General features: G+C 38.9%; 12 protein-coding genes and 2 long non-coding RNA genes across 25 annotated transcripts; 6 read left to right on the forward strand and 8 right to left on the reverse strand.

Moving 5' to 3' along the window:
- Positions 1–17,531: 17,531 nt before the first annotated feature.
- On the reverse strand, positions 17,532–34,233 carry baz1b (bromodomain adjacent to zinc finger domain, 1B). 4 transcript variants are annotated; one of them, XM_028045577.1, is made up of 22 exons: positions 33,467–34,232; positions 31,583–31,699; positions 30,797–30,941; positions 29,720–29,912; positions 29,525–29,646; positions 29,185–29,382; positions 28,497–28,679; positions 26,631–27,948; positions 26,388–26,549; positions 25,915–26,053; positions 25,622–25,809; positions 25,423–25,537; positions 25,212–25,310; positions 24,775–24,952; positions 24,499–24,684; positions 23,425–23,572; positions 23,007–23,147; positions 22,689–22,836; positions 22,468–22,583; positions 21,193–21,326; positions 20,996–21,102; positions 17,532–19,770 (listed from the first exon to the last, which is right to left on the reverse strand). In XM_028045577.1, the coding sequence occupies exons 1-22, from the start codon at positions 33,583–33,585 to the stop codon at positions 19,107–19,109; spliced, it is 4,920 nt and encodes a 1,639-aa protein (XP_027901378.1). In that variant the 5' UTR covers positions 33,586–34,232; the 3' UTR covers positions 17,532–19,106. The 4 variants fall into 4 exon arrangements, with proteins under 4 accessions (XP_027901378.1, XP_027901377.1, XP_027901376.1 ...); XM_028045576.1 differs by having other exon boundaries at positions 25,628–25,809; positions 26,388–27,948; positions 33,467–34,233; XM_028045575.1 differs by having other exon boundaries at positions 26,388–27,948; positions 33,467–34,233.
- A 1,541-nt stretch (positions 34,234–35,774) lies between these two features.
- Positions 35,775–38,952, reverse strand: bcl7bb (BAF chromatin remodeling complex subunit BCL7B b). Its single transcript, XM_028044518.1, has 6 exons — positions 38,793–38,952; positions 38,250–38,325; positions 36,956–37,043; positions 36,642–36,800; positions 36,439–36,542; positions 35,775–36,299 (listed from the first exon to the last, which is right to left on the reverse strand). Exons 1-6 carry the CDS (start codon positions 38,903–38,905, stop codon positions 36,228–36,230), a joined length of 612 nt encoding a protein of 203 aa, XP_027900319.1. The 5' UTR covers positions 38,906–38,952; the 3' UTR covers positions 35,775–36,227.
- A 3,607-nt stretch (positions 38,953–42,559) lies between these two features.
- Positions 42,560–100,138, forward strand: hip1 (huntingtin interacting protein 1). Of its 2 annotated transcripts, none has more exons than XM_028045461.1 (31): positions 42,560–42,879; positions 75,889–75,952; positions 77,042–77,184; positions 77,270–77,326; positions 80,114–80,194; positions 81,535–81,611; positions 81,880–81,941; positions 83,013–83,153; positions 84,381–84,438; positions 84,518–84,593; positions 84,849–84,992; positions 85,326–85,423; positions 86,557–86,629; positions 86,710–86,893; positions 87,768–87,856; positions 87,944–88,060; positions 88,196–88,297; positions 90,932–91,126; positions 91,202–91,349; positions 91,430–91,516; positions 92,753–92,860; positions 95,003–95,139; positions 95,215–95,325; positions 95,429–95,487; positions 95,847–95,940; positions 96,424–96,524; positions 96,757–96,862; positions 96,988–97,111; positions 97,229–97,290; positions 97,982–98,099; positions 98,216–100,138. In XM_028045461.1, the coding sequence occupies exons 1-31, from the start codon at positions 42,748–42,750 to the stop codon at positions 98,224–98,226; spliced, it is 3,159 nt and encodes a 1,052-aa protein (XP_027901262.1). In that variant the 5' UTR covers positions 42,560–42,747; the 3' UTR covers positions 98,227–100,138. The 2 variants fall into 2 exon arrangements, with proteins under 2 accessions (XP_027901262.1, XP_027901263.1); XM_028045462.1 differs by lacking the exon at positions 42,560–42,879 and adding an exon at positions 61,504–62,024.
- Positions 100,139–106,299: 6,161 nt separating this feature from the next.
- On the reverse strand, positions 106,300–122,765 carry ypel2b (yippee-like 2b). Of its 2 annotated transcripts, XM_028045666.1 has the most exons (6): positions 122,559–122,676; positions 119,744–119,967; positions 114,706–114,937; positions 113,564–113,607; positions 113,340–113,448; positions 106,300–109,396 (listed from the first exon to the last, which is right to left on the reverse strand). In XM_028045666.1, the coding sequence occupies exons 3-6, from the start codon at positions 114,820–114,822 to the stop codon at positions 109,307–109,309; spliced, it is 360 nt and encodes a 119-aa protein (XP_027901467.1). In that variant the 5' UTR covers positions 114,823–114,937; positions 119,744–119,967; positions 122,559–122,676; the 3' UTR covers positions 106,300–109,306. The 2 variants fall into 2 exon arrangements, with proteins under 2 accessions (XP_027901467.1, XP_027901468.1); XM_028045667.1 differs by lacking the exon at positions 119,744–119,967 and having other exon boundaries at positions 122,559–122,765.
- Positions 122,766–123,794: 1,029 nt separating this feature from the next.
- gdpd1 (glycerophosphodiester phosphodiesterase domain containing 1) lies at positions 123,795–134,550 on the reverse strand. The gene is made up of 11 exons (XM_027999218.1): positions 134,365–134,550; positions 133,605–133,754; positions 132,754–132,796; positions 132,436–132,571; positions 130,967–131,012; positions 130,638–130,759; positions 130,248–130,337; positions 129,557–129,690; positions 128,057–128,116; positions 126,887–126,938; positions 123,795–126,332 (listed from the first exon to the last, which is right to left on the reverse strand). The coding sequence occupies exons 2-11, from the start codon at positions 133,738–133,740 to the stop codon at positions 126,198–126,200; spliced, it is 954 nt and encodes a 317-aa protein (XP_027855019.1). The 5' UTR covers positions 133,741–133,754; positions 134,365–134,550; the 3' UTR covers positions 123,795–126,197.
- A 1,974-nt stretch (positions 134,551–136,524) lies between these two features.
- tmem120ab (transmembrane protein 120Ab) lies at positions 136,525–140,059 on the forward strand. The gene is made up of 12 exons (XM_027999217.1): positions 136,525–136,721; positions 136,934–137,052; positions 137,198–137,314; positions 137,427–137,486; positions 137,657–137,752; positions 137,867–137,956; positions 138,066–138,131; positions 138,233–138,294; positions 138,381–138,473; positions 138,622–138,686; positions 139,323–139,391; positions 139,683–140,059. The coding sequence occupies exons 1-12, from the start codon at positions 136,653–136,655 to the stop codon at positions 139,794–139,796; spliced, it is 1,020 nt and encodes a 339-aa protein (XP_027855018.1). The 5' UTR covers positions 136,525–136,652; the 3' UTR covers positions 139,797–140,059.
- Positions 140,060–143,208: 3,149 nt separating this feature from the next.
- porb (P450 (cytochrome) oxidoreductase b) lies at positions 143,209–163,948 on the forward strand. Of its 3 annotated transcripts, XM_028045651.1 has the most exons (17): positions 143,209–143,350; positions 147,270–147,453; positions 154,048–154,096; positions 154,416–154,544; positions 154,758–154,910; positions 156,893–157,017; positions 157,741–157,830; positions 157,986–158,084; positions 158,318–158,434; positions 158,531–158,649; positions 159,946–160,127; positions 160,244–160,393; positions 160,482–160,743; positions 161,841–161,986; positions 162,346–162,431; positions 162,565–162,750; positions 162,856–163,948. In XM_028045651.1, exons 2-16 carry the CDS (start codon positions 147,284–147,286, stop codon positions 162,707–162,709), a joined length of 2,022 nt encoding a protein of 673 aa, XP_027901452.1. In that variant the 5' UTR covers positions 143,209–143,350; positions 147,270–147,283; the 3' UTR covers positions 162,710–162,750; positions 162,856–163,948. The 3 variants fall into 3 exon arrangements, with proteins under 3 accessions (XP_027901452.1, XP_027901451.1, XP_027901453.1); XM_028045650.1 differs by having other exon boundaries at positions 162,565–163,948; XM_028045652.1 differs by lacking the exons at positions 143,209–143,350; positions 147,270–147,453 and adding an exon at positions 150,828–151,349 and having other exon boundaries at positions 162,565–163,948.
- Positions 163,949–165,930: 1,982 nt separating this feature from the next.
- taf15 (TAF15 RNA polymerase II, TATA box binding protein (TBP)-associated factor) lies at positions 165,931–172,486 on the forward strand. 2 transcript variants are annotated; one of them, XM_028044879.1, is made up of 16 exons: positions 165,931–166,093; positions 166,747–166,771; positions 166,987–167,020; positions 167,109–167,199; positions 167,324–167,381; positions 167,468–167,739; positions 167,823–168,015; positions 169,828–169,862; positions 170,404–170,436; positions 170,540–170,649; positions 170,770–170,899; positions 170,972–171,064; positions 171,144–171,216; positions 171,290–171,378; positions 171,502–171,637; positions 172,124–172,486. In XM_028044879.1, the coding sequence occupies exons 1-16, from the start codon at positions 166,084–166,086 to the stop codon at positions 172,161–172,163; spliced, it is 1,422 nt and encodes a 473-aa protein (XP_027900680.1). In that variant the 5' UTR covers positions 165,931–166,083; the 3' UTR covers positions 172,164–172,486. The 2 variants fall into 2 exon arrangements, with proteins under 2 accessions (XP_027900680.1, XP_027900681.1); XM_028044880.1 differs by lacking the exons at positions 165,931–166,093; positions 166,747–166,771; positions 169,828–169,862.
- A 687-nt stretch (positions 172,487–173,173) lies between these two features.
- On the forward strand, positions 173,174–192,934 carry mmp28 (matrix metallopeptidase 28). The gene is made up of 8 exons (XM_028044878.1): positions 173,174–173,415; positions 176,470–176,546; positions 176,917–177,104; positions 185,006–185,227; positions 186,652–186,897; positions 190,121–190,264; positions 190,357–190,524; positions 191,634–192,934. The coding sequence occupies exons 1-8, from the start codon at positions 173,275–173,277 to the stop codon at positions 192,026–192,028; spliced, it is 1,581 nt and encodes a 526-aa protein (XP_027900679.1). The 5' UTR covers positions 173,174–173,274; the 3' UTR covers positions 192,029–192,934.
- On the reverse strand, positions 192,448–202,211 carry fam124b (family with sequence similarity 124B). 2 transcript variants are annotated; one of them, XM_028044877.1, is made up of 8 exons: positions 201,740–202,211; positions 200,662–200,760; positions 198,038–198,069; positions 197,497–197,706; positions 196,864–197,259; positions 196,523–196,719; positions 195,826–195,982; positions 192,448–195,326 (listed from the first exon to the last, which is right to left on the reverse strand). In XM_028044877.1, exons 3-8 carry the CDS (start codon positions 198,051–198,053, stop codon positions 194,746–194,748), a joined length of 1,557 nt encoding a protein of 518 aa, XP_027900678.1. In that variant the 5' UTR covers positions 198,054–198,069; positions 200,662–200,760; positions 201,740–202,211; the 3' UTR covers positions 192,448–194,745. The 2 variants fall into 2 exon arrangements, with proteins under 2 accessions (XP_027900678.1, XP_027900677.1); XM_028044876.1 differs by lacking the exon at positions 200,662–200,760 and having other exon boundaries at positions 201,740–202,210.
- Positions 202,212–203,085: 874 nt separating this feature from the next.
- On the reverse strand, positions 203,086–220,298 carry cul3b (cullin 3b). Its single transcript, XM_027998877.1, has 16 exons — positions 220,039–220,298; positions 216,742–216,939; positions 213,223–213,336; positions 211,568–211,728; positions 211,051–211,165; positions 210,636–210,864; positions 209,886–210,031; positions 209,496–209,672; positions 209,030–209,200; positions 208,571–208,678; positions 208,191–208,315; positions 207,595–207,691; positions 206,582–206,716; positions 206,254–206,440; positions 205,328–205,473; positions 203,086–204,279 (listed from the first exon to the last, which is right to left on the reverse strand). The coding sequence occupies exons 1-16, from the start codon at positions 220,099–220,101 to the stop codon at positions 204,148–204,150; spliced, it is 2,304 nt and encodes a 767-aa protein (XP_027854678.1). The 5' UTR covers positions 220,102–220,298; the 3' UTR covers positions 203,086–204,147.
- A 5,256-nt stretch (positions 220,299–225,554) lies between these two features.
- pde2a (phosphodiesterase 2A) lies at positions 225,555–406,457 on the reverse strand. Of its 3 annotated transcripts, XM_028045030.1 has the most exons (32): positions 390,208–390,277; positions 345,432–345,477; positions 345,133–345,223; positions 258,539–258,628; positions 258,165–258,253; positions 255,367–255,476; positions 254,654–254,709; positions 254,411–254,470; positions 252,797–252,953; positions 252,154–252,206; positions 248,403–248,477; positions 247,757–247,798; positions 246,976–247,044; positions 246,755–246,885; positions 242,417–242,528; positions 241,451–241,490; positions 240,891–240,954; positions 240,556–240,637; positions 237,841–238,015; positions 236,656–236,768; positions 234,512–234,589; positions 234,301–234,423; positions 234,125–234,195; positions 233,184–233,306; positions 233,010–233,097; positions 232,557–232,604; positions 232,198–232,272; positions 232,008–232,107; positions 230,257–230,369; positions 229,525–229,563; positions 229,299–229,405; positions 225,555–228,251 (listed from the first exon to the last, which is right to left on the reverse strand). In XM_028045030.1, the coding sequence occupies exons 1-32, from the start codon at positions 390,260–390,262 to the stop codon at positions 228,017–228,019; spliced, it is 2,910 nt and encodes a 969-aa protein (XP_027900831.1). In that variant the 5' UTR covers positions 390,263–390,277; the 3' UTR covers positions 225,555–228,016. The 3 variants fall into 3 exon arrangements, with proteins under 3 accessions (XP_027900831.1, XP_027900833.1, XP_027900832.1); XM_028045031.1 differs by lacking the exons at positions 345,432–345,477; positions 390,208–390,277 and adding an exon at positions 406,305–406,457 and having other exon boundaries at positions 228,017–228,251; XM_028045032.1 differs by lacking the exons at positions 345,133–345,223; positions 345,432–345,477; positions 390,208–390,277 and adding an exon at positions 267,301–267,343.
- Positions 334,733–359,113, forward strand: LOC114161628 (uncharacterized). The gene is made up of 3 exons (XR_003599057.1): positions 334,733–334,763; positions 335,743–335,746; positions 359,027–359,113. It is a non-coding gene; the product is annotated as an uncharacterized LOC114161628 (long non-coding RNA).
- Positions 406,458–411,423: 4,966 nt separating the features above from the next.
- On the reverse strand, positions 411,424–411,987 carry LOC114133230 (uncharacterized). The gene is made up of 2 exons (XR_003593126.1): positions 411,687–411,987; positions 411,424–411,575 (listed from the first exon to the last, which is right to left on the reverse strand). It is a non-coding gene; the product is annotated as an uncharacterized LOC114133230 (long non-coding RNA).
- Between the last annotated feature and the right edge of the window lie 21,932 nt (positions 411,988–433,919).

The following is a 433,919-nucleotide window of genomic DNA, read 5'->3' on the forward strand; positions in this document are numbered from 1 at the left end:
ATAAACATTAATTAAAACAATTGTCTCTTATTTTTACTATAATAAATACCGGATTTTAAGGAAATAAATGACAAGAGCTAATAAAAGAAGCCAATCTTCTGCTACAGCTATTGTTTGTTTTTCCTCTGTGGACAATGTTTTCTGGCTAAAAACATTATCAATGTTTTCTGGTTAAAAACATTATCAATGTTTTCTGGCTAAAAACATTATCAATGTTTTCTGGTTAAAAACATTATCAATGTTTTCTGGCTAAAAACATTATCAACGATTTCTGGCTAAAAACATTTTGCTTTTATTATGGAAAAGTGCAGAATTTCTAACTTGATAAAATCTTGATATCATCCATGTGATGTCAAGTGGCAAGACATGAAAATAACTCAGAAATATTAAAGCCTGCAATTAGACCAATTTTGTTAAAGCTAACATTTCATTTTCACTCCTACATTTGACCATTCGATTTTGGTTGCAAAGTAGGAACATGAAAGAATGATGAAAAACTTTCAACTGGCATCTTTCATGGCCGACTTTGATCACTCTTTGGTTTCCTGTGTGAAAAAAATAAGGCTGAGTGAAGAGATTGAAGCTGACTCACTACTGGAACTGAGGGGTATGTGTGAAGCCGGGCCCTGTCGACGCTCCGCTCCGTTTATGGTGCTGCTTTGCTGTGTAGCAACACAGTGTGCAGAGTCACCTGCATGTGGTGAGTTTATCTCACCAAAGCTGAACGCTGCTGCTGGCTTTAAAGGAACTTTTCTTTTTTTTGTTGTTATTTTCTTTTTTTTTACATCTAAATAGTGCATTAATGTTTGAAAGGGGAGGCATAGTGTGTTCTAAGTGTCAAGTTGGGATCTGTACTATACTAGACTGAAGATTGTGCCAAACTAGTTCAGATTTTATTTAGCATACATGAAAAACAGCAACAACCAACTGTATAGTTCCTCAAAGGTCCATTCTTGAGCCTCTTTCATCAAGAATCTAAATCTGAGTTGCTAACCTCAAGTCCTTGAGGGTGCCACATGATTTGATTATTGAATACTGAAATGTCTTTCACCACATGTACGCTGATACAACCTCTTTGTGACCACAGTCCATAGCAGCGGCTGAATGAGTTTGTCCATAATATCCATGAGTGGGTGGGGTAGAATCCCCTCCAGCTTAATCAAGAAAAGACTGGAATCATTGTTTTGGTCCAAAAATATCTTAAATAGAGTCAGTTGGGTTAAAGTATACAAGAAGGTTTGGTGTTGTTTGGCCTCGGGCTTAAATCAGAACAGCCACATAAAATCTGTTAATATGTCAGCTTATTATTCTAAAAATATTGCCAGAAAAAAATGTTTTCCTGGTAAAACTGGAGCACACATGTCTGTCCAGTCTCTTGGAAAACTATAATTGTGCTTATACTTGTTCCACTGTTTGTTAAAGAATGGATTTTACAATTCTGCTGGTTTATAAAGCACCGAATAGCCTTGGGCCACAATATATTTCTGATTTAGTTGTCAAATATGAACCATCCAGCCCTTTCAGGCCTTTCCGAGAGCTGAGATGTAGAAACTGTTTTTTTTTTTTAATTTAAATCAGGAAGGAAAACATTTATTATTGCAGCCTTTGATCAAAGTATCTGACAAGCGAACTGTTTGCCTGATCACTGATGAGAGATTAAACATGATGCTGAAGACTGGACTTGGATTTAGATTTAAAATCAAACTTAGATTCAAGTTAACTTTATAATGTGCAATTTAGCATTTGTTTCTCTTATGCAATGCGTTGTGTTAGAAATATTACAATATCTTTGTAAACTAGACTTAAAGTTATTTTTGTTTGGCTAGTGTTATATAAGTAAACTTTCCTTCCTATTTAGCTAATGTAATAGTTTCTAAACCTATAATTTAGCAAGAATTGTTTTAACCCTATTTGCATTTTGAGAGGCAGATCTACCAAATACAAAGGAAATGAATGTAAATTTCTGAATTTTAGTAAAATGTGTAAAGTCTCTCCTCTTATTCTGGTATTGAGCAAATAGAATATTTTAGGTAATTTAATATTAGACAGTAGGAGAAAATGGTCATGTGTCTTTGTCTCACTTTAACGGCTCATCAGGCATTTTGAGTGATTTAATGTCTTCGTTGTGTGACCCTGAGGAAAAAAGAAAAAAAACTGATTGAATGGCTTAGAGAGAAAAGGGCAAAGAAAAATAATCCCTTGTTCAAAGAGGATTTGTTGCCATTTAATAGAAACTTTGAGTATAAATATGATAGTCCTGCTGCTTATTTTGTGTCTCTGCATAAACTAAAACTTAATGCCAGATTTAATGCATGTGCATCACTTTGATACCCTCTTTGGTCCTCTCAGAGCTACTTCATGTGTGTCTGAGTGAAGAGTCCTGCAATCACTGGAGCTGTGCAGCAGAGGACAAAGCAGAGAGGGATTAGCATCCCCCGCCTGCTCATGCACACTCCCACCATGTAACGCATCGAACACAATCAAACACTCACCCAGTGTGACACACAACGCAGCCAAACAATCTTCTGAGGCTGCGCTACTAAAACAAACGCTGGGCATGGGGCTTCAGGGGCCCGAGGAGAGCAGTGGAGGAGCTGGAGAGGCGGATGTGAGGGAAGCCAGAATCTCATGGTGTTTATGCTGAGCAGTCAGGGAGTGTGAAACGCACGCAACACGATCCTCGTGTTTTCCTTACCCCGACTAATCCGACAAAAATGACCAAGGGAGCAGATTCTCTAACAGAAAAACCTGCCACTTAGATATTTATCCTCACTAAGGCAAACATCTGGCCTGGCGGGCTCTTTTCACAAGGCGATATGAGTGGGTGTGAGACTCAGTTACATTTATTTAGGGGTGAAGTTTAATTAAAAGTGAACACAATACCCCCTGCCACCCCTGAGCTGTGCACAACCTGAACTTTTGAGGTTGGAAGGAAAAGAGCAATGGTCAGGAAAATGTAGTAAATACACAAAGAAACATTACTGGAACTAAAAGAACACAGACTTCAGTCATTTATTTGCTCAGGAGGCTTTCATGGTGTGAAAGTTTCCCTCATGTTTTTTTGTTTTCAGCTGCATTCAAACCGAGCAGCCTGGGTTACAGACAATGTGCCCTGACACACAGAGAAGGGCGTATGGCCTGCAGACAGATCTGTTCACCCTCAGCAGTTTGGTTTTCTAGAGTCACTCTTGCACGCGAGAAAGCCCCTATCAACAAAGTCCGGCAGATCAAACAAGCACAGCAAAGCACAAAGCGCCCTGCACACTTACGGGGAAGCCTTAGAGAAAACTTAATACTCTGTGTGAACTCCGTTTTTTAACTGTTGTCCTTAACTGTAGCATTTCACACTCATATAGGGGGATTTTTGGCTTTTGATCGCACCAGATCCCCCAGACAACCCAAATTTAGAACCAAAATTTTGAATTCCTTTTAAAATCTGCTGGTATTTCAAGGTGTTTATGATAGGATGCTCTCCAGCAAGGCTATTTAAGCCTTTGAAAAAGAAGCAGGCCCGCAGCATCACAGATTTTCCACCACATTTAATCACTTTTTTTGTTCCATTCTAGATCCAGCCAAATATTTGCTGCATAAATACTCAATCTTACATTCACACTGATTAAAGCATAAGGTTTTGCTTAATGTCCCAGGTGAGATTTAGGGAACTCCACACACCTGCATGTGTGATAGCGAGACAGAAAAGGTTGTTTTGAGGTATTTTCCAGCTTTTAATGGGTATAATGGAGACTGGTGACCCCAAGATGCCAGTTCTTACTGCAGTTGTCTATGAATTTCGTAGATTTTTGAGACCGTCCTTATTATCCCATCGTGTGTGATGGCAAGTTAAACTCGGTACCTCATCCCTGTTTGTCTCAGTTCTCACTTTATTGACATATTCTATTGTCTTTCCCACTAACAAAGAATATTTTACCTCTAAGTCACAACTAGTGATGCATGGTAGTAATTTTTTGACATGGCGGTATCAGTCTGGTAAAAAACAAAAAAAACAGGTTGATATTTACAACCATTATTTGTTTTCATCATGTTGCCATTTGTTTCTCGTTATTTTTTCCCCCAAAGGTGTCGAAATGCTAGACGAATATACAGTATATATAAATTATTGGTAAGTGTCGGTTATATAGCATACAGTAGAATTAAAATAAGATATCGACATCGGCCCAAGTTTTCATATCGGTGCAAGCCTAGTCACAAGGCTAGGCTTGCAGGGAAAGCTGTGAAACACTAACTAAAAGTTCCCAAAGTTGCTGATCATTTTATAAAATGTAAAGGTAAATTTGAAGAAAATGCTTGTTACAACTTGTCCATGGATGCATCATTCACCCCCATTGATCACTGGAGATAAGCACCAGACACACAGCAGGGACGTCAAACTCATTGTCATTTTGGTCTATAAATGATATGCAAATGCATGGGGTTCATATAGAAGCGAGAAAAAAACAACAACAAATGAACAAAAAGTCCTTTCATTAAAGTCAAACTAAGAAAAACATGAGCACTATAGATAATATCATTACCAGTCACATACTGTAGACCAAGAGGGGAAAAAAATCATTATTATTACAGAAAAGGATGGATGTCCAAGTTCTTAGGTAGCCTTCAGGCAGCAGAGTTTCTAAAGTATCCAGAATGCCTCAGTGATCAATGTCTCCGTCTCTTCTCTGAAGCTGATTGTGTTCAATGCAGCTCAGTTGTTCAATGGAGTAAAAGGAAACAAGATGATGCATGGTTTTAAAAGTCCTGATCTGGATTTCTGATAGTACTTCTTGGTTCTGTGGTCTTTTGTTTAAAGGTCTAGATGTCTTACCTAGCATGCCAAGCCTCAAGGAATAAACCAGGTATTCTTAAAAGAAGAATACCTGGTTTACAAGAAATTATCTTGATTTTAAATGTTTCTTGGGTGAGCATTATTTATATCCTACTGCAAGGTATTGCTGCAGCTCAAAAGTCTCCAAAGCCACAGGATTTCATGCCAATAGAGGATTATTTGCGATGTGGTGGACCAGGAAATTAACATACCATTTGCAGTACATATATGATACTATCATGTCAATATCGACTAAAATCTCCAAAGAAAGTTTCTGACACTTTGTTAACCTTTTAACACAAAGAATTAAGGGAGTTCTTGAAGGCAAAAGCAGGTCCAACTCAATAATAACAAGGTGTACCAAAAACGTGATCTGTAGATGTAAAACAATAATATTAGAACAAACAATAACAAGAAAAAATGTCTCCATCATTTTCTATTCTAGCTCTGTTCACTTTCAATGTAAATCCCAGCACTGCTGTAGTGTATACATTGTGATCCCAGTGGAAGGAGTCGTTTTATGAGTCTGAACATGTGTTGTGTTTACCAATCACCTCGGGATACAAAAAAAAACAACAACAAAAAAAAACTCAGGGCCTCTTTTATGAGCTGACTGCTTCATCACACTGAGTCTCATTGTATGTATACCTTGTTTATAGCAATGCTGGTAGTAAAACTAAATGCCCCGTTTATCAGTTGTAATTGCCCTTGGGAGGGGGAAGCAGTGTGAATGAATGAGCTCCTGTGGTCCCACGTGGTAAATGTTCCAGACAACTTTTAATTAACGCTGGTGTTGCAGTCTCAAGGCACAGCGACGTTTCCATCCTGCAGCACAAATAAAGTGCTTCGCAAGGAGGATTTCTGAGCATGTATGTGCATAAAGTCGCAATAATTTACTTTTTTCTTAAACCTTTTACGTTTGCTCTGAACTCACTGCTTACCATATTTGCTCCGGGGTGTTTAACTGTACAACAACTTAACTAGAATCATTTAATATCCCCTTACATTTAATCCCATGGCTCGATTTCTCTCTGCGGCTGCATCCTTGCTCTAGGGTGTATCCCTGACAGATGCCCAGCATATGGATAAGATAATGAGTGTCGCCCCACCAGCTCTGTAAAGACTCAGGCCTATCATGTGTTACCTGGCCGTGTTCTCTGCGTGAGATGATGTAAACTGGTGAGGCGCCTCTCTCTCTCCTAACCCTCCTCAGTCGTCAGCACTCAGCCAGGAAAGGTGGCACGAAGCCGGGCCTTGCAGCGCCGCAAACTCTCCACATCCACAAGGGGAAACCGGGGAGCCAGTTTGCAGAGGGAACACTGAAAAGATCCTGCTTGAACTTGCACACTTGAGTGAAAAACCTGGGCAGAGAGCAACAGAAGGAACTCAAATGTTTTTTTGTTTTGTTTTCTGGATTAAAAAGCGAGAATAATTTCAATTTAAAAGCCAGAGCGCTTCAAAGAAAAAGCCTCCTGTCTCCTGCACAGTTTGCTCCTGGCTGATTGGAGTTCACCCAGAGTGTGTGTGGGGGGGGTGCGTGTGTGTGTGTGTTTCTCCTGGCTCCTGTCTGCCTCCCCTGGATTGGACTCCTGTCGCCTTCATAGTAAAGGGCCACTCAACCTGGGTGGATATTCTTTCCCTCACATCTGCTACAAATTTACCAGAGCCAGAGCATTCAAAGGCTCCTTTATGGAGCCGTCAGCAACCCTATGACTGCTTTCTATAAGCCACACACACCTTGGCGCACACACATACAAAGAGAGGACATTTACATTTACAATGGACCTTCATTTATGTTTTTATATTAAATACAGTGTTGGTCATGTAGTGTGTAAAGAAACACTTGATTGTACCTAAACACTTGAAAACGAGTCCTTAAGTCCAGAAGCTGAAGACTTTGCATGTTATTTTTTATTTTAAAGTGAGTCACGTGTGTACATTGCAATGCAAGAATGCTGTTTGGGCCATTACATCCTCTAATCTCTTTTAGACAAATTTAGATCAGAAATATGGCTGAGTCAATAGACATTAACCAGCAGGACACATAGAGTATAAAGTTTATTGAAAAGAGAGTCAGACGAGATGAACTGGATAGGGTGTGAGGATTGGTCACCCGCTGACCAGTGGGATGGCCAGTGGGGGTGCAGTGTTTAGGAAATGGGCTTTTCCAGAAAAAAGAGTGGATGGAAATGGAGAAAAAGACTTGGAAGTTGGGAAAGGATCGAACGTGACGTGATCAACAGGAGGAAAAGAGATAAGATGAAGCATATAAGTGAGAGTAAAGGGACTGACAGATAGGTGAACAGGATACAAACAGACCACTGCTTGTAGAGTTGAGGTTTGGCCCATCATCGCCCAAACCTAAGATAATACAATCTCACTTTTTGGATAAATTGTCTTTATAGCAGACCAGGACCTACAAGATTTCACAAGTTCCTCCATTCATAAGAAGCCCAGTTTCATCTGAAGATAAAAGTCTGGGCAGATTATGATACTGCCACCTCCATGTTTCACTGTGTTTTTGCATCACACCCTCTGGAGTCCTGGCCCAAAGTAAAAGTTCAAATGTTGTTGAATCAACCCTCACCTAAAGAACTTAAAAATATTATCTTTGGTTGGTCTCTGTCAGAGATCCTGCTTTACAAAATAAAGTTTATGTTTTCATGTTCTGACATTTTAATTTGTCAGTTTTTGTATCTTTTTGTGCAGACAGCTGAGAGTGGGGCAGAGATTTATTTTCCAGCAGGAGGACAATCCTGACTGTTCGCTGCCTATTTCCACAAAGCTGATCCCCATAGCTGCAGTCTACAAGCCGAGCTTCTGCCTCACAGAGCACCCTTTCCCTCCCACTCTGCTCCTACAGACTAGCGGTAGCACTAATTAGCAAACACCAGGTGTAACTGCACAACTGCTGAGCTTATACAAGCTACTTCTCAGTCCAACACTCCTAAGAAAGGTTGTTAGCGACATAATGGAGGAACATTGCTATGATGACATGCCGACTCTGAAAGAGTAGCTTCTTAAAGTGACAGAGGTGTAATTTAAGGAGTTAAATTACAAAGTCAATTGTCTTTAAGTCTTGTGTGTTATATAAAGCATTTTTATAACAATTGAAGGTAACAGAGTTACTTGATTGTCCTATAAAATGTCACTTGATGTCCAGAAATTACATAACACTGTAATTTCACCATTGTGAATTGCATAGTGTTGCTTTACTGTTCTATCTTCTGATCAAGCAAAATGGAGTTTCACTTTGTAAAAAAGTTCAAGGAGCACGAATACTTTGCAAAGAATTGCATGAAAAATAAATAACAATCATACGCTCTGTGATGAATTTTTAACACACCCTGTGACATATTCAGCAGATACGAAGCATCAGAACGTTGTTTTTTTAAACTCATGTAATGTCCTATATAGAGCAGAAGAACATAAAAAAGGCAGTGCTTTGTATAGCAGTAAACACAAGTCTGCTCAACATTTAATATCGCTGGCCTGACTGAACAGTAAAACGAAGCCTCGGCATGAATCATGAAAGGCCTCGGCCCACTTATTACATCTACAAGCTTGACTGCCTTTCATCTTCCCCGCAGTGCGCTCATCCGATTGTTGCTACTGTCACATCAGGATCCCTGAGTTCAAAGGACTCTCCACGTGAGTCTGAGGTTATTCTCCCCGCTCTTTTCCCTAAATTGCCTTTAACACGTCTCAGATTTGCACCGTCATGTAGAGTCGAATATTTATTGATAAGGAAGAAAACTGCAAAAGCGTTTACCTTCCTGATTTATCTCCTGTGAGCAGGCCAGACGTGTGTATCTCGGCACCGATGGCTCTGCTTGTGTTATGCAGAGAGGATAAATGAGTGATATGTAAATGCTTTCCTGTTTGGAAGGGAGATGCAAACCATTTCAGGAGAGAACTGGTTTTTCCTTTGGGATGAGAGCTCTGTGTTCCCAGGAGGAGCATCATTCTCTGAACTCCTACGTTCCCGCTTACTTTGGTTATACCATCAAAGGGAAAGAACACGCGTCAGTGGATAAAATAGGGGGAGAGGGCTCTGTTTTCTGAATAATGCATTAACAATTGGTTGTATTTGATCTTAAAGCACAAAAATGAATAAAAATAAAAACTGGGGCAACTCTCAACTTTGACCAAATACACCCTCGCTGTTTAAGCTCCATGAATGAATCTGTTACTTTGTATGTCTTTGTTCTGGCAGTTTGTCAGGATGTGCTCCCCCCAAACCTCTCCAACCGCCCCTCCGCTTGCCCTCATTTTCTGTGTGTGCATTCCTGCAGCTGCCAGTGTGATAGATTCTTGACTGAGCTTATTCTGAAGTGTGCCATGATATGACATAAATGGAGTTTACACTCACAAGCTGAAAAAAATCCCTTCATGCATCGCAAAGGCGACGGCGCTGCCAAGAGAGTTTGAGCTGCAGAGTCATCTTTGTGTGACGGCACCGGTGGGAAATGTGACATAAATGCAGCAAGTAGGACGTAAAGTCAGACTTAAAGACTTGTTTGAAGTCCTAAAATTAAAAAAAAAAAAAAAGCTTTTTTTTTTGTTTGTTTTCTACCAGTGGTGGCTGCCTAACACTCAGTTAGGCCTCAATCTGACAGTCAGATGGGCTGCGTAAATGAAGAAACATCCACTGTTATGTTAAATCTTATTTATGCTGTTTAAATTCAGTTAATTTAAACTGCTCCAACTTAGACTAAAACCATCATAGTAGACAAATGAAAAATCTAATTCCACTGATTTAAATTTTATCAAAGCTGCTTGGTGTAACAGTGACTCAAAGCAAACAAAAATGCAACACTCGGGCGTGCCGTGGTGTCGTAGTGGTTAGCGCGACCTGTATTTGGAGGCCTTGAGTCCTCGACGTGGCCGTTGCGGGTTCGACTCCCGGACCCAACGACATTTACAGCATGTCTTAACCCCCTCTCCTTCCCCGTTTCCTGTCAGCCAACTATCATATAAGGGACACTAGAGCCCACAAAAGACCCCCTGGAGGGGTAAAAAAAATGCAACACTTATTTTGTTTCTCTAGAATTTGTTTTAGTCACTATTTACTTTGCAAACATACGGTGGAAAGACCAGGCAAGTTCTTTTTCTCATAAATATAAATCAATTTAGTCTGAATTAAAGCCCTAAATTAAATCCAGTTTAACCAGATGATCTAAACCAGGGCTTGCGTGAGGGAGAGCTATCAACTATTATTTTCATATCTCCAGGTAGCAGGCATGCTTCAGGACTCTTGGATGAAGCAGGAACACAGAGGAAGAGACCACAAGCTCACATGGAGAACATGCATACTCCAGCCTGATTCAAACCCAAGACCTTCTTGTTGTCCTAACAACTGCCGCACTATGCAGGAATGTGTACAACTCACTAATGTGTTGACTAAACCTGGTTGAACCTCCTTATTCAAATGCACAATAAACCACTTAAAGCAAAACAAACTAAAATCTTACAAATTAATATAAACTCTTAATAGTTTTGGAAAACAAGAGTCCAGCAAAGACAAGAAACAACCTAAGCACAACCAGGTGAAATCCATGAATTCATTCACTATGACCAACTTCTTAGTGTTCTATGACAAGATCAGAGTCACACGCTGCTTGTCCCTCGTCCTGACCCGGACAGGACGGGCGTAAATATTTGCGGAGTGATTTGCTCAACTCAGATGGTCCATCGTCCTCACTGCTGTGAGTGGACGGAGTCATAGTATGCTCAGTTTCTGGCAGCTTGTTCTGGGTTCAAAGATCAGCCCGCACTCTACTGCTGTTTGCTTGTACGAGAGCAACAGCACCTGGAGCGCTGTCTCTGATCTCAGAGCCCCAGCATGTGTGAAGGTTTCCCAGTGCTCCCAGTTAGAATAAGTGATTCTGCACCATGTGGCACCAATGGTGAGGTAGAGGAAGTGTTTTATTCAGAGGGGGGGCAGTAATGTTCTCAGCAGTCCATACAGTAGCTGCTGAAATATTTCAGTCTGAGCTGCTTTGATGGATGGAGCAGCCCTGCCAAGAGCCATCTGATTGGCGTGGCAAAGAGTTCAGCAAGATGGCAGGATGTTAATCAGCTCGTCCTCAACTCACTGTGGGAGATAATGTCACTTTGTCTTCCTGTTTGTCTTCCTATCTCACTTCAAGACAAGTTCAAGCGGGTTTGGTGTAAAGAAAACATTTCTATTGTCCTCAACGTTGCGTTTTAATCAAGACAAACTAGGAATCGTGATTATCTCCTAGACTGTCTCATTTACAGGAAATACTTCAAGAGAATTAGTACTCCTTCTGGGCATTAATTGAAATGTATTGAAAGGTCACTTCAGCCTTTCAAGTTGCAGGGTCCTGAAAGCAACTGCATTCTTACTTGTTCTGCCACTAATCAAAGCCTGTTCCCACTGACTTCTCACGTCTCTGACCTTTACTCTGATCCTCCGCACCTGTCTGCAAATTGCAGGCGACTCAAAAGCTGTCACTGCCTCACTGTGAGATTTTTCCAAAGTGGTCCTCCTTGGACTTTCCCAGTGAGTCCACAGCTGGAAGGGTCCACCTAAGCAGGTGCAGCATCTTGGAAAAGTATTTATATGCCTTCAACCTAGGGTGACCAGACGTCCTCTTTTTCCCGGACATGTCCTACTTTTCAGACCTAAAAAGATGTCCGGGGGGAATTTAAAAATCGTCCGGGATTTTGGTCAACTGCCTCAAAACACATTACATAGCTTACAGTGCATTGTGATTACATTGCCACTCCGTTCCACTACTCCATTCCAGGTTTCGTTGTATGGCAAATTAGTCACGCCCTTCTCCCCAAATCCAATCACGTTGCATTATGTGTGCGAGTGTGTGTAGGAAAAGTAAAGATAACCTTCTCTTCCCCACCCCCCCTGCAGATTGTCCTCGTTTTCCCAAAGTAAAATATGGTCACCCTAACCATACTCCAGTTAAGAACCATGGCGGCTACGCTGAGTTCCAGTTGTACTCGAAACTGGGGAATTCCAAATTCCCAGTCGGAAAAATCCACTGGAACGCCCTCCGAAGTCAGATTGCCTCCAGTTACCACTGGTAAGGCGGATTTCGCATTTCAATATGGCCGCTTCGCCTATTAACAGTTACATGTGGTGGAAACATGTTTATTTTACAAGACACGTGTAAAAATGTGTCTACAATCAATGCTATATGTAGCACCAGCTACTATAAACTGAAGCAATTAAAAGTGGTGTTTGCTTATTGTCATGATATGAGGGAAGACAGGAGAAGCTATCCCGTTGAAAGGCCGTGCTCTTTATTGTTGCTTCTAACATCAGGTAACAACATGAACTACTTCCTATTCGAACTCGTTTCTGTGTGTCCTTTCCTAGGGCTCCCCCAGTGGTCAGGAAGTGTAACTACCGTTACTCTAGATGTACAACAGAAACTAATCTTGCGACATCTCCCTTCTTTTAAAGTTAAAGATTGCAAGATTGCAAAATCTGCAAGTTATTTCAATGTCTTAAAGGATAGTAAATGGTACATTCTCTAATACAATTAATTACTCCAATTAACTCAATCTTTAACTGTCACATTTCTTTCAACAAAGGCTTCTTGTTTTCAGAACTTTTTTTTTTCAATAACAGCCTTAACAAATTCCATACAAAACAATACAGGACATCACAGGGGTAGACTGCCCTCAGCCCTGATAGGGATTATTATGCCCTTTTAAACCTTCTAGTCTCTGAATCTCAGAGGCAGCTTTATTTCGCGTCCCCTGGAAGTTGTCCTCACAGGAGTAGATGGTGGGAAGGACGATTCTGAAGGAGGGCTCGCTACTGGCTGATTTGATGGCGGTTCAGATGAAATGGCCACCTCTGTAGTTGGGGATCTGCAGTTCTGTTGTGGCACTGCAGACTCAGCCAAATGCTGTGCTACAGGAATATCGGTCGCAGGAACCTCCTGAAGGTGACGTCTGTTGCGACGGGTCACGCTCCCGTTGGCCATTTCTACAAGATAGGATCTTGGCTCTTTGGACTTGCTGATGACTTTGGCAGGCGTTGTCCACCCTTTTTCCCCATCAAGTTTCACTCTCACATTTTGACCAGGGAGAAGGTCGGGAAGAGGGCGAGCTGAATATCTGCGGTTGTAGAAGGATCTGTAAGAATCTTTAGCCTTGGCATCCTTTAAGTAAACTAGGTCTGGGTTGACTGCGCTTGGCATCAATGTTTTTTCCAGGACAGGAACAGTGGTGCGGATCTGTCGGCCAGTCATAAGTTGCGCTGGACTGTAACCTGTTGCCGCTACCGGTGTGGAGCGGTAACTCATAAGGGCTAAGCAGGGGTCAGGTTGTTTAAGCACGTGCTTAGCAGTCTGAACAGCCCTTTCTGCAGCTCCGTTAGATTGCGGGTAATGGGGGCTTGAGGTTATGTGAGTGAACCCATACCTCTGCTTGAAGTCTTGGAACTCTGTCGACGTAAACTGTGTCCCATTGTCGCTGACAAGTTCTAGCGGGATGCCCCATCTCACAAACATGTGTTTGAGCTTGTTGATAACTTGAGTGCTGGAAGCGGTGGTGAGGGAAGCGATTTCAATGTCCCTGGAAAAATAATCAACAGCAACAAGATACGTCTTACCCTCAAGCACAAACAGGTCGACTCCAATTCTCTGCCATGGACCACTGGGCAGGGAAGTTGTCATCAGTGGTTCATGTCTCTGTGTAGGTTTGTGCTCTCTGCAAAAATCGCAGAACTTCACCTTGCTTGTAATCTGTGCACCAATCTTCGGCCACCACACTGTCAACTTCGCACGCTCACGACACTTGGTGAGGCCCTGGTGGCCTTCATGTAGTTGGTCTAAAACACCAGCTCGGAGTGCTGTTGGAACTACAATGCGGTCGTGATAAAGGACCAGCCCATCTAACTCTGATAGGTGACTTCTGACTGCATAGTATCTGTGCAGTAGTGAGCTCTCTGTCATATAGCGAGGCCACCCTTTTCTGATAAACATGATTACTTTTTGAAGTTCAGCATCAGTTCGTGTAGTCTGGCGGAATTCCTCCAGCTTTGGTGACCTGATTGGCTTGCTAGCCACCATAGTGTTGACGTATGCCTTTACTTGTGTTTCAGTTTCTGGAGTAGAACTGTCTTCCAACGGATGTCTGGAGAGTGTGTCAGCGACTACGAGCTGTTTACCGGGAACATGTTCAGCAGTGACATTGAACCTCATAAGACGCATAAGTAGTCTCTGGCATTTTAGTGGTGTTTTGTCAAGATCATAAGAGTTGATCAGTGGTACCAGTGGCTTATGATCAGTTTGTAACCGGACGTGGCCCATCCCTTGTATGTAGCGAGCAAAACGTTCACAGGCCCAGACTGACGCCAGACACTCTTTTTCAATTTGTGAATACCTCTTCTCTGTATCCGTAAGTGTGCGCGAGCAAAAGGCAACAGGACGCAACTCCCCCTCATGGTCTTGTAACAGAGCAGCACCAAGGCCATAACTGCTGGCATCGGCGCTAACCACTGTCAGTTTGTTGGCGTCGTAGTAGCAAAGGGCTGGCGCAGCTATGAGCATTGCTTTGGCCTTGTTGAATGCTCGCTCCTGGGGTTCATCCCAAACCCATGCAGTCTCTTTCTTGAGCAGATTAGTCAGTGGGTACAGCACTGTAGACAGACCTGGTAGGAATTTCCCCACATAGTTCACCAGCCCAAGCACCTGTCTCAGCTGCTCCACATTTGAAGGACAAGGCATTCTAGCAATAGCATCCACTTTGCTCTCATCAGGCTTTACACCGTCAGCACTAATGATGTGTCCGAAGAACTGCAGTTCAGTTTTCCCAAAGTGACACTTGGCCCTGTTCAACTTAAGACCGGACGCCTTGATCGTCCGCAAAACTGCATCGAGTCGGCGGTCATGTTGCTCTTTGGTAGATCCATAAACCAGAATATCGTCCATCACGACAACAGTCCCTTCCAGGTTTTTAAGTAGATTACTCATCAGTCGCTGGAAAATCTCAGGAGCAGATGTAATCCCGAATGGTAAGCGTTTGAAGCAAAACCGGCCCATTGGGGTAATGAATGTGGTCAGTCTTTGGCAGCTGGGGTCCAATGGAATTTGCCAAAACCCACTAGAGGCATCCAGAGTGGAGAAAATCTTGGCTCCCGCCAGTTTAGGTGTTATGTCATCTAATGTAGGTAAAATGTAGCGTTCCCGCTTAACGCCCTTGTTCAATCGTTTTAAATCTACACACACCCTAACTTCGTCCTTGTTGCGTTTTGGAACAGGCACCATTGGGGCACACCAATCTGTTGGTTCGGTGACCTCCTCAATGATCCCAAGATTTAGCATCCGCTTTAGTTCTTTCTCCACCTTTGGAAGGAGGGGAAAAGGGACTCGGCGTGGCGTACTGACGCTGTATGGAATTGCCTCTTCCGCCAGCTCAATTTGAACTGCCGCACAGTTCAGCATTCCTATTTCCCCAAACACATCACTGGATAACAAATAGTCCCCACTGATGGCATTGACTCGTTTGACCAGTCCCATTTGCTTTGCCACTGCTCTGCCTAATAGGTTACTGACAAACTGTCCTTTAATAACCGTAATCCAGTACTGGTATTTCTGACCGTTGTGTGTGGTGGTAGCGAGGAACGTGCCCACGCATCTGACTTTTCCACCTGGACTGTACACTGTTGATCTGGATTTATGCAGTTTTGGTTTTTTCTGCAGATTATTGAAAGTTGCGTCTGTCATGACTGTGGTATCAGCACCAGTGTCGATTTTAAAATTCACTGGGCTACCATTCACCAGCAGCTCTATGTCCCAGTCGATGTCTGAGTCTGACTCCTCGATGACATTTGACTTTGCTGCTGCCCTAAGGAACAGTTCACCAATAAAGAATGAATCTTCATCTGAACATGTAGCAGTTTCAGCTCTGACTTGTTTTAGCATTTTAGTTTTACACACAGCCTCAAAATGTCCCATTTTGTTACACTTTCTGCATTTTTTATTTCGGGCGGGACAGTTTTCTTTTCTGTCGTGCATCCTATCGCATCTCTGACAGTTCTGTCTTTTCTCGCCATACGTCTGTGCTTGTTTCTGCCGTGGTTTCACGAAGCTCCTCCTTGTGCTGCTAAACTGTTTCTGTCTCACCTCATTCACTGTAGTTTCCAGGCGCTCCGCACTTTGCTGTTTCACTTGTTCACTCTGACGTGCTAGCTGGATGGCTCTCTCCAGAGTCAGGTCCGCTTCTAGTTGAAGTCTTTGAGAAACCTCTTTATCTATTATTCCAATAACGATCCGGTCCCGAATCTGCTCGTCTTTCTCCACGCCGAACTCGCAGTGCTGCGCGAGCTCATATAAGCTCCGCACGAAAGCTTCAACTGTCTCACCGGCTCTCTGGCTCCGTTTGTGAAAACAGGCGCGGTCATGGATGACGTTTCTTTTCGGAACAAAGTGTTCGTCAAACTTCTGCATCACTAGGGCGAACTCATACTCTGGATGTGGCATATCCTCCGTTGCAGCAGGAAACACGAAAGAGCCGTAAATAGGTTCGGCATCCCTCCCCATGGAGTACAGGAGCGAATTTACCTGCACCTCGCTGCTCTCCCTGTCGAGTTTCGACGCAACTCTGAAGCGGGAGAATCTCTGCCGCCATGTCAGCCACTCCGCAGGCTGCGTAAAGTCAAACGGCTCCGGAGGTCCAAACTTTGCCATTGTGCTCTCTCTGTAGGCGTTTAAGTCCGTAATTCTGACACCATGTCATGATATGAGGGAAGACAGGAGAAGCTATCCCGTTGAAAGGCCGTGCTCTTTATTGTTGCTTCTAACATCAGGTAACAACATGAACTACTTCCTATTCGAACTCGTTTCTGTGTGTCCTTTCCTAGGGCTCCCCCAGTGGTCAGGAAGTGTAACTACCGTTACTCTAGATGTACAACAGAAACTAATCTTGCGACACTTATAGAAAGTAAAGCTTCAAATGTTTGTAAGAGCTACTGCAAACGTTTATGGGCGTAGCCATGTTGAAATTCCGTCTTCTTAACTACACCGCTGTTCCAATTTCCCAGGTAACTGGAACGTAGCATTACAATCATAGAAGCTGCTTACTGGCTAACGTGAAAAATGTTAGCTAGTGTGGCTAACATACTGGAAAACGGTGGAAAATGTTCCATTTATCAACCTTAACGCAACTTACCCACTGAGAAAGATACTGGTGGCACCATCACGGCATGGAGGCATTACCAGAGACAAGGAAGGTGGTCAGAGCTGAGAACATTGTTGGAATTAAATTACATGGGAATCCCGGAAGAAAACCTTAGAGACTGGAGTGAAGATTCACTTCTAAGAATCTGTGAGCAGAACAACGCACATCCACAGAAGCTCTCCACCCAATCCGGCTGAGCTTGGATGGGGCTAAAACGATTTTTCAAAGAAGAATCAACAAAATGTTCTCATCTGCAAAACCTTTAAGCTGGTAGAGACATATTTGAAAAATCTTGTAGCTGTAATTGCATTAAAAGGTGATGTACAAAGTGTTGGATTCAGATCAAATCCAATAGAAAATGTGTTTTTTTTAAAAATGTGAAATACTGTACTATGCATTAATATGTTACACAAACTATTATTACACAGACCTAATTTCCATTCTTTCATGCATAATAAAGATAGTCAAAATATCAAATTTGGATCCCAATTAAATGAACTGCAGTGCAAAAATACCACCAGAGACAATGACAAATGTTTTAATCTTTTATTAAAAAGTAAAGACATAGTTCAGCCTTCAAGGCTGGCCCGTTCTTCTCCCCAGTCCATTATCTCATGATGGCAGTGATTTCTGTCAGACCGACCTGACACGGGGCCTCAGCTCTCCCTAAATAAAATCAGGAAGAGCCATGGTCTCTGGCCTTTACCCTTTACACGAGAAACCTCCAGCCAGCTCCAACCCAGCTATAGACTATAAATATATATATATATATATATATTTAAAAAATTAAATGTAAAAGCCTTTTGCAGGTCCTCCAAGAATAAGGAAAGCATCTACAAACAAGATTTCCTTCAGAGAGGGTCCAGTCGCCTTTTGTTTGTTCGCCCACATCTCAGGGAGATTATTTTTTATTTTTTTTATTATTATTAAAAACAGCCTACTGGGTGAGCAAAACCAAGCTGAACAGAAACAGGTTGGGCAAAAACTTGACTAGAAAGTTTGGATGTTAACAGCACTAGTAAAACACAGCATCTCACAGTACGGACAGGAAAAGAGGGGAATACGAACCATTGCCTTTTCGGTATACACAAATATATAAATATATACACATTGGGCATTAATTTAAAAAAAAAAATCTGATTTACATTGACTTTCTATGTCGACTGGCTGCTGATACAAAGACAGATGTTTAAATGAAATATTTTTAATCCACCAGTAAATTCTGCAGCAGCGATTGGAGGATTAAACGGAGAGGCAGAGCGCCCCCTGGTGACAACACCGAGACATTTTCTGGAACATGGCGTCAATTTTAAACTAAACTGAGTTGTACGTTGGTTACAAAAGGTAAAAATGGTCATTTCTGCTGAGACTTGTTCTCTTTGCATTTATTGGACAGGTTTTCATTTACAATATCAAATAAAATGTGCCCAAAAAGAAAATTGTTTTAAAAAAATAAAAAAAAAAGACACTGGTCTTAAATACTGTATAGAAATGATTAAGCACACAATTTTATTTACGCCCGGTGACGTTACTTTTACAAAGAAGGAGTACAAACAGGAGGATCATCTGAGGTGTTTTAAAGTGGCAGGGCACTACAGACAAGAGGCTCTATGAGCCGCTCTGGTTCCTGAAGATAATCTGCAATCTGAAACTCAACCCAGCTGAAATTCCTGACCAGGAGTATATCGGCAGAAATGAAATTAAAACATCTTGGCAGCTATAAATTACCCATCCAGGACAAAAAAAAAGGTCAGCAAAGAGATGGCCTGGCGACAAAGCGTCAGGATAGTGTGATGATGTCGACGGCGAACTGAAATATAAATCCTAAGAGCCATGAGAAAAAGTAATTATCGTAAAAGGTTCATTTTTCTTGGTTGGGACAAAAACAAACAAACAAAAAAAAAAACATCATTGATATCAAAAATGTTACAAATATAAATCAGTTTTTTTTGTTTTCCAAAATGTGAACATAAATTTGTTAACCAAAAACGAGTCCTTCTGAAATCTGAGTCCTGCTGGTTGTGTGGGAAGAGGAGGAGGAGGAGGAGGAGGAGGAGGAGAGCCAGTGGTCCAGAGATTATGATGGAGAGAAGACACCCTGGGTTCTTCACGAGCGTTTCAGTCTCTTGGAATGTCGCTGCTGATGGCTGGGCTGCTCCTCGTCGCTGCTGGCGTCGCCCCGCCCCCCCCGCAGACGAGTTCTCCTCATGCCCTGCTCCCCGTCGCTGTCCAGCTCCCTGTAATCCTTCCTGCCGGAGGCGCCAGAGGTCCTCTTGCTCTTCCTCCTCCTGCTGCTCTCCTCCTCCTCGCTGTCCGCCTCGCTCTCGCTCTCCTCTTTCCGGCCCCGAACGTTCCTGCCCGTCTTCTGGTTCGATTTGCCATTCTGCATCTTCTTCTTGGGTTCCTCTTCCTGCTCTTCGCAGTCCCCTTCATCGTCATCACCCTCCTCCTCTTCTTCTTCCTCCTCCTCAGATGAAGGAGGAGCTTGGTTGACGCGCTTGCGGGAGCGCCGGCGGAGGTAGCTGATTCCGGGGAGCAGCTTCTGGATGAGCTCGGTGAGCGTCAGCTCCGTCTTGCCCATGCAGGAGAGCACCGTGCTGCCCTGCTGGTTGTACTCCTCCGCGTTGGAGAACACCAGCTTCATGTCCTCCAGGAAGTCCTGGGCGTGTCGGTACGAGCCCTGGCCGAACTTCCCCAGCATCGTCTGGAAGTCCATGGGCTCCGAGATGATGTCCAGGTAGTCCTCGGCCTCGTCCAGGGAAACGGGCTCCCTGGAAGGCAACAGAGAATGCGTAAAGCGCCACATCAGGCTGAAGATCAGGGAGCGAAACGATTCACCACGGCTGAAGGGGAAATGACTAACTCCTCCAGATATTAGGCCATTAATTACCAGTTATTAGCCACATTTTACTCAGTTTCACTAGTCAGCCAGACCCAATTCAGTTCTGTTCCTTGGTCTTTACCATCTATCCCAAAGCCTTAGCAATGGCTCACTGTCACTTTCCAGACTGAAATATTCCTCATCATTTGTCAGTTTAAGTGGAGTTTCTTTTTCAGGCCATGTCACATTTCTATTTCTTGTTCACAGAGGTGTGAATTCAGTGATTCAGAGACTGAATTCAACTTATTTTGCCAATTACATGCAAATCAAGAGCAGTGATTATGTTTTTCCACTTAGGAAACCTTTTTTTCCCCCCTAAAATCACCATAAAAATAAAAAACTAAATGTGCATTTCTTATTTGCTCAGGTTATCTCTGCCTGATATTAATAATTCACCGATGACCAAAAGCTCTCATATGCAATAGCATGAATGGAAAGTTTGGAGGTTAAAATGATAACATTTGTCATTCAAAAGTCGAATCCGTAGCTCTTTTGTAGAATCACTGATTACTCTTTCCAAAAAACGGTGCATATGAAGCCAATGTGAAGTATAAGGGACATGTTGCTCCGATGCCTGAACAAGGCATCAGAGCATCGGATGATGATGATTAGCGCTAGCATCGTGGCTGAAATATGGTTACCGTATTTTTCGGACTATAAGCTGCTACTTTTTTCCTACGCTTTGAACCATGATGCTTACACCCCAGTGCAGCTTTTCTATCGATTTTTCTTCAACCATTAGGGGGGTCTTTAGCAGGAAGTGAATCACTGGAAGTCAAAATTGAAAATAAAAGAAGAAAGTGCTAAATTTCAATTAGAACAAACACATGCTAGCAGCAGGCATGACGGAGAAATGCTTTGAAACTCAAATGATGCAGCTTTTAAGTTGAAGGCTATCGATCTGGCAGTACAGGAGGGAAATAGAGCCGCTGCACGGAAGCTCGGCATGAACGAAACCATGGTTCGCCGTTGGAGACACAGGGCTGCGTCCTTATGGAAAACCGAGAGCGGCGGAGATACCAGCGACTTATAGCCCGGTGCGGCTTATAGTGTGGTGCGCTCTATAGTCCTGGAAAATACGGTATGTCTCTTAAGTGTTCCTGCTCCCGGCTCACCTGAAGGGCCAGCTGTAGCGGAACTTCATCAGCTTCTTCAGGATCTCCTCACACCTCTCCAGCTCCAGCGCCTGCTTGCTGATCCCCGTCTGGGTACTCTGCCTCACCTGGGGAAACACCATCACAATGATTAGCTAATGTCTCTCATTGATTCCACTTTTTTTTCCTCTCCCATACGTTGCGAAGTGATTTCTCACCAGTTCGTCGATGTCTGCGGGGCTGCTGGGCCCGGCTCTCTGCTTGCTGCTCTGCCTGCTGGACACCGTCTTGGCTTTACTTTTAGAGCTCTTCTGTCGTGATGAAGACTGCTTGTTTTTCTTCCTCGGCCTCACTGTAAACAGGAGCAACATGAGGACAGGGAAAGAACAGGTCAGGATGTTTGCGCTTCACTTGTGGTTATGAAAGCTGGACATTGTGGACGTCTTAAGGCCCACTGATCCAGACTGAGGCCGAAGGGACTAAAATAAGCAGAGACATCTTCTCTGGAACTGTTCTTTGTGGTTATCCACGCCACCCAGGCTGGAGCTGACGGAGGGATCATCGCGCCACATTCTCTGAGTGAAGTCAGAGTGAGACACGGAAAGCTTCAAAGCAGAGTTCAGACCCGAGCGCTGATGAATGACAATACGCAGACAATAGAGACGCAGCGAGGACGAGGCCTGGATTTTCCCCATCGGCATTCTTCTCATTCCCAAACATTAGCGATGAGGAAGGCTCTCTCCAAAACCAGCTTCTGTAGAGCACTTCACTTTTCCCATTGGTCTTAGTTTTTATATCAATAATTCACGTCCAGATCCTAGATTTCTTTCAGCTAATTTTCAGATTTCCTGCTCTTTTTGACAATTTTCAAAGTTTAAGAAAGATTTAAGGAAAGAGGGGCGACTGGAAGAATGGGAGAATAGAAGATGAAATAACGGACAACTGAAATAATGACAATAATGCACAACAAATTAGTAGGGCAGAAACTACCAATCGGATTACCTGTGATGAATCGATTATAGATATCAACTAATTTAGTAATAGATTAACTAGAGTATAGAAAAAAAAGAGGCAATTTGCTGAAAAAAAAACACATTCAGAGCAGTAATTAATCCAACTGTACGAAAAATATATACATTTTGCATTTAAAATGAAAAAAATCTGTTTGTAAATTTACTCTACCCAGAACATCTCAGGTGGCACAGTAAAGTAACACTAAGTTGTTGCATTTAAGCAATAAAACATTTTCTTATTTTAAAATATTGAATTGTTTACTTGCATCTGCAGAGTGTGCCGATATTTATCCGATTAGTTGTCAGAGTAATCAATAGAATAATCAATTACTAAAATAATTGTTAATTGGGTCCTACAAATGACTGTATGTTGCAATTTTGAGTTTTGATCCGTTTCCATGGTGACACAGTGAAGCCTTCCTTCCATCAGATGCCGACCGCTTAATAAGAGTTTGGGATAAATTTCACTCAGATACTCACAGCTGTGCCCCATGGCTTTGTAGTCATTTTCTTCCTCATCCTCGTCATCGTCTTCAGAGCATTCCTCTTCAGACTCCTCCTCACTCTCCTCTTCGTCGGTGTCTTGTTTATAATTCCTGCAACCAAAGAGTTAAAAATTCATCCTCCGTGCAGAAAGACAAACAGCCGAAACACGCAGGTCTCTGCAGCTTCAGGTAACTCGGCCGGTTCCGGCCCCCCACCTTGAGCGCGAGCCCCTCCTGGCCACGGTGGGCTGGCAGGCCGGACACAGCCACTCCCCAGCAGGGATGCGGTACAGAGCCGGTCGCAGGCAGAACAGATGGAAGGCCTTGTTGCACTCGTCACACAGGATGAGCTTCTCATCATCACCTGGATACGAAGAGGTTAAAAGGAAAGAAAAGAAAAAGAAAGAAAAGTGAGGTAGGGAGTTTTTTTCTGTTATTTAAAGAGCATTCCTTCTTTCCTTTACTGCTCAGTCGAAATCAAACTGCTGTGAGTGTTGCCAGTGCTGTGCAGGTAGCAGATCGCTACAGGGTCACCTGAGGGCGTGCGGAGCTGCCGGCTCTCAACGTAGACCTGCCTGACACATCTACCCTGCTCTGCTCTGAGCTTTCTGATGCCTCCCTGTCTGGGTCTGGTCCTACACTCCATCAGCCTTAGAGGCATGTCCTTCCTGAGCTCTGGACAGGGATGAGACCACTGCAGCATTCAGATAAACCATCTGTGAAAACTTAAAGAGGTAACAGGTAGTTCATCGCGACGCCGCTGTTCTATAGCAACGAGGGAAAAGCCGTTGCTGCTCCAGTTCTGTCAGGGTCAATGTTTCTGAAGTGAGTCTAGCTAGCTCAGAAAATAAACAGGAAACAAAAACATCGGATGCACGTCTGCACACAAAAATATCAGACTGTGTTTAAAAAGAATAATAATAATAAAAAAGAAGTAGTACGCCTCCCTTACCTTTCCTGCGACAGACTTTGCAGCGAGCGTTCTCGGCAGACATGTCCCACTTTATGCAGGCGTCCAACATTCCCAGCAAAACATGCATCCGGGAGAAGGTCAGCGCCTCCCTGATGGCCGACTTCCACTTCTCTACCGCTGTGGCTACCTGGCAGGAGGAGATGAACCCAGTTTACTTTTTTTAATTTTTTTTAAATGATCAACCCGGTGGCTTACAGTGACTCTAATGCAGCAACTAACAATTCTTTTAGTAACTGATTAAATACCGCAACGATTAATCGCATAAATCGAGTGACGTTTTTATACAATCATAAAAACAAATTCAAAAGATGCAAATGAAAACAAACAATTCAATTCCTTTATAAAGACGAAAGTAAACATTTTATTGCCTTAAGTGCAGCAACAGCATGCCTTTAGTGAATTTGAACCAAGCGAAGCTGAAACTGCCACTTAACGAGTTCTGGGTCAAACATGTTTACGGACAAATGCTTTAATGTTTAATGTGAATATATTTTGATATATTTACATATATTTTGAGCCCCTCTTTAGCAGTAATTAATTTTGGCTTAATTACTGCTGACTGGTTTTTTCAGCAAATACTCTTTTTGAGTCTGCATGCTTCTGTTAACGATTAATCGATCACTAAATTGGCTGACGATTATTTCAAAAATCATTTCAGCCTCAAGAGCCTTGCAAAAAAAAAAAAACATTTAATATTTCGTTACAACAGCAAACTCCAAAAGTATTTAAATCTTAGAAATGGAAGATGCACATGTGTTCATAAGTTTCACAAGTGAAATTGCAGCCCCGAACAGAGAAACATCTCCGCAACATGCTCTGCTTGCTTTACAACTTTTAGGTGTTTAAGAATAAATTAGGCCAAATACATGCATAAGCCACACTCTAACTGGAAAAATGTTAAAATAAAAACAAGAATTCTTTTCCTTCCACTACACAATTATTTTGCCATTTTGATTTAATTTCACAGCACAAAATGTGGAAAAGTTTAAGGTATGAATACATTTGTGAGACAACGGAAATGGAAACTCCTGTCCTGCTGTGTGGCGGTCTTACCCTGGCTTCTTCTGCTAGTTTCTTCTCCTCGTCCACCTCCTCGGCCTTGCTGCTTTCTTCCCCTGCTTGTTTCTTCTTCTTCTTCTGTTTGGGAGCCATGAAGCCCTGCAGGAACTTCTTGATGACACAGGCCTGAAGCGTGATGATGCACTCACCAAAGTCCTTCAAGCTATCCATGTCTTTCAGCTGAAGCCATCAGAGGGACGCATAAATACAGTTACACAATGGAAAGACAGTCCACTATGGGACGTTTCTTTAAGCAATGAAGTGACTCACCTGCTCTTCTATATCTACGTTGTCATCCAGATAGCCCAGTCCTCCCTTTTGCAGCCTGGAGGCTATCTCCTGGATGTCGCTGCGCATGTATTTGAGCAGCTCGGCGTAGCCGTCGCAGCTCCTGAGTCCCAGTTTGGATTTGCGACTCAAATAGATGGAGTGTAGGATGTCCTGGTACCTGAACATTTACAGTTTTATATTTACTTAAATTCTCTATCGCAGCCTTATTGTCACATTGTTCATAAAAGCAGGTTTGTTTGCTCTGCTTCCTGTAGACGTAGGTTTGGTTTTAAGGTTTAAAGGAAGTTAGACATTTTGTCTTATTTCTGCAGCAGGTCACATTAAGCTGGTAAAGTCATAAGGCTGCACGGCCCTGTGTGTGTGTGCGTGCGTGTGTGTGTTAAAGTAATTATGTCCAATTATAGGAGCCAGTTCACCTGCTTTGGATCTTTAGCTTCAGCTCGCTCTCTCGGACTCCCTGAGGATGAAGACTTTCCACCAGCTCCTCCAGCTCAGCCGGGTTGTCGATGACAAACCTGGAAGAAAAGCCAGAAAGTCAGATCACAGAGAAGATCAAATTTAAATTAAGATGAAATGAGAATTAAAAATCAGAGCGCCGTTGGGAAAACAGCCAATGTAGATGCCCACCAAAGATTCTGTCCCTGTTTGGGAATTGTAGTTTCAATGCAGACGTCTGGTGCTGCCCCCTGCTGGACTCCTTCACTTGCAGCTCCGTCAACGCTCGCGTCGTCTTTTTCAGCTTCTGCAATTCAAACACACAGCTGGTGTACAGGAAACACACAACCGCACATGTGAACAAGCAGCCTAGTCCCAGATCTGATCGTACCTCTACCTTGTGAATCGGGTTGTGAGTCGGGAACTGAAGCTGCCTCGCTGCCTTCCTCCTCCTCTTCCTCCATCTCTGGCTCGGCCGCTTTCTCCTCGGGCGGAGGAGTGAAGCTGTAGTCGATGCCGTCGTGCACCCAACCCTTCTCGACGTACAGCCCGGGAACCACGTCGGAGAAAAGCCAATATCTTCACAAAAAAACAAAACAACACAGTTGGGACATCTATCAGAAGGCCCTCAGCCGCCGCGGCTCTGGACGCTGGACGAGGTTAGCACGCAGACGGAGCAGCAACCTGTTGTGGTTTCTGTCGGTGCCGAGTGGCGTCCTGCGCATCACCAGTCTGGCTTTGGTTATGCCGTCCTGGAAGGCGCGCTCTGCTGCGGCTTTCTGCTTCCGCAGCCGCTCCTCCTCGGCCTCCTTCTCCATCCGCTCTGCAGAGCCAACACAGAAACCGTCCGTCAGTCAGACAGTCAGAGTAAAGATGGAGAGGCTTGAAAGGCCTCTGCACCGAATGACACATTTTATCACAACATTTAGCACAGAGATGCACCAAACCACTTCTTTCACTTTCAATACCAATGCAGATATCCAAGTTTTAGAAACAGCCCATACTGATCTAATCCATTTCTTTTATAAAATAGGTATAAATGTACTGAATTGCATATTTATTTGGTAACTCTGCACCAGTACACCACAGTTAAATAGCTTCAGAAGCTTGGTCAAACATGGTCAGAAGCCAAATGACTGACCAGCTGCCAGGTTTACCTTTGTTCTGCCGGTCCAGCTCCTCCTTCTCCTTCTTGGCCTGCATGGCCATCAGCCGCCGGCTCTTCACCAGGCTGATCAGGTCCTCAGGTTCCGGCTCCGGCTCCACCTTCACTTCCTTCTTGATCTCCTTTTTAGCTGCTCCCTCCTTTTTCTTCTCACCTTTGAGCCAAGAAAACGTAAAAGTTGGTAAATATCTTAACATGTCAGATGATCCTGCGACACAACCGGGACTGACCCCACCTTTGCTCTCCATCTCCTTCTTCATCTTCTTCTCTGCCTTCTTGCGGTCGTTGACCTCCTTCAACATGGCCAGGCGCTCCTTCCACAGCTCCGCCGAGCGCTGCTGCATGGCGTCCACGTGGTCCTCCACCGAGTAGGTCATGAGGATGCGGTGACACAGCGCCACCAGCAGGTCCACCTTCTCCTCCGGGCTCAGCTCGAACACCTCCACCGTCTCCAGCTTCTCCAGGAACTCGCTGCTCACCACGTCGTCGTAGCCGCCAACCGCGCCCGAGTCCTCCGAGCCCTGGCCGCTCTCGTCGTGCGCGTCGCACGGCCGCAGGCACAGGCGCGTCAGCTCCGACGCCGAGTGCATGGTGAGCGGGATCTCTGACAGGGACATGTCCAGCTCGCTGTAGCCCTCGGCCAGCTCGTCCTGCAGCAGCGTCTGCAGCAGCACCACCAGCACGCGGTTCAGGTAGTGGAAGCCGGAGCGCTCCCCGGCCAGCGCCTCCATCAGCGCCACCGCTGTGATCGGATACTGATCCTCAGGCATCAGCAGCCCGGCGTAGCAGTGGAGGAATTCCACCACCATGGCGACGCTGCCGAACAGCGTGTTGGGCAGGCCTTCGGGCATGTCCACCAGTTTGAACGTCGGCAGCGTTTTGCCACCTTCGATCTCCTGGTCCTCATATCTACGCGACTGCTCCTGGCGGACCAACATCTCCTGCTTGCGCTTCTCCTTGGCCTTTTCTCTCAGTTTCTCTTTGAGTTCAGCACGCCTCCTCTTCATCTCCTCGTTCTTCTCTTCTTCACTCATGGCTGCCCATCTCTTCTTCTGCTCCAGCAGCTCCCAGCGCTTCTGAACCAGCTCCTTCAGCTCGTCCGGCAGACGCCCGCGGTCTTCGGCGGACAACGTCTTGGCAGCTTTGGTTATGAGGGAAGAGAGGGACGTTTTCTTATCCTCTTTTCCCTTGTGCTCCTTGTAGTAGCGGACGAGGTGCAACGCCATGGGGTGCAGCGGCTTCCCAAGTTTGGGTGTGCCCAGGCTGGAGCTGCGAGCCCGCTTCTTAGGGCTCCCTGCAGGGGTTCCCTTAGCCAGCTGCAACAGAGTCATCTGCTTCATTTTTGGTGTTTTATCACCAGTTTTTCCATCTTTTTTAGAAGATTTTAGAACATCAAGTTTCTTATCGACACCCTTTCCGCTTTTCTTCCCATCTTTTTTGTCACCGGTCTTCTTGCCAGACCTTGGAGTGGAGGGAGCAGAGCCTTTTCCGTCTCCTTTCTTAGGAGTTCCAGAGTTCTTTACCTTGAGGGGGGAACCATTCATCTTCATCTTCTGAAAGAAATAATAAAAACATTTACTTATTATTTAAAAACAGAGCTTAGGGGTGTACAACATGGCTTAAATTCAAAGTCCAAACAAATAGAAGCTATAAAAAAACAAAACTCAGTGAGTGCATTGGTGGAAAAAGAATCAATCTTAAAATACCAAAAATCTAATTAATTAATCAAATGGGTTTTTCAATACAGAGATGAAAAAAGTAATTAAGAAACACTTTTATACAATCAACACTTTTCACATACAGCATCAGACCATGTCTATTAATTTTCATCATGTGCAGTTATTCATTTATGCCTGCAGGTGGCTAACAGTGCTGCAATACAACAGTAGAAGAAGAACTACCACAGCAGAACAAAAGAGGAACAGCTACAGGGGTCAAGATGTGCCGTTTCCATTCATGTTTTATTCAGTAGTGCAAACATTACTGCGCAGTGCAAGTTAAAAAAATTGCTGCTGGTGTGCATGTGCATTGCCCCTAAGTGGAACTATTCCCTTCCCTTAAGGACCTTCACACTTTATAAAGTGGAAACCCGTCAACTAACCTGCATGTGACCCCATATGGTGGGACTAAGAGGCAACCCTTCTTTCTTCTTTTTCTTCTTCTTCTCTCCCTTCTCATTTCCTGAATCCTCTCCAGGAGTGTCACCGGTTTTCACCTTCTTGCTAGGTTTGCCTTCAGGAGAAGTCAAGCTTTTACGCTTCGTGGACGGGTTTCCTGCCAAGAACTGTCGACAAAGAAAAGGAGTGAGCACACAGGAAAAGAAACTACTGCTCAATATTAAAAAACAGTGTCTTGGGGAAAAAAATAATAATATTCATACGCCTTGAACTTCTTTTTTCTTCTACAATTGTCATACTTAAACCACAATTTTTAATTAATTTGTGGAAGATTTTATGTGGTCGTTCAGCACACAGTGGCTCAGTCTTGTGAAGTGAAAAGAAATCATGAGTGCATCTCATAGCTGCACTCATGCAGCTTCATCCCTCATCTTTGTTGTGTTCCTTGGGTCTTTTTGATGCCATTTGTTTATTAATGTTCTCAAACAAACCTTCACTGGCTCTACACTGAGGTTATGCATTTTCTTCCACTTCCTGTCAATACAGTACTTTGTGTGGGCCTTTCACGTAAACTCTCAGGAAAAACAAATTTCAGTTTGTGGTTATCATATAAAAAAAAAAACCTACAGGAATATGAATCCCTAAGTATAAGAAAAGGTATATATTCATTACCTTTTGTGGATCCAGGAGGAAGTCGCTGAATTTACTGGGCAGGTTGTATTTTTTCACCAGGTCATCTTCGACCACCCAGGGGGCACTTTCTCCTTTGCCCAGCCTCAGGGCGTAATGTCTGATGAAGTAGCGCATGATCTCCTTGGTTGGAGGTCGCTCTGTTCTATAGAGACTCTCTGCTGGGACATCGCTGATCACCTATTATTAGTAGAGGAAGATGAGAGAGCAGGGTCAGTTTCAGTAGCAACTAAATGACATACTGATGGTTGCATTAAATCAGAGAAAACCCATCAAAAACAGCACAGTACAAGCATGCAATTATCAGTAACGAGCTAAGCACCTTATCCTCATTGATGAGCTTCACGTCATACTTGTGAGGAAGGAATTTGGGCATGACCCATCTCCTCTTCTCTTCCTTCATGGCAGTGGTAGCTTTCCTCGGAGAACGCCGCGCTCTGTCACCTATTAGCACGCACCGACAACATGTTAGAAAACAGAAACAGGCTTTAAAACACTCTGAGGGTCGACAACGTACTCAGACTCTCCCTTCTGTTCTCCTCCTCTCGAGACGGGGGCTCCTTCCTCTGGTTCTCCTGGCTTGCGTTCTCCTTGTCGCTGGATGGGGAGTCACAGGCACCTTCAAGCTTCTTCTCACCCGACTCACCCTCTGAAGTCGCCAAGGGGTGAATCTTGATCACTTTCACTCGCAAACTTTGGTCTTTTCCCACCTAGAATTAGCAGCAAAGAAAAAAAAGAGTTAAACTAGATCAGAACTGGAGCATTTAATGAAATGATTGTTGAAAGCTTATTGCCGATCTAATGAACTTAAATCCATCAAAACTTTATTATATTTCACAGGAGCTTTTTTTAAAGGGGCGGTATTATGTAAAATTGACTTTTTGAGCTTTACATTATTCTATAATGTTATTCACTCATCAAGAAAAATAAATGGACTGTTACTTTGATCCTTTCATGCACGTTTTATGAAATACTTGAATATCCTGTGGCAGCTATCCAGGGGTACCTAAACGCTTGTTTCACAAAGCCCCGCCCATTTCCACAAAGCTCCTCCTTGGAGCTTCTGCCTCACAGAGCACACCTCCCCCAGCCATTCCCCACTTGGCTCCTCCAGACTAGTGGCAGCAGCCATTAGCAAACACCTGGTGGAACTACGAGTCTTCTGAACTTACTATAGAAACTGCTTCTCAGCCCAATGCTCCTAATATAATGTAAATTACGTAAACTGCATAATGAGGAGCATTGTTGTGACGTGCAGAAGGCGGAGTGCCGGAAAGAGCAGGAGCTTCTTAAAGAGACAGAAGTCCAATTTCAAGGTGTTAAATTGCTAATTTCTTTTAAGTCATGTTTGATTTAAAAGATATATTGGTTGTAATTGTGGAGCACTTTGGTCAACTGCTGTGGTTTTAAATGGGCTTTTCAAATAGATTTGATATTGACATGTAGCATTTTTAAAACAACTGAAGGTAACAGTTACTTGGTTGTGCTATATGTGCCTGGAAAATACATAATATTGCCCTTTTAAATGGCTACAAATTATTCATCTGGGATAAAAACGGTGCAATAAAACAAGTAAATAAAAAACAAAACAAACCAGAAAGTCACACTCTTCACCAACAGCATACTTGGTGAGGATTTCCACCCAGGCCATCTCCACCAGTTTGTCTAAGGACACCGTGTTGTGGTGGACCATCTCAAGGACTGGCTTCTCAAACCACAGAGGGTACTCCTCCTGAAGCCTAAAAAAACAAAACAAAAAAACAAACATGGTTAGTGTCACACTAAAATTATACAATTTATGTTAACAATGTTAACATTATTATGAATTAAAATATCTTTATTATCAATATGTCGTTCTTGAAGGTCTATGAAGACTTGTGAGGATGCTGAGAAAAATAACACTGACCACTAGGGGGAGTAAACAATCTGGGGATATAATTAGAGTTTAAATACAGCTTATGACCCTGAGTGATCTGAGCACCTCTTTATCTGCTCTGTACTATGAGGCCTTCCTAAGGTCATGTCGTTAGAAAGATGTGGCTAAAGGAACCGTCATCAGACCATTACACATTGAAGTATGACAAATTCAGACATTATATTAATACAATGAGAGGTGGAGCTCATCATTTACCGAGCCGTGACAAAGCAGTAAACCATATGACCTTCGCTGGCAGACTACAATTCCCTATGACCAGATTCAGCTTTCACATGAATAGCAGAGTCCATCTAAACTGTTTGCAATTATTTATAGAAATCGGATTATTGATGTCTCCATCTATGATGACAAAATAAACCTTTAAAATAAAACTTTTTTTCTTTTTATCATCACAGACCAGCTACGGCAGCCAGCGGAGATTAGATTAAAGCCTCTCGCACTTACAGCTCTGTGACTTCTTGTTCCTCCTCCCAGGCCTCTTTGTGAGTAAGCTGGAGGCTTCCTGTGCTCTTGCATGTCCAGATGCGTTCATCATACCTCTGCAGGCGTGCCTCATACTCTCTATACAGTTTGTCAAGGACAGTGCGATATCTAAATGTGAAGTGATTGGCTTTCTATCAAAAGCCAGACGCAGAGACATAGGGTGTGGTTAGAAAACGTTGTAAAGCATTTAAATTTATTTTGTAATCAATATGAACACATCAATGTCTTTTTATTATTTATTAATAAAATAAGTTTTTATTAAGCGAAAGAAGGCATGATGTATGGTCATTCACTCCCAACTTTTTCTGTAATTTACATGAGTCCTCTGTCAAGAGACAGCTTATACTATTACTAAACAGAGACGCCTTACTTGCACACTTCCAATGGATGATGTAAACTAATGTTTTTTTGATCTGCTTATGGTCTGTTGTAAGAAAATATGCTTACATAACTGCAATAATCTACATGACCAGCAGGAGGTCACTTAGAGTTTGTATGGTTTGATTAGCAATCATATTCTCTCCATGAGTCGACTGACCCAAACGGAAATTAAAATAACTTTATAAGGCAAAATATTCTTGAATTATTTCACCGTTAGATTATTTATGTGCTTATAATTCATCCATCCTTTGTCTACATCTGCTCATCTTTGCAAGATTCCAGAGTCCTTTCCTTTAATTCGAGAAGAGGTCTGGTTCGCCCTGAACATTTAATTTATTATATACAGCCTACGAAATTATTTGAATATTTCTAGAGATGCACCAATCAATTGCCAAAAGGGCAGAATCGACCAATTTGTCCTTAATTGGATCCAAGCAGTGATCAGGAGGTCAAGACTCAAATACAGAAAATTGATTTCCTCCAATTCCTCCTTGATGTGTTCCCCCCTCCCACAACCATCATGAATGGCATCCAATATTAGCAGGCACTGTGAAGCATTTTATTTGACTTCATTTAAGTAAGATGGAAGAAAATATAACTAACAAGTCTCTTGACAATTGTCTTGTTTATAGTTGGTCCTCTAAAATCTGACAGTGACCAAAGACAGACATCATCTGTTCAGTTTTAAAACTTTACAGCTGTGTCACGAATTAAAATACTGTACCCTAACAACGAAGCAGGGAGTCACAGGAGCACCTGGCTACCTTTACTCCCATCTACGTGCTGACAGCTAGCTACACAACCTGCCTGCCAGCTAAGGACTACTGGCGCTTGTTTCAGACCAACAACCCCTGAACAAGAGGCTACAAAGGCACAATTATAATCCAAATAGCGAGTAAAACCTTGAGACAATTTGTTTCAGCGCCCTGTTGTCCTTCAACAGATACGCTATAAGGTTGTTGTGTGCTAACAGGACCAGCTAGCCCCTGCAAGCAGAGCTACCGCTTTGCTCCGTGGAAGCAGCAAGGCCAGCAGCATTGTGACATAATGGGATGCCTAGCGTTAGCAGTGCGCTAACTAGCCCTCCTAGCATCGCTAGCTGTCAGCTTAGCCGTGAAAGCTGAAAGTGAAAGACACTCGTCCGCATTTTACGAACAATCAAGCTAATTTTAGTTCTACATTTAAGTCTAACCCGTTTCAAAGGCCAACGAATAGCTGCAATGTACCAGTTAGAGATGTGACATGGCTAGCTAGGAAGCTTGTCAAACAGTCTAAACTGTGTACATGTAATTGAGACATTAAGGGACAGAAATGACAGGTAATGTCAAATTCCTTAACCACCTTAGCAGGCCTGTGAATAAAAATGATGGAAGCGTCTAACTGCTAACCAGACAAATAAAAGACAGAGCACCAACGTAGCGATTGGCTTGGTGGGTCGATTCAAAGCATGATGTTAAAGGATACTCTTTGTTCCTGAAGGCCTCCTTGGTATGGTCGATGATGTAGACCTCTTCTCCCGGGCCTGGTGGCTCGGCTAGCGGCTTAGCCAGCGGGTACGGTTTCCGGCCCAGAAGCGGTGCCATGGCAGATCCAAAGACGGCACGAGTGCCAGAGGCTGAACGTGACTTTCTGGCAACAAACTAGCACAACCTTACTCCGTGATAGTCCTTAGCATGTATCCAAGCCTCGGTAATATATGTACCGAGCGATAGCACGTCTCGCGTTACAGCCGGCAGGCCCCGGCTCTGAGCGTGCCGAAGCTAGCTAATCAGCTAGCAGTCTGGATCTCTATCTCGTTGCAAAACAATAACAGTGCGCTTCTCACCGATGGCCTCATCGCAACATTCTCCGCTTCTGCAGCTGCGGAGACTCGCTGGTTTTAACCAGAATTCCGGGAAGTAAAAGGTATTAAAGCTTTGCTCCGACGGGTTAGTTGGTAAACTTTTAGTTCCTCCAGGTGAACACGAAAGGATGAGAGCCACACCGAAATCAAACTCGCGGCAACAGCCAGAGCTCAATTCGGCTGCAGTTTTACAGTCCTAACAAAATACTTTTGAACTAGAGCTGATCTTTTTTTTGCTGATGAGCTGTGCTGTCGAGGTTTTGTTTTATCAATAAACAATATTCGCAAGTGTCACAAGAAAGTATCCCCAATCAAACAAGAGGTTAATTCCCTGTCGAAATGGCGGGAGTTTCTAGTCCACCGGCAAAAGAAACCCTCAGCCCGTTTCCCCGGCAGCAAGCAGCGCCGCGCCTACGCCCCGCCTCCTCTCAACGCTCATTGGCTGTCTTGGCGTAGCGCCCTGAGTGAATTGCTGAAACTTGGCTATCATTGGCTAGTAGAGCCTGTCTGTCATCATCTGTCAGTAGGAGCATTAAATAAACCGCTTCTATTGAACAGAAAATAATAGGAAGTTGCCTGAAGATGATAAAATCGCTAGTTAATAAAAAACAAAACAAACTTGAAAGAAATTATGCAGTTAATCTTCGTTTTTTCCTCTCAATTAATTTTTGAACTTTATATGTGATCCATTTTTATTTTTAACAGGCCTTTCAGAGCCAGTGGCAGCTTTTATTTAAATGCAGAGCCCCTTCTTCTGTATCACATAAGATCACAATGCATGCTGGATTTGCAATCCAGTGGAGTTTTTTGATATATCATTTTAAGCATTTTAAGCAGCAAATGAGGTGGATTAGCAGTGCTTGCAAGTAACCAATGGTGTTGGTGTCGTCTAGCACATGTTACTATATTGTCTCTGCTGCCCAGAAGCTGAGTTTTTAGCATGCTATTGCAGTCATGACACTGTTATACAGCAGCAGTCTTCAGTCAGAGGTTCCATCAGACTGATTGCAAGACTGACTGCTATAGGAGATGGTTCCTGCTCACAGCATCACCACCCACAACTCTGTAGAGATACTTGGATGAGTTTCAGCAACATTTAACTTCCCTTTGTGGTTAGATGAAGCATTTCTAAATTGAATTAAAAGGACTTTACAAGCCAATTCAATCCAGCAAGGTGTAAAAAAGTGAAAATTCAACTACATAGTTAACTGAGTGAAGTAAGCACAACACACATGGAGGGTAGCTATTAGTCTTGATTTCTGATCCCTGGACTTTTCTGTCTTCCCCACTTTTCTACCTGCCTATTACATGTCTTATTACTGTGAATAAAAGGCAGTACTTTAACAAAACCTTTTTATATGTTTTTTAAAATTACTTAGAGTTAATGGCGACAGCCTTTCCAATGGTGGCTTAATTTGGGAGAGAAAGACACTGCAAAATCTTTTTATGTTAAAGTTGTGTTTTAAATCATTTTTATTCAATTATTCTTTAGTCAGTTTTGAACAATGCAGTCCTGATATGCTCAGTCTTCACATTGCAATGTATTAGGAGAATGTAATGTTCTCCTACTACTATTGAAATGTTCTTTAAATAGAATAAAAGTTTCATGCATCTTAAGTTGCACATAAAAAAAAAAATCTGTGTTTAGTCTAAAATGCAGTTCAAGTTTAATCGGTTTTGCTATTTTAGATTTGAAACTACACACAAAAAACAAAACTGAAAAAATTAGTGAAATATAATCTTTTACTTCATCATCAAAATTAAAGTCATCAACTTCTTGAAATGCATTTAGAACTTAAACCAAACACAACGGACAATGTTTCTTCATTTAAAGCACCAGTGGCCATGAATAGATTACATCCAAGGGGGAGAACCATACCACTCAGGATTGTTTACAGAACATATTAATAATTTTTAAAAAGCAAACTATTGATTTTTTAAAAATCACTTTATTCTTGAATGAAACAAACCATAAGATTTATCACAAGAAACATCAAATTAAAAACTTAAGGTTACATTTGAACATCAATCTGCATAAAGCTACACATGAAACAAAAAAAAGGCTAGCCAGTATGTTCATAAGAATAGCAAAAGTCTAACTAAAGTACAACTTAGAAAATTCAATGTTTACAGCATCTGAAGTGAGATACCTAGAGCTGCGTACATATAAAACTTTAAAAAACTGTCTTCATTCAATTAAAAACAAATCAAACCAAACAACAAAACACTAAATACTAAACATAAAAAAAGCTAAATCATTTCCCCTAATTGCTGAAATGTAATATCGGAACCAGAAATTTTCTGAAAGCTTTGCTAATCTTACATCAACCAAGAACAAGTAAGTTGTCCATTTGGATAGAACGAATAAGGGGGGAAAATAAGCTATCTCAAGCCATTATTTTCCCCTGTGCAAATCCTCTTTAAAGGTGGTGCTCCCGATTCATCTAATTCATCCTGTTGGGGGTAAACAAAAGGGTCAAGTTAGAGTAAATGTTTTAAAATTACATCACACAACAGATGCTCAATATGTAAAGTGTATTTAATTAGGAGCGGTATTTGCATTCTTTATTGAAATAGGTTTCATGTACAAAACCTGAGTGTCTGGAGTTCTCCGCCTGGCAGTTCCAGATGTAAGCGGGTCCTCCTTGATGAGCGTCGGCGGCTCGTCTGCACCCTCCCGACCTGAATGAACTGGTTCTGGAGTACAGTGTTCACAACATAAACGTAGAGATTGTTAATGTGTCAGGTGTACGGCCTTAAAATTAGCACCCGTTGATTAAAGAGAAACTCTCATACCGTCGACCGTCTCCTGTCCGAGCATGGGAGGCTGAGAGTCTTCAGCCCGCAGGCTGTAGGTATGTGGAGGGCTGACGTGCTGCGAGCTCGACGTGCTGCTGCTGTTGTCAAGTTTTGGCTGATAAACGTCCGACAGAAAGCTCTGGTTGCTGTTTTCATCTGTGAGCATATCACATGACCTCTTCAATTCTTGAAACAAGCTTATTTGTGTATAAATATCTATATCTATATATGTATATATATATCATATTCCAGTTGATTCGAATCTCAGTGTGCTTTATCGTTACCCTCATTAAACCCCAAAATAAACCTACCGGTGAAATCCAGCATTGAGTTGGTGTTTTCAATCACTACATCTTTGAGACCCCGGACCTCTCCACTAGTGGATTTGGTGCGAAATATCTATTGGATTAAAATAGATTATAAAAATATATTAGATGGAGACAATCTGTGGCAACCATATTTCAATATGATGCATATAATTGAATTTTTTCCTGTCCCTCCATCATTGGCAAAGTTCACTTTTTAAACATTCAACTCCAAAGATTTAACAGCACACTATCCGTATCTAGACTACAGATGGTTGATATAAGTGCTATAATCTTACTTGAAGAAATATACATTTCAGATATGGTGTATTGGAGTGTATTCAAATTCCCAGCACTTTTCCCCCCATGTGTTAACCACAAACCTTAATGTAATGTATTAGGATTTTATGTGACAAATCAACACAAAATAGTCCATATGTATCAAATGGAAGGAAAATAATATTTTCAGATTTTGTATAACTACATAAAGTTATACAAAATCTTTACTGTACCTCTGAAGCCTCCATCGAAGAACCAAATATTTTATTCTAACCACTTAAAAGTAGCTTTCACATGCTAATAATTGAAATAATATTTAAAAACAATTTTATTATAACTAACAAGAAAGATACTTTAAGTAAATGGATCACACAGGATGTGAGATATAAATCATAACTACAAACAACCACACTGTAGATATCCATATGTTTTTGTGTTTTTCAGAATATTAATTTCAGACAGAGAAAAATGTGCATCTACAGGTACATAAATTGGAGAGGCGAACTCAGCCTGAAGGACATACACATTTAAGAAAAACTTAAATTAGGATAAAAGTTAAAAGAAAAAAAAACATAGAATGATACTTTTGATGAGGACAATTGAACTGATGTCTTAAAAATCTATTCATTCTGGTAATTGAATGGATATATTCAATTACCAGAACTGAATCTATCAATTCTGGTAACTGATAGATTGCCAAACCAACAGAATAACCAACATTTAAAACAGCTACTTATAACATATTAAGGAATGGGTCATATCTTATATATATTTTTTTTATTTCATATTCAAACTACTGTGGGATCTATCATTAGTAAAGATATAATCAGTGTTTTTCACCTTATCTTCTATGCATCACAATGTCATACCTGTAGTTTATATGTGTGACACTGTTGCTATGTGGGATGCTATTACTTGTATCTAATGTGATCAGGAAAAGGATTGTGGATTGACTATATGTAATGACGGCTTGCCATACCACAGTCGGAGCTGTGACTGTCTATGACGGAGGCCCACACACCTGCTTTGTCTCCGTTACTGGAACCCACTTGAAAATACGTAAAGATGTGTCTCCAACTGTAACCCATTTCTTCTCCCTGTGGATCAGATTCAGTTAATTATTATCAGATCAGGCATCAGAACGCGCTTAGCTTTCGCATGATCTGCTCGACGGGTATCAGTCAGTGATCAAATATGCTGAGCGCGTTCTCTCTGTCCACGTCAGATATAATTAAACTTAATGCGCTCGCTAACTGTCTCAGCTGCAGGCTATGAATCGTGACCTTTTCGGTGGTGCAAACTGTTGGCGTTATTCAGAAACTAACGGGGCAGTTCAATGGATTGAAACCCGCTGCATATGAAGCTGCTGGAGCCATATTGACAGCTCTCAGCGGAAAAACTCAACATGCCCCGCCCCTCCGGCCGACCAGAGGCGCTGATTGGCCCGAAGCCCTGTCAATCATCTAACTTTTCCGACTGAAGTTTGTTGAGCGACGCAGCAAGATAGCAGGCAGCCGTCCACTAAACATTCCCCTCCATATTGTCCTTTAGATAGCCCACATACCATTTCCGCACTTTCTCGATGGCTGCCAGAACCTTTTTAATGTCGTCTTTAGCCCGACTTCGGGTCTCAGCTCGGCCTGATCGTCCCGACATCTTGGTGCTGTTATGATTCATCTACAGATGCATCTGAAAACTTCAAGACCAAGCCCCAGTCTTCTGTAACATTGGTAATCTCGCGAGACTTAATTAAAAGACTTTTACCCTCTCTCCTTTTATGGCTTTTCTTATTACTCTTATCAACTGTAATGAGAGGGCAAAGACATTTTTATGCTAGTTATTCTCCAGTTTTGTTTGTTTTGTTTTTTCTTTGCTGACTGCTTAAAGGGAAATACATCAAAATACATAATAGTGCCCTAACTAAAATCAAACACTCAGTTGTGTTGATATAACCCCGTTTCATGTTATACATATTATGTGGGGCACTTTCTTTTTTTTTTCAGAATGTAAATTTTGAATTAAAAATGTTAACGTTTTTTTCTTTTTCAGTATGAGAGGATTTTTTAAAAATACATCACAATAAAAAATCTGATGAAAAACCTTGTGGATATTTCTCTTTTTTAACAAAACAAAAAACAAATAAGACAGAATGCGGTTACATAGTTTTCAGAAATGTAAAGCCTGTGGTGTTGTGTTCTGAAAAGATGACATTCACAGTTTATCTCTGTCAAGTGGCTTGAGCTTAAGCTGTTTTGCAAAGACAAATGAACAATGAATTTAACAGGTGGAGCTGAACACAAATATATGGTACACTTTCCAGATTTACGTTTAAAACAAATTTAAACTTAAATACTTTCAAAGGCATAAGAACGTCTGCTCTTGACACCACTTTGTTAAAAATGTAAATTCTGTTGAGACATCTACAGGCACTGCAACCATCTTCTGATGTCTAAGTTTATTTCTCATTTTGTACTATTCATTTCTTTATCTTTGTATATTATGTACACATAACCTGCATCTTAACTCGAGTCGAGCAAATCTCAACCTCGTTGTAATCTGTTGATGACAATGACAAATAAATCTTATCTATCTTTCCACTTCATAATTATGAGCTACTCTTTGTTTCTCTGTGACATTTGATTACAATAAAATACAACAAAGTTGCTGTAGCATGATAACATGCAAAAAGGTTCCGAAGGTTTAAACATTCTTTGTGGAGCATTGCAATCAGTATCCATGATGGACTGACAGCCTGACCAGGTTGTGTCCTGCCGTTTTTCCAGTTTTCTAGCTGTTCAATGTTTCAGTTCTTTTTGAACCACTAGCTGTTCTTTAACAAGGAGTTTCATGACAAACTTCGCCACAGGTGCCTGATCCATGAATTGACCGATAAATGTCCTGGTTCAATCAGAACTGTTGTTCAAACACTCCTTCTCACGATGCTGTTCACATTTTGACATCATAAGACCAAGGCAAGACCTAACAACTGACAGTACCGTGTTCAAACACTCCTTCTCACGATGCTGTTCACATTTTGACATCATGAGACCAAGGCAAGACCTAACAACTGACAGTACCGTGTGATTGCGAGACTTCAAACCGGACGTTATCAGGCAGAGTTGGCACTGAGCTTAGAGGTTGCAACAAATAGACTGGAAAACTCACAGAAATAAATAGAATTGACATCCTTTGGCTACATTCTGAGACATTAACGTTGTATCTTGTTAATGGCACCAACCCACTGTTTCTCGCTGAGGAAATCATCATCACATGCTTCTACTGCACTGCCTTACTTTCATAATATGTCACTGCAGCATGAACGTTTTTAAATTTTCCAGAAGGTTTCCGTGAGTAGTGTACCTCCTGCTCTTGTACTTTAAACTTAGGGAGCAACTAAAGTGTCTCCCTTGATAATAAAAAACAAACTCACGTTATTGTAGTTTCTGATTATGGCCAGCAGAGGACAGCATTCAGTCACGCAAACCAACCAACCTTTTGTTTGTTGTAAATTGGTGACTCAGAGCAAAGGTTGAAATTACTTGGCACTTCTGTCATGCTACAAAAACTCACATTTTATGACAGTGACCAGCTTACAAAAAATGTATCCGAGGTGGCTTTCGCATATCTTTTTTTCTCTATTTTTCTTTTATTGTCAAATGTGCTATAAATGATATGTTTGTGGTGTGAGCAAATGTTTAAGCCAAAGGTCAGAAACGTTTTCACAGTAAAAATGCAACCTCCCAACTATATGACACTCTGTGTCATAGTACTTAATGTTTATTACCTTGGTAAACAAAATCTGATGGCTGGGTAGTATTTTTTTTTAACTCATAATCATCCTGCTGATCAGCAGTGTGTTTTGTCCGGGCTGAAGCTGGAGTTAATGAGTGTCTATACATGTCTCCGACAGTGTGGGCGGATCCTACTGGGGCTGCAGCCAGTGGCTGGAAACTCTGGGAGGAGTCAGTGACCGTTGCCAGAGAAAATATCCAAATAACAGCAAGGCTAGTCCTCATGCTGCTGAGAGCTTTCAGGGCACCGTCAGTGTTGGTCTGCTGGTTCCTGTGAGGTTTCTGTGAATAAAAGCCTTCGTAACTCTGAGTCCCGTGTTTGTGCTCCAGCGTGCAGATCAGTAGCCCATATTTAAGAATGCAAACAGGACACCTCCACACTGTAACATACCAAGAATCAGATTCATGTAAACTGCTGAAGTCAAAATGATCACAATTGATAACAGACATGAAAATGTTTTTAAAAAAATGTTTTATTGAGTTAAAGTACAGCAGAGAATAAGAAATGTAATTCACAGATGTACCTAGCCACATTTAGTGTATTTTTATTAAGCATGTGAATTTGTGTTTGAAAGCCTCAAAACATGAAAATCAGTCCAGGTTATACGAAGTGCAAGCATGGGAAAAAATTATAAAAACTAATTAATATATGAATAATATAAAGCCATTTAACAAAATCTCAATTGAAATGCTTAACAGAATTGTTGTCATTATTTAAAAGCCCACTTTATTGAGGCAGATACTGACCACACATTTTCATCTCCTGTGCTATACAGTCTTTAAAAAGTAATCACACCTCTTCAACCTTTCCCCTTTTTACATCACCACAAACCTCAGTAGTTTTAATGTTATTTCATAAGATGGACCAACTTAAAGTTGTGCATATGTGTGAAGTAGAAATATGAATAGACACTTTTTTGTTTTTGTAAATCATTCAGCTGTATTCAGGCTACTTTAACAATTGTTTTTAAATATGATTTGATTGATCAAATCTAGTGTTACAATGAAGACCATCTATCACAGGTGTCAAACTCCAGTACATGAGGGCCGTTGTCCTGTAACTTTTAGATGTGCCTCTGCTGCTCCACACCTGAATAGAATAATTAGGTCATTAGCAAGGCTCTGGATAACTGATCTACACAAGAAGGAGGTAATTAAGCCATTTCATTCCAGTGTTTTGTACCTGTGGCACATCTAAAAACTGCAGGACACCGGCTCTTGAGGACTGGAGTTTGAGACCCCTTAACTCAATACCAAGTTAAAACTGAAACTAAGAGTAAGACTTAAGACTGAGGCTTGTTAATATCACTCAGTGTAAAAAAAAAAAAAAGCCATCATTGAAAAGAAAAATCCAAAACACAATTTTCTGCCATATTTATTTTGAAATATGAATTTGTATATTTAAAGCTTATCACATTTAAACTTTACATTTCATTCCTTGACCGCACATCGTGTTTTGGCTTGCGTAAGCTCTTATTTTGAAATGTGGAAAAACAGGAAGTGGTGTCCTGTCGTAAATCCGGGCGCTCTCGCTGCGGCTGCTGTCATTGACTGGAAGGCAGAAAGTGCTCCAGTGAAAACGGGACGGGGAGTCCTCCACAGCAGCATGGACGGCTGCCCGCCATAGTTCCTGCTGCTCGGGTTGTACTTCCCACAGCCTCGACCGTTAGTCGGCGGAGAGTTTTGTCTTATTTTTCCTGGTTTTCAAACCGTGTGAGCGTGTTTTTCATGTTGCAACCCGCAATGGATCGAGTGAAAAGCTCCATGCAGCAAGTCCCCAACGCTATCCCCAAAGTGATCCGTCGGACTGGAGGGGCCAACAGCCTGGAGCTGGAGAGGGAAAACTTTGAGAGAGGGCAGGTAGGAAGAAACTCAGAGACGGGAATCTGCTGTGGGGCTGGATGAACGAGTGGGAAGCATGGATGGATGGATGGATGGATGGATGGAGGAGGAGGTCCCATCTGGGAGCCGCTTTATTTGTGCTGTTTCTGGGAGGAGGATTAATAATAGCCGTCATGTCGCGCTGTCTGTTGTCAGCTCAGTTAATAAACCTGGCTGAGATGGTGAAAAAAGAAATTACTCCCAATCATGTTCAGTCATTTTACCCCACTGTCTGTGTTTGAATCCTCATTGTTTTTCGTGTGTGTGTGTGTGTGTGTGTGTGTGTGTGTGTGTGTGTGTGTGAAAGCAGACACAAATGGATGCACTGTACAACAAAAGAGCTGTTGAAATGTGGGTCAATGGCCTTTTGAATTCAGATAACGGTGCGTTGGAGCTTATCTGGTGTGTTTGTTAGGGAACAGGAAGGAGCTGGAGCACCATGAAGCTGGATCATGTACGTCAATTATGGAAGAAGCACTGATGTTCGTGCTACACTGAGAACAGAGCATCTGTACCGCTTAAAGCGAATCAGATAGCCATACTCCATTTGATCTTATGAAATCTACTTCGCATGACCTGCTCTCCCAGTTAGCAGTAGATGCTGTGAAGCCATTCAGAGTCAGACCTGCTGGTGTGTTTTGAATGTTATGCCTGCTGCATAACCCAATTTCTACCAGAGAGCAGAAGATCTTGGTTCTGAAGCAGCAAAGAAGCCCAGGGCCATCACAGAACCATCACCCTGCTAGGCAGTCGGTTTAACGTTATTGTTTTGAAATAACCAGATCTAACAAGATGCATGCATCCTACACTGCTACACTTCTGTCTCATCAGTCCACATAATATTTACCATGAAAAACTCCAATGGAGGCAATTTTTACCCGTCTTTGTTATTGTTGAATGATGAACCCTGATCTTAAACTGTGGCAAGTGAGACCTGCTGTGATTTAGACACTTTTTGGTTTCTCCTATGACCTCTGGGTGAATCATTGCTGCACTCTTGGGAGTAATTTTGGTAAGACTTGCTTCTGAGAAGATTGACTGCTGTTCCATGTAAGGGTGGGTGATTTGGACTCAAAACGGTCTCTATTATGAAAATATAATACAATTCATGACACTGCAATCTATGGTGACAAAAGATTGTTAGACTGTATGAATCAATACAATCGGAGCACAACAAACTATTCTTGAAGTAATATTTTATCAGATAGACTACTTGACTATCTACTTGAGTACGCCAGTTACATGAAGCAAAGTTCTTATACCACTTTGCAACACAGAATATTTTACTTTCAGCTTATTTTCAAATTGATTTATATTTATATTCTTTGTTTTTTGGTTTGCAAACACTCTTGTTAGTGTTTACCATTATTACAATAAATGGCTGTCCTTCTGGTTTGCTCAAGACTCAAAAGCCTTAGAAGTTTCCAACTCTTTCCAGACTGATGGATGTCACTGACCTCATTACTCATCTGATCTCTTCAGATCAAAGTTTTTACCTTTTGTAAAAATTTTTAGCCTACTTCATGCTGTCAGACATGTTCTGTTTAAGTGATTTCTTGACGTATATCAGTATTTCTAAAAAATAAAAGAGGTGAGTAGCAAAAATATATTCATGATTCAACAAGGATGACAATTACTTTTTCAGAGCCCTCTGTCTGCATAAGGCCTCCCTTCCTCTCTTCAGACCAGGCACATTAGTTGGGGAGAAAGTAGGTCAGATGAATCCATGTAGCCAAACTGCAACAACAGTGCTGCAACATGCTTCTCCTACCCAGTCCTGTTACCGCTTCCTGAATGTGCTTCAGCAGGTTTTTATTTTGGCAACTGCAGATCTGTGATTGCAGTCAATTTACAACGTCAGCCCTCTCCTAACGCTCCGTCTCTCGTCCCTGCACTTGAGGGGATGGAAGCTGCTCGGATTAGAGGAGAGGAGAGGGAACAGGGTTGGCTTTAAGTGTCCAGAGTCAAGCTTGTGTCAGTAGGTCACTTGCCAAGCTCCTGAGATCACACCATGTGGACGTGTGATGAGCTCATCAGCTTTTATGTTGCAGGTTAGAAAGACCAATGGCAAGACAACCTAAACAGATCTCCTGTTACTTGGTAATTTCTCACAATTTATTAGCTTTTATTTATTTATTATTTGACTAATAAGCTCAGTTTTCTCTTCTCAGAGTCGTTAAAAATTAAAATGTGTTTTCTCTTGTGTTTCCCGTTGAGAGGCAATTTTTTTCCTTATTCTTTCTTGTGGTTAATGTCTAACTGAGGGCCTGCAGCGGTGCTAGGAGGTGGAGGAATCAATGGATCCGCTGTCTACTCCACCGTGGATCAGTGAGAGATAATCTCATGTGATCTGTTGTGCTCCAAAGCTGCCTAAATCTGCTGGGTCGCTGGCGTTCACCTACAATGTACAGTGCCTTTCACAGGGATCCATATCCTTCAACTGTTAGACATATTTTCACATTACAACCTAAATTCTAATGTATTGCGATTTTATGTTTTAGAGCAATAGGAAGGATAATTTTGAAATGGAGTACAAATTTTTATTCAGTCTTCTATTTTACACCCAAAAATGAAATCAGTCGAGCCAATTGTCTTCGGAAGTCACCCAATCCCAACATAAATCCATATGTTCTGTGAGGTTTGCTTGAAAATTAGTGAACAAACATCATCACGACCAAGAAACACAGCAAACGGGTCAGGGATGAGGTTGTGGAGAGATTTAAAGCAAAGATAAGTTATAAATGAATATACCAAGTTTGAACATGTCACAGAGCACCGCTCAATAGATAAACTGCAAAGAAAAACAAACACATGGTATAACTACAAACCTGAAAAACTACTGCGTCCACCTGTCCTCCATCTGGGATTTCTCCCATTGAGCTGGATTTTTCCAGTTGGGTTTTAACAGTTGAGCCAATCAGAAAACAGAAGGGGGAGTTGTGAACGATGACGTTGATTTAGAATTGCAGTGTGGCTACAAAGAAATGTAATTTGGCAATAGCAGCAGAGTAAGTGAATGAAGCCATTCAGTCCGTGTTGGCCACACTTGCAAATATTGAGCAATTAAAATTGTAGCAAGATGAATGTTTAAGACAGTTTATTTGCTGACCAAGATGTCATGGCATCACTCCCCACAGGGTTGTTTACAGGGAACGCAACTATCAGCAAACTTCAAACACCGTGTTCCAAATTATTATGCAAGTGATATTTTCTTAAATGGTCAATTCAAATGATGGTCAGTATAATTTTCAAGTCATGAACTAATACAGTATACACAATAACTGGAGTTACAGTTAATAACTGACACACAATACCATAAAGATAATAGCACAACAAAAAATGTTATCTTTATGACACTTAAATCCAATTTGCATAATAATTTGAACACTGTGTAGAGCCGGTGCATCACCACCATCACGGCCAAATGTTAGCAATTTTGTAAAATCAGATCCAGTCGTTTAAAACTTTAAGTCCACCTCTCTAGCAAGTAATCACTTCTCAATAACGGAGCAAAGCGTAGAACCAGGGGCTGTTTTTTTTACCAGGCTAGTTTACAGCTAAACTGACTCCCAGGCCAGTAATAACTCAGAGAAGCGTATGCTAACTCTGATGAAGACCATACTTGTGAAAGAGAGAATTTAAAGGCTATGCCTACTTTTTTCTTCCACTTAAGTTATTTTCTTCTTCTTAATGTTGTCATTGCCATGTAGCAAAAATGTGAAGCGGGTGTGAATCCTTTTATGGAGAACTATGAGAAAATTGCCAAACTTTGTAGTGGAGTTTCCTATCCTCACTTGTTTTGTAAAGGAATATTATGACTTTGTATCTGTTTTTCTACTCATGTTTTAGTCTATTAAGAGAAAAAAAGACAGCAAGTCAATCACTTTTGCAGCATAAAACATCCATTCTGGGAACTACACGCCTATCTCTCAGGAGAGTTGGGTAAACAACCGTGGGGTGTTTGAAATCCGCTTTGTCATAGAGTCCACGCTGGGTTATAAAAAGCTTAAACCAGGAAAGCCAGATAGCACTCACTTGCTTTTAATGATAGGTTTAGCCCTGTAATAGCAGCTGCCTCTCTAATTTAAGAGTTTAGAAGATATTTAATGTTAATGTCACTGCATGTTTTGGTTTTTGCTTCAGATTTTATTCTCTTTGAGAAGCACAAATAACAAGCTAGTATTGTACACCGCTGGTTTTTATTTTACAGCCTTTATCTCTCTGCTCCAGAATGTGAGGGTTGCCAGCTCCCAGACTGGCTGGGTAGGCGGTAATCTCTGGAATGATATGGACCATAATTAGTGCTTCTGGGAAAACTTCTGGGGCACCATTTGGGCTACGGAGAGTGAGCCGCTGAGCGACACCATATTGTATGTTACATAATTAAGGATTTAAATTTAGACAGCCTGACTTTTTCTTCCCATGTTGGCTGGCTATACTGAGGGCACACTGCCTGCTTTAGAATCAAGTGTGTTTGTTTGTGTATGGCTAAGTCTCCCGATCTCATTAAACCGCCAATAATCAGGTTGACTTACAAATGTTTTAAGCCACAAAGAGGAAATTCAGCTAAGTTCTGTTCGGCCATTTAGCAGCTATGTTATCCATGGAAGGAGCATTTCTACAGGATCCAGACACAATCTGCACTCAGACTGCTGTTTTCTTTTTTTTTTTTAATCATCCTGTCCGCTCTACCTCAACCCCCATCTAAGTCTCTCATTGTCTCGAATCCTCTCTGCCGCCTCCTCCACATCCTGCAATTCACAACGCTGGGAGGCTATGGAGGAATTTCCGCATACACGAGGTGCGGGCTCGGTTAAACGTGTGGGGACCTGAAAAGCGAGGCCTCCAAAAGCACTGAGGCAGCACAAACAGCAGGTGGTTGGTTTGTTGCCTGCCGGCGCTGGCTGTGTGTGAAATGATAAAGCTGGACATGACTGACGGGTTTGTAAGCGGAACAAAGTGCGCCAATGAATCCCTGGAGGCTCAAACAATGGCTTTGATTAACAAATTATTTTTGGTCTCCTCTGTTGTGTTTTTACGGCCCCGTAGACTGGAAAAGGAGCAAGACAGTGATGGAGTGTGGTCTCATTGTCTGCAGGTCATAAGTTAGACTGAAACCTTCTTCTTGTGTGTTGTTATGTGGTATTCAAATCGTCTGACTTCAATTCAAGTGGTCTCGTAGTAAACGGAGAGACTAAATAAATTTGTTTTGCATAGAATCTGCTACATATGTTAGGATTTGTTAAACATTAACTTGTGCATTGCTAAAGTTTAGATTGTTGTTTAGTCTGCAGCACTTAATATTGAAAATGAAAGCTTGTTTACAACTTGTTAAATGATGGCATAGGTCGTCTGAAAACGCCAATTCATGGAGCTGGTTTGATAGAGCATATTTCTTCTCAGTCTTATAAACGTGCCACAAGTTATTATGCTGAGGAATTTTGTTTAATAATGCATCAGTAATAAAGTATCAACTTGGGTATCCTCACACATGTTCATCCACATCATTATATAGGCACCGAGTCCTTTTTACCAATTATTTACACACAGCAAAATCAAACAAAATGGGAGAAAGTTAATTGCTTAAAAATATTTTGTAACCTCAGAACCTTCCAGTCAACAGTCCAACCACATGTCTATCCAGTTTTAATCCACTCGCAACCAGCCTACCAGCTACCCAACTCTAACAAACCATTAATTACAACTAACCAGCCATCCAGTTTTAACCCTTCAATTAACTATCTAATTCAAGAAACTAACTTAGCTCTATATCCAACCAACTATTTATCAGTCTAATTAATTCTAACCAACAAACTACCCAGTTCAAACCCACTAACCAACCATCTAATTATATATATATATATATATGTAGGGCAGTGGCTTAAATATGTCAGCAGATGCCACCAAAATATTAGATTTGTTCTTTGAGTTGTGGAAGTCGGTGAAGTGTGTCCGTTGACGAACACTGTACTTGGCGTCTGTTACGGTGCGCTGGCAGTACAACGGTCAGTATTTGCTGTGAATTCTGAAGGTAAGCAATGCTGACCGCCAGCTCCTCAATGTAGCCAAATGATACTTTTAATGTCCAAGTAGTTAGTTTTGTATCGTTTTGTCTTTTTTTCTTCTTTTTTTTTTAATATATGCTGTATCTGCTAAACAAAAAAAAGAAAAGAATGATAATAATAACTGCGTTAATGAGACTTATATTGACACGCAGTATTTGCTGTGAATTCTGAAGGTGAAGCCGCTGCGCTGTCGGTTGGTCCGAATAAACGGTCTGAACCACGATCTCAACCGCCGTGTGTGTCCGATTTATGCCTCAAGTTTCCTTCCGACAACCACCATTAAAGAAAACACAACGCAGAGTCTAAGGAACAGCGAGGTGTCGTCTCACACGGACAGGGTTACATCTTTGGTGCCGTGACCCGGATCGTGGTGCTTCAAGATCACCCAGGCAACAACGCCAGCAGCCCGGTTACCCAACGGTTTCGTTCTGGTAGTTTGTTGAGTGTATGGCAATCTGAGTTAGCGTGTGAAGCTAAAGCTGCAACATATTATTTTAGTGTCACTTTTATTGCACTGTTTAAGGTAGTCAAAAAAAAAAAAAAAATTTGTTTGTGAACTACATTTTGTTTGAAATATTTATTCTATTGTGATCATATCCTTTCTTTGTCTAGTTAGAATTTTGGGAGTGCGTTAAGATAATTTAATTATTTATTTATCTTTAATTCATAGCGAAAAAAAAAGAGTAAATAATTACATTTTGTTTGAAATATTTATTATATTGTGATTCTGTTCTGATCATTTATATAAGTTTAACTGGAATTTTGGGGAGTGATTCAAAATAACTGTGCCACACAATTATTTGTTTATTTATTTATTTATTCATAAACACTTAAAAAGGGGACGTACACATACAAACATACATTTTGGCAGTCTACAAAAAAAAAAGAGATCCTTGAAAATAATGAATGACTATGCTGTTACCCCAATGAGGCAGATGCCCTCTGCAGTAACATCTAGCCACCTACTTACCCCTGAACCAGTACTGAGCCACAGATTCGACTCCCCAGGGGTGCCACACACCTACCTACCTGGAGGAGGAGCAACAGCTGATGCCAGCAACCAGCCACCAGCAGCGAGGCCAGAGCCAACCAGTCAACCCACAGGACTTTATGGCCAGCAGCTACAGTACCACACCCCAGTTCCCCAGGCCAATGATGGAGGAGTAAACACACAGCACACCCCCGCAACCCCAATTCGGTCACCCTATGTGGATCAGTATACTTCTACACCTTGGACTGGCATGCATATGACTGCAGCTTCCCTACCACCTCAGGCTATGACAGGAAGTCGGATTATGCAGCAACCTGCTGCTGCAACCATCTATCCACACCCAGCAGACCTTTATCAGCCAGTGAGCCAGCACCCCGCCGGTTATGCTGGCTCTCCCACTGTGCCCCAAGCTCCATTGTATTCATCGGTCAGTGGTCGATGGGGCGTTCATTCAAACAGGCCCAACCCTCAAATTATGAATCACGCAGCTCACAACCATACAGATCCGTTCTACGGACACGGCCGGGCTGCGTACGGCGGATTCCTGCAGACCCACCAGGTGAGAAGTGTTCCTATATTTACCGGTAATGCTGATAGTAGGATGCTGGTGGAGGATTGGATTCGGGACATGCAATATCTCCTGGAAGCGATTGAGCTCCCGCCACACCTGCAATTTTCCACTGTGGTGCGTCATCTGAGTGGCGAGGCCAGGAAATTAGTCCTGAACGTACCTCTGCATAACCAAACCCCTGAGATGGCTTTTGAAGAACTGAGGGCTGAGTATGGGGACACACAGAGCTCCCTAGATCCACTGGCTGACTTCTATGAGCGGAGCCAAAGACCAGGGGAGTCTGCCTGCTCATATGCCATATCGCTGGAAGCTAATCTGAGAGCGGTAGAGGACAGTCAAAGAGGAGGCAAGCCATTTCCAGACCGGGACTGCAAACTCACCCGGCAGTTTTTAAGGGGTCTTAATGATGAGGAGGTATACATGAGGATTGCTCCACTTAAGCCCAGGTTCTTAAGCTTTCGAGAGCTGCAGGCTGAGCTCAGAGACATGACCAAAGAAACTAAACAGTTCCAGTCATTCCACAAATCAAAGCGAGCTCACACCCAGATTCAGACTGCATCTGGTAGCAGCCCAACTGTGAATGTGGAAGAGACCACCCATGTGTCAGAGTTGTCAGAGCTTACTGAACTGGTTAAAAAGTTAGCTCTTTGCCAAGCAGAGCAAATGACTAAATTGACCTACCTTGAAGCAAGAGTTACTGCTCCATTGCCTGCTCCACAAGTCCAGGCACCCATAGGGCCTCCAATCCGAGCCCAAATCTCAACTGTGACATGCCACAGATGTGGTAAACAAGGGCACATAGCCAGAGTCTGCAGGGCAGTGTTACCAGATCCCAGTAAGGTGAATGGGAACAACCCCCACCCTGCTCAGGCTTTAAACGAGTAGAGCCCGTGGTCACCGGGGCAACCACGGGAGAGCAGCCAGACCCCCAGCCACAAGACATAAAGATAACTGACGGAGGGGAGAGCACTCCACTAGTGGGCCCTAGAAACGAAGGTGAGGTGGAAATCAGTGGAATGAAGTGCAAAGCGCTCATTGACTCTGGTTCTCAGGTAACCAGTATTACCCACAGCTACTGGTGCAGCCACCCTATCCTTCAAAAACAGAAGTTACAGCCCTCTCGGATACCTATAGAAGGTGCAGCCGGTCAGAGTGTAACCCACCATGGTGTTCTACGCATTAACCTGAAAGTGTTGGAAAAAGAGTTTAAAAATGTGCCAGCTTTTGTGGTTGAGGACTCAGAATATCGCCTGTCTGTCCCTCTGTTGATAGGAACTAATGTTCTTCGGGCCTCCAGAACCCATCTGCAAGCAACTTATGGCCAACAATTTCTCCAGCATGTCAAAGAGAGCCATCCAGAATGGTACACCTCCCTCTTGGAGGTGGGTGACACAGGACATTATAATGTGGAGGACAGAGTGGGTCCGGCTGTGTATACAGGTCAAAAAATACACATCCCTGGGGGAAAAGAAATGGATTTAATGTGCAAGGTGACAGCTGGCCCACAGAGAAGGACTTATACAGCACTGATTGAGGGTCACCATTCCCTGAAGCTTCCTCAAGACCTTCTGGTTGCCAAGGTCCTTGCTAATGTGAAACGAGGACGCACCCCTGTCAGAGTGATGAACCTGTCTCAACATCCAGTCACCATCAAGCCGCACACACAACTAGCCAATGTGTCCCTAGTGGATGGTGTCATGGACTTCTCAGACAAAAAGCAGGGCCAAAGCTATGAAGGCAGCTCCAAAGACACATGTCTGAGTCTGACTCAGGTAATATCGAGTTGTTGTGTTAACCTGAGTAAAGCTGCAGTCGAGGATGAGAACCAGCGCTCCATTCTTAAAAAGCTGGTAGAGAGGAATGCTGATGTATTCTCCCAACATCCTCTAGATTATGGTCACACAAAGACAGTGCAACATGAAATTCCACTAGTGGACTCTAAGCCATTCAGGCTCCCCTATCGCAAGATTCCCCCATCACAGTGGCAAGATGTCAGGAAGATGTTGATTGAGATGGAGGTGGCAGGGGTAATAAGGCCCAGTAAGAGTCCATATGCTTCACCTGTAGTGGTGGTGACAAAAAAAGACGGCTCACTACGGTTGTGTATCGATTACCGTAAATTGAACTCCTGTAGCACAAGAGATGCATTTCCCCTGCCAAGAATAGAAGAGGCTCTGGAAGCATTGGGTCAGGCCAAGTTTTTCTCCACGCTCGACCTCACTTCAGGCTATTGGCAGGTGGAGGTGGCGGAGCAGGACAAGCACAAAACAGCATTCAGTACACCAATGGGCCTGTTTGAGGCCAACCGAATGCCTTTTGGGTTACAGAATGCTCCATCAACCTTCCAGAGACTCATGACTTGCTGTTTTGGAGACCTGAACTTCACCCAACTTTTAATATATCTGGATGACCTTATCATCTTTTCTAAAACCTTTGATGAGCATCTAAACAGACTGCAGTTGGTGTTCGATCGGCTCCGGGAACACGGTCTAAAACTTAAACCCTCTAAATGCCAGTTGATGAGAAAAGAAGTGCAGTACCTAGGCCACCTGGTATCTGCTGAGGGAATCCAGACTGACCCAGAGAAGATTCGTAGAGTCAAAGACTGGACCAGGCCAACAAACCGCAGGGAGGTACTGCAATTTCTAGGGTTTGCTGGCTACTACAGGCGCTATGTCAGTGGGTACTCTGTCCTGGCAGCTCCCTTATACCGGCTCACGGGTGGTGACCCAAGAATGAAGAAAAGAAGGGGAAAAAAAGGCCTGGCATCTGACCCACCATTCTTATGGACAGAGGAATGTGAGGAGGCATTCCTGGCCTTAAAGCACAGACTTACGACTGCGCCAGTGTTGGGATACCCGGACTACAACCTACCGTTTGTGCTTCAGACAGATGCATCAGGGGAAGGACTAGATGCTGTCCTGGTCCAGGTTCAAGATGGCATAGAGAGAGTCATAGCCTTTGCCAGCCGAGGGTTGAGTACAACAGAGGCAAGGTATCCCGCCCACAAGCTAGAGTTCCTTGCCTTAAAGTGGGCGGTAACAGACAAATTCTACGACCACCTCTATGGGCGTAAGTTCTCTGTCCAAACAGACAATAACCCCCTCAAATACATCATGAGCTCTGCAAAGTTGGATGCCACGGGGCAACGGTGGGTCTCCCGTTTGGCTGCTTTTGACTTTGATGTCCAGTACCGGAGAGGATAAAGCAATGCAAATGCTGATGCCCTGTCCCGTATGTCCAATCAAGAGGTCACAGAGACTCTGCACTCATGCCCTCTGCGGGTATGCATTAAAAAGCCCGAACAGGGTGCTGATCAGTCAATACAAGATCCAGGCAACTCTTCGAACCAGAACACAATGACCTCAGCCAACTTGGACCCAGAATCACCAGGACCTAATGAGCCATACAGAGACATAGGTATGGAGTCACTTCCCGCCATGACAAAGCAAGAGATCCGCGCAGGACAAAAGGATGATCCTGTTATTGGCCCTGTCTGGCACTACAAAAGTCGGAATGTGACACCCAGTCGGAGTGAGAGGGTCAGTGGTGGCCGACAGGTCTGTCTTCTCCTAAAAGAGTGGAAGAGGCTAGTGATCAGAGACGGTATCATGTACCGTCGCAGCCGCGATCATCAAAGAGGAGTGGTGGAACAGCTAGTGCTACCAGAGAAGCTGCGTGAGGGAGCTATGAAGGCTCTTCACAATGACTCCGGACACTTGGGTTTTGAGAGAACAGTTCAGATGTTAAAAGAGAGATTTCATTGGCCTCAGATGTTCCAGGAGATCAAGATCTGGTGTGAGCAGTGTGAGAGATGCTGCCTCAGGAAAACGCCAACATCGGGAGTCAAGGCCCCTTTGGTCAGTATTCACAGTAATGCCCCCATGGAACTAGTGTGCGTAGACTTTTTGACTTTGGAAAAGTCAAAGGGTGGAATGGAAAATGTCCTTGTGGTCACGGATCACTTCTCACGCTACGCACAGGCATATCCCACTAAAGATCAAAAGGCCAACACAGTGGCCAGGGTGCTATGGAGAAACTTCTTTTGCCGGTTTGGGCTTCCTGCTAAGTTGCACACTGACCAGGGGCGCAACTTTGAAAGTGCTGTAGTGAAGGAGCTGTGCAAATGTATGGGCATCACCAAAACCCACACAACCCCCTACCACCCACAAGGCAATGGCATCACTGAGCGGTTCAACCGGACACTCATGAATATGCTCGGGACATTAGAGCCACATCTGAAACCTCGGTGGCACGAGCACTTAGATGCAATGACACATGCATATAACTGTTCACGCCATGACTCTACCGGGTATACGCCATACTTTCTGATGTTTGGCAGACATCCTAGACTCCCAGTTGACCTCATCTTTGGGCTCCAGACTGCTAATAAACCAGGAGAATACAGTGCATATGTTCAGAGACTTCATGACTGTCTGTCACAGGCATATGCCCAAGCAAACCAGACCTCTCACCAGGCAAAAAGTCAACAGAAAAAGTACTATGACCAGAAGGCAAAGGGTCAAATTTTCAACCAAGGGGACAGAGTCTTAGTTAAAGTCTGCCATGTAGAGGGACGGCAAAAACTAGGGGACAAGTGGGAGTCGCAACCTTACATAGTGGTGAAAAAGCAACCCAACATACCTGTGTACGTGGTGCGACCAGAAAACAGCGATACTGAGAGGGTGGTCCACCAGAACCTTCTGACACAATGTATGTTCCTCCCAGTAGAGCAGGCAGAAGAGATAGTGGAGAACACAGAGGATATGACAAGACAAGCCTCTGGAGTGACCGTGCAGGGGATGGAGCACTTGGAGCCCGAAACGTTGGAGGAAATTGTGGAGGAGGTTGAAGGCGAGACAACAAATAAACAGGTTGAGCAGCCTGAAATGGAAGGAGTGAATATACCAGACAGAAAATTCAATGGATGGACGGAACATATAACAGATGGAGGTATCACTGCAGCCCCTGCACCCAGTGCTCTTAGAAGGAACATGCAGAGGAATCGACAACCCCCAAAGAGATTTTCCTGTGAGTCACAAGTAGTGGAAAGTGAAGACACTCAACAGAAGATAATAAGAGGACGGAAGCTGTGGGAGAAAGCTAAAGCCAGAAAAGCAGTAAAACACTTAGGAAATTCCACTTAATGGAGTACATGCTGGCCATTACACTGACACAGCACACAGTCATGTTTTTTTATTTTTTTATTTATATGTTCATTGTTGTTTTGGGTCTAGTCTGATGACTGGGACGCCATCAAAGAAACAACGGGTAGATGTAGGGCAGTGGCTTAAATATGTCAGCAGATGCCACCAAAATATTAGATTTGTTCTTTGAGTTGTGGAAGTCGGTGAAGTGTGTCCGTTGACGAACACCGTACTTGGCGTCTGTTACGGTGCGCTGGCAGTACAACGGTCAGTATTTGCTGTGAATTCTGAAGGTAAGCAATGCTGACCGCCAGCTCCTCAATGTAGCCAAATGTTACTTTTAATGTCCAAGTAGTTAGTTTTGTATCGTTTTGTCTTTTTTTCTTCTTTTTTTTTTAATATATGCTGTATCTGCTAAACAAAAAAAAGAAAAGAATGATAATAATAACTGCGTTAATGAGACTTATATTGACACGCAGTATTTGCTGTGAATTCTGAAGGTGAAGCCGCTGCGCTGTCGGTTGGTCCGAATAAACGGTCTGAACCACGATCTCAACCGCCGTGTGTGTCCGATTTATGCCTCAAGTTTCCTTCCGACAACCACCATTAAAGAAAACACAACGCAGAGTCTAAGGAACAGCGAGGTGTCGTCTCACACGGACAGGGTTACATATATATGTATATAAACTATCCATACAATTAACCAACCATCCAATTTCACCAACCATGTAAATCCAAGAAACCAACCAATCATCCATTTCCAACCAACCATTCACATGCCAATCTGATTCTTACTAATCAACCAATTCCATCAGACCAAGCAACCATCCAGGTCCGTAGCTTGCTATTCTGGTGCCTTAGTGCATGTATCTACTGTATATTCAGTGGGAAAATTACAGTTCAAGATGATGACAGATTCCTAGTGGGATTGAAATGAGGAAATGTATCAAGTACAATGAAATAAATGTAACAATGAAGAGTTTAATGCAGAACTGGAAGTCACCATAAACTGTTCTTAGGACATTGATCTCAAACTGCAGTCCTCGAGGGCCAGAATCCTGAAACTTTTACCTGAACCTGAAACGTGCCTTCTCATACACACTTGCATTAAATGGTGAAACTGCCTCACTCGCATGCAGTCGAGCGCTACAGAGCTCTGCTAATGAGCTAATATTGGAGCCAGGTGTGCTGAAGCAAAAAGACAATTAAAAGTTGCAAGAAACCAGCCCTGGAGGAACACAGTTTGAGACCACTGTCTTAAAATAAGACTTGCTGTTTTTACACGCTGTGCTTGTTTGATGAAACCCAATAAAAAAAAAATCAAAAGATTTGATTTTACAAAGGCAACTGACCCACATAATTATGACAGGTATTGTTTTCTTGAGGAAGATTAATGTGGAGGAGATTATTAAAATCAGAAAATCCTCAAAGTCTGCAGATTTTTTTTTTCATTAAATAACTATTTTTTTTAGATTTACTGAGTAACGCTGATGGTCAGAGTGAATCATTCTTGAAGCAGGACTGCAACAGCTGCAACAGTGCAACTACGAAGTGTAAAAACCAGACTTGAGGCGAGAAAAGAGAGTGTGAGGCGAGTGATGCATGAAGGAAGCGTAAACATCATCCCGCTGTCCCTCATTTGTCTTTTTTCAGCCCCGACTCTTTTCAAATACAACACAGGTCTGTGCTAATTGAGATTGAAGCGTAGAACGGGCCATTGGGAGGTGGAGCATTTTTTCTGGAATCTCACCTATCCAATTCCAGCCCACTAACCAACTGGGTAATTCCAAGAAACCAGCCTATTCCATACCCAGCCAACCAATCAATTCCAAGAATGTAGCCATCCTTCTTTCCTTTCATCCAGTCTCTATCCAGTTCCAACAAACATGTAAATAGTTAAGGCTATATTATGCAGTTTTAGTGTAAAAATCTGTTCTAGTCGCCATGGTGTATGTACAGTATATACAGTGTTTCCCACCAGGCTAAGAATTGTTTATTTATTTAAGTCTTTTTAAAATGTTAGCATTCCTGAAGACTTTATAGTTGGTGTTTAGGTGTTAATCCTCCAAGTTTTATGGGGTAAATCTTATGTATAATATAACTGAACAATGAAATGTGAGAAATGCAAACACTAAAACAAGTTTTTATCTATGTAAATAATTTTTTCCAAAAAAACAATTGAAGTAGTCTACAGTTGAAGACATGCTTGAGGACTAAACATTGTGAGAGATTGGCCTAAACCTTGCTCCAGGTGGGTGAACTCTTTAAGGAGGAGTGTTTGAGAGTGAGAAGCCAGACTGAGACACAGTGGGACAGCTGCATGTGAGAAATGCACAGCAGTTGGTGAAGGGCCCACGCCGTACCAGGAAGTGCAGAGACTCAGCGGAAAATAGTTGGCATTGTTTTTAGGCGGTCTGCTGAGTGGCCCGAAGTATAATGTGTAGCATTCCCGGCGGCCTAATGAGAAGCATAATGATCATGGTGGCTGGCTTGGCCTCAGCTGGTCAGCTGTTGTTTGATGATTGTGCAGGAGAGGCTGGCAAGGTTTTTAAAAATGGATCCCTGCGACTTGTTGTTTGGCTTTACGCTGCCTCAGTGTGTTCTGTCTGTTATCTCAGACCGAGGTCGAATGCCAACCCAAAGTTATGTGCATGATAGTTTTTAGACTGATGCAATCAAGCTAGATTTAGTTATGTTCCTGCTTACATCAGGATGTTTCTCTTGTCTTTTCCCCATCGGTTTTAAAATTGCAACAAAATGGTAAAGTCCCAAATTGCTTTTGCATTGGATTTCATTAGATTTTGCAGGTGAAGAGATATAAACAATTTTTGTCCGTTTTGTTTTTATTATGATCTTCATTATATACGGGTGTAAATAGTAAACACAACCCCATTCTTTTAAGACTGTGGTTCTGCATATAAAAATGCAGAATTAAAAGAATATACACAGAGACAACACAATACAAATGCAAACATGCAATGTTAGAAAACAGTTAACCTACAAAATGAAAGTAAATGTTATATATTTTATTTGTTTTATATTTTAGAACTTGCTTTGGTGTAGTTTTAATTATCAATATCAACTTCAGGTGATCCTGATTTCTTTTTCTTTTTTGTAATATGACATAAGAACAGCACTGAAAATCTTTTTTTCGAAACCTTTTTGTCAGAAGTAAAGGCAAAGTAATACTGTATATAAAAGAGAAGTTGCTGTAAAAAATATACAATAAAAAAGAGAGAGCGAGTTAAGAAAGGAATATTATCTTCATGCTAATCATTAGCATGACTAGCCTGGCTAGCATTATTTAAACAGCTGTCTTCCTGTAACTGAAGGTTGTAGTTCTGTACCTTGATTTTGAAATTTCCAAAGTTGCCAAGATTTTGAAGTCCAGAATGCTTCGATAAACAGATAAAAGGGAGCAATTTGGCTGCAATATCTTCAGCCTTCCTGTTATCTGTTAGAGGTCTTGCTCTATCTCACTTTCGTCTTTCGTCATTTTGGAGACGTGGTTAGGTCACATTGCCTGATGGTAAGACTAAAGAAAGGGGTGGATCTCATTGAAGTGTTCATGTTTCACAGTACACACGTTTTCATTTCACAAATATGCATCACAAAATAACAGCATCATTTAACTCAACTAGGAAATTATAAATGTGCAGACAGACATTTGGCATGCAACACCTTCAAAAAACAAGACTGATCTTGTTCTTCATTAATGACAGTTTTCCTCAATCCGCCTCTCTACAATGTAACTGCTTGATATTGTTGCATCTTGAAGAGGTGGGTGAGAGTTTTCCGCTCCACAAATCCTCCAGTATGTTGCAGATATGGTTGCCCTGTAGATAACGCTAGCAATTGACAGTATTTTATGTAGAACAGTTTTGTGCTCAGATATCAGTCAAACTCTTTTTGTTTGTCGCTCATAAACCAAGCCTTAAGGTCGTTTTGCATGTACTGCTGCCGAAGATTTAAGTGTGTAGCTTTTTCTACCAATATGCACTGATCTGCAGAAATCTGATGAGTTTGAGCACTGTGCCCCAGTGACTGCATTTTAAAAAACCTTGCAAGTTGATGAATGACCCAGAATTTAGTTGATGATGGTTTTTACTATATCAGAATAAACCGGTCTGTGTCTAAAATTGAAAAATTAAAGATGGCATGGTGCTGATGCAACTCAAAGATAAAATATTCTTAAGGATGTTTCTGTTTTAGAATGATAAGCTTTACTCTGGTTATAGTGAATATTCTGGAGCAGAATTTGTCCTCTTCCCCATCCCCTCCTTTTTTTATAAGCTGTGATTCTTTCTGTGTATGTAAAGCTCTTTGATATTCTGGGGTTGTGACAGAAGGTTCAGAGTCACAACCTTCAGACTCTGAATAGTACTGCAATTCATGGTCTCAAAATTGAAACCATCTCAATTTGACCAGATGGGGGCATCACTTACCCAGAATCGCCTTCATAGGGTAAATTAAGCATTAGCCAAATTTTTTTTTGTTTTCATCTTTTTAAGTTACTTTTTGTCACCACGAGTGGGAAAATTATTTTATCAAAGTGTCAGACGGGTTGCTATGAAGACTATTTACTAAAGTTAGTTATTCCAGAAATATGGTGTATAAATTCCAAGTATGACTTCTATATGGTGCTGATGACAGAAATAATGCTCACACTGAACTTATCTTTCTCTAAATAATTATCTGTAAGAATGCTGTAAAAAAAAAAGTGATTGTATTTCCCCGTATGTTTAGCCTGTACTGTGTTAATTCAAGCTGTGGTTGCTGAGAACAGAGCTGGTCTACACAAACAGAGCGCCCTTACCTTTGACGTCAGGAAATAAATGGTTAAGAATAGGGCTGCAAAATATTAGCACATTGGACTCTGTAGCATTATTGCTTTCAGTAATCTCTGTGACCCTTGGCAGCTTTGTTACTGTAGTCTGTGTCAGATGTGAACATCTGCTGCAGTGAAAGTTTATCTAACTGGCTGGATGTTGTAGTGACAGTGAAGTATTGTAAACAGCAACATTATCAATCGATGCATTGACAGAAGGAATGATTAAAATAAAAGCCAGTTTTTTGGAAATATTTTTCTTTCTTTTGTGATTTCTTTTTTTAAGAAAAGAAAGTGAGAAAAAAAATCTATCAAATTTGAATTTGGTATCATAAAATCTGAGACTTTATTTTTAAGTTGCATCGCCCAGCCCTACTTAGAAGTTGACGTTATTGCTCCATGAGATGACATTGGTGCGGGCAGCCTCAGCAAACAGAAACAGCACTGCAAAATAAAAGCTCCCTTGTCAAAATAAAAGCTGCCTCTTCAGTTTTGCCTGAAAAATAATAATCTGATGCACGTTTAAGTACAGAAGTCTTGTTGTCCAGCCCAAGACCTCTAGAGCTGGATGGGCTTTGATTAAAATTCAAATGCAATCTGAATCAGCGGTCTTTTTTATTTAGAAGCTGAGAATATAAGATATTGTTTGTATTTTGAGTCTAGATAAACAATCAAAACTATTGTAGTAGATGCATAGTGTGTGAATACAGAGAATGTGGGAGGGGGGGGGGGGGGGTTCTGAGGAGGGGAGTGGGTTCTTTTTTTAAATTTTTCTTTTTTTGTTTGTTTTTTTAGGAAAAGTTTTAATTTTAATTTTTTTAAGTGGAAGATAATCCTACTATTTTTGTGTCTTGAGTTAGATTTGATTATGTAAGATTACTCTGGGTTCATTTCCTGAACTCTTGTCTCCACCCCGTCCTCCCCTTTCCTAGCCGGACACCCTCGGTGGTCCCCGGACCCCATCTTGGGAACCCTCGGGGACTGAGCCATCCCACTCCGCAGGCTCCATGCTACTATTGTCTTACCAGGGAGCGGGCTATTTGCAAAATAAAGGCAGCCTCCTGTCTCTGTGTTGGCCGCTATGAGGGGCGATACCCGGTGAGTCGCTGCCGGGTTTTACTGTGAGGCTGAGCGGCTAGCATCAGCGACACCCCTCCGCCGCTTTCCCCGGCGCACAGCCTCTGCTTCTCGGCGGTCGGATGCTGGAAGTCCTCGCCGATCAGGGAGCGCGTTGGGCTCGCAGTGAGAGGGGAGAAGGGACGCGGAAGAGAAAGGGGTGGGAGGGAGCACAGGATATAGGGACATTTTTTTAAACATACCAAATCAGGACACATGTTGAGCTAACGGGCCGCTCCACCTCCCTCTTCTCCTCCCAAATGCGTTTCTTGCCTCAGTCGCTTTCCCGTTGCTAATTAATCCGGATTTTAAAAAGAGAGGAAAAGGGAAGCCAGCAGTACTCCTCTTCGGCTTTTAAGATCCTGGCTCACCGCTTGGACGGACTACCATGGATCTGAGCAAAATAGTAAGTTCTCAATGAACAGGCTATATTTAAAGGGAAACAGCCTTGTGATGAAAATGTATGTATGTATGTTTTTTTTTTGCGTGGTGTCCAAGAAATAAGTCCTGCTCCACACATGTAGGATCAGGGCTGGTTGCATGTAAGAGATGGCTCTCTGCAAGCAGGGACTTGTTGTCTGCTGATGATTTGTAGCTGGTCGTGGGAAGTTTGGGTGTTTGTTGTGTAGGAGAAATGCTTGAGCTGGTCCAGCTTCTTATTACTGGGTGTAGAAGCTTTAAATCTGAACATCTGGACCTTTAAATGTGCAGCTTTACACAGCAGAAATTAAGATTACTCTTGTGCTGGAAGGAGAAAATGCTTATAAGCTTATTTTAGGTGCAATCTGCTAACTACTGGATCCTTAAAAGTAACTCAAAACACTTTGTATATATAAAAATCTTTTTTTTTTTTTTTTGGTCCATATTTAGCCAAGCTGAGAGTTCTGGATGATTAAGGCTCACAAAAAAATATTCACATCCCTTTATTATTTATTTATTGAGGATTTGTCATACATCCATACAAAGCAAGACATAATAGGCGAAAAGAAGGTAAATGAAAGCTGGGTTTTCAAATTGTTTTCAACAAATAAAAAATCTGTATAGTGTGGTGTGCATTTGAAATCAGTTCCTCCTGAGTCACTAGGTTGTATAGCTGCCTTTCGCAGCAATGCAGCTGCAATTATATTTGCCATCTTTGTATAGCTAGACTGACTTTAATACCAGTTTTTCTTTGTAAAATAACCCAAATTCAAATCTTGTCATAATTTCTTAATAGGTTGTTGTTCTGGACTTTGACTAGATCACGCTAACTCGTACGCTCATGCAAACCATTGCAGTTCTGGCGGTAGCTTTAGATCATTAGCAGCTTTTGATGTGTTTTTCTTGTAGGGATTATTTGTCTTTACCTCCATCTACCATCCCATCTCTGACCAACTCTTACTGTGATGAAAATCATTATCACAGAATATTGCTGCCACAGCTGTTAGTTTCTTAAAGGGATGGTGTGTTCAGGGTAATATGTAGTGGTAACTTTTGATTTCACATAATATCTGTCATGTAGGCACCAAAAAACTCGATTTTGACCTATTCAGACCCGAGTACCTGCTTTTGCTTGCTGGAAATTGAAAACTAGACCCTTAATGTTCTGGTTTCAACAATAACTTTTTCTCTGACCATTCTTCTGTAGAGGCATGACTATGTAGTCCTGTCATTAGTAGGCCTGTGCTGTGTATCTTTGCAGCTTCCATTGAGTTGCCAAGGACTTCTTGGCTGCTTCTCTTCAAAGTTCTCTTAGTTTAGTTTAGGTAGGAACGTAGGTTTACTGTTACGCCATACATCTTCCCATTTTCACACAGTGGATTAAACCATCTTATTTCATCTAGCCCTGCTTTTATCATCTCTACAACATTAACCCTGACTTGTCTGCTCTGATCCTCTGTCTTCATGATTCTGTTTGCTCACAGAAAAGCTGGATTCCTACAATTTTTCTAATTACAAACAGGTGGAGTCTAATTAGGCAACTTCAAATGGAATTGTTTCCAGGGGATTTCATTAAGAGGTTTCAGAGTACAGGGGGACGAAAGTGGCTGGAAAGTGACAACATCTTGAATTGGCATGGATACAGGTGCTGAAGTGTCTCACAGACTGGCCAAGCTCCCGGAGTGCACAGTTGGAGCAGGTGTATGTAAGCCCTAGGCAACAAGACGGGCCTTTCACTGCCCAACATGGATGGATGGGTTCACTTTTAGCCCTTGTGTGGATGTGAGGAGGGGAGGGTAGGAGCAAAGCCACCCACCTGTACTTCTGTAATCCCTAACCAGGAGTCACTCAGAAAAGGTTTTAAAAGAAACGGCATACATAAATGAAGTTGTACTCGAGGAGGAAAAACTGATTTTTCTTGGCTGCGAGATGAAACTAAGCTGCCCACATGAAGCAGCCGGGGCATGTAGCCCAGACATGACGTAGGTGTAAAGATGCAGCGTCTCGCTTAGTCAAGATTCATTCAGATACAATCGGCCTGTTGGCTTCAGATAAACTTCTCTCTATCAGAGGAAAGCATTTCAGCATTGCAAGTCTATCAGTGCTGCCAAGGCTGTCCTGTGAGCTTAACTGCATTGTTTGTTCTGCCCCTGTGTTTTGGCTGTTTTTGGCTTGTAGTGAGACACAGTAGTATGAAAGCAAAGTTCAGCCAAATTTCAAATTCCTGGAAAACTTACATTCCCTTAATTCATTTACGTTGTTAAATCAGTGCAGAGTTAAAAATCCGGGAAGGGTTGTTCAGTATGTTAATTGAGCTGCATTGAAAAGAAGTTTTAGGTACTGATGGATTTATACAAATTATGTCAATGTTCAGGAAAGCTTCATTAGAACCTGCAAGGTGCAGAGTATCAGTGTTTTGTTTTTTTTACAGATGTAGATGACATCTCATTAACTTTTCTGATATTTCAAAGATCCTTCATTCAGCCTAGTGATTTTTATTCTGTTTTTAAAATGTCGAACACTCATGATCCTTACCAAGAGCTTTAAAAGTGGAAAACATGAATGTAGATTGTCTAAGCACCTTCTAACATTGTTAAAATTATATGTCACCAAGGACTTTATACTGACTTAAAGATGACTTATTATGCTTCCTTGAACGGGTTAGGATAAGTTAGGATAAGTCTGTGGACTGTACAAAACATGTTGCTTACATTTTTTGCACAAAATCATTCTTAGATAATGAGACTTTAGTCTGCTCACTTTTTAAATGAGCTGTTTTAGGGCCTCTTAGCACTTTAAATCCAACTGAATAGCTACTCACCCCATCCCTCAACTCAACATTTATACTTGCATGTAAAAATGGCTGCAAACAGATGCAGAATTATACAGCCATACGTCTTTGAAAAGCAGAAGTGGAGCTTGCTGCAACAAGTGGTTTCTGGATGGTAGATCAGCTACAAAACACTTGTCTTTTCATTCCAGTAGCCATTGTACATCATGCAGCAGTAAAACCAGCTGACCAAGCATGCTGAAGCTCAGCTAGGGTTGCTAGGTGACGGGTTATTAGCTAAGGGCACAGTTCCCGTCAATTGGTTTTTGAAACGGCTCATTTTCCAGACACCATAAAACGTGAATTTATTGCCAAAAATGTCTGGATGTTTTTAGAACCAGTTGAGACCCAAATAGGAAGTATAAGAACGGGCAAAAAGTGAATTTTGCATAATCTATTCCCTTTAATACTAGTTCTAAAGTGTAGCTGCTCTGACTCAATCATTTCTAATAGTTTTTTAATATTGAAACTGAGAGGTTTTATTGTTTCGATGGGAACCCACTCTCACACACACCGATCTGCCAAACAACATGTTTTATCAACACTGGTGCAGTGGGTGGAGTTACCTGCTCCTGTGGGTATGATTTACATGCATGACCTTGTTTTGAACCCCGCAGTGGAAACACACACAGGAAATGGTTAGGATAAATAAAAATTTCAGTCAATAAGACATGGAGGAAATGTTTCAGGTTTCATAGTTAAAATGAGAAGACCTTGTTGTATTTATGTTAGAGACTCTTACTTTGATGTAAGAAAGGAAGTACTGATTTGTCCTTTGAAGACTGTACGTTGGACTGGTGGTCCAAATTGACATTGTGCCCTCTGGGAGTTGTGTTCATGATTAGACATCAAGTTAAAACAATTGAAATATTCCCCAACCTACTTGCTGACACACCTGCCAGAGTCAGAGCCCCACAAGCAGCAATACTGCTCTAAAAATAAATTATGATCATACAGCGGAAGTCAGCAAAATTAAGTAGTGCAACTGTACTATCATGCTACCGTATTAGCAGACAGTAACTGTACTCAGTCATATTCTCAAATGCATGTTCATTAATGGAATTGAAAAGAAAAAGCAGCAGTCTCAGTCTAATATTACTGTTATTTTGGTTAAAAACAAAACTGATCTTTGACATAAGTCATAATCTTTTTTGCCAAGAATATTGAAAATTACAATATTTGCTCATTCCAGGACTAAATCTGTGATGGGTTTGATTAGATTTTTCAAAAATATTCTTAAATGGTGACTCTTTGCAACTACTTTACTTAGTCACACTGAGGCGCCATGATGGATGTCGTCGAAAGTGAACGACAAAGTGCATGTGAAGTGAAGGACAGGAGTATTGAACAGAGCATAGAGCCATGGTTCTACACGTTCAAGTCACGCTAGTTTATCTCTCTGCATCCTAAACCCATTTTTACAGTGAAATTAACTAAGTAAAAGCGATATTAGCCTTTTTTATGACAAGCTTTACAGAAGTTGACATGCATTGTTTTGACGTCCGTCATTGCAGTGTGGGCTACTTTCTGAAGAAAGTGATGTCACATGCAAAAAGCCAATTGTTCTCATAAATTAAATATGGTGTAATACTCATGAGCTGGATAGTTTTCTGAATCCAGAAAATAAACATTCACTGATTTAAATCAGAAATTGTTTTAGCTATGGATCCATATCGGACAAAGACTTTTTCCAGGTACCAGGAAAAGTCATCAATAAGACACATCCAAACATTTCTTTAGCAGATCTGACAATCTGAGCTGGCAGTTTGATAAGCAGATTTATTTGCCCTTATAACAAGAAATTGTTTTTTTTAATAGCTGCCAGCAAAACCACAAGTTTTATCTGACTCTGCAGGAAAATGTGGACTCAAACACACACAGAATACCCTGTGATTTGTTTTCTAAGCAGTCAGGAACTCATCTACTGAGGAGATCTTCACAGGCGTCTCCTTTATGACATTTCTTCATGTCTCCCCGGTCCTGCAGGAAGTGCAACTCTGTAGCTACACAACGTCAGTCTCCTTCACACTGTCCTGCGGAGAGCTGTCCTGTTAGAAACGACATGTGAACTGCCACGGGAGGGGGGATGAGAGCCCAACCTTTAGCATATGAGTGTTTGCCTTTGACCAGCTGTGGCCCTCCACCTCTGCCCCCAGCAACAGCAGCCTGGTGCACCAAACAGCCTTGAGCTTTCAAGCTTTTCCTAATAGGCTCTTATGAGACGTCATCATCCCACTGGTATACCACAGAACGCTGTTATTAATGGAGTGGAGGATGCTTGATGGATTCACTGGGAAGCAAGCAGCTCATGTTGACAGACTTTGAAGTGTTTGCAGCAGAATATCTTTAGAGTGATGGATGGTTTATTTCACATCCTGAAATCATGGCAAACTTGGTCTGTTTGCGTAAACATGTGAGTACACTGGGAAAATGACAGTGTAGGAAGAATATTTTGAGTGCCTTTGATTAGCTCATCGGGCAAGATCTTAAAATTGTCTGCCAATTTTCCAAATCTGAGAGACCACACACGACAATAAAAAATATCTTAGTCATAACATGTTTGGCTGTACATTGTGTGGTGTTGAGCCACACAGCAGGAGCAACACACCACATACAAACTGATTTCACTCACCAACGTTCAGATGTCAGACAGGAAAATCTCGCAAAATCTCCTAAGGCCAAACGATAGTTTGTAAGCTATATTTGACAGAGAAAAAATAAAGCGAGTGCACCAGATCACTCTTAGCACACCACACACACAGCAGGAATATCTCTTTAAGATGACCTTAAGAGCAATCCTGATTGTCGGAAGGGGGAAATCGGTGCAAAAATATGCATAATAATCTCGCCATGTTAACTAGGCATAAAGTTAATCACAGTTGATATATCATCACCGTGATTTTAAACAATAAGATCACAATCACATGATTCCTTACATCTTGAACCTCTTGTCTTTAATAACCAAGATACCTGTATCATCTTGGTTAAAAATATATGTATGTTTAATTCCCAGATGCTTTTATTAATTTATGTTGCTGTGTCTGACTTCAGGCCGGCTACAGTGTGCTGTATCCTGTTTTGACGAGAAGTCTGTGTTTGTGCGCAGGGTTTTACTTTGTGGAGATTATTTTTGGCTGCAAGTGTGATCAACCATGTCGGCATCGCTGGTATGTTTTCAATGAAATGAATGTGCATTTGTGGGCAGGGAAATTTCTTTTTAGGCCAGTGGTTCTCAGACTTTTGAAACAGACCATGCCCTCCTTCTTAGAGCAATAAAATAAACAGCAGCGGTAAACAGCATAAGATCAATCGCAGGTTTCTGGAAGGAATTTTTGGCTCAGGAACTGCCGAGTTCAGCTTTCTGGAACCGGTGTCTTGCATGTGTTGGACATATCCCTGGTTCAACACTCCTGGATCAAATGAATGGTTCCTTTTGAAGCCTTTGCAGAACCTGATGACCAGTGAGGAGCAGCTGGTAAACACCTAAAACATGCAGGGTAGGGGCCCTTGAAGACTGGAGTCGGCCACCCTGATTTTGAACCATGCACTGAGTGTGGTGTACAGTCAGAAGTTCACAAATATTTTTTATGTTAATTATTTTACTACAGTTAAGGCTCTATATTGACTAGGAACAGGCTGGACAAAAGATTAAAGGTTTTAAAGGGGGAATATTTAAGAGCTAGTGCTTCTTAAAGAGACAGAGGTCCAATTTGAAGCCACCAAATTACCAAGTCAAATTTCTTATCTATTGATATATACACCTTTTTTCTAACTACTAAATGTAACAGATATGCTTAATAGTGCTGTAAAGTGGCACTATGTGCCTGGAAAATACATATTGTTGCCCCTTGAAAAGTTACAGTTGTAAAAGTCAGTTTTATGTCAGAGAAAGTGTTTTCTTCTACTGTACAGATACCATTGCAGTATTGCCCCTCCCAAACCTGTTGCTACACACAGCTGGTTTGAAAGAAACTTTTATAAAGGTGGCTCCGTTTTAAAGCTACGTTTGGCAGGTTATGAGTGGAAGAGATTGACATGAAATGTGACGAGGTGACAGGGTTTGGTCTCAGCTGCTGCCTGTCAGGCTTGACTGAGCAAATGCTTTAGTAGAATGGGGGTGCTGAGGGGCTAGTGAGAGGCAGGGGCGATTTTCAGCAAGCAGGAAATGGGCAGTGCAGGGTGTGCCAAGACAGGAAGCCTGACTGAGTGCTTGTACCCTCCTTCCACCCCCACCTTCAGCACCTCCACCCCTCTGGGACTTCGCCACAGTGACCATGCCTCAGCATTACAGTGCTGCTGCATTCACACATCGCCTCATGTTTCCTGTTTTCCTTCCTCTCAGCCTCCCTTTACTAGTCACTTGTCACCCTGCACAGTGCAGCAGCTGGTCAGCTCACACTGAGAGCTTTCCCCTTGGCCATGCAGCACCTGAAGGAGAAACTGGATTTACAGAAGCTCCCACCTATTCCTGCACCCTGCTAGGTTTGGTCATTTTGCAAAATCATCTGTAAAAATGGAGCATGGCTGCAAGATGGCAACGTAGGATTTCCGCATTACTGTTAAATATTTTGATGATAATGATCATGATTAACCCTCATGTTCCTCTTTTTTTCCCTTCTGTGAACCAATCCCTGTAAGCTTTAAAAAACACATCTTGCTTTCAAGAGCAAAGAGTCCCTTTATCTGGTCAAATATACAGCATGGCACTTGAAATATAGCTACCTGTGAATATTGTATCCTAGCAGTCGTCTTTGACCATATTGAAGTACATGCAAGGACCACATGGGGTAAAATCCATAAAATGCTTCACGTATTTGTTTAGTCTCGGTTCTCTGTGTGATAGAGGGAGTACAGAGGACCGTCTGACCCTACAAATCCAGATTTCTCAGAAGAGCACTTCAATCAGATGAAGCATGTTGGAGCTGCACTAGACAAAAACCTTCAAATCACAATTTCATAACCAGGAAAATATCTCATTTAGTTCATCCTTTTGTGTTATGTTTGGTGGTATTGTCAAGCAAGAGCCTGTGTTGTACGGTAGCATCTGTTGCAGAGTGGCACAACTATGCATCTGCTGGTCTGATAACCTTGAGTATATACACACTTTCAGTATTTTCACTAATATTTGAAGCAAAAGTTTATAACTTGTTTTGTTGCTGTGTATTTTCAAGAGAGACGCAATAATTACTCCAACTGTTTCTAAAATTGAATAAGATACCAAATATTGCCTTTATAATAATGTAACTTGTGGCATTTAGTTTTGTTTTATAGTGCAGTGCAAAAATTAAGCCACAATATTGCTTGAAAATTAAAGATCTCAAGTGCTTGTTGTGTTGAAAATTCTTGCTTGCATCCTGCTGCTCAGAGTGTTTTAGGAAGGTGTTTTATATTAATTACACCAAATGACAGAACAGCAGACATGCTGCTTCTATGCTTTTACATGAATGTAGTGTCAACAGAAGAAAAATTTACAGGAAGTCAGAAACAAACAAATGTAGGTATTTAAACCTGTCTAAGCATAGCAAATGGCAAATTAGCTGTGCTTTTTAATGGCATAATCAAAGCAATATAATTTGTTTATAAAGATGCATAATCAAACTATATTAAAGCTGGTAGGATTAGGTACATACAAAGTATGTAAAAGGGGAATTTAGGATCGGCTGAATGAAGGATTGTCCAGTTTTTGTACCGGGCTTAATAGGAAGTAGACATCATGTAGTGATATAGTTTCATCTTTCTCTACTGTTGTATGTCTTTGTTTTCATTGGCAAAGCATCCTAATGATCTGATTGTTACTCTAGGATAAAGCATTATGAGTGGTCATTACAAATAGAAAAACAATATATAAGCTCAGTCCATTGCCCATACTTCAGCTATTGCCTCCTGTACCTTAAAATTATTCTGGGAAATGGTAATTCTGCTCTGAATAATACACAATGCAGCGCAACAATGTATTTAATAGGAACTGTTAAATACAGATTTTAAAGAACCCAATTATAGACATCACTTGGACTGAGATGCCTCTTTGTCATATATTACTAAGGATTCTGAGACTGACACTTAGAGTTACCACCTTTAATATTAAATTTAGGCTTTAATGAGATCATTTAATAAGAATGAACTAGCTGCGGTGTCTATTATTAGTGCTTTACTCTTTATTGAGCTTTTTGCTCCTCCTTCTTTCTAATAATCAGGGTTATGTATTTAAGATGTCACTTCCCTTTAACAGTACATTGTCAGGGTCTCTCTGGAGGCCTCCCACACCTGCTTATGACGGTCAATGAAAATGTGTCTGTTTTGTTCTTCCTTTTTTCAATTTTATCTATGAAGTATTTTCTCATGATGGGAAAATTAGGGGCCCCTCCTCATTATTAACAATAGATTATGTCACAGCTGTGTCCGGAAATGAACTAGAGCAAAGCATGGTGTACATTTATGGTGAAAAAAGTATTTTTCCCTTTACAGATTTCCTATATTGTTTTTTGTAATACTTTCAATCATCAAACTATGGTTAATATCAGACCTGTGTACATTTTTCATGTGAAGATTTCAGTTATTAAGGGAAGAAAAGCTATCTAAACCAAATCTACGTGAAAAAATAATTGTCCCCTTAAGCCTAATAACTGGGCCACCCTTGGTGACACCAACTGCCATCAAATGATTGCAACTCCCTACATAAATTTGTTGAATTGTTTTGGGTTAGGCACATGTAGAGCATGAATGGCCTATTTGAGATGTTCTGTGAGGACTTGTTGGGGCATCACTGTCCTGTTGCATAACTAAGTGCACCTCTCAATGACTCAAAAAACAAAAGCAAGGTTTTGGAGTGAACTAAAACCCAATTAAGGTAGTTTTTTTGTGCCATTTCTAGGTACTCTTGCTGGTATGTTTCATTTTGCACCTGAACATCCCTAAACTGACAGCTGGACATTCTTCATCTTACTGCAAGTCATTCAGGTCCTGAAGGAGCAGTTTCAAAACTACATTTTGTATTTTCTTAGGCCGTCTTTGTTTGCTAATAATAACAGTCACTTAAGAAAGCTCAAACTGTGGAAGCATGTTTTTTTTTTTTCCTGGACTGTGTGTTGGACTATTTTGGAAAATCAGAGTTGCACAAAGGAATGCTTTTATGTTTACACGAGAGGCATCATCCCCAACAGCAAAGCAGCAGATGGGGACGAGAGTCAACAAGTGAAGGCTGTTTCATTTTGCAGGCAGGGGACGCTTCCTCTTTTCTCTGAGCACGGGTCCTTTGGTGGACACAGTCAGGCTGCCATCAGCATATCAATGCAGGCTCTTTTTTTCTTCTCCAACAGAAGGCTTGGGCAAACTTAACATGCTTTCAGCACTGTATCAATAACACTTTGTTGCAGAGCAGAGCTGTGTTAAAAGATGTTTCTAGATACTGAGAGGCAACAAGGCTTTCTGTGCTCGGCTGGTGAAGAATTGATTGAGAACTGGTTATAGTTCATCATATAAAGACATAAATAAGAAGGCATAAAGTTCAAAGACCTCATTCCTGTGGATGTGATGATATGGATTGAGGTATTACCTACTCATAGGTCCCACAAATCTCACTTCTGGTTTTATTTTGTGTCATTGAACCAAGTGGGCTGGTCTGAGTTGCTGCACCTCTGGTAGCTTAGAGGCCATTGATGCCGGTCAGTCGGCTCAGCCAACACCAGGAGTCTCGGTCAGCTGCTACTCCCATTCAACCCAAACGTAGCACAAAGTCTCACTGTGCTACAATTGGCTCATCCTGGTGTGGGAACGATTCGTACTAGTGTTTGCTCAATCATCCTTTGATTTGTTTGGTGTGTGGGTATAGGAAAGAACAAAGGGGGCAAATTTAAATCTATTGAGGCAGCGTCAAAAAATATATAAGCGCTGACATTTATTTTCGATTGTGAGCCATTTGAATGCAAAGAATTCAGGCTCAGTATTATTGTACCCATATGTTACAGGGGCTATTGTACAAATGAAATATGGTCCCTCTTAAGAGGAAATTACACAAAACTCACTTCCCTTGTTGAGACTGCAAAGGAAATGTGAAAACAGTTTGCACTCAATGACGCATCTTGAGGCCAGTGTGAACCTGTGATGTTTATTGTGCTCCATTGATTTTCTTATTTAAGATGATTAAAACACCCTTAGATCCACAACATTCTAAATTAAATCTTAAATATTATTGTTATGATGTTATTGTCAGCATTGTCTTATTTCTTTTGTCTTCACGTGTTTGTGAAGTAAGAACGTAGGCAGCCAGCAAACTGTTACCTCTGTGTAACCAGGCTGGGTCGCATCCTATCTTCAGCGTTCATTGGACAAATGAGTTGCAAACCATGGTTGCTGCAAAACAACATTGCTAACCACTGTTCGCACTGAAGTGCAGCCTTATAGCTGGACGGTAGTTCATTTAAAAAAAAAAAAAAATCACTTCTGTCTCAGGACAACACAGAGACACACAGGACAGACAACATGCACTGTAGAGGTAGAGATGTACATAAGACAAGCCGCTTGTCTTTGGGATGGCTTCATTAAACTAAACAATAAGTTCTTGTTTTCATAAAGCAAGTGGCCTAATTTAACTCAGTGTGACTGGCCTCTGTGGTTTGGATCAGAGGAAATACTCTGGAGGTTTCTTAACAGCTTTACGTCTTCTGCACACCCTGAACAGGGCAGTGATAGCACTGATGCGCTCTAGAGTCTGAACACCAAGCAGTTCTTCTGATCAATGTATGGACTGAAGCCCAATCAGTGCGGAGGGTGTGAAGTTCAGAGCCGGGTAGGTGTGAGCGGCAGCAGCCTGGTTCCTCCTGTCCTCATGCTGCATCTTCACCAATGAATCATGCCTACGACTTAATCTGAATTTCACTTCAATTAGGTTTGCCTGAGTGTGTGTTAATCTGTCATGGAGTGTGTGGAAGATGTAGCCTGTAGTTGGTTTGTCAGGACAGTAGCTGTTTGTGATGTCAGTAAAAACTTTCTTTTTCCCTTTGATATTTTCCTGGGTTTTGTTTGACTGATTTGAGACCCTGAGCAGCGAGTGCTTCCCCAGTGTTCCCTCTTCGCTTCATCTCTGCCCTTCCCATTCCTCCCCTTCTCTCCCTCCAGTGACTTCCAGCTCATATACTGGAAGAGGAGGAGCAGACTCTGTGGGAAGCGAGGTTATGAAACAGAATCTAACATTCTGCTGACCCGAACTGATCGCAGTACCCTTCCGGTGACAGTGACAGGATATATGTTTTTCTTTGTTTAGCGGACACTAGAGTTTCAGTCTATGTTTGGTGATATGACTCGACTCCGAGTGAAGGACCAGTTGAGTGGTCTGGATTTTTTTTTCTCTCTCTCAATTGTGAAGTAAAATGTCAACCAGAGGCTGTTGAAATACACTTTTTATCTGAAAGCCTTCAGCAATAGTCCAAACTCTGATGCAGTACAGGCACATTATAACTTGTCAAACATTTCATTCCTGGTTTGAGATTAATTAGTAGCACTTTATTTGACGGGGTGTGCATAAGACTGGCATGATACTGACATGACAGACGTTCATAAAGACTCCTTCATGTTTTTGACAGATGTTATGACTGCTATGATGTGTCATTCAGTAAGTAATGACACTTTTAATCCAAAGTTGCGCTAAAAGTTGCCTTGAAAGTCCATTAAAAGTGCCAATTTTGCATTATTTTGTAAATAATGACACTTTAATGCAAAGTTGGCACTTTTAATGGACTTCCAAGGCAACTTTAAGAGCAACTTTGCATTAAAAGTGTTATTCCTTACCGAATGACACATCATGACAACAGTCAGACATTCACAAAGACTCCTTCATGTTATGTCATGTTTATGACAATGTCATGTCAGTCTTATGCACACCCCGTCAAATAAAGTGTTACCTATTAATTTCATCATGCATCTTTTTTGATTGTTTGATTCTGATTTTGCTTGTTTTATAACATTATAACTCACATAAGATCATCTTAACATGTTCTGCAAGTTTTTTGATAAAGGTCACATTCAGCAACAAACTAGAGAATTACAAGATCATCCCTTTTTAGTTATTGAATTATATCCATAGCCTCTTTCTGATATTTTTTAGGACTGGAAAAAAAGTGCATCAAGAATTATGCTGTTTGTAGACTCAAAACATTTGGAACTATTGGATGAATTGGGGAGGAAAAAAATCCTATATAATTTTAGTATTTGACTTTCGGATCATTAGACCCAACAAAGAAATGATTGGTCAATTCCAGCCTGTGGCGGATCGATTGTTGCATCGCTGTGCCAATTTCTTAAGGAATCTGTTTTTGTCTGTCTCGATGTCTGACACAGACTACAGATTAGCATCAGTCGTAACTATGTGTGTTTGCCAGAGTTAAGAAGAAACCTGAGGTTTCCTCTGCCAGATGAGGCGAACAAGGTCTTAATTTGAACTTGATTTGGAGAGACTTCAGCTTGAGACCTGGCTTTTGTTTCCTAGTAGATTCCACAGCGGAGAGAGATGACACACTGAGATAGTCCCCTGCTCATCCACACGTGGTTCATTGTTGGTGCCATCCCGTTAAGTCTGCCAGCTCACCTCAAGGAAATGTGGCCGCCAGCAATTCTAATCTGTTTGTTTTCTGCTGTCAAATCACATAATTCACAAACTAAAAGATTAGACGTCACATTCAGTGTTGTGCCCTAATGCAGATACTCTGTCACGTCTCCATGATTTAATCTAGAGACTGTTTCCGCGTGGCGAGGTAAATTAGGAGAAATATGACAGCGCGGTTTTCTTTCGTCTGTGAAGCTACTCCAAATCAGCTAGAGGCCCAGGCTTCAGAGCTGCTGCCTTGAATACTAACGCTGCAGAAAATGGGTCAATCAGCCTCTTCTGGAAAATCTCTGCTGCCTCCTATTCCCAAAGCATTACTAGAGAAGACTCTTTTGAAAGCATTCTTTTAGTAGTGGAAGGATGTCAACTTTTACTGGAGTAAAAATCTGTCGGCTGATTTCCTTTTTTCTTCCTCCTTTGCAGGCTGTCAGCATCAACAAGGCTATCAACACACAGGAGGTCGCTGTCAAAGAGAAGCATGCCAGGAATATCCTCACATTGTGTGTGTGTGTGTTAGTGTGTGAAGGATGTGTTTGAAGAGAAGAGCTGTGTTTATTTCTACATGTGTGCAGAGGGTTACATTAGTGCAAAACAACAAACTGTGTAACCCCATCTAGTTCATGTGGTTCTGCTGCGCAGCTGATATAATAAAACAGCACGCTGCACTTTTATTTTTTTATTATTATTTTTTACACTTATCTCTCTTGGAGCATGTTAATATAGTCTATAATACCAACAGTTGTATATGGGATTTTTTTGATTCTTTATTGTGATTTAATCACAGTTTATTCAGCTTCAATTCCCATCTCAAGGCAGTTTATGAGATGAACTGGTCCCAGTTATATAGAAACCTTTTGCAAATTCAGCTCAGATCAATCTAGGTTATTCAGTAGAATCAAATCATACAGTCAAAAACACAAAAAAATTAATTCCAATTACTTTTAGGGCCACAATGAATGAATGATTAATTATTCTATTGACTTTTTCTGATGATTAATCAATTAGTGGGGTAAAATAATTGGCACACTTTGCAACTGTAATCAAAGTTAATTGCAGCAAAAGATCCTGTCACTGATGGTGTCCAAGAAAGCAGCTCTGAGCTAAGAATATCTTCTCGATGGCTATTAGTCAATTATTGAATCTGTCTGGGAAAAAAGCTCTTTAAAACTAAAGTGATAAATCAAGACTTTATCTGGGAAAGAAAACCAAAGAAGCACATAAAGTTAATTATTGCAAATTCAAGCAATTAAACGCAGCAATCGCTTTGCTAGGTGTGCCATCTATGAAACGAAGGTACACCTGGCCCAGAATAGCAAAACAGGTTTAATGTTTGACCTGTCAACAAAGTTTACACACCTCATTTATTTGATCAGAATCCCACTGCTGTGGACAAAACAAAAAATAATCAACTTACGATGACGTTTTTCTTATAATTTTAAACTCCCTTCAGAGCAAAAGAAGTTAGAAAATATCCAAATCAAATGTAATGTCAAATATGACTGACATCAACGTTAGCGCAAAACCATAGTATAATTGCAAGCTGAGTGAGCTGGTGGTCCTTGACTGCTTCTCCCACCGTGCATCTTGGGAACACATCACGAGAAGGGTGCCCACACTTTCTGGGCGGCCGTCAACCGGCTTCCTCTCTCCAGCAACGCCGTGCTCTGCTGGAAGTTCTGCCACGTCTTCCACAAGCTGCTGCGGGACGGACACCCCAACGTAAGAGCAGAGGACACTCGGGGAGAACGTCCGTGGTTTCTGCCTGCTACCTGTTTTGGAAATCTGTTTGTGTTTCCACCTGCAGGTGATAAAGGACTCCATGAGGAACAAGGCAGATCTGGCGGATATGAGCAGGATGTGGGTAAGCAACTACACTGAGGTGATTGTTCTTATGTCATGCAAAGACCTACGGCAAGCTGTCACAAGTTGGGGTAATTTGGCCTCAAGTCATGACGGGATTTAATTGTCTGCTGAATTTCTGTTAAAACACAGGTGATTACATCCATGAAGTACAAGAGACTAATCGTTTACTCAAGTAGCTGAAATCTCCCTTTATCAAGTCTTTAATTCAGCTTTTTACTTGTCATTCTGTAAAGAATTTAATCTGCGGTTACCTGGAGCATAGATAATAATACTGAAAATAATTAATGTGGTAATATATGCGACCATTTCCAAAGACATCAGGCTACAGCACAGTTTTGTTTGTAAAATTTTAGTTGCATAATATTTTGGCGAACAGTTTTCAATCCCTTTAACCATGAAATACATATTTTTTTCTGTTCTCTTAAGCAGAGCAGCTAAAATGCTGAGTATCACTTCATTTAATCTAAACTTTTGATCTAGATTTGGCTATTCTCTGTACATTTAGTAAAGAAGGAAAACAGCAAAAAATTAATTTACCTGAAAATGCTTCAGACACTAAGATTATATATTTAGATTCCAGCTGCTCAAAGTGGGAACTGAAACTTTTCTTGTTTTCAGTACAAAAAAAAGTAGCCAAATTTACATATTTCTATTTATAGTAGGTTAGTTTGCCTCAGAAGGTTTTTGTTCCTGGAATTTAAAACATTTGATTTGAGTGACTGTTCTGGGTTTTTCCATCTGCAGGCCAGCTTGACACTAAGCTGGAGCAGAGAAGTTTACACTAAACGTCAGGATTTTATACAGACTGAAAGACATGTTGATTTCTCCTGCTGCTAAAGTATGCTTGCCAGCAGATCAATTATCGTAGATTTACATTAATTTGCAAACAGAGCATTAATGAACACTTAGAAAACATTTTGTCACATCAAAGTGGAAATTGTGTTTCTTAATATATTCAAACTGCATTGGGGAATAGCAGCTTTTACATCAGGATTTCTTCTGTTTGGAAACAGAATTTGTTCTTACCAGCTCAGCTGGTTTGGTTCATTAAATGTTTAATAAAAGATCCAGAAATCCACAGGAGGAAGAATTTCATTAACTGGCTTCCTAATAGTTTTTAATGCCTATGTTTATCTTTGCACCTTCATTCCCAGGTATATAAATGAACATTTGAACTGATCATCTTAATGATGAAAGTTGGACAGAAAGTGAATTAAATGCTTTACTTTTTTAGGTCTCTTTTGAACTTTAATGACAAATCAAGAAACATAGATTGAAATTATTTCAACAGGGTGAAATAGCATAAATAGTAATTTATTGGATGATGCTACAGATGTAAGAGGGCTGGGTGTACAAATAAGTTCATACTTCTACCCACTCCTTTGAACATGTTTGCTTTTGTTTTAAATGTATTTTATATGTATAAAGCTTTGTTTATTCTTTTATTACTCTATATTCAATGAAGTCAAACTAGCATAACACAATCATTCAAGCCTTTCTTCAGACATTTTAAGTTACAGCCTTCAATGTATTCTTTCAGGTCTTTATATGATGGACTAACACACATTACTTAATAATTATCAACTGAAAGGGAATAATAATACAATAATTTCTTCAAAACTATCTATCCAGTTTTGAACTAATTATCCAGTGCAAACAACTGTTTCTTGAAGTCGTATAATTACTAACTACAGTCCTTTTGATGTAATTCATCATTAAGCTGTTCTGTGAAAACCTCTAGGGGTTTTATTTGGAGAACGTTAGTGAACAAACAGCATCGGGATGCCAAGGAGAGAATGTTTTGTGGCTCTGAGTGCAGTTTAAGCCGTTATCTGAAAAGAAAAGGCTAAACTACCCAGTCGAAGTTCAGACCTGAATTCAAATGAAAATCTGCTGCAAAACTGACAACACTCTTTATTCATTCTAACTGGGCTTGAGCATTTTCCCCCAAAAACGAATTGGCAGAAAATTGCAAGAAGTCTCTTGATGCGCAAACAGACATGGACCAAAATACTTAGAGCTGTTATTGCAAGAAGGCACACAGTTAGTCTGACTTTAATGTTTAGCCAGTCAGTTCTGTTTGTTATTCCCAGAAATTCCCAGCAAAGTTTTTGATTGAAAGTCACAGTAAGCAAGAAGCATGTTGATGAGAGCAGATCACTGTTAAATGTTAGTCTGCAGCCATCAGCAATGAGAAAGACAGTTGTGGACAAGAACTGTGTGATTATGATCATCGGAGCGCCGTCGTGTTGTGGTTAACACGCTGACATTTACAGACGCTCGGAGGGCTTCTTCTTCAGCAGTCGAGCCTTCAGAGCGCATTAAACATTATTGGAGGAGCGCACTTCATGTAGATGGCATTCTTTAATTTTAATAGCGTTTCCATTGTCCATTTAAATTGTTCACTACAACATCTCGGGTAAATAGTTTATTGGGTAAACTTGTTTGAAGTGAAATGTTGTTTCGCCACATTTATGGTGCAAGCCTGAGAAGCAGCAAGCTGGGCGGAGGCCTTCTCGCTTTGTACTGACTCAGTTTCTGCTGATGTCACCAGGCAGCAGGAGGATACAGGAAGTGGGGTTGCTGTGACCAGGACAGCGGCGTCATGTTTCCGGTTGTTTCGCTCTCACACACTCCCAGGCAGATAGTTGAGGATGCTGAACTGTTTCCTCCTAGGCAGACCGGTTACAACAGGAGTTACGTCCACATTGTTTATATAGCTGATGTATAAAAGAAAAAATAATAAAAAAAATGAATTCTTTTCTTTGTCATCTCTTATTCTCAGGGTCATCTGAGTGAAGGCTATGGGAAGCTGTGCAGCATCTACCTCAAATTGCTCATCACCAAAATGGAGTTTCACATTAAAGTGAGTCGGCCGGCCAATAAAACCGAGCGTCGGCCTCCCCCAGCCCCCTCTCCTCTTCCCTTGTAATCTTTGCCCCAGACCCTCCTCCTGTGGGGGGAAATTCCAGCTTACTCATTATTATCCTTTGAAGAATCAGTAATGAAGCACTTTTATGAGACAGCTGAGCAGAGGCGTGGAGGTGACATGAGATACTGCTGCTGCTGCTTGCTCTCATGAAGCCAGATTCTTAGCCACGACTGAAGGCAGTAAAGTGACTCTCTGACATCTGAGCTCCTTCATTCTCATTTCTGTTGGCAGATTGTTATAAATTTTGTCTCACACCTTCAAACCATCATGGGCGTAGATCTGTGGGCATTGCTATGGGTTGGACGCATTGTCCAGCGTCGTCTTTGTGGACTGACGCGTAACCTGACACACTTACTGCTGTGACTAAATAATTGACAAAGAGCCAATAAGCATTCTAATAAATTAATCATTATGCATCAACAGTAGAAAAAATGCAAAGAAGGACTTGATTCATAAACTGAAGCATAGTAATGTGAAATATTTCAGATGTGTGTGAGGTCTGAGCCTTCCATTCACCCTTCCTATTACCTGCTGAAAGTCTTGCTCTCTTGCAGCCAGAATGAACTGCAGAAAGGTCTCGACGTGTCCTAGAAAATAGCTTTATTTTAAATGTTTTCTCACATCTCTGTGGTTCATTTCACTACTAAACACCTCAACAATAATGTGAATTCACAGATTTGAAAAAGATGTTTTTAATTTTCCGCCAAAGCCGAGTTTTGTGCACTTCCAGTTAATAGTAGATTTCTCGGTGCGTCTCTGCTTTTTATAATTTCTACATTAATTAGTGGCGACTGCGGTAGGAGTTGATTTTCTTTTTTTTTATTTGATTGTTGTTTTTAAACATGAAGACAGGGTTTTCCTTAGTGTATTGTAAGCCTGGCGGGCCACCAGGCTTTACTTGTGCCCCCACCAGGCTTAGCATTGTTGATTTATTAATTTTCTTTTTTTTAACGATCGCCTTTTTTTTAAGACTTTATAGTTGGTGTTTAGCTGTTAATCTTTCAGTCTTCCAAAAATGCATATCAATTGATATTTTCAAAGTTCCTGTCAACTTTAAACATTTTTTTAAACTTAAAAATCATGCAATATATCATGCAAAAGCAGCACAGCGGTGTACATTTCTAATGTTTACCACATAGGAAGTCACCATTTAATCTTTGAATGCAGCTGCTGGTGGTCAAAGTTAGCAGATTCTGTCAGTAAATTGTATCAAATGGATGTCTGGACTTTGCGGTTTGAGTTCAAAGCTCGGTTTTTGCCCCGTTCTGTTTCAGAACCCTCGTTTCCCCGGCAACCTGCAGATGTCGAACAGGCAGCTCGACGAGGCGGGAGAGAACGACGTCAACAACTTGTGAGTGTGGCATGCTGCTGCCGCTCTGGTTACCTCAGCTTACTGGTGGATTTAACTGGTTGAGCATGGTTGTGTTTTAATGGTGCCCCCACACGAGTGTGACAAGCAAAGCTTCATTCAAAACCTGACAGTAAATAATTAATAAATCAGCTAAAGCTAATCACAATGATCAGTGGTTAATAAATAAACAGAAATTGTTCTGATAGTGACCAAAAAGCTGGAATATTATATTCCAAGTGGGATAAATTATGAATTTTCTCATCTGCAGCTTCCAGCTAACGGTGGAGATGTTCGACTACCTGGAGTGTGAGCTCAACCTCTTCCTTGGAGGTGAGTTTTTCTGCTCCATAGGAGCAGAAACCTCTATGTTAAATACACAAACACACATACAGTACACACACACACAGATACTCTCTAACAGACAGGAAGTACAGTCTGCCTGATATGTGTAATATACACAATGGTGAACAGAAGCAGGCAGATGGGGAGCGCTGAACTCACCTCTGATCTGTTCTGCGGCCCTTTTGTTGCCTGGCTGAGTCACCTGAGGTTCATGTCTGCCGAAGCAGCGGAGCCGGTTAAAAATAGACTGAAGGAGTTGACCGGGAGAGCAAAGTCAGCCTCCAGTCATAAAAGATAAGGAGGAAATTATATTCAGATTGCTTATTACTCGTTCTCATGATGCCATGCAGCCGCCTCCAGATCCCCCGGCTCCACTTTTCCAAGTAAACTAAATTAGCTGCAAAACACTTCACTGGTTCGTCTTTTTTAGGGGTTCCATGTTTTTCAACATCAAATACCAGGGATCCTCAAATCCAGGCCTCAAGGACCAATGTTCTGCTACTTTTAGATGCGTCTCTGCTTCAACACATTATTTGGCAGATCCACCTCTAGCACCACTGTAAACACATCTCTCACAAATCCATTTTTAAAAAGGCCTGAGATCCCTGGAAGTCAGAGTTCTAACATGAAAGCTGTGCCAGTAATAACTCCACTCATTCATTGTTAATACACTTCCGACCATAACTGTGCAGTTCATGTTAGTCCATCCTCTGCTGTTGTGTGTTTTTTTTTGTTTTTTTTGAAAGTGTAACGTCATGTGAAAAGTGTGTGTGTGTGTGTGTTGCGTGGCAGTCAGTCAGGAAACCACGCCTGCGTCGCTCTGAGGCTCTCATGGCCCGACTCCGTTATGATGGAGGCACAGACTGAGTCAGACAATCCTGACTCTGTTCAGGTCGTCGCTCCCTCGCCGCTCCATTTAAAACTCTTTTCCTGTTTTCCGTCTTTGAAACAACTCTGAGCCGTGACTGCGGTTCTCAGACACTCCGGTGCAGTTGAAGCGACGATGTTTGTTTTCAGAGTGTGCTTGTTGATTGTTGACACGGGTCCTCTCCTCCGCAGTGTTCAACTCTCTGGACATGTCTCGGTCTGTGTCGGTGACGGCGGCCGGTCAGTGCCGCTTGGCTCCCCTCATCCAGGTCATCCTGGACTGCAGCCATCTGTACGACTATACTGTCAAGCTGCTGTTCAAGCTGCACTCCTGTGAGTCACGCACCTCTGCCGGGCAAACCGCACCACCAGTGTGTTCTCTCTTACAAAACTTTGATCAACTGAGTTGTTGGATTATTTGGTTCTTTCATGAATACAGGACAGTAAAAGAAAAGATACCACTTTATTCGAAGGGGTGTGAATAAGATGGACATAACACTATCATAAACATGACATAACACCTGTTATGAACATGAAGGAGTCTTCATGAATGGCTATGATTGTTGTCATGAAGTGTCATTCGGTAAATAATGGCATTTTGTCTGCAAAGTTGTACTAAAGGTTGCATTAAAACTCCGTTAAAAGTGTCAATTTTGCATTAAAAATGTCTATTTACTGATTACATCTAAGATTACATCTGCAGCATAAACTATCGGACAGTAGAATATATGTTTTCTTTTTTACTTGATTATTTTAGCAGAGTTGCAGATAAAATGGTTTCTGGTTGCCTGATCGAATGAGTCTGTTTTTACTGTCAACAAACAAACCTCAAGGCAAGTTTTGTGGTCTTTAAACTTGTGGCTGTTTGGATCTGTGATTAAAATGAACACATTTGCTCTATTTGGAGAAGACAGGCTTATAATTACAGAATATTTAAATGCAATTCTTGTTAATCATAATCAAATATTGCAGAAAAACTGCAATACTTGATTATATAAATGCCTGTTTGAAAGGTTTTCTTTATATATGAACCCAAAACATTTGTGGATTCAAGGTTTTTAAAAAAAATAAAATCAATAAATAAATAAATCTTGTCCTGCAGCCTAATATTGTCTTGAATCTTGAGCTGAATGTATTGATGCAATGTTGGTGCAACATCAGATTTGCTGAGACAGATTTAGGCCTTTTAAAGATGTTTGTGTGCCACCACCAAGTGTCCAAAGCTCCTCATAGACGTTCTTCAAGATGTGTTTGAAATAGCTTGATTGAATCTTCGCTTTCAAACTAATTCTTGAAATCTGAGAGACTTGAAAGAGGGATGCGTTTCTCTGACGAGCGTCGCTTTTGGAATCTCTCCAAATTCACCCAGAAGCACCAACACATCCAGCTCAGTATCAAGCTGAATCGTTTCTATTCTGACACCGGCACTTTTATCTTTCCAGCTTTAAAGTGTTTTTGTTATTCTCGGCTGCTGTCAAACACGTTTTACGTGTTCAGGCGATTTTTATGGTGAAGCTGTATATTTTTCTACGCTGAGCCCAGAGCTGTTTGTGTTTGCAGGCCTTCCAGCCGACACTCTCCAGGGCCACAGAGATCGCTTCCAGGAGCAGTTTAAGAAGTACGACTTTCCCTCAGAGCCGCACAGAAGCCGTTGCTCAAAGTATCACCCTGTGTTCACGCATCCTCTCTTGTTTCAGGCTGAAGAGTCTCTTCTATCGCTCCAGTAACTTGCAGTATTTCAAGAGGCTCATTCAGATCCCACAGTTGCCTGAGGTTTGGATGACTCCAACCGCCTTTTATGCCTAATACTCCCACTGCTGTGGTTGCTGATTCACTTTGTGTTGCTCAACTAATTGAGCAACAGCAGCATGTTTACATCATGTCTGTAAATGTTGTCATCAGTCCTGTCGGGACAGGCTGAGCATCTAAAACTGAGCCACACGTTTAGTTCCCTCTGTTTAAATGTTGAATACTTTTCTGCAAGCAGCTTTTAATGCAACACACTGAACGGGTTTGCGATTCTTGCAGAACCCGCCAAACTTTCTGCGTGCGTCCGCGCTGTCGGAGCACATCAGCCCCGTGGTCGTGATCCCCGCCGAGTCGTCTTCTCCCGAGTCGGAACACGTGGTGGAAACGGAGGACCTGGTGGACACGGACGTCCCGTCCCTGCCGGTAAAATCCTCTGCAGTCCTGGATTTAATTCATGGTTCCTGGCCTTTAATAAATCTCCTGGAGCTTTGACATACCCTTATATTCAAATTCATAAACAATTTATTATTTTTTAAGTCGTAGTAACGGTATCATTTTTATCATTTGAAATGATACTCAGATTCTTCCAGTTCACCTTGTTTCCACGGTTACGCATTTTACAACTGTCTGAAAGTGAAAAACTCTTCCAAAAACTCTTCCTTGTTGCAGTTACTCCACGCAAGAAAAATGATTAAGATTTCCCTAAATAGTAAAACTTTATCTAAAATGAACAGCAGGTCTGTTTTCTCTTCCCAGGCTCCCCCTGAGGTTAAGTTTGATGACCTGTTTGGCACTTCGGCTGCTATCGATCCGTTCAACTTCAACAGCCAGAACGGCATGCGCAAAGATGACAAGTGAGTTTCATAAATACACTTTATGAACTTTGTTGTGTACATCACCGTATTTTCTAATTGTGACATCTTGATCGGTGCTTGTCACGAGTTTGGTCAGATTAATATGCCGTTTCAATTTGTAGGATTTTGGTTTAGTTTTCTTTATTCAGTTCCCGGGAAAATAATATGAATGTGATTATTGTTGTGCATTTGTGTTCAGTCCCTATGAGTTGATACAGATCCTCCTTCAGTCTCTAGAATCTGAATTGTTTGCTTATTTTTTTATGCATAGTAGCTGAAGATAAGTGAGTCCAGATGGAGCGTGTCCTTTAACATTCATTTTCTCATTTTGCTACAACTCCTCAGCTTTGACTGGACCGTTCTAACTTGATCTTAATGGTCAAAATCTGCTGCTGGTGCTGCCACCACCATGTTTCACTGTAGAGATGCTGTTTATAGGACAGTGTTAAAAGTCTCACTGGAAAACCATCTTCAGAATATTCGCTTTGTCCCCAAAATGGCTTCAGTGGAACAACTTGACAACTTGTGTTTTTTAACTTTTTTTTTATTAATGGTTGTTTCACTTGCCTGGCTTTTCGGTTTAGGTCATCAGGTTTGAATGGTTTGGATTGAATGTTCCTCTGTTCACAGTTTTTGTTTTATAGCATAACCCTGCTTTAAGATACTCCTCTCCTCTTTCTTCCTGACCAGTCTGCTGTCTTCCTTGTCCTTCATACTGCTGTTTGTTCTTGAACAAATAACTGAGAACTTCACAGAACATCTGGGATTTATACTGATATTCAACTAATCACAGGCGGATTACATTTACTGACTTCTGAAAGCGAGCTGGTTGCCCAGGGTTTTCTTCAGATGTATCAGAGTAGTGGAGTAGAGGGGAATGCTCACCACACTTGTCTGATTTTAATTTGTAAAAATTATTCACTATGTTGTGTTGGTCTGTAGCATAAAATCACAGTAAAATGTGTTTGATTTTATGGTTAAGTGACTACATATAAAAACGTTCGATATTATAGTTAGACAAGGCGATCCACATAAGCCAAATTATGTTACTGTTGAGAGGTTTAACAGTTTGTTTGTTTGTATCAACTGTGAATATTGTGATTCCAGTTTGTTCCTCTGTCTGTGTTCCTCAGAGATCGTCTGATCGAGCAGCTGACCAGGGAGATCCAGGCCCTTAAGGAGGAGCTGGAGTCTTTCCGACTGGAGGTAAGGATCAGAGGAACGTCCTCCTTACTCCTGTTCTCTATCTTGTTTTCGACCCGGCCCGCTGTCCCGTCTGTCACCAGAGCGGCCGGCTGTGTCAGGCTCTGAGGGGTCGCGTCAACGAGCTGGAGGCGGAGCTCGCCGAGCAGAGCCACCTGAGGCTGCAGGCCGCAGGCGAGAGCGAGTTCCTGAAGGCGGAGCTGGACGACCTGCGGCGGGCCAGGGAGGACACGGAGAAGGAGCAGCGGAGCCTGACGGAAATCGAGAGTGAGGCGGCTTTTATTTCTCTACAACAGCTCAGGCGCCCTTCGTGTTTTCGCACCTGACAGTCCGGTAGACTCGGTTTGATCGGGAACCAAAATTGCAACATTTGCTACATTTTCAGCCGGTGCGGTTCACTTTCACGTTAAACGATATCCACGTCTTCACCTGTGGAGATGCTGCACCAAGAACCACTTGAGGAAGCGACATGAAAACCTCTGAAGAAGACATAGTTGCAACTTCCTTCTTCACAAAATGTCAACAAAAATGGAATGGCGTCAGGTTTTGCAGCTGCAGGATTTCTTTTATTTCTTTGGTAAAAGACTGCAATCCTTTTCTCCTGCTAGCATTAGACTTGCATGTTTGTGTTTTTTGTTTTTATTTAATTCACCCAGAATTCCCTACCCTACAATCCATTTCCTGCTTAGTATATGCATTCGAACTGCGCCAGAGTTCACTTTAGTCAAACAGAGATGAGGCTTTTAGGCATATTAGAGTTTGCTTTATTGATCCGCAGAGTTTGTTTGTGCATTCACATCTCCCCAAACAAATCGAACTTTCTATGCAAACGAAATAAGAAATAAAATGGACTAAACAGGGCTGGTGTGAAGGCAGCCTAACCGCTGACCTTTATGTAGTCTGACTGATCTTGAACTACATTGCAAAGAAAAATAGACAAAATACCTTGCTGTGCTACAATGTATTGTGGAGAGGTAATAATAATGTAGTCCACTTTGTCAGAATTTAATATGAGAAACATAAATTAAATAAAATGAGCTAAAACAATGATATGATGTATTACTTTATGTACAGTAAGGAAGTAAATGGTAGCGCCTGCTAATGTTTTTCTAAGCTTTCTGTGTCCGTTTCTATCTCCTAGGAAAAGCTCAGGCCAACGAGCAGCGCTACACCAAGCTGAAGGAGAAATACACAGAACTGGTTCAGAGTCATGCAGACCTGCTGAGGAAGGTGAGGAGGACGCCGTCTCCAGATCCCTCCGTGTCCTCGTTGCAGCTCGCAATGCTTCAGAGTCCGGTCCCGTGCTGTTTTGTGCAGAACGCAGAGGTCACCCGGCAGATGACGGTGGCCCGGGCGGCTCAGGATGAGGTGGAGGCGGTCCGGAGGGAGATGCAGGAGAAGGTGAAGAGCGCGCAGGAGGCTGCGGACAGACAGGTGAGGACCACAGAAAATGTTTTTGTGCCCCCCCCCCCCCCCCCCCCTTTTTTTTTTTTTAAGTCATCCGGCTACAAAGGAACCCGAGCGACAAAATTTGAAATCTGAAGCATCGTGACTCCTTTTGTCGCTCAGGAGAGGGAACAGGTGAAGCAACTTCAGGAGCTGCAGAGAGAGCTGGTTTCCACCCAGACAGAACTGGACTCCCTGAAGACCATCATGGCCTCGTCCCAGCAGGTCAGTCTCAGCAGCTGCCAGAAACAAAGATGGGAGATCTTGATGATTTACTAATGATCCTGATCGATCTGTAAATAATCTAAACCTTTAATAATCTAATTTCACCATCAGAGTTTGGCATTTCTTCCGCAAACATGTCCTGCTTCAGACTGATTTTATGTATTTTTTATGTTATGTATGGGGCTGATATATGATGCATACATTTGATGACCTCAAATAAAACAGCACAATTTCACATTATTAGTTAAACTGGATGGTGCTGTCTAATTGCTCCTACATATAGGAGTTGGCACATGTTTTTCAAGTAATAATTTGCATTACAGAAGGAATCTTTGATCATTTTCAGGCCTAGATGAGATCTGGAAAAAAAAAGACAAGGCTTAAACATCTATAAAAACAAAACATAGAAAAGGAAAAATGTTTAAAAAGAGAATTCTTATTTAAAAAAAGAGTTTTTACAAGCAGAACAAAGGTATCCAATGTATAATCTGTTTAAACATTTACATCTAGTTTCAAATAATCCAGTCAAGATTTTGATTTAAGGATGAAATATTCTGAAACAGAGCTGATCAGAATAAACTAAACAAAAAGAAAAAAAAAAATGAAATAGCCCATTATCAGATACGTTGAACATTGCGCTTCAAGTATTGAACATACTGAAAATTAAACTAAACTTGAAATTGCTGAAATTAGACCTGGAAATGTTTGGCAGCCAGGGCTCTGTACCGGATGTCTTACAGGTTTGATGTCTGCTTTGACAAACCTGAGTAAAATCCTTAGCAGGGTTATGTAGAGCTCAGTTTCATCCTGAGGATCATCGCCCAGGTGATGAGGTGTGTTGGAGCAGGAAGGCATCAGAGTAGCTGGTTAATTATTCAGGATATTTTGCTGACTCACACCTCTCACGCTTCACCGACTCTAGTTTTATCTTAACAAGAGTGACAGGTGGACCTTTTTTTAGCTTCCACCTCATTCATGTCCACGTGGCTGGAAATATTTCTAAGCAGAATGAATTTGTAAAGTGCTGTAGCCTTTTTTTTAGGTGGTTGTTCTTTCAGCCAGTTGATCGGTCTGGAGAAAACTCCAGTTGTTCTGCCACTTTCTCTGAGATCTCATTAAAACAAACTTGTATTGAAGCTGCTATTTTTAAAACCCTAGGCATTCCTTGATACCAGTAACAAGTCCATTCCTAATAAGGACTGTCAGGATGACTAAATCCTGACTAATGGTGATAACAATGACTATAAATGGGAGAACTGGACTTTTTAAAGCTTTTGTTTGAAGGAAAGACATAATTAACCTTGACTGGAATCAGTACCTCTGTCATTTCACGGGTTTAAATTCAGCCTTAGCAACTTTGTGACTCTTTTGAAGAATCAACCTTTATTTTTGAGATTAGTGAATGTTTTTGTTGTAGCTCTAAGAGGAAGTGAATGTTTGTAGCAGCCTGGCAGTAAAAAAAGAAACGGTAAAATGTTCAAACTGTTGTTGATATTTGGCCACTTATTTGCTATAATGAGACATTTGGTTTCCAGAGCTGACATGTAGCTAAAAATAAAGATTTGGAGGGTGTGTGTGGGTGTGTGATTGAATTAGTGTATCAAATGAACTGTTTACTGGCTTTTCCTCCCAGTTCTTTCCAAGTAGTTTCTCAAATATTCACCTGATTTATTTTTTTTCCCAGCCTTCCATTCGTGACGTCCCCGTTTTGTATTCTGGTCTTATCAGCACTGCCACTCTTCCTGTCTCCATCTAATCCCTGTAGTCTGTTTTTAACACGGCTGACGTCTCTCTGCTCGTCTCCAGCTCCTTTTCTTGTTTCTCTTGTTATAAAAGCGCTCTTCTTAACTTTGCTATTTCTTGTTCCTTCCTCTTTTTCTACCGGACCCACTGACAACTCAGAGCATAAGTTTTCTGTTCTTTTCTTTTTCCTTTCCTTACATTTCATTTACGCTTACTTAAAAGTCTAAAGCTCTGGTATAAAAGATCAGCTACACTGTCATCACTGGTTTCACAACCTCAGCTTCCCACTTTGTCTTTGACCTCAACCCAAACCTCTCTGGAGTTTCCATGGCTCACCACAACCTCTAATCAAGGCAGCGTCACTCAAACTAGTGGCTAAAGATAACAGGCTGTCAGTGCATCCTTAAGAAGTCTTAAAATGTCATAAATTCATTAAAAAAAATAGGCAAGATGGCCTCAAATATGTTAATCACAGATCTGAAATTTTGTCGTGGCTGCTCTGTTGAACCTCTTTTTTTTTTCTCTTGGGACTTTTCTGTCAGACATAAGTTTGAGCCGTGTTTATAAATCTTCATTGATTTCTCTGACTCACAATTCACTACTAACATATTTTTGCTAGCTAGACTTTTTTGAGTCTTATATCGCCAGCTGTCTGGATGAAGTTTGTATATTTCTGAGGAGATCTAGGTCTTAAATTCCATTCATAATGGTCTTAAAAAGGTCTTCAATTTGAGTTTGTGAGACCGGCAAAAACCCTGGATAAAGTGTGTTTTCAAAGTGAGGTCGGACCACATCCTGGTGTTCTCCGTCAGCTACATATCTGTCCTCCTGCATGAAAATCACCAGTCTGTCACCTTCTTTCCCTCCATGATGCCGTGTTCCTGGACGCAGTCGAGCGAAGTGCTCGGCACACAGCTGGTCGCCCTGGAGTCCGAGAAAGCAGAGCTGGTGCAGACTTTGTCAAAGGTGGAGGCGGAGCTCGCAGTCCAGGGGGAGGAGCTCCAGCGAGTTCAGAGCTCTCTGGCGACTGAGAGGGAAAGCGGAGTGAAGACGGCCGAGGCCCTGCAGAATCAGCTCAATGAGAAGGTCAGGAGTTGCTCTGGTGAACTGGAAGCGTCACGTCGCTAATGGGCCCAGTCAAATATTTGCCTCTGACCATAGGAGAGCAGGGAGCAGGCGCTGGAGAGCCAGCTGGTGGCGGCTCGCTGGTCCAGCCTGCAGGGAGCCGTGGGGGAGGCAAAGCGGATCATCCAGGACTCTTTATGTCAGATAGACGATCCGGCACACATCAGCTGCACCAGCTCTGCAGGTCAGGTTCATGCAGAGCTCAGCAGCCGCCTCAGTCGCTCATCGCGGACAGGCTCTCATTGTGTCCGTTCATCTCTGTAGATTATCTTGCGTCTAGATGCCAAGCCTCTTTAGACTCCATGGAGCGGCTACAGAGCGCCAGAGAGGCCTTCTTGGCCGACAACACAGGTGAGACGCTGAAAGTGCTAACTGCTTTTTGTTGGGGTTGATTTCAGCTTCTGAAAGCAGAGTTTTGTTTTCCAGTGCCATCCCAGTCTAATAATGTCTCATCCATCCTTGTTGTGCATGTCTCCTTGTTTCTCCATCCATTCATTTAATTTATTCATCCATCAATTGATCTATGCCTGCATTGAAAATGTATTTAATTCATCCATCCATTAATAAATTATTTCATTTATCCATTTGAAGTTCATCATGACATCATTTCATTATGGAAAAAAAGAACTTCATATTGGATGGGAATTTTACAGAGCTACTTAAAGCTGAAGTATGTAACTTTTATAAAGAAAAATATGTTTTTAAATATTTGCTAAAACTGTCTTTATGTCCTGACTTTATGAGACAAATAATCTGTGAACATATTCATCTCCTCTGCCTCCTTTATGTGATTCTACAGCCATCTGCAAAAATCCACCGCTCCCGGTCAAAAACAACCAATTAGATCCAAGTGGAAGGTCTTAGCACTGTCAATCATGTTCTTGTATGTGCTGCTCAATGTACTAAAGCCAGAAAAAAACCCGTACCTTTCCAGAAAAACTCTTTTTCGTTGTCATTGGTAGACAAGCTAACAAACCTGAGCATTCATGACGGGCTCTGTTGTGGTGCACCAGCTGTAAGTGTAGCGAAGAGCAAGGTTCTGGGTGTGAGTAGCGCACACATGAAGAATTATTGACGGCGCTAAGACCCGTCAAACCCGTTGTTTGAGTGATTTGGGTGTTTCTGTCTGTTTCTGAAGGCAGAGGATCTCGATCTTTACACAGATTATTTGTCTCATCTTTGGATGTTAGGACATTGGGACAGTTTTAACAAATATGTAAAAAACTTTTTACAAAAGTAACATGCTGTGGCTTTAAGGGGGCGTGAGTTAAAAAAATTTTGATTTCTCAAAGTTGGCTCATGCTAGCCAACCAAGCAACATCCACAAACTCGGTATACTACAGAGAACGACTGTAGAAGTACGAACAATTATCTGACAACACCAAATTTCATCCAAAAAGTTCAAGAGTAAAAGAATGAAAATGTACGTTAGTCGTATTCCATTGTAATTTTAAGCAATAGTAGCAATAGTATTACAATGACATGCTTTTCTGACATTTAGCAGTCCTACTGCTGCACAAATATGGAATTGGAACTAAACATTGTTTATTATATTTTTTCCCTCTGCCTACATCGTGCTTGGTGCAGCGGTGTTGGAGCTGGTGCGAGTGGTGACCCAGTGTGGCCACCTGGTGGGCGACACCATCGTTCAGGGCAGCGCCACTTCTCACATGGTTCCTGTGGAGCAAGCAGACGGTAGGTGTGTGTGAAGGCATGTGTGTGTGTGTGTGTGTGTGTGTGTGTGTGTTGCAGTTGTGAGAGATGGATGGTGTCTCCTGATGTGAATCTGTGGGTGAGGCAGATGTTTACATGCCCTGATGTGTCTCTGAGGTTCTTTCTTCACCTGGGTTCATTAAGGCTGAGCAGAATAACAGTTGTTAATAGGCAGCACCGTCGCGACGCCCACACATATAACACACCGCACGTAGGGCATCAGGTGGCCGGGGGGCACCATTAAATCTGTCCTGTGAAAAATCATTATATTTAATCATAGTAACAACATGTTTAAATAAAAAGAACTTGATAGAAAACTGCTCAGCAATACAAAAGTAGCTAATTTGCGGGTGCTGCACCAAAGTGCAGGACCTGAGAGGTCACAACAAGACATGATCATCTTTTTATTGCTTTGTAAAAACGTTCTTTTTTTTATTACAATGTTCACATTGCAGTCAGAAATAGCTTTTGGACGCGTTTCAGGCAAGAAGCTCCTAACCTTGCAGCCAAGTAATGTTTTTTTTCCCCCCCCTTCAGACTGCAAGTCTAAACATGCCTGAAAATAATAGATCTGTGGCTGGCAGCCAGGACTTCACACGACTTCAAACGCAGAACTGAAACCGGACTGATATCCGAATCTTCTGAGAAATTCAATGTAGAGTTTTCATTAATTTTAATGATAGATTTTTTTAAATTACCGGTACTATTATTTTGACCACAAATGAAAGTAGTCAAAACTAGACAGAGTTCCTGAAAACAAGCAGGTAGTGCAGTAAAACACTTATTCTTACTAACCGTTTTTGAACTCGGATACTAATTCATAAGTTAACATGTAGTTAAGTTTGATACAATTCAGATTACATTAACTGCTCCCAGAGCACTGCTCACCCCATCTCACCTGGATTACGATGTAAGAAAAAAAATGACTAAGTCTTACACACTTTTGAGTTAACAGTGAGAAGGATACATTGTTTATAAGTTATATTCTTAATTGTATATGAAAACAAAAGGATTTATTTTGTAATTATTGAGGAAGGGGCAGGTTTTTATAAGGTTTTTCTGCTTCCTACTCCGTGTCTCTCATGTAGATGAATTGCAGCAAGACAATGCTTTTGTACATTAGTGATGAAACGTGTTTTGTTGAGTGAATAAACTTATTGATTGATGTAACATAATGATTTCTTCAGCTTCTATCATCAGTACAACTCCTCCTCCTTCATGTTTTTTTTTTAATTTTTTAATTTTTTAACCAAAACTGTCTGGTATTGTTTTGACTTTATGTTAACTCCTCACTCATCCCGTTCCATAAATCTACCCCACACACTCCTCCGTATTGTACAAACTGTTAAACTGTATTTCTCCCTCAGCCACCAAATATTTGTTGAACATTTGAAACATAAGAGCTGGTTTATATTTAGCCCTATTCCATAATTTTAGTGTTTTTGTTTTAAATATCAAGTTTGTGTGTTCCCTGGAACCTGTATTATATAGTATTCTGATTGCTCTCCTTTGAAATATATAGAATGGTTGTAAGTGTTATTCTAAATGTCCACACCATAACTCTAGTAAGGAAATACCAGAGATTAATACAAAAGGAGCTAAGTTGCATCAAAATATGTCGGCAGTTCTGATGGAACTTGATTCATTTTGCGTTAGCAGCAGATTTTTTTGGTTCATAAACTTTATTATTATTATTATCAAAATTAACTGAAAAACCTCCCCACTAAAATAAATGTTTGATATTTGAATTTATTGAGATGTTCCCTTATGTCTCCAACTTTTGCCTAATTACTAATTACCGTAAATTCAAAATTACTTTAGTGCCACTAGAAAATAGTTTGAATTTGTTGTTGGAATTAATTTAATGCCTTGGGGGATTTTTTTAAATTTTTTTTTTACTATTTGAGAATCCGATCAGCAGTCAGAGTCTGACTGACTGATCAGTTCATCATTAACTGTGACACAATGAAGTGAACAGAGGATAAAAACTGAATGAAACCAGCATGCTGCTGTCCTCCACTCTGCATTTATCATGTCAGGATTTCTGCTGCTTTTTTATGTTCCTGTGTCTCCGAGTCCGAAACATTAACCCGTCCGTCCTGCGTGTTCTGTTTTTCGCTGCAGCGCTGTCGGAGAGCGTGAAGACGTGCGGATCAGAAGCTCTGGCTCTGCTGGGCCAGATGAAGCAGCAGGACAGCCTGGCAGCAGCCGACTGCGGCAAGCTGAGGGCAGCTCTGGAGGCCATCCTGACCACAGCGGAGGTCCGAGTCACTCCGATTATCGAGCGTTTGATCTGATCAGCGTGCGTCGCTATACGTGTCTCATTCTCATTCCAGAAGCTGCGCCCGCGGGGCTTGGAGCTGCAGCAGGGGGAGCTGGGAGATCTGGTGGAGCAGGAAATGGCTGCCACTTCAGCCGCTGTGGAGTCCGCAGCCGCCAGGATAGAGGTGAATGACTCCGCCTATTCAGCCACCACCGATTCACTTCAGAACTGTAATGACTGGAAAATGTCTTTGTTTTTCCCTCCCCTGTGCCTCTGTGTCCTGACAGGAAATGCTGAACAAGTCCCGAGCGATTGATACAGGAATCAAGATGGAGGTCAACGAGAGGTAAATCTCAGATCAGAGGAAGATCGTTGAGCTTGCTGGGAGTTAATTTCTCTTTCAATAAACTGTGGCCCTGAGACATAACTGGATTTATGCAGAGCTCATCATGAGCTGGGAGTAAAAGTTGGTCATTAAACCCTCTGGTCTGAAACATTTTAATCACATTTTACTTCTGAGTAAATGGATTCAGCACCCAAATTATTGCTCAGAATTTAACATTGTATCAAAGCAGCTAAAACTACCTGGTTCATTAGTTGTCAAGCATTCCTGCTGCATCCCTCACTGGCGTTTTAACCTGGAGTGTTTCTCCAGCACCTGCAGCAGGTCACCGTTCATATTCTGTGCTCTGTCGCCCCCTGCAGGATCCTGGCTTCCTGCACAGAGCTGATGCAGGCGATCAAGGAGCTTATTTTGTCTTCGAAAGATCTGCAAAGGGACATTGTGGAGAGTGGAAGGGTGAGTTTTACCCAAGACTCAGTTGTATGGAATCTAATTCTGTTGTTTTCCAAGCATTTGTGTGATTAAGAAAAGTTTCCACACATGATTTCATATTAATAAATATAGCTGATCACAGATTGCAGTGTAAAGTTGACAAAGTTTGAAAATGCTTTTAGCTAAATTATTTTGAACTGTTTTAAATCTGGGAATCAGAATGGAAACTATAAACTATATTTAAACCTGGTTTAAATAACTATCAGGATGTTAAATTATGTTTGAATTAAGCCCAGATGGCAGCAACTAATTTTAATAGACTCTAATTTTATGCAGTTGCTTCAATATAAGTTAACTATTTTTAATTTAATTGAATATAATTTTATTGAATGTAATTATATTAATGTTAATTTAGTTACATTTAATTTCAGGCTGCTCCTTTGCCGGAGAGTAAATGAAGTGATAAATGTTTCACTGTGTAGCCGCTTTTGCTCTTCTGTCCACCAGGGGGCAGCCTCCATGAAGGAATTTTATGCCAAGAACTCCCGCTGGACCGAGGGCCTGATCTCTGCCTCCAAAGCTGTCGGATGGGGCGCCACGGTCATGGTGTAAGTATGAAAAGACTTCTGTCTGCTCGGTCGGCAGTGTGGGCCGCCGGCCTCGTTCTGAGACTCCTAAATATGCAGAAGCCCATTCAGTGTATAATGAAACGAACGTATTTAAATCGTGTTACAAGTATGCTTAATCATTTACCCCGTGTATAATCCCTCTGGTGTCACCAAAGTGCTCTTAAAGTGCCCTCTAGTTCATTTTGAGCTAATTTAGTTGTTTGGTTCCCAGTGACGCTGCCGACATGGTGGTGCAGGGAAAAGGGAAGTTTGAGGAGCTGATGGTGTGCTCCCATGAAATCGCTGCAAGCACAGCACAGCTAGTGGCTGCTTCAAAGGTAAACAATCAACACTCTATTTTCCTTTTCTTCCTGCACTTTTGTTTCTAGTTTTTTTTTTTTTTTTGCTTTTCACATTTGATTTCTTGTTGGTTGCTGTCAATATTGCCTCTCCTTTCCTGTAGGTGAAGGCAGATAAAGACAGCGCTAACCTGCACCGACTGCAGCAGGCGTCCCGCGGCGTCACCCAGGCAACCGCCGCTGTTGTGGCCTCCACCAAGTCTGGGAAATCCCAAATTGAAGATACAGGTGAGACATCCTGTTTCTCACCGGCTTGCTTTTTATGAACTTATTCTTTTATTTTTCTAAAGAAATGTCACAAAGTGGAGAAAATGTTCAGTTTAATTTGTTTAAATGTGTGTCTAGAAACAATGGACTTCTCCAGCATGACTCTGACCCAGATCAAGCGACAAGAGATGGACGCACAGGTAACCTTGAGTAAAAATGACACACGGAAAAATCAAAACAGAAATTTAACATGATCTGATTGCTTTTATTTAACAGAAAAGTAAGCATTCCTGTTGTTGATACAGAGTTTTTAGCAAAAATATAGAATGTAGAGGTAATTTTATATAAACATGCTTATTGACTTGAATAACTCTATACATTAATTCAATAGAATCGTACCAAAAAAAATCATATTATTATTCTTTACCCCCTAACGATTTTCTGTTTCTGTTTATTTTTTTCACACTTTAATGTTTTAGATCAAACAAATATTAATATAATCCAAAAGTAACCTGAGTAAATGCAAGAGACGGTTTTCAAATTCTGATTTATTTTATTAAGCAACAAAAAACCTTCCTTTGCAATTTTTAAGTAGCGAAAAATTGAGAAGGAGATTCACCCCAGAATGGCTAAAACAAAAACAAACCAACAGAATGAAAGTTTTAGAGCGGCCTAGTCAAAGTCTAGACTTGAGATCTTGTGCCATGACATCAATGCCTGAAGGCCCTCCAATGTGGCTGAAATGAAAGCAACTTCCCTTTTGAGGTTCTTGTAGTTTCTACTTGCAATAAGAAAGAAATCTGTAAGGGTCCCAACACTTTTTTTTGTTTGTCTGTTGTAACTGCTAAAAACCCAGAACCGAATTGCTAATGAAATCCTGTTTGTCTTCAGGTTCTGGTTCTGGAGCTGGAGACCCGCCTGCAGAAGGAACGGGAGCGTCTGGGCGAGCTGAGGAAGAAGCATTACGAGCTGGCCGGTGTAGCAGAGGGCTGGGGCGAGGAAGAGGAAGGTGAATATTATTTTTTTTCTTAAAAACAACACAAGGGGGGAACCACATTCCTGGGAAGATTCCTGGAAGTAATGTGGCTTAAATGTTTGGAATTTCTTCCTCTTCTTCCTCTGCAGGCACGGGATGAAACCCCACTCCTCTTCCTCCTCCTCCTCCACCCGTAGACCTTCTCCTCTCCACCTCCTTTTATTTATAGACACGCTTCTCTGTTTTATTTTCCGCCTTCCCTCACATTTATCTGCTGGTTATATCTAAGCCAAATGAAAAGGTGCTTCTTCTTTTTTCCAATCCCTCTCGCTTCTTTGTACACGCCAGCCAGAGTTTCACAGAGGTGCTGCGGCAGCAGGTGGGGGTCAGGATGGAGGAGTGCCGCCTCACTTCTCCGCTGCAACACCGTGTTTGTCTCCAGTCCCTGTTTTAATGACTGCGGAGCATCGAGGAGTCGCACAGGATACAACACGAGCACAAGGGGCCCAAACTCTCAGAGAGTGGGGGTGGATCACGGTGTCTCCATGCAGCTCCGCTGCTGCACTTGCTCTTCTGTCTGCCGGTGTCTGATGCACGCTACGTCACGAGCTGAATCAGCTGAAGGAGCTTCCTCCACGCAGTTGCTCTCCAGTTTCTTCCTCTTCTGTTCCCACTGTGACTTTTTTAAAGGCCGAACGGCTTCCGGGCTTTCTGCCTTCCGCGTCCGCACCATTGTAACGACCGGGACTGTTAAGCTAAACGACCCTCGTCCCTCCACTTTATTTTTAAAGGTCCTTTTTTACTGTACCGGGTAAAAATAGTCAGCATTACGAGGGTATGGAGCTTGGAGGTAGAGGTTGCTGCACAAAACACTAACAAGACATTCTTTTTTTTCTTCTTGTTCTTTTTTTGCAATGTATTTATAAATCAGAATGATGCAAAGTTTGATATTTCATTGACATTTAATGCATCGGTTCAGATCTGGGATCCAATCACGTCAAGAGATGAAGCTCGTCTTCAGGAACTTTCTGATCATTTAGAGGAATCTGCATAAGAAGCATTTGTTTTCAAACATTTTATCACTGATCACCTCCACAGTACAAAAAGTTGGTGCATTAACGGATTCCTTAAGACCATGTAGCTGTGGGCATAAACTGTAAGCCATTTGTTGTTGCAAAGAACTGTTTGCTTTTCTTTCTACATGAAGATCCGGTGCACCTGAACGCCACGCGGCTTTTATTCCCATGCTTCTCTCTGCTCAGACTAATGAAGCGACTCTTTAAGTTGGACTCTCCGAGAAGAGCAGGCGCTTTTATTTTTTGTTTGTTTGATTCTCTTTCTCGATTCTAGCCAACACCTTTTTACCTTCCTCCTGTGTGTTCACGCCGATGACGATTCTGTGTCTTAATGCTCAGCCTCACTTGATGCTGTTGTTTCTTTTTTGTTTTCTTTTTAACAGGCGCTGCTCGGTTTGAATTGGATAATTTTTCTTCCACGTAAAAGAGAAAACAGGGAGGTAGTCGGAAGAAAAATAGATACGTTTCTATTGCCATCTGCTGCTCCAACCAGGTTAAAGCAAGCATCATTTTCTGTACTGTTACTTCCAGGTTGTTGTATTTAATCTCAGTTTTCACCTGGAGAATAATATATAGTCCAAAAAAAATGGACAGAAATCTCCTTACAGTGGTATCTCAAGTGTCTTGAAAGGTAAAAGTGCACACAACTTAAGTGATGTTTTGGTTTTCACCCTTTATTGAAAACCAATAAAGGTTTTCAATAAAGGGTTAAACCAATAAAGGTTTTCAATCTTTATTCTTTGCTCAGATGCTTTTTATAGACTAACCTTTTTTTAAAATTTTATTCCTTTGGTCCCTTTATTGTTTTGGGGTTTGTGTCTGTAGATCCACCAGCTCAGCCAGCCTTTTTCAAACTGCCTCATACTGTAGTCAGAGACAGATACTCACATAGCAACATTGAAATATGTCTTTGTATATTATACTAAACCAATGTTGGTGGGTGTGTTTTTATTTTTCCAGTTTTTGAAATAAATACTTTGATTCATTAATACAGACTGACGACTGAATGTAGTGTCTGTTTTTTCCCCCCCCCTCAAATAATTGTTTTGTTACAAGGGGTGAAGTGAGCCAGTGTTTTATCTATTGCGTCTAACATCGACCATTAAACCTTTTCGCTTTAGCTGCCACCAGACTGAAAATGTAGTAAAACTCAGAAATTCTGCTTTTCAGAAGAGAAAAGAAAATGGATTCTTAAGAGAGAAATGTGATGTTATTGCCTATGCTTCATGCGTCACCAAATCTGACCCACCGTAGCTTTTTATGTGGCTTTCTAGACTCCAAATTGCATCAATAAGACCCTCTAGTTTTTCACAAATCCACAAAATCAACAGATTCCCAAATTCTTTCTGATTTTACTGGCATTTTTTCCTGAAACTTGGTCAGACTTTGTGTTTGAGTGACACCCACCTCAGCCTTACTTGATGTCAAGTTATCTGTGACCGATACGATTAAGAAAAAGTCCCACTTAACATCGCACATTAGCGCAAATATCGTAAAAAGTCCTTACAATTGTTTCTAAATTAGCGCCGCGAAATTTGTGATTTTGAATCCAAATAATAAAAAAAAAAAATTACAAAATCCTGGCTGGACTGATCAGTGGGAAAAGATGTTCAATATTATTTTATTTTAAGAAACACTTATCAAATAGTGAAACTGCTATTTCTTAATATTTTTAGCAATTTAATGGGTTTTATCAAAACATTTGGACATTCAGAGCAGCAGAAATTGTTAGAGCTTCGTGGCAAAGGCTTGAATATTTACGTAAATGCTTTCTATTTTTAATAAAACGAAAGCAAACACCACAATGGTGTATTTGTTTGTAGCATTTTGAGGAAAGAGATTAACTTAATATAATTTAGGATAAGGCTGTAAAACGGAACCCTGTGACTACCGTACTTTGCAGATGAACCATAAACGTGAAGAATAGAGGAAATTCTAGTTTTTGGGGTTTTTTTCAAATGTTTCACTGAAGAAACAAGAAACGAAGTCAATAAGATAATTGTTTAACTTATAACTTTAGTGATAAAACATTAAGGGAAAAGCAAGGACTCTGCTTGCGTGAAGCAGTGCCACAAAGCAAGCAGGAGGAGCTGGCATTGGTGAATAAAACTATGAAAATGTGATTCAGCTTTGAGTGAGCAAGCTAGTTTTAAAAATCCTCTCACCAATTAACGGTTGCTCGACATTATTCCAAATATATGGACCCATTCTTCAAACTAACATGTTTTTTCTTTTTTTTCTTGATATCTGCTGAGAGGAGGTAGTGTGCAGAGCGGAGCAGTGACGTTTCCCTCTGTGCTGCTGCCCTGTCGCAGGCAGAATGTGCTGGGTGTTGCCTGTAAGGAAGGCAGAGCCTCAACTATTTATAGCCTCTGCAGTCCGGAGCTCGCCGTCCTTACAGCAGGTCTCCTGGCAGCAGCGAGAGTCTCTACAGATTCAATAAAGAATGCTGGAAAAAGAACTATTCAGATTCCTTGAACCTCTTCACCGCAAGCTTCAGTGTATTTTATTGGATTTTATCAAGATTTTATTTGGCAGACCAACACAAAGTTTTCAAAAATGTTGCATATATCTTTAATCTAGTCCAGGTTATTGCCTTCACAACTTACCTGATTATTAAATGTTGTAGTATAACCCACCTTTTATGTCGAGGTGTCAGATGTTTTCTTTTCAGGGGCTCACGAAGTAATGAACAGCATCATAAAGACCAAGAAACATGTCGGGCAGGTCAGAGAGGAAGTTGTGAAGAAGTTTATGGAAACTCTCAAAGAGCACAGTTTAGATAATCATTCTATAAATAGTGTGACACAACTGCAAAGCTGCTGAATCACAGTCATCCATCTAAACTGACAGGCCGAACATCGGGATTAATTATCAGTGAAGCAGCCAAATGGGTCCCATGGTTACTCTTGTGGATCTGCAGGTTGCAAAACATAATTTATTGTTGGGGCGGAAGGCCAAAAGAGTTCCTGTTTGCAGTTTTCCATGAGCCATAGGGAGTGGGACACAGCAAACCTGAGGAATTAAGTGTTTTATTCAAATGGAACCAAAATGTTACGTTTTGGCCTACATGCAAAATCCTGTGTGGCTAAAACATGGTGGTGGCAGCATCATGTTGTGGGAATACTCTACTTCTGTTGCAACAAAGAAGCACTTACAAAAGACTTGAGTCAGGGGACTATAACACAAACACAGTAGCACAATCTGACTCATTATTGCCAAAGCGTTGAGTTATCCAGGTTTAAGTTTTGATCCAGACCTAAATGGTGCATTTTCTGCTCCAAAGCAGCAAGAATTATTTTATTTTATTTTTGCTATCTTTTAAATTGAACTCAATCTATAGTCAGGTTTATGAGTAAATCTGACTTTTTGGAAGAAAACGCAATCAAAATATATTTTTAGCCCTCACTGTAGATTATAGTTGTGTTTTTACTGTGAAACAATGGAGGTCAGTGAACCCTTTCGCTGGGCAGGCTGTTCAGCAGAAGAAAACCACAAAACAGTTTATTCCTCTAATTAGCGAAAGTGCATTGAGAAGATTTCTGTGACAAAACCCACCTGCCAGTTTCCTTTTGTGCCAAAGCGTCCCACTGACCTCCAGAGGCTTGTCACAACAGAGTACCCGCCTCATGATCACGTACCGCAGCATCAGGGTGGGCTTAAGTGCTGCTTTCTAAAAATAGATGCTTTACCTTCCAGCTGACATAAAATTCTTCCTGCAGCTGTTTTTGAGATCCAGGAAACGTTTGATGAGAAGGCGGCTCTTCTGGTCCACTGTTGTTACGCTTGATAAAATAGTGGGTGGATGGACCGGGTTCTGCTTCTTTACCTCATATCTGTATTATTTTTTCTGTCCGCCTAAGTGGAGTTTCTTCCACTTGTTTTGATCATGTTGTGCTACAAGGTTCTATTTTAGTGTCTAAAGTTTTTCCATTACATCTGCTTCCACTTTGGCACATTTTGACCATGTATTGGAAACGATGCGCATCGATGCTAGGCAGATGATACTCTGGTGTACACTCGCATAGCAACGTTGAAATATGTTGCTATGCGACACATCTCTTCTACAGAGAAGCAAATAGACGTCAAATTTTAATTTAATTTGAATCGGATTTAATATTTTCTTTGATAATATTTAGTCATCTCTCAGATGTTGACTCTTTCAACCAACCGTTAACACTCAAACAATCAAAAGACATTTCTTACATCACAGCTTACTGGGAGTTATGGATGAGAGGTCAGAGGATGCCTTGACTGTATGTAGATTTGCTTTGGTTTACTCTCTGTTGAGCTGAAACTCACAGGACTTTTACCTCTGCATCTCGCAGCTGATTATAAGCTGTGAGGTATTCAAACAGCAGAAAAACAGCTGAGTCACAAGAGGGTTGAGGAGGGGCTTGCATGAGAACTAACAAACAAATCGTCACTGCAGAGTGCAGCAGGGGGCCCAGAGTCCTGATGTGTTTCTTAGAGGAGAAAACCTTTCGCTGCATGAGCCGATTCACAAGAAAGCAGAGAAAAAAATCTCCAAAGAGCCGAAGTGTCATCTTTCCAATGTGACTGTCAACTGGCTGTATGGATACAGGATGTAAGTGTCTGATCGCTCCTGCTGTTTGGTGGGGTTTTATTCATCCTAACCAGACAGCCGGCCCTTTGAACAGCAAGTGTCATCACTCAGGCCGGCCTCACTGTAGCTCTTTGAACAATGTTTTTGTGCCGGCCGGCTCATTGTACTCTGGCCTGGGATTGAATGGCTGACACAGATATGAGGTCACAGCATGAGGAGGAAAAGAAAGCAACCTTCTCTATCCACTGAGGCCTGTGGGCACTTCTGCCCAAGTAAACAAAAACAGCAGGTGTCGCTGCTCAAAAGGAAAAGACTCCTCGTTGATTTCCAATACTGCAACCTATGTATTTATGCATGTATATTGTAGCTTTTCAGTTATTTTAAATAGAAGTTGCCCTCAGTTGAAACGCTGAGAGGATGTTTGTGTTCTTGTGAGCTGTAAACAGACCCCAAGGAAAATAATTAGGCTGTTTGCACAATGCATCTGGAAAAGTTAATTAAAGCAATTAATCAGGGGCAGAGGCATCATAACAGGGCTAGTAGCTGGTATTGTTGCATTGTTTGTTTTCTCTCTGCAGCACCCTGAAGTGTCAGTCTGTGGTTTTAGGCTTCCATAATGGATGATTACTCTGTAAGTTATTGGAGTCTTTTGAGGTTTCTGTGGCATTCTGCTGACAATCGATTGCATTTAAGGACACCAAACAATATCACAGCAATAAATGAAGTAACAGTAATAATACAACAGTTATGTCTGAGTGTCGGCAACTTTAAAAACTGTTCCTCGCCATCTTGCTTTGTGAGTGGCCACAATTTAAAGGTTATAGCTAAAGACGAAAATCCAGCTGTGATTCATCTTGTGTGGCACACTTGTCTCCAAACAGAGAGATGAGTCACGTTTCATTCTGATCTGTGGCTAAAAATGTAATTGAAAAAAAAAAAAAACAAGACTGGAATAGAAACGTTTAAAGAAATGAGGCCTCTTTTAAAAACGTTATGACATTTCTAAAGATCGCCAGTTGATTTCAAATTGGTGAAGCTAACATGCTAAAACTAATTAGCACGCTCGCCTTCACGCGTTACGCGATGGAGCCAAGTGCGTCGCTGCAGCAAACAGAAAGGGGCGGAGAGCAGGAAAACACCTGACTGAGTGATGCATGTCCTTGTTTTTATTTCCGTGTGATTTTGAAGGACTAGTCTGTCTCAAAAGTGGAAAAACTCAAATTGTTTTACTTTTAACAATCCTAAGAATAAAGAAAATACTTAACGTACCATGACCCAAATGTGATTTGGGTTGTGTTTTTTTTTTTTGTTTTGTTTTTTTTTACTGCCACCACAATATATGTAAACATCTGTTAAATCTAGGTTAGAAATTACATTTTGCCCATGGGACAGAGGTGGTCATATTCCCTGCTGCCCTGCATCAAATGTAATCATTACACATGTTCCGTAATCCAGACGGCCAGCCGCTGCCCTACTTTTGGCATTAAAGAAGGACAGACATTAAAATACACATCGGCGCTGTGAGGCGGTCGGGTCAGTCACAGAGAAAGACCCAGACGGTGCACAACACTGGCTCCTCCGCTGCTCTGGTTTAGGGAAGAGAAATAAAGAGAGACAGTGTTGCTAAGAGACGTGGCTCAGTCCAAACACGGCACCACCATCTGCTGCTGCAGTGAGATTTTGTAACGGGTTGTCCGAGTTGGACGGAGGGAGGGACAGGAAAATCAAATCAGGAGGCTCACTGAAAACAAATCTGTAGAGAGAAAGGAGAGGAGAGGATGGAAAACAGCTGAAAATGAAAGATGGAAAGAAGAAAAGGCGTTAAAGAGGAGGGGGGGGTGGGAGGTGGAGGCAGGGAAATGAAGGGGGCGGAGGGGGGGGGGGGGTATTAAGTAAGCGCAGCGGGGATCTTGATTAGTACATGACTAACAGGTATGACTCTTGAAGCACACACTAGAGCCTCCTCCGCACACACGCATGATCGGGTTCTCACAGGAAACATCACACGCGTCGTTCCCCTGATGGCTTTGGCGCTAAAGACACAAACAGCGTCGAGGATAAAAACACTGCTGTGCTCCAGTCCGAATATAGTAACAGATTGTGGAAACGGAAATATAAAATGAGCAGAAAAGTAAAGGAAAAATGACTGTTTAGCTGATTATCTAATGCTGAATTTTGGAAAGCCTGCTTATTTCCCCCTAAAATTGTTTTATATTACATATTTGTGGGCAGTGCCAAACAGTCCTACAGTTTTTAGTGGAGGGAGTGGGATTGTGTAAGGCGACAATTTCCTGGGGGAAAAAAGACAGATGGATGGTTTTAGTTTGTAGTTACCTTTGTCCCTTTACGGCCGTACATTCACCTGTTCCTTGTCTTGGTGTTTAGAGCCCTATTTTTCTGAATCTCTTCTTCGGATACAACCTCGATCCTTTGACTCATCTTAAGTTTGTCAGCCATAAAGTTATCTTTTAATACTTTCATTGTTTTATGGCCTGCGTTTTGGTTTTCCAGCATAATGAAATGGTGATAAGAAACTCCCATCAATATTGAAAATGAAATAGCAAAACATCCAAATAAACACTATACCCCATACAGATATTAAGGTGCATTTTATTAGATGAAGATCCAATGATATAGTCAACATCAGCATCCTCCTTTTACAAAAGACATTAAAATCGAAACATTTTCAGTAAAAAAGTAGTATCATACAGCCAATGTGGGGTACCAGTCGAGAGAAAGCGTGATGTGACCGAAATCATATTCATTCATCATCATATGGATCATAGATAAAACACAATACATTAACACTATTTACAATCCGTAACACAGAGGTTGACATGAACGGAAATCTTCACGATGAATAGAGTAAATAGAATATATGCATATATTAAGATCTTTTTACAAAATCAAAATGCAGTACATATATAACAGAGAAAGGCTATCCACAAAACTTGGCTTTCAACTAAATACACACCCTCCTGTTTTGCAACATGTTGTCCAAGCAAAGTTAAATCTTTTGTTTGGTCAATTTCTTGTTGATGGGTGGGTTCTTTGGTTGTGCTGGATTTATAGTCGCAGCCTCCAGCTTGACCCCCAGCTGCTGCGAGTTACTGATCAGAGTCAACAGTTTGGGTTTAGCTGGAGAGCGCTCACAAGTTAAAGGGCTACGTCTGGAGCAATGTCTACAGGACTCTCACGTTCATGACAAACAGAGAAACTCGTTTCTTTACGTTTCCAAACCAGGATCAGATCTTATCTGCTGCGAATCGATTTCACAGCTCAAACGGACGAAATGAAACTGATTAGATTTTGTATTACAGTACAGGATTTCACTGCAACACGCAATGTTCTTTTCACAAGAAATGTGATGAGGACACAAAACTAGTCAGTTTTATATCATGCATGCGGTGACGTTGCATTTGCATCGAACGGATCCAGCTGTCATAAATAATCTCCTTTCCCATCAGAAAACAATATGTACACAGCAGATTTAATAGGATCCTGGCCTTAGCAAAGAAAAGTTAGAAATGATGTATCAGGAGATGGGAGCTCAAATGTAATCCAGTAAAGTCGACCAATAGACATGTGGATAGCAGAAAGGAAATACAGTGGATGTTAGAAGTAGCACACACTCCTACCAAATTGTCAGGGATTTGGGATTGAAAAAAAAAAATCTGATCAAAATAAATGATCATAAAACTTGCTCCACATTTATTTTAGCATGCAGCATCTACAATTCAACTGAAAAACAAATCAGAATTTTCCTAATATCTATTTATTAAGTCATGTTTGCAGGAATTTTGAAAGCATCAATGGGATCTTATGGGGTCATAAAAAGGGGACAAAATAATCCACACTATTAAATATGTTCGTCATGGCACGCAAAACTGGATATTTCTCCAAAACCCACTGAAACCAAGATAAATACAGCTAAGAGGCAGATTTTCAAAGAGATCACATTTTAAAACCTTCCATTATTATGTGTTACAGTCAGATAAAATCAAAATCTAAATGTTGATCAAAACTCAAAAAAACAACACTGCATCACCAAAAGAACGCCACACTTGCAGTGAAACATGGTGGTGGCAGCATTATGACCTGGGGCTGATTTTCTTCAAGATTCAGGTTAACATTTCGGAATGGCTTGGCTGAGTCTAGAACCAAAGCTGTGGAATTATTTTTCTATTTTTTTCCTAATCCATTTGCTTGTTTTCCAGTTGAATTGTTCTGGGTGTGTTTAAGATTAAAGCTGGAAGCATTTCTAGATATTTTTGCACTTTGTTTTACATCACAAAAACCTGACATTTTAGGAGGTGTGTGTGATCTTTCGAGGGCAACTGTATGAGTGAGTCAAGTACGTTACGTATTTATGTTGCCCCGTGTTTTTGTAAGGACAACAGATCAGAGTAACAGCAGTTTCACAGCACTGATCCCAGACAGAAAGAAAACCTAACATCAGTAGTTTCTGAATGCCTTTTGTGGTCATGTACCATTGCAATAAAAGTCAATACTTTTCATTTTACATTAGTTATGCACTAGTGACTTTACTCTTTGTTTGCATTACAGCAGGGGGGCATGTCAATGACAGATTACTACAAACCCTGCAGAGCCGCATCACCTTTGCTCTTTGCCCTCCAATGGCAGAGAGATGCTCACAGTGTTCACAAACCTTTGGGACTCCCAGACAGATTTGCTGTCCCGGTACGTAACTCTATATGACCCAACGACAACAGTGGACGCATTGCTGCATCCCCAGATGCAAGACATCAAACATGGGAGGATCAGTAGATCTCTTTATGCCACTAAGGTTTTTTTGTTGAAGCAAGAACAAAACCAAGAGGAGATGCTTTTTCTGCTTTGAGGACACATTCCTGTGAGCTCTAAGAGATAGCAGGTGTGCTGTCTGTCTGCATCCGTTTGCCTTCTTGTTTTGTCCTGGGCTGCATCAGTGGCGAGGCATTGAAGGGATCCCAGTTAGAAGCCATGAAAGCAGCAACAAATGGATCTTTTCCACCGTTTTTTGAAGGAACAGCCAAGTGGGTGGTAATCTCTGCACACAGAACCCTTTAAAGGCCCGTGTGTTCAGGCCCATTCGGGGTCAGACCTCATCAGGCCCAGATGGCATAGCCCCAATAAGTTGAGTCTGCTATAGTCATCTTAGGTCTCATTCATGTTGGGGACCCAGTGATCAGCTCTTCAACCAAAACCAAAGCAAGCTGCCAGATTGAGCCAACTGGACGCCTTGCAGCCGCTATTTTTAGACAAGGTAGAATAATCAACACAGCACAGGGAACGTTTTGCGGAGCTGCTTTTCAGAGCTTGTGTTTTATAAAACTAAAACCAAAACGTAACATCTTGTCTATTGCTGGCCAGTCACCTGGTCCTCCTGTCAAACTGGGATGTCTGGGACCTCGGTGTGTGTTACCGCACGTGACGTGTGTGTGTACATCAAGAGGTGTGTGGATGGGCAGTAAGTTACAGAGGTTAATGGTAAATCAGCCAAACCAAAGTCACACACTCACCCACCGCACACAATCACCCCCACGACTCCCTGCCTCCCTCCCCTCCAACGTGGTCGTCACTCAGCTGCTCGCCCCTCAGTCCCAGCCATTGTCCTTGATCATGTGGGCCAACTCGATGATGAACTTGCCCTCTTTATACTTCTGACTGCTCTCGAAAGCATGTTCCTGGAGGGAGTGGCAGAGGGAAGGAGACGTAGCATCTCATTCAGAAGGTACAATCACAACAGATAACAATGAAACAGTAAGCAACTTTTAGGCTTCGTTCACACAGCAGGTCCTGATGATCAATTCCAATTTTGAGCTGAAATACTTTTTTGTTCTTTTGCGCGGTCGTTCATACTACTAATTAAATGTAAAATCAATCAAACGTCCGTGTGAATGGTTTACGTCCCCAAAACAACCCGCATGTGCAGAAGAAGAATGTTGACGTCACACAGCAGCATATTTATTGTTTGTGGAAGTAACAATGAATGTGTAGTCGGAAATAGGAGTGGTGTGATTGTGATTTGTCATGTACTTCATTCATAATTTCAAAATCATATTTTCAGTCATTGCTTACATGCATGTGTTCTGTCCCTAACATAAAGGTCGGATGAAATGAGACACGACTGCTCAGACTGCAGAGGCTTTGAAAACTATCAGATATGTATCTGAATTAGTACGATATGTGGAAGTGGCATAGATCAGATGTTTTGGGGTGAAAAGATTGGGATTGAACTATTCACTTGCTGTGAAACAGTTGAATATAGATTGCTTTTGGGCCAAAAAGGCAGATATGGGTTGTATTTACCTGATGTGTGAACGTAGCCTTAACTGAGCTTCAGCAGACTTTGCTTGTGGGAGATGCTTGCATGAAAACAACGTATGCTTAAACACAGGAGCGCTCCGACTGAAGAGAATCATCATACATCACATTGACAACAGGGTGTTTCTAACTACAAATAATCTGCCAAGACCAAAGGCTAGCAGGTTTAGAAATGATCACTATGAATGCTGCTGCGTCTCTGCAGGCTGAAACATGTATTCCTCCCAGGACAGCAGCTCAAAAACTTACTAGAAATGCAGAAAGATTCATACCTCATGGATTTTCCCATATTTTGTCAAATTACAACAAGAAATTTCAAAGTATTTTATTGTGTTCCTATGCGACAAAAGCAACATAGAGTGGTGAACACTGTAACTATGAACTGGAAGAAATATGATGCAATCATTATCTTCAAAATAAAAACTTGTATGCAGCCCATTTGGAAGCAAATACAGCTTCAGAAGAAAAGCTTCAAATGGGCCCATAGATCTGATGGAGAGGATTAGTGAACAACCATTTTTAAGTATGGCCACTAATTCCCAGTGGGATTTAGGTGTGGACTTTGACTGGGCCATTCCAACACATGAATCTGGTTGGATCTTAGCCAGCCCATTGTCCCTCTGGCTGGATGTTTAGTGCCATTTCTAGCTTCAGTGTCAAGTCTTTTCCAAATTCTAGCAAGTTTTCTTCTAGGATTTTACTGCTCCATCCACCTCCCCATCAACTCTGACCAGCTTACCTGCCTCTACTGAAGAAAAGCATCCCCAATACATTACGCTGCCACCGCCGTGTTTCATTTAGGAGAGAATGTGTTCACTGCATTGTGCAGTGTTAGTTTTCCTGCACAAAGTTCCTGGAATAAATGTTTTTTAATTATTATTATTCTAACTTATTGAATATCTATTGCTTTGTACTCAAGGCAGTTGGTTGCACTGACTTATGTTTGGGGATTTCATATTAAAAGGTAGATGAGTACAAAATGATAGGCGGTGTGAGTTTATGCTTGTGAAGTGGCTTCTACAGCTTGTCTTTTTGTTCTATGAAAAGTGAAAATATGAAAACAGAACAGACTCTTAACATTTTGGGATGTTGCCATAATTTTAAGAAAAAGTTAATCTTGATGAAACTGGAAGCCATCAAGTTTCTGCTTTGCGTCGATCAACAGCCTCCAAACACATTTGCTCTCTGTAAGTCTCCTACAGGTGTGTCGCGGAGGAGGATGATGCAAATGTTGTGGAGCGAGCCTTTGTGCCTTTTTGGTTTTTTTTGTGACTTTGACTGGTTTGGTTTTTGAGCTGCAGAGGCATATTCTCAGATTTCTGCTTGCAGGAGAGCAGTGGGTCAAACCTCCGAGTCTCTTTCAACTTCTGCAGAACCGCATTTAGACTGCGGGACTTTTAGTGGGTCCTGACAGGAATAGAAACTTCTGAGAAGAGAAACTACTTTGACTGCCGGTTCAGCCAGTGTTTAGCAGGCTCATAAGGAAAATATTTATTTTTAGGCCATAAGAAAGAAAGTGGAATTGAGTTTAGACTTGTTCTGTGACTGTTGCAGTAGGAGGTTGGTGTGTAATCAATGAGGCCTTCTCAGGAGTCAAACAAGAAGGATGCTGTGTGTTTTAACCCTTTAAGGAAACAGTCGTGTGCACTATAGTCTAAACTCTCCCTTGCATGTTAAAAAGGTTTGCTGATGACAGCAACGCATATTTAGCTTTGCTGATATATGAAAAAGGCTAACTTTAGTGGATCCTGTTCAGCTCACTTACAGAAGACTGAAATAACTCCTGCACTCAGTAAATACATGTTTAACATGGCAGCTTAACACAAACTTCACTCTGAATACAGACAGCGATGTTCCGGGTTAAATAGAGGCTGCTGCAGTACTTGTACACTTAGTAATTTGGTGTTATAAGGTAGTCTGTTGTGTTGCATTATATTTTAATTTCATGAAGGTGCACTAAAACCAAATCTTGAATTACCTGCATCTGAATATTAACGGGTCGACCTGCTTTAATTTAAACGGGACTTTGTTGATTAATTTTGGTCAATATGAGAGAAGCAGTTGCGCTTGTTACAAAACTGCCTGAACTAATAGTTGCTGTAGTTTCGCTAAACATTTATAACCTGATAATTATGTAATAAGGAGAACTAAATCAATTTACTGGTCCTGTAATAAACTTATTGAGTCTATCTGAAGCAAGCTTTCGCTTAGGCATTTATTCCTGTAAGAATCTTTAAGCAAAGGTTTTGAAACAATCGCTCATTTTGCTATGCTTTGCTTCTAAGAAGCTAAACCCTCTTGTTGTTCGAAGTTTCCAGATTCTTTGTCTGCAAATCTTTTAAACTTTTTCTTCAGACCTTGGCTTTTATGTAGCAAGTTTTCTGCCCCGTCCTTGTTCCAGGCTACCACAACCAGAGTACCGCCACTATGCTTAGAGGCGGTACTCTGTAGTTCAGTTAAGAGAAATTGTTGACAACGCAACTAGTATTCAAACGTTCCTCACATCTCTTCTTTAACGCCATAATTAGCCAGATTTTCAGTTTGCCACAAATAATCTAGAGGACATGGTCAGATCAAACCAAAATCAAACTATTTAGTTCACATGCAAAGCACTATGTGTAGAAAACCTATTCTGCACATCAACTTGAATTAACTTTCTGCAAGGTGAAACATGGTGGTGGCAGCAGCATGCTGCGGAGAGGGTTTTCTTCAGCAGAGAAAGGGAAGCTGCAAAAGACTAGAAACAGGAGATGGACAACAAACTTAAACATACAGCCAGAGCTTCAGTGGAAAGTATGATGCGCTGGAATGGCCCAGTCAAAGTCCAAACCTGACCTCATTCAGAATCTGTGACTTGAAAATAAAGGTTCATAGAAACTCTCCATTTAATTTGGTAGATTTAAAGTATTGGTCACAAAGTTCGGTTTCTAGATGTGCAAACCTGCTGCAAACAGTTGTGATTAAAGAGGAAAGGCGGTTCTACAAAAGTATTGCTAAAAGAAAATCCAATTTAAAACAACCAGGAAATGAACCGAAACGGTGAATAAAGCGAGAAGTGGAAACTCTCCTCATGCTGAACCAACCTTAATCCAGAAAATGTATGTAAAAATAATCACAAGGCACCTAGAAGAATCATCTGACCTCCATCTGTCAGCTTGGAGCTGAGCTGCTGCAGTGACCCTCTGAGAAGCGCAGTCCAAAAATATAAAGGGTCCAAATGAAATTAGGTTATGCTACAAGAACAACTCTCCCCCCATTTATCCTCCTCTAAACTTAGACTTGGAATCAGCCAAGGACACTCACATATTTCCAGCCCAGAGTGGTCTTGCAGTTCTCACAGTAGATATCCGCCACAGCATGCAGGCCTGTCAGCAGAACTCTCTCCTCTGCAGGGCCACACCCAATGTTCACCCTGAGGGGCAGACACGAGCAGAGGCAGAGCGGAAAAAGTTTTTAAATCTCAACGCAAGCATGAGAAGTTCTCCATAAATCCTTCAGATGTTCTGAGATTTTAGATCAGCACTCACACTGAGTTGAACAGGTAAGCTCTGCCCTGGCTGCCCTGGAACGACTGCAGAGACAATAGTTGACAAGATGAAGCAAATCTGCTCTTAAGTTGAAAGAACTCCTAAAACGGGATTCACATTTTGCAGAAAAAACATTTAGTTAATCATAAGTGATAGCAGGTTTTTCACCAGAGGCGTATGTTCACTGCAAAACCAAAGCTGCTGTTGAAGAGGCTTATTAAGCTGCTGCATTTAGTGCAGCTCAGCAAAAAAGCCTCTGAACACAGGTGATTGTGTCTTCATAATCGCATATAAAACGTGCAACTGCAGCCATAATCCAGTTCACTCTCCAGCTTATAACATAATCCATCCATGTGCAGCGGCACGGCGGTGGATAATACAAGCCTACAGGTGGATAAACCTGCTGTTTAATTTTGTAATTCCTCATTTGCTTTTGAAGTCCTTGATATTTTCCCCCAAATGTAATTATTTTCATGGGATCTAAACTAAAGGTACTCTGACAGCTCTCTGCTGTGGGAGAAATATCTTCCTTGAACAGATTAGGAGAGGTCTATGAGCTACACAAAACATGTTTATTAAACCTTTTGTATAAATTATTGTTAGATAATGAGATTTCAGTCTGCTCAGTTCTGCCCATTTTGAGCTCCTTTCAGAATGAGCTGCTTTACTGACTCTTGTCACTTTAAATCCAAATAAACTGCCCCTATCTCAGCGTTTACACTCGGATGTGAAAATGGCTGCAAACAGATGCACAATTCCACAACAGTGCATCTTTGAAAAGCAAAAGTAGAGCCTCCTGCACAACCAACAAGAATGAAGCGAGTGCTTTCTGGATGGTAAGTTTGGTCAGCTAACCAAACGTGCTGGAGCTCCTCTTGGGTTTCTAGGTGACGGGCTGAGCTCAGCTATGGTCCCTAAGTAGATACCATCAAATGCGACTTAACAATTGGAAGGATTCTGAAACGGCTCATTTTCCAGGCTCCGAAAAACGGTTGGGTTGTTTTTAGAAGCAGTAGAGACCCAAATGGAAGCATAAAAATGTGCAAAATATGAATTTTGAGTAATAGGTCTTCTTTAACAAAAATGATTGAATGATTCTGTGGCTTAGAGGCAGCGATGGTACGAGAGCTTCCCCTGGTTACCTTGGAGATGAGCTCGTCGTGGTTGGCCAGGTGAGCTCGGCAGTGAATGCAGCTGTACGTCCGGTGGCAGCTCGGCAGGTACGCCTGGAACGTCTTGGAGCGCGTCATCCGGACCATGGGCGGTGTTGGCGGGCGGTGCAAAAACGGACTGCCGGCCCAGGTCGGCTCACAGGGGAAGCACCGCAACACACAGGTGAGGGCCGTGGTGGGCGGTGGGTTGGGAGGTAAACACCTGGGAGGAGAAAGCAGAGCGGCTGATCGACACCTGGATGAAAACAGAATCACAAGCAGTGCCTTACGCAGCTGAAGTTAAACATCTGCAACTAGTTTCATTGTGCGTGCAGAAGAAAAGCCTATAAACTGCATGAGTGTTTAGGGAGGTTTCCAGTGTTAGTTTTTGATTAAACCAAAAGGTTCATTTTGCTCTGATCTGACCAGAACTCCGTCTTTCACCTGCTGGCTGTGTCTCCTCACTGGATTTTGACAACCTGTGTTTATTGCCAATGATGCATCTTTCCAGATCTGTGAACTGCATAACTGATAGCTGTCCTGTCAACAGATTCTCCCACCTGAGCTGTGAATCCCTGCAGGCCCTCTGCGGTTATTATTGGCAAACTGAGTTTACTCACTCAACAGCCCTGAATTTTCTGCAGGCATCAATCAAGGAATCATTTCATGTTTTCACTGCATCACCTTTTGGCCATTTTGGACATTGACAGAGTGGTTCTGTTTTTTATGTTGATAACCTAAGTTTATCAACACATCCTGCAATTAGTGGCAGAAAATCATAAGGTATTTCAGCTTTTTGTGCAAAGCTGCCACTGCAAACTGCAGCATGCAGCCCTGATGCAAAGCGACGCTCCTACTTCACACTCTGTGCTGCAGCTATAATCTGCTTATCCCAGCACAACTGCAAGGATCGTGCTCTGCTCCCTTCATAATATCCAAAGGGATCGACCCTTTAACATACTTGCTGCTGCTGCGGCCCGGCGACAGATTAACAAGTCGGCATGGGAAGCTGTCCCGTGGGTCAGGCGTATAATCTGAGGACCTGTTGGAGAAACTGTGTAGTGGGCTGAGCTTCACATCAAGCAGCGCAACAATAACTTGGTGTCTTTGGCTCTGATTCTATGAATCACAAATATAATAAAATTTTTTCCCCCTTGTGTTTGCTGTCAGGAATGTCCATATATATTTCCACAAAGTCTAAATAAAGAAAGAACATACATCATTTCAATAATGTCCCACTCTGTCTCCTCTCCCTCCCGTCTGCGTTTACAGAAGCATCTGGAAAAGCTCATAAAATACTGATTGGAAGCCAGAGGCCTCGGTGAGCACAGGACAAACAAGAAGAGCGGGGGCCTGCGCTGCAGCATGATTGTTTTTAGAGCCTGATGAAGGCTGATAAAGGCTGATGGGAAGGACTGCAGCAGATAAATAAATAAAGCACTGAGACATGCCCTTGTTTTCTCTCCTCTGACTCGATGCCAACAGCGTAGGTTCAGGGCACAAAGACACGTTACAGTTGTCATAGCTGACCCTTCACGCACACGCACACACACGCCCACACACCCGCACACACCCGCACACACACGCATATGGACTGATGTTTAACAAAGAGCATGCTTTATCTTTTCAGTCATTTCAGGACAAATGTAAGCATCTTGTCCTCCGAGATCAGATAAAAATGAATCAACACGCTGTCACGTACAGTAAGTTATATAATGTGTTAAATGTAAAAATATGCAGTTTGCACTTTGTGTATTAAGCTGCATAAAATCAGCGCAGATATATTCATAGATTTCACTTTAGGCTCTGAGAGAGTCTGAGTAGATGTGATGGATGGTTTCAATGAATGTAAGAATAGAGAACATTTGCACAAAGTAGATGAGCAATCAACTCAATCTACCAGTCTAAGCTTCAGCCATTCTAGCTGAGCTAAATTTAATCTTCTTCCTTTGCAATGAGTCGCTGCACTTTTAACACTAAGAGTGAAAGAAAACAATTTGATGCACGATGCTTTTCAAAAGTATTCCTACCCTTAAATTTATTTCACATTTTGTCACATTACAACAAACTGTTTTCATTTTTAACCTCCACAACACCTCAGATGACACCACCTCCACAGAGGAACACGGTGTTGGCAGCATCTCGCCTTGGAGATCCCTTTCTTCAGCAGGGGCAGCAAATCTAGTTAGAATTGATTTGAGGATAGAGTTAATTTGGGCTAAATACAGGCCAGGCAAAAAACTCGAGACTGTGGTGGAGAAGATAGCGGCAGGACGTGTGACAATGGACCAGTCAAAGTTCAGACATGATAACATATTTTGTAACTAATAATTTTTCTGTTTTTTCTTTCCACTTCACAACTACGCAGTAGTTTGAAATAGTTCATCACATTAAATCCCAATAAAATGCACTAAAGCGTGAAATATGAATATATTTAAGGGGTATGAATATTTTTTCAAATGCTGCAGCAATCAATCACAACTGCAAGATGATGTTACAGCTGGTATGTGTGAGTATGTTGACCTCCAGTGCATCATGATAGTGTAATGTTCCCTGGAGGGGCAATATTTACCACCATTACTGCATCACTGTGCTGAATATCACATATCCTCCGGAGGCTCATGCATATGTAGAAATGTGCTGGAGTTTTAGAAGAAAATAGCTCCCTGATAGCCATAGTCAAGAGTTAGTGTGTGTCAGCAGGTTGGGAGGAAACCTTGTAGTCTCTGAATCCATACAGATGAAGTGATAACAAGTGATTAAGCAACTTAAGAAGAGACGAGAGTCAGAGCTGACTTTCTCCCAAACTAAAATACCTTGTCATCCCTATTTTACGGTGTAAGATGTGTGATTTTTCATTATGAAATGAAATGGTGTTTTAGCTTATAACGCTCCAATTTAACCAGAAATCTTGAAAACCTCTTTGGGCTTCTTGAATTTGTGAGAAGCGTTCACAAAAATGATTTCAAATTCTTTCAAATATACACAGAAGTTAAAAAAAAAAAAAACGTAACTAGATTTTTGTTTACTCAGGAATTTGCTCCATGTATGAGTGCTTTGAGCATGTAAGCCTCTGCCAGTGGCAATGTTTCTGCTGAAAATCAGCCTGAACGCCTGATTAGATGCATTTAAAACGATTTCTTCATTCATTCATCTTCGACTCTGGATTGTTTTTATTATTTTTAAGATCCTTTAATATCTATTTGGTATTCAAGCTGTCACTTTGGTTTGGTCATTCTAAATGACTAAGCTTTTCTTCAGTCTTAGAAATGACGTGTGCTTCAGTTCTGTGGTTCGGTTCTGTCTCATGACCCAATTCATGAAGTAAGTCATCCAGTCTGTGAGTCAGTTTGGATCAAACTCACGTATTGTTGATGACCGGTCCCAACCTCCTGCTATTTCACACACAGGAACAACAATGCTGTACTTGCATAATTACTAATGTATAGCTGGTCAAATTACTTTTCTAGTTAGCTATTTTTGATGAGCTATAGAGCTAAATATTCACAAGATTGATGAATCTTGCATGAATTGTGCCCCGGATGAGCACTAGAAGGCTGTTTTTGTTTGTTTTCACTGCTAGATTAAAGATTAAATTAACCAAAACTGCTTTATAGAACCTGTGATCAATGCACAATGATTCAGCCAAGTTCCCAGGCTTGCCTCAATCTGAGGTGGTCCTAAAGCCTAAAACGACTGAAAAACATGCTTTTTGTGTTTTCACAAATAGGAGAAAGGTCTAATCAACATCTGTTTAAAATAATCTCTACTCTGTGCTGATAAATTCACTAAGTAGCTTTGATCTTGAACTGTAAATCATAAAAAGTAATCCAGATTCCAAAAACAAGGGGAAATAGCACTTAAACTTATCACCAAATAGAAATCTATGACATCAGATACCAACCACAAGTTTTAGTCTCCAACAGTGTCCTGAAACCTTTTTAAAGTGTGCTGTAATCATGAATAAAATCTGTTCTGAACAATTTTGTTGCCCACTGACTGGAAGGCACCCTGGGTGGTGAGCCGTTTGGAAAACCTCCACATCTTCAACTGCGTTGTGTTAGTTTCCTACTTTTAAGATCAAATATGTCTCAAAGTTTGTGTATTGAGTGGATGAAAATAGCCGGGTCCATCCCAAACGAGGGGAGTCGGGCCCAAACCATGGATTGGTGGAGTCTTGTTTTTAGAGAGATGGTTTAGTAACTTCTTCCAGACATTTTATTGCTGGCAAAGATGTTGTGCTCTTACTCCCCATGGGGTTGTTTACAGCGCATGCAATTTCTGGTAAGCTTCGTCGAGTTGAGGCGATACTTACATCATGGTAAAATGTTAGCGATTGGGTAACATCAAATCCAGTCGTTTAAAACTTCTACAGAACCTCTAATAAGCAGTCGTTTCTCAATAGCCAAGGGTTCAGATCCTCTGTACAAAGCAAACTCTGTTAGCATACTATCAAATTGTTGTTTTTCTTAGGATGCATAGAATCGTTGCTCTTGTAAGATAATCTTATCTACAATAAACTCCTGTAGGGGCTTTGAGCCATTGCAGAGTTTGATTCTACCTTAGGCCGGCTCTGATTATCACAGCTTTTCATCTAAAAGTTTTCATACGACTAGTTTATGATGTAAAAGGACTTCCACAAATGAAGCATGTTACATATTAGGTGAAAGATCTTAAAGAAACAATGTAGACACACTGTTAGAAAAAAGTCTTTAACCAATTTTAGCTAATAAAATATTGCTTAAGCCTTTTCAACCAAACCCCATCGGCTTCCAAACACAGAGAATACTCCAACCTTTTATGTGAGTTAACACATATTTTGCAAAGCAGCACTGTTTGTTGCCATGTCGATGCGCTTCAAAATGCTGACGCAAACAGTCCGCCTGAGCTGTTCTGAACTACACAACACAACAGAAACAAACTCCGGCAGGAAAAACAAATTGCATAAATGATCAGATGACCTGCAGCTTGCAGGGATCCAGACAGGGTGAAAAATCAAGATATCCAAAGTAATTTCAGTGTGTGTAACCTTTTGCATCATTTTCAGTCAGCCTGCCTCTGCCTTCGCTCCATCTATCTCCATGCCTCTCAGCCTGTTTGCATATTCATTATTTCTCTCTGCTGCCTCTCTGTCTATTCATCCGTCCTGCGGCAGGTTGTTTGAGGTCAGCGAGCCGTCCGTTCTGGTCATTTCTGGGTGTCATCACAGAAAGGGCTACATGCCACGAGTCCCGCTAACCAGAAAGGAGCCCCCTGCATACACACAACGGCAACAAAGAGGGTTACGTAATGCACCGATGCTGCTGCAGATGCTGCTTTTGACCGTGATCACAAACAGAAGAAAAAGAGTGAGGGCAAATCTGCTGAGTCCTCCATAAGCTGCACATCCTACGCTGCTCTGACACAATTTGTGCACATGATGTGCTTTTCATCCCACTTTCAATTCATGGTTACAGCCAGACCGGCAGCGCGCAGCAGCATGACATCACTGACTCCACTCCCGACTCGTATCAAATCTCACTGATGAAGGGACGCTCCTCCTTCCACTCCTCCTTATGCATCATTTTGTGCTGGGATGCTTGCTTTAGGCTCCATACTTTCTGACAGACAGAAGAAAACAGCTCAGAACTTGTTGAAATGACTTGTGTTTGTGTAATTTGAGAGCATTTTGGGAGTGGCTGAGTGGTAGATGTGTTAGACACAGACTTGTGCAACTTTAGTTTGTGCATACAAGCCCTGTCTGTAAAAGATCACCTTTCAGGGCCTTCAGCTCATCTTCGATCCTCTAACATCGACCCCTTGCTCACATGATCGCTGGCAATCTGCCTGCTTGGGCGGCAATAGAAATAGATCAGTGCTGACCCCCTAAATACACTTCTCAGGACTTTATTCAATTTAACTTAACTTCTTAAAAACATCTCACCATATCTACATAGACTCCCCTTGTTTATTCCATTTATATAGCAGTAGTTCTCAAACCTGATAAGATATGAACACAACAATTTCCATGCATGACTTACTGAAATCAGCACTGAAATTGGACACGGCTCTTTTCCAGCTTTTTATTATGTCACAAAAAAAAAGAAAATAAGGAAACTCTACCTCGGTTGCAGGATGCCGAATATATAAATGAACTTCTGACATACATAAATGAGTCACACACGATACTTGACAACCTAATTTAAAGCTGAAGCAAGATTTTGAAGCTACAGAGAAATATATAATTATTGGTTCATTTACATTTTTGCTTTAACCTTGCCTTTATTAACAGTATGAAATTTGTTGTGGGGTTTTGCACATAAAAGGTTAGATTTAAATACATTCTGAGCCTCCTAAATACCAAAACGTTGTTATTATAACACTTAAAGCCTTCTAACTGATAGCAGATGTGCTTTTTTGTATACTGTGTGAGTGGTTTAAATTAGGGCTGCACCAATTTGCATCGTCTTCTGGACAATCGCTGATTACCGATCTTTGAAAAGCCTGACCAATTGATTCCGATTTCGGCTGATACTATTTTTTCTTTTGTCTGAAATGTCACTAAATATAACAAGAAAGTCACTGTGTTTTCAACAGTGGGGTGACTATTGTTAACAGAAAATGTGCAGACATGGCCTTGTGGGCGGGTTTGTCAGTAAAATTTCTCTCAGAAGATGATTAATAAGTTTTAGAACTTATTAATCTTCTATTAAACTGAGGTAGATAAGATCGGCTTCACATGGAGGTATCGGCCGATCACCGGTAACCCCAAATTAAGGAAATAGGAGCCGATTTATTATTGCATCACTAGTTTAAATCATATATATAAATGATGTACCTGCTCCTGATTTGTATACAAATCAAGGTATGTATACAACATATCTAATGTCATGTAATCGAATCTAATTTAATATAATATGATATAATGTAAGGGATTTCTACTTTGAAATCTACAGCCACAGAATTCAGAAAGGGTAACTCCATGGGCAATGATTAAGTTCATTGTCAGAGTCAGTTGATAACACAATCAACCTAATACAAAATAATAAAATATGTTCTTTAAATCCATGTTTTTGCTCCTTTGTGTAAAATACACATCTGATTTTATGTATAAGTGGAAAATATTATATTTACAGGGTAAACAAAGTCCATACAAGGGTTAAAAATGAAGCATGTCCTCCTGGATGTGGGCGCTGACAGATAATGTTAGAGAGAAATCTAATCTCGCGGAGTTACACACGGATTAAAGACATGCAGCCCTGGTTAGTTTACAGTATAAATGTGTAATTACTGGTGTGAATCAGGTCACAGGAAGTGGCGCACTTTATCTGGGGCAGAACTTCAGCCACCACAGATGGCGGGGATGCCTCACCTCACACACACATGCACACCCACCTACACACACACATACACACACACACCCCTGCCTCTGAAAACAATGCGCAATGATTTTGACAGGTGACTGCCGTCAGCCATCACATGACCTGATTATATGATCGCCCGCATCGATCCTGCTGACGTGCAAGTATGGTGGCGCTACGTGCAGGGGTGTCAGCATGAGTTTTTCGTAAAAAAAACAAACAAACAAACAAACAAAAAACAACAACAACAGACAAATACAGAAGCTCCAATGCAGAGAATATGTCAGCATCCCCACCATGAGGAAACTGCATCAGCTGCTCATACTTATGCAATATGCGAAACTTGACTTGAAACGTAACCGCAAATGTTGCCTTAAGTAGAAGACACCTTAATGAGGAAAATTGTGAATGGCCAGATCGCTTCCTGAATAAGCCTCAAGCAAAGACATGAAAACAGTGCGTAACAAAAATGCACCACCACTACAGTGGGGAAATTAAACGTACCTTTGAGAGGAGTAAAAAACACGTCTCTCCACGTAGCCTAAAGAAAACGTCGCAGTTCCTCGTCTTTTTTTTGGCGGCGGTGCCAATCCTAAAATCTCTTTCGCATTCCTTCCCCAGGCAAATTTCCTCCGCTCTCCGGACCTGGCAAGTCCTGCAGAGACGCAATGTTTTGACGCGCAGCGGTGCCCAGCAGAGTTTACTGAGAGACGGACAGAGATTGGCGAGGCGGACAGCCGGAGCGAGATGGCTCCCTCCGAACAAATTCCGCGTTTGTAGTTTTATTTGAAACCTCTTTCTGCTAGTTTTAGACGAATACTACAAAATGAATGATCTACCGTTGTTAACGTATTGCCAAAATCACTAAAAGTCTTTATTTTCTTTCATGACAAAGTCAAGAATTATTATTTTTCTGTTGAAAAATCACGATCCTGCTTTCGCGACCCTTTAATTCACATATATTCTAGAGTGAATCAGACAAACATAATTTGCTTCTAAAGTATGAACAGCTATTTCTACAGTAGGTCCAAACACCAGAACCTGGTTTGATTTTATTCCTGATATTTTTAAAATAATATCGAAAGTTGCAAATATTAGAACAGTCATTCTTCATATTTTATTGACAGTAATACTATTTTTGTAGCTTTTTTTTTTTTTAAACCAACCAGATCCTATTAATTTAGCAAAACACACTGCATTAAACTTTCCATGAAAAGTTTTATTTTAGGTTCCATTAAATTTGGGTAAAAGCTTAGACAGTAGCGTTAACTATCTTGGGTCGAGGCTCTTTGTTTTGTTTGTTCTGATAATTGATTGACAAGCATATCATCCAATCAGTGAACCGCTACGGCATAGCAACATGGCTCTTATTGGCTGAGGGCAGAGGAGGGCAGCCAATAATCTTCTTAGCGTTAAATATCTGAGAAGCATTTAAGCAGATTGTGCGTTTGTGGAATTGCATCTTTTATTTAATTAATATTTAATTTGTTCTCTTAATAAAGATTTTAAATGTATCAGTTAATTATAAAAAAAAAAGAAGAAAACAGCCATTCTAATTCCCCCCCCCCCCCCCGTCTTCGTTTACAACTCATTCAAGTTCTCGTGTAAACAGCGCCCCCTCCTGTCGGTTTAGCAGATGCCTTCCTTTTACACAATGACCCCCCCGCCCCAAAATAAAATTAAAACTAATTGTAATTAATGATTTAACAGCACGAATAAATCAAGAAATACAGACAAGAATTCATGTGGATGAAAATTCACTTTTTATTATCTCTAATCAATAAAATTAGAGATAATATAGACTGTGGGATAAGGCTTTGAAAAATCCAAGGTGCCTAGTCCCACAGACTGATGGTGTTCAAACAGAGCAGCTTGTTTGAAGCATGAAGAATAAAAGGACACCAAATACAGCACAATAATTTCACCAATAGTAGATCGGGTTCAGCACAAAAAAATAAAATAAAATAAATTGTGCAACTCAAGAAACACTATGAAAGTAATCCAATGAAAGCAGTAAACAAAAGAGAAACTCTGTTCCCACAGCAAAATACCAAACATCTCATAATACATTCAATCATAACTACATTCATTACAAACATGTGGTCACATGTTTAGATCGGAAAACATCATTGGTATATTTATGTGTAGTAACCCTATTACACCCTCTTTACAACATCAGTGCAGGAGTATTTGGTGCCAGGATATCATTGTCTTGCGGTTTTTAATACACTGCAGCTTCAAAAACAGCAGAGAAGTTAAATATCAGAAACATAATTTAGCTCTATTGGGCTGGCATATTATCTAAAGATTAAAATCAGACATATGATTTAAATATGTTCACTGTTTCAAAGACACGAGAGAAGATAAAAGATTCAGAAATTGTGCAAAACTCTTCTCTCAAGTCACGGATGAGCAACATATTCATTTGATGTAAGAAAAAAAAAAAGCTAAACAGACATTTCTACATATAAAAATACAACAAAACCAACAAACTGCTGCTGGGTAGTACAGAGAACAATAACAATGGGTTTGTCTCTTTCAAGTTTCCTGTAACTACAGAACAGTGGGACCTTAAAACTGAGGACTTCTGCTTTCTTTTTAGGTCTAGCAGGACATTTTTGACTTTCATATAAACTTTTCTTTCAGCTTTCGACAAACTTTTTTTATTGCAAAGGCCAAACAATAGCCTGATTCAAGATACAGCAGCCTAAGAAACCAACGCTATACCTACTGTTCAATATTCGAACAGTAAAACCACATGATAAGTCGTAAGAAAATACATTTTCACATAATAATGTCAAGACTCAGATCTGATAAAACTAGCTGAATATATTTTGGTGGTCATTTTGTCCCACTTTGTTGAAGGAAGCCAACACACCAGTGTTAGGTGTTGACTTCCTGCAACACCCAACACTGTTTTCAGTGCACGTCTAATGTTAGGGGAACAAAACACAACGACTCAAAAAGGGATATGATACAGCAGGTGTAATACAAATAGTTTAGACGTTGATTATCACGTAAACCAAGATTTCCCCCTTCAATATTTCTTTAGCTGTCAGTCATGTTAGGGGAAGAAAAGTTTTTATCAACATATGTCAGGGGAGGAAGCTGGAATTGAACCCAAAATCTTTCAACAATCACACAATTAATGTTCCCTAGTTTGAGACAAAGGGAACAGAATGGTCATGTTATTGCCTCTTTCAAAGAGGAAGACAAGGGACACCATGCAGATGAGCCGATGGTCATTTTTAAAGCAGAATTGAATCTTCCTTAACACTTCATCAGCTTTGATGCAGTAATTTAAGGAGTACATGTTCTATTTTGTACATGAACATAACTTTCAGAGGACCAACATGTGTAAAGTCAGGTTGAACAGGAATGAACACTTCAAAGGCATCACTCGGAGTCCCACTGAATTTAACAAATGAAATAAATTGACTTAAATGTTTAAAATAAAAAATACAATTGCTTGCAAAATTATATATTTGAAGCTTAAAAATGTGTGTTTTTTTTAAATATAGTTTGTGCTACAACATTAGTTGATTGTGAAAATGGTTCAGCAAATGGTTGGTTACATGTGAACCTTGTGTTTATGAAAGCTTGTTTTATAGCAGCTTGACAGATCTAACTGCTGTAGTTTTTGTTTTGTTTTTATAGCTCATAAACACCCTTCACATTTAACGAGGGTTTTATCCAAATCCACGTATCATGTAAGAAAAGTAAGGCTTTTGTCAAATTAATCAGAGACTTGTTGGGTTAAATGTATAAACCTCATAAATCAGCATTGAAGGTATGCAACCATTCCAGGTAGCTTTTTGTAACCACTAACATGCTTAATACCAGGTTTAGTTGTAATTCTCTAACACGGCTGTTGCTACATGATGAATATATTGACAACTCTTATAATTGGTATCAACTCAAACAAAATCTTCTTGGGATTTTCCTTTTACTACAACTATAAAAGTACACATCCCCAATACAAGGGGAGTCAATGGAGTCTCATACTTGTGCAACACAATGTGGAAGTAGGTCTGCAGGAATGCGTGCAGTAAAAGTGGGTGAATGTGGGGAGCTTGTTTGGCAGGTCAGCGAGCGTGAAGGATAATGACCGTGGAGACAGGGAGAGAGGTAGGAGTTGGCAGGTCACTGGGGTTTAGAAATGCCATTCCTATCCATGAACTCTCTGAGCCTGGTGGGAAAATCTGTCATCACTCCTGTGGCACCCAGGTCAAACGCCCTTTGGAAATCCTCCTCGTCATTCAGCACCCAAATGTACACCTGAAACCAGACACACACACAGTTAATCCACGCACAGACAACAGAAGGAGGCATCACCCTCCTCATTCTATATTTGAAACACGTGGGACACTTGGACCTTTTCCTGGTAGCTGCATGTAAAGTACAGTAACATTTGCAAACCAGTAACTCCCAAACATGTAAGATAAAAAAAAAAAACCCTCATCATAATCAATTAACTTTGGAACTCAAAGTAAATAGAAGAAAATAGTAAATGAACCTATTAGTTTCATTTCTCTAACACGGCTGTTGCTGCATGATGAATATATTGACAACTCTTATAATTGGTATCAACTCAAATAAAATCTTCTTGGGATTTTCCGTTTACTACAACTATAAAAGTATACATCCCCAATACAAGGGGAGTCAATGGAGTCTCATACTTGTGCAACACAATGTGGAAGTAGGTTTTCATAACTGCAATTTTTTAGGTTTCATTCATCCTATTAGTTTCATTTGATTTAGTTTTGTGTTTTTAACCCTAAATAGGTTAAAAACCTATTTTAGGACTGAAAAGCAGGTGTAGCCTCATGTACCTGTATTCCTCTGGCAGTTAAATGTTGGAAAAGAGCTTTCCTCATCAGCAAACTGCAACACACAAATAAATATCCTTTAGAAAATCATTACATCTTGTACAACGCAGGTAGAAAAGCAATTGAACTTATATTAAAATAGGGTTTATTTTTGATTAATCTTTTTTTTTTCTTCACAATTTTCAACAGGGCTCAAAAATATTAGAAAAGTGAAGTCTGTCTATATTTCAAAAACTCTTTGAGGTCATTTCAGAGAACAACACAGTCTAGTTAAGACTTTTGCTTTACAGATTAAAGCTGTTGGAGTAAAGAGTTTAAAATATTGTAAATCCTATTTGATTTTTTTCTCAGATAGAGGAGGTTTCCAAATCTTTAACCAGCTGTGAAATCTTCTTCTGAGAGGATCAAATGCAGAGATTAAGATGTGGGATAGGAGCCTCACTATGTACTGGGTCATCAGCTTGTGCGTCTTTTTTACTTCTGTATTATTTTTATTTTATCAGGATAAAATAGACTAAAAGCCTCTTTTTTAAGGGTGTCATAGTCAAGAGGTGGCAACAAATACAGCACAAAAAGTTACACACTTAAAAGAAAATGACAAGCCATCAAAAAAGGTACATGCCATTCAATGTAATTATAATCTCCAAAATAAAGTTGCAAAGTGTTCCGTAAGCATGAGTAAGTCATTTTAAGGTCAGGGCCCAGTACCTGGTATAACAGGAAGCTTTTTATAACCTGCCGTTCGGCCGTTACAGATCTCTGAAATGACCAAAGCTAAAGATCCTAAGAAGTTTGTTTTAAACATTTACTCAGTTAACGTCTGGGTAGCTGTGTGGCACTTTTGTGGCTCTTGTCTGGCAGACAGAAGTTTCTTTGATTTTATTTCCTCATCTTTGCATCTTTTTTCTGAGATGCCACAGAAAAAAAACCTACAGGGCACGGGCATCTTCAAATCTAGAGCCTCAACTCTTTCCTCTATTTATATTCTTCCTCTGAGCTTCATCCTTTGGAAACAAGATTTGTCCTTTCAATGTAATGCAGATGATGGCCAGGTTTGTATCTCATTTTAAAAGAATAGAAGCTACATCTGGAATGCCTCGATAACATCAGGCCTTCAGAGTAGTATGAAAAAGGTTTATCAACATTTCATATTTAGATGAATTAGAGACTTACGTGTCTGCAAGCCAGGCAATCAATCGCTGACTCCGCGTTAATCTGCTGGGATCTTTTAGTCTGTTAAAAAAAAAAAAAAGAATAAAAATAATGCAAAAAGTTAAATATCTTAAGTGTCAGCAAAATTGATAAATGTTTAAACTGTGTAAAAGTTTGACAGTCTTTCATTTTTATTGACAGATAATGAATGTGGGCGAAAAATGCCACAGTTCAGGATATTCTCAACTCAAATTTTACAGTTGTATCGTCTCTTGGACTTTCATTCATTTGTTAATAAATCCTCAATTAACAGAGTTGAGCCTCTAAAATCTATTGCCTAATCAACATCCTTATTACGGTTCTGTAACAACCACATAAGTAGATCACATAATCTTATGTAACATTGCTGATTTTTTGAAAGTGGGATGTTAAGACACCCAAAGTCTTTGTGATGTCTGCAACAGTTAGTAAGCAACTCCACAAGATAACGCTGGGGTCAGAATTAGGGACAAAGAATAGCAAACACTGGAAAATCCATTAAAGCATCGAGTTCACAGCTCGGAAGAAAGGAGAAGTCAATCCTAGACAAAGTTTAATGAAGACACAATATGTTTTGACTATCAGAGGAATCAACTTAAAGTCCAACTAACAACCCCACTCAATGAAAACTCTCCAATACTTCAGCTCACTTCTTGGGATCTTGTCAACATAAGGAGTTTCACCATTGCAGTCAGAAACTTTGGCCTTACATAACACACTAATATGTCTGATAAAGACACATAATGTGACCGAAAGTATTTTTTTTAGGGATGTGTTGTGGTGGCGCAGGGGTTAAGCACAACCCACATAAGGAGGCCTTAGTCCTCGACGCGGCTGTCGCAGGTTTGATTCCTGGCCTGGCGACCTTTGCTGCATGTCTTCCCCCTTCTCTCATTACCTACTTTCCTGTCAAGTAACTATCAAATAAAGGCCACTAGAGCCAATAAAACCTTTTAAAAAAAAGAAGTATTTTTTAAATGTTGACCTTTTCTAAAAATGTAAAGCTTGATATAGCTTTTAGGATTAGATTCACAGGTTTAACTATGGCAAATACAAATGAAACATATTTTTAATAGAAATATATTTTTTTTAAACTAATCAATCAGCTTTATTGCAATTTTTTAAAATAAAAAACTTAGGCACATTGTAGATATTTCTTCACTGTGCTCATGTGACAGAACAGCTACATGTTTTCTATTTGTTGTCTCAGGAGGAAATGCTGTCATGACCCACTGAAACTTGTTAAACTCGTTATTTTTGAATGACATTGGAGTCACAAAAGAGACAAAATGTTTCTCTTTACAATGAGACCGAACCATCTTCCCTTCTTTTAAAATGCTGTTCTCCCGTCGGGAAATTGAATTCCCTTCGTGTAGTTTTCCAGATGGTTTCCCTCATGCAGCTTATCAAAACATTTCCTCAAATCAGCTCTTTTCTCAATCTCTACATGTACTGCAGCTCATATGCCGTACATGTACTTACTTAGTTAGCAGGGAGGGCATGGGGATCTCCAGAAACTGCTCCTTCAAGGGCACAAAGGGCAGGAGGCCTGTGTAGAAGAGCCCAAGAAGGTGCAGCACCCTGGGAAAACTGAACAAAACTGGAATATGGGGATTCTGAAAGAAAAAAAAATGGAAGAAAAATCTCAGTCAGATTCCATTAATGCAACATTTTTTTAGTCACTGACTGACAAGTAAAGACAGGAGCTTGTATGTTCAAAAGAAGCTGGGATGATTTCAGTATTTTTATGTTTAACTATGGTGGTTTGAGAAAGAATGGACAGAGTTTTATACTACATCTAAATAAAGGACAACTTGATAAAAAATAAACAAATATTCATTCAAGCAGCTTTCCACAAAAGAGGTGAATTCCCTAAGATGAATTTATTATCTTGGTTGTTTTTTTTAAAAAGCTAACTTTCAGGATTTCTGGCAAATTTTTCTGCAAACAAACTATCAGATGGAAGAGTGATTGGACAGATTCAAAGAAAATTTGAAAATACAAACAGTTTTTAATATCTATCCAGACACAGAGAAAATTTAAATCGAATTCTTCACATTTCCTTATTTTTTCAAGACTATGTATGAACCCTACATTTTAAGTGTATAAAAGCAAAAAATGGGGAAAAAAAACATAAGTTAACTAAAACAAGGATATACTTTCATAGCAGTACCTCCTTGTAACATTTTTTGACAATATGGTTCCTGGAGTTGCCCCACACAGTCAGATCCTCCCTGTCGTACTTAACGACCAGCTCAGAAACCTGTAAAAATTAACACATTTAAAACATAAAATATGTTGTTTTTTTTCCTACTACAGAAATCACAAGACAACTTTGTCCTCCTCGTCCTTCGTTTTAGAATAAAAACGTGATTTCAGTCTCCGCTTGTTTAGTTACACCATTAATGAATCATTCTTCTAACAACACACAGTTCACTAGTTTGCTCAAACTCAAACTTTTACATCAATAAATAAAGACGAATGTAAGATAATCTACATTAAAATAGCACTGCATTCTTTTTTGCTGTGTGAGAACTTGAGGAAAAAAGAAAGATGCACACACCTTCTTAATGAGTGTGTCGTTGTTGACCTTGATGTCGATGTTGATGGGAGTGTTTGGGAAGGCATCAAACACATCCCTGAGGAGTGGGATACGTTTGTCTTCACCGCCCTCGCAGAAACACTCTGGCCAGATAAAGACAAGTCAAAGAACACAATCTCAATTTAACAGGAAACTCAAAACTGTTGGCTGGAAGCGCAATCATCGTTCATCAGCAGCTGCATATATGTACTGTACTTGAGTGCTTGCAGTCAGACACAATATTAAATGTGAGAAATTAGAATAACTTGGAGATTTACTTATGACATTAGTGATGGATCTGCAGTTCTTACCCCTTTGAAAAGTTACACCCAGCTTGCAGAGATATGGGGGAAGTTCCTGCAAAAAGCACACAGCAGTGGAAAGTTTGCAGAAATTAAAACTGCAGTCGCAGTGTTTCTCTACGCTCATGACAATATGCGTTCTACACGGGTCTAAACGTGAACAAATACAAATTAGCACTTTTCAAGCCTGTCATGTGTTTGAAGAGTGTGTGTAATTTATAAATGCACTCATATAATTTATTCTTTATGTAGATTAAGAAAAATGCGTAAACTGCAGTCTGCTACTCAATTGGCTGTCACTCATAATATTTTTCAATCCCACACTTAATTAAAATTAAAATCTTTTTGAATTCTTCCATTTTAAGTAGAGTTCTTCCAAAAAACAAAACAAAAAGGTTGTGTTTCACTCCTGTTCAAGAACTTAGCATACTGGGTTGAGACAATGAGATTAAAAACATTATTTTCAGGTCCTTGGTGTAATTTTAGTAGAACTTACTTAAACATAGTAGCAATGGAGCATTTGTTTTGAAGATAACTTTTAATTGCAAAACTTTGTCGTGTTTTCTTCCCCTATATCCACAAAATTTGTGATAAATAATGACCAGCTGGTCATTAGCCATTCACTCACAAGCTAAAGAACCTTACATCTAAGGGGAATGATCTTCAGATCCACAACAATCAACACACAACAATGTCCACATTTGTACATGCATGTACAACAACTTTAAAATACACTCAGATTTTTTTGGAGAAGCAAAATCTCAATCTGAATATACTGAAAAAAAAAGAAACCAACCTTTAAATTTAACGCATTTATTCAGTGAAGACGAGTTCTCCAGCAGTCAGCTTTGGAGATTTCTTTTTAACCATCTTCACCTTAAATCCAGCAGCCATTGGGCAATAGACCTGGCCAGGTCTTCTATATTAAGTTATTTTATTGAAAACTGTTATATCTTAACACAAAATAGACTTCCCTACTAAATAAATGTACTGAAGTTAAAGCTTTTATTCTTCTAACATTTTTTAATTGAAATTATGCTGCTGCTGCAAAAAAAAAGATTTTAAACCTTCCAACACTCCTTCACCAGAGTTGATATAACCTCCAAATGATACAAATTTGTGTTTTAGCTAGAAGTTCATAAACAAGTAAACCATGCAGAAATATACTATAGGAAAGAATTTATCAACTAATTCCCATCAACCCAAAGGTCATGATGTTAACCAGCATGTGACACAAACAGGTGGCTTTGTGTGCACCTCAGTTGATTAGGCACATGATCCAGCTCACGTCTAAAAGACTGCACACAAAAACCACAAGATACTGTTTTTAATCTAGTTCTTCTTAAAATCGGACCAAAACTAGAATGTTTTAATGTTGACAAATGTTTCTTCAACTAAGGAAGCTACGGGGGGAGAAATATAGCACATATAGAAACTAAACAACAGATTTTGCATGTTTATAGAGAAGCACAACTCACAGCATATGTCAGGTCGCTGATGTTAGCATTGATGCCACAAACCCTCTTCAAGTTGCCATCATGTGAGACCACAACCTGCTCATCCTTCGTCAAGTGGCAATCCAGCTCCAGCATGTCTGTGCCGAGATCCACAGCACTGCATGAACCCACACAGAGAGCACACTGCGGTGAAGTCGTTTATAAAAGTGTTCAGATCAGGGAAACTGGTCCTAACAGTGGCACTTAGGACTCCTCACTGTGATGGAGCGCATTTTCATTAAACATAAAAACGCTCACATCCCGAAGTCCAACACAGATATAAAAGAGCTTTCTACTCACTGTTTGAAAGCTGCCATGGTGTTCTCCAGGTTTTCTCCAGCGCCTACAAGACAATATGCACAAACATCAAGGAAGCTGCAATGTTTTCTCCATCTTATAGACCTAAGATGATCTATAGGGATTCATTCTGGGGGTTCATTGTTGACACTTTCAGTTAAGCCCAAAATTATTCATACCCCGTAGCTCATTTTGATTTAAGATAGGGCTTAATGATGGCCTCCTTCCACAGATCTGCTTTCAGATTTAAGTTGGGACTTAACAAATGTAATTTACTGTGCTTTCCAAATGTATTCAAACTTCCCGATGCTGCTTGTACATTCAAATTTCTCTAACACTGAGATTAAATTACACACAGACAACAATCAGGAGTCGATTTCTGAATGCATCTGGTCACAGAGGATTTTGTTGGGTGTATCAGATTAAAGGGGAGCAAACACAACTACATGCCACAATTTTCAGATATTTACTCATAAAATATTTTACAAGGCCTGAACGTTTTTTTTTTAATCTTATAAAAATGACTTTAAGTTTGTAGAAATAACATCAGAAATTAAATATGAACATTACCACTGTAATCCTTAATAGTGTTCAACTTTATTATATTGTTAACAGTCTGGTTTTTCTCCTCAGGCACAGTTTGTGTTAACTTTTTTAAATTATTTTACTCAGTTTGTGCATTTCTATACATTTTTTTCCTTTTCATTTGATCTTACTTTAGAGCCCACCTCATTTTTTTTTTTTTTTTACTTGTAATTTCTATACTGGTATATCCGCCTGCTTCTATTCACTTGTCAGTTTGTTGCTGATACACCTGCATTTCCCCATTAGGGGGCAATAAAGGTTGAACTCACCTCCACGATGGGAAATGTGCTTGCTGAGGAACCTCTCCCTCTTCCTCCGGTGCAGGAGAGTTGGACATTTGAGCAGCAGGGCCGAGGTGAGCACATACCCCGTCACTGTAGACACGATGTAGATAGCGGCACACATCTCCTATCAGTCCACTGCAAAACAAACAGTTCCCAGTTAGCATCAACAGCCAGGCAAGGGTTTCAACAGACACTAACTCAAGTCTGTCTTTATTAGAAGCAAATGATTATTATATGGAAGCACTGAAGGACCATCTGAGGAACAGGGAGATCTGAACCACTTCTGGGTATTTACTACAGCATGTTAAAGGGGTAAAGGGTTACAGAAGATTACATTTAAAAACAGGAAAACAGTTAATAGATATTGACTATTTTTAGTCCTGATTAAAAATAAATTTGACTTTGTAATTAAGCCTATGCGTAATCTTTAAAATACACTCAAGCGCTGGTGGAGTCAACCTCATAAAATTATAAACAATTAATTATTGAAAATTATCCGAGGAAATATTTGGTCAGCGTTAATTAGATGCTCCGTTGTTAAGTGATGCGACTCAAACAGCATCATAATTAGGTCTTACGCAATAAAGATAATTGAACAAGGATTGCGCTTTAAGATATATATAAAAAGCCTAAAATAAAGTCAGTCTTATGGACCACATCAGGAACAACTGATGTCGATGTCCAACTAGCTTTGCTGAGCTAATGGTAGCGATGATGGGGTCAAACTCTGTCTGTGGGTCCTTACCTTTGTCATCAATCACTGTGTTGCTCTCTGTTCGTTTCCCTGACCTCCTCGGCTGGGTGCAGGTCAGCGGTCTGTAGAGGTAAACTGATGTGCTGGCCTCTGGTCTACATATGCCCTGAGTCTCCAACACAGCTGGAACAACACCAACCGGCGGCTGTCAACGGTACGCGCATGCGCTTTTCGCTTCTGAATATCAGGCAATGAAATAAGCACTTCCGCTAAGAAATTTTTAGAATAAAAGCTGAGTGACATAAGTGATATTATCAAAGAAAATACGCCCATAGCTGTTTAATCTCACACTGAACAGTTTTAACATGTATAACCTTTATAATAATTCGAGGCATACTCAAATATGTAAAGCTAAATTACAAACTAAGGCTTCCGTCGATGTGTTCTTGCGCTCTGGCCTCCGTCATAAACAAGTAGAGGCGCAAACGACACGTCTGCGCCTTCGCCATATTGCGAGAGGCAAGTTCTCTGGTATTATATACTTGTAAACTGGATAACAGCTAAGTTTGTTGAATGTTATTCACCTACTAATTTTACTTATGACAACTGTGAAAGCTTTAAGAATAAAATAAAAATATAAATTTAACAGCAATTTAAAACACTTATGTTAAAGCAAATGGAATACATTGGAACCAACCAGACTTATTTTTGTGTATACAAATTTATGTTTTGTGTCGTCTTCTTAGGAACCCCAGAGAATCAAGCCTGCTTGTTTGTTTTTCAAGTTGAAAGTTGTATCCATTTACTGAAGATTTCAGTCATTACATCGTAATAGCAATACATTTCTGGAATAGTGTTCAAGTGCAGGACAGTTCAAAATGCAGACAGACCCGAAGTACTTCTTTTTTTCATTCGCTTGTTAACTGGATTACTGCTGCCCTCATGCTGTCAAACTGAAGTGGAGACGTTATGCCATGTAAAGTTGTATGTAGCACGTGTATATTCACAATGTCTTCTTTAACCCAGCAAGTTAGCCATGTTTAATAGTAAACAATTAGCAAACTGCGTCGTTGCTCACACAGATTTTAATTGTTTCAAGAGGTAAAAACTACAATATATTTCAAACAATGAATTACGGTGCCATTCAAAAATGTACATACTTATCTGATGCACTGGCCCTAATCCTCTTCCGTAGACATGCAGTATTAATGGGTTTTTTTTATTTTAAATAATGATAAATTAAAGTCATATCACATAGAAGATCAATAAATCTAAAAAGGACAGGCTGTTCAGGCACAACTACAGGTGAAAACCTGCAACTCAGAGCAAAGGTCACACAAAGCACACTTATGTCTACCTACACTCTAGAAACAGGACAATTGAATGACTGAGGTTTGAACAAACAAGTTATATTGACAGTTTAAACAGGGAGAACAGTATAGAGAGACAATTGGCCTGGCTCCTCCTTCTCATGCTGGGAGAGACAGCAAGCTCACCCTGCTGGATGCTGGTCACACATTTTAGTCACACACTGCTGTGGGATGGCATCCTGTTCTTCAACCACCATTTGTGGCAAGTCAGCCAGTGTGATTGTGTTAGTTGCTCTAACATAAACAGCAGCACCTCCTTGCTGAGTGTTCAATTGAGAATATGACTGAAGACACGCCATCCCATCCTCTCCACTCTTCACTCTTGAGTCAAAAGTTCTCTACTTAAGTAGAAGTACAGATACGTATATGAAAAAATATCCTAGTAAAAGTTAAAGTACAGGTTGAACTGTTTTACTAAAGAAAAAGTAAAAAGTACAAGTTTTGAAATGTACTTAAGTACAAAAAGTAAAAAGTAGTTTTCACCTTCAAGAATACAAAATTACTTCCAATAAGTCTAAATACATAAAAATACTTAAGAATTAAATGCCTGAATTTAATATGGCTATTACTATAATAAATAAACTCTGGGCCGTCAACATCTTGACTTTGAGCCTCAGTTAGAGAATTGAGATTCTCCCAGTCCACCAGATGTTGTTAATGTGCAGTTGTGTCTCCAACAAACTGTGTTAAGGTTTTAGATGTGTATGAGAGCAATGTCTAACTTGAAGGTTGAACCAAAGCAAAGGTAACACTTCTGACCTTGCATTGTACGAGAGTCTGCAATAATGACAATCAGACTCAGTGACTGATAGTACAAGTCAAAGTCCAATTTACGTAACATAGAGTCGATGGAGAAATGATTCACACCCAGGTGATAGCAGAGCTACTTTAGACATTTCGTAGTGCATAAACAATTAGCCAGTACAGCTATTTTTCAGCTGGGTCTTGGTTTAATTTTAGGGAAACAAAATGCCTCAATCACTGATAGAAATTCAGGAGGAATGGAAATCTCTGGAGCAAGATTTTCAGATACTTCAGGTAAGAAATATCCTGTCAGCTGATAGTATCTTGTCCAATTCTGCAAACTCCATAGCATTCAGTTTTTTATGATGAATTTTAACATCCACTAACTAGCAGACAAGCTAATTGGCCACAAATTATACATGCTTTTTATTTATTTATGTATTTACATTTTCTTTACAGTTATGTCATTCATACATTTAAACCTTTTCTGTTGCCCTTTTCCCCAGGAGACACACAAAAAATATTTACAGAAACTGGATGAAATCTCCAGACTCCAGAGCAGCTGTTCGTCATCTATCGCCCGTCAGAGAAAAAAATTGAAGGAGATGTCCAGCCAAGTCAATAAGTAATTATCCACACACACCCTGAAATGTGTATGCATGTGAAGGTAGACACAAGACGTAGGGTCATGCAGATATATTACAGGGATAAAAGGTGAACCAGCTAAAAGAAGCTGATAATGATAATATTTACTCTTTTTTATGTATCAGGTGTACAAAGGGATCATCAGCAGATGATGCAAAGACTTTAGGTAACATAAAAGAGCAAGTCAAGACCCAAGAACATGCTTTCTCTGAAATGGATGCTTTCCTTCCCAAGAAAAATGGGTGATGACATGAATTTTGACATATTTTCAGCTGAAAACTTTGAACAAGACTGGTCTGTAACGTGGTTTTCAAAAGTTAAACAAATACACCATGGTTTGGTTTCAAATTGCAGGTTATACCTCAATCTGGTTCTCGGAAATGTGAATGTGACTCTTCTGAGCAAGCAGTCAAAGTAAGCATCCGAGTTCAGATTTCTTTGTTAAATGCAACATATTTTTCTTCTAATTTCATCTTGTAAAGATTCTTTTCTTTTTTCTTTTTCTTAATCAGATAAACTTATGAATTTATTCTGTTGCGCTATGTATAATGTTGTGTAATGTTGTGTAAACACATCATTCCCAGATTTGCCTACAAGGATGAATATGAGAAGTTCAAGCTGTACCTTACAGTGGTCTTACTGCTGCTCTCTTTCATATGTTTTTTCTTCGTGAGCTACAGGTGAAGCAAACACTATCAGAAAATGTTACATGTGAAATCACCCATTTTCAGTATATTTATAGCAATGGAACATTATATGTTTATGCATGATCTTGTTTGAATCTTTTGCTTCAGATTTCTGGACGCAATCTTCAACTTCCTGCTAGTTTGGTTTTATGGCACATTAACTATCAGAGAAAGCATCCTCATCACAAATGGATCCAGGTTAGTTCCAATTCTCCATAGTTATTGGCACTACATGCAAAAACGCATGTATTAATGCGTTTTTGACTTAACTTGAAACTCAAACTGAATGGGATATATCTTAAATCAGGATCAAAGGATGGTGGGTTTTTCACCACTACATCTCAGCCTTTCTGTCCGGTGTGATGCTGACATGGTAAGTACAGCTTAAAAACAAAACCTTAAAAAAAAAAAAAAAATTCTCAAACTAAATTTGTTCTCATCAAACCTCACATTTCTCAACTTTTACATCTCCAGGCCAGACGGGATCCTTTACCAGACATTCAGGGGCCAATTTCTTGCCTATTCCTTATATCAAAGTATGTTCAAAGTTTTTACAGAAGAATCACATAGTTATGATTTCATACATGCTCACAGTTTGTTTTTGTCATGGAACCTCCTTTAGATTTTGTTCAGTGTCTGCAGTACTACTATCAGAGTGGATGTCTGTACAGACTTCGCACGCTGGGAGAAAGACACAACATGGATCTGACTGTTGGTAAGATGTAAATACATCAAGGTCACAAAATACAAATTGACACAGATACACATACCATATGGTTTTAAATGTATAAAATTAAAGTGTGCTGAGTATGGGACAAAAAAAAAGAAACATTTTAAATTGTTTACATTTCTTCTCTTTTAAGAGGGATTCCAGTCCTGGATGTGGAAAGGCCTGACGTTTCTCTTGCCCTTCCTGTTTTTTGGTCATGTGAGTAGAATCTGTAAACCCCAAATGTTTCCAGTTTGCGCAAGGTTAGCAACAAATGATAATTGTGATTTGTCATGGTTTGAATTGAGCAATAATTGTGAAAAGTGCTGGTGTCGTAGAACCAATGCTTAAAGATTAGGGGATTTTGAGAATCTGGGCGAGAGTTTAATGTGGGTGATAATAATTTTGGCTCCTTGACACAATGCTGGTGAATAGATTGCTTCTGTATTTTATTTATTTATTTATTTTATCATAACTCATATTTCGGATCATCAAAGATTTAATATCAGCATGGTAACACGGTAAAATACAAAAACCTGTTTTTAAACAAGTTTTAATTTATTGCAGGAGCAAATATATCTTGGGCAATTGCTTTTTTTGCTTTTGCCATTTTTGAAAAATAAATTGAATCTTCATTTGGAAACTGCATTTTAAATTTTTTACAGTGATGAGTTTTTAAAAAAAATTTAATCTAGCATTAACATTTGAGTCATGATCTGAAATATTTAAGGGTAACAAAAAAGTAAGATCACAAGAAATCCTTAAGGGTAACTCGGAAATATACACTGAAAGTCCACTAAAATGCATGCTTCTCCTGTTTCCCTTGAAAGCTTCATCTTTTTGTTTTGTCTTCAGTTCTGGCAGCTCTTCAACAGCGTGTCTCTGTTCAGAATGGCTCAGCTCCCAGACTGCAGGGAATGGCAGGTCAGTCTAGTCAGTCACCAGATATTGCTGCATCACTGTCGTCCTGCTAAATGTTGCTGTGTCACTCTTTCCCTACTTTCATAACAAACGTATCCTCCATGTACTCATCATTCACACCCTCAGACTATAATGAATAAATAAAATTGTGTTAATATTTAAATACAATCTAAACACAAAAGGTCTATAAAAATTCAGAGTTGCATGACATTTTCCCACCATCATCCTCTGCATTATAGAAATATATTACAATATTAATATTCACTGCTATTTTGTTGATTCATGTAATGTCAGGTCCGGGTGTGTGGTGCCTGCTTCCTCATTCTGTTCATGGGGAATTTCTTCACTACCCTCGCAGTTGTTCGTCACAAGTCGAAAAGCAGGAATCAGAAACCAAAGAGCATGTGACGGATAAAAATATACAATGGAATGAGATGCTGTCTCACCAAAGAGAAGACTAATTCTGACCGTGCTTCCTGTCACATCCCAGGATATAATAAAAAAAACACATGATTTCATATTAACTATGGCAAATGTTAAGTCAAAGCTGGAAGTATGTCTATGGTCGCATTAAAATTTGGAGGTATTCGAATAAGAAACCTATGTATGTGTGAAAATGACAATGCAAGAATGAAATGACTGTTTAATAAAGGATTCAGTTTTTACCAAAACACCGTTCTGTGAATCTTTTAAGCCCGCTGTCAGATTTCTTCTGTTAAATCTTAAACTTAATATCAGACAACAAACTGACTAAACACAAAATCTGATTTTCATTGATTATTTTGAGAAGATACTCTCTTTTTATGATTTTACGGTAGAGGGTAAGCAGTCCCATCAATTACGGCAAGTTTTTCAGATCCTGTAGCATCAAGCAGCCCCACAGGATCACACCGCCTCCACCATGTTTCACTAAATGAATATACTTTATTGATCCCAGAGGAAAATTCACATTTTAGTGCAACCCATCCAAGAACAACACACAAACAAACAACTAGGTGCCTGAGGATGCAGCCCTTCATCCTGAGGGGGGCACTGCCCTGTAATGGATGAAATAAGAACATCAGGTAGGATGAGAATAAAAAATATTTAAAAAATTATATCCCACACTGCATCTAAATATATGCAGTGAGGGGTTGCAAAAAAACCTCTAGACCCAAAGGCAGAGAGTTCAGGGAGGATGTGTTTATAGCAATGAAGAATGTGTTGCTATGATATTCTTTATCTGAAATTGTTTGTTTGGATTGAATTGAATGTTGTGTTAGTTGTGCACTAGGTGTAATGAGAAGCAACATCTTCTGAGAGGTTTCTCTTTAATCTTGTCCGTTCACAGAATATTTTCCTAACAGTCTTGGAGACCTTTGTGAAATGTGATGAACCTTTGCATTCTTTTCGTTCAGCAGTGATGTTGGACTTGGAACCCTCCCATGGACGCCATTTTGCCTGCTTTCTCTGCTTATTGAATTAGAAAACACTGACCTCAACTTAGGCAAGTGAGGTCTCAAAGACTTCAGATGTAGTTCTTGGTTATTTTGCGACCACCTTGATGAGTTGCCAATGAGGTACTTTCTATATAGAATGCCCCGATTTGCTTAGTTTGGAATAATTGCATTGGTTACAGAAGGAGTGGTCTTTTTTGGAAGTATTTTGGTACACATCAAGACCAGCAATAAATAAATTATTTGATTTGCAAATGCTGACACCAGGAGAACCGTTACCAGAGGGATCAGGTGGTGGCAATATAAGTAGAGGGTAGAGATCCACTTCCCAGTCAGTGACTGTTTTTTTGTGTTTTGATTGTCATCTTTAACCCCAGATTTGTGTATTATAAAGAAGAAACATCTTAGTTCTACATGTCAAAATGTAATTAGTTGACATAATTATTGAGCTGAAGTGCAGAATGAGTTGTACTGAAGAACTTTGGCAAAGGTCAGAGGTGTGACGGTTATTGCATCATATCATACAGTTTCTATTTATGCTCTGTAGTAAAAAAAAAAGAAAAGATCCAAGCTTGAATTTGACTTTCAGATGGACAACCACACATTTATTACCATGCAGTGTGGGAATAAATGCAAATAAAAGAGAGAAGCAGTCTTAAAGAAATGGATTAAACAGGAATGTAAGTCTTACAAAATGTACTTTGAGATGCTGCAAAGTACAAAGCATTTCTTTTAATAATGACTGTTAAGTTAGTGTTTGGTTGCATTCTGAACATGTTTTCATATTGCTATTTGTATGCCAAACCAATGGAAATGGAACCCTCCAGGGGTGTTGTCAGGTTTAAACCCTGAAACACTTTGACAGAAAAAGACAAAGGAAAAAGAGACAAGTGAATTCAATTTACTTGCACAGAGAGACAGACAGAAATGTGCTTTTGTTACAATTTCTTACTGCTCTGAAGCACATTCTGCCTTACTCTCCCTTTTTATTTCCTTAGGGGCGGTCCCTAGTTGTATAGATCATTTTTGTTATCTCAAGTCAGTTACATAGCTTTGCCATTTCTTCAGTTATTTCTTCTGTTATCTTGACACGCAAAACCTACAAGCTGACAGTTCAGTTTCTGTTTTCTCCCTCCTGCAACTGCAAGGCAGGAACTGAAAAACTCAGAACAATGGGAGAACAGGACAAACACTTCACACATCAAATACAGCAAACATAAGATAATATATACTAAATATTTCTAACAGGTGTGCACAATGTAGGGCTCCTCTGGTTGTCTAATCAAGCTAAAGTTGACGAGTGATTCTCACCGTCATTTTACCTGCTTTGGACTTTGTAAGAAACCTGAACTATGCTTTAGTTCAAAATCTCAAGTATGTCAGAAGTCCCCCCCAAATTTTTATTTTTATTTTTATGACAAATGTTAGAGGTGTGATTTTTTCTTGTACCACAGTTATACCAAAGTTTAATTTTGTATGGTATATTCATTTACATAAATTCTCTGACGTCCTAACTGGTTGTATTACAAAGATGAAAAAGTTGTTATTGTTTTTTGAATAGAGTAATTTAAAACAAATTACCCAATAATTTTTTACCCTATACTTATAGCACTATAATCGACTTAAGTCAAAAGGACAACAGTATAAAATACATTTGAAAAAAAAAACTATCTCAAAAGTAAAAATAAATGAAGGAAGTTTTTTTTTTAGATTTTAATGTGTCAGTAGAAAGTGAATTCAATTTAAAAACATGAGAAAACATTATGTTTTCTTGACAAATTGTTGAAGCAAATGTTTTGCTTCAAAGGAAAGGAAACCTAGAAAGCTCCATAAGGCTTCCTGGAATGAACTGACAAGTAGATTTGTGAAAGAAACATTTCGCCCATAAAAAAAAAAAACCCTGAAAGCTTAAACTCTCACTGCAGAGAGCTTCTCTTTTCACTAGTCAGTGATGGACTTCTTTTAAATTAGTTTTAACGTAATACTTTGCTTGCTTCATGGTTGTTACATACTGTGCTGTACATTTTACATTTTAGCTTAGTAAAACAAATACAGATGTGCCTGCAGGCTGAAGACCTCACATCAGGCAAGCAGGGCTGTATCAGCCTCACGTCCTTGACATTGTGAGCATAAACACTGTTTAACTTGGAGAAGGACGCTTTTGATGAATCTGCCTTACAGCTCAGTTCAGCTGGTTGAGTTGCATAACCATGACCCTTTGCCTGCTGCACCTTGACAGTTATTTAATAACATGCGATTAGAGATTCCCGCTGATCGCTCCCAAATAACAAAATACTAAAAATGACTAGGAATAAAAACTTGCACAATAACCAAAAAGTCCACCCTAAAACATGACAAAGATATCTGTAACTTCCCTAAAAGGGAAAACATGAATGATGGAGTGACTCGGACTGGATGAGTCCTCCCCCCCCGCTGATTGGACGGAGTTGGTTTGGTCCTTCATGGCGTAAAGTTTCCTTCCGCATTGAGCGCAGTCTGAGTCAGACACAAAGAGGAGAGCTGCAGGTAAGTTTCGCTCTTTCCTCACATTTTCTAGCCTGTTCCGGACAATTTCACTCTGTGGTAATCTGCTGGGAGAGACAACACTCACCGCAACACCACAGGTTCACATTGCGGATAAACTTTTGGGCTTTTTAGCGATATGTTAGCGTCAGACCTGAGTGTTACGCAAACCGGGGATTAGTTCGTGGCAGCTCCGGTTCGCTTCACGGTTAAAGCAGAATAATTTACACTTATGTGTCAGGATATAAAGCACGGCTATGCATTTGTTTACGTTCAGTGCCGTTTTCACAGCCACTCTGCACAATCCAGGACTTAGTCATACCCCGATATTTGTCAATTCATTTCAGATGTAAAATGTGATTTTTATTCCCAATAATGAAGACATAACGCAAAAGAGAGTGATTAAAAACTGGTTCGCAGCTCTAAACACGTGGGACCTCACAAAAGCCGATGGAAACCGGTGTCATAACCTGGACTATTACTCAATTGGCGACAAATCAAAAGTTGCTTCTCTCCTAATATTTATAGCTGCAGGATGGCTCTCTGTAAACCGCCTCTGCTTGCTAATAAGTAAATATTTATTATTTCTTTGACAGTAGCTGTAGAAACCTTTTAATTTGAGGTAAGTGATACATTAAACTCTCCACCTCACGATCTTGTGAACGTGTCAACCAACAGTAGAGGTTATGTAGTTGTGAGTTGATCAGGGAGGGTATTGTTGACTTTTCTTTTTGTCCCTCACATGATTAGGTCATAAATGAAAACACGGAGTTGTATTTGAAATGGGTCTGACTTATCCTTGTTGAACCTCCCTCACTAATTTCAGTCTGTTATGATCCCCATGAACGAAAACCAGTAAACTAATGGTTTTACCTCAGAGTGTGCAGTTGCTATGGTGCAGCGAGGTTGCCTTTATTGGGCTGGTAATTAATCCAGCAGGGAGATATGACTAAACTACTCTTGTTGTGCATGAGTGGTGAGGTTTGTGTCCAGCAGCCATGATCTGGGGCCTCATGCATAAACGAGTGCGCAGTTTTCACACTAAAACTTGGCGTACGGAAAATTTTAGAAAAGTGCTGCGCACAAAAAAATTCGGATGTGTACAGCCTTGCGCACGCAAGTACCTGCGCACCTTTCCTTTGTACGTCCCAATTTGCGGAAATTGAGCGCAGCTACTGGTCTGCCCTGTCGCCACCCATAAATAAATATGGGTGGATATAAATACCCGGAAGTCAGCCACCATATAAGCAATAACCATGGCAACGTCCCTGTTTGTAGCAGTATAAATATTTATAATAATAATAACTATATATTTTTATTTAAAAGGTGCTTTCAGGACACGTAAGGTCACCTCACAAAAATAAAAATAATATATTTTAAAGAAAATTAAATGAATAAATGAAGAGATTGTGCAAATGCCTGCGTGAACAGTAGCGCTTTCGGCAGGGCAGACAGCGTGTCAGAGAGTCATTTGAGCGGGAATGTGGGCGTTTATTCTAAATAGTGGAATCATGTGCATAAGTTGTAGATTTACAGAATAGAGATGCTTTACGTCCATAAGGCGCATTCACAAAGCGGGCGGCTCGACTGAAGGATGATCAGTCTGGGCAGTCTAAATGCTAATAAACGATCATCAACATTTCCCAGCTGATCAATATGATCTCTGATCAATCGCTCCCTCTGAATCCTCTGAATCCTTCCTGATGGAGAACATTGGCGATGTTCTCCATCAGAGCCAAAGCGCTCCACATTTACGCCTTCACCTTCGCGCAGCTACTTGAATACTACACACCTTGATCACTTTAAAAATAATCAAACCTGTCTGGAGTAAATCTGCTGATCCAACCCTGTTTTCTTTTTCAGTCAGAATGAAATTACCCCATAGATGCATTTCGTGCGCTTCGGCGCACAGAACACTCTTTATGAGACAAAAAGTGAGGAGAAGTACTATTTACATTCGAGTGAGGTTTTCACATCCATCTATTTTCATTTTCTTTATTTTGTGTGTGTGTTATGTAATTGTCTGAGGATAAATGCGGTTCAGTTTCATCATTTACGTTTAAACAATAAAAATATTAAAATCATGAAAAAAACATCGGATTTGAAACGTCTTGGTCTAAATAACATTGAATGTAGTTATATTTAGGTGAGTTTTGACGCTTTGTAGTTTGATATTGTCCACAGAAAAAGTTTGCCAGCGAAAAAGTGTGCGTATATTTACGTAAAACTTTGACGCAAAGTACATTTTTATACATGCCAACTTGTGCGTAAAATATGACGCCGCACATTTTTTGTGCGCACGCACGCTTCGTGCATGAGGCCCCAGGTTATTTGTAGTTATGGTGTTTATTCTGTCTCATACAGCGTCTTTGGTTTAAAGTCCTCACAGCGAGTTATGGTTTTTCAGAAGTTGGAAACCAATTTCTTTTGAATTTTTTTGTAAAGTTTTAACAAGCTGAGTTCTCCTTTAAAAAGTTGTAAGATGGATTGTAAAGACAGTATTCAAATTTTTTTTTTTGCTAGCATATTATTTGTCATTAATTATTTCTCTTTAAACAAGAGCTAATGTTACATCACTTATATGAGAGAGTAGTTGCTGTATAACAGGGTTTTAATCTTAGTTTATTTTAAAAGGACAATAATTATGAAGCTTAACATCTTGTATTACTTATTAGCATTGCTAGCATTACTAAAACAACACTCGGTGTGTAATCCTAAAGAATCTATATCCTTACCTTAACTTTGAATAAAAGTCTACCAACTCTCACACCCTGAATGAATCACAGATATGTTCTGACATGTTGTAGGAAAATACAATTTCCTCTTTAAATAGCTTCTGTTTCCCATGGTTTTAAGTGCCTGACTGATATGATTTGGCTCACAGCGTAGTTTGATCCACTTATTGTTCAGAGAAAGGTGAGATTCCATCTTTTCTTGTGCATTTCTGATTAATAATGTGAAGGTTTGCCTATTTTTCCTCTAAACGACCACAGAACAGATGGAATATATCACATGTAAATCAGAAGATTGCTAAAAAGGGTTGCTGTTGTTCATTAGCTGTATCAATATGAGAGTCAATATGCTGTTCTGCTCAAGCTGCAGATAAGATAACGCCTAAAATATTATCCAGAATTTTTTTTTTTCTGAGGTGAATATCTCGATAGGACGGTCTATACGATGTATTCCACACAGGAATTGCAGGAAGGAGTTGTCTTTTGTCCAAATCAGACGTCATTACGCAACCTAAGTCCACTGTGACTTTTGCTCCTGCTGAAATGAACAGCAGGCGGCTCATAAACTGGTTTACTTAATGTTTCAGTGAATCAGCGGCAGTCTGCCCATGTGCAGAGCCAGCACTTTGTCTAACATGTTTCTCTTTTTTTTTTTTTTTTTTTTTTTTTTTGCACGTTTTGGAGTAGTGATCAATATGGGGGTTAGAAAAAAAAAACCCTGTACTTATTGTTTTCCCGTCCCAAACTGAAAGAACACAATGTCCTCTCCTGCTCAGCGTGAAAGGAGTTGATGTCGTGGGTGCATGACAGGAGATTTCTCGCTCATCCAGGACACTGGGCTACAATGTTAGCTTGTGCAGAGCCAAATGTAAGGCACATTATCCAGTAGTTTATGCATAAAAGCATTCATTGTGTTTTACGACATATGTTGGCAATCATGTTTCCTTCAGGAATTTCCTGAATCCTCAGGGATGTGTGAAGCTGAAGTAGGATGTAACAAACAAATTACATTCACAGATTACATAATTTTGAGAAATGTGTAGCTTTAAAAATATATTTCTTTTAAACTTTTGAAATTTATTCTTGCACAATAGTCAGATAAAAAGATATTACAGAGGAATTAAGTGTTTTACATGTATTTAGTATTCCTTCATTTAGTGAAAATATTTTCCTTGTCTTTCGTATTGTAGCGCTGAGCGCCAACATGGCCGACATGGACCCCGAGACCACCACCAACACCGCAGGCGAAGAGGAGCCTCTCTTCAGCAACCTGGACCTCTTCCTCTTCTCTCTGATTGTGGGCCTTGTCATTTATTGGTTCATGTCCCGCAAGCAGCCTGAGCCCATCCCCGAGTTTAAGAAGCTTGATACCCCGTGAGTTTGTGCATTTCTTTTTCTGTTAATTCAAGGTAGTGACGAAGATTTTCCTCACTACATCATCATGCAATTTACTTTTTATATGCAGCTCAAGGTTTCCCCAGAAAACTTGCTAAGCCTGGTGGTTGGGTGCTAAGGCAGTCATTCATCCATCGGCCCGCCATGTTTATGAGATAAAATATGTTTAAAGTTGACAGGAAATTTGAAAATATTACTTGATATTTATAAGTTATTGGAAGATTAATATCTAAACAGCAACAATAAAGTCTTAAAAAATGCAAACATAAAAAAAAAACTTAAATAAATAAGCAATGCTAAGCCTGGTGGGAGCATAAGTAAAGCCTGGTGGCCCGCCAGGCTTATAATACACTGGGGGAAACCATGCAGCTACTATGCTGTAAAATTAAAAGTAAAGGTACGTTTTTTTATTGTATTGAAACTTGAGTTTTAAAGTATAGTTTATGAACTGAAGTTTAAAGTTTTAAAACTGCGTTTCTATTAAGTTGCAGTTGGCAACTTATTAAAAAAACCATGTTTGACGATGATGAGGCACAGGAGCTTGTTTTTCTTGTTCAGAGATTATCTGTCTGAAATTATAGTGTCCCAACATAGTGATAGTTTTAACAAATATGTAAAAACCATATTTGATTTTAAAAACGGTTCCATCCTTCAGCTTTAACCAGAGTACAGTTAATAACAACTTTTACAGTTGAACAGAAATATTGGGAAAGCAGAAGGTGTTTGGATTGTAAAGATTATTAGGACTTCATTCTGGGTTTGATAAACATTAAATTCAATTCAAGTTATTTATATTGCTGCAATTCATAAGTGTTGCCCTGAAGCACTTCACAAAAAAAATATTTCAATTAAATTTCATTACAACTATTGTAGAAGTGGCGTAGACTGTAAATGGTGAGCAACAACCCAAGGTCTGCTTGACACATTTGATGCAAGTGGCCTTATCTTTTAGGTCAGCCTACTTCTAAGGGCAATCCCAACAAAATTGTGTGCAAAGGCTATTTTGTTCAAGCTGGGACTGTAAAGCATAGAAGCATGTGTGTGAGCGTGCACAGCTTGATGCTTTGGGTAAATGTTTCACCAGCTGTGACCCTTGCTTCTCTCCGCCTCCTCATTTACTTTCAGCCTTTTTTGAGAGAAACTCGACTGATTTGCTTGATGTTTTCTCTCTTGTCCAAGCCTGCGGGTCCTCCTCTATTCCCTCCCGTTGTTCCTTCCTTTATCACTTAATAGGGTGTAAAAGAGGCTTGGCTTTATTACATTGAACTCTCCCTGCACTGGCCACATTTTTTGGACACTCCTCTTACACTGAATGATTTTTTTTGTTTGTTTCTTTGAAAAGAAAAAAAACCCTCAACAAAGCCAGTAGCATCTGTTGCATTCTTGCTGTGTAAAGGGTTACAGGCTGAAATAGGAAAATCCTCAGCTCTTGTGTGAGGCACGATCTAAGTATAAACAATAAACCTCTAATTTTTACTTTGCACTTTACTTTAGCATTTAAAAATGTCAAAGTAAAGAGATTCGTTTGGACAGTCGACCATCATTCAGTATAAATCGCACCACATCTGCACCAGCAATACTTCACTGAATGAATTTGTGAAACTTTACTTCATGCTTATTGCAGTAGAAAAAATAAGCGTGATGCAAACATCTTTTTGCAAATAAGTATCTGGACAGTGTGGTGTATTTGTATTCACCGATGATGATTCTGCTGCATTTACAGTTGTGAGTGTCTTGGGGCATGTCTCTATTTAGGCTTCACAGTTTTCAGAAAATGTTAGCATGTGGTACCTAAAATTGCAATTTCAATTTTAAAATGTGATTGTCTAAATCATTATTTTGTGTTGTTTAGCACTTGGTGTAGTGAAGAAACCTATTTGAAGTCTACGTTTTCTAGCACTATTTCAGTTTGTAGGATTTTGACTTTATACAGGGAAAGATCTATAGCCGAATAGATGTTATTTAAATTAAGATTATTTATTCATCAGGGATGGAAGGATAGGAGAAAACTGAAATACAGATTGAAGAGTTTTCTGCTTTTATCTGAGAGCTGCTACTGTCTGCTTAATATAAACAAAGAGCTGAGGAAAGAAATAAAGCTCAGGATTTGACAAGATCTAATTAATCAGATCCTGGATATCAGTGGGTTTATTTTACTGAACTGGGTTTATTTTACTGCACTACTGGACCTTAAAGTTTACAAGAGGAGAGCTCAGAGTGGAGCTCCAACTCCTTTATATCACTACAAGTCAATGAAGGTATTTCAAACATCTGAGCAGATCCTCTGTCATAAATAGATGGATGGATATGAATTATTTTCTCAATCCATCAATCCCATCAAACCAAGGAAGGTAGATCTTCTCGACTGCCAAGAAAAGGTACAGATCTCAGTCAAACTGAAATTAAGAGTGGAAAATGAATAAAGCAGCAGATGACACGGCCCAATACTCTAAAGCTGGCCTATACATGATCATTTTGGAAACTGATTGGTAAAGATCATAGCTGTTAGAAAAGCTAGAGGTGGTTAAGAAGCAAAATGCAAATTTGCTTGTTAATCCGTGTAAAAATTATGTTCCAGTGTTTGGTTTTACAAAACCAAAATGTTAAGATGTTAAATACGCGTATTCCTTGCTGTGGTTTTGGAAAGAAAAAGACAAATTTGAGACTGTTCCAATGTTTTGTTTTGTGAAGGAAACGAGGGCGAAGTGCTGAGACTCTATTTCCATGATTATTTTTTTTTAAAGCTTGATATTTCTTGGACTGTAGAAATCTTTCTAACCAGAGTTAAAAACCAGAGTTGAACCGACTGTACGAGTCCCTGGAGGGAACGGATGCAGGAAGGGAACAAATATCAAGACAAGCAGGGAGCTGGACTCCCCTCCCCTTAAAGGGCCAGTGATTATCTAACTGTTACAAAGGGGGTGTAGTCTTTCATCTGTTTCCTGTGCTTTCTTTTTTTTTTCCTCGTCCCTGAACCCGTTTTGGAAGTTCTCTGGAGAGCGAGCCAAGTCCTTTTGTCCAAAAGTGGAAAGTTGAGGTGGCAAACAAGCGGCCCTTTCTTCTCCCTGCCTTAGTTTTTTCACTCTTCTTTCCCCAGAGCCACGTTTTTCTTCTTCTTTCCTGTCTGTGTCTGGTCGGAGCTGCACTGCTATTGGGCCATGTCACAAATGCAATCCTTTTATGATAAACGAGGTTGCCATAGCAATGACATTCCCCTCTCTCCTCCAATGAGGTGGGGGCAGGGAAGAGAGAAAAGAAAAGAAAAGGAAAAAGAAACGCACAGCTCTTTCCCTCCTCACTGGTCCACAGAAGAGTTTCTCTGATAACCATTCAAATTTTCAGAATGGATTTTGTGGACGTTTTCCCTCCCAACACCTTTCAGAGCGCTGAGGGAAAGGGGTGGGGATGAGGAGGAAGGCATTTCCAGCTTCTGATCATTTCAGTGTGTGTTTCGCGTGAGTCAGAAACTGTGGCTCTGCAGCTCGGCTGCGTTTTATGGGAAAGTCAGTTTCCCACCATTGTGTTTCCCAGCGGTGGGCAGAGGCTGACGGCAGTCGCGGGCGGTTGTGCTCTCTGGGTGAACGTGTTTCAGACGCCGCTGGTTTCAGAGAGCGGCGCAGGAAGAGGAAGAGTTCAGATTGTGCTGGAAGTGAACGTGAAGGCTGGCTGAGCTTCAGACCCTTGCTGTATCCATCCGCCTGCCTCACTTTTCCATCTTATGTTTTTGGAGTTTTTTGGGGGTTTTTTGGACTTTGAACATTGTGGCTGTTGGCTTGGCCTACACAACAGTGCTAGTTCAAGTGTGTAGCTACAGGTCTGCATGTCATGGGCTGTGTCTTCTCACTGCCAGAGGACAGGAGAGATGCTGCTGAGAGGTCAGTAAAGTTTTTATTTTACCGCCTCAAAGCATCTTTGAGGGATTGTTCAACTAATTTGTATTTCTTCTGTCGAGATTAATTCCACCTCGTAAGCTTAAATCTAACGGAAACGCTACACTAAACATTCAGTTTAACCTTATAAGACTGCGATCTAGAAAACATACCGGATTTCAGAGAAGTTGCATAAGAGATGGAGATTAAATCTGTTCATCTGCAAACGTAACTGAATCAGCTCATCATTAAGTGTTCTCAGGCTTAATCATTTCCCGCTCTGTTCATTTGCACATTGATTGCAATCAATGTGCAATCATGATTTTATTTTATTCATAAAACAATTCCAGCTTAAAGTTTCTCACTGCCAAAATGAGAGAAATCCCACTGTTCTGGTTTTGCTCTTCGTCCTCAGAGGCTTTGTTCACACAGGATGCACAATTTCTTAACAGGATGCAATTCTGTTGCATTGTTCAATCATATTTTAAAACATAATGACATCATATCACCAACATTAAAAAGCAGTCCAAACAGCAAAAGTAAGAATCCCAACAAAACCAGTAGGAGGAGTCATTCATTAATGGTTTTCTGTCTTTGTTTTCGATTTTGGGGGGGTTGAGGAGCTTGCAGAGTTTGAGTTCAGAACTTCTTCAAAAAAAAGCTGTCATTACCAGTCATCCCTCTGTTTCTCTGTCCATCCATTAATGACAAAAACAACTGTTAAAAAAAACATCAGTTAAAAATTTTGACAGTAAACCATGATGGAAAGGATTTCATTAATAATCTTATTCAGCATTTGTGTGTTTTATTTTTCTCGTTAAAGACTGCATAAATAAGGTGGACATAAACGGCAACAGCAGAAAAACACAACTTTCAAGACAGGATGACCGCACAATAGTCAATTTATTTTATGACTTTAAAAACATGATTTTGATGTGTCAGGTGCATTTGGTGTTTGTGTAATCAGGAATCAATACTCTGCTCCAGAGGCCTGCAACTCCAGTCCTTCTGTGTCCTGAAACTTTTGGATGTAGGGCTGAAACAATTAATTGAATTAATTAGTTAATGGAATAATCGTGAAACTAATTTAGTAATCGAATAATCGTTACCTGGAGTATACAAACTCCAAAAAAGGAAAAAGCGATTTACTGAAAAAAACGGCACCCTGGGAGAAATGATTAAGCCAAAACTGTTTGGGGAAAAAACATGTATTTTGCATTTAAGACAAAAAACATTCTTTGTCTGTAAATATGTTTTACCAAGAACTCCGATGGTGCCGTAGTTTTAGTTTAACCCAGTGCGAATTCTGTAAAATCCTCCTATCGAGCACATTTTTATTAATTGGTTAATTTGGAAAATTAATCAACAGATTATTCCTACATTGTATTGATGTCAAGTCGAACAGAAGAAGCTGAGCTTTTCACATGTTTGTGTTTTAATTTAGCTGTAGAATCATCCTTTGCTAAAAATGATCAAATGTACTCTAAAGGAATGCTGTTATTATGTTTTAGGCGATAAAATGTTGAATTTTTATCTTAAGAGGGATTTGAATAGTTTATTTGCATCTTTTGTGTATTTTAAATATTGCACAAAATAGGCTTAAGTGGTCAAATGAAAAATGTGAAGAATGTGACTATTTATTTTTGTCTGAACAATCGATAATTGATTAATCGATTGCTAAAATAATATTAATCAGCAGTCCTTTTTGGATGTATCCCTGCTCCAACACACCTGAATCAAAAGACTGAATTACCTCCTTGGCATGTCAGCAACTTTTCAAAGACGCGGTCTTCAGCTGCTCGTTTGATTCTGGTGTTTGGAGCAGCGATGTGTCCAAACGTTGCAGGACAGTGGCACTCGAGGACTGGAGCGGCTGACCCCTGCTTGAATTGCACGCAGCTTTTCTCCTTTTAAAACGTTCTGTTTTCAAATTTATTGTACTTCAAGCTTCAATGACAGCACAGCAATCTTGTTCTGCACTTTTGTTGTAAAAATCACAAAATGCATTAATTGTGTGTTTTTTGTGAGCCCGAAAGTCACTTTCCTTGTAATCTTTTATCAATGGAGGCGATCCGCAGGTGTCTGCTCTGCTCTTTGATGCTCATTGTAGCGGTGTTGCCTTTTATTCAGCTTTTAATAGGTTTAGCTTCCTAAGCTCCTCCTTACCAACCATCTGCCAGCACACACTGTTTTGATCTGTATCAATGCACTGATTATTTTTGAACAAGTGTAGATGTCTAAATTACCATGACATATACCCTATTGAGATTAGATCACTTCCTCTTCAATACTGAATGCTTATCTAGAACATAGCAAAGCAGCCGAACCAGCACAGTAACACTGTAACAGGTGCTATCTCACTAGTAATTACTCTCCCACCTGTTCTTTCCAGATAAATCCTTATCTGTCACACAGTAAATGTTTCTCATTGATTTTCACTCAACTGCACATGCCTCGGTGTTCCCCAGATGAACTGGGTTTAGCCTGTAAAAAAGGTCAAATCTCTGAGAATCAACACGCAGGTCAGAACACGGAAATGAGGTTTACTGTCACTTAGACTGATCAGTAAATAAATCTGAAAAAGTAATTCCTACATGTTTGTGAGCAGCAGTTGTAGCTATTAAGGTGTTTAAGAAAATGTACAATTAATTGCACCTCTTTTAAATGTTCTGGCAGCCAGACTCAAAACTTCTTTCTTTTCTAGAACACCCACCACCCGAGAGACGAGTTTTGTCGAGAAAATGAAGAAAACTGTGAGTGATTTCATATTTTTGTTTTGCTAACGCATGTAGCTTCAGATTTCAAAACTCCTGCTGGGACTCCTGTGGTCCTCTGTTCTCAAGCCAGGACTATAAATAATGAGTCTGGTTTTGAATCCTGTGGTTTAGCAACAAATGGCTTGGATACCATGACGGTTGTAGATGAGGCTTTAGTTATCATTGCTACATTTAAGCACATGTAAATATTTCTTTTTTGCTTAGCAACCAGACGGAATATATGCAATAATTTGAAGTGCCGATTCTGCCCTTCCATGTGCAAAATGTAAACATCCTTTTGTCGATTTGCGCTCAGGGAAAGAACATCATAGTTTTCTACGGCTCTCAGACTGGGACAGCTGAGGAGTTTGCCAACAGGCTCGCCAAAGATTCTCAGCGCTACGGCATGAAAGGAATGTCTGCCGATCCGGAGGAATACAGCATGGTAACGTGCATCAGAGAATCCACTCACGCACTGCAGGAGTCACATAAAATGACGTGCTAAATTTTTAACGCTAGTCAGACATTAAAATGCATCAGACATTAAAATGCATGAGAATGCATGAACTCACTTTCTCACAGTTCTTTTCCAGTTGTACAGAATATATCAATTTTTTTTATCTGCTGTGTTTAATGTTTGCACTTCACATCGTTTCAGGGGGAACTGGCCCGTCTGGCTGAGATTGAGAACTCTCTCGCTATATTCTGCATGGCCACATACGGAGAAGGAGATCCCACTGATAACGCCCAGGACTTTTATGACTGGCTGCAGGAGAATGATGATGAAGACCTCTCTGGCCTGAACTACACTGTGAGTCTTTATCATTAGAGGTTGTTTTTTTTTTTTAAATAAGCTATTAATGATGCAGGAATGATGTGCAATGCAGCTTGTGCGCAACACTGAACCTCTCTCTGACATCCTTATCTTATTGTTCTTTTACTGCAATTATTAATCATTTAAATACATCATCAGATATTTCTTTCAGTATTTTGAAGAGGATGAGATCCATAGGATTTAACATACCACCAGAGGCTTTAGATGATATAAAGACTGTACTTTACAGGAATGTTTAATTTATGATTTTGTTTATTCTGAAGGTTGTAATATTTGTGCATATAGTAAGTAAATTTTTGTGCTTTTATATTTTTTTGTTTGACTTTTCACCAGTAACTTGCCTGGACTGACTTTTAAGATAAATCCCACACACCTACAGTACATGCTGGGTTGTGTTACAAAATTTCTTTTGATTAAGCAAATTTAGGCTAATAAAAATGTCAGCAAAAAGTCTTCAAACCAGGAGACCATACAGCCACAAATTCCTATAGTTCACTGGCATTTTATGTGACAGACCAGCACAAAGTAGTGCATAGTTATCGAGTGGAAGGAAAATGATCTATGGCTTTAACATTTTTCCTTTAAGGTTGAAATGTTGGTGTAGTTGCAACAAATGGTAGTAGTTCAACGTTTTGTAAATTCCTTTGCAAATTCTGCATCCATTTTCATCAGAATCACTGAGGGCTTTCAAATTTAATTCAAATTAAATTCAAAAATACTTTATTGATCCCAGTGGGAAATTGAATAACTACCAAAAAGGTTGTGGTGCAAGACCCAGTTCTAAACTTGTTCTCTAAAAGAACTTGATTGCTTTTCCACCACCAGAGCAAAGTCAGAGCCATGTTATTAAATCACTTTAAATGTCTCATTCATATATTGTTTTATTCAGGGTTTTTGTGGAAAATTGTAGTGCTTGGAGACAATTTTACCTCACAAATATTAGTTTTCCCAGAATCTCTGCAAACCGATTCTATAACATCAGCTTCATTCATTAATGCTGTTTTAAAGAACCAGCAGTGCTGGGCGTGCCGTGGTGGCGTAGCGGTTGGCGCGACCCGCATTTGGAGGCCTTGAGTCCTCGACGCGGCCGTCGCGGGTTCGACTCCCGGACCCGACGACATTTGCCGCATGTCTTCCCCCCTCTCCTTCCCCGTTTCCTGTCAGCCCACTGTGATATAAGGGACACTAGAGCCCACAAAAAAACCCCTGGAGGGGTACAAAAAAAAAAAAAAAAAAAAGAACCAGCAGTGCTGGTGTACGCTTACCAGACCCAATCAGCTGATTTCTGATCAGCTGATTAAATCAAGAGACGAGCCTTGTCAAAGAAGTGAGTCAGAAATCAGCAGAAAATCATCAGCTTGTGTAACTAATCTGACATTTTATTGTTTTATCGTCTCTAACTCCTCATGAAATAAGGTTGTTGTCCCCCCCCCCCCCCCGGCCCAAAAGAAAACTAATGCTGGGAGTTTCTAGCACCAAAAGTTTCTTTTGGTTAAAAACACAAAGAACTGGTGATTAGTAAGCTCCAGATAAACACTGAAACCAATTTGTTGGAAAAGGCTCCAGAGTTGTGGGTCCTTTGAGTCAGCATGTTTACAATCTGAACAGATCTTTTTTCCATCCTTCACACTAGATGAAATATGGTAAGTCACATAATAAGTGTAGTTAAATTCTGCTTAAAACATACTTTTATTAAAATGTTAGTGCTTATATCAATGTAAATTAAAATGTTAACATTCAGGGGAGAATTTTTTTTAAAATTAAAAATATAACCTACTGAGTTTTTTTCGAGCGTCACTCACTTAGGTATAATTTTTGTTCAACAATATCAAGACCATTTTCACTCGTTTGACAACTTAAAAAAACGTCTTATGAATTTCTAAATTAAGGTGATTATTTGCTCTTAAATGCCAGAACTATGTGCTGATCCTCCAATATCTCTTACTGTCTGTCTGCAGGTATTTTCTTTGGGCAATAAGACCTACGAACACTACAACGCTATGGGAAAATATGTAGACAAAAGGCTGGAAGAACTGGGAGCCAAGCGCATCTTTGATCTTGGTCTGGGTGATGATGATGGCAAGTGAGTATTCTGGTTAATGTCCAAGAGTGGTTTGTGTACAGTCAGTATATTTAATCATGTCGGTTGCCACTACTGATCAAAAACCAGCCTTTATTGTTCAGGCTGTGGGAAATTTTTTGATTTTTCATAATTTTTCCATACGAGTTCATGAAAACAACCAAAGTTCAACATTTTAAAAATAAAAACGTAAAAGGTTTCTTTATTTTTACCCTAACAGACAGCAAGTTATCAAAGGAACACATTTATCACAAAGTCATAACAAATAACTCTGAATAAAAGATATTTAAGCTTTCAGAGACACAATATGCCTTTCACTGTCAAAAACAAAGACAGTTTGGGGGAATATCGTCTGGTGGGTGACCTCACTAAAACAGCATTGAAACATATTTGAAGTTATTCTGATCAGCAGATCAGGTTCTGGAAGATAAGGACTCCCTTGAAAAGGAGATTCTTAAACTCAATGAATTTTAATCTGTTGAGGCTGAAATAAAAAAAACTGGGAATGATTTTGTATTTCCCTATTTTCTGAACTATAATTTCTATCGAGGAACCTGCTGCACATTTTCTCTTTGGGTACTGTTCATCCATCCATCCAGAAACTTCAGTCTAGAAAAGCTGAAAATTATTACTTGAATAATGTGCTGAAAACGAGACATTTTTTTCCAGTAAAAGCCTGGTCCGCACATTTCCGTTTAAACTTCCTGTTGTGTTTCTTGGTTTCAGGCTTGAGGAGGATTTCGTCTCTTGGAGAGAACAGTTCTGGCCGGCAGTCTGTGAACACTTTGGTGTGGAGGCGTCAGGAGATGAGTCAAGGTGCGTTCATGGTCAAATTGTTTTTGTAATATGTTCATTTCATTTTTCCATTATTGTTCTCCTGAGTTGTACTTTTCTCACACTTGGTATTGAGTTTGTTTCTTTCTGTGTGTATGATGAGCCAATATTTAGTCTCCCGTTTTTCTGCCATGCAGCATTCGGCAGTACGAGCTGAAGGTGCACACTGACGTCAACATGAACAAAGTTTACACAGGAGAGATTGGTCGTCTGAAGAGTTTTGAAGTCCAAAAGCCGTAAGTTCAGACGCGTCCTCAGAGTCCCCCTGAGCGCAGTCATGTATCACTTTTCACCTACAGCAATATATCGTCTGTTGCAAAACGCACTGAAAGTCACTTAATATAAATTAAGCTTGATGCCCCCTCGTGGTTGCAGAAAACATCTCACAAAGGAAGTTAAAACTTTTAATTTTTTTTATCTTGCTTTAAATAAATGCTTATTTGTTTTCAATATTTTATTTAATTTACAGACCCTTTGATTCCAAGAACCCATTCCTGGCTCCAGTCACTGTCAACCGTAAACTCAACAAAGCTGGCGACAGACACCTTATGCACCTAGAGCTGGACATCACAGGCTCCAAGATCAGGCAAGGCTGCTGGGAAACTGTCTCTCTGGACAAACTTTATAGTTTCAGGTTTATGCCTGATGGTCAAAGTCTTAACATCCCATTCTGTCATTTCAGATACGAGTCAGGAGACCACGTCGCTGTTTTCCCCACAAATGACTCAGAGCTGGTGAACAAGCTGGGAGAGATCCTTGGCGTGGACCTTGATGTGGTTATCTCTCTCAATAACCTTGATGGTATTTCATTACCTCCGTAGAGAACCTTGGCCACAGAAGCCCTTCCCCTTCACACTATCATGAAATCCTTCACTGATAATCTAGACTTGCTTCGTCATCCTTTTGAATGCATGTGAATCAACTACATGTTGTTTTAATATACAGTCAAGGTTTAAAAGGTTGGTGATTAGTGACGTATTTGCGGAAACTTTGGGGCGTTAGTAAAAAATTTTTGTGACATCTCAAATTGTTTTATTTTAGACAAGGATGAGGAACGTGCTACTAAATTTGATAAGTATCCAATTGTTTTCAGAGCGTCTGTAGTATGACAGAAGAAGAAGCCAGACGCAGTAAATGATGAACAATGGACATAAACAATAGCTGAAAATTATAATTATGAAAGAATGTGTGTCAGTGAAGCGCATCACAATCCCACCACTTCTGGATCTGACTACGTTGTTGCAATCAGTGCTCCACAAAAGGTCATTTCAATGTGCGATTTAGATGTCCTTTCTTTTTATTAACTTCTTTCGTGTTATGATTTTGTGACAATACTATTTGCTAAATAACTTCAAAATCAATCCATAAATGGTTCCATCCATCATTACTTTCATAAATAATGCACTGCTGTGTGATGTCAGCATTCTCCTTCTGTGCATCCAGGTCGCTTTGAGAACATAAACCATGCACAGAGAACTCTGATTGTGGTGGCGATGAATTAGTAGCATGAGGATTTCAGTAAAACATTGAAATTGAGCAGCAAGACCTGCTGTGTTAATGAGGAATGTTGCAGAAATGTGTTGCCAGAAGGCCAGAGCTTGTGAAGCGTAAACTTCATGGGGACGATAATTCAAAGAGTTTTAAAGAGTTATTATCAAGGACAAGCTGAAATTTTCTAGGTGGTACACAGCTCGACCACTGAACACTGGGGTAAAGTTATTTCCTCTGATTATTTGGGGCGTCTGGTCAGAGTCTGGCTCACAGCGTTCCATCCTGATGTGATCTTCGTATGGATTTGCCTCACATGATGAAGCACATTGTCACAAGGAAAAAGATAAATAGTGTTTCAGATCAGACTTTTGAAGTTTTGGACCCTCAGCTGGAAAAAACTGTGTAGAAAAGTGAAGTATTCATATATTAGACATATTTGCCTCCCTCTGAAGCTTCTTAATATTTTGAATCCTTCAGTGTAGCGTAGAAACAAGTAAAAAATGAAAATGTTAAACCAGCAAAACACATTAGTGTCCGTACAAAACTAATGGCCATAACTGTGGACTGTTGATTGAAATACTAATCAGATTTGTGATGTGTCTCCAGAGGAGTCCAACAAGAAGCATCCGTTCCCCTGTCCCACCACCTACCGCACCGCCCTAACTCACTACCTGGACATCACAAACCCTCCCCGCACCAACGTCCTGTACGAGCTGGCGCAGTACGCCTCCGACCCCAAAGACCAGGAGAACATGCGAAAGATGGCTTCCTCATCTCCCGAGGGCAAGGTCGGTGATGAGTTGATTGAGAGCAACTTTTAACCCCTAAAGCACCAAGATTTTGTCATGTTACTTTTGCTGGTGAGTAAAGGGTTTTTCTTTAATGCCCACATCATTGTCTACAGGCTCTCTACCAGAACTGGGTGTTGGACTCTTGCAGAAACATCCTGGCTGTTCTGGAGAATATGCCTTCTTTAAAGCCTCCTATTGACCACCTGTGTGAGCTGCTGCCTCGTCTCCAGGCTCGCTACTACTCCATCGCCTCTTCATCTAAAGTACTGACCCCTTTACAGATAAGACGTTCTTAAAATGAGTTGTCGCTTTGATGGCGACAGCTCCTAATAAAATATGTCTGCTCTGTAGGTTCACCCCAACAGCATCCACATCTGTGCCGTGGTGGTGGAGTACAAGACCAAGACAGGGCGCTTCAACAAGGGAGTCGCAACCAACTGGCTGAAAAACAAACTCGTCAACGGCCACAAGTCCACCGTGCCCATGTACATCCGCAAGTCCCAGTTTCGCCTGCCATTCAAGGCCTCCAACCCAGTGATCATGATCGGCCCGGGCACTGGGATCGCTCCTTTCATGGGCTTCATCCAGGAGAGAGGCTGGCTCAAACAGCAAGGTGCTCAATCATCTCTCCGTCTCAAAGTGTTTGTCAAAGTGTTGTTGGTGTGATTTCATGATAACATCAGGTGAAGGACTGGGATATTTTTGTCCTTGTTTATAGTTTACTAACTCCCCAGTCCACTGAGAAGGGGAGAAAAAGCATTGCAACAAAAATATCTAGAGCCAAGAGTGTAACAGTACAATTTGTAAATAAACCAATATTATTGTACATGAGATTATTTAAATGTCAAAAAATATATATACTATTTTAAATATAAAATTAGCTGCAAAAATATCTTTTAAAATGTTAATTAACTTTATGTGCTATTGTCCATCATGAATTAATTTGAACTGTCACTGTGTTTCATTAAATAAACCCTAAAATCTGATTGGCTAACCTGAATGACATCTCCAATCTCCAAGTGAAAAAATGGATAAAAACTTGATTGAATAAAAGAAGTTGAAATGAAAATATAGAAGGAATAAAAGCTTATTAAAAATATATGACAATATACAAATAAATAGATGCTGAAGAAAAGATGTTTTCACCAAGTCAGGTTTTAGATTTGTTTTAAAAGCTGGCACTGCCCCCAAAGAGGGAAAACAAAAGGCATTATTATTCTTTGGAAAAACTACAAAGCTCTTAACACGAGGCTTTAAACGCCCTTTTGAGAGGAAATTTAAAGCTGGTCAGTTAGCTTTCTTGTCAAATCCTGAAAAAATAGTTGGTTAGTTATTGACAAAGAGCTCCTTCGACATAAAAACTGTTTAGCAATTTATGAAAAATGGGACTGAAAATGGGACTTCGGCAGCCGACTGAAACCCATCAAAAATATCTGTTATGAATTTTTCTGTATGCTGTGTGAAGCTATTGAAGATAATTCGTGTGTAGCTCTAAACTCCGGTCAACTGCAGTGAATGCCGTATTTAACTGTCTTGAATTTTGAAATAACTTAAAATAAATTGTTGTATAAAAAGGTGTTAAATTGAACTTTTAAGAAACCTTTTTCAAACAAAAATAAATCCAGTCCCTTTTCCCCGTAACAACTTTGCCAACTTTCCCCCTTTCAAGGATTTAGCTTTAAATGTAACACGGATGCTTTTACTCCACAGGGAAGGAAGTAGGAGAGACGGTGATGTATTTCGGCTGCAGACACAAAAACGAGGATTATATTTACCAGGAGGAGCTGGAGGAGGCAGAGAAGAACAGCTTCTTAACGCAGCTTAATGTTGCTTTCTCCAGAGACCAGGACCATAAGGTCAGACTGTCTACATGACTGCTGCAGCTGGAGATTACCAAGCTGCTGCAACTGAGATGGTTTTGCTTCAATAGTGTCAAAAGTTGTTTTAGGTTTTTATGGGAAGTGAAACAACATATATAATGATTTATTAAAACATATCAATAGTAAACATAGATTTTCTGCTCTTACTTACTTGGTGGTACTTTAGTACTCTTACCAAGTACTTTACTGTTTTACTACTTTACTAGTACTATACCGAGTTTTATAGTGCACTGTTATGTATGTGGTAGTAAACTTGTTTTTTATGTTTTCATATATCAAACGTTTATAAACTCACAGCTGGAAAATGTTTTCTTTTGCCATTTTCTAAACTCCAGATTTATGTGCAACATCATCTGAAGAAGAACAAGGAACACCTCTGGAAGCTAATCAACACAGATAATGCTCATATCTATGTTTGCGGGTAATGACCTAAAATCTAAAACCTAAAAGCACCTAAAGCATGGGGGGCTTTTTTTCTGAAGACTTGAGACTCTGTTCTTGGCACCCCTTTTTTGTAAATAATCCATCTACACTTGGTTTGCTTTATTCTCCAGTGACGCGAGGAACATGGCAAAAGACGTGCAGACAGCTTTCTACGAGATCGCAGAGGAATACGGCAGTATGACTCGCACCCAGGCCACAGATTACGTCAAGAAACTGATGACCAAGGGACGCTACTCGCAGGACGTGTGGAGCTAAAGAGCCTTCAGCGCAAAGCCTTACTCTTCACTTCTGAAGTGGTAGTTTTAAAGTTAACGTTTTTGCAGTTTGTTCTTCAGGACTGAATATGAAACAATAAAGATTTGCTCACATGCCCCTCTTCCCCTGGTTCATGAGGGCTACAGGTAGCAGAGGATGATGAGGCAAACACTACCTCAGCCGCTTCTGGAGTTCATATCAGCATTTCTCACCTTCACATCCTGCATCACATGTTTCTGTAACTCCTGCATTTTGACGTGTTGTCAGGCTTTATGGAGATTTACCTCTTTGGCTTCCAGAGATCGTCAAGAGTCTCTTATAAAAATACAAAATAGTTTGGCTGCAACTTTAAAAAGTTTGAAGATTTGAAGAAGTAACCCGCTGGAATCAAATGCCTTTATAAAGAATCTTGAATCAGCCCAGAGTGTTGGGATGCAAATGGATCTTCAAATCATCTATTTGAGAAATCTGTAGTTTTTCCACCTTTAGCTGGAGATAAGGAGGGATACATGATTTCACATTAAATGGTTCCGACTTCAGTTTCTCTGAGCTGATCCGGTAGTGCTTTTTAAGTACTTTAAATGTGTAAAATACTGCTAATAGTAAAACTGCTTCATTTGTATGTTAATGTTTGTCTTTGTACTTTGACAATTGAACTGAATGCAGAAACCTTGAGATCATTTTTGTAACAGAAACTTCAAAAGTGATGATAATCTACAGGAAAAATATGAGATTATGTGCATTTAAAGTTCATTTGTCTCCTGCTTTTAAGCCCGGGAAAAACAAATCTGTCTGAAACATTTGAAACAAAGTATGACCATTGAAGTGATGGCTTTATATACATCAGATACTGCAGAGGAAAATAGAGAACTCTATTTTGTGATGTTTTTGTCTTACTGCATATGTACCACAATGTATAGACCATCAACCAAGAGTTTATATTGTGTGTTTGCTGTCAGTCAGTGCTCCTTTTCTGAGATCATATGAAGGGGGGATGGAGGTCAGCCGACCATCTGAAGCTCAATCTGTGCCTTTTTAAACTGCCTTATTGTAAGATGTTTGCATTAAAACCATGACGTTGTAGAATTATTTTCATCCATGCTTACATTGTCTTAGAAAATTAAAAACTTAGAGACACTTTATCTGGCGCTGTCACTTTTTTTTTGCCATTACACTTTGTAATGTAATTATTTGTATGGAGGCATGCATTTTTAATGAATAAAATTGGACTAATTTGTTGGGATTATGTTTTTCTTGGAGGCAAATGGTTCTGTCAGCTGTGATAACTGGATATTGAACATGAAAAGCTCTGTTGTCCGTCTGCAAATCGGATCAAGATGTGAATTTATGTAAAATACTGTAATGCACTTTTGAAAAGTAGGAATGTTTCCTAATCACTCTCTACTTCTGAAATTTTATATATCGAAATAATTTCTTATTTTGCTATCATGAAAATCAAAAGGTTTCCCTGTATGTATATAAATACAATACAAAATGTACAATCTGTGCTTTAACTAGTCCGCTTGAGGATAATTGAGTCCAGATTTGATTAACTTTAATGCTACACAATGAGTAATAGAACTAATCTGATTTTGTCCAAATAATCAAAAAATAAAAGAGTAACAAAACTGTTGTACTTACTAGCTCAGATGCTAATTTCACCACCATGCTATTTACTTGTGGAAAATACAGATACAACTTTGTAAATATGTCACGCTCAAATATCTGGAATGTTGTAAGTATTTTTATTTTGAGTCTAAAGTGTGGTATTATGTGGTGTAAAAGCACCAAATGATACATACATAATATGTATCAGACTCAGAGTGAGGAGTAGAGGTTGGTCTTTAATATCTTAATGCAGACTGAGCACTCCCTTTACTCCCATGTCCTTACATAAAATTCATTGCAAACAATTGCCTTCACAGGTCACATACTTAATAAATGAAGTCCACATGTGTGTAATTTATTCTCAGCTTAGAATCAGCTGTTATTTGAAGGCCTTAGGTGTTTAACAGAACAAACTGCATCATGAGGAGACAAAAGTCACCAGTGTTCAGATATAGAGTTGTGTATGAGTTTAAAGCAGAGCTGGGTAATAACTGATATCCCAAACTTTTAACATCTCACAGAGTTCTGTTCAAACCATCTCATGAGTTGTATAACAGCAAACACACCAACACAAACCATCCATTTAAGCTGACAATCCAGGCTAGGCAGCAATAATGGTGGCTGTGGGGGAGATGCAGAGAGCAACAGCTCAGAAAACAGTTCGCTGCAAGTCATTTGGGGACACAACAAAACCTGAAAAATGTAAAATGCTATAAAAGCTAAGACTTTTTATCCCAAAACAGTTCCCATATAGAAGCATGGTGGTGGCTGAATTTCTCTAACGAGGATATAAAAGCTGGTTTGTTGGTGGGAAAGTGCTTGAGATGAACACTGGGAAAACCCTGAAGAAAACCTAACTCCCAGGCTTGAAAAACTTGACACTGGGGCCAAAGTTCGCCTTACAGCAGGAGAAGTACTCTTACACTCACAGTCAGCTCTACAATTGAATTGGTTAGTTCAGAACATATTTATGTATTAAAATGACCTAATGAAAGTGTATGCCTTAACTCAAATGGAAATCTATAGTAAGAATATAATTTGATATTTGAGCTTGATCTAATTTGCAAAGAAGAGAGGGCAAAGATATTAAGTCTTTAGATGTGCAAAGCGAGTATAGTTAACTCAAAAGAGTTGCAGTTGTCACTTAAGTGAAAAAGTCACTTTACAGAGTTCACTGAATAGAATGCATACAAGTTTAGACTTGTATGTACATAACATTTCAACGCTATAATTTTTTTCCTCCAATTCTGCACTACTTGGTGTTGGTCTGTTGCATAAAAATCCCAATTCGCAATTGTGGTTGTAGTAACATAACAAAATGTAAAAAAAAGCTATTGCAAGTGTAGAGACACCTACTGCCTTCCGGGTGTTTGAACTGTTTGGGTGTGTTTCTTTATCAGTATTTTCATAATACTGATATCATTAGTATTCCACACGGTGTCTCAGACAGCATGTCAAAAATCAGATGTATGAGAACTTGTCTATGCTATACTGAGAATACATTAAGGATCTTTGTTATCTCTTCCTTGTGATGTTGGGCTTGTCTTTAATGCTTTTAAACAGTAGGGGGCGATGTTGAGAGACATGTTTGAATGTGAGGTCTGTGGATTGGCCGCTGCCATAGAAGCAGACAGAGCAGCTAAAGGGAAGTTCTGCAGCGTGTTCGGCTCAGTGGAGCTGTGTTGTGTCAGTTCCTGCTTTTAACGATCTGAAAACAGAGAACAGATCTGTCCTTTTTAAACTAGCTGCACACATATCGGCACACAATGGCCACTGGTAAGTGCAGATATATTTTTGGATGTCTTTCCCCCCCTGTTTTTCTCTTAAAGTAGGTCAAATTGCAATGCGGCTTTTTGAGCCGCGAGGCCGTACCGCGGTGCCGTCTATTACATGGAAAATAACCGATGTTTAAAAAGCAAATTCAGCCTTCTGTGTAGCTTTGTCTTCCTTATATTGGAGATTTGGCTTAACCAAAGACAATTCATTTATCTTAGTGCCTTGGTGTTTGTTGGAATAGTATTAAATATTACATGGCTCTATTGCGAGTATTCAACCTGCAACGAGTCGATTGTTGCTAACGAACTTGAATGCGTCATTGTTTATACCGAAACTGTTGTTTTTCCCATTTAAACAAGAAGCTGTTTTATTGTTATATGGTTCTCTACCTTAATGTAGAGTGGACTTGTACGGATATACTATTTCACAAAGTCCACCAACTGTGTACGTTTTAAAAAGGATTCATTTTGTTTCCAGTAAGTAGTCTGAGCCGGGGCTTGATTAGGGCGCCATTTTCTTGCGTGCTTGCCTGGGCCCGGCCTACTTCATTGACCCATTTTAACTCTGCTCTCATTCTTGGTTAAATACGTGAAGATGCGCTATTTAATAAACACTGTGGGTAAATTTAACAATGTTTTTTTTTTTACTTTCAGATTCAGGCTACGGTGGCGCACAGAGGTAATTGTATACTTACTCAAAACATTGTTTCAGAGGAAGATGCACCAAATGTAAACAATTCGATTTTGTCCAGTATAAATAATCATAATATTTCCTTTGGATTTTTGTAGCAAAAATCTTTTTCAGACTGTTGGCATGTTTCTTTTTCAGTAATTGAAATATATTTGAAAATTTCTCATTTTTATGAGCTGAATTTGAATGTATTTTGTTGGCAGCTATGGGTCATATGGAGGTCAGCAGGGTGGACAGGTAAAATATTTTCCAAAGCAGACCATCAGTCCATTTTATATGAACTTTATTGGTTATATTTATTTAAACTCATGCCTCTTAATTACAGGGTTATGGACAAGGAAATGGTGGGGCCAGTGGTTCCTATGGAGGACAGAATTATGCAGGCTTTGGTCAACAAGGAGCGCCACAAGGTTCAGGTAATGTAGTTCATTGTTAAAGCTGTTGAGAGAATAGGAATCTCTTTGTATTTCTAACCCTTAATCTATGTTAAATACCTTAAGAATTAAATTGAAATGTGACTTATCCTTTTTGTTTTGACAGAAGGTTATAGTCAATCTCAGCAACAAAGCTATGGTAGCTATGGTCAAGACTCATCTGGGTAAGTTGATTGGACTGACTCTATAGATGCAATATTAATTTAAGTCTTGGGTGCCTGTTTTACTATCCTCCTTTCTTTAAATAAAGGTATGGCGACAAGTCAGCTACTTACGGCCAGCCAGCAGCTGCGTCTTACGGTGGACAGACTCAGGGAAGTGGAGGCTATGGTCAGCAGAGCTCCTACGGCGGACAGAGTGGTGCTTATACCGGAGCACAGGCGCAAGGAGCTAGTAGTGGCGGTGCCAGCTATAGCCAGCAGAGCACCTATGGTGGACAGAGCACTGGTGGATATGATAGCAGCCAGGGCCAAGGAGGTGGAAGTGGAGGCGGTGGCAGTGGCTATGGAAGATGGAGTGAAGGTATGGACATATTTTAGCTGTAGTCAGAATTTTGTTTTATTAACATCCTTTGGTTACACTATGTCACACTTTTGTTCTGTCAGGTGAAAGTGGTGGTCAGGGCGGAAGGTTTGGCCGCGATAGTGGAGACCGCTCAGAAGGAGGTGGCGGCTTCAGGGGCAGAGGCCGCGGTGGCTTCGATCGTGGCGGTTACGACCGTACTGGTGGCTATGACCGTGGGGGCTATGACCATGGCGGTTACGATCGTGGTGGCACAGGTGGACCTCCTGGTATGGGGTAAGTTGCACAGTGCCACTACCCCCCAGGTATCTCTATGTATTTGTAAATGAGTAACAAGTTGTTGTTTAACACATTACCTTTCAACTACAAAACAATCCATGTAGATGGATTTGAACTATCGCATCAGCTTTGTGCTCCAGACCCCCCATGTTCTGGTAATCTTTATTTAAATTTTCCATGAGTCCATTTATGATCCATTGAATTACCCATTTCGCAACGATCTGCTTTATGCTTCAGGTAATTCAGCAGAATGCTTGTGTTGAATCTATTCAGGTGAAATGATGGATGCCTGTTCATAGTGGCAACCAGAGCAATGAAGTTCATATTTAATGAAAGAGTAGGTTCTGATATGAACCCAGACAGGAGCAAGAAGATGCTGCATTTTAAGTTACAGGAAGTTTTGACCAGTTCACAATACTGATATAAAGTATTGTAAAGTTTTTTTTCTTCTTTTTTTTATGTTTTCTTTCTTTCGTAAGTATCAAAAGTTTATATTTTACGTGGCAAGTTGCAACATGTTATCTTAAGGGACTTAATGAGACAAATCAGTCTTATTCATGTCCATTTGTTTCTAATCCAAATCTAGATTGAAGTCAGTTTTGTAGCCTCATTCACCATCTACCAGTTTGATCCTAATAGTATGTTTCCTGTCAGGCCATCATATGCTATGCTTTTTATTTTTATTTGGCGACAAGGGTGGTGAGCAGTACATTATGCAAAGGAACACTAATGGGGGTTTTTAGCCCACAAGCTGCAAGTTTTCTTCATACAGAACCTGGCAGTAATACTTCTGTCAAGCTTTTGTGAAAATGTCTTTCAGACCAAAAGGTCTGTCTTGTTTAAGCAGCACCATGCGTGATAAATATCATCTGAGACACGATGACACGGTTTCTTTGACAAAACAAAAACAAGTCCAATGGAGAGTTGAGCTTCTATACTGAGAACTTCTTTCATATTTTTTTCATCATTTACTGAAATGTAAGTTTCACATCAAGATTTAGGTGTCTATTAGCTCAGATTACCTGATCATTGATTTTTTTATTTTATTTATTTATTTGTTGTGTTTTTTTTAGTGTAGCATGAAGCTACTTGATAGACAACAAACAGGGATGTAGTCAATAAGCAAATATTCTCTTGTACATGAATCTGATATTCTAAACATGTTAATACCTGATGATTTTACAAGATTACTTTGTTGTAATGCTGCCTTAAGGAGACCAGGTAAAAGCTTCTGGTAGAACAGTCGTATTCTTTACGTAGACCTGGAGATTCATCAGCTACTTCACATTCAGCCAGATTCATTAAAGTATTGTGTATTTGACAATGGTCAGCCTGTTTACTGTGTTAACATGGATCTACATTTTATACTACAGGTGTTGAGAGTGAATGAACTAAAACTGGGACCTCAGTTAAAGGATCTTTAAAAAATGAAATCGTTTGAAGATTGCTCATTGGTTACTGCACTCCTTCTCTCTAATCTGGCTTTTCATTTGGAAACAAATTCAGCTGGTTCTCCAGCTTTTGGTATCCAATCTGGTTTTGTCAATCAAAAGGACCAAATTGTTTGTAAATGGCGACCCATTGACCTGTGATTGTCTACACTCGTCTGCCAGGATGTTCAGTCAGAACTTCCTGGTCATCTGTGTATTGATCTGTAATGCCAAAGACTAACTCATTCATCGTGTGAGACATTTCCACTGTAGTCGCACACCCTGGCAGGAGTGCAAACTGGTGTGGATGTAGGGGAGCTTTGAGCTCTCGGTTGGAACAAAGGAAAGGCCATCATATCTTCAATTTTTTCCTCTGCAGAGGTGGTGACCGTGGTGGCTACAAAAATTTCGGTGGTAAGTGACGAGCATCAGAACTGTGTCGGTGGGGGAGGAGAGAACTTGAGTTAGAAAAAAACAGAAAAGGGGGTTTAAGGAAAAAAAAAATCTCAATGAATGCCACCATTCTCATGTCCAGATTCCCAAGGAACTCCACCAAATGCTATTTCTCATAAATGACTTCAGATATGGTAAAGAACTTGGTTAAAGAACTTGGAGTTGTAAAATAATGGTAATACTGCATGAAGACGGGGATGATTGTAAATGAAAAGGTGTTCCAAGGACCAAGAAGAGTAAACCTAAACAGGAGACATTTTTGGTGGTTTTCATTTCTGGTATAAGCTCAAAGAAAACGAGCAATTCTGTTCTTGTTGCAAGGTAATGGTATTGGTGATGCAACGGTACAAAAACTCGCATCAGTACAGCTGTAAACATGGATTTTTGTTAAAGTTATCACTAAACTTTGGTAGGGCTGATGTTTGTGTGAAACTCCACAGGTTGGGTTGAAGAACTTCTGTTCCTAAAGTGTTCTTCTTTTATCCGCTTCTCTGTTGCATAGGCTCTCGAGATTATGGCTCAAGGGATGAATCAGGTGGGTTTTTCTCCTTTAAATCTTGATTAATTTAATGAGTATTTGCCCAGTCTAGCTTCTCTCTGTGTTTGGGTATCCCTGACACTTTTCATTTTCTCCACAGGTGGGGAGCAGGATAACTCTGACAACAACACCATTTTTGTACAGGGACTTGGAGAAGAGGCAACTGTTCAAGAAGTTGGAGACTTCTTCAAGCAGATTGGCATCATCAAGGTACAGAGTTGGTGTAGCTGCCTCTTTTATGAAAATTATTTGAAAGATTCTAATTAAGCCAGTAACTGGAACTACATGACACAAAACACTGATTACGGCCATGCTTTTTATGTCTTTTAGGTAAATAAGAAGACCGGCCAGCCGATGATTAATATCTACTCTGACAAGGCCACTGGCCGACCCAAGGGAGAAGCTACTGTGTCCTTTGACGACCCTCCATCAGCTAAAGCTGCTATTGATTGGTTTGATGGTAAGGACACTCATTACTTTGAGCGTCTTGGCTTGTTTAGCTTCTTCTTACATGTTGTGCTTGGACTTGTAGGAAAGGAATTCAATGGCAAACCCATCAAAGTCTCATTTGCCACTCGCAGAGCTGAGTTCACCCAAAGAGGAGGGTTCAGAGGTGGACGAGGAGGTGGGTGCTGTTCAGCTTGAGTAGCAATAGCATAACATAGGTGGTTTAAGGTTGACCAGCAGAGTTTATGTCTGGTCAGGATTCAGAGGTCGTGGCGGTGGAGGAGGTCCCAACTTTGACATAAAGGGAGGCGACTGGCCGTGTCCTAACAGGTTAGTCCTTTTATTACAGAAATAACAGGTGTGACTGGTGAATGTGATGATAAGTAACATTTTCTGCCAACAGCTCTTGTGGAAACATGAACTTTGCAAGGCGGCAGGAGTGTAACAAGTGTGGAGCACCCAAACCAGAAGATGCTGGATTTGGAGGAGGAGGTTTGTTTTTGTTTTTTTCTTTCTCAAAATATAGATATTTTAACTGTTTTACTTAACATACGTGACTACGTAGTGCAAAATGTTTTACTTTGTTCAAAACCATCCTTTATTTACCATGTGCAGATCGTGGCGGCAGAGGAGGATTTGGAGGTGACCGAGGTGGAGGCTTCAGGGGCCGCGGGGGTTTCCGTGGCGGAGACCGTGGGGGCTTCGGAGGCGGCGATAGAGGTTTCGGAGGTGGCTACAAAATGGGAGGAAGGTATGTTAAAGATTGAGTTCAACTGAAGATATCATCTCTGGAAAACAGCCTTATTTCTGAATGTAGTTTTGTTGTGTGGCCACTAGATGGCATAGCCTGATTGAAGAATGGAGGCAAAATAAATTTAAAAGCCGTTGCTGAATTTGGGCATGCTTTTTAACCTGATATACATCAACTGAGGAAATGCATTCATGAAGTCATGAAGTATTTTTTGTATAAACAATATACTGTGAATGGATTTCATGAAATTAACTTTCAATGGTTTTTTTTACCCTCTATGACCTTGTTAAAGGACGCTCTAATTTATGTTTAGGAGAAGCAAAGTGATGTAAAACCGTCTGTGGAAGGACATACAACATCCTTGAGATTCAGAATGCAAGCTTGACATCACGTCTCCCTTTATTTAATTGCTGCTTGTCCAATGACACGAGTGAATGGCCTTTTAAGAATTCAGCTCATGGCACATCCTCTGTCCTTTTTCCTCAGGGGTGACCGACGAGACGACAGAAGAGACCGGCCATACTAGGAGTTGAAAGACACCATTCCAGCCCTTGTCTTTGCCATTGGAGGGTGGGGAGGGGTTGTAGTGTAGAGAAACACTTGTGGGTGGGGTAATAAATCATCATTAGTCTTTTTAGCTTATTCATCCTAAGTATTACTGTTCATCTGTGATTGAGGGATGCATTGAGCTAATGTGAAGAGGTTTGGGGGCTGATTGGCACTGTTGGCATGTTGTCACATTTTGTTTTTTTTATTTCTGTACATTTTTGTTCCCTTTGACTGTAGATGCAGATGGTTTGAGCTAGACTGTCTTTTTTTTGTATGAATGGAATAAAATGTTTTACCTATGTTCTTTCTGACTTCCTTTAAAAAAATGTTATTAAATCTGGTTCTCAGTCTCCCCTTTTCAAGTGCATCTAAATGACTTAGAAACCAAAGTTAAGTGATTTAATTCAAACAGTGAAGGTAGTATAAATCAGAAGTTTGATGTTTGTTTTACACCAAATGAATGGAAGAAGCTGTTTAATGTTCACAAGCACATTCATGGAAAACTGAAAGGCTTTAAAGCAAAGGCCATTTAAGAGATTTGAATGGTTTTAAGGTGTGGGCCAGCAGCTGAAACCAGCTTTAAGAACCACTCCCCACTTTGTTCATGACATGATCTACATCAAGTTTGGGATTTTTATTTTGAAATCAAGGCGACAGTCTGGAGAAAGTGGAGAGGCACAGGATGCCACTTGAGATTTCCACCGTCTGTGATGATCACTTGAAATCAAGTCAGTGCAGATATCTACCAGAGAGTTTGACAATATGTTCTCTCCTGCTGATGAGCTTAACCCATTTAATCCCCAATTTTTTCCAGACATAAAAATATTAAAATCAGATGCCATTGATAGCCCTTTGAACTAATCAAGGGGAAATAAAAACATTTTTGGTTTTAAAGCAGCCGGTGTGTTTGTTTGCCCCGCTGGTATTTCGCCCTGAGCGATCAGAGGGGCGGTGCTCTTCCTCCTCCTCCTCTTCCTCCTCCTCCCACAGCGCTCAGAGCGGCTGTCAGGGATGCAGATCAGCTGTGTGAGCTCTCTGGGACTGACAGCATATTTAACCATGAGGAGACCAGCGGGCGTTGAGCAGAAATGCGCGCTGTGCTGACGGTGTGCTCATCCCGCCATGAGCCGCCGACCTCCGGGCGGGACATGAGGGTCTGGGTCCTGGCTGTGACAGCGCTGCTGGCCGCCAACACCGCCCGGGGATCACCGCTGCTCCTGGCTCCAGAGGTACTGAACTGAACTCTCACTCACCCGATGACCCATGTAATGTTGAAATTTGTTTACTGAAAGCAAATTCATTGTATGGAAAAAAAAAAAAAATCTCTAACTTCTTTAAGGGGAAAAGTTTTACATTTGAAATCTGCTTAAGGAGGCGATGGGAATTCACCTCACTAATTTGATTTTCGCCCTGGAGGAACACAAGGTTGACCATATTTTTTTGACACTAAATGTAAAAAAAAAAATCTTTCAAACGTTGCACAGTCTCAAAAAAGCAGAAAAATCTAACCTTTATTGGACAATTTTTTGTGACTGGTTGAGGAAATTAAATGTTTTTCACAAAATTTCATGTGGCACAATTATGGCTTGCTACTTTCTCCTTTGTCTCTTCAGACAGTAGGACAATTTTATTCAACTCAACAGGTTTTCTTTAGGATTTAGGTTTGGGAATTGTGGAGAACAGTTGATTTTGTGTGTGACGAACCTTTGCTGTTTATTTTACAATTTGGTTTTGATTCTTTTTTCAGAAAATTTAAAAGACTCAGCTAATCTATAATTAGCTTACTGACAGAATGCATCAGATTTTTTATTGAAAATCGCTTGATTGTATCAAGGATTGTACACTGCTCAAAAAAATAAAGGGAACACTTAAACAGGTGTTTAACACGTAAAGTGTTCCCTTTATTTTTTTGAGCAGTATACAAGTTTTGGAAGACAAACAGGCACACATCACCACAGATGCTTCACAGTGCTGCCTAACAGAGAGCATGATGTACTTTCCTACATACTTATTTGTTGCTTTAAATCAGAAGAAAAAAATAAGTTTTATATCTACAGTAAATGTTCCATTAAATGTCTGGTAAAGTATCAACTCAGAGGGATTTGTGAATGCTACAGCTGTAGTGTTTAGAGCAACATCAGGACGTGGCATGCAGTTAAAATTCAGACTCCCTTAGAAACAAATGTACCAAAGAGCATTGTTGCATGCAACAACGTTTGTTCATGTGTACCAGATTTCTTGCACAATTAGCAATATTCCGGGAGGTGAATCGACAAATTAATCAACCAATCAAACCATTTATAGCACTTTTTAAAGTTAGGTATGAAAAAAATAGTTAGACGCAGGGAATGACATTGATAAACTATAAACACGCACAAAAACTTTATCAAAATTTGTTCATACCCCTTGAACGTTTTCATTTTATGAACCATTGCAATTACAAACATGTTGTCTCGAAATGTTTGATAGACTAGGACAAAATCGCAAACAGTTATTAGTGGGAGAAAATAATACCTGGCTTTCAAATAAAAATCTGAAAAATGTAGACTGCATTTTAATTTATCTCTTTCTACTCTTTGAAACCCATAAATAAAATCCGGCTCAACAGCTGCCTCTAGAATTCACTAAGTTGGCAAGAAAACCTGTAAAAGTCTGCAAAAGACTCGGGATTGAGATGCAGGTTCACCTCCCATCAGGACAACGGCCACAAACACAGTCAGAGCTACAACAGAAAAACCTAGACTGCAGCATACACTGGCTGAATAACTCAAAGTCGAGACCTAAATCCAATAGAGAACCTGTGGCAAGACTTAAAAAATTATATCCACAAATGATACCCCAACAGACGTTTTGCTTTAATTGCAGCAAAATGTAGATGGGAAAAGCTTTGACTAAGGGGGGCTGAATACAAATGGATACACTATATTTGTATATGTATGCATGTATATACAACTTTGCATTATTTACCCAAGAGTTATGCACCAGTTTGTGTTGGTTGATCACAGAAAATCTAATAAAAGTCCAGTTTGTAATTATGATGAGACAAATAGTAAGTAAATTATACCAATAAAATCATAAGACACACACACTGCTTTTCAGTTTAAATGCACAGACAAAATTTCAGATATTGCTTTTCATCAAAGTCAATCTTTTGTCCCAGAATTGATGGTAAGTGTATAGTAGAAATAAAGTGATATAGCGATATAGAGTGATTAATTTGTATCACTCTGCTTATAGACAGGGGCAGAGAGAGCTAATCTCACTCTCATCTTGGAGCAAAACCTCCTGACATTTTTGTGTCTCATGTGGAACAAAGAAGCTTTCACACTCCTGGTTTCCATAACACTTATGTGTCATATTCCCTGATTCTCATTTCCTCCTCCAGCTCCTGTACATCTGTAATCACTGTTGTGGCTGCAGTTGTCTGAACATGAAATCTCCTGCATGCACCTATAGCTATCAAATTATGGTCAATCATAACCCCGCATGCAACATCTGTTGTCTTGTTCCCCGTGGCGTCATTTGAAACATGTATCCTTTGTGTCAAACTCTGGAGCTCCTCTTGAGTTCCCTCTTTGGAGGAAATACTTTCCAAATAATACCTCTGGATTTTAGGGACACCTCGGGGGTTTTTAGGTGTACGGGTGGTCCCTTTTATGAAGATATCAAATAATATACTGTGGATCAACAACAACAACAAAAAAATGTGCGTGTTATTTAGGGCTGAAAAACATGTTACGGTATAAAAGTTTGATATCAGTCGATATCGATAATTATTGATTAGTTTTTTTTGTTTTAAACATCTGAACTGATGTCATGGCCTTTCCTGTTTTATCCAGTTTTCACTCCATGTCATTGTTTTTAAGCAGTTATGACAAATGGTGCTCGTAACTGCTGCCGGCAAGTTACTCAACAGGTTGTTGCTAGGTTACCAGAGCAAGAGTGAGTTAGTTGATGACACCAACCAACTTCTGTGTATGGCTAGAGATGTTGGTGTGCTCTCTAGGGCGCCAAGCGACGGGAATGACGCCACTTCAAATCATGTTTTTTTTGTGAAATATTTAGGCAGCTAAAGCCTTTCCTCTGCCAATATCTCCCAGAATGCTGTGCTGTTCTGGATTGGAGTCCAGTGAAAGTATTGAATATTCAATCACACGTATTATGTATTGATATTTATCACATGTCTGTCGTGATGTATATTCTTATTGATTTACTTTAAGTAAAAACTAAAACATCATAAGTAATTACATTGGCAAACAGAATAATTGTTTCTGCCGTTGCAGGATTTTCTGGAGAAGTATGGGTATCTCCATCATGAGCACCAGATTCACAATGCAGTTGAAGTGCAATCAGCTGTCAGGTGAGTGATGTTAAAGTTGGGTCTCTAATGAGTGTATGAGAGTTTGTCATTTCGTTGCACCTGCGTTCGAGCCGCTGCTCTTGTTCGGTGCTCCTCATCAGTGTGAGGGTTTGCCTGGAGTGGGACCGGCCTCAGGACTGCATGACACCACAGGGCCGTAAAACACTCCCCCATGTCTGCACTGGGATCATGTCCCGAACCCTCTCTGAGCCATTCAGGAATATTACGAACCTCTCTGTGCTACCAACCCAGAGCAGAGTAGAAAACTTTGCCCACCATGACAGCTTAGATAGATTTGCTTTGTGATTTGCACATTGATGGCCTAATGATTGCATTTCCAACACTGAGAAGTGGTTTCCTCTCTCTGCAGAGAGTACCAGTGGCTCTCCCGTCTCCCCATCACAGGGCAACTTGACAGCGCCACCTTGAGGCAGATGGCAGAGCCCCGCTGTGGGGTGTCAGACGAGGGCAGCCAACAGGTCTGGGCCCAGAGGGTGAATGTCATCTTTACTGGGAAAAGACAACTGCAGCACCGCAGGAGGCGCTCTGCAGACCAAGGTAATTTGTTAAATCTTCAAACCTTTGAGATGTGATACTGGTGAAGAATTAGAGGCATGTTTATGTAGAATATCTAAGAAGATAAAGATCTGTTCTCTGGAGGTGTGTGTGTGTGTGTGTCCTTTTTTGGTTTTAAACAGACCAACAGTTAACTGGGAGGTCCCACCTTAATAAAGCACTAAACAGAGTTGAGGGTTGTAAATAAAGCCGCTAGATACCGACTGAAAAGCTTCTGGCGTTTAGCAGCAATCATGCCACAAATGAATCGTTCTTTGTGAAATATTTTCAACAAAACACAGCAGGGATTCATTTAATGCTAATACTCATCTTAATCTGTCAAACTTTTTTTTAAACTATATGCTCAATTGAGGTCTCAAAACAAGATAAGACCGGGACAAGAAAGGACCTGAAAAATTGTTTCATGCTGTTGAAAGTGCTGCAACATCTCATGACTCTCATAACTGATTTTATAAAAAAAAAAAGAAAGGTGTTTAGCAGTGAAGATTGTGCATAGAGTTTGCCAACTTAAAATTAATATTCCTTCAAAATGTTTTATATAATTTCAGTGTTTCATCAAACATTACATAAGTCGTTTTCACTGATTTGTTAAGACAACAGATAATGGCTCATAGCTTTAAATCTGATTCTGTCACAGCCATGAAAACTTATTCTTAACTTCAAATCTGCAACATGAAACTCTTCAGAAAAAAAGAATGAAACACTGCTTTTATTTACATTTAATCTGCTGTCTCACCTTGTTTTGGAAACAGAGTTGTTCAGCCATTTTCTCTATCCTGGGAAAGTCTACAGATTTCTTCCCTCAAGGAGTCATTAACCCTGTTTGATCAGTGTTTCTGTGATTTTTGAGAAATGCAAGGTTTTTCAAACACAGCAGTAGATTCTTAGCTCCAGGGAGAAATACCTCCAGTAATATTTTGCTTAATTTTCCTTAGCAAGTTGCGCATTGACAACTTACATATTTTTACCTTCAGAGTGGTTCTGGTAAAATTCTGTTTGGGGGTGGGGTCACTCTTCTTATCAGTAATGGTGAAGTTAATTTGAGACGGTTGGTTTCTGGCAAAGACAGGACTTTCAGTATTTTATTTGCTTTAAGCAGGGCCAAAGGGGATACTTTAGGACAGTTATTCCAAAAGCTTAATGTTAGTCTGATTTATCCATTTAAACAATGTTCATTTTGTTGCATCTACAGATGAAAGGAAAATGAATGATGATGTTAATGGACAAAATGGGCACCAAATTGGTTCAGGTCTATAATAAACTGAAAACAACAAAACACCAGGCCACTATCAACATTTTCTTCATCACTGACATAAAGGCCGATGTCAGTGAACCGTTATGTCAGGTTCACTTACATGAAGGTTCACTTCCTCTGAAATCGACACTTTCATGGAAGTTCGTAGCTATCCACACGGATGAAAAAAAAAATGTCTTCAGGAGGAAGATTTTATTGGGCAGATGAGATAAAGATGCAGCTGTTTGTCTAAAATACAAAAAATGTGCGTTTGGATGAGTCAAGTTGAGACTTTCAATCCAAAGTGGTGCAGTATCATGCAGTATCGTGCACTACCATGTATGATACTGCATGGTAGTGGCAGTATTATGCCGCAACCCTAGAAGTAGGAGTGCTGCATTGCTTGAACAGATGGGAGAATAAAGATGGAAGACTACCTATAACTAGCTTAACTTCACCTTGAATGAACTGCAACTGAAAAACGATTCCAAACACACGTTAAGCTGGCTTTGAGGTGGATAATGAAAGACTGACATTTTGCTTCCCGGTCGGCACCAACCTCAACTCAAATGTTGGGCTGCGATTAAAAGGCTGTCAAGAAACCACCTAATTTAAATAATCTCCACCAATAATGACAAGAGGAGTTGTTAAATGATCCCAGAAGCTTATTGTTGTCCACATTGTGTGTGTTGGTTAAATTGCACCTTTCAACAGGGCATTTATCCACTAATTACTGGGAGTGAATATGAATACATGAGCCATAACTGCAGACAGTAATCCCTGCCTTGTTTGGAATACACAAAATCCACAATAAATATAAACTTCTGCACACGTTTTTTTTTTTAGGAATGACTGAAGGTTTTTTGTTTCATAGTGGTTCCGCACTGCAAAGAGCATTTCAAATATGTCTTTAAAAGCTCCAGGTTAATTGTACATTATTGTGCATGATGAGTGGATGAACGCTCCTCACTGATATTGTAAGCTGTGCTCTCTAACTGCCGTCTCTCGCTGTGACAAATGACAGATTATCACCATTTCCTGCTGCTGTGTTTATTGATGTCTAAAGAGTGTAGCCGAGTTCTGCCAAACTTTTTTTTTTTTTTTACTAATTGAGTTCTGGCTCTCCCCCTCTCTGTTTGGGGTGATTTAGAGAAAATCTCCATGCGGTAGTAAAGGGTGTAATTTATTTCCAGCTGATGGAAACGCGATAGCCGAACACAAACTCAAGAAATAACTGTTGCAGTTTTCTTCACAGGCTTCCCCCCCCACACTATCTGGCTCAATCTACAGCTGGAGAAGGTCTGTCTGTGAATTCAAATTTTCAACATCCCAGAAGCAAAACGTTGCCCTAACTCAACCTACTCCCTCTCTGGCTGCTCACGCCTCCAACCCGATGAGGTGCAAAGCCTCTGCATACCTCCATGTCTCTGACAGCGTTAGTTAATGTTTGGGGAATGCAGTCGCTGCAGTGGCAGCCGATGTTTGGTGCTGCTTCTTCATGTCAGTACCTGAAGTGTTCCCTCTGGTAAACATGTACATAACTCAGAGACAGGATTGTGTTGTTTGCTGAACTGGTTGCCCGTTAGAGGCCCCAAATCAGACAGGCAGAATGGGCTTATATCTCACTGTTTTGGATGCTATCGAAGTGTTTCTATTTTAGCCCGAGACATAATGCGTAGCAGATTCCTTCACACCTTCAGGTTAAACCTCTCAGACAAAGTTTTTATTAACTGATCTTGACTTACACTAAGAGTCAAGATTATCACCATTCAGTATCACAATAGAAATGTCATATTGCATGGTGAGAAATGTATACAAAAAAAAAAAACAGGCCAGTGTTTCCACAGAGTGATATGGTTACAATTAAAGCCCTAAATTATGGGATTCAATATGTAATACAATGTGTATCATTAGAGAACTGATAGCAGAGTCTGCAGTTCAAATATGAGTGCATAGGGTGAAAATTCCTACGTTGATTCGTCCAGTGAGGATAAGGACGTCTGTGGCATCATGTCCACTTATGACTACATTATTACAAAAATCAATTCTGGCAGTCTTCAGGAACTAATTTCTTACTGAGATGCAATTTCTGCTCTGGTTGCTATGACATTTTCACTCTGATGCATGTTTAAATCCTGTCCATCTCAGTAACTCTGATTTGATGGTTTAAAAAAAAAAGGTGAATGGAAACAGCTAGAAGTCTCACTTTTTTCAAGCAATTAGTCCGTGTTTAAATAATGGAGATTTACCTTTGAGCTTCAAAAGTATTATTTTGAGGATACCATTTTTCACATCTTGTGACAGACAGATAAGTCCGTGTACTGCTTATATTTCCAAGAATATGTAGTGTGGCCCCAAAAAGTTACTTTAAGCTAACACAACAGTTGTAATGGTTGGAATTAAAATACTCATTTGGGATCTTTGATTCTCTGGTTCACACAAGGAGCCTTTAATTAGAATAATAATATCATTTCAGACTACAACACTTATCAAACTAACTAACGGTAACTGAGTGTATCAAGCTCCAAACGAAACCACCGTTAGAGTGATAATTTGAAGAACCGGATATACCAGTAGCTGGCAATAATAAGATATATTTTTATAATTTGGGCAGGTACTGTATTTCTATGCCACTCCAGCAACAAATGAATCACACACAATTTAAAATACTATTAAGTTCACCCCAAAAGTAACAAGGAAAAGAAATCACAAATAAACGTTTGGATTTTATGATAGATTAATTTATTTTACTAGAAATATATTTTATTCAGAAAATCCCAATTACCTTTCTATTTGGTATGTGAATTGTTTGGTTTCTTTCAATTGGTTTCATTATTTACACTATTTTATATCTAAATACCTTAGTGTCTGTTTTTTTGTATTTTTATCACTATGTCACTTAAATTACTTGTATCCATGTCCCATCTCCTCTTTTTTTGGGTCTCATTGATTTCTTAAAGTGAAGATTTTGTATATTATGACCAAAAGTTTAAGCAGAACCAAAAAATAAATAAAAAAAACCCCCAAAACGAGTTCACTGGCAGTGATGTTCTGTGCTTTAAGATAAGATATCCTTACTCATGGTAGTCTGTTTTCTGTTTAATGATGGTCTTTCACTTTGCCTCCAGTGTGCATTACAACACTTTTTTGTTTTGCAAAGTTTGATTTCTGTCAAGATTTCTAGAGTTTGTCACTCAAAAATACTATGATATATGTTATCAAAGAGTGATTTATTTGGGAGAACACTTGATCCTAATCTTAGAAAATTAAACTTTCTGATTTAAGGTTTTTTTTATAAGCCTCTGAACTTGGTGCCTTTTCTACTGGCGTTTTCACACTCTCACTTTGTCTGCACCATATGTTTGCAAACATGTATAGCTATGGAAAGTAATCAAATATATACTGTTGTTGACAAAAATACTAGGAAAATACATTTGCTCTTGGTATTTGAAGTTGATATTTGAAGAACAAGGATATTTCTTCTGTTGCAGACACTGTCAGATGAAGCTGACAGCTGCATTAATACTAAGATAAGGCAGATCCTCTCCGCTGTGGTGTGATCTTGTCAAGAAGGAACATGGCTGGCTGGCTCCGAGCTTCCAGGAAATTAAAGAGCAAACCTCAGCCTGAAGAATGTTGAATATTTACAGAACTCACATTCTTCCTGGCTCACGAGCGATGAAAGCACACTAGGTGTGTGCATGTTATTCAGAGGTGTGTCCTTTACGATGTGGACTGAACGATATGTAGTCCTGTTCAAAAGTCCTGAGTCATCCCTTATGTCTTTATATATTCACTATCGAATATATATATTCGATAGTGAATATATATTGTGTTTTACGTTGATTATATCAGTGGTAATAAATGCATATTTTGCTAATTCTGTTTACTCGTCTATTAAGATGATCCCTCCAGCACTTGTGAGCTTCTCCTGCAGCAGGACTCCATCTAACTGGATGAATCTATTAATGACAATAAACTTAGGATATCAAGGAAAGCAAATGTTTTTGGCACAACAGTCAAATGTGCACAAAAAGGGACAAAAATCTGGTAATATGAAGACTCCAGCTACACTTCAGAAATAACTTTTTGTCATATTTTTGCCTAAATGCACATTGGTCTCTTACTAAAGTGTTGCTTGAATTCTCACATTTAATCAACTCTCGGTGCCCAGACAAAACACCCTCCTGATGTGTCCTCGGAGTCTGAACAGTTTGGCCTTGCAGTCAGAGAAATCTTGTTTCTTAACGCTGCTTGCAAGCAAACTCCCTCTGCCCCATCACAATAACAACAATAACTTCAGCTATCGGACGATCTCGCTCCCTTCTGCACCTCAGCCATATTGGGCACCGTGGTAATTGCTTCCATAAGGGAAGTCTTGGAATGTTTTGTGTGTTGTACTTCCTGGCTCGTCCAAAGTTCTCGGGGGACCAGTTGTGCTGTGGAGGTCTGGGATGGTGAGGAGTCCAAGCTCAGGATGCAGACCGGTGCATGCTGTCTGGCTGCAGGCTGTCTGGCTGCAGGCTGAATGCAAGTCAGTCTTTTGAGAGCTTAGAAAAGAGACTGAAAATGTGGAGTTTTTCTCTTTGATCGTCTTTTACTGGAGAACACGTGGGCCACAATGGCACCTCTAAAGGAACAATTCCCTTCTTTTAACATCCAGCATCACTTTTACAAACCTTTCTTGAGTACTACCAGTTCTCCTATTGAATAGTTTTAAGACTCAAAATATCTGCAATCCAACACATGTTGCTGCTAAGACACAGTCTTTGTTTGTGTATTTACTCATAAGGAAACACAAACTGATGTCACTGCCAAACCCATGCCTTAATGACTTTAGATATCCAGATATTTTCCAGTCTCCGGGGTGTTGTTTGGGCCTCTCTGTAATTTGCAGAGTGCAATACTCATTTAACTCTTGCGGGTCACTTGCATCCCCTTTCTGCTGTGCATTGTTTCAGAAAATGTGCAAATGACAGTAAACGTGGCTCAACAAAGCTTTCTGCAGGGCTTAGGAGGCTGTTTGCATAAACAATAGTTTCCCATCTGCATTTAAATATATTTTTGACAAGTGTAAACATGCATGATTTAGGAAGCCAATTTATAGACAAACTACCTCTTCAGAAAGTATGTGCGAACCCTTAATGCCTGTTACGATCGGAAGTGCAAATTTGCAGCAGATTTAGTTGAAACTACCTTTTGTTCAGATTCAGAAAGTGTTCACCTTGCAGGGTTTACATGCTGTTACATTCAGGTGATGTCTCTCTCACTGACTTTCCGCTGAAAGCTTTGTTACAACAAAAACCTCCAATAGGATAATCTTGGGACTCTAGGGTGAAATGCATGATGCGAGTATTAAAGGATTAAGAGGAAGTGCAAAATCAATGTAGACTCGCCGTACTGTGTTGGGCCTTCTTTGACCTTCAGAGCTGCCTTAGGTCTTCGAGGCATAGATTCAACAAAGTGTCAGAAACATTGTTTACAGATTTGATCGTGTTTTGGGTGTAGATTGATCTCATTCTTAATTTCTCATTCTCGTGATTCTTGTCTCAAACCTTAGCAAGTTGACTCCTCCACATCCAGATGTCCACAGCGAGTTGCTGCCACGCGTTTAACTGTCCTCCTATTTCTGTTAACAAGCAGTTGAACATGTGCACGTCTGTGAAGATGCTTCCCTCCTTCCTCTGAATAAACCAGCAGCTGGATCTCCTGAAACACTTATATTACCTAATGAGTGTTTGCTCTTATATCAGCTTTGACTCCACATGGCTACATTGTGTAATTGTGTGGACACAACAGATTAGACGACAAGTAAATTAAAGATTGGTTTCATTTCACCCTGTATTTTTCTGTCACTGAACAAATGTGAGAAGCCAGCGACATGTGTAATTAAGTCCAAGCGCAGAAACCACAGACTCGTGTTGAGGTCAAACGTTTAGTCGAGCCGGGACTTTGATCGTTTACTCAGCTGGAAGCTGACATGGGTAACATCCTGTGATTTTCACACAGCCTGTTCATCTTCTTCAAATAGGAGCCTGAAGAAGGAATGTTTAATTGAAGACATGAACGATAGCAGGTGGCTACCTTCAGGGAACCTCCAGGAAACATTTCCTGAAGATTCACACTGGATTGTTATATGAAAGAGAAACTTGGGGGCGGGGGGGGGTGACAGCTCTTAAGGCAAGCATTTTCACAATCCTTGAATATGTTCTTAAGATTATTTAAATATGTTAAAACCTATGAATTTATTAAGACTTCAATAGAACTTGACTACTATAACTTTATATGAATAAGAAAACATGTACAAAGAGTCGTTTTCCAAATTCTGTTAATTGTGTTGTAGAAAGTGTGACAAAATCCAAATAGATAAAGGAATTCAATCAGTTTGCATAAAAGGAGGTAAACTAAAATAAATGTAATAATATTTTCCCTGGGAAATTATTTAAGTCAGTGATTATTTGATTGTATAATATTTGTTTTGGATTCTGGTGATTTTTCTATATTGTAACATGTTTGTTTCACTCAGTAGATGACTTACTCTTCTAGGCAGTTAGATACAGATTTACTACTTTTTACCATTTGATATATTCTGGACAGTCCTTTCCATTAAAAAGGACCAGACCTACCATAATTGTTGTTTGTTTTGCAGCTGAGAAGTGGTACAAACGACAGCTGACCTACCAGATAGTGAACTGGCCGCGCCACCTGTCTCTGGGCTCCGTCCGGCTGGCAGTGCGAACTGCTTTCCAGCTTTGGAGTAACGTGTCTGACCTGGTGTTCCGGGAGGCCCCCGAGGGCCCCGCAGACATTCGGCTGGCTTTTTATGAGGGGGATCACAACGACGGGGCCAGTAATGCCTTTGATGGACCAGGTCGGGGTCACAGCCTGAACAAAACAAATATGGCACTTTGATTTCAAATTTATTGTTATTATCATTAATAGTTTGTTCAGTAAACATAGTAACCTTATTCTAAAATAACATTAAAGAAGCAAATTAATTTGTTTACGTATATACTGTATAACATTGTACAGTCACCAGGTTAATGTGTGGTTTGAGCTCATTCCTACAAAGTGGCACACAGAAGTAACTCTTGCTAAATATTTATTACATGTGACTACAGGCCGGGAACAAAATAGACCTAATTAGTCCAGCTCAGCGATACTTGACCCTCAAATAACAAACACAGGCATAATCCTTTAGCATACTCTTTCTCTTTTAATCCTGCATAAAGAGCTCAATGCACAACGTAACTTCAGTCCTTTCCTTTACAATCAGTTTTAGATTCAGTTTATTTATTCACAACAAAAAAATTGAATAGAAATGTCCCTTATTGACTCACATTGGGGAAATTTGCATGAAACAGCAGCAATGTGACATGTAGGTTCACACAAAGATAAGACTATTAAAAATATATGAAGCCAGACAACAAACACGATTAAGAATAACATACAGTACCTTGAGGACGAGATCATAACTTAAACATTCAGTTATCAGAAATAGTGTACTCTGATACAAGGACTGTGTAACTGAGTAGAATAATTTTTTAAAGCTGTAAATAATCTGCATGTGTGCTTATGCATTAAAGGAGAAAACTATTTATATTACATGAAAAGTAGACAATATCCAAGATGTTGTCTACTTGAGTTCGGTGGGAGCAGCGATGGTTATAGAGTCTAACAGCTGCTCGGAGGATTACAGTTAATGTCAGCAGTATCTGGAGACAATGCATGATTGGAGAGTAGTAGGAAAAAGTATCAGAGTAGGGAAACTATGTCATTATGCTCAGGATAACCCAACGAAGCTAATTATAAACTTGGTCAAAAATGGAAAGTCTAGTTTTAAAGGGAGACAGGGTGTCAAGCAGCTTCTCTCACTTCTACAGACAGAAAAAACTTCAGCCAGCGTTAAATCTAGGAACCACCAGTGAACCTGCAAATGCTTTGGTTTTCTCCAAGTGCTCTGACTTCCTCCCACAGTCCAGCGCAGGTTAATTGGTCTCTCTAAATCATCAATTGATAGGTGTGTGTTTGTGTGCGCGTATGTGTGTTTGTGTGTCTCCGTGTTTAAGATCTCACTTTAAGGAAAATAAAGTTTCCATTTATTAGAACAGCAAACACATAAGAAGCTACAAATTAAAAACAAATAAAAATCTCAAGCCTATTGTACCCTTGTTAATGTTAAACAAATTGTACAATAACAGTTTGCAGCACCAGTCAGATACGAACCGGTCTGTGCAGATGCAGCAGTCGGCTGTAACGCAGTAAATATGCAACCGTCTCATGTCTGACATTCAGGTGGGACGTTGGCTCACGCCTTCCTGCCTCGCAGAGGAGAAGCCCACTTCGACATGGCGGAGAGATGGACGCTGAATGGACACAAGGGCCACAACTTGTTCATGGTGACCGCCCATGAGATCGGACACACTCTGGGCCTGGAGCACTCCCCCGTGCGGCATGCTCTGATGTCTCCGTACTACAGGAAGGTGGGCCGCCGCCTGGTCCTGAGCTGGGACGACATCCTTGCGGTGCAGCAGCTGTACGGTGAGCACATGTTCGCTCTGTGACGCGAGGGTGGGGTGGGTGGAGATTCAATGTCCGAATGACAAATCTGTCTGGCTTCAAGGACATAACAAAGGATGGAACCCATAACGGTTATGAAAGCAGACTGTCTTTGAGGAGACCCTGGTGTAGAATAATCCTTTTGTAATGCCACTCATTAAATTAGGATTGGACTGGGCAAGAAAGGGTCAGACAGCGACTGGCTGCATACAGATGATGTCAGAGGTTTACATGCATTTATTCTAGATATAAATGTCCTTTTGGGGGTTTTTTGTTCAGAGGGGAATGACTGTACACTGTAAATCCTTACAATGACTGTATGCTGTACAGTAATGGTACAAAAGTTTGAATTTAGAGTGAGCTTTCACTACAGTTACACACACATACACATATTCCAAAATAAGTAGATAAATAATATATGACAAATGTCTCCTAGCAATAGAAAACAAGCTCTTTGTGTATCCATGGATACAGAAAGAGTCTACTTTTTGTGGACAAATTGCTAGAATTTATTGTAAAGCTGTAAACACAGCTGGGTCATAAATTTCTTCTTCTACTACTTGAGCTGGATGGTTGAAACTTGGACACAGCTTGGTGTTTCATCATCAATGATCCCAGTGACAATGATTCCAACTTTAGGCACTGCAATATACTTAAGCATAAGTTAGACTTAAAGTTAAACTTTGTGCACTCTTTTGTGTTTTTAGATATTATCAAAGCTGCATGTTGTGTTGTGACTCCATAATGGGGATATAGTGAGGAGTCAATCAGGTGTGAGCAGAAGCGGCATATTTATGGCAATTCACTTTGAGCTTGTTTTCGCAAACGGGTTGAAAATGAGAACTAGTTGAAAGCTGACTTCTGTTTGGCTCACAGTGATTAATTGTACACATTCAGAGCCTTTGTGTAATCAACCTCACAACTTTAATGCAACAATCGAGAGGCCTGATGCGAAGAGCAGAGGACTTTCTGCAGTCTGGAAGTTTTTCTGAATTCCTGGCAAACATGGGAACGGCTTCTAATCCAAACCACAACATCCCCTCTCTGTGCTGAGTTTATCTTTGTAGCAGGATGGGGTTCACTCTCTGACCTCTCTTACGCAGATTTAATACTGCGAGCTTCATTTAACACACTCAGAGGCCTGTTTGTGTCTCATCGTTACCCAGCGTTTCTCTGGCAGTTCCTGTCAGCTCTGTTGTGATAAATGACTGCTGTAGCAGTATCTCCTCATGACTATGCGTGTGTCTGTATAACAGTTTTTTGTTTCCAGGGAGTGTGCCGTAACTCCTGGCATGTTCAAAGGCAGGTTTCCACATGCGTCGTTCTGCATTGTTGTTTTTTTCCCACCTTCTTGGGAAATGGATTCATTGCAACATTTGGAACAAACAATAACACATCATCGTGTCTTTTCACACCAAACACAGTTCCTTGGTCACCTCCGGGATCAGGCGTTGCTCTTGAATCTGTGAGATCTTTCTCTGCTTTGACCCTGAGCCTCAGGTGCACAGCAGCTACACTCTGCAGGAATGCCTTCATGCCTGCAGGACAGTCTGACAGTCATTTGTATAATGCAGCTCTGAACTTGAGATTGGGCTCAGGAGAAGCTCGCAGGCAGGCCGTCTTTGGATGCCTCCCTTTCTACTTATCTGAGCAGTCCCATCTGCTTAGCCTCTGGACACATTTTGTTCTCAGCTTCTTGAATTAGATTCAGAAGCATCCCTCACCCAAACTTACTCAAAAAACAGCAAAATACAGTGACTAGTCTTTACAATTTTGCTGTCTTTTTGCTTCCTAATAATTTTTATTGTTTGCCACTCAGGTGTAGCTTAGCAAACTGCAGCTGGATTTTTTTCCCCCCGCAAACTCATCTGTGCTAATTTCTACCCTGTGGCTGTAATTTCTGCAGCTGCTCCCACGTAAATGTCAAGCAGCTTCTCACACAGATACAGACAGGACTGCTGGCGCTGCAGAAAAATCTTCAGCCAGGTGTAATAGTGTTTGTGAGTGAACCTTTCCTGCTGCTCTGACTTGCTGCTATCCTGCAGGTCCAGGAGAAGCATGTTTATGGCAGAATGAATCAGTCAGCATTAATAAGGTCTTCTTAACCTGGAATACGATGAATAAATTGTTGCTTTGAACATATTTTATTCAAATAGGACTATAAAAATGTTGATAGGGCCTCTCATTAAAAATAACTGATGTTCATAGCTAACAAAAGACTCATCTAGTTCTTACCGGTGCCTTTAATGATAAAGTTATTCAGTCTCTGGTCTATTCAGAATTAAAATTATTCTGTTCGGGGCTCAGAAACAGTACAACAACCCATGGTCAGTGAACACATCATGCAACTGTATCCACAAACGCTGCAGCTTTTCTTCTCGTGGCACAACATTCTTTAAGAGTTGGGAAACTTCCTCAACAATTTCATATACATCTTAACATCCAAACATCTAAAACAAAGAGTGAATTTTGGAAAATAATATACTGCTTTAAAAATGATTTCACCAGGAAAGTTTCTGAAAACATTTCGTCTACGAGAGCGTTTTTATGTTTGAGCGAAGTCAGACTTCCAGACCTTATCTCTGTCCTGCCATCCATTGTGGTGTGTATTCATCTATTTTTCCCGCAGTCTTCCTTCAGTTCATTGGGATGCTGATCTTATCCGACTCTCACGCAAATATTTGCCCAACTCTTTGCCAACAAAATGACTATAATCAAGCTCAAGCAGCCATTGTTTACTTGTGGCCTTGTTCTGTTCGTTTTGTTCTCAATGCCTTCATTTGCAGGCAAGCGTCTATTATAAAGTTATAAACCCTAAAGACCTTGGATAGAAGACCTTTTAGTGTTACACTGAAACTGATTTGTTCAGGATTCCACTGTGTGCTTTATCTAAAGTCTTGTGTTTATTTCCTGCGCTGTACGACGTGATCCATCGGTTTACATCGACTTCACCACATCCTGTAAGGAACAATTTAAATGTTAGCATTCTCCTAGTCTCCCACTTGGATTTACTGCTTGTTTGATCTCCCATAGCATCTGATTTATAAAACCCTTTTAATTGCATCTAACACAGAGGGGAAATGAGACAAACCCAAAGAGTCCTGAGAATTTTCAGCGCTGTCATTAAAGTGGCATCAGACGGATTCCTCCTGTCCTGTCTGACGCCTTCACTTTGACCGACGGGTGGCTTTGCTTCTGCTTTCAGGGAAACCGTTGGATAATCTCCCTGTGAGGTTGCCTGGACGGGTATTACACGCCGCGCTGCAGGAGTGGGAGTTCACCGAGCTCCAGAACCAGAACCCAGGACTGCCTCTGTACTGCCAGGGGGTCTTTGATGCCATCACTGTGGGTGAGGTCCAGATGAAATATTGCGCAAAAGGACTGGATTTTGTGTCTGTTTTAATGTAAAATGCTTTATTTCTTGTCATTACGTGTGTCCAGATGAGAAACAGACAGTACTGGTGTTCAGGGGCAGCCGGTTCTGGACGGTATCGGCCGAAGGCAGCGTGAGCGACCCGCTCCTCATCCGCCAGCGCTGGCCTGGCCTCCCTCGGGCGATAGAAGCTGCTGCCTTTTCCCCTCTGGACTCCAAGTGGTATTTTTTCAAAGGTGCTGCTCCACTGAGCTCATTAATTGGACCCATACTTCACCTAACCTGCTGACTGCCAACACATATGTGATACAGGTCCCAAAAATAGATTCTGATGGGGTAATTTAAGGAGTGAAATGCTATTTAAAGAGCATGCTGCTCTGGAGCTTCAGCCGTGGATTTTAATTAGCGTCTTCTTTGTGCTGAAGGCTAATGAATCGTTTGAAGCTCCGTAAGTGTCCCGCAGCGTGCCAAAGACTTGTCTCATCAGTGTCCTCTCATCTGCTGCATGGAAATAGGTTTTCTATTAGCAACTAAAGCTCTCTCAAAGTCTAATTCAAGCTCTTATGTGGTACATTGTATTTCTGTTTAATACTGTACCCCAAACAGCCTCCATGGCGAGAAGTCATCCACAGTACCTTGTGAAAGTATTCATACTCCACGAACCTTTTAGTATCAGTATATTTCATTGGGATTTTGGGTGAGGGACCAAAACTAAGAAGCACAAAATCTTTTCAGAAATAAAAATCTGAAGAGCATTTTTGTGCATTTTTATTAAACCTTCTTTCTTACGTTTTCTGTATCCACTAAGACTTGTAGCCAACTAGCTAACAGGACTTCTTATAACTTTCACTCAACAATTAATGTGAGAGATTTGGTCAGCAGAATCTTCCTCCTGAATTGTGAATATTTGCTCTTCCTCCTGTGTTACCATAAGTCTTTCAGCTACTTTTATTAATAATCTCCTCTCTCAGCACGTCATGTTTAGGTGGACGGCTCTGTTTTCAGATGGTGAACTGAATTGCACTGAGCTATTCAAAGTTTGGTCTATTGCTTACTAACCTTAACCTGTTTTTACATTTTCTCCCTGACTTTTCTGCTGTGCTCATTTGAGTTCCATATTTTTTTGTCCACTAATGTAAGCAAACATTTCATAGTCTGTGTGATTAGACCTGCTAGCTAATTAGTTGACTAGGTCATTGTATTACATTTTATTTAGGTGTATCAGAGAACATGGGACTAATAAAAAATGCACATCACACTTTTAAGATTTTCTTTTGTGACATAATGACACAAAAAACAAAAAAAACATCTGACTATCATGAACTTAGTGTGTTTTGTCCTGCAGGGAAGCGGATGTGGCGTTACACGGGGACTGTGCTGGACCCGGGGTTCCCCATGCAGAACAAGGTTCTGGGTCTGCCTCGCCGCCTGGACTGTGCTTTTTACTACACCCCTCTGGGTCACATAGTGCTCTTCAAGGGCTCCCGCTACTTCGTGCTCAACCTTAAAACTCTTCGCCAGGAGCCCTATTATCCCCGCCGGCTGACAGACTGGACCGGCCTGCCGCAGGGCACCAACGGGGCGCTGACCCGTCCAGACGGCCGACTTTACCTGTTCAAAAATCAACGGTTCTGGAGGTTCGACCCTGTGAAGGTGCGGGTCACCAGAGAGGGCCAGTGGGTCAAGGATTTAAGCTGGACTGGCTGCAGCAATATACCTCGGAGTAATAACATTCTTTGACCAAGAGGGGGAGCTGCAAAATTAAAAGTGCAATTTATTCACAGAGGAAGGGTCCTGCAATTTTTTGAACAAAAACTCTTATGTTGCAACTGGATCCTGACGGTGACAGCGCTCCATTAGCATACACAGTATTTATACTACTGAACGCTACTAATATGAGGTATGTGCAATTATTGTCTAACTAATGCAGATTTGATTTGATCTGCCAAATTCAAATAGATAGTGCAACAGTCTATTTGGTTTATATTTTTAAGAGAAATTATATATTTTAGTCATAGCCTCTTCAGTCACCAGTACCTGTGGCAGGCTATGTGTGTGAACTTTGACCTGTGACTGTTCTCTATGTTCCATAAATAACAGAAAGCCTAAAGCTTTCTACACTGTGGGAACAAATAGACAAATATTTTAACCTGATTGTCTTTTTTAAACCAACAGACATATAAGAGTAGACACTTGGTGGATTTAATTCTTTTCATGTGATAGGCCTGTGTGCAATAAGAGAGGGCATAGTGAAGTGGTTATGTTTTATTTATACATATGTGATATGTGGCAGGCATGAATATTATAGAATTATTATAATGGAATAATTCCATTATTATTATAACCCGAGTTAATGAGTTAAGATACATTAAGAAGATCAAATGTTTTGTTGTAGTACATTCTGCTTTAAATAATCAGTTTGTAAATTAACCAAACCTGACAACCTGATCACAAAGCTACCGATCATCTCTGACAAGCTGCTGTATTACAGGGCAGTAAGCTGGGGTGGTGCTTTCAATAAACGGCTCTGTCCAACATTGTGTTAAAAGATACATGTTCTTTAAACAACAGAGCTCTCAGATATGTAAATATACCTGATGACATTCTCTAGATGAACTATTAAAACTCTGTGAGCTTAAAACAAAACTAGACACGTTTGTAATAACAGTTCCAGTGTGTGTTATTTTGAAATATCTAGAGACTTTAACATTTTGTTTTATACTTACTGAAAAAAAACGTTATTTTCAGACTTTGAAACATTTGTAAATGTGTTAAGTTATAGACAATTCCATTTAAATAAAGGTTGCATTGTTAAATGTATAGCTGTCCTATATGAACTTTTTAGCACTGCCTGAAAGGAGTGTCTCAACTTGCTTTTTCAGTAAAAAAATTAAACAGTTGGCAAAAATAGCAGACATCTGAGAAATCCACATAGATACCTCTCATGTTTCATATTCCACTTGAGCTGTGGGAACCCTGTGTTTTTTTCTGTGACAACCCAAACAAAAAATTATAAAAAAATAGCATTTACAGAGTTGTTAAGACTAGAGATGCACTAATCAGGCCCTTGCAGTCAGTTTCTGTTTTTTGTAAATGACATCTACTTGTACAGCATTTAGTCCAGAAGACTTCAAAGTACTTCACATTGAAGAAGCAAGAAAGCTTTCCCCTGTTGATTTAGATTTCTCTTTAAAAACAAAATATTTCTTTCTAGTTTTCCTGCATCATTATTTATTCATATTAGGAATACAAAGGCGACTGTGGTCAGAGTTTATCCTGTAACCAGTGGCTTATCGTTTACAACACTTGCTCTGTGTCTTAAAGGAGAAGGCTCCTCTTTGTACCTGGAAAAGTTGAGCTCAAGACAAAAAAAGTGTTTGAATTAGCATTAAACATACATATTAAACAAACATATTTCCATAGAAAATGGTTTCTTTTTAAACAACTTATTACACATTTTATACTTCCTCTGTCAAATTAAATACTCATCACTGAGTCTTCTTTTCATAACAGCCTCCACACTGAAGAGTGTTGTATGTTTTCTTTCTTTTAGTAATGATGTCCCAGTAATTCTATCAGAGTTAAAAACTACTTTTATTCTATATACGTATAATTTTATTGAGGTATAAATTGGCTTTATCAATCATACCTGACTGTTGTCATATGGACTCACAACCATTGCTGTTTAATTTCCATGACTCTTTATAAGTAAGGCTGCATCATCATATTAGCTGCAGGCACAAAGTTTTCTTCCTTTAGTAATGATGTCCCAGTAATTCCTAACAGAAATTAACATCTGAAAATGGAAAGAATATGGCACACCTGCAAACCCATACAGGAAGAGCGGGAAGACAAAAGATTTTTTTTTTTTGACAAGTTATAAGAAGACCGAGCGAACATGTGGAAGAAGGTCACATGCAAAACAGTGGAGGAAAGCTTGCACAGCACTCTTATATTTAAACAGTGGTGGCAGCGTCATGCTGTGGGACTTCTTCCATTCAGCAGTAAAAGGGATGCTGGTTAGAGCTGATGCTTTTTTTTATTTATGACAAAAAAAAAATTGTAAAACAAACATAATTTGTCTTCAATTTCCCAATAATCCTCTACTTTATACTGGTCTATCAGTTGAAATCCAAATAAAATGCATTGGTGTTCATGATAGCAACATTAGAAATTGAGAAAAACTTTAAGGTGAATATTATTGTAAAGTACTTTGTAAAAGCTTAACAGTCAGCACTTTTCTGCTAACATAATCTCAAAGTTGCTGTGTCTCTGGAGAGTGTCATTGTTGTAAAACATGAACCAGTAAGACCAGTAAAGCCACTTAAAGGGTTCAGACACCTCTGGGCGAAGCGGGTCGCCTGCTGAGGTACTTTGCTGCGATTTGTTCTCCAGAACAGGCCCTCATTTATCAGGTTGCACCACTGTGACCTGTGGACAGATTATGTGACGGGAAATCAGATAAAGAACTCATCGACTGGCTCCTCATGGTTTATGTATGCGGACAACAGTTCTGTCGATGTGCTGTTCTCTGCCAACAGCTTCTGTGAAGTCCTTTGTCCCCTTGCAGTGGTCTTGCTCTCCTCTGCTGCACCTTTACAGCCACCAGAGGGCGCCTGATGGTTAATATGAGTCTGTAGCAAACATTTAGTTAATTCCTTGGCCCGCTGCTCCACAGGTGAAGCCCCAACCACTGAAGGTTTCGCAGAGTTACGAGTCCTCAAGAGGTCACAAGAGGAGGACCGAGTGATGGTTGCGACGGCGGTGTCCGAGAGGGGAGAGATGGCGACTCCAGTGTCGACGTTGGTCTCCTCTTCTTCCTCTTCCAGGAGGAGATAGGAGAGAGAGCGGGTGACAGAGGGGCGCAGAGGAGAGTCGGGGTGGTTGGAGGTGGAGAGCTGAGCGGGGCTGCTGCGTTGGGATGAGTAACAGGAGCTTCCAGGAGGGGTGCTGCAGCAGCTGCCTGACCCCAGACTTTCTGCTCCTCCACATCCTCCAAGCAGCTTCTCAAGACCCGGCTCGCTGCGAGGTCCGATTCCTGGCAAACACACATCAGTAGGGTCACATCAAATGTTGCAAATAACAGGAGAAAATGTGGGATGAATTTGTATTCAGCCTCCTTTACATTGATACTTCGAAATCCAATACAGTCAATTAATCTTAATGCAGAAGTACCTGTTCTGTTAAGGCCTCTGATGTTTGTTAAACATTAGTGAAACAGGATCACAGTAGACAGGTCAGGGAGAAAGTTGTGAAGTGTAAAGCAGAGTTAGGATACAGAAAAATATTAGTTCAGAGCTGCAATTAACGGCTTAGATCAGGGGCTTCCACAGTGCAGCCCAGGGGCCATTTACAGCCCTCTGAATGATTTTTTATGGCCCTCTAAAGCTCAATTCCACAATCAGGACTGAAAGCACTCATGCCGGGGGCCACATCTGGCCTGCCGGTCCACCTCAACCTAACTTTGTTAATAGACAAGACTGCTGTTTTAAACGGTGGGAAGGAAACCAAAATGAGTCCAATCTGTAACTACCTACCTTGCCTGTGAGTTTGCATCGTCAGGGAAGCGGTGAGGCCGCATGGCAGGAAACCGTTTCCGTCGCTCCGGAGCTGCACTCCTTGAGGTGGCAAACTGAGGCAGGTGAGAGGGAATGCACAGGTCAGAGGTCGACGAGGTTGAGCTGGAGCCTTCACCTGCAGCACAGGAGGAGAAGGATTGTAGTTTACCCCAGGAGTTTAAATTTAAGCATAGTACTTAAATGTGTTTTTTCCCCTATTTTTAAAGAGATTCATTCAGTCTGATTTATTTAGGAAACATAATATTTGCTCCTTTTGAGTTAATTCAATATAATCTCTCTAGCACAGCTTGTGGTCTGTGGTAGATTTACTTTGTAAAAACAAAAAAACAGAATAAATAAAAACAAAACAGGAGTGTCATATTTGACATCTAAACCAGATCTAGCTGAATAATCACAGGACCAAAACAGGTTTTTAAATATTTCTTATATTTAAATATTATACTGACAATATTATATGAAACAGATATTAAGCTCCTCTGCCTCCTCCGTGTGGCTCTACTGCCATCTGCAGAAAAACACAGTTCGGTCACAAACAACCAATCAGAACCAGGAGTAGGGTCTTAGCGCTGTCAGTCACACTCGTGTATGCACTGCTCATAACAATGAAATTTATAAAACATCACACTTTTAAACACATAATCTCTCTTAAACTCACTTGAAAGAGAACCTTGTTACCATCCAGGTCTTCAGTCTGCCAGCGTGTATTACTGATGGGGGCGCAGGGGTTGGGCAACAGGGGGACCAGCTGTCCCACTTCTTCCACACTGAACTGCAGCACAGCAGAGCTGCATGCTTCCACTCCAACCCCTGGAGACAGCTGTTTTAAAGCCAGCTGAAGGCAGAGACCAGGCTCTATGCAGCAAGGACAAAAGGGAGCAGCAGGCACACATGTGACAAAGCAAAACAAAACAGAGAAGGAATATATTGTGGGACACCATTTAAAATCCGTAGCTTGATTTCTCGCTTAAATGTAGGTTAAAAGAACTTAAATCCAACCTGCGTGGAGGGTGAACCAGCAGAAACCAGCCTTCTGCTCCTCGGCTTGTCGCTGCAGAATCGTCTCGTAGAACCTCACAGCGTCCTCATAGTTGTCATAGCTGCTGTACAGTGTTATACGCAGGATTTCTCCTCCACAGTGCACGGGTCGCACCCCCCACACAGGCATGCAGGGGCCCAGGCTGTAAAAGTCTCTGCTTGGCAGGAGGTAGGGCCGCAGCAGGGCGTTGGAAGGGGAACTGCTGGAAGTGATGTGGATCCCTCTGGTTCGGCTGCCGCAGCTCTCGGTGTGATGGTACTGCCAGGGTGGGCGCTGGAAGAAGTCCAGGACTTTGAGGATCCGCTCCTCTCCGTAGGCTTCGTGGAGGAAGAAGGTGATGGCCAGAGAAGGGTAGTCTGAAAAAATTTAGGCAAAGGTTGGATTTTAATCAGTCACAAAAAAAAAAGCAGAAGCAATTACACTGTTTTTTTTTTTAAATAAACAACAGAAGATTAGAGAATGTGCCACTTAATTTTCTTTAATATCGGTTGTTTGCAGCCATGAAAATTCTCAGTTTCCTTAATTTCTCCTTGCTATTGAACAATTATTTGAATCTTTTGCGATAAAAGATGAGGGACAGCAGAAATCCTCACCGGCCACAGGACGAAGGTGAGTGTGAGCTCTGAAGGGGGAAGCCCTCTCTGATACATGGAAGATCCGGAGGCTTGGGCACAGCCAGCGCAGCAGGCGGTCCAGCGTCTGCTGCAGAAGCAAAGAATCTCCAGGGTTGGACAGCAGATGCAGGTTTATCGGCAAGAGTTGTTGTTGGCGCTGCTGCGCGGCCCGGCCACTCATGCGCTCACCTAGGATGAAAAACAAACCCGAAAGGCACGGATAAAATAAAATAGAAACGCACATCCTCAACATACCACAAGTTTTCATGAATTCAGCGGAACACAATATGTTTAGTATTCCTTTTGGCAAGAATAAACTTCCTATGGGTTAGGAGAACAGCATAAGCTCTGAAGAAATATACTTTCACATCTGTCATTTTAATAAAAATTCATAAATGTAAGTTATGTAAAGATGCACACAATAACAAACTGCAAACATGCATATGTTTTAAAGGTTTATAAGAGTAAAAAAGTCCTTTGAGATATTCTTTTATTCCTGTATGAGTAAAGGAATACTTACTAGCAGACGACGACATTCTGCTGCTGACAGATCTGAAACAAGTGAAATAATGAGAAGAGTTACTGGGCAGAAGAAAGAAAAAAACAGATTGTCATATTATTGGTTAAAAACAAATGCAAAGTTTGATTGTTAACACAATTAACATATAAATTAAATAAGGTTTAATAAAATAAATAAATTAGAATGATGTACAAATGGATAATATTGGAAATAAAGTTAAAAACCTGCAAGTGAAAACATCTAGGCTGGCAACCTAAGACTTTTTGGCTGCATACTGTCAAGAAAATCCGAGCTCATCCCACTTCCCCATGCTGGAGATTTTAGTTTAACAGTAATAATAAATAAAGTTATCTTTAAAATGAATCACTCAAGTGACATCTAGGCCCAACAGTAGACTTAAGTGTCAATAAAATAAATCTAGTTGTGTGTGTTGTTTTTGTCTCATGCAAACTTTGCTTTAATTCTACTTTTTTCTATCTAATCATAAAAAATCATAGTCAGTCAGAGAGAGTCATTAAACAGGAAAAGCAGGTTTCCTGGAAAAAGAGGAAGTTTCCAGCCTGCAGATTTATAAAAATAGCTGAGACTATTTTAAAGCATGAAAGTTTTAAAAAATTAAATCTAAACATTATTAGTAATTGGATAAGATTCAAAGTAAAATACTTATATGAATATTGGTTTACTTGTAATAATACACTTATATTTGTGGGAACTACAAGAAAAACAAGTAACTGTAACTTTAGTAGTAAATAATTAGAATAATAGATTATTCTTGGTTTCTTTTCAGAAAAACATCTGTAATAACTCACATTAAGATCAGAATAAGAGTAACTAATAAGTAATGGTTATAAAATTATAAATGAATGCTAAATCAGAGAAGCTAAAGAAAATAAATGTGATATAAATGTGATTTTGACATTAAATTTGAAATGGTGTAAAAAGGTGTAACTGCAATTAAACATCACTGATATGTTGGAGGTAGATAGTAGGTGAAAGGTTGTGCAGGCAAGGGACACAGGAGGTTGAGCAACCCTGAGACATTAGCACAGACATCAGGAAATGTCTGTAAGACAGTGATGGATATGAGATCATCTGTCTAAGCAGACAGCAGGCGCACCAGGGGGGTGGATAAACCCTATAAAAGGTGGGTGCAAAAGAGGAACCTTTTGTTGGATCCTCCGGGCAGCTTCGAGCCAAGATCGAGATGGACAAAGAACTCTGCAGCTGAAGAAGAGCCGGGGCCACGGAGCCGGAGACTGTCCTGCACATGGAGACCAACCCGTCTGGCCCACAATCTGTGGCTTCGAATCGCACTTCTCTCATCGGCTGGGTTCTGACCCCAAAGACAAAGATGAAGACAAAGACAAGGAAGAAGAACTGGTGCCTTTTTTCCTGCCAGCACCAAGTCCTGTGTGACCTCAGCATCCATGCGGAGAGGAGGCTCATCAGACCTGCGGAGATCCTGGCCTTCATCGATCAACATCTTCCTCCTGTTGCAACACCTTCTTCATCATCAAGCCAGGTCTGGGGTTCGAAACGCCAAACTCCGTCCGTCTCTCTCAAAGGTTCCCTTTTTTAGTTCTCAGTATCAGCAGTAGGGAAAGATAGACTAGATGACTGATTTTACTTATTTGATTATTTCTGCTACTGAATTAAGCTGTACTGACCCTTGCAAAAATGCCTTACTAATAAAATATTTAGCATAAAGAAAATCTAAAAGATGTTGTGGACATTCAGTTAATGAGTCACCTTAAAGTTCTTTGATGGTTGTAAAATAGCTGTGATGTTTGATTCTGGAGAGGAAAAAGTGGAAAATGTTTTTAGGTTGCTGGTAGCCCATATTTAAAACCTCATCCTTGGGACTCGACCGAGTCACTAAAACCTACCTGGTTCAATAACAAATGCAAGTTGTAAAATAGAGAACGAGCGACCGTTAACAGGTGTGCTCTGTGAAACTAGTTGGCTGTAGGCTGCTCAGTCTGGCTAATTCACAGGGGGAAGAAGGGTGGGACACCTGGATGTAGGCCGTCAGATAACCAGGCGAATCGTTTCTCGAAACCAGCTTAAACAGAGTTTACTTCAGTTCTGGACAGGGTAAATCCCAGCAGATTTAGGAAACTCAACGTACCCGTTAGACGGAGAGCTGGTAGCACATCTCCCCTCTCAGAAGAGGAAGTACGAGAGTGAGAGAGTAGAGACAGAAAGGAGGGGGGGGGTGTTGCGCAACAACAATACGTTTTAAATATTGCCTATTAAGCTATAAAAGTTCTGAAAAAAACACATAAAACGATCACATCTTATGTGTTTAAGAATAAACACAAAGCATTTAATGCACAATATATCACAATGAGCATTTTTTTTAAATTACAGTACAACTAAAATAAATACTAATGAAATAAAAATAAGACAAATTTAATAATTTGGCATATTGAAGTGATATTGAAAATGAACTCAAAAATGATTTAACAAAATTTGAAATAATTTGGTTTGTTAGATGGATGGATAGTAAAATCATTACTTTGACACCCGACTTTGATTACTAATAAATATTTAATTTAAAACCAGCAAACAAAAGCATAAAAAAAACCTTACAGAGTAGTATCTCGTCATTTCTAAATACTCGCATTAATCAAAGCCACAACAATGTCTTAGAGATGGACTGGAAGCTGATGACAGAGAGCTGATGGGCCACTTTGTGTCATGGTGGGCAACAATCCTCTCATCTTGAATGTGAAAAAAATAAAAGATATGACTATAGATTTCAGGAGAAATCAGGCTAGATCATAATCTATGTCCTTCATGGGCAAAGAAGTACAGGCTGTACTTCTTGAGTAAACTAAGATCCATCAAGGTTTGCAACAAGATGCTGCATGTCTCCCATAAGATGCTGCTGCCACCATCTGTTGGGGTTGCAGCATCAAAGCCAGGGACCTGAAAAGGCTCAACAATCTGATAAAGAAGTCTGGTTCTGTTTTGGGGACGACTGTGGAATTTCTGGAGATGATGACACAAAGAAAGACTTTACATAAAATCAAGAAAATTACGGACAACCCTGACCTTCCTCTTTATGAAACAGCATTAGAAAAACAAAGCCGCAGTAATACAGACCGCTACAAGAGATCTTTCCGTCCCACAGCCATCACAATCTACAATAACTCTCTACAACCACCTTCAGCTTCCCTTTGCAATGAAGAAAATATTTTAACATTTTGAATAGCTCACTGAAGCTCAAAATAAAAGTTTTAACAAAATCACTTAATTAGATTTTACTACAACTATTATTACTATTACAATTAAAGTAACAAAGGTGCAACAGAAAGTCTATCAATGGCTCAATGGTGTCTCATGAAACACCAAAACAGCTGCAATTCTGTCGAAGCTATTCAAAACACGAAGGTCTGTCGCCATCTTGTGGTTACGTCTGTTTGGAACCCAGCCCGCTGCTGCGGTCACCATGACAACATTTTATCTGTTGTTAGCTTGCAAGACCTGAAAAAAAGTGTAATTATAGGAAAAGACGACACAAAGAAAAAAAAATCTGGTACTCAAAGCCATAAGAAGGTCTTAGAAACCTCTAAATAGTTTGGGCTTTTACAGTTTAAACCAGTTATGTGGATTTCCGGGCAAATTAAGGTCCATTGTGGGCTAGAAAGCGAATTTGTTCGGCTACAAGTTTAGCCGCAAGCTAAAGCTGATACTCACTCGGCTGTGTCAGCTCCGGAGTCCACGTTTTCATCCCCGGCTCTTCGCCACATCGTCGGGTCCACTCTCCTTACATTTGGGCTCCGAGCTTAAAGTTTGAGCAGTGTTTCCAGTAAGCCCACTCAGGAGTGTGAGACATCCCGATTTGTTTCCACAGCCTTCTAAAGTGGGGGAAACGAGGGAGACTGGGATCTTACTGGGACACTGACGTCACTAGGCAACCGCACAACGTTAAGAATAAAAAGAAATGTACTCGCTCCAGAAAGTACAAAAACGGAAGCAAAAAAAAAAAAAAAAACCCCGGGAGGAACCTTCGTTGCAGCGTTTAGAGAAAATAGCCTGCAGTTTGCTTGGGGAGTCGATTCTGAGCGAAAGGGAGCACAAGGAGAGGTGCGACTTTAAATCCAAAGCCGCCTATAATAATAATAACGGAGCAGATGGCATGAGTCCCACAATATGGGAGGACAAAGGAGACAGCAGACGGCCTGGGCAGATTTAAATGCGTAGGGAACGTGTTGACGGGAGGCTCTTAACCCTGGAAATTTAAGACCTTGTTTGCCAAGAGCATTATAACCTATGAAAGACAAGTCAGATGTACACCCAGAAATGATAAGGCGCTTTAAATCCGCAATCTTGGGAGAGTGGTCAATTTGTAAATAACCTCATGAAATAAAAGATCCGCACTGTTTGCTGATAGGTGGAAATATATTCCAGTTATTTAGTCCCTTTGTAGGGATAAAAAAAAAAACGGGAGAAAAATGAAAAACTAATACTCACCTAAAAAGTTTGTTTCTAAATTGAGATTATTGGAACAAAACTCGTAAAATTGCATGTCAATGTATACATTAGATCTCAAAGATTTTTTGTTTAATTTTTTTAAAATCATTTGTATGGCATACTGGTACCATTCTCATACCAGCAAACCATATACTGAAAGCATTAATGCCAATGCACTTTTTCACATTTTCTTCAGATACTCCATCCACTGCAGTATCCATCATTGCTTGTGGGTCTTTCATCAACCTCTGCTATAACCCTGCAAAGTTAAACCTCTTGCAACTCAAAGGCTTTATGGCTCTATTAAAACATTTTGAAAGTCACTTGCCTGCCATATGTACCAGTTCCAGTTGATCAGTTCAGTGCTGGTGGCAATACCACAAACTCAAATGAACACAAAGTACAATTGACAATCCAAAAATCAAATTAAATTTCTTAGTTTGGATTTAAGTTATGGGTGTTTTGTTACACTAACTACACAGGTAACGAAGGAAATATTTCAAATCCTCCCTGAAATCGAATAAATGTTTTTTAAAAATAAAATCTCATGCAATCAAACCAAACAAAAATATTTTTTTATCTCTACATTTATTATGATGAAAACAAGGCCCTGTACAATCCACCTTCGCAGAGTACAATTATTATTTTACAATTTGTACACATTTGGAGCATGGTGCGTAACCGGTTCCACCTGTTCAAAATGTATTTGGAAATAAAATCTTGGAAACCTGCAACGCAACTAGCCTTCCATTAGAAGAGATCATTTTTGGCTGGTCACACCACAGGCCTAAAGTAAAAAAAAAAAAAAAAGTGCCATGAGAAGCAATGTCTTTGTTGACTTTTAGGCCTTTTATTCCAACGATGGAGCCACAGTATAAACGTATGCTTTAAAGCATCAGCTGCTGATCGTTCTACTCACCAGTACAGACTTGGCCACGTTACTGAAAATGGCATTGAATATTTGTCAGCTGCGAGAGATGTGCACTCTACTATGGATGTAAAATAAACCCCAAAACAGTCAAACTTTCAAAATAAATTAAACTATCACTGTTACTGAAATATTCAAAATGTATGTGTTTTGCCGTGGTTGTAAAGCAGGTCTGCACCAGTTACCACAGTTAATCTTTTTATTTAAATTTAAAACTCCTCTGTGAGGAAAAGGCCAAGACTGTTCAACCTGTACAGCCATTATTGTGCCACGAAACACAAACAGAACACATTGACATCAACATTTAAAACAGGGGAGTGAGTTCAGATGTTTTCTCCGTCTCCATGTAGCCCCGTGTTTGCTATTCTTCACTGCGTGTAGCTAATTGGCAAACAGACAGGTCTCTCCAAAGGCCACAAGAAACAGGATTTTTTTTGTGTGTGTTTGTTACAAAACTATATTCCCCTCTTTTTATTTCTTTCAGCAGAAGAAATCTAATATTGCTAGAAAACTTCGCCATCTTTTGCATGATTTTCCCTCTTTCTTTTTTTTTCTTTTTAAAACACGTTTATGGAAGAAAGGTTAAGCTTCCCAGTGTGTCCCGAATGATGAGAGCACTTCCAAAGTTCATCAAACACTTAGCAGTCCACAAAAACAAGGCCCTCAGTTTCAACTTGAAGCTAGCTTTCAGTGGATTTACTGGTTATGCTACATAAGTGTACACTTTGCGGTCCTCTGGTGTTCTTGCCAAATATTCCCTCTCAATGAGTCCTTCAATGCGCTTCTTGATGACTACTGGACTAGGAAGGAATCGTGCTCGCAACTGCTGTGTGACCTGTGGAGACATAGAAAGTAGAAATCAGAACCAAAAGCTACATTTCGTATTATCCTGTCGTCATTCTGAGTCTGTAACATGCACTATTCGTTGGTTAACTTTCAGGAAGAAGTAAAAAAAAAAACAACAGATTTTTATTGTTACAGTAAAAGGCACATGAATGCTATGAGCTGATCTGCTGAAGTATTTGAATATAAGCAGCAATAATTACTAAAAAGTGTAAAGCACTATCCAGCATCTTTATACAGTTTTTATTGATCCATATTAAAAGTTTTAATATTTTTAGACCATCTGTCTATGTGGCGTTTTATTCTTTTTACATTAGTCTTCGCAAATCCCTGTGATGCTAATGGTTATCATTTTGTTTAAATAATTTGTATTGTTTAAACAAAATAATACAAATTTGGAACACCAATAAATCATAATTAAAAATAAATGTGATGAAACGATTTGTAATCATTAATAAAACCATTTTACAAAATTCCCCACAAAATTTGAATATCAATGCTTTATTATTACTTAACTCTTTGGGTCCAGTTAAAAAGCTAGAAGCAAGATGATGCAGTGAAATTTCGTTTTTTTGAATGTGTTTTTATTTGTAATAAAAAATGACAAAAACGTAACTTGTAATGTGGCAATCCAAACATAAAGGTTACCACTTAAACACAAATCACTGTAAAAGATTACATTTATTCTTCAAATAACAGGATTAGATAAAGTTTGGAAACATAAATATTTTCCATATTAAGTTTTCAAATATCCAGACTTGAAATTGATCCTGCTCTCAAGACTGTATGGGCCTACCTAAAAATATTCTGATGGTCTCATTCACATTTAGAGGCAGAAATAGTGACTCCCCTCTAGAGAACCAGCTGATATTAAAACTCTGTACATCAAAAAATACTGATGGGGTTTCACTAAAGAGAAGAAAATGCAAAGTACCTTCTGAAGGGAATGTGAACTCAATATATTTTCATATTTCTGATCATTTATTTTTTTCCTCTACATGAACAGTCACTGCTATTTGGACTCAAAGTCACTGACTTACCTCTGCTACTAGGACATTGTGCTGCATCTTCTTTCTAGATTTCATGATGCGAACAATGGCTGCTTCAATCTCATGCTTTCTGTCATCATCAACTTTCTGTCGCGTCTCCTTCCTCTCCGGATCAGACTCTCCCTGTTTAGCAGCCACTACAAGAAGAAGCACAATAGTTATTGAATGAAATGCAACTAAAAGATCAGCTGCTTTACTGCCAGTCCACATGTTTAATAAAGACTGGAGAACATTACAGAAAAGATTTATGCTTAATGCATTTTTCTCTGCACCTTCTATTACTGGTTTTATGTTCATCACTGCCTCAAACAGTGTCTACAGAACAGAATCTAGCTAAAAATATTTCTCCTAGATCCTAAAAGTAAACAGACAATATAAATTTCTACTGCAATCTAAAACAAAACAAAACAAAAAAAACCCGGACAATCCTAAAGCTAAGATGACAATAGCCCAGTAAGTTCACTTTGTTACTATAAGATATAGCTCAACACCAACGGTGAATTTCAGTGAAATTGCTGGGAAAAATATAATAATTGACTCACTGACAAAAAGTTAAGTTCATTCATCAACAGACAGTAACAAAAATCTGTGGTGAACCAATTGATTAGCCGCCCACTGGAGGGATTCATTTTCTCCATTATGTCTAATTAGTGATCAGCGGGTTAAGTATATTTTTCTCTACTCATTAAATCCCTCAAACATAAGAACTGCCAACATTTTGGTGGACTTTTGGGAGTTCAATGAAAATCTGAGTAAGGACAGGAACAAAACGCTTTGATGCATAAATGTGGGTAATCTTGTGATTACTTTTTGTGTGAATGGACAAATAGGAAATTTAATTCAAAAACCACATCAACACTAAGTTTTAGTTTTAAATCCAGCAAACAGCATGGTTTGCAAGATGGTACTCTGCGTACCCGTCTGAATTTTGACCCGGTGCAGTTTAGAGGTAAACTGGTCATTCACTGTAAACACATGGCCATTTTCAATCTCCTTGGATTTGGGCTCTTTGGTGAGAACTCTCTGTGTGGGCTTCCCACAGGCCAGAGACTGCAGCGCTCGCACCAGCTCCCTCTCAGGGATATCCGTCTCCTGCTGGATTTCCTGTTATGAAAACAGCTTCATTACAAAACTACTACGACAGAGACAAGAACTTGAAACTTTTATAACTGCAATTCTGCGTATTATATGAAAATGTAAGCATGGTGCATGTTGAGGTGATGAGGACAGCAGGGTGTGACGTACCTCAAAAGTGGACTTCTCCCTGTTGTTGAAAAGCATGAGAATGGTCATCTGAAAGGTGGATACTTGCAGAATGTGCTTTCTGGTGTTGGAGCCCGTCACCTGGGCCCCACCTACTCCGACTTCTGACCCGTCCTCCTGTCCATACATTACAGGCTCATTATCAAAAAGACCTACTACCTACTAAAGGCACTCAGAAATACAGACAACAAACAAGAACCCACTAAACTATGACCGAAAAGACATTTTCAACTTCAAATGTGTGAAATGAGAGAATACTTGAAAGTGTCATTCAGTTTAACATTTGATTTGTAAAAATTGAGCTGCCCATTATTTGTATTTATTAAATTTTAGAATGAAATCTTATACAAACAATTACAGTTCCACAAAAGTAGCATTTGCCCCTTTCAGTTCTTTTTTTGCTTCTTCTCACACCTAAATGTTTTAGATTCATAAATGGTAATGTCACACAAAGTTACGCTCAGTAACACAAAAAATTTGATTTCAAGTGATTGTTTAATTTATTAAGAGAAAAAACTATCCAAACCAATTTTTCCCTAAACCAATGTGCTGCTTTTTTGACATACTTTGGTCTACATTGTGTTGTCAGACAAGTTTTGTTTAAGTGATGTTTTTAACGGTGCTTACTAAAAAAGTAGTTGATCACAATTAATGATTGATTTAAATCAGAATGATTTGAATAGTTTTTTTCTTCTTGATAAATAAGATAATCTTTTGAAAACTATCTTAGCATTGACATGGTGTTTTCTTCTCTAACATTAAAATTTGATTATATCAAGCATCTAATTGTGGCAAAAAAGGAAAAAATATCTGTGTAAAATATACATTTTTACATAGAATTGTAATATCATTACTCCCACTAAAGAAGTGACAGAACATTTAACATAACACAATTAAAACATGTATATTCTAACACGAATGTTTCTTGTTTAAGTTCCTTTGATAAAATTTCCTGTTTGAAGATCTTTGATGTCAGACAGATTCTCCCTACATACCTTTTTGATGGGACCATAGAAGGTGGCATTTAAATCTGCAGAACCCATATGGTGCTGTAAGGTGAGTTGTCTACCACTGTGCTTACCGAGATAAAACCTGCAATCAGAGGAAATCATGCTTTAGTTAACTTCCGATATCAAGTCAAGAAGTTGCCACCAGCACAGTATTGGAGGCACACAGGTGAGAATGCTGCACACAGTGAAATGGAAACTCACTGACATTGGCCTGTTGTCAAGGCAGTAAACAAAATGCCAGTTCGGCAGCATCAGGATTAGACTGCATAGAACTAGAATAAAGCTTTTCCTCTCAAATTAAACTGATGATGAAAGTGATTTCTTTAAATGGCCAGGGAAAACTTGATTATTGCTTGATGGAATACAGCAAAAACTTAGAATGTTTACCAAACAAACATTGATTAACAGGAGGACATTCAACAAAAGGCAAACAAAACTATTTAGTAGAGTTAGAAGAAAGCCACATGGTTTGGCTAAACCAGCACAACAAACAAAACCGGTATAGCTTCAAAAAACAAACAACCCCCCGTCACCCAAAAAAACAGTCTAGCTAAATTGTGTTACACGTACAAAAGACAAACCTTCTGAAAACTTCAAATGCATGACGTGGTGAAGGGGGGATATTGCACTTTGGTGTTGCTGATTGTGTAGGCCAGTATCCTGTAGTCAGGACCCTCACAGTGAGATCAACCCCTCCAAGAGAAACCTGAGGTTTGACAAAACAGAAATTGCACACAATCAGTTTTGGAAAAACACTCTGAGAACAGACCTTTGAGAAAACTAGATTGACAAAAAGTAGGTACAAAAATTCTAGCAAAACTTCGATTTTTAATCATCAGTTTGTTACTGTGATAAATACAGAAGAGTGCAACTGAGCTGCAAGCCATAGTCTACTGACTACAGAGAGAAAATAATCCAATTAATCTGGCAGGCTGAGCTGCAGCATGTGGTGCATCCTCACCCCAGTGGTCTGGAGATGTTGCCTGAACTCATCCATGGTGGTGTTGGAGATGCTCATGTCCCGGAACATTCCCTCTAGTTTAGAGGTGAACTGACAACCACACTCAGTCTGAATGACAGAGAACAAAGCAGACATTACAGTAAAAAATAAAGATGCATATTTCAAGTCAATATATACAGAAATATAAAGAGCCAGACAGCATATTTTGCATTTATCATACTGTATATGTTTATTCTTTAATGTTAGTTGCCTTGGATCTGAATCTACTCATTTAAAGAAGCACTTAATGTTTTTAGTTCAATCAACTGGTTATTTGAAGACAAATCTTGAGAATCTATATTGTACACAACAGTGATTATTCTTTGTAAGATCCCTTTAGGTAGTCATTCATTTTTCTAGCTATTGCTCTTAAAACAATTTCCAAGAGCATTAAAGGTGCTTTATCTCAGTCCTGCTCACCTTTAGCTTGGAGATCATGTTCTTTTCTGAATCATCTGAGACGCTCTTGTTGGTGAGCAACCTTCGAGCCAGGTGCTGCTTGTAATATCGTTCAAACACATCCTTCTCCTGCATGAAGCGGAACAACACCATGGCCTTGTCCAGTATGGACTCCACCTCTTGCTCTGTTAGCTGAATTAAAGCAGGACAAGGTCAGCACCCCCCCACACAACCACAATTTAATTATCTCCTATATTAATCCTTCAAGCGTAGGTTTTATAAAAAAAAAAAAAAAGTAAATAAGCAGAGCAAACCCACAAAAACTCTAGGAAATTTTTCATTTAATCCGATTTAGAACGATACCAAAAAGGACCAACTGAAGTGAGGTGATGACTTTTTAATGCAGTTCCCGTGCCACACCAGGCTAGCAGTAACACTTGAGGGACATTCTGAAAAAGTTAAAGTGGAGCTTTCAAAAGAAACTCACCCCTTTTACTCCCTTCTTCAGTTTGTCATCGATGAAGAGCGAGAGATATTCAGGTGAGCGAGAGTTGAGGTTAAGGAAGTACTCGAAATCACCAGCAATAGTTTGTTTGAAGAGTCGGTCATTATTGAAAGATTCTTGGAGGAAACGGTCAAAACGTGACTTCAGGTCTAACAAACCCTGCAAGGAGAAGGCAGTAATATACAGAGGGAAATAAACTAGCAGTCCACAGTAGCCGAAAACTAATAAACTTATTACACAATGAAACTAACAGGAAAACAAATTAAAATCCATTTATGGCTTTCACGTGGTTAGATACAGTTAGTTTTCCTTCTCCCATCTTAAACAGATTCTTGTTTCAGCAAACTACAACTAACTCATTTAAATTCATACCTGAATATAATCTACTGGATTTTTTCCTTCTCCCTCCTCTGAAACGAGCGCCTTGCCTTGCTCCCGCAGGTATGAGCTCATACACTCACACATGGTCTTCAGCCCGTTGGGAACCCGACTGAACAGCTTGTACATACATGCTAAATCTGTGGACAGATTGCAAGAACAAAATATTTTTACTGACTGAGATTGAATCAGCATTTTTCCTGAGGTGTTTCAGTGTCAGTCTGGTGTTAACATAAAATATTCATCAGCATGAATATCAAGATTGGCATTCAAGATTGAATAATGATTAGAAGAGAAGTTCAGTAACTTTAAAAAAAAGAAAAAAAAAAAACTGAGGGAAGTTTGAAATTAATGCAATTTTTTTTTATTCTAACCCACACCGATTCAACATAATACGGGCTAAAATATAAATACACCTATAAATGTTTGCTTTAATGTTCTTCAGCAACTTGTAGACAAATTGAAAAAGATGGTTCATGTACATCTTTAAAAATTCAAATATGATAATATTCATGTTCATGAGGTAATGTGGACTATTGACTGGTGCTGACAGGAAGTGAAGAGGCTGTATTTTTGCTAAATAAAATAACTTTAGAACCACTCAGACAAATACTGAGTGTAGAAGGTTTCCTATTTGCTTTGTGAAATGAAATCTGTGTTAAAAAACAAACAAAAAACCCCCAAAAACTTTACTTGAGTGGATTTTAATCTCACAAATAATATACTATATGTGTAAACCCATACCATCTGTCTTGCCATTCTTCAGCATATGGACCAGACCCGAGTTCTCCATCTCTACGATGGTCTTCATGTGCTTGGAGATGAGCTCTCGTTCCACCACCTTGACGATGGGCTCCTCTGTTGATTTGTCCAGGCAGTGCATTACCCGCTCAATCTCCTCATTAATTCTGGCCTCTACCTTCTTTATGTACACACTCGCACTGTTTTCTGAAAGGAACTTTTGGCTCTCCAGCTAAGTGAAAACAAGCGATTTATAGAGTATATATCAGCAGTGGTTCACAAATGTTCTGAGTCATCTGTACAAAGTGTTATACTCTCATATGTGTACGGCTCCCCAAAGGAGAAGATGCAGCAAAGGTAAAAGCTGATTTAAATTCAAACAATCAATAACTTATGAAGAGTGAATTTTCATCCAAACCTGGAAAAATTCTGCAGACATTTCCAAGAACGGTGCTTCAAAGTCTTCTTCATAAACAGATCTTCCTTCAAGGCCAAGGATCATTAACATTTGGCAGGCATTTCTAATGGCCCCCCTGAAGGAGAGGAGAAACAAGCCAAATGTTGAGGGAAAACACCCAGCAACATAAAAGAAAAAACTAAAATATTTTAAAGAGGGTGAGAGAGTGTTCATTTCACCAACAGCCCCCAGTCAATTTTCCAATATTAATTCATTCTTTACTTTGAAAAATCCATGTAGTCGCACAGCAGGAGGTTCAGGAAGATAAATATTTTAAAATGTCAGAAGCTTTAAAGATTTTCCCAAAAGGGAGAAAGGTCATGGATGTTTTAACAGCTCCTTCATTTCTTCCTCCAAATGAACATAATCTCTCTTTGAACACAATTATACCATCCTTAATTAAACATACCTTTATGCCATTATCTACATGCTAAATTAATCATTAGGTAGCAATCTTTAATGTGTGTTGCTCGTCTACCTGTCCACCACTTCCCCCTTCCTCTCCCGTGCGATCATGTCAAGCAGAGTTTGTCGAAGGTGGTCTCTGATGCAGCCATATCGAACCACCTGATCCCTAAAGATGATGAGCCCCAGGTTGTAGACGTTTTCTACATTATTTTGCTGCACATACACTCGATCCTTTGGCACAAAAACAAAACAGAAAGTCTTGAACAATGTGGAAATTTTGCAGTTTACTGATGATGGACATGTTGTAATAACAATTTTCTGCTGAATAAATCTACAACCTGACATTAACATGAACCTTCAGGGCTCCACCAACGAGCCAGCTTGGTCCTCAAAACCTTAAAAACATCTCTATTATAAATATCTGACAGTTCCTCTATTACATTTTAAATGTCTGTAGGGACTTACACTTCTGGGAAAAACCTATACACACATTTTTTATTCCAAATGTCACCCGATTAATTTATTTACATATTAAGCCACACTTTGATTCTTTCTAGTCAGCATTTACCAAAGATGCAACTTGGAATTACACTCGGTGTCAAACATGATTTATTAATACAACTTAGCAAAATTAAAACTGTCACCATTTGTATCAACAGATTTGAAATTAACATTTACAAACTTCTAATAGTGGTTGCCAAGTGGAGCACTGACCCCTGTGTACGTTTGTGATGAAGTGTGATTATTTTAAGGCCTTTTCTTTAAAGAAGTTGCTTGTTTATTATTAAATTAAGAAAATCAAAACTAAAACTAACTTAAAAGTTTTAAACCTGATGTCTATTACATTGTCATTGTGTGTTGGTCTCAATGAGCCAGCAATAAGGCACAATTGTATCCAAAATTAACAACAATATTACTTTGAATACAGTCAATAAGAACTGCTTCCAATTAGATGTTGACTGTGCAAAGATTATCAAACTTGTTACATTAGTTTTTAAAAATTTCATTAACGATTCTGCTCCCAATACTACAATATAGTGGTTCTAGTTTAACTACAGCAACACCTTGTGTGTCTTCAGTGAGTTTGAGCAATCAGTCCACCTTAATGACACTGCTGCTGGCTTAGTTAACCAGAGTGCTACATTCACTAGAACCAAAGAGACTGTAAAGGATTTCAGAAGGACATTTCAACATCATCATTAGACCATTATATACAGACAGGAAACATTTCACAGCACCAGGTTAGTGGGTATGCATCTGACATTAAGGACACCCTATGACTGTCTACAACACAGAAAGTGGATGTGGTAAGTTATGCAACGCTGGTCATATTTAAAAGAAAAATGAAGATAAGATGATCCTATATTAGTCACACAAGTCTGAAATTTAAGCTGTCATGGCAGATAGTGGACAGAATAAAACAAACATACAAGCTAAACGAGAAATATAAATATGAAAATGTCAATATACAAAAGTGTATATGTAAATAAATATATGCATACACATAAAGAAAAAGTGTCTAAAATAGGCATATTTTAGGTATGTGGTAGTAGCTACATCCTACTGCCAATGAGCCATTAACTGATCAAGGTGTGTTGAACCAGGGAGAGGGTCCTGGCCCCCGAGGACTGACTTTTGATACCACTGCCCTAAGATGTTCTTTACTTTACACAGTTTAACTGTTGTGTTGACTAAAAACAGGAATTACTCAACATGTCAACCCACCATGTACATCAGGATGTCTCTGATCATCACCATTGCAGTCTGGTGGTCGTTCCACGCTTGATTTAACGTCTGGAGGAAGTTATTGTTTAGAGAGTTTAGGACATCTTCTCGTACCTTAGAGAAAGAAAAAAAAAAAAACAACAAAAAAACAAATGTTTACATTGTTTGTACTACTGTTTCTGTTGTCTCTGTGACAAAAGAACAAAATAACCTTTTCACATGTAATATCTAAGAATGAAAAAAAGACCTGAAACAGTCTGACAGCTGTGATTTGTTTGCAGCGCAGCCTGTTATTGCCCCCCTTCCTGGCCGTTGACTGACAACCGCTTTTCCTGCAGTCAGGTAGATGGCAGGCTGATACTGGTGACACTGCAGCGTGACTCAGCACTGGAAACTCAGGGCCTCAGAAGAGAAAAAACTTCAGGGCACACTGACCTTCCCCTTTTTCCTCCCCCTTAGACCGCCTTAGCATAATTCATCACCTCTGCTACACTGTCACATCAATTTCACCACATAAATGATCCAACTTTTCCTTTGTATGGATTCTAATCAGATCTTAGAGGGAGACAGAGAAATTTGTCATTTTGCAGGTTAAAAAGGCTGAAGTTATAGAGAGTTTGTCTTACAAGTTATAATTTGTCCAAGGTTTAATTAAACACATTTACTACAAGGATGCAATGCATCTCCATCAGTAATTTATAAGCAATTGACTCTACTGGTGTCTGTACAGATATTAATGAGCAGTAAATCTGTTTTTCAGTCCCTGAGGTCACATAACTTTCAAAGAGTAAAATATCAGTAGAAAATATGCTTTAAAGAAAAATATGGATTATGTTGAGTGTAAGGTTTCAAAATATTGGAGAATTGTCAGAACCTTGTACTATTGCAACATTAGCAATAATAAATCCAGATTTTCCACAACCTTGTATAGTTGTGATGCTTCCAACAGACTGACTTTAAGTTAGTTTAGTACCATCTGTGTAAGATCTGGGCATCTCCTGCAGTCAGACTGCATCCAGCAGGCAGATGGGTATTCCTGAATCTGATCAAAACACTATCATAGAGGGAAATTATGTTTTAACAGCCATGCAAAGCTTTAAATATAATAGTAGACAGACACAGTCTTCTAAACAGCCTTTTGAAATATTGATTTTACACATGCTGCTATTGGAGTAATAGTGTGCTGAGCAGTCCTAGTGGAGTGGCAAAACAAGATCAAATGTGTTGCTGTTCAAAGCATCTCCCAAGTCGTCACTTACAATTCCTAGATATTATTGCGCCAAAAACAGTTTTACATTATTTTCCAGATTTGAAACTTCATATGAAAATCTTCAGTTGATTCCATAATCTAGTCTGATCAAATAACTCTCAAGCTGAAACGTAATCATTAATGCACAGCTGGAAAAGTTTAACTTACACTGCTATTTAAGAAGAGCCTTAATTATACTCCAGCTAGGAATATCCCAATTGCAGGAATTTTCAAAATTCTTATTTCTAAGAGTTCCTGAAATGAACTCAACTCCTGTACATGCTTGATAAGGATACTGTCTGTAACTTTATGTCAGATGCACTTCAAGTGAGCCATGCAGGCATATTTTGCAAGGGCTTTTTTTAAAATTTAAAACTGTAAAACAGGCTGTCCACATTATTTTATTGTTTTTCATCATTTACAACGGCGGTCACTGTACTGTGAAAGAGACTGTACTGATCGCTGTGCCATAACCTTCTTTGTGTTCACACACAGCTGTCAGTATGGAAATCTGCAGAGAGCACAGTAAAGGTACCAGTCATGCAGTTTCAAAGCAAAGTGCTAGGGTTGTAAAGGAGGAAAATAACTTTTCTTCTACTTTTGTCCTCATGGATATCGATAACTACACAAATACATGTTCAGGTCAAATTATCAAGGGGTCACATGAAAACCGTAGGGAATGTGCAACTATAAGCAAAAAAGCATTTTAGGAAAGGATTATAAAATTGTCATGAACAAGATGCAAGTTTACTGAAGAATGTGTCTTTCAAAAAAGTGATAAAGCCATTTGTTTAAGGTGACATACTGTCTGAACATCATAGTAGTTTTCTTGTGCCAATTGACCACAAGTTGGAGCAACATATTAAAGCTGTCCTGCAGAAACGCTGGTCAGAGAGGCTGCAGAGTCATAGATCATTCACGACTGAGTAAACAGGGCGCAATCACATTAATGTAGATCAAGTAGTCTTGCTGAAATGAAGGGCTATTCTCTAGTAAATGCATGGTGTTTGTTTTCTAAACTTAAGACATTGTACCTGAAAGCTGCTCTGCATCTTAAAGAATCTTGATGAGCCATCCCTAAATTCAAATCTGTAAAACGTACTGTTAACGAAATTATAATTAGGCCTCCAAGTATCCTACAGATTACATGGCTTAAAACACAACTGACGGCTTCTCTGCACCCCCCCTCATAAACCTGGAAACTGCCTAATCAGCCATAGAAAAGAAGAAACTGCTGTGCAGGTCCTGCATTTTAACAAGGATTGTGAAACAAACTGAAAAGTTTACTTTTGAAATGTTTAAAAGATGCTACTGAGAACTACCGCCATCTTTGTTCTGTGAGAATAACGTACACCTAAAGAAGCAAATTTAGTCCTTAAGTGAATGCCCTGACAGATGATGCTGCATGGCTGGCGTAAAAACCAGGTTATATAAACCAAATATGACGTGCTGCTGAGTTTTAAAGAGTACAACGAAATGGAAGCTAAAAGATGCAGTGACAAAGCTGTGGGCTCTAAGAACCCCCGAAGACAGATTAAGGTCACAAAATTAACAACGCACAGACTTCAAAATAAACATCCAAACTGTCGGTTAAAGGATGCAGAAGACAAATTAAAAGTAGAAGTGTGAATGCGCCCTTACCCAATGTAAAGAGGTGTCAATGCATGAAGCACTCACAAAACAAACAACTATATTTCAGTTGTATTGGTGTGTTACTAACATAAATATTCATATTTCTACATGATTTGGTGTGCATTTTTGTTCCACGTGTATAAAAACCTCTGAAATATTCAGAGGCTGATATTGTATTGCTATATTATGTTAAGTAGTAATTGCTTTCTAGCTTCTGCCAACTCATTCTCAAGCCAACAGAAATTTCCATCAAATACTGATAAGACAATATGTCATTTAGCAAATGTAAATGAAATAAATGTTGACTGGTCTTGAATATTAAATATTAGACAATACAGCAATAAAGACACAGAAAAACCCTTGACCAATCAGAAGGAAATGGTGTTGAAAGATCCACCAAGAAGGTTTAGGTCAACCAAGTAATACCACGGCAGCTTTACGGGTTAAATCTGTCACCCAGAAGTCATGACTGAGGGTGTAAAGTAAAAAAACAACTGTAAACGTTCCCAAAAATGATTCCTGCTTTCAAAACACAGCTAGATGCACTTAGAAATGCTTTATTCAATCTACCATCACTTGACCTTTAGACTCCTTCTGGAGTTGTGTAGGCCCGTTTGTACAGTGATCTATGCTCTTACTTTGTTGATGAGATGTTCAGTGACAACTTCCCGCAGGCCTGTGTACAGTTTCTCTCCATGTTTGTGGAGCACCATTGTGTAGGCATTCCTGTAAAGTTCCTCAAAGCTCAGGCCGCTGTTGTTCTTCCTCTGTATTTCCTGGATGGCATTTTTTAGTAGGTCCCAGATATTGTTGACATACTTCTCATCCATCGTCATCTGTAAGAATAAAACAAACCAACAAAAATGAAAAAAAAGTTAAGTAAAGATTACCTTCTTCACTGCTATATCAGTTCTGATTACTTATTTACACATCTCTGTATTAAATAAAATAGATTACATGGCAAGAAGAGGTTTTTAGTTATTGTCCAGTTCCTGCTTGTGTATAATGCCCTAATTTGTATTTGATAATTCTATGGTATGAAATGACTGAACAGCAACCACAAGTAGCACTGGATTGCATTATTGCTTTGACAGAGGACTTAAACATTTTATAGAACAAGGGAGTTTGGGTGATATTGATTGGTAATGGACCCCAGCTCAACTTAAATTACTACAATTTATGCCAAATCTGCACATTTGTATTGCAATAAAACAGTATAGTAACAATTAAGCTAAGCTACAAGCCTAGCCTTGTGCTTTTTTTCTATTTTGAATGTGCATTGAGTCAAGTCAGGCCACAATGTTTTGTAAGATATCCTAAGATATGTTTGGCATGCTGTTACAATAGATAAGAGGTGGTTGTTGGTCTTCCTTTCCCTTTTTAAACGTACAGATACCACTGGGTGAATCAAGAGCTGTTTTTCATTAATCAACTGCTGCCTTCTATTGGATCACCACAGAGCTCCTTTTTCTCCTCACTACTTTATTTTCTATACCCTACTAGCTTTAATAGTGAGCTGGCAAACACTTAATTAAATTGCAGACCACAGAATCATTCTAAGCCTTCTTAATGGGAAAGGGAATCACAATGGACCTGCTGAGTTTACAACCTGTTGTGATTAATCATATTTACAACACCCTGGACACTAAACACATGCTAACTGACTTTATGAAGCATTTCCCTCATCCTGCATTGACAGTAATTAACGGTGGTGCTTTAACTAGTGGACACTTACAACTATATTTGATGGTTGTTCTTGGCAATGCTGTCTTTTAATTCAAATAAAAAAAAAAAAAAGATATTTTACTGGAATGACCTTTTAAGGAAAACAACAGATTTTAGTATCTCATTTTAGGAATTACAAAGCTGTATTTAATCTGACTGAAGGATTTTTACTACTGACAGTAAACTGGTTTTGGCTAAGAAAACCAAAATTAGCATCTTGGTTAAAGTGGAGGATACGACTTCAAGAAGGATTCAGGTAGAGGCTGTAGACCAGGGGTGCCCAAAGTCGGTCCTGGAGGGCCGGCATCCTCTTCCTGGTTTAACACACCTGGCTCAAATGATGGCTCATTAGAGGCTTAAGAAGAACATTGACATGCTGAAATAGTTGTTACTACCACCAGGGAGAGAACTAAAACATGCAGGATGCCGGCCCTTGAGGACCAATTTTGGGCACCACTGCAGTAGATATTTCGAAAAAGTGCTGTGGAGGGCACTTCTAATGTTTTCCCTTCAGTCTGTCAATATAAAGTATCTGCAGTGAAGACCAAAAAACAGCAGTCTTCTTTGCTACCAGCAAGTACTGTTATGGCTGAAAGTGAAAACCTGATCAAACTTGGGCTACTCTCTCTCTTCTTGTAATGTATGCGTTTTGATATAATGTACTGCATGTTTTATTGTGTTCTTTTATAAGGAAAAAAAGGTAGGGTGTAAATCCATTCACCATTGGGGATTGTAAAATAGCAATAAGTCACAAACAATTGTGGTCAGATGTTGCATCAAAATACTTTACCAAGAAAACTAATCATTTATGCCATGGCTACAGTACGTTGATGTGTAAAAACGGCTTGTTTGCAGGTACAAAGTAGAAGAAGGTTAAGGCAAAGTGACAGTGAGTGCATTTAATTCAACAAGCCAAATTCTTGTTGGTAACATGGATTACCAACCAAATGTTCATCCTACAGTTATTTTGTGGATCAACAACAATATAGTGACTAATTAGAGCAAAGGTGTCAAACTCCAGTCCTCAAGGGCCGCTGTCCTGCAGTTTTTTAGATGTGCCACAGGTACAAAACACTGAAATGAAATGGCTTAATTACCTCCTCCTTGTGTAGATCAGTTCTCCAGAGCCTTAATGACCTAATTATTTTATTCAGGTGTGGTGCAGCAGAGGCACATCTAAAAGTTGCAGGACATTGGCCCTTGAGGACTGGAGTTTGACACCCCTGGATTAGAGCATACTTTCCCCCCAGGTCACTCAGTGCCTAAAAAGATAAATAATAAATAAATAATGCAAGAGCAAAATCAATGTGCGTTTCTGACTTAACAGGCTCAAACTCATGCATGTCATGAAGCCTGTGAGATCCTGTCTAGACAGAACACTACACTTAGTGTGTGTAGTTGGTTGCATCGACACAAGCAAACAATGAAACCAATGTCACAATCACAACACCTTAAGTAACTAAACAATAATAAACTCAAGTCATAAACAACCAGTTCAGCCGCAATATGCATGCAGAAGCTAAATACTCCCATAGCCTGTCGAGATGCTTATGCAGAATGAGATTAGCTTGAAAATTAGATGTTAAGGTGATTTGCAGAAAAAGGCAACGTTAGGAGGACGAGGACAGAATCCCTATATTACAATTTCAGTCATGAAATAACAGAAAGACATAAAATGCCAATGAAACTGAATTTAGGTTAGCGGACTTGGTTGTCATTAGCATCCACTGGTAGCGGTAGAAACGCAGCTAATCGTTCTGACATGTGACCGATACATCATTCTTTTAAACATTCAGATAATACTATTATGGCATGCTTAGCCTAAATGCATGAATGTTGTATCTTTGCAAACAATAAGCTTTAAAAACAAGTGTCAAGAAGAGCGGGGGGGAATGTTAGCCACGGCTACGTGGACAGACAGTATTAGCTAGCTTCCGTCGGGGGAGTTGCATTTATTTATTCGTTTAGAAAAATAAAACGGACACTTAACCGCTGAAAATGTGGTGGTGTTATACTAAACTGGGCACCAAACTACGCGACAACAACCACAAACGACTGTACATATGGTGACTGCACTTTGTTTACGGATAGCCAACTCGAATATGCCACTCAGCTGTTTGGCCTACTATCACTTAGCCAGCAGTTGAGACCGCGGGGATCGAGTGAGCGCCCGACTGACAGCCGGAGCACCTGCTGCGGTGTGCACTTACAGGAAAGGCCCTTATCCTCATTTTGGTGTCCTTCTTGGTGCCGCCTTTGCTGAGATTGGACATAATTGCCTCGTCTGTAGACTCTGTATTCACATGAAAGTGTTCTCCGGGGAGGGACAGGGGTGGATACTGGTTCAAGGAGCAGCTGACGAGCTTTTCCTCGACCCCGCAGCTCCGCGTCCCGCACCGCAAGTTTTTTTGTTGACAGCTGAATGCCAGGCCAGATAACTCTTCATACAGCAATGGCGAAATACCTGCAGTTCTCCCTGCGCACAGATCACGCTCCCCAGATAACGCGAGAACTTCAGATAGGAGTTTAAACATTTTAGCTTTTCTTGCATTTTTTTATTGTCTTGTCACCAGGTTACTTTATCGAAGATTAAGTTCTTTATCTCTTTGGACCACATATTCGAAGAACCGCTCAAAAAAAGACAAGAGGCTACTACATTACATATCTTGACAAATAAACTTCAGACCTGTGTGTACCTAAATTTAAAACAGTGACGACTTTTTCAGTTTTAATTCAATCTAGCATTTTTCCACACAAGGTATATATTGGGGTTTTTTAAATGAAAAATTGATGATTTTTCACCAATTATAAGAACAGAACCAAAACACAAACCAAGCAGTTGCCTTGTCCAATGTCGGTCCAGTAGGGCCGGTATCCTGCATGTTTTAGTTCTCTCCCTGGTTTAACGCACCTGCATCAAATGATGGCTCGTTAGAAGGGCTAAAAAGAGTATTGACATGCTGAAAAGGTTGTGACTACCGCCAGGGAGAGAACGAAAACACGCAGGATGCCGGCCCTCGAGGAGCGACTTTGGGCACCACTGCTAGAACTTCACACCAGGAGGAAGTTGTTTTTTTTTTTTTTTTACTAAAGTCATACTGAAGTGTTCTTTGTTTTGTTGGAATTTAAACATTTTAGCTTTTCTTGCATTGTTGTCAGGTCTCTACCCCTTGGTTTGAAGTTACTTTTTGTCTAGTTCAGCTTCCTTTGTGTTAATGATTCCCCTTTCCTTGGCCTTCCTCTTTGCTCTCCTCCACTGCAGATCTCCTGATTAACTCAAAATGAGTTCTCCATTCTTTCCTGTGCATTGGCTTCCATTGTTCTTTGCTGATTCCTCCCGTTACTCTGTCCTCTGTTTTCTGTATTATCATTCAATCCTTCACCACGCTTATTCCAAATTCATGACTGCATTTTGGTTTTACTCACAGAAAATGTGTTTTTTATCTACTTTATGTCAACTTTACTGCTGCAGTAAGTAGACCTTTTAATGAAATATTTCTATGGAATACTGAAATTTATTAATACGCATTTAGAAAGCGTGAAAGGCTTTTAAAAAATCAAATACATGAATCGAGCAGAAAATTATGACCCCAAATGGTTGATGATTCCCAATTTAAAACAGATTGCAATGCACTCTGTATTATGGATCCGATCCCTATCTATCAGGTCCAGCATTAACTTCTTCAGCAATTTAAACTGCCGATGTTTGTCTGCTCATTCAGACCAAACTGGCAGGTCTTCACTTCCCATGGATATCAGGGAGCCATGCCCATCCATAACCTTGTTGCCAGTTTATTACTGTTCCTTCCTTAGATCACTTTTGATAGATATTGATCATGCAGACTGAAAACACCCAATAAGAGCTGGAGTGATGATCTTGCTCTGGAACAGCAATCCCAAATTTGCCCCTTGTCATTTTTTCCTGCTTCTACAGTTTTAAATGACTAAAATTTACCTCCTGTCCAATGTATCAAACCCATCAACAAGTAAAACGATGAAGAGATCATCAGTGCTCATTATGCTTTTCTGGTGCAAACAAGTTTATGCTACTCAACAGTTCCTCAATAAGATTCGGATCTGGGGGATTTCTTTGTTATGCATTTAGTTATAACGTTTACCTTGTGCTTCATCATGCTGGAAGAATACTGTTCATTACTGTTAGTCCTGAATCTTTGGGCAAAGCTCCTCTTGGAAGATGTTTTATTCATGGGACTGATTTTATGCAAAATTGTGAATCCACTTTCTTAGGACACAGGTTCCTTCACTGTCTTCTCCTTAATTTTACATTTCAGAAACCATTTGAAAGGGTTTTAATCCAAGAAAATAACAATTTTGGTCTAATCATGCTACTTACTGCAGAATGTCACTCTGTACTTGATGTTTTTCTTGGAGAGAAGTGGCTCATTTGCTAACCCTCCTTAACACCAGCAGCAGCAGCAGCAGCAGCTTTAAAGAGTCTCTAGCTTACTGTGCTTGCAGAAACACTCAAGCCTACCTGCCGCCATTCCTAAACAAGTTCTACTCTGGTGGTAGCACACTAATTTCTAAATTGTATTATTATAGAATGTAAATCATTTTTCTCAGAGTAACTGAACCTCTCTATGTAAAGTTCTTGAGTCAATAAACGGTTTTCTTTTTGTGCACAATCTTACCATAATTAGCTCGCTTACCTGTGATGCTCTTTCAGTGCAAAGTGCTGATGGCAATATGTGTCCTTGGAGATTACAAGAGTTTGTTCTCACATCTACCACTTCACTTAAACTTCAGCTTTTGCTTGTTTCTGCTATATGAAAATGTACAATGGATAATCACTACTCACAATGACTCAATAAGTCATACCATGGGTACAAAGCAGATAAAAATACAATTTAAAAAGGCTTTGAAAACCCCAACGAGAGTAAAAAATACTTGACACAAACAGACTAAGCAACAAATTAACCATTTTTTCAGGTTTAGCTACCTAATAGCCTAAGTTATTAAAGTACCTAGCAAATACCAGCCATAAAACACAGCTCCTTTAATGCTGCAGATGTTTACTTCCTGTCTTTTCATTATTTTTTCCATTGCGCTATATTTTCTCCCCTGGATAGTGGCTACCTTCTGAGTTACATGTTATATTGTATGTATCAGTTTTCTCCTGACTGATACATTTGATCAATGAGATCCTTCTGACAGTCTGACATCTAAAGTAAATGTGCCTAATTCTATTATAATATTTAGATTTTTGTGTCTTATTACCCTCCACCAGAAAAAAGGGGAGAGTTCAGTTATTTTTTCTATCCTGTGTTGTACAAGATATGGATTAAGTTAAAGGTAGAAATAGGTCTAAAGTTATTTGTCTTGGTCTTACTTTTATAGAACTAAACCATGGAATTTTAACAGAAGTGTGGAAATGTTTTCTATTCTCACATGGACATTAATGTAATAGTGCAACATGATCCAACTGGATCCACAAATATGCCTTTGCAATGACTAGTATCATCAGCATGCAACTTCAGGCACCCATGTAGACTTTATGGTAGAGTTATGTTGTGAAGCATTTCTGTACAAACACACATCAACCACCAAAGCACCTTTCACTAGATTTATTTCAAGAAAGAAAGACAGAAAAAAAAATTAAAACAAACCAAAATGTTATAAGTTTTCTTTCTTCTTGAAAAGAACCAGATCAACAGTACTCAGAGCCCACCAAACAAATCTTTAAAGATGACCAAATTCACCTCTCAGCTTAAGCACTATTTATACAAGTAGTGTGAATTTTTATTTGTGGTAAAATATTTTTTTATATCTTAAGTACACATATATCTTTCTCTAAACTTCAGCTTAGATTTTGGGGCTTAGGGTTTCTTAAAAATGGCTTTGACAAACTTAAAAAAAAAAAAATCAGGTAGCAAACACTGTAAATACATTACAGAATTAAAATGCAGTACTTCCCATTGCAATGATGACAGTCAAAACATTTGAGTTTTTAAACTTTGTAATTTACAGCAAATATATATATATATATATATATATATATATATATATATATATATATATATATACACACATATATATATATATACACATACATATATATATATATATACACACACACACATACATATATATATATATATATATATATATATATGTATTCTTGCCACTTTTAGCAAATACATCACAGGTGATCATTACAATGTTATCGCATCACAGGTTTAAGTCCCACTGTTCCTGCTGTGATGAGAGGAAATACAGTAGATTGGCTTTATGCTTCCTGGACAAGCTGACATGATGAAGCGCAGTTACCAACAGCCTTCTGACATCAAGCCTAAAGCCACGTCTGGCTTTCATCTTGCAGCTGGGCCAGGAAGTGGAAAGTGTTTGCTTGGCACATTTAGCCCTGACTCTCTAAGACAAACATTAACAGACAAACACAGACTCATAGAAAACTGTCAAAGGTCTGAACTCTGAAAAGCATTTATAGCGGGAAAAAAAAGTCCCATTTCATTTACTTTTTTCATGGAAACAATGTGATTTAACATTTAAAAAGCCTTTGGCAACTCAGACCTAAAGCAATAATATAACAAAAGGCATAGGTATTTAGCAAATTCTATTGACGTACATAAGTATCTATGCATTGTCCCAGAAACAGAGGCTTCATATTGCACATAAAAAAGCAAGGACATATGAAGCAAATTATAGGACAAATGAGGAAAATGATAGACCAAGAAGCGACTTTTTAACACACCGTGATGCCTTTTTAAAGTAAGTTTACAAAGCAAAGGAAGGCAGATTCAACCCCTTCATCCAACACTGTTCAGGTATATCCAAGGAAACCAAAATGTTTCCTACAAATACCCTTTGTGGGATTCTTCATATAGAAAGAAAAATCTCATATTTCAATCTGATAATTTCGTTGACATTTACTACACTTTCACTCTTATGCAAAATAAGAAAACCCCCAGTAACTAGAATCCCTTAGAAAAAGCATTCATACCTGTTGAACCTTTTCACATTTAATCACGTAACAAATACAGACCAAATTGGATTTTAATGGGATTTTGTGTGATATAGCAACACAAAGTAGCGCAAAACTATAAAGTGAAAGTGAAGTGATAATTTTTTTTCCACAATTAATCTAAAAAAATGCAAAATGCATTTGTGTTTAACCCTGATATCCTTAAATAAACCCCGGTACAAATAATAACCCCCAGAATTAATTTATTTAGTAAATTGAGTTGTGTTTAATTTAAGTTCAACATAAATCCAGCTGTTCTGTAAAGGCTCGAGAGGTTTGTAAGAGAATATTAATGAATAAGCAGCATCATTACAGCCAAGGAACACAGCAGAAAAAAGTCTGTGACCAAACTTAAAAATTGCTTTTCAATCTGACTGAATGACATAGTGGACACATAAAAAGACTTTGTGTTGGTCTATCACATAAAATCCATTAAAATACATTGACGTTTGTGGTTGTAACATGACAGTATGTGAATACTTTCTCAAGGTCTTATCTATTTGTCCATCCACTCATTTAAGAGTTAATACATAGCACACTAACACACGACCCTGCACTTTATAAGCTCTCCTATCCTAACTCTGAAGCATATTCCTGTCATTGTAGTTAATGTGAAAGTAAGTTTGACATGTTGTGACACTAAGCCCCATTTCTCTGAAGTTTTAGGTTTTTTTTAAATGATGCACAAAACTGGAAAACACACCCTATTTGATGTTTTCTATCATGGCTACATCTCTTGTTGATTCTTTTTTTTCTTATGTTGTTTCTTACGTAACAATGCTTTCATGTACGATGCACAGACAGGCAGGAATAGAAAAAGAAGTGAAAAGATGCAACGTTTGAGGTCTTTAAACAAGTGTTTTACAAAATATACATGTTCTCAGTCAACACAGTGTCCATAGGAATATTCAACAAACATACTAAACAGACTTTTTATTCCACTTTTATATATTAAAAGCTCTAATAAAGGCAGCAAAGATACGCAATAAGGCAGATCCATAGGACACACTCAGTGACACACTCTCCTTAACACACTCTACTGCACAATTACACCAACGAATGAGATGGATTGTTTAAAGGGCTTTTCTTTTTTGTCTTGAAATGGTTAATTAAAGGAAAAAAAAATACAAAAATGCAAAAGGGGTAATTAAATAATTTAGATTAAGAAAAAAACAGTGCTGTAGTAAATATTTGTACCAGATGTTTTTCTGTTTTTGCATTTTCTTTTTGAAATTAAAAGTTTCAGAGCATCAAATAACCTTTAATATCAGACAAAGACAGTCAGAATAAATACAAAAAACAGTCTTCAAATTATAATTTCACTTATTGGAGAAAAATCTATCCAAACTAATCTGGTGCTGCGTGAAACCCTAATCTAGCCCCTCCCTTGTTAATTTATGAATTATCTGTGACTTAACCTATTTTTTGGTTCATTTTCATCAAGTACAACCTCATTATTGTCAGACCTTTAGAATCAGAAAATAAAGTGAATATAATCTGTATGACAACATAAAGTAGGCTTAAAAAAGCAACATATTATACTCCAACCAAAAAAAATTTAAGAACAGATGGGAAAATATAATTAACAAGCATCAATCTGGGAAGGGTTCCAAATATATTTGTGAGGGTATGGGACTCCTGTAGGCAGCAATAAGAGCTGCTATCCCCAAATGGAGAAAAAAAACAAAACAAGATCAGTGGTTAAACCTTCCTGGAAGAGATTGGTTTATCATAATTAATGCAGAAGCATAATGATGGCTCATCCAGGATGTAAAAAAAGGAACCCGGAACAACATTTAAAGCACTCTATCTGCCTCAGTTAAAATCAGTGTTCATGACAGAAATATAAGAAACACAATGGACAAAAATGGCATCTTGTATTTCAGCCTGAGGACCTCAACAAGTTTCTGTCATTAAATTCAACTCTGTAACATAAAATAAGGCTGCAGTCACCAATTTCTGATATTTATCTTTAGCTCACTTGACACCAGCAAGTTCACCTTTTACTGACTCAAAAAAGAAACAAAGGCAAGGTTTTGAAGTGGCCTAGTCCAGTCCTGCACTCAAAGTTCCTATATATGCGGTGGCATGACCTTAAACAGGCAAATCATCGCACAAAACTCTCCAATGTGGCTAAATTAAGACAATTCAGAAAATAATAGTGGGACAAAATTTCTCCACAACATTATAAAAAACTCATTGCTTGTCATTGCAGTGACTGATGGCATCTGTTGAAGCCAGTTGTTAGGTGTAGGGTGAAAGCACTTTTTTTTTTTACATAGGTCAAAGTTAGTTTGGATTTAATTATTGAGATAAAGAAAATAAATAGTGATTTCATACTTTAGGCTACCTTTGTCTGATATCAAATTCTGTTTGGTGATCTAAAACATTTTTAATGCAACAAAAAGCACAAACAATAAAAGGGGGTAATTACTTGTGACTAATGTTCACAAAATGCATGTGTTCATTTATATATATTTTTTAATTTATGGCCTCTGTTGTTATTGAAGGGTGATTGTCAAAAATGTCCCTTAAACTCCACTAAAACAGAGAAGGAGAGTTTATATGTTGAAATGAATGAACAAGAACAAAAAGAGGTCATGATTCTCCTAAACATACTCTGACGAGGTGGATACAAAATCTGCTATGATTGTGTAAAAATAGAATGCTTTAATTTCCTACGAATGGGGAAAATGATCACAGATTGGTTTATAACTGGTAAGGTGTCCGTCCATGCATTCGTAAGCAGCAGGTGGGATGTGTGGCAACGGAAATGTAACAGAAAGTAGAGCACTTCATTTCATTGTTACACGTTGGAGTCTTTGCCACAACTACCAATGCTTCCACCTTGTTTGTGCGAATATGTGTCGATTTGTTTTATTTTTACAATCTTAAGAAGGATCAGTACTGTACGAATGAACGTGTGACATGTAGAAAGATACTCGTCATCTTTTACGCTCCTCGACTGGTTGACACAAGCGACATCAAGCATCGAATCAGTGACTCAGACGAATCGGTTCAGATTCAGTCTGATTCAGTTTCCAGCCTGCAAGGCCCACTAAAGCACACCAGCTGGTTGACATCAGAGAGATCAGCCTGTCTTTGGCCTCTAGAAAGGTATTCTTCGCCTCTTATTGGACCACAAGAAAACTTCCGGATTAACACGCTGTTGGAGGCCCCGCTGTTTGTCACTGGCCCTGACCTCCCTCTGTGTCATCGAGACAGCCATTCAGGCAGTGGTCGTCGCTCCCAAAAGCACCCTGCGACTGAAGCAGCTCGTACTCCTGGTCCAGGAAGTCCAGGCTGTTGTTGCTGGGCAACCCACGGATGGTGAACTTATGGGAGACTTTGGTCCACTGCTCGCGATTCGCTGCCACCCGCTCGTACAGCTCAGTGGCCCCGGGGAACAGTTCGGACAGTAATCTGTGTGAGGGAGGAGACAAAACTTTTATTTACATCTAAGCTGTGATCTGTGCATAAGAGCACTTAAGATTCGTGCACCAGGTGAAACACTGACCAATGAAAAAAAACAAAAAAAACTCACTGTCATAGTTCATCACAGAAATAGAAATGATTGATAGCCTAAAATCTGATCTCCAATCATTCTATTGGTGAGCAAAGTTAGAGGAATTAAACATCTAATGTGTTCCCCTTTATTGTTTAGTACTTATTTCAATCTGTAGGAACAATGTTTGTTTATCTTATTTCAAATAGAACACAATTAAAGCTTGTTCAACTCATGAGTTTTAGTCCAAGACAAAAGAATTTGGAAAAAAAAGCTACAAATGTTACTATGATGTTGGAAGTTAAGTGTGTTTATAAATCAAGGCAAATTTTACCTGTAAATGTAAAACGTTTCTGAGCATGCAGGGAAGTTTTTGAAAAAACAAATGTTAGTGTGGTGCATACGACAATTTTCTGGGTGGAACCTCAAACTTAACCTTTTGATGTGTCTGCATTGAAACCTGCTGACTTTGAAGAATAGTAAACTCTTAAATCTTCTCTTTTTATTAAAGAATTTGTTGCAAAATTACACAAAAAACAGAAGAAAATCCCTTAATTTTGTATTTTCAGGTGAAAAGCTACATCAGCTCATTTACAGGAGGCGTGTTCTTTAATTTTCCTCAACAGTAATGCAGTAACATTAACATTTTTACCCCTAATTTGATCCGTTTTCCTTCCTCTGGTCTCTTGTGTGAAATATGTGACTTAGCTGCTAAAAGCTTCCGTATTTTTCACAAGCCAGTCATGAAATGTGAAGAGCACTGAAAACAGCTTTTGGAAAAGAAATGTGGATTATAAGTAAATAAAAACAAATTAATAAAAAAAATCTAAAACTCAGCAAGTAACTTTAGATGTTTTTAAACAATTTCTGTCAGCAAAATCTAAAGCAAAAATTTCTCCTGAAATTGACCACGAGATGATGTAAGGTAGAGTAAAGTGTCTTGAGGGAGCCAGTTTTGTACACACTTGTAGATGGGCATGGCGATATGCTCCATGAAGCTGATCTGTAGTTCTGGGATATACGCTTTCTCTCTGTCCATCATCTCACTTGGTCTGTTCCCCATGGCTTTCTCCTGCACATACGCAATGAGCACACAGTACACTGATATGAGTAATGAGCTCAATAATCTTGATAAGGACTCAAAGTTCAGCCACATGCTGCAGCATAAACCATTTAGCTGCTGAGACATACCAGATCTCCTTGAGAGAAGAACTCTTTGTAAATCAGCTCCTGTAGACAGACAGGTAGGCATACAAATATCACTGCACACATGGTTTCATGTTTCCAGAACGGTGACAGTAATAAAATTCAGTCTGGATTTGTGTCAAGGGTTTAAAAATGCAAATATGAAATCATGTACTTGTATTATAGCTTAAAAGTGGTCAAATGCATGTTGAATACATGCTTGATGATATTCTTTTACACCAGGCTGCTGTCCCACAAGCTTGATTTTATTTATTTATTTTTCATTTTGCCAATACAAACACCTGCTGTTCCCCTTTATTACAAGTGATGACTGTGCCCACTGCGACTGAAACAAGCCAGATATTGTACAGTAATCTCTGCTGAAGAAAAGAGGTGCATGGTTTTTTTGTTTCGGGATCAAGGATTACTCTGCATCTGATTTAGACATTAGGTGTTTGGAGATTGAGGTTAGGATTTAGGGCAAGGTTTTGGTATTTGTAAAAGGGGGCAGGTCAAGATTAAAAACCTAATCCAAAAAATGCAATGTGATTGCACAGAAGAGCGTATAATGGAGTTTAAAGGTTATTTACATTTGTGTATGTCTCCAAAAAATTTGCTGTTCAGTCATTGGTTTGTGAAAAACTTTATAATCGTACTAATAAGAAACAATAAAATGTCTACAGAAGTTCTGTGTAGTGGGATGTACAGTATAGTCACTAGTGTAGGCTATGAACTGACTGCAATCTTGCGTGTTGTTTTCCAATCCTTGGTTTGGTCTGACAGATCACAGGAAGTCATCAGCAGGCACAGCAGCAAGGAGTGATGGGTGCGACTCTTTGTATTGTATCCATCTAAAAGACACAGACACAATTCAATGATATCACATCAATTCAGTTCGACATCCTAAACACCATATTTTAGAGCCAAAAATCTTTGAAGCTCTAATCATCATCCCTTCAATTGTTTTACAAGGGAGATAATTCACTTTAAAAACTCACTTTTCTGATTTAGTGGCCTTTCTAATAGCAGAAAGGTACTATGATTTATGAATGATGATTTGTTGTTTGAAACAATGTTGCCTTGGAACAAATTTTCTACCGGCTTTATTAGTGCAGCGTAGTTAAACCCTCAGGAGTAAAACACGGACTAATTATGTGTAGACTCTCAGCTCCTTCTGTTTACTGCTGTTTTGTTTTACAGAACCACTTCATGATTTCCTAATATGTCCCGGTGACACAGATATTAAGAGAAATTTAAGTAGTGCTAGAACCAGGGCAGAAATCATTGCATCTACCTAAATCCTTCAAGAATTGCTTGTGTTTTTAAAAATAATTTTTGTCACAATGGTTATTTACCACTGCTGTGGATTACAAAAAGTCACAGAGGACTTTTCCACCCTTGGGTAGAGTTCTGGTTTGTTAGATATTCAAGTTATTGAAGTAAGACAATATTTCTCCTGATTTCCTCCCCATCTGTTGACAATTCGCCACATAAATCTTCACATTATAAACTCACATTTGAGCTTTTTTTTGCTACTTTTTGTGTTTGTGTTCTGCATTATCAGTACATAAAAACATCAATATTTGGCAACTGGCAAGTTCATTATTTAATGACAAACAAATACATATTTTAGCCGCTGATTCTCAAACTTGTGAGAATCCAAAGACCAATTCTATGCAATTTGTTTCATCTGTTTCTGTCTAAAATTCACAGACTCTGCAGTGCAGAGGAATTTCTCACTCATTTAGAGGTTTTGTGTATCCTTGAATCCTTTTAGCAGCTTAAGCTGAATTCACTGCAGAGGCATCCACTCAGGATAACTCATAATTGGTTGCATTCAGGCGTAACTAACCTCTGGCCCAGACGTTACACCCAATTAAGTCACACGGGAGTGTAAGCAATTGTGGACGATTATTAAGAATGCCGAGGCTGAATGCTGCAAGCTTCACCATAAATCTTTAGAATATTAGTTAGTTATTATAAAACCTCAAGCAGAACCTTATTTTTTATCCAATACTGCAGCATCTAGCAAAAGCATCTAAACCTTGAACATTTCCACCACATATTTCATTGTTGTGCTCCTTGGTCTTCATAATGTTGTCCACTAATGTTCTGCCTTCATAGAACAAATGGATTTATACTGAGATTAAATTACACACAGACTGACTCTATTTACTGTCTTTTTACTAATTAGGTGACTTTTGAAGTCATTTGGTTGCACTGGATTTTATTTAGGGATATTAGGAGTAAAAGGAGCTAAATATATATTTTTTATAATTTCTTTTCTTCCACTTCACAATTTTGCACTACTATATGTTGGATTATCAAATAATATTCTGATGAAATACAGTAAAGTTTTTTTCTCTTCCTTTTGATGTGACAGCAAAATGTACCCTTTAAATTGTTGCATAGCTACTGTCCAATAAGTGTCCGATATTGCTATTTTTAGAACGTTCTGATCAAAGCGTCTGCTAACTACTGACACATACCATCAGCCATCCTCTGCAAGTCCTTGAAAATTCGAAGGTGATGAGCTAGGTCTGTAGCCAGAATTATGTCTCTCATCAGATCCAGCATCCTCTGGTAATCCTAGAAATATAGAAATAACACCATAAATTTGCAGGAAAATTCAAAAAAGTTTAGAGAGCCACTGAAATTGATGCCAATGTTGTATTTCACCTTCCTGGAGAATTTCTCAAAGATGTTGCAGCCTTGTGTATTGAGAATAGCAATTGCCTGGGCAAAGTGGTGTCTCTGTCACAGCAAACAGAGTATGAAGAAAGCAGTTGTAATATTGCTGAGTCATGTTTCGCAGGCAAAAGGCAAAACAAATTTTGATGGATCTGATTTTCTTCCTTCAAAACAATAAATCTTTTTTTGTTCTGGCCACTAGATGTCGCAGTGGCACACAATATTAGCAAGTCGAAGGCAATTTATTCAAAAGAAAGTAAAACGAAAAAAAATACAGATTTGCGTTTCAGATTGTAGATATAAAGAAAGTGAGGATTTAAAAAAAGAAATTTCCCAAATTGAGTCACCTCCATTACAGATCCCTCAGAGCTGTAGAGAGCAGCAAGGACTGATTGCTGAAAGTCAAACAGAGACAAAAATGAGACAGAGTCCCTTCAGCAGCATCCACAAACAGGGAAAACTACATCATCGGGCAAACAGCAACACTGTTTTCTTTGAAACGGCTTGTATTAGCTGTGCTTGGAAACTAAAAAGCACACAGGGATGCTGATAGATTGTTGATTTAAAGTATGCCCTTTGTTGTTGTTTCTGCCTGTGTGTTTGAGTAATTTAGCACTGCAGGGCTATGTATGATTAAAGTGAACCAGAGCAAAAGGCTGCTCATCGCAGAGACATCTTAGCATCACACCGGGTGTTTTTAATCCCGTCACACACTCTGGCTGATTATTTTGCATTATTGTACCTATTCAATATCACTTCCATATAAAAAAAGAAATAGAGATTTTAGTGGATATTCTCACCGAGGCCACTTGGAAAGAATTGTTGGTGCCGCGATGGTCCAGATCATGACACATACAGGAAACAAAGAGAGCTAAAATCTCTATATCCCTGCATAAAAACAGGAAAAGTAGAATCATTTTCATTTCAACACAGCAAACATTTAATTATTAAGTATTTAGGAGATGGGTGCTCACTCGAGGTAGTTGGACAACCCTAGGTTTTTGTAGAGCAGGTAGCAGAAGTGTGAGACAGAGAAGGCATGCATCCAGTTGTGGTATGGAGGATCCCTATAGCCTTTCTTCACCATCAGACAGAACCTGTCACCAAGGCAGCGGTTTAATTATACTTGCCATCACATCATGTGACACTGGGACATGTGCTATAAAAAGGGCCACATCATTTCCCCACTTATTTTTTTATTTGCAGCATGTAATTTGGTTTTGAACATCATGACCTGGTTTGATAAGTGCACCTCTTTCCTTGAGCTGAAAGAGCAGAAGGGGAATTAATAAAAATGTGGCTATATTACAGCTCAGCTGCAGTGCTGATTATGTAGCACCAGAGGCTCTTTATCACAGCTTATGTGAAAACTGAAGTTTGATATAAATCTCAGTGACTTTACTCTCAAGGGATAAAAATCTTGTTTCCATATTTTTTTGGTTTTTAGTCTGATCTTTAAACATAACTTTTGGGCATTGCCTGCATACCATAACAAGCTACAATTAAAAAATGGCTAAATGGTTCAAGCTATGTTTCACTAAATGTAACATCTATCTCACCTATTGACATGAAATGCTATTAACTTTTTACCTTTACTGATACACTGAAAGAATATGCTTAATTTTATCCTTTGTGTAATTAGAATAAATAAATATGGCTGCTACTTTTAGTAGAAACATAAGGGATCTAAATGCACATTAATTGTAGTGTCAGGTATGGGCTGTAACTATAAATTGATGCTTTGTATTTGAAGCCAGTTGCTGTTCACTTGTATTTTTAGCTTATTGTACTCAAAACTGGGTTAATACAGTCATTTTTGAAGAATGTGGAGAGAAACATAATCAAAGAAGGCTGGTTACTGAAGAAAAAAGCCACACTCTCATATGCAGAACTTGGAATGATGCAAGGGTCTAACCTGGCGAGAGTGTGCAGGTCAATCTTGTACGTGTTGATGAAACCCATATCTTCAAACATGCTGAGGACACCCTGCAGACACACACACAAGGAGCAGAAAATATTACTCATTCTTCTGGTTTGTCTTCTGATTGTCATTTTTTCTTTCACCCCACACCCTCTTCCTCTTTTTCTCACATGAGGCGTCGTGTCGTCAGGAAGGGAACGGGGAGTGTAGGTGAACTCGGCAAAACACGGATGAATCTCCTTCACGGGTTCGATTCCAGTCACAAGCAGCTTAGTCACCTCCTCCTCTGACACCTGCAGCACGTGCAAGCAGCATTTTACAAAATGGGGAACATTATCTGAGGAACACAATGCCCAGTGTCGTGGGTAAATGCGAGGTTACCTTCATGTGGTACATCATCATTTCATTGGCAAGCGTGTTCCTGAACTGAGCTTCATGTACTTTCTTGTAGAGCAGAGACTAAAGAACATATGAATCACAAACAAAAATAACAATGCTGGTTTCTCATTACAGAGAAAAATCATCTTTGTAAATAAATAATCCTCATTATGGTGTTGCTTTAATTCCTTTTTACTTTCCTATGATATAAAATACAGCTGAACATAACTGATTAAAACTCACATATCAGTACTGGATAGCCCGTTAAAGTACAGGCATTGGTTAACATTGCATTTGGCAATCTTCAAATGATTAATAAGTGTCATTGAAAGCCATTGTTTTCCCAATTGCTTCTCTTTATAGTTTGCAGATATTCCATTGAATACCTGCAGTTACTGAAAGGTCACATTCCACAAGTGCTGATTAATAACACAGTGAATCGGAAATGTTGAATAAAATATTTCTGAGATGTAATTTGATTGTAATAAGGATCTATTTTTTCTCTTTCTTCTAGCTCCACTCTGCTTTCTCATTTGTATTTTTCCCCTGCAGGACAGTGTTCTCGTCTTTTTATCCTCTAATCATTTCTTTCTTTGTTTCGTTCTTCTTGTTTGATCCAACGTTGACATTTTTCTCTTCTTTCTTTCTTTTTTTTCTCTCTCTCTCCTTTCCTTTTGCTAATGTTGGTCCTCCTGCCACAAAGAACTGACTACAGGAGCCTGGTGTAGGGACTGTTTATCCCACCATGCAGTGAATTAACATACTTTCAGTTTCAACAGAAAGAGGAGTTTTACCATGTGAAAATCTAATATCTGGTTACAAAACTGAGCTGCTGAAGGAAGCACACCCACTTGAGAAACAGGTGCACACCTTCTCTCATTGGCAGAGACAAGGCCTGTTTTTTACTCAGAAGCTCTAGATCCAAAAATGTGTAGGTGACTGTATTTTCCCAGCTGTATGAATGTACTTCTAGTGATTCAAGTTTTATTCATAATTCTGCAGAAGAAAGTGTGTAATTACAGGTTCCCCAAGATTATTGCTGATAGCCGACGCTGGGTGCTAGAGTCTGAAGACCATTTGAGAACTGAGAGACGCAGCTTCACCGAGTCTGGCCATCTGCCAGTCAAACACTACTGATGCAATGCTGACCAGAGCTAAATCCGCCCATGTTCAAGCTAACATGTGCTAGTCGACAACGCCCTGCAAGTTGTTGGTAAAACTAATTAAGCAACAATTCTTTAAAAAGGTTGCTGATTTCTAATTGAGTCAAAAGCTACCTATTTACATTTCTACATTGCTTCCTTATGTCTTTTTAGTTTAGTTCTACCCTTCTTTCTTTCCTTCTTTCTCTTGCTACCTTTCCTTTCTATCATTACTTCCTGCTTTCTGTCCATCATTCTTTTATATTTATAGGGAAAGTAAAATGCATCTTTCTCCTGATTTCTAAATTACACTCTGAGAGTCTCCAAACAGGATATATCCCATGTTAACATAAAAGTGTTTTGAGTATTGGTGGAGCCATACAACACAGTCATATTTTTTTAACATCATTTTAATGAAATAAACATCATTGTTGCGATGATGTTGCCTTCTCTTTGTTGCCATTGTTGCCTTCATTGTTGCCTTCTCTCCAGCACAATGTTTGTTGATAGCTTTGAAGCTGTTGTACAAACTGTTTTTAAAGTGCACAGCAGAGCTCTGTCACTACCATTAGGCAAGATCTCTTTGAATTTCCTGTGAGACGTTCCTTCCCTCCACTCTGAATGAGCGCTTTGCTCCTGCTGAACTGATCTCATTTTCCAAGGCAAGCTCAGTCTTTCTGACCACATTAGCAACAGCTCCAGCGCAAGTGGAGAGCGACTCCTAATAATGGATAACCAGTACATTTCTACTTTTTAACCCACTGTAAGGTCAGAAAAACAACCTATTTCATTTCTCAGGATGAATTAGTCATGAGGATGTTGCTCACTGTTCGTCCTGCTGAATTCATTTTCTCTGTGCTACCATTTCTTTCTGAAAGAATTGATTTACTTCGTATATTTAAAAAAAAATTCTCTAAGAGATTCATTTTAGTCTATTCACCGCAAAGACATTCGCAAGGCTAAAACAAGATTTGAAGGTGACTGTGAGTGGGAGAAAAGTCTTACGTGGGCAATGCTGATTCCACAGTAGATGGAGAAAGCTGTGGCCAGATCTTCATCAAAGCGGTTGAACCATGGCCCGTTCATTTTATTCACCAACTCCGCTACACCAATCACCTCTAAGAGATGGAGAATTTCAGAAAGAGGAGGAAAAGAAAAGAAGAGGAGATGGTGGGAGGAAAAGATTAGGTAAGAAAGACGAAGGCAAGGAACGTAGATGATGAACAAAAATGGGAAGCTAAAGATGCAAGGATGAATAAAAATAATGAGGCAAAGAAGTGCAGAACAAAAGTGGAGTTGAGCAGCTCTGCTAACTCAGATTAATTTCACACTGTGGTTGATCCTAATTGCAAAGAAAAAGACCCAAATTTAAATCATACAGGTGAGCTCCAGACACTTTTCCATATAGAGGCAAGCAGCACTGAATGCAAAGTTGCTCTGCCCAGAAATAGTTTAGGCAGCACCATCAACATGAAGCGGAGATTTCTGAAATAACTCCGTGAAGAGGGTTTGAAGTGCACTTTGAGCACTCTAGCATTTAGGCACAAGGATGTGATGTAACTGCTATTTGTGCTATTCTGAACAATCACCTGGGTGAAAATGTAGTTTCACTTTTTCAGACAAAAGAGCAGCAGAGGGTAGTTAACTCAAAGCAACAGTGCAGGAAAAACACAAAATTTGCTATTGGAATACTATTCAATAGCTTTAGTTGCCATGGTAAATGACTGAATGGTACAAAGACATCATAAAGTAGCAAATATGGCTCTGCTTCTCTACAAAGTACTGAATAAGAAGAATGAGTTTTGTTTTTATGTATTTTTTTTAGGTGAACACACATAAATGCCTCCATTCAGACCTCTTTTAATTACAATGCATAAAAAGCCACCTAAAACCCACATTGCCCACATTTCCTCCCCTTATTTATAATTTTTCTGCACCTTCAGCGCAGAACAACAAAATGCATGACTTTCTTTGTAGCTAAAAATATCTATTATTTTATTAGTTCCTGTATTTCTATTTTCTTTTAGTAATTCCTTTATTTGAAAGCTTGAATTGTAACTATCTGCTATTAGATTTTAAAGCAGCTTCACTTCTTTTCCAGCAGTATTACTATATCACTGCTGGAGTGTTACTGAATTGTGTCCTTTTCACCTGCAGTAATGTATGGAAATGTGTCATTTCATCCTTTACCGTTGTTTTCGTCTTTGATGGGGAAGCAGAGAATGTTGCGAGTCCTGAAGCCGGTGCTATCGTCCACGCCGCGGTAGAAGAGAGGGTGGGAGTAGGCATCCTTAATGTTTAAAATCTGACCGGTGGTTGCAACATGGCCTGCGATGCCTTGATCGGCTGGGATACGAAACTCATTCTGCATTCAGACACAAACACAGAGTTGTTTTCCTTACAAAAGACATTTGTAAAATTAATAAAAATATCTGTGACAGTGAGTAAGCAGTTGACAAGCAGCTCAGTCTCCCAACTAGTGGGCTAAGTTTGTCACATGCCAACTTTCTAAAAAATGCAAAAAATGCCCCAGTTTCTTCGCTGCAAACACTGCTGAATTCTTCTGAGACAACTAGGCCAAAAGGAAGATGCTGGATAAGTCATTATGCGGAAAAATACATTTAAAAAAGTCGAATACACACAATGAGACAAGAGACAAATTATAGGAACATTCGATATCAAAGGGATGTTGTAAGGTGCTGGGCAACCATGTGCCCACACAACAGCTTCACTGCACATTAGCATTCACTATAACAGTCCCTGGAGCTTTACTAGAGGGTAAGATCATCATTCTTCCCAAAGCGACTGCCTAATTTAATGTTAAACTGGGTTAAAACCTGGTGTAATATATTATTCACATTAATTTTATACCCATTAAACTATTCAATGACCTCTCATGGTCTGTAGCGGCATGCATCATCCTGTCACTCCTGGAAATGCTTTAGTACTGTATAAAGTTTGTATTAATTTAATGTGATGTATTAAATGACATATTCCACCTAATATGACATATTGCTGAGTAGAATACCTTAATGTTTCTCAGCTTGTAGAGTTTAGCTTTGCCAGGAATAACACACCAACGTATCAGTTTCATAGCATGTGGGAGAACTGTTTTGAGCTTGCACCAAAGATTTGTGGTGCTTTGTTATCATGATGGCAGTCAAGCTTTTTTTCCTGGGTTGTATGTGTAGGAGCCTGAAAGCAGCAGTGGTGGCTTATCCATGACAAAGTGGTCTGCGTGTACCTGGTCAGATTGGCCATTTGAGAATTTGAACAAAGAGTGGGTGTGCAGACCTAACTCCAAAGTAATCGACCGGCGAGCCAAATAACATCAATACATGACTGTTAGTGCCCAATGTAGCCTAATTTATTCCAACACTTTTGGTGTTGCAGATGCGATGCAGGTAACACTGGGTGCAGCAATAATAATCTGAACACTTAACCAAAGTTTGGCCCCTTGCACATCAAGATTCATATTTGCTGCCCCTTTTACAGAGTAGGAGTCTCAGCTGGGAAGAAGTGCACACCTGTTTAAATTGTACATATCGACTGGATTGAGCTTAATTCAAAAAATTATTTTGGATTTTGTGTGCATGATGCTTCAGACAAACATAGGTGCACAGATGCTAAAACATTTGTTCTACAGTGCACTGCATTCTGTACTAAGAGAAATTAAAATACTGCGGCTGCATCTCATCAAAAGGGCTGAAACTGATGGTGGAGGTGCAGAAACCTCCTATAATTTATTAGGAAATTCCATTTATTGTAAGGAAAGATCCTAGTACAGATGGGATACCTAGGTTGGTAGTATGTTAGTATAGTTTGGAAAGCAGGAAAAAAATGTTTTATTGTTAAATACTAAGGGTTCAATAGCTTCATGGCTTTGTGCTGGAAAAAGGTTTTCAGCATTCGGCTGAAAAGTCTTGGAGGTCTAGGAGAACACTAGGCAGTTTCCAATTGAGTGAGAAGAAGGCTTTTGGCTTGACTTCTATGACTGAACAGGAGCTCTGCAACAATGTTTTTTCAGTCTTTCTTTTTTAGATAATCTCTTAGGCATGACTGCCTGTTGCAAAGCAAGGCTTCAGCCAAACTCAGAAGTTGTAAAAATGGTCCCACTTTTAGCTCCAATAGACCTGTGTATGCTTAGGCCAGAGTTGACTGTAGCTGCTAGTTCCACAGGTCCGAGAGCTCCAAAGAAAACTTAATTCAATATATGTTGTATTTGGTTCCATCAGACTATTTGCTATGCATTGTAGATAAACATATCCACTTTGCGCTTATGTCTTCAAATGAACCTTTTCCAGACTTTAGCTCAAGGCCTGGAGCCATTTTCCATCTACACAGAAGAGGCTTTCTGTCTGCAACTAAGCAAGTCTTCCTGGTTCAGTCTTTTTCTAACTGAACTGTCATAAACTTTGACATCTAATATAAGAGCTAAGGACAGTGGGGTCTGAAATATTTTATTTGAAATTTCTCTGAGCATTGTACTGTCGGACCTCTAGGTAAACTTGATGATTCTACAAAGATTGGTTACTGTCTTTTCCACTAGTCTGCAGTCTTTTGTTGCTGCAGAATGATCGAGGCCAGATATTTGGACATTGCCCTCTAACATTTCTGAGTCTGAAGAATTACTTCTCTGTAATTGATGTTTTTGTTGATGATTTTGTATCGCACATCTCGAAAGCATCAAAACATTCTCCTTTTTAGAGGCGTTTATCCTGCATGATTAACACAGAGCATTTGATTGGCATTATTGAACTTTTTTTTATACACAGTAATGACAGTGGATAATTTCTGCTCTTCTGAGGTTATATTTATTTCATTTGAAGATAGATCATAAAGAAAATTTTGCAGTTTAATATGTATACCTACTTTTTACATTGAACATATTTTTGATTGCTTTACCTCTTCATCAGTAACAACACCTCCATCAAACACCTTCGCCACTAGTTCATGGCTATCCCGATCCAGCAGGAACACTGAACAGCTAGGAGAGCGGAGAGAGGCAAAATTAGAAAGGTGACAGAAAACAGAGCAAAGCTGATAACTTCACAGAGGTTTTTCTCATTCCACTTCAAGTCAATTTGCAACTTTAATCAAATCAGGCAAGCTGGTTGAGAACAAATAGCAGAAATAGCCTTTTGCAAATAGAGATAAAGAGATTTCCCATCTACAAAGGCATGCTCTCCCTTTCTAACATACATTAAAATGTCCTTGTTAGGATAAATCAGAGGGCTTACATCTCTGCATCGCTCAGGTTCCTGGCCTCCACAATTATTTCCTGTAGCAGCACTGACACATCATCTGAAGGAATCAGGGTGAGAGGAAGAGACAGAGAGAGGGAGGAATCCAAAAGAAAACAGAGAAAATTATAGCAGTACAATAGAGCCCAGGCAGACAGAAACAGAGATTACAACATGAGTACCTGGGGATCAACAGCACAAGCTGATAAGAGCTTTTGTAATCATGGGTTCAGTCCAGTGAGTGGCAATTTGCTCTAACACTGGATCAATTTTTGTTCTCGCAATCATGATAAATCAACAATGACATGTTCTGCTGTTGCTGCTGGCTGTTTTATAAGAATGGGAGTGTGAGGATGGCAGAGCCATCATTTTTAATGCCCTTTTAAGTTTATTATTATGATTCTGGACATTATCACCTTTATGGTCAGTAATATCTCATTCAATTATGCGCACGATTTAGTTTCAAAGGTGAGCATTTAAATATCTGCCAGCAAAGCAGATCTTCCCACAGTGTCTGTTCACTGGACATTCAGACAGAGACGGGGAAAGAGACATACCCAAGTGTGTGAAGAGATTCTTGGCTACTTGCAGAAGTGCCTAAAAAGGGAAATGGTGGACAATAACAAGCTAATCAAAAAACAGCTTCAGAATGTAACGAACATTCCTTCATTATCATATAAATGCCATACTAATTATGAACCACTTGACTAATAATAGAAAATGCAATCTGAATGATTTTAAAACCGAGAATTGGGTGCACAAGTTTGAATTTATGAAAGATTTTCTCAGGCTGAAATTAGTGTGTGTGTACTCCCACTAATATATGGAGAAATATCTCCCAGCAAGCTGCAGAAAATCAACAGTTTTTATTATCTAGTTTTATGGTCAGACAAGTGAAAAGTTGAAATATTTGGCCACACTGAAAGATGAATGTTTGGTCAAGGTGAAGCTTTCAAACCAAACCAACTGGCAAACATGGAGGTTCTGGGGGTTTGCTTTATTAGCAGTGGTACTGGTGCACTGAGCAAAGTAATAGGGATAGTGAAGAAGGACTACCTTGAATTTTCCCCCTTTTAGCACAAATCAAACAGATGGAAGTAGCAGCTGGGGCACAGGTGGGTGCTCTAGCAGGACGATGATGTCAAACGCACACCAAAACCAGCTTTGGAATCGAAAAGCCAGAGTAAAACTAAGTTTCTACAATTTACTTTATTATTTCTAATGAGATGAGTGTTCAAATATCCATTAAGAATTATTATTAGTGGGGGCAAATGGCTATATTAACATATTTAGGTTGGTTTAGAGAAAACCAACAGTACATTTGTACACCCAAATCTTCTTTTTGAAAGTCATTTTATATATTTGTTGCATAATAACACACACTTTAAAGACGGGGTAGTTCAAATCAACCATTAAAAGACCAGATTATTATGACTTTCATATTAATGATAAGGGCATGTAAACTTGTGAACTGCATATGTGTGTTTGAGTGTGTGTAGAGTGAGTGGGGAAATGTGAGATACCTGACATTCCACTTTTAGTTTTTGTTCTTTCTGAAAGGCCAGAGTTGAAGTGAGGACTGTTGAGGTGTAGCAGAAACAGTGTTGGATGACGTGTTCATCTGCCTCTGCATGTCTGCAGAACACAAAGTTAAACAGTGAGATTTATACAACACTTAATCTCCTCTTAATGTATTATTCATATTGCAGTAAAAAGTCTCTAAGTGTTTTTTCTTTAGCTCTAGAACATTTTAAAAAACATTGTTTTTACTATAGTTCTAAATCCTAAATGTTATATTTACTCATAGGGAGCAATAATAATTTGTTCTAATTAATAAATTCTAATCCACTGCATTAATTCTTGTTTTGTCCCTGCTTCGTCGTGTTTCGGGTCGCGGCACCTCATTTCAGAGAAATGCAAATTGCATCTGTACCTCTTCTGCGTTTCATTAACATCTCATAGAAGAAACAAAATATCCTAGGTGACAAATCAAGTATTGTTGTGAAATAAAAAGGCCTAAATTGCACATATAGTACTTACAGCTAATAAAAATGTTCCCTTACTGGATAATTTTGCTGAACAAATCTAAAAATGATTTTCTGCTTCTGCTTGGTGACATTTCTGTTCCAATCAGTCAAAAACTCATTAAGACAGCAATTGAGAAACGGACAACATAAAAGAACAAAGTCACAACAAAATGTTTTGAGTGGGAAAAAAAACAATAATGAAACCAGTTTTCCTGCAGGTTGGGAATCTTTCTAAACACCAAAACAATGACCTTAATGGTTTGTGTAATTGGCTGCAGTTATCTGTCACTTCCTATAGAGAGCAGTGGCAAGCTGTTATGGGCTCGAGGGTCTTTCCTGGTCCCAGATCAGACACACAAGGATCCTGTCAATGGAGACAGGAGCCTGCATCTGGGAAATCTCTGCCACTGACACCCAGGAGTTACACAGAGCTACACTGAGCCTGGAGGATTATTTTCTGTGGTAACAGCTAGTTATTTGCAGTCATGACATCGTCTAGTCACCATCCCCACAGGTTGAAAAGTAGCCAGTGGGAGTCTGTTTCTAAAAACTATAAAATACATGTATACTGCAGAAGAAGCACACAATACACAACAAATAGAAGATTTTGGTTATGAAACAGCGCTTTGTAACTCTGCAGTAAACCTGGCTGCCGTGTTGGAGAGAAAGATATTTTGAAATTTTTCCATATCTTGGAAACAAGCCTAACAAGCAACAGCTTTGGGCTTCCAAATAAGGATATTGTCTAATATATGAAAAACAAAAGGTCCTCTGGTTTGGCTCTATTCCTTGAATTAAGGTTGATCTAACAAAGTCATTTTTGGTTTTTTGAGCACTACCATTTTTCTGTTTCCTCTGTTTGTGGAGTTTTCTGGTTGTAAAACATGAGTTATGGACCTATTACTGCTGCCATGCTGTGCTGCTGGTGACATATGAGGCCATATTTTACTTTGCACACAAACAAACTCTGCATATGTAATCTTTAAAATGATGGCAAAGTTCATCTGTTTCACTGCGTTCGGAGCAAAGACCAGACTGACTGTATTATTTGCTCTGTGGAAACCCTGATCCTGCAGCTCTCACCATGGTAATGAGATGCCAGCCACTACTGAGTGAAATGCTCAGACATGATCCCTTCTCATCCATCTCATGAGGATGCATGCATATGTGAAAAAATAAAAACAATATACCAATAAACTCCTCTGCATACTTTAACAAACACAACCATGGTGATAAAAAAACCCCAAATAAACAACAAAAAAAAAAAACTAGAGAGCTTTTCCCCTGACTTCTGTATTCAGGAGATAACGGCATTGCTCCTGGCAGCGCACTGAGACAAACACACACAGAGGACACACGCCAAAACCCGCTGCTGCCAAATCAGGCAGCCAAACCACCCGCTGCTGTTAGATTCATGACCTGACTCCAGATCATCACACCACCATCATCCTCATCATCATCATCACACCCATCTGCTCACACACACAAAGGGAGGATGAGTGGACATGAGTTTTAAAGTGCAGCGGTATGCAGTCGAGGGTGCACTTGAAGGCCTGACAGTCAGAAAAAAATTTCACAGCCTTCAAAGATGGGCCAGACCAACAGTCTAAACACTTGTCACTGATTTCTTTTAAATTAAATACAAGGCAAAGCTTTGCTTAGTTTGGGAAGAGCTCAAAAGAATATATAACAGCTATATTGATGGAGCGCAATCAGCAACCTTCTGAGGTTTTTATTTCTGTGATTTGAATGAAAGTATAGTTTCTCTCAGGAGTTTTTGAGGGCTATCTAGGTGGCAGTTTTGGAGAGTGACTTTCTGGAAATCTGGTACAAAGACACAATACTAGCCAAGGTCTTCAGAAAGTGGACCTTAATTCAGGAGCCTTCATGGCTCAAGAAGAAGAACTATTTGTCATGACATCTATTGGTTGTGCACTCCACAAATCTGGCCTTTATGAAAGCGTGGGAGTCCAGCCATCTAGGGCTGGAGTTCTGCTACATTTAGATGTGTTCCTGGTCCAAAACACCCAAATCAATTGATTAGGTCTTTAGCAGGACTCTGTAGAACATAACTGTAACCAACACACCTGTCATTTGACTCATGAATGTTGGAAAAGGGAAACAGCAAAATGTTGACCTATATGCCAGATATTGTGTGGTGAAGACTATAACTGTACGTTTCTCTGAGTGGTGGTGACGAAAAGCTCACATCAGCTTGAACACCCAATTCAAATGATAAAGCATGATTATAGTTATATTATGATGTGGTACTGCTTTTCTTGAATGGGAACAAAGTAGATGGTCAGCCAAACACTTAAAACTGAGGAAAGGATTTGTCTTCTATCAGGACAACAGTAAGCAGAATGTTTTAGATCAAACTGTTATATTGGCTCAGTCAAAGTCCCAACCTAAATCCAAATGAGAAGGTATGTCAGGACTTAAAGATAGATTTAAAGGTGATGTCCATTCTGACTGAAGTTGAGAAATTTTGTGAAGAAGAAAGGGGGAAAAATGTAATTTTATATTTAATTTTTATGCAAGATGTCCTCTTGCTTTACAGTGATAAACTGCTTTGAGTTGGTTTATCACATTAAAATGCTAATAAAATTTAACTGAATGTTGTGGTTTTAATTTGACAAAAAGTAAAAGGTAAATAGAAGGGAGATTTAAAGCATCTGGGAGCCGGTGAGTGAATAACACTAAAAATGCATCGTTTAACAAAAGAAGCTCATTAGTAAACTATTACTGAACAATTGGAAATCTGTATTCAACAAGCATCAGACTCAAAGCAAGTTGAAAACAACTCATGTCTGATAAAGTGTAACGAATCAAATCATGAACTGCCTATTTGAGCGAATTGCATTGTTGTGCGATACTCATGAAGACATAATAAACACTTTCTACTCCAATTAACTAAATAAACATTTCAATTATTTCCATATAATATAAGCAGTCAGAAGATCATTAAATTGAGTCATTTCTGTATGCTTTGAGCTTGTGAAGAAAGCTGGTGCTTCAGTGCACACATCTTTATCCTTGCTGCAGTCTTAAACTTGCCAATTAGTGTAATTTGTAACTTTAAAAGGAATGATGTGTTAATCTAATAGGAGGCATGAAAGGTTATATCTATTTGAAGAGCTGTCATTTTCTAAACTTTTAGTGGAAAATGGCAACAACATGGCTCTGGGTCTCTCCTTGAGCCGTTCAGACATCAAATACATATTATTCACTAATGCTGACATTCCTGCAAAGGACTAATTCATTTTGCATATGTAGTGAATCATTAAAGTCCTTAATTTGAATTAATTATTAGTCTTTCTTCATCCTTGCCATATTTAGATTCCAGGGAGCTGCAGACAACACTCACAGAACAATGACTGAACAACAAACAGAGCAATAGAAAACTTAGCTTTGGTGCTACTGACAGATAGTTTAAAAAAGAAATATTGAGTATTTGTGTTGGTCCTAATTTTATGCTGCCCTGGGTGATAAACCCTGCTCTGGTATTTTTCCCAATGGGTTCTTCCACTCCCTTTAAATAAATGCAGCTAGCTCCTCCACTTCATTTGATTGTGACTATCCTGCTGCCAGTAAGATGTTGAATCCTCTGCAAACTCAACAAATCTAGGCAAATTAGCTTATCTAATCAGACCTCATCTCACAATTACTGTTGCATAAATTGTTGCTTCTCCTAAGAGTCAGCAGTCTCAAATAGCAGACCAGCAGTCTTAATGCATTTTGGCATAAAGCCGTGCAAGGTTGGGATACGATATTCTGCAATTATTGAGCTTTAAAAGGACACACGGCTAACATGAAAAATTAGAAGTCTCTCACCTCTGTCCACCCTGCTTGTTAAAAGCACAGGCTAGCGCCACCACATGACCGGTGGCCCTGCTCACAACAGGGACACAAAGCATGGAGGAGATCTCACAGCCCAGCATGCTGGACAGCTGCCTGCGTTCTTCCTGAGAGGATGAGAAGGACACAGACAATATCAGACAGGCAGAAAGGAGGCTAGTTTGATGGATCAATAGATAAGACGGATTGAGTCTTACAGCGCTGATGTCCTGGAGGGAAATAGACTTTTTTTTCTCCACGACTTGACCAAAGCGTCCAAACATCAGCTGGACAGTTGAGAGAAAAAGACAGGGGTAAAGCGACTAAAGGAAAAGGGAGCGAGAAGGGGAAAAAAACACCAAAATCATGACAAAAAATATTAGAAGAAAATGTCCCTAGAGGTTCTTTTTGGACAAAAACAAATAATAAATGAAGGCTTCTATACATTTTATTGTAAGAGAAAAATATGTAAGACTTTTTTGTCCTCATAGCTTTTCACCCCAGCTATCATCAAGGTTTCACATATCATTTGGCCTGGGGGGACACCATGTATTCACACTGTAATGAAGAGCCTGTTAGCAATGCTACAGCTGCAGCGTAAGCATGGATAGGAGACCCGGAGCGACTCGAAGGAAGCGATTACTTCTCTTGCACAAATTTCTTAATTACAAACCCCTACAGAGGATTAGGAGCCTTTGCATGTGGAAGCTTTATTCTTTTGTGTCTGTCAAAAACACATGCAGGATTACAGCACTTGTATTCTAAGTAAGCTTATTATTATTATTAGCAACAAACATCCCTGAAAACCTCAGCTCAGTAAAGCAGGAGAAGATGGGATCCAATGAATAAAAGAAGGGAATGATTGATTAAGAAATATTTGAAATATGGATGATCAAACAAATAGGCAATTAATTGATAAGCAAATCGTCTCAGCGGGAACATTGAGGATCTACAAATATGAGAAAATAAATCCATTGTATTTTTCTTTCTCTGTCTCACCGGGAAGCTGATCTCCTCCTCCAGAACTTTGTCTCCAACCACCTAAATGTAACAAAGGTCAAAGGTTACAAACTATTTAAATGTTAGGTTTGAATTTAGTTCCAAATCACAGCAGAAATTGTAAATGGCTATAATCTATGTACGTATGTCTCAGTGTGTGAAGAAAAGAGGTTGAACATTTGAATGTTGTTTCCATGAGGCATTTTAAAAACATATAATGAAAACCAGTGTGATTGAGAGCAAATGACCCGAATCATGTCGCCAAATTAGTTACAAAATGACTCAAGAGCAACAAAGTTGATGTTTTGAAGTGTCCATCACAAAGTCCTGATCTAAGTCCCATAGAAAATTTATAGGCGAAGCTAAAAAGGTGTAAGCGATTATGACCTTGTGAAACAACACCGGAAACATTTGATTGAAGTCATAAAGTTTAAATAAAAACTTTACCAAATAACATAGACATTTTTCAAACTTCCGCATTTAAGGAGTGTTAAAAATTTGATAATAGATTGATAATAATAATATGACCTAATATTGGGAAAGCTTAGTGTAACTTAAAGTCAGCCATTTAGAATAAAAAAAGTGGTTGTGTGTTTTTCATACTGTGTAAATAAAGATTTGGCTTCAACAGTTCGAGTGTGGTCACCTGGCAGAATAGCTGGTGGTTGTCCTCAGACACCAGCAACAAACAGCAACACTGAGACTTGGTCTGCTGCTGCAGCTGCACAGGAAAAGAAACACAACATCAGCCCAAACTGCGTACACAATCACAAACAACAACCAAACCGGATTCAGCCAGATGACTCCAGCCGTCTTGGTTAGAATTCAAAGAGCAATGAAATTACCTGGAGCTCCACTTTGGCAATATTTTAATGTAATCTTTACTGCTTTGCTGCACCAATGAAGTTGATGGTTTTCAGATAAAAAATTAAATGAATCCCTACTCCCAATGTAAATGTCTTTCTCCTTTATTTCTGTTTATTTTGCTTCGAAGCAGTCAGGTTTTCTCAAAATCTTTTAAATAGATTTTGATCAATAATTTTTCTACTTTTTTGAAGGTCTCTCAAAACTAAACTGTTTTTTTGACTTACTTTCAGTCCAGTACCATATTTACAGGATTATTTTGTATTTGCTTCATAAGCCTCTGTAATACCTTTTGACTTGACTAATGAATCATTCAGCTGTAAGATCTTTGCTGAATTATTCTGTTTTGTAACAACATGACTAATAAATCTTTACGTTTATTAGGTCTTACGCATCTTTTTCTCACCTGCACTTGCTCACCTTTCCTCATTTTACAAATACACTGCAGATCATGCTGCCATGGTCATGCAGAAGGACTTCACAGGAAATATTATGACAATATCTGGCTCCTTTGAGGCAATATAATGAGAAATTGTAGCTTAGCAGCAGTAGTAGCTTCGCAGTTAGATTCATGCCCACTGAAACTACACAATGTGTGCAGTTAGTTGCAAAAGTGTTCACAGTCCTTGAAACTTTTATTTATTTATTTTTTTTTCCACGTTATGTAGTGTGGTGTACATTTGTATTCGTCTCTCTTTAATTCCAGTGCAATTAAATAGATGTATCTCTACCAACTTTGCAATGATAGGTGTGCCCATGTCTTTTTGCAAAATAGCCCAAATTTGGTCAGATTAGAGAGAAAACATCTATCATTTACCATATGAAAAGTCTTGCCTTAACTCATGGGCTTTGACTAGGACTAGACTAGAGTAGACGGGATTATCTCATCTAAACATAAAATAATAGAAATAAGAAAATATGCCATAGTTTCTGTAAAATAAATACTTTAATTTTAGGACACAAAACTCAGACAAAAGTAAAAGAAAGGGCATATGAAGCTCTCATATAAATGAAATGGTATGCATGAGTCCAGTCTTTCTGATGCTTTTATTCTACTTGCTGAAATTCAACCAATTTCCTCCTGCTACGTGGGAAGAGAAATGCTCTATTCACATTCATAGACTGAAATACACTGTCACACACACTCAGGCGTGTACGTACGCACCCACACCCACCATTCTTCCCTGTAATCCACATATCTGGATGGAGAACAAGCAAGGCAGGAATAAACAGCCTCTACTGCCAACAAGCTCACCCCCAAGTCACAAACATCAGCCCATGGGAAGAACGCATGTGTGTGCACATTCAGCAGGAACACGCACACCCATAGACAACATGTTGCTGCGCCCACACACAGTAATAAACCCCTCCACCTCAATTTTATTTATTTATTTTTCACAAATGCTGTTAATCCCATAAGAACTACTCGGAGCTTTCAGCACAAAACTGATGATTCTTCAGGAACAACAATCTCCTGCTTCCCTTTTCTCCTTCCTCATTTCTACAGCAATAAACAGGCCAAATGAATCACTACTTAAATGAAATACATTTTAACAGCAGTGCACATTCTGTTAAAATGTGCAGTCTATTGCTTTATACAAAGGAAAAAGCTGAATTACAAGTTTAGAGGTGTTGGGGGGGGATGTAATGCACACAGGTTGATCTGATGCTGCACAGCAGTTCGATACCACTCAGTTGGTCTCAAAGAAGCACAGGTGCAGGAAGGTCTGTTTGACTTCAGCAGTTAAGTGGATAAATCACCTCTTATATTACTTAAATTGCTTAAAACACAATGCATATTAATTTTCTCAAGTGACAGCTTGTATTAAGCAGCAAACTTCAGTTTATTCGTTATGACTGCAAGAAGGAGCCACAATGAATATAGTATGAAAATAACTATCATTGTAGCTCAATTAAACCAGTAAGGTAACAAAACTATACAAGTAGAAACAAGTTGTATAATCAATTTAGAAACACTTTTGCCATCAGTAACACAACCATTATTTTCCATTTTGATATTTCCTATTTAATTCATGTGCAAAACAAGCACCTGGTATTACCTGTGTTCAACAGCACATGATTATATTACAGCCCTGCCTTTTCAGGAAGAGGCAGAAGGATTTTGTTTTTGCTACTTTAAAGGCTAACCTGCTCTAAATCATATTTACTAGGATGCAAAAATATCACTCCAGCTGATCCAAATACACGACAGCAGGTCTGACAGAAACAAATGTATACTATAGCATAATCTCATTTCTCCCACTGATCCTCACTGGCTGCTTTCTAATCCAGGTACGAACAGGACCTTTTTACTGTTTGATTTACAAATAAAGTTCATCCAACCGAACAGAAAATATTTATACAACCTGTAAAGAACTCTAAAGCATGTTAATATAAAAATGATGGTTTAGTGAAATAGCAGCACAATATCACACTAAAAGGTATGCTGCAGTTCTCTTGCAGATTTTTCTTCCTTCCTTACTTCCCTCCTCATTTTTTGTGGTAGCAAAATGAACCTGGATCCTCACTGACACTTTTCTGTCTCAGTCTCAGGTGTTTATAAGCATTTCAATAACTGCTCTGAATGTAGCTGTGGGCACATTCAGGCAAATAGCCCTTTTCCTCGCCACCATTTTGTGACTCAGCACCAGATCGATACAGCTCTGCCTCACTCGAACTGAATATTTTCTTTTCCTAGTTTGAAGAGGGTCTAAGAGGGACAGGCCTCAGCGTATCATCATATTTAAATCATTCAAAGTTTTTTTTTTGCACACTGATCAACACCAAAAATGCAGTTACAAATACATTCATTTTTATAAACATCATTAGTAGAAACACAAATAAGAAAGATAAGTGTTATTACTTATCTTGTTCATTTGTTCATTCAGCTGCAATAAAAGATTAACTGATAATTTAAAAAGAAAAAAAACCCCTTTGTATTGGGGGCATCAATAAATGTGCAGGAAGCTGTCAAACACTCTTGGTAACTAAGCTTCCTTGTTTTAAAAGCTATAAATTGTATAAAATAAGTTTTCCCAACAGAGCAGCTTTCTGGACATCCGTACAGAGCTACGTAGGACAATACACAGACATAAAGAACTTCTCTCTATATACTCATGAAGCAATCTTGTGCTGTAATGTACTAAGGATTTGTGCAGGATAACCTTCAAATAGCCCTCCTGTCTCTGGTTTTATTCCTGTTTCTCTTATATTTCCCCATCTGTGAATAATTCCATACATTTGAATTGTATTTCTGATGATGGTGTTCCTCCCTCGCCGCTACAGCACAGCTTCTTCTCCACTGCATTTGATCTACACTTTGTTTCTTGCCTCTCCTTTTACAGAGTCTATCTGACTGTATATATAAATATGTGAAAAGGGTGGAGGGGCTGCTCTGTGGGGGGATTGATGAAGTAATGGTGTGACAAAGATTTTGCAACAGAAAGGGAGGAAGAAGCACCAGTGGAGATGTTTTGCATCTACTGTGCATCTGTGTGTGATGGTGGGAGGGCAGAGTGATCTCAGCTACTTACATAATTGATGACTTTGAGCTGAAGAGAAGCGGCATCAAGGTCATAGAGCTCACCTAAAAGAGGACAAGGAAACAAAAAGAGAGAGAGAGAAAGAAAGTGACAAGAGGGAAAAAAAACCCACGGAGGAGCAAGGGCGAAGAAAGGGAATTCAGATCATGTATGCGAAGGGACAGAGAGAAATCCAGAGAGAGGTGCACTCAGACAGCGAGGTCAGGAAAGGGTGAAAGGAGCCGGTTAACAGGGGGACTAATAACAAAGACAAGACAAGAGATGGAGAGCTGCCTGGACTGCAGAAGAGAGAGCCGGAAAAGTGAAGCAAAGGCAGGGGAAACTGGGGAGAAAAAGTTAACTCATATTTATTGACAATTACTGGAGAGTAAACAATGTTTATGCATGTGTGCAGGAACAGCAGGAGGTAGTCCACCTCCATTATGCATGATAATTTAAACAATGTTTTGGTAAAGCATTCTGCTTTCAGACAGTGAATCTAAATAGACAGAGCCTCCATGCCACTGGGTCCAACTTTAATTACGCACTCAGTCTGTGACTGCATGACTGCTGTGTCAAACTGCAAACTGACTGCAGAAACAGTAAGTTTTTGTGCTTTGATGAGTGTGTATGTGTGTGAGTGCTGCGAGCATACCACAGAGCTGCAGAATGTTGCGATCTAGCTCGCAGTAGTCCTGCTCTGAGACATTGAGGTGCAGCAGAGCATTGTGGGACTGCAGTGGAGACGGGCTCAGAGGAGGCCTCTGATAGGATGCTTGCACAGCCTGGATGCGAACACATGCCACCGAGGCCTGCAGGGCCATAAAGCAGCAAACACAAACAAAGACAAGCAGCAAAGTCAGCTGAAATAGATATTTAACTTTGAGCTCTCTGTGCTTCTGTTTCATTATGTTTCTTTCCCAGATAAAGACAGTCACTGCGTTACTGCTGCCACTGACTCCACAGGCTTTGTTGTTTGTTTTTGCCTATAAAAAATACTCCTGGACCAGAACTTCAATTTTTCTTTTGCTGTGTCTGCTATCTGCCCTTTCAAGTTCAAGTTGGCTGTAGCAGATGGGCGAGTCTGATTCTGCAGGAAGTTTATTCATGTTAAAGTTTATTCATGGTTCCCATCTACTGTTGCCACATGATTGATCAAGATGAGGCATAGTTGCAAAATCAACCACTTCTTCTAAGTTCAAATTATACCAACTTAGGAATTATTATTTTTTTGCTACATTTAATTTAACATTTATCCTGCATCTTTTAACTGCACAATAAAGAAATCATTCAGAATCAAAATGTATAAAATAAATAAAAAACTGTAATAAACTGGTGGCACAGGTCTGTATGCCTCTAAAGTAATATTGTGTTAAATTAGCAATCTTCTAAAGATCAAACCTGTCATAATGCATCCAGAATCTGTTGAACTGCAAATAAAGTCATTTTCTTACAGAGAAGCTTCAACCAGCCAAACAGGTCTCATTTCACAAAAGTATCAGTCAGAAGAAGGGTAAAAACATTTAAGGAGGCAAAAATGATAATCTATTATTTTAGAAATCATGTAACAAAAATGACACTATTATTCTATGACAAGACATTTCTCAACTCATGTTAAGAAGATAAATTAAAAACTAGGTTGGTGGGCTGCTATGAGACAGACAACAGCAATGAAGGTGCTGCAGTAAATTCAGGTGAATTCTGCTTGTGTTCTACAAGTGACAATATTGTCCAGTTTTCTGGACTAAAGACTACTGCAGAATGATAGAAACCTTTTTCCAGGGGGAACAAAGTGTTAATCTGTGATGAAATAAAACTTCTGGACCACTCTTCCAGAAAGGGAAGGGAAGCTGGGGTTACAATTTCAGACTGATTTAAGCGTATTTGTCAATGTGGATGAAATGTGAGCAGTTCTAAATAACTTTGAATTTCTATCTAAAACATGAAGGTTTTTAGCTGAAAGATGAAAAAGATCTGATAGTGGCACTGGTTTATCAGTATCACTGTGAGTCTAAGCTTACAAAGAAATTAACAACAGACTGGCTCCACCTGGAGGAAATAAGTTTTTTTTAATGAACACAGGTAAAAATATAGCACTTTGAGAGCTGGCAGGCTATATTATTTTCTTGTGTTGCACTGTTCTGCAAAACCTACTTTTGTCAAACCTTATTGAGTAAAACACCTCCAGCAACATACTGCAGCTCATGTTGCCAAGTCTTTTCTTTCATTTCATGTTTGATCATGAAACACAGAGAAAAGGGGAGCTTACGTGTTTTCCCAGTACATTCAGATGCAGCTCGTCTTGATCTGATAGCGGGCCACATCCCACCTGCAGCACACAGAGACAAACACACAACCAGAGAGATCTGAGCAGCACAAAGTCATGGTGCAGGCTGTGAGGTCTCAGAATTCATTTTAGGTGTGCATGTTAACTTAAATCAGCTCCAAACAATCTGCTTTTCCACAAAGAAGAGGCTGAATCTGCAGCATTTGATTTTTTTTTTCCCCTTACCAGTAAGACGGCTAGGACCTTGGTGTGATCCTGATCCAAGATGGGAATTACAAGAGCTGAAAGACAGTGAAGTAGAAATAAAATAAAGCTTAAAATAACTGGATAAAATAAATTTTCATGACTGTAGATGTTAATCATATTTGTTCTTTTTCTGTGTTTTATGCTAAAGACGAACAAAGAGAAAAGGAAATAGAAAAAACAAACATATAAAGTACACAGTTGATGTCCTTGAGTGAGACTGCTTATTCCTTTCATTTGAGCAGCGACAATGAGATGCTGCTTGTTGCGCCAGACAATAAAACAAGCAAGCACACAAACTCTCTTTCCTGCATAATTATTACAAGTTCATTGGTATGCATTTATTCCCACAACACAAAGCGACTTTGCATATGTATTTTTTTCGTCCACACATTCCTCAGGTTGTTCTCTGAATTCTTTCATTTGGCTAGCAGAAGAGTCTGTTCACACTCATCTCACATTTTTTCCCCTCATCACAACCTTTTATTGCTTCTGTTAGGGTCCTTTGTATAATTTTGTTGCTCACCCAGCTGCATACCTCTCTCAGTGTAATTATCTTCTCTTGTTAACTACTTCTCTCTCCATCTCCTCCCTTTTGTTGTTTTTAAATTTCCAAGCTCTCGGCTCGCAGAGAAGGACCCATAATTACACATTTTCTCCCCTGCCTGGACCCTACATAAAACATTCAGCCGAACCTCTCCTGTGTGCCGGTAACGGTGCAGCGAGGAAGAGCCTGTATTTCTCTGGCAGTTCAGATGGAGGGAGACCGGCACACTCGTATCTCTTCTGCTGCTCCACAGCACTCCTACAACAGACACAGAAAGGGTCTGAGTCAGGTTCCAGCAATGCAATAACATGCATGAAATTGGTCTAAATTAATTTCGTTTTGTCAGACACAGCAGAGACAAAACCTCAAGACGAGGTCTTTCTGGAAGAAATTCATTGCAGATGGAAAAACAATCACCAGCGTTAATAAAACAGATGTGTTTTGTTAAATCACACTCGTCAAAACACGGGTGAATAGAGCAATTATCCATTGTGAGAAGACGTTGTATGTTTTCATGGGGAGAGCAGGGATGATGTACAACCAGGTGCAATATATTCAGAACATGAGATGAGCATTTTAAATTTCTCAGATGCACTAAACAAATTCATTCAGAATTGGATAAGAATGGGAAGAAAAAGCCTAAGAAATCTAAATAGCATCACTGAAGCACACACAGGTAAATCCAACATTTATGTGCAGCACATAATAATCAGCCCTCTGACAGAATCACACATACACACCCGCATATGCGCGCGTACACGCCTACACACACACACACACACACACACACCCACACACACCCCCACACACAAGGCAGCAGTCACTCCATTACATGCCCATAGACTCTGAACCCCCACACCCCAAACCACTGCAGAAAATCTCAGCATGTGGCATTGATTTCAAAGTGTCCATTTATTTCAGCCCACTGAGGAACAGTGCACTCCAATCAGAAAATATTCTATTGTGGCAAATACATTTGACCTATGTGTAATGTATTTGTTCAAAGCAGCTCTGCAGCACAGCCCTGGGGCCGATGCAAACCGGCCCAGCAAAGTGCAAAAACAATCAGCAGCACTGAGAAGAAAACAATTACTAAGTATAGTAATGCTTTTACATAAATGTTGGGTGTTTTCTATGTGTTTGGGGATTTAAACCTGGTGCATATTTAAGTGTAGATGACGGCAGAGACAATAAAATAATGGCATGAGACTTATGAAGAACATGTATTGAAGAGGAACAAAGGCATTGGTTATGAATTAAAATATCATTCATCTTTCCATCTTTCCTGACTAGTTTTCTAGGTCCTGCAGCTGAAAAACATCCCCACAGCACAATACTGCCACTATCATTTTTCAATAGTCTGGGTACTATTGAATACATGAGTGGTGCCCAAAATGTAGATTGGTTGTTGTTCTCAAAGGTTCTCCTCTGTCTACAGAACAACACTCTGGTCTTTGTTTTTGGCCACCTCAATAACTAAGACTCTTCCCCTCTGCTCTGTTTAGAAGGCCAGCTAATGCTAAGAGGAATCCTGACAAAAATCTCATTTCTGAAGAAAAGTAATTCCACAGCGTGATGCTGCCACCACCATCATTCACTGTGTATAAGGTTTTCTTTTTGATGATGTGCTGAACTGGAGGAGAGCTGCTTTCTTTCAACTCTATGTCTAAGTTAAATGCATTAAATGCAGAAAAAGTCTCATTTGACCAGGGTCTGTAGACTTTTTCCATCGGCAGCAATTTAAAAAATGCTTTCTTTGACATACACACCAAACTTTGGTTTGCACATGAAACCAAAGTTCATGTGCAAGTGAACTTTGGTTTACTTGCACATGACAAAAAAGTTTCAAAGAAAAACAATCTCTGGAGTTCCTTCAGCTGAGAATGTTTGTGCATTAAGTGTGTGTATGTGTGTGTCAAGGTCTGGTTTATTAGAAAGTGGTTTCGAATCAGGCTCACACTAGATGGCCTTCCACCTATCAGATGGGTTCTCTCAGTGTAGGTAGATGGGGTTGTGTATGCCAAAGTCTTGATAACAGGCTTATGTAAGCAAGTGAATTTAAAAAGAGAAAAGTTAAAAGGGTCCTGTAGCCCTTCAAATATCTGCAATCCGTCAATCCATGCAGCGATGATAGATGAGTGTTAGTGAGGATGGGCTTGTGTGAAACTCTAATGTTGAAGCCTGAGCTTCTGTCTTTGCATGTTTGCATGGGATTCCATGTCAATGTGCCAGTAAGGTGTTAGAAGCTGGCCTCTTGTTTGACAAACAGACAGATTCATCAATAATGTAGTGCTGGTTTTTGCCAGCCCCTGGGCAGCAGTCACAGCAGCATATGTGCAAAGCTTCAGAGAGAGCACTTAGGAGAGGAGAGGATTGCCATGTCTCGCTAAGGGACAGAGGCGTACAGCTATCTGGGCGATTAGGTCTGCAACGCTTCCGCAGGGAGAGGGACTGAAGGTGAAAGAGAGGCGGCGGAGAGATCAAACCACATGCGGCTCAGCGCTTTGAAAGAGAAAAACATGGCAAACTGTGTGAGTCGGGCAGCGAGGTAGAAAGCTGGAATGGGCCAGTAGATCACAAAAGAGGATTGGGGTGTCAGAGAGACAAAGATGTTCGACAAGATGAAAAAAAAAAGAATAAATGAAATAAAGAGAAACAGCAAGAGATGGTAACAATGAGACACCAGAGGCAGAGAATATCCTTGTGCTTCTAGATGATGGGATCTTTCTTGGTGACATCTCCATCTGTGTGCTGATGATTGCTGATTTCATTCAAGTGGCACCTGCTTTTCAGGTAGACAAAACAGTGTTGTCGCTTCCGCCCTCCTCCCCGTGTTTTGTTGCCTCTCTCGGCATCACCGCCCTGGACGGCGGTGCGGCAGCAAATCAGCCCCCAGCGCTGAAAAACATCTGCAGCTCAGTGTACGCAGACACAAACGGTACACACCTGAGCTTCCCCTCCTGTGGCACTTCGTACGGCGGGTCATCACACAGCAGCCTGGAGTCTCCCTCCAGCACGAAGATGCACACACACTCCTGGCATACAAAATCAAACAGAGACATATGCGCACCCTCGTTTGAAACATTAATCAGATTGTAATTGATATAATGAGCAACGAGCCTCATGCATTTGCAGAAGGGTTTTGGCCTATATGCTCCCCGCAGCGATGTAGAGACTGACACAACAGTCTTCATCATTCTGAATATTAACAAGAGGCTTTTTTCCCCCACAGGTAATAAATTGAGAAAATTTCAATTGTGTTTATTTGCAAATGTAAATTATGTATGTGTAGATGTGTGAGAGGAAGAGAGAGCAAATACCGTGCTGGGGAGCAGCTCCTGAACGCTGTCTCGCAGGGCCACTCGGAGCGAGCGTACATCAACAACTGCTGCCAGCCGCAGCAAGGCATCCTGGAGAGGAAGACAAACAAATTCCCTCATGTGTACTTGGCTGTTTGTTTATGACAAAAAAAAGAAAAAAAAGAAGAAGAAGCAGGGACCTTGGCTGCCATTTTATGTTTTCTTTGTAGGTACAAGGTTTACACAGTCAGAACTATTTATTTGTAATGACTTCGCAATGTTTCAAAGGCCTTCTAAGTAATTTTTCTAAATGCATCCTGCTCTGCAGTTGGCAACACAAGTGTCGCTCTTGGAACATAAAGTGAACTCAGACAGCAGAATTAGTTTTGCTCTTCACCGCACTCGGCGCTTTGTTTCGATTTGGATCTGTGAAAACAAAGCACTTGAAAATTCATTTGCAGAGTTTGGTAGGTAGCTGACTCACGGAGTTAAAGTGCATGGGAAGTAATGGGCAGCTCTCACAGAACACTTAACTTGCACCTGAATGTTTGAAAATGTGTTGATCCTAATTAGAATGGCTGTGCTTAGGATTTGACTGATTAAGCTAATTTCCACACCAAAAACTAATAACTTCATAAATCCTAAGGTCAACGTGTCAAAATAAAAAATCTGACAATTGGAGCTCGCAGAAACTAAGGAAACTTAACTTCACTGAACTGGACACTTTGGAGATATACATTAATCAGGCAAACCATTAGGACCATTGAGAGGTCAACTAAATAACACGTGGTTATTTTGTAACCTGCAACTTGTAGATGCATCCCTGCTTCAACACATCAGAATCAAATGGCTGAAGTCTCACATCAGTCATTCAGCTCTGCAAAGGCCTTTGTCATTAATTTCACTAATTTGCATTGAAGACAGGAAGCAGAAAAACTTTTCAGGATAGTAGCTCTATAATATCTCTAAAATCACAGCTCTTATGGAGCCTATATGCCTATACTCATCACCATTTATGTAGAGAATAATAACATTATGGCTTGAGGGTTAAGAGACTCTTTTAAGATTAAAATTTGTGAATACTTTTAACCTTTTGCTCCTTTCCTTGAATAAACAAAAGTCTTTATGGACAAAATAAAAAACTTTGCAGCAAACATGTAATTGTTCCGAGTTTGTTCCAAGCCAACGTTTCCCCTAACTGCAGTTTTACAAATGCCTATTACATAGGGTAATACAACATTAGTTACAAGAATGAAAACATACAGCTACCTCCTAATCTCTTACACTGCATCACCTGAGACTTGCTCTATATTATATCCAGCTAACAAAATTACTCCAGAAGGGAAACTTAGGGGTGTGTTTGGTTTGGTGATGTTCAACCTCTATTATCCCTTATGACATCCTTTAAATGCTCATCCACCAATAGATTTGCCATGTGGTTTGGGATTTGGGTGTGATTTGGGTGATACGGCTTTCTGCCCAGGGCGATGCATCACAAGAAGCAAATAAAAGAGTATCTTAGTTGTGTTCGTAAAAAGTTTTCTATGGCTTATTTGTCGGTGTAACGTAACCACAGAAATCATATTGTGCAACATATACGGGTAATGATTTTAAAGCTGGCTTTGCAACTTTTGATTCAGTGCTAAATTAAAGGGATATTTCAGTGTCAACTGACCTCAGTCTTATCTCTCTATCCATTATGGACGAATGCACCACTGAATATATAGAGGCATATAAATGGAGGCACATTTCCAGGATACCACTGATTCAAGAACAGCCACTGATGCTCTGTGTGAAATTTCATCTTGTCAGCATATGCAAAAACATTTTCACATCTTTCCCCCCCCTGTTTATTCTTTACCCGCAGTTTAGATTTGCAACAAAAATCATTGCCCATTGACATCTGAAGCCTGTGACTTACAGGTCTTTATAGTTTCTGACACAAACAGGAACCTCTGGAGCTGCTGCTATGCTAATTCGCAGTCTTTGCTTGCCAGCTCTGTGCACAAAAGCCAGACTGTTTATACCTGCTCTGACTGAGCAGACTTGAGAGAAATGTATGAAGAATAAAGAAATGAGAGCATAAAAGAGTAGCTCAAGCCTTGGCCACTTTCTTGACTGTGCACACTAATCTGTTGGCCAGAGGGAAAGACTTCCAGAGTCAATTTCAATGTCAAAAGGATGGGTGATCCAACAGTTTTTTAACTATCTTATGAATATGTCAGTTTAGCAATACCGTTGGCTTAGTAGTTGTTTAACTATAGAGTAGTTTGCTTTTCCCCAGTTCTTGTCACTGCAGAAAACAATCCTAGGTTATACAACCCCGTCTAAATTTATTGACACTCCTAATATAGATTTGAAACAACTCAGAGCATGATCAAAAGATAAATTTAGCATTGTTTGACAGAGTTCAAATTATTTCAAAGCTTTTTATGCACTATTCTGATGGAAGCTATGAGCAAATTTATAATGAATAGCTATTTATTAATCGATATTATGCAAATGAAGATTTGGTGTCTTATTTGAATAGTGACTGATCTTCCAGGAAAACAGAAAGTTATGTATCCAATTTTTGAGGCATATAAAATTACACAATTGTGGCACCAGTAAATTAGTAAAAAAATAAAAATAAAGGGGGATTTTAAATCCAATGAACAAAAGCACTTGAATGTCTTAGATGTTTCACGTTTTCAGTGTGAAATACTACTGCTAAAAAAGTTTACACTATTCCAAGGATTTTTAAAAAATCTCATTATCAGATGTTTCAATAAATGTGGAGGCCTGACAGAAAAATATCTGCTACCTGCAGAACCACGTAAACATCTCCACTCTATGAAATAGAAAAGACATGAGCCTTGCAAATGTGCTTCCCTTATGACATTTCACAGCATACACTTTTTATTCCCTGTGTGGTCTACTTAAATCCCGACCTGCTAGTGTTATCATAAAGCATTTTGATTTCTTGTTACCACTGTCTGAAGAAACATCTCAGTGGGACCTCAACATCTGATCAAAGCACAGGAAAAACAACGAAAGGAAAAATGAAGACTTAACATCCTGCAGTACTGAAAACTGTGTTCTGAATCTAAATTGAAAAAAAAAAAGCTATTCTGCTGCCTTGACTGTGAATACCTCAAAGTGTTTGTGTGCCTGCTTCCAGACGTAATGCTTTTAATGAGGGTGTCCATCTGTCACCTCTGTTTTTGTAATTTTCCTCCCTTTTTTAGTGTCTCTGCTGTTTCTCCTCCATCTGTGTTCAGTCTTATTTTTCTTTGGACTGAGGGTAAAATGTGAAAGAGAAGAGGTTGGGTGGCGAAGAAGGGGGAAAGTGATGGGGCTTCATAGATAGCAGAGAAAATGCCAAATGTGAAGAAGGAAGAAAAAAAGGAGAAAACTGGAGTGTTGTCATGGCTGCGCACTCGATGCTGGTCATTACATATGATTAGATATGATTAAATGCGATTAGCTTTGATCACTCAATCAGCACGTTGTAATGAAGTTGGAGCTATGCCAGCCCATGTGTGAGCATCCGTATGTGTGGGAGGACGTCAAGGTATGTGTGCGTGAGTGAGTGTGTTGCATTTTAGGTTACGGATCTCAAGATGCTTAGACAAATTCCTGTAAATATTGTTGGACTGTTGGGAGATTATCCCAGCAGATCACATAAGTCCTCCCTGTTCTGCAGTTCAGTTCTCACAGGGAACAGAGGATGTAACTTGCCATCCTTTGTGCGTCACTGTTTGTGGATGTACGTTGCTCGCAATAAGATGTGTGCCTCTGTAAATGTCAAACGCCATCCTATGACCTTTCCCAATAATTTCTTGCCATGTACCTCAAACCATCTGTTACATTAATTTACCTGCCTCTCCATCCCTCACTGCACATCCTCTCTCCTACACACACACTCACAAACAATCAAGCACCAAACATGACCGTTTATTTCTTTGTTTCTATTCCCTAATGTCTAAGAACTTAACCTTTTGCTTAAATTAAAAGGAAAATTTTAAGGCAAAATAGAGGACACTAAAATTTGTGTCTTTTGAAGTATTTTGTCATGTTACAGCTACAAGCCTCCATTTATTTTATGTGAAAGATAAACACAAAGCAGTGCACAGTTGTTAAAAGAAAGAAAATGATGAATGTGTTTTTAAATGTTTTGTTTTTGTTTCTTTTAAGTAAAACCTGAAAAGTGTGGTGTGAATTTGTATTCAGACAATCTGAGCTAACACCGTGTCCAAAAACAACAATAGCAAAAACAGCTAGGCTCTATCAGATTGGATGGAGAGTATATGCAATCATCAATTTTCTTAAAACACAATGTCGTGCTGGAACCTGAATCAGGTTTAAGGTTTTCTTCCAGACTTGCACTGTATTTAGCTCAGTTTTGAAAAGCATGATGCTGCCACTGCTGTGGAGAGGGCGTGCTTAGGGTAATGTGCTGCGTGGGTTTTTTATTGTATACAATAGATTTTATGTAGGCTAAAAAGTTAAGTGTCATCTAACCAAAGCATCTTCTTCCACTTGTTTGCACAGCCCCCCAACATAGTTTACAGCAAACTCCAAATGAAATGTGTCTCTTTTCTTTCCTGCCACTTTTCTGTAAAATCTTGATTTGTGGATTTGGAAAATATCCATCCATCCATCCATCCATCCATCCATCCATCCATTTTCTGTTCACCCTTTGTCCCTAATGGGGTCGGGAGGGTTGCCGGTGTCTATCTCCAGCTACGTTCCAGGCGGGAGGCGGGGTTCACCCTGGACAGGTCGCCAGTCTGTCGCAGGGCAACACAAAGACATACAGGACAAACAACCATTGACCTGAAATAATTCAGGTCAATTCAAAAATACTTTATTAATCCCAATTTATTACCTGGGGGAATTTATTTACAAATAAATGTAAAATAACAATGTTGACACCACAGATACATTTCGCGTCACCATTAATTTATTGCACTGCTTTGGCAGATTGCACTGTCCTCCAGCCTCTACTTATAAAACAATCTGAATGTTAGATTGCAGCAAATGCCATGCTGAGTCACACTGTGACTTGTCCTTTTCTTTTACACGTCTTCTCATCTTCCCTTCACATCTCACTAATTTTCCAAATGTAAAAATTCAATCTTGAACTCTTCATCGCTGCGTTGATCCCCAGGTTCCCCTCTGCAGTTCCAGCTGCTTTCATCAGCGCGAACCTTTGCAGCTGTCTTTATCGGCAGCTTGCCGAATCACTTGCAGCTCTCTGACATTTTGAAGGGTACCTGTGATCGACATGGCCAAACATAGATTGTTCTCAGTCTTGTCGCTTTCATTCTGCATGCACACATTTCCCTGTTTCAAATACTGAAGCCTTAGCTGGTTCACCTCGCATTAAATACTGAAATCTGACATTTTAAACACCACTCTGATTCGAAGAAGCTTTGAAAGAAAAGGAAAAACATTCCAGTTAAAAATCACTAAACCGAGGGTAGCACATTTTTCTATTCTACATCCCTTCTGTCTTGCAAGTTTTCTCAAAGGTGGCCTAATAGATATGCAGTGTCTAAAGCCTTCATGCTTCCTCTGCAACAGTTACACTGTCTTTACTCTTCAGGGATCCACTTTAGCTACAAGCATCTCACTGAAGCTGTGGGACAGCTGGTCCAAAAAGCTGACAAAGTAGAGCCGAGAGCCTACAGCTAAACTTGTATAGAAATTAGATTACAGAGGCCTCGGTTGGTGCACTGGGCCAACCTGCTAATAAATATGAGTAAGGAAGGAAAACAGGGAGCAAAAATATTCTCCCCTCTTCACTCAATTGCTTCCCTGAACTACAGCAGCCATAAATCTGAGTTAATGGAGAGGCAGCCAGACGTTTGCAGCAAAAACTCCGGGAGGATTTCTCACGGAAAAGTTTAATTAAGTCTACGCGGACAAGGCCGTAGCCAGCAGGATAAAGCCAAATCAGCTCTGTGTAATGGCAAGATAATTTCTTACTGCACAGAACTAGGCCAGATAATTTTTGCGCATTCTTTCTGAGTTTATTCCAGTTTACTGTCCTGGATTTAAGAGCTTATGCTTTTTTGTGTGAATTCTATAGGATAGATCCAAGATTGCACTCATTTTATGAGCTGTGGTTTTTCCAGCTGATGATAAAATGATTTCAACCATCTGTAGCTGTCATTGCACAAACAGTGCATAGTTCTTGGTGTCTGTATCAGTTCCCTGAGGGACTCAGTAAATGAATACAGAACCAGCAGAAGTGTTCAAGGGATTAAGCCCCGAGGGACCAGCCAGTGCATTATTGCATATGTATAATTTGAAATGCAAGAAAATACTCATAGAAATATATTTAATAAACAAAGAAAATAAACTGGACTCGTATAGTGAGACAGATGCAGCGTTTTTTAAATTAGCAGGTAATAGTAACTGGCTGATTCCCAACTGATTTTCCTATATTTTTTTCAGATGAAAATAAAATAAAACTAATTTTGCAGACAGGGTATCAGAGAAAATCTAATTTTCCTTGAATTATATGTACAATATACTTCAAATATGAGTAAATTGAGTTATTTTACCGGCACCTGGAAAAAATCCCAAGCTTGTAGCTGTATCTCATTTCTAGATTGTACAATATAATTATATTTATATCAGCTTCCCTATTATAAAAAGGGAACGCTGGAGGATTTAAAGACTTTGGACACAGGCACCCAGAGAACTCTCAAACAACCAAAGAAATCACAATAAAGTGTACTGAGACTGTTATGCATTTTAAATAAATGGGTCGCATGTGGAATCAGTTGGAACAGAATAATGTCTGTCAAACATTGACTGTAGTAGTTTTTGGTAAATTGGCAATTGCTAAAGCCCGATGATTAAACCTGCAGTATGCAATTTTTATTAAAAAAAATAAATTATTTTAAATATTTGTTGAAATTGCACTCTGTCATGGCGGTATGGTGTGAGACAGATAATCTGTGAATAAAATGAGCTCCTTTGTGTTCTTCCAGCGCTAACTAGAAACAGCCAATCAGAGGCAGGAGGCGGGACTTAACCCAGTCAATCACAATCCTCCCTCACCCGCCCCTTTTGCTCTTTGCTACGCTACAGCTAGCACAGCCTATTGGGAATACCCAGTCCAGTTAGCATGACGGCAGATAAACGGCTTTCCTGTAACGGTAAGTTGTTTCACCAACATTAGCACATTTAGCAGAAGGTAAATGAATCTGATTCACAGTGATCTCCTCTCGGCTCTGACTGGTTGTTTTTGGTCAGGAGAGGTGAGGGAGCTCAATCTTTTCACTGATTATCTGTCTCATCATGTCACAACATGACAGTTTTAATAAATATGTAAAACATATTCTTCATAATGCAGCTTTAAATCAGAGACATACTCCATAGAAATGTGCAGATTTTTTCCTCTGTCATTTATTTTATTTTGCTCCAAAAGAGCTAGGGTATAGTGCAAACTATGTGGGTGTTGATGGTGAAACTGTTTACAAACCATTTAATTTGAAACTCACAGTGCCACTCCATACGCTGCCCCCTACTGGCAGTGCTTCCTTTTGTTTTTATCTGTGGCCTCAGCTCCATGACTTGATGAGCTGTATACTACGAATCCGTTTTAGAACTTGAGAAAATATTTGTATGGATGGGTATGGTACAAAGTGCCCTTCTGAAACTGATGTTCTCAACCTTGCTTAAAGGAAACACTTCACAACTAAAATTATTATGCAAATGAACCACTTTTTGTAGATCCCTCCATTAAAGATGCTCTATTCAACTTGAAGTATTCAACATGTCTCTACTTTGTCACCTTTGTATATTCAGTGTATTATATTTCATAATTATCTTCTAACCACTGACCCTTCTTCAGTTCAGCTATTAAACCAAGCAAGAGCTACAAGAAAAGTAATTGCTTTTTAATGGACGTCCAACACCTTTGATGTTAATTTCACACAGAACCAAATCTTATCTAACTGAATTATCCCAGCAAATATATCCCCAAACTTACAGTGTTATATGCTGGAGAGAGATTTATTTCCCCCCCTCGAATGTAGTCATAGTTAGGATGACTGATAAACCCGAGAATGACTGAGTCAAAGTCAAACTGATAATTATAATTCATTTATTTATGGCAGAATAAATCCAAAATGATTCTGGATCAAGGATTTCAATGACACTGACACCATATGGGGGTCATTAAGAGCTGGATTGCAGTCATGGATGTACTAGAGGTACAGGGGGCCTTTGAGAGTCAGATTAGATCAGATAGTTAACTAAACACTAATATTCCAAATTGGTCACATTAGATATTAACCTGTTGGAGGTAACGAGCTGTCAGAGAGGATTAGCTTAAGGAGTTAATTGGAGCCTTTAGGGTAACTCCAATATTTCTTATCTGCTGTACTGTTCACAGAGCCATCTAACACCGCAAACCAATCTGCATTTCAATAGGCTCGACCTTGATGAAGCACCAAGGGGATGGTGGGTAATGGCATTCCACTTGCAGATGATTAAAGGCGTCCAACGCCACGTGCCTATAGAGATTTATTTAAAATCAACTATTTATTTGTTGTGATGAGCCTCTCTGTACTTTACAGCAAATCATTTGCATACTTACTTCATCTTCTGCATGTTTATCAGCTGATGTTTAATTCGATAGGAGGCAAACTATTGAACTCTTTACACCTCGTAAATTATTGATGCAGAATAATTTTCCCTCAGTTGTCAGTGGAACTGTAGAGACTAAATGAGTTTGTCTATTCTTTAAAAAAAAACACGGAAAGAGTCATACATTCACTTACCTGCACATACTGGCTGGAAGAAGGGTTGTGTTGTTGCATTGGGTCCTGGTTGTTATTCCAACAGAGCTGGGTCTCCAGTAGCATCACTAACATACTGGAGACACATGCACTGTAGAATACAGCCAGGCCATGAAGAACAGCTTCTGATAAGCATGCATGTACGGTTATCTGTTCAACCACGAGTCACTAAAGCTAAAAATGTCTTCTACAAACATTTAGAGACTATGCTGCGTCAGATGCTTTTTAGTTTCTACTTTTAAAGTCTTATATAACGAACTGCTTACCTCTCACAGAAAGAGGCAAGCAGCAAGCAGGTTTTTCAGTCTTTCTGTAAAGTTGCAGGGCATTCTGCATAATCATTTCAGCCTGGAACAATACGTTCTTTCTGCATGTCTCAATGTCAGTTAGAATTGATCTTGAAGACAAAATAGTTTTGTAAAGAGTAAAGAGTTTATTTTTCACAGTTCACTTGAAGTTTTATATTTTTTAAGTTCACTTATTTATATTGAGGTTCTAAAAGCTGAAGTAGTTTTTTTAAGTCACACTGTTGCAATTTAAAATAATAATAAACATTTGAGTCAGTTTGTGAACATTTTTCTGCTCCTCAACGTAATTTTTTCCTTAACATCGCTAAATCCAATGCTCAAGCTTTTCTTTGACATGTTGACAAACACATTTTACATTTGAATAAGAGCCGAAATACTTATTTCCCTGCTGAAAAATCTGTCCATTAGGGGCCCCTTACTTATTGACCTTAAGGGCATGGTTCAAATGTCTGTGTGTGTTTGTGTATATGAGGAAGGTGGGAGGATCCTTAGACATGAATAAGACATGGGCAAGTTCCTCCACTCCTTGCACAAAAAGCACAGGAACCACCAAAATATCACCAAGGAAGTTTCTGCTATGATGGGAGCACAAAATAGTTTTGATTCACCCCCGATTTTTAATGTTAAGGTGTTACCTTGGTCAGGTGTAAAGAGGTCTTACTAACAATTATTAAAAAGATTACTTCTTATAGGCAAAAATTGCTAATGAAGAGCAAAGTAAAGCAACCTAAGAATGAACTCTATAAAGATATGTTTGATTTCTTTTTCTTTTCAATGCCAATGCAAGTAGAGAAAGAAGCAAAGAGCAACAGTGTCAAGATAACAATGAAAATGTTGACCTATTCTTATAAAGACAATTGGCATGCTGATGACAAGTGTATATTAAACATTTTATTAAACTGAGACAAGCCAGCAGACCATAATTCATAAATATTTCCTATGAACAACTCATGGGAAAGCGAATGATTGGCAGAAAGAGTAAGGAACAGGAGTTCAGACCTGAAAGAACAAGAAGACAGGCAAGCACCCGACAGACGAAACAAGGTAAGTCAATTCCATGAAGACGGAAACTGCTCACTGATGAAATTCACACACTGCTCAGAGGAGACGCGAGCAGCGGTATTACAGAGAAGGCTGGGGAGCCCGATCTGTTCCCCGTGTGCTGCGATATAACACAGATTTACAGTGAAACACATTCTTATCCCACTCTGGGAGGATGTCAAGTCATAATTAAACCCCGTGGCAAAATTTTATATGAGCTCATCTAAGAAAAGTGTCCAACATGACTTACACGGAGCACACCCAGATGCTTTAAAACTTGACAGTGATATTCTGCCCGTTATAAATGTCTGCCAATTCTCCCCTCAGTCAGTCTGAGGCAGCTTTAGCTTCTCCCGAGACGACATCAGACAGCTGTTCTCATCACATCTCATCAGTATTTCATTTTAATTAAAGAAGAAAGAGAAATGAAGAACAAAAGTGAACCCCCCCCCTCCAAAAAAACACGCTGCGGGTTTGTAAGTTGGCACATCAGCACGGACTATGTGTCATTGAAGAAAAAATATCACTCTTAGCCTTGTGATGCCAATAATAAAGACGTTCTGGACAGGATTATTTATTTATGCTGTAGTAAAATAGTATAAATCAAATCAGCTGGAGAAAAGGAAAGATTCAAAGTTTTTTTCCAAAGGTAAGGAAACATGTCAACTATGCTTCATTTGTGTTAGTTTTCATGCTTATGATTTAGTCATCTGTATCTAATTCACTAGGAATGCAGTTTTGTCACTGTCCTGAAAACCTGCCCAACCTTGAAAATTTTGAACATGCTTTGGGGTTTTTTCAGCTTTACTATATGCCATGGTTATCGATTTTAAAACATGCATTTTATGTAGCACCGTTCTTATATTTCTAAATCTTTTTACTAAAATGCTAGAGACAGTGTTTAAGTTCCTTTTTTCTTCCATAGTATAAATTATTACTCCCCTTCTACCACTTGTTGCTGTCAGTCAACTGTATGCTAGAAAAGCAATTTTCCCATTGAAATTTTTCAAAATCACAACCAGAAAACAAGTTACACCATCTGTCGGTGGCATAACCACACTACAGATAAAAAGGCTAATTACTAAACTAGCATCAGCTTTTTTTTCTCACTGTCTGAAGTTCAATCAGATCATACTTCACTTCTTTTAATTTAATTATCAAAAAATATTTACTAAATGCCACAATAATGAGAGAAAGGATATATCAAAATTTTATTTGTTAATATCTTCAAAATCAGAAGTTTAAAGTCAGAATGGTAACTGTCTCTTTAAACAAAGAAAAAAAAGCCCAGATGATGATGATGTCATGGCTTTGGAAACTTCTGATAACCAACACATTCGAGCTACATAGAGAGAGACACCAGCGTTCACTTTAAAAGAAACACATAGGGACGTGTTGTGGTGGTGCAGGGGTTAAGCACAACCCACATAAGGAGGCCTTAGTCCTCGACGCGGCTGTCGCAGGTTCGATTTCCGGCCTGGCGACCTTTGCTGCATGTCTTCCCCCTTCTCTCATTACCCACTTTCCTGTCAATTAACTATCAAATAAAGGCCACTAGAGCCAATAAAAAGAAACACATAAAAGCCAGATTGCAAATGCAGACAGGGACAAAAAACTTCATTTCTGGGGACATGTTCTGTGGTCTGATTAAGCTGTTTGGCCATAATGGCATCTACTTATGAAGTTATTACATTATCTCTTGCTTTTAGCAGAGATAAAATTATGGTAAAGCGATACAAGTGGTAAAATGGGCATCCCATATAAAGAGCCTGTAGTCCTGGACATAGCTGTCCTGGCTTTGATTCCCAACCTTGAAACTTTTGCTGCATGTCTTTCCCCTTCTCTCTCTGCCCTCTCCCCATCTGCTAACTCTCAATAAGGGCCACTAGTGCCAAATTAATCTTTAAAAGAACACAAAAAGATATGCACTGCTGAATTGATGTTTTAACTTCTCAGATTTAGGCCAGTTTAAAATGCTAATCGCTTTGCTCGAAGTGAAATTAATAGGAGCACTGTCAGCCTGTTGGATGTGCAGCTGTTTCTGGACGAGAAAATGAATGAGTTCCCTCTGCTCTGTGTCTCATGTCTCCTTTTGTTTCAGGCGACTGAGCAGCATCAGCATCCTTTTCTTGCCGCGTGAGGCTCTCTCTGTCATCGCCCCTGGAGGTTTAGTTGTCTGTGGTTACTGAAGCACTGCTAATGTTCCACATCGGGTGTCATTCCCACAGTTACACTGATGATCACGGTGACAGCTCTGGCCAAGCTGGTGACAATATCTCCTTGTGAAATTCAATTTTTGAGGCTTTTTAACACCTTAATGTCACCCCAAAAAGTATTAGTGAGCTTCTTTAGCCTCCTGTATTTTCATAAAGCAGTCCACACTGAAAAGATATCTCAACCTTGGCTTTGTGTTCTGATGCAGACTCAGTGACCATGCAGCTGAAATGCTAACAACCTTGAATAAGTTGAAGGGCTCTGATTGTCATCAGCTCTAATTGAGGGATGGGCTCTTCCCAAATGTCAACAACTGCCAATCAGGGACATTTAAATATCATGGTCGACTAAAAAGAAAAAAATGCACATGCAGCACATGTGGTGTGTGGGATACAGTGGCACCTTTTGTTGGAGATAATGACACCTCAGCTCATCTACTTTCTCTCTATGCAGCAACAGTGAAGAGAAAAAAAGGGCCGTTGATGGGAGAGGATGAGCAAAAACCATTAGTTCTTCTGCCACTCACACAAAGTCTGACAGGGAACCCACATTAATGACCGCCATCCTTTATCTTCACCTTCTTTTTCATTTTTTCCTTCTCTCTCATCTACATCTGTTTCAGGTACTCTGTCACTCCGCAGCCTGTAATCGTATGCATATTCTGACTATTCACAATTTCCACCTCCACCTATGCGTCCGCTGTCTTTGTCACCTGCCTGCTCCTCCATTTATCCCTTACATCCCATTATGAGTCCCCCTCTGTCTCAGTTCCTTCCCGTCTCTCCGCTGCAGGTGTTTGACAGTCACACTGTCGTCATACGGCTCTTGTTCTATTTTAATCTGACTCCTCTGTGTGGGAACAGACACCCACATGCTTCTACCATTCTCTAGACTCCCGCTCATTCTTTTTTTCCTCTTCCTGGGTCTTTTCTATGAGGGCTGTCTATCAGCACAGGGCAACAAAACTTTTTCCAGTAACTCAGAAATACAATAGTTGCATAGAAAGCTGTTGCACCGTTGCTCCAAATGCAGCAAAAAGTAATTGTTGCATTAAAGCAAACTTTGTTAAAAGTGTCTTGTGTTTAACTCTAACCCAGTGATGTATACCTTAATGTTGACATTGAGCTGTGATTTTAACCAAAGCACTTGATGTTTTTATGATTCAGTGGATGAAACAAAGGCCAGGTGTTTGTGATTTCTGAAACTGTGTGATGTACATTCGAGTTACAGACCAAATGGTTTGGTTATTTGAGTTTTCTGTTCCAACTATGTTCAGGCATCTGTCTCGAATTACAGCATTATTACATTAAAAGGCGGTATTATGTAAAATTGACTTTTTTTTCCCTTTATCTCGTAATTACGTGTTGTAATGTTATTCCCTGATTAAAAAGATACCTGATGCATTGCTTTGATTCTTTCCTACATGTTTGAGGAATCCTTGAATCTCCCATTGCAGCCATGTACTACCCATTTCCATGGAGCTCCTCCTTGGATCTGCAGTCCCCAGTCGAGCTTCCGCCTCACAGAGCATCCCTCTCCTGCACTTTCTCCACTCAGCCCCACCAGACTAGTGGCAGCAGCAATTAGCAAACACCTGGTGCATCTGGAAGTCTGCTGAGCTCATCACATGAAATACTTCTCAGTGGAATGCTCTGAAGAATGGCTGTGAAATGTAACTTTATGCAAGTAAATTTGCTACTGTTGTCTGTTCAGTTTATTTGGGAAGAAAAACAATGACCATCAATTCTATTTAAATCAGGTGAACATTGTTTCTAATTATTATTATTTTCTTTCCAAACTCTGATGCTCTTATCAGTTAGGTAGAAACTGTACAGAAATGTTCATTTAAAAAGCTCTCAGCTGAATTTGGATTCTCTGTTGTTCTGCATTAGCAAGATTTATAGCAACCAGTCGCTGTTTTGCAAACAGGAATCTGCTCTGTTTGCAAAACTGTTGCAAGGCTCGAAAAAATGTGAGCATTTGAGAGACAGACTAAATCTGTTTTATGTCACGTTACTTTGTATAGCACAGAGGACTTCAAAACATCTAGGAGACACACAAGGGAGTTGGTGAGCAACAGGTAAATTATTCTTGTTTGAGGCAGAATGGATGTGATAAGTTTAAATGTTACAACACAGAACTAGAGGTACATATTATTAACCCCTCTGTTTAGGATGATTTGTAGTCTTTTTTCATGTAACACAAACTCTGAGGGCTACTTAATACAACCAAAAAGCTGCTACTGCCCCTAATAGTGCATTAGCATGTTAGCACTGCCAGCTGCATAATTACTGTTCTTTTGTACCATAGAGAAATCTGGAGACAGATGAACATTATTACACTTCCACTGAATTTAACTCTCCACCAATTATTGTCCTCTTTCGATGAGCAGACCTATAATTTCAAGTCAAAAAGCTTGTCTCCTAGCAGAGGTTGCCAAAAGATCTGTGATGCAAACATACTCTCTCTCCAGATCAACTTTCCAGGTGAGCTGACAAAACTATGAACTGAACTGAATACTTCCTCTTTAGGGAAGAAACATAAAGTCAGGAACTAGCTCTCCCCCACACACACACGCACACCCGCACACCCAAACTCTGAGACAACAGAGAGATACAGTATTTCCCTGTGTTCACATGTTCAAACATTGCTTTTAAAAATGGAGCCTTTCACTCGACTCCCTCCGTCTGTTCAGCACATTGGCGAGTGAGGAGCTGCATGAGCTACGTGAACTTCAAAGTGTACACCTGGGGCATGAATGCAGCAAATTAAAAATGAAAATGTATTAAACTGAATTATAAACAAGGTGTGATTAGTTGGCCCAATTTATACAGGCACAGGTGCAGGTGCAAGCTCACAAATCCAGCTTTAATTAGTGAAAACCAAACACAGGAACACAACGCGCACATACTGTTCAAAACACACACAAACACAAGCCGTAATTTAACTTAAACTTCCAGCATGTTGTGCTATTTTGAACTCCAGTAGTATGTGAGCATGTGAGTGTACTGTACATATGTCACTGGGTGTGTGTGTTGCACCATTGTTTAGCAGCAGAATAAATTTCCTGTTTGAAATTCCAGGATGGGCTCCACTCTGGGAGCTTCCCTATTTATCTGCATGTGTGTGTGTGTCTGAAAGCATGCACAAACACACGGTTTCACAGAACAGCACAATACCTCTGTCTCCCTGAGCTACCTCGAAGTCTCCTTGACATTTCTCACCTCCCCTTTCTCCTCCCTCCCTCCCTCTCTATCTTTTCTACTCCTGGGTCACTGGATGTCCTTTTACACACTTCTCTCTGTTCCCATGACCTCCTTTCCTCTCATAAGGCTCTTCCCCTTTAAAAAAAGGCCCACCTTAAAACTTCTGCACAAGGCTCTCTGCTAATATCGCTGTAAAGAACGCCTTAATAATTTGTTCCTCGAATAAATACAAATAAAATCAATTTGCAAGTAGTAAGTAGAAAACTATGACTTATGAGTGTGAAACTCTGTTGGGGTATGCTAAGAAGTGTTTGTGAAGATGAGCCATGACTTCTGGCCTTTTCTGAAAATATACTGTTCACTTTGAACTTGTGGCCTTTTTTCACTAGCAGCTTAAAGACATGTTAAATGATTTTAAAATTAACCATTTTGAAGAAGGACATTCTAACAAACTGTCAACATGTGTTGGTCTGGCTGTCCAAGCAAGTTTATCTTGAAAGTAGACCAAAAAATGCTAAAAGAAATCTTCAAAATTTGTTGATATGAATATACTGTAAAGTCACACATCATTGCTATTATATTCAGCTTGTAAACTTCATGTATTATTTTTTTTTTTACAATATCTGCAGAGGCATATCTTCCCAAAGTTGGATTTATACTTTAAACCTTTGAACAGCAATTTAATATAGACAATGTACATCTATTCAGCTCTGAGCACAGTGACTTATTAATGTGATACTGAATCTATCCTCGTTGACAGTATCGGCAATGACAGGAAGGAAATGAATCATCTCATTTCTGCAGTGTTATTCCTTCACATTCAATTGTTTCTATCTCATTCATGTCGAAAATATTCTTTGTGTAAAATATCTTTTGCCAAAATGACATCAAAGACAGGAAAGATTCCTGTGAAGTCCTCTGTCAGAAAATGGCCTCGAGTTTTGTTAAAAACGGATTACTCAATGTCAAGATTTGATATAAGAGCCCCTCCCCATTTAATGGCATTGCTGCATAACATGTTTAAAAAGCCTCAAGCCTAAATACATCATATAAAACAGAAGCACTATCTTACACAAAAAATATGTCAGGAAATAATATGCTTTGCAAAATCACATTGTGTGTCACCCAATAGCTGTTATCAAATTAATGTGACTGAAGCTTTATTTTGCGTAGATGAACAATTTTGAAGACATTTTATAAATTTTTTAAAATTATTTTAGCTCTTTACCTTGCAACCACAACAAAAAAAGTTAGTTTTTGGATGGTCTGTGCCCAGGGCAATCTCCTCAATCTTCTCCCATCCTTCACTGTTCTACCATGACAGAAAGTTACAATTTGCAAAGATGAAACTTTCTTGCTTACTTCTTCCCCTGTTGAGCAAAGCTAAAGAGAGTGCCAAGCTTTCCTAGCTAATGGAAAAGAAGAGTAACTTACCCCTCCCCCCACAGGGGCACTGTGTGATTGACAGCAATAACACACTGAGCACACAGCAACATGGGGCCACAGGGAGCCAAGACCCCATTAACAACATGTGCATAAAACAATAGAAAACTTGTTCAACGGGCATCTGAGGAATAAATCTGTTCTATTTTTCATTTGATGCTCTTGCTTCCCCGTTTCTAAAGCCATCCTGAACAACTGCCCATTTCAAAAACCAGAGGTAAAAATGTAGTGAAGTTCTCACTGTTAGAGAACTGAAGCAAATCCTTCATTGTGAGGTAAAAAAAGAATTATTTTTTATTAATTTTCTATGTTCTAACATTAAAATAATGTAACTACCTTTTTTATATGTAACACATTATATCTTGAAATGTGCAAAACAAATGTGTGAAAGAAGCAAAAAGAAGGAAAATGATGCACACCTGTCATCACAAAAATTAAACTTCATGTCTTTTGTTTTGTAAATTCACTTGTGCCATCCAAATATTTACTTCTAAAATGATTATTTTTTGTGCATTTATTTAGGGTTTAGTTTACTCCAGGTAAATAAAACGGTACAGTAGAACCAAGACCAGCTAGAAAACTTTTCAAATAAGTTCTCTACCTTATTTTGTACATTTTGGTTGTACAAAATATTTAACCATCAAGACAACTTAAGTCCCAAAGTGTACAATTTGTAAACATTTGTTTTTGTTTTAAATTCTAGTTTTCACTTTTAATCTGCTGAAAGTGAGGGTGAAGGACATTCACACTCTTCTTCCCCTGGGACTAATTTGGTCCATTGACTCAGGGTTGGTTATTTGAATAAATTCTCATTTATTTATTTATTCAAATGAAGTGCATTAAGATCATCATTGTTGTCAAGTATTAGCCAAGTCAACACTGTAATAAGAGCATCCCAAATGTTCCACTTTGCATCTAATTTTCAGACAATACTGCTTTTTTAAATTAACAATATCAGAGGTTCTTAAAGAGGCATAAAGTACATAAAACACAAAAATATGAACCAATAAAAAAAACTATTCTGCCTTCCTCATTTTTAGAAAGGACTGAAACCATTAGAGTGAATATCCTTCTGAGATTGCGCTTCCTTTTTCAAACCCTACCTATGGAATATCAATGTCTACTGTATATTTACCATGCTAAACAAATGATGTTCAAAATTTACTTGGAAACACCCAACAGTTAGTTTGAAGTGTCCTAAAGTTTAATGTGAAAGAGCTTGAGGGATTAAACATACCAAATTTTTAAAAAAGTACTACTGTGATCCTGTGATCCACAAATTAGGTAAACTGTCACATGGCCATGAAGAGATGAAGATATTCCTCAATATTAATCCTTTTGTTAACCAAAACGCATGGTCGGAGAACAAAATCAATACTGAGTACATAAGGAAAGAACACTTTACAAGCACAACCTTCTAATATGGAGAATCCTTTCTCTGTAATAAAATGAAATATAACTACTAGATACATATCCCATGTTTTACAAAATACTACAAGAAAATGCCACAGCTGACACAGAAGACATAAAGGTGAGATGGGAGTTAGAAATTAAAGTAATAATCATAGATGAGGACTGGGAGGAGACGTTTCAGAAGGGTTATAAACAATCAAATAGCTCAACACTGAGAGAATTTGAATGGAAAATCAAAGTGAGGTTCTTTAAGAATCGTCTTCTCACATGGATGCACCTCAGATAAATGCTGTTTATTTTATTTCATTCTCATTGAAAGAGACCCTGTTTGAACATCAAATTAAAAAGTGTAACTAGACCTTAAAGGTTCAGAAATAACAGAAAAACAACAACAATAGACCTGAAATGGGTATTGAGATTTTCATCATCATCCTCAAGTCAATTAACTGCTATCGGTCAAGTTGTCAGTTAACAAATCATTGGGAATCACTTTTTGGTGAAAACAATCTTAATTTCAGTCTGTCAAGCTGTGGTATGTTTGGTATTTTTCATAAAATCAAATAAATGGGAAGAAGTATTTATTTGTTCCCATAAAACAAATAACTTGTTACTTACAACACTTACCAGTTGCTAGTAAGTAAGTAACTTGTAGGTAAGTTGCTTACTTGTAAGTAACTTGTAGGTAAGTTGCTTACTTGCAAGTAACTTAGCTGCTTGAAAGAAAGATTTCAGTCACTTGACAAGTTTTATGTTGTGTCTACGCACCTCTGATTAATTCGCTGAGTTTATCAGGTTAGACTTACATGATCTAAGAAGAAGTAACCCAAGACATTTCTTTGAAAATGAATGGAAAGTAATTAAAAAAGCTTCAGGAAGCCTGAAGAACAATTAATCAAGAAAACTTCAAAAGCCAAAAAAGTCTGCCTCATTGCACACAGAAATAACAGCGAGGGATGACTTAAGACTTTTACACAGTGCTGCATAAACAAATGCTCTCTGCTAATTAAGTTGCACTTATGGCACTGGGAGAAAAGTATGAAACTTAGACTTGGATGAAATTCACCAAAGGCTGCTTCCGTTGGCAAAGAGTATGTTATGGAAAATAATTATAACCCCAATAGCATGAGCATAATATGGAACAAGCCCAGAAACAGCAATTACAAGCTGGCGGAGATGGGTATACTAATTGAAGTAGAGTAATTTGTTGCCTCTGTGCTCTTTGGATACTTGAACAATGCCAGTGACATATGAGAAGATGAAATATTTGAAGGAAAATAAATCGACTTACTAAACTCTTGAGAGGTCACGTTTTCTTCCCCTGACAGCATCATGTTTTCCCAACAATGCTTCCAGTGTACAAAGCTCAGACTCATCTCTGTGGTTTTTACTTTTAATTTAGGCAATCAATTACTGAGTGAGTAGCACTGTGGATCAGCACTTTCTTTCTACATTTTCTGTGTATCTTTTCATTGTCTGCCACAGTTACAGACAAAAACAAGCTTCAGCTTGACTGCAGGTGAGAATTTGTTTGTGTTTTCACGTCGAGGTGGATGGGTTACTTGTCTAGGCTGTTTCTTTATTCCGTTCATGCTTTTATCTAATCATGTCAGGTCAGTACCATTGTCTTGTTCTCCTGCAACAGTCAGTCAGCTGTAACAGGATGTTACTGTCTGGCCTGCTCACAAACACTGACACAGGTCCTTCATGGTTCTGTGATTGTCTGCTTTAAATTGGCTCCCAGTGAGACCGATAAAGTTTCAACCATAATAGAGTGAGGTGCATAAGAGTCAAGCATTGAAGCTGTCAGACAATTATAGCTTTATACATGTCGGCCTTAAATCTGTCAAAACCAAAATTTAATGGGAAAATGAGCGAATTTTGTTCTTTTTGATCTCTTGGTGGTATTAAAATTCTATGAACACACTTCTTCCTTTTATTTTTTCTCTCTAAAACATCCCATATTCAAAAATGCGTTGACCATGCATGTGTGTGAACCAGGTTTTTATATCGTTGTGGGGACCTATTGACTTATTTCTGTCTACATTGTGGGCCTGTGGGGACTACTGCTTCTTGTGGGGACAAATCCTGGTCCACATGAGGGGAAATGTTTTTTTTTGGGTTAGGTGTTAGACATGTGATGGATAGGGTTAGGGTTAGGATTAGGAGTGGGGTAAGGGTTAGGCTGTAGATAAATGAATGGAAGTCAATGTAAAGTCCCCACAAGACCCAAAAAAAACAACGGGGTGCATGTGTGTGTGTGTGTCTTTTATGACATGTAGGATTGTAATAGCTGGGTTTCCATTTTCATGAAGCACTCATATGGAAGACAAGTTGCCACAGGGAAAAAAACCCAGTGTGTTCATTGTTCATTTTTAGATATCCTTAGAAAATGTCCCATTAACCAGTGAGTCAGGGTTGTAAAACGTCCTGAAGCAAAAAGACGAGCTACACAAGATAATTGCACAAAATAGCATTTTTGTCTTTCACACTTCATAATATCCCTAACAAAGGGTGTCGTAATAAGGTGGACTCTTTCAGTCTGAAATAAAGCTGCACAAAATATTGAATCACAATCAGAGTAGCAATACCTGTGTGTAATATGTAAATTGCAAAGGACTGACTGGATGCAACATTAGGCTTGCTTTCTTGTGCCATGAATTCACGCACTGTGTGCCACTAATATATCTGGCCAGTTGATGGACTTTCATTGTTTATAGGTTAATTACAACAGTGGCATCAAAATACTAAAAAATACATCCAGTAAATGGCAAAAGTATCCATAGGCTGAATACAGATAGCTAATACAAATGCAAGGCCCTTTACAGTTTTTTCTATTCTTATACAAAATTATTTTTATTTTCCTTCAATCCCATTAAAATGCACTGAGGTTTTTGAACATAGTGAAACAAAAGTAAATGTAAGTAGAAGTTAGGGAAATATTAATACTTTTGCATGGCACTGTAATGTTTTCTAATATAATGCAGCCCTGGTTTTCGTGAACTCGAGAGTATAACTTTACTGCTTACAAAGACACTAAACATTGTACATCAGTCTGATTAAATGTTTGTATGTACTAATCATTTTAATCGCAGTTGAACTTCATTTATGTGATGCCACTACTCTGCTGGACGTACAGTACAAATCAAACCAAGAAGCATTTGTTACATAGGAAAATTAGATGTAATTAAATCAGAGCTTCAGGGTAATCATTTGTGCTACCGCTGTTCTCTCCAATTAAGGAACCTGAGTGCACATTGAAGAATATGTGCAATTCAAGGGATTCATATCTTAAATAAGACCAGCACACTTGAATGAATGAACATATGAATCAAGGATTGAATTAAAGAAATTTCTCTATATATAATCAGTTTAAAATCTGATCCATATCAAAGGAAGCAAGTTCAGTGTGAACAGTCTCTATTCTGTCTGGGCAATTACTGAAATTATCACCAGTAGTCTATATTAAACAGCTAATGCAGCCCATCTTTTTCAGCTGTTTAGGAAATGATGGAAATGATGATGAGGATGAAGGCAAGAGAGGAAATAAAAGGGACAGCAATGGAGGACGGAGACGAGTGGAGAGGAAAATAGGGTCATGCTAGGTTGTAAAGAGAGAAGACGCAATGAAGACATGTGACGAGGAAGAGGAGAGGAAAGAAAGACCTTTTACTAATGAGGCTAACTGTGTGCTGACAGTGGGGCACCAGACACTCAATCAATCCCAGCCCTGGAGATTTCCAATGCACAAACACACACCCACACCTCTGCAGAAACACATGCAGACATAACACACAGAATCAGTCCTGTACGGACGATCTGTAAGTGTGCAGCTGCTGCCCCGGGCCAAAAGTCTGTCTAAAGGACTCGAGTTACAGCCACACAAATTGAGCAGACCCAACAGGAAGCCTGAACATAAACGACTTCAGCTCACATGTCCACAAGCATCATGCGAAACACTGACTTAACACATTTTATTTTGTTGTCACCATTTTTTAACTCTACACAAAGATAGTCGGATTAAATACAAAAAGTAGTTTTTAAATGATTTTATTAATTAACTGGAAAAAACCCCAAAACAATCCAAAGCAACCTTGGAAAAAATTGGTGGCAACAATTTCCATCAAATGTTTACAACAACTGGCAATTACTCTTTTCAATCTCCTCAAATGGATTTTGTCCCACTGTTTTTTGCAGCATTGTTTTAAATCAATCACATGGATTGGTTTTCCAGGGTGAGCAGCTGACGTAAGGTCACACTAAAGCTTCTGAGTGAGATGTAGGTCAAGACTTTGACTATGCCAAACCCCTTTAATTGTTGTTTTTTCTTTTTGTTTGTTTTTTTCAGCCAGTCAGTGTTCGTCTTGCTTTTATGCTTTGGATCATTGTCTTAATATGTAACACAAAGGCATGTCAGCTTAAAGTCATGCACTGATGCCCCAACATTCTCCTTCTGGGTTAAAACTGATCCCGAAAATGTCGATATTTATAGTGAAGTGAGGAGACACCGAGTGGGAGGACAATTAATTTTGAACATAGGGCCAGTTTTTCTTTTTTTTAGATTTCTTCACTTTATAAAATTATAAATGAAAAAACTGCTTTTTGTTTTAACAGAAGCTATCATATACTACATTTCATTTAATTATCTATAATCTTTAGATAAATAATTCCTATTAGACTCTCCATCAAATTAGATATGGTTCAACAGGGACGCAGCAAGGCTATCTGTGTCCAAATCACATAAAAAGATTGCAAATTTGTGAGTCCACTCAATTGGGTGAAAAAAGAAACAAGCTGAGTCTGTCACACATTTGCTTTAATTTGTACAGAAAGTGAGAGATGCTTGGCTAAGTTTGCTCTGCTGACTAAACACAAAAAGTGTAATTTATGAAATGAAAATGAATTAAATGAATAAGTCTACACAGCAGTGTAAGGCCCACTCAGCTGATTGTAGTGGAAGTGATTGATAGGAGGCTTACTGATGGATGGCAGCTAGCTCTCATCCACACACTGCGACAGATATGCAAACACACACAACATTGTCCATATGCAATGCCAGTGATATAGTAAAAACTATTATTTATTTAGTTTGAATCTTGCCCAGGGCTGCCTTATCGGGCACTAGCAGCAGTGCGCATTGAATTTCAAAATAGCTACATCTCTCCTCTGCACAGATCTATCGGTGTACATGTTTGTGTATGTATTTGTTCCAGGACCATTGTGTGAAAGTTTTGCTCGCTACTAATGTCTGTAAGTATCATAGGAGCAGACCCAGCTTACAGTACCAGGCATTGAAAATATTGGAGAGAAACAGTTTTTGTCTAAAAGTGTCTTTTTTTTATTTGAAAGAGACCATGTTCCTGGTGTTATTAGATTCTCAGTTTGATTTATTTTTTCACTTGAAAACTCAACAGCAGGCCACCTATTTAATTGAAAAAGTCTAATTCAGTTAATGGTTTTAAATCTATTATGAAGTGCAATCATTATTCACACACTACCTACTTACAAACTAGACTTATTATAACTTTGCTCTTGCCACTCATAAAACCCAAATGTGAAAAGTGCAGAAAAGTAGTTATCCTTTCAGCAGATTCTTCCACCTGAGTTGTGGATCTCTGCAACTTGCACAGCAATATTATGTGCGTCTTGGTTGCTTTTCTGATTAATGAACTCCTTCCTGGCCTGTTCGTTGTTCAAGTTTGTTCAAGGCGGTAGAGATGACTTTCATTTACTTTAAACTTAACTGCAAATACTGTTTGAAATGCAAAATCAATCTGTCACTACTGTCTAATGCTCAGTGCTTTAGTGAGAATGTTATTGTGTGAAACTGAGTAAAAAGCGAACATTTCAAAAACGGCTAATGTCTTTTTTTCTCTCTCACTCCCAGTGAACATCTTGCATGTCAGTGGTTGTGAGTTGTTGCATGTAGAGAAAGTCTCTTCAGACCATTAGTTGCTTCTACAAACACACTCATGCATACAGAAGGTCAACCATTTTTAACTCTGCTACCATCGCTGTGTAACTTACTATCAGCCAAGTGTTTGTGTATCTTTATGCGTGTGTTATCCTCAGTGTTTGAACAGTATACATATACTGTATATATAATCTACTGCCTAAAGACAATGTGTTTGAAGAGCAACTATAATGAAGAAGTGTCAAAGATGTGGATTATATACGTGTCTCTGTATAGGTCCAAGTGAGGATAAGTGCTGGCAAATATTCTTACACACACAAAGACGTGCGTATATATTTTTATGAAGACGGATATAAAGTAAAGCAACTTTTCTTTTCAGCAAAAGGAAAAGAAAGTAAAGATAAACGTTGGTCTTGTAGGGCAGAACTGGAGTTGTTCTTTATCTCGGCTGTAATCAATTAACCAATAAGAATGATGGGACTCAATACTGTAGAAACAGCAACAAGAGCAAAAAGAAGCAAAAGAATGATCGGAAAGCAGCGAGGGCTGGGAGGATAATTGAGCACAAGATGGTAAGAGGTCGGAGAAGGAGCAGGTGAAATTAGGCGACATGAAACTACAGAGAAGGTGAAAACCGGTGAAGATGAAATGATTGATGGACAACAAAACTCCAAGACAGAAGTGATAGAAGAGACAAAAATAGGGTGGGCTAAGACAGGAAAGAAAACGTGTCAGGGAAGCAAAAAGACAGATGAGGAAGAGAAAGCGACTGACAGAAAAATCTGCATTGGAAAATAAGGCAAGTTAAAGAGGATTTAATTTATCCAGATGAAGAGAGAGAGACAGAGAATAATATAAATGGACAAATATTTGATTTAATATTTATAAATTTAAATATTAAATGAAAGACTGTCTCTTTATAGAAGGTGCACTTTATACCTTGGATCCCTTTAGCATATTGTTCAGATTTCTCTTTGTTTACCTGAGACTGGTGTCTCAAAACCATTGTATTTTCAGATGTTGATTAAGGAAAAGTTCCTCCTTTAGACAGAACTGTGCCACAGTTTATATGAGACCAGAACAGCACCTTGAATCTGCTCTAGTTGCCATGTCAAGACACTACAAGGTGCTGTGATTTTAGTATGTTCTTCTTCGCCTTACCATTCAGTACCAGACTACAATCAGTGGTGACTTGTAAACGAGCATCTGGATTGCAACAAAAATATTATGGCTTCACTGAAAACTGGTTGAGTGTAAATGGGGCATTAGTCTGCTTAGTTTATTTGAGATTCTTAAAGATTCCTAAGAGAAAAAATGGAAGCAGAGCATTTAATATGCCGTTTTTTCTTTTATGGAACCAGTTCCCATGTGGGGCTCAAGAGACTGTCACATTCTTCATCACTTTTAAACAGATAAAGGAAAGAAAAGTTCAAAAAGAACTTTTATGGTAGTTTGGCCAAAGTGATCAATGTCACATATCAAATGAGTAGCTAAAGTCTATAAGTAATCAAAATTGAAAATACTCTTGTTTTTACACTGCTCCCTCTGAACACATTTATCGCCCACAGCACTATAAAGTCATGCTGTGTTGCAGAAATGGATGCTAAAGTAAAGTACATAATCACTCTCACAGCCAGGTGTAAAAATCCAACACAGACTATAATGACTTAATTTTACATAATTTCCCCCGATAGTATTCTACCTGGAGGTGGTTCTGATTTATATTAGATACAATAAGAGCTCTGGATGGAGCCTGCAGACGAGAAGTTAAAAAAAGAACATGTTTGTGCTAAAGCAACTCTTCTGCAAAGCAGCCGGTGCGTATTAGTGCTACCATGGGAACAGAAGATGCTGCTAAAAGATTTGCAGATATGATTTTTTATCTGCCTAAACCCTTGTAATTGTTCTATCTATCTCCCTGTTCATTTGCACATCTCGGTCTGAGAAATCTATTAATCCGAGATCTAGTGATCTGCCCATCTGTTGATCTGTTTTCCCTTCTGTTGTCTCTCAATCAGCGCCGTTCACCAGCCTGAAAATCGATCCATCTCCCACCTTTACTCTTTCTATTGGCAATCTCTCACCGCTTCATAACACTGCGTCTCTCTGTCAATGTCTGCATCTATTTATATACATGCACTGGATACAGTGGGTGCACTTGATTCTTACCTTAAAGAGGGAAACATCAAACCATTGAGGAAAATTTAGGAAAACATAAATGGGAGACAGAGAGAATAAAGAATGAATTAGGAACAAGTTTATAAAGAATTGCAACATAAGATTACGTTAGTATCTCTATTTGCTCCACTGTCTTCACACACCAAAAAAAAAAGAGATTACATAAGCACAAAAATCATCCTTGTTTAGACTAAAGGTCAAAAGAGCAGCTGATGAGGAGGTCATAATGCCATCACACACACTTCCCTCTTGGAGAGAACAACACCCATTTCCCTTTGACCTCAATGCACACGTGCAAGCTCCTTATAAACACAGTGAGGCACATAAACAGTGTGTGTAAACAGCTGTATGATAATTGCGCTCTGCATGAGTATGTGATTAGGTGGTAATTATCATTATCAAGCCAAACGTGGGCATGCGATGCTCTATAACCACAGCCTCATATAAATGTGTGCGTATTTTAAGGAGATCTGCAGCATATGCTTGTTTTCTAAAGGACTAAACTCTCATATTCATGCAGTACTTTTCTGTAACTGTAATATATGCGTGTTTGTCTACACGTTTCTGTCTTAAAGGTTTTGAATGCTGTACTGCAGATTCATCATCTGAAGCTTGTACTGTGCATGTGTGTGTGGTTGTGTGCGTGTTGGGGTGTGTGCGCACTTCTCCACAGAAAACTCAATATGGCAGGGTCAGCTCTGCAGAAAATGCTCCATTGAGCGGCAATTGCATTCTGCTGCCAAGGACTCTCTGCTTGACTCTTGCTTTTTCTTTAGAGTTTTACGTAAAACCGCTGAGCCCACACACAAACACATCTCACATATACATGCGCGCGCACCCGTATACACACCCCCTCACACTGATACACACTTGTGGAACAGAAGATAAAGGAATAGACCAAGCAAGTGAGGAGGAGGTGTGACTAATCTCCTCTTCCTCTGTTTGGAAAGACGAAGGAGATGAGCGAGAGCTGGAAAATCATTTTGACGGGGAGGATTAAGACTCTCACGCACGTGAACACAGACACAGTAACACACAAAGGTGCGCTCCATAAGGCCAACGTCTCTTTCACTCTGATACATGCACTAACGCTTGCAAACGGACCATTATATGATGTACAAGTACATCCTAGGCTATAGTATTTGCTTCCATAGAGCAAGCCAAGCCCAACACACACACAGTCTGACTTTCTCCCACATTTCTTCATAAATTCACACAAAGCACCCTTTCACACCTGACAGTACCATGTGCATCTGCTCACATGTGTCTCCTCCTGATGCAGCAGGATTATATTTACATTTGCCCTGGGAACTTTTCATTTTTTTTCTTCCTTATCAAGCAGTTCCTCACTTTAACTTCTGAGTAGGAAATCCTTAAAAGTCAACTTCATTCAGTTTTTATGTTTTCATAATTCCCTGTGGCGGGGATCAGAATAATACTTTGTGCATAGATGTGTGTGTTAGTCTAAATACTCATGCTGGACCAGTCAAAGGGATCAAGGAATGAAACTACACAGAGTAAAACTACACACTGGAAGCTTTTTGGGGTGACAGCAGCTTCTCTTTAAATGAGTTTGTGTTTGGTAAAGTTATAGTGTGATAACCTATTTCACCTTGAAAATTAGGTATTTCTGGGAAAGGATAAAATAGTACAGTAAAATGTTTAACAAAAAGGTGTTATGATTGATCTAAGATAAAGAAAGTAAGAGAGTGAAATATACGAAGTGCTCTGAAGGCTGAGAAATCAAATTCTTCTTACAGATATATCAAATATTTCACTCTCAGAAAACACCACAGAACTGTATAATGCAGAGAATATGCTACTTTACTGTTAGAAAAACCATAACATTTTTAAAGGAAAAGGTTGCTATTGGTTTGTATTGCTAATCGTAAATTGTCAATTGAAAATAATACTGGTTTTCTGACTTTCAACTAAAACAAATCTCTACTCATTTGCGATCTAATACCCAGATCTGAGCCTCTATTTCTTGGACAAAAACAATGCAACATAAGTCAGCAATGTTCACTAAATATACCAGGGATAAGGAGAACAAAGTGAAAGTTTTGGAGTGGCAATGAGCAAGATCTGACCTCAGTCCCATAAAAAATTGTGAGCAGAGCTAAAAAGATGTGTTAGCAATTCCTCCAAACTCCAAACATTGAGAGAGAGAGAGAAAAAAAAATTATGTCTTTTTTTAAAGTACACAGTGCTTCTTGTTTTGGCTGTAGTAATAACATACAGTCTTTGTGACTAGATCAAGGACTTCAAAACAATAAACATTATTAGTACATGAAATATTAAAATTATTCAATCAGCTTTACAAAAACAATGGCAGTACAGATCTTATTTTATGCACATGAGCTAAACATCAGAGTAGCTCAGTGATTGGCCTCCTCCTCCTCTCTTTGTGGTTAGAAATACAAGCTTCGTGTGTTTAGGCACGTAGCGGAGTGAGTTTGGATAATTGTGAGCAAACAGAAGCGCAGTGCAGCAGCAGCCGCATGGATTTTGGTTACCATCGGATCAATCAGATAACTACTGATGGATGCCAAAAAGTAAAAAGTGAAGCGCTCCACATTAAAAATATATCGCGGTTGACTTTTCATTTCTTACAGACTCAAAGATGAGACACATGGTGAAAGTTTAAACTGACGTTTTGTGTTTGACTTCACAGCATGCGTGTGTCAAGATGGACCAACTGCTGTTTGTGACAGAATTTAGGACACGGGTATGTTCGCCATCCATTATTCACACACACACACACACTGAAAGCCTCACATCCTGTCCATCTCTGGGTGCCACAGAATGAGGGCTGTTGCCAGGATACAGAGGCTGTGCGTCTGTTTCCTGTCAGATCAGTCAGAGGAAGAGAAGTAAAACCATCTGATCAAGCTGTCACTAGTCGGTCACTCAGTGGCCTCACATGTTACATCTTTCATCCCGTGTGTTTTTGGCAGCACTGTTTAAGTCTTAATGAGTGTTTAGGAACATGCAGGCTTGCGCCACACTCCACTTCGCATTAGTAAAATGCCAAACACATTAATTAGCATTTAAACCATGCTCTCTGGTATTACACAACGTAATTATGTTGACATTTGCTGCACGAGTCAACACCTAGTTTTCGTTTTAACTTTTTCAGAGCCCTCAAATGGGAACCTACAAAACTAAAAACAAAACGTGATTAAATATAACTTTTCTCTAAAGTGGAATGTCTCCATTATTTTGTCTGACATTTTTGTTGGAGGCGCACACTGGTTGTCCTTTGAAATTTAATGAATGAATGGAAAAACCAGGGAGGTTTTTCTCCTTGTTGCAGGAGATGTGTGCAGATTTTAGAGCCTTGTCAAAGTGATGAAAAAAAATAAATAAATAAATAACCCCATCTTTAGCAGACACAATATTTCAGAGACCTTTCAGATAAAATTTCTTTCATGCTTCATCTCTGAGCTCCCCAGTATAAATTATGATGATTATCTTGGAGCTTTGTTGGAAGGAGCTGACCTAACCTGAGAGCTATGATGGAAAACGGGAGATGACTTTGGATCTTCTCATCTGTGAAAACGATATAAGAACATTCACTGGGGGAAGGAAAAAGAAAACATGCACATATTCAAACAGATATTTTATGTGCTTTGTAGATTTAGGAGCACACACAAAGTACCTTACAAAAAGAAGTTTCAGTTGGATTTTGTCACACTACCACATAAGATTAATTGATTTTATCAATCTTTTGTGTAGAAAAAAATAAAAAAGTATCACCTTAATAAAAAATGTTATTCAATATTATTTTATTTTATCATTATTTTACTTTTATTATAATTATTTTTGCCACAATACATGTAGAGGACACAGCAAAAACGCAAAATGAGGTGCTCTGGATAGATTAGATCAAAATGTAAGGTTTTGGGGGAAAGCCACAACTTTTAAATAAGCCTGTTGCAATAAGCAACTAATCAATTAACTGCCTGATAAATTCAAATGAAATAGACAAATTCAACTAAGAATCTGTTGTAAGACTTGGAAGCTAATGGTCACAGATGTTCTCCATCAAATCTGATCTTGAGCCATGTTGTAAAAAAGAACCAGCAGAATTTTAATCTGTACATATGCACAAGTAAAGACCCTCATAAAACATGCATGCAAAATGACGGATATATTGACAAAGAATGGCTGATCTCACACTTGTTAGATTTTTATTTTTTATTTTTTGAAAAAATAAAATAAACTCGCAAGTATTGCTTTCCTTTTTCTTCACAATAACACACTACTTTGTGGTGGCCTATTAAATGAAAATTTCAATCAAAATGTTGGGTTTGGGCTCTAATGCGACAGTGTGAAAATGTTAATATGGTAAATTGCTAAGACTTTCTTCAGAAACTCTGCATGTGTGACACCTCTGTGAGAAAAAAATATGCACAATCTGTCAAAGTTTCCCTCAAGAGAATTAAAAACAAGATATTTCATAGCTAATTACATGTTTTGTTGCTGCTGCTCTGCTCAGCATTAGTTGAGGAAAAAAAAGTTATGCTATACTTTTGCTACTACTTTAAAAGAACTGTGAGTTAGATGAGTCACACTTTTGTTTGTGGCACCAAACACCAGAAATATGAAGCCATCTTTTGTTCCGGATCAGTAGGGGGTCTTCCCAAATCTGTTCTTCCAGGCTGCTTGTAATAATTCCCCCCAAATCCAAAGGATATTTATGAAATTTCTGTCTTTATAAGGAATTAGCTAAATCAAAAAATGAGCAGATTTCAAGGAGTGGAAATCTAGTAAAAAATAATTTCTGCGTGGAAAACAGGGCTTGGCACCGTACTCCTTCCCCTGATCTCAGGGCTGCTGTGACTCATAGATCAGTGTAGTTCACTCCACTTACAGTCATATAATCTGCTACACCTACATCACCCCAACCTCGGCGTTTTAGATCTTTGTGTAAAGGAGGAAGCGACACAGAAAGCAAAATTAGGATCTGCCGCACAAATGCAGGAACAATCATCTACATAATAGCTGTATCCATCAGAACACTGGGCTAAAAGGAAGACTGTGCTGATTAATTCCTCCCTTAAGGCCTTGATTTCTTTTAGTCTGACTGACTCGCACATGCACACACGCATACAGTCCTTATAGCCTATTATGCAAAAAGAAAATGTCATAATGACATCCATCATTCCTCTACCCATTTCATATATTTCTCCTATTTCTCTCCATTCTGTGCTGTTCCCAAGGTGACGGCGATTTTACTTCCCATGGCTGTTTTTAACGGTACTGAGAGGTGGCTAGCTGTAACAGGTGCTTCTTTCCATCACATGTGCCCCCCAGCTCCTCCTCCTCCTCACTTTTTACTAGTATTATCACTTTCTGAGGGAACAAAATGTCTCTTTTTTTAGCTTGATGCTGTCATTCCATTTAGCTAATATTCTTGCAGTGTGTGCTAGCAGACAGGAGTCAGTGAAGAATCAAGACTTTCCAGAAGCTCACAACAATTTATTAAAAAAAGAATGAGATGAGATGAGAACAAACATAAACTGAGTCAAGTGATTACTTTTCAAAAATGCATTCTGTTTTTGTTGGAGAACAAGCTGAGCAGAAGTTATAGAAAGCCATTCTTTATCCAGGATATCAATTTACTTGTTTCCTAAAAAGTTTAAATGTATTAATTTTCCATCAAATTGACAAATAAAACTGTCACATTAATTTAATTAAGAACCAGTAAAGTTTCATGAGGAATTAAAAACAAAAATCAAGCTCCTCTGCCTTCTCTCAGTGCTACTATTGCTAATCCCGGTCAGAAACAGAAAATCAAAGCCAAGAGGAGGGTCTTAGTAGTGTCAATTACACTCGTCCATATGTTGATCACACCTTCCCCCTTGCCTTCTGTTACGCCACAGCTTCTTAACCTCAGCTGTACTTGAAGTGATTTGCTCAGGCTAGTTAGCATAGCCACAGTTTTCCTGCAATGCTAGGTTGATTCTCCACCATTAGCACAGCTGCAGCAAACTGGCGATCTTACGATACTTAGTAAGATATCTAGCTCAGAAGAAAATCCAATAAATTGAATTTGCAAATATACAGTCAGCAACAACAGCAGTGCATCGTTGTCACAGAATTTAATTGATTTTTTTCAGATCTAGAATACTAAGAAACCATAAAATGCAGATTAATTTCTGTGGGACCTACAGATGCAGCTCATTTCTGCCAACGTTTATCAGAGAAAATTAAAAACGTCTTCAGGGAAGCAGAGCCAAGAATGTTCAGAGAAATTGTTAAATGATATCAATCTGCTTCTCTCAATATTTCTCATGTTGAATAAATGCCACTAGTTGTTTTTCACAATTTTTGCTTTTCCATGAATAATAGTTGAGCATATAAAATAAAAACCAATGAAACAACTCTGGTATCAAAAGCTTTTTGGTTTCCATTCGGGTCTGAATGATTATTGATCGGTTGCATTAAGCAGCATTTAGTAGCATGTGGATAAACAGTAGTGTGGTGGTGTAAACAGCAGTAGAGAAAAAAATCAGGAATACATGCTCCACAATAATATGGTTGATTAGAGATGCAGAGACAACATCTCTTATCTGAAATATTGCCTGTTTCTCCTAAAGGTTATGTCGGCAGTCAGGTTGGAGCAAAACATAAAGACTGGTCTCGCAGAAATAACTCTAAATCACATTGTGTCAGCATAAGGGTGGACTATGGTACAGTTATGTGCACAAATACTGCTCTTTTTCTCTTATTTTTACTGTGACTTACACCCTGTCCCACTGGTGAGCAGATGCGAAAGGCCCCCAAACTACCATTCTTGGCCCCAAACTGCTTAGTTTGTTTTCAACTTGTGCAACTTCCCCTTTTCTTTTGCGTTGACTCTAGTTTGAATCTTGTTCATGTTCCATTGGAAAACGGGGAGAAAGAGGAAAGAGCTTTGACCTCAGCTAAATTTTTACATGCGACGCACAAGACTGTTGTGAAAGCAGTGAGAACCCACTTTGCTTTGCAGAAGCACACCGGCATTCCACAGGTTTCTTCTGGATTCTACATTAGAAATTAGATCAAATGTGAGAATTTGTTTTGTTTGGATTAAGCAGAATATCTTACATGCTGCCAGCTGCAACGAGAATACGTTTCTGGATATGTCGCATTCCTCCTTCATTTCCCTGTCGGATAATAAAAGAAATCTAATCTGTGTCTGGGTCTCGCTGGGGTGTGTGTGGGGGTGTGTGTGTGAGTGTGTGTGGAGGAGTGTGTGTGTGTGTGTGTGAGAGTGTGTGTGAAGACACTCCGGCTGAACTTTTCAGGATCTGGTGTAATGTCCATGAACATCTTTCACATACCGTAAACAGCCTTAGTACTGCGCTTTCTTTTGCTCTTTTTTGCCCTATGCCTTTCGCCTCCTTCGTCCTGCTCTCAAACTCATGCACCCACTCACTGTTGCACACCGAAGAAAAAATGAAAAAAGCATACGGACAAAGAAAATAAAAGGAAAGCTGAGAGGATGAGATGGAGGAGAATAATAGCTCTCATCTCAGTTTGCACACAGTCTCACACATAGTTCCTGTAATCAATGTGTCAGCTTCAGCTACTAATTCAAATCATCTTGCACTGAAAAGTGTTTCCTCTTCACTTCCCATTTTTCTCGTGACAATGACGCACATTTGTCTTTGCTGGAAAACTCTCCAATGCATGCTTTAAGCTTATGCACGCAGACTAATACATTCTTGAGGCCTCACATTTTAAAAAGACATAGTTTATTGATGAGTCTCAGCTTCTACAAGGGCGTTTCATTTGCTTTAACAATGTTTCTTCTATTTCTTTGTTCAACATTTTGGATTGAAAGCAAGTTTTACAACAATCTGATCTGCAGAGCAAAATAAAAATAAGCAGTATTAAAACACGCAATAGAACCCAAAGTTGTGTGATCCGTCAGATTTGCTTTAAGCACCGGTTTTCTTGTTGGTGTGGGGTGGAGTTTGTGTCCGCCGCTGCTGCATTTTCACGCCTACGTACCCTTTTGTTTAAAGAGGATGTGCTGATCTTGTCCCCACAATTTACAGCGAGCAGCAGTTTCTCTTTGATCAGTGTCAGCATGCATCTGTGCTAAAAAAAAAAAAGAATAATGTACTCTGAGGTTAGAGGACTATTAGCAATCTGACACAATAATTACGTTCTAATTCCCTAAAAAGCTCATGTGTTGCAGTTTCCTTGTGGATAAGCTTTTTTGAGCTTATCCACAAAACATGTTGTCTGACAATGTGAAATTATCTGTTTTGGAAAAGTCAGACAATTCCAGAAATGAACCAACAAATAACATTTCACATTAAAACATCCTCAAATCATCCAATTTGGAGTATTTTATCTGCACACAAACCACTGTCCTCATTTAAGAGTACTAGTTATTCCAACATTTAAATGTATTATAATGAAATCCAGCTCAGGTCAAACACATCATAAAATAGTCTAGTCCAGATAAGAATATTTTTGCATATTCTTCTGAGCGATATATCACAGAGACATGCTTTGTTTTCCTTGCACATGCTTGCAGTGTCCTCTACAGTATTTGTAACAAACTGGAGAAGGAACTCCTTATAATTTTTTCCAATAACTTTCCTTCACAGAAGCCAGACCTGCTGGATGTACAAATGATGTGACACCTGTGAGCTGCTTCAGACAGTCAACTCCACCCGAGTTGCTGCTTCACACATGATCTTCCACAAACCCCACAGAACATGTCAAAGATACCTTTGCTAATTTGGAGCGTCTATTTAAAGGCCAAGCTTCATGCATCCGTCCACATTATAGATCAATGCAGCTGCTGCCAACATTTTGACAACCAAGTACAAAAGTATTTTTGGTCTTTGTGCATAAGTGCATAAGAATTTTTTACTGAATAATGCAGGTATGTCATCTACAGGAAATTAATGTTACAAACTACTTTTAAAGAAGAGATGGTTTACAATATGTACATAAGGATGGTAGCAAGTATTTGATGGATTTCCATTTCCATTCTTATTTTTAGTAATGTTCATTATGTTCTTCTGTTGCTCTGGATTCAGACGGATTATTCTTTACGTGAACTTTTTTTCCTCTTGGCCTCTCTCTTTTCTGGACTAAACAGATGCAGACTCCACAAAGAAAGTACTTTTTATTTACCCATGTCTTTTTCTGAAACACTGATGAAGCTTTTGCTGCCATTATTTTTTTCTATATTTTCCTTCCCCATCGAAAGTACTCCTGGGCCAGTGCTGCTTTTACGATGTGTACTCTTTTTAAAAATTTTTCAGTCACAAAGTACTACTTACTTGATCATTTTGTGCGCTCTTTTCTGAGCAGAGGTTTTGCTGTTATTAACATGTACAGTATTCGTTTTTTCTTCCTACTTCTAGCTCAATTGTTCTGCTAAACTCAGCGTCTTTTCTTCCTGATGGAGCGACTGACTGAGCTCTTACCATTTATTTTGTGTTCTCTATTTATTCTTAAGTACATTCTTATTGAATGTACTTCTTGCCAATGATGTTCGCAATACATTATGGACATCAATGGCACCTCTGTAAAGTAACTAAGATACCTTTTCAAGTGGTAATCAGAAATAAAGTTACTTTTTCAATGTAACTATGTCATCATAAGTCACTCTGTGCTTAACTGTCTCTTTCATGATTACTATTGCTGGGGATACCTTTGTACTGTCATTTTTGTTGCTATGAAAAGTACATAAATACTTGTCAAATAAAATAAATCATTTCTTCAATACAATCTTTAAATTTCTATGAAAACAGATCACATCCTAAAGCATTATTGCTTTCTTGCTTGCAATGTGTAGCTTAAATGTTTTCTTTTTTTAAAATCTCGAAATCATACAATATCCACTCGGATAAGTAACAGAAACAGAAACACTTTTAATGCTTTACAATCAACTCGAAGAAATCAATTTAACAGCAGCACAGGTGTTTTGCAAAGTTCTTAAATCTCCGTTTAGCCAAGCCTCATTTGATGTCCTCTGAATAGTGCAGCCCCCCCAAAAGGAGTTAAATGAACCTCTGCAAAACCTCTTAATGTGTCTTTCTTTCCTCTTTCCCAAACAGCTGCATCTCAACATGATTGCACAGCAAGGAATTATCCTGGAGAGATGTGGAGTGAGATTGGGAGAGATAGCGAAGAACGGAGAGCAAGAGGAAAAGTTGAAATATATAGAAATGGAGTGATGAGGAGATTGACAGGTGTAAAAAAAAAGGGTCAATAACCTAAAGACAGTAGGGAGGATTAAACGGCTCAGCGTTGTCTGAAAAGCATGAGAAATTTAATTTCCTGGTCAAACACGCAGAGACATTTAGTGGCAGAGGGCACACTGCCTCCAATATTGTTTTTTCAGCCTCGATAAACCAAAACAAATACACATCATCTCCCCGGACCCACTCTGAGGCGCTCATCTACACAAAACTTAGCACACAAACACAGTTTAATATAAACTACATCTCCAACACACACAAACACACACAAGGACATCAAGGCTCTGCATCGCTTACCCCTTTTATTCGAGAGCAAACTGACAATTTTGCTCTGTCATTTCCATGGAAACGCAGAACAAGATTGCCTGTGGAGGCATGTCGACATGTCTAAATATACACACACACGCACACGCGCAGATACACAGCTGAGCTTCCATCTCTTCAGAGGACTTTCTACTGACTTGCTTTAATATCTTGGAGACAAACCACAGTTGTAACCTTAACTTTACTAACTTTAAGCTTTAATCCAACCTTCATCTTAATTTAATCTGAGCCTATAATATGCAAAGTAAAGATTTACTTAAGGGTGACTTGTATTCGTCTCACAGTAGGACAAAAGAGTAGTCACAATGTGACCGCATAATCAGATTTAGGGTTACAGAAATAACAATGCTTAGAGAAAGTCAAAAAGGACTGAAGACCTGGGTGTCTTCATGTTTTATTGGAAAAGGTCATTTCCTTGTTAATGGTAGTTTGTACATTCAATTATAATGGGTCAATTTATTTTTCGATTACTCAGTCTAGCTACATATAAAAGTAAACTCAGGTTTAATTTCTTATGTGTCTCGAGTTCATCTTAAAATCCTTCAAATACAAACCAATCTTACAAAAAATGTTTTTCATAATGAACAGTTACACTAGAAATTCACAGGAAGAGTGGAATATAGCTTATAGCAGAGATGTCTTGTATTAGGAGTAAAGATGTGCACCATGATTTCTAAAATAACACAAATTTGTAAGATTTTTTTGCCTAATCTGTTGTCAGACTACAACTATTTAGGCCACTTCTTAATGCTACTGACTGGTTGTGAAATGGACCTTTTTGGTAATAACAGTCAATTCATGATGTAACAAGTGGGGCGATTACATTTTCACATCACGCCAGGTTGGTGTGGAGAGCTTTTCTCTCCCTTATGTCTTTGCATCATATTATTTTTTTTTTTAATGGTCTGAAACATGTAACTTTGACAAAAAAGCCAAAATAGAACAAAACCCTAGGAGGCAAACAGTTTTTACACCACTGTGTAGCTTTTAAAGGGAATCTGGAGTGGGACAGCAAAATTTAAATTTGTTCCTATGTCATGGACAACAATGCAGAGCAGACTTGGGGCAATTAGGCAGCCGACAGTAGCAACACACTGTGACCTCATCATTTGTCCTTCCATGTTCTTTTTTTCTTTGGCCCTCTGTACATAACCCTGACCTTCATCCTTCTATCTGTCTTTGACTTTCATTTTGATTACTTGAATTAAACAGTCAATCCATCCCTCAGGGGAACAACGTAACCTCTTTTCACATTTCATTCCCAACCTCCTCTGTTCCTCCTACTGGTACAGAATACCAACTAAGGGTGACAAATAGATTCCTTAACATTTCAGCTGTGCTGCAGTTTAACAGCTTTTTAAAATAAATATAGAAGAACCTAATTTAGTAACATGCTGTGAATAAAACGTTGTGAAAACGAGCATCGGTTGTGCACCACCCGTGTGTGTGTTGTGTGCGTTTAAACTTATGAGTGAGAAGTTAAAATTGAACTTATGCACTCTACATCCCAGAATAATGACTGCCTGAAAGGCATTTTTACTTTCTACTTTCTCCTAAGACTCCAGCGCATAAAATGTGCATTAAATGATTTAGACAACACCACACTCCTGCTTTGCCTCCAGCAGGAAGGAGACAAGAAAGCTTTGATTTGGTTACTTATATTGGGACAGATAATTAGAAACATAAAACTGAGTAGGGGAATTTTGGTCCTGAAAGAATAAGTTTGAACATTGTGGGTGAAGACTATTATTATTTTTGTCTGACTAGAGTTTAAAAGCATTTGGACAGAATTGAAAATATATCTGATGAATAAAAAAAAAAAAAGGTCATGTGGCTTAAAAAAATCCCGGTGACAAGCGGACGAGAAGCTTTTTTTCAACCTCATAATTAATGTTTCCTGAGTTGGTCCTATGAATCCATTGCCAGTGAAAAACAGGGACAATGACATAGAGTCATTTACTTTCTCTCTTGGTGTGTGCATGTGTGTGACAGGCGGCAGCTGTGCTGTCTGTTAGTGCTCCCTGTGATTAAATCATAAATAATTAAAACATTAAAAAGAGACACAGAGCCAAGCTGAGGTGGAGAAATGGAAAGTGCGAAGGCTAAATGTAATCATGTTCTCCGAGGATGTTCAGCTGATTGTTGCAAAAAGCCCACAGCTAATGCATTTGGACGCTTTGTCCAGCTAAGGTGCATCTCATGTCATCCAATTTGTTTCACTCCCCCTTTTCAGAGCTTTGCTCCCTTTTTCCACTTTTTATGCTCTCTTTGGTGAGAAAGAAAAAACTTTTAAAAATATTTTAATCCCTTCTCGTTCTATGTCACCTTTTCTTCTTAGAAACTTGCATCATAGTTTGACGTTTTTGAAGCTTATCCAGCGTACAAGCATCAACAGTCAGTTTGTGTTTTTGAATAATCTCCATTGCCTCATTTACCGTTCCGCCTATTTAACCCCCCCAAAAAACAACATGTGCATCAAACACTGGCGTGATGTCAGAGCTGGCAACAACCCAGAGACACACACAAGGTGTCCTCTGGAGCAGCGGCTACATCAGTCATGATGTATGTGACACAGAGCCGTAAGTATTTGCTTTCTGAACCAGCAGCAGCGCCTGCATAATGTAGCAGGGAGGGTGGATTTAGCTGCTGAGCTTCACTCCTGACTGAATGGAGCCATGTTTGACTGAGCTTTGACTCACAGCTGTTTAAGCCCAGTGTGAAATTATTCCTGTGTAGTCTGATAAGGTGCTTTTGGACTCTAGAAACATTTTGTTGAAGCTGCTTAAAACTTATTTTAATGTTTGCAAAATGTATGTCTTATGCAGCAGAAAGACACGTTCCTGGCATCATGGGTTTAAAAAATAGGGGTTTCACAAATTTTCCATCACACCATTTTTACTGTTTAGCACCACAGAAGAAATCTCCCTTCTGCAGCCCCTCAATACATGCTGATGAAAAGTCAGATGGATGAAAGAAAGATACCAGACCTTTCCCTCGCACACCAAGACAGACAAATGTGTCGGCTTGGAGAAATTCGTTTTAATAAATGACTTATTTGGAAAAAGAGCTAATGAATCACACGTGATTCCAAACAAAAGGAAGATGAAGCCGCAACAGACATCAAAAAGGAAACAAACAAAGCAAACTGTCACAGTGTAAGCTGGAAGGAAAGAAAAGATTTTTGAATCTCTGGAAAATTTGTCTTTGTCTTTGAAAGTGTTGTAGAAAGACTAAAGAAATGCAAACAGACAGACAGTGATACTTAGATCATCAAATGAGCTTATTGAAGTCATGTCTGTTTGCAGGGAAACCCCGACTTTGCCCTGCCGCGAACACACAAGCGACATGTTGCATGTGTCAGGCTGAGAGACTGAGGACCCAAAAGAGATTTGAGTTATCATTCCTGGACGGAGTCAGATAAAGGTGCTTCCGCTCCCTGTTGAGGATGGGGACAAAAGATAGCGGAAAAAGTAATCGAGCCCAGTCGCTCAGATATGAACAGTCGCTGGGGAGTCGAGCCGGAGGTGAAACTTTGTCTGTTTCAATCTTTCAGACAGACGTTACAAGCTGCTCCCTGAGGAGAAACATCCTGTGATTCCCTCTGCTTGTAAGAAACAGAAACGGGAAAAAATGAAAGGAAAAGAAAGGATGGATTCAAGCGCTGAAGGAAACTAAAGGTTCAAAGCATTCCCTTGATTTCTGCACCAAATATATGTCACCAGCACTTTACATGACTACCAAGAATACAATAGGGTTTTAGATGGACTATCCTCCTTCCGAGCTGCACTACATCTAATTTTATTTCATCAGCTGTTGAAGATTTCCTGTAATTCACAGCAAATCTAGTTAGAGAGCAACATGTTGAGCATAAATAAAATCCAGAGTGACTCTTACAATGAATCTCCTGAGTACTCGATGCTTGAGAGCATAAAATCAATCTTTTAAGCCCAGAGAACATAAATTATATCTGATGTACGCCGCACTTATTGAGACAAAATGTTATTTTAAACACTTCCAACCTTAATGTTTAGAAATATAGGATATGTACAAAATATATATTTTTTCATCAGACTTGTTTCAGATCATCACAGAAATCAGACAAAGTCAACCTAAGAATCAGATTAGTTTGCTTAGAAAATTCAGCAGGTTTTTATCTACTTTAATATCTATTTCCAATAATAATAATAATAATAATAATAAATTTTATAGGTGCCTCTCATGGACAACTTACAATATCAACAAAATTAGTTAAAATATACAACAATAAAATAATAAAATCATTGGAATAGAAATAGCAAACAGCATCAGATATATTTTACATTTAAGTTTAATAAACTTAAACTGCCAAATTGGTCAAATGAAAAGCAAGAAATAACCATGCTTCGGTTTTTGGGACTTAATATAACAGAACAACAGAGAACTGCACAACTGTAAAGTGTGAGGAAAATTATTTTATGTTAGTGGAACTCTGAAGAAGGATGTTCCTTTTATTTCAGCCCCTTTTGCTCTGGTATAAAGTAAAACCTGAATAAAATCCAACTGGCTGCCTTAAGAAATCAAATTTGTGTTTTGTGTCTAATTTCTTCTAGAAAAACATTTTTTGTGTCTGTAGAAGATCAACCAGATCAGTAATCTCCATTTTCTAGTCTAAGGGAGTTTTATTTGTAAGAGACTCTGTTCCCAAACAGTCTGAAATGTGTTGTGTGGTCCAAGATTTTTCTTCCACCATCAAACAATCTTACCATTTAACACTGTAGTGTTGTTATTATTACCATTTTTTGATTTCTTTATTTTTTGGCAATCACATAATCAGTCAGAGTGGGTCTTTTTGGAACAGTTTCCTGATGAGAAAATCAAACCCAAGTGTTTCATTAGTTGATGACAGATATTGAGACTATCTGAGCTAATGAAAAATGATGAATTGTGAATAGATGTTAAATGGGCTCTTTATGAAGTAAACACATAATAGATTTACATAATATGAAAGCTTGTTGCCTCTTCTTTCTTCGGGTTCAATAAACTGCAGCAGTCATGTCATGCAACCTTGTAGTACTTTGGTTTTTGTCTCTTCTCATATGAAAACACCCCTGCAGCATTTCTTTCTCTTTCTAGTTATCTTCATGTTATCTTATCCTCATCGTCTTTACTCTCGTTTCATGGTTTTTTCCTCTCACATCTGCCATCTGTCTGTAGTTCCCCTCCCGTTGATTCCCTCTGACTCCCACTCCCACTGAGCGAGGGGAGCTGACAGAATGTGGAAACGCAGCAGGATCGCTGACCCACCCCTCTGCAGACCGAATCAACCACCTCTACTAAAAACCTCATTAGTCCTGGAAACAGAAACGTATACAGAGAGACAAGTGGACATGCACACAAGGTGTTAGCATGGTGCACATACAAACAGCAGGAAATGATGTGGTGATTAAACTGAGTTGGATAATTGAATTATTATTGAGATGACTACATCTCAATAATCTAGGATTTTATCAAAAGCTTGAATTAAATTTTGAAATTTAATTTGAAAAGTAAGATTCTTACATACGTATATTATTAAAGTATGGTGCAATATATTATAAGCATTTATTTGTATGAAATTTTTATGATAATGGTATACAGATGATTTTTTCCAGAAAAGTAGACATCACAAAAAAAAAAATATTAAAAGAAGATGTTTTAATAAAGTAACAGGTCTATGATCTATACATTTGTGGGGTAGAAGTTCTTAGGGAGGGAAGGAATCCATCAAAAGGTTATTGTGTGAGAAGCTGGCTGCATCCAATCATATTAATGGAAAATTGAGTAAAAGGAAAAACTGCATGGAAATGGGTGAACAAGGGGGAGCGAGCCCCATTTCGAGTTTACAAAGTGTGGCTTGTGGCTAGAGTCAGAGCTTCAAGGAAAAGGGTCACAAATTTCACATTTATTGTGTTAAACCTCTCAAAAGCAAAGGAAGACAACATCAAAAGCCTTTTACCAACACAAAGGAGAAAAAGTAACCAAGGGTTGGTCACTTTTTCAGTGGTCTAAAGGCCTGTGTTCAGATGAAAATACATGTCACATTTCAATTGGAAGTAAGGTTTCAGCGTCTGGAAGAAGAGCAGAGAGGCTTGAATTTTCCAAAGTTAATGGTAGTTTAGGTAGCAATGCGGCATTGATGCAGTAATTCATGCAAAGGAAGCCCAGAGAGCAATTATTGAGCGCATAAACTGAACAGTACATGAACATTCCTTTCAGTCGAATGCTATTTCCAAATTAAAAACCCTTTTGTCTACTTAATATTGTAATTTTAACATTTAATATTTCTGAGAAACAGAATTCAGGGTTTTAATTAGCAGAAAGCCAAATAAACAACAAAATTTAAAAGTTTGTATAATAAGTCTAAAAAATATTGGTTTTAAATTACTGAAATGATCATGTTTATAAAAATTATTCTGATTCAACAAGATATACCTGTACAGTCTGTGTTTGGTTATTATGATTATTTTTGCTTACATGCTGGAATGTGTCCCGTCTTTCATTAACCTCCCTGTATAACTTCACACCTCTCGACCCAACAGATGCTGCGGTGACTATTGCAGGAGTTCGTCTCATGATGTCACTTTTGGCCTCCAACCCACTCAAAGACAAACTCGATATGCTGCACTGCCACAATGCTATGCACAATCGCATGGCCCTCATTTGTGCCTCACAATCCATGCAGCCTTAGTCAGAGAGACAGATGAGGCGCACAGAAGCCAAAACGACAAAACCGATGGGGAGAACAAGGAAATACAGAGATATAAAGAGCAGACATATTAAATTGCCCAAAATAACCTCCAGAGGTTACACTTTATTTCTCTTTATCTTTCATTTTATGCTTCCCTCTTTTTCTTTTTTCCCCTCATCGAGTCTGTCAGAGTTCTGGTGTCAGATCGCTCATCCATATTCAGCACTGAGGCCATCTGTGTGCCTCCAATATGCATGGACCAGCCTGCCGGAGACTCACTGCCAAGCGCACAGCCAGACAGTTTGAACAGAAAATGCTCCAGTCATTTCAAGTTAAAGTACACCTTGTTTAGTTCTGTCCATGCATTTTACTGCCTGCGTCGCTTTAAATCACCTTTGCAATGCTGCGGTGGTCCAGCCCCTGTGTATACAATGCCATGAAACAAGATTTGACAAACTGCACCAAAAGTGGTGGGGGATTTCTGCTGGGGAAACTCAGTCAGGTGTTTGCTAACAAATGCCTGACACTCCCTTTAAACCAATGTCTTCACCCAGCTGCACCTTAGATCAAGACAGAAAAAAATTAAGCTTTTCTGCATCTGTCAGAGCTTTTTTAAACAAGCTTAGTTAAACACTGTTTCTAAAATTGTCCAACAAATAGATGAGGCCAGTGGGTGTTTGTGAGTGAAGGAGAGCGAGCCCTGATGTCCCCAGCGATTCTGCGCATTTAAGGGGTGACCTAGCGAGTGCAACAGCTGCCGTTAAATCATGAACCAATACAACGGCCTCCCTCCGTTCTGATGCATCATGCAATAAAAACAGATACACACAGAAACATTCTGCAAACCTGAAGCACCACAGATGCTTGGGAGCCGGACCTCATGGGGATTACGTGTGCTGTTAAAAAATAGTAAAAATGGAAGTGGGGTGGTGAGATTCTTTTTGCTTTTGCCTTTATCCTTGTTTTCCGAATTACTTTTCCCTCCCGTGCAAATGTGTTGCGTTTGCCATCTCACCCAGAAAGACTCTTTTCCTGCCCTCTAACTTTTCTCCGTCCGTCTCATTCTTCCTCCCGAATGTCCCTCGGTTTTTCAGCATCCTTCTCTGTCGGTTCAGCACGTTCTCACTCGTCTTGTTATGAAGCCAATTAGTATAACTGAAATAGTTTCCATGGCGACGGAGGTGCTAATAATAACAGACACCCCCACAGCAAGGGCTGGTGAAGAACACACAGTGCCCACACATGTATGTACACGCACACACACACACATACACACGCACACACACGCACACACCCACACACACACACACACATGCACAAATGCACGAGGTAAAATAGAGGACCTACAGAGACAAGCCATTTCACTGATTTAATGTATCTGATGCGCATCTTCAATCCTGCGAAAACAATTGTTACATGTTTTCATCAGATACGGAGAGATGTAATGGGGAGATTTATGATGATTTGATAGGTTGATATGCTCTCTGCGCCTGATGACAAGTAACATTTTCCGGCTATATTAGCCTCTCTGTTCCTCGGACGGAAAAAGCTTCGGAGAAAGGCTGGCTGCAGGCCGTCAACGTTATATGGAGAGGCTGAGAAGTGTTCAGCTGGTGAACAGTCTAAATCTGTACGCCACATGATATCATGCATGAATTTACTGAGCAAAACTAGCCATTATTTTCATGTTGATATAAATCTTATTATGTTTTCTCAGTGTGCGCCTTGTGTAGTAACGTTAACTGCTGTCAGCTTATAGAATAGAATAGAATAGAATTACTTTATTCATCCCAGCAGGGAATTATTGTGTAAAACAAGAAATGAAGAATAAAAAAAAACAAAAAACAGAGTAATTGGCTTATCATAAGGAAGTGGCGTGTTAGGTGTAATATTTTGTGCAAAAAACAGAATTCTGACAGTGACAGATCAGACCCATTGTATAGTTTTATGACTGTGAGAAAACCAATTCTAACTATGTTCACATTACACCGGTGAGTGAAAAATAATCCATCCTTATTGCAGATACTAAAAGTTAGTATCTGCAACTAACCGTTAGCCGCTAAATTTGACATCTGCAGCTAACGGTAAACGTTAAAGGTTGAAGTTCAAGATCTGTTGCTAAAAAATAGCTATTTGACATCTGAACTGATATGTATGACTGGCTAACAAGCTAATAACATTAAATTGGCATCTAATTAGGAGTTTTGTTTATGTGCCCTGAGCTATAGTGCAGTTAATTTTTTTAATGGTTCTTGACAAAAGCATCTCTAGCTCACAGTCAAAAATGGAACAAAATTTGAAATTTATGATTTATTCTATTAGTGACATCACAAATTTGATTCATATCTATAGCTTTATTTGCCATTAGGATCATCTTAGAATGAGACGAGAAAGTCCACTAAATATTGATCTTACCGATTACATATGAACTACATTAGATATTGTCTCAACAGTACCCATGTAGGGTACTATTGAGGAAAAAAATGCCCCTTAAAGTTATGAGCCAGATGAGAAAAATATAATTTCTTTTAGATTTTATTGATTGTTTATGTATGAGCAAAACAATAAAGACAACTTTTCATTTTTTCTGCAATCACAGAAAAAGCAAAAAAGGTGTCTTAACTGTCTCTCTGCTTCCACACTTGACTCATGTTAGAAGCAAAACGCGAATGAGAATTAATGAGAATTTAATATGAACTTTGTCTGTTTCATTAGGACAGACTGTCTTTGATAACAGACAGTCGGTTATCAATGTTTGATAACTCCTCAGCAGCTCCTCAGTAGAAAGTCTTTTTCCACTAGACACTATTCTCAGTGAGGAGCAATGTAGGACTTTAAAAGAAATCGATCTGCTCGAGTTACTGAAGCCTGACAGCTTGAAGAGCCAATCTTTTAAAGACACTAGCCACTTACTGCTAAGTGAAGTGTAAATATTTTAAACCAAAGTTTTCAGACCAATTTGTCATCTTCACATAGGGAAGCTGCATATTTAACCACTTCTCTTTCCATTAAAGAACAAAGACCTCATTCAATGCAAATGATCATCATTTCCACACTTCCTATTTTTAAATGTATCCTCTAGTTGCAGTTTGGCTTCATGACAGTCTGGCAGAGAACTCACTTCTATGCAAGCTTTAAACCTAACCCAGCTTTCAACATCTCCACAACATTCCCCTTACTGTGTTCCTTGGTGTTCACGATGCTGTTTGCCCTCTAATGTTTCAAAGAAACCTTCACAGGAAATTACTTTAATTATACTGAGATTAAATTACACACTTTTTTACAAATTCTGTGACTTTTCCAAGTATCTGGTTGCACTTTATTTCATTTAGTGGTATAAACGTAAGACCGATACTGCATACCACTTTTTCTTTCTTTTTGAAAATTAATATTTAAAAATGCATCCATCTTCTACCTTAGAATTATGTACTACTTTGTGTTGGTCTATTGTACAAGATCCCAGTAAAAAATGTGAAAACGTTTAGTGCAGCAGTGCCAAATGCTCTTAGATCTGATCATTTTGAATCATACAAGCATAAACAATTTTATAATTCCAAAATATGAGACAGTACCATTTGAAATAAACATTTAATTAACACTATTGTGTTAGCTGAAGTTTTTCTACTTCTCATTCTGTGTGCAGTGCACTTGCTTCATATAGAAAAATAAAACATACTTTCTAAATTAGCGCACACAGGTAATCAAAAACATTGTTCAACAACAGCCTCACAGAAGTGGCTCCCTGCACTGTGCAAGTATCTACATTTCTTTTTCATATAATAGGCTTCTCAAATAATCACCAGTCAACAGCAGGAAATAATTGGCTGAAGCCAGGTACCTGTTCAATTGCTGTTCTGATTCAATGGTCTATTACTTGTGTGACTGAATACACGATCAAGCAAAAGCAGGTTTGTGGATAGCCTTGTTTGCTCTCGTATAAACAAGATTGTCATGTTTTCATTTCAATTTGTGGAAGTAAAGAGTCATTCACTTCTCAGTCTCTTTTCTATAGCTGTAATTCTAATTAGCGCTTCACATAGCCATGTTTTTCAAAGTTTCAACATCAAGTGTCATTGTTTTGATGCATTGCATTCAATATTAAATCATAATAAAATTAAACTTAAATATGTTTTGTTGCCTTATTACAGTAATTAGGAATTACATATTATGTTCCTATGTGATTTTTTTTTTTTTTAGGAAGTTTTAGTTTTATACAAAAGGTTTGTGGACTTTGTATAAAATAATGTTGCTTAGACAGAAAAATGATAAGCCAGAGAAAGACTGAAGGTGATCATTAAAAGTTGTGGTGAATGATAAAGTTTCTATGCCACCGTTGGCATTTACATGTGTTTGCTACACAGCATCTTCCACAACTGTTGCAAAACCTTGGTAAACATAAACAAAGTGTTAAAATTACTACCTTTTTTTTTTGTGCAGAAGAATAATCTGAACTCTAACAAATGTTATGCAGCTCTCCAGTAGCAAGCTTTGCAGATTTTTTCTACTTCCTTGTTTTCTGTGTCAAGATAAACGTTGTCCTTGTCAAGACTTGTTTGTCAAAGCTCCAGTTGACATTTTTTTAGATTTATTCTGATATGGGCAAATTTAAGCAAATAGCCACATTCGTGCACCCACTTTCTTATTCATGCTGATCAACGCACATCTGTCTCACTTGATTTCAACATTCATTCATTATCCTAGAAAGAAGAAGTCATACATTTCTAATCAAGTATTCTTTCACCACTGATCAGTTTGAAAAAGTGAAATGGAAAATGCTTTGTCTACAGTTATCTTAGGGTGCAATAAGTGCAGCACCAGTGCTTTTTTTTCTTAAGAGGGATTGAGATTATATTATGCAAAATCGATATTGAGCTTTATATCATGTTATAATGTTGCTCTCTAATCAAAAACATATCCAGTGTTTCCCTAGAAGCAATTAGAAAACACCTGGTGGAATCATGTATCACCTGAGCTCATCATGCAAACTACCTCTCAGCCTAGTGCTCCTAAAACTGGCTGCAAACGGCATCATGAAGAAGCACTGTTAGGACGAAGTGCTGAAGATGCAGTGTCAGAAAAGGTAGGAGCTTCTTAAAGAGACAGAGGTCAATTTCAAGGCCTCAGATACAGCTATGATCCAAAGCCAAATTTCTTTTAAGTTGCTTTTGATATGTACAGAATAGCTGTTTTAAAACATCTGAAGGTAACATAGTCACTTGATTATGCTTTAAAATGTCACTATGTGCCTGAAAAAAACCCATACACTTTAAAACATTTCCAAATTCAGAGATCTTATTGAATAAATCCAATATAGGTTTAAACGTTTGATATTTGGTAAAATCGTTACAGTAAAGTTATGTTACTGTAGTTGAATAATTTATTATCAGGATTTTTAAGGATGGTCCCAAAAAGAATGGAGGGTGCTGCTGGATTTAAGCAGTGTTGCATTCATTGAATGAGACTTATACAGCTGAGGAAAAAAGGACTAGATGTGACCTTTTTTATTTTCTGACATTATTATAGAGAAAAATCTCGCACAATTGCTCAATTGTCAAAACCAGTTTACATAAGACGACTACATGCAGGGTATGATCGAGGTTTGTTAAAGACCTGCCATGTGGAATAAGAATCAAAGAAATCCCCGCAACAAACATCGGTTAGTGATGAGCTGGGTGTCAGAGTGGGTTCAGAGTGAATACTGACTCAGCATTTTACCGTCTTCTTTTACCATCAGCTGCCTTGCTTTTGTACGGAGCCCCTAAGGGGACATGGAGAGAAAAAAAAAGGAAAGAAATCCCGACTTATTATCTCGAGATCCCGACTTATTATCTCGAGATCCCGACTTATTATCTCGAGATCCCGACTTATTATCCCGACTTATTATCTCGAGATCCCGACTTATTATCCCTACTTATTATCTCGAGATCCCGACATCAGTACATAACGACCTAATCACAGTGATGGAGGACACCCACCCATGATTTTTATTTCGAGCTTGGGCTTGAGTATAAACACATTAAACACAGTTTTGGTTGAATTCATTAATAACCAGCTAAAGTCCTCTGGACAGCTTCACGGTTACCGATGGATGTACGCTAAATTGCATGTGCATGATATCCTCCTCTGGGACATCTCTGGACCGCAGAAAATGATATAAGTCGTCCTCCATAAACAATGTAGACACACTCCCCCACGTTTACCGCATAAAAACATGCCTTTCCCCCCCAAAAAAGTAACTCGCGATTTTTCAGAAATGTCGCGGGATATTGAGATAATAAGTCGGGATAATAAGTCGGGATCTCGAGATAATAAGTCGGGATCTCGAGATAATAAGTCGGGATAATAAGTCGGGATCTCGAGATAATAAGTCGGGATCTCGAGATAATAAGTCGGGATAATAAGTCGGGATCTCGAGATAATAAGTCGGGATCTCGGGATCTCGAGATAATAAGTCGGGATAATAAGTCGGGATCTCGAGATAATAAGTCGGGATCTCGAGATAATAAGTCGGGATAATAAGTCGGGATCTCGAGATAATAAGTCGGGATCTCGGGATCTCGAGATAATAAGTCGGGATAATAAGTCGGGATCTCGAGATAATAAGTCGGGATCTCGAGATAATAAGTCGCGATCTCGAGATAATAAGTCGGGATCTCGAGATAATAAGTCGGGATTTCTTTCCTTTTTTTTTCTCTCCATGTCCCCTTAGGGGCTCCATACTTTTGTAACGACTCCACAGAGAATATTGCTGTCCTTATGAACTGTTACTCTCCAACTTTTGTGCTGTTGAATAAGTTTTAATCTTAAACTTTGTTGGAAGTGGCAGTGGCCAGGGTGAGAAACCTCCCAAGAGATATAAACTATGCCTGCCATCACTTCTAAATAGCGATGCAGTATTGTTATCTTGATCTTTTCTCCGTGGAGAGGTTAGAGATCCTAATCAATAAAATAAATATTATTCTTAACCACTGACAATTATATCAGTGGACAAATGGACACAAAATGACTTAATGGAAAAAGATGGTTTAAAACACATAATAAAATTAATTAGTTGATGGTGTAACACAGAGTATAACAACATACTGTAGCTGTTGCTGTATACAGTTATGTTATATAGAACAACATATTTGAACCAATAACCAAACAGAGACTGAAGACAGACCATAAAATCCAGACAATAATAGGACAAAAACAATGAGATCAGTTAAGAGCTACTTTAAAGTTCTTTCCTGACATGAAATAAAAACATGGTAGCTTTTACTTAGTGCTCGACTGACAACATTGCACCTCTCTCCGTTTAGAGATTTAATTTAGATTCGCTATTTCAAATAAAGGGAAACAAATAAATGACTAACAAAATCCATTATATGTGCATATGAAACAGGCAGTGAACTTCCTTCGTCATAAATGAAATTAACGCGGTTGAAGTACATATTTTTCTTTGCACCCTGCAGACTGATGGAATGAGTCAAGTTGAAGGCAGGTAATAGAGACATCAGTTTGCTGCCCTGTTCCTGCCACTACGCTCTGTGCGTCACTCACTCCTCAGGAGACCACGTCTATACTTCTCTTTTGTGTCTTGCTCTCTCGCTATACACCTTTGGACCAAATCAATTTAAAGGCACTCTGTTTGTTGATTATAGCACTTATCTACAACATCACAGCACAATTAAACACTCCAGGCTCCTCGCTGAGATATCTTCCTCTGCCTTTATCAGTTCTGTCTTTCCATCTAACCTCCATTTTTTCTCCCCTCTCTTGTCTGTCTGTCTCTTAACACCCTTCCTCTGACATTTTCTTTATTAACCACAGTGCATTCTTTATGTCTGCCTTCTGATAACCAGCAAATAAACCTTCTTTTGGAATGTGTTTTACCCACCAAATTACTTCTTTCACTTAAAAGATATGTAAGGTATTTGTATCCCAGTTTCCTTATCTGAGTGAGTTAAAACGACTAATCCTAGAAGCACTAATCAGATCAATCAGAAAGATCCTGAAATGTAGGAAACCAAATATTTGCAAACACTTTTTAAAGTCATACAACCTTTGTGTACGATCAGTTAGTTTTTAAATTGTATTAAGTTGTTTTCGTGTTTTAGGATAGCTCAATAAGGATTAACAAAGCCATTTCTATTTGCTAAAAGTTAATTTAATCAGGAAAGTACATTAAAAATTTGACCCAAATAATTAAGTTTAAACTGCAATCACATCAGATGGCAAGGAAATGTATAGAAATTTAAAAAACAAAATAAAAAAGATCTCTTAAATAAATAATTGTTCTTATTTTGGCACTTTACAAGTAGAAATAACCTAAATCACTTAAGGTCATTTCACTGACCTAAGTTGAGAATGATTTAGTCTTAGTCTCTGACTAAGAGAAAATCATCCAGAGTAATTATCACCCTAAACACATTTGAACTACATGAAAATTGACTCATTTTTACTTAAAAAAAATAACTTTAAGAAAGTCATGGGAAATTTTAAATTCACTAAGACTTTTAATATCATTAATTAAATAAAAATAACCAAGGATAAATAATGAAAGTAATCATATTTTTTTGTAATTTATGTGTTAGAACGAGCCAAACTGTAAGCAATCAATGTAAGACAACCTTGCTAATTTATTTCAGTGACTCAATTCACTAAGTTGAACACATTATATAGATTAATTACACACAGATTATGTTTAGATATCTTTACTTATAATTTTCCACTTAAGCTTAGTGAAAAGACTATATTTAAGATGCAAACATAGCATCAAACCAATAAAGTACTTTTCATTGGTTTGTTGCTATATTTGCCTCAACAGGATGTACATTCTAATTTACTGAAATGTACTTATTTATGACAAAACTTCTAAGAGAACATATTAATCAACTTTGTCCTTGTTGCTTTCAACCTTTTACCTTATCTTATTTCTCTTTTGTAGAAAATCTAGCTATTTATTGCCCTCATGCACAAGCGGGTGTAAAACAACTTGAGAATCAAACACATGCGCCTCTAAAGATAAAATATAATGAAACATTTTCTCATGGGGTCAGTGTTTCATAAAGTAGAGTGCAAAGTTTGCCCTAAGCCCTCACAGATTCTTCACTTCAGCAGCATAATGGTGGAGGTGATGGGGAGACAGATGAAAAAAAATTGTTGAATCCCATTTTCAGGAACAGTCCCTGGACATCCTTGTAGAAATGAGAGCTTTGGCACAGAATAGAAACTGATTTACTACAGCAAACAAACTCAGTGTACCTTACTGTGACAAATGGTTTCCAGTGCTGATAGAAGCAAGTTTTAAAACAAGAGTTTTCCTTTGGTGTTAGATACTGCAAATACCAGGACTGTAAAATGTAGAGTTTGTGATTTGGTGGGAAAACTGTTAAACCTTTCCCTAAATAGCTCATATCTTATTCTTTGGAGTTTTTTTTAACTCACTTTGAAGTTCAGATGCTGAAAAATTTGGACAGATTGCTCTTTCATAAACACTTAGTCCATTTTATGCAAAGCAACAGTCTACCACCATCATGCTTGACGTTTGGTATAGTGATCTGGGTTTAAAAGTCTGATCTTGACTTGTCAAAACATGTCTCTTACAATTAGAAATTAATTTAATTAGAAATCGCTTGAGACATTAATATATAATGTTATTATTTTCTTGTACGTAAGTGTTTTTATTAATTGTCTTATTTTTTTCTAACTGTATTGCCAATAACTGTGATTCTTAAAGGAAACATTTTCTGCAAGCTATACAATGCTACTATTTATGGTACATTACATTTTTTTAAAATAACAAAAAATAATCTTGATGAGACACAAAGTCAGCCATTTTATAGTTGTCATTTCTTCAAGGTGTTAAATATGTAGACTTTAAAAAGGAAACTAAACAACTTGTGTGATTGTTCATAAAGACAGTCCGATTTATAATTACATTGGAGCAGAGAGCAAATACATTGAACGGCTTAACTTTGGTTTTAATCTAGAAGAAATATTAAAATTGAAAGCCCCCTGGCTGATTGAATTAGTCATATGAGGTACAGTTGTGAATGGCTAACTGTTTCTGTAAGTGCTCTGTGCACAAAAATATACGGTCAAGTGGGGAGCAGCATAGTAGCCAGTTAATTAATATGTTCAACACCAAACCGCAACCCTTTTGCTCACCTCTCATTTCCTTCATTATATTACATGCATCAGCGAGCGTCTAAAAGCAGCACAAAACAACAAGCAGTTCTGCTCGGAAGCAGTTGATTTTGTACACGAAGCGAAAAAGCAAATAAGATAAAGTGAATAAACATCAAAAATATTAAAAAGATTGAGTGCTGAAGGTGCGAGTCAATGACTTAGAAAACCACTGAAGAGTTTAGTTCAGTAATTCAGTTCTGAAAGTGAAACTCATGTCTTATTCATCCATTCATCACACACAGAGATGGATTGCAAGAGTTTGTTTCTGTTCATTTTGATGATTATGTATGGCTAATGAAAACGCAAAATACACTTTCTCTGCATGTTCAGATGGTACATGAAACCAATTCTCACTAATACTTTACCTGTCTGCATGGTTCACAGATAACTCTGTGAAGTCTGGGAATGTTTGGGATTCATTTCAGCATTTTCTAAGTCTGCATAAGGTGTAAGTAAAATGGAAAATTAAGTATGATATAGAGTTAGATATTCCAAATATCATTCCTAATTTTATCATCTAAAAACACAAAAATGTAAATTAAAAAACAAACACAATGAAAAACAAAGAACATTTTACATTGATTGATTTAGATTATATTTTGTTTTTCCACATAACCTTTTATCCAACTCATGAACCAGCAATAAATGTGTACTCATTTAAAAATCATTTTACTTACAATAACAATATCTATCACAATAGACACACGATAATATCAATAAAAACACGTCAGATAGAATGCTTTTTAATTTACCGAACTCTGATTCAGAGCCGCAAGGCATTGTGGGGGATGTAACTGCACAACCTCTCATGGCTAGCTAAGCAAGATGGGTGGCATCAACTAACTCATTCACTCTTTGGTTACCTAGCAACAAAGTGATGAGCAGCAGTTTCAGGTTGATCCAAACACACTCAGACTTCACTCCTTGGAGGTCAAAGGTCAATTTTTACAACCGCTTATGCATAGTCAAATATGAAATCTCATGCCTCATAACCGCTAAAAATAAAACAATAAGGTGGAATGGAAGGAGAAAATGATTACATCTAATGAGTAAATTGTAGATAAAAGAGGAAAAATCATGTCACCAGTTTGGCAGTACGTTGGATATTTAAAACAAAAATGAATCGATAATTATCAGTATCGACTGTATGAAATGCATACAATTTTGTAATGGAGACCATTTTAGAACCAAGCTCTTATACTTGGTTCAATTTAGATGGCAAATGAAGTATCAATGCTGCTATTTTCTGGACTTGTCACATAGTAAATAAAGGTACAAAAAGCTGTGATCACCTATAAAGTCAAGAATCTGGAAAGGATAAACCAATCCAAATTTTACATATCTATGTACTAAAATATTTGAAATATACATTTATATTTGTTAAAATGCCCACAAAAAGTAGTGAAAAAGGAGATTTTTAGTCTTGTTCAAAGTCCAATCTATTTTTTAAATCTGTGAAGAAAAAGATTTCTATCACTAATCGTACTAATGGTTATGTCACCAACAGAATGAAAAAGATACTTCCCATACACTGAAACAAGAATGATCGCATTATTATGGCTATAAAAAAACCTCTGCCATTCTCTTTTTTGTCCATTTTCTCTGAAGCCCAATCCCTTTCCGTTTCACGCTGAGTTCTGCTTATTTCATCTCATGCATGCTGAATTTGGAGATGACAAAAAAAGGTGAAAGCATAAGGAAGGACTTAGTACTATTTGAGTCAGAGCGATGTGCTATGCACACACATAAGCATCCATGCAGAAAGCTTCTGCAAATTAGCAAAATATAGATATTTAATGGTAATTAGTAAAAAATAAATAGAGAAAAAAAGATAATTACAAAATAAATGGATAAAATCACACACAATGAAAAAACTCAGCAGCAAAACCAAACTATAAAGAACTGGTGATTTATAATTCCTGCAGTAGTTTTTTCTTCCTCATACAAAAACAAACACCTTCAAAGCACAACAGCAGTAATGTGTTCGTTTCTACAAGGATGACAGCACAATCTGAACAAATGAAAAGGTTGCTCATACCTTGGAAAACAATAAATAAAAAAATTCAATTGGCACAATTTGAATGCTTCAACGCCTTACAATAGAAATATAGCAGTACAATATGTCTCAGCATAAAGTTTTCTGGAAGCCAAGTGGTTTATTTTTAACTTCAGAGGTACTTTAGTTAGTGAACAAAAACTAAAAAATGTAAAGGAAATCAGTGCTAGTGTATTTAGAAGTAGCGACATCTCTGACATTTCACAGGAAAATGAGTAGCTAAAGTAAAACCAGCTGAACTTTGTGTTTGAAACATGAAACCATTTATTGACTCTTTTTTTTTTTTTTTTTGCAGTATGAAAACAGTTGAATCCCTAACCGTTAAGCAAATACGTGCAAATATGTGTCTGCATGCCCACCTCTAGAGAGCTGGTGGACATGCATTTTTTTAAATAAGCAGTCTGTTCAGAGGCATCGAGTCCTGACATTGAGCAAACATCAGATCCAGCTGTCTGTGGAGGAGCTTTCACTGGATCAAATTCATAAATATAACAAAAATGTGCAATAACTGTGGTGTAACAATATCTACTGAGGTGTAATTTAATACCTAATTTGTTTGATACTAATAACAGTATTTTTCATCACTTCCTGTCTGCAGCAAAGCCAGTAGATCTAAAAAAAACAAACAAAAATAATTTGTGCAGCAGGTAGCAGTGAGAGCAGTGAGGGTTTACTTTGGTTACAACAATTTCAAAACACAATCAGCCATACCAGAGGTCATCCAGAATGATCCAATCAACTAGGTGCCCCATAAATCTTTCATCTTATTACAGTCACACAAACAACATAAATATTTTTGAGGATGCTGACATGGCTTGCCTGGGCTCCTTTTCTTCCACAGACCAGAAACCTAAGATTAGGTGAATTAGCTCTTCTTTGCACTAATCTGTTCAGTAAAATTATAAACATTGATACTGAATGCAGCTTTAGCTCTTCCACCTTATCTCATATGGCAGTAATTACAGATAACCAAATATACTCTCCTGTGTTTGAAATAGAAGTGCAGTCCTACTACAAGTTTCAAAACTAAACTGAACCGTAAACAGAAGATGTGTAGGAAATGGTCCGAGACTGGGAATCAAACCCCTGGACTACAGCTATGGTGTGCACTCTACCAACGTAGCTGCCTAGGGACACTTAGAAGATTTATTTTTTTACATATTTAAAAGTTTATAAAACCTTGGTACTGTTAGTGAAAACAAAAAAAAAAAAAAAAGCATTTTCAATGCATTTTTAGTAGATCTCACCCAGTGAAGAATGTTCTACATTGATTATGGATGTTTTAAAAGACATCCCTGAAGACTTTCCAGCATTTGTAATTCTCCTGAAAATATTGGTAAAATGTCTGAAGGGGATGTACAAATAGAGCATATAATGCGTAAAATTTCAATAAACCTATTCACTTCATAAGGTGCATTGCTGCCATGCATTTTAGATAAAATGCTCCCTCTGAGGCTCAATCCGTTTTTCTTGGAAAGTTGAATGTCAGAAAATGTTGTCTGCAGCTGTTCACTCTCAATTTAAGGTGTGCCAATCTAGCCCCTGTAGGCAGGCATTAAGCAGACAAGCTTCATGTTAAAATTGTTCAGCAAAAGAAAAAGCTGGACTCCGAACTAAAACAACAGAGCAATGTTGTATGCAGGAGCAAGTCTGAGCAGTGAATATTTTGCTTGAAAAAGACCACAAATATATTGTGTGTATATACAGTACATTGTATTCCTCTAATTGCCACTCCAACACCCCATGAGCTGGGAAAAGCCTAAGGAAAGTACAAAGCCAAAGTGCATATCAAGGTCAGGAAAACAAATCTGTGTCTGACTACCATCTCTTTTCTCCTCAAACACACACAGAAGAATGATGATCTATTCAGACTCAGAAACTGTGAAACTTTTAAAACTTATAAAAGGAAAAAGATCAACACGCCTACATGCAATAATTTCATTTCCTCTTACAACCATCCTCTCTCTCCACATGAGCAGTATCTTTGGTGTGTACATGTGTGTGTACAGGAATGTAGGCGTGGATATGATCTTTGACATTAGGCACTGTACAGACCCTCATTGCTAACTCAAGGAGCAAAAAAAGGCCAGTGGCAGAAACCTCCACATGCTCACCCACACAGCACACACTCAACAAACATACAAAACACACACACACACACACAAGTATCAGCAACATCACCTATAGCTACAGCTACAAGAGGATGGAGAGAAACAGAAAGGGAAAAATTGTGGTTCTCAGGCTGACGATCAAGAAAACAAGTTATCTGCTTTGGATGGTGATGTGTTTTGCACAACAGCAATTTACAGGGTTACACTTTCTACAATTAGGGTACAACACTTTTTACTGCAGCTGAATTACAGCAGCAATTCTGTCTAAACATTGTACTCTATTAGGACAAAAACAATACACTCTCAGCTCAACAATTTCTGTTTAATTTTTTTTATTGATTTCTGCACTTTCTCCGCTTTAAATTCCCTAATAATCAGAAGAGAAGGCGGCAGAGGAGAAAACATTCTGTCTGTTTGAATATTAAATGCTGACGTCCATTATTCTGGCCTGGATTCAGTCACTGCCCTATAATTTCTTCTTCCTCTCTTGAATAACACATCTTCACTCCCATCGCCCCCTCATTGACACGTCTAAGTGACAGTTACCAGGCGATGAACAGCAGCGAGGAAGCACCAAAATGTGACTTAATAAAAAAGGGATAGCAGCAGTACAATGCTCTCTCTGTATGTTTTTCGCCTTGTTCATCATTCTTATTTTCTGCATATGTCTGTGCTTTCACTGTTTCAGAAACACACACTTTTCTGTCTCTCGCCGTCATTCGTCTCTTTCTGTGCGTCTCTCTCCCGTCTTGCCGAGACACCAGTGCCCCTGATGTCAGCGGTAATGACATCCTATATGAATGGTGACTTATTGTCCATGCGAATCTCTCTGCATGTCTGTTAAATGGCAGAGCTATTTTTATGATTTCGCCGATATGACTGGAGGGTGTAGAAGCTAATGAAGCATCTGCATGGTGGTCGTAGTTGTTAGCGGGGGACAACCACTGCGCCTGTCTGCCTGACTGTGTGTGCAATGGATTGATATCGCTTCAGCAGGGACTAACGATGATGCTAACTAAAATGTAAAACACCTAATAAACAGTGAGTCACTCAATCGGAGGCTTCAATCTGGATTTCTAAAAACAGATCTGATATGATCAGTGAACTTTTCCAACTAATGTGGCAGAAGATGAGGATGCACTTTGTTTAAACTCGTCTCATTTTAAAAATTGTAAACACAACATTGATGTTTTAAAAACAAAACAAAACAGAATTTTATTATTTTTCACATCTTGTCACTCACTGTGGCAAGAAGGTATTTGCTTCCTGACAGATTATTTCTGCTCTTTTATTTTTGCCACACTTAAATATTAGAGATCATGACGCTAATTTTAATATAAAACAAGCATAACCTAATTAAATATAAAAAGCCGTTTGATTCCTTTTTAATGGATGAAAGCTATCCAAACTGGCCTCATGTGTAATAAAATAATTTCTGCCTAGAACTGTAAAAAGTTGTTTCGGTTATAGTTTTAAGCTGTAAGTGCCTCCCTTGGCAGCAACAGCTGCCATCAAGCTTTTGTGATAAGTGGCAATGAGCCTTTAATTTCCCTTTGGAGTAAGTTTGGGCCATTCTTCCTTGAATAATTGTTTTAATGTAGTCACATTTGAGGGATTTTGAGCATGAACGGCTTGTCATATGGCAGAACCTCAGTCAGATGCAAGTCCAGACTTTGACTAGGCCACTTTAAAATATTATCTTTAGCTTTTTAAGCCATTCGGAGTTAGCCTTGCAGATGTGCTTTTGGGTCCTGGTGCATTATTAAAGTTTGCTTGAAATTAAGTTTGCAAACTCATGGATAAACATTGTCCTTCAGATTTTTCTGGTACCAAAGTGGTCCACCACACCACCACATTCAACAACAGATCAGTTTAATCTATTATGAATTTCTTTTGGTTGGTGCATGAAAGTATTTCAGAGTTCTTCATGTCAGACAGGTTGTAATTAAGTGATTATTTTATTGTTCAGATCTGGTAGAAATCAGGTATAAGTAGTGAAATTTAACTCTGTCCCTTAAACCTAGTGAAATAAATTTGTTGAAACAGGCAATCAAAGCAAGTGGATCCACACAAAGAAAAAAACATTTATTATATAAAAACAGAATAAAGAACAATATATTGTACAATAAGGGGAACATTATAACATAGTAGTACTGAATCCGAAAATTAGTACTACTAGTACTTCATCCTAAATCTCCTTTAGGTTGAAAAAGAGCTGCAAGCTAGGTCAGCTCATCCAACATCAGTGTCTGACCTTATAAATGTGTTCCTGGAAAATGGTCAAATATTTTAGAGTGCGTTTGCTTTAGGTTTAAAAGACGTAAGAATGTTTTTATGCATAAACACATTCAACTGCTAAATCCTAATAAGATGTACTAAGAATGAGATTTGCTTTTGTTTATATCTGCAAAGTAATTCAAGTAAAACCCTTCGTAGTGCAATAGAAATTAAGATTGATTACTTAAATATTTTGAGATAAAAAAAAACTATAACATTTCATCAGTTTTGATTTAGAAGGTGAGCCTAGCATGTTTTGTCTATGTAACAAAAATAAAAGTACTTACATATAAGCCAGACAGGCATAATATTGCTTTAGTGAATTTTGCATTCTCAGTGCTGATGTAAACGGGGCAAAGACAATCTCAGACATATCCACAGGCTTGGCTGGAGACTTTAATCACTGAAATTAGAGAGCAGAACTAGAGAGCGAAAGTATCAATGTGCAGTCTGTGATTCTCTGCATGTTAACACTTTCATACTATTGCACTTACCCTTGGGGAGCATTGGCCCCATGTTGTCATAATTGGACTGTAAGTTGTTCTCAAACTGTGCTGCTATGAGTAATGCATGGCAATGAACTGGAGGAAAATTTTGACATTGGAGAGAGTAGTTGGAGTCTTAGCTTAGAAATTATAATTGTTGCCTAAGTGTGGCACAGCATCCATGAACACTTTAGGTTATCACTTATTAGTGGTGTATAATATCAGCTATCGCCCATAAAAATCTATAAAAACCAGGGGCACTCTAATAGAAAAAAAAAAGACATCCGAGTTGTGTATAATTTTCCTTTTCATCATTTTAGTGTCAAATTTACCAAGAATCTTTTCTCTTGATTTTTATTAGACTCCCAGGATGAGATCCCATTGTGTTTTCTAATTCAGACATATCCTCATCCTCCTGCTTTTCCTCGTCATTACCAATCTATTTTTCTGAGTCATTAGATGTGACACCAGCTGTGACTTCAACACATTCTGTTCAAAGGTTTTTATTAGGCAAACCCAAATAGATAATGGAGACAAATTAAGCACATTTAGGATTAGCATATAGTGAAGGTGAATAGCATGCGCTGGCAGATTCCAGCTTGCAATGCAAGATGTTCAACACAAAAACCAAGCTGAAGTAAATTTCTTTCATTGATATAGCAGGAAGAAAAGGAAATAAAATCTCCCTCCACTATAAGAAGCAATTTCAAAAGGGAGTATTTGCAGATTTAAGCAATGTAGTTCAGATCTGGTAGCAAAGATAAATGTGCAACAGCAAACCTGGAGAACCTATGTTTTTTGTCTGATGCAGTAACTTTATACTTTGGTTTTAGAACTCTGCAGGATTACATGAAGATTTCTAAAATACCCAATCTTCCAGTTTGCCAGGTCAGAAACAGTTTTGCAATTACAAGGAAGGAAAGTGATATATATCCAGCCTGAATTGAGGCTGAAAATTAATAATTAGAATAACATGCTGCAGGACAGGGCTCCAAAATGGATCCATTCACTGCTGGATGATGAAGTTGGAAGAAGATCGATCAGTATTATGGTTGTAGCTAGTACAGACCATGCCTCACAAGCTGTCAAAAATCCTTTGCTTTAGGTGTATAATTTTATTTCTTAATAACAATATGTTATCCTGATGAAAGTTGGTAACATTCTTGTGTTCCAGCTTTACACTTTTATAAAATATTATACTTCATGTGCTAAAAAAATGTTTTCCAAATATTTACTGCATCATCAGAATCATGCTTTCTTTCATAATAAACAATACATAATTTATACCCATTGAAAAATGAAACAAGGCAAGCCTTTGTATTGGGTGAATCACTTTGCTCTTAACTTTTACCCTGTAAAAGTATAGTATATTTCAGATCATTTACACCTCTGACAACAGATGTCAAAACAGCTGCTGTGCTGTTATGATTAACACCTATCACAAAACTATGTACTGTGTAAATAACAGTGGATTTAAGCAAGTTCTGAACTGACACTGACAGGCGAAAATAGTGTTTCACCATCGCCATTTAGCACTTGTCTCATTAGATGCTCGGCATTGTCTCTCACTGAAATCCGAAATGATAACCTTTCAGAGGAAAGCAGAACAGCACCAAAGGTGATAATTTGTGTAAATCTCAAGCTGAAATGGTCACTATTCAGTTGTTTGGCTCAGGTGACTGAGTGGAACAAAATGAGTCACATAAAGGAGAAGACTTTATGGGGAGCCGATGTGAGGATGCAGTGACAAAAACAGGGATTAAAAAACTTGCAGAGCGTTCGCTTTATCAAGGGTTCAATGCACTAGAATGCTCCCAAGATGAATAGCTTTGTTGGGGAATGGGTTGTTTCAAAGATAAGTAAAGAAGAAGAATGGGACAACATAGAGGATGACGGAGAGAAGCAGATCTGCAGATTTATAGCTGAGGAAGGAGATAGATGGTGTGAGAGAATTGGATGGAAAACATATGGGAAGTAGAGAGGCAGAAACACTGAGAAGAATGTTTTGTAATTTCGAAAATTAATGAGTAGGAAGAGGCGTAAAACAGAGTATAAGAAAATATGGAATAAATGTCTGCTGAGATAGTCATGATATACAGGGAGACAAAAGGAGGAAAAATCGGGCGTTAAAGGCAAAGAAACAGAAACAAGAGGGTGAAAAAACTGGATAGACGGAGCAGCCAAAGTGGAGAAATGGAAAAGAGGAATAGTCTTTCTGAGAGATGACTGACGTCAGGTTTATTTCCTGCGAGCAAAAGAAGACAAAACCTATTTTACACACACACGCCGTCTGGAAGCGTAGAGGACATCAGCTGTACACTTTTAGGTTTGAGTCACAGAGTAAGATCAGAATAGATAGAATGTCATCCGAGTCCGACGTGATTTAACACAGCAGGTCTGCTAGTTATAGCATTTTGCTTTCAGTTTTCTAACAAGTGTTTGTGTTTGGGTGTATAGGCTCAGCATGCCTGTCTCAGGTGGCAGAGAGTTTAAATGCATTTGATCCCGGGCAGAAATGTGATTTTGTCAGCATAGTAATAAGGAATCGTCAGAGAACGGCATAACAAAGCAGCATAATGTGATCATGATTATTATGTTACAGGGAATTTCTGTTGGTTTGCCTGTACCTCCCTTCTTCATAATGATCTATGTACACAGCTGCTGCAAGTCCGTGGATGTTCCTGTAAATACGTGCTTTTTACGTGAGTCATTGTAACTGTGCTGCAGCCCATTTCCCCAGAGGACTGTACAGTTGATGATTTAATCAATGGCCACCTGTCTGCTATTGGCTAATCAATGCTTGGGTAAACATTAAGATTAGCTCTTTGGAAGAGCCAGATAACTCACTGTAAAGGCTTGACGGATAAGTGCTGTATTCTGTGAGCAAATGCAGACAAGAGGATGGGGAAGGACAGAAGGAGGCAGATGCAGAGGAGCTGACGTGGATAACGTGAAGAGGTACCGAGGGGACTGGAAGGACTGTCAGATTATAAACCAAACAGATCCAAGATCAAAGGATCTTCTCAAACTAAAGCCCTGCTCTTCCCTCTTTAATATCTAAAGATCTCCTTACATGTGCAATAGAGACCAATAATTCAGAATAACCAAAGATTTTTCCAAAGACACCAAAAGAATGAAGCAGGTTGTTCAACTATCAACCCACTAGTGAAGGAAGGGAGCAAACTTATGTTTTGTCTTTCAGTCAGACACATTTTAGTCACCGTTATTGCTGATTCTATTTAGTTTTTATTACAATTACTAAATCTAAGTTCTCTCTCTCTTCAGTCAGACTGTTAAGTAGAAGGACAGGTAAAATCAAGCAATCTCAAGCCGCTTTTTCAAGTGATGCAAGGCTGCATTTCTCTCACTCAGTAAATCAAACAAACTACAGCTTTTATTGAACTGATCCCCATTTTATAGCACAGCTAGACATCCATGAAGATGTCTGGCTGAGATTATGTTGCGGTTTATTTCTTAGTGAGCAAATGTACATCTTAAGTTTGCTGCCTTGTATTAATTTCTGCTTTCTTACACACCTTTTCATCAATATTGAGAATATATCCACCTGCAGTACCAAACATCAGAAGAGTATTTTAGAGATCACTAAATGTAACGGCAATTTGTTTATGAACTTTATATTGTCTAATTATTTCACATTAAATCAAGGTTTTTCAAAAAGCCCAGTAGAAAGGAATTTAGTGTTTCAGAGAATCTAGTTTGAGAATATTATGACATTAATACTTTTATTTGTTGTTTGGTATGCCGTTCCAGTGAACCTTCATCTTGCTGTCGAGGCTTCTTTCTTCTCTTTAGAGCTCCAGAGTTTACTTAGTTATATTACTAACAATCTATTCCAAACATATTTTTTATTTTGCCCCTCTAAATGCTAAAATATCTCTAGAAAAAGGTGAGAAGAAGAAGAAAAGCAGATTGCTACTGTGCACACAGGAAGAATGGATGGATTATTTTATGTGATAGATGGGATTTGCTTCTTGTTTTCACCTTAAATTTCTAGGACAAAATCAGCTAAAATATGACCTACAGCATTAAAACAGTGTGGAGTCTGGATCGGTGGTCTGAAGTAAAACTAAAGGAAGCTATTTGTAGCAGGTTGGATAGAACTATTCGATCTCTAAGCAAAATGTCATGTTCAATTGAAAACATTTGAAGCAAAGTAAAATGGAGCCTCGTTGTGCTAATAAAGCTTTCCCAGCACTTTGTCTTTGCAGCAAGATGGGCTTCTGCATATTTAACCAGTTTCAAATGAGTTAAATTTCATCAAATAATGCGCAAGCACAAGGAATACTAATCAAATGGGTAAGTAGGAATTCATTTTAAAATGATGAAAAATGTCTGTCTTAGAAAATATGCTAAGTAGTTCAGAGCTGTCAAAGCTTTCAAACATTTACTGACTGCATAACCACACAAATGTTAGGCTGGCCAATCTGGGAATAACTGAGATGATTCTACACAATATAGCAGAAGTGTGTAAATCTAAGTGCTGGCAAGTGATACAACTTGAATTCTTAAGGGCCCTTATTGTGGATAAAGGACATTGTGAAGTTAAAACAATCATGGTGACACATTCAACAAGGAGAAAGGCAGTAATTTCCCCACCAGTCCAATAGAGATTAGGGATAAATCTCCTATTGCAGAGCAGGAGGCTTGTCCTCAGTAGATAGAAACCTGAATCACTATTATCACAATTTACTACTTTTAGTCTCTTTGCCTCTTTGATTTGTAGAAAGAAAATAAAAATGAAACTGATATGAAAAACAACTTTGTGAAAGGCATTTTGTTAAATTATTAAAAGCACCAGAATGACAAGAAGTTCTAAGATAAAGTAGTTTTACTTGGAAAATTTAATTGCAGTACATTAAACTAATTCTCTGAATTTATCACATATTGATTTGTCTGTTGAAAATATCTTAAGCACAGTTTTTTTTTTATGCATCAACAAACGCAAAGCACACTTGTGTATATTCTTTGTAGATTCATTTCATTTTAAATTAATGGGAACTCTTGTGTGATCTGTTCTCTTCTTTATCAAGCCTTTTGAAAAGGATTTCAATTAATCACTTTTTGACTGCAAGACGAGTGGTACCAACAAATATTCTTCACAAATTAAGTTGTTATTTCTGGGTGTACGATCAAAGAAAAGACCCAGCAGCAGCAGCGACCACGGAAAAACACTGAACCACACAAGGAATGATTAATCCCATGGCGGGTGTAGCATAAGTACTGTGAAACGCCGTTTCCATTAACCACCTCAACTTGAATTACTTTAATGTGTCACTTCAACACGATAGCAACACAACTGTTATCTACTGTTTAGTAAAATATGAATTCAGTAAATACTGCACCCATTAACAAGCAGCGATTAAAACAGTCTAATTACAATAAAAAGTTCAGCACTACTGCCACTTAATAATTCATGCAAAAATGTTTGTATTTGAGAGAATTGTGTAGCACTGTTGAACTTCTGAATATAAATTATGATGCAGTGTAATCATTCTGAATGAAGGCTAGCTGATGACTAAACACGAGTAGACAGACCACTGACAATTACGACACATACAGCTTAACAAGGGCGTCGGAAAAGGGTCAAGTGTTCTGCATCACAAAGAGCAGGATAGCGCGACATTGTTCGTTTTCAATGGCTCCATTGTTCTGTCTGTTAGGGTGCTGTTTGCTCTAATTTTACCCACTGACACACTCTGAATAGAGGTCCATTCTCTTCCCCATCTGGTCTTTGAACCCAGAAGTAAAAGTTAGTCTGTAAAGGCCAGGCAACACAGTAATATCTATCATGATGTACGAAAGCCCTTTTAAACTTGAAAATATGTACATTTAGTTTTCTGTGTAGTTTTATTGAGAACATTATGGTTAAATATTTTTCAAAATCAACTGAATCCTAAGTATGCAGCTTTGGATAATCCATGACACTGTGATAGACTTGGGTGCAGATTTAAAATTATGCATTGCACCTTTTTTTTTTGTTTTTCTTAATTGATGTAATAAAGCTGCACTGAAAAGGTTGATAATAATAATAAAGATAAGAAGGCTTGTACCCCCTGGTATAAAACATTTTTTTAAGTCTTCAGTTCTAATTTATTTCTCAGCCAAATGTCATTTTGAACTTTGAAAACTATACACAGGGCTAGATTTACCAGTTTTCTTCATCCAGCTTGTTTCTCATTGTGCTCAATTTAGCATCATCATGGGACTTTTTTTGCATTTCCTGAAATTCATCTTTTGTTAAATAGATCTTCCTCTTCTCTTCAATAGAGTGGCCAGAGGTGCATTTCCTTTTCAACAGCTGGAGAATTATAATAATAAAAACGAAGATTAAAAATAGATGAATGTACAGCTTTTAAGAAGCAAACATTTTTTTTCCCTCTATAGTGAGCTTTCAGGTTATTCGCGTCAAACAAAGTCATGAAGACGACGGCGAGGATGAGAAAAAACTGGGTTTGACAAACAGAAGCAAGCAGCTTTTTTCAGATTCTTGTGATTCTAAAGCGTTTTCATGCAGTTTTCGATTTCTTGAAGAATGTAATTCAAGAGCAGCTTTGCAGTGGTAAGCAGTTCAGTTTCTTTTTCTTTTGAGTCAGAATATGACTGCTAACAGAGATGAAGCTGAAACAAGTGGTGACAAGTATGATTTGCACCAGTACGGAAACTTCTACAAATCAGCTTATATTCTTTAAATATGGCTTGCTACTCATACATGCCATAGTTTGTTGATATCACTTTAATTGTTAACCCAAAACGCCAGTAAAATATTACTATAGATCATATATTAAACCAATGTATATCAGGAATTCTACAAAATTCACAAGCAGAAATTAAAACTTGATTTTGGGTGCACGATTGAATCGAGTGCTGCATTTTCTCGTTAACTCATTGACTTGCTGCAGTGCACTTAACTCTTCATGATGTAATTAATAACATGCATTGGATCATGATCTATGTGCAGCCATTGTAGGGCTAATCGATTTGACCAGACCCATCAACAGTGAGTCTGCTTGGTATTCATTCTTGGTAGTTGTGACAGACGATGTGGTTGTTTTGCAGGGTGGTAAAGTTCGTACTCTAGTAAATAGAATCTGGCCATTTCAGTCTTCCCAACCCAGACCCTGCAATTTTGTAGGCAAATTGCCTGGAAATCTCTGAATTTTCTTCTCGCATACAGCTCAGGAGGTTTGCTGCAGTTTTACTCACTAAAGATTAGATGTGGATCATAATTCACAACACAACAGTGAAACAGAAAAAAACACACTATCATATGTAGTTCAACTGTGGGAGAAGTATACGGCAGCTGTGTTTGATTTATTTTTACAGCAGAAATGATCATGAAGTGCTCCTTCCTTCTATCACTGTGCTGTAACTGGGTTGTGAGGCAAACTAACCCAGGTATAGGCAAATTCATAGAGGAACTCATTCACCCAAGTTAACGTTTTGATTTTGAAGAATATTCTGGAAAAAAATAAAATAAAATCTTTGTGTGCACATTCCCCGCAGCTACATAATAGAAAGAATTTTAAGTAACTTATTAAATATAAACTACAAGAAAAACTTGACAAACAGGTTCCAGGCATTGTCCTGCAGTAACAGCCTCTCTATTATTATAAAAATGACCTAACAGAAGCTAGCTGCATGTTTGGAGCCAATTTATAGGTCAGAGCATGAATCGAGGTTCATCTCCAGTTTGTATGCTCCATCTAGAGGATAGATCTTTTTCAGAAGTTTCCCATGAAAAGTACTTAGAGTTAATATATGATCTGTTCTCAATGTCATCCCATAAACATTAAATATATATTGTAGACATCAAATATCTTGACAATTTGTGGAAACAATATTGTTATAAAGAATGCTGACATTTGAATTATATATGGTTGTTCTACTTATTTAGGAGGTTCTTGCGTCCAAAACCACTTGAAAATTTATTTGCTGGTCAGAATTGCTTTTCTTTACCGATTTATTCTTGCACTCCTTATTTCTCTGAAACAAGAAAATAAGAGAAAGAACTCAAAATAGTTGGAGTAATGTTCATTATCATTGAAAATAAAACATTAGTAAAGAATTATGATTTTAACTTGGTGGTGTAACTTTCTAAAAGCATGGAAAAGTAAAAATAGAAGAGATATTTAAAGAATTAGCAAATACTTTGGACAGAACTGCACATTTACCCTACAAAAATTAAAATGATGGCTATTTTGTTAAGGGGTTTCCTTTGTTTTTCAGTTTTGCTCAAACTACATTTTTAGTTTAAACTGCAGCCCTGAGGAAATATTTATTTGAATTGAAGAGTTTATGTAAAATTGCATAATAAAACATTTTCCTCTGTTTCCTTCCACAGGGTTAAACATGAGACGAGCTTCCACACTTGAGTACGAGTATGTCATTCAGTTTCTTCTAAAACAACCAAACAATTTCCTCTGCTTTGAGCAATCTGCTGTCAATTTACATTCCAATAAACAATTTAGTTCAACATGCTTTTCATGTAGATTTTTTTAGTGGTTTAACTGAAATGTATTCTGACAAAACAGATTTTAAGCCTGTAAATATCAACCCAAGGGTCAAAGTCTGATAAAAGAAGAAGTCCAAATCTAATCTGAAGTGAAGCGATACAAAGTGGAGGAGGGACAGAGCATCAACATGACATTTTAACTGAGTTGAAGCACCGCTGAATGACACATCACACACACACACACACACACCCAGTGCACACTCCCACACACACGCACACACACACACACACACACACACCCAGTGCACACGCACGCACACACCGAGCTGCATGCCTGTTGAATGGCTCAGCAGTTACACATTTCGACGTGGAAAGCAGCCCATCTCTGATACATGACATGGAAAAACTCTTTAGAGGAAAGGACAGGCAATTATAACAAGTTCAACAGTATGCAGTTTTCAAGGATGTGTGTTTTTTTTCTCTGTCTATACAAAACCAACATGTCAGACAGTATTTAGTTTAGTATGATGGAATATGGGAGAAACAGGAAATTTAGATGGAGAAACTCAGTAGAGTATTCACTATGAAGATGACATTAGACAAGTCGACAAGCAGCTGAAGGTTAGATTCATCGGCATTGATTAAATAGAATATATGAACTCAGAAACAGGACCTTGGTGTTGTTGAATTCATCAGTAACTCAAGGTTTACTTTTATGACAAGCAGATCAACTTTATTTGCAAGGCTCATACCAAAGAGTTGATCACAATACACCTTTTATTTGATTTTGACTACAACTATCAAATAGATGTGATGTACTATTTACTTCTTCTTTGATTTTGACTTTGAGCATTCATAAATTGCCATATTTGTTTGATTCAAAAGTACATCACACATTCCTCCGGGTATTTATCAAGTAAAAGACCTTCAGAAAAATGTTTTCTTCTCTTTAAAGAAATATCTTTCATTTCTGAATGCCTTAGAGACACATTACTATGTCCTTCAGAATAATAAAAAGCATACAATTTTATATTGATTTTCTGAAGTTTTCTTTAAATTTTCTTTAAAGCTAACCTTGCGATAGCATGATCACAGCTTCAATTTTTAAGCACTACAGACTTTGAAACGGGCTTAAATAAAAGAAATGCATTGCTCATATACCAAACCCACATCAGATGCAGTTTATTATATGACTCACAGCTCTGACTGTAGAAACGGGCTTACAATACGACTTGGAGGCTATTACAAAAAAAAGTGTCATTGAGACAGAGAAATAAAAGAATAGCAGAAGAATATCCAGCTGCTTGCTTTTGTCAAACAAAAACAATAAATATTTCTTCACATGTATTATTTAGGATATTATTAATAGGGTTTCACTCACAACAGATTGTATTAATATTAATCAGACTGCTGCCGGTATTTTAAAGATCGAAGTTTATATCCTAATAAAATCTCATGAAATTTAGTTGTTTAGTTCAACACCAAAGAGCCATCAGGCCGTTTGAAAAGATACTAAGATGATTTGTGAAACAGAAGCACAAACTGCTGGGAGATTTCAATTTTCTCTCATTAACTAATCTTTTTGTTGATTGTGATGTAGCTTGAGCTTTCTGTGAAAATCACAATCCATCTTTATCCTCAGATTTTTCTTAAACACACCTGAAGGATTCAAGACCAAATTGACTGATAGTTGGAACAGTTCATAAGTTCCTATTTCTTCTTCTTCTTCTTCAAAAAAAGTTGAGTTAAATCAGACAAGAAACATATGAAGAAAACAGCAGAACATTGTCAAATGTATAGAACTAGTTCTTGCTGGAAATCCCTGCAACTCATTCACGAGTTGCTGTCAGCCTCTTGGCTCGCCGTTTTGTAGTTACTGTAGCGCTTTATCTTCTTCACTTGTTGATGACTTTTTCTATAAATAATGCTGTGAAAGATTTTGTGCCCTTCTCATTAGTGACTCCTTTGTAAACCAGTCCCCTACGAAGCTCCTCCAGACAAGCACCAGCAATTAGCAAACACCTGGTTTAACTTCAACGCTGCTGAGCTTCTCATAGTGACTACAACCCTCCTAAGAACAGTTGTAAAAGGCTTCAATTGGCAGCAGAAAAAGGCATTGATGATGTGCTGAGTTTCAGAAAGGGTAGGAGCTTCTTATAGAGAGGGAGGCATCAGATACGGCTATGCTGCTAAGTCAAGTTTGCTTTAAGTTCTTTTTGAAGGCAACAGCTACTTGATTGTGCTATAGAATGGTACCAGTTGCCTGGAAAGTTCATTATATCTCTATTTAAGAACTGTGAAATACTTTCAAACCAGGCCTTTCTCTAATAGCTGATTTGATTGAAGCTACACACCAAGTTAGACTTGAACGGGTGATTTGTTTCCCACAGAGATTAATTGTCAAACAATTTCAGCTTTGTCAGCGTCCAAATGATGTGTATGCGTTTGCCTGAAGGCAAAACTGGTTTACTGATTCAGAGTCAGAGGTGCAAATGAGAGCAGACCTCCGCCCTGAGCTGTGTGGAGGGAATCCTCCGAATCAAAACAGTAGCTGCACCCCCAGAAACCAACTGCTTATTAAAATGCTAAAGGGTGCTGCGTTGCAGGTGCTCATCTTCAGAGACACCTTCAAGCAACTCAAATGCCAAAGGCAATGCCTCAGTGCACTTTGTGGCACGTCGCTCTGCTTCCCACTCTGATGAGCTGCCAGTGTGTGTGCTGAGCCGTGACACCGTGGACACTCTTTCTCCGAGACATTTGGCCTGATGAGACGCCACTTTTTCAGCAAATTATCCTTTGGGTCCCATCAAACTAACGTAGAGAGACGGATAATGATGAGGATGGGTAATTTGGAACATCTATCTGATGTTAGACATTGTCGTAGGTTCGAGTAGTTTCTCCTTTTGTGCTATTGCCTTTATGGTGTGAGACAATTAAGGTTTACCTCATTAATTTATGATGTTTCTGTTGAAATTAGTCATCTTTAAAATGTTTCCTCAGTTCACATTGAGAGATAACAGTATGAAAGCACCTAACTGCAAAATGAGACCAAATCATTCATGCCAGGATTACAGCTGCCATCAAAAGTCGAGGAGCTCAAGCAGGCGATAATTATAGGCATATTTCATTAAAATCACAATATGTAATAATTATAGTAAATAATGACTGATCTGAGGGCCCAACATTAGTCAGAGGTAGTATCTGACTGTTAATGCAGTAATTGCATTCCCCCTAATGTAGGTATTTCTTTGGTTTTATAAGATTTCAATACTTTACAACCATGAATCTAAACATGGTACGTTTACATGTTAAAATTTTTTTTTCAGATTTAATTCAAGAATGTTTAATCCCCCCCTTTAATTCATGCCTCATAACTACTAACCTTATTTTCCAGTCATCTCTTCATCCCATCTTCTAACCCTGTGATCTCACCGCACTACTCGTTCATATTTACAATCTCACTCATTCTTTTCTACACCCATGTTTTCCTTCTTTTCCCTCTTTTTCTACACCTCTCTGTCATTCTCATTGACTGCCATCATTCCTTTTCATCCCAATCATCCTTCTCATCAGGCTTCTTCTGTCTAACTCAGTCTTGATATTCCTCATAAGAATCTTTTCTATTCCACTCCTCCTGGTTCCCCTCAACATTCTTTATGTCATTTATCCAATTTAAACCTCTTTGTAATTCATTTATTTCTATTAATTATTTTCATCCCAATTTGCAAGCAATTTTTATCTCAGTCATCCTTCTTATTTCTCTTTTCACACCTTTTTTTTATCCCAATCTTGCACTTTATATCATGCTTCAGTACATTTTTGATTTTAATTGCTTTTGTCATTCCTTTTCTAGTAACATTTTCATCACATTTATCCTCCTCGATCCTCATTGTAACCACTCTGCATCTCAGCTGTCCTCCTTTTGGTCCTCAAGAACTCACCTTGTCCCACTCATCCTTCTCATTCCCATTAAATCCCCTTTTCATCTACAACGTCTCTGCTCAATATTCCAACCTCTTATTTTTATCCCACTCATCCCCTTCATTCCTTCTTACAACACATTATTTCCTTCCATATCCACTGTATTTCTCTTTACAACTTTTTTTTCCATTCATCCTCCTCAACCCACTTTGAAACAAATTTTTCCCCCTTTATCCTTACGATTCTTCTTTATACCCTCCCTTATCCTATTAATCCACTTAATCCCTCAATTCAACCTCTTTTAATCACACCCACTCCCTTTAAAATTAAATATAATCTTACATTATTTTCCTTTTAAAAACTTTTCTTCATGCCTTTTCTATATAATTCAGGTTTTTATCAGTTCTTGCAACATGATTTATTATGCTAATTTTTAGTCAATTATCTAATGTCTACAGGTTAGCAGAAGTGGTTAGCTGCTAACCTGTAGGAAAGTTCTGGCCCAGGGTGTCCACTCGGCCCAGAAGGACTCTGGACAAAATGACATCATTCACAGACAATGAATGATGTTTGTCTGTCCGTCCATCCGTCAACGGGGTTGGATGGATGAACCTCATGCATGGAGCTGTTGCTGAACTGTGAAAGACTGATTCATCATAAATGCACAAATGAGCGTTATAGTAGATCCTTCCTCCCAGCAGCTCTATAATAATCTCTGCTCCCAAATCAGTAAGTGTTCACATCTCATAAGATTTTTACTGGAATTGCACATTTGTTTCTCTGCACTTTTATTTTTCATATACTGTAAACGGTTTCTTGTTTTTTAAAGCACTAATTCAAATGCGCAAAAAAAAAAGTTACCCTAGTTGCACATACTGTGGAACTGAGTACAATATTTCTGTTAACTACAACACATTTTTTGTTATAATCTTGCAGAGTATATTAATCACATTTCATATATACAGTATATATATTGTGAGGGACGGTAAAGGATATTCCTATTCCAACAGCTACAGAAAATACGTCCACGTTTTGCTCCTCGTTTCAGACTGTCTACTGCAATCTCAGTTTGATTTAGCAGCTAAACGTCGATTCAACTGCGACAGATTGGCGACCTGTCCAGGGTAACCCCGCCTCTCGCCTGGAACGTTAGCTGGAGATAGGCACCAGCACCCCTCCTGACCCCACTAGGGACAAGGGTGTACAGAAAATGGATGGATGGATGGACGTCGATTCAATACATGATCCTCCATGAGCGCCATCATGGCGGTTCTAAATTGGTACGGCCATTTCCTAGGTGAAAGACTCAAAGTTTTCTTCTTCTTAACAAGACTGATCTGAGAAGGCCAAACTTTCTTTTCCTCAACTTGGATTAAAGCAGTACTGACAGTTTTGTGGCATGGCTCTTACTAGGAGAAGTCTTCTGAGTTTTTGAGAAAGCACAGAGGCAGAGAGGAAAGAGCAACATATTGATAAAACGGATGGTGGTTTTGCGATATGCTCCAAACAACACAATCTTATCATTTCTTAAGAAAGTCGCCTGGTTCTCAGAATATTCATGACTATATGAATATGTTAGCAGCTATCTGAGTCCCACACTTTGTTCTATTGCAAGGCAACACTTCTTAAGAGTAAACGCCATTGTTGAAGTATGTAGACACTTTTACATTTGACGCATGGACATTGGTGTTTGGACACTTTTGCATCCAGAACACTGCTCATTTTTACATTGAGTGTCCGCAGAGATGTAAAAGCTCATATTTCCTTTTCAGTTAACTGTCAGTCTCTCCACAGGGATATCTAAAAGCCACTTGCACATCTCAGTGTATCCCTCTTGATACAGCAGAGCTTTTAGAGTAAAAAGTGCACAAGCCTGATGGAGTCTGACCTCTGGGCCTGTATAGGAAATTTCAAGTGTAAGTTTGTGTGTGGGTGGGTCGGTGGGTGGGCGTGTTGGGGTGAGTGTGTGTGTGTTTGTGGGCGCTGTACGTGTGGAAAGTAGAAGGTCGATTTCCATTAATAGCAGAATTGGATCAATATAAATAAGCCAGTCATCCAGGATCTAAAAAGGAATAAAAACATGCCTACATGTGAACACGCCTACCTGTAGATGGAAACGCATCCTGGGAACATGCAAACCTGCCAACCGCGCACACACGTTCATTATGAGACACATGCCCACACAAAGACGCACAGAAACTTGCGTTGGGCATATTAACTCTTATCTGAAAGAATACAAAGGTATGCCAGAGATGCATGAAGGTCAAATACTCCTGGGCAGAACAGTGCAACATGTCCACCCAAAGCAGCACATAAATGGACAGCAGCAAAGTGAGAGTCAAAGAGACACACCCCCCTCTTTTGGTTCTCTTCCTCTGGGAAATCACACACTGACACCTCCTCCCTGGCTGTTCTTTCACACACTTCCTCGGTTCTTTTCTTTTCCGCTAGCCTTTTGTTCTCTTTTCTATTCACGTGTTCATTCAGTAATGTTCAATTACTTCAATAGAAGGGCTGCAACTTAAGAACAGAGTAAGGGAGGCACCAAACCTGGAAGTAAATGGAGGCTATCTATCCATCAATATAACTATCCAGCCTCCTATCCATGTTCTTCTTTTCCCCCACATGTTGCTGTTCTTGTGCTTCAGTATCTGTCTATTACTCATGCTGCTTCTCTCCTGCCTCTGCACTCACATTTTTATCTAACTTGGCCTTGATGACGTCGAGCTCCTGCAGCGTTGCCAGATGAAGAGAGAACCAACTATTCTTTTTGGTTAAAAAAAAAAAAAAAAAAAAAGAGCGTAGGCAGGCCACCCACCTGAAATTTTGGTTGATTTTTTATTTTTTGTACTGGCAGATAATACAGCAAAGAGATGCTCCAAGTTTATTTTTCTTTTGTTTGTTTGAAGGTTGTTTTTCTGTAGCATATGGAGAAGGTGGATAAAAGAGAAGCAGAGAAGATGAGGCGTATAAGATTCTATATATGTACTGTGATGCTTTTGCAGTGTTTCTATAATTGTTACCTATTTGCAAGCTAATGAGCACTTCCAGAAATATTACTTAATATACTGCATATGCTATCATTAGAATGGCATAAACTATAAAAAAAATAAAAAATACAATGCATTAGTCTCAATTACTGTAATTCAACAGTTTAATGTAAACCTTAGAACAATCCTAAATTATGTTTTCTGTTTCGTCCTTGTGAGCAAGTCTGTGTTTCTTGGAACATGCTGGATTTGAAAATATTGAGTGTTTTGCAAATCTTAGATTGAGTGTCCACATTCTATACATAATACATGCTATGACTGATGCTTACATTTAGTGACACTGACCTTCCAAACTGTGTTAGATGCTTGGAAATAAAAAGGCTAACATGAAATGCTAATAACAGGCTAAAACAATTACTGTCGTAAAAATTATATTTTAAATGAGTTTGATGATTTTAAAGAGAACTCTGAACTATTGTTGCTGCTTTGAAAATAAGCAACAAAAGTGTTTGATTTCAATTACAAAGACAGCAGGTTATTAGAAAACAAAACCACCCAAATTTTTATCCTCAAAGCTAAGCCTCCATACAGTCTGATAACCTCACTGTCGCAGACAATGTGGATTAGCAGAACTTTTCACTGAAATTTACTTAAACCATGTTTTAATGAAGCCTAGTTAATTTCAACCCACATAAGCATGAGTTTCATTTTAATCTTCTTAAAATGTGGCAACTGTTAATGTTTGCTTTTTTGTATGTAGCTTGAAGATAATGATGTGGCTTTGGCCAGATAAAAGCCATATCCCAGGGTCACTTTTCTTATTGTTGCCCCAGAGCTGAGGAACTCACTTGTTAAAGTTAATTGTACAATTAAAGGAACGCAGGCAGCACAGAAGAAGAATTGACTTGTCCTTCACTAACAAAACAAATGAAACTAACATTTTTCTCCTGAATGAACACCTAACAATGCTGAAGTGTGGTTGGAACATTTTTGAAGTTAATTAAAACTGAGGATCCTTTAGCAAAAGTTTTGGTTGTCATGGATTTATCGGTCTCATTTTCTGTCTCCTCAAAGTTTGAAAATAAAAAGCGGAAAAGAAAGAAGAAACCAAGATTGCACAAAGATTAGTCAGACACATTTCACTGCATCCGTAATAAGCCAGTTTTCCAAGTTGATAGATACTTCAAAATTGATAAACCTATGTATGTATGTAAGATGAAATGTTCTTAAACATATAAATTTTAATGTGATGAGTCAATAGTCTCCTTATTGACTATAAGTTTAAGATGAGGTTACATCGTATCATTACAAAGCCAGAGACTTTAACAAATATTTTATTCACACACGGGCAAGTTGTTCACATTAGCATGACAGTAAGGAAATCTGTGTTTGCTCATTTATTTATTTGCTGAAACAATGAGTCTTGCCAATTGAATGCTTGCTTATGTGCCTTTAAAAGGGACCACTTTCAGAAAATAAAATGCTTTTGAGCAGCAGGGTTGTGTAAACCCTCAAAAAGTAAAAAGAAAACTAAACAAAAAAAACAGGTATCCAGTATATATTTATAGTGTAGTTTAAAATCCAAAAATGAATCGTAGAATATCTGCTGAATGTTTTTAGCCATATTCATGAAGAGCACATAAACTAAAAAGTTTGTTTACCAGAAGGAAACACAGAGCTCCACTGCCAGTGGTCAAATTGAAGGGAAGGACCAGAACAACGCATTTTGAGCCAACAACCTCTATTCTGTAATGATTGTGATCCCCCCCCACCAAAAAAAAAAAAAATGCTGTAAGACATTTCCAGCAGCCACAGATACAATTTCAAAGAAACAAGGTCTCCTCTGAGTGAGTACTTCTAAAACTTGAAATGTCCTGTTGAGGGAAAAAAGCAAAAAACACATTTTGTCCAGAATTTTCCTCTCCTCTACTACAATTTCATCAGATTTTGGTCAGAAAAAAAAGTAATTAGCTGGTTAAAAAGTAGGATTTCTAGGTTCTTAGCTTTTTTCTGCAACAACTGGAATTTCTTGTGTCTCCTTGAATTGCTTATTTTGACAACTAACTCAGCGATCTGACAAGGAATCCATCAAGATAAGCTATCCAAGTAACTGATGAATCCTCAAATGCCTACTTTGATTCTTGAGAGTTAAGCAAGTCACCAGAGGGCTTTGACAGCAACTATCCAACAATGGCGTGTGTTTGTGCATGTAAGCAAACGTCACACTCACAAGCACGAGGGGGAAAGCGAGGGGAAGCACTTGTTCAATATCCTGCAGGGATACACTTGAGATAAAATTCAGCAGCACTAAATAATGCAGTCCATTTATCAAAGGGAAAAAATGCTAACCCTGACACATACACACACAGGTATGCAGCACTCTCGGAGGATTTTTGGGACGTGAAGGTGCCCTTGTGTCTGTGGTCATTCATCACAGTATGTGATCCAAAGCGCCATGGCAGGCAAAGCCCGACCGTCTGTGCTGCGCTAAGTTCCTCTTTGGGCTTGAACCTCTCAGTGCATAATGCAACGTTGCGCTCCCGTAATGTAAAACATCCACCCCGCTGTGCTTGGATTCACATCATTCAGCCACAGCAAGCCCTTCAGCAGTAAGAATGCCAATGGGATCAAACAATAGGACTTGGTGGGCCCAATAAATGAATGCTGAATTTGGAACTTGCAGAAAATAAACTTCTTTGCTTTACTTTCATCATCATCAAAACGTTTAGAAGTATTTATCACTTAGAAACATAGCAGGGCTGCAATGAACGCCTGAAATATAGATAAAACACAGGTAACATAGTTAAGTCTACACACTATAAATCATCTAGATGTTGAACTATAGAAATGTAGAGCTCTGTATGTTATAAATATGCTCTAAACAGATATTTATGTTTTTTACAATTTGTCATTATTACAATATGCTTTAAACAATATTTCATTTATTACAAGTCTATAACTTTTGTTTCACACTCTTACAATATAAACATATTGTTATAAAATAATATTTTACATACATGAAAATCATATGGAACAGAAAATCCAAATCATATTTCACAGTAATGACATAGTTGGAATTTGTACTTTATTTTAAAGAAGTTATTCAAATGCATTAACATAAAATTATCCAATATCAGATATCCTACATTCTAGGGACTGAGGCAGGAGAAGTCAAGAGATGCTTTGTTGTATTTTCAAGCCACGACAAACATGCCTTTCTAGAATGTCAAAAACAATATCAGTACATGAGGATGACTACCATGCTAAACTTTCTGACAACCTTACTACTGAAGTGCAGTCAAATCCTCATAAGTAAAAAAACAGTGATCATGTAAAGGAAAGATTTCTACTGCCTCTGCCAGCTGTAGGGAGAAATGGGAGTTCTGGTTTCTGATGCATGCTAATGTTTGTCAGAACAACAATGCTGGTCGGAACCACAGAATAAATTCCAGTGTTACAATTTTGTCAAACAGTCTGCGTTGTGGCAACTGAGCTCTCCACCTAGAACTTTTAAATCCCTGGGTAAAGAGCTGGTCTGTTTGGTCTCCAAGCAACTGATCTCACAACTTTTTATTACTTGATTTCTTTTACTGCTTTATGTTTCCTCCTGATCGCCTTCTCCTCACTTGATAAATCCCAATGTAAACCTTCATATTATGAACTTAAATTTAAGATGGAGACTTTGCGATCAGTACTTTCATCAAGAGCAGCCATTGCACCCCTTCAGGTGCCTTGCACTTGCTTTATTTCTTCCCCAAAGACAACATGAATAGCAATATAGCTATTAAGAGCTACAAGCCTGTGATATGTGAATGATAGGAAGCCAAGAAAAAATGTTGCTTACTATCAAAGATTCAAACAGCATCGCTGCCACTGTAGATGTAAAAAAGAAACAGTGGCAACCAACTCCAGGAAAAGATGCATTGATTCTTCAACCAGTAGCAGCTTTGCGGATCATAAAAAGAGAGTTTAACCACATGAATAAATCTGAATACATGCTTGCATTGAAAAGAGAATTGCTCTTAACTGAAACTATGGCATTTGGTAAATGAATACCTCAAATAAATAATTATTCTCCTCGAGTACAGACATAAAACTCCACAGAGACGTTCACTCAACTAGGTCAACCAGCAATGGGCTCCAGACCAACTGAAGTGCATCCCAGTTTGCCTTTTGCCATCACCAAACGGACGATCGATTCAAGCTGTCATCTCGCTGCACATTTTCCCTGTTTTGCTCCAGTGCAGCCTCGGCTCATGCATGTCACATCTCACTGGTAATCATCGGACCCCTCAAGGGATTGAAATCGAAGAATGACTCCAAAAATTGAGGAACATTATGGATTCTGCACCCAGTAGTTTCATTCAGCACACCAGAGATCAATGCAATAAAACCCAATTGTGGGAGTGCATACTTGGTGGATATTATCTGTCAGACTCTCAAGATTTGGAGTTTCACTGGGCTAAATTGTTGTGTATTAAAAAGATAAAGCAAGGAAATCAGAGCATCTATTGCCATTAAGCAGATAGGATCTATTTGAAGTTGCATGTAAAGGAAGCTGCAGTTATAAAAACACTTCTCTGCAACTCAAACTCTTTGCATTAACACCATTACATTTCCACTTTCAAGTCTGACTGAGGTGTAATTTGGTGCATACGAAGGAAATGACATGCTGTTCATTGTCGTCATCTTCATAAAAAGCCAAGCTCAAGAAATTTTCACTGGAATAAATCACATTAAATCATACTAGAGATTGCAGCTATAGCAGGCTTTAAGGGTTGAGTAACACAGTAGCTATTTGATGGTGCCAAGTGAGTCACAATCCATTAACTTACACTAGCACCTGCACCTGCTCACATAGTGCATCACACCACAGTATCCTCTGCAAAGAATAGAGATAATTTGTTCTGAACTTAGACTTTGCTCACTTAAACAACAAACCATAATGGTGTGTTATTGTGCTGGGTTCTGTGTGTACTGCTCACTGCTGCAGCCACGCTGCTGCTACACTCACATTAACCATAGGAACAGTGGGGGGAAAAAATACTGGTGAGGTAAGTTTTATGCAAGACTGAAAAGGCCACATCAGATTTGAAGGGCAAAGCTGTTGCTTCCTCATGTCTCCCTTCCAGCTGAAAATGCTGGGCATTAGTGGGAGCTACACTGGTTTATTGAAGTCATATTTTAACAAATCGATTGTTTCTGGTCACCTGCTGCTTTAGTGAAAGGATCTATGTATGTTATTCAATCACTGAAGCAAGCCCTTCTATGTGTAGGCGGAGCTCAAAATAAAGTGACTGATATTGATGGAGCAATAGCTTTACCAATCACTCAGCTCTGCTTCTGTCCTTTACTTTCAGTATGCAATGAACATGTAAACACTCACAACGTGTATGAAAAGTTTACGCATGTGTGTTAGAAAGTAAGGATCCACCATTTGAAAACCTTTTCCACCTTTACTGTCACAAATCACCTGAACAATGTCATGGAATAACAAATCTGGCAATGTGAGTAAAGAATAACTAACCCACATAAGTGCACAGAAATTTAAATACTTTACTGAACCACTAAATTATTCGATTTCATCATATTGTCTTATCAACACTCACTGTTCAGATGGCAACATTTACCTGCTCTAGCTTTGTAAAAGTTTCCAAATCAGATTGTGACCGACTGTGGACAGAAGATGTTCACATAGTTTCTGTCAGGACTCTGGCAAGCCCGTTCTACAACATTAGGTTTCCTCTACTTTTTGCTTTTTGTTGATGTAGTACACTTGTACTCACAATGATGCAGCAGAAAATAAAATCAATTTGTTTCACAGTAGCATAATGCCGCCACCACCAATGTGGTGTTTAGCGCTTTTTCAAGTGTACCTTTTAGAATAGTGGCTAAAAAAATTGTTTGTTTTTGTCAGCTCATGACACATTTTCAAGGTTGCATGAGATTTTAACCAGACCTGTTTTGCACACATTTGCTTTTGCAAAGTGCATTGGGTTATTGGTTTTCTCAATTGCTGACTCTGTGGTGTCTTTTATGACTTTTCATTTTTGTGTTTTTATGATGTAAAGCACTTTGAACAGCCTTGCTGCTGAAATGTGCTTTACAAATAAACTTGATTGATTGATGTTTGAGTGATTGATTGTCCAGATGTATGGAAAGCAGAGAAGATTGCTGTCAAATGTAAAACACAACCAGCATTTGCTTGATCTTTCTGCAGCTCCTTTAGCGTTGGCTTCTTGGTGCTCCTCTGACAGTTTTGGAGACATATTACATTTTTGTAGTTTCTCTGTAGTCTTTATTCTTTGCATAAAAACATCTTAATTATTTTTCAGTTGAATTGTACACAATATGTAACAATTGCATCAGAGGTGGAAAAAGGATTTTAAATAAGTTATGAGGTTGTTGGTTTTTTTTAAATTCACACTTCAATCACTTTCAGCCATCAGGGGTGTGTACACTTTTTGGATGCACTGTATATAAGAACTCAATGTATTTAAGAGCAATTTTTTTTTCTTATGCTCATTGGTAATTATATATGCAACATTTTTGTGGCCAAATTTCTTTAATAATTCTAACGCAGACGGGCGTGTTGATGCGGGCAAGCAAGGACACGCTTGGCGCCGCTAATGCAACAGTTATGTCTCTATTCCCATAAGAAAAATCTACCTTCCTGAGCCTCCAGCTATGAAGTCAGAGCACAGAGAACATTTTCTGCCTGCAGACTGGAAACGATAACACGGCAGAGGGCAAACTTCAGCAAGCTAAACCTGGTCTATGCAGCCACAACCCTTTCATGTCATTAGGCTTGCACTATCTGAGGCATGACCGCACAGAGTGGTTGAACACACACATACACAACAATAATTAAGAGCCTCATGTTTGTATTTGTTCACTCTGAGTTTCTTCATCTAAAATATTCAGCTCACAAATAATCTTTTTTTCATCAAAGGAAAATGGCGAAACAAATAAACCGGGTCAAAATGAAGTTGACATGATGAAGTGTAATAGGAGCGCCACGGATACATGCACTGACCCACAGGGATGATGGGAAGTATATCGTCATTCTGCAATCAAATGGTTAATTGTTGCAAGATTTGAAACCATAAGTTTCCTCTGTCGGAAACAAATGCTAATAGGAGCCACACTGATTCTCCGACAGTCTAATCCTCACATCTGTTCTGTTGAGGACTGAGCAGAGATTTCCCTGCTGCTTTTACTTCCTCAAAGACTGAACATGAACAAACATGCTTCACTGAGTTGTTTAGCATTTATAACTTTATACTGGCTTTATCTTCCCTTTGGTTAACCAAGTTCAGCCTTACTTTATCACATCTTTTTTCTGCTTTGAACAGAAACCTTTGCTCAATCATTGACAAAGTCTCTCCACCTTAAACAGTGTGAACTAAATGTTCTTTCACATTGTGGAATATTTTGCAAACATCAAAACATATTTAATATTTTTTTTCAGTCTATAAACTATTTTCCAATAAAAAACGCTAACCAGTTTATGAAGTAGTAAAAAAAAAGACTGGTAGTCAGACCATTTATTATTATATTTGATAATTAAGTTGGAAAGCTTTTAAGCAAAAAGCTTGAGCCTAGTTTTGAAACATCTTGCATTTATTGCTCTTAAAATAAATGGTAAAATCATAAAGAGAGACTCTATGGAATAATTGTCATCATTTTTGAGTGAATTTCAGTATTTTCTCTTATGACCACACAAAATGTAAATGATTACAGGTTTTTAATGTAAAATTATATTGTCTTAATACTGATAAGAGTAAGAATTTTGCCACTGTTGTCTTATAGTCAGAAAGTTGTTGGTTTGAATCCTAGTCAGTTCTTTTCTGTGCAGAGTTTGTATGTTTTTTCTCAGAGCTTTTACAGGCACTCTTAACTTTCACCCACAGTACAAAAATTAGCTTTTTAACTTAATTGGAGACAGGCATCAAGAACTCCATCCACAATCATACTAATTGATAGAAACGTATTTAATCGTAATGGGGATCGGATACTTGCATAAACCTCCAGCAGATTAACTGCGGGGTTCATGCTGCATGTTCTCTTTGCTGACCACTACAGTTATTTTATTCTCTCATGGTGTGGATGCACTCAAACACATGAAGTATTCATAACAACAGAAAACCTGCCAACAAAGACAGTTACTGGCTATTCTCAACAGCTACGCAACACAGACTGGTATCTCAGCACAGCTTTTGAATTATAGCTGCTTTTTGAAGAAATTCGGCACTAAATGAACATAATGGGATTCTTTTGACACGAGCTTAACTTTGCTGGTCTAAATCCACGCTGTTCCAGCGTAGTTTGTGTGTGTGGTTTGCCTGTTCTCTCTGTGGATGTGTGGATTTTCTCTGTGAAGGCTTCCCACATGTTTGGTAATCTGGTGATTATAAATGGATCTTAGGAGAAAGTGTGAGCATCCTGGTCTGTGTGTCTCTGTGATGGACTAATGGCCTGTCCAGAGCGTAAACCTGAATGATGGGGCTGTCCCCCTGTGACTCTGAAAAAGCTCTACACAGAGATTATGCACCACAGCAGCGAGGTGGTTAGCACTGTTGTCTGTGAACTGTGCACCGCATTCTAGTTCCTTTTTTAATGTTTCTCCTCATTCTTGCGTAGATGATCTTCAGACTCGATTAACTTATTCTTGTTAGACCAACTGTTAATTTGAAATTAATCCCAGGAACGAGTGTGTAAGCATGAATCTTTGTTGTGTTTCCGTGAAGGGCTGTCCAGCTTGCACCTCACCTGTCACTGGACAATAGCTGGTAGAAGCAAAACAAATATGCTCTGAAGTTTTGTTCAGGTGTTGTTCACCAAAAACAAATTCCTTAAACTCTTATGAGGTAGCTTGAGCAGAGCAATTCCCAAAATGACTGAAAAGTCTAAGACAAGGATCCAAATTACTTCAGTTAAATATTTCAGAATTTTTCTTTCATTTTGCAGAAAAGTGTCCAGAACAAAAGTCTTTATTTTTGTATTTTCCTGCCGATAACAAGTAGGAACTATTCTCCTTTTAAACAGTTCTTGATGCAGAAGAAGCCAGCATCACAGCCAGTTTTAGGCTGTTTCCACTAGTGACGCTGCAACAGCTGCATGCTTACCTGCAGCCAAATCAGAGGATGGTCTTACAGTTAGGCCACGCTCCGATGGTGAACAAGCAGCAATGGAGCAACCATAAAAACAAGACGGCACAAGAGAATGGAATGCAGCCCGACCGGACTTTCAACAAAGCAAGCTGGCTGCAGGATTACCCTGACGCGGAGGTGCATTCGGACTGTAACAAAACTAAAAACACGCAGAAGCACAGAGGCACTGTGTGAAAAAAAATTCAGATTATTAGAGAAGAGCGTAAATTTTAGCTGACAAGCACGTGTTGACAGATTTATTAAAGTATTTGCACAAACAGAACAGGCACACAACTGCAGAAAGAGACAATAACACACACATTCAACATCTTACGGTGTAAAGCGCAATAGACTGAATGGATACATCTTTGCCCTAATATACAAACATGTGCCTGCATCTCAGTAAGCATGCACGGTACTGGATCTAGGTAATTGGATCTAAGCATAACATGTAAACACTGGCAGCCAATCAAACATTTCTTTTTTTTTCAATGTCACTGCCACAATTAAATCCTGCAGCAAAATAAATTAGAAGCTCTTTTTGCGTGCGTGCACAAAGACACGTGGTATAAGTGAGGAAACAAGAAAGCAGCAATTCGAACTTTTAGGTATTGGTGCGTTATAATCATAAAAACACAAGACATCAAAATGAAATTCCATTTTAGTGATCAGCAAGAATGCATGACTTTAAATGGACAACACTGAATTCCCTAAAGAGACACAAATCATGGTGCTGAGCTGCTCATTCGAGATTCAGAGAAGTCACTGTCTTTAACTTCCTGTCTTATGTTCGTGGATGCTTTGTGTTTTATCTTTTCCGCTGTTGTGGGAGCTTTTTGTCTCTCAAACACACAAACCCACGCCCACTCAGAGAGAGAGGAGAGTCTCTCACTGTTTGGATCCTGAAGGAAAGCTGCAGAAACAGAAGTTTAAACTTACCTCCTCCAGACAGAAGTTTAACATTTGCAAATACAAAAGAAGATGGAGAAGGCTGAAGAGGTGAAGAGGAAAGAAAACTGTCTGAATGAAGGACAGAGGAAGGGATAATAGGTAGCTAAAAGAATAAAAGTTTTCATTTTTGGAAAATGAGGGGGGGAAAGGAGAGGAGGAAAGTGTGAAGGGTCTTTAATTGGGTTTCTTTTTACATTTGATATAATAGTTAAAAAACATTAAGGCAAGAAAAGCGATGCTGAAGAGAAGAGGAGACCCTACCTGGAGCTGTTCGGACAACGTGGTGGACTGCCTGGTGCCCAGAGCCGGGGCTGAACTTTCCTCGGGACGCAGAAACACTTGCTGACCACGTCTGCAGAGATAAAGAATGATAGTCAGGACCACTTTGTACTTATTTTTTTTGTGTGAGTTCTCTTTCTTCACAAGTTTAAAGTCAGCTGGAGGATGTCTTGTTGATAAGCCGGATTGTCGGCAACTTATCTTGTCCGAGAAGTGGAGGGAGGAATGTAAAGGTGTGAAGGAATCTGTGTGAAATGTGTGTATGTGTGTGAAGTCCTTACAGGTCCTTTGCTTTCTTCCTCTCGAGCGCAGTCATGTCATCTCCACCTGTCGCAACGCAAAGAGAGCGCCGGAGTCACACACACATCCACACACACAGCTGCACAGCAATGCACTCACTCGCGCCGGCAGGCTGAGACACACACTGGTGTCCCAACACCATGAACGGCAACACATAGAGCCGATAGTGAAGGCAGTCCCTCCTCCTCCTCTCTCCTCCCACCTCTCTCTCTCTGTCTGTCTCTCTCACTGCTCCTCCTCTGGGTCTTACTGCCTCCCTCAGCCCTCCCTATGCTTCACCTCCTCACTGTGAGAACACACAGTACTTTGTAAAAAGAATAAAAATAAAAGAAAATCACATTTTGTCAGGTTGAAATCACAAACTTCATGGAATTTAAATAAGATTTTAAGTGATAGACCAACACAAAGTGCTTGGCTGTGTGTTGGTCTTTTGCAGAAAACACAAATATATTGAAGTTTGATGTTGTAAAATAAGAGGTATTACTATTCTTGCAAGTTCAAGATTCTTTAGTTTTCCCAAGAAAGCAATATGTTTTATATAGTCATAAATAAAAACATAATAACCTGCATCATGATAGCTATAAAAATCACAACACTGATCACAGCAGGAATAAATGAGTTTTTCTGGATTTCTGCCTCATATCTGGCTGTTGTGGATCAATACGTTTACAAAAATGTCTCAGTGAACCCTAACAAAAATCACAATATTAGAATGAGCAAATGATCTCTCTCCATGGGAGGTAAGTAGAATCCTAACTTTTGCAACACTAGTTCTCACCCACATCTGGTTATTTCCCAGGTGTTTTCAACCTGGTTTGTAATTTGAATCAGAGAATGAAGTTGTGTCTTGTCGACACCTTTTGATGATGAACGGATCACAGTCACACTACTGATGCATTCCTGATGGCTCATGTTCTAAATGTGTCATCAAAAACCCGAGTAAATAAGAGGAAGTACACGCTATGATGGGTGAAGATTTGATATCATCCACATTTGGGAAACCACAACTTTTGGCTGTGAAAAAAATATACATACAAAAATATGTTTTTTGTTGTTTTTTGTTTGCAAAAATTGAGTGAGTTAATTTTAGCGCTGCTGTCACCGTCTTTTATTTCCTCACATTTTACATGCTTAATATTTACGTGGCCAGCTTGGGATGGACGTTTCATGCCATTTGCACTGTGTAAGACTTCCCCCAAGTGGTCAAATAACTATGAGCTGAATTACACTGAAGTACTTTTGCAGTATTTTGAATATTTCAGATCTTATATAGCTTTTTTTGAGTTGGTATTTTCCTCTAACATGTCTCACACTCCAGTCTTGCATTTTGCGCCTTCTGAACACTGTTGTGGCAAAGTTATATATGCAGAAAAAGTTGTTGTAGAGCAGTCTTACCTAGCTAATTAAATCTTCGTTGGTGCAGACAGAGCATGTGCATAGTGTGCTGTGACAATTAATAGTTTTATTTGGTTCCTGCTGCAACATTTCAGTAATTCTTAATTTCTATGTGTATAAATTATGCACATTGTTCTGCTCATGTAACAGAATATCACAAATAAAAAAAAAATCTGTGGCAGTCTGATCTCCCTACACATTAAAATATGCATGTTAAAACAATGTGGAACAACGTACTTGTGTGTCAACTTCTGTAACACTACTTAGGATAATAATGCAAATCTGCATTGCTATTGTGCATGTGACATAGAAAACTATATTAAAGCAATAATATCTCACCTATTGATTTTTTTATTTCAGAAATATGATTGCATCACACGCTTAGTCCCAATAGTACTACAATTTTTAAAGATTTTGATTCCCATGATGTTTTATTTTGCAACTCTTTAAATGTTAATGCAAGAAAAAAAACACAGCCAAACAAATATTAAAGGTTTGTTTTGATTCCCGACACAAGAGTAATAGAGACTTGTGTGCAGCTTTGCAACAATCAGTCTCCACATTTAGACCAGTGATGGATGAAGGGAAAATATTGATCATCTCATTACAATGGCACCTGGCAGTGGGCAAGAGGTATTAGTCAGCAAGTGAGCATTTTGCCCCTGATGTTGATGTGTAGGAAACATAAAAGGTAAATGGGGTTTCTATTCTGTGAGAGCTGTGGAGCTTTTTGCATTTTGCTTCCCTGTTTAGTTTGTGCTCCCTGAACTAAAGCCACCAAATGAAACGTATTTTGTTATCGATGTTTAGATTACTGTTAATGTGTTTAAAACTTGTTTCGAGTTACAATTTAATCATTGATAGTAACATTTCTGGATGGCTTGATTTAAACCTTTTTTTTTCTATCCAGAAAAAGAGAGCATAGATCTCCATTGTTGACTGATGGTGTTCTGGTATAAATCCAACCCGGTTTAGGGCACAGACCCAAAGGGTTTACTTTCAGGAAAAAGAAATAATTAAATTTTATGTAATTAAGTGCTTAAGCAACACGAAGCAAATTTTTCAGCAGTAGTTAGTTGTTCTGCTGGCCTATCAGAGTTGATTTCTTTCTAAAACATATCTAAACTAATACAATTTGTAAATGGGGCATTTTAGACTCTTATCTTTGCTTGCATTGTTGCAATATGTGAGGTTAATTGGGGCTGCACGTTAGAAAGCAGCAATTTACTAATGTCTGGCAGGATGTTGTTAGGAGTTAATATGTTTATCCATAAATGTTCCAACTTATTAGTAGGCAGGTCTCACTTTCCCTTTCTGGGTGTTTTAATTTCAGAAATTACCATAACCGTGTAACGTTCAGTGTCTTCTAGGAATAGAACATAATTATGAGACAATGTGCTTTCTGTAGGAGCTGAGGAGAAGGCGAATATATGCAGAGCTATTTATGCAGTGAGATGACTGCAGGTGAATATATTAAGAGCTTTAAGCCCGAGATCACAGTGATTTTAACCCAAAAGGATCATTGTACCAACCTGTCCCAGCACGACTGCTTCATCAGTTGATAAAGACCAGCCATACACCTTCAAGATTTTAGTCCTTACTGCAAAATAAAGCTTTTCAATCATCCCCATCACATCTGTTACTATGTCAAACTTTCAAGCCTGGAGTGATGCAAGAAGTTCCAATGTTTCAAAACCATCCATTCATCCATCTTTTTGTGCTTGTCCAAGATCAGGTCACTGGGGTAACAGCAGCCATATCCAGGAGGCATCCTGATTAAATGCCTTAAGCACCTCAACTGACTCCTTTTAAAGAGGAGGAACAATGGCGCTAAACCATATGCCAAAATGTCTTGCCCTATACAGCTCTGGAAAAAAATTAAGAGACCACTTAAAATGATCAGTTTCTCTGATTTTGCCTTTTATAGGTATATTTTTGAGTAAAATTAACATTGTTCTTTTATTCTATCAACTATTGACAACATGTCTATGGAATTCCAAGCAAAAACTTTGTTTTTATTTGAAGAAAATAAGTAATGGTCAAAATAATGAAAAAGATGCAGTGCGTTCAGACCTCAAATAATGCAAAGAAAACAAGTTCATATTCATTTAGAAACAGCAATACTAATGTTTTAACTCAGGAAGAGTTCAGAAATCCATATTTGGTGGATTAACCAGGAAGTTTTCAATGGGGTTCCGTGCAGTGGACTCTTCATTTTTTCCAGAGCTGACATATCTCAGTTGGGAGATATCGTTCACATAAAAATCTTTTTCTGTCATTTAAAAACTGAAATATTTTATAAAACTCTTTGGAAAGAAATTGCAACTTCTTACGTTTAAGTCAGTGGCAGTATTGAGCATAGAAGCCCACATAGTAGCAGAGAGGAAATCCAAAGGGACACTGGCAGCTGACTCTCTGAGGCGGCATTAAAGGAGACAGGACAATTAACATGATGCTGCGCTGCAGGTGGAGCAGGACTGAATAATGATAGTCCATCAATCTCATGACAAACCACAAGGCCAGCAGCTACAAGAAGTCTTACTGACATCTTAGGGTCAGTTCACATGTAAATGTATAGTATTTGAGTTGCATACAAAAGAACTCAGTTTGGTGTAGAGATCTTAAGGGGAAAAGTTTAAGTTTGTTCTGACTGCACACATTTCTCGCTATATCTCACATAGAGGTAAGATATTAAACTAAATAACTCAGATCCAGTAAGCTGTCCTGCTTCAATTGAATTACATTGAAAACTGTTCAAAATTACTTAAAACCACAGTTCTGTAAGCAATAAGTTCTTCAGAGCATGAAATTACTTTAAGCAAATGACAGATCTTGGAATATGTGACATTCTTTAAGCACCATTACCAAGTTAATTAGGACTCTGTGCTATATAATCACAGATTCTTACACAGCATCACAATGTCATATGTGGAATACTCTTTAATAACTTTAATGCATTTTTCAAGCTGCAAGAGATCCTGTGAATTATTTCAGAGCCGAAGGGAAACGGGAAGTTCACTGGAGCAACCACTCAGAGGTTGATTCTTGTTCATTTGCAGCCCTCTGCTATAAAACGCTGCCATATCTCAGTAAACCCCAAGGCTGTGGGGTTTTGTACACATGATAAAATGGCTATTTCAGCACATCACAACCTATTGACCAGTGCTGGCTGAGAAATGATCACAACTGTGCACAGTTCATGATACAAATGCCGTAATTTATTAGGCAGAGACAGAGCTGCCATGACAGAAAAAGCACCTATTTCTCCCCATCATTATTTTAGAGCTTGTATCTAAAGGCAAGAGAGCAACACCAACACGCTTGGCTTCACTGATGGACTGATATTTGTATTGGGTTTTTCTGACGCACTTCTCATGCAGTAAGAAATCTTGCTTCTTCCACTATATAGTGAGACACGTATTACAATCAAGGTTTTATTATATCAAGCTCACATGACATGCTCAAGTCCTCTATGACTTGCGATCAGTAATAATTCATTACAGCATGACATCCTGGTCTTTTCAGAACTGAGTACACTCATCCTGTCAGAAACAAACGCTTCTGCGTGTCAGAGCCCATTTCTTCAGGTCATGCTCCCAATCTCTGAAAGATAAAGGAACCAGTATGGAAATTGTATCTTGCTCCAGATGTAAAAGCTGATGTTCCCCCATGTTTATTACCTGTGTTGGCTCTACAAGAGAGTGCTTATTTACATGTAAAAATTGCAAACAGAATCAAAGCAATGCATCACCAGATTGAAGGATAAGGAGCACGAATGGAGGTGGATGAATTTAGCCGTGTGTGTGTGTGTGTCTTTCTTTGTCTTGTTTTCTTTGTAGCTAAAAAGAGTATCGATCTAAAGTTTGTGATTAAAACCAGGCCTGTTGTTACCGCTCAAATGCAATCAGCACACAGATCTGAAACTAGTCGCTCAGTTACCCTGCTACACGTGTACAAAACACATGCAAAAACTGTGGAAGGCTGGCAGCCTAAACAAATACCATGCAGAGACATTTAGCAAACCAGGGAGCTGGAAATGGACCAGGATCCAGTCAGTGTCCTTGGCCTGAAATGCATGAGATGAGATCTTCGGTGTATATACATAACAGGAACAATTATGCACAGGACCTGAAGTGTGTATGCAGGCTGTGTGTTTGTGAATGGTGATAAATGTGTGTGTCTGACCCAAGTCCCATAAACTGGAAAGTGATTGAAAGCTCTAAACGGTAAAGGTGCACTCAGGGGAATAGGGCTAATCTACATAATGGTGGAACTGTATTAACAATATCCTACACACACACCTGCTCGAAAACATGTGCACTGATTGAGAACCTTTGCTATTACCCACACAAGCAGAGTTTCTTCAGACGACTGTATCCAACTGAGCCAGCCTGAGTTAATGCAAAGATGAAATAACATTCCTCTACTTTGACTGTATTTAACATTTTGGTAGGGATGCATTTCTGGTTTTATTGCACACAAAGAAAATAGACTGATGATGACAGCTACACACGATCATTCATAATCATTGGACGTTTTTTCGGACACATTCAAAACATCTTGAGTTTCATGTGTAAACAGTCGTCTACTGTTTTTGGTTTACAGGGATAGCTAGTTCTGTATCAGAAGCCTTCTGTTATATTGAATCCAGTTGATTCCAGTGAGTGTAATATTAAAGAGAAGATTATTTGTTGCAAAAATACAGTGCATTTAGCACTTGGCAATGAGCTCTACACTGCTATAGATTAAGAATCTATTGAAGATTATATTTTTAATCTTAGTGAGACATTCTTGATGCTGATATTGGACTGATTTGCCAAACTGCTTTTGTCTTGGCTTAACACTAGGAAGCTGTTAGCTGGAAAACTCGTGCCTGTTCCTTTAAAGTGAAGTTGTCAAAAGTTACTTCCAAGGGATAAGATACTGGCAGCTCATACGCTATACGCAGAATCCCAATTCAAAGAAGACTTGCTTTAATGAGGAAAACCGCTGAGTATGTTGCATTTCTATGTTTTCAACTGTGTGTACCCTGATTTTCGCAATAAGTTTGTTGACAAACCCATGAGGAAAACGAACATAAATAAAACGATTTTATGTAAAATAGAAAATATCACATTGGATATGAAAACAATTTAAGGCATTTTTCATGCATTGATATTTCTGATTTTAGTTCACCAGCCCTGCTTATTAACCTAAACTGCCCAGCCTGTCGTCCAGACTCATCTCCCCTTAATTTATTCTTCTGATAACTGCTGTCTCCTCTTCATGATAGCATGTTGTTACAAGGCTTTGTGTCTGTTTCTCATGTTTCTCATACTTTGTCTTTTTCTACTTTGCAAGTGTGTGTTTAAATTCAAGTTTTTGGTACTTCCTTCTCACTCTACTGTCTCTGCTGCCACTTTTCAGCTTTTCTGATTGGACCAGAGCTCCAGCAATGTGCACCTCTCAAACTGAGATCTCTGGACTTGGTCAAAATTGTAATATCTTGCACCAACTCCATTTTGCCTTGAATGGTTTCTGCAAAATCAATTGACATCTGCACAGCATGTCCACTTAAGGGAGCAGATGAGCCCAATGAGTGATGTGCATCTAGAAAATTGATTTAAGAACTCCAATAAATAAAAAGAAGCTCTCAGTGGGCATGCCTCCTGTCCGCATGAATAGAAAAAGGTTTAAAGTAGTAGTAAGTAGTTTAAAGTCAGTCAGTAAAAAGTGACTTACAATATGTCCTAATTAATCCACTTAGAGGACTGCATCAGTCAGATACAGAAAACAAAAGCAAAACATTGCCGAGTAGAATTTTAGCAAAAAAAAAAAATTAAAATGTATAATCAAGTCTTAATTGAGAGCTGCAAACCTTTCATGAATGCAATTCAAAATAAAATTCATTGCAAAGCATAACAAAAAGCAGAATAAGTTTAATTCAGTTAATTTACAGACCATCTAAGAAATGTTGCATAATAAATTAGTGTCTGTAGAAGGCTGTGGACTTGAAAAAACAAAGTAGCAAAGTAACTGCATGACTCTTGTGTTTTTCCCAATATTTTCTTTCCAACATTTTCTTCCCAATATCTTCTGAGTTACCCCCATATCTTGAGGCAAACTGCAAACAAGGCTTTATATGGCTTTCAAATCCAGCTTTCCATTTGCCACTTTTCAAATAAGACAAGCTTTGCAGAGTGCAACACGAATAGTTGTGTTGTTAGGTCCTACCACCTGAGTAGTTGAGCAGCTCCTTCAGGATTAAGACCTTTTGCCGGCTTTTCAGATATATGCTCTGTTCATCTGGCTTATAGGTTCAAATTGTGGGAGGATTGCAGTTACTCTCTCCATTTTTTGATGACTGATTAAACAGTGCTCTTTGAGATGTTCAAATCGTTGGATATCGTTTTAAAACCTAAACTTGCTTTAAACTTCTCCCCAACTTTATCCCTGACCTGTCTGACAATTTTTGTAGCCCTCATGATGGTTTTGGTTCAATATTTTCTCAAACTTTCTAAGGCCTTCACAGAAAAGCTGGATTTATACTGAGACTTAAATTACAAACAGTAGAACTTAGTACTTATGAAATGTCTTCTGAAGGCAATTTGTACTGGATTTGTTTATGGGTACTAGAATAAAGGGGGTTCAATGCAAAATGCATCCCACACATGTTAGAATTAAATTTGTAAAAACATGTAATTTTGCTTTTACCTGTCAATCTCATAAAAGTCATATTGAGCAGTTTTTTAGTAATGACAAAATGGGAAAAGAAGTTTGAATAGGCTGTATGCTTTGGCAGAAGTGTGTGTCTGCGCGTACACGTGTGTGCGTGAAAAATTACTTTTCCTTATTGTTACAACTAATTTCCTTAAACAACACAAGCAGTAAAACAACAGCAGGAAAGCGATACAAACACACCCTACTTTAAAAAGTCACGAAGGAGAACGCAATCTCACACGTAGTGTGACGGTAGAAACAGTGAGTGCTACTGTTTGCATTGATAACCTGTTTCAACAGAGCAGTGAGTTTGTTAACCGGACTCTGCGGCATTTGGAAACAATGAACTGAACTTATATCAATAGCACTGTGAACAGGACACAGGTAGAGATCCTTAAAAACACACACACACGCCCACCCCTGCAGGCAAATTAAATATCTCGCCTCATATTCCACACATTATTCACAACCTGACAAACATGAAAATGTAACTTGTAAATAAAGACTGTGATGGCATTTCTTAGGTGCCAGTAGATCAAATTATCAGCAAATTCAAGGATTTGGTAAGCAAACATATTAACATGACTCATACAGTCAAGCACCTCTGAGTGGGACGTCAAGGTACATGCGTGGGAGTAATTCCTTTTGATTTGGTAGAAATGGGACCTTGGTGATCCTGCTCCCTCACTTCAAACTGGCTGGTTTGTGCTGCTGCAGCAGTGACACGCTGTGTGATGACCTGTTAAATAGCCACACATGCACCAAAAATAATAAAGCTTTTAGACTTCTATTCATCAGAAATCACAGACCAACAGTTTGAGAGCCTGCTTGGTGGTTGCTATGCAAGTTAGTACGTTGGCAACCTGAAAAGGTTTATAAGCCAGTTTCCATACCAACATGCGCCGTCTCCTCACCAAGAAGAGAAAAAAAATGAAGAGACGGGAATATAAAACAGAAGTTATCGCTCAGTAGAAATCTCAGAAATCATACTAACTTTCTATATTTATGTCTGAATATACAGGAGATATATTGAGCTATCTTAATTTGTGTACAAGTTGATCTTATCAGGATTATATATCCTGATAAGAATATATAATCCTCATCAGAATAAGGATTATGGAATAGTGCCCCATTCCATAAACATTCAACCTTTTTTTCACATTAAAAGCACAAGCTCCTTTTTATCTGATCGATCAACACCAAGTCATTAAGAAATAGGATGGAATTATACTTTGTTTTAATATTTTACAAAATTCTGAAGAGTGTCATGCATTTACATTTATTCTCAAAGTGTGAAAACATTGTGGAACCTTTTGGGAATATTGCATTTGTCCACCACTTCATTCTTGCTTGCAAAATAGCTCAGTAAGTCAGATAAGGTGGTGAATGTCAATAATTACAAACATACATTTTCAAGTCTGATGGTATATATTTAATTGTATTTAAATCTAAGCTTTGACTGGGCCATACACATGAATATGCTTTGTTTTAAATTGCTCCATAAAATCTCAATGAAATGCTTTGGAGTTTGTGGTTATAAAATGGGCCAAAACATGAATAGGCACTTTACAAACTGAGACTAGGTTTTCTATGTGAATAACTAACATTCAGGACAGAAAGATTTTGGTTCTTTAGCGACTCTACAAGGCTGTCAGTGTGCAAAGTGAGTGTAATAATGTTAAACTTGTCAGAGAACCGCATGGACACCAGCCAGAAGTGGACCGGACAGCATTTACAGGCCTCCGGCAAAGAAAAGCGGACACATGATCTGTTTTATTCTTTTCTCTTTCTTTGTCATCAGTGCACTGACCTTTATATGACAAATTTGCTGACCTCTAGTTGAAGTCTGGCTTCTTCCACTGTAATAGTTTCCCAGACTGATCTTTTGATCCTTGCCACCGTCACTGGCTCATAATGGACAGGGGCTTCAGGTGGATTTTCAGCAACAAAAATGACAGGAGCAGCAGTAGCAGGTTTTTCTCAGCAGAGGGAAGTCGAACCAGCTGGAGGACTTTACAAATGGAAAATATTTCTCATATTACATCTGAAAAAATACTTTTTTTAAATTAAAGAGATCAAATTTTAAGCCTTTCCAACAGGACTAACTATATCTTCACATAAGCTCAGAGTGGGACCTTTCAATCTGTACCATTTAGATTAGTACCATGAGGAATTGCTTGAAGATTTATCTGGCTGGAGGTCTCGACTGGAATATGTTTTCACTCTTTACCTTCATCCACAGCAGAATCAGAAGAATGATCACGTAAGCTGAGTAACGCTATTAAAATGTGAAATGGCAGGAAAAATAAGATGACTAATGGGCTTACGCTGCACCCTCGGCTTCACAAGATTGGTTCACCCTCAAAGTAAGCAGATTAGAGTGAATCGTTTATTTATTTATTTAGATATGGGAGTCATAACATTTAGCTTAGCCTTGTTATGCACCTTTTAGTTCCAATTATTTGGAATAATTAGATTAGCAAAGTCTACTGTTAAAGTGTATTTCCTGACCAACACTTCATTCAGACCGTCAAAACACAAACGCCAACTAATTTCATCCAGGAATGAAGTTTTTTTTTGTAAAAAGGGAGAATTTAGGATCGACTTTCTGGTAGTTTAAGGAGCAGAGTCACTTGTTTAAATGCAAAGAGTTCTGCCATTAGCGAATTGAAAAGAATTCAAATAATAAAAAAAACATTTTATAAACGCTTGAGATGATTTCTGAGAAAAGGTTTAACTGTTCACCCAACATTTATCCCCCAATCCAGATAGCACCTGAATCAATGTCAGTTCACCCTGTCACAAATTCCCCAAAGTTACTTTTTAGTTTTCATTTAACACACAAAAATAGTCTGTAGAAAGAGAAAAAAAAACAATTCTGGTCTTAAGTTTGGATATTTTTAAATGCAACATAAAATAAAACTTGGACATTGGAATTAATATATTATCCTAAACAAAAGTAACCTGCCAAGGTCGCGCCCTATTACCATCTCACACGTGATCATGAATGACTGCAGCTGCTGGTTTCTCTTTACACCCCAAAATTGATTTGCTCAACATCACCCATACTCAGAACAATAAGACAGTTCTTTTGGAAAATCATTTCTAATGCAATACATGTTCTAGGACCATTAGCTTAAACAACAAAAAGTATGTTTTTCAGCTGCCTGTGCCATTTAGCAAAGGCCTAAATAAAGACCCAACAGTCAGCCTGAGATGGTTTTCAGCATAGTAGCCATCTGTCTGGTACTTTGGTTGGAAGAATGAAAAAGGTGAAAGCTTAACTTGATTTCAACTCAACAAACTTGCTGCCTGCATGATTTCAGGCCTAACGCTGTTAATCAGAATTAAAAGAGAAATTTGCAGATGGATTCAAAAAGTTAGTGGTCATAGTGAAAGTTGCTGAAGGACATTAGCCAAACATTACTAGAATTGTATCTACACATTTAAGTCACAACATACTATTCTTGTTTTTAGTAGATAATAAAAGTCATTGGATCTAGTATTTTGAATAATTTAAACCTACAAGTGGAATGGTTCACATAATCAAAAGCCCAAATGAAAACATCTTAATATGCTGAACAATGTTTCAGCATTTTTGTTACCAAATCACAGTCACTGGTGAGCTTTTCCATCCTGAGCCATGGTGCAAAAGATCACTTAAACCCCTGCAAATCCTGCACTAAAACATTTTATATACAGAATAGTCCAGACAGATTGATGGCTAGATTTATTGATTTGATTAATTTTGCACTGAGTGCATGGTTGCACCTCCTAATCTTTATGTATCATGATAGAAAACCTTCAAAGTAAATGTGCAAATTTGTCCCACTGCTGCCTTTAGAGCAAATGTACCCAATTAATTAGGTTTCAGAAACCAAACTTAATTTATTGTGATAACCAGCTTTGTAGACAGCTGCTGCATCTACATTTGCTGGCAGGTTGGCGTAAAAACAACTTAATGCTTATTTTCAGGAATTGGAACACTTCAGGGAAAGTGAGGCACTGCATTAAGTAAAGCTTCTGTAAACTATAAACATATCACTCAAAACCAACATTTTGTTACAGAAACATTTCCTTTGTTTTAGCTCTTTGCTAGAAAGTAATGTTACAAAATCCTGACATATTTACTGTGAGCATTACTGCTCCACAGGTTCTGTGCCTTCTAGAATCTAGAGGCACCACAGAGAGGCATTTTAAGAAATGTCTGAAGATACTTACACCCACTCCTGAGTCTCCAGCTCCTAATTCCTTTTCCATTTGTGTCTGCTGTGTGGAAGGCACACTTGCAAATAAATAAATAAATAAAATAAATAAAGGTGCAGCAAACAAAATGACCGTGGTCACCATTCTAAGCACTCCACAGGCTTTAATGGTAGTCTACACTGGGTATCATTAAAGGGTGCTAGATCTCCTGTGCAGTTTTCTCTGAATACCTTTTTGATGAATCTTTGGTTCCACAGGTTGTTGTATGTGGAAAGAGCCCAGATACTCAGACTGTTTCATCTTTTGATGAAAGATTATTTCATCAAATAATCTTTCATGAAATAATCATCAAAGATTATTACTTTGATGGAAAGAAATAATCAAAAAAGGCCTTCTGCAGACTTCACCAGGGGCCTGCGGAAGATTATTCTGCAGGGTTGTAGATTATTCCAGACTGTGGTCAGTATTTTATAAAACAGTAATCTAATAGCTTATAACTTTAGCCAGGTTATAAGCCATTCGACTAATCACAATTAGGGCTGCACAATATTGGAAAAAACTAATTAATTTTTAACCTTGTAATATCCATTTTGATACAATCTGTGCATTTTCTACAGATGATTTGAAAAGCACCTTAAGTTATGCTGCACTCCTGTCAACTTTGACAATCAGAATTGCTCCTACCTCTATTTGTCTTACAATATGGTTTTGTCCATATTAAGAGTTATTCAGGATTGCATGATAATAGAAAATATTACAATAGCAATGTGACTTGCCATATATACCAAATTTATTCTTTTCTCTCTATGTTTTCTGCTTTCATCACTCATTTTGGCCAATGCTGTTAGTGTTTGGCATGAGACACTGTCCAACTGGCATCATCATGGAAAATTCAAGTTCACAAAACTTGGAATACATTAGACGACAATTATTTCACTCCAAACAGTCCTTCATGATATGAATATTGCACACTGATATTGTCATGATGATATATATTTTTGATATATTTTGCAGCCCTAACCAGCTTGGAGACCAGTTTCCAACTCTTAATTAGCTTCACATGCAGTGCTCTGTTGGTGTGCCTGGAGATGGGTACTTAAAGGTAACATCAGCCTCAGGTTGTCAAATAGTAAAAATCTCACACCTTTCACTTGATCTACTTGTTCTCACCAATCACCATCATAACTCGGCAACAAAGAAAGAGGAAGAAAAGCACTTCTGTGTGAATTAGGTCGACTCATACCAAACTCACAAGATATGATAGATGGATAGATAGATAGATTTTATTACAGACTCAGAGTCCAGATTACATACAAAGGAAAGCAAAGACAATAAAAGAATAAAAAGTACAATAAAAATAAAATAAAAAAAAAACGACTCCTAGCCATTCAGAAGGCCATCATACCAATGTCTCCAGAGTACAGATGAGTATTTTACTGCAATATATTTGATATTAGTCAACAGTATTATAATTCTATTATTAGACTCGTTTAAACGACAAATAACTTTATACATAAGCTTTCTTAAAACAGCCATCAAAGTGCTGACGCGAGCAGATACAAACAGTTCACTGGCGCTGGTCCGTCTGGGTTTATTTAACAAGAGTCTCAGTGCATCATTATAAGCCACCTTCAATCTTTGAAGACTGGCTTTTTTAAAATTGCACCACAAATGTGCAGTATACAGTGATGTACAATATGACCTAAACAAGTTCAGTTTCACTTCATCAGAGCAGAATCCAAACTTACGGACAAGGATATTTGCCTGAGCATATAACATTCGAACCTGACGGTAAATGTCCTCATCATCAGACAGACAGTCTGTCAACACAAGGCCACGATATTTTACTTCACTTGAGACATTCAATAAAATCCCAGACAATTTGAAATACTCTATTTTTGTCCTCCTTAGAGCGACGGATCAAGATGATACTTTTTGATGGACTGAATTTTACATCAAGTAATTCACCATATGCTGAACAGACATTAAGCAGCTGCTGAAGACCAACTGAACTTGGACTAAAAACCACTAGGTCATCAGCATACATTAAATGATTAATAATAGTATCACCAAACATGCAGCCAACATTCATTAAGGATTAAGGGCAGACAAATTATCAAATTTGTTTTACTTTTCTGTAACCAGGTCAGTAAGTGTTGTAGATTTCTGCCCTACCCCTCTTTCAAATGAGCTCTGGATGTCAATGGGTTTTTACCTGGTTAAATAAAGGAAAGGAAAAAAATCAAAGGTTTAGCAGTCTATTAAACAGCCGCCATGCTATGGAAATTAATGATGAGAATTATGCTTTTATCACTGTTTGGTTGGGAGCATATTCTCAGCTGCAACCTCAGGTTACACACATGCATGGGAACACTTTCTTTAATGATGGGTTGGGGTCTAATGAAGCTCCATCTTGGCCCTGAGCGGCTTCACTGCAGAGAAAAATTCTATGTTCTCCTGCCTTGAATCTTGACATGGTTCTGTAACTTGTGCCTGCAACAATGTAATCCAAATGTAAGCGTAGAGAAAAACTGTTTACAAGCTTTTCTCCCAAGGCTTTTAGTCAAGAATAAATGTCTATGTTCTTTTTCCATCTTAGCAGGACAGGGAAACAGACAGAGGTTGACTTTTTTGGTCATTAAATTCCGTGAAAGAGGAGTACGGAGCCTCGTGCCGGAAGAAAAACGGCGAGTGACTGAGGGTCACTGCGCGTAACGGAAACACTGTAAATTCTAGACACTAACAGGTACCATAGAATTGCACAAAAATCCATGAGGGACGGCGGAGTCCCTGCTCGAAATTCCGTGAAAGAGGTGTACGGAGCCTCATGCCGGAAGCCCATTGAAAGGCTGTTTACATCGTTTTAAACTGTGTGATTGTGAGCGTGAGTGGGAATAAAAATAGCAATAGGTATTTTGTTCCATATAACACAGTAGGAGTGTAACAGGTAAACCTTCTATGGATGCAAACTCGACTAAAAACCCACCTGTTTAGGATTGTATTTGAAACGTAATCAATTACAAATTTATTGATGGAACCTGACTTAATGTCGTGTTTTGATTGTTGATTCTATGTCGCATTGTGTTTCTGTGTTTGATATGATGTAAAGCACTTTGAAATGCCTTGCTGCTGAAATGTGCTATACAAATAAAATTTTATTTGATTGATTAAATCTGAACTAATTAGAGTAAAATCAGATTAATAGAAAGGCTGGATTTGAAATTATTATTATTATATTTCGTCTGTAATGAAAATCAGAATGCGTACCAAAATAGAGATGTAACAATCAGAAATTTTGTGACCAATTTCTGGTCAAATGAATAGTATTAAAAATTAACTACAAATCTTTTTAGCATTTCTCCTTTACAGAGCAGAATACAGCTCACTAGCTTTTGAGTTCACTTTTTAAAAAAAGGGTATTTAAAATTTAATGTTAGGAGTTAGATTTTTATTCATTTCTTTGTCACTGTAAAGGAGCTTTAGAAGCCTTTGTATAATCAGCTATTAATTATTTCTATTGCAACCACAGGTGAAGTCACTGTCTGTTATATACAGTAGCTATTTAGTGAAAGAGTTTACCTTTTTTTTTTTTCTCCAAAAACAAACACTGGAGTTTTATGGAGTTAACATTCTTATCAAGCATTTTAAATTGCTTTATGATTAGTTTGCATGCTCTGCATGTCAGCCAAACTATGTCTACTATGAGCCATTAAGATTGACCACTTACAATTAGCAAAACAGGTTTCAAGGCACAATATGTTTTAGGACATTTTTGAATGTAAATGCCAAAAATTAATGTAATCACAGCTTCAATGAAATTCTTTTAATTGAGTGTTTGTGCATGCTTTCCTCTTGTCATTGCTGCTTCCTTTCTGATGGACTGCTCACCAATCCTTAGGTACACACACAAACTTACACACCCATTTCCTTCCTTCAGTAGCCAGAGAACTGGAGAACCGGCAGATCATGTCAAAGGTGAAACTGTAAGCAATGCAAAGGAAAAGTGGAGATAAGGAAGTTAGTGAGACAGAAGACAAGGAGGATGAGGAAAAAGAAGTGGAAAGAAGTGGTAAACCTGCTTCCCAATGGGAAGTTGTTATCAGAGACAACTCTGGTGTCAGTAAGTCAGGATCAGCTGAAAAGCCGAAGGGTGTCGCAGCCGACAGTTGGTAGTTGCTACATGAACGCAGGAATCTAAACGTACTCTACCAAACTGTAGAAGAACACATGCACGTACACCCCGACAGACAAAGTGTAAAGTGAGTGAGAGCTGCAGTGAGCAAGGTAGAAGAGGTTAGAGAGAGGTTGTGAAGACAAAGAGGCCGAAAACAAAGACAGAGTAGCCGGGGGACCAAGACGGCCAGAGCAGAAAAAAGGGCAACGAAGTGAAGGGAAACACTGCAGCAGAAAAGCAACTAAAAAAATAATAGATGGAAGGCGTCATGCAGGGGCAGCGAGGTTAAAAAGAGCTCGGAGGAACACTGCAGCAGACCAAACTTCATTCTCCACCCTCTTACACATCCTTCTCCTGTTCTCTTTACTTTTTTTCCCCCTTTCACTTCCTTTGCACAAAATCACCCAACAACTAATGAGGCGTGGGTGACGGAGTCCAGCAGTACCGCACAGTGCCGTGCACTTGGTGTGTCTGGAAAGTTGGTTTTTTTTTAAAAAAAAGCAACCATAAGATTGCTGTTTTATTTCTGTATATAAGGGAAAATATTTCAAATGACAAGAATAATGCCTTCTTTGTCTCTTTATTTCTTGAATCTAATTGGTTCCTCAGCTCAACAAATCAGAAAACCGCACTGAGAATATCTGCTGCTGAACAGTCGCCACGAGTGGGAATGACGACAACCCTCAGTGTGTGTTTGTGTGTGGGGAGGGGGGGTGCTCATGTTTGTGTGTAAAATAACCACACAGGCTCCGATTTGTTGCTATGGCACCCTGTCTTCCTGAGGTGCAAAAATCAGAGTACAATTTATACAAACAATTTCCTCTCAATAATGAAGCAGTGGATGCACTAACCCTGGAGTGCATGCAATCTCACACCTTGGACAGTGGATTGCAACTAAACTCAGGAGGAGATTGAGGACGGTTGCCACATTTATATTACAACTAGCAAACAGGAGTCCATCAGGCCCAATAAAACATAGAAGTCACAGCTATAGCAACTAATGCTTGTGCTACCAAACAGAGGATCAGGTGCTTTATACCTGAAGGACAGAATCATTTACGTCCAGATAACTGAGTAATGTGCACAAGAGCAGAAATATCAGCTGTGGTTCTGTCCATAGATGACTTATAGCCCATATGGAAGAAGAGAAGGGGATAGAGGAAAAAACCAGGATGCTGTTATAGCCTCTTATCTGTAGGTATAAAGGTTTATGGTACGTTGACACCATGACATTTGCAGATCATTGATAAAAAGTAAACTTAAGTGGTAGAGGAAGAATATGCAAATTCACATAAATTACTCAATTGTCACAATTACACATTCTATTGTAAAAGGCTCCTTATTTATGGTGTTAAAAACAAATTGTTCTAGTCTTAATAATTTATTTGGATTCAAGTTAAACTGGATGAACAAAGAATTAATTTATCACATAAATGAAAAGATGTTTTAAAACAAAACAAATGTAGTGAACCAACATTCGGCTCTTCAATTTTAACTCTTTACTCTCCCACCAACTTCAGCTGAGCTGCAAGATTTTATATTTTAGACTAAATGAATTCTCAGTTTTGCCAATAAGGCTGATTTTTCAAAAATAATAAATTTTTTCTAACCTTCCAAACTATCGTTTTTCTTTTAATGCTTATTCTGGTTTTGCTCATATTTAGATGCCTTAACTTGTGATTTAATATCAATCTACCTGAGAAAAACAGACAATGCAGTTTTTTAAATGATTTAATTTATCAAGAAATAAAGCTAATCAAACCTTGCCCTATGTGAAATTGTAATTGCTTCCCTAAACCCTTTGATTGGTTGTGCCACCCTTGGCAATAACAAGCAATGAAACGATTACATTGTTTTGGAGCCATTTCTGGCACATCCTCAACACAGAACTGTTTCAATTCTGCCACAGAGGACAATTTTATTGCCTGAAAAGGCTGCTGAGGGATCTCAGTGAAATTTAAATCATTTTATTTGTAAAACATGTTTTAACCACTTCTTTCTATCAGTAGTGTTAATATTTAGTGTTGATTGTTTTTCAGAAACACTGTTGGTTTTAGACCAGATGTAATGGGTTTCTAAACATTCCCACTTTCTGAAAAATATTTTTCATAAAGTTTTGCAAATGACCAAAATAATAAGTTGTTTATTTCTGTGTGAAACTCTGCAAAATGGCAGCTTCAGTTTTCGTGCGTCTTAAAGTGTTTTTAAGTTTGTAACTCTTTTGGACCTAAGGCCCGATTCCAATGTGAGCCAAGGTGAGAAAAATCTATAGTACAAATAGAACCAAGTGCCTGAATGAACCAGAATAGCTTTCCGTTTCAGTAAGCTATGCTGGTAGCAGGCAGAACCGCTGCTGGAGCGTAAACCTGAAACAGAAAGAGACACAGGTGGTTGAATCTCCAAGCAGAAACACAAACTGATTCAGAGAGCCGTCTGATCCATTAGGCTATCTTTCACTATCCTAATATTGGCAACCTGATACAGAAAACTGACGGATTATCCTGGTGGCTCCAAGATTGTAGGCTTCCCTTTTTATATGTCACATTTTATACATTTCTAATGCCTAATTTTGTCATTTCTGTTTACTTGTCTATTATGATATGTAATGCTTCCAGGTCATCCTTCTGAAAGAGGTCTTGATCTCTACAGCTTTTTACCTAGTTTAATCAAAGTTAAATATTAATAACAGTCTAAATCAGGTTAGACAATGAAAACATTCCTTAAATTTGCCTTCTTTTTGAAAAAATTATTTGTCTTTTAAATAAACTATTCCTCAGTAAATAGTGTGTAGCACCTCATTTTCTTCTGTTTTTATCTGAGAAGCGAGTACACATTAAATGATTATCACCAGGTATGATTTTCCTCAACAATCTTCTCCAACTTGTTTTTCCCCAAATAGATTCTTTCAGTAAACATCAGTTCTAATAATGCAAGAATTCTCCTCTTTCCCCATGTAAGTGCAGTTGTTGAATCTGTGGAAAGCTAGATTTCAAGCCTCAGTCTGACTTAATGTTTCTGATAAATTACAACAGTGAAATGTCTTAAGCACCAGCGAGCCTTATTCGTTTACAGGTATTTAAAAGCCTTTGAAAGAGTCATATTTTTGCAACACAAATGTCATCTGGTTCAGTCTCACCAGAAAGATGTAATTTCATTTGCAGCTATGACAAAGTTGCAGATGTTAAATCATGTAAACCATCTGCTAATGACTCGAGAAGATTGTAGATAATATTTAGCTAAATTAAAATTTAATTGTGACAACAAGAATGAATTAATCTTGGCACAAGCAGAGATAGATGGTCCAGGTGCTGAGAGGTGCAATAACAAAGACAGCAGAAAGACGCAGCGAAGATTACAGCCACACCAATAGCACTGCACTGACTCATGTCATTGTACTCGATATGCACACACATCCACATCACCACCTATATAAACAGACCCTAATCACACAGGTTTGACCTCTCATCCATGAACTTTTCCACCTTGTACTCCCTCAATGTCCCCCTTCCTTCCTTCTCCACAAAATGTTTCCTCAGTTCCTTTCTTTTTGCTCCATTATTTTAAAATCGAATTCAATGCAGCCTGACGCAGCTGCAGGTTTACAAGGCCAAACAAATCAGTGCTGCTGTCAGAGTGCCCCCATGTGTTCAAATATTCCAACAACACTCAGTCTACCTCCAGAAGAGCGTGGCTGAAACTCTCATACATAACTCAAATGATTTTTGATGCATTTTATTTGGCTAAATAAGTTAAATTTATTTTCATAACTATTCACTTTTAGATTCCACTTTCTGTAAAAGGACAATTTAGAGATACAGGGCCTTACAGAAGAATTTGCACATTTTGTCAAGTTACAGTCACAAACGTCAATTTGTTTTGTTGGGATTTTATGTGACAAACACAAAGGATTGTAAATTGCAAAAAAGTTTTCAGACTTCGTGCTTAGAAGAAAGCCTTTAGTAAAAAGTTTTGTATTCCACATAGATTCTTCCAGTAAACATTCATCTTAAAAATACAGTAATTCTCTTTACTTTGTGAGTGCAGCTGTTACATTTGTGGGATGATAGAAATCATGCCTCATATGGACCTAGTTTTACTGATAAGTTATAGCAGTGATTTTTCTTTCAAGAAGCAACTGGACTGAACATAAGAAATGGCAAAGTTTTCCTTTGTTTTTTTAAAGAAAATTGTGTTGTGTATTTTATTCTGCCTCTTTATGCCACTAAAAAATGTTCAATTCACCAGTCGCCTTTAGAAGTTATTTAAGAGTAATTTACTGGCTGCAATGTAATCTCCGTATAAATCCAGGCCTCAGAGGTTTGTTAGAGAACATTGGTGAACAAACGGGATCACAAAGACTAAGGAATACAGCAGATGGGTCAGAGAGGAAGATGAGGAGGAGTTTAAAGCAGAGTCAAGTTATAAAACAATATCTCCGATATCTCTCGGAGGTGAAGCTTTTGATCTACAAGCAAAATACTGCATAGAGTTGAACTTAACTTCACCAATCAGCACAAACCATCACATGCTCCCATCATCCCATGGTGGTGGCAGCATCATGCTGTGGGGATTCTTGACTTCAGTAGGATCAGGGAAGATGGATGGAGATAAACTGTGGGTGGTCATGGAAGGAAACCTGTTAGAGGCTGTAAGAGGCTTGAGACTGGGATGGAGGTTAACCTTCCAGCATGATAACAAGCTGCAACAGAATGGTCTAGGTCAAAGTTCATCACTAAATCCTATTGGGAATTTATGACAAGACTTGAAAACAACTGTTCACAGACTTTGACCTACATCCAGTCTGAGTGAACTATTGAACTATTGCTAGTTTGCAAAGAATATGGGGCAAAAATGTCAGTCTCTAGATGTGCAAAGCTAGTAGAGACATATCCACAAGACTGACAGCTGTAATTGTGTTAAAAATTGTTCCTCCAAGTATTGGGTCAGGAAGGTTAAACATAAATGCACACTTTCCAAAATGTTCTTTGTGAAAAAGTTAGAAAATAATGCATAAGCTTCCTTCCACTCCACATAAATGCAAAAGTGTGTTGATCTCTCACATAAAATCCCACAAAATATGACTAAGAGTCAGAATATTTCTGCAATTTTGCTATTAACATAAATGCATGAGAGCTCTCGTTCGCTTTCGTGTCAATGTCACATTATGTCAACCCAAGACTTTGAACTGAAAGGGAGCCGATTTCTGACACTTTCTCCAAGAGAGATACTGTAATCACATAGCAGCAGCTGCAGTGGAAATGAGGAGCAACTTCTGCCTTGACTTCATTTGAACGCCCCGCATCAATTACGGCATCACTCCGCCTCCCAAACACCAACTTCAAAGTCTTACAAGTGTTCTCCCTCTTCCTCCAACACGCATGCACACACTCACTCACATGTCTATAAGGAATACCAATGAGTTCATTGTTTCCATTTCAAAGGGAAGCATCGGGCCTGCAAAGGGTGAGAATTAAACGCCTCCCCAAAACAGGATAAATAAGACTAAAAAAAAAGAAAGACAAGGAAAAGGGACATCTAATCCACTGGGAGGTTTCAGTGCCAAGTAGGCCTCCCTTCCTTCAATCACCCCATTATCTCATGCTCTGAACTTCCAATACATATTTAGTCCTATAATTTTGTAGGAGAAAAAAAACAGTAAGAGTAAATACATTTATACCCAGTGATTGCATATGCAAATTATGGCAATGTGTGTCCATAGCAAAATATATGAGTACAAGTTAGCAGCTATTCACCAATAACATCAGCTCATGTCTGCATGAGTAATTTTACAATTTTAAGATTTTATTGGGTTCCAGCATATGTTCCAAACAATAATTACAGTTGAGGAATAATTTGTTAAAAAAGGACTGTAAATCAGATCATTCAATACCTTCTGTAGCTTCAATCATTTTGCTGTTCATCTCGGTGACAAACGTTTGACTTTGAATTGTGTTGATTGGTTGATCATTCTTTCAGTACATCAACTCTTTTGAACTCTTTTTTTTTGTCACAAACTGCAACAATTAATGTTTTTGTGAGTGGTCAACACGAAGTAGTAAGTGCAAAGTTGAAAGAAAAAGTTAGTGTTTCATTTCAAGGTGGTATGCATTTGAAATCAACCATTTCTCCTCTGATTCCATAAAATAAAATCCAGTCTAATCTTTCATAGCTGTAACTAGGGCTGATGACGATGTAAGAGTTTCATATTAGTCAATAATCCATAATATCTGATTAGTTTTTTGTTTTAAAATATCTGAAATACTGCTAAACTGGTGACATGACCTTTTCTGTTTTATCTACAATTTCCCCTCAAGCTGTTTTATTCATTTTCTCCCTTCACTTCATGACATTCTTTTTATTTTTTAAGCAGCAATCAGGCACAGTTGTGAAATCTGAAATTTCTGATGCGCAAGTCATTCAACAGGTTGTTGCTGGGAAACCAAAGAATTAGTAATGATACCAACCTAGCTTAGGTTGCGGCAAGTTTGAGCGGCTGAAGGCTTTCCTCTGCTTACATTCTCCAGAATGCAGTGCAGATCTGGATTGGATTATTAAATTCTATTAGGTGTATTTTTTAATTGATATTAATTACGTGTTTTATTGCAATATATATTGTTATTGATATTGATCTAGTTGCACCATAAAAGAAATGCTGTGAAAACGTTTCCCAACACACCATCACACGGTGCATGGAGTTGGAGAGTCACTCATTGCGTTATAATTTGTTATCTTTCTAAAACAAAGCAAGAAAAGCTCATTAGCAACAATTCAAAGCACTTTTTATATTTCAATCATTTATGTATCACAGTTTTCTAAAGAAATATGTTGCATCTTCTCCCCCAAACTCTTATAGTCCAGTCTGCTTTCGTCCTTTGCTTCAGGGCTGCTTATAGTTGGTTACAGATTAAATTTTTCCAGTCTTGAAAATCGCAGAGATTAAAGGGTTGAGAGAAGCAATTCTGCTGCACAGTTAAAACACTCATCTAAGGATTACTGTAGCATAGGCCACGCTCTCAGCACTGCAGCACTGATAAAATGTGTGCTAGTGAGCACAGACATGTTAGTTTCACCACAGACTGTATAACATAGAGCTCAGTATATGCTTTAGTAATGTCTGTACAATCTTCTCACCTTGGGACAACAGCATCCTGTTTTCTCTACTTTCCTTCAGCTTCACCCCCTCAATTCCTCTTTTCCTCACCTTTCCCACTCTACATCCTTATTTACAAGTCAGTTCTTTTTATCTTCTTTTTAACAAGATTTTCTTCTGTTGCATTTTCTCCACCAACAAAGTCTTGTGAAAGTTTAATATCAGTGTATTTAATGTGAATTTAATATATTTTTAGACATAACAGCACAGGAAAGGAAATATTTGCTTATTTCTAAATAGAAATAAAACCATCTTTATGATATCCACTAATGAAGTAGTTCTGTGCTCCAACTCTGCCATCAAGGAAGACTGACTAATGCCAAGTCGCTATAGAAAAACAGGTTGTACTTGCATTTTCCACAGGTCATCTTAACAACATATTGGTGAAAAAGAAGAAAACTGATCTTTTCCACACACATGCTAAACCGTATGTGTGGTGGAATAACAACACTAGACACGACACTGAAGATGCCATTCTCATGGTATAAAAATGGTGGTGGAAGCATCATGCTGTGGGGACAGGGAATTTAGTCCCATTAGAAGCTGCAGAAGTCTAGAAACAGGCACTCCTTGCATTAGGACAGTGTTTCAATTCGGGTCCTCGGGGACCACTGCCCTGCGTGTATTAATCGTTTCCCCTCTGCCACACACCTGCCTAGAGTTGTGGGTGACTAACGGGCTTCTGCAGCACTTGATGGCTGTGGAGGAGGTCAAGCAATCATTGGAATCAGGTATTCTGGAACAGAGATATCTACAATATGCAGGGCAGTGGTCAGAATTGGAACAGAATTGAGAAACACTGCACTGGACAAGAAAAAAAAAAAAACACTAAGGGAATCATTATAGTGCAATATCCTCTACACAAGGCTTTATCAGCTTACAGGCCATTGAAAAGTAATGATGATTTGGAGGCCAAAGTAGTGGAGGGAGTCTGATTAATCTGCTTCACTCACGATTCCACTGCACTCATCCTCTTCATTAGCAAAAAAAAAAAGAGGAAAAACTTGAATGTTAATTTGTTAAATCATCTTTTTAGATAAAAAAAAAAAACAACTTTAATCCCATTTCACTGTTACGTACAACTTCATGTTGGCTCATCACACATAATAAGATCATAGAAAGTCTTGTGTCTGAAATGCTACAAAATGTACAGACGTTTAAGGGTATGACAACTTTTGAAAGACACTGTAGGAGCTTACACTGCCACTTGCAGAGCGACACTACAAGGGAGTCGATGTGTGCAACACCAGAACAATGCCCAATGAAAACGGGCAGCGGCCTCACAAAGGGCAAAGTCAACAGAATCTGAGACAGACAGACACTTCATGGCATACTAAATATAAAACGATTTTATGCGGCTCCGTTAGGTTTTGCTCAAAACCAATTCAGCTGCCAAATTTGAGATTGTGCAGTCGTGCAGATAACAAGGCAGGGAAGCCCTGCTGCTCACTTACATCTCACAAGTTCAAAACAATCACAGCTTCCTGGACTTACTCGGCTCACAAGGCGTGTTTTTTCATGTCTCAATGCTTTCAAGGCTCGTCTTCCATGCTGACATTCTTACATGCTTATTTTGCTTTAACAAAAAAAAAAAAAACTTCTTCAACCTCGAAAAACAAACTGAGCCTATGTTGTTAAACAACCAGCCTTGCATGCAACACATGCATTATTGTATTGCTTATAATTATACATTGCATATTAAACTTGACTTTTGTGTAATTATTTCTAGTAAAAAGTTTTGTGGCTTCTGCCAGAAATTAAAAATGCATCAATGCATTGAAATTAAGTACAGAGCTCACAGTGGTGGTGGGCTGAACTTTATACTGTCACTCTGACACTTCTTTCCACACGAGGTGTTTTCAATTACTGTGCTCAGAGGGGGAGACACAGAAGCAGAGAACGAATCTGACAGGCAGCTATAATTCAACTTTCACACTAAAGCAAAAGAAGTTTAAATTAGTTTTTAAACGAGTACCCTCACAGAAGATCTGTGTATACGTATGAATGTAAATTGCCACACGTTAGTGAAATAGTTTTAGCAGACTTAGAAGGCTCAATTTTCTGTCACCCCCGTCTTTCCTGAGGTCGCATCTTCTCTCTTCTTCATTTCAATCACTTTCCTCCCCTAATCCCTTCTCCCATTTCCTTCCCAAATGAAAAGTTACTGTTTAATTACTGAGCTGACATTTCTATCCAGGGAGGCTTACATTATTGGAAGCAGCGGAAAAAAAGTTTGAGTTCTTCTGCAAATGCCTAGTGACACGCTTCTGACTTGAGTCCTCCACAATCAACCCCACCGTTTAGACAATTTATTGCCAAATGAAAAGACTTTTGAAACTTCTAAACCATTATCTCCTAAGCTCACCTGTTGTTAAATCCATGTGCTTCTTCATGGGTCTTCAGATATATTGCACCTGCCTCAAGTCACACACAAAGCCACCTCTCTAAGTTACACAGTAACTTACTGAGATTAAACACTGCAATAGTCATGCCCTGAAAACACCTTCTGAAGTGGAGATGCTGTTCCTACGATCTGATTAACTCACTAGCGTCCTTGTCTCATTCTCTGTGTCAATTGCGAAAGAAAAAAAAAAAAAACAAACAGCTACACTACCTGCCTCATCAATCCATCTGACCTAAACCAAGCATATCTTCAAATATCTACCTCACACTCACCTCTGCTTAGGATCCTAGAAACCAAAGTTTCTTGAGAACACAGAGGAAGTCAGTTTCCCAAGAAACTTCTGTTTCTGAGATCCCAAGTAAAATGAGTTTTTTTTTTTTTTGTCTGGAAGATAGAGTACAGAGTTACACAGCATTGCTCCTCCTTTTATGTTCCCGTTTAGCTGGTTGAAAGGCTGCCCCATTCTTTATACAGAGACATTAGTCATAATTCTATCTAGAACAACAACAAAAATCAACCCGAAGAAAAAAATTCTTTGAATAAAAGGAAGTTTGATTGTCAAACATGTTTTGTAAATAACATGAACCCAATTAACTATGGTAGCTGTGTTCAAGGTCATAAGAATGTGTGTCTCTCTCTCTCTGTCCCCGTTACACACACACACACTTCAGGCTCCCCTCACACCCATCAGTCTGACTGTTCTTCATAGTACGGGCTGCCTGTAAACATATTTATATAAATTTTTATGCCCCCACTGCGTAAACCTATTGCTTCCCTGTCTATCTCATTCTGCAGCTCATCCAGTAAAAAACCCATAATTATACAGAATAACTCTTCATGCCTGAGCAATCTACCCAGCGAATAACAAAGCAATCACCAGAGCACTATTAGTTTAGAAAGCCTAATTACAAAAACATATGACTCAGACAAACCATCTGTTCCAGCTGAATAGGATAGTCTGAATCTATAAATGAAAGGTCAGAAGAAACATGACAATCACAGGATATATATCTAACAGTTCTTATTCTGGGCCTTTGGAGAGTAATCCATGGTTTTGTCACAGCTCCAATGAGTTTTGTAGTACTGCCAAGAGAACATAATGAAAACAGAGGCTGCACAGTATGTCCTACCTTTAGGCTACACTCACAGGTCAATGCGTGACTGTAACCAATACGTTACATAAATCTGTGTCCACATCCACCCACTGTAAGAGACAGTGGACAATGCCACATAAATGAACTGGATGTTTTAAAATCTTACGTTTTCTTGTTCAAAAATTGATCTTTGTCTTCATCCAAATGTTGGATTTTTTTCAAGTTTTGAGTTAAATGTAATTTTAGAATATTAAAAGTAAAGTAATATGTTGGACATGGCAACATATTTTTCCATTTCCATTATCATTTGATTTTAAATTAAATTCCCAAGACTACATATCTGAACCTTTATCTTATCAATAATGTAGAGGTTATCTTCATTTCTCAGCTATTGCATCACATTTATGCTAGTTTATTAAATTATTCATATCTTACTTAAGGACAAACCGCTTAGACATTAAAGCTCAAGATGCAATTATGTTTGCACGTCCAGTCTGGCTTTACAGCAATTACGCATCCGTGTTTATTGAGTCACCATTACTCAACTTGATGTCACCTTGGTGGCAGTACAGGGACGTTGCCACACACCCACCCCTGCTTAAAACACAAACTCCAGCTACTGTAAACACAGAGCTTCCTCTGATTACGCTGGAAGAACACACCACAAAGGAAAGCAAAGGTTTGCGTGATTGTCTGCCTGTCAATGTAAAGAGCATGGAGGCATTCATGGTGATAAGGCTTCCGGTACCGTGTTGGTTTGCTCTGCATGTGACGCTGGCGATAAGTGCGAGCATGAAAACATTTGTAAATTTACACACGTACAGCATGATATATGATGATGACATAAATATGTTTCAACCGAACCTGAATTGTTTTGTGTCTTTATTTCCTCAGGTGCTCATCATCAACACATTGTTTAGGCTTTATACTAGTAAAATCCTGGGGCACATCTCTGCAACACATGAAAAACGATTGCCACAGTAAATGTAATATTTAGTACATGAATTCGAGATCAAAACCACATATCGTGTAGCTTGTGTTGAGTGCAGAAAAAACCCTGAGACCATTCAGGCTAATGTGCAGCTCAACCTCACAGTGACCCTCGCCATATGAAAGTATCCAAAGCTTCTAAACCCTGTAAGGAATGAGGGTCTTTACCTTTAGTAAACATGCACATCAAAGCCCAGTCCTGTTTTAAAACTGATCAAAAATTCAATATCTAAAGTATCAAAAGTTGAGCATTGAATCCTTTGAAGTGTTCATGCACTCAGATAAGATATTTTCTCTTTGACTTGAAACATATTTATGACTGGACACTTTTTATTGCGCTTCGGTAATGCAATAGAAAACCCTGTGCTGTGTGAGAAATCTTTGAGGCGCCTATCTAGGACTCAATTCTAGGCTTGGAGGCACTTCTCACCTGTCAGAGAAGCATTTCGTTTTAGGTTATTTGACGTAAAGATTGGAGTTTAAAAAAAAAAAAAAACAGAAATAAAGGTGTCATGAAATATTGATTGAGCTTGTGGCAAAACAACTTAAAGTCATTCAAACTCGTCACCCATCGCAGCGTCGATAAGCAGGAGTCGTATACGGTAGGAATTTCTCTTCCACATGTCAGAGTTTATATTTGAAGAGACAGTTCAACACATTTGGATTTTTTTGAAGCGAGGTTCTGTGAAGTTATTATCAATAATAGTTCTCTTACCTTTGACAGAAATATGTCAAACTGCAGAGAATTTTGCAGGAACTTCCTAAAACGTTTGGAAAGCCAACAAGTCAGGCAGATCAGACTGACAACTCAAACTGAAATGTTTATATCTACAAGATATTGGATGTTAACCACCTACACTTTCATAAGAAAATCGGCAAGAATGCTGCCATTTTCTAAGCCGAGCAACAACCATATTTCCAGGACTGCTTGATTATGAAAAAAAACATGATTCTTCTGCGCACTATTAAAATCTTGATTTTAATGACTTAACCACTTAGCTGCGTTTTGCAAAAATATTATAAACCTATTAGAACCAACAGGTCAAATATACAATTGGATAAAAAAGGTTATTCAATTGTACAATTAAAATGTACATATTGAGCCAAACCTTGTTATAAGGCTCCAATAATAGTAAAAAGTATCAATACAAATATATACAATAAAAAGATTAATAAAGAAGACTAAGTAAAATTAAAATGACCAAATATACCATTAACAGAATGTCCAAAAATACTACTGCTGCAAAACAAGTACCAATAAAATAAATGTCAGTCAGATGCAGCCAGACTGTTGGATACAAAAGATCTCAGATATTCTTTTTATTATATAAAATCAAGCCATCTTAAACCATCTTGTGCAGTCGTATTTTATATTACTCCTCAAGGGTTGGTGTCCTGCACACTTTAGATGTTGGTTCAGCATACCTGAATCAAGTGAAAGGCTCATTAGCAATCCCCTGCAGAACTTGATGACATGCTGAGGAGGTAATTTAGGTATTTTATTCAGCCGAGTTGCAGCAGGGACACATCTAAAACATGAAGGACACTTGCCTTTGAGGACTAGAATTGGACACTGCTCCATATTCAGAGAAAAATCTTTTAGATTTTCCTTCCACTTAGTTATTCCTTTCGTGTTCAAAGGAGAGACAATGATTATATCAGTAGATGCATGCTTGGAGCCGCAGGTTGGAGCCGCTGGACTAAAAGCCGAGAAGAAGACCAAAATTAAGATTCATGGACGTAGTGAAAGAGGATATGACGTTAGTTATGCAAGGACAGAGGATAAAGAGGCGATACTTTAAATCAGAGAACACCAATCACTAAACTAATCATATTTTGGAAAGAAAAGTAACACTGATGGGTGAATTCATGTAATTTGTTAGTAAAAGAAGGAAAACTTCAGACAAATTAATTAAAAATTGCTTTAAGAAATACTCAAAAAATCATAATAAAAGAAAATTTGAAGAAAAATATTGATGAACATGTTGCTTCACACTGCTGGTTAGCTGGCTGAAAGACATTCTCTTGACTTTCTAAATAGAAAGCCAAAGGTACATGCTTGCAGTCAGAAAAACACACGGTCAATGTGTGGAAACTAGAAGTGTCACCCATTACCTTTCTTAAAATAATACTTTTTTAGCTGAAAAGTAACTAATGACAGGAATCTTGAGTTACTCAGGTATAAGTAGGAATAGATTTTTTTTAATTTTCTGCATTACATGAAGATAATTATCTGATAGAGTTGTGAAAATGGGTTGCCCCCCCACTTAAGAGATTTATTTTGTTTTTGCTCACAGTGAAATGTCGCACAAACTTAAACAAATTTAAGTACCTGACAAAGATAACACCTGCATGGTGCTACAATTGCTAAAACTAGTGACTTATAGCAAGAAGGATCAGGGTTTCTATCCACACTTAATCTTTCTAAATTGTTTTTGCGCAGTCTTTGTATCTTCCCCTCATATTCTCAGATCATGCATGGTAGGTCACTTGATCTCTCCAAAACTGTGCACAGGTAACAGCGCGTGCATGGATGGTTGCTTGTGCCATGTCATTGTACTCTATCCAGACCTTGCCTGATTACTACTAAAACTATAAAATAAAAAATAGACATCATTTAATGACATAAAGGGATGTCAATTAGCAAGATATTGTCCTAAAATCTGAGGAAATTCAACAACAAATGAGAAAAATCTATTAGTGTAGAAAAGGGATTCAAAGCTATTTGTAAGAATTTGATACTCCACTGAACTACAGTGAAAGCCATTATCCACAAATGGAGAGAACATGGAACAAAGGCCAACCTATCAAAATGATTCCAAAACTATTGAGAAGGTCCCAAAAGAACTAAGAACAACTAAAGTACTGCAGGCTTCACTTGCTTTAGATATATTCAATCTTTATTATTCAACCACAAAAAAAACAAAAACCTGTCTCAACGGGAGAGCTCCAAGTCAAAAACCACTAATGGTCAAAGACTGAGAATAAAAGGGGAGAAAGGAGAAGAGAAACATATGGTGTAAAACAAACAGTGTTTCAGAAAAAAACTTTAAGTATATCATTAAAAAAATGTCCAACGATCCCCTTCAAGTGCACTTGAATTAACCAGCAGGACATGAATCCAAAGCACAGCAACAAGTTGGTCTGTCCTAGTCAAAATCTGAACTAAAATCCAACAACTGACATGTTGTAGCATGATGTTAATCACTTCCTCGACTACATCCCCTAATAATTGCAAACATTATTTGAAAACTGCATTTACTAAGATTCTCCATCTGAAATTAAAATTTGTTCAATGACCTGATAAGCAGCTCATGCCTACTCACTGAAGTAAATGCACCATAAATGCTAATATTTTAGCCTAATTACCTACTTTTATCCATTTTATGAAGGCCATATTGACATTCAGAACAAATGAACATTTTGAACGTTCATTAATCCAATTCAGCATTGGATTAATTTAACTGATGCCCCTTAGCACAAATAAGCAATGCAGTATAGTGTTCAGTGATTCCATATATTGTTTTTTTTAAAGCTCAGATTCAATGTATTAAATCTGTAGAATTGACCACATCTTGATGAATGTGGCACAATAAAATGCAAATGGAAAAACATATATATACACGTTATATTACAGAAATAAGAGTGAGAAGTAATCAGAGGAGAAAACAAAGGACAAGGAGTGATCATTGGAGAAGGTCACCATTTTGCTAATAAGCAATTGCTGAACAATAAAAAGCAGCAGCTAACACGCCCACACAATGTTTCAAACACGCACACACAAACACACGCCTGCTCATCCAAGCAGCACAGCATAACTATCAGTGCAGTGAGGAGGACTCCCAGAGAGACTGCAGGACACAAAGCGTGAGATGAGAGCTCGCAGCGTTGACAGTGTGCATCCACAGACAGTCACACAAACAAACAAGCCTGCACACACCTATTTCTGTGCTCGTCCTGATTATACATGGGGATATGCTGACATTTAATCCTGTACCTTTTACAGTGCTAACATGATTTTCCATGGCAAGGTAATTAAGTAGCTCAGCAACCTGTAGGCTCCTATTTCCTCCCTCACCCAATCACACACTTCTGTCTCTTTCAGATTCACTCACATCAAGATCACAAAGACTCAGTTTAAAGAGTCCAGGTTAGTGTTATCTCCAACACTGTTCTATTCATTAGTAGTGGCAAAACACAAAACCTGCCCTAGGGCATGGTTTGTGTATGTGCCATAAAAAAATCTGTAATCAAGCACTCAATTGTACCATCCCTTCTTCAGACAGTGTTCTGCAAAGACCTTTTGTCTTCCAAATCCACTTACTGTGCAGGAGTAATGTGGAAAGGAGCATAGACGTGTGTTTGAATCTGCATGGGATTTTTGCTTCAGTGCAGACTCCTCGACTACAGTTTACAACAAACTGTGATATTTGACAGCATTTGATGAAAAATAAAGACTGAAAGAAGGTCAATGAAGGTTAACTGCAGCCCAATAAGAGTTCATAGGCAGATTCTCACACACGCAAGCAGACAAATTCTCCAAAACACACACAGAGAAAAACATTTCAAAGGTTAATAGGGTGCTCAAATGTCTTGTTCTCTGAAGTCATTTGTCAACATTAGCTTTCTGAAAAGGACAATTCACTGATATGCAAGCGAGTGGCATTTTACACAGTCGGTGCCATCTATTATTAATAGCTGTCACGGAACAGCGGACGTGGGGAGGAAATTAGGAGGCAGACCAAGAAAGGAGGGGGTGTCATAAATCAGCCATGGCATCAAGAAGCGCACACTCGGATCTCTGATAATCCAATTAAAATTACATATAATTTCAAAGCAATATTAGCATTTTCTTCACCCAAAGCAACAGGTAGTGCAAGAGCAGTGCAAGTAGTAGCATGAGAAGAAGCACCAATTGTAGAATTGGGGGCCAGAGGGAGGTATTATGTATATTTTCAGGCACATAGTGCCATTTTAAATCAATTATGGAATTATGTTACCTAAACTGAAGTATATCAAATGAAACTTGACTTCAAATCTGATGCCTTGAAATCGGCCCGTCTCCATAAGAACTTCCTACTCTTTCAAACATGCCACCTTTTGCACGTCATGACAATGCTTCTCCACTGTGCCATTTAAAACTTTGTTTGTTTTTTTTTGGAGCATTGGACTGAGAAGTAGTTTGTATAATGAGTTAAGCGGACTTGCAGTTTCACCAGCTGTATGCCAATTGCTGCAGCAACTAGTCCGTTGGAGCTGAGTGGGGAAGGCGTGGGGGACAGGTGCTCTGTGAGGTGGAAGCTCAGCTGGGGACTGAAACGCCGAGATGGAGCTTTTATGAGCAGACGTTTAGACCTGTGGTTCCCAATCCTGGTCCTCAAGAACCACTGCCTTATGTGTTCCAGATGTGTCTCCGTTTCTGATTCAAATGATTGCATCACCTCCTCAGCAGCCATTAAGAAGCCTGTTAATCCCCAATTGGTCTAATGCAGATGTATGGGAGCAAGGAGACACCTAAAACCTACAAGGCATGAGAGCTAGGGTTGGGATCCTCTGGTTTAGGCACCTCTGAATGTCTGCCACACAAGATTCAACAATTTCTCAAACATGCATGAAAAAAAATCAAAGCAACACTCTGTTTTTACCAAAGCAAAAACAAGTATATTTTTGATAAGAGAATAACTTCACATGATATAAAGCTTAATAAACAATTTTATCCTGAAAATATATTCTTCATAAGACCCTGGACTTTGGTGGCCTCAACCCAATATCTGATCCAAAGCAGACATCAGTTTCTGGTCCAACATCCATGTAGAATAATATCTACCAAACACCTTTAAAAAAAAAAAAGATTAGACTTTATAGTGAAAGATGAGCTGTTCAACAGTGAAACCAGTCATGCTGTGGACTATTCCCGTAGCAGAGCAACTGGTGTGCCCATTCATAAATGAGTGAGTTTGGCGTGACACTGTAAAACATACAGTTTATGACTAGATGGCAAATGGAAAAAGAAGCAGTTTAATCTTAGTGCCTCCTGGAACTGAACTAGTGCTTGAAGATATTTCTGTTTGCAGTATTATGGAACAAAAGCGCAGATGGGCAGAAAACAGACTAGTTCAGGATGGAGGCGACATGTGTCAACTCTGATGTCCTGTTGTCGGTCAATTAGGTCTCTCCTCTCTTGTATAATGGGTCTGTGTATCCTTCCTGCTGGAAAGCTGATGGGAGACACACCTAGCAGCTGGTTTTACAAGGTCAACATGAATGTCGTTCACACAAAGACACTTAAATGGACAGGCGGCAATACACACCGACAGGAAATGATTTGGCAGCTCAATGAGCAATCCGGTGGCTTTTTAGCTACGCAGTCTATTTGTAATGACCATTTAGCATCACCATCATCTGCCACTGTACAAACAGCACCAACAAACCCATTGCTTCCATTTGGTTGTAAAGCCCTTCATTAGATATCTGTGTTCAAACAGATTTTAAGGAAAGTGTTTAAATGTCACTGAAGCACAAAATGTAACAGGTTATGGGTGGCTGTTATAAGATTGCCGCTTTTTACTACCGCATAGCTGTAGTTTCATTAAAAAAGCTCTTGCTCCTGTCTTCAAAAAGACAGGAGCAGAACAAAAAGATAAAGACAAATAAAGTAGTTAAATTATCCAGGACATTTAAACTCCATCAGGTTCATTTGTATAGCACATTTCACAGAGTTTCATTTATTATGGTACAAAAGCAACTCCAAACAAGTGGGTTTTTAGTCTAGATTTAAAAGGAACTCAGTGTTTTACAATTTTCTGGAAGTTTGTACCAAAGAATTGTGGTGTACCAAACATGGTTACTACCCCATGTTTGGTTCTGGAGATGCAGAGCAGAGCAGAACCAGAAGAATTCAAACAGGCTGTTCAGCAGCTAATAAAACATTTTAGATCAAAGTCCTAAAAAGTAAGCAAACTTAAGACCCTTACAGACTGGTGGGATTAAACTTTTTATGGGATCACAAACAGTCTGCTAGAGCAATTGTGGTTTTGATTTTTGGCATTTCCCTTCTGTTTCTTGTTTTCGCATTTAGAAGCTCAACTTACAACCTGGTCCTGATAAGTAGAAGAAAATTCAATTACATTTATCCCTGTAGTAAAATTTACATATGCTTTTAGGTTTATATGACTAAGCCTTACCTAAAATACTTACAAATACTGCAGTGTAAATAGAGTACAAAGAGTAGGCAGAAAAATTAGCCATAGCCCCAATTTGTTGTTGGACACTGATGGTAAGACAGGGCATGTTAAAAAGTTTTTTTTTTCTGACTGTAGTGTGTGTGCTCTTGAGATCTTTGTTCCCAAATTAGAAGAACTGGCTGTAAAACTAATTATGTCACCCAAGAACAGTTGCAACAGCTGAGCCTACATTATGAGTTCCCATCAACATTTGTGAAGAATGTCGCGAGATCTAAAGCTAAAAACTCAAAGGAAAAACTAATGCCTCATTAGCAGCCTCTGGAGCATCTATTTTTGAAGCCTTTAGCACCTTCTAAAAGAGAAAGAAATGCAGCTTTGAACTAAACCTGTAGCCATGTTCTAGTGTATACACTCTAGACAGGATCATTGTTTCTGGGCAAATACTGTTTTAGATGAACTATGTGCAGAATAATAAAAAGCCAAGAGCTCAGCTTAAGACCTGAAAAATTTATTGAACAGTGTATACTTGGTATAATGTTAGTGCTAGAGCTGTCTGTGATTATACAAGAGAAGAAGAAAGTGACAGGAGACAACTCAGACAGGAAAGAACACCAAAGTGACCTTTCTTTGATTCTCCAGGAACAACAAGATCCAATCAGGCACAGATTAGCAAAAAAAAGAAAAAAAAAAAAAAAGGGGAGTCTGGGTGTGTGCCTAAATCTAACAACCTCATCAACAGATTAATATGAAAATAGCTTTTTGTTGATGACATGTACTCATTATTTCACAAACTGAAGGTAAAAAAGGCAATAAAAGGCTTCAAATATTGTAAATCATGCTTTGTAGAAAGAAAGAAAAAATAACTGTAGATTAGCAATGGATTTTTAATCTTTGACCAGCAGATATTACGCATATTTCTGGAGCTAATAGAAAAAAAATTAGCAATCCTTTGAAAAGTGCTAACAAAAAGTGCTACTCCAGTAAACAAAAGCAATAAAATATTTGCAAAAACAGAGGCAGAAGTTTAAGCAGATATTTTTAGAATTTCAGTGCAAACATTTGGTACCAAGTGAGGGAAAGAAAAAAATAACACTCTATAGGCAGTAAAGGTTGGCTTTGGGACTCCTCCACTGTTGGAAACATTTAGGGGTGAAATCAGGAAATTATTGAATCATTTTTGAGCCAAACTGGCTTCATAATGCGTTGGATGTTTCAGCAGCACAATGCCTTGAAGCACACCCCAAGCCATGAACAAGGGGCTGAAAAAGAGGGTTGGGGGAGGAAACAGACTCAAACAAGGACAGAATCAATTCTTAATCTAAATAAAAGCCTTTGAGAAATGGTAAAACATAACTGGAAAAAAAATATCTGCAAACACATCGATTTGACATTGTGCACCATGATGAAAAGCAATATCTTCTTCTCAAGTATATTTTCCTGTACTGTTTTTATACTATTAATGTTTTATTTAAACCTTCACCTGTAAAGCATATATAGTTTAATTTGTATGTTCTAAGAGCTTTTGAGATCATATACATAGCTTTGGATACTGGGAAAGCAACACTTAGTAAGTGTGATTTAATTTTTAACAGAAGCCTAGAAGATAAAACCTAAAATATTTACCCTTTGCATTCTCCACCTCCTCCCCATCTTTTCCCAACACTCTTGTTACCTTCCTTTTGTAAACCATCTGTCCCTGTATTTTGGGAAAGGCCAGCCAGTGTACGTCTACGAATAAATCACTGGGAACCTTCCAACACATTACAATAAAAACACATAAGATGGAGAGAAAAGTGGTGTCTGAAAAAAAAAAAAAAAAAACTAGAGTCTGAAGCAACATCAATGCATGGAGATGAAGACAGGAAGTGAAAATATGGGGTGGGAAGGAGTGAGGTAGCAGGAAAGAGAAACCAGACAAGGGGGTTATTTGGTCTCAGATGTAATGTATTATGTATCAGAACAGGGGGAATAGGGAGAAAAAGCCGCCGAGGTTGTGTATTCAAACATGTGTTAGTGTGCACACGTCTGCATGTTCTAGTTCTGTTTGTGAAGACCAAATGTAAGCATTGCATTTTTAACGCGTCCACATTCCTCATTTAAGGGCTTTGGAAGGATTCTGCAAGAAGTGGCATTTATTTTTAGGGTGCATGTCATTGTAGGCAAATGGGCAAGCGGTAGGAGCAAATATGTACATTATGTGGTTCCAGATCATAGAAAATCAGAAATTTTAGTTGATTTGAAATTGTATTTTTTGTTTTCTGTTGTTCATCATGATGGTCTGTTTTGCAACTTGTTTCACTTGGCTTATGTGTTCTTTTGAAGAAAGCAGTAATAATAAAAATAGTATAGTGATAAATCAACAGAAACATTTGCTGTTTAGCAAACAGAAATAACTTTGGTAATTGCAGCGGACCTTAAACAGGATATATTTAACCTGATTTAATGTCCGAATGGAAGAAGAAAATAGCTAAAGGTGTTGTTATGGCGTATGCAAGTATCTGGGCTCAGCTGTCATAAGCTGGCTATAAATCAGTAGTTCAAAGTTTTTATGGCTCTGGGTTCATTCCTTGCCCCATTTCGGTAAGACTACCGAGTTATCTTTGTGCTACTATCCTCCACAACATATCTCTGTTAATACATAACATATTCATCTAAATCAATAACTCCTTTGATGTTGGCAGAAGCAGCAGCAGGGTTTCACAGTGTAAATAAACATTTTTAGTGAGAACCTTCAGGAGTGGAAGACGGATGATTAAATGTGAATGAGTTCCTAAAGAACCTCAAGGAATGACTGTGACCAGCAGCAACTAAGACATAGTAAAATAAACAAAGACTCAAACCATCGCTACATAAAAAAAAAGAAAAGCCAATGCAGACTTGGATCATACTTTGTATCCGTGTCTTTACATCTGCAGAAGGAAACGCTAAATGTTTGCTGGATAATAGTATGATTTGATCTCCAAGCAAGTGTAAATTAAACATATACAAAGTAAACAGAGAAAATACACTGAAATGTGTTTAGATAACCAATTGTTTGCCAACATATTAAAAGGTCTTAAACTGCATATTGGAATTATAAACCTATAAATATAGTCACTGCTTCAGAGATGGTTCTTTGTACAAATGAACCATTCAGTCTTGTTTTAAACAACATGTTGCCCTCAGTCATCTGAGATGATGTGAAACTTCAATCTAGTTAGGCATTAGATAGCTCTTGCAATAAGTGACAGATGGAAAACTTTTTCCCATTTTCACTGCAGCACTGTCTTTTTCCATCTAGGCATTAACAAGTGCAACATACCAGGTGAATGTTAGTGACCTCAGTTTAGAACTGTAGAAATAGCGGACTGTAAACATAAACCGTTTTATTCTTTACTGAACCAAACTGAACTTATTGTAGACATCATTTATGCTTGATGGTATGATTCCTAACAGCAGAGATTAACAGGTGAACAAAAACAAATATTGACGATAAATGTTTTGAATGCAAGTTGACATATTTTGTACTTTCTCAGGGTCGCAGTAAGAGATAAGACATAACATAAATTATTAGTCTCCCATAGGAGAATTTTGTCTAGGAAGCAACGGCAGACTGCAATACAACAATAACAATACATTAAAATAGACAAAAAAAATCTCATCAAGTGAAAAGTAAAGGCTTTGAAACTCTTTACTTGAGCACTTTCTAATAAAATACAAAGCTACAAATTAAAAAGTGTTCACTGCATTATCACAAAGATTACTTCAGGATCCTGAAAATATCACTTTGTTCAACAGCAACCCATTTCCAATGTTTATTCATGCAGGCATATTTATATTTTTAACAAGTCTTTCATTGAATACAACAGTCTCTTCACATGTTGGAAAAAAAAAAAATCAGAAACAAAGAGAACTATATAATGTTCATAAAAACATGAATGAATTTATAACCTGTAGCAGACATGTCAAATATTGGCACAAACACTAGCATGGAACTGTATTCAAGCCACAATATAATTGATATAAATAATCGTTAATGTCCTGCCTGTATAGTGTTCACACACAGTAGACTACATATCCCACAGTGCACCACAATGCCGATTAAGAATAAGGTCTGCTGCAACACGTATTCTGTTGATTAAGTTTTTTTGACCTCTAAGGTTAATCAATCTTACCACATAATCTACATTACACTGATTAAATTCAGAAGACTTTTGAATGAACATTTAAAAAGGTTTTTATTTCATGACTTTAATTTAACATCTTGCTGGAAATGTTGGTCACTGATGTAATTGGTCACCATCACAAGATATGAGAGTCAAAATAAGCTACAAATATTTGACAGGAAATATAGACAAAAGTCATATTGGACTAGTTATTGAAACAAAGATAGTTTACATAAAAGTTATGTTTAAAACATTAAAAACAGAACCAGTGTGAAATCTTTTATCTTTTACTTACAACAGGTAGAGAATCAGATCACTGTTCAAAAAGTCTAATATTAAATCTTTATTACATGCTATTAACATTAACTGAGACCAAAGGCACATAGGATGAGAAAGGACACCGAGGGAAAACAGGTGAAGAGACGTTTTGATGTGTTTTATGTTGCATCCAACATTAAAAAACATAAAAGAAACCTTTGAATATTAGCCGCTTTCACCACTCGTATCCTTTGTACCACAGCTGCAGTAGCTGTTTTATTTTCTTTTTTTACTTCAGAAGGAAATAAAAAAGGGAGGATAATGTGCACTGAGAGGACAAAGACAAAAAGGGAGAGCAAACATGAGAATGTCTTTCTGATTTGTTGCTGTCTGAACATTTGCCGACTGTCTTTTGTAGAATGTACCATCTACAGCAGCAATGAGAAATTAAACAAATCTGGGAGTAAAACAAAACAATCTCATCAATATCTGTCACACTGTAGCACAACTTATGTTGCCGTGGACACCCACAACTTATTTCTGAATGCCCAGTTTTAACTCTGTTGAAAGAGAAGGTGATTACAGTGATTAGTTGTTTAATTTAGTCCCCAGTGCTTCAGGTCTTGATGGAAATATTATTTGATAGATGTGTCATCTAATATTTTTTTTTCTGCAATCAGATTGTGCGTTTGGCACAGAAGTAGACAAATTACATTATCTGGGTTATAACGCGAGGCTCATTTCAACTGTCTACTGTAACGCAAAAAGAGTTTCTGCATGATACAAAATATACAGCCTGGTTAATGTGAGGAGACTTTTTTTGTTTTTTGACAAACTGCAGCTTCTAATAATGTCCAACAAAATGTATAAAGTCTACACATCCATGTTACAGTCTCAGGTTTTTGTCGTGTAAAACAGTGGGGTAAAGCTCAATCGTTTCAGCACTATTACCACCTATGTGATCAATAAGTTGTTTTCTCTTTAAAACAAACTTACATTTTTAGGAGGGGAAATAAAAAAAATAATAATCTCACTATGGTTTTATACACCAACTGGGCATGCCTTCTTGTAAGTGAGAATGTGTCCAGACTTTCCAAAAACATACAAACTCGTGTTTTGGAGAGCTTGTCCTGAGCTTAAGCTTTAGTTGAGGTGAGCACAGTTATTAATATTTCAATGATAGCATAGCTTTTGTGAGCTGAAATGCAGGAAAAAAAAACAATACAATAAATGTGAAAGTTGTGAATTTATCATGCTTCATTTTATCAATACAAAGATTATTGTCCAAGGTTTTGTGCCGTTTTTTTTTTTTATATATACTCATTGTGCATACTGAGGGCAGTATGATATAAACCACGAAAAACCAATCACAGCTTGCCTGAATGTCAGTACTTTGATTACCTTAAAGGCAGAAAACCAGAAGTGAACATAGTATGCACACCATCCACAAACACGAGGCGAGTCTATGATTCAAAGGCAGCCGACTAATCGGAACTACATCCACCACCTCATTACTGACTTCAAATTGTCAGCGACATCAAAGTAGCTTCCTAAACCTCCTAGTTAAGGGCACAGCAAGCGACCAAAGCAATCAAACCAAAGCGAAATAAACAAGCAGACTCATATTACAGCAAAGTCTGTTACAGACACAGACAAAGAAAAGAGATGAAAGCAAGGCTGTCCTTTATGTGACATCAATCCATTCTAACAGGAAACTTCTCAAAGACTTTAAAAAAAAAAAAAAAAAAGGCTCAATGGCCCCATCAAAGACTTTAGTTCTCACTACTTTATAGAGTGCAGAAAGGTCAGATTTTTCAAAGAAATCTTTTTTTAATGAAATGTTCGATGCCAAGTTGAAGGCTGCACCTGCATGCATCGCCAATATGGTGATGCACATGTCTTCCATTATGATAGATAAAAACACCTGGAGATGTGCATCATTTCTCTGAAACAGCAGTCGTGTGCAACTGCACCACTCTGCATGTGCAGGACATTTGTGCACACATGCATAAGGGACTACGAAACCCTTTCAGACAGCCTGTTGGCAGTGAAAAATGCTAATTTCTGCATAAGCTGAGAGGGAATGTTTTAAAAAGCAAAAAGAAAAAAAATAGATACAAGGCAGAACAAGACACAGAGCTACAGAGACAGAAAGAAGTCCCTCTTGGCAAATACAGCCCTCTACTATATGCCTCTCCCAAATGTTTGTGTGTGCACACATGTATCTGTGCACGTTTGTGTAGACCAAAAGCGTGAAAGTGTAAAAGTGGGACCGGTTGGGGGTCACTGATGATGGAGAGGAAAATGAGGGAAGACATACTGACAGATGTGAGCACAATTACAAAGAATCACAGAAGCCACACACCCAGAAACCCAAGCAGACATTTACTCATACTGACAAGAGACAAACCAAGACACTCGGCCCACCTCTAGACACCAAGGCCGCTGAGTGAGCTCCGACTCTAATTAGCGACTAAACATTTCACACGAAGCAGGGTTTGCATCGGTGTCCGTTTACTGGTGTCTGTCTCAGTATGTAATCATTTAGAGGTTGTAGGATTCAGATGAGATAATTGCTGGTGGGGTGGCTCTATAGGATATAATTTGCATGTGGTAATGCTGCAGCTTTAACAGCCAATCAGCCTCTGAAAGCACTGTCAGAATGCAGATGAACTTCACCTCCTCCTATCATGCTTCTTGACAGCACTTCAGCAAGGCTTAAAAAAGTGAAATGTGTATGAGTGCCTCTGTGTGAGGCAGTTGTGTGTGCACGCAAGTTCTCCTTCAAATGGCATTGCTTGAGGCAGTGTGTGTTCCTGGGAACAAGTGGGGGTCATGTACAACTTTTCTATGTTTGTCTCAGGGCAAGTTGAAGTGTCTTTGCAATCATCTTGCATACTGGGGTCAAAGTTATGACACAAAGGTCAGAGAAAAGCATCTCTCTCCAAATGAGGATGGCAAATTTTCAAGTTTCTACAGTTTTTTTGTGATTGTCTGGCTATACATCTACTTCAGGAAATGCCACGGCTCCTGAACAGCACGGCACATATTCTGTTTAAACTAAGGTAAACTGATTTGCCATTTATATTTATGACATGGGGGGAAAAAAACCCGCATAAAATCCATGCAGTAATGTGACAGAAAATATTGTGTTATCATGGTCAGCTTCTTCCCTTGTTCAATTAATGTCACTTTATGCATTCCTAGTTAATGTTCTATGCAAAAACTTTTGAAACAAACCCCTTGGAACTGGCCACATCCAAATTCCTCAACTTCAATTGAAATCATTGGTGAGAAGGTTGAAAGGTAGGCACAAACAGAAGGCTAATTTTCAGCCCAGTTAAAAATGTATCAGGTTATGCTTTAAAGTCGAATCATAATAAAGAAACTAAGAATTGACGTGAACTCTTGAGTTCAGATATCCAGTCAGAACCACAGGAGAAACTTTGCAATGGCTTCAAAAAGCATGAGGTTACTCTTTAACTTCCTAAGGGATAAGAGTAGTAACCACCAAATTATTATGTGATAGCTGTGTCAAGTTAAAGCAGCAAATCTGACAGTGGAAACTGGAGAACACAAAATCAAGCACAACCAAATCTACAAATTAACTCTGCACACATGCTGAGATCAAAGAATTTCACCTGCAAGCTTCCAAAATACTGGTAGGAAATGGACAATATTAATCAGAGTATACATCACCTCTGTTTGATTCAGAGAACTAGAGGTTTACTGATTGTTTTATGGAATGTTTCTCAAGTACATACAAGTATTCACTATAATACCCACATATTCCTTTTACTTTTCTAAAACCAACAGTTCACTTTAAGCAATCACTCTGAAGTTCCAAGTGGATATTTGTTTTCTTTAGACTGCAAGCATTGAGCTTCTAGACATTCATTCACTTTGACCCTTGGACTCTCTCTGCAGCTCATAACTCTGGCTGAAGTTGTAGAAGATTCAATTTAAAATGGATCATATAGGTTTCCTCTTCATATAGAGCAGCCACAAGTGGCCTTGGACAGCGATTGTGAGATGGATTGATGGATGGTTAATGTTATTCAGAAGAGTTACTCTATTTTCACTGTACTTAGACTTACATTGTAGAACTAATTGCATCTTTAAGTCTTAGTTTACTTCAAAATCAAGGTAAAAATCTAATAGATTTATCGATGGGCAGAAAACAATTGGGACTTTGTCTCTAAAATTAGAATCAGCACACAAAAACAAATATGGTCTTTGCTTAAAGCCACACAATGTACTTCAGATTAAAACAATTAGGTTCCTCAGATTACCTCAAATACTTTATATTTAAATGAAGCATATGCCTTAATTTTAGACAGTTTTTTTTTTTTTTACTAATTTAAAACATGTTAGTCCTGATATTACCTTTTTATTGACGCAATCCTAAATCCCTGGATGCTCAACTTGATTAAAACACAGCTGGTAACACATTACACAGCTTGACTGGTTGTGTGTCCTTCTGTTTAACAATCTGTAGCCTCTTTTAATTCCTTCTCAAAGCTTATTTATTTTTTTACAACTTTAAAAAGGAGTAAAGATGTTTTATGCTCAACTATATGTACAATATTTAACCTTACAAGATGTCAGCTATTTAGAAACCAGCTTTGGGAAACAGTTTTCATTGTTACTGAGCATTGCTGGTCTGTAATCATCTGTTCTCCTGGTGGATTTAGTTTCTATTAAATGGTGTAAATTAATACCAGCAGGGTATGGTGACTCTGAAATCTTAAAATGAGAATAGGACACCGTGATAGAAATAAAAGTTTATAAATATACATAACTAAAACAGGTTTATAGTAAAATAATTAGTTATCCATTCTATATTCACTGGAGAAACAATGTCAAGATAATACTTTTTAAATTCTAGTCAGTTTAATTTGGCCAAACACAGAATTCTCATTGTATTATAGCTTTAACAAAAATCTCAGTGTAAAATATATATATATATATATGAAAGTTCATTACAAGTAATGTCAGCTAAATGCATGTATAAATGGTGCACTTCACAATATATCATACTACAAAAATATTGCATACCTTCAGTTGGAGGACCAACTCTAGTCCTCAGTTGCTTTACCTCTTTCAGATGCATCCCTACTCAAATACACCTGAATCAAAAGCCTGAACTCCCTTGTCAGTATTCATTCAGCTCTGGAGAGGCCTGGTAACGAGCAATTCATTTGATTCAGGTGTGCTGGAGGAGAAAAGCATCTTAAACAGGGGTGTCCAAAGTCGGTCCATGAGGGCCGGCATCCTGCATGTTTTAGTTCTCTCCCTGGTGTAACGCACCTGGATCCAATGATGGCTCATTAGAAGGCTTAAGAAGAACATTGACATGCTGAAAAGGTAAAACAGTAGGTGGCGGTAATGCACACCATTAAGTTGCTTGCCAACCGCCATTAAAAACAAAAAGAAGAAGAAGAAGAAGAAGAAAAGGTAAAACGTGCAGGATGCTGGCTCTTGAGGACTGACTTTGAGCACCCCTGATCTAATGGTTGCAGGATGGTAGCTATGGAGGACTTGACTTGGACACCCCTGCAGTTGAATTCAATGTGATTTTAAGCTTCATGTTAAAAAAAAAAATACAACAACCAGAAAACATGTAGTAGTATATATCACACTCGCATTTCTAGATCAGAGAAACAAAACAAAAATCAACTTCAAACATGCGAGACTCAGCTAAAGAACAATTTACAAATCCATTTTCAAACAAATATGACTATTTTGTTCATTTAAAATACATTATTGTTTTGCTGATTCTTGAGCAAGTAAAAATGAAATGTATAAAAAAATCAGAGTAAAGCTATTTTCATATTTTTATTCATTTTAAAAGTTTAATTTTCTTAGCCCACTATCGGTTTTAACCTGGAGACTTTGGCTCTGTGCCCTAGATGAAGTATAACCAGTAAGCAATTTGGATTGATCTTTGGAAGGAGCACCTGACTTTCTTCTATCTCACCATCTAAGCAGCCTTCTCCTCTCTTTGACCCACCTGTCTCACGTATTTGTCTACATGGCAGGTGGTGTTTCAGAGCTTGATATGTGGAGAGGGCAGAGAGTGGGGAAATAAAGAACAGCGAACAAGCAGATGGAGTCAATAATACAAACAATCTCATTAAGAGAGAAAAATCAATGAGGGACAACTATAAAAAAAAGTAACCAGTGCAACTCAATAAAGGAGTCACAGTACATTCTGAGGAAAAACAGACAATTTATGCACAATCTGATTGTGAGAAATGACCATGTTTTAAAAATAGGCCTAAATCAGCTGCTGAGAGATTTGGGGATTTATGTCATAATGCTGAATGAGCAGCAGACAGGTAATGACATTTACAATCAGACCTGTGCAATAAAAAGGTGTTTGTGATTATGCATGAGAGGAGCCTATGTCAGCATGTCAGAAGATGGATGCCTCGTGTTTACATAATGCTAATATGCAGTACTATTTAAAACTGGAAGCATCACAGAACTTGTTCAAACAGCTACAGCTGTGCAGCGCACTGATCAATACAATCAATCAATTGCAAAAAAAGGACCCCTGCCGTCAGGGGGTCAACAGAAACGAGTCAACAGAGCATAGGGCCATAATCTTTATCTCTGCAGGAGAGACTGAGCATAATAATCACAGCAATATGAGCGTGCAGCTAGAGATACAATATTCACTTTAAACAGGATATTGTAAATCAAATTATATACATAAAGACTGAACAACAAAGCAAATTTCCCAAAACTACCAAAAATATTTCACATTTATTGATATATCTCCTGAAAAGAGGGGACAAGACCTGAATCTTTCTATGTGGGTTCTCTCTCACCAGATGTTAACATTTCACAGTCTATTATTTTGTTCCCTCAAACCCCTCTTTAGTTTTTTTTTTTAATTGTTCAAATGTTCATTTTTTAGTGTATGTTATATATATACATATATATATATATATATTTAGATGCTGTATCTGAAAATAATTTCTAGGTGGTTTTAACATTCAGAAATAGAGCACAGTCTCTTAAAGAGCAAGTCCTGTTGTGGAATAATGCAGTGGTCCCAAACCCTGGTTCTCAAGGCTCACTGTCTTGCATGTTTTAGATGTGTCATCACTGCTGCACACCTGCTTCAAATGATTGAATCAGTTCCTTAGAGAGCTTTCAAATCCTGCAGAAGCTTGTTAATTACCTATTTATTTAAGCCAGGTGTGCAGCAGCAGGGAAGCACCTAACCATGAAAGACAGTGGGCAGTGAGGATCAAGGTTGGGGTCCTCTGATGTGGAATATTGCTCCAAAAACTAGAAAACATTTTAAGTGAATCTCATAGATTTTATAGAACCTTTCCTTTTACACCTTAAGTAAAATATTTAAAGCCTTTAATTGTGTGAATGTTGTAGGCATTTACACTCTTGAGTTCCTCCACTTTATTTCCATCCACTTTTTGCATCTTTACTTCTGAATACTTTGTGCTATTTCAACCATTCAACTTTTACTATATTCTGCTTATTCAGAATGTCTTTTGGTGTTCATATATTCTACGGTTTATGAAATATTCAGCTTTTGGTGATCCTCTTGGGCCCCACTGAAATGAATAAAAAATTCCAACATTTCTGAAAAAATCTGCTAAAACCTTTGCGCTCTTTCATACCTAGCTACTTCCACATAGAAACAGTTTTCAAACTTTAAAATATAATCATCTCCTTCAACTGCATTTAAACTTTTTCGTATCTTTTACAAAACAAGGTTGGAAGAAGAGGGGGAATTAGGGCAGGAATTCGGATTGGAAGTGGAATTGTAAGGAAGGTTTGAAAGAGCGTTGGAGTTTGGGTTGCAGTTATATGCACTGCATTTTCACAGGAAATGCACATTTTCCTAGTAATTTTGATTAACCAAAATGTTCAGTTGATACCCCCAAATGGTCAAATAATTATAAGCTATATTAATAATAAGAATATACAACCAGAGTAATTATTTTGAGTTTCTTTAAGCACTCGATATGCCAAGCTGAATGAATCTTCCAATGTAACCAGAGCATCTGCTTAGCAGGAAAGTAACACTTTTTTGTTTGGCATTTCTGTAAACACAAACAGATAAATATGTGCATAGCTGATGGTGGAAAAGAATCCTGAAAAACAGGACTTCTACATGCTAAGCATGTGTGTGGTGCACTTCTAAACCACATAAGATATTTGTATTATTAATAATAATTTGCTTAAAGCAGCTTATCTTCATACGACACTGAAACCCAAGGCACATAGAAAACAGTGTGATGATATTTATAGTAAACGACAAGTTAAAAGATATGAGAAAAGGAAAAATACATGCACAAAGATTAGCCGAAGCACCAATAAAAGTGGCCAAAGTGTTTAACAAAAGTAGGTAATAATAAATATATGTACTAAGAGCAAATAAAAAAAACAGCAAAAATGATTGAAACAGCAACCAAAGCACCAAAGTATTGAAACAGGCTGTTAATTAAAACTAAGCTGAATTAACTCTGCACAGTGAAAAGATTAAGCACAGTTACATTTTAAGCATTTTCAATGCAAGTATTATAAACTCATTAATAAAAGGTATTTTCATGCAAAGAAAATAAATCAAGAAAAATGTCTCTGCTGTTTCCAGTACGAAAGTTGATATCATTAGCATTGTGTGCTTAATTTTTGTGCCTTTAAATGTTAAAATGTTATCACTTTCATCTCACTTGTCACAAGAGGATTAGCTACTCTAACAGCCATGCTTATGTGTATAAAAAATGTATAACAGTCCAGAAGCTGGATATTTATGCTTTAAATCTTAAATAATAAATAAATTGAACATGTGAAAGTACTTTTTATTCTGCTTCAGAATCTCTGCATATTCCCACTGTATAGGCTGCAAGTTAGCAACTGTTCACATCTGTATTAGCGTGCATAAGCATTCTATTGTCACAACACAACAACCCTGATTACAACTACAACCTCAGTAACACACACATGAATGAGATATTGTACTGCTTTCTAATTAAACCAAAACTTTATGACCCAAAGTGACTGTCTAACCCTCCTATTTAACTTCATGAGGGTGTGCATGTGTGCAGCCATGGATAAGTACTCACATCTAGATGTGGCTGTCTGATCGATTGCTGACTAGCAGACAGCTGCACCCATACACATCTATCCCTAATGTGTATCCTCACAAGAACACCCCAACACACACGCGCTCACACGCCTGCGTGCACTCGTGCACAGAAACACCTGTCTGCAGCAACAGTCCACAGAGATAAGAAGGCTGACAAGAGCTGCAGAAGCCAAAGCTGGGAGCTGTCAGACTCATTTCCCAGAGACACCTCCAGGCTCCCACACAAACAGAAGCACACCTTCGATGACTGGTGACATTAATTTACTTCCTTGCTGCCATTTCATGGGACCATGAATTTAGCAAGCAATATTTAAATGTTGGGGAAAAAAACAAGAGTTCCTAGTTTTTAAGCTTAGTCCCAAAGTACTTTAAGGTTCTTCCTGTAAAATAACTTTCTGATTAGATGTTGAAGTTAGTGATTAGAAGACACCATCTGGCTTGGTTTCCAAACCTGTCTGGAAATTGTAATAGAAGGAGGAGAGTATCTGGGCTTTCTTGAGCTAACACTTGGAAGCCAAAATGAATTGGGACATATTGGGATAGAAAATACCTTTTTTTAGACTCAGTTTTGCCCAATGAAAACAAATTCCTTTAAGTTCACACAAGCAAAGGATATTTTAATGATACATTCTAATTTTGGACCATTCAATTAGAAATACTTTACTTTCCTCCTTACTTCAGCTGACTTTGGGTTTTCCTTTTATTTTTTTCTTCTGCTGTTTTTGCTGTGTGCTTAAAGCTCTGAAATAATGTCATTTAATTTGTGTTTGGCTTCTGGAAGATCAGCAGTCTTTTAGTAACTTTTAGGTTCTTAATTAACTTTGATTTCCTTTTGCCTAAATGCTGTTTTAATAGCTTTAAACTTGTATTAAGTCTTGAGATTAAGCTTACTTTGTCGCATTTTGTCTAATTTCTATTGACTTAGTGAAAGAACAGATTAGATTTTTCCACCTTAAACTTTTGTAAGGTTTAATATTTTCAATATGGCACCAGTGAAAATACAGAAATCTCTACTCACAAATTATTAAAGGGAAATGTTATTATGTAAAACTGACTTTGAGATTTATATCAAGTTATGATGTTGTTCATCAAAAACATACCAAATGTTGCTTTTATTTTTTCATGCATGTTGGAGGAATCCCTGACTCTCCTATGGTCGCTTTTCAGGGGTAACCAAGCACTTCCTCTCACAAACGCCACCTATTTCCACAAAGCTCCGCCTTATCATATGAATTACTTCTCAATCTAATACTCTTAACAGTGGTTGTAAGCACTATAATGGAAAAGAATAATCGAGATGACGTGTTGAAGGCGGACTGAAGCAGGAGCTTCTCAGAGAGACAGAGGCCCAATTTCACAGTGTCAAATTGCACAGTCAACTTTCTTTTAAGTCATGTTTGATAAATGCACATTTTTACCAGAAAGTAACCTTGCTACTTGATTGTGCTAAAAACTTGCACTACGTTTCAGTAAATTACATAATATTGCCCCTTTAACTCACTGGAGAGGTAAAGAATTCACAGTTGAAATTTATTTACGTATGCACTTTAATCGACTTTATGAATAATAATACCAAGAGATTTTTGGACTAAATTACACTAGTTTGAAAATATGTTAAATATTACTTCATCTTGAAAAGTGCAAACCAAATGCAGAGAAAGCTGCACTACCTAAATGTTTAATAGTTTTATCTACACATTCTCCCACAATCTGCTGTCCTTTTATGATCACCATTTATGATCTTGATGTGGTCTGAAATGAGAATGAATTTGACACCACTGCTGTACAATATAATATTTTATGTTCGAATAAATTTTAAATTAAACCAATAAAAATTGGCCTTGTCAGATCTGATAATGCAAAACGTATGCTGCCATCTTCTTAGAGGACTACTCACTTATTTTTTTATCACTTATGGGCTCTGTCACTTTCTATAAAACTTGGTGAAAGCCCTGAAAGACCACTATGATATATATCAGCCGAGACTTTATGAAATGGCTCTCACGGCATATGGAGACAGCTGTATTAAATCGAATTACCCAGACTTTACTGCTTAACATCAATGTTAAATGGCATGTAACTAAATTGACACATCCATCTCCTGTTTTCGAGGTTAAACATACGCACACACACAGGATGAAATGTGTGGAATTTAATGAGTGCACTGTGATGAATCCACTTAGTTCACAATCAAAGAATCAATCCTGTGCGGTAGGTAAAGTAACTAAATCCATGACTGAATTAGGAAGGTCCCTGCTCAAACTGACATGTAGGATGTTTGATGTTTTCTCTTTACAAATCAGTGTGATCCTTTTTGTGTGATCAGTGTGATCGTCTTATTCGTCTAAACAAATAAGACGAACGTCAGAAATATGTGTTTGCTCTGTAATGGTCTGAATATTGGTTGTATTCAGTTACAAGACGTAGGCAGAGTCTAAAATTGTGAGAGAGTAGCTTGGCTGAAAATGTGTCATTCCTCTCCAGGGTTCCTCCACTTCATATCTAGTATGTTTTGATGATGGGTTTAGTCACATGAACAGGACTAGCAAACATAAAAAATAGAAGACTGGATGGATGAGTGTCAGGATCAAAATTATACTATTGCTCCTTTTAGTAGCTTTCATTTTACTCTATAACGTGAAAAATAAATCAGACGATTATTATAGACACTGACATAAATCAGGTAGAATGTTAGAACAGCAGAGCTATAATTTTACTAGGACAAAACATTTAATTTTCAGCCTTAATTCAACCTAATTAACACAGGTATACAATTGTCATCATTTTAAAAAATATGCCACACTTACAAGGTAGTTAAATTTTTGTTTTGTTTGCATATTATGAAGCTATACCTACAGCAACTTTTTCTTGACTGATATGCAGAACTGTAATTTGTAGTTTATTTTTGAACACCATGAAGTAACTGATTATGAGGGCAACAACATTCTCTCTAAAGCCAAGGCAACATAAGATACAAAATATAATTAATTTAAGTCAGCTGTGCCTTGAATAACTTTTCTATGCTTCTCTGCATACACCGTGCCAGCTGCTGAGAATGGGGAGAATACAAGTCATTTCTGCAGACATTTTATCCTCATCCCAGAATTTCATATAATTTTTTTGCATTTTAATTAGTTGGAACCCAGTAGAATGTGGGAAAAGAAAAATGAACTTAATTAGGGTTAAACAAAAACAGTTTAACCCTGGTGAAGAAGTGTAAACATCCTTGAAATAAATTAATTTTTCACTGCAGCAACGTCATTTCTTCACTAAGGGAGAAAAATCTAATTAAAATTAGATTAAATCCAAACAATTAAGAAGTAATTGGTTTAAACAAGGAGAAATTGTCCATTTAGATTCAACAACCCATATTAAGTAAATACAATCTAGGCATTCTTAATTAATATTTTGCATATTTAAGTTAATTAGAGCCCTGCGACAGACTGGCGACCTGTCCAGGGTGACCCCGCCTCTCGCTCGGAATGTTAGCTGGAGATAGACACCAGCACGCCTCCCGACCCCTCTAAGGAAGAAGGGTGTACAGAAAATGGATGGATGGAAGTTAATTAGAGTGTTTAGGACCTTGATGAGTAATCCATAATTCCATAAGTTTATGTTTTCTTGGGTTTTAAATAGGTCATTAAACAGATGGGTATTTTAATTTTCCACTCCACTTCAAGAAAGACTTGCGTCTTGTGCTTCACGTGAGGAAAATAATAAATAAATAAATAAATAAATAATAAATAAAAAAACATGCTACAGGCTGGACCTCGCCCCTACTGACACCAGGGTTTTCACCAGAAAATTTGCTAAGCCGGGCAGTCGGGGCTCCAAGGCAGGCCACCAGCGGCCCACTGGGATTTTTGTATTAAAAAATGTTACTGGGTAATTATGTTACTGGAAGACGTCGACAATGCTTAAACACACAACTGTCTTAAAAACAATAACCAAAAAGATACACTAAATAAATCAAAAATGTTTGCACATCTATTACCAAGTACTCAGCCAGTGTATCTAAAAACACTGTAATGCTGCTCACATTTAGAGCCGACCCAAGGCGTATATGAACTAAGCAGCTGTTTAAAACCCCCAGGGTTTCTTCAGCCACATAAATGTTAACATTTAAACACAGACAACAGATATAGCATTTTAACATTTGTTTATCGATAATGTCAGTGCTGCTAAATTTTATTTAATGTTAATAAATCTTAAATTTTAACTTCCCGAGCTGGGACGTTTACTTTGTAAAAGTGCAAAGAACAATCGTCATAGTTACACTGTTTTGTTACCACAGCTACAGTCTGATAATATGAGTTTAATCTTTGAATTTGAGCTCGTGTTTAGCTTGTTTCCTGAGCGAAACTCTGTGCTAAATCTAGTTTAAAATACCAACTTTGTTATAAGTTTGTCTTAGCCTTAAACCAATACTAAAGGCTTGTCTTTTAGCTACCATGCTGTCACACACTGGTGATATCACTTTTGCTCCTAAATATTTAATGACCATTCATGAAAGAAGGGTTGAAAAATATATATATATATAGATTACTGTTTCTATTTTGTCCTATATTGGAATCAGAGTCAGTTAAAAATCTGTATAAGCAGGTGAAAGTTAAAAAAAAAAAACTCCCAATAATTCTCATAGGTCTGTTTCTTAGAAAGGGAGGGTGAGGAATATTAAAAATCTCCAAAGCTCATTGTCAGAGAACCTTTGGAAAGAGTTGCATCTTGGGGTCACCAAGTCTCCCTATCAATGCTTAGATGCTGCCTGTATGTTAATTGACTGTTTCAGAGGGATGTTAGGTATTCTGTACCTAATACCCCACGCAAGTAAACCTGGGGTTTGTTGAGCTAACTGGGACATTATTCTTTAGTTTGAACTAAGAAGGAGCTTTTTAATAACAAACACAAGCGTGTCTGATGGCACACAAGATTAATTTATGGAAAAGGACTTTATGCACAAGAACAAAAAAAAAGTATTAAATACTGAATGTTGGCCTGAAAATGAATCATGATCTAAAATGGCATGACTCTGACAGATGAACTGGTAGTGATGCAGTCAGATTTTCTGCTTGTAATCTGTCTGTGCGTCATTGTTGACTTCAGTCTTCTGGCACACTGTCATTGACCTCTGACTTTTTATTGTATAGACATGTTTTTTTTTCCCCTGTCATTTGTTATCTGTGCCAATGATTCAGTGGGAAGCGTCATGCTTTGCCACTTAGCTCATTATATTTACCGATACAATGACAACAAGTGAATAATGATTCTGAACATTTCATAGGCATTCAACATGCTTTGCAAGTCTAGATTTTGTGTGAGAAGTTAGTGGATTATTGATCTCTTGTGGCTCTATTTTAATTATCTGTCTGGAGTAGAAAATTGGTAAGGAACTTATTTATTCTTCTAATTAATTAGTAACTAAATTAAAGCAGCAGATGACTCTGGAGTTCATATGCATATTTTAATGAACAGCATATTTTTCCTGCTTGCAAAGAGTATGAACTTGTATTCAAAAGTGTCAAAATACTCAAAGCTGTGAAAAGAAAGCTTTTATGCCTTTTTGTCAAAACATAAAAAGGCTGTGGAGCATAAAAAGAGAACACAAAGGGTTTTTCTCCTATTTTCTATAATCTTCCTCTTCACTCTCTGTCCCTCATCTCTCTCTTTCTCTAAATATCTCTCTCTCTGAATATTTTAGTATTGATGAGCCCATTACTGATGATAACACAGTGCAACATCAGCATCTTTCTCTCGCTTTCTCTCTCCCTCTGTCTCTCTATCTCTGTGTCTCTCACCCTCGCACACTAATCAGAGGTCAGATTACAACTCCGCTCTTGCTGCTGCTGAGCAATTGTGTGCATTTCTGTGTGAGCGTGTTTGCTCAGCAGGGGGTTGGGGAATCTAACTTCCTGGCATCAGTCCAATAAATTGCAATATTTTCAAAGCTGAAAACCACTCACGTACGTACCCCACTGGCACACAAATACAGATTATGAGTGTGATGTGTGTTGGGTGTAAAAAATTATGCTCAATAATCACACAGCGGATGAGCAAAACATGACGGTTTCTCAAAAAGCTATTAGGACACATCAGAAGGAGCAGAGGACAGCACAGCCTGTGACCCTTTGTAGCTCAAGGGAAACCCTAAGCCCCAAACACACTTAATTCAGAGAGCTTTTCTATAGTCTTAAGCAATACTTGCTTTTTTTGTGTTGATCTGACAGTTTCTTTTGAATGGCCAGGATCATTCCAAATTTTACTGCAATCCAGTCGAGGTGCTTGAATATAGCAAAATTATTAATATCAGTGGCAGAAGTTATCGTAAATAAATAATTGCAAATGCCTTCAGTTTTGGTACAGTACAATCAGACACCACATTGCATTGTCATCTTTACAATAACGTCCATATTGAAAGAGATACTGTTTTGGCTGCTGCAGTTACCTCTGCACTACATATGGCCACTACAGTGGTCAGACAGCCGTAAGACGTTATGCAGAGTAAAACCAAAATGTATCTAAATCTAATGACATTCAAAGCAAAAACACCACATAAATCAGGAGAATAACTGTCCAAGTTTTGTTTACACACAATTAACTGGACCATTAAACTACAAAATGAGATGGTGTCATAAGAAATTATTACCAAAAGCAGCAAAACATTTTATCTGTATGTGCCATGTTAAATATAGAGCTACTGTATGTTTAGATACAAAATAAGACCAAAAATTAGATCAGGAAAAAAGCATAAAGTCACATGCCAACGCAGACACCTAACTGAAACAAGCTTATGAGTTTTCTATTGACATTCTCACTTGTGTGATTATATTAAGTGTTACTATTGGAGAGTGTATTTTGAATTTGGTTGTTGTTGGTAACTGTATCTAGATTGCTTTGCATCAATCAAAAGTTGCTTTTTTTTTCCAACACCATGACACAACTACAGAGCCTTAGACAAGATTTGTTTAGGCAAAGATTATAAATAAAATGGCAGACACTGTGTCTGCAAAGAGTTGGAAGTGTGAAAAGTTCATACAAACAAAAGGCAACGTGCATATGTCTAGTATATGATATTGTAGAGCTTTGTGGCTATTTGTAATAATGAGAGAATGGCTTCTTAAGCACCAACTCAAACACTAAGACCACCAGAATGCTTCAAAAAGCTTTCAGTTTTGTAGGATAAAATTGCATGGCTGCTCTCATTGCTCAATTATATCAGGTACATATTGAACAAGTTTGCATGCAATGCTTCTGCTATTTTGTATTTTGTGCAGGGCTCACGCTTCATTTCATGGCTTTCACTGATCACCGCCACTATATCAAAACATCTCTAGCATAAGGGAAACGGGTGAGACCAGCTACTGAATCTAATTGTATTTCAGAGATCACTGACATCCATGTGGCAGATTCATTACTCTCTTTGGTCTCTGGGTATTTTTCTGCTGGACAAGCCAACAAATGTTCAGCGTAAGAAGCTTAGTCTTCTGTGTGGACTGGTGAATGAAAACCATTATTCCTCAGGGATTCCCTTGATTTTATTTAAAACCCATTAACAAAAAATTAAATAAAGTCATATATATATATATTCCAATTTCTACAGACAAATTTGTTAAATCTTGATATACCAACATGTTGTTGCTTTTAAATGTTAACAGCCCGAAATGGAGGAAAAACACAAAGGGAATAAGTTTCATAGTTCCTGAGGGAAATGCTCATATATAAAATATGCACATACTATTTGATCTACCTTAAGTTTGAATTCATAACCACTCAGGTTATTCAAGAGCAGAAAAATCTATTTAATTACCAATCAATCTAAGCAGTCTACTTTATTTACCAACATTAAAATGAAAGTTAAGAAAAGGACCAGACATTTAACAACTTCTTTTTTTTTTCGCAGACATGCATCCCTAAGAGGCCTTCTGACAAACATTACCTTACAACATCAAATCAATGCTGGCAAATTTGGAAACAATAGTTAATGATTACCACAGAGTCTATAGGATGGTACTTTGATATGTTCTCAGCACAAATTGAGTAGACTGAGTCAGGATACAGCATTAGCCTGTTTTGCTGGAGCATTACATTACTAAGATGTGCTCAATCAGCCTTGGAATGACATCACAGTGAACACTGTTTGCTTACAGATAATGAAAACCTAAAGCTCTGTGTCTTAAAAATTGGAATATTACATAAGATAAATACAAAAAGGATGTTTTAAACAGAAATATCAGGCTTCTTAAAAGTGTATTCATTTCTACGAGCTTGATGCAGCAATGATGCAGCTGCCACACAGCTGCATCATTGCTGTGTGGCAAGGAGGCAATAAGCCTGGGGTTCTACTGAGGGGTGATAGATTATTGATTATGCTATCCAAGCTTATAGATTGCTTGGATAGTAGCTTTCAGGTCATCTGCATTCTTGGGTCTGGTGTCTCTCATCTTCATCTTGACAATATTCCATAGTTTCTTTATGGGTTCGTGTCAGGTCAGTTTACTGGCCAATGAAGCACAGGAACACCATGGTCATTGAACCAGGTATTGGTACCTTTGGCAGTGGGGCAGGTGCCAAGACCTGATGGAAAATGAAGCAGCATAAGGACGTATGAAGTGTTCTATGATTTCCTGGTAAATGGCTGCATTGACTGTGGACTTAAAACAAACACCAACAGATCAAATAGACTGGGATCCAAAAATGGCATTTTTGGCCATGGTGGCCCACCATGATTATTTATATAACAAGCAAAGGTACATGACATACCAAAGGATGTATGTGCAGGTTGTGTTGTTTCAAAAATTTAAATAAAACGCAGCAGAGTACAAGGATGAGAGTGACCATGTTAAAAAATTGATGGGCTCTTTCACTACTCAGATATTTTTATCTTGAAAAAGATGGCCACAGTGTCACAATTCGCATTTTGAAATGAAAGTGGATGTTAAAGAAACACTATTAGAAATATCTTATTAGTGCTTTATGAAATATTCTATTTGAAAAATACACAATTATAGTAGGACCATATATCCAGGTAAAATAAAGAGTTCCTCATCAAAGTCTCTATACAGAATGAAAAACAGAGATAATTCCATTACTGTTATTTCTACCAAAGAAAAATTTAAAAATCATCCATTTCAGCAAAACAATGCTTCACTAACACTATGTGATAACTGTAAGCTGTAAGACCTGCTGCAAGATAAAATAACACTAATTTGGACATGAAGAGGCATATTTATTTAGCATAGCAATATTTGTAACTACAACCTAATATTATTAAGCTTGTTTTAAGTTTGACTGACTAAAATAAGCCTTGTAATCATTCCCTATATTGAGCTTTTCCACATTTTGATAAAAACCTCCCCAGATAGTGTTTAGTAAAGATGTGTCTCGAACCCTTTTTTAAAATACTTTTAATTGTGTTAATGATAACTGTTTTAGCTGTTCTATTCGTTCCTTACTTTTTTAAATATTTGTTTCAATTTACTATCTTCTGTAATTATTAGTATTATTGACACACATTGTTCAATGTTAACTCCATAGGCCATCTTCATTCGCGTAATAGTCCATCATCTTGCTGGCATGCAGTCTGTGTTGTTCTCTCTGCGTGCCAGTTTACGTGTTGGTTACCCCCACCCAGATTCACTAACTCACTCACGCACACCTGCCCTCCTCTCTACATGAAACACTCCCCCTTCACGAACATTTTGACTCCTTTTTCCTGGGCAGACAGTAAATAATCTGAACTGTTCCTCAGTCTGTCCCTGGTCATGTCTCTCTCATTATCCTCCTCCAACGAATCAACTGAACTGCTAATTCTCCTTCATTCTGTGGTGCTGAACCCGCTTCAGTGATTCAGTGCCGCAGAAGGAGAGAGGGAGAAAACAACACAAATCATCAAACTGCTGAAACTTTATGCTGGACTTCAAGCAGTATGGACTCTTTCCCTCTCCACTCTTTCTCCCGACTCTGGGAACATGATTCGAACTAAAATCAACGCACTATGAAAGACGCACTAAAAGACTATAAAATGAACTAAAAACTCTACTCTCATCTGAAAAGATGACTTTGGAAGCACAGAGCAACAGTCCAGTCTCTGGTTTAGGAGTGAAGAGACATAAGGAGTGCAACATTTGAGCCCATGTGGAGGATTTGTTTGTATATTCCCCTTGATCCATTAACTCCAGCCTCAGTCCACTCCTTATGAAGCTTCCCCAATTTCATTTACTGATTTAATTTGACAATCTTTTCAAGACTGCTGTTGTCCCTGTTGCTGGAGCCTCTTTTTCATTCTACTTAACTTTCTCTGAAAATACTTGGATATAGTACTCTGTGAACAACCAACAATGATCTTTTGTGGCTTAGCCTCCTGATAGAGGGTGTCGAGGTCTGTCTTCAGGACCTCGACACCCTCATCTATGAGTCAATACTCTTCCCCATTACATATCATACATTAAAAATCCTTTTTCAAATTTGATCTTAGATAACATTCTAATTTTCTAATGTTGGGTTTCCATTTTCTGTAAGCCATGATTATCAAAATGCGACTCCCCCTGATGACAGTGATTTATCTCTCCGTCTGTGGCTAGCCACCCTACCAAAAAAGTCTTATTTTAGCTGTTTGTGTCCTGTATCTCGTTCTTTTGGTCACAGACCATATGGCTATAGGTGAGAAACAGAAAAAAGACAAATCAGCAAACCGAGAGCTTCTCTTTATCTCTTTCCTCAACCGACAGACCGGATTAACACTTGCATTACTACAGATCACACCAGAATCCATCTGTCAATCTCCCAGCCTCTTCATCCTCCCATCACTCATGAACAAGAACAAGGCTCTTGAGCCCTCTACACTTGAAGCAAAGGCAGTTTAGAGTGCCCGCTCATAGTCTAGAAATGTGGCTTTATGACTGGAATAAATAATATATCAGATCCCTCAGAGGTAATTAGGTTATGTCAGAGGTTATATTGGCTTATAATGTTACATATTTCAAAAGATTCAACTGGCCTTATTGTGAGTTACACCATAAATGTAAACAATTGCAAAGTTTTTAGAAAGTAGCACACTATTAAGTCCTACTTAAGGTCTGAACATGAAAATAATTTATGGAAAAAGTGAACCCAGAGAAAAATAAAGTGATGAGCAATAGTTAACTACATGTAGTTAAAAATATACATTTGCAGGAATTAAATGAAATAAAAAGAGACAAAATCCCATTGAACTGATAGGAAACAGAGTTAAAGTAAGAGCTAAGGTAAGAACAGGTGTGAATGAGGCAAATGTCAGTGTTTCAAAGTTTTAAAACAAAAAATTCCATCATACCAATGATACCATTTCAATAAATGGCTTCATTTATTGAAATGACAGAGAAATATGTGCAGTTCAAAGGCAAAACAATTGTCTGTTGTAAATTTGTCAGGTGTCAGTGGGTGTTTAAAGACTATAACAAGTTTGTGCAATTTAGCATTTGCAGCCCTTTTCGGTCTAACACAGCAAATTAGTCAATTAAAAACAACTTTACCCATAATAACATGACTCCTTAAAGAAGCACAGCCTCGTACCTTAAAACAGGTATATTGCTATTAGTTATGAAGAGTGCTGAATTAGAGGCACAAACGTTATTTGCTCAAAGTCAGCCCTTGAAAACAAGTTTTAACAGAACAATTTTCACAGGCAGAATTCAATTAAGAGTGATTTATCACTTCAAATGGATGCGCTCCTGTAGGAATATTAGGAGAAGAGAAGCCAGTGTGAGCAATGTGATGATTTTCGGGAAGACTGAAAGGCGCGATAAGGTCACTGAATTATCTGTGGAGCATATTATGCAGAAGCACACTGACGGCGCATTTACAACCAGATCACAACACTTGGGTTCGTCAGTCTCGCTGTCAGTGGACATGATGACACCCAGCAGGTCACACGCACTCACACTACTACACTCACTCTGCGTTTGGCTCATGGTTACACGCCGTGTGAATGTCAGCAGAGCGCTTCTTCTGAATGTAAATACCTGAGCAGGTAAGCGGAGTTATAAGACAGACTTACATCTCAGAGGACGGAGGTTGGCTACGGCAGAGGAGCGCGTGTCCGCACGCCTGTCCCATCGCGCATCCTGCCCGGCGCCTCCTTCTCTAACCCGGCTGCAGTCAGGGGATTGGGGGGGAGCTGGCGGGAGAGCAGCCTGTGTGTCGGTCTGTCGAAAGAGGATATGCGTTTGGATGGGTAGATGATGACTGGGTGTGTGCTTCCTTGCTTTCTCTCTCCCGGTCTGCCTGCCAGCTTGCTCTTCTCTCCAGCTCTGATAGCGCGCAGGGATTGGTCGGGACCCAGTAAGTGATATTCGAGCCGCGGTGAGCGAGCATATAACAGCTGAGCAAAGAGACAGAGAGCAGCGGCAGAGAGAGCCAAGCCGTTCAGCACTACATAGATGCATCAGGACCCAAACTGAAGGTTCATACACGATCACTCTTTGCTTCCCTCTCATGCCATTTCCTCATTTCCAACCGTGGACATTAAAATGTGCTGTGAAAATTCAACTTTGACCTTGTACCTGTGCACTTTGGTTGCGCATTTTCACTCTGTGTTGCACACAGACACCGTGTATTAGGTCCGCGGCAAGACAAGATATGGAATTGATTCCTCTCCCGTCTGAGAAATATCTCACTGGCTGGATCAGACGGGTTTCAATAGGAACCACACGCTGCTCCTCTCCAGCGTGGCAGTCATGCAGGTCTCAAAAGTCCGTCACATGTCCCTTACCATATAAGGTGCTTCCAGGCTGATAAAACAAACCTGGAATTTGACTAATAAAACTGCTGTACGACTTTGTATGCATTTAATCTGGATTTATTTTATTTAAAACTTTGTTTTTATATCAATAAACTCATACAAAGCCATTTACCACTTAGGTGGGTACAATACCTTCAGACTTGTATTATTCAGTGGCACATACTGACATTTTGGGGAGGACGTGCTGAAGTGGGAAAAAAGATCCTATGGAACCACTGGCTGCAAGTAGTGTGAGATTTATTATAGGCATGTATATAATCCTTTTGCTGTCTGATGCAGATGTTTAATGATGCCCAGACCAAAAAAATTAAATGAAATAAAGCTCAAAACAGAAATGTTATGAATTTCAAAACGTTATGAAATTCTTAGACATTTCATAACAACAAAACTATTGTAAACTGATTAAAACACAGAACACTGCCTCACAACCAGCTTTTAAGCTCAACTTTCTGAGTCAAAATTTGAAACTCACATTATCCTTATTTTGTTTTTCTTAAACACAGATCACCGTGTGTTTTTCTTGACTACATCATTCTGTACTTTTATCACAAATTATCCTCTGCACTCTAACTTTATATTGCAGCAAAGCGAGGCATCCTGACAAATCTACCAGGTTAGTTCACACTAAAGTTACTTTCATAAACTTGATTAACCATTGACTGTTCTGTAGCTTAAATCAGCTATACCCAGGGGAAAAAAAGAAAAAAACATTTAGCATTTCTGGAATTAGAAATTCTGGTTTATTAATTCAAATACTCTTGCTGGGTGGGGGAAGTAAAATAAGACAAACTATTCTATTTTATATTGACTTTAAATAGAGACACAATAGGCAACATTTCTCAGATTATGTTTTATTAATCACATGGAGGTACAAAACAAGTGCAGTCAACAGGTGATAAACAACCAGAGCACAGAGTTAAACTTAATTGTAAATCATCTTCCTTAATTCATATTTGAAACCTATAAATTGATATTGATTGATACCAAATATTCCTGATTAACAGTGGAAGTCAGGGGTGCACACAAACAAGTGTAACTGGGTCTATATTAATAGTTGTATATTTTCACAAAATGTTTTCTTTAATGTATTTGGCCACTTATACTTGACTGTCCTTGTGTTCCTCTGTGTCTGCTATAAGGGGGTTGGTCCTCCAGCTCCGCCTTACTTTCTTCTTCTTTTGTCCGGGGTCCTCCAGGACTTTTTATAAATATTAAGTTATTAATTTCCTCTTCCCTTTTGCTACTTGTTCCACTGGGGAGAGGCAAGTTTTATAATTCATTGGAATCCTTTCATTTACATTGTTCAAATGTTTATTTTTCTTTCTGTATTAATGATAGGTGTTTTGATATTTTTATTTGAGTTGCTAATATGCCTTTATAACATTTGATGCATGCTAGCACTATTATTTTGTATAGATCGGGTTGGAAAACTGGAGCACAAACCCAGACCTCCAAACCCAGACTTGGTGTTTTGTGGTTTGTCCGATCACCACATAACCCACACAACGCAGAAGTCCACCGGTCACACAAGATCTATTCCTACAGACAGCTCTGCTCTATTCTCCTATGCTAACCTTTACTGCTTCTTTCATAAAATTATCTTATTTGCCCTTTATTATACAAAGAGACAAAAAACTAGAATTGGTTTGTGACTAAATGTTACTAAAATTGTAATTTTAATAACTCTATTATTAGAGTGTGGCAGGAAGACCTTCTCCCTGACCATGACAGCTGCATTGTACTATTGGCAATGGCTGCCTTAGGATCAACATATAATCAGCGTGAACAAAGAAATTTGTTCTCTCTCTCTCAGGACTGCAAAAACAAAATTACACTATTCTGTTCAGAAGACTTGGCATTGGACTTCTTGCAGCTTGACACACATTCTGAGCAGAACGGGGGTTTTTTGTTTTGTTTTTTGCCTGGTGTCTGAAAACTACTCTATGCAGACGCTAAAACCTCTCAATGAACACTTCACATGAGGTCCTGTGAAGTGTATCCTGGCCAAAAGGAACATTGTTCCTGCCGCCTCAAATAAAAGAACAAAATAATCTGTTCTTGAGGAGTATTTATTGGCCTTTAGGAGTAAGGTACAAGTTTGATTTTAACATTAGCATTGTTGCTGAACTAAATGAGACATAAACTGTTAGACTTTTAAAATCAGTTTCCACAAGTTGGTATGACAACCACAGCTTTGAGGAGGTATTCATTGGTAACAAATACCTCAAATGCTCATAGGCTAACAAGTTTCATTTTAGTGCTATAGCAACACTTTCAAAAGCTGGATTAAGTTCTTGCTCCAACACAAAAACTCTCTCAACCACTAATCTTATAATAGTTTCTAAGATTTACTAGTTTGAGATGCTCAATCAAAACATATACAGTCCACATAAACTCACTAACATCTTCAGCTCGATTTCCACGACAGTCAGGAACGATATTACCAGAAAAAATATTTAAGTTGATTTTCTTTATGCTGAAGACCACAGCATAAAGAAAACTCACATGTTTGATTATTATTTGATCATGTCATGGAGTGCGGGGTTGAGGTGGTGAGGCAGACGCAAATGGAACCAGGTGAGATGAATAATGAAGATTTAATGAACAAAATCCAGAACAGTCCACAAACACAGGCAGCACGACTGAGCAGAAGCCAGGGCTCAACGTCGGTAGCAAACTGATATTTCGACTGGACACACGAAGGACTGAGCGCACATTAGACGAGACGAGGACCCGACAAAGACACAGACACACAGGTGACACTAAATACACAGGAGGTAATTACGGGGATGAGAAACACCTGGGGACAATCAAGGGGAAGACAGGACAACATGGAAACTCAGAAACTCAAAATAAATACACAGGAAAAACACGGAACATGACAGAACATTTTAATGGACATTATTCATTATGCTCCAAAATTCCTGCTCATGGTGCAGTAAAAACCAACTGGGACTCAGTGCCATTGCAATGACTGGTGTGCTACTGGAGTCGCATTCAAAGATGCCTGGGAGCTGTTTTACATTTTTGCTGACAACTGAAAAAGAAAACAGAGTAGAACTATTATTACCCTGTAGCCTTCAGTCACAAACACCACAGGTGTTGACAATTATTTAGCCTAATTAATCCTCCACCTAGGGCTCAAGTGCATATACAGGCTGTGACTGATTGACAACTTAGTAATTTCTGTTTAATTGGTTGCACATGTTAATCATCACGTTAATCATCAGAATTTGTAGCATTTTTATTACTTCTTGAACTGAATAACCTCTAAATCTAAACCCCTAATTTCACACTATCAGAGGACAAATTTGCCATAAATCCAAACATACGTGTGAATTTTCCATTTCAGAGATTAAAATTTGCTGCAGGAGTAAACATTATTCTGTTTCCCTTGTCTTTTTTGTGCACATGTTCTCATCTGGAGTTTTCTTTTCCTATGTCAGTGATTCACAAAGCCGGACCACCATGTGGAGAGGCAGAATAACAAGTCTGGATTTGTGTGATTCTCTTCAGCGTTAGCAAACACTGTTCATTTACATTACTGTGCAACAACCTGGACCCCTAGCTCCGACTATCAACAAGTATGACTGGGAAAGCTTTAAGACTATTGTCTGTCTTATCTAGTTAGAAATATATATTTGTAGGGTTTTTTTTTAAGCTTTTTTTCTATGTTTTCAATAAGATTCTGCCTTGTGAGGCTTTGTCATGACAAACAAGACACCCGTCATGTCCTGCCACTCTTTTTTTGCTTCTAAAGCAGGGGTGTCAAACTCAATTTCACCAAGGGCCACTTCAGTATATTGGCCACCCTCAACGGGCCACATTGACGGTATAAATCAGGAATGCCCAAGTGCAGTCCTCCAGGCTGCAACTTTTAGATGCGTCCCTGCTAAAACATACCCCAGACAAAAAGTTGACTTCCCTCATTAGCAGCAACTCAGTTCTGTAGAGGCCTATGAATGAGTCAATGATCCAGGTGTGTTAGAGAAAGAACGCATCTAAAGTTGCAGAGTGATAGGTCTGGAAAACTAGACTTGGGCAACCCTAGCATAAACGTATGAAAATACAATGTTAAAAATAAATTAAACAACACCTCATATTGTTAAATAACTGATTTTATGTGTTCAAGTTTTAAATATTACATTTGAGTTTGCATGGATGTAAAATTACTGCTCAGTTTAAAAATTACAACATTTTTAAACTGAGCAGTTTAAAAATATGCTCAGTATTTTTAAACTGCTCAGCTAAACTTCGCTCTTTAGCTTGTTAGCTTGTCGATGTTTCAGTTTTATTCGCTGGGAAAATTAATCTTTGTCTGCTTTAAAGATAAGCAGACAAAGAATAAAAACAAGTTTTGATATTAACTCTCAACTTCATTCACAAAACTCTTTCGTTATTTATTACACAACGAACATGTATTTCACATAAGAACCAAACAATGAGGTGATGTTGCCTGTCCTTGAACACAAAGCTGATCCTCTTCACCCTGTCACCAACTCACACACATCCTCATTGTGTTGTGTTCTGTAAATAAACACAAAACACAAGCAAAATCAATAAACTATATACATATTCCAGTATACTGAGTTTTGGTTTTACATTTATTTTATTTAAATTTAGTTTGTTCGTACTTACCAATGTTTTCTGGCCGGATGTCTGGCACCGTTTTCCCCTGGTCAGTTCGTCCATGTCCGGTTTTAGTTCTATTCTGTGGAAATCCGCAAAATGGCGTGTAGGTTTTCGTCAGTAATGCGCGATCTGTGCTTGGTCTTGTTTAAATTCATTTTTGAAAACATCTGTTCGCACAGATAGGTGCCTCCAAACATGGACAAAACACGAGCTGCATGGAGTCGAAGCTGTGGCATCAAATCAGAGGGCAGTAGACGGTACAAATCCTCGATTGAAACATCACGGAACTTCGCTCTTTAGCTTGTTAGCTTGTCGATGTTTCAGTTTTATTTGCTGGGAAAATTAATAATCAGCTTGAGGTGACTCTGCTGCACTCTAGTGGCGAGAAGCCGTAATGTTGGCTGGTAACAATCGGAAGGCATTATGGGAGATGTAGTTTGTAGTCAATTCGTGCTCAAAACCTATTTTAAGTCAATCAATGGGGCTGTAAAACGGTGGTGGGGGCGAGGGCCACATAAAATGACATAGCGGGCCACATGTGGCCCGCGGGCCTTGAGTTTGACACATGTGTTCTAAAGTATCTAACTTGGTGTCCTGGAGAAAGTTTGTGGTTGCATGAAAGAGTGGGGAATTTTCTTTTCTTCACTCATAGTATTTACCCTGGCAGCAAAAGTTATCTGGGCCAGCTCTGGGCCAAATTTACGTGAGCATTTTCACGGACCCATAAACAGACCTGAGTCAGAGTCTTTTTTTACTTTTTTTTTTTTTTTTTTTTTTTTGCCATCTTGTATGTTAATCAGCGGTGACTTTCTCCAATCCTTTGAAATGGCTCAAAGTTACACTGAAGCAAGCTGATTTTAAAAAACACAAAGTTTACCATTTTAAATCCCTTGAAATTTATTAAATCAAGAGTGATTTCCTTATGACTTCTTCTGATATTCTAAAAACAAATTTTTAAAAACTTTTTTAGAAATTTGTCTTTCTTTCCGTTTCTTCCCTGGCCAATTGATCCTGGTTTTGCAGTGGCACATCACAAATTTTGTTTGTTATCATGTCTTTGAATAGGTAAAAAAAAACAACTATATTTTCAAATGAATAAAAGCAATGTTATATTAACATTTGATGCCGTTTTCTTGTTACTGTACCCCTGTTTAGTAGAACTTAGCCAAAGCTGTCAGCAATCATGGTCACAAGTCTCTTCCTCATTTTTTATAGTTTAAATTTGAGAAAATGTAGGAACCTTTGCCCTATAGCAATCCAACTAATTTAAGCTATTTGCCATTACTGAATCTTAATGGCAAACCTGCATTTTTACATCAGATTTTCACACATCATAGGTACAGCAATGTAAATAATTTGCACCTTTTTGAAGTGCTTACCTTTTTATAAGAGGTTGTATTGTGACCTTCTGCTTATATCCCATACTCCATGTCTTTCATCATATTTCTAGAATCCTCGTGTCAAATGACATGTTCTCTGTTATTTTTCCTTGTGTTTAACAACCTACACAATGCCTGGGAATGGAGCACAGCAAGTATTTGATCTATGAGGAATCCTCCCACATCGTCATGAATCTACTTAGTAGTGACATCTGGCAAATTATTGAACTCCACATGTCTCCACTAAAGCCAAATCCAGTCACATCAGTTAACATTAAGTGATATCAACTGTTTTTTTTCCCTCAAGGCTGTGTAGAGGCAAAATGTACCATTGCTCTGGGAGTAGAAGAAAATCCTACAATCTTTAGAACAGCTGGTCATTAAGAGCAATACATCCACCTGTTCTTTAATTGGTTTTGCCTCATTGGTGTTGTTTGGGAGTTTCACTCTCCTCTTGAGAGGTTCATCTAACCTGTGTTGCTTCATCACAGTGAGTTCAAATTTAAGTAGCTGAACTCACTGCATTTGCTTGCGTGTGCAAATTGTAAATCGCCAATTAAGTTGGTGGAAACCGAATGTAGCTCACTGGGAAGAGGCCGCAGGGCATAAGGAGATTGTGCTGGAGGGTCTGTGTGTCCCCTCTGGCCTGGGAACATCTTGTGATTCCTCAAAATGAGCTAGATAGAGGGTCATCTGGGTTTTCCTTTCCTTTTTTGCCCTCACACCCTCTGATAAGTGGAAGACGAGGAATTGAGGGATAAAGACAGGTCTTTTATCCCCAACCCAAGAAAATAAGCTGGTCTAATTTTCAGTTTAGAATATGTTCCACAAAACTCCCAAAGTACAGTGATGTCGAATCTATATCAAGATCCCTAGTTGATACTTGGAATTAGGTTGAGACATCTGTAGTTTTTCATTATGTTATGTTTCATGATTTTCAGTATTAAGAAACTTGAAAATCTATTTTCTCACACATGGATGTGTCCCACTTTCCATGTTGTATCTGAATTTCTTTTGTTAAGCAACGTTTGTGTATTTATGCATCCATCAAGATTCTAGTAGATATGTAAAAACAAAAACTTAACATTTCAACACTACACTGCAAAAATCCCACCATATCAAGATACTACAGAGCTTTATTCCCCCCTTCCCTCAACCAAGCAGTTATGGAAATCATTGTAAACTACATTGTCATGTTCAAAGAAATACTTTCTATACTTGGAAATCCAAAGAACACAGAGGTTGTGTGAAAGACAACTGTGGAGGACAATTTAAAGACAATAACACAAGTTTTATTATAGACCATCAGGTGTGGCTTATATAAGGGCAATCCTACTATCTCTACAACCAAAGCTTATCAGACACTGCATGGAAAACATGTAACTGAAGGTATAAAAAAAATAGTGAGACATAACAACACTAGATTGCCAAAATGTCCAGACAACACCCAAAGGAGGAAAGATAAAGATAATTGTACTAGTTGCACATCCATAGAACTACTGCTCTGCAGAGGTCTGGTAACGTACAATTCATTAGATTCACGTGTCTAGAACAGTAGTTGCAGGAAAGGAGCTGGAGTTTGGCACATCTGCCTTAGAAGAAAACTGTGCAGAGATATTGTTTACACTACACAGCAACAACAGAAAAAGCACTAAAAAACTGCAGTAAAAGAGTACTGTCAGAAAAATTTGGAGCATTTGAGTCATTTATTGACAGCTATGGGATGGAGAATGACAGGGAAGGTCCTGCCGAATATTCAAATTGAAACAGACAAACGAGCCAAACAACTGAATTTTAACGACTGACCAAGCAGACAAGAAGGCAGTGAGAGATGCAGCGATTCCAAAATGAAGAAGATTGAGACAGAATGAGGAGAAAAAAGACATGTAGTGAGGACTGTACGTGAAGTTCATAAATTGCATACCATTGGAAAAAAATACTGGTGTATATTCTTTTTTTTTTTCAAAATTGTTATATTAGTTTGCTTCTATGGACGTCTGATCTGAGATAAAATCTGGATTTTTTATCTAACAGATCTGTGCTTTATCTGTTGGGACATGTCATGCCATCTGTCATACCACTTGAGAGTAAATGTAGCATAAGCATTGCAGCATAGCAGCTTACCATGATCAGATTATATATTAGTTTCATGCTATTAAAGAAAGCACAAAGGTCACACAAGCTTAAGTTCTAGAAAATACAGCTAATGTTGAACGATGTCTGGATGTTTTCATCTTAAGCTTAAAGCTCTTACGCATATACAGTGTCCTGACATTAACACAAAGTTCCCAAGAACTACAAAAAGGCCAAAAATGAAGTCTAGTATAAAGATGCAGGTTTTGTTTAACCATGTTGTAATTGTGGTTCCTGTGTTTTATGCAAGTCACAGTATGTATTTTGGGCTGTTTCAGACCTCAACAGAAAGTGTGTTTATTTCTTATTCTTTGCACATGGATTTTCTCCATATCACTGTCCTAACAGATAAAATTTGATTCAAGCCAGACTGTCTTGCTGTAACAGAAAAAGACTAGAGGAGGTCCCCAAATCAGAGCTGTTTGTTCAGCTTGTCTAAATGTAACCTTGTGTCTTTGTCTTCGCAATCTCCAGGAGGTGTGCATAGTAACCATGCACACCTCCCAAACAAACAAACTAATTGTAGAAAATACTTTTCAAAACTCAACTCAAAGTATACCAGGTTTTTAATTTGTTCCCTACATATGCTGTGTCAAGTTAATTCAAAAGACATTTAGAAACTTTACCAGAGGAATGTGCTTCGAATATAGACAGAGGGAAACATGACAAAGATTGAATAAGATATTGTATATTAGAAAGCTGGGTGATAAGAAATAGCGATGAAAATGAGGAACCAGAAATCTCTAAGGGATACTATGAGTCTTACTGTTATCACTTTTTGCTTTACGTGTGATTTTACAGAGAGCACATTTGGTCACATCTGGTTTGTTGGCATTGACATCTATGCTCCTCAGCTGTGTCTAAGCTTGTATTTGTATGCGTGTTTGCGTGTGCCAACTGTGTTTAAATTCAAACTGTATGCTGGGAGTTGGGTCAAAGAAACATCTTCAGTGGACTCTCATCACCAGCTGGAAAAAAATATTTATGCTGCTTTTTGAGATTGTTTTCAACTGACTGAACTCCACCGAAAACATAGAAGTATACTAAATACACAGATGATGTCATGATCCACAGTTGTTTGTGTTGCTATTTTCACTTGTGCTTAAGTTATTTTAGTGTTGTTGACATGTCCATATTAGTTTGTTTACATATTAGTTAATTCCTTTGTATTCAGTTTCTTAGTTCTTTATGTGTCTTTTTCTGCGTTTGGTTAGTTAGATTCTCTGTGTTTCATTTTAGTTTCTCCTGGGCTCAGTATTCATTCTTCCTTTAGTTCCCTTCGATTCTCCTCCAGCTGTTCTGCATTGTGTTGATCATGCTCCCTCGGTTACCATGTCACTCCCTGGATTCTGAGACCCACCACTGGACTCCACTGTCTCCTGTGAGTTTTCTTTACATTGGCACCGTGGCTCCTCTTTGCTCTCCATTGTCATGTTTAGTCATACCAAGCAAACTGTTTAATAGAGCCTTCTGCTTCCTTCTCTGGGTTTCGTTTAGCTCTTAGTGTTTAAAAGAGACCATCAGGAAGTATTAGCTGGGGTTTTTGCAAGATGCTGCAGTCCCAGCCAAACCTTCAACCCTCACCCAGATTGTCCACCTGGTTGAGGGTTGAATCCTTCTGATGATTCGCTGCCTTGTCGATGCAGATGCGCTTACTTGTATTGGAGGCCTGTGGAGTGGATGTGTGTCAATGTAGGATGTGGTTGACACCTCCAATCCCACTCCTGCATCTCAGACCTCTCATGTCTCAAGAGCACTCGAGTCTGCGCCGAGTCTCAAGCTGCTACTGTTTTGTTTGTGGCTGTTTAATTAAGTTGGTTTGTGTCCCTTTTTTGTACAGCACTTTGTGTGACTAATGGCTGCATGACAAAAGAATTATGAATAAAGTTTGATTCAAATAAGCAGGAATTACTGGGAATGAACAGAAGTAAACCTGGAATTTTAATGTGTAGGGAAAATTGGTAAGAAGGGTAAATAAAGTTGGGAAAAAATTACATTTTAGATTCAACTTGGTTGAAATATCCAGATGATATATAGGTTCTCTTGAAAATATCTGTATTGTTTCTTGATTAAGTGCACAAAGCAAACTACTTACTGCAGGGGGTTTGAGGCCATGCGTCCTCCATCATATGAACAACAGGCGTTTTCATGCCCAGAGAACAGGACTACTACCAAACATTTCAGACTGTGGAATGCATAAAATGAATCAGTTATCATTATAAGGCTGAATAAATATAATTCACAAATATCATATTGATTGATATCTAATTTCCAGCTAACTTTCAGGTTATCTTCCCACTGAAAGTTTCAACAAAGTTTTCAGAAATTAACTGGAATTTGTTTCACATCTGTGTAACCCTCTTATCTTCATATACCTTTGATACAAAAGGGACACTTGCAATAGGGATTTTAGTGCTAGATTTGTGCGACTGTTAAGCCTTTTTGCAGTTTATGGGCTTAAATACATCCAAGGTAAAATGTTACCCTTGCATTTCCATAACAACAATTAAGGACTTTCCACCACAAGGACAATAAGGAGCTGCAGCTGTAATGCGACAGCAGTGTTCGGTGACCGGTGCTCTGCAATAAAGTGCACTGGAGCCTATTTTTATGAGAGAGGAAATTCTTGTTGCTTCAGTTTGTGCTCAAACACAGAGCAGATCTGCCTCTGGAAATAAGGTCAGAATGAAATGCAAAAAAGCCAACCATGCCTGCTCAGTTTTTATCTCCTCTCATGTGACCAGGCCTGATGCAACACATTAATGTATTGCATTAATACAATACATTAATGCAATAACATCACTCCTTGTTAAATTCAAAAATCTAAATTCCAATCAGAGCATTTTAAAAGAGCAAAGCTATGTAATATGTCCTGTTTGTGAGTGAGGCAACAAAAGGCCAAGCAGAGGGTGAGCTGTTTTAACTTTACAGCTCCGTGGGATCAATATCACTCCTGGTCTCATTGCTTATAATGAGTGTCTCACAGTAAGGTCCAATCAAGGCCTCTGAATCAGATAAGGTTAAGAAAACAGCCATACAAGAAGATTCCGTCGACATCAATTTAAAGTTTAGTGACCACAAAAGTAAAATCTTCTTGTTGAGATTTAACAAAGCCATGCAGAAAATGCAGCACATTATTTTGGTTGATTAAGTTCCCTGGAGTGTCGCGCGCGTATCAAGCCCTCATGTTGATTACATCAGAACCTGATTAGACTGACTGTCCTCATCTTGGAGTGTTTACTGACATTTATAGCTGGCCTAATCCACCAGTCTTTGATACTTCCTGGAATTTGAAAGTGCCGACCGCACTGAATTATTTATGATCCTTTCTCTGCACATGGCCTGATTGGTAAACAGTGCTTTGTTGTGCCGTAGAATTAGCGATAATGCTATCTTACCGCATGCAGAACGCTGGGACACGGCTGTGAGCTGAAATGCCTATGGCCAACCAATAAGTTGGCTGTAAAATTAGTGAATGAGGAGGCAAAAAGGTAAAATGTTTTCACATATGTTCCCAAGCAGGGCAAATGAAGTGCAGGTTGTTGTTTGTCTTGGTGTCATGCTGGACTCTGTCTACTTCATTCCTTCAGCAAATATACAGACTTTTCCCTCGTGTCCTCATTGACAGGGCCGATACTCAATTTTGGCACAAAACAACCTCCGTGTTGCAGATTGTAGCATCTTGTCCCAACAGCACACACTTATTTTTTGCTTTTCACATCTTCCCTCATGTCAACAAATAAGGAAGAGCAAGGAGTGGCAGAATGTGAAGCATATTTTTAAATAAGGGACAGAAACCCCAGTGTATTCTTGAGCATTTCAAGGAACCTGAAGCTAAAGAGGATCATATCAGGGCCCACATAGTCATAATAAAAATGAACCAAAAAATGTTAGTATATAATACCCTGTAATTATTAATTTTAAGATTGTTTAGTAAGAAGAAATTCAATACAAAAATTATTAAAAAGGTTGTTTTTTTCCATCTGAACTCTAAACTTAGTATTACTTAGAAAATAAGAGCAATGCTGTCAAACATCTTTGCAGCTTCTGGTCCTGAAAGATTACATTTATCAAAGAATTTATAAAATTATAGTACCAGTAACAGGTCTCTATAAAGTGCCAAATGCCCAGCCATCCTCCAGAATTAATCATCCTTACTCTGTTCATGTGTCGCTAAATACCAATACTCCTATATTCTTCCACCTCCCTTCTGACTATGTTTTTCTTTTTCTTTTGGCAAAGATGTCTGGAGCTCTTCCTCGAGGGGAGGGTGCTGTCATGGTCCTCATGCTGTTGTTTGTGGCTTTGTTTCAAGTTTTATTTTAGTCACCTTCGTCTGTCCCCTGCTTTGTTTCAGCTGCTCTGGCTTTCTGCTTAGACATTTCGGATAAAGGAACTCATTCTCAAGCTGACAGCAACATTTAGTTCTGTCCTTCATGACTCTTCATGCAAAATAGAAATGTGTCAGTTGTTTTCAAAGCAGCAGATAAATAGTCAGTTAAAGAATTGAAACTATTAATTTTAGATGTATAAACCTAGGCAATCATCTTTCAAATTGGGCCATTCAACCAAATAGGTCCTGAAGCACATTATAAAAAGCTTTAAACAATGAAACATTGATTGGTTTAAATTTGCAAGCAACAAGTCCTAAATACAAGTTTTAAATATAATTATTTTTAATTTTTTCTTTAAAATATTCTGGGAATATATTAAAGAACGTGAACTCATAAGATTTAAAAGAGGGCTTTTGACCATTATGGTCAGTAATTTTTAGCATTTACTCTTATGACTAGATGCTTAAATACACTGTGTAACCTAACCTTTATTTTCTCTCTGTCTGACATTACATAAGACTGAAGTTTTCCTCGTTTAGGTCACTTGCCAGAATAAGAAAACAGAGGATTTTGTTTTCTAATTTTATCAAACTCTGAAGTCTGCATACATTAATTATGCATTTAAACAGTTTGGAAATGATCAGATTTACGGAAGAGGATTAGGGCCACCAAAAAAAAAAAAAGAATTCTGAGATCAAAGTCAGAATTCTGACTTTGATCTCTGACTTTAATCTCAGAATTCTGACTTTCTGACTTTAATCTCAGAATTCTGTATTTAATCTCAGAATTCTGACTTTAATCTCAGAATTCTGACTTTCTGACTTTAATCTCAGAATTCTTTTTTTTTTTTTCGGTGGCCCTAATCCTCTTCCGTACCAGATGAGGATCACAGTGTTTGTAAGGTTTTGGTAGGCTGATATATAACATCTGAGTTAAATGTAGGGATTCCTGTGGAAGTATTTTAAGACAATACAAGATGTTTATATCTTCACTATTCCTATACAGCAATATAGGAATATGTTGCCAGCAATCTATTCCTTTATATTGCTGGCAATATATAGCTGACATTATAATGCCAGCTATATTGTAGCTGGCATTTGCCATTTTTGTGTATGTATGTATGTGGTGTTTTTATAATAACATTCTTATTTGCTAAATTGCCCTTCTTTTATCACATCACTGTGCAGAAAAGTCCAAGTCTAAACAGAAAATAGTCTATTAGAAACCCATCCGTAGTGCAAAGGTCTGATATTGGTTGCTCAGACAAAGTGAGCAGCTCTATTTGCAGTTCTGTTTCTGGTCTGTACCGACTCCTGGGGGAAATATGTGACTCTGCTGCAGTTAAACGTTCACCCCCATTCAATACTCACTTTTCTCCACACCTATTAATGCTCGGTATAATGGCTCCATCAGAGGTTTTGGTGCAGAAAATTGTGAAGGTTGCTTAAACACTGTAATGCCAAAGGGAATAGCAAAACTCAATGCTCTCTAACTCTGACGTGAAAGCAAAGAGATTTATTTATTCAACAGATGGAAATGTATGTGTGCCAAATGGGTAAGTTGGTTTGGTTCGAAGTCAGTTATCTTGAACGTGAAGCTTTTTTTTGATCCAACTTTTCTTGTCTTGTTTTTCATTTTGTCAAAGGAGGTAAAAAGGTATTCTGTAAAACAACTTGCAATTAAGAATGTCATGTTAATTTTATGCTAAGTTATGTTTTTGTTGTTTTATTTTTAGCACCTATTGAAAACTGTGCTAAAATAACATTTAATTTTTTATGGCAGGTCATTACTTGGCTGCATACCAGACCTTAATTGTGTTTTTGCAAAGCTGAAATATGCTGTCAACTTAGCTTCGCAGTGATTATGCTCAGTAAGTGTGGCTTATCAATTTATATTGAATTTTATATTTATTTGATTCAAGTGATTTGGAGAAAGGATACATCTAATTTATGCAGGGGGGCAACATTCAAAAACTGGATTTGGGCATCCCAGGATTAGATTATGAGCTCTAACACAAAATTCATAAAGCACCACCTCTCACCCAATCAGACCTCTTAAAAAATAAAAAAAAAAAGACAACATTGAGTATTATTTCCTCAGTCTGTCTCCAAGTTAAAGCATTCAGTTTGTATTTTGACTAAAAAGCATATTTATGACAGTCAACTCAGCAGAACTGAATGTTTATGTAACTCATACCTATCACTCTAAACTCTGTTTCTGTTGCGTGTTGCAGAGAAAAAACTAACTTTAATTCTTTTCCTTTAATAAATCATCACTGAACAAAAAAGGATTACTTTGTTGTTTCTCTTGTCGTGAACAGGAGCTTTTGAGATTTCAGTGTTTTCCATTTGGCAAACCACGTTGTACTTTGTGAGCCTGTTTACAGTCGTTTGAAACACTTTAAAGATTAACAAAATCAGTGGACAAAATAAAGCTCTGCAACGGCATATTTACTATAACAGAAAATCAGTTTAAGGGTTTAGAATAAAAACATCTGACATAGAGGATACAGTGCAATTCAAACGTATTCACACCCATTTACACACACAAAGAAATTGAAACAAATTAGTCTGCAGATGAAATTGAAGGGGATGTGAAGGACACAATGAATGTGTTTTTAACACATGTTGAGAAATCTAGAAAGCCAAGAAACTGGCTTGAAATTTGACAGGATTTAGAAAGCATTGCATCTGGTTTTATATTAACTGATGACCCATGACAAGGTTTATATTTGCCAGAGTAATATTCCTGCACCACCACAGCATAATGCAGCCGCCACTGTGTTTGACTGTCAAGAGGAATTATTGACTACAGAGATGTTCAGGGGTCAAGGTCCCAACCAGACTAAATCAGGGCAAAAATTCTGAAATGTAATCAAATTTAATTATATGAGATTTTAGCATCTGTTGAATTATTTATCTCAGTAATGTAGAAATTATTAAAGGTTATGCAATGTTTGGCTATATGCTGAAAATTACAAACAACACTTTTTTTTCCATTAGTTCTTGTGACTGGATACTGGGTCCCAGCACAGAAGAAGCATTTTCTATCAATTTGTTCAGGCTGTGTTTTTTTTTTTTTTTTTGTTCTTTGGTGCTTCAGCCTCAGCAGAAATCCTCCACCCCAAACTTACAAGTGATAGTGAAGATCTTTTCTCAAACACTGATGCTTGAGTCTCCCTGTTGCTTCTTCTAAATGGATGTTGTTTGCAATAAGCAACCTGCTGTTCAAGAGTTTTCCTCTTCTTCCAAGATGGAAATTGGTTGTTTTTTCCTATTCTTCCTAAAATTCAAAGCAAGCTCAATTGATTCAAGCAAGTTCTCTCCAGTTCTGTAAAGTCCGTTCATTCTTTAAAACCTGATTGTTTATCCGTAACTTAAAAAAACACATTTTCTTTAAATAAGTGTATGACATTGAATCTTCACCTCACTAATCTTACTAGTCCTTATTGAGCATGCCCAGTACAGCAGGAGATAGCAGAGATAACTCTTTTTACCATAGGAGGGTTACAGAAGTGCAGCGCTCAGCACTCCTTCACCTCTCATGCCTGAGGCCTAACCCTTCAGTGGCACTAACTGCAGCCTGTTTGTCAAATACCCAATCCAGGCTCCAGGCTTACCAGACATGACTTGAGAGAAAATTAATCCACAGCTGGCAAATAAAATAAGCTTTCCCAACATTTCCCACACCTCCTATATATCCCTCCTTGTCTTAATTCTCTTCTCTCAGTCTGAACTCCCCTCACTCTTGTTTTCCCCACATCCGCCCCTACTCTCAGCAGCTGTACTTGATTTAATACCTTCCCACATCCCAAAATCCCTCTGCCATCCCTTAACCAACCCATTTGTCCCTCTTATTGCTTCTTAACGTCCTTCCTCTCAGTTATCCTCACCTCCTTTTTCCTATGCCATCTTTTCTATTACACATAAACATCTCATTGCAATGCAGACTCTGAATTTACTTGACTCCAGGTGGCTGCTGCCTTCCCCACTTGATCTTATGTGATTTTATTGCGACAAGTTATGGCCCAGTGTTATCCTCTGCAGAGGGCCAACGAAGTCTAAATGCCAATTAGACCTTGGCTCAATGTGTCACAGTCTCTGATTTCTGGGTACCTTCATCCATCTTGCTCAGGGCATCAAGTACATTTACTCCTTGATAAACTGTGCAAAATACCCAAATGTGGCCTTATTAGCAATATTATTATTTGAAGGCTGTCATATAATGATGCTGCATGTCTACTGTATGTAGTATATGTGCTTGCCATATTTATACTCTGATATTCAGCTGCTTTGACATTGCTCTTCATTCACTGCAGAAAATATTGTTAATAAAGTCAATGAAAGAGAGAGATAGAGCGAGAGACGGAGAGAGAGAGAGAAAGAGAGAAAAAGACGATAAGAGAGAGAGAGTAAAGTTACTCCAGGAAAAGTCATACCCATCATTTTATTACGCAACTGCTCTCAATGAAGTGATATCTGTGTGCACCTTGTTTGCAATTCAAAACAGAGGACTTATTAGAATACAAGAACATGGAAAGACTGAAAATGCCTTCTGTGAGTTCATAGAGATGAATTAAAGCCACAAATCAGGTCACAAGACCGCACAGTTGCTTCTTTTTTTCCCACACTTCCAGTGTTATGAAAATGCATTATGAACTGTCATTGTGACACATTCAAACCCCACATTTTAAAGAAATAACGTATCAGTTTAAGTTGTTGCCATATAATGTCTTTGGATGAGAGGATTAAGATCATGCAGTCTGCTGAGATTACTGTTACTTAGTCATGAGACTGTGATGTTCTCTCCCATTAGTCACTCAGGATTAAAGACTCCCAAGAAATGTAAACTGTAGTCGGGCTGGTTTGTGTTGGAGACGGGGATCTGTAAAGCATCTTTCAGGCCTTCATTTGAAATGGAAACTTAACTACTTCGAGGGAGGTGCTCCAGAATTCAACAAAACCAGTAGTGTTTAAGCTTTTTGTCAGCACAGACTCAGAGCCAGCTGACCACAGTCAGTCCCACGCTGAACTGTGCTTTTTTTTTCTCTCTCTCTCTCTCTTCAACAGTCCTTCTTCATGGGTGCTAATTTTTCACAGCACACAGGTTCAACCCCATTTATTCCCTTGTCAAATGAACAGCATCAGCATCCTTTTTGGCGCCGACCAGAGTCACAGCACTACAGATGCTATGCAGGGCTTTTAATGGAATCAGCACAATCTTTTGAACCACGCTTCAGAAGGAGAGCGGGAAGAGGTGGTGTGTGAGTGGAGGGGGTGGAGGGATGACCTAAGAGCTACCAGCAGGAACAGCGAGAGCTGATTTAATCACGGTGGCCAAAATGGACTGACCTGGCCAATTTTAGTGGGCCCCACATGAGCTTAACAATATTCTGAATGACAGGCAAGAAAATTGGGCTTTATTAAAGAATGTATTTTTATGGTTAAAATAAGCAGCTGTCAACACATACATCACTTTGTAAGTTGTGTGTTGGTATGGTTGTCTGTGAATGGCCTGACTAGTTCATGAGCTAGGAGTTAGGGTCATTATGGGCTAAATCTTTCTGTCTTCTGACCGCCCTCAGGCTATCATTCCCACCGAGGTTCCTGTGTAAATGTTTAAGTCACAGTGTGTTGGTTTCGGGGGGAGCCAGATGGCTGCAGGCTGACACAGCAGCAAGAATTAAAGCAAATCACATGAAACAGTTCTGCGTATCTTCCCATTATTATACTTCACTAAAACAGGACTTAAATACAGAAAATATCTCCTATAGGTTAACGCATGTTCGTCGAGTGCACGCTTTGAAGAACATGTTGCGTATGCATCAGTGCAATAGGTGCGCAAATATCCTCTTACTGTAATTTTTGGCTTTTTTCAGTGGTTATATCTTGGTTTTGTTCTGCTTTTTCGCTCTTCTTTTGTTATTTCTCACATTAAGACTCTGAACAGAAAGTGACAGAAGAAACCTAGGGTAATAGAAGTGTATAGCCTAAGGTTCACACAGGTTATAATGTAACTGATTTGACTCAGGCTTGTTTACACATTATCTAGTGTGAATACTAGATAATGGACATCATGCCCCAGTTAGCTATCAGTTATTTTAACATGATTATGTCTAAACAATGTCCATTTATACTTTGTCATCGACTGCAAACACTTTTTAAGCACTGAGGTCAGAGTTCCTCTTTGATTTATCACCAATAAATTTAACAAAGCTGCAGCAGGCTCCTGCAGCAAACTAACAAAAGAAATGGAGGGTCAAAACAATTATGTATAATCTTGAAGTCTTGGTGTTGGGGACATGAACATTTAGTTTCTATTGCTATATTGGTGATTAATGCAAGGGGAGCTTGTTAATAAAAGGGTCTCCATTAAGACAGATACACACTCACCCTTCACTGCAGGATAATAGGAGTTGCTCCTACTTTCCCAATGGGAAATCTGACTTACGACACAAGTTTGGTCTGATTTAACTTGTATGTGTACGTGTCTTTTTATTTGGTGTTAACTTCTGGTTAACTTCTGGTGTTAACTTCTGAAGGCTGACATTTGTCATAAAAGCCTCCCAGTTTACAAAGCGTTCAGTTCGGAACAGAGTGCCCTTTAAGAGCACCAAGGAGAGCTGGACTCATTTCAAGGTCTGCCTGTACATTCCTCATCTCTGAAAGTGTAGAAAAAGGTGAAAAGAGAAACATTTTCAAAATGGGTTGTAAAGATGTGATTATTTAGAAGAGACTCTACAAACTTCCGTGCGTTACAAATATAACAAATTGAGCTGAGGCCCAAAAATCTACTCTAAAAGAGATTTTTTTTTTTTTTGCCATTCCCTATTTCTATTATGCTCATTTGACTGCAAGCAAAAATTATGTTTTTGCAAATTAGCACCTTACACTGAACACCTGCAGCTGAAGGAGTGAGATGGCATGTTGTACCTCTCTGTCAAACAACATTGCACCTTGATGCTGACAAATGATGACTTTAAGCTCTTTGCTTTATTGCATCCCTTCTTTGCATCTTATGATTTTGATTAGAGCAACATTTTATTGTGTCTGGCACTCCTTGAATATGACATGAAACTGTTAAAAAAAAAAGATGTGTTTATTCCAGTGTTTTAAATTTGCCTCTATGTAACTGGGATAAAAGGACTCTTGAGATTTAAGTCTCAAGAGTCCTAGAGCTAAAAGCGGCAGCAGCTCAGTCAGCAGCATTCACAGCCCTGTAATATTTTGTTCTGCCGTGATACTCCTGTGCATGTCTGCAGACGAATTAAGAAAACCTAAAAGTTTGGAAATAAGTCCTTCTCCTTATCCAAACTGCACCAGGAGCTAATAACAGCATTTAAAACTAGATATTTTTTTTTTTTTTTGGCATTTAAAACCTCTTTCCTTTTCAATTGTTGTTCTAAACCAACTTCAGCAGTTTAAAAACAGCATGGTTCATGGTTATATTTCAACATTTTGGGCAGTTATTAAAAATACACTAATATTGATCAATACTTTTCATTGTTAATTAGAGACATTAATTACCACTTTAATTAATACTTACTTGTGCATTTAGAATGGTTTTTATGCCATTAATTTGTTAACATGAAAAATCTTCAGACCTGTTGAGTAGTATCTGACCACAAGTTACATATTTAAACTGTACTTTTAAAAGTAAAACAAGCAAAATAATCATGTAATAAAATATGATTTTGGTGTTTTAGTGAAAGCCAGTCCAAGCTGTGTTCACTGTTTTGAGCATTTGATCCATTTCTATTATAAAAAACTTGCATCCGCCTGCCTACTCTCAACAGAAAAGTGTGAAGTTCCCATTCTTATGTAACAACGAGATTATCTTTTTGAAAACTAGTTTCTGTTAGCAAGACTTCATTTTGCCATTAGCAGCTGCTGTTTTTTTCCATGTAAACAGAAGAATGCCCAACCACTGCATTAATTTGTTTAGCCCGTCAGTACTTTAACCTTTTCTTAATCCCATGTTTCCTCCATATCAAAGGGATGTAGGGATCATCCCTTAAGAGCAAAACGACATGCACAAGCACACAACACAGTCGCAAAGGCATCAAACGAGCACAGATGGTGACGTTCACTGGAAAACGCTGATATCTTTTTTTCTACAGCTTAGGAGCACTCGCCTGCGTCACGCAGTAACATCCAGCACTGTGCCACATGCGTGCCACTAACACTGGCACACTGAAACAAGAAATGAAGTTGGAAAAGAACAAGATGAGCATCATGTAGCCGGATGAGAGGGAAGTGGGGAAAGAAAAGAGGATTACATTTTTGAATCAGAAGTTCCGTGCATATTAGAAAAAGTGCCTGGGAAGTTTGGAGAATCTTATTGGGTGCAGACTTAGCTTTCATGCATGCATGTGTGTGTTTGTTGCTTATGTTCAGTTACTGTAAATCGTTTCTTTAGGTTGAATCCCCCCACCTCTGATTCATCTTACATTGTGCAGAGATCAGCTACACACACACCACCCCCACCCTCTGCTCCCTGAAACAGTTTACATAATTCAGAGAGCATAACCCTGGAAAACCCTGACACGAGAATGCCCTGTGGCTACATCATCCATGCTCTCTCTGTTTTCTCTTTGCTTCCCTTAACAGCTTCCATGCTGCTTTGTGCTCACAGGGGTAATTCTTACTGCAGACATTTGATTTGTGAAGGTCTTCCCTGTCTGTGGCGTGTCCATTTTTAGGATTTATATTTCAGAATGGGCCTTCAGCTGGTATTATTATTCATACACATGTGTCCATGAACATACAGGTTGAGAATGATGTAAATAAATGCTGAGTAGATGGAAAAGAAGAAACAAGATATTGTGTCTGATTGTTGTACACCCTGAGACATGCAGAGGATTCCTTGGTATACTTCTAAAATATGGTGATATGACAAGTAATTTGGTTTTGGTTTTTATTTTCCACACTTAAAAAAAAATAAGTGTGGTAAATTGTGTTACCAGGCAACCTGAGTAAATATGAAATCCAATTTTAAAAATATATATTTAATTTACTTTGTGCCAATAACTCTCATCAAGCATTTGCAAATACCTGGTAATTAGGGGGTTGTTTTAATCATCATTTAGTGTTGACCATGTTTTCTGGGCAGGGTTGTTTCTGTTCAGCGACATTAGAGGGTATACTATATGGCAGGTGTGTCAAGCTCCAGTCCTCAAGGACCAGTGTCCTGCAGGTTTTAGATGTGCCACAGGTACAAAACACTCCTTCTTGTGTAGATCAGTTCTCCAGAGCCTTGCTAATTACTTATTCTATTCAGGTGTGGTGCAGCACAGTCACATCTAAACGTTGCTGGGCAGTGGCCCTCCAGGACTGGAGTTTGACACCTGTGCTATATGGCAACTTCAACATTATTAAGTCAAAACTTTAACTAGGCCAGTTCAAACTTTTTGATACCTTCACCACTCAGTTCCACCAGACTAGTTTTCAACGGCAATTAGCAAACACCAGGAGAAAAACCACATCTGCTGAGCTCATCATCAGAAATATTTTTTAGTCCAAGAACGATTGTAAATGGGATGATGAGGAGCACTGTTGCGATGACGTGCTGAAGGTAGCGTTGGAAACTGTGAAGGTTCTTAAAAAGACAGAGGCCCAAATTGTGAAGTTAAATTTCTTTTAAGTTATCTTGAATATGTGCAGCATTTTTATAGCAAATAAAGGTAACATAGTTACTTGATTGTGCTAGAAAATGGCAAAATATTCCAAAGACCTCAAAGATAAAATCAAACTTTTAAAACAATTTTGGGAACATTTTTTGTCAAATTGTACTTTCACATTAGTGATATGGTTGTTGTTTATTCTATAAAGGGTGTATGATTCAGTACGACACAGTGACTGCCTTGGATAACCGTGACCCTTTAATTGGGCTTTAAAACACAATTTCAAACATTTGAAGGTTGATAACACAGACAGGATGTGTTTGTGCTGATAGTTGCATTCCCATGCTGACTAAGGCCAATTTGGGTATTTAGGGTGATAGGCAAATATGATGCTGTAGTGTGTCATCTGTGTCCCTGAAAAGCAGAAACAAGGAAACCAAAAACAAAAAACAAAAACAAGGAAATATCAGAATAAACGACAGACTCCCTGCCAGAATGCTTATGGAGATATGATTTGTCACAGAGAAATTTGCTGGCATTAGAATGATGTAACAGCTGCAGCTGCTTACACATCATTTGCCCTGCAACAATGTGTGTTTGTGTGTGGCGCTTCATCAGCTCAGTCAGGTTTAATTAAACTGTAAAATGATTAAGGGGCACATTCCTTAGTACGTCAGTCTGGGCTCTTCCTGTCCCGCCCTCAGTCATAAATTCAAACACACGCACACAGACACGCTGTGACTAGTCCGGCGCTGGCCCAGAGCATGTTTAGAGTGACTAATCCACTATTAGCACGTCTTCCAATCCCTCCCTTCGTCTTTTTCCTCCAGCCATCCCTGCATCCTTAGCAGCACTCCTTTGCTCCACATCCTCTTCTCCTCCGTTATCCATTTCAGTTCGAGGGCTTCTTCAGCTGTACGGGTGTTCAGCATCTTTTGAGAAATAACAAGATTGACAAAACCTTGACATGAGGGGTAAATTGCTTCCTATCTCGCCTCCTTTCTCCCCTCTCCCTCTCTTTTAATCTCTTCGTCACTATTTCCACCTTCATGATCTCTTCGCACCTAATTTTCTCTTCTTTCCCCCCTAAACAGTACTCCACCTTTTCCTCTGCACCTCCATTTTAACATTACATCCACTTCTCCTACCCAGGTAGTTCTTTTAAATAATTTGTTTGCATCCATCTTTCCTATTGTGTATCCTGTTTTCTGGTGTTATCATTCTGTGCTATATTTCCACTTTTTTTTCTTCTGTTTGTGTGTAACGTTACTTCTTCGTTCCTTTGGCAAAATGACCAATCCGATCCATCCATAATTATATCTGTTAGAGATTACCTAGGCTTCAGAAACAAATTGTATCCCAGTATCTCAGAGTCTTGTGCTGGTGATAGACTGAAGGATTTAGTTAAAGTGTTAAGGTGTTAAAGGATGGATAAAAACCTGCTCCATCGATATTTTCACCTCAGACTGGTGAAACGGTTAATTTTTCAGCAGGACAACGACCCAAAATACATGGCCAAGATCTCAAAGGAGTGGCTTCAGAACCGCTCTGTGAAAATCCTGGAGCAGCCAAGCTAGAGACCAGACTAGAATCTGATTTATCGTCGCTGGAGAGATCTGAAAATGGCTGCAAAAACATCTCCTATCCAACCTCAGAGAAAATGCACAGAAGAATGGGACAAACTTCCTAAAGATAGATGAGCTCAGCTTGTTGCATCATATTCAAAAAGACTTGAGGTTTAATCGCTGCCAAAGGTGGATCAACAAAGGTCATAAATACTTAAATAAAATTGATTTCTTTGTTTTCTATTAATGATGAATTTGCAAATACTCCAAAACCTTTTTACACATAGTCATAAAGTGAAATTTGTGAGTAGAATTTTGAGGATCCTGAGACATTCCCTGTCCAAAGGAATATTTTTACGCTTTCTCTTGGGCTGAAAAGGCCGTCTTTGTCGCTTGAAACTGGGATTTCACTGTAGGACCACCAAGTCCTTCTCGTTTTTCAACAGCATCTCCCAAGCTCCAGATGAAACCAGCAGATTATCAAACTCTTACCCTACTAGTTAACAAGACTCTTAAACTCCTCTAGTAAATCAGTCTCATTGTGGATGAAGTAACCCATCATTCCCTCAGACGTAGAGAAGCTGTCAAATCTCAGCCAGTTTACACTTGGCTGGGAAAAGCTTCTCTGCAGGTAGAAGAAAATGCCTTGTAGAGGCCATCAGAAATAGATCATCTGCAGCATACAAAGATGATAAGATCCCCTAACAGACACAGTGATCTCCACAACATTGTGGGGTCCTATGCATGAACACCACAATGGTATCAGTCAGTAGATAGCAGTCCAGCATGTGCTGATATCATGACGCCTGTCTTGGTTTTAGTGGAATCAGATTGCCTATTAAGCTAGCCTTTTTCACCTCATACCCCCACAAAATGCATAAAAATACACAATTAGATGATGTAGACTTTTTGACTGTCCTGAATATGTTTTCTAGGACAAATGGTGACAGTCTTGTCCAGGAGAAGATGGATGGCACAGTCCTTGTGGGTGAAAATGACCAAGAATAACCCGTAACCCAAACCTCTGAATGTGATATTTGGTGTCTGAACTTCTCCCCTTTAGCCAGGATGGGGCAGGACAGCCAGACAGTCGTCTGATTGATTGCACAGAAAGAGAGATCAGGAGAGTGGTTGCCATGGGGACAAAAAGAAGGCGCTTTCTCCCTCTCTTTTTTTTTTTATTCAAGGACCAGTAATTGGTGATAAACCAGAGGAGACGCACTGGATGGCGGTATAAACACACGCACAAGAACGAGACAGCTTTTGCAGCACTGAGGTCGTGTGGGTTTGTGTGCAAGTAGTCATTATTGTGTAACTAGGAGTTTGTGTGTCCCCCAGTCAGCTGGAGGTGACTGGAGACAAGGTGTTAATGAAATGTATAAAAGGAAACAGTTTGAATGAAGTGTATCCAGCTCAGAGCGATGCATGTGACACTGTGGAGCATCAAACCCACACGGCTCTCTTTTCATTTGCAGCCTGCAAGACAGGCGTGAAAGATCCAACAGCAAACCACAAAAACTGAGATCAAGCAAAGGTAAAACGGTGAGGCAAAGTGGATGAATTTTTCATTTCAGGACAGATTAATGCATTAACATGTGCCACATTGTGTTTTAAGCTGTGGAACATTTTGTTACTAAAAGGAGTACCAAATGACAAAGTGTGAACAAAATTAGTGGAATATCTGAAACTAACTGAACTAACGAGATCGTCTCTGCTGAAGTTTACAGAATAAACTGCTTCTGTTGACTCAGAGGCTGGAACAAGTCTTCAGGTGAACAAAATTAGACTCGCTGCACTGCTCTGCAGCAAACAGTGACTGCTGGTGAACATTTAAGGGCCAGATGTGTAGAAATGGGAAGACATAAATTCACTAAGAAATCACAAACAATCCTTCACATGTACTGAAATGGAGATTTTTTTTTCTTTCTTTGTCAGGGCTGAAAAATAAGACATTGCATACTTAAAGTTTTGCGTTCCTGATTATTCCTTGGGGAATATTTGTCCGTCTATATATATATTTAATCCTTGTAGGTCTGCCGTGGTTGTGGTATCCATCTCCAGCAAGAAGTACTTCAGAGGAATTACTGATTTACTGTCTGTTTATATGAAGATGAGATGCAATCCCCACATTCAGATGTTATCATTCGGTAACTATTAGTCATGAAATTGATGGTGGTCCACTGTAGATTGTAAATGTGACTGAATTAAACACAATCCAGCAGCCATTTTTAAATGGCCAGTGTTATTTTAATCAGAGATAGTGTTGCGGATGGTATCTCATTAGCCATGTGTCTGGTAAAGAAAGCATGCAGTGATATGATTTCAGTTTCTGTCACACCTAAATCACAGCCAGAATTTAACCCAAACTAGGAAGAAAGCCAAAATCAGTTAGTTTATTCACTCAATTTAACTAAAGTGACCATTACGCCACAAACACATATGCTTACAACAGCAGCAGCCAATGATGGAGTAAGTTCATCTTTCACTAAAAAGAGTTCAGCATGCACCGACACATTTAGCGTTTTAAATGCTCAGCAGGACTTTCTCTCATCTCGGTGGTTCATGCAGTGATTGACTGTCAAATGGGACGACTAGCTGTGCTGTATGCACTCACTCTGTCTAAGATACTTTCATTAACTATTTCTCAGCTGGGTTATTTCACAGAAATTTATTATCGGTTTAATAATTCGTGATCTGCACAGATAGCCTGTTTATCTGAGCCCTGAAGTAAAGATGATCAAAACAGTTTTCATGCAGATCTCTCTGATAGTGTCAGGAAAATTTTCAATGTTGTTATGGTTCATCTAAAATTACTGCAGGCACTGCCAAGGGAACATATATTCTAACTTGTTGTGGCAAGTTACACTACATATTTAGATGAGTTCAAAAGCCAAGAGGAAAATAATTCACATTCAATAAAGTAAAATATGCAAGTACCTTTAAAAGATAAAAACAAGTATTAAACACACATTTCATTTATACCTCCGTATTAAAAATGTGTTTTGTATTGGTCTGATGTAATATTCAAATCTTAAATGCTGTCTGTCATTTGCAGCCAATAATGGAGCAAGTTCATCTTTCATTAAAACAGGTTCAGTAAGTGGAAAATCATTATGATCAACAGAAACATCAGTTTGTGTGTAATTATTACATATAATGTGTTTCTGAATTGAATTACTAAAATATGTGAACATTTCAGTAATATT

This window comes from Xiphophorus couchianus, chromosome 18, assembly GCF_001444195.1.
Source record: "Xiphophorus couchianus chromosome 18, X_couchianus-1.0, whole genome shotgun sequence".
Lineage (NCBI taxonomy): Eukaryota > Metazoa > Chordata > Actinopteri > Cyprinodontiformes > Poeciliidae > Xiphophorus > Xiphophorus couchianus.

What these genes read in the sequence shown, in the direction of transcription:
- baz1b (XM_028045575.1), bottom strand. Translation starts at nt 33,585, where the DNA reads ATGGCACCGCTTCTGGGCCGGAAACCGTACCCGCTGGCTAAGCCGCTA. An exon ending in CCATATGGGGTCACATGCAG is followed by an intron (nt 27,949 to 28,496) that starts GTTAGTTGACGG and finishes TATTTCTTTCAG; the next exon opens with AAGATGAAGATGAATGGTTC. An exon ending in AACTAGCAGAAGAAGCCAGG is followed by an intron (nt 23,573 to 24,498) that starts GTAAGACCGCCA and finishes TCCTCCTGCCAG; the next exon opens with GTAGCCACAGCGGTAGAGAA.
- bcl7bb (XM_028044518.1), bottom strand. Translation starts at nt 38,905, where the DNA reads ATGAATCATAACAGCACCAAGATGTCGGGACGATCAGGCCGAGCTGAG. An exon ending in ATCGAGAAAGTGCGGAAATG is followed by an intron (nt 38,326 to 38,792) that starts GTATGTGGGCTA and finishes TCTGATCCACAG; the next exon opens with GGAGAAGAAATGGGTTACAG. An exon ending in CGGACAGGAGACGGTCGACG is followed by an intron (nt 36,543 to 36,641) that starts GTATGAGAGTTT and finishes ACTGTACTCCAG; the next exon opens with AACCAGTTCATTCAGGTCGG.
- hip1 (XM_028045461.1), top strand. Translation starts at nt 42,748, where the DNA reads ATGTTGCAACCCGCAATGGATCGAGTGAAAAGCTCCATGCAGCAAGTC. An exon ending in AAAACTTTGAGAGAGGGCAG is followed by an intron (nt 42,880 to 75,888) that starts GTAGGAAGAAAC and finishes CCTCCTTTGCAG; the next exon opens with GCTGTCAGCATCAACAAGGC. An exon ending in CTTCTTGGCCGACAACACAG is followed by an intron (nt 91,517 to 92,752) that starts GTGAGACGCTGA and finishes TGCTTGGTGCAG; the next exon opens with CGGTGTTGGAGCTGGTGCGA.
- ypel2b (XM_028045667.1), bottom strand. Translation starts at nt 114,822, where the DNA reads ATGGTCCGGATGACGCGCTCCAAGACGTTCCAGGCGTACCTGCCGAGC. An exon ending in ACGACGAGCTCATCTCCAAG is followed by an intron (nt 113,608 to 114,705) that starts GTAACCAGGGGA and finishes TTGTCTCTGCAG; the next exon opens with TCGTTCCAGGGCAGCCAGGG. An exon ending in GCTTACCTGTTCAACTCAGT is followed by an intron (nt 113,449 to 113,563) that starts GTGAGTGCTGAT and finishes TCTGCCCCTCAG; the next exon opens with GGTGAACATTGGGTGTGGCC.
- gdpd1 (XM_027999218.1), bottom strand. Translation starts at nt 133,740, where the DNA reads ATGTGTGCCGCTATCTACATCGTGTCTACAGTGACGGGGTATGTGCTC. An exon ending in ACGACACACTCATTAAGAAG is followed by an intron (nt 130,338 to 130,637) that starts GTGTGTGCATCT and finishes TAATTTTTACAG; the next exon opens with GTTTCTGAGCTGGTCGTTAA. An exon ending in TCAAAAAATGTTACAAGGAG is followed by an intron (nt 129,691 to 130,247) that starts GTACTGCTATGA and finishes TTTTTCTTTCAG; the next exon opens with AATCCCCATATTCCAGTTTT.
- tmem120ab (XM_027999217.1), top strand. Translation starts at nt 136,653, where the DNA reads ATGCCTCAATCACTGATAGAAATTCAGGAGGAATGGAAATCTCTGGAG. An exon ending in TTCCTTCCCAAGAAAAATGG is followed by an intron (nt 137,315 to 137,426) that starts GTGATGACATGA and finishes TTCAAATTGCAG; the next exon opens with GTTATACCTCAATCTGGTTC. An exon ending in CAACATGGATCTGACTGTTG is followed by an intron (nt 138,474 to 138,621) that starts GTAAGATGTAAA and finishes TTCTCTTTTAAG; the next exon opens with AGGGATTCCAGTCCTGGATG.
- porb (XM_028045650.1), top strand. Translation starts at nt 147,284, where the DNA reads ATGGCCGACATGGACCCCGAGACCACCACCAACACCGCAGGCGAAGAG. An exon ending in TTTAAGAAGCTTGATACCCC is followed by an intron (nt 147,454 to 154,047) that starts GTGAGTTTGTGC and finishes TTTCTTTTCTAG; the next exon opens with AACACCCACCACCCGAGAGA. An exon ending in TCTCTGGCCTGAACTACACT is followed by an intron (nt 154,911 to 156,892) that starts GTGAGTCTTTAT and finishes GTCTGTCTGCAG; the next exon opens with GTATTTTCTTTGGGCAATAA.
- taf15 (XM_028044879.1), top strand. An exon ending in GGTGGACCTCCTGGTATGGG is followed by an intron (nt 168,016 to 169,827) that starts GTAAGTTGCACA and finishes TTTCCTCTGCAG; the next exon opens with AGGTGGTGACCGTGGTGGCT. An exon ending in GTTCAGAGGTGGACGAGGAG is followed by an intron (nt 171,065 to 171,143) that starts GTGGGTGCTGTT and finishes ATGTCTGGTCAG; the next exon opens with GATTCAGAGGTCGTGGCGGT.
- mmp28 (XM_028044878.1), top strand. Translation starts at nt 173,275, where the DNA reads ATGCGCGCTGTGCTGACGGTGTGCTCATCCCGCCATGAGCCGCCGACC. An exon ending in GAGGCGCTCTGCAGACCAAG is followed by an intron (nt 177,105 to 185,005) that starts GTAATTTGTTAA and finishes TTTGTTTTGCAG; the next exon opens with CTGAGAAGTGGTACAAACGA. An exon ending in CTTTGATGCCATCACTGTGG is followed by an intron (nt 190,265 to 190,356) that starts GTGAGGTCCAGA and finishes ACGTGTGTCCAG; the next exon opens with ATGAGAAACAGACAGTACTG.
- fam124b (XM_028044876.1), bottom strand. Translation starts at nt 201,792, where the DNA reads ATGTGGCGAAGAGCCGGGGATGAAAACGTGGACTCCGGAGCTGACACA. An exon ending in CAGAATGTCGTCGTCTGCTA is followed by an intron (nt 197,707 to 198,037) that starts GTAAGTATTCCT and finishes TTTTCATCCTAG; the next exon opens with GTGAGCGCATGAGTGGCCGG. An exon ending in GATGCAAACTCACAGGCAAG is followed by an intron (nt 195,327 to 195,825) that starts GTAGGTAGTTAC and finishes TGTGTTTGCCAG; the next exon opens with GAATCGGACCTCGCAGCGAG.
- cul3b (XM_027998877.1), bottom strand. Translation starts at nt 220,101, where the DNA reads ATGTCCAATCTCAGCAAAGGCGGCACCAAGAAGGACACCAAAATGAGG. An exon ending in TGAGGATAAGGGCCTTTCCT is followed by an intron (nt 216,940 to 220,038) that starts GTAAGTGCACAC and finishes TTATTCTTACAG; the next exon opens with ATGACGATGGATGAGAAGTA. An exon ending in GCATTTGAAGTTTTCAGAAG is followed by an intron (nt 207,692 to 208,190) that starts GTTTGTCTTTTG and finishes CTCTGATTGCAG; the next exon opens with GTTTTATCTCGGTAAGCACA.
- pde2a (XM_028045030.1), bottom strand. Translation starts at nt 390,262, where the DNA reads ATGCATCTGAAAGAGGTAAAGCAACTGAGGACTAGAGTTGGTCCTCCA. An exon ending in CGTTGTCCGAACAGCTCCAG is followed by an intron (nt 258,629 to 345,132) that starts GTAGGGTCTCCT and finishes CTTCCTCTCCAG; the next exon opens with GATGCCTTGCTGCGGCTGGC. An exon ending in CCCTCCAGGACATCAGCGCT is followed by an intron (nt 246,886 to 246,975) that starts GTAAGACTCAAT and finishes TCATCCTCTCAG; the next exon opens with GAAGAACGCAGGCAGCTGTC.